This window comes from Lepidochelys kempii, chromosome 5, assembly GCF_965140285.1.
Source record: "Lepidochelys kempii isolate rLepKem1 chromosome 5, rLepKem1.hap1, whole genome shotgun sequence".
Taxonomy (NCBI): domain Eukaryota; kingdom Metazoa; phylum Chordata; order Testudines; family Cheloniidae; genus Lepidochelys; species Lepidochelys kempii.
In genome coordinates this window covers 89,743,283-90,279,085 of record NC_136384.1, presented here as the reverse complement: position 1 = coordinate 90,279,085, position 535,803 = coordinate 89,743,283, and the positions used below count along the sequence as shown (strand labels likewise).

The following is a 535,803-nucleotide window of genomic DNA, read 5'->3' as shown; positions in this document are numbered from 1 at the left end:
TTGTGTACTAGCTACTTTACCTCCTTAGGAAAAAATAAACTGAGTTAATTCATTAAGCAAAGTACATGCACTTGTGGCCACATTAGCGATACTATTTCCATTCATCTACAGAAAAAGAGAAATTTTGTACATAGAAGAAAACTACACCACCGCTCTCCAGCCTCACCACTACAAAATTTATGGTCAAGATTTTAAAAAAACAGTGCCCAGAGTTAGGCTCCTTAATCCATAAGTCTACACTTTCAAGTCACTTCCTACTTATCCTCCTTTACCAAGCTTCGTGTTGTCTCCTGTCTCCTTCGCTCCGCCAGTGCTCCCATTCTCATTCCTTCATTTATCAGAGTCTCATACAATTGCTTCCGTGCCCTCCATGCAATCCTTCTGCATGGTACAACCTCCCTGGCCTTGTTTGCAAGGCCTATCCTGTCTGCATCGGACCCACTTCTGCTGTGTTAGGAATCAAGTTGACTTGTATATAAATTGCCTGTTATTCACCTAGCCTCACACTCTACATGTTTGTCCATAAATTGCTCCTTGAGGAAGGAATCCTTTTTTTTTTTTTTTCCCCTCACATGTTTCGACAGTGTCTAGCACACAGGCACTACTCATAATAAATAATATTTAGGCTCCTAAAAGTTCTGATTTTCAGAAGTGCTGAACACACAAGGACTTCAATAGTTGCTGCTGGCTGTTCAATACTGACATTTATTGAAGTGCCTAAAAATAGATTTAGCAACCTAACTTGGAGCACAACACTTTAAAAAAAAATTTAACCTATATTTCTATGAGCACCATCATTCCTTGTCTTGTGTGTGTGTGTATATGTGTGTATATATATATATATATATAGTCACACATGGGAGTTACGGCAGACTGAAGTAGCATATGGGAAATGTCCTCCCCGCTCTATTATTAGAGTTGATTATTTATATATTGTTATGCTTTCTGTTAATTTCATCCTCTAGTTTTCCTAGTATGACTTATTTATCTCCATCATTCAAGCCCTGATCCTGGAACTCCAGGAAGTCAATAGGCCTCCACATGGGAGCAGAAGTTTGCCTACTGAGTCAGTTGCAGGATTGGGGCTTGAGACTGTTTTTACCCTATGGAAACTATACTGGCATAGGTATGTTGGCATAACCCTGTAGTGTAGACAAAGCCTGTGACACAGATGGGCTTTTTTCTGTCAATGTTGGAACACCACCTCCCAGAATGGAGTTAACTACATTGATGGAAAAGGATTCTTCAGTCAACATAGCTGAGTCAATGCTTTTTTTGCCTCTGTTTTCACTAACAAGGTCAGCTCCCAGACTGCTGCGCTGGGCATCACAAAATGCGGAAGAGATGGCCAGCCCTCTGTGGAGATAGAGGCGGTTAGGGACTATTTAGAAAAGCTGGACGTGCACAAGTCCATGGGGCCGGACGAGTTGCATCCGAGAGTGCTGAAGGAATTGGCGGCTGTGATTGCAGAGCCACTGGCCATTATCTTTGAAAACTCGTGGCGAACCGGGGAAGTCCCGGATGACTGGAAAAAGGCTAATGTAGTGCCAATCTTTAAAAAAGGGAAGAAGGAAGATCCTGGGAACTACAGGCCAGTCAGCCTCACCTCAGTCCCTGGAAAAATCATGGAGCAGGTCCTCAAAGAATCAATCCTGAAGCACTTGCATGAGAGGAAAGTGATCAGGAACAGCCAGCATGGATTCACCAAGGGAAGGTCATGCCTGACTAATCTAATCGCCTTTTATGATGAGATTACTGGTTCTGTGGATGAAGGGAAAGCAGTGGATGTATTGTTTCTTGACTTTAGCAAAGCTTTTGACACGGTCTCCCATAGTATTCTTGTCAGCAAGTTAAGGAAGTATGGGCTGGATGAATGCACTATAAGGTGGGTAGAAAGCTGGCTAAATTGTCGGGCTCAACGGGTAGTGATCAATGGCTCCATGTCTAGTTGGCAGCCGGTATCAAGTGGAGTGCCCCAAGGGTCGGTCCTGGGGCCGGTTTTATTCAATATCTTCATAAATGATCTGGAGGATGGTGTGGATTGCACTCTCAGCAAATTTGCGGATGATACTAAACTGGGAGGAGTGGTAGATACGCTGGAGGGGAGGGATAGGATACAGAAGGACCTAGACCAATTGGAAGATTGGGCCAAAAGGAATCTGATGAGGTTCAATAAGGATAAGTGCAGGGTCCTGCACTTAGGACGGAAGAACCCAATGCACAGCTACAGACTAGGGACCGAATGGCTAGGCAGCAGTTCTGCAGAAAAGGACCTAGGGGTGACAGTGGACGAGAAGCTGGATATGAGTCAGCAGTGTGCCCTTGTTGCCAAGAAGGCCAATGGCATTTTGGGATGTATAAGTAGGGGCATAGCGAGCAGATCGAGGGACGTGATCGTTCCCCTCTATTCGACATTGGTGAGGCCTCATCTGGAGTACTGTGTCCAGTTTTGGGCCCCACACTTCAAGAAGGATGTGGATAAATTGGAGAGAGTCCAGCGAAGGGCAACAAAAATGATTAGGGGACTGGAACACATGAGTTATGAGGAGAGGCTGAGGGAGCTGGGATTGTTTAGCCTGCAGAAGAGAAGAATGAGGGGGGATTTGATAGCTGCTTTCAACTACCTGAAAGGGGGTTCCAAAGAGGATGGCTCTAGACTGTTCTCAATGGTAGCAGATGACAGAATGAGGAGTAATGGTCTCAAGTTGCAGTGGGGGAGGTTTAGATTGGATATTAGGAAAAACTTTTTCACTAAGAGGGTGGTGAAACACTGGAATGCGTTACCTAGGGAGGTGGTAGAATCTCCTTCCTTAGAGGTTTTTAAGGTCAGGCTTGACAAAGCCCTGGCTGGGATGATTTAACTGGGAATTGGTCCTGCTTTGAGCAGGGGGTTGGACTAGATGACCTTCTGGGGTCCCTTCCAACCCTGATATTCTATGATTCTATGAGTCTACACAGGGGTTAGTTTGGCATAGTTATTCTGGTGAGGGGTGTGTTTAAAACAAAAACACAATCCTGACCAATGTACATATGCCATAATTTTTAAGTGTGGCTCTCTGAAGGGGCAGGGAGTTGTCTGACTTGTTGTCATGGGCAGTGCCAAGCACAGATGTGGTGAACAGTTAATAATAGTATTAGTATTAGGCTTAACCTTACAAGATACTGAGCACCATCAACTCCAAATTCTTTGTTGGGAGATGGGGATGCGCATTCTGCACCTTGTAGAATCAGGTGCTTAGCGGGCTGCTAGTGATGTAGGGGGAGATTTTTTTGTGTATCTGTTGGCTAGCATGGGATAGAGTTTGGAGGAAAGCTAATCTTGGATAAAAGCATGGCTGGTTCCCTCAGTCGATTTCAGACTTTTTTAAAAAATGTTTTTATGGGCTTATACTTTATCTTGCTGAACCAGCCAGCTTTGTGCAGACAGGATATTTTCCTTTATTTCACCAAGCCCTTAGGTTCTGGCAATGGTGTGTTTCCATTTCCTGTGAACATAGCTCTGGGAGCATGCATCCATGGTCATTGTGATGAATCTCTGGAATTTGCTTATTGCATCATTCCTAGTGCAAAAGTTGGTAGTTAGGAAAGTAATAGAAGTGAATCACAGTCATCAGATAGCAGTGGTCCAAGTTACTTTCTGTAAATCATGTGCTGAATTAGTAATATTCAAAAAGGTATTGCTTCATAGTGCATTGTCCTGGAACTGCTTTTTTTGACAGACTTGCTTTATAAAGCAGTGCCAATGGATTGTATCTTCTTCACTTACTATTTTATTTCATTGCCATTGATTTTTCTTTTTCAAGTGAGCTCTGGTTTATAATACTAAAAAATTATCTTTAAATTTGCAGATCATAACAATTAATACGTGTTGGATTTCATTTAAACATTAAACCATTACTTTGTTCTAAGTCATGTTGCCAAAGTTACTGTAACTTGCAGCCATCTTCTTTATAAATATTTGATCAAATTGTTCCTTACAGGTTTCAGAGTAGCAGCCGTGTTCGTCTGTATCCGCAAAAAGAAAAGGAGTACTTGTGGCACCTTAGAGACTAACCGATTTATTTGAGCATAAGCTTTTGTGAGCTATAGCTCACTTCATCGGATGCATTCAGTGAAGTGAGCTGTAGCTCACGCTCAAATAAATTTGTTAGTCTCTAAGGTGCCACAGGTCCTCCTTTTCTTTTTGTTCCTTACAGTTAATTTTTATTACCTGAGCTCCTTGTTTTATATTTTTATAAGGGAGAAAGATTTCCCAAAGCAAAATCCATTTCTGTACAAGTCTGGCAAGTGTGCCTGCTCTGTTACTGACACATAATTTCAACTAATTTTGTGATTGTGCTTTATTAGCCAGATTCATATTTTGAATCATTGAAATCTAAAGCCTGGTATAATACATCTGTAGAATTGCAAAAAAGTGGCATTTTTATCCTTAATTTATATAGAGAGGAGAAGCTGGGTGGTCTTGCTCAGTTTTAAGGCATGAGAATAAAGAAGTGAAGATGTGAGGACACAATTTCACGAGTACACATGTCTAAACAAATAATTAATATGATGTGTAGTTTAGTCTCTAACTGTTCTGCAAATATTTTAAATCAAAAGAAAAAATGCTCCTATTAATAGAAACACTGCTTCATTCATACAGAGTGCAGTGCTGTCCTGCCTTCTGCTTTTTTTTATTTTACCAAGTTACCTCAATGGGTCTTTTAAGTTTACAAATCACTCAAAGATTTTCTCTTATTGGATTCAGAGGGTGCCTTGCTCATATTTTGGATAGTGAAAGGGAATTGGTTAGGTGGTTTCCAGATCTTGTAGCCCTATGTCAGAACTGCTGAAGAAAGATTCAAATTCCAGTAGAAGTAGCTTCAGAATAGTTTATAATCTTTCATAAGGAAAGTGCTTTGAAGGATTGTTTCTGAACTGCACTGAACTGGTCTGCATGCTGTATGGATGTGCAGTCAGAGAAAGATCAGAATTCTTCTCTTTCACTACACCACTAAAAATTCAGAGTACTCCATTGAACTCAGTGATTTTGCAACAGAGGACAGAACTTTGGCTCATAGTTTTTACAATGGAAAAACTGCACTGACTCTGAATCACTCATTTAGAATATTTAAAAGTGCAGCTTTAGTTTTAAGACTTGTATTGTATGATTCATAATAAATAACCCAACTCTATATAGTTGAATCCTGCTAATGAAATACCTGAAGATGGATATTGAGGGATCTCAAAAGAGTACTTTATACCTCATAATCCATTGTAATCAATGAACAAATATGTTGTGTTTGTAAAGCACAATATTAATGTAAGGTAGGCAAAGATCTTCATTCATCCACTAGCCCAATTTTCATTTAGCTTTCAAAATAAATAATCCAGGCAACAACCCGAATTTACAACACAGTTATTCAAGGCCAAGATATATTCCAGACATTCTTGCTGTTATAAATGTTCTTATTTAATGAATGCATGAGAATTTGGATACTGCAGTATCTCACTGAGCATGTAGATATGCAAGAAAGCAAGCATTTCAGGCATAACCATTTTCTCTATATAATCAACTTTTTGGAGATGTTGCTTTTGGGCCATGCAGCACTGCCCTGCACAGGGAGCTACAGGAAGCTCTGGTTAGTACTTCTGGTCACTTGCTAACCAAGCCAACCCACTGCCTTAAGGGTACAGTCTCCACTCTTGTAGTGCCTGATCTTACTCCCTATGGGAGTTTTGCTTAGTTTTGAAAGAAGTCCTATTAATCCTCTTTTAGTACCTGCAAATTATGCCCTCAAGTAATTGTGAGGACCGGATTAAAAACAGCAACGTCCAGAAGGTCACCAAAATGAGGTCACTTTGGATGGAGGTGAGAAAAGACTTTTCTTCTTGAGCTATGGCAGTTTTAAATAATCAGCTGATACAAACCCACAAACTGAAAGCAGCTACATGTTTTAGACTTCTTGTAACTCTGATGATTGAAAGAGAATTGTGAAATACTTTTTAAAAAGTGTATTTAACACATTTAAAATATGCCAGATTAGCAGCAAAGGTAATTACAGAACCAATTTACCCTAAATTCCAGTCCAGTGTGGGCAGTGACCATGTGAACTTCCACGCAGGAAAGTACCTCAAAGCCAACAGGGAGTCGGAAATGTCTTGCATACATTTGTGTAGAGCAATCTGGAATTGTGTGGTGGTGTAGGTAGGCATGGCAATGAGTTCTGACTGCTTCATGTTTAGAGGAATTCATGTAGGTATTTAGGCCTTCCACGTCCCTTGTCATGTTACATTTTGAGCATCTCAGTAAATACAGATTTTAAGAATAAATTGCATTTACTGTTTAAAACAGTTAACACACTTATCTCTGAGTCCTGTGCATGGGCTCTCCGGAGCTGGAAAACCCACGGGGGAAAATTGGTGGGTGCTCTGCACCCATCGGCACTTCCCTGCTCCAGCTCACCTCCACCTCCTCCCCTCAGGACGCCTTCCCCACTTCTCCCCCTAGCTCCCAGCACTTGCTGCCAGCGAAACAAGCTGTGGGAAGGAGGGGGGAGGAGCGGGAATGCGGCATGCTCACGGGAGGAGGCGGGGCTGGGGTGGGGATTTGGGGAAGGGGTCCAATAGGGGCAGGAAGGGGGCAGAGTTGGGACGGAGACTGGGGAAGGGGTTAGAATGGGGGCAGGGCAGGGGTGGAGTCAAGGGCGGGGGGGGCGTAACCACCCCCCAGCACCATGAGAAGTTGGTGCCTATGGCCCTGTGTGAGGCTGCACAGGTGAAACAGTCATGAAGGGGGTCTCGCCCTGCATTTTTGTGTGTGACAAAAGGAGTCTCTTTTCTGGCTCCAAATAGGCCCAATTGAGGGTCTTGCTGAGAAGAGCAATTAAGTCCCATGTCAGCATGGACCCACTGGCCCGAAGTCTCCACACAGGTGACATGAAAGTGCAGCAGTTACAATTGCAGGCATAGAAAAACTGAGTTCCACAGGCTGGGAGTGTGAATTCTATGGCTCCTACTCATCGGTTCCCCTCACACAGTCGAAGCAGAAAGGGGTGAATTACTCACCTGCTGCTATTAGGTTAGTTAATTTCTCTAAAGAGAACGTTTTCTGTTGTAAATATTAAAATCAACCTGTTAATCGACTGAGAGACTCAAAACGCAACATGTCTACACTATGAAAGTAAAACTGCATGTATTTCTAAGGATACTGTGATTACAAAGAACACGATACTTCCATGGTTAAACATCCAAACGGTACACTTGGTAATTATGACAATAGCTTTTAAATATTTTTCTATGTAAAAGTTCACACTGGGTGCTTAAAATGACTCTATGTTCAATAAATGTCTGACAAATACACCAAAAGAACCCACCATGTTCTGACCCTATATATCAGGCGCCCAGGGCAAAACATACTTTGATACAAATGTCCATTCGGTCTCTGACTGAGTCATTCAGCAGCAGTTTAGAGCCACCACTGCAACACATGGTTGCGTTTATAATTAACAGGATTAAATACCGGAATGTTTTATGTCCTGCTACTTTGCCATTTGCTGCTGAGCAACGCGTAATGATAAAGTTTTTTAAATCGATCCATTGAACGGTTCATTACAGCTTAGCTTTGGTTAGGAACATTAAATATAAGCACATGTGAGAGGTGAGTGACATTTCAGAATGTCTGAAATATACTGTATAGACCAGCCTTGTGTGTTCTTTGTGTATAACTGTGAGATTCCCTGCTGAACTATACTTATGTACATTAGAAGTGCGAGAAGTGGGAACCAGAAGATCCGAGTTCTATTCCTTCCTCTGTCACAGACTTGTAACATGGCTTTTGGAAAGTCAGGTTTTTAAGAGAGACCCTGCACAGCTGCCTTTTCCTATGGGAGCAGTTAGTCAAATCTTCCCACTTGGATGGCTGTGTATCCAGTATGCAGGCGCTGCCATGTACTTACCCACCCAAACGTAGCATCTTTTTATGGGTTCACATTGTACCTGCAGAAAAGAGGCTGCCTTTTGAAAAGCTTGAGTGACATCCTAGCCTCGCTTTAGTCAATTAGAGTTTTGCCACTGATGTCAGTGTGGACAAGATTTTACTTCTGGGTCCTAATCCTTCTGGGTCTTGATCCCTTTGGGTTTCATTACTCCTTAGCTGTAAAATCCAGCTCACAATAATTTAGAGGTTTAAAACATCTTAATTCCTGGCTGTTTGTAAAGCCCTCTGAGATCCTGTGTTATAGAATTGCAAAGTATCTTTCCCAAGTCCCCGTCTCTCTCAGCTCTGAGAGGTTGTGTAGTGCTCTAGTACCACTTTTTAACCCCGAGGTGGAGATGTTTCCATAGTGGACGAAGTTGTTTGTAAAGTTCTTTGGGGCCTTTCACAAGGGTTCTCTAATCCGTTAACTGTAGTTGATTTGTCAGAGCTGCGCTTATGAGTTGGACAAGAGTTGGGAGGATATGAAAGGATAATGAATGGGCACAGATGTGAAAAGTGGTGTTTTTTAAGGGGTCTGAATTTCCTTTGATAACAAGGGGCAAATTTTCAAAGGGACCTCAACCCAGCCTCTAACTTTGCACCTGCAAGTGCTGGGGCAACCAAAAGTCGGATTTGCATGTGCATTAATTGATTTGCACCCACAAATGCCTTCCGCACTGGAAAGCAGTGTTGGGCTGTGCCCTAAATCTTAAACCTGCACATTTAAAGACCATTCTTCAAAATCTGACACTACAATTGAGCCAGTTAGAGTGTGTCTTAGAGCCACAGCCATGCACTGGAGTGGGCAGAGCTATGACACCCGAGTAAGAGCCCTGGGGAGTGCTACCACTGTATATTTCTCTCCAAACCCAATCAGTAGAGTTGGCAGGGCCCATGTTACTGTCGCCTCCTTAAATCTCATAATGTCATTTTGGGGTAGCTCAAGGCCTATCCAGGAGTAATCTTTGTACTGTGCCCACCCCACTGTAAAAGGGAATTAGGAGGAGAGCAGCCCAGTGAACCTGTTCACTAGCTACCCATGCACCACACAGCGCGCAGTGCAATCTGATCCAAATCGCAGTTTAGACCATATGGTTGGTTAGAATATTTTCCTATATTTTTTCTGCATATCCGTGATCTAGGTGGGTCAAGTTACTCTGCTAAAGTTACCTTCACAGGATTTGCAGTAGAGTAAATGATTAGAGTAAATGATGGCCTGCCACGAGACAGAGGCACATGACTGAAGTGAATGAGTTTAAATGTTTGCTTTGCAAAGCTGTTCTCCAAGAAATGTGGAACATCTCAAGTAATTCTGCTGATGCTGTTAAAGTGACATGTATGTGATGCCTTCTGAGTCGCAGTGTGTCACTTTTGACTGCTTGTTGCTAGGCATAGCATTGCAAAACAACCTCTATACTCTGATCACAGTGATGAATATTTCCATAATTATTATTTCTGTTGCAGTAGCCCCTGAGGACCCCAGAAAGGGATCAGGGCCCCATTGTGCTAGGCACTGGACAAACAAATAACATAAACAGTCCCTGCCCCAGATTGCTCACAAGCTAAAAATTAGAAAATGCATAATGAGGCATAAACTTACTAAAGGGCTGTGAAGAGAAGGTAACACGACAGGTGCATTTCTAGAAATTATTAGTCCATAGTGATGTATAATCAGGGAACTGGCAATTTTCACAGTTGAGAAACAAATTCACAGCTTCCTGGAGTATAAGGCCAGAAGGGTATATTAGGTCATCTAGTCTGATCTTCTGTATATAACAGGCCATTAAATTGCATCCAGCTCTTCCTCAAGAGGTGTTCCTGTGGCTCCTCCGCTGTAGGTGTCGGTGCGCCCCTGCGCCGTTGTTCGGAGATTTTTACAGCAGTACCCGTATCGGCCATGCATGTGCGGAGCCTGCCTCACATATCAGTCTTGTCTTAATAGTGCACATGCACTGCCGAACTCCTCAGTTCCTTCTCTACCATCCCCAGCCGGAGTCTACAGCAGACTCTTAAAACTTTTTCTCTTACCCATTCTACATCCTTTTTTCCCTTACTTTAGCACTCTAGTTACTAGATAAGTTAATGGTTTAAAAAAAAAAAATTTCGTTCCCGCTTGTTCCTCTCAGCCTCCAGCCGACGCTAATATGCCTGGCTCCCCAGGATTTAAGCGGTGCACTACGTGCAGGGACGCCATCCCTATCTTGGATGGTCATTTCAAGTGTATAAAATGTACTTCACTCCATGAAAGACTCAAGAACGACATTACTGTCTCCCAGTATCCCAAACCCTGCAAATAGGAAGAGACAATATAGATACCAACCTTATCAACTTCCATGCTACCCAATGTATACTCAACAAAGACCATATGAACAACAACGTCCGTGACCAAGATATCAATGTCACTGCACCAATTCATCAGCTCCACGTCAACCCCATTCCACTAATCAGCAAATTTGAAGATGTGACCGACTGATGGTATAGAAAACAGCATCCCTATTTCAGTGCCCATTTCCCCCCTATCCCTTTTCAGGGACCCCTCTCACAAACAACTGCTCCACCAAGAGGTGCATCACCCCCTCCAATTAGGAACAGTACAACCGGCGCCTGACCAACACAGAGGAAAAGGGTTCTACTCCCATTACTTTTTAACACAAAAGAAAACTGAGGGATGGTGACCCATTCTCAACCTCAGATGCCTCAATAAATTCTTTAAATAAAATTTTAAAAAAATACAAAATGCTGACTCTTGCGAGCATAATTCCAGCACTGGAGAGGGAGATTGAATTTTCAGCCCTCGACCTGCAGGATGCTTATTTCATGTGACCATACATCCTGCCCACAGATGTTTTATTCACTTTGTTCTGGGCTCACAACACTACCAGTACAGGGTCCTACCTTTCAGCCTCTCGACTGCCCCTCGTGTCTTTTTCCAAACTCCTCACAGTTATAACAGCTCATCTCAGGCAGCAAATCATAATTTTTACTTACCTCAACAACTGCCTTTTTAAAGCCAGGATGCTCCAATAAGCCATTCAATCCACACAACGGACAGTCCAATGTTTCCATGTTCTTCGCCTGCAAAATAACAAAGAAAATCTTCGCTCACTCCCACCCAACAACTGGAGTTCATAGCAGCACATTTTGACTCATGCAAAAGAATAGCATCTCTCCCACTCCACCTTTTTAGCACTATCAACCTTTTCGTTCCCAAGCTGTGCAACAGTTCACAAGTGGCTGCACGAGCTTGCCTACAACTCTGAGGCCACATGGCCTCTTGCACTTTGTAGTCAGGAACGCTCACCTCTTCATGAGGTGTTTCCAAAGCCGGATTCCACTGTCTACAGATCAAGTAAGTGTCCATGGTCTGAACAAACTTTTATATATACCTCCCAGAGTCTAGGACTCCCTCCATTGGTGGACATTGCCTCACAACCTTTGCTACGGGTCCCCTTTCTACAGGACGTCCCATCGGTTGTCTTACTACAGACGCATCCCTTACAATATAGGGAGTACACATGCCCCAATACACTAGCCAGGGTCTTTTGTCTCCTGCCGAGATGTCCCTTCACATCAACGTCTAGAACTCTGAACGAAACACAATGCCTGCCTCCAACTGCTCCTTTCATACAAAACCAACATGTCAGGATAATGACCGACAACACCATTGCCTACACCTTTTATGTAAACAGGCAATGTGAGGGGGGGCGTGATCCCACTCCCTTTGAACAGAAGCAATGAAACGATGGAATTGGTGTCTCGGACACAATGTCTGAATATCAGCTGCATACTTACCTGGCTCTCTCAATACCACTGTGACGACTTCAGCAGAAGATTTCCCATAGACCACGAATGGGAACTAAATGAGGAGATAGTACTAGACATATTCCACATGTGGGGATACCCAACCACAGACCTTTTTGCAACTGCAGCAAACAAGAAATGCCGAAGATTTTGTTCCAGAGTGGGACTAGGCAAACGCTCCTCGGTGGATGTGTTCATGTTCCCATGGAACACCGACCTAATGTATGCATTTCCCCGATACCACTCATACACAAATTATTAATAACAATACAAACACACCAAACCAGGGTCCTAATGATAGCCCCACATGGCCCAGACAGGCATGATACCCCTTCCTTACCAAGATGTCGCTTTCCGCACCCATCTCACTACCCTCCACCTGAATCTCTGGTCCCAACAACAGGGTGTACTACTCCACCCCAATTTAACCATGTTACACCTCAAAGTTTGGCTCCTTCATGGTTCTCTCATGCCGAGCGAATTTGCTCAGAACAGGTTAAAAATGTACTCCTTCTTAGCACAACAAATTCTACATGCACCACCTACCTTTATAACTGGACAAGATTTACACACTGGTGGGCTGTCACAAACACCGCTCCTTTTTTCTGTGCCTCTCCCACTAATCCTCGACTATCTATTAGAGATTAAATTCTCTGGACTCTCCCTGAGTCCCATCAAACTCCACTTGACCGCAATTACAGTGTTCTATGATGCCATCGACGATGGGACTATTTTTGCTCATCCCATTACTAAGTGATTGCTTAAGGGACCCCAAACCCTATACCCAGACATCAAACTGCCTAATCCATCTTGGGACCTCCTCTTAGTTTTAACATGCCTAACCCAAAACCATTTGAACCATTAGCCACATGTTCCCTCCTACATCTCTATGAAAACTGCATTTCTGGTAGCGATTGCCTGTGTGAGACGCACAAGAGAAATTGTAGCACTCATGGCACATCCGCCGTGCACCATATTTTTAAGGATAAAGTCACCCTATGCTTATTTCCTGAAATTCCCCGAAGGTGCACTCATCTTTCCATGCCAATGAGCCTATCCATCTCCCTATCTTTTCCAAAACCACATGCAAATTCCTTTGAATCTATGATGCACAGTTTGGACATGTGCAGAGCTTTGTCCTTCTACTTCGACAGAACTAAAACCTTTAGGCGTTCCAACAAGCTATTCATCCCCATTGCAGAACGCTCTAAGGGCTCATTTATCTCTAACAACCTACTTTCTAACTGGATCTAGAGTTGCATTTGTCTCTGTTATCAACTACAGAACGTGACTCCTCCTACCTTTATCAGGACTCACTCCACCAGATCTATGGTGGCCTCAGTGACCTTTCTACATAACGTCCCCCTTTAAGGACATGTCCAGAGCTGCCATTTGGGCTTTTGAAAACACGTTTGCAAAATATTATGCTTTTACACAGGGACCCATCATTGATATGCGTGTGGGCAGAGCTGTTCTATCTACTGCATTCCTTCCAGATCCGAAATCCCTACCTCCTTGAGAGATGCTGCTTTTCAGGCACCTACAGTGGAGCATCCACAGGGACACCTCTTGAAGAAGAAGAGGAGGTTACTCATCTGTGCAGTAACTGACGTTCTTCGAGATGAGTGTCCCTGTGGGTGCTCCACTCCATAACTTCCTCCCCTCTACTTCGGAGCTGGGCAGCCCACCTCCCAGGCTTTCCAATAAGCCTGTCCTGCCGCTCTGAACAGCATGGTAAGGATGTGAGGGGAGAGGTGGATAAGGGGCAGGAGGTCAGGGGACAGGAAGCAGGTGGGGCACCAGGAGGGTGGGGAGTCCTGGGGGGGGGACAGGGAGTGGGAGGGGGTCCTGGGAGGGGACAAGGAGCAGGGGGGTTGATGGGTCGGTGGTTTTGATTGGGGAGGCACAGACTTCCCGACCCAGCCCTCCATACCGTTTCGATGTGGCCCTCGGGCCAAAAAGTTTGCCAACCCCTGCTTTAAACAATTGTGGATGCTTGGCATGGTGGATGTTACACAGGCATCCCCATGAAATATCAGATTAGAGACAGGGTTCTGATCCTGGCCATCAAGGCTCTTAATGGGAAACTCCCATAGGAATAGCCTCTCCCACCCATGCAGTAACTTCCATAGCAGATAATTCCATCATTCCTGCAGCGTGTATCAAGTGCTCTTTGTCCTCTGACCACCCCTTCCCAGGACCTCCACCCCCATCTAACCCCCCTGCTCCTTGTCCCCTGACCGCCCTCTCCTGGGCCCGACGGCCCCTAACCACCACCCCAGGAACCCACCCCCTACCCAACCCCCCCGTTCCCTGTCCCCTGACCGCCCCCACACCAGAACCTCCGCCCCATCCAACTGCCTGCTGCTCCCTGTCCCCTGACTGCTCCCTCCTGGGACCTACCCCCTATCCAACTGCTCCCTGTCTGCCCCCCCGGAACCCTCTGCCCCTTATCCAACCCCCTAGCCCCAGCCCCCTTACCATGCTGCTCAGAGCAGCATGTCCGGGAGCCGCACTGCCCGGCCGGAGCCAGACGTACTGCCCTGCAAGAGTGCCCCAGGGCGCTGCCCGTGCAGCTCACTGAGGCTGCGGGGGAGGGGAGGGGCTGGGGGCTAGCTCAGGGGCCGGGCAGGACGGTCGGGCCATAGTTTGCCCACCTCTGGTTTAAAGGGTGGGCTGAACATTTTGAACTAGCTGAATATTTCAGGACTGCTGGTGGTGGTTTCAGCTATAGTATGTTGCAACAGTTGAGCCTAGAAGTTATAAATGAATGTGGATCACTGCAGCCAAATCAGCATCAAACAGGCCTATGCGCTCAGCTGCTTGGAGAAGAAAGTACTGCTCACAGCTGTTGTTGTTTGGGAGTGTGGGAAGACCCTGAGGCTCTGTGAACTGCAGTCCTGCTCTCTGCTGTAAATCCTTACTGAAGAGTGACCTTCATTTGTGTGTGAATGTTAAAACAAGTGTGGATTAGCAAAGTTCCAATGTATGTTTAAGCACATTAAATTAAGGAGGAGATGTAATCTACAACAGTGGTTCTCAACCAGGCGTTAAGTGTAGCAGGTACAGTTTTACAACAGGCTACACATAAAAAGCACTAGCGAAGCCAGTACAAACTAAAATTTCATATAGACAGTGACTGTTTACTGCTCTATATAATATACCCTGAAATGTAAGTACAATATTTATGTTCCAATTGATTTATTTTATAATTGTATGGTAAAAATGAGAAAGCAATTTTTCAGGAATAGTGTGCTGTGACACTTTTGTATTTTTAGGTCTGATTTTTGTAAGCAAGTAGTTTTTAAATGAGGTGAAACTTGGGGGTACTCAAGACAAATCAGGTACCTGAAAGGGGTACAGTAGTCTAGAAAGGTTGAAAGCCTCTGGCCTAGAAGCTATAACTGGGCAAGAGGAGTTCCTGGTCCCAGGTACAGGCTGTTCATGATAGAATCATAGAACTGAAAGGGACCTCAAGAGGTCATCTAGTCCAGTCCCCTGCACTCAAGGCAGGACTAAGTATTATCTAGACCATCCCTGACAGGTGTTTGTCCAACCTGCTCTTAAAAATCCCCAGTGATGAAGATTCCACAACCTCCCTAGGCAATTTATTCCAGTGCTTCACAGCCCTGACAGTTAGGAAATTTTTCCTAATGTCCAACCTAAACCACCTTTGCTGCAATTTAAACGCATTGCTGCTTGTCCTATCTCAGAGGTTAAGAAGAACAATTTTTCTCCCTCCTTGTAACAACCTTTTATGTGCTTGAAAACAGTTATCCTGTCTCCTCTCAGTCTTTTCTTCTCCAGACTAAACAAACCCAATTTTTTCAATCTGCCCTCATAGGTCACGTTTTCTAGACCTTTAAGCATTTTTGTTGCTCTTCTCCGGACTTTCTCCAGTTTGTCCACATTTTTCCTGAAATGTGGCGCCCAGAACTAGACACAATACTCCAGCTGAGGCCTAATCAGCTCAGAGTAGAGTGGAAGAATAACTTCTTGTGTATTGCTTACAATACTCCTGCTAGTGCATCACGGAATGATGTTTGCTTTTTTTGCAACAGCATTACACTGTTGACTCATATTTACCTTGTGATCACTATGACCCCCAAATCCCTTTCCGCAATACTCCTTCCTAGGCAGTCATTTCCCATTTTGTATGTGTGCAACTGATTGAGCCTTCCTAAGTGGAGTACTTTGCATTTGTCCTTATTGAATTTCATCCTGTTTACTTCAGACCATTTCTCCAGTTTGTCCAGATCATTTTGAATTTTAATCCTAACCTCCAAAGCACTTGCCAACCCCTCCCAGCTTGGTATTATCCGCAAACTTTATAAGTGTACTCTGTATGCCATTATCTAAATCATTGATGAAGATATTAAACAGAATGGACCCAGAACAGATCCCTTCAGGACCCACTCGCTACAGTCATGCATGACTAGTCTAGCATGACTGTAAACCACTGATAACTACTCTCTGGGAATGATTTTCCAACCAGTTTTGCACCCACCTTATAGTAGCTCCATCTAGGTTGCATTTCCCAAGTTTGTTTATGAGAAGATCATGCGAGACAGTATCAAAAGCCTTACTAAAGTCAAGATATTACAACTACCGCTTCCCCACCCCTGTCCGCAAGGCTTGTTACCCTGTCAAAGTGATCAGATTGGTTTGACGCGATTTGTTCTTGACAAATCCATGCTGTCTGTTATTTATCACGTTATTATCTTCTTGGCGTTTGCAAATTGTTTGCTTAATTATTTGCTCCATTATCTTTCCGGGTACAGAAGTTAAGCTGCCCTGTCTGTAATTCCCCAGGTTGTCCTTATTTCCCTTTTTATAGATGGGTATTATATTTGCCCTTTTCCAGTCTTCTGGAATGTCTCCCATCTTCCATGACTTTTCAAAGAAAATTGCTAATGGCTCAGATATCTCCTCAGTCAGCTCCTTGAGTATTCTAGGATGCATTTCATCAGACTCTGGCAATTTGAAGACATCTAACTTGTCTAAGTAATTTTTGACTTGTTCTTTCCCTATTTTAGACTCTGACAACATATCACTAATGGCCAGGAACCACCCAGCACTGGGGTCGTTATTGCTAGAGCAAGAATGTTAGATGATCACGTTGCTTGTATCATCACCCCACATTCCATTCACTTTACAAATATGTATGCATAAATGCTCATCCACCCTATGTGGAACCGGGTGAGTGCTTCCATAAGTGATTTTAGTTCAAATAGCATTACAAGGGGAAGCACTTACTCTGCTGCAAACTGCCACAACACGACTGAGACTATCCTATTTTTCACTGCCAACAAGCAGATCAGTAGCCAAGAAGGTTCCCTAAAAAAACTGTTGTGCCTGCCAGTTGAAGGGAGGTGTAACGAAGAAAGAATTGGAGGAATTCTCTCCTCTATCCATTCCATTCTATCAGGAAGGTTCAGTCATTTACATTTCCTTGTTTTCCACCTCACCCAGCTGTTTCACAATTCTATTACTGGACCCGCCTTGGATGTCTCACTGACAGAAAGAATAATACCTCACTCACACGGCACAACCAGCAAGAAATCTTCCCGTCTTCAGTAGAAAATGAGTCAGAGCAAAAGAGAACCGGGCAGAGAGAAAGGAAACATGAAGCTGTAGCAGGGCAGGCAAATGCAGATTTCTTACAGGTGGCAGGGCTTATCTGCACACCAGTAAAACCATGTCAAGGGACCCGGTTCCCCTACAGTTCAAATCTGAAGTATACACTGGATCTGTTTGGATTATCTAAAGCTTCAGCATCAGCACCATTTGGAAATACAGCTCAGGACCTGTCCTCACTACAAATAGAATGGCTTGGTAACTGGAGCCTGCTCTACACCTAAAAGTTAGATCAACCTAGCTATGTTACTCAGGCCTGTGAAAAATCTCGAGCCCTGTGTGATATAGTTAAGTCATCCTAGCCCCCAGTGTAGAAGCAGCGAGGTCGATGGTGGATTACTTACACTGATGGAAGAACCCCTTCCAACGATGTAGGAAGCTATCCACATGACAGTGCTATGGCTGCAGCCCCATAGCTGTGCTGCTCTAGCCACTGTAGTATAGACATACCCTAGTCACCTACAGGCCTCTGCTTGTAGTGTAGAGGGGCTGATGGAGATCTACAGTGTGTGTGCAAGGATTGCAGGATCAGGCCCAGTGGGGCATTTCTTTTGCTGATGATTAACTGGTTTTATTCTTCTTTCTGTGACTTCAATTAAAAAATAAATAAACTTGATTAGATGAGCGGTCTGTCTGCTTTGGAAAGCACTGAGTCTGAGGGATTAAGACTATGAGCTTTTTGGGGTATATCCTGAAATAGCATCATTAAAAGATTAAAGATCCTGCCAGAAATGTTCACCAAAACAAGCAGAGTTTCTGTTCAGTATTTGACCAACAATCGAATCATGCCCTGGATTACACAAGTAGTGGCGCCGGTCTGCAAATACAGCTCAGTTTCCTAATCAAATATACACAAATTTTGGTAACATAGAGCTGCTCAATTTTTTTTCAATACAAAAATGTTCATGGTATTCAAAATGTTTTGGATTTTTCATTGAATTGGAATATTTTGGTTTTGATTCAAACTGGAAAATTTGTTACAATTCAATTAGAACAAAAACTAAAAATTCTCATTCCGCAGATATAAAAATGAGAGATTTCTGCAAGGGAAACTTCAGGGCTATTTTCTCCTCTTTACTTACTATGATGGGTTTTCTTGTTGGGGAGGTGATTTTGCCCCTCTAATTTTAGTAAGCCCTATATATCCAAAATGCCTGCTAGCTATTGTGTTTTCCTTTGATTTGATGAAAGTTTAGTTCTCCTCTGGGGTCTCCTCTGGGCTTTATCTTTGTTTCACGGTTTACTAGTAAACAAATGTACTATGTATGTTTTGTACATACGATGAACTCTCAGAGTTTTGTTAGTCTATTTATTAAATCTCTAGTGGGACAAGAAAGTCCGTTTTTTTGTGCTAATTAGTGGAGTTCCACAGTAAGTATTGTATAAACCTGACTATATGGAGAAGTGGATCTCATTTAATTAGCCTTTTCCCTCTAGTTATCAACAATGTCTTTTTCCTTAATTTCCTTTATTACAGCAGGACAGCTGGCATGTCCTCTACCCCTCTCCTTCCAGGATTTTATGGTGACTGTAATACACACACACACACACATCATTTTGTAGAAGTATCTGGTGTCTGCCACCTGAGGGCACTACCTAGGTCTGTGGACTTCTCTAGACCATTACACCAGTGGAAACCCCTAATAGAGACATTATACATTTGCAGATTTCCCTAATCTAGACAAGCTCTGTCATGATTTTTCTTGATTTGCTCTGACTGTCCTATTATTTGCCAGGTTGGGTGTGATGATGGCTTTTCACAGTGATGTTGATGTTTGAGGATTTAGCAAACACTATAAGTGAACATGTATAGGCAAGATCAAGCCAATACAAGAACTGCAAACCCTGTTACAAGTGGGACAAGATTGTCCATGACCATTGCAGGCTGCTGTGTCCTTGCATTGCACTGTTCATGTTTTTCACATAAAATGTTAATATGCTTTGTTTCAAAGCAGTTAACAGTAACATGACAAATCTGCCACCACCATGCTTTTTCATGGGCTATTCCTTCCCAGTTTCTGGGGTCAACCTGATATCCTTTAAAGTTTTTCTTCAGTGTGTCTTTATATCATTTGTACTGGGCAATATGAGAATGGTTGCCTTGCTTTAGCTGACCATAAAATATGGCCTTGGGTATTCAAGTCAGCCATATGAACAAAATGCCAGATTAACGCAGTTGTACTTTTATGAACATGTTTTGAATGCCAGGCATCTGACAATGATTAAGGATTTCAATATTGGGAATTTTTCCCACCATCTGAACTGTAAATAGACTGGAGACAATGCATATGGACCTGATCATTTCCCAATGTGGTGGTGATATTTTGTCCACGTCTACAACCATACAGAAGTATTGTAAGCATGACTGTCTGATAGACATGTTTCTTAGCGCTTATTTTGACACTCCTATCATTCCATAGGCAGTGTAATAGCATTCCAAGTGCAGAGCTGGTGTTGATTGTGTGATGGGTAACCTTATCAGTTGTGGCATTCTGTGACAGCATAGTCCCTCGGTAGCAAAACTTCTCCGTGGACTTAAGAGGAACATTGTTGACCTTCATAATGAGTAGACATGCGAAACCCTGGCACAGGTTGATACAATATTTCATTTTTCTTTAGGCTGATTGTAAAATCAGAATGATTAACTGCACGAGTGAAATGATCAGTAATAAATTGAATGTCCTCAATCAGTGCACAGTCACCTGCAAATAAAAGCTCCTTTGTGAGTAAATCTGCCACTTTTGTGTCATCATGGAAGAGTTGCAGATTGAACAATTCCCCATCAGTGCAGAACTGGATGAATACTCCTCTGTCGTTGTCATGAAATGCAGCCATAAGCATAGCCAAAAAAAGGATGGAAAGGAGTGTGGGAGCCAGCACACAACCTTCATTTGTGCCATTGGTGACCAGAAAAATATCTGGTATCTCACCATTTTCCACCACTCTGGCTATCGTCGTATCATGGAAGGACTGAATGACAGAAATAAACCTTGCAGGGCATCCAAAGGTGAACAAAACTTTGCAGAGTCCCTGACAATTTAAAGAGTCAAAAGCTTTAGTAAGCCAACAAATACCGCATGAAGACCATGGTTTTTGCTTGCAGCACTTTTCCTGAAGCCGATAGACTGTGAAGCTCATGTCTATAGTGCCCTGTCCTGACCAAAATCCACACTGAGACTTGGAGAGGATGATTTCCACAAGACAGGTGTTAAATCTATTCTATTTTCCCAGCAACAGACAATAGGAAAATGCCTAGTGATTATCATAGTTTGTTCTCTCACCCTTATGTTTACGGAGTGGACAACATTGGCATCCTTGAAATCCTGTGGCACCAACTCTAGCTCCCAGATAATGCAGAAGCACCATGTGAGGTGCCTTGCAGTATGGTACCCATGTGCTTTTCTCTGCTGGAATGGCATCCGGTCCTGGTTCCTTCCCTCCCTTGTGACACCTACTTGATTCCTGGGTGTGACACTTGGTTAACAACAGACTGCCCTGGCCTCCTAGATTTCTGTTGACTCATGTTTAATTGTGAGGATGTCCTTCCTCTTGTGAATGTTTTGAATCAATATTGAATCAAATTGACCTGCATGAGTAGTTGGTGAGGTTTGTTTTCAAAATCATGTTACTGTTAAAATGGTCTATGTAGTTGTATTCTACCTAGTGGAAGTCCGTGTTCAGTTTCTCATCATGTTCTCACTCCATTGGCAGTAATGGCTATGAATAATGCTGACCTTGCTCTCTGGCTGGTAAAGGAGTGGTGGTGGGGGTGGTTTTCTGGATCCCATGGACTATTCTGTTGTCCTTTTGAAGCGGGAGGGATGGTGGCCACAACACAGCATCTTGGAGGTGGACATGTAAAATAGTTTAAGGGACACCAGAAACCCCCCCCCCTAAAAAACTGAATACAAAATATCAAAAAATAGAAACGGGGTGAAAACAGCAAAAGAAAAAGGAGAAAAAAAAACAGTAAATGTAGTGTTTCTCTATTTTGCAGACCAGTTTATATAACTGTTACCGGTAGCTAAAGAAGCACTGTATCAATACTGAGGAGGAATCAAAGGTCAAACAGGGTGAGGGTTTGAGGTCTTGCAAGAAAACTGATTCCATGAACTGTCTGGTATCTGACTGTCTCTACCCCAGAGCTGAAAATAGCCCTTCCTTCCAGTTTCTTAATCCAACCTAGAACCAAACCTATAGGAGCAGATACAGATCAGGGGAGTCCAATCTAAACCTCTCCATCTCTATCCCCTGACATTCAAATGGGTTTGGGGACCTATCACTGGTTACCATCAGAGTGAAATATGCTGAAGTGCTGTTTTGGGGTGGGGGGGAGGATGGTTGAGTGGTGAAATACTCAAATTAGCTCCGGAGAAGTTAAAACCTCAATTTTGTGTGATTCAAAATACTCATATCCAGGTAGGATCATGTCTATTTCTTTACCCTCATTACAACACCCTTTTTTAGGAGACAAAAATTTGTAATGTTCATCAAGTTGACTACTGTTTAGTAGGGAATCTAATATAGCTGAGAAGTGAGATTAAACGGATTTATACCCCCAGATGATGATCTAACAGGGATTCCTAGAGAACCCTGTTCCATGACACTCTGAGTGACCTCGATTTTCATTGACCATAATGGAAGACGAGGGTGGCTCAGCACCTTCAATTGTGACAGGACTTCTTAGGGAGAAACAACCAACACAGATAGCTTGGCAAGAGGAGTTACCTTCAATTTTATTGCCATTTCTTTCCAACAAGCGTAAGGATGATGTTGGGCTTTACATAAATTCTGTGCACTGTAGGGATCACTGGCAAAAAGGAAGGGTAAGCAAGATTACACAAAAGTGAGATGAATTCTCATTTGACAGCCACCGTAACTGTGCGGTCATGGGCAGAGAGAAGGGAGCAGGTTGCCGCCTGCTGCCACCTGACAGGATTTCAGCTACCATACCCCGTGTTTTTCAGTCAGTTGAACATCAGATTTGACCTATGCAGCCATTTCCTTCTTGCAGAGAGGTGTATTTGAAGGACTCAATTCAACAGCACAGACTAGATGATGACAAATCTGTTTCATGGCAACTTCTGAGGTTTCAACATTTGTTTTTGTTCCACATTGGAATGAAAACAAAACCTTAGGAATGTTTTTGGTAGACTGGAATTGTGTTGGAAGTGTGGGTGTTTGTTTTCTACAGCCAAGTCCTTAGGGCATTGGCTTGGGACATGGGAGACTGAAGTTCAAGTCTCAGCTCTGCACCAGAGTAGAGTTTTTCCTCCTGTGCCAGGGTCCTAAGCACCAGGCTCTAAAGAGTGTCAGTCAGCTTCCTCTTCTGTACAATGAGATAGGGAAGTGTTATCTCTAAGGGATGTTGTGAGACTGAATTTAATTAATGTTTGTAAAGCTTATTGAGGTCCTCGGATGGCAGGTATTGCATTAGTGCCATTATCATTTACTGTCATAATTCTGCTTCTGCCCCTGCGTTGAATCAGGAAAGACTGCACCTACCTCCAAAGTACTGTACAGGATGTGCAGCTTCACCTAGAGTCCTACAGCATTGTGGAAAAGATGTGCAGAAACTGTACAGTTTCTAACACCGTAAGGGCCTGGCCTATAGGAGCTACTGTAATAAAAGTAACAATGAGAGAGAGACCACCATGAGATTTGGCTGGGACAATTTACAGAGCGACAAGGGAATGAAAAGAAGAAAATTGGTGCTATTTGCCTTATTAAATGTTTCTAGGAATGACTTGCACATAGGACTGAGACAGCTGTATCTCTTTCAAACTACTCTGATCTGAGACATTCTTCCTACCAGATGTTTCTAGGCTAACACCATTTGGATTTGTTGTTTTGTTTCCAGCTCTTAAGGAAAAGAGCCTAATTTTTCTGATGATTCAGCAGGGGTGCAGGTGCTGCTTTTTTAACCAATGTAAAGAGCAAACCATAAAAATCCAACCCTCTTCACAAACCAAGGGCCCAATCTTGCATTTCTTGCACATGGAACATGCCAGTTGGCTTCATGACTATTCTCTGGAATGCTTCCATAGGTTTCTTTCCTGAAAATCACAGAATTAAAAAAAACATAATAATGCTGATCATTCTGTAACTGAAATGGAAAATGCTTTATCCAGTACAACAGCTAAGCTTCTTAATTAAAAGGACATTCTCCAGCCACAATCCTCACCCTCAGAGCCCAAGGCCAACAGAATTTAATTGAGGTTAAATTTAGGTGTCCTTACGCCAGAAGCAACAAACACAGGGATTGCAATGCCAGAACAGGTCCGCGCAGAGATCTATCTTCTAAGGAGGATGAGATGAGGAAGAGTGTGTGTTACACCAGTGCTTTGAGACCTACACGGGTTCTCCAGTTCAAGTTTCTGGTGCTGATGCTATCTCAGACACAGCCTTTCCCTAGGTACTTCATCACAAGCAGCTACAGTTATGTACTTTTACATCTAGCAGCCCTCTGGCAGAGGGATGAGCTTTTCACTAGCAGCCCCAAGTCTCTGGACCACCCTCCCAAAGGAGATCAGGAAGAGTCCTACCCACTCCATCTTCGGATCATGCTACAAGACTCACCCTCAGTAAAGCATCCACAGAGAACCGGAGCAAAAGAGAACTTGGCAGTGTGCCCACTAATCAGTAGCTAAAACAAAGGCTGGGGATCAGGCTGTTCAGGTACCACTGTTTTGCTCTTGTACAGCAATTAAATACCAGGTACAGGCACACTGGGTATCCTCTCAGCTGGAGAGACGGACTGAGCTCTGTTTATGGAGAACTTTTTTTGACATAATACACTTGATTATTGGAAGAAACTACAGCACCTCAGCTTTTCTTCCAGCAATAGGAAATGAGTAGGTGAATTTTTGTGTAATGGTATTTATGCACTCATGATGCAGCCTCCTCGTGGCTTTAGTTACTAGTATGACGATTGTTCTTGCACTGTCTGTTGCCAGACTTCTGAAGTAAGGGTGTGTGGGTGTGTGTGTTGCTCACTTGTACAACCCATGAAATCGTCTCAACTTTAAATGTTGATAATATAGCAAATGTAATAACACAAAAAGAGAGAAAGTGATTTAATGTTTACTTCTAGGTACTTGGACTCTGCCATGCATGGTAAAATTAACAACAGAGGGGTTTTCTGCTATTTTATAGAGGTCATTAGAGGTAGAGAGAACCAAACAAAATTTGAAGTCAAAGCACCCAGGAAGTGAGCTACTGGGTAGCTATTTATTCCCATACAAATACTGTCTCTTAAGCAGAATCCTTCTCAAAAGGAGCAATCTGGTTATTTAGTTTATCCCACTTTGTATAGGGTCTAGAAAGTATAACATCTTGGACAGTTTTGGATTCGATGATCACCACAAGTCTGCACTTTGCTTCTTCCTTTTTAAAGGTTTCAGAGTAGCAGCCGTGTTAGTCTGTATTCGCAAAAAGAAAAGGAGTACTTGTGGCACCTTAGAGACTAACAAATTTATTTGAGCATAAGCTTTCGTGAGCTACAGCTCACTTATCAGATGCATTCAGTGGAAAATACAGTGGGGAGATTTATATACATAGAGAACATGAAACAATGGGTGTTACCATACACTGTGGAACGAGAGTGATCACTTAACGTGAGCTTTACCAGCAGGAGAGCGGGGTGGGAGGGACCTTTTGTAGTGATAATCAAGGTGGGCCATTTCCAGCAAGACAAGAACATCTGAGGAACAGTGGGGGGTGGGGAGCGGAATAAACAAGGGGAAATAGTTTTACTTTGTGTAATGACCCATCCACTCCCAGTCTCTATTCAAGCCTAAGTTAATTGTATCCAGTTTGCAAATTAATTCTTGACGTCTGATTTGTGTCCATTTATCCTTTTACGTAGAGACTGTCCAGTTTGGCCAATGTATATGGCAGAGGGGCATCTACCAATGTGATATATGCCATCATGTGCCAGCAATGCCCCTCTGCTATGTACATTGGTCAAACTGGACAATCTCTACGTAAAAGAATAAATGGACACAAATCAGATGTCAAGAACTATAACATTCAAAAACCAGTTGGAGAACACTTCAATCTCTTTGGTCACTCGATTGCAGACCTAAAAGTTGTAATTCTTCAACAAAAAAACTTCAAAAACAGACTCCAAGGAGAGACTGCTGAATTGGAATTAATTTGCAAACTGGATACAATTAACTTAGGCTTGAATAAAGACTGGGAGTGAATGGGTCATTACACAAAGTAAAACTATTTCCCCTTGTTTATGCCGCCCCCTACCCCCCACTGTTCCTCAGACGTTCTTGTCAACTGCTGGAATTGGCCCACCTTGATTATCACTACAAAAGGTCCCTCTCCCCCCCCCCCCCCCGCTCTCCTGCTGGTAATAGCTCACCTTAACTGATCACTCTCATTCCACAGTGTATGGTAATGCCCATTGTTTCATGTTCTCTATGTATATAAATCTCCCCACTGTATTTTTCATTGAATGCACCCGATGAAGTGAGCTGTAGCTCACGAAAGCTTATGCTCAAATAAATTTGTTAGTCTCTAAGGTGCCACAAGTACTCCTTTCCCTTTTTAAAGCATCTCTGGACATGCTAGAACCCCTGTCTAGTCAGATATAATGGGAAAGCACTAACTGTGTAGAGGTGGGAATTGGTGGGGCTGTGCTGTGGGGAAAGGAAGCTGTGTGGTATGTTCTCCACCCACCATAGACCTGTTCAGCCCCTCCATTAATTCTACACTACATCTGAGGGAGCTGGAGAGAGAATGTTGTGTGGCCTAAGGACAATGCTGTATTGGTGAGTAGCTTCTCTCCACAGCATGTTCCCAAAGGAAAACATCAGAAATACTGATGCAACTTCCACTGCTGAACTGAGCAGTAACTCCTTCTCCAGGCTAGCCACACTCCCAGAATGAAGTATTGGTGATTGCCAGGCAGGTCCCTCCATTGGCTGCTCTGGATCTGTGCAGATGATGATGTCACTGCTGAGGGAAAGCCAAGAACAGCACAATGGCAACTGGGAACCGCAAGTACAATGTGAGATTTACATGTTTTCTTCTATGCATCTTAGGCTATATCCCCCACCCCTACTCACACATCCACTGGCCCACCCCTCCCCAGGGAATGTTGTGATGTACAGGTAACTCTATAACAACTATACAACTTCATGGGTCTGTATGGTGTTACACATGGAAGGGACTATATGGCTGTGTTCTAGGATTAGTTCACTCATGAGCTTCCCTCTGCAGTAGGGAGAAGGGGAAACAAACCCTCTGACCTGCTCTAATGCCCAGTAGCTACCACCAATGAACTACACAGGCCTGCTGCATCTTTTGAATTTCACAGTTTATGTATTGTTGTAAGCTAAACTGACTGCATTTCTTGAGTACCTCAAATTCTCATTATCCTTGGGGATCACATGCTTAGTGAAAGTCTGGTACATTTCTGGTTAATGTGGTTTCCAGAAAGAGCCTACAGTTACTATGAATTGCAAGCTCCAGCTAAGGCGAATGACAAAATACTTAGTTATCTCTGCAATTACAGCCAACTGGCAGAAAAAAAATTATGGCAAATTTGCAAATGACCAAGCTACAGTGATCAAGTGACCTCTCTCCAACCATTTTTTGTAAAGCAAAGGTCAGAGAAGGCCGGAACAGAAAGTCATTCACAACTCAAAGCACCTGTGATGTTGTTTAAGAAAAACTGCTACAGATTCTGCAAGACAATGAAACCTATCAGCGTTTGAAAGAAACTGAAGAACTCAACAATCTGAATACATAGAGTTCTTAAGTTCTCATGCTCTCAAATGGGAGATGACAGCTACCTCGTAGAAATAAATGTTTTTGATTTCTACAATGGGAAAGAGAAATTTCTGTCGATAAAGGGAGATGTATTTTTTGCATTTCCTTCATTATTTATAAATAAAATAAAAAGATAAAACAATACTTTTGCACAGGGCTTGGAGTGCATATTTCCAATGCGTTTTCCAATACTTGCATTTTTTCATGTTACCTAGGGGGAATAAAATAGTTTTTAATCAGTGATGTGTATAATGTAGTATGGTGTTTAAAAATCTATTATTTTTAACTGGAAACATTTTTTTTTACAGCCCATATTTTCAAATAGGCATGTACTCAAGTTTACTTTAGGTATGCAAATCCCCCAAAGCATGCACACAAGGTGAATTTGCATGTACTCACGTTAGAGTACATGCACAGGTCTGTGGTTGCCTAATGCCTAGACCCCAAGTGGTATCCGCTTATTGGGGTGTTTGTGCACCTATACCAGGTGTATCTCACCTTTGCTTTGCAAAGACTGTTTGCAGCCTGTTGGGGTAGTTGCTGTTCAAATACATAAAAAGACAAAGTCCCTACTGGGGCGGGGAAGATAAGAAATAAAGAGATCCCTGCAGCTTAGAAAAAAAGTAAAGAAAAACTAGAGGAGTAGAATATCAACATGGAGCTTTCAAATAAGGCATATTCCATATTCTCCCAGGCTTCTGGAAAGGTATCTCTGCATTTGAGTATCTCTTTAAAAAAAATACATTTTGAAGACCAATATTTGTTCACCCTACTTAAAGTTAGTACAGTGGCTGGGTACAGTACAAAGCCAATGACAGAACATGTGTATTAGTTAAGTAGATGAGTCATCCAACAAGGTTGTGTAAAGATTTCTTTGTCCTGGCTATTTTAGAACACTCATCTGAGAAAAATGATTTAAGGCAGTAGAGTGGAGACTGAAACGAGAAGCCCATACATTAAGGACTGCACTGGGAAGCAAAGATCTGCTAGGAGCACTCTATCACTCTACATTTTTTCTCTCTTTTTGAACTGGTCAAGAAAGAAAGCAGCATAGACTTTTTCATTTAATTAAATGTTTAAAGGAGACAGCAGCGTAGTTCAGCAGTCTGCACACAGGGCTGGGAGCACGGATCACCTGAGTTCCACCAATGCTGACTCTAGTGCTGACTTACTGTGTGACTGTGGGTGGGCAAGTCTGCATGAATCTGTCCACCTGTAAAATTGAGAAAACATACCTACCACTCAACATTCTTGTTAGGATTATTTTTTGAGCAGCAATACTGTGCTGGGAGCCATGCAGGACATGTAAGAAGATACAGTCCCTGTCCCAAGGAAGTTACACTCCAGTATAGACACAGATAAGACAGCCCCGACTTGTCTATCAGGTTCCAAAAGGAGTTTGAGGTGGAGTATGAGACTTTCAGAGGTCATCTTTGTGACTTTAATGTTTGCAATGTGGTATGAAGCACTGCATGAGTTCATTGAAATTATGATTGCCATATTAAAGAGAAAAGCTAGCAAGTCAGTACTGTGGTGTATACAGCTATGTAAACTCATATTTGCTACAATTCAGTTTTATGTGTACTACACCTTTAAGTGGAAGGAGTTTCCCAGCCAACCTGCTGGGAGGCAGTGCTGCAAGCCAGTTGAGCATGGCTGCTGTGGAGTACACCGTATCTCAGTGGGGTGCGTTCTCTCACTCATAGGGAGGTTTATATTTGTTTTCTTTAATCTGAAATAAAAGCCACGCATACTAAAAGGGCAGGTGTTGCTATTTGCTATGGAAGGTATAACAAATATCAGAGCCATAGCTAGTTGCAACCAGGTTTATTTCAACATGACCACTGCTCTTGGGAGAGCCCTGTCAACACACATGCATTTGGATGGTGAGAGAGACAACTTCATTTTGTCCCCTACTCGCTTTCTGCGGCTGACTTCCCCTCTTTCCCGTGGGTGCTTGACCCCCTCTCTGTCCCTGGCCTTGCCCCCACTCCACCCCTTCCATGAGGCCCCAGCCCTGCCCCCATTCCAACCCCTTCCCCAAAGTTCCTGCCCCAACTCTGCCCCCTCCCTGCCCCTATTCCAACTCCTTCCCCCAAATCCCCACCCGAGCCCCGCCTCTTCCCCGCCTCCTTCCCTGATTGTGCCACGTTTCCACTCCTCCCCCTCCCTCCTGGAGTGTGCTAACGCTGCCAAACAGCTGTTTGGTGGCGGCTGGGTGGAAAGCGCTGGGAGGTTGGCGGAGGAGTGGGGATGCTGCATGCTCAGGGGAGGAGTGGAGTGGGGAGTGCAGAGCACCCACTAATTCCAGTTCCGGAGCACCCACAGAGTCGGCACCTATGCTCTGCGGCTCTATCCGTACTAGCTAATGATGTAACTAGTATATACGCTCTCATCTGACTTGCTTACAAGACACATGGTTGTGGTATATTCACCCAGATGCTTTTTTCAAAACACAACCATCTGTCAATTATGTTTGTACATCCACACCTACCATATGGTCTCTGTTTGTATTCTAGGAAAATTAGGGTGGTTGTCCCATAGGGTATGTCTACACTGCAGCTGAGACCATGCTTCCCAACATGGGTAGATAGACCCATGCTAGCTGTGCTTTACCTAGGGTGCTAAAAATAGGATGGGGCAGCTCAGTCTAGCTGCCTGAGTACTTAGAGGGTCTGGGGTTGGTGGGCGGAGGGTGCTCAAGTGGCTAGAAAGAGTTGCTATGCTGTAATGCAGGCCTGTGCTACCCCTAGATACACAGCTATCCGATGAAGTGGGCTGTAGCTCACGAAAGCTTATGCTCAAATAAATTTGTTAGTCTCTAAGGTGCCACAGTACTCCTTTTCTTTTTGCGGATACAGACTAATACGGCTGCTACTCTGAAACCAGCTATTTTTAGTGCACTAGCTGGAGCAGAACTAGTGCATGTCTATCAACCTGTGCTGGGAAACACCCTTCCCAGTTGCAGTATAGACATATCCTTTGGGACTCAGAAGGGACAGATTCAAATGCAGCCCTGCACCAACACAGGTTGCCCCAGTTTGAACCTCTACTTTCATTGCAGGGTGCAAAAACACCAGGACACAGATCTGTTCTAGTCATGCCCCCTTCCACCACCACTCCCATCTTCTCTGCCACAGCCAGACACTATCCCTGTGCCCTAGGGCTGGTGCGGAAGTGGTGCAGACCTAGTGGAGCTGGCACTGTTGTGCTGGGAGTATTCTCCATGAAAGGATTTACATCTGTCCTAATGTACCAGCCTAGTCCTGGAAGAGCAATCAATCAGGCCCAGAATCCCTGGAAGACAGGAGCACCCAACAAAAGAAAAAGTTTATGATCTAGTTACAGGAAGATGACCTGTATCAGCCTAAAACCATTGGCAAAACTTAGTCAGTTGCCATAGTTGCTAGCCAAAGATAAAACATGTCATGTGTAGACACAAAATCATGTTTAGCAGCAACTGCCATTGATTTTGCTAAATACATTTGAGGATCTTGGACTGTGTCTCCTGTTCAGCAAAGTACTTAAGCACCTGCAAAAGTGCTTTGCTGAATCGGAATGGACTTAGGCACATGCTGTTTCCAGCTACAACAAGTGGAATTTAAAAACAGTCCTGGCTTTCAAAGGAGAGGGATGCCTTACTTTGTCCAGCCCTCTAGGTGCCACAGAGCACCCTTTCTCCCCCTTTCAGTTTTAGAGGAGTTTGGCAGTAGATCATCATTTTATGCTTTGTAATGTCCTTTTAATCATTCCATGGTATTTACAGAGTTCAGTTTCAGAGCCTCCATATAGGGGAAACAACCCCAAAAAACCAGGAGAGGTAGAGATGGTGGGGGTATTTAGTAATAGAACAAAAACATTTATGCCAGACTGACAAAGCACAAGGCAGATTAAATCTTCAGCTGTTCATCAAAAGATCTGCAGACATTGAGGGGTAGAGACTGTATGAAGCAGGGCCCAAAGACAAATGAAACAACAGTTAGTAAGCTCCAAAAACTGCACAATAAAGGAGTACTGGAAAGACAAACTGCTCTATTTCCTGGCCCCAGTCATCTGACATGGGTGTGTGTGTAACTTTGTATAGGCAGCACAAATGGCCCTTCTTCTCTGCAGTGTAGAAGAGTGTATAGCAGCCATAGGAGCTGTGCATGGAATAGCCCAACCCCTTATTATTTTGCCCACCAATTAGGCATAATTTCCAGCTCTTCATCTCCTGTTTTCAACCAGCCAAATTTCAACACTATCCTTGAATCTTATCAATTTGGCCTTTCTATTTAGACTAACCATTATTCTGTCTTCCTTTCATATCTTTTCCCATTCACATTTGTTATTTTAGGTTATTTGTAACATCTTATGAACTTTTATATACTTTCTACAGTTGAACTCACACTTTGGGTAAATGTATAGGTCTAATTTAGAATGTAAGCTCATTATGGCAGGAATCTGTCTGCCTACATGTCTGTAAAATGCCTGGCACAATTGTGAGCATGAAGTAAGGAATAATAATAATCCTATATAACAAATGTATGGACTAATGAAAAATAAAAGTACTGTTAGTGATATTTTGTTATCTGATTAGTATGAGCATGAGCCCTGCAAGAGTGGATCCTCAAATAACTTTTTCTTCTCCTCCTTGTGGTTTGAATCTGTAGTACTTACTTAGGCAAAACTCCCTTTAAGCCAATGAAAGCTTTTCCTGGGTACAGACAGAAAGATCTGGCCTTGTGTGCTTAATTCAAAATCACTTCAGTTCCAGATCTGTTTAATTTTCTCTTGTGTCAGTAACATAGCAAAAAGAGAAATTACCTGCTGTGCTGAGTTCCTGCGGGGGGGAAAAAAGCACTAGTACTCTGTTTACGGGAAATCACTCTGCTTTGTGGTCCTTTCTGCTGTAAAAGCAATTTACCAAGAAGAAAAGCAGCATGTCCTGGAAGACACGTAAGCAATTTCAAAAAAGCTATGACTGAGGCGAGGTAATGCATAGTTGTAATGGAGCTGCTCTCTTAATGAGTGGGAGGGATGCAACTGAAATGCAGAGGAACGTCAGACAAATCACCAGTGCTGAGCCCAGTACATAACAACAGGTGCTGGAAAATGCTGGTGTAGGACAACACCTTGTGCTTATCAAAAGTGCCACAAGACCTTTAATAGCCACTCTGAAAAGACTGCAGAACTCATTTCCCAAAGTCTAAGCAGAAAAACTCCCACGCAATCTATCTAGATTTTTATAAGTTCATCCTACACCACAGTATCCGAGTACCCATAAACAGCATGTAACTACATTTATCCACCTCGGAAGGCTAAAACAGAGGCAGCCCTGCCAAGACATTAGCCTACAGCTCCAGGGAGGGTAGACATTCAAAACTGTTTCTTAGCCATCAAAGCAAGGTAATGGAATATCAGTGATCCAGTGAGCAGTGAAGAGGGAAACAGCCTTCAGTTCTATGTAGCTTAATAACATACTTCTTTAATAAGGCATTTCTGAAGATAGTTTTCAAAACACTCTGCTTATCTGCACCAGGATCAAGTCATGCTATTTGCACTGTCCTTATCCTCTTTTAAATCCCTCCTTAGAACTCTCTCGGCCATGATACCTAAAAATTATAACTGTTTGGCACCAGTTTGACTGGAAACCACCTGGAACTGCTGAGGTAGTTCTGCTAACTGACACAGTCACATCTGTCTCTGCAAACTTTGTCCTCTCAGTCAGTGGTGAATTAATGATGTAATATTATGCTAGACCAGTGGTTTTCAAACTTTTTGTATTGGTGACCCCAAGCCTCTGAGTGAGACCTCCCTTATACATTAAAAACAGAGTGGAATTTAATTTAATGAGGTCTGGGAGCGGTCAGTCCCATGGAGCTGATAGCTCGCGACCCACATATAACCACCTCTGGAGAGGTCATGACCCCTAGTTTGAGAACCCCTGTGCTAGAAGGCATTGCATCACTGGTGACAGTGATGCCCACCTTCAAATGAACTGCAAAGCAGCTGTCTTGAACTCTTGTGGTCATTAAAGTATTTTACATAAAACAAAGGGGACTGAGCCTTCTGAACATGGTACCTCACTGACTCCAACAGGGCTTTGCACAGATAGTGGCTTTGCCTATGTGGAATTCTTTTCAGGATTGATGCCTCAGTCTCTACCTTCCCTCATTCACACAGATGTGGGTCCTAATTAATAAAGCACTGTGAGATCCTTGCAAAAAAGGTGCTATATCAGGGTAATGTATTTTTATATTTTTATAATGATATAATTACAGCAAGGGGGTATGATATTAGCTCTGTTTCCCTCGAGCAAGGAAAGCTTTAAATCAGGCTTTAACTGAAAACGTGATGCTTCTTGTTACAGCCTCTAGCTCACCTGTCCTACTCTACTTCTTTCCTAGGTTAACACTCAGGCTGTGCTACAGCCCTTTGAAGAATTTCAGGAGGGACTAGTAAGATCCTTAAAGGGAAGGGGACAAAAAATGGGTTTTTTTCTAGTATTCTTTTTCAGAAGGAATTTAGAGGATTTAACAGTTCTCTTAAGAGACAGAGAGGAAGAAGAGAACACAATCCAATGGGTCAGTAAAGCAGGAAAGCCATGCTTTGGTGTCCAGAATGAAATGGTAAGAAGTTCTATTTGCACAAGTGTTTACGAGTCGTTTCTGGCACTTGTTAGGTGGTCTTTTCATTATTATTTTATTTTCACACTGATGATGGGTTTACAGTACCCAAGCTCTGTCCCAGATCAGTTCATAGGAAAATGATGCAAAGGCTGTAAACTTCAGCCTTTGGTGAGGGTCAAGAAAATGAGCAGTGGCGAAGGAAGAGACGGAAGCTCAGAAAATGGACTTCCACCTGGTTAAGTCTGTAGCAACATGAGTAAACAAATATCCCAGTATGAGGTGACACTGAGTTCGTTTGGGCTTGCCTGCAGTGCATAAAACTTCAGAAGAGTCCAAGCGAAAAGGGGCAAAATGCAGCCAGAACTACTATCTAGTCCGCTGTGTTTCTTAAACACATTTAAACAAGGTTCTTGTTTTAAAAACGGGTACTGTGCATACCCTAAACTGGGCCCAAGCTGTATTAACTATTTTTTAATCCTGATGAAGTTTGGCTTGAACTTTATTTTTAAGAATAGATTTAACACTGCTTAGCCCCATTCAGATGGCTAGTCAAACTGTTTTTATATACCAGTTTAGCAAGATGAATGTTTAAATATGATTCTTAAATGCAGCCCTGTGGCTAGTATAGAAAGTTGTGTATACTAGTCTGGGCTGTATTTTTGCCTTTTGCATTTGGACTGTTTTGCTAACCAAGTTTAACCTAGGGGAAAAAATCCAATATGCATTGTAAACATCCCAAATAAAATCTAAGCACCAGCAGAGAAAATGCAGAGAAGTAGCAGAACAGTGAAGTGTCTAGGATTTCATTTTTAGATTGGGAAATAATTTGCCTAAATGAAGTTTGGAATTGTCCTAGTCACCCTCCTGAACTAACAATAATGTAATTTGATTCTAGTATTTCTTGACTAACAATTTTCTGCAGGTCTGACTTCAACGTGCCATTGGCTTGTGGGGAAAGCTATCACTACAATACAAAGGGCTAGGAACATTTTTAACAAAAGCTTAAATTCGCTACCAAACATCACAAAAATAAATAGATTGAAGAAGAGGCCTAATTAAAGATTTTTTTTAAACGTTTCCTTGGCCCTTCCTTTTATTTAATTTATTTATTTATTCATTCATTCCTTCTAAATTACTGTGTGTAAATATTAACAGAGTACTAAGCAGAGTAAATATATATGTATTTTCATTCTATTACTGCTGCTATGGAACCACCGATGTTGTGATATCTGAGCTGTGGTGAGAATTGTTTCAGGGGGGCAAATATCTCCCTTGCAAAAATGGTCAGAGCACTCCTGTCTGAAATTGAAATTGGAAAATCTTGCGCACACACAGGGATACACATTGCACAAGGTAGAACTCTGTGCTTAGAGCACAAAACTTATTTTGTGTTCAAGTCCCATTGTCAGCCCTCCCCCCCCCCCAACTTATTTGTTTTAAGAATGAGGTTTTAAAAAATATCTAGCCCTGGATCTAAATTTTAGGACTGAGAGACTATTTTAAGATGTATGGGGGTCTTTAGGACTAGATTTGTGTGACTGAAAACTTAAAGTGCCTAAAGTTGTTGCATCAAATGAACTCATAGGACCAGAAATTCAAACACAACTTGATAATTAGCTTCAGAATGTCATTCTTGTTTATACAGGGAGATTAGGAACTAAAGCAGGAGGGAATCATAAAGACAACAAGTAAAGTCACATGCTTTCATTGTGTGTCTCGGCTTGCACCAGAAAAGGTTGAAAACAGCCAAGAGATGCAATGAAGCAGCTCAGTTTGAGTAAATACAACTCTGGTTTTGGATAATTAGTTATATTTAATCAGTTTTAATCAGACAACTTTTTCCCTGCTCTTGGAGAAAAGTGTAAGTGCAGGGGGATAATTAGAGGTGCTGTTTTAAGTTCTCTGTGCTCCATGTTGCTGCTGTTTGTTTTTTCCTTAGCACCTGGGACCAGAGTCATGGACCAGGGTCCCATTATGCTAGGTGCTATACAAACGCAGAACAAAAAGATAGTTGCATGCAATAGCCAAGGCACAAATCAGATGTAGTGTGCGATTATGTTGCAGACTTCGTGCCTGTATTCTCTATGACTCTGCTCTTCTGCCAGCCTACGGGTAATGTGCAACCCCATATATGTATGAAAGGAACAAGAGATACAGAATTTATTTGAGGAGACCGCATCAATCAGTGAATAGAACAGGAGTCTAGAAGTCAGGAGACCAGTGTACTACTTTCAATTCTGTCACTAATTTCCTGTGGTCTTTTCTATACAAGAAACGTCAGTGTAGTATTTTCACTGACTGTTTCATGCCATTTGTTCCACACTAGCCATGCTGAATCATTTTAACAACATCTGCAGTTTCACCCTGCATCCATCAGTGCTTTGCTGCACCATTTGACCCACGGACCATATCCAAGGGTTCCTGCTCTATTGGCATTGCACTTTGAAAATTTTCAATAGGATATTTCCATGGTGCAAGGGGACTTTGGGAAGGAGGGTCAAAATTAAGCTCTGTACTGGTAGGTGGCTTGCAGCTAAGTTGGTTCCTGCAGAGTGGAGAGTAGAAGCCCTGAACCCACTGTGTGCACATGTGGTATATTTGCATCAAAAGAGGGGGAAGCAATCATTATTTACATGGTAAGTCCCTCCAGTGCAGAGACTTATGTGACCGTAGAAAAGTCCCTTCACCCCTCTGTGGCACAGTTTCCCCATTTGGCAGATGGGGATAGTAACAGGATTTTGGATAAGAGTTCTACTGTGCCACCATACAGTGGCTCTCCAAAGTCAATGCCTCCAATTGTTTTCTCGACCTGATTTTCATGAAAACTAACTCTTTAAAAAAAACAAAAAACAACCTTGATGCCATTTCACCTGGGTTACTTCTCCATCCAGTAGCTTCTGTTGTTTACCCTTCCTCATGTGCTCTGTTAATTAAGTTAGTGGTTGGGCTTTTATTAACTTAAAAACAATGCCTTCCCACCACCACCCATAATTACGAACCTCATTCGAGGGATTGCTTTCCAGCATGTCAGAGTGCCCTTAATTATTGCTGCTGCCCCAAGAATAACAGGACACAGACAAACAGGATTTTGTTTCTTCCACTGCAGCTGCTTACAACTGCTTGCTAAGTTAAGAGCAAGACTCATGAGTGTTTTGTGTATTTGAAATTGTTTTCTGCCCTCCTGTTTAAATTTTCATAAGCAAAATGTTAGGTTTGTTTTGGTTTTTTTGTTTAAATCCAAACAAAGATTCAAATATTATACCATACCATTCTGACAGCTTTGTCAGAACACTGTAAAACGCTTTAACAAAAATCTATAGTTAATTCCGTACTTGGTCTTGATCTGAGCAGGTTTATGGATAACTCAGATCTGTTACCATAAAAATACATAAAAAGAAAAGGAGTACTTGTGGCACCTTAGAGACTAACCAATTGAGCTGTAGCTCACGAAAGCTTATGCTCAAATAAATTGGTTAGTCTCTAAGGTGCCACAAGTACTCCTTTTCTTTTTGCGAATACAGACTAACACGGCTGTTACTCTGAAACCATAAAAATACATGTTAATGCAAGAAAGTCAAGGGATGCAAAGGTTGCTTGAAGAAAACAATTCTCTTTAGCATAAGGAAACAGCACTTAATATTTTTAATTTCAAATGTTTCAGCATCGTGTTAATTTTCTTATTCCAAATCCATGAATTTCTGGGGCAGCGCAGCTGTTTACCATGATGTTTTCACCAACAGAGTTTCTCCACTTTCCTAACGTTACCACCATATGTATTATGCTAATGTGAATGTGTTATAGTCATAAATATTGCAGTATTTGAAAGTGATTATATATCAGAGGTAAATCAAAAGGGCAAGATGCACATATGTTTAACTCCAAGTATATGAGTAGTCCCAGGATCAGAGTAGTCCCCGTGACTAAGAAATTTAGCCTTTTATGTTACTTCTTTTTTTTTAAATTTAAAATAAAATCCCTATTCCCTTCAATGACACACCTCTCTCTTAGCAAACCCTAAAACAGTGGTTCTCAACCTTTCCTGACTACTGTATCTCTTTCAGAAGTCTGAAGCCCAAGCCCTGACACCTGGGGCTGAAGCATGTACCTTAGCCCTGCTTGCCACACACCGAGGATGGCCCTGCATTTGTGATCTCCTCTACAGCCCTCCTGTGTACCCCCTGGGGTTGCAATTCCCAGGCTGAGAAACATGTACCCTGGTTGAGAACCACTGCCTAAAACACCACAACCCACCATGAGGCTAGGTTTCCTATGTGTGCCTGCAATGCAAGCATTCCATTACATCATTTGTCAGCTGGTCTCACATCTCCTGAGCAGAAAAGGTATTCAGATGTAAAAGAAGCAAGCTCTACCTTCCGGCCTATTAGATAAATTGGAATGTGGTCCCTTTTATCTCTCACTCAGGGGAGTGGAAAGATGAATGATGAGTCTTCGGAGATCACAAGGCTATTCTAACAACAGTGAGAAGTGGATAATATTACTGACTTATCAGCTATGACGATGTCTCTGTAGCCAATGCTTAGAACCATATCTGATTTTTCAAATGCAGATGCTGCTTTAATTCTCCAACCCAATAAGGATGCAGCTAATTTAATTATTGGTGCCCCATCTGAAAATCAATTCCAGAAGCTAATTAGTTCTGTTACCAGGAAGGGTACCCAAATAAAGAAACTTACCAGTGGGTGCTGCTAGCAATTGCAAAAGTTAAAGGGACACTATCAACTTTAAAAAAAATTGTTTTTTCAATTTGCTATTAATGAGACAGTTTTCCTGGTTTTTGTGGGGTCTTTCATATGGCGATAAGGGAGAGGAAAATCAACTATTGTGGTTGTTTAAAAATTAAGAACATGTTATCTGAAACTACCTTTAACTCTTCTGAAATTTGGCTTTTTAAAATTTCAAGTTGACAGTGCAAATATGTTTCCAGTCTGTTAACTCCTCTCTTTTCATATATTTGTAACTTTCTCAAACATTCACCTTTTTGGGGATGAAATTTTCCATGCTAGCTTTCGCCCTAGAGAAAATTAAGCAAAATTCTTTCAAACACTTTTGTGTTGTGTGCCAAAAATTTACTTTTACCCACTGAAAATCAAAATAAAACATGACCACTTTTTTCCTACACAAAAAAATTAAATTGTTTGACATTTTAAACTTAATGTGTAAGGTGCCCTTTAAAAAGGAGTGTATGCTTTGCTTAGTTTGAACAAATTTGAATGAATAGTAGTTTCCAGTGATTGGAAAAACCACTTCTCAGCTTTTTCAGTAGCATCTAATGAGGTCTAGACTACAAATAAACTTTCACTGAAATAATGAAACCAATTAGTCATTTTATTTATGTTTGGGTGTACACACTCTTGTTTCAGAATAAAATTTGCTAATGTTGATTTAGAAGAGAGTTTGTACATGTCATAAGTAAAAATATGTCAAGTTTAAAAAAACAGTGTCCAACAGAGGTTTGCACCTGCCTAACTAAATTGCTTTAAAAACACACCTTTAATTAAAACCGTGCAGCTTTGTTTGTAATCCAGACCTAAGGTTCTGAATTTAGCCACTGTCTTATGATAAAATAAGTGTTAACCCACAGACTTGCACTGAAATAAATAAATTGGTTTTAATACACTCCTTTTGTGAGTTCAGTGCAAGTTTCTGAGTAGACTAGTTCACACTTGTAGTCTAATGGAAACCTTTAGCATTGTTTGCCCAAATATTTTGGGAAAGTCTTGTGGTAGAGCAATGGCAGGATATTTCCCTTTCAAAAAATGCCGGTGTAGATGCTACTGCTAACATCTTAATGTGCTTTATGTCCGATCAAGGCCCAACAGCTCTAGAGACTGCTGCAGGGATAATTCATATAAAGAGGATTGTGAATGTGTTAATGAAACAAATAGTTAAATCCTCCCTTAAGTACTGCCTTATCAGGGAAAAAGGAGAATCACATATGATCTCTGCAATTTTTGCTGCATTGTGCAACATAATACCAACCTTAGGCTTTCATTAAAATATATATATATATATTCTCAAGATCAATGGAAGATTGATCCAAAGCTTTGCCTGTATTGATGTTTATATGGGAAAAATGTGCACCTTTTCTTACCCCTCTTTTAGGGCTAGAAGATACCCTCCCACCCAGAGGTTGCATGTGCGTAAGTACTTTTGGCAATCTGAAATCTCCCACCGTTTCTGTAGTGCAGCTTCTCCATCAGTAATGGCAACTCTATTAGGCTGGAATTTTTACCACCACATTCAGGGTTAGAATACACTGCACAATATGGTAAAAATGTGTCCTTCTACAGAAGATACCACTATTGCTATCATTAGGGGAGGAGTTGCACTATGGGGGGACAAAAACTTCAGTGTTGTTGCAGCCAAAAAGTCAAAAACAGTAATGTTAGCCTATGACTAGCTAGGGTTAGGAAATCTAGTGAAGGAAACTTCCAGCTATATAATGGGACAAACCAAAGTATGTCCTCTCCACCCTATTTGTCTTGTGTGGTATGAACTGCAAAACTTAATAGGAACTATGGTATTCAATGGGACTACTCACCAGCTGGGTTGATCTGATCAGGGATAATTAATTGGACTGGTTCTCATTTTAAAAGATTGTCAGTGCCACCCAGATCAATTAATGGAAACTTTTTTGTAGTTTATAATAAAAATCCTAAACCATACTCATACGTAAGAGTTTGCAGGATTGAGGGTGCTAAATTTACAATCTTTTATTCTTAATTACAGGGGTTTTAATACTCCATTAACTATTGGGACAGCTACTAATTGCTAAATATTTGTATTTTTCTAAGCAGTTCTATGTTTCACAGTAGAAAACCTATTTATTTTATTTTAGAGAGACAAGGTAGGTGAGGTAATATCTTGTATTGGACCAGCTTCCATTGGTGAAAGAGACAAGCTTTATAGCTCTTCTTATTTTAGGAAATTTGTATACATATGTGACACTTCATTTTGGTACCTACTCAATCTTATATGATATGGAGTTTCTTGGGGTCCTAATAACCTAAACAAGTCAATGTCATAACTTTTTTATGTTTACTGTCCAATTGTTGCTCTATAATACATTATTAAAAGTGAATCAGTCTTCATGTTTGCTTAATATATGCTTTTATTTGTATGATTTCAAAGCATTTTTTTAAACGATATATTTAGGAAACTTCTAAACATTGTTTTCATTTTGTGTCAATGTATTTCATTGTTGTATCATTACCCTGCAATATTTATAGGACAGAGTCTGGCTTTATTTATGTATGTAGCGTCAATGGCAAATGGTACCAGAAATAATGCTCTGGGAGTTCAATACTGATGCTGTAGAAGGAGCTGTCAATGAGAAACCAATAATGCCCTCCCCCTTCCCCCCCCCCAATTCACCCAATACTATAGCATGACAAGATCAGATTCTAATTACTGTAACAGTCAGTTTGCCTACTAAAACATGAGGCCCTAACCCTAGGTACTGTAAGAACAAGTGCCGTTCTTCATGTACTTTTTCAGTCCTTTTAACAAATTTAAAACGTTTATTAAAGCAAATGTTAAATTATATATTACACAGGTTAAGAAAAGTGTCTGTACATCTAGGTGTAGTGTTTAGATTATCCACAAATATGTCTGCTTTAAAAGTAATCAGATACATATAGTACATAATCAGCAGTAACCCAACTTTAGGTGAATAAATTTAACAATACAGTTTAGATATTTTCATCCAAGTATTTGGGATGAAAATTTGTACAGAGAGTTGATTATGGAATGTATATATATCAATGAGTGAATATTGTTCCTTAGTAAGTGAGCATTGAGGCTTACTAGTAGATGTAGATATAATCCTATTACTACGCAATTTTTTCTAGTGGTTATGGGGACAATCTAAAGGAATTTTTTCCCTTACAAATTGCTGTTTAATTTCTTTTGCTACTCCCCTCAGCGTGTTTGAAAAGCTTACACCTAATTTGTATCTTAGGTGAGTGTAGGGTTATGTTCTTTCCAGCAAGATCGCACTGGGCACGCGTGACACAGCGCACCGCGGGACTGGGAGTCCTGAACCTTGCGGGGGCCGCCCCAGCCCTGCCCAGACCCAGTCGCAACCAATCGGAGCGCCGGGGCGGGCACAGCTGGGCAGACTATAACAGGGGCCCGGGCGCGGGGACCCGCAGGCTGGGAGAACTTGGCAGGGTCCCTCAGGTGAGTCCCGCCGCCGCTCGCTTTGCAGCCAGCTGGGAGGCTCTAACGCCCCGTTAGCCCTGCTGGGGCTGCGTGTCCGGTGTCGGGGGAGGGGCTGCGGGTGAGTCCGAAGCCTCCTGCGTGCGGAGGCGCTGGGTGGTTTGCGCGCTGCGGCTTGGTACCCGGCGCTGGCGGGGCGGGAGATAGTTTGAGCCGGTTGTGGGGGGAGAGGAGCTGCCTGCCCCTGTCTGATGGGCCAAGGAGAGCGAGCGGGACTTACCTGTCATATTCCGCCTGGGGCTCGGGAGCGAGCTAACCTGGGGATCCCCCGGCCCCCTCCGTGCTGTGGGTGTCGGGGAGGGGGCGGGTCTAGGGGTGTCTGGGCCCCCTGTGCTGTGTCGGGGAGGGGGCGGGTCTAGGGGTGTCTGGGCCCCCTGTGCTGTGTCGGGGGGGGGAGGGGGCGGGTCTAGGGGTGTCTGGGCCCCCTGTGCTGTGTCGGGGGGGGAGGGGGCGGGTCTAGGGGTGTCTGGGCCCCCTGTGCTGTGTCGGGGGGGGAGGGGGCGGGTCTAGGGGTGTCGGGCCCCCTGTGCTGTGTCGGGGGGGGAGGGGGCGGGTCTAGGGGTGTCTGGGCCCCCTGTGCTGTGTCGGGGGGGGAGGGGGCGGGTCTAGGGGTGTCTGGGCCCCCTGTGCTGTGTCGGGGGGGGAGGGGGCGGGTCTAGGGGTATCTGGGCCCCCTGTGCTGTGTCGGGGAGGGGGCGGGTCTAGGGGTGTCGGGCCCCCTGTGCTGAGTGTGGCGGCGGGCACTGGCTAGCTGCAGTGTTCGGCTCATGCCCATCGCAAGGCCCGTATCTTGGCTCGGTAACACCCAGCGGTGACTGTAATTGGGACTTGCCCTTCCCGGCACTGCCTAGCTTATTCCTCCTCCAGCACCGCAGGCCGCCTAGGAGCCGGGCGCTGTGATTTCTGCTCCCTGCGCTTTCCCTGGAAGCCGCTGTGGGCTCTGGCAGGGCTTGTTTGGCTGAACCCGGAGCACGATGCAGCTCTGCAGCTGCGGACCTGCGGCTCCCTATTGCCCTCTCCCCGACGGGCCCCAGCGTCGCCGCCCCGGGCTTGTTTACACAGCAGTGGCCTTCCCGAGCAGAATCCTTCCCTCCCCTGCCTTGGGTTTGCGACTGGTCTCCCAGGTCAGCAGTCATGTGAGTGGTCTCACGTGATGGATCAGTGGGGCTGCCCTTCCCAGCTGCTAGGGCGGGTGCCTCCTGCAAATCGCCCTCTCCCCAGGAGGAGATCCGTTTACAAGAGAGTCTGGCCCCTGCGGTGCCTCTGGGCGAGTAAGAGGCAGGGGAGATGGGCGCATGGAGGTAGCCCTTAGGAAGGGACCCTCACCCTTGCCTCTGATCGCATCCCATAGTCTTATGATTTTGTAACTAGTTTCTGTGAGAAGAGCGGAAATGATTCCAGGAAAAGATGAGTCAACTGTGCAGACAGGCTTCCCAGAGGCAGAAGCTTTCTATTTACTTACTGAAAATGTTCCTTTTTACCCCCTATCCTGCAGTACCAGACAAAGCTCCCTACAACGAGCACAGTCACTGTTACATGCACTTAAAAGAACTAGTGTGGAAACCATAATGGGGAAAACCAAATTACAATGTGGTGTGAATCCTTTTCTCTTTCAGATAAAGGATGGGCATCCTACTGAAATGCAGTGATTGTCTGTTAACACCCTATTGATTGGATTTGGGTGAAAATTAGAAAAGGGAGAGAAAGACAAAGAGGGAAGGGCAGAAGTAATTGAAAGGGCTGTGAAGTGGGCCTGTGATTTAATAAAAAGAAAAGGAGTACTTGTGGCACCTTAGAGACTAACCAATTTATTTGAGCATGAGCTTTCGTGAGCTACAGCTCACTCCACGGTATGCATCCGATGAAGTGAGCTGTAGCTCACGAAAGCTCATGCTCAAATAAATTGGTTAGTCTATAAGGTGCCACAAGTACTCCTTTTCTTTTTGCGAATACAGACTAACACGGCTGTTACTCTGAAACCTGTGATTTAATAGAATTTCTATGGTGTGAAAATGTCCTGCAGCATCTCCCAGGATTGGTGGACCAAGTCTAGGCACCCCTCCATGAAAAGAGAGTTCATACATCTCTAGTGCCCCATTATAAGGCGAGAAACCAGTTTTTTCACATGGCATGAGTTAAGGAAGAAGTGGTTTTCTCCTCTTACATAACTGGCTCATAGAGGAGACATAACTGGTAATGACAGGTTTCAGAGTAGCAGCCGTGTTAGTCTGTATTCACAAAAAGAAAAGGAGTACTTGTGGCACCTTAGAGACTAACAAATTTATTTGAGCATAACCTTTCGTGAACTACATGCATCTGATGAGGTAATTTATTATGCTCAAATAAATTTTAGTCTCTAAGGTGCCACAAGTACTCCTTTTCTTATAACTGGTAATGGCTTCAGCTTTGTGATACACACTCGAAATACGTCATTTTGAACTATTTTTTTTCCGTTATTTGTCTCTGTATGTTACTAAGCAATCTTTCTACATAGAAACTTCTGATAAACAGAATCTTACATGTGAGAAATGGCTTAACTGATCTTGTTAACTTTTGGTAGACTTTCCAACATGAATATATATCTGGTCATATTTTCCCTGTGTTTGGGAATATCTTTTGCTGCTCCAAGAATAGATCCTGTTTTGGATAACCACTGGAACCTGTGGAAGTCATGGCACACTAAGACCTACCATGAGGTGAGTATTTTGCAGAGGCAGACCCCACAGTATGGACATTTGCTTAGTACAGGAAATGGTAGGAACAGTAAAATGTAACCTAAAGGCTAGCACTTGGAACTGAGTGACTATTCCAAGCTCTGCTATTAACTCTCTAACCTTGGGAAAGTTACTCTATTTTCCCTGTCTGTAAAATGGATGTGTTTACTTATCTGAGGGTACTACTTCTACACTAGAATAAAAGATCCATGACAGGGCTGTGATTGGCCCAGGCCAGCTAACTCAGGCTTATGGTGCTAAAGATTGCAGTGTAGACATTCAGGCTGGGGCTGAACTCTTGCAAGGAGAATGGAAAGTGCTTAATTTGTAATGAAAGAGAGAGGGGCTGGGGCTGAAGCAATTATTTTTACATTCATAATGGATGCAGCAAGCCCAGAGGAGCTGGGGCTCAGCCCTGGCACAAATTAAGCACTGAGAGTGGGTCTCAAAGTCCAGGTTCCTGAATGTGTACACATTCCAAGCCTGAATGTGTACACTACAATTTTTCGCCCTGCAGCCCCAGCCTCTGAAACTCATTACTGTGTTTTTTTTATTTCAGTGTGGACATACCCTAACAGGAGTTAATGTTAAGAACTTTGCCATCCTTGTATGAAAGACAGCACAATAAGTAAAAGAAAAACATGTAAGCTATGTCCACACTTGTACTTTTGTCGGTATAACTTAGGTCGCTCAGAGGGCTGGTTTTTTCACACCCCTGAGCGATATAAGTTACACCAACAGAAGGGCCGGTGCGGACAGCACTGTTGGTGGGAGACTCTCTCCCGCTGACATAGCTACCGCCACTCATTGGAGGTGGTTTAAATTATGTCAAAGGGAGAGCTCTCCTGTTGGCATAGAGCAGCTATATGAGTGATCTTACAGTGGCACAGCTGCATTGGTACAGCTGTGCTGCTGTAAGCTTGCTAGTGTAGACATAGCCTTAGTTATTTGGACTATTGCAAACAGTCTTCACCTTCCAGATTGCTTTGGACAAGAAAAAACCTAAAAATTGGTGTATTACTGTTTTCATTTGTTCTTTTACTCACGGAGAGAGGCCAAATTCCATTATCCAAATCACCTGTTCTCTGCCCTTTAGCGGGAAGAAGGCTGGAGGAGAATGGTATGGGAGAAGAACTTGAAAATGATTGAACTACATAATCTGGATCACACAATGGGAAAACATAGCTACAGAATGGGAATGAATCAATTTGGTGACATGGTATGTATAAGGAAAGCCATAAAACTTGTTTTGTTAGTAGTGATGTATAAGAGGACAAGCACTTTTTTTTTTCTTCCTTCAGACTACTGAAGAGTTTAAACAGCTGATGAATGGGTTCCAATATAAAAAATCAGAAAGGAAGTACAGAGGATCACAGTTCCTTGAACCCAACTTCTTGGAGGCACCAAAATCTGTAGACTGGAGGGAAAAGGGATATGTAACTCCAGTTAAAGACCAGGTATATTGTCTTGTGTGTAACAACAAATAGGATGTGCATGTCTGTATGTTATGAACACTGGAAGGATTTTGGTATTTTCACAAAGGTTGAAGTCCCTAATGAGCATGAATGAAGTGGGACTTGGATAATGGTATACTCATACATTTAGGCTGCTGTGGTAACATGGACTACTACATTGCCTGTGCTAATGAGTAATTTTTCCTTTTCAACTTCAGGGTCAGTGTGGATCTTGTTGGGCATTTAGCACAACTGGTGCTCTTGAAGGGCAGCACTTCAGAAAAACTGGCAAGCTTGTCTCACTGAGTGAACAAAACCTTGTAGACTGCTCTCGCCCTGAAGGAAATCAAGGATGCAATGGTGGTCTCATGGATCAAGCTTTCCAGTATGTACAGGACAATGGAGGAATTGATTCAGAGGAATCCTACCCATACATTGCCAAGGTAAATGTAACTAGCTCCAGGCTAATCTGTTTTATCTGTACAGTGTGTCTTAAGTATAGAAACACAAGGTAAATGTACAGGTTGAAATTTGGGGAAGGAAATATATTGACAGCTTTCAGAACAGATCTGTTCCTCCCTTCATAGTTGTCCCCCAAGCAAACTAGAATAGCTGCCCACCAGTTCCAAAATCAGTCAAAAGTATGAGAAAAGTGACCTCAAAGATTTGGGCAAAAACCAGAGGCTCATCAGACCAGTTTTAAGAAGTGAATAGCAAAGCAAAGGGCTTCCACTGATAATGCTCTGCTATCATGCCCCATACACTAATATAGCCAGAGATGTTAACTCCAGTTAATCTCAGATGCCACAACAATATGCATGACAGAAGCAGTCTGTCACATAACCATGACCCAAACAAGGTCGCTTTTATACAGATCAGAGCTGACTCTTCTGGGTGAAGTTCAGTTTCAGAAGACCTGATGCAGTACATCTCCTTGCAGTTAATACTGGTGAAGGGGCAATATCTGCATTCCAAGTTGTCTGCAGCAGTAGTCCCATGTAGAGAGCACTATAGTAATCCATCCTAGAAGTCAAAGGCATTCACAGATGACTGGCAAACTTCAGAAATAGCTGTAAATTGCCTAGCCAATTGTAGATGTTAGGTGCATAGCTTGTGAGCACTACATAGAAAGAAAAATGGGAGCAAGGAGTCTTCTTGCCGCCAACACAACCTGGGATTCCGGAATATTGGATCAGACATGTGCAGGTCACATTGGGTTTTTAATTTAGGAAGAAGATTTTATGCTTGCAGCTTCACTTTAATTGTAAACTCCTTTGCTTGTTAAACATGTTGTCTCCAATTTTTGGTCTCATTGACACAGCAGAAAATGAACAAACCACGTGACCCTTTTTCTATTAGATTAAAACTTTTTCCACGTCTCCTCCTTAATTCCTAATTTGTCAAATGTGTCTCTGAAAGCACTTGCTCCTTCAAAAGAGTTATCTGTAATGTGTTTTGTGAAGTTCCTTGCACACCTGCTTTATTTACAAAATAAGTAAAGAAAACTTTACAAAAAAAAAAGTTCAGGGACCTGCGTTCCTTATTGTGCATTGGGTGATCATGATGTTGCAAACCAAATGTTGACTTGGGTCTTGCCATGTAAGTAATGAAGGAACACACATCAGTTGTTTCGTTTCAAAGGACTTGACTTTCATACTGGCTATTCATTTCATAAGGTAAAGTTTTGTGCCCACAATTCATCATGCTTATCCTGGCAGTTCATGCTTTATTCTGACAGTTATTGTAGGCACAAAAATGGATATCCTGTTGAAGAGTAGGTTCAAACTATAGTTGCAAAATGTGTAAGTCTACAAGTATGATATGTTAACTGCTTGAGAAAATTGGAGGAAATCTAATGATCCTGTTGTCAAATCAATTTTGACAGCCCACACTCTGGCTACTTATAAATTAGCTGAGTGGATTTTTCATGGTGTTTCTCTGAATGAATCTTGGTTAAAAGATCTACATGAGACAACTGGGTCTCTCTTTCAGTCTCTTATTCTGACCTACTTAAGACTACATTGCTCAGTTCTTTTTGTTAAAGAAATGCACCAGGATTGGTTGTCAGACAGTTTCAAAATACCGAGCTAGACAAACTAAGCACAGAGTAGCTGGCAACACTTGCTAATGTAAACTAGAGAACTGTGTAGTAACTCCAATTTCCTTTTTTGTCAAGGATGATGAAGACTGTATGTATAAGGCAGAGTACAATGCTGCTAATGATACTGGCTTTGTAGACATCCCACAAGGACGTGAAAAAGCACTCATGAAAGCAGTGGCATCTGTGGGTCCGGTCTCTGTGGCTATTGATGCAGGCCATTCATCATTCCAGTTTTATCAATCAGGTAGTGATTTGCTCGCAGTTTATAAGATGAGTTCATGTACTGTATCTAATGTTGCAGTACCAATGCAAAAAAAAAAAATCTGATGTTGCAGTCTGTACTTTAATTACTGATGCAAAAAAGTTTGATCTCAAATTCAGGCGATCTGGGGTCAGTCTCCAACTCTGATACAGATTTCCTTTGTGATCTTGGACAAGTAATGTAACCTGTCCTTAGGTTTCCTCTTCAATGAAATGGGGAATAATGTTGAAATACCTTGCAGAAGAGATGTTTGACTGATTGTAAAACACACCATTGAGATCTAAAGACAGAAGATGTTCTAGAAATGCCTTTTTTTAAATCTTGGAGTCCTTACTTGAACTTGTATTTTCTAGGTGTCTATTATGAGCCAGAGTGTAGCAGTGAGGACCTGGATCATGGCGTTCTGGTTGTAGGCTATGGCTTTGAGGGAGCAGATGAAGATGGGAAGAAGTACTGGATTGTTAAGAACAGGTGCAAAACTTCTGGGTTTTTTCTTTCTATACAACACTCTTCAATCTCAGTCCATGGTTTTATAAAGTTGAGGGTGCAAATGGTTTGATTACATGTTAAAATGAATTAGTGTGGAAAGGTGCTATGATGCAGGGTAGGAGAAGTCCTGCAAATTTGACACAACTCCACAACCACCTTTATAAAACAAATGCCTCAGTTCTTACATAGGGGAAAGAAGTTATACTTTTTGGGTTCTTAATAAACTTGGCTTTAAGCAGCAAATTCATTCTAATGCATTTTGGACTGTTTAGATCATGACCTAAACTGGAACTGAAAACTAGCACAAAATTGGGATACCCTTAAGTGTGGAGGAGATGCACTCGGGTTTCATATTTTGTGCAGATGGAAAAAGGACTGAGGACTGGCCTCTTGTGCTAGGATAGGAGGCAAAAATCTGACATGTGACAGACAGTGAGAGCCATGAAATCTTGGGTGGCTGGTCTTCTGCTTCCTCCAAGAGAGTACCCTCCCTATGGTTGTCTGCAGTCTTTTGGTGTACAGACGAGTCTCCTCTTACGCTGGGGTTACGTTCCGCGGTCAGCGCGTAAAGCAAAACTTGCGTATAGTCAAAATTATATCGAGTGCAATGGCGGGCGGAATCGCCCGCACTACAGATACAGTTTTAAAATTGTTGTTTTTTCTTTTTCTTTTCTTTTTTTTTTGGCGGGGGGGGGGGGGGTTGGTTTTGCTGACCGTGCAAAGCTGAGTTCGTGCATGTTAAATGCATGTAAGATGAGACTCGCCTGTATTGCTTTCTGGGAGGTCAGTTAGTGAAGTCAGTTATGTACTCCACCACAGAATCAGAAGTGTTGCCTTGCTAGGTCCATCCTTGGGCACCCATATCCGCTCCAGCCACACTGCTACTGGAAAGAGAGTCAAAGGGTTGCATTACAAGGTTCTATGCTGTACTCTGGGTATCCTTGGCATACCATGCATCTTACCAATGGAGAGCATTTGTTACTTGGGCTTTTTCACAAAGCTGAAAGGTGGAAATTGCCATTCTAATCCATGGGACAAATGTAGATCTCAGTGCTACATTCTCTTGCCTTACTGTTAAGGCTAACCATAATTTTTTCTTTCGTTTTCCAGCTGGGGTGAGAAGTGGGGTGACAAAGGATATATCTACATGGCTAAAGACAGGAGGAACCACTGTGGAATAGCTACAGCAGCTAGCTATCCACTAGTATAACTTACTGAGGGGGACTAAGTGTTTCACTGCAAGAGTGGTTTTAAACTGATTGACAAACCCATGTTAATACATGTGGTAGGATTTGTATCTTCCAAGATCCAACTTGCAAGTTTTATATGTTGGTGACAAGCCACTTGTTTAAATTAATGTAAATGTTAATATGTAAACAAGCTTGTAATATTGCTGGTTTGCAGACTGCTTAATTGATTGGATTCTTTTTTGAATTTTCCTTTTTTAACTGTAATGTGCACAAAGATTTACTTTTTAAATAAACACGCCAATTCCAACGTGTAAAGGTGACTTTGCTTTCCTTTATGTATATAAATTGATGATCATCTTAACCAAACCATGTACCCATCACTTTCACCATCCACTAAAATGTAGCTGAGTTTGGGAATTATTGCACCCAGCAATTATTCAAATGGAGTATAGTATAGTACACAACTGGACAGAAATATAATTGAAAAATACTGTATCCATTTGAAGTAAAGCTGATGTAGTGGAAGTGACCAAAACTTGGTATTTCATGTGGGACTCTGAATTTCTGTTTGAGAGTCAAGCAGGAGTTTTCATTACACTCTTTGAACAATTAATATGGCATATCAGTCATACGATCCAAGAGGAACAAATAATTAGGCTTATTGTACCTTTCACTAAATGTTTTTGTTATCATTGTAGTACTAAAATAGAGTTTTGGATTCACTTAAGTATGCAAGCAGCGTCCCGTTCTGCTGCTGTAATTTAAGTGACCCATGAAGGAGCTCTTAAAAATCTGGACTTATGCCTTTCCCCTGGCCTTCGCCCTTTCTTTTTTGTGTGTTTATACTTCTTGTGGTATGTTAAAGTCCCTGAACGTTTTTAAAAATGAACTTCATTTTCCTTACACATATCAAGATTGTCAAATCTGATCTTCCCTGAGTTTGCTGAAAACCCCTTGGTGCTCTTGCCCCTTAACTGAAAGGACAGAGCTGTTGAAATAATAAACGTTTTTCTTTGGAGTTTTTAGGCTTTTCCGTGGCACTTACTGTAGCACCTCACAACCAGGAAGGGCTTTATCCTAACTATCCATGTAAAGTAAGGAAATATACTACATTTTACAGATGGGAACTTGAGCACAGAGAGTGACTTGCCAAGCTTACACAGGAAATCTAGCAGGAGTGGGAGTAGAACGTAGATTTCCTCAATCCTTGCTATAACCATGAGATCATCCTTTCTGGTGCCTGAATTCTCATTATGGGTCATACTAGTTTGCATTTAGACCCAGGTATAGGTTTATGCTGGGGTGAAATATCAACAAGATTTCTGTTGTCTTAAAATCCATTTTTCAGAGGATGCAATCAAACACATCAGAAAGTCCTAACATTACATTCCAACACGTGGACGATGTATGTGAGTTTGCTTCTTCCGTGTGGCAAAATTCCGCTCTACTCCACGCTGATTAGGCCTCAACTGGAGTCCTGTGTCCAGTTCTGGATGCCACATTTCAGGAAAGATGTGGACAAATTGGAGAAAGTCCAGAGAAGAGCACTAAAAGTGATTAAAGGTCTAGAAAACATGACCTATGAGGGAAGATTGGAAAAAATTGGGTTTGTTTAGTTTGGAGAAGAGAAGACTGAGAGGGGAAATAACTGTTTTCAAGTACATAAAAGGTTACAAGGAGGAGGGAGAAAAATTGTTCTTAACCTCTGAGGATAGGACAAGAAGCAATGGGCTTAAATTGCAGCAAGGACAGTTTAGGTTGGAAAAACCTAACTGTCAGCGTGGTTAAGCACTGGAATAAATTGCCTAGGGAGGTTGTGGAATCTCCATCATTGGGGATTTTTAAGAGCAAGTTGGACAAACACGTTTCAGGGATGGCCTAGAATGATAATACTTAGTCCTGCCTTGAGTGCAGGGGACTGGACTAGATGACCTCTCAAGGTCCCTTCCAGTTCTATGATTCTATGAAACAGGGAAATGGCTTACTGTGTAGTATATAATAAAAATATACTTTTTAACCTTTAAACTCAATTTTGAGTTTTAACTGTGGACTCATTATATATAAAAAATTATGCAGTAAAATATACCATTCTAACATAACTTTAGATACACTTTCATATCCAAGCTTCAAAATTTACAACATGAAAATATAAGCTGGTTGAGAGCTGGGTGTGCATTGAGGTTCTCAATGGATGAGATATAAAGGTCCATATGCTTTCTAGTAATAGGTTCTTGGTTTTTCCTTTTGGTTCTTAATGGAACAATTGTATTGGAAAGAAAATGTGAAATTGTAATGTTTCTCCTATTAGGGCTTCCCCTTTCTCTTCAAGTTAGTTCTGTATTGCTGACATAAGTGATGTCATCTAGTATGTATTGTGGTTTGCAGTGTTGGTGACACATTTCAGGTATGTTGCCTGGATCTTGTACAATTAAAAGTAAAATCTGCACTGCTGCAAAGCAGCTGAGGTTAATAATTGCAAAATGTATACAATGGAAAAGGTCAGACTCAATTTAGTTCTTGTCTACAGTGGGTCTCTGGCTACTGGTTCAAACCTTTAGTGCAGTTGCATTTTGCACTAGGCAGGGTAAGCTTGACAGGCATACCTTTGTTTGTACTTGTGTAGCAATATTAATAGCTAAGGATATGATTTAGTCAGAGGTCAGGGAAGTCACAGATTCTGTGACTTTACTGAACCTCTGTGACTTTGCTTCAGCTGCCTTTGCTTGAGCTGGAGCTATACATCCTCCACCCGTGGCTTCGACCGGAGCCAGCGCTGTGTCCCCCTCATGCCCCCCCGCCCCATTTTCAGCAAGCGTCAGCATCGGTAGGGGCACAGAACACACAGTTTCCCCCTACCCTTCACAGCTTCGGACGGGGCCTGAGCATTCTCCACCCTCTCACAGTTGTGGCCAGAGCCAGGGCCATGCACCCCTTCTGCCCGCCCAAGCTTCAGTTGGTGCAGGAGTTGAGGCTGTGCGCTTCTGACCCTCAGCTTCAACAGGAGCTGGAGCTGTGTGCCCTCTTCCTGGGGCTGTAGTGGAGGCTGGAGCCAGAGATATGCCACCCCTGTGGCAGTGGGGCTAGGGCTATCAGTCCCCTGCCAGGGGGCTCTAGCTATCATTCCCCCCAAAGCCCTCTCTCCCCCAGTTATTTTTAGGAAAAGTCTGACAGGTCACAGCTCCTGTGAATTTTTGTTTAGTGCCTGTGACCTGTCCATAACTTTTACTAAAAAGAACTGTGACAAAATCTTAACCTTGCTAATAGCTAAATATCTAAAGCTTAGTCTTCTCAGCATAAAGTCCATAAACAAGTATAAATTACCAACTAATATGTCAGAGTGCCCAGATGTCTAATGAAAGAAGCCCACACATAAGGGAGCAGAGATGAAGTTGCTGTGGGGAACCCTCAACTCTGCATTTCTTGACTCTGCAGACAAAATTAGTCATAACGTATTAACAGTTCATTTTAATTTTCTGGGGAGGGTTGGGTGGGGTCTTAAGATGTGTATTTGATAGTACGTACTTCTTTCTTTAGTATTGCTAGACACCTCTCTGACTGTCCCACACTTAAACAAGTGAATAGCTTCAATTCAGACTTACCAAAATAATTTTCTGGGAGAAAAGCCATGAACAATATCAGTCCAAAGGCTGTTTTTTAAATCACTGAAACAGATTAGAAAGAAGTTCTTGGTCATATTTAATAAATCAGCTACTCTGTAAGAAGTCATTCTTCTTTTTTTTTTGGTTGGGGGGGGAGGAGAAGAAACATCGGAAACAAATTACCATACAAGTAAAGATCTCAAACAAAAGCCTTTATTTAAGGAACATTCCATTCTATTAGGAAATGGTGGTGGTCTCTGTCTTCAAACTCAGGAGGGAGAAAGATGTCAAAATTAAAGTGAAGATCAAGATATGGCCTACGAAGATGAAGAGGAGTTGGAGCCCCTGCCAGCTAGAGTTACCACACATCCGAGTTTTCCCGGGCTTGACCTCTTTTTTGGTCCTCTGTTCTCCACCCGTGAAGATTTTTGAAATATGAACAACTGTCTGTGATTTTTCCTTGCTTGTCCTTTTTCCAACGTCGATTCTGGTAGAACTGCAATTCCCAGCATGCCCCAATAGCAGCATGCACGTTTACTGGTTTGCCCCCCTTCTGTACTGTTTCTGGCAATGGCACTGCCTTCAGAGCTGGGCAGCCAGAGAGTGACGGTTGCGGGCCCGATACCCAGCTCTGAACGCAATGCCACCACCACCAGCAGCTCAGAAATAAGGGTGGTAGTAGAAAGAAACTGTACCCCCCCTCTCCCCAGCAGTGTCTTCTATTTGGGAACTTGAAATATGGGTAACCCTACTGCCAACACCTCCAGTAGGCCATGCTGGCCTAGAGTTGGGAATGGACGGAGTCCCACAGAGTCAGTGCACAGAACCTTTGTACAGATGTCCCTGTTCTCCAGTGGATTTATGAAAAATCAGCTGGTTCTGGAGACTGAACACGCTGCTGTTTATTCCAGTCAGAAAGGACCCTCCCCACCTCAATCTGGTGAAAACACTAAGCTCTCTTCCAGGCGATTTCCCTTTGGAGGTGGCAGTTTGTCCCTTTGTGAGGAAAATGAGGCCAACTTATTTGCATAAGCCTAGTTAACAGTGGTGCCAACCTGTGTGATTTTTTTTGTCACATCTCATGATATTTGGTGGTTGAGTTCTAGCACCAGAGTCATATGATTATATGAGAATCTCAGCTTTCATTTAAAGAAAAAAAAAAACTTGAATGTCTGGCCCTTTCAGCTGTAGAAAACATGAGCCCTGCAAGCTCAAAACCCAGAAGACAAAAAGACCCCCTAATTTTTTGAAAATTCCAAAAGTTTTAACACAGTCTTAATAGTTTTTTTGGGGAAGGGCGGCTGACTTTTGTACAGATGACGCTGGCAATGCTGTGAGTTTAATTTTGTCTAGAGTCTTCCCAGTCTGAGAGTGTACCAGATCAGGCAACATAGAGGTTGGGAGACAATCTGGATTTACAACTGAATGGAGAGGATATGCCTTGATTCAGTGCACTGGGGGCCCACCCCAAAGGCAACTGGGACTTGAATTGCTGTAAAATGTTGTGTGAGGGGAAGAGGTTTGTTGATCAGAAACACCAAGATTAATATAAACAGGTTTCAAAACTAGGATTTCACTCTGGTCAGAAGGAAGGAAACAATTTCTTCAGAAGTGTGTGTGTGTGTGTGTGTGTGGCGGGGGAGGGAGGGATGAGCAGAATGACTGTCAAAGAGGAAGGGGTGAAGGTGCTCAGAATTGATAATCCAGTTTTTTATACATTTAAAATTGTGCACTCTAATCCAGTGAGACATCCTTTCATATGGATGGAATATCACCGTGTCAGGAATATGGCCAGCCAAGTGGGAAATTCTAACCATTGAAAGAAACATGTCCAATAACAACTTCAGCAATGTGTCTTAATTTTAGCATTTAAACTGTATCATGTATGTGTAATTTGTATTTAAACATGCTGATAGAGATTTAATAGCAGTTATACAGCTGCTAAATGTCAGTAAGATCTGGTCTACACTACAGACCTATCTCAGTGTAACTACATCACTCAAGGGGCCAGAAAAATCCACACCCCTGAGCGACATAGTTAAACCGACCTAACATGCCCATGTAGACAACAGTATGTCGGCGGGACAGCTTCTTCCACTGACAGAGCTACCACCTCTTATGGAGCTGGATTAACTAAACCGACGGGAGAGCTCTCGCCTGTAGGTTTAGACCTTAGACCATCTTCATTAAAGTGCTATGCAGCTGCACTGATGCAGCGTTTTAAGAACTGTCTACGCTACCACTTCTGTCGGCATAACTTATGTCGCTCAGGGTGTGAAAAAACATCCCCCGAGCGGCAAAAGTTACATCGATAGAAGCTCTGGTGTGGACAGCGCTATGTTAGCAGGAGAGCATCTCGTGCCAACATAGCTACCGCGGCTCGTGGAGGTGGTTTTATTATGTTGATGGGAGAGCTCTCTCCTGTCAGCATACAGTGGCTATATGAGCAATCTTACAGCAGTTCAGCTGCACCAGTACAGCTGTACCACTGTAAACTCACGAGTGTAGACGTGCCCTAAGTGTGTTAAATCCAATAATATGATTCCCTTATAATCCTCATAATTTATAAAGCAAATGAAAAGACTCTTTGGAAGCACTCGTTTAAAGTGTTAACTATGATCTCAAATAAATTTGTTAGTCTCTAAGGTGCCACAAGTACTCCTTTTCTTTTTGAATGGGATATAGTTGGTGGTCGGGGACTGTTCAGTCTCTTATCACTTGTCCCCTGCTGGATTGAGCAAACAAGCATTTTATGCAAAAAAAGCTCCTGATGTGTTTCCTGTTTACGTGTTAGTAAAAGCTTTAGTCACAAGGCACATTTTGAAATATTTCAGTGTTAGTCAACATTTTTTTGTAGCTCCATATTGCTAATGAGAGTTGAATTTGTTGTATTTGTTACGTGTTGTATTATTTTTAAGTAATGGTAAAGTTTCTTCAACAAGAGGTCCTGTAGTCCATAAGCCAAATATATCCTTCAGGTCCTGTCTCCACAGTAGCAACCCGAGTGCTAGAGACACAGTTATACCACTTAAATATATGGTTTGGCCATAAAATGTAGACAGGGCTGAATCATGCTGAATACAGACCTGCAGAAGGGAAATGTTGTGCAATGTTTCAGGAATGCATTCTTGGCTCAGTTCCATCTATGCTGCCAGAATGAGCTGTTTTAATTTTAATTGGGGGATAATTTATATTGCACCTGGCTTCTCAGAATTCTGGTAGTTACTGTGTAGATAGGACCTTTATTCTGAAGATCTCCCAAGAATACCACTTTCTGTGATCTACTCTATGAATGACTATTTTTTTTGTGGCTAGTGGCCACATGACCTATTGTATACGTTTTGTGGGTAGGCAAGATCATAAAAACAATTTAATGCTTCCATTCTCATGCATGAAGTAGCTTCTCTCAAAACTCCAATAACCAATTTATCTAAAAATCCTAACTATTCCCTCTCTCTTTACAAATAAATGCAGGAAATGTTTGCTCATCCTTTCTGTGCATGCTCAATACAACGTGACAAATTCTTGCTTTTATGAACTGAGTTTAGTGCTCTTTCTTTGCTAATGCTGACCAGCTCATCACTTGACATTTACAAACTGATAAACAAGCTTATTTTCCCGCTCCTGGATGAAATTAGGTGATCACTGAACTTTGTCTTCTTTCAAAGCATTCCAAGAAAACCCAGGTGCTACCATGACAAAATACTTGCTATCCAGTTTTGTCATGAACCTTAACCTCTGAACCCTGATTTGGGACAAGTTTTCTTACAAAAGCCCTTTTTGATGTTGCACAGTTTTCTAGTGAGTAATTAACCAGTGGTTCCTTATTAATTATTTTCTAGTGAATAAATGGACTTGAGGGAGTCTCAAGCAAACGTGGCCAGAGACAGAGACACAGCAATCAGAAGATGGTAGTTGTGTAATCACAATAGAAAAGGACTGTGGCAATGCTCATGCTTGTGGATATAAGTAACAGCATTTGCTGTTTCCAATAATTTAGTAAATGTCCCCATAATAAATTCAAAGTTATCCATCTTTATTATGCATATTTATATTAAGTGTAACACTGATTATCATATTTTAAATATTAATACTTATGGTGATTTCTGGATATTAACAGATCAAGCCTGCTGTAGTAATCATGTCACTATGCTTGCATTTTACTTTCTGGTTACCACTGAATAAGAATTGGTCTCAATGTCCCTCACTCATTCTCTCCCTTTCTGGAGAAGAGAATAGCAATACATGCTACAAGCTGTTTTAAGGCACTGGCACTTACTGCATTTGCAAGAAGAAACTTGGGGTACCTAAAATACATAGATGAAAGGACAGCATTACACACAATTAAAGTGAGCAGTAATAGGGGAGACCTGCACCAGATATTTCTTAGCTGGTTGCAATTAATGAATGAATGGTAATATGAATGAATGTGGGTGGAAAGATAAGATTTGCTTCCAGGCCTGAATATGAAGTTTGCAAAACTCCTCTCCAAACAGGGGACTAATGTAATGCTACAGGTGGAGAGACTGATCTGAATAGATTTTGGTCATGTGAACTAAAGGAAACCAAGATTTAGCTTTCTTTTACACAGCCAATTTTGTTTTTCAGTGAACACATTAATTGCTCACATAGGGACATGCCATTATTTTTTTGTTCTGTCCTCCTGCCTCCTTGGGAAGAGAACAAGCTCCAGGTGCATCTAGTAGGTTTCATGAGATGTGTGCCATGCACCAATTCTGGACCTGAAAGCCTGGGAAATTTATTCTGGGCACTAGTGATATGGAGTCCTTACCTGCAGCCTGGCAGTAGAGAGCTGTTCTGTGCAAACTCAGGGCTGCGGTAAACGCTGCAGTTTATGTATAACTGCTTTGTGGTGGTGAATAGCCTGTAGATGGGCAAAAAGTAGATCCACTATTCTTGCCCCTGTTTTTCTCGACCCCACTGCCAAAGTCCCTGTAAGCCTAGCGCTCTTGGCTCAGCAGAACTGCACTGGTTTCTCTGTTGTGAGAGGCTTCCATGGCCTAAAGTAAGATTTGCTCTCATATTTATAAAAGGAGACTATCAAATAGGTATAAAGTGCACCAGAGAGCCACACTGTTCCACTTTTTCCTTCAATTACTCTAAACTTCAGTAAAGTCTGAATGTGGCCCCTTAGCCTGTGTGTGGAAATCTTTGGTCACTTAAAAATAAATGGACTTGTGGCACCTTAGAGTCTCTAAGGTGCCACAAGTACTCCTTTTCTTTTTGTGGATACAGACTAACACAGCTGTTACTCTGAAACCTGTCATTAAAAATAAATGTTTTATCCTCTACTCTTCAGCAGGGATTTATTTAGGAAATAGCTATCCAGGGGACTGGATTAGCTACACAAAGTTCTCAAAACTGCAGACTGAGGCTTGTGGTGTGTGATAACTGAGTTTAGGCAAAATAGCCTCCTAAACCAGAAGATGCTTGATATTTGCCTTTTCTTTAGATTGAGCAGTTTCCAAGAACCAGTTTTCATGCACATTTCTTTCTGTCAAATGTGAGCATACATTTTACTGTGTTATGGTAAATATTTTCAATCTTTTCCTGGAGCATTAAAATTTCACTTTCAGGCTGGGATTGGTCAAATGATGGAAATCACATGGTATTTCCCCTGGCTCACTGATTGGTGTACCACATCACATGAGTTCAGAAATGCCAGCAGAAGCCATTTGAAACTTGTTTTCACAGCAATAGTGACTATTTTTTATTTGTTCTTTCTGTATCAAGTAGTGGGGAAAAAGGTCACTAACTTTTCTAAGGGTCATGAACCTTTGTTTCCTTGGTAACTATTTAGAGTGCTTTAACAGTATTGTCAGCCCTCAAGAGTCAGGCCCTAAAAAATCAAGAGTCTGGCTTAAAAGTAAGGAGATTATAAAATAATAATAAACATTGGGTTCTTCTCATTTGCCTTGCTGGTTCTGAGCATTTGGGGTTCATATTTTCAAGCTTTTCTTGGCAGCTGTGAAGTCCAGAAACCTGCTTTTTTTACACCTCCCTCTCCCCCCAAAAAAAGAGAGGGGGAAAAAAAAAAAAAGAAAGAAACCTGAGATTCTTAAGAAATGAAATGGCTGCAGGAGCTAGGGTTTTAAGAACACCACTGAGTATTGTGAGGATTGGCTACACAGGGCTTATAACTGCATTCTTTTCCACACACCATTCTTAACTGGGAAGCGGTGGTCATAAATGTTGAAGAGTGTTAACTTATCAGCCATGAGAGATGAAGGGGGAGAGCTCCCTCTCCGCCCATCCTTCTTAGAAGATACCTCTAGGTAAGACTGATTGAGGGAGTGGTGTTGGAAGGAAGGTCTGTCTCTGGGCCTATCTGGGGGAGGGGAGTTATGTGGGAAGGTTGGGTCCTCAGCTCTCTTGGTGGGTAGTTCTTTTTCTGTATGGCTAATTCAGATAAGCTTCTAGGCTTTCAGAAGCTTATCTGAAATGAACTCTATGTCTTGAGGCTCTCCATCACTAGATTTATATGCTATTTCCAGTGAGGAGGCTGGTTTACCGTATGCTCTTACACAAAGTCTAGCTGTGGTAAGAGTGATTTCATTGTGTGAGCTTTGGAGCCATTACAATTATTATTGTTGGTTTATGTATCATGGTGGCTGGAATGACTGTCTAAGGAGCAGTAGAGAAAGTCTTTTTTATGTTGTGGTTTTAACATTCATACTGTGTGTTTTCAAATGGAGGGGCAGTGGAACAAATAAAACATTTTGAATAAACACAGTGGCTTTGAACACTGATAATTACCACAGCCTGAGACCTTCTCTGGGTAATTAATGCTGAAATGGGGCATCAGCTCTTCTCCTTGCAGCTGGTTGTTAATCCTAGAACTTCCCTGGGCTATGTTTGTTGCTTAAAGTCCATGCACTAAATGCAGTGCAGGTGGCCTCAGAATGACAAACAGGTGCTGCTGAGTCATGAATGATTGTTAAATTACACAAGGCAGATTTCTAAATGCTGCTGCTGCTCTCCCTGGTGTGAATTCATGTTCCGTCCGTTAGTTTTAGTCACAAGATTGAAAGCAAATTGACAAATCTAGATGATGAACTCTTTAAATCTTTTACTAGGCGTTACTTTCAGTTATAAGGGATTTCTGAAAAAAAGACTTTCAATGGGGAGAGCTTTTAGAATGATACTGCCTGCGTTGGAACAACTCCTGGGCAGCACAGGTAAAGGGTTCTACCAAAATTTATTACAGAAGTGCAATTATTATAACTACAGGTCCTGTTTGAGTTCCCTTTATGCATTCCTGCTGTTCCTATGTTGAAGTGTTTCAGGCTGTGCTAAAGTAACATCACAAATTACTCTTCTAGCACAAGTGCACAATGTTGGTTGAGAGGTGCTCTTGGTACAGGTGGTAAGACTTCCAAGCTACAGATATGACAGTGCTACTAATTTTGCAGGAGATAATCAGCTGATGATGAGCTCTCTATTGTTCTTTGCATCTTGAAAACAATTTGTATAATTAATTAGAGCTCATAACAACCTGCAATATAGCTAAACAGGGCAAACTGAAGCAGAGAAGACGTGATTTCCACATGGTCCTACAGAAAATCAGGGCTTGTCTACACTTAAAATGTTACAGTGGCACAGTTGTACTGCTGTAGCGTTTCAGTGGAGATGCTACCTATGCTGTTGGGAGGGATTCTCCTATTGGCATAGGTGATCCACCTTCCTAAGAGCAGTAGCGAGGTAGACAGAAGAATACTTCTGTCCACCTAGTGCTACCTACATAGGGATTTAGGTAGGCTTAACTACACTGCTTAGGGGTGCGGATTTTTCACACGGATTTTTCACACCCCTAACCAACGTAGTTAAACCAATCTAATTTTCTAGTGTAGACAAGGCTTGAGGGAACCTTTGGTTCCTGCCTCTTGAGTTGTGTTTACAGACCATTAGACCACATTTCTCATGAGATATAGCACTGTATATCCAAAGAAACTCTGATTGTTCCCTAAGGTGCAGACAAGCAACTCCAAAGCACTTCAGTAGGAGTTATGATTTAGCATTTGTCTCAACTGAGATCAGATCCACATTGTGCTAGGTACTGTACAAACAGGGAGAGAGTACCTGCATCAGAGTCTGCAATCAAAACAGACAAGCCAGGCAAAGGGTAGGAGGAGAAACAGGCAAAAAGATGTAAAGCAATTTGCTGCCGGTCATGCAGCAGGCTACTAGGTTCTTTTAAAAGTATCACTTTAATAGGATTTTTACCTAAAAACCATTAACTTTCTCTCTTCTACTAGTTTAAATTTTATGTAAAGTCTAGTTTGCAAAGTGGCCCATTTCCTTTCATTTAACATTTCTGCAGTAATTTCATTTTAGCAACTCTCTCTTACGTTGAGGCAGCAAATAATGGGAGATTAAAAGCCAAAGGAAACAGTCAAGGCAGGAACAAAACAGGAAACCAAAGAATTAAAAGGGCAAAATGTTGATAGAATGACTCTAAACTAGGTGCACAAGGTGAATGGAGCATGTTTGTGTTCATCCTGGAGTTAGGTTTTTTAAAAACATGTGACATACAGAGCAACCAGGACCTCCATTTCAGTATGAGGTAAACTGACTTCTCTCTTTCCAGGGCATGTGCTGACAGTTCATTTGAGTTTAACAATGAATCAGTGAGACACACACAATCCTGCCCTGGGATGGGATTAGGCCTGCTGACTGCATTCTTCCCCAAACAGGCACATAACTGAATGAGTAATTGAGTGGGTATTTTATCTCCACCAAAGAGCTTTCTGTTCAAGTGATAAACTGTTCCACTGGTGAGCTGCAAGGAGCTGACAAGAACATTTAGGTTTAGCTTCACTTAATATTGTGTAGACTTGAATTTTCATGGACTCCATCTAGTTCGAGCCTGTTCACACATTCGTTATGTTTATTAATCATTTTGACAAATTGTGCCGAATAGGCAGAGCTAGCAAAAGAGTTCCAGGAAACAGTCTTGCCTCTAAAGAAATGTGAAACAAAACTTTGCTAAATTTGGGCCAGATTGTCCCCGTCTCTGGGAGAAGTCCCATAGCAGGGGGTCTCGGAGGGAGGAAATCTTTCTGGGCCTCTCTACAGGACCATAACAGACCTGGTTTAAGGTAGCCTGATCTGTTTTTACTGTAACCAGGTTTCCTTAAAACAGGTAAACATTATGGGTCTAATTGGTTTAGCTGAACCAGTTTTGAAACCAGTTAGAAAATTTCCCCAAAGTAGATGTGCCTTTTGCAGATTCCCCCTCATTGTTAGGTAAGGGGACAAGAGTTTCCCCCATCCTGTGGAAAATGCTGTGGATCTTGCCCTGAAATCTGGCAAATCCTTGGGGCTCTGTGGGAGGCCAGAATTATTTGCATGGAGATCCTGTGGCTCTGTTTTAACTATGGCCTCTGGTATGTCTACACTGTACACTAAAAAGAAAAGGAGTACTTGTGGCACCTTAGAGACTAACAAATCTATTTGAGCATAAGCTTTCGTGAGCTACCTCTCACTTCATTGGATACACTAAGCAAGGCTTTGACTCAGGTTTGAGCCCAAGCCCCACTTCCAACCACACAGAAATCCATCTGACTCGGGTCAGCAAGCACGCAGAACCCGGACCCTAGGATAGTGCAGTATGGATGTGTTAGCATGGCTTTGAGACCCAGATCCAGCAATCCTATACCCAGGTTTACAGTGCAGTGTGAATGTTCAAGTGCAGGCTTGTAAACACAGAGTCCACAAGCCTAGGGTTTATAATGCAGTACAGACATTCCCTGGAGTCCATTGCTGGCTATCTGGCCATGGCTATCCCCAGGGAAATCAATGAAAAATATAACACAGCCCAGGGCTTCGGTGGGGTTGCATCAAGGTATATTTCTAAACCCAAAGTTCTAAAATGTGCCTCCACTTCAATAGTTTTTTCTTCAAATCCTAACCCAATTACATTTGACTAATAGTGCCAGCATTTAAATGCTTCCAACTAGGCTTTGACTTTAACGGCTCACTGAAATGAACAGGCTGATAGATAGTAATGTTTGTTCTCTGCTACTGCTGTTGTCCAACTGAAGACAGTTTTCTGCAGAGCTGGGATAAACGGCAGCCGTGTGTGAATAGACTGTGAAGGTTTCTGGCAGCAAAATTGTCTGAGAATCTCATGTTTCTCAAATAGAACCCACGTCTTCTGATTCCTAGTCCTGTGATTTAGCCACAAGACAATCCTTCCCTTGCTGGAGAAGTATTATCCACTCAGAGAAATTTGCTCTCTTTTGCTTAATCAGGGGTATTTTCAGATTCTCAAATATCAAAGTGTTCAAATAGTTTTCTTGTTTTACTCCTGAAATAGGTTCTAACATGTATTGAAATTCTCTCTTCGAATTAAGTTGGACAACAGTAAAAAAGCAGCTTAAAAAAACAAACAAACCACACATCGGATCCCAGCTAACAAATCTCGATTTTTGCATGTTCCCAAAACTATAGCAGATATTTGTTGCAGCTGGACTCTGTTTTCTAAATATATTAAATTTAAAAGGACAAAGAAATATAGCAATAGGGATAAATGTACAAGTGCATCTTCAAGTAAATGTCTTAACTGTAGACATTTTCTGAGTTTGTTACTTGAAGCTGGTAGTTGCAAGTGTCAAAGCTTTACCTATTGTGTCATGTTGATAGGTGGGTGAGCTGGAATACAATGCTTCTGTTTGCTGAAAAAGCTTGATCGCTTGACAGTGCCAAATGGACAGAGCTAACAAATACGATCAGCAAAAAAAGTGTTTACTGTATATAACAAATGGGTTTCCAATTTCTCCTGGCAGCCTTGAATAAGGCTGCATGTCCCTATTTGATTGGGTTTCAATTGCTAAATGTGGTCTCTCTGACGCTTTATTTTTAAAGACCATGTTTGAGTTTCTTCAGCTGTCTGCATGCACACTCACATCCTGGCAACCAGCCACGGATAAGAGATTGTGGCCCAGTGATATCAGGACTCTTATGGAGTTACATACAACACAGACTACCTGCATTCTCAGACCTGATCTACCCTTAAATTTTAAATTGACCTAGCTAAGTTGCTCAGGGATGTGAAAAATTCACTCCGTGGGTGATGTAGTTAAGCTGACCTAACCTCTGGCGTAGACACTGCAAGGTCAACAAAAGAGTTCTTCCACTGACCTAGATACCACTGCTTGGAGAGGTGGATTTACTACATTGATGGAAAAACACCTAGCAGTGTAGAAATCATCTACAATACGGCTCTACAGCAGCTCGACTGCAGCACTGTAGACATAGTCTCAGCCAGAGTGCATCGTTTGTGTTCTCTCAAAATAACTCTCAGGACAACGTCTGAATTTGTATTTTGTTAGAAAGGGATACTTTCAATTCCAAACTCAAATTTGACATGTTGTTGACCTACATAACCAGTGGTTTAAGAAGGATCTTGTCTCCCAGCTCATGGGTTAGAGGAGATTCCTGCGAGAGTAAAAAATGGATCCATGTTGCTCCAGCATCCCAAATCTGCACACTCCTCCTTCCATCCTGTCCTCTGCAGCAGTGAGGACACGGTATGGCCATACCCCTCAGTTTATCCCTAGGTCCCACTATTGTCACTGATAATTCTCTTGGTCTCGTGTGCCCATGCTTCAGAAATAGTCTGTTATTTACAAGTCCTTTAGTTTTCTATCTCTGGGATCTATGCATGTGGCATAACCTAATCAGCCAGTATTTTTGATTTTTTGAATCTACCTCAGAACAATTTCACCAGCTGAAGCTTTGTCTGCATTGGGAATCTGCCCTGATTCCAGCAACTGATGGCCAGTCACCAATGTAGAGGAAGGAGAGTTCAGTAATAAGGGTGTTAACAACTGGCCTCCAAGGCTTAATTTCTAATTTTTAATCTAAATTCCCCATCTCAATTTAATCTCAGTTTTTAATCTCAGTTCCCCAAAATAGGGATAATAACACTTCCCTATCTATTGGGATGTTGTGATGATGGACATATTAAAGACTGTGAAGTGCTAAGGTACTAGAGTAACAAGGAATATATAAAAACTAGAGAGAGAGTAGCTGAACCAGTTCAAATCCCAAATGTAGACAAGGAAAGCAAGAATTTACACCAGTGAAAATCAGAGGTTTGTTTTTTTTATCTACACATGGGATTTGCATTAATGCAGCTACCAGTTGTTGAATTGGGGCAAATCCCAAATACAGACAAGGTCTCAATCTCTGTCTGTTACCAGTTAAACAATAATCCACAAATTGTGAGCTTTATCACCTAATAGTTGCTACAAGGCTGGAAGTTAAGAGCTTATAAAGTCCATTGTCCAGCATTGGATCCTCCAGTGGAAGAAGCTGGTAGCATGAATATGGTATGTGGCAAAGAATTTAGAGAAGTTAAGATGTGATCTGCACAGTTTTTGTAACAATTTAACTATATTGGTAAATCAGTGCAACCCCAAGTATGAATTCAGTTATACTGTATGAAGGTGCTTATATCAGTAGAGTTTATTTGGGTATATCAATATAAGCACCTGTACACTGGTAAACTGAATTTGCACTAGCAGGCTGTACTGTGATATTATATTGGTTTCTAATCCAATATAGTTAAATCAGTACAAATAGTTTTTGTACTTGCAGTTGTTTTTGTTTCTTTTGTTTAATTTTATTTTTTAAAACTGCAAGAGAATAATTCAGCAGGCGAAGAAGACAGCTAGATGTTCCAATGCAATGACTGAATAGAGCTTTTTACATAAATCAGTGCTTGCTGGAAATGGAAGCCAATTTGTCTGGTGAGATTTCATAGTATTCCAGTGAATAACAATGTTCTAAATTAGTGTATAATTACATTATAAATCTAATATGCTTCACCTTAAGGCCGCCTTGGTTATAACCTTAATGCTGTCATGGCGATTTCTCAGTTCTCTCTGGCTACTTGCCCCTCTTATATCTCATAGAATTAAACACTGCTTAGGGTGCTCCAGGGTTGGTGGTGAGGAGGGGGAAGGCAGGTAAGGAAGAGAAGTTGGAGCAACCAAGTACATGGTATAGATGTTGAGCCAAGGTTGTTTCCACTGCAATAGTAGAAAACAACTCAATGGTATTAAAAAAAGGGGCGGGGGGGGGCAGAGTGGAGTCTTTTGTTTTAAAATGTAGCTTTCAGCTGCAGCAGTAACAAGGTAACTGTCCTGAAATGTGGTAAGACTAGGGATGTGAATGTGTCTGTTTTCTACAGACCCCTTCTCTCCTCTACTTTTGTTATATAGCTACTTTCGTTGAATATAGTATAGCTCTCAAGGTTACAGTTATAAAGAGGATCAGTTGCACTTCAAGCTGAAGTGACAGTGGCTTGTGTAATTAAAGTGGTTTAAACATTTCCATTCTAAATCTCATTTTTCAAGCCCTAGATTCTAGCCAAAGGGAAATTGTTCATAGTTCCAGGATAAACAGTTAAGCCATCTCTGAGAAAAAAGGCCAGACCCAAAATAATACTTTTCCCACTAGAAAACATTTTTGTAACGTTTTTCAAACAGTCCCAGTGTTGAAGTGTGTGGCAATAGAAAATTCAAATTTGGCATTGCAATGGTCCATAAGATGGAGAGAGACCTTTCAATGTCCTGATGAAAATACCTTTTGATTTGGCTGAGATCTGAGGATCTGAAAATTGCAGCTCATAGAGGCATAGTAGCACCATCAAACAATCACGGGCAGTTTTAATAACTCTCCCTTCATGTTGAATAGAAGATGTGCATAGCTTGTTTAGGACTGACGAAAAAGGATGAATCCTGCCTCAGTAACTGTTCTCATCTGGAATGCAGGGTGGAGGCATCTATAGCTGCTGTCTTCTGGATTTTTGTGTTGTAGGGTGATACTGCACCTTAAAGTAATTGAGCAGTAGATGAGCTAGGGCTGATAGCTGCTTATTAGTTGAGTCTGTGAACTAAACATAGGCATGGGAAGTAGGGGTGTGGGGAGTGCTGCAGCACCCCCAGGTTTTGTGCCCAGGGTCCCAGCCACTGGCCCCGCGCTCCTGCCACCTGGGGTCCCAGCCCCATGCCCCTGTCGCCCAGGGTCCCGGCTGCCAGCCCTGCTACTGCCTGGGGGCTCGCTGCCGGCCCAGGGTCCCGCTCAGCCATGGCGTCCTGGCCACCAGCTCTGCATGCGGCGTCCCAGCCACTGGGAGCCCGGGGGCTCCACTGTCGTCTCCAGGGTCCCACCTGGCTGCTGGCCCTGCATGCATGATCCTGGGTGCCTTCCCCTGTTGACGTCTCCCCCACACACACACACGCTCCCAGAGCCATGGTCCTACTCTTGACCCGAGCTCCAGGGAGCAGTGAGGGGTGTGGACAGTGGTAAGAGGGGTGCAGCTCATCATCCCCACTCCAAAAAGTGTTCCAGTGCCACTGGAACTAAACCCATGTTGGGTCCATGGATCATTTTTGTGGATTGCAGATCAGATGTGGATACAAATTTTGTATCCATGCAGGGCTCTCTATTTAATAGTAATAGCTCGTGCCACTTTACAAACGGAGGTATTACATTTACTTTACTCGTGCACATGTAAGTGAACTCGTTGAGTATAACTTTCCACTTGCAATGGTCTAAATATGGACAAAAAGTAAAAATGAGGGATGAGAAGAAAAAGGTAGATCCAGACTCTGAAGATGAAATGTAGTACAGTCAGTGTCATGATAATACATGTGCAAGGCAATAATTTACGTTGATACACATGAGACGGGCACCTGGATATCAAGGTGATGGATGTACCAGAATTAGCTGGGATAGATAAAGACCATGCCAGGTATGGCTGGAGGGGTAAAAGTAAGTATAAATCTGACATGAGAAATCTTTCATAAAGAAGGAGAGTTGAGATGTTGCAGTTGCTGTGTAGTAATAGCTTGTGTGAAATTACATGGGACTCTGGACAGAAGGGAAGTGGAAATGATTTCAAGCACCCTATCAAGCATTCTTCCATTCCCAAGGAAAGGTAATTCAATTTTAATATTTAATAATTACCCAAGGCAAATATTATTTGGAACATAAACACACTCAGATCACAAGACTAGTGGTAGTATGAGGACTGACAAAATAATAATTGCCTGCAACGAAACCTCCAACAGAAAATACAGATACACCGTCTCTAAATGAAATCTTGACTGTTGACATAAAAATGCTTTGTCTCAAAGAATGCCAGCCACTGCATTATCGGACACCTAGCTTCAGATCAAATAGAGTGTAACCCAAACAATTCACTTCCTTTGTTAGTATTAAGCAAGTAGCTACTGTTAGTCTTAAAATTAGGACTTTGCTTTTACTCTTGTACTACAGAAATTGAGACTAACAAATTTTTTGCACTTGTATTCCAGGGGAATTAAAACCTTTAGGAACAGTCTTCACTATTTCTATTTGTCAGTGAAAGGGGGAACTAATATCCCGGAAACCAAAGTCTTCTGATTGCTTCTCTTTCTGGAAAGTAATGTAGCAGGTGCGGGAGGAACATCTGGTGTGTGAATGCCATTAGCTGCTTTTCTGGTGTTTCTGCACACAAGCGAGGTATTCCTGCACATCATCCGGGGAACCAAGAATCAATGGGACTCTCTGGTGAATAGACTCAGGCTTCACATCCAGCACTGGCTCAGTCCCTGTGGTAGCCATCCCACCAGCCTGCTCAATGATAAAAGCCATGGGGTTGCACTCATAAAGGAGCCGGAGCTGTAAGAAAAGACAAAACACAGGACTGTTTGGGGGGAAATAACAACAAAGCACTTCTCAGAACTTAAAACTGTTGACCTTCCCTTTGTGATCTTGGCAAGCTTCTGTGAATTTACCACAGTTCCATTGGGGTTAGCAATGATGGGAGCTCTGGTGTAGACCATCTGCCAGCGTTTTAACCACTGTGTTCTTCAACTCTGTCTCTTTTACAGCCTCTCTTTATTCAACCTTCTTTCAGGGTTTCTTTAACAATAACGTCCCCACTATAAGCATCATATTGTGTCATGTTCCCATCTCCCATTGTGAGATTTTTAAAACTTTCTCTTCTGGCTTCCATTGCAGCTTCTGCAGAAGCTGTAGAAGAATGCAGTGACATTGCATTGAAGTATCAATATTCCAGTGGAATTTTAGCATTTCAGAGCTCAGGTATACAGTAGGTGGGACAGCACTGGCAATAGGTTTCGCCTGACTAACCAGGTTCTTGAGGCTGCATGCTGCAGTGAAGTGGTTGAACTAGCAAAGGTGACACCTTCCCACAGGCCTTGTTTGTTATCTTGAAGCTTGGACAGTTTTGTTTGCTCAGGATATTTTGGAGTCTGAAACCTGATGCTGACATTCTCAAGTTTCAGGAGTTGACTGTACAACTGTGGCTAAACCTGTTACAGTGAGTGGAGTTCATACAGACACTAACTCAATTTTTCCAAGTAACTATGGTTATTTTAGAAACGTATTTTCAGTTTAGTGTGAGGGGAATTAGGCCCGCAATACCTATTAATGTTAACAGAAATTTCAACCTAGATTTTCAGACATCATCATAAAAATGTTCCAGTTTGAAAGCAAATACATTTGGGTCATGTCAAAAAACTCTGAGGTGCTGGAACTAGGGGGATGGGCATGTGGCAGCGCCCCCTGGCTTGAAGTGGTTTCCATCATATGCAGGGTTTACAGTTTGGTTCAATGGCACTCAGTACCCCCACTATAAAAATTGTTCCAACGCCACTGAAAAAACTATAGTATGTAAAGGAGAATGAAAGGCTGGTGATTTAACAAGTTTTAGTTAATGGACTTGGTTTTGGGGGATCTGCTTGGATAAAACACTTATTTCTTCATTCTGTGCCTCAGGTCTCCATCTGCAGACTAGAGGTAATAATACTTTCCTGTCTTACAGGCTTGTTAGGTATTGAGCCTATACAAATGTAAAGCACTCTCCCAAAAACATAATGTGCTTTGGGGAAATCGAGGTGTGTAATGGAATGCAATTAACCATGTAATAATTTCTGTGATCACCCTGTTTGCAGTAAAACCAGGGATTTCATACACCTAAGCAATGTACATAACATTAACTTTATTTCTGACTTATATTTAAAGTTTGTTTAAATGCCACTCTAAGTACACAATGTCCAGCTAACAAGTAATTTGGGGCAATGGCCTTTGTATTCTCTTTATGGCATGGTCAATTCGAAAAAGAAAACCTGCCACAAAACAGCAGTGGAGTCACTGCAGAATCATGTGGGGTTTGTCACTGCTTTGGTGTGACTGTAAACCTTAAGTATGCCATCCATCCGCCTCAACAGGTGGAAAACTAGATGGGACCAGCAGTGATTGGGATAGAACCCGTAGAAAGGGGAAGGAGAGCAGGCATTAGCTGGGGGGGATGCAGGGGTGCCCCTCCCCCCCCCCAGAATCTCTATTAATTCATTAGCCAACCAGGAGAGGAAGGGAACTGATTGGTCCTTTGCTCTCCCCTTTTATTAATATTAAATCCCAGGCCAGGCCTTGAGGAGCCTCTTTTTGCTCTATTTCAGAAACCCCTGCCACCTCCACCCCCTGTAACCATAGTTTAGGAGCTGTGTTTTACAGATACTACAGGTCTGACCGATCACCTGTTTTGGAGTCAAAAAGGAATTTTTTCTTCCCATTATGGCCAAATTGGCATAGTCCAGTTTGGGGGGTTTTGTTTTTGTTTTGCCTTCCTCACAGCATCCTGGAGGCACAGTTAGGCTAAATAGGAATAGGATTTAGTAATTTGTGGTAGTATTTGGTAGGGATGTTAGTTTATTGCAACTTGTGGCTGGTTTCTAGTGTAATTACAAGGAATGGTTCTGGGAATTTGCTGATGGGCCTTGTGCTCATGGGATAGACTAGGAACCTGTGTCCTACACAGGCTAAAGTCCTCCCGTTTTGGTACCCTCTGTCGCCCTCACAAGGGGATGGGGGTGGTGGGTGGTAGGATTCAGAAGAGGAAGCTGAGTCTACCCTGAGTGCCGGGTGATATGGCAGAGGCTTTAACCTCGCACTGGAATTACGTACAGGCAGTTAAGAGCCTGGGGGACAGGGCAGATAGTGCCTCTCCCCTGTGTTGGGTTTAATAAAGTTGTGGTCTGCTGCCTAAAATCCATCCGTGTGTCTGTCCTCATTCACCACCATGTCCAGGTCAAAAGCATACTTCTTGCTTTTGTTTGAAAAGCTGACCTCATCCAAGCTTCCCTCCTTTAAATGAATTAACGTTTTGTAATTCATTAGAGCATTGTGAACATCAGATCCAAAAAAAAATTTGGTTAACACTTCCAGTTTAAAAACAGCATCTTCAAATAGGTTGATACTGTTTATTTCAATATGAGAGACAAATATTAACTCTCATTGTATATATTGAGCACTCTACACTCTTGTTTTTATCTTGACCTGTAGGGAGTGGCATTTGTGCTATACTAGCCTGTTCATTTAGCATGCCCATCATGCACTTCAGCTCCAAAATCTATGGCGCAAATCCATCCCAGGTACAACGCCACAAATTTGCTCTCTCAGCACCCTGCCTATGCATTGGGGATGTTCACGGGGTAAAGGAGGATGACTGGGTAACAGTCGCCATGGTACTGTCTTTCCAACCAGAACAGCTGTGACTTTGGATGAATTGGTCATTATGTACAAACCTACATGCTGAAGACAACACAAGTCTAGAAAAAGTGGTGGTGATCCTTTACCTCAAATTACAAGCCCTTTTCACTCTTAACTGAAAGTGACAGCCCCTTAATTTTTGTTTATAGTATAGCCATTAAAAGCAACCTCCCCTGCCCCCCCAGTATTAAAAACCAAAATCTTGGAAGCTGACTGAGAAAACAGTGCCCCCAAAATTCTCGTTCCAGCACCTAAATACATCACCTTCACAGTGCACCCAGGCTTCCTGAATGAAAGCCTTGAGCTAATTGTCACCTCTCTCTCCTCCATGGCAACACAATCCAAGTCAGCCATTAGCTACTAGAGGCTAATTTACATGTGTAAATCCTTTAATTCCATATTTGTTCCTTGCTTTCTCTAAAGCTGTGAAATGAAATCACCTTGAAACTGCTATTGCCTTCCAAAAAGGAGCACAAAGTAAAGATTCAGCATATTTTTTATAGTATCTGGCACAGCTGTTCACGTAAAATGAAGATCCCACATACACATACCCTTTGCTCAGAGGTCTAGAGCACAGTATGTATTTCACAATGTATGGTGTACGCTGCCTCTCGGTATATGCCTGCCAGTACATTCAGGATGTCCCTTTTTTTCTGTCTCCTATCTCATTCACTTCACAGCTGCTTTATATAATTTCCAAATATAAAGACTTAACCTGAAAAAGAAAATCTGTAAAGCTGGTTCTCTCTCACACACAACCACCTCACAAATTCTGTAATAAATGGCCAGTCCCTGCCAGAAGGCCTTTAACACTCAAACATTCTGAGCAAATCTGCCCCAGAAATCACATGACCTGGAATGGCTTAAAAACCAGTCTTGAAAATCATTACATAATGAGGGGATTCCTGCAGTGCCACCATGGTGAGAACCCAGCTATTTCCCTACTTCTATCAATTCCTCTTTTTCAACAAGGACTTATTGATTGGCCTCTTCAGATGAGTTTTTAGTCCCCTGTCCCAAGGTGGTTTGTATAGTTGGACAGATTATAATCATCATGATGACAGCTTGGCTAATTCTGTGGGACAAAATATATTTGTCCACACCAGTCAAGGAAACAGTGCTTTCTAGCTCAGTTGTACTTAAACATGATTTCTGGTAGCACAGTGTTATTCAGTGAGGACAAGGCTGCGGCGTCTGTATAGCAGACCCAGTCTATGTACCATGAGACTCAGACCTTGTCTACGTGGTGGTGTAATGTGCTTTATGGGGGGTGTGATATCTAAAAGGCACTAATATGTTGCACATTAATTGGTCTGTGTGGATATTGGTGGTCCATACTAAAGATTCCCTAGTTCTTTTTAATGTAGTACTATTTCAAATAGCAGTACATGAAGGTGAATCAGCAGAATCTATATGGACCAATTAATGTGCAAGAGGTTAGGGTGCTTTACAAGTTACACCCCTGCCATTACTCCACCTTGTAGACAAGTCCTAAGTCCTACACTATTTTGAATACTTTCCCAGGGGAGCCATTGTGATGTTTCACTCTAGTGGTTGGCTCCAGTTACTATAACTGCTTGATCCTCACTACCAAGTAAAAAAACTATTTTTAGGTCAAATGGTAGAGGCCTGTGTGTTCAGTGCTGTGTTCCAGGTTCAATCCTCATTGGAGACTGTGAATCAAAAGTTGGCTCCACTGAAGGATGTGTGCATAGTTTGTAACACGATTAGTTTAAAAACACAAAAATAAGTGGGATGACTCTGAAAAGTCAGAAGTATGTTAGATGGGACCATTGTTGAGTTGGGCCAAATCTAATTTGTAAAAACTTTGGCCTTAGTGTCCCTTAATATACTCCCAAACCAGCTCAAGAAAAGCTATATTTAAGCCATTGTGCATAAATTAGAACCATTCTGACACACTCTGGAAAAACAGTGGTATTAGGTACAGTAAGTTCAGAAGACAAACAGTTTACCTTTCCCTTAGGACTCTTCTGGTTAGCTGGGTACATGAATATCCCACCATACATCAGGGTGCGATGAACATCAGCCACCATCGAGCCCACATATCTAGAGCCATAGGGTGCACTGCCATCCTGTAAAACAGATGGAGACCCTGAAGCTAAAGCTGTTATATCTGCCAGGCTGGGTAGCTGGCAAAACTGCAATGAATCATTGCCCTCTTCATTTTGTTACAAGGCAGAAATCAAAATTCCTGACCACCTATGGGACACTCTAAATGTTGGCAGGCCTACAGTTTGACACACCCTTTCTCAAAAGGATAGTCTCTTGTAAAATGTAATAATGTCCATGCAACCCCAAAGTAGCTGCAGCAGTTTTTAAACTCTCCCTGGGTAGTATGAGCCACTCATGGTAACTTTGTGGCATCACACGTGTGTGCAGTTTGAGTACATGAGAACCTCATGCCATCTTTCCACTTTCCCTGCTTGCTCTGTCTTGAGAGCCAACATGGACTGAGACTGGTGATAACCTTGCTTCCTCATGTGATCAGAAAAATGGGTGTAGTCAGGTGCTTCCAAGGATGGAGATTCAGGAAGAGCAGAGCAAGGGGGATCTATCCTTCTGCTACACCCTGAGGATTCTTCTTGTTTTGCTCCCAAATAGGTGCTATGATTTTAGGATTGTTGCAGACTTATTCTGGAGATTAGTTGAGGGACTGAGGATTATTTGAGAGTATGGTTTTGTTTGCTTTTAGCTTTTTGGAAGGCAGTTTATCACAGAAAATGTCATTTTTGGGAGAGAAGTAAGAAAATGTATGCCTATCAAACTTGACAGTGCCTATTTAAAATCTGGGGGACATGTGCTCCCCCCGTGCATCACCTCTGATCTCCTGGCTCTATCAGTATACACCTTCCAACTTCTGCAAGAAATGAGGCAGGGGTTTTACAGACCAATCTCCTTCATTACACAATCCTTATTCATCCCCAGAGCTAGGTCCATCCTGTGTACTGAATGGGGTAAGTGGTCCTGTTGTTAAAAATAGTACGTGATCAAGTAATTTAAAGACTATATCACAATCCATAAGTACCAGGGACCCAAATTCTGCACAGGCAGCCTTAAAAGAATAGGAAATGCCAGGATTCTATTCTAACTTTTGGGTGCTTGACTTTGCAACCTTAATAATGTCCTTTTTAAGAAGAAGAATTTTTGTGTATTAGGACATAGAGGACCACATTCCACTAGTGTGTTTGAGTTATCTGAGTTATGTGATGATCATAAGTACAGTATATGGGATTCGGAAGGACAGCTGGGAATCCTGCTTCCTCTATCAGGGTTTGGATGTTTCCTACCATGATAGAAACATAACTGATACAGACGCAGCTGAATGCATGATCATGCTACAAATAATAGAAAATAGAAACTGCTTCATTTTAGTGCAGTTGTCATCTGCATCACAAGGACCTGGCAAACAGACAAAAGCAAACCTTTGACTTCCCTTTAGGAAAAAGACACTAGCAGGTGTACATTCAGTGTTCACTTTAGTTTTCAAGTTTTACTTCTTGTTTGATCCCTTATGATACAGCCTACCATTCTCACAGCTGCAATTGAATATCTCGTATATTTCTCTTTCAGATGAGAAAGCTAATGTATGCTGCATGATGGCTGGAACAATGCCCAGATTTCCCTCTCAGACAAAGATAACAGAGACATGAATGCCAGTGAAATAAATTTTTTCCTCTGACTAGACTCTCAGAAATGCCTAATTTGTATGTGCACCTGGAGAGCATTTGATATTGGCTCAGTGGGTCCTAATGAGAGGGAGAGATTTCCAAGATTCCAGCAGCATATGCATGACCACTGAGTACCCCCTTTTCCCTCACCCCCCCAAACTGCTGCGATATTTTCAACAGTGGGGTGACGGAAGCAGGCATCCGTGCATGCCAGCCTCACACTCGGTGCAGCCCACAGTATGTATTACAAGAGGCAGCAGTGCTGGCTACTGTGCCTCACAGAAAACTGGATGCCAAGTCCCCCACCCAAACTGCTGCTCTGACATGATGCTGCCATGGGCTATGAGCCACACCAAGCATCAGTCACTCACTCGCACAGATGCCCACTTCTGCCTCCCCACTGTTGGAAAAATTGTAGTATTAGCTAGTTTTTCTATTTCCAAGCAGTCCGTGAAATCACGATTTTCACAGGGCCCTATTTACGAGTCTCTTATGCTTAAACCAAATGGATTAGAATGGTTCAAAACATGAAGGCCGTGTAACGTTTTCCCACAGTATTACATCAGCTTTCTCCTCAACCTCTGCTCTATTCATCTGTGTGGCACCTGTTTTCTTCTACAGAGGTATTGTTAGATGCACGGCTAGAAAGAAGATCTCCTAGGAAGGGGGACATAGCTCTGGCTTAAAGTAAAATTTGGTTTCCCTAGCTCTCTTCTTATGTACAAAGCTTGTTTCCTCCATAACACTGCCCCTAGTGGAGGGCATGTTAGAATCAGCATACTCCTTTACACACACTACAGGAAGCTCTTCAGATGGCAGCTTGCTATTCAAGCTTGAGTAACAGACAGAGGTTTTGTGATGGTTAACAAGAGATTTAGGTTTACTCTGGACTTTTCCTCCCTCCCTGCATCCCCGCACCGTTGCCATGGAGAGTAGTCACATTCCAGAAGAGAGGGATTGGTCAAGGGCCCTTGCATTTGACTTTGAAGCAAGAAGTGTGCCCTTCTAAAGGAAGGTGAGATGCTGTGATGGAACTGAAAAGAGAAAAGGGGTAATAGAGATCAATGGGACAGGCAAATGAAAGGTAATTAAAATAATTAGTTAACTAACTTAGTTATTAATATGGCCTAGCAAAGCAATAAGAACATGCACAGAGGCAAATATAATGTCCTTTTTGAAGCAATGTTCTATGTTTCATTTAGGAATCTTTGAGAAACAGTAGACAATTTTCCTTCAGCCTCCTCCCCTGCCTCCAAACTTGGTATTGCCCAGGACCTTCATTTTTATCTTAGTCTTTGATTTTATATTTGCATTTTGTATCTGCATCTGTATGAGTGCATTTTTTGGCATCTAACGGTCTAATAACCTGATTTGCAGGCTCAGCCCTGGTCTACACTAGGACTTTAGGTCGAATTTAGCAGCATTAAATCGATGTAAACCTGTACCCGTCCACACAATGAAGCCCTTTATTTCGACTTAAAGGGCTCTTAAAATCGATTAACTTACTCCACCCCTGACAAGTGGATTAGCGCTTAAATCGACGTTGCCGGCTCGAATTTGGAGTACTGTGGACACAATTCGATGGTATTGGCCTCCGGGAGCTATCCCAGAGTGCTCCATTGTGACCGCTCTGGACAGCACTCTCAACTCAGATGCACTGGCCAGGTAGACAGGAAAAGAACCGCGAACTTTGAAATCTCATTTCCTGTTTGGCCAGCGTGGCAAGCTGCAGGTGACCATGCAGAGCTCATCAGCACAGGTGACCATGATGGAGTCCCAGAATCGCAAAAGAGCTCCAGCATGGACCGAACAGGAGGTACGGGATCTGATCGCTGTTTGGGGAGAGGAATCCGTGCTATCAGAACTCCGTTCCAGTTTTCGAAATGCCAAAACCTTTGTCAAAATCTCCCAGGGCATGAAGGACAGAGGCCATAACAGGGACCCGAAGCAGTGCCGCGTGAAACTGAAGGAGCTGAGGCAAGCCTACCAGAAAACCAGAGAGGCAAACGGCCGCTTCGGGTCAGAGCCCCAAACATGTCGCTTCTATGATGAGCTGCATGCCATTTTAGGGGGTTCAGCCACCACTACCCCAGGCGTGTTGTTTGACTCCTTCAATGGAGATGGAGGCAATACGGAAGCAGGTTTTGGGGACGAAGAAGATGATGATGAGGTTGTAGATAGCTCACAGCAAGCAAGCGGAGAAACCGGTTTTCCCGACAGCCAGGAACTGTTTCTCACCCTGGACCTGGAGCCAGTACCCCCCGAACCCACCCAAGGCTGCCTTCTGGACCCAGCAGGCGGAGAAGGGACCTCTGGTGAGTGTACCTTTTAAAATACTATACATGGTTTAAAAGCAAGCATGTGAAAGGATTACTTTGCCCTGGCATTCGTGGTTCTCCTAGATGTACTCCTAAAGCCTTTGCAAAAGGTTTCTGGGGAGGGCAGCCTTATTGTGTCCTTAATGGTAGGACACTTTACCACTCCAGGCCAGTAACATGTACTCGGGAATCATTGTAGAACAAAGCATTGCAGTGTATGTTTGCTGGCATTCAAACAACATCCGTTCTTTATCTCTCTGTGTTATCCTCAGGAGAGTGAGATATAATTCATGGTCACCTGGTTGAAATAGAGTGCTTTCCTTCAGGGGACAGTCAGAGGAACCCATTACTGCTGGGCTGTTTGCCTGTGGCTAAACAGAAATGTTCCCCGCTGTTAGCCACAGGGAGGGGGGAGGGTTGAGGGGGTAGCCACGCGGTGTGGGGAGGGAAAATGCGACCTTGTAACGAAAGCACATGTGCTATGTATGTAATGTTAACAGCAAGAATTACCCTGAAAGAGTGTAGCCACTGTTTTATAAAATGTGTCTTTTTAAATTCCGCTGTCCCTTTTTTTTTTTCTCCACCAGCTGCATGTGTTTCAATGATCACAGGATCTTCTCTTTCCCAGAGGCTAGTGAAGCTTAGAAAGAAAAAAAAACTGCACTCACGATGAAATGTTCTCTGAGCTCATGCTGTCCTCCCACACTGACAGAGCACAGACGAATGCGTGGAGGCAAATAATGTCAGAGTGCAGGAAAGCACAAAATGACCGGGAGGAGAGGTGGCGGGCTGAAGAGAGTAAGTGGCGGGCTGAAAGAGAGGGCTGAAGCTCAAATGTGGCGGCAGCGTGATGAGAGGAGGCAGGATTCAATGCTGAGGCTGCTGGCGGACCAAACCAGTATGCTCCAGTGTATGGTTGAGCTGCAGCAAAGGCAGCTGGAGCACAGACTGCCACTGCAGCCCCGAGTAACCAACCGCCCTCCTCCCCAAGTTCCATAGCCTCCACACCCAGATGCCCAAGAACGCGATGCGGGGGCCTCCGGCCAACCAGCCACCCCACCACAGAGGATTGCCCAAAAAAAGAAGGCTGGCATTCAATAAATTTTAAAGTTGTAAACTTTTAAAGTGCTGTGCGGCATTTTCCTTCCCTCCTCCACCACCCCTCCTGGGCTACCTTGGTAGTCATCCCCCTATTTGTGTGATGAATGAATAAAGAATGCATGAATGTGAAGCAACAATGACTTTATTGCCTCTGCAAGCGGTGATTGACGGGAGGAGGGGTGGGTGGTTAGCTTGCAGGGAAGTAGAGTGAACCAAGGGGCGGGGGGTTTCATCAAGGAGAAACAAAGAACTTTCACACCGTAGCCTGGCCAGTCATGAAACTGGTTTTCAAAGCTTCTCTGATGTGTACCACGCCCTCCTGTGCTCTTCTAACCACCCTGGTGTCTGGCTGCGCGTAACCAGCAGCCAGGCGATTTGCCTCAACCTCCCACCCCACCATAAACGTCTCCCCCTTACTCTCACAGATATTGTGGAGCACACAGCAAGCAGTAATAACAGTGGGAATATTGGTTTTGCTGAGGTCTAAGCGAGTCAGTAAACTGCGCCAGCGCGCCTTTAAACGTCCAAATGCACATTCTACCACCATTCTGCACTTGCTCAGCCTGTAGTTGAACAGCTCCTGACTACTGTCCAGGCTGCCTGTGTACGGCTTCATGAACCATGGCATTAAGGGGTAGGCTGGGTCCCCAAGGATACATATAGGCATTTCAACATCCCCAACAGTTATTTTCTGGTCTGGGAATAAAGTCCCTTCCTGCAGCTTTTGAAACAGACCAGAGTTCCTGAAGATGCGAGCGTCATGTACCTTTCCCGGCCATCCCACACTGATGTTGGTGAAACGTCCCTTGTGATCCACCAGAGCTTGCAGCACTATTGAAAAGTACCCCTTGCGGTTTATGTACTCGGCGGCTTGGTGCTCCGGTGCCAAGATAGGGATATGGGTTCCGTCTATGGCCCCACCACAGTTAGGGAATCCCATTGCAGCAAAGCCATCCACTATGACCTGCACATTTCCCAGGGTCACTACACTTGATATCAGCAGCCTTTGATTGCCAAGGCTACTTGCATCACAGCAGCCTCCACAGAAGATTTGCCCACTCCAAATTGATTCCCAACTGACCGGTAGCTGTCTGGCGTTGCAAGCTTCCACAGGGCTATCGCCACTCGCTTCTCAACTGTGAGGGCTGCTCTCATCTTGGTATTCATGCGCTTCAGGGCAGGGGAAAGCAAGTCACAAAGTTCCATGAAAGTGCCCTTACGCATGCGAAAGTTTTGCAGCCACTGGGAATTGTCCCAGACCTGCAACATTATGCGGTCCCACCAGTCTGTGCTTGTTTCCCGAGCCCAGAATCGGCGTTCCACAGCATGAACCTACCCCATTAGCACCATGATGCATGCATTGGCAGGGCCCATGCTTTCAGAGAAATCTGTGTCCATGTCCTGATCACTCACGTGACCGCGCTGTCATCGCCTCCTCGCCCGGTATTGCTTTGCCAGGCTCCGGTGCTGCATATAATGCTGGATAATGCATGTGGTGTTTAATGTGCTCCTAATTGCCAAAGTGAGCTGAGCGGCCTCCATGCTTGCCTGGGTATGGCGTCTGCACAGAAAAAAGGCGCGGAATGATTGTCTGCCGTTGCTCTGACAGAGGGAGGGACGACTGATGACACGGCTTACAGGGTTGGCTTCAGGGAGCTAAAATCAACAAAGGGGGTGTCTTTACATCAAGGAATATTTCAGGCAGGACTTCACGGAGGGTTCCAATAAGAAATGGTGCACCTAAGTTATCGTTCTTATTGGAACAAGAAGGTTAGCCTGGCCTCTGATTGATACATGGCTAGATTTACCTCGCTGCACCTTCTCTGTGAGTGACTGCAGTGTGACCTAGAAGAATGAGTCCCCTAGACGGGGGAGGGGGGGAAGCAAATGAATACAGAACAAATCTGGTCTATTTCTTGTTTTGATCCACTCCATCTATCTTTTACATCTTTGGCTGGCAGCAGATGGTGCAGAAGGACTGCATGCCATCCACATCTCATGGCTGCTCGACAGAAGTTGGTACGGTACAACTGCTAGCCATCCTCATCTCTTCCCTGCCTGGCAGAAGTTGGTACGGTACAACTGCTAGCCATCCTCATCTCTTCCCTGCCTGGCAGAAGATGGTACAATACGACTGCTAGCCATCCTCATCTCTTCCCTGCCTGGCAGAAGATGGTACAATACGACTGCTAGCCATCCTCATCTCTTGCCTGCCTGGCAGAAGATGGTACAATACGACTGCTAGCCATCCTCATCTCTTGCCTGCCTGGCAGAAGATGGTACAATACGACTGCTAGCCATCCTCATCTCTTGCCTGCCTGGCAGAAGATGGTACAATACGACTGCTAGCCATCCTCATCTCTTGCCTGCCTGGCAGAAGATGGTACAGTACGACTGCTAGCAATCCGTATCGCCTGCCTGCTCACCATAAGACGGTTCAATAGGACTGACTGCAGGACTAAAGAGAATGACCTGGTCAAGTCACTCCAAATTTAGTCCCTGAGCCCATGTCTGTCCAGGCGCTCCCAGCCGACATGGCCAGGAGCACCTCGGACATGACTATGACGGCTACCAGTCGTACTGTACCGTCTGCTGCCACAAGGCAAGGGGTTGCTGTTACTGTGTAGCAATGCTGTACCGCGTCTGCCAGCACCCAGGAGTCATAGGGTGACTGTTACCTGAGCGGGCTCCATGCTTGCCATGGTATGGCGTCTGCACAGGTAACTCAGGAAAAAAGGCGCGAAACGATTGTCTGCCCTTGCTTTCACGGAGGGAGAGAGGGAACGGGGGCCTAACGATATGTACCCAGAACCACCCGTGACAATGTTTTAGCCCCATCAGGCATTGGGATCTCAACCCAGAATTCCAATGGGCAGCGGAGACTGCGGGAACTGTGGGATAGCTACCCACAGTGCAACGCTCCGGAAGTCGACTCTAGCCTCAGTACTGTGGAAGCGCTCCGCTGAGTTAATGCACTTAGAGCATTTTCTGTGAGGACACACACACTCAAATATATAAAACCGCTTTCTAAAAAAATGACTTCTATAAATTTGACCTTATTCCGTAGTGTAGACATACCCTCAGTCAAGTAGCAAGATGTCTAAAAACCTTTGCATTTATGCCTGAGAAATTGCGCCTACAATTATTTGCATGTGCAACATTGCAGGCTGCTTTTCTGAATTAGGCCCTACATCTTGTTTGCTTCAACTTCAAGCTAATGCAGCCTGAAAAGATTGTACGGGCAGAAGCTGCCTGTTTTTTCCATTATTTTTTTAGGAGGCTCTCTGGAGCCCAAACCCTGCAGCAGGGATGAAGAAAGGCCTCTCTTCAAGTGGAAGTGATGGCACCATAATGGCTTGGGCCTTTCCTGAGGAACTGTTGGTCATGCTGAACTGCCCCTAGGTTTTCTGATGTCAGCTAAAATATTCAGTAATGACTGGGCTGAAACCTTTTATAGGACCTTCCCAAGAAGATGTGAGTAGTGACTGCATTGACACAGTATTACCTTTTAAAGTTTAAAAAAAAACCTGCTGCTAACTAGATGTTTTAGTTTAGAAAAAAGAAAGGGAGTACTTGTGGCACCTTAGAGACTAACCAATTTATTTGAGCATGAGCTTTCGTGAGCTACAGTTCACTTCATCAGATGCATACCGTGGAAACTGCAGCAGACTTTATATATACACAGAATATGAAACAATACCTCCTCCCACCCCACTGTCCTGCTGGTAATAGCTTATCTAAAGTGATCATCAGGTTGGGCCATTTTCAGCACAAATCCAGGTTCTCTCACATCCCCCCCACCCCCATACACACACAAAGTTTGTATTTGTGCTGGAAATGGCCCACCTTGATTATCATGCACATTGTAGGGAGAATGGTCACTTTGGATGAGCTATTACCAGCAGGATAGTGAGTTTGTGTGTGTGGTTTTTGGGAGGGGGGTGAGAGAACCTGGATTTGTGCAGGAAATGGCCCAACTTGATTATCATGCACATTGTGTAAAGAGTTGTCACTTTGGATGGGCTATCACCAGCAGGAGAGTGAATTTGTGTGGGGGGGTGGAGGGTGAGAAAACCTGGATTTGTGCTGGAAATGGCCCAACCTGATGATCACTTTAGATAAGCTATTACCAGCAGGACAGTGGGGTGGGAGGAGGTATTGTTTCATATTCTGTGTATATATAAAGTCTGCTGCAGTTTCCACGGTATGCAGCCGATGAAGTGAGCTGTAGCTCACAAAAGCTCATGCTCAAATAAATTGGTTAGTCTCTAAGGTGCCACAAGTACTCCTTTTCTTTTTGCGAATACAGACTAACACGGCTGTTACTCTGAAACCTTAGTTTAGAAACATTTCCAGTAGCCATTCTGCAACAATAGCACAGAGCAAGGTCTAACCAATATGTTTTTGTAAATGAGGTTTGAAGTCCTGCAGGATTTATTGAGTCACATGATAGACCTGTGTGACAAGTTACAGATACTCCACAGAGATGTTGCCAGAGTGCTGGTGAAATGTCATTGGATTGCACTGTTTGATGTTTTTCTCACCCTTTGAAATTTAAACGTATGAAACATAATGATACATGGCGTTTCCTGGTTTGTTTGTTTTTGGGTAGCTTTGCTAATTGAACAAACAGTTTACACTTTTTTCACCTGTCAGGTGGCTTTATAAAAAGTAGATTATGTTTTGAGCTGGGGGATTGAAGGATTCATATATAAAGAAGCAATTTTCAGGAAGCAAGAAGGCTGTAAACTGTGTTCCACTTCCCTCAAAAGTAGACTAAATTCCTCATTTCTGTTTCAAATAAAACCACAAACAGATGCACAGCTTTATAGTACGACATATCTCATAGTAACAACTTCGAGCAATAAAGTAGAGTTCTTGGGCAGACAGAGCAAAACTACCTATTTTGTTCAGTGTAGCAAGATGCAAGTTTACAGCCTACCAAGAAGTCCTCACAGAAATATGACCTGCAACCTTATCTAAAGATGTGATCCCATTGGACTTGACAAACTAAGCAGGATCAGTTTGTGCCATTGCTTGGAGAGCTCGTGTCCAAGTACAACACATGGTGCTACAGTAGGGTTACCATATTTGAACATTCAAAAAAGAGGACACTCCATGGGGGATTGGGGGAGTGGTGTATTTGCTTGTGCCCCCCTCCCCTTCCCCAACCCATTCCAACCCCTTCCCTAAAGTCCCTGCCCCAACTCCACCCCCTCCCTGCCCCATTGAATTCCTTCCCCAAATCTCTGGCCCTCCTCCTCCTCCCCTGAGTGTGCCGCGTTCTCTCTTCTCTCTCGCATGATCAACATTCACTCTTTCTTGAATGATCAATTCTTCTTTGGGGAAAAATAATAATGGCAAAATCCTGAACATTTTTAGATATTTAAAAATTCCTCCCAGACAACAATTTAAGAACCAAAAAGCCGGACATGTCTGGGAAAATACGGATGTATGGTAACCCTAGGTACAGGAAGTAACTAGCAAGTAGGCTCTTGTGCTACTGTGCCATTACTGAACCAGTGCCTCAGTATAGCGCTATGGGGAAGTTTGCTACTGGATGCACTGACTTTTAGATGAGACATAAATCAGATGTCTTCTTTCGCAAGAGTAGGGTTAATTCTAGCATCCTAACAAAATTCAAACTTGAGTAATTATAGTTGACCACATTTTGAAGTGACTTGTTGGACATACACAGACACATTTTCAAAGAACTTTTCAAAGCTGCACAAGCAAAATGTGTACATGTACCTGTTCATCCTCACAAAGGGCTCAGTCATACCTTATTAGGCACTGATCCATGCTGAAGGCATTGCAGGTGGAGAGTTCCAGAGGCAGCAGAATGTAGAAGGTAGCATGCCCTCAGCTATACCTGTTCAGGTGGTACAATGTACACCCAGTATGGGGGAAGGGGGGCATGGTCATGAGTCCACCTCTTTGCCTTTGGAGTTGTATTATGCCCCAAGAGGTGTTAGTCTTTGCACAGCATGGGATTTGCAACTGTACCCTGCTGCTGCACAAGGGTGCAACTGTGCGGGAGGATTTTTACACCCTGCCCTTCAATGCAACCTACTGAGCAGCGGTGAGAAATCTAGCCCAAAATGGATAATTGTGCATATTATTAATTTAGGTGCATATTCAAATATATTTGAAAATAGGTGCATGTCCAAATTTTGCATGCATAATTTCAGAGGTTCTTTAAAACTCTGGCTCTTATTATCTAGCACATCTTCCTCCAAACTATTACACAATGCCAATGAGTTTGGCTACCATAAAAGTTGAAGTTATAAAGGATTTTCAGAGTAGTGGAAACCAAAGTACTTTAGCCATGTGGCCAGAATGTACCAGGTTGTAGATAATGTTGACAAGGAGTTTAATTCAGCAAAACAGTCAAACCTATCCTCCTCTTTGAGCCTACTGTGCTCAAAGCAGCATGAGCCCTTGCTGCATTAGCTGATTACAAAGCTGATATTTTCCTCACCTCAGGGAATTTCTTCCTTTGTAAATACTCTGTCATTGCAGGATCAAAGTACTTAGCATAACCCTCATTGATACTGTAGATCTTCCCTTTCTTCTTGATTTTCACATCTTTATCCACCAGAACAAATTCACCAAGAGCCTACAGAAGAATGAGGTGCACCAATTACTAGCAGGAAGCAGGATACTTTGTATATACTCTATCAGAGATGCCACGCTAAAGGAAAGTTTGAAAAACTTTAGCACAATGTGGTCCTTTAATCAGCATTCATTTATATGACTTGTCATTGTTTCAAACAGATCACAAACAGGAAAGCTGCTTTAGGTACAGGAAGATTTGCCATATCTTCAATGTGAACAAAAATAATCTCAGAAATAATTGTCATAAAGTGACTACAGTCCAGTATTATGAACCCCAAATCTTAAAAAGATGAGTCAGACCTGAAAATGTCATGAGATTGGATCAAAATCATGTTTTTTAAAATTGATTTTTGGGGGTTGTCTTGATTTTTGAACTGCCCCTGTGCACCCCCACTGTATGTATATGTTAACTAGAGTGTTGTTAACATCCCAAATATATTGAGTAGACTGATCTTGGCCACTGCTGCATGAGATCTCCAAATCATCAGGCAGCCAGGGAGCTTCTAGCTTCTCCCCAAACCTGAAAATTCTAATTAATTAATGCAGTGTCCTCCCTCAGCCCTCACATCAATTCTGTCCCCAGTCTGTCTGCTTGGTGCGATCTCTTCAGTAAGTTACTTTTAGAGCTTAGATATATTGGCCTTCACTGAAGTCAATGCACAATGGTTGGCCTCCATGGAGCCAAGATTTCGCCCATTAATTAAATAAAACCTTTATATTGTTGCCTATCTTGTGCTGACTTTCCAAATGAGCCATCTCCTTTCTCCGACTCAAGCTCCTTGGACAATGCTGTCTGGGCTTCTGGTGTCTGATGTGGAGAAGCAGTCTGCAGTTTTATGGGCACTTTTTTTATTTGCAATATTTGAGTATGCAAGTTAAAGCACTCAAAGTAAAGCTACCTAACCTGCAGATGCAGTCAGGAAGTTAGGGATATAAGTGTGTATGAATTATACCCATAATTAGTATTTGCATTTGCTGAATTAAAAGCTAAACTGAGGCTTTTTTTAAAAAACTAGGGTGGGGCCCTTAATTGGAGGCAAAGGCACTGCCCATGATGAGTTTTCTTAAACATTTCCCAGTGTAGGGCTATGATGTAGTCTTAAGATAATACACAGGGGCAAGGTCTCAATTTCTTCCCTTCCACGAATGGGACTGCAGAACTGCAGCCAAGGTGGTTTTGTATTACCAAGTACCAGTAGGACAAGGACAGATTAAAATAGGACAAGCTGAAAAGGGAGAATGCCACAAATAATATTCTCTAAACCAGAGAGGAATGAGAAAATAAGTAAAGCCTAGCACATGAAATACGAAAAGGCAGAAAGAATGTATATAGTAATATCTTGTGTATATACCGGATCTAGCATGAAGCAGTCCACTCCTTGCCCTGTAGAAAGAGCCACCAGGGTAGCACTGCCATACAAAGCATAGCCTGCTGCGACGATATTTTGTCCTGGCTGCAAGGCATCCTTTTCAGAGGGCTCATCTTCTGTTGTCTGAGGAAAGAATTATCACGATATTGAAGGTTGAGATCTTAATGGAAAACAATAAAAGCAGAACTCCAATTTAAATAAAAAACTGTTAAAATAACCAATGTCTTTTAGGGTTGCCAGATGTCCAGTGTTCGACCAGAACACCCGGTCAAAAAGGGACCCTGGCGGCTCCGGTCAGCACCACCCACTGGGCCATTAAAAGTTGGGTCGGTGGCACAGCAGGGGCCCAGGGCTAAGGCAGGATCCCTGTCTGCCCTAGCTCCATGCAGCTCCCGGAAGCAGTCGCCAGGTCCCTGCAGCCCCTAGACTCATGGGTGGCCAGGGAGGCTCCGCGTGCTGCCCCCGCCCCGAGGGCCATCTCTGCAGCTCCCACTGGCCTGGAACCACAACTAATGGGAGCTGTGGGAGTGGCACCTGCCTTAGCATGCACCTTTCCACAACAGCAAGGTTATTTATTATTGGTTTTGCATGCTGTGGTTTTAAAATCAGTTTTCAGTCCTCTAGGACTTATTTATAAACCACCATACACGTTTACGGCATTATATAAATAACAATGTGAGTGTTCCTATTCAAGTCATGTAAAATGCTTTACTGTTTTTACAAACGTTAATATTAACCACCCTATGTACGGGGTACTATTTACTCTTCTTTAGAGTAATATCTTCTTTAGAGATCTATAAGCAACATGTGAGTTAAATTCATAGATGGTATTGAACTGGAAGGAACTGCAAATGTCCATGAGGACAGAGACATAATTCAAAAGGACCTAAAGAGAGCAGAAAACAACAGCAGAAAAAAAGGCAAGATGATATATCAAGCTGGGCAATGACTATTCAAATGCTGTTATTCAAGGAAAAGGAGAAACTTGAGAAGCCATAATGCTGAAAAAGACCTAAGGGTGATAGGGAACAGCAAATTAGCATGAATTCATTATGCCATGTGACAGCAAGATAGACCAGTAGAATTTTGGGCTGTATTCACAGAAATGTCATATCATGGAGAAGAGAGGGGGTGTTGACATAGTCCTTCTCCATAGACGGTACGTAAAATTGCATTTATCTCTAGATACCACATTGACAGAAATATATTTACAGACTAGAGGGAGTTCAGAGAAAAACAACAAAAATTATCAGGGGCTGGAGGGCCTGACTTAGAGAAAAGATTGAAAGAGATAAATATTTACAGCTTGGCTAGGAAATGACAGAGGTAGGGACATAAGTCTATGAATGTTTTGTAGGGTGTTCAAATCGATACAAAAGCAGTAATTGTATTAAATTAATAAAAGGGAAAATTTGGGCTAAACACTAGAAAAACTTCTTGATAGACATATTAGACTTCGGAATAGTCTTCCTATGGGGAAGTGATGGGGCCCCATTGCTTGGGAGATTTAAAAGTCCACTGGACAAAACATTACCAGCTATACTTTAGTAGGACACACCAGTATTCTGGCAGGGAGGCAGAGTAGTTGATATAATAATTTTTCCCCAATCTCTGAGATCTACGTTTTCTGACTCTGTGATAAATGCTGAGAATTGTTATTCTCTATGCTCATTCAGGGTGAAATAGTGCCATTGATTTCACTGGGGCCAGGATTTCATGCTGTCTCCCAAGTTTGCCAAAAAGTTTGTCAATTGTGGTGGCTTTTTTGTGATGACACCTGTTTAGTAGGAACTTGAACAAGACCTTTAGTCACAGTCCTGAGGTCCTCATTTAGCTTTAACTCATTCCTGACTCAGCCAAACAAACTCCCATGGATTGGAATGGGATTTCATTAGTTTGAGTAGAAGTTGAACAACAACTTAAGGATTTCACCCTAGCTAGGGTTGGTCAAAAATTTACTATTAAAATTGTTTTTCAATAGAAAATAGGCGTTTTGACTGTAACAGGGCCACCTGTCCCTTTAAGGGCCAGGAAGCCTTGGGCCAGTTAGCCCAGCCCTACCTGTGCAGGGTCTGAGATTTAAAAGGAGGAAGAGGAAGTAGGGAGCGAGTTCCCTGAAGAAGGCTGCTAGAAGTCCATGGAGGGGGGAAGCAGGATGGATGGCTAGACCAGCTGAGGAAAAGTGCAGGTGGTGGTGGGGTGTCTCCTGTGGCTAGCTCTGAGGAGAGAGGGCAGATGTAGAGGAGAAAAACCTCTAAGAAGTAATAGGTCATGGGAAGCTGAGGAGAAAACCCCAGCAGTTGAGAACTGACAAGGGATGTGGGGCAAGGAGCTGAGCTCAAGCTAGGAAGAGGCACAAGAATGATTAAAGGATTAGAAAACATGCCTTACAGAGATGGACTCGAGCTCAGTCTATTTATTTTAACAAAGAGAAAGTTAAGGGGTGACTTGATCAGTCTATAAGTATCTACATGGAGAACAAATATTTGTTAATGGGCTCTTCAGTCTCAGAGAGCAAGGAATTACATGATCCAATGGCTGGAAGTTGAAGTTAAACAAGTTCAGACTGGAAATAAGTTGCAAATTTTAATGGCGAGAGTAATTAAGCACTGGGACTATTTACTTGATGGTCATGGTGGATTCTCCATCACTGACAATTTTTAAATCAAGATTGGATGTTTTTCTAAAAGATCTGCTGTACAATTCATTTTAGGGATGTTCTATGGCCTATGTTATGCCAGAGGTCAGACTAGATGATCACAGTGGTCCCTTCTGGCCTTGGAATCTATGGAACTGGCTGAGGGCTACGGTCTGCCAGAGGCTCTTGGTAGGAGGTGTGACAAAGTTCCTGCTCTACCTTGGTGGGTCTTGCGCTTATTGGTGGATTTGCTCGCCTTGGAGCTTCACAGAAGCCCTCAGCTTGGCCATTTTTCTGAATTCACAGTCCAGGTCAACTCCTCCTGTGTCTGACCAGGAGTTGGGAGGATTTTGGGGGAACCCAGGCCCACCCTCTACTCCGGGTTCTAGCCCAGGGCCCTGTGGAATGCAGCAGTCTAGAGTGCCTCCTGGAACAGCTGTGTGACAGCTACAACTCCCTGGGCTACTTCCCCATGGCCTCCTCCCAACACCTTCTTTATCCTCACCACAGGACCTTCCTTCTGGTGTCTGATAATGCTTGTATACCTCAGTCCTCCAACAGTCCGCATTCTCACTCTCAGCTCCTAATGCCTCTTGCTCCCAGCTCCTCACACCACAAACTGGTGTGAGCTCCTTTTTAAAACCCAGGTGCCCTGGTTAGCCTGCCTTAATTGATTCTAGCAGCTTCTTGATTGGCTGCAGGTGTTCTAATCAGCCTGTCTTAATTGTCTCCAGAAGGTTCCTGATTGTTTTTTGTGATGACACCTGTTTAGTAGGAACTTGAACGAGACCTTTAATCACAGTCCTGAGGTCCTCATTTAGCTTTAACTCATTCCTGACTCAGCCAAACAAACTCCCATGGATTGGAATGGTATTTCATTAGTTTGAGTAGAAGCTGAACAACAACTTAAGGATTTTGCCCTAGCTAGGGTTGGTCAAAAATTTACTTTTAAAATTGTTTTTCAATAGAAAATAGGGGTTTTGACTGTAACAGGGCCCTTACCCAGGGAAAAGGGACCTACTTAGCCTGCTCTCCTACTGCTGCCCTCTGGCCTGGGCTTTTCTTGCTTTTTGCCCCTGCTTCGGCTTCCCCCCCGACCGGGCCAGACGCTCTCCCCCTTTCTTTTCTTTTGTTGTTTTTTTTTCTTTCTCTGCTGTTGCTAGAGTGCTGGCCGGCTGCTGGCTGGCTGTTAGCCCCCCCCCCCCCCCCCCCCGCCTGCCCTTGGACGCTGCTGCTGCTCCAGCTGAAACCTCCCCCCCCCCCCCCCCCCCCGAGAGAGGGGGGCCTGCTGACCCGCTCCCCGGAGGGGGGGGAGTGGAAGGACCCAGCCCCCAGACCCAGCCGCTTGCTGTTTGTTTGTGGATCTGTCTCTGGCTGAGAAAATTTCTTATCACCTGCTCTGGCATCCCTGGAATGTTGGAGCTGCGAAAAAGAAAGCCTGGACAAGGAAGGGAAACAGACGTCTACCGGAGGAACACCTCCCGGGGAATCTACAAATCCCCGTGGAGGGGGCTCAAGACTGAGTAACTTTCGAACGGTGCTCTCGTGTGTGGGGAGGCCTTGACTGTGTCATGACTATGTTTGTGGGGACACAGGGGGTGTGGCACGGAGATGCCCCCCGATCCATCTGTGTCCCCCCCTCTCCCACACTACTATCCTCATCACTGCCCACTCCATCGTCATTGCTGGCTGTTTAACATCTGCCTCTGGACTTAGCTGCTCGCCCTGATTCCACCGTGTGGGCCAGAAGCACCAGCCAACCAAACAGGACTCTCTGGACAAGCATACGGTGGTTCATGTGCCCCCCACCCCCGAACTGCCCATTCCACAGTCTGTCCCTTTTTACCTGACCCCAACTCCAGTTAATCACCTGCCACTGCCCCCGCTGGGGCATCGGCAATGGAGGGCACCGGGGTGACCTCTGCCGCTGCTATGCCCACCGCCTCCCCAGACTCTAGGGGAGCCCCCACAGCCGGCGGGAAAGGCCAGGGCAAGAAGAAGGGGAAGGGCCCCGCTAAAACCACCAGGCCCTCCGTGGCAGGGGCCACCCCCACTGCTGCAGCCCCACCACCGACCACGGTGTCCCTCCTTGCTGCCCCCTCCACCGACTCTGCGGGTGTCCCTCCCTCAGCCCCCAGGACGTATGCCCGGACGGCGGCAGCCCCCCCGCCTGTCGCCTCGTCATCTCTCCCGCCCACCGCCTCCGCCACCATCAACAGCAGCCGGGGCCCCTTCCCCACCATGACAAGGAAGCACGGTGTCCGATGCCTCCTGATGCCCACCTCGCCCCACGTGGAGACCTACGTGTGGGCATTGGCGAGGGTGGTGGGGCCCTCGGCCTTTGTGGCGGCCTCCAAAATGTATGGGAATGTCGTCATCTTCTTAGCATTGGAGGCTGCCGCCCAGGAGGCAGTGGAGAGGGGCCTGGTGGGGGGGGGGTGTTTGTCCCCCTAGAGCCGCTGGAGGACCTGGGCGTCTGCCTGGTCCTGACCTCTGTGCCTTCTTTTCTCCCCAATGCTGCCCTGTTACCCACCCTTTCCACCCTGGGGAAACCTGTTTCTGTTATCAGCCCTCTCCCGTTGGGCTGCAAGGACCCCACCCTTCCTCACATCTTTTCCTTCTGCCGGCAAGTGCAACTTTTACTGCCGTCGGTGGCGCGTGATGGAGTGGCGCTCGAAGGGTCCTTCCTAGTCCCCCACCAGGGGGCCCGTTACCTGGTGTACTTTTCCACGGGGGAAGCCCGGTGCTACCTCTGCTAGGCGTCGGGGCATGTCCGGAGGGACTGCCCCTTAGCCCGGCAAGGAGGGGCACCTGGGATCCCCGAGACCCGGCAGGACATCGGCCCCGTCATTGCCGATGCCCCTGGCCGCCCGATACCCGAACCTGCCCCCCCTCCTCTTCGGACCACCACTTCTCCCGCTCAGGCCCAAGGGGCACCTCCCCTACAACGCCCAGACGAGCGGGAGAGCCCCGCCCTCACTGCTGACAATCAGGCAGGGCCTATGGAGGAGGGTGTGGCAGAGATACCACCAGGCATAGGAGAGACCCTGCCCCACCGTCCCCCTGCCCAAGCCCCTGCCATCGCCTTTACCCTCTGATACGACCCCTGCTAACCAGCCCCGAGATGATGCCATGGAGGGCTGGGCCCTAGTCCAGTGGAAGCGAGGCAAGTGGAAGGCTCGAGCTCCGCCTCATCTACCCGAGGTGGAGGCCCCCCGGAAGACCAGGAAGGGGGGCACCGATGCCGAACCTTCCGCTTTGCCCACGAGTGCATCCCATCCACCGGTGTCAGCCAGGAAAGACGTGGTAGCACCGGAAGGTAGTGTCTCCCCTCCACGGGAGATCCTGCCCTCCGAGACCCTTGAGGAAGCCCCTTCTGTCCTGACACTATCCGAAGCCCCCGTGAACCCCGAGGCAACCGTCGTGGCGATTGCCAGCGGGGAAAACCCCGGGGCGACGGGAAGTGTCCTCTCCTCCATGTTCGAGGAGATCGAGGCCCTAGATCTGACCCCGGTCGCCCAGGGGGAGGATGACCTTTTGCAAGCACACCCCGATTTGGGCAACCTTACTCCACCCCTCTTTTCCCCATGCTCCCTCCCCCTAACTGCTGTTTCTGCTTCCACCTCTGAGGAGCCCCTGGACTCTTCCATCAACCCAGCCGCTGATGGCACCCTGCTGACGACAACCGAGCCTGCTCAGGTGACAGCCAGCGCCACGCGGCCGGGACATGAGCCGCCAGGGGCACCCCCCATTGGTGTGGAGCAATCAATTTCCTTTCCGGGTGAGGGCCTAACAGAAAATAATCCACCTCCTGATGCTGTAGCCGCTAAATCCGCCATAAAGCCCGCGCCCGGTATTACTGAGAGCTCCCTCCCTACCCGCTTAATCCTTGAGCCTTATCGGGAGGCGCCACTGTCCAGCTGCTTGCCTCCCGAAACCCAGAACCTCGCCTCTGCCCCTGCCCCTACCCCATCCAGTCTACCTCCTGCAATGTTTTCGCCGCCCCCAGGGCTGTCTCCTTCCCTTTTCCAACCAATGACCCCCAGGGAGCGGCCTTTGTGTTCTCCTGCCCTGACCCATTAGGGGCTGCTATTTTCCCTCCACCGTCCCCTATCGCCCCAGGGCTTGAGGCGGGCCTAGAAGCTCCAGCCCATCAGGCACCCTGTTGGGGGTCAGCACCCTGCTTGCCCGTTTTAGTGGGCCACGGGGCTGCACCAAGAACCCTACCAGGGAACAACTGGGAAACCGTAACCCCACCCCCCCCATGAGCTGCAAGGAGAGCTGCGGAAGTTTTTAGAGGATGTCCGTGGCTCCCACAACAAGGTACAGCTTGCTCTCCAGCGATGGGGGGATTTTTTTCAAATCCTCCGGGCCACAAGGGCCCTCTTGGGGGAAGGTAAAGGGACGGGGAAGCAGGATGCCACGGCCTACTGGCGGGTCCGCGTCTTCCGTGACCAATTACTCACCTATGGGATGGGCAGGGACTGTCGCACGGCCCGTTGGGGGATGCGAGCGTTCCTGCCAGTGAGGATCCCCCCAGGCCCTCCCCATGATACCTCTCACCATCACAACGTTGAAAACCTGGGGTTGTAGGATGGCTCTCCGCAGGTCCCAGGTGCTCTCCTTCCTTCGGGAGGGAGGGTACTCTGTGATTTTCCTGCAGGAGACCCATACGGATCCGACCGCCAAAGATAGTTGGCGGCTGGAGTGGCGGGACAGGGTCTACTTTAGCCATTCCACTATTCGGCAGGCTGGAGTGGCGACCCTGTTCTCCCCTGACCTACGGCCCGAGGTGCTAGGGGTCGCCGAGGCCGTGCTGGGTCGCCTGCTGCATCTCCAGGTCCATATAGAGGGGCTCGTGGTTAACCTCGTTAATGTCTATGCCCCTACATCGGGCCCGGAGCGGCTGCAATTCTATCAGCAGGTGTTCACCTCCCTCGGCACCTTAGATTTTCACGAGTGCCTGGTCCTGGGAGGGGATTTTAATACCACCCTCGAGGAGCAAGACCGCTCGGGGACTGAGCAGTGCCCGGCCGCCGTGGACACCCTCCGGGAGATAGTTGAACATCACTCCCTAGCGGACATCTGGCATGACCACCACCCGGATGACACTTCCATGTTCACCTTTGTCCGGGTGGAAGCCCATCGGTCAAGCCACTCCCGGTTGGACTGCATTTATCTATCACACTTCCATCTCTCATGAGCAGAGAGGCCGGAGCCGGCCTATTGGCATTTTAACAACAGCCTGTTGGAGGATGAGGGCTTCGTGACATACTTCGTGACATACTTCCGGGAACTCTGGATAGCCCGGCGAGGGCAGCGGTGTGCCTTTCCCTCGGCATGACAATGGTGGGACCTGGGGAAGGTGCACGCCCAGCTTTTCTGCCGCAACTACACCCAGGGCACCAGCGGACGGAGAAATGTGGCAATAGAGCAGTTGGAACGGGAGGTCTCAGAGCTGGAGAGGCGTCTGGCCGCCAACCCCGAAGACCCGCTCCTCTGCAGAGCATGCCGGGAGAAGCGGGAGGAGCTCCGGACCCTCGAGGACTATCGGGCCCGGGGCACCTTTGTTAGATCCCGCCTCCGCCTCCTTCGGGAGATGGATCGCGGCTCCCGCTTCTTCTATGCCCTGGAGAAAATGAGGGGGGCCAAGAAACATGTCACCTGCCTCCTGGCAGAAGACGGCACGGAACCGGCGGAGATGTGCGGGAGGGCCCGAGCCTTCTACGCAAGTCTTTTCTCCCCAGATCCGACTGACCCTAGCACTTGCAGAGTGCTTTGGGAGGAGCTCCCTACGGTCAGCGCGAGTGACCGAGACCGGCTAGAGCTTCCTTTCACTCTGGCCGAGTTCTCGGAAGCCCTCCGTTGTATGCCCACTAATAAGTCTCCAGGCATGGACAGGCTGACCGTGGAGTTCGACCGCGTGTTTTAGGACGTCCTCGGCCCAGACCTAGTCACCGTCTGGGCCGAGTCTCTGCAGAGCGGGTTCCTCCTTCTCTCGTGCAGGTGAGCTGTGCTCGCCTTATTGTCGAAGAAGGGGGACCTCCGTGATTTACGAAATTGGCGTCCCGTCTTGCCCCTCAGCACAGACTACAAAATCATAGTGAAAGTAATCTCGCTGTGGCTAGGGTCTGTGCTGGCGGATGTGATCCACCCAGACCAGACCAGACCTACACCGTCCTGGACTGTAGTATCTTTGATAACCTATTTCTGGTTCGGGACCTTTCGGAACTCGGGTGTAGAGACGGTCTGTCGTTCGCCCTCCTGTCCCTAGATCAGAAGAAGGCATTCGATAGGGTGGACCACAGGTACCTCCTGAGCACTCTGCGAGCGTTTGGCTTTGGACCCCAGTTTGTGGGTTTTCTCTGGGTGCTGTATGCTTCCACAGAGTGTCTGGTTAAGCTCAACTGGACCCTGACCGAACCAGTCAGCTTCAGGCGAGGAGTACGGCAGGGGTGCCCCCCTCTCAGGCCAGCTGTATGCTCTGGCGATCGAGCCCTTCCTCTGTCTCCTCCGCAGGAGGTTGACAGGGTTGGTGCTGTGGGAGCTGGAGCTGTGGCTGGCCTGTTGGTGTACGCTGATGACGTGCTCCTCGTGATCCAGGACCCCGGCGACTTGGCGCAGGTGGAGGCTTGCCAGGCCATCTATTCGGCAGCCTCCTCCGCCCGGGTCAACTGGGTCAAGAGCTCTGGCTTGGCGGTAGGAGACTGGCGGCAGGCAAGCTCCCTCCCACCTGTGCTTCAGACCATCCGGTGGAGCGCGGGTCCACTGCTCTACCTCGGCATTTACCTTTCTGCCACGCATCCCTCTCCACCGGAGAACTGGGAAAATTTAGAGGGCGGGGTGATAGAGCGGTTCCGGAAATGGACGGGACTACTCCAATGTCTCTCCCTCCGAGGGAGAGCATTGGTGCTTAATCAACTAGTCCTGTCCATGCTCTGGTACCGGCTCAACACCCTGGTCCCGGCCCCGGGTTTCCTGACCAACCTCCGGACATCGATTCTGGGGTTCTTTTGGTCAGGAACGCACTGGGCCCCTGTAGGGGTCCTTCATCTACCCCTGAAGGAAGGGGGACAGGGCCTGAAGTGTCTACACACTCAGGTCCGTGTCTTCTGCCTCCAGGCCCTACAGAGGCTTCTCTATGGTGCAGGCAGTTCGGCGTGGAGCACACTGGCGCACGCCATCCTGCGCCACATCCAAGGGCTCCGATATGACCGGCAGCTCTTTTATCTCCATCCGGGACGTCTTCCGCGAGACCTCTCTGGGCTGCCGGTCTTCTACCAGGACCTTCTCCGGACTTGGAAACTGTTTTTAACCACCAGGTCTGTGGCGGCCACCGAGGGGGTAGATCTCCTCACGGAGCCCCTGCTACACAACCCCCAGCTCCGTGTGCAGGTGGCGGAGTCCTGCTTGGTGCGCCAGAGCTTGATCCTGGCAGAAGTCACAAGAGTCGGAGACCTCCTGGACTACGACTGGGGAGACTGGCTGGATCCCCAATGCTCGCCCGGCGCATGGGGCTCTCCAGACCTCATACCCCTCGGTGCGTGCTTCAGGAGGTGAAGGCCGCTTTGCCGCCCGCTGCTCAAGCTTACCTCAACCGGGTCCTGCTCGAGGGCACGCCCCGCCCACCCTCTACCCCAGGCCCGCCGGACTTTTTAATTGGACCCGTTTCCTGCAGATCCAATCGACCCCCCGCACGCCTTCACTGCGAGCCTGCTGCATGAGCTGCAGCCGGTACGCTTCCAAACCGCGCCAAGGAAACATCTATACACGCTCGTGCTCCACACCCTTCACACCCTCACCCTAGTGTCCTGCCCCAACATAAAGTGGCGAGACCTTCTGCCACCTTTGGAGGGTGAGCAGCCCCGGTGGGCCAGCCTATATTCCACCTTGGTTCCAAGGCCCATCAGGGACATCAGTTGGCGGCTCCTTCACGGAGCTGTGAGCACGGGCACGTACTTGGTGCAGTTCACCCCCATCCCAGATACTTGTCCCTTTTGTGGTGTGAGGGAAACCCTGGCGCACGTATATCTGGAGTGCGCCAGGTTGCAGCCCCTGTTCCAGCTCCTCACAAATCTCCTATTACGTTTTTGGTTGCATTTTTCCCCTCACCTTTTTATTTATGCACTCCCCCATCCGTGGCCTCACAAAGTCGCGGGATCTCCTAGTTAACCTCCTCCTGGCCCTGGCTAAAACAGCCATCTATAAAACCAGAGAGAGGAGGTTGGCCAATGGAGTTTCCTGTGACTGTGGGGCCATTTTCTGATCCTCGGTCCGTTCACGTATCTGGGCGGAGTTCCTCTGGGCCGCATCCACCGACTCCCATGATGCTTTTGAGGAGCGGTGGGTGCTGTCCGAGGTTCTCTGCTCGGTGTCCCCGTCCGGGTCCCTTTGTCTGACCCTTTGATTGGGGGAGAGAGTAAGGGACCCCAGCCCCAGCCATTGCTCCTGCGGACACCACCACCCTAAAGGGGTCCTTTCACATGTGGCTGCACGTGACACACCCCCCCCGGATTGTCCACCCCACAGCCTGCCCCTCTTGTTGGGTGCTTTCAGAAGAGGGAATTGTTGGTGATGCTCGGGCGTGGCCCCAGGTAACTTGAGGGGGTGGCAGACTTTGAGAGTCAATGAAGCCCCCTTGCTCTGGGCCACCAGGTAACTTGGAAGGGTGGAAGACCACGAGAGTCGAGGAAGCCCCCCGCTCTGGCCCGGGCAAGCTTGAACACTTTCCTCCCCTGAAACTAATGAGAAAACAATTGTGATTGGTTGCTGTGTTACACATTGCATATGCTGCTGTTTTTACTTTGTAAGTGTGTTATGCAAATAAAAATATCTTTTGCTTTTAAAAAAAAATTACTCTCCTATAGCCATCTGGCCTGACCCTGTCATAGAGGATAGATCTGACCTGGATGATTGGGGCCCAAGAGCAGGCAGTTAGGTAGTGAGACAGGCAGTTGCCACTGGGAGCCTTCCAGTAAGGAGGGAGGATGAAGGCCCAGAGGGACCGAAGACTCTTGTTTTTGTTTTGATATTTTTCGACTTGGACTTAGGGACTCTGTTATCCTGGAAGGAATTGAATGCTTTATAGCATGTTGGTTGGAGGGCCAACCTGCTTCTACAGTAGGAGTAGACCGAAGATCATTGTCGGGAAACTGAAGCAGAAGTGCCTCAACACCAGGTCTTACTGAGGGGATAGTGAGTCTGCTTTCTATGGAAATTTTGGACTTTGTTGAAAAACTAAGCACCCCAAACCTGAAAAGCTTGTGCCCTATGATGTGTTGTTGTGGCTGAGCAAGAGGGGAGACCATTGTGTATCAGAGGCGATGTAGTTCATCCAGGTTCACCCAACTAATAGTGAAGAATGGAGGCATGAAGCACTCAAACAACAACTCTCATGAGAACCAGAGCAGTATTTTCTAATAAAAATTTTTGGTTTTCAGCTAAATGTTTTTGATGGAAAACTTTTGGATTTTTGGCTGAAAATCTTCAGTTTTTGATTTTTTTGCCATTCCCTGCACTGCCCCATTTTCTGACCAGTTCTACACTGGTGAAATATAGCAACTGTTTAAAAATATGTAGCAATCTGACAATTATTTACAGAAAGAAATGAAATCCCCTTAAGTAAGGGTGTGTGTGTGTGGTGGTTGTGGTGGTGGGTTATGGGATTTTTTTGCTTGGTGGATTGTTCTCAAATAAGAACAGACAGAATTAGCTACTTGGCATATTATTCTCAATACCGAGACACAGCACCTTAATAGCTTCTGAGGACCTAAGACATCGTGTATGTTGTAATTTCCTATGAATGCATTCACATGTAGTCACATATTATGGACCCATGACAAAGAATTCATTTACCCTATTTGGTATGTAATAGCTAATTATGATTCAGTGCAGAGCAGCTCATTCAGAAAGATTACAGTGTACATAATGAATGCAAATTAATCAGAGTGCACATTTTAGATCCTTAATACTGACTATATGCTGCTAACTCTCTCCTAAATAATCTTTTTCCAAAAGCAGCTAGCTTGCCATGAACAGCATGTTTTTTTATGCTTTCACACCTTAAAACTTTCTGTTCTAAAATTGTATGCCTAGGGCGTGCGCACATCTCAACATCAAAGCAGTAATTGTCCACTATAGATTACTTTGAAATTAAATCTAAAAAATACATTTTATGTACAGATTGCAAACAATATTGTGAATGCCTAGCTTTCCTATACTCTCTTCCTTCCCCCACATTAAAAATGGCCAGGTGTGTGTGTGTGTTTGACCTGTGGGGGCCCCCCCCTCAAAAGGCTTCTCATTCAGACCTTATATCCCTGGTGTTTATGTAAATAAATCTTATTTGGAAGACTGTTTTCAAATACAGTATATTTATGTAAGATGATTGTTGCAGACCCATCACTAATGAATGCTTCCTCTCCCATCCACCTCCTAATAGTTCTGGATGAGAAACTAAACAATGATGGGCTATTCTGAAAAAAACAAAGGAACTTCTCCCCAGGGAAATGGACGCTGTCCAGAATTCAGCTTGTTTTTCAATTCTTGTTCATGTCTGTGCTCTGAACAACCGAAGTGGGAAAGAAAGTTCCAGTGTCAAACAAACTTCCACAAAGAAATGCAGATCTGTTCAAAGGTAAAAATAAAACGCTGGAAATGATGAGGTTATTTTTTTGGCTTTTTAAGTCTGTAGAATAGTTCTGCCCTAGAGAAGTACAATAAAAAGTGAACCAGTGAATTAAAACAGACAGCAGAAGCCTGATAACAACCTTTGAGTGTTTTCCTTTCTTTTCCTTCAACATATTTTGGCTATGGTATAGGGGATGTTTTAGCATAGGCTTCAAAATATCTGACTTCATAGAATCAAAGGTTTAAACTCTGGAAAAATCAGTTCAGCACTTCATTGTTTTGGTTTTATTTTAATAAGTTTCATGAGGTTTTAATGTATCTTTCAGAATATACTATACAAACTGAGTTTGAAATTTTTGTCATAAGTGACTTGCCCAAAGCCCGGGGGCGAGGGGGTGTCACTAAAAGAGCTGGGATTAGATTTTAGAGAATCCTGGTTCTCAGTCTTGCGTTCAGACTACTAAACTATGCCTCTCTTAGTAAAGCTCAATAATTAGCATCTGCTGCCCTTTCCCCCTCTCTTTACCTCTCCTCTACTGGGGAAAAATGACATGCACTGTTAACCTGATGGATAGTGAGAGAACTTGTCTGGAGATCTTGACAATATTACAAAAAAAGCAGTGGAATGTCAGAGGACAGCTGTAGTGTGAGAACTGTGGGGTGTAGACTCATGCAGGCTCTGAGGGGGTCAGGGGAGAAGAGATTGATTAGGCTGCTATGTTTCCCGAAAAATAATATTTTTCAGTTATGTTAAAAAGTGGGTTAAGCCACCACACTCCCAGGAGTTCAAATATTACAACAACATCAGTTGTTATCTCTTAACAAACATACTACTTAACCTACACAGTGTCTCAACAGCATCTGACAGCTAAGGCCCTGGAAGTCAGTTTTAAAGGCACCTGATCTTTTGATTTAATCCAGATGGTCCACCCACCTATCCACGCTTTGCTTCCTTAAAGCTTTTTCGTTTTGTTTATTTCTAAAACTCCACCAAAACAATATTCCTGCTGGTGAAAGGAGATTCAAGGGGAAGCAAGAGGATACCAGCATCATCCATTTATGAAGAGAAAAGAATGCAAGCAAAACCAAGAAGAAAAATAGAGTAAACAAATAACATGTTTCTTCAAGAGACTGCAGTACTGCATTTCTGCTACCAAGTGGGGCTGTGTGAGACTATAAATTAGGAGTGCTGTGCTATCCTAGATTTGTTTACAAGATTCAAGGTGGTATCTTCCCATACTAAGTAGGCAGGTACTGTTAGTTTCCTCTGTTTCCTTGGATTCAAAAGAGACCCACAATGGTGGTAGTGTTGTCAACTTTCTAATTGCATAAAACCAAATACCCTAGCCCCACCCCTTCCCCAAGGCCCTGCCCCCCACTCACTACATTCCTCCTCCCTTGGTGGCTTGCTCTCCCACACCCTCACTCACTTTCACTGGCCTGGGGCATGGAGTAGGGGTGCGGGAGGGGTGAGGGCTCTGGGTTGGGGCCAGAAATGAGGGGTTCACGGTGTGGGAGGGGGCTCTGGGCTGGGGCAGGGAGTTGGGGCACAGGAGGGGGTGAGGGATTTGGGGTGCTGGAGGGAACTCCAGGCTGGGGGGGTGGGGCCAAGGGATTTGGAGTGCAGGGGTAGGTGAGGGCTCCGGCTGGAGGTGCAGGCCCTGGGGTTGGGCTAGGGATGAGGGTTTGGGGTACGGGAGAGGGCTCAATCAGCTAGCATGTGGGGGAGGTGAGGGCTCCGGCTGTGGGTGAGGACTCTGGGATGGGGCCAAGGATGAGGGGTTCAGGGTGTGGGAGGGGGCTCTGCGCTGGGACAGGGGGTTGGGATGCAGGGGAGGTGAGGGCTCTGGGGATGGGGCCAGGAATGAGGGGTTTAGGGTGCGGGAGTGCAGAGCTGGTACTTGGGGCGGGGTCAGTGCATGGAGCCCCACGGCCCTCCGCCTAGGAGCCAGACCTCCTGGCTGTTTCCAGTGCACAGTGCAGTACCAGGACAGGTAGGAATATCCTGCCTTAGACCCGCAGCACCGCTGACCCAACTTTTTTAACGGCCCAGTCGGTGGTGCTGACTAGAGCCATCAGGGTCCCTTTTCAACTAGGTGTTCCAGTCTAAAACCAGACACCTGGCAACCCTAAATGGTAGTGGTCATTCTGTCTTTACCTTCAAGAAAGAGGTACTTCTTTAAAGAGAGTGCTCAAGATTCTAATGACTAGTGTTTCGTAGGAGAATCTGACCCTACAATTTGTTTCTTCTCAGCCTATCTCTTCCTTGCATCACTATATCAGATTTTAGGGACAGGGAATGAAAAAATTAGTGTACCGATCTGGCTCAAACCATTCAGAAAGCCCTCTACATACCTTAAGTCCTTCTCTTATCAGTGAATTGTTATCTCAAATGGAGTTGCCTCCAGCTCTTGAAATATACGGAGGAACCTTTTAAAAGACTATTTTTTAAATACAGCCCTGCTTCCAGAAATATTTGACATGGTTACCAAATCAACACTGCAGTTATTTTTACATAACATGAACAACAATTGTTAAACGCCAACGACATTTGAATTCTGAAGATTATTAAAGTCCCTCTTGTCAATATATAGAAGCATGTTCATCCTTCTTGTGTGCTTGTACAGAACACTATTCATAAGGGGGAAAGATGTGGTCAAAGACTGGACTAGAAGCCAGAAGCTCTAATTCCAGCTCTGACACTCACTTTCTCTGTGGCCTTGGCACATTACTTAGCCTATTTGATGGTTCATTGTTCGAAAGATGCTGTCTCAGTCTATTAAAGTTCTAACTAGCTTTATAGCTTCTTTCCTAAAAGGAAGTCACTTCACAGAAATGTTTGCACTCTGGAGTGCCTTTGGGATCCAGGTTCAGGCAGTGACATGATGAGAAAATCATTCATACAATCAGAAGGGACCCCATAAACTGCTCTGGTAACAGTTATGAATGGTCTTTTTAAGATGCCCTGATTTACTTCAAAATCCTTTCCATGGCAAAGATTATTTAAAGTTGTTTAAACTGTTTTCTTTCCTAGATAGGTTTTCAGTCACTTGGGAGAGCATTTCATCTTTTTTTTTCTTTCATAAATGTCTGTTGCTGCAGAATTGCAAACACTTTTTATTACTTGGTTATTCTGATTTAGCTAATGGCTTTGAAGAAGGGCACTTTAGTAAAAATACCATAAAATCCTCCCATCTGAGAGAGCTGCATATTTAGCTAATTTATCCTGCTAAACTAGCACCTCAGTGGAAAGGAAGATGCTAAATAAAAAAGCTGTCTGTGCATAAATAGCCTTTCTAGTACCTTTGTGTACAACATAGTTTTTTGTCTTTCAAGTGGGATTTGTTAAATTGTTCATGTAACCAAAGTAAGTGCACTTGATCCTGTGGGTGGAATTTTTATCCTTTGGTTACATCTAATCTTTTGAGGGACTGAAGTAATTTTGTGTTGAGTATTGTAGATTGGTCTTCATTAAGTAGTGATGTTTGCCCCTACATAGACTTTAATTCTAAAATGAGATGTCAGAAGGCACTCAGGTTTTGTTTGTTTATTTGTTTGAGAGAGAATGAGGAAAAATTGTAGAAAATGAATTGAAAACCTCATTGGTAAGTGGTTTTGAAAGGCCTTGCCATTACTTGGGGAAAAAAGGAGTATTAACTCCAATTAGCCATTGTAGTTTTCACACAAATTAGCAGCTGGACTTATATATAAGCTGGACTTATATATAAGAGGGAGCTTATTCTTGAACTCAGCCTGTAAACTTGTGAAGACTATAGACTTCCTTGTCTTCATTAGGATTTTACCTCCATTTGGCTAACTGGAGTTAAGAACACTCCCTTCCCCCCCCCCCCCCCCCTGCCACCCGCAGTGAAGGCAAGGTCAAAGAGGGTTCTACTAAATATTTGCAATATGGTGCTCACGGTTATAAATTCAATAGACACCACATAGTTATTCCTGTTCTAAATGTAAGAGGTAATCATGGCATCTTGCCTTCTGTTTTCTGAGCCTTTAGAATTCATGTTTTAAGCATTTCTTTGCAAACATGAGAGCTGTAAACTTAAAAAAGAAAGAGAGAACTGAGTGACTCGTGTAATCATATGATTCTGTGAGCTAAGGCTTTCATAAAAGCAACAAATATTGCAAGACTTGCAGTAAAATTGTGAGAACTGACATCATTCTAACTGTTGGCAAATGCTGGTAGTTAAATGGCTGCCACTCTATGTAGCTCCCTAGTGGGAAAACAAACATTGTGAGTTGTGGAGATGGACAGGAACCAATATTCCAAACCTGAACATGCCTTAACTTTAAGTAAGTTTGGTTCTGCACCTTGACACTGGGCTCTTGCTCATCTTTACATCCCGTCCCCACCCAAACCCCAGCACTCACTGAAGTGAGTAAATAGGATTGATGTAGCTAACCAATTGCCTTATAATTAGAAGCCACTTTTGTTTTAATTACTCTGTGTGATATAGAAGGAAGTGCTGTGGCCCAAGAATTTCATGTGGACAATTAAGTGTGCTTCTTCCTAAAAATTCAGCCCATTATTTGATATACACCTCTGCCCCAATATAACACGACCCAATATAACACAAATTCAGATATAACGCGGTAAAGCAGTGCTCTGGGGGGGACAGGGCTCCGTGCTCAGGCGGATCAAAGCAAGTTCGATATAACACGATTTCACCAATAACACGGTAAGATTTTTTGGCTCCAGAGGACAGCATTATATCGGGGTAGAGGTGTAAATATATCTTCATTGTATATTTATATCGCTGTCTCTTTAAAGCTCTGTTTATTTGAAAGACAGTGGGAATGAAAGTGGAGCGAGCTGATATATAGGAAATGTTTTGTTCTCACCGGGTGAATCATACGCGAGCTGATATATAGGAAATGTTTTGTTCTCACTGGGTGAATCATACTGTGTGTTTTGTTCATCAACGTACCTTCTTGTAGATAGCAAATATCGTTCCTATTGATGCCAAGCAATCTATATTGGAAGAACCATCTAGTGGATCAAAGCACACCACATATTTACCCTAAAAAGAGAGATAAGAGGAGCATTAAATATGTTGACTTGCTGTATCTTTCTCCTTTGTTTGGTAAACACCATCTTTTTCTTACTACATTTAGATAACCAAATGCCTTTGACAAATCCAGACCAAATGTACAGTTGTAGTCTGTATAGCACATCACCGAAATGCAGAGAGAGAAAGGGCTTGCCCAGACAGCTGACAGAGTAACTACACAAAAGATCAGGAGTGAGGAAAGGGCATAGTGTGAAAGCAAAGGAACTGAGCAGTTTTGTTCCAGACGTGTCTTGGTTTATTGAACAAATTTTGTTTCAATTGTATTGTGAGCGGAATGAATGGATTTATGAAGTGAGGCTTGAGGGTAAGAAGGCAGGAATGGCTGGCTTTTGGAGGAGTACTAATCGAAATCCTGAACTGAGAATTAGTGGGACTGCATGTTAAATTAATGAAGGAGATATCATAATAGAAGATAATTTCCATACATCTGGAATCCCAGTAAGTAGCCATTTGTCCTCTTAGGGTAGTTAATTTAGAGCCCAGTTCGGACACCCTTGCTCAAACTGAGTAGCACTTTACGCCTTATAGTGCTGGCTAAACATTCATGCAAACAAAAACAGGTCATGCCAATGTTCAGAAAAGGGTCAAAACATGATAAGATTGAATTGGGATCCCAATTTCACTAACATGCTCACAAATAATTATTCCCCCAGTTTTAATTATGAATCCTTTGCAAGGACTTCCTTACTTATTGAAAACTGCTCACCCAGTGTAACTAATCATTTAAGCAGTAGAATAATATGCAGATTCTCTGCTATTGCTTAGGAACTTGTGCCTTTTTGCTTTTTTACAGGTAACAGTCCCTAAACCCTCTTTTCAATACTTGGAGTAACAGCACCACCTGCTGCTAAATGAGAGAACACAGACATATGTACAGACCCTCTTGTCTTGTGGCGTGATAATGGCATCTTTATTCTCCTCTGAGACTAGGACACAGGTGCCATAGGAGGACTGTAGCATGTTAATAACCAGAGAATTGGATAGCACATCCAACTTCTTCACTTCATCACCAGTCACGTTCACAGTTCCTGCTATTCCATACCTAAAGAAAAGAGGATGTGTACATGGCAGTGAAAACACTAAGAAACCTCAAAGCAAAAAGACAGGCCTAAATTTTGACATGAACATTAAGACTTCAGAAAAGTGGTGACCATGGCTTTTCCCAGCCAATCTCCCCCGCCTCCCCACACCTCCCACATACATCCAAGTCTTTAAAATATCTCTGTAGATATCCATTCCTGGTGGTAAATGAAAATCTGCCCAAGAGAGGGAAAGATTGTGGCTTCAGTTCTGGGCTCTGCTGTGATCCTTTCATGGCTGTTCAGCCACTATAAAGTTACCTTAACTGACCTCTGAGGAATACCCCTGGCACCGGAATGGCCCTCCTCCAGCCTCAACCCCCGTCGTGCCCCGCCCCCCCTCCCCCGAGGCTCCAGCTGTAAGTGAGTGCTGGGGGAGGTGGCCAAAGGATGGAGGCTTGTTTGAGGAAGGAGAGTGTGTGGCCAGAGCCTATTCTGTGCCCCAGAGCAGCCCATAGGGAGCCATTCAGCATCTCCATAAATTAGACCAGCCAGTAAGGAGTCTTTAACTTACATCTGTGGCCGGACAGATCCCTGTCCAGGCCCCAAATTCAGAGCCTGACAGACCTCGTTGAGCTACCTCCCTCTCTGAACTGCACCTCAAAATGAAGCTCTATGTATTGGACTAGATTAGACAGTGATGGCATTTCCATGATAAAACCCCTATTTTCAGAGATTTAGTTAGAATTTTTTTTAAGGCAAAACTCTCAACTCGGAAAATAAATTTTTGATTTACTTTATCTGATTCAGAGACCAAGGAAAGCAAATAAGAGCCCCTGTGACAGCATTTTATTGCTCCCCTATAAAGCAAATACTTTTTTGATTTGTTTTAAAAAAAGGCAGGTAGCTAGTCCTCAAATGGACTATTCTCTCTCTCTCTCTCTCTCCTTAAAAAAAATGTTTTAAAAATCTAAGTGTTTTTCCCTGTTGGAGCTCTTGTTGGGGGAACTATGTTACCCCTCCCTCTGTGTCTCCCTCTCCAACTCCCTCAGGATAGCATGATGAGTGTTGTTTTTTAAATACAGTACTGACCAAGATTTTCAAAAATTAAGTAGTGTTCTTGGGGTTCCTCAGTTTTTGGGTGCCCAGCTTGCCACCCACCCTCTGAAAATTGGGCTCCCTTAAGGTGCCTCAAGTAGGGCTCCTCCCCCTAAAAGATGCCTAAAATCACTAGTCATGCTCAGAAATCCTGGCCACTTATTTTTAAGCTATGTTTGTCTGGGTAACCTCACTGTTGACCATGGCCCTTAAACATAAGCAAGACCGCAGGGCACACTGTTATGGCTTCCCACAGGAAGATAAATGGTTGTATTCCTTGTGCACTCAACACTGACTAAAGTAACCAGGAGGTGCAAAGAATATGGCGTCAAGCCCAGCATATTTATTAAGAATTCTTCACTTGCCGTCCAAGTGATTTGATCTTGCTCCCATTGCTGAAGTCAGTAGGGTTTAACCAAATGTGCTGCATACTGTGCTTTTTAAAATCAGAATGAGCACATGTTGCAGTTGGTTTAGGCTTCCTTTATAGAAAACAGAAGTAGGCTTCATGTCAAATTTTATATCGGACCCTAGCCATAATTTTAAAGAGATCCCAAATGGCACGCAAATTAATCAGTTTGGTAATATCCCTCACTAATGTTTTCCACATGCAAGCGATTCTACTTCTTGTAATGACCCATATATACCACCAGATGGCTCCATTTTGCAGTCAATCAGTGACTGCACTTCAGCAAGAGTTGTTGATTCCTCATGGAAAACTTATAGTTTGAAGATTTTCAAAATTTATTTCCCCTTGTTTTTAGGTAAATTTGCTTGAAGACAGGAGTTTTGTTTGTTAAATATCTGTCTGTTCCTGCTGCTTATTTTGCTACCACAATAATGTTTGTTTCAGAGTAACAGCCGTGTTAGTCTGTATTTGCAAAAAGAAAAGGAGTACTTGTGGCACCTTAGAGACTAACCAATTTATTTGAGCATAAGCTTTCGTGAGCTACAGCTCACTTCATATGCATCCGATGAAGTGAGCTGTAGCTCACGAAAGCTTATGCTCAAATAAATTAGAGACTAACCAAGGTGCCACAAATACTCCTTTTCTTTTTGCGAATAATGTTTGTGACGACTTCAGTGGTTGCTGTGGAAATTACATCCGGGGCTGGGCGGGGGATTGTGAGGGGGAAGAGAGACACACATGGATTATTTCACTCATCACAGAAATGCATCCACCTCTGAGATGGAATGGAGCAGCTGTTTTAATGTGTATAGTATTGGGATGGGAAGTGATCCCATCAAACCTATGTCCTTCCTTTTGTCTCCTTTGCCTCCTTTTCCTTTTTCCCAAGAATATGGGGGCCTGCTGCTGTCATCTCCACTGCCCCAGAGTCCATCACTTTCTCCCTGATGGGTTCTTTTCCTGGCACTGATGCCCTCAAGGAGTGTACTAGAGCCGCCCTGGGGCATCTGCCATTGCACAGCAGCAACACCTGGCAAAGGAACTGCACCTATAACAATAAAAATATAACACGATAGGGAAGGAGCAGACCCCCTGAACTCACAGCATAGGATTGGAAGCTATGCCATCACAATGCATTGTTAGTGCCATGCTGAGGATTTCTGTGGAATTGGTTCAGCTCTCACTTGGTGGGAAGATTGCCACCAACAGAATCCACAGTGCTAATTCCTGCTGCACCTGGAAATATTCAGACTTTACAAAGGCCTGATATTAGTCAGGGAACAAGGGGTTGGAGCAGATAAATTCTTGTGAAACAAAGGTCATGTTTTCATGTGTTTGCCAACAGATGCTAAAGCTAATAAGCAGAGTTCCCTATCTGATTGCTTCACTCTTTGCTTATGTACAAAACATTACCACAGCTGTCGCTCTAAAGCACTTTGTCACTTGCAGCAGCTCTCTCTGTTGAGGGAAATAGTTGGAGACTCCCACAGCTGAGGGAAGGGAAATAATGACCCATGAAATATGAGTACAATGATTTCTAAATGGGGTATTTTAAAGTCTTTCATAGTGACATTTCACTATTAAGATTGTTGGGGCATGCTACAATGTGCTGCTATAATTCCCAGTATGTGGTTTTATTAAATGATTATGTATGACCTACAGATGAGACTTATTTAGTTGATATAAAGACAGTGCAGCTCAGTAGGCTCACAATTAGTTGCAGAGCCCAACAACTGACTTCAGATATGTATCCACTCCAAGATAATCTGCTCAGATTTCACATACGTAATGTATGATAAGTATTTTATTTTCAAAGAAACAAATGGCATTTGCCTCCTAACTGCCCTCTGTGTCTTTCAAAATCTTCTCCTTTGTTGGTGAATAGAAAACTTTAATATTTAAAAAGTTAACACTGACTTTTTGAAAGAAGCCACGCCATACCCTCTTATTTGGGAGAATTTGAAATGGCAGGCCTATTTAACTTCATCTGTCATTTAAAAAAAAAGTTTCTAGCCCTTTTTCATGTGAAGATAGCATTGAAAATATAAATTGATGTCAATCCTAGTGATTGATTTCAAACATATTGTCACTGACATTTCCTAAAGATCATGGTTCGTTGTATGACATGACTGATAATATCCATGGGACGTATGATTGCTGGATTATTTCCTGAAACTTTTGTTTTTCAAAAAGAGGCCTTCCTTCCTCAATATAATGGATGCTTCGATTCTGAGGGAGGAATTGTAATGTTGAAACATTAGTCATGTCTCTTTTAGGTTAAGAATAAATTCTGTTTCTTATCTATATAATATTATTTGCTATGTATTTTAGGGTTTTAAAACTTGGAATGCCACAAAAGTTCCGAATGCAATTTTTCCTTTGTCATGTCAGTGAAAACAGTTTGGCTTTATTTAATATCAACAAAAGAGAGAGAGGGGAAAATGGTCTAGTGGTTACAGCACAGGAGAGTCAAGGATCTATTTCTGGGTCTGCCACTGACTCACTGTGAGACCTTGGGCAAATTGCCTAACTGCTCTATGAATTATATTTCCCATCTGTAAAATGGGGATAATGATACCTTCCTCACATGGTGCTGTGATGTTTGTCCTTTGCATTTCTACAGCGGTCCTTATTCAAGAATCTTAATTCATAGTTTGCAAAGTACTAGACATTCCTCTGCCATAGAGTATAGAGGAATAAACTGCTTAATGGAGTATTCTGCTACACATATAGCCACATCACTAACCCTTGGAATTAAGCGTACACACCATACATATATACAAGAATATATTTAAATTATACATTTTATTAGATTTCTCTTCCTGCCTCCAGCCTCTATTGACACGTTGCTACTGAAGGACCAGCATCAGTGTCTATTTTGAGCCAATGCATGAAAAACAGGTCAGTTCATTTCAGACCGTTCCAAGACAATCCTCAATTCCCATCTTCTAATAGATCAGAAGCCAAACGAGCTGGTTGTGTTTGCCCTTCACATAGGGCCACACACCACTTTCAGGTGACCTTGACACCCGGGGCTGGGGGGGTGGGATACACACAAGAAGGGTAGCATATGTCCTTCTCTTAGCGCTGTTGAATCGTTATATTGTTAGTAATGTAGTTATGGATATGGACATCAGCATTCCCAAGGTAAACCCTGATTTTCCACAGTTCAGACGCTAGCTGTGACAATATGTTTGGACGATAGCAGAAGATATCTAAGTGTGATAGTCTGCAAATTTTCTAAGACTTAAAAATACACCAGTTCCACCATTTTAAAAAAGATAACATGAATAGGACAGGAAATAATGGAACTAGGTTTCTGTTTTGCTTTCATCTGTTTTTAAACTGAAATTTTGCAGGACCACAGCTAGTCTCAGGTGACATTTCAGGAACAATTTTAAAATCCTCCATAAACACACTCCCCCTTCTGGCATATGCATAATTTCCAACCTCTGCTAGATTTTGGGCTCAGAATTCACACCTTCAGTTACGTGGTTTAAAAGAGGCCTATTGAATTTAAAGGGTGAATTTTTGAAAAAAATCACAAAACTTTTGCCCTTTCCCCAGTCTTCATGTGGAGGCAAATCCCTCTCCTCCTTCTCCCTTCCCCCATATGTCTAAACAGGACTTACATGTGGGCGAGGCCTGCCTTTCTGACTGCAGAGGAGATGGCCTTCACGGCAGTCAGCATTGAGTTGAGCAGCTGGGTCAGCTCCCCTGTAGCGCCTTTAATACGTCGCCCCTTTTCCATAACGTATCGGGTAAGGGTTAACATATCCGTTTCGAAGGGACTTCTGTCTGACATCTTTGTTGGCAAATAAAGTTTTTATCTTTTTAGTTAGAACCAGTTGCTTTCCTGCAATGTTGCTTCTCCTCAGTAGCTGTTGTATTTTAAGGAGATGCCGTTGGCTTGTTTCCTAGACACGGTATATGAAACTGTTCTTGAGCCCATGTGATTTAAATGCTTGAAATAGCTGTGCAGAGTCTGCCTGTTCTGTAGATCTCCCAGGGTGCATAAAAGCAGCATGAGAAAGAGAAAAACTACCCCCTCCCCCTTCTCCTCCACATATTTAATCTAGTGATTTGCAGACATAATACTATAGTCCTATTGCATGGAGACCAGTGAAAGGTTATTAGTATAGATGTCTTGCTAGCAAGTCAGTTAAGTGCCATTCAGCAGATAGGTAGGGGAACTCTCTGTAACAAACTAGAATGAAATCTTGCCCCTGCTGACCATCTGAAAGATAAATCAGTTCACTTATTTGACATCCTCTTGACAAATTTCAAATGGAGAAAATATGCAACAGCGTTGTTGATACGCTAGTTCCTTACGCAGTAGACTCTGCTGCACGTCACACTGAGCACTCTGAATTCGGTACACTAGTGATCTCGCTTCCAGTACAACACAGACTAGGCAATTTAGCTGCGGGGTCAGTAGCTAAGTTTCAGTTTTTGAACGGGAAATTTTTCCCACAATGTTGTGGGGCTGGGCAGCAAAGATCAGTGCCAGGAGGCACCTGGTTTTTGCTGGCTATCCCACTTTGGTCTGCTTCTTCAGCTCCCTGGTCACAGAGGGCCTAGCTTTCAAAGGCATTCAGAGTCATAGCGCTAAAGGCCAGAAGGGGCCCCCAGACAGTCTATCACAGGCCACCACCACCATTCAGCACTTGCACAATGTGCAGGAAGTCAGTGGAAGTTGCATGGCCTCTCTTGGGGGCAGGAGGGCTGCAGAGTACTACACCTTTGAAAAATCACATTTTAAACATGTGTCATTGTAAAAAAATAAAAAAAAAGGGGGGGGGGCAAGTACTTAAAATACCTACCTCATACGGGTAGTGTGAGGCTTAGTTCATTGTCTCATGGGAACTGTTCTGGCATGCTAAATTATATAACTAGACACTACATGCTTATCATATACACATCGATTTGCCACAAATTTTCTCTAGAGGTGTCTTATATTCCTTGTTAGCCTGCTGTGATCATGTTCAACTATCATTCTTTCTTAGTCCATGCTAACTTGTAATATCACAGAGCTGGTGCAAGTGAAAAGCACTGGTGAATTAAGGCCTGATATATGGCTAAGTAGTTATTTATTCAATAACTTACAAGAGCAAGTTAAACTTTAAGCATTTCTATACACCACAATTTTGCAACAATGTCACTAGATTGATTTTTAAATCAATGTTATTACACTGGTGCAACTTTTTTAATATAGACAGGCACTAACTTGCACCTGCATTACACTCTCCGCATGCTTGGACAGCCTTATGATTGTGAAGTGCTTTAAGATCTGATGAAAAAAACACTATATAAGAGCTAAGCAGTATTATTTGTTAGAATATTGCTGTGTGTGGACAGAGAAATGCAACTGAAATAGGACTGATAGCATAGATGCTCTGTAACCTAACAATTACACACAAGCTTATATTAACATTTTAATTACACATGGTATTGTTCTTCTCACTACAGATAAGATAGTAAGGACAAACTGAGTGTAGATGCAAAAAGCACATGGTATGAAAAAGTTAGCCCCAATTGTGAACTTTATAGTTACATTTCCTTACTTTTGTTAAGAAGAGCTGCAGTACTAGATAATGACTTGCAACTGAAATCTTTTTAACCTGTAGCATTTTAAGTTCCTGTTCACTTGATCAACTATCAGTACGTAAATTAGGGATCTTTGTACAATTTAAAGCTTCTTAATCTCATCCTTTAAAAATCAAAAACTGACAATGCTACGTGACACTAAGGAGTAAGGGATAGATGCATACTGTATCTGGTAGACTTCAGCTCTTGGGATTTTTGTCATATCTCTAAGGAAAGAGCATATGGAGTGGCAAATTGAGTTACTCAGATGGATCTCCTTAAGGTTTGAGTGCTAGCTATCAACTCTGTTACCTCTGTCCTCCAAGATGTTGATAATTTCCAGAATATTTTCTTCCATCTTTCATCTAGCACCAAAGCACATGAGTCAAACTAGGAGTAACTGATATTTTGGAGCATCTTTTGCCAGGCTGTAGGACTTTTCTTTCTTTGAAGAAGCTCCATATGAAGAGAAAAACCTAAAATATTTTGTTACTTGAGGAAGAGTGTGATTAAACTACTGCATATTCACAAGGGGACAGAGTTAAAGTTGTACATGCAGCCTTAAGCTGCAACTCTCAACCATTTCCATACTGGAATCCTTCTAACCCTAAACCTCTGTCCTGTCTAGCCAGAATCTTGCTGGGCCCATCCAACCACAGCCCATTTAGCAACACAGGAATGGCAGGATGGTTATGATCCGCCTCACCTGTTCCATTTATCCTAGGTTCAGAATCCATGTATCTATATTTGTCCCCCCACTGGAATGGGGATAAAGTTCAGTGAACAATTCTAATCAAAAATTTGTTTTAGTTGGTTCAAAGGGTGTTGTTGAAGCTAATAGAACCATTATTTGATCTTTTCTTTCAGGTGCAAAGTCCATTAAATCTTAAAGCAGGTAATAAATGTCAGTAACCTTTGTATTTATAAAATGAAAGGCAATAATCCAGCACTTATACACCCCTACAATACTGCATTAATTTCCGCATAGGATTCTACTTGCAAACTTTGAGATTTATTGTAGACAAGTGGTGGGTTCAGAGTGGAAACAAAGAGGCAGGATTAACTGGTGTTTAAGGCACAAGGCTGGGTGTCAAGAAATCTGAGTCCTATTCGTGGTTCTGCCAAAGATGAACAAGGTCACATAGGAGAAGGTATTTAAGCTATTTTGGTGGACAAAATAAGTGTTTAATACTGTGAATGATCAATACTGTTTAATATGGGGGAGGGGAATAAAACCACTCAGGTTTGCAATTATGTTCATAAAAATGCTTGAGCAGCCCTTAAGATAGAGGTGCTATAGAAAAGTACAGTAATTTAAAATATACGTAAAGCCTTGTCAAGATCCAGTTTGATAGGATTAGTCTCTTGTTTTGCCTGACAATCACTACAAAAGAAGTGGTAATGATTCACATTTCTATTAGGATGGGGGCTACAGCTGCTTCTTAAACATGACATCCATGGACCCTCTCCTCCCCTTTCCCCTCCAAATTTTAAATGTTAGTAGTTTGAGTTACATATATTGGCTGTAATCAGAGCTGATGACCTTTCACCAAATGCCAAAGTTCTTCAGTGTCTTAGCAGAAGAGTAGCCAGTAGGGCAATTGCAGCTAAAGATTTACACTCTGGTGAGAGTAATCTTTTCACTTCCATTCAGTATGAATGGCTAACTCTGCCAATGGACTTATAAGTATCTTGCAGATTTTTCTGTAAATGGTTACAACAAATTTAAAAAGTGGTCAAGAACATGTGAGCTTTCATACTAGCCCCGTATACTTTACAGCTAACATCTACCCCTTAGTGTTGAACATTAACTTGTTAAAATGACAGTCTGTAGTGCCCTTCCTCCCGCAAAGAGAGAAAATCCCCACTACCTAATCTAAAAACTGAACTGCTATGATTAGGCAGTACTGTCCTTCATTCTATAACCTTTACCTTCTTCCAGCGTGTAGTCTTTAAAAATAGATATGGGCCAGCTAGGAATTCCTGATGTAGTTCAGCATAAGACACAGCTAAGGAAATACTAAGAGGTACAGTACCCCTTCTACCTGTTGTTTCATGTGCATGGATTGGCTAGCCACTCTAATGCGAATTTTAAATATAAAAACCAAGGAGATACTTCTAAGCTGTATGTATCCTCAAGAGAGCTGGTAGGAGCTATGTCCTCAGCCTCTGTTTAGATTTAAAAACAAACAATATGCTTATCCAAGGCTCTAGAGCCCCAACATTAATAAGGCAATGAAGTCTCAGCAGCATTAAGGAGCTATTTCAACAGGAACTCAGCCAGACACCTACAGAAAACCCGTTTGCACATCCACTTTAATCATGCTGGGAAGCATACCATTAGTCTTTTCCAAAAACAGTATCAAACACATCTTGCCATGTACCTGGAGGTCACCAAATTCAGACTATTTCAGACCAAGGGAGTAGGGAGAGCAAGTTCCAAAGAGTGTGAGCCCTCAGAATGCCCTGCCAGTTGCTCACTCTTATTTGGGGGTGTGTGTGTCACTCTCGTGTCCCTGTGCCACTGCTGTGGTCAGCAGGAAGAGATGCTTCCCTCAGGTAGGATGGTCCCAGGCTGTTGAGGGCTTTATTGGATATAAACACACCCTACACTCTATCCAGGGACTGATGGGCAAACAGTGAGGATTTTGAAGCACTCATACGAGCTCACCAATTAGTAGGGTAGTGGTTCTGGACAGTCTTAGTGGACTTATGGCTGTTTGAGGGGCACAAAAGAGCTTTTCCATGGCTTCACTAACAAACCACGCTTTGCTTTACACCAGCTATCATGATCCATGCTTTCAAGATACCTCTAGGAACAATATCTGCGTCCTGGAACAAGTGTTTGTGGAATATCTAGATTAACATTTACAAATGTTGCAACAGGACTGAAGATTCTAGTATTGACAAGACCCAATAAGTCAATCTACAAGGAAACTGCAGCCAGCTACCTGCAGGGAGAAATCTTTCAGAAAAGCTGTGGCATTCTTTAGCCCTGGAGGGAAATGGGATTGGGGGCAGGGGGTGTCTGTAGATGGCCACTTTACCTACAACACAAAACTTCTTTTGTGGATGGTGGATTTTGTGTAGTTATGAGGTGAGAGAGGAAGCACACTGTTCCCTTAAAGTTTTGCTTTTAATGCCACAGTGGAAAAAATGCATTTTTGTTGCACATATTAACAGTTTACTTTTGGATAAACACAATGAAAATATGGTTCTCTTGCTTTCCTACAATAGCTTAAGTCAGTAGTACTTCACAGTATGTTTGGTCCAATTGTAAGGCACTTCTTTGTACTGCAGCTATTTCACTTGGCTGCATGCTTCTTGACCATGTCAATGTATTCCTGCACATCATCAGGAGATCCCAGGGCAATAGGTGCTCTCTGGTGGATATCCTCAGGCACTATATCCAGCACTGCCTGGTTTCCTGTAGTAGCAATTCCCCCAGCCTTCTCAATTACAAAGGCCATGGGATTACATTCATAGAGAAGCCTCAGCTGGAAGACAGAAGCCAAAAATTATAGTGATCAGTAGAGTACATTACTTCAGGATATTTTGTATAAAATGTATATCAAAGTTTTCTAGTATTAATCATACTAAGTAGAAAAATCAGCAGTAAATATTTCATATTTAAATTACCTCTTGAAGCAAAGATCAAGCTTATATATGGTATCCTTTTTTCCTAGTATAGACCGTGATGTTTTGGCCATATTTGTCCCCATTTCCCACATGGTGAATATTGTGTTGCCCCGTGCTCTCTTTATGGAGATTGTTCACCTTCCTGTTAAGTGCAGGCATGGTGCAGCACTTGAGTGAATAAGGAGTACTGTAGAGAAGTGGTTCTCAACCAGGGGAGCATAAGTACCCTTCAGGGTATGTAGAGATCTTTCAGGGGGTACAACTCATCTAAATATTTGCATTTGCAAGAACCCAATGCACAGCTACAGACTAGGGACCGAATGGCTAGGCAGCAGTTCTGCGGAAAAGGACCTAGGGGTGACAGTGGACGAGAAGCTGGATATGAGTCAGCAGTGTGCCCTTGTTGCCAAGAAGGCCAATGGCATTTTGGGATGTATAAGTAGGGGCATAGCGAGCAGATCGAGGGACGTGATCGTTCCCCTCTATTTGACATTGGTGAGGCCTCATCTGGAGTACTGTGTCCAGTTTTGGGCCCCACACTTCAAGAAGGATGTGGATAAATTGGAGAGAGTCCAGCGAAGGGCAACAAAAATGATTAGGGGACTGGAACACATGAGTTATGAGGAGAGGCTGAGGGAGCTGGGATTGTTTAGCCTGCAGAAGAGAAGAATGAGGGGGGATTTGATAGCTGCTTTCAACTACCTGAAAGGGGGTTCCAAAGAGGATGGCTCTAGACTGTTCTCAATGGTAGCAGATGACAGAACGAGGAGTAATGGTCTCAAGTTGCAGTGGGGGAGGTTTAGATTGGATATTAGGAAAAACTTTTTCACTAAGAGGGTAGTGAAACACTGGAATGCGTTACCTAGGGAGGTGGTAGAATCTCCTTCCTTAGAGGTTTTTAAGGTCAGGCTTGACAAAGCCCTGGCTGGGATTATTTAACTGGGAATTGGTCCTGCTTTGAGCAGGGGGTTGGACTAGATGACCTTCTGGGGTCCCTTCCAACCCTGATATTCTATGATTCTATGATTCTATGATTCATAGTTTAACGGGCTACATAAAAAGCACTAGCAAAGTCAGTACAAACTAAACTTTCATATAGACAAAATAAGTAAGCAATTTTTCAGTAATAGTGTGCCGTGACACTTGTATTTTGTAAGCAATAGTTTGTGAGGTGAAACTTAGGGGTACACAAGACACAGCCTTCTGAAAGGAGTACAGTAGTCTGGAAAGGTTGAAAACCACTGCTGTAGAGTGAGAGACTGTGTGCACAACACTTAACTATTCATTAATAAGTTTAAAAACAACTACAGGTCACTGAAGTTTGCATTGAGAAAAACCTCTGGTTGTGTCAGTTTGTGTAATGAGTAACTGCGTTTTATCTACAAGCTGAAGCAATAATTTCACCCAGAAGTTTTCAAAACAGATTAAAGTTTTGCTGAATAAACAGTTGTCCTCCCCTATTCTTGGGAGGAGAAAGGGGAAAGCAGAGAACAGAGCAGTCTGAGCACTACCAGTTCTGTAAGGATGGGAGGGTGGAGAACAAATGCAAGTGCCTATAATCACTACACTTTCCCACAAGACCACCAGAGAGTGGTGGTAGAGAGTAGAGGAACAAGAAGTAGAATGGTTCTGCAAGCAATAGCTCCTTTAAGGCAGTGGCTCTCAACATTTCCAGACTATTGTACGCTTTTCAGGGGTCTGATTTGTTTTGTGTACCCCCAAGTTCCACCTCACTTAAAAAGTGCTTGCTTTCAAAATCAGACATAAAAATACAAAAGTGTCACAGCACACTATTACTGAAAAATTGCTTACTTATTTTGACTATTTAATTATAAAATCAATTAGAATATTGTACTTACATTTCAGTGTATAGTATATAGAGCAGTATAAAGAAGTCATTGTCTTATGAAATTTGTTTGTAGTGACTTCGCTAGTGGTTTTTATGTAGCTCATTGTAAAACTAGGCAAATATCTAGATACGTTGATGTACCCACTGGAAGGTCTGTGTATCTCCAGAGGTATGTATACCCCTGGTTGAGAACCACTGCTTTAAAGCAGCTCCAGGAGATTTTTATTTTAACAGCTGGAAGTTGAAGCTAGCCAATTTCAAACTGGAAATAGTGTACATTTTTACCAGTGAGTAATTAACTAGTTGAGCAAATTACCAATTGCTGGCAATCTTTAAATCAAGATTGGATGTTTTTCTAAAAGATATGCATTAGGAATTAGTTTGGGAAAGTTCTGTGGCCTGTGTTATACAGGAAGTGAGATGAGATGTCACAATAGTCCAGGGGCGGGCAAACTTTTTGGCCTCAGGGCTGCATTGCGTTTCTGAAATTGTATGGAGGGCCAGTTAGGGGAGGCTGTTCCTGTACATGGCCTGGCCCCCACGCCCTATCCGACCCCCCCACTTTACCCCCTGACAACCCCTGGGGACCCCTATCCCATCCCCTCCCCGCCTGCTCTCAGTCCCCTGACCAACCTCAGACCCCCTGCCCCTAACTGCCCCCCGCTGCCCCATCCAACCCCCCCACTCCTTCCTGACTGCCCCCCCCTGGGACCCCTGCCCCATCCAACCACCTCCGGACCCTTTCCCCTAACTGCTCCCCCACCCAATTCAACCCCCCTCTCCTTCCTGACTGCTCCCCCCAGGACCCCTGCCCCATCCACCCACCCACTCCCTGACTGCCCCCCGCCACCCTGCCCCCATTCAACTCCCATTCCCCACCCTCTGACCACCCCAACCCCTATCCACACTCCTGACCACCCCACGAACTCCCCTGCCCTCTATCTAACCCCCCCCCCCGCCCCCTTACTGTGCTGCCTGGAACACCAGTGGCTGGCAGCATAGTTGCACCAGGCCAGGCAGCCACGCTGCACAGAGCACCGGGTCAGGCAGGGCTCTGCAGCCCTGCCGCCCACAGCATTGTGCTGCCGCGTGGCTGCAGGGGAGGGGGGACAGCCTCCTGGGCCAGGAGCTCAGGGGCCGTGCAGGACGGTCTCGTGGGCTGGATGTGGTGCGTGGGCTGTAGTTTGCCTACCTCTGCAATAGTCCCTTCTGACCTTGGAAGGTATGAATCTATGAAAGAGGCCAGGGGATTGGGAGAGACTAGGGGGGTGGGAACCCATGGGCCTCTGGCACAACCAGGAGAGCAGCAGAGGAATCCCACAATGATATGGTGAGAGAGGGCAGAACTGAATGGTTTATTGGGGGAGCACCCAGTTCTTAATGTGTTTTAATGCTACTTAAAAAAAAATCCTACAGTGTCAAACCATGGCAGTAGATATATTCTTGCAACTTGTGCACCATAAAACATTTAAAAACTGGCTGTTACATTGTAAAAATCTTACAATCAGTGTTGTCTAAACTATTCTATCAGACTACATGCTTTCTAAAATTAGGTTAATTCATTTTTACCTTTCCTTTGGGGCTTTTGGAGTTGGCTGGATATAAAAAGATTCCTCCATACACCAGAGTACGATGTACATCAGCTACCATAGAACCTATATACCTCGCACCATACGGAGAGCTGCCATCCTGTATAAAGACATTTGATAAACAACCTTTGATTAAATCTTGTTAGCTTTTTTAGTGGTAATAACTTGGCTCTTGCATAGTGTTTTTCATCCATAGAACTCAAAGTAATTTACAAAGAAAGCTTAATTATAGTCATCCTCATTTTACAGATGGGGAAAAACAGAGGTACTGGGCAAGTCATTTTGCATCAAAGTCATACAAAAGGTCAGTGGCAGAGATAAATATGACACAGGACTTCAGATTCCTAGTTCAGAGCCTTAAGCATGCTACCTTCACAGTACTGACAAGACAACGTTAGAAGCTAGAGTTGCTGTGTTCCATTGGGCAAAAACAAAACAAAACAGTGCTATCCCTAGCCCCTCTCCATCAAGTTGTGCCCACCAGATCACACCACTTCAGAGCTATAAGTTAAATCAGATCTATAGCAGAACCCATATTTTATGAACTAGCAGGGGGGATCAAATTCATAACTTGCAACATCTCAAAATTGCAGTAGGTACCAGTGCACTGCACTTTCTTCTTGTCCTTTAAACCACTGCAAAGCAATTTCCAATGCACTGGAATCTGAAGGGCTCTTGACATTTGAGGTCACTATTAATTATTATTAGCATTACTATTAGTACTTCCACTTCCCTCCCCCCAACTCCCTCCTGTCAGGAAAAATGGCTCAGAACTGATGGATTATTCATAAGGCTAGCATTTGTCAATAGAGGTTTTATTATATTTTGCTCTATGGCAATGATCTCCAACCTGTACACCCAAGATCACTTTCTGAATTTAAGGGTAACCCAGGATCTACCCCACCCCCTCTACCCAGTCACTCGCTCTCCCCTACCCTCACTCACTTTCACCAGGCTGGGGCAGGAGGTTGGGAGGGGGTGTGGGCTCTGGGCTAGGGCTGAGGGGTTTTCAGTGTGGGAGGGGGCTCCGGGCTGAGCCTGGGGCAGGGGAGTACAAGCTCTGGGAGGGAGTTTGGGTGCAGGAGGGGTCTGAGGGTTGGAGTGCCGGAGGGAGTATGGGGCGCTAGCTCTGGGAGGGGGGCACTTACCTTGGGTGGTTCCCAATCGGTGGTGCAGTGGGGCTTGGCTCCACTCAGGCACATCAGCACCTCCTCCTTATCATGAGCCAGGCCACCCCTGCCAGTCAGTAGTGCACCATGTGGCCATGCTGCTCACAGAAGGGGCCAATGTGCCTCTGCAGCCCCTGGGGGAGGCACATGGCTCTGCAGCCTGCCTGGCTCTGCAGGCACTGCCCCACAGATCCCATTGGCCACAGCTCCCTGTTCCTGACCAATGGGAGCTGCAGGGGCTGTGTTTGCAGACAGGAGCAGTGTGTGGAGACCCCATCTCTCCCCCCACCCATCCTCAGGGGTTGCAGGGGCATCCTGGCCACTTCGGAGAATGGTGTGGGGCGGCGGCCGGCAGGCAGACCTACTGTGCTGCCACGGCCAGAGATAGCGATTGACTGGGAGAGTCTCCAGGATCGATCCTTTCCCTCTGACATGATTGGGGCAAGGAATTCCATATTCCCATCCTCCTGCCTCTTCATCATGATATCTGAATGGTGTCTAACTAGTCCCTTGTATCAAGAACCACCAGTGTGGCACTGGGCCCCACAGGTTGCTGTGGAGAGAGAAGTGTTGGTTTGGCTCAGGTTAGTTTTCAGCTTTGCAGCAGGCACAGTGTGAAGTTGTACCTTCTAACCTGTGGTTGGACTAGGCTTCCACTCTCAGAAACCAGAGGATTGAGTCAGAAGGCTGAAAGCTAGGTCGTTTAGTTTAAAGCTAGGCAGAGAGAAACTATAAAAGTTAGACAGATTTTCTTTAGGCTTTTTGTTCTCCTCTGGAAAATCTTCACAAACTAACAGTGAATGGTGAGGAGAAAATCTTCACAAACTAACAGTGAATGGCTTAGCAAGGAGATGTGGCACTTCCCCTCAGGGACACCAATTCAAAGAGGATTTGGGACAAAGAAAAAGGTTATCTAATTATCTGCTTGGAATGATTTGTTAGTAGCCTCTTTAGTTTTGTGAAATCTTCTGTTACTCCTCTCTGCTGAGAGGGCTCAAAGACTGAATGAGAATGGACACTTTCTTCCCACTCTTAGGGTGACTCTACACTGCATCTGAGAACATGCTGCCCAGCTGGGGTAGACAGATGCTAGCTCTGCTTGATCAAACATGCTAAAAATAGTGATGTGGCCAGGGGTGGCACACAGGTGGCAGCTTGGGCTAATCACCCAGCTACATACCCTGGCGTCCAGCTAGGTTTGTAATTGGGTGTCTATCCCCAGCCACATTGCTATTTTTAACATGCTAGCTCAAGCAGAGCTAGTGTGTATCTGTCTACCCTCGCTGGGAAGCACAGTCCCAGCTGCAGTGTAGATGTACTTTCAGAGATGGCTTTCTAGCTCAGAGACAGTGGGCAGTAAGGGGAAGCTTCAATTTCAGATATCACACTCTAACGTGCATGTCTCCAAAGCGGTCAAGTGAGAACTAAATTTATTTTAAAACCCTATAAAAATCTACACAAAAAATATGTCTGTCTTTGAGATGGCATGTTGTATTGTAAAAAGAATTATGCCCTATTATAGTTGTGCTGATAGCAAAGGAAGATCAATCATTGTATAGAACACTGCTACTGATAAAGCAGCATCTTTCACATCTGCAACAGCTGACTTTACTTCAGTCTGATTTTGAAGTTACTCCAGATCTAACTCCAAAGAGCTCCTTAATTTTATCAAGATTCTCAGTAGGTGAGTTTATCAAATCAAGGTCCTGCTAGCTCTGACACAAGTTAAATAAAATCTTACTTTTTTTGTTAACTTAAGGTATTCATCAGGTAGTACTCAGCCAATGCAATTAGCCAATCTTACATAGATAAGATGTAAAGCCATCTGTTGTCAATAGGATTCCCATGTGGGTTTTCTAACAGTGGATGGTAGCTCTGGGGACCTGGCCAGACTCCATTCTGGGTAATTGGAGGAAGTTAACATCCAGTTGGGTACGACAGAGGGAATTTATCTTTGTTCTTATTGGCACCTATCAATTTCTGGCTTCATGGCAGGTATTCACAAAGCTTTAAAACAGACCCTGACATTTGAGTATCATAGAATATCAGAGTTGGAAGGGACCTCAGGAGGTCATCTAGTCCAACCCTCTGCTCAAAGCAGGACCGATCCCCAATTAAATCATCCCAGCCAGGGCTTTGTCAAGCCTGAGTAGTCCTTTAAGCGAGAGGATCTCATAGTCAGCTTCAAGCAGCGCTAAGCACAAGTCTTGTTTCCACACCCATTCAGAAGTCCACTATATGAGAGAGGAAAAACAAGCTCTGTAACTTTGTATAAAAACAAACAGTCAGCTATGGTGGCTTACTGATCCACAAAAGGACTTCAGAGATCATGAAGTTAAACAAAGCCCAAGGAATAGTTGGTACACTTTGACTTCTACACTATTAGGGTTCAGTCTCGCCTAACTTTGGCGTTTGACACCCTGCACGTATGCATGATAAGAGTGTAAAGTTTGAGGCACTGAACATTTGCTTATCTTAGAAAAATTTCTCTAGAAAGTGAACATTTACCTGAGGGAATTTCTTCTTTTTAAGATACTCTGTGACTGCAGGATCAAAATATGCAGCATAGCCCTCATTGAGACTGTAGATATTTCCTCTCTTTTTGATTTTCACATTCTTATCAACCAAAATGAATTCCCCAATTGCCTGACAATAATGAGAAAGCAAGTCAATAACTGTGTGTGCGTGTTCTTCACGAGACTAAAGGCAAGTGAATGCTACATACAATTTAGTGAAAACCTACTGCAGTTTCCATTTTCTTTTTACAATTCAGTACTTGGGGGGAAAAAAAAGTACAGCTCTGTAGTCTTGGACCAAAAGTCTTGCTTACCCATAAGATACCCCATAAGCCCTGACTCATACAAGTTTCCTTCACTTGATCACTCCCCATCTCCAAAATTATTATCCTGTGCCAAGAGAATAGTTTGATGCATGTCCACTCAGTTCTTTGTTTTCTTTTTACAACTGATAGCCAAGGTGCAATTGTGGGCAGTTTTAGGGATTGTGAACACCTATTCATTAGGAGCTGGACTGAGATTTCTAACTCCATTTGACTAGCCATGAGATGGTAACAAGTTTGACACTATTAGTCTGACCAGAATGAAAACAGTAACAAAGTGATGAAAGGATCTGTACATAGTTACCAAATGTTTAAGGTCTCTAGTCTCCACTGCAGTAAGTTTTCACATGTGTAAGGGAGGAAAAAAAAAATTGTAAAGGGTCTCTGTTTCTAAACAAACAAAAAAGGTGGTAATACATGCAGACATTTAAACCATTACTATATAGAAAACATCAAATTCTATTTCCTTGAAGCTACTGCCATGGCACGTTCCAAACATGACTTACTATTAGTAAAAGTAAGTGGCAAAACCTGATTTACAATAGAATGGCTTTAAATTAAACTGAATCACTGCAGACAACTGCACTGTGTGATGTTAAATTGACTTTTGAATTCAAAAGTCAGATGACCAATAGCTTCTAGGATGTCAAGCACATGTATACACACTCCATACTTACTCTTTTAAACAATCAGGATGTGATCTGTAAGCGCAAGAGAATATTAAATGTATTTCTGCATCTCTAGTCCACTAAAAGATTAAAGGTACTAGAGTTAAGGAATGTACTAAATTACAAGAGACAGTCTTCAGGGAAATTCTGCAAATGCAAAAGATGCTTAAGTATTCATCACATCAGGTGGCACATGATGTTTACTTGATTCTCTGACTAAACTATCAATTTTGAGTGGTCTTATTAATGACCACTATCTCCAGCAGAAGGGAAGAATGCCAGAAGCCTTTGGGGGTTTATCTATTCTATTTTTATAGGCATATCAACTCCCATTGGCTCTCTTAAGAGTACTGCATCTTCAGATGTTAAGATTTAGTTTGGAAGCAGTTCTATATATTGATTCACTTAGGAAAAATTTGTTCTGGAATTTTGTTATCTCTACAAGAGCAAGCTATTCATACCAGATGTAGGCTTTCTTACCGGGTCAAGCATAAAACAGTTGACACCAGATTCAATGGCTAGCACCAGCATTGTAGCACTCCCATATAGGGCATAACCAGCTGCCACAAGATTACGTCCTGGCTGTAAAGCATCTTTCTCAGAAGGTTCCTCAGCGGAAGCCTGGAATAGGAAGGAAGAGTGTCAAGAATCTTTTTAAACTAAAAATTCCCAGGATTCATCTATTTTATAAGCTTCATTTATTTACAGTAATAGAACCACAGCAGCATGTGCTGCTCTAACAGGCTACTAGTGCACGCCTTTGGAACACCAGGCCTAAGACAGCATGCCTTCAATTGCTGAAGAGCAGCAATAACGTAATAGATATTTGTTTAAGCTTATTGCTAGAGTATGGTCACCAATTAAAGGGAAAAAAAAATCAGTAGAGAAGTCTCTCCTTAAAACTCTGCTGTTCTGCAATGACGACAAAAACTTCACAACTGTTAGACTGCTAGTGTGTAGACACAATACTCGTCAGCATGGTAGGCATTGATCTCATTGTTTCCTTGTTAATCCCCACTCCCCCCCCCCCAATTATCTGTTCTCTGGTCATATACTATACTAAGCTCTTTAAGGTAGGGACCACTTTTGTTCTGTGTTTGCACAGTGCCTACTATATTGGGGTCCTGGTCCATGACTAGGGCTCCTAGCAATATGGTTATACAAATAATTCATGATGAAAGCAAAGGAGACAAAGGCCCTGATCTGACAAAGCTCTTCTATACATGATTTAACTTTAAAGTATATTCATAAGAGCTTTCCTAGATCAGGGCCAAAGAGAGAAGTCAAGCGCTAGGGTGGAATGCAGGAAGTAGAAGAGATGGGGTAGAGATATGTACTATCTTGAAAGTGATAATGAGTAAGGCTGACTTTCTGTGACCTTCGTGACTTCTGCAGTGTACAGTGTGCCTGGGGCAGTCTCAGACCCCAGCAGTGTTTGGGTGTGGAAGGGGGCAGGGGCATAGGAGAGGGTGAGGCGGGCTCTCAGTGGTGCTTACTCCGGGGGCTCCCCAGAAGCAGCGACATCCCCTTCGCTCAGCTGTTGGTGGAGGTGTGACCAGGCAGTTCTGTGCGCTGCCTCTGCCCAGAGCGCTGGCTTCGCAGCTCCCATTGGCTGGGAACTGTGGTGTCTGCTGCTGAGGGGGGTGAGGTGCGGAGCCAGGTAGGTAGCCTGCCAGCCCTGCCACCCGCCTTGCCCTCACATCAGCAGAGGTCCCAGGCCTTGTGCCACCACCTGCACACCCTTTCCCCCGCCACCCCCAACAGTTTTATTCACTGGTATTTTTAATAAAATGTCTGACTTTTACTAAAAATAACCATGACTAAAACGTAGCCTTAATAATGAGTGCCTTCAATTTGATGCAGAAATCGGAGGCAGAATTTAAAAAACAAAGTGGAACTTTAGTCATAATGTTTACAATTGACTAGTACCAAGAACTTGTTTTTTTTTGCTCCTGGGTGAAGTGAGCCCAAAAAAGTTACTGGTGCATCGAAACCTGGGTCAGGGCGGTTAAAGATGGACAGTGTGTCTTGTCTGAATTCACACAGTTGTTTCCATGGTTGAGACATGTTAATCCTGTATTTCATATGCCTGCAAATGAGACTTCTATCTTTCAGAATGAATTAGGCATGTTACATTTATAAGCAATGTTTCAAACTGAATCTCATCTGGGAAGCCTGTCCTCAGGCTGACAGGACTACTTGTACAAGATGGGAGAACTAGTTTCATTGAAGAATGCACATAACTCAGGTAGATGAGATTAGTGTTCTGTTTGGTCTCAAGTGGTAGGAGTAATTATGAAGCACTTAACTCCTGTTATCCTTGTCATTGTTAGAGGAATCTAACTGGCTAATTGAATATCAGTCAGGATTGCATGTATGTAGGTCTATTAACCAAGTGCTGTGTATCACTCAAAGGTATTGTGTAACCGAGCATTTGTAGATTTAATTGGATTTCATTAAATCTTTGGATCCAACCTTATTCCATCATGAGCTGGTTAAGTGTGAAGAACTACTACCCTCCCCCCCCGACTGTTTTAGCATGACAACATCCCACTTTACCTTTCTGTAGATGGCAAAGATAGTTCCAATGGAAACAAGGCAGTCAATGTTAGAAGAGCCATCAAGAGGATCCATGCAGACTATATATTTACCCTGGAAAATAAAGACCGAAGAACTGGATTTAGTTATTTGCCCATCTACCCCAAATAAAAATGTTTTGCCACCTAATCTACTCAAGTCAATTTCTAGCCAAGAACAGTTTAAAGCTACGTCTACACTAGAAACTTCAAAGTGCTGCAGAGGAAGCGTTCCCATGGCCGTGCTTTGCAGTGTGTGTGGTGTCATGCGCGAGCCCTGGGAGAGAGCTCTCCCAGCACTCCTGGTAATCCACCTCCACCGGGAGAATAGCTCCAAGCACTCTGAGCCTGTCCACACTAGCGCTTTAAAGCACTCAAACTCGCTGCGCTCAGGGGGGTGAGCGCCCTATAAAAATATAAGTGTAGACAAGGTCTAAGGTAATGTTATGTAGCTATAGTCTCAAGAAGTGGAATACTATTTTGATGATTTATTTGTGGCTGAGTTTTTAGCACTGTTTAATTGCTTGCGCATCTGTATGGACAGAATTTGGGAAATGTTTAATTGAAAGAACAGATGATGCCACCGTTCTCGTAGTGGCACATGCAGAGCGGTAGAGTCTTGCTACAGTCACAGAGAAAAATACTGAGGCTAAAAGCTCACCCTGCCGGCATACATTGATGAGCTGTTATTACAACACTTTCAGCAAGCAGCAACTGTTAGGGAGGCCCTGCAAAACCTAGCACCCTAGCTTTTTTTTTACCCTTTCATCTTTTATAAAAAAAATTGTCTTAATTTACACAGTAGCATGAGAAACTGAGATCAGTTTTTGTTTCGGCTCCATTTGAGCCATTTAAAAACAAAAAACAACAACACCAACCACCTACCTGATCAAGAATAACACAACGCCTGAATAACGCACCGTGTGCTTCAAAGAAACACCAAGCTGAGCTTTGTTACACCTGCTCACACATCACACTGCCAATTTGTGGCTTTACCATACTGTTTTCCTAATTTAATAAAAAAATTCCTCCTGCTGCTGCTGCTGCTGCACGAAAGACTCAGACAAGGGATACCGACAAAGGGAAATTTCTCTAATTCTTTACTTATAGTAATAAGTTACTTGTAGTTTGTAAGAGTAAAAAGAAATTGAGGTGTTTAAGTGGATTGTATCCCTTTCTTTAATCATCATGATCCCAGTAGTGGATTTAAGTTCAGCAATACTTAACAGCAGTGCTGGCTCTTTAACAGGGGCAGTAATTCTGCTTTAGCTAGAGCACAGTAGCTTAGATTCAGCAGCAAAACGCTTTAACATGGAGTCTCAGCTAAAAGGTTGTTTGTTTTTTTGTTTTTTTTTTAAATTAAGGTGCTCCAGCATTGAGTCGTCTTAGCCTTTTCAACTGGAGGTTCTGTTTAACTGGGACAAAAGGCACCAAAGTGTCCCAACAAAGCAAATTCTATTGTACTTTGCTAAATTTCTTTAGGAAAAAAATCAGAAAACCACCACCACAATTGGTGGTCACATTAAAAGGAGTCTGGAGCAATTCACTAATACTGCTCTAACAAGTGTATACATTCCTGCAAATGCATATAAATAATGCAACTGCATAGGCCACATAGTAAATTCAAAAACTTGTTTTTATTGATTATTTTATTTTTGAAGAGGGAGGAGAACACTAGTGGAAATTTAATATTTCTAGGAAAGACTACAAATCAGTAAAAAAAAAAACCAAAAAAAAAACCCCCACACTTGTCCTACAATTAAATGACACTATCAATTCTTTAAGTCAGTCCTGAAGTCCTCACTCAGACTTTGCTGAGTCATACTCCTATTGCCTTCAGTGAGAAATTTGCCTGAGGAGGGACCTTTATGGATTGATCCATAAAAATAGTAATTCGGTGATTTACTAAAAATGCTGTAGGAAGAGCCTGCTTGAGAACCATCTAGGGGAAAAAAAGAAAGAAAAAAAAAAAGCACACATGCAAATTGCTCCAGAGGTAAGGAAGTACAAACAATACAGAATTTAGGACCAAAGGGGGAAGAAAGGCTCAAAAAATGTGGGAGCAGAACTGGAGGAAAGAAACCAGGTAGGAGTGAATGGAAAATGTAACTCAAATAGAGAGGGTTGAATATTCATTGAACAGATACAGGAAAATATTGGTAGTATCCAGAAAAACACGTATTTGGCTAACTGCCTTTGAAATCTTTAACTCCAGTTCAATTTTTACATATTTGAAGAAAAGTATTTGTAAAAGTTAACTTGAATCCAAATATTGACAAGTTTTGTAAGTTACTAACCCTTTTTTCAGCATCTACTATTATAGCATTTTTGTTTTCTTCTGACACAATAACACATGTAGTGAACGATGACTTGAGCATGTTAATCACCAGGTCATTGGAAAGGACATCCAGCTTCTTTACTTGGTCTCCTGTCACATTGGTGGAACCAGCTATTCCATAGCTAAAGCAATGGAAAGAGATTCTCATGAGGAACAAAAATACAGTAGAACCTCAGTTACGAACACCCTGGGAATGGAGGTTGTTCGTAATTCTGAACATTGACTTAATACAGCTTTGCAACTTTACTATGCAGAAGAAAAATGCTGCTTTCCCTGTATTTTTTAGTAGTTTACGTTTAACACTGTACTATATTTGCTTTTTTTGGTCTGATTGTGTACTTCCAATCCAATGAGGTGTTTGGTTGACTGGTCAGTTCGTAACTCTGAGGTTCTATTGTATGGCATTTTGTAATATTAGGAGCACTCCATCTGGCCCCTCCAACACTGGAGAGTTTACTTTATGCCATCATTGACCTCCATCTTCTATAACTTTTGGATGAGACTACAATTCCATTCAATTGTTTTGATCTAGTGGCCAGTGAACTGCCCGATTCCTCTTCCTCCCTCTATCCTGAAGATTGGAAATCTCAGAATGAAGGATCCTTTAACAGCCACTATTGTCTCAAGTCTACACGACACTCACAATTTAATACCAAAAAATAGCATTTAAACGTTATCTATAATTAGCAAGCTCTGCTGGAGTAGGTTAAGACTTACTTAAAAGGACTAAAAATTGGTAGCCATGAATCCAGGTTCTTCAAGGTAATAGTTATGACTTGGGATTATCTGGGACTGCTTGTTCTTTCCTCCTGTAACATCTCTAAGTAAATCCTTGCTCTTAGCTTCAGCCAGCCTCATTCATGAGGCTTGTCTCTTGTGACCTCATTAGAAAGCCTAAGCATTAGAGGTTAGTCAACCCTTATGGGTGTTCAGGGCTTTTGAATTACACCCACATCACCACGGCATCCTGGGGAATTTCCACAGCTGCCTCCCAGCAGCTCCATCACAGGAGGGCAGCTTTATTTTACCTTAGGATGCATCAATTCTGCTAGTGGAAGCTTGCAGGAAACTTCCACTGAAGGTGCCTATCTCCCCCCCCCCCCCAGCTGTCTCCACCCATCTTCTGGCCTGCACAGACCCCAATGACACAGATATGGTAGGCACCATGCACCACTGAAACAAGCACTCATGCTCCTCCATGCCAAACTTTCTACAATGGGATGACAGGTGTTTTGTTCCTATCAGCAGGAGCTGGGAATTAACACTCTCGTACTGGCTATTTCTTAAATCTTGAAGGCAAATTACCATTGTTTTGTCCAGTCTGCACATTATTTGAAGTCAGTATGGCTTGATATTCAATTCTGCAATTTCCTTCTAACAAGCATGGTTAACAGAGCATTTCACAATAATTTCCTTCCATCCCCCACTGCTTCAAAAGATAAAGGCATGTGATAGTATTTCTCACCCATCTATTCATGACTTGAACAAAACACCTCAGTGGAAGATAATTTCCTGCCCAGACCAAGGCCAAGGGGAAAAGGAAAGTGCTTCCACCTCAGTCTCTAAACAAATTACACAGATACTGTATTAAGTGAAACTTCTGTAGCAGTTTTAAATTATAATGGTCAGACAAAGCTATCGGTGTCAGACAAGAAATATCCATAATTCAAATGGGTACAGTTCTCACATCTGTACATAAAGGGTTTTTTTTTTTTTGAAAACACAAGAACATGGAAAAGTTCAATACACAGAAATTCTCCATGCTGGCTCACACACCGTTTTCAGCTGGCGTGAAAGTGCTGCAGTTGATCCCTGAGAGGCAGTAAGTAGGTTGAGGGAAGAATTCTTCTGTCAATCCAGCACTTTCTACACAGGTGTTACACTGGCAGAGCTACATCTCTCAGGATGTGGATATTTATCCGAGAGACATAGCTGTGCGAGCGTAAGGGTCCAGTGTTGATCAGCCCTATATTTGAAGTCACGATAGCTAGTCAAGTCATTTGTAAAATCCACTGAGAGGTTTTACTTCCATTTTACAGCAACTTTTTCACAACACAAGAAGTTTTGTCAATTTTCCTTTAGTGCTAACAAATTCATTTCCTAATTATAAAAAGGCTACCCTGTGTTGCTGGAGGCCTTTTGGTTAACATGTTTTCTATCATTTGCTGTAAGTTGTCAAATTAGTAAAGTTTCCATAAAATTGCTCACTAATGAAACAGGTCATTATTGTAGGCATTTCTAGAGAGCTGCTAAGTACAGTATCCGGCGAGTCATCAATATGCAAAATAATTAGAAGTAGGTTACAGTACGGTAACTTCAGTTTCTATTCGTCATTACAAGAAAATAAGCACTAGCTTATTTCTGGTGCTACCATGAAGCAGTTCACTGTAGTACTAGCTCTGATTGCTTAGATACTGACAAATCGCAGCTCCTCACAAGGACTGACTCAGTCTTATTCTTTCACAACTTCCCGTAAAACTCACCTTTTATTCCTGACAGCATTATAAAAAAGAAGGTTTTAATCAAACTGATTAAAGTGGTTCTAAGATATTAAATCAGACGGCAGTTGATAATTCAGCCATAAATCAAGCTGTGTCTTCACATTCAAAAATTTGAAGCTGAAAAAAGTTTAATTGCACAAAGATTTTATCATCAACTGAAGGCTCATTTGAAGGCCACTTCATATCTTAGCTTCTGCCATATCAGTTATAGCAGAACACTAGCTGTGCTGTAGTTAAGGTAGCCCAACTCTGAGGGCTCTAAAATCTAGTTACTCTCCCTGCATTGAAATTGTCTTGTTCTCTTCTTTGAGACTCAGCACTATTGCATCTACCTTCAGTAAATACTCACTAGAGAGAGGAGGAACAATAGAGAGTTTTACAAAATTAGATAAATGCTGAGAGCTTGTCTACATGGTGTGTTAGTTCGCCCCAGCTGGAGTGTAAATTCTAGTGCACACCAGCATGCAGATACTTGCTGTATCTGTGGACCCTGCTGGCGTGCACTAAAAGTTCCTAAGGGTATGTCTACATGACGGAATTAGGTTGAATTTATAGAAGTCGGTTTTTTAGAAATCGGTTTTATATATTCGAGTGTGTGTGTCCCCACAGAAAATGCTCTAAGTGCATTAAGTGCATTAACTCGGCGGAGCGCTTCCACAGTACCGAGGCAAGCGTCGACTTCCGGACCGTTGCACTGTGGGTAGCTATCCCACAGTTCCCGCAGTCTCCGCTGCCCATTGGAATTCTGGGTTGAGATCCCAATGCCTGATGGGGCTAAAACATTGTCGCGGGTGGTTCTGGGTACATATCGTCAGGCCCCCATTCCCTCCCTCCCTCCGTGAAAGCAAGGGCAGACAATCCTTTCGCGCCTTTTTTCCTGAGTTACCTCTGCAGACGCCATATCACGGCAAGCATGGAGCCCGCTCAGGTAACCGTCACTGTATGTCTCCTGGGTGCTGACAGATGCGGTATTGCATTGCTACACAGTAGCAGCAACCCATTGCCTTCTGGCAGCAGATGGTGCAACATGACTGGTAGCTGTCATCGTCATGTCCGAGGTGCTCCTGGCCACATCGGCCAGGAGCGCCTGGGCAGACATGGGCACAGGGACTAAATTTGGAGTGACTTGACCAGGTCATTCTCTTTAGTCCTGCAGTCAGTCCTATTGAACCGTCTTATGGTGAGCAGGCAGAAGATACAGATTGCTAGCAGTCGTACTGTACCATCTTCTGCCGGACAGGCAAGAGATGAGGATGGATAGCAGTCATATTGCATCATCTTCTGCCGGGCAGGCAAGAGATGAGGATGGCTAGCAGTCGTATTGCACCATCTTCTGCCGAGCTGCCATGAGATGTGGATGGCATGCAGTCCTTCTGCACCGTCTGCTGCCAGCCAGAGATGTAAAAGATAGATGGAGTGGATCAAAATAAGCAATAGACCAGATTTGTTTTGTACTCATTTGCTTCCCTCCCTCCCCCGTCTAGGCGACTCATTCCTCTAGGTCACATTGCAGTCACTCACAGAGAAGGTGCAGCGAAGTAAATCTAGCCATGTATCAATCAGACTAACTTCCTTGTTCCAATAAGAACAATAACTTAGGTGCACCATTTCTTATTGGAACCCTCTGTGAAGTCCTGCCTGAAATACTCCTTGATGTAAAGCCACCCCCTTTGTTGATTTTAGCTCCCTGAAGCCAACCCTGTAAGCCATGTCGTCAGTCACTCCTCCCTCCGTCAGAGCAACGGCAGACAATCGTTCCGCGCCTTATTTCTGTGCGGATGCCATACCAAGGCAAGCATGGAGGCCGCTCAGCTCACTTTGGCAATTAGGAGCACATTAAACACCGCACGCATTATCCAGCAGTATATGCAGCACCAGAACCTGGCAGAGCGATACCGGGCGAGGAGGCGACGTCAGTGCGGTCACGTGAGTGATCAGGACATGGACAAAGATTTCTCTGAAAGCATGGGCCCTGCCAATGCATGCATCATGGTGCTAATGGGGTAGGTTCATGCTATGGAATGCTGATTCTGGGCTCAGGAAACAAGCACAGACTGGTGGGACTGCATAGTGTTGCAGGTCTGGGACGATTCCCAGTGGCTGCGAAACTTTCGCATGCGGAAGGGCACTTTCATGGAACTTTGTGACTTGCTTTCCCCTGCCCTGAAGCGCATGAATACCAAGATGAGAGCAGCCCTCACAGTTGAGAAGCGAGTGGCGATAGCCCTGTGGAAGCTTGCAACGCCAGACAGCTACCGGTCAATTGAGAATCAATTTGGAGTGGGCAAATGTACTGTTGGGGCTGCTGTGATGCAAGTAGCCCACGCAATCAAAGATCTGCTGATATCAAGGGTAGTGACCCTTGGAAATGTGCAGGTCATAGTGGATGGCTTTGCTGCAATAGGATTCCCTAACTGTGGTGGGGCCATAGACGGAACCCATATCCCTATCTTGGCACCGGAGCACCAAGCTGCCGAGTACATAAACCGCAAGGGGTACTTTTCGATAGTGCTGCAAGCTCTGGTGGATCACAAGGGACGTTTCACCAACATCAACGTGGGATGGCCGGGAAAGGTACATGACGCTCGCATCTTCAGGAACTCTGGTCTGTTTCAAAAGCTGCAGGAAGGGACTTTATTCCCAGACCAGAAAATAACTGTTGGGGATGTTGAAATGCCTATATGTATCCTTGGGGACCCAGCCTACCCCTTAATGCCATGGCTCATGGAGCCGTACACAGGCAGCCTGGACAGTAGTCAGGAGCTGTTCAACTACAGGCTGAGCAAGTGCAGAATGGTGGTAGAATGTGCATTTGGATGTTTAAAGGCGCGCTGGCGCAGTTTAGTGACTCGCTTAGACCTCAGCGAAACCAATATTCCCACTGTTATTACTGCTTGCTGTGTGCTCCACAATATCTGTGAGAGTAAGGGGGAGACGTTTATGGCGGGGTGGGAGGTTGAGGCAAATCGCCTGGCTGCTGGTTACGTGCAGCCAGACACCAGGACGGTTAGAAGAGCACAGGAGGGCACGGTACGCATCAGAGAAGCTTTGAAAACCAGTTTCATGACTGGCCAGGCTACGGTGTGAAAGTTCTCTTTGTTTCTCCTTGACGAAACCCCCAGCCCCTTGGTTCACTCTACTTCCCTGCAAGCTAACCACCCGCCCCTCCTCCCTTTAATCATTGCTTGCAGAGGCAATAAAGTCATTGTTGCTTCACATTCATGCATTCTTTATTCATTCATCACACAAATAGGGGGATGACTACCAAGGTAGCCCAGGAGGGGTGGTGGAGGAGGGAAGGAAAATGCCGCACAGCACTTTAAAAGTTTACAACTTTAAAATTTATTGAATGCCAGCCTTCTTTTTTTTGGGCAATCCTCTGTGGCGGAGTGGCTGGTTGGCCGGTGGCCCCCCCACCATGTTCTTGGGCGTCTGGGTGTGGAGGCGGGCGGTTGGTTACACAGGGGCTGTAGTGGCAGTCTGTGCTCCAGCTGCCTTCGCTGCAGCTCAACCATACACTGGAGCATACTGGTTTGGTCCTCCAGCAGCCTCAGCATTGAATCCTGCCTCCTCTCATCACGCTGCCGCCAGATTTGAGCTTCAGCCCTGTCTTCAGCCTGCCACTTACTCTCTTCAGCGTGCCACCTCTCCTCCTGCTCATTTTGTGCTTTCCTGCACTCGGATATTATTTGCCTCCACGCATTCGTCTGTGCTCTGTCAGTGTGGGAGGACAGCATGAGCTCAGAGAACATTTCATCTCGAGTGTGTTTTTTTTTCTTTCTAATCTTCACTAGCCTCTGGGAAGGAGAAGATCCTGTGATCATTGAAACACATGCAGCTGGTGGAGAAAAAAAAAAGGGACAGCGGTATTTAAAAAGACATTTTATAAAACAGTGGTTACACTCTTTCAGGGTAATTCTTGCTGTTAACATTACATACATAGCACATGTGCTTTCGTTACAAGGTCGCATTTTCCCTCCCCCCACCGCGTGGCTACCCCCTCAACCCTCCCCGTGGCTAACAGCGGGGAACATTTCTGTTCAGCCGCAGGCAAACAGCTCAGCAGGAACAGTTCTTTTTCTCTGAAGAAAAGCACCCTATTTCAACCAGGAGACCATGAATGATATCTCACTCTCCTGAGGATAACAGAGAGAGATGAAGAACGGATGTTGTTTGAACGCCAGCAACCATACACTGCAATGCTTTGTTGTACAATGATTCCCGAGTATGTGTTACTGGCCTGGAGTGGTGAAGTGTCCTACCATGAAGGACGCAATAAGGCTGCCCTCCCCAGAAACCTCTTGCAAAGGCTTTGGGAGTACATCCAGGAGAGCCACGAATGCCAGGGCAAAGTAATCCTTTCACATGCTTGCTTTTAAACCATGTATAGTATTTTAAAAGGTACACTCACCGGAGGTCCCTTCTCCGCCTGCCGGGTCCAGGAGGCAGCCTTGGGTGGGTTTGGGGGGTACTGGCTCCAGGTCCAGGGTGAGAAACAGTTCCTGGCTGTCGGAAAACCGGTTTCTCCGCTTGCTTGCTGTGAGCTATCATCTTCTTTGTCCCCAAAACCTGCTTCCGTGTTGCCTCCATCTCCATTGAAGGAGTCAAACAACATGGCTGGGGTAGTGGTGGCTGAACCCCCTAAAATGGCATGCAGCTCATCATAGAAGCGGCATGTTTGGGGCTCTGACCCGGAGCGGTCATTCGCCCCTCTGGTTTTCTGGTAGACTTGCCTCAGCTCTTAAGTTTCACGCGGCACTGCTTCGGATCCCTGTTATGGCCTCTGTCCTTCATGCCCTGGGAGATTTTGACAAAGGTTTTGGCATTTCGAAAACTGGAACGGAGTTCTGATAGCACAGATTGCTCTCCCCATACAGCGATGAGATCCCATACCTCCCGTTCAGTCCATGCTGGAGCTCTTTTGCGATGCTGGGACTCCATCATGGTCACCTCTGCTAATGAGCTCTGCATGGTCACCTGCAGCTTGCCACGCTGGCCAAACAGGAAAGGAGATTCAAAAGTTCGCAGTTCTTTTCCTGTCTACCTGGCCAGTGCATCTGAGTTGAGAGTGCTGTCCAGAGCGGTCACAATGGAGCACTCTGGGATAGCTCCCGGAGGCCAATACCGTTGAATTGTGTCCACAGTACCCCAAATTCGACCCGGCAAGGCCGATTTAATCCACTTGTCAGGGGTGGAGTAAGGAAATCGATTTTAAGAGTCCTTTAAGTCGAAATAAAGGGCTTCATTGTGTGGACGGGTGCAGGTTTACATTGATTTAACGCTGCTAAATTCGACCTAAAGTCCTAGTGTAGACCAGGGCTTAGTGCGTATTGACTTAAACATTAAGAAACTTAAGTGCATGCCAGCAGGGTCCACGCAGACAGCAAGTGTGAGACATGCTAGTGTGTATTAGAATTTACTCCCTACCTGGGATACACTAATACCCCCATGTACACATGTCTTTAGATGGAGTTTTGGAACTTCCAATCATTTGGTTTACCTGCCAAGCTCATATAAAATTTGAAAGGTCATTTTACTTATTTTTACCATTATATTCTGGAGTCTAAATCTGAGGTTTTTTTAAAGTAAGATAACAGGCGATACTGACAGACCATTGAGTACAAATTTTTTTCCCTACTCCTTTAAGGTAGCTTTTTAGTGCTACATGACAAAATGCACTCAATATTATTTCCACACAAGCATGAGCTGAACTGAGAGCCCAAGACTGAGAAATTAACATCCCTTTAGCATGTGAAAGAATGCACTACAATCCAAACAAAATTTGCATTTATAAAACTTCTGATTGGCTGTTAGTCACAACCCATAAAGATAGTAGTAACAAGAACAGTCACTACAACTGCAGACCATCTCTTGTCCTTGAGCTGTGTGCAGCTCTGCAAATGACAAGAGTTGCTTACTGTTTAACAGATAACTCCTACATGCTCCAATATCCACAGCCAATGGGAGTTTCACCTTAAGAAAGAAGGGCAGGATATCTATAGTTATGAACAGGCATGGGAGAATTTGATTTTAATATAATTTGCCTAGGATCAAATTAAAAATGATTGTTATCTATTTAGATTTTCACAGTTGTGCTAAGCTTTTATGTTTATAGATTTAAATTTTCACAACTGTAGAAAATTAGGGGGAGGACAGACAGTTATTTGATAGTCAATGTGGAGATTCAATAAGTTACAGCTTTATAACCATTGACAAGTTGTCAACATCATATGTCAAAATATATAAAGTAAATATCCTTAAATCAAACTCTAGTAAATTCTTAGGCAAAGTAAAAAATGCTGTTTATCTGTAAATTTTGATCATCAGTGGAAGTTTTGTTGGTTTGTGTATACAATGAAATCAAAAAGTTTACCAATACTTGAATCTTTCCAAGCCTGGCTAATTATTAACTTGTTAAGTATCTCTTGTATTAGCCTGCTTTCCCCAATATGCACATGATTGTCTCTTGCATCAGGAATTCTGAGATCACATCCCTTTTTTTTAGCTGACGTATTTAAAAACCAGTGGTGAAGATGTTTGACAGATTAAAAAATAAAAAAGTAGAACCTGCTTGGACACAAATGAAAGGCTACTGAAAGTGAGCAATTGATAAAATGGCTTAAAGTTCAGAATTGCAATATTAGTAGTTGGCTAGTATTTCAGCCATTTTAAATAACTTTAAAGGGCAATAGGACTATTTTTCATTCACTGTACAATCCCTCTGGAAGCTACAAGTTGAAACATGCCCCATCTTCTTTCTTCTGAGTGCACTAGTTTGGATTACATTGCTTAAATCCATTTAAAAACCAGAATTGAAGCTTCTGTTCATTAAGCTACAAAGGTTACATGGGTTTTGCAGACAAGGAAAGCAGGCAAACAGACTCTTTACGTTTCCCTATCTTTCAAAGTTATGGTACAAACTGAAATGAGCAAGAAAACTCATAGGTGAGATTGAGCCAAGCACTTTTGTGCAAGATTACCCTGAATTGTAAATACCACCAACCCTTTGAAGCAACTGCCACCCCCTGCCAAAACAGTAGGCTAGGAGGACAAAGGTTCAAACTTAATTCTGAATTTGAACATCTCAAAATTCTCTTTTGAACAGGATACTAGTACTAATGCAGTGCAGTTGTTTTGTCTGAAAATATATCAATACTGAGCCATATAGCGTCAGGTAATAAGCTTAAGTGTATATTATTCAGAAAGAGGTGGCAAGAATACTTAGCTAGGCAAAGTGTTGCCTAATTAACAGATTAACTAAGATTAAGCATTATATGTAATAGTGTCACAATGTATCCATGATAATGCAGCCTGTCAACACTGGGTTTGCCATACCTGGATGGCTATTTAAGTAGTAAACACCTTCCTTACTATGCTGTTTACACAGAGTCAATCCTAACTGTCAACATAAGGTTCCTCCACGTTGCCAATCCTTAAAGGCAAGTTTAGTTTCATAAACAGAAAATGAGATTGGTCCTCCCAGGGCACCTTTGAGCTAGGCTTCAGAGGACGGCAGTCTTGGTTTTTAGCTGGGTAGAAATCTTATTCCCAATAACCTCGCTTAGCCTAGGATTGCGATGAATCTTTGCAGGCCACCATGACGCCGCATGGTGCTTTACAATTCCCTAAACTGCCATCCCTGCGCTGAGGGCCCTACAGGGCGAGGCCCCAGTTCTGCAAAGCCCCACCGAACGCTGCTCTGCAGCAACGGCGCCGGAACCGGGGGGCCCAGGGCCCCTTCAGTTCACGCGCCGTAAGAGGGGGGGAGTACCGCGCGGGGGGGGCGGGGTTCTTTGGGGGGGGGAGGAGAGAAGAGGCGGCGCCAGGGCGGGGTCTCGGTTGCGGCGCCGGTAGCCGCCCCCACACTTTTAGGGAGTTTCCGCCGCTCCTGCTTGGGCGGGGCCTACCCCGGCGAAAGCAAGTTACGCTCACAGAGGCCCAGGAAGCCCTTCCCGCGCCGAGGTGGCAGACTCCCGCCCCTGGAGGTGCAATCCCGGCTGGGCGGTGGCGAGTGGCCGATCCCGTTCCTCCGGCAGAGGGGCCGGGCAGGGCGGCTCTGCCCCACGGTGAGCCCCGGCCTGGGCGCGGGGGCGGGCGACTCACAGGTGGGCGATGCCCGCCTTGCGCACGGCGGTGGAGATGGCCTTGATGGCGGTGCAGAGCGCGTTGAGCAGCTGGGTGAGCTCCCCGGTGCCCTGGGCCCGCCTCCCCTCCTCCATCACGAAGCGGGTCAGGGTGACGACGTTGGTGTCGAACGGGGACTGGTCCGTCATGGTGGCGGCAGCTGCGGGGCCGGGCGGGGAGACCGACTGCCACGGAGCTGCAGCGAGACCCACACGCCACCCCCTCCGCTGCCGCCCGGGAACTTCACCAGCCGCGGAGCGAGGGAGTGTCCCGGCCCGGGCCTATCGGCAGACGGGACTGGGAGCAGCCAGCCCCCGGGATCCGCCCCCAAACCGGGGCTGCTTCCCTGTCACCACCTCTTCCCCACATCCTTCCCTCAGCCTTGTCCCCTTTTACCTCTTAGCCCCGCCCGCGGGACCCACCTCCGCCCGCCCCCAAACCCCGGCTGCTTCCCCGGCAACCTCTTCCCCACATCCCTCCCTTCTCCCGGCCCGGCCCCCACCCAGCCCATCTCGCCTTCCCTTCTTCCCGCGTTAGCCCCCACACGTGCTCCAGCCCCCCACTCATCTCCTCCGGGAGCTGGGCCCTTTCCCCTTCCCGCCTCATCCACTCCCCCCGCAACATCTCAGCCTCCCTCCTGTCCCTGGGGCTTTGCTTTGCTCTGCTCTGCTCTCCTCATTGCGCTGAATCGCTGCTCAGGGCCCAGGAGCCCCTAGGGAGGATGGGTTAAATATTGGAGATAAACTTATCCCCACTCACCTTCCCCAGCACACAGACACATGCATGGGTGGATATGTGGGAAAGCAATTGGTTAGTATATTCAAATTGAAGCACTTTTGGGGTGTGGGGGGGTATGTAGGGTGACCAGATAGCAAGTGTAAAAAATCAGGATAGGGAGTCAGAGGTAATAGGTGCCTATATAAGAAAAAGCCCCCAAAATCGGGACTGTCCCTATAAAATCGGGACATCTGGTCACCCTAGGGGTATGTGATAGGTTGTTGCGTCATCTTCCCCTACAGAAAACCACCTTTAATGGCATTAATAGAGAACAAGTGGAGATACTTCTACTGCACCAAAAAAAATCTAGATACAGCACATGACTGCTGCAAAATCCTAAATCTAGCATATGGATCCTGCTGGATCTTGGCAGTTTTTAGCCCCAAACTGTAAATTGTGCAATCTAAAAAGAAAACAAATGTTGCCTCTCTTACTTCACTAGAAAAATATACTACATTAAATACAATTTAGCTGAAACATGCTGATTTCTTTCCCTAGACCTGAAAAAGAGTGAAAGCTCGAAAGCTTGTACCTTGCACCAGTAGAAGTTGGTTCAATAAAAGGTATTGCCTCCTCTACCTTGCCTTTATTAAAATTAAGGGAACTTCAGAATTATACAGAATGGAAAAAAGGAATGATATTGACTGATGGGTTGGGTTTATGGTGTTTTTTCCTAATGGCAGTGGAAGCAATGAAAGGGATTAAGTGGGGGAGCAAAGACTGATTAGACAGGTGTCAGGTTTGGCTTCCTTTCCTATATAGATGGCATCTAAGATGAACTACTTTGACCTGAACAGAAAACATGCTGGTTTTTCCTCCTGGCTAGTCTTTAAGGCAAGCTGGGCAACCATCCAGGTCACTAACATTTTGGGCTAGCAACATTTTCTGAGAGATCAACCTTTGGCATCAGCAGGACATCTGGTTCACTCAGTTACTTTTATCTCCATTGCTCCATTCCAAGGACGCCTTGAGCTTTCATGCTTAAGGGCTATCTGAAATGATTTCAATATAGCTTGAGCACTAAAAGCCTCAACAATTGTAGAGTTGAGTAAAGACAGCTGTACGGAAATGAAACCATAAAGAATATGAAGAATAGATGGGGAGTGGAAGAGACAGGAAGAATGTGTGACAAAAATCATGAGAGTGAAGAAAGAGGCTTGTTACAGCCACTTTTGGGGTGCCAGTATAGTTCAGTGAATGATTTTTTGATTTACCTCTTTGGAAACAGCGAAGCAGGTCTCCCATATATTTGGCCTGGAACTCTCTTTCCGTTCTTCTTTCCTTTGTCCTAGCTTCCTTTCTCTCCCCCTGAATGGAGTGAAATCTGTCTTCTGGCCAGCCACCCTTCCCTGGAACCTGTGCTTTGGGGATGGGACCTAGAGAATGGGTTTTTCATGCCAAATGGCTTCTTTGAGCAGTATAACTCCTTTCAGAGTCGCAGAACCCCATGAAATGTAATGCCTTAGTTGGCTACCTGTCTAACTTACTTTTAATACCGGTTTTTTTTTTTGAGCTGCAAGGCCTGATATTTGATTGCTAAATATGGTTCTTGATCATAGCCAGAATAAGTTGATCTGGTGAATGCTTAATGAACTGGCCATAGTTCTGAAAAGGGGGTCTTAAAAATCCTGCCTTGCTGACAGTATAACTTAACAGAACCACCACATGCACTAGAGCTGCATCTGCAACTCATATAGATGTAGCTCAGAGAATAATACTTGCAGCCAGATTAAGAGAGTAGTTGGTTCAGTGGATGAAACAAGCTTCATTCCCCAAATAAACTGCAGAACTAACCTACCGAAATACCATTATTGAAGGTACTCCAGTGCCATCATGATGTCAAATTACTACACAAACTGCTGATACCCAGTAAAAAGGAAAAGGAAAGAAATAAACTGTTTAAGGCTATGTCTACACTAGCACTTTTGTCGGTCAGGAGTGTGATTTGAACCCCACCCTCCTGACAAAAGTTTAATCGACAAAAAGTGCTGGTGTAAACAGCACTGTGTCGTCAGAGAGCATCTCTCACCAACATAGAGCAGCTACACAGGAGACCTTACAGCTGCAGCAGTACAGGTCCCTCAAATAATGGGTGATATGTGTATATAGACACCTATCAGCCCTTGGCTCAAAGAAGAAATTTTGTATATAAGTCAGGGTTGACACTATTCACAGTTTTTAAATATCAACAGTCCTATCTGTGGCACTTTCTAGACAGTCAATATAAATAATGAAGTATTGGAGTGATATGATTCGATTAGCTCAAGACCATGAGTAAAAATATTCTGCTGCATTCCAAATAAGCTGCAAATTTTCGAGGAGCTCTGTTGAAAGCTATACTCCAAGGGGAATGGAATGACAATAAGCTAAACTCATCATCAGGAGGGCAAGTGTTGCTATGGTAAGGTTGTCAGAGGCTAAATAAGGGCTGAACCTACACAGGTTGCATAACAAGAAAAAAAAATTTTTTTCGAACCACATTCAACCTGATCTTTTTGTGCCATTGAAAAGGCGTGGTCAGAAGCAATACCAACATTTGTAACCTGACTCATTACCTCCAAACAAATCTTTGCAGTAATAAGCAACATGATGCAAAAGAGAGCCTCTTCATAACAAGTTTCTACACAGCAACAAGATTTCTGAGTTCTATAAGGTTCACAGTGACTCAGCAAGCTGGTACTTTTCATGGGGACTGCATATTGTGCATCAGACTTTAAACTTTTGTTTAGCAAAAATAAGTCTCTGGGCTTTGTGACAGCAGAGAAAACTCCCCAAATTTAAACCAAGATAGTAATATCTGAGTGTACAGACAGGCCAAAACATTAAGTGCAAGAGAGGTGTGAACTGTCCTACCAAGTAGCAGACCTATAATTTCAAAGGAGTTAATTATGAACCTTGGTGATGACATTTTAAATGTCAACATGAGCTATTTCACTGCTAATCAAAGTGCTCAAGAAACATGCTCATATAATACAGAACTGCACAATTTTATTTTTGCATCTCAAGTGGATGTTATTTGGGAGACTACTTTTTCCCTTCAAGTCTCATCCTTTCATATATACATTGAATTAACAAAGTGAGAGAGGGAGAGAGAAATCTCTGAGAAATGCTGCAGTTTGGTCACTTCACAGTGATGACAATTGTTCATTAACACCAACTGACTGGTATCTAAGGTTTAATGTGAACCATACTGAATGGCAATTCCAGACACATCAGCAATCTCTGGTCAGTTGTATGAAAAGCTGCTGTGAGAACCAGTAGGACCTAAATTACCAATTGATCTTGATATAAAACCCTCAGGGAAGGTCATTCATCACATGGCCAAGCACAGGCTCAAGTCCAAATGTGCAAATCTCATACTGGAATCTCTGCAGGATGCCAGTGGTGTCAAGTACACATAGAATTGAGGGTAAAAATCTTCAAAAGTGGGCGCACATTTCTGCATGCAAAGACTTCATGTACAAACTTCCACGGGTAAGTGCACATGGGAGTCTTTGGATGCCTAGTTTGGGCATTGTCAGAGTGCACACACACTTGTGAAGTTTCGTCTTTTTATAGCCATTGTCTTGATCTCCAGAATGGGATATTTGAAACACTGGTAATCAGTCAGCATGCTAGTATCAAAAGATTCCTGAAAATAAGGGTGGACCTCAATGTGTTTACAAGTGATTGGTAGTCTCCATTTGCTAAGGGGTTGATTAAAGCCTTGAATAATGTATGGCAGCCACACTACTTGCTTTAAACAACAAAGAAGGTTAGACTCATAATTATGAATATGAAGGATCACAGAAGATCATGAGTATCCTTCTCAAAACTGACCAGGAACATTCTGGGAACCAGTGAGTCTCAGTAAAAAGGTCCAAAGAAATCACCACGCCATGCCAGTGCACCTTATTTGTGATGAATGTGGCAAATGCTTCAATAACTAGCTGAAGGAGCTATCACCAGTGTGATGCAGTCTGGATTAATCAGACTGTGCATTATCCAAAAAAGTTCAGACACCAGTACTATGATTTAGGATAAGTAACTTCTTTTAACCTCATTGATAGCACTCTGTGTATCTTCCTAAACTCTGAGTGAAATTGTGGCCCCATTGAAGTCAATGGCAAAACTCCCATAACTTCAGTGAGGCCCAAATTTCATCACTTGTATTTAAGAACATACTGCAGGTAGCTCTCCAGTTATCTAATCTCCAACAGTTTCAACTCCCACAGTTTATTAGGACAACATAGAGGGAAAGAAGAGGTACAGGAAAATTAGCAGTAATACTAAATAAAATGCTTGTCTGTTCTCTTCCAAACTGTCGACATGATGGGTGTGCATCCATCTGGCTTTTCATGTTTCACTTAGATTGTTATTGAACAATATCTAACATAAAGTAAAAGAACTCCCAAGTTTATAAGTGTTATGGGATTAAGTGGTTCCTCTGACAGTATCTATACATATTCTGGTCAAGAGAATGAGAAACTGATAGGTCAGTGGTTATCAATTGGTTGATCACAGTCAACTGTTCGATCCTGGAGACTCATGATCTCCAGCTGTGGCAGGGCTGCCGCCAAGGCAGGCTCCCTGCCTCCCCTGGCCCCATGCCGCTCCTGGAAGCGCCTAGCATACCCCCACAGCCCTTTGGGGAGGGGAGGGGCACGGGTCTCTGCACACTTCTGCCTGCCTGCACTCACCGCCCCCCTCAGCTCCCATTGGCTAGGAACGGAGAACTGTGGCCAATGGGCCGCAGGGGCAGTGCCTGCAGAGGGGCGCATTGGCACCTTCCGGGAGCGGCATGGGGCTGGGGCAGGCAGGGAGCGTGCCTTAGTCTTGCTGCACCACCAATCGGGAGCCACCCCAGCCCTGAGCCCCCTCCCAGAGTCAGCACCTCAAACCCCCTCCTACACCCTGAACCTCCTCCTGAACCCCAAGCCCTTGCCCCAGCCCATACCCCCCTTCCAGAGCCAGTACCCCTTCCTGCACCCCAACACTCTGCCACAACCCAGAGCCCCCTCCGGCACCCAAATGCTGTCTCAGAGCTTGCATCCCCTCCTGCACCCCAACACTCTGCCCCAGGCTCAGCCTGGAGCCCCCTCCCACACTGCAAATAACTTGGCCCCAGCCCAGAGCCTGCACCCCCTCCCGAACCCCAACCCCTGCCCCAGCCCGTTGAAAGTGAGTGAGAGTGGAGGAGAGCGGGTGATGGAGAGAGGGGGGATGGAGTGAGCGGGGCGGGGCCTTGGGGAAGGGGAGGGGAAGATCCTGAGTTGCACTTCAATTCAAAAAGTGATCTTGTGTGTAAAAAGGTTGGAGACCACTGAGACAGGTGAAGTGGAATGACAAAGGAAACATTTGGAGTCTACTGCAGAGGTGTTTGCACTGGCCAAAGTGTCATGAGATTTTCAAAATATAAGACAAGCTTTTTATTCTAATCTTTATAAATCAGACATACAGCTATATTGAAGACATGCAGTTACACCACTATAAAAGCAGTGTAAGTGAGATCAGAACTGGCACTGTGTGTTATGAAGAATTCTCTTCAGAAATCAGTAAGTTAAACATTTATTGAAAACAAGCTGTGGTATTGGGAGAGAAAGGTCAGTTCTGCTTGATTAAACATTGCTGAATGAGTGCACTTCTATATTACAAAAAAAACCCCACAATGTTGTTTGGGAACAGATGGTGGTTCAGCCAACTGTGGTCATTAGGAAGAGTTATACCTTTACTTATCATATACATTTTGACAGGTTTCTATGCTTTCTCTTTGCTTCATGTGCTGCCCCTATGTCTCATTTTTGGACATGTGCATTTTTGGCGCTATTTTGGAAAAAAAAATATTTCATACATTAGATTTAAATGAGTCAATATAGCTTTCATGCTTTTTCCTGATTTTTAGAGGAAAATTTGCTTTTTACACATCTAGTGTTATTCTAAATAAAGTCTAGTAAACAGGTGTACAAAGTCTGAATGACAGAATAAATAGAAGAATAAAGTGTTGCATGCATTTTTAGAGAGGAACATTTTTATGGAGTTAATACTTTGCTAAATAAAGGCATTAAATAATTTACAAAATCTTACTAACAGCAGAATAAAGTGGCAATACATACGTTAAGATGAATTTTTAGAGGAAAATATTTTATTTGCAGTTAGTACTTTTCTAAATAAAGCTGATTAAACAATTGCACAAAGGTCAGAAAGTATTATTGAGAAACTATGACTATAGAGTTAGTTACAGACGCTCACCGGGTTATGCAAGACCTGACTTACACAAATTCGCCCTTCCGGAAAAAGTTCCATAAGCCAGAAATAGGATTTTCGAGTTGCGGAAATTTTTGCGTAATGTACGGGTATATGTTTCCGACTTACGCAAAATTTGAGTTTTACAAGGCTTTCCGGAATGGAACTATTGCGTAAGTCGGGGAGCGTCTGTACATATGGCAAGGGATAGCCGCCTTTTAAAACAGCAAGAAAGGGGGGGAAAAAAGGCAGAGAGAAGAGTAAATAAAGCATCTTACGTCACAGACTCATACAGGCCAACAGAATCCCGTGTTCTGGGAGCTTGCAACAAACTGTGCCTCCGTGGTTGAACCAAACAGAAGATATTTAACCACAGGGTCTCTTGGGAAATCACACATCATAGAACATTAAAATGCATCACATTTTCCTGTGTCTTTCTGAACACAGCTCTTCATGGTTTTATCCACTGATATTTAATTTCCCATATTTTCCTGAGTCACTGAACACAACACACTTTCCCAGAGTCACAGTGAACACTGCACTTTATTCATTGCAGCATGTTCAAATGTAAATTAGAGCTAAAATACCAAACAAAAAGAGCATGCATTTCTTTATTAGGCTTTTGATAAAACCTATGTAAATTTTAGCAGACAGCTAAATTCTGTACTAGGTATCAAATTCCTCTTTGTACATAACTTTAGGATTTGTCTTTTAAAGAATGGTAGGCAGTCCCTTATGAAAGACATGCCTAACCTTTATACCAATTTTCCTTATTCCATTTACTTAAAGTTATGCATTTTTTCATAACCTTTTATATTTATTGGAAATTAGTACCTGTAGACTTTAGCTGCAAGGAGGCCTCTTAATTCAAACCCTGTAACACCAGTTTACAGGATATTATTTCAAAAGTGATTTTTGGGATCAGTATATTATCACCATCATTTGGCTTTACAATGAAAAAATGAAAGTTTAAAAAGACTTTTGTAACTGTGTGAAGGAGAGAGATAAAGACTGTTCCCACTAACACTCTTCGCTGAAGAAACATGTCTCCTGCAACCCCCCACTTTTTTTCAGTGGGTTTAGCAAAATAATTTTTTAATCACATGATAAAAATTAAATAAAATGAAAATTGACATCAAATGTTTTATATTGGAGCTATACATTACACCCTTGAGAGGCAAGAACTGGAAATTACTAAGTTTACATAAGTTCCCTAATTATCATTCTGCAATAGAGAGACAAGTCTTTGTTACACCTCAAATTTAGCAAAGTTTTGCCTAAACAAACTGCATAGCATGCAAAATCCCCTCTAAAAATAGTTTGCACATATATAGGTTGTAATTTGTTTTTTATCTGAATCGGAACAAAATGCTTCAATTTTTTCAGCAAAATCGAATTTACAATTTTTTTGATTGAGTAGAACATTCTATTTTGATAAATAACAGAATGTTTCATTCCTATTTTGACTTCTAAAATGTTTTAAAAATTTGAAATAAAGTCAGTTTGAAATGAAAAATCAAAACATTCTGTTCCAATACTGTAAAAATGGAATGCTTCATTTTGTTTTTTTCCTAAATAAAATTTCATTATAATCAACATGGTCCTTTCTAGATTTCCAAAAAAACAGCATTGTCAAACAGAAAAATCAGAATCATGAAAAGTATGGCTGGAAGGGATCTCAAGAGGTCATCTAGTCCATCCCGCTGTCTGAGGCAGGAGCAAATATACCTATACCATCCCTGACAAGTGTTTGTTCCTCCTGTTCTTAAAAATTTCCAGTGATGGGGATTCCACAGCCTTCCTTGGAAGGCTATTCCAGAATTTAGAAAGTTTTTCCTAATAGCCAACAAATCTCCCTTGCTACAGATTAAGCTGATTACATCTTGTCCTATCGTTGGTGGACACAGAGAACAATTGATCACTGTCCTCTTTGTAACAACCCTTAAAATAGTTGAAGAATTATCAGGTCCTCCCCCCTCAATCGTCTTTTCTTAAGACTAAACAAGCCAAGTTTTTTTTTTAAACTTTCATCATAGATCAGGTTTTCTAAACCTTTCATAGTTGTTGTTCTCCTGTAGATTTTCTCGAATTTGTCGTAAGAACAGAAGAATGGCAATACTGGGTCAGACCAAAGGTCCATCTAGCCCAGTATCCTGTCTTCTGACAGTGGCCAATGTCAGGCACCCCAGAGGGAATGAACAGAACAGTTAATCATCAAGTCATCCATCTCCTGTCACTTATTCCCAGCTTCTGGCAAACAGAGGCTAGGGACACCATCCCTGCCCATCCTGGCTAATAGCTATTGATGGACCTATCCTCCAGGAACTTATCTAGTTCTTTTTTGAACCTTGTTATAGTCTTGGCCTTCACAACATCCTCTGGCAAGGAGTTCCACACGTTGACTATGTGTTTGTTTTAACATGCTGCCTATTAATTTAATTTGGTGACCACTAGTTCTTGTTTCAGAGTAACAGCCGTGTTAGTCTGTATTCGCAAAAAGAAAAGGAGTACTTGTGGCACCTTAGAGTCTAACCAATTTATTTGCGCATAAGCTTTCATGAGCTACAGCTCACTTCATTAGATGCATACTGTGGAAAATACAGAAGATGTTTTTGTACACACAAACCATGAAAAAATGGGTGTTTATTACTACAAAAGGTTTTTTCTCCCCCCCACCCTACTCTCCTGCTGGTAATAGCTTATCTAAAGTGATCACTCTCCTTACAATGAGTATGATAATCGAGGTGGGCCATTTCCAGCACAAATTCAGGGTTTAACAAGAACGGGGGGGGGGGGGGAGGGGAGGGGAGGAATAAACATGGGGAAATAGGTTACTTTTTATAATGACTCAATCATTTCCAGTCTCTATTCAAGCCTAAGTTGATTGTATCTAATTTGCAAATTAATTCCAATTCAGCAGTCTCTTGCTGGAGTCTGTTTTCGAAGTTTTTTTGTTGAAGGATAGTCACTTTGAGATCAGAAATTGAGTGACCAGAGAGATTGAAGTGTTCTCCGACTGGTTTTTGAATGTTACAATTCTTGACATCTGATTTGTGTCCATTTATTCTTTTATGTAGAGACTGTCGAATTTGCCCAATGTACATGGCAGAGGGCCATTGCTGGCACATGATGGCATATATCATATTGGTGGATGTGCAGGTGAACGTGCCTTTGATAGTGTGGCTGATGTTATTAGGCCCTGTGATGGTGTCCCCTGAATAGATAGGTGGACACAGTTGGCAACCGTTGCAAGGATAGGTTCCTCAGTTAGTGGTTCTGTTGTGTGGTATGTGGTTGCTGGTGAGTATTTGCTTCAGGTTGCGGGGCTGTCTGTAGGCAAGGACTGGCCTGTCTCCCAAGATTTGTGAGAGTGTTGGGTCATCCTTTAGGATAGGTTGTAGATCCTTGATAATGCATTGGAGGGGTTTTAGTTGGGGGCTGAAGGTGACAGCTAGTGGCGTTCTGTTATTTTCTTTGTTAGGCCTGTCCTGTAGTAGGTGACTTCTGGGAACTCTTCTGGCTCTATCAATCTGTTTCTTCACTTCCGCAGGAGGGTATTGTAGTTGTAAGAATGCTTGATAGAGATCTTGTAGGTGTTTGTCTCTGTCTGAGGGGTTGGAGCAAATGCGGTTGTATCACAGAGCTTGGCTGTAGACAATGGATCGTTTGGTGCGGTCAGGGTGAAAGCTAGAGGTTCTTGTGTTATGAGAAGGAGTAAATAACACTTCCTTATTTACTTTCTCCACACCAGTCATGATTTTATAGACCTCGATCATATCCCTCCTTAGTCGTCTCTTTTCCAAGCTGAAAAGTCCCAGTCTTATTAATCTCTCCTCATACGGAAGCCATTCCATACCTCTAATAATTTTTGTTGCTGTTTTCTGAACCTTTTCCAATTCCAATATATCTTTTTTGAGATGGGGTGACCACATCTGCACGCAGTATTCAACGTGGGGGCGTACCATGGATTTATATAGAGGCAGTATGCTATTTTCTGTCTTATTGTCTATCCCTTTCTTAATGATTCCCAACATTCTGTTTGCTTTTTTGACTGCCACTGCACATTGAATGGATGATTTCAGAGAACAACCCTCAATGACTCCAATATCTCTTTCTTGAGTGGTAACAGCTAATTTAGACTCCATCATTTTATATGTATGCTTGGGATTACGTTTTCCAATTTGAATTACTTTGCATTTATCAACACTGAATTTCATCTGCCGTTTTGTCGCCCAGTTACGCAGTTTTGTGAGATCCTTTTGTAGCTCTTTGCAGTCTGCCTGGGACTTAACTGTCTTGAGTATTTTTGTATCATCTGAAAATTTTGTCACCTCACTGTTTACCCATTTTTACAGCTCATTTATGAATATGTTAAACAGGACTGGCCCCAATACAGACCCCTGGGGAACACCACTATTTACCTCTCTCCATTCTGAAAACTGACCATTTATGCCTACCCTTTCTTTCCTATCTTTTAACCAGTTACCAATCCATGAGAGTGCCTTCCCTCTTATCCCATGACCGTTTACTTTGCTTAAGAGGGACCTCTCAAAGGCTTTCTGAAAACCTAAGTTCACTATATCCACTGGATTCCCCCTTGTCCACATGGTTGTTTACCCCCTCAAAGAATTCTAGTAGATTGGTGAGACATGATTTCCCTTTACAAAAACCATGTTGACTCTTCCCCAGTAAATTATGTTCATCTATGTGTCTGACAATTTTGTTCTTTACTATAGTTTCAACCAGGTTGCCGAGTTCTGAAGTCAGGTTTACTGGCCTATAACTGCTGGGATCACCTCTGGAGCCCTTTTTAAAAATTGGCATCACATTAGCTATCCTCCAGTCATTTGGTACAAAAGCTGATTTAAATGATAGGTTACACACTATAGTTAGTAGTTCTGCAATTTCACATATGAGTTCCTTCAGAACTCTAGGGCGAATACCATCTGGTCCTGATGACTTATTACTGTTGAGTTAATCAGTTTGTTCAAAAACCTCCTCTAGTGACACCTCATTCTGGGACAATTCCTTAGATTTGTCACCTAAAAAGAATGGCTCAGGTTTGGGAATCTCCCTCACATCCTCAGCCATGAAGACTGATGCAAAGAATTCATTTAGTTTCTCCGCAATGGCCTTATCGTCCTTGACTGCTCCTTTAGCATCTCGATCATCCAGTGGCTCCACTGGTTGTTTAGCAGGTTTCCTACTTCTGATGTACACAGATTTCCTAATGTATGGCACCCACAATTGGACACAGGATTCCAGGTGAGGCCTCACCACTGCCGAGTGAAGCAGGAGAGTTACCTCCATTTGTGTTATGTACAACAATCCTGTTAATAGAGCTCACAATGATACTGCCCTTTTTGGCAACTGCATCACATTGTTGGCTTCTATTCAATTTATGATCCAGTATAACCCCCAGATCCTTTTCACCAGTACTGCCTAATCAGTTATTGTCAGTGACTGGGACATGGGTCATGTGTAGTGGTCAGAACAGGAGTCAGGCCAAAGCCAAGGGTCAGAGGCAGAGCAGGAGTTATGAGCCAGGAGTCAGAGCCCAAGGTCATAACCAGAGTCAAATTCCAGAGCCAAGAGTTGGACCAGGGTTACCTGGAGTGGGACAAGGCATGAGCTATTGCAAACATGGGCAAATGCTTTTGAGTAGCTATTGAACTGCTGCTGATGGGGTTAAGAGCTGGTCTGCAGGCTCATCCAACCAATCAGGCAGTGTTACAAATTAGGCAGCCATGCTTCAGGTCAGCTGGATACATTAGGTTGCCCAGAGACTGGCCCTACTCCAGGCTCTTCTTTCTGACAATTACTCCCCGTTTTGTATTTGTGCATTGGATTTTTCCTTCCTAAGTGTAGTACTTCGCACTTGTCATTATTGAACTTCATTTTGTTGATTTCAGACCAATTCTCCAATTTATCAAGATGATTTTTAATTCTAATCCTGTCCTCCACAGTGTTTGGAACCCCTCCCAGCTTTGTGTCATCTGCCAATTTTATAAGTGTACTCTCTGCTTTTTTATCTAAGTCTAAGGAAAATATTGAATAGTACTAGACCCAGGACAGATCCCTATATGACCCCATTAGACAAATCCTGGAGTGGTGGGTGAAATTCTGTGGCCTGCGTTGTGCAGGAGGTCAGACTAGATGATCATAATGGTCCCTTCTGACCTAAATATCGATGAATCTATGAATCCTTCCAGACTGACAGTGAACCGTTGAAAAAACATACTGAAAGAGTAATTATCAATCAGTAGTTTACCCATTACTAATTTCATCTAGACCACATTTTGGTAGTTTGCTTGTGAGAATGTCATATGGGACAGTGTCAAAAGCCTTACTAAAATCAAGATACATCAAGGCTGCTGCTTACCCACTCACTATCCATTAGACCAGTAATCGTGTCAAAGAAGGAAATTAGGTTGACTGGCATGTAGCTATACTGGCTATTATCTCCTGTTATCCTCTAGGTATTTATAATTAATTGTTTAATAATTTTAAAAAGTGTTCTGTTGGAAAATTTTGACTATCTAATATCTCATTGCAAAATCAGTATCACAGTTGGCACTAACTGGCACCCTGTCAGCAATTTTTGCAGAGAAGCTGTGTTGGACTGGGTATTGTCCACAATAAATCATATAGAATTGACATTTTGGAGAATTATTGACAACTGTGGTAACATGAAGGTTCTGATTTGATGAGAGCTGCATTGTGTATGACTCCTTAAGCTGAGGCAGCTAACCAATTTTGAAGAGACAGACTTATTTATATGCAAATAACTATTTTAATAGTTATTTGCAAGCCAAGAGGCTATGAGCACTATCATTGCCAGGAAGCATTGGAGATGGATTGGCCATGTGCTTCAGATAGAAACTGATTCCATCACCAGAGTGGCAATAAGATGGACACCTGAAGGCAAGTGAAAACGAGGCTGCCTGAAAACAACATGGTGAAGAGCTGTGGAAGCCGAGCTGAAAAACATGGGGCACAGCTGGGGAACCATTGAAAGACTTGCTAGAAACAGAGAGGCGTGGAGGAGCTTCGTCACTGTCCTAAATGCCAGAGGTGTAATGGGAACATGATGATGATGATGATCACCCATCTTGACTCAAAGGGTGATACATGTTTGAAGTGATACATGTTAACTGAAAGGAGATTAAAAACAGTCTATTCAGGGATAGGGTGACCTGACAGCAAGTGTGAAAAATCGGGACTGAGGTAATAGGAGCCTATGTAAGAAAAAGACCCAAAAATCAGGACTGTCCCTATAAAAGCGGGACATCTGGTCACCCTATTCAGGGAAGCTAATTTCCATTCAATATTGAATGAAACTGAATGTACAGTGGCAGAGGGGATGTCAATCTCAAGATCCATTTTAGAACTTCTCTTTGATTAGAAGTCAGTAGGTAATAAAGGTTGTTAACACCTAAACATCAGAGGGAGATACAGAGGAGCTGGATTCTTCTCACTGTAGGAAATATTTGACCTCTGAAATAGAAATGCTTAGACAAAGTCTGAGAGTTTGACAGATTTCTGAACTCATAAAGGTAAGGATGTGATTCAGTGATGTAAGGCACTATATTGTAACTACAGTGTCTAACCTATTTCACTAGGCTGTTACCTAGATAAGGTTGCCAGTTTTGGTTAGACATATTCCTGGAGGTTTCATCACATGACATCATCTTTAATTAAAGATTCATCTTTAATTTCTGGAGACTCTAGGACAGTTCTGGAGGGTTGGCAATTCTAACCCAAACTCAAGGCTAGACATAAATTAATAGTTTTATCTGTTTTACTTTTTCTCTTACTTTTAAAAGGTAAGCATTGCTTTCTTTAAGACACTTTGCCACTGCAGTTCATTCTTGAGGAAAATTAATTTCTGAACGCTGGTGAGAGGGAGAAGGTGACCGACACAGGATATTCAAACAAATATGTAGGCCAGAAAGGTACAAATCCCATAAGATGCTGCCAGACAATGGCTGCTGTCAGGGGCAATGGGACCATGAGGATTGTTGGGAATAAATAGTCTGTATAATAAACTATGCTCATAACCCTGCAAAGAGAAGCACTTTCGTGGGAAATCTTACACTGTCATTGTGTTATGTGAGTGAACAGAGGTTTTCACTCCTATCTGTCTGTCTATCAACTTTCATTATTAATAAATTTGCATGATAGTTTATTTTTAAAATTTAGGAAAAACTGAAAATTCTATGTGGAGCACTGGTTAGTCTGTTCACCCCTAGAGCAATCAGGGCTTGGGTATAAAACAGCTGCCTAACTGCTGACAGTGACTTACAAAAGAGAATTTAAACTGCTTTTCATTATTGTAGTAAATTAACTTTAGAAATAGTCTAGTCCATTTGGATCTGTGAGTGGTTCATCTCCCCACATATGCTATTCTTTAACGAGCAGAATCAAGAGTTATTTAAACTTTACACTGTCTTAAACGGTGGAAATTAGCTAGTTCCCGATACTAAAGTATGAATTTGATGGTAGATTATATCTTTATCTATGTTACGATGTTTAGTGGCTGTTCATCTCGCTTGTCCACTGTATATATTGTACCCAAGGTTGGATTAAGATACTCTGGGCCCCTGGACACATCTCACACCATTGTTTCTCCCCTCTTTGTTGTGGCAGGGGATGCCCATACAAGAGTTGTCTCTGAGTGGACTGCCACTGCTTTTCTATGGGCATGTTGGGAACTCCGCCACTTCCTCTTTTCATGCAGGCTGCGTGGTCTGTCTTGCAGGAGGGAGGGCTTATTCCCCACAACTAGCAGAGAACTCTGGTGGGGTTCAGCTGACCTGTGATCCTGTGATGGAGAGGTGCTGGTGGAAATATGGCACATAGCTGAGACTCAACATCACCTCAAACATTTTATTACTAAGCTGTATTGTAATTGGAAGTGATCCTCCAGAAAAGTTAACTTCAGAGAAATGTTTTGTTGTGTTAAAAAAATTGATTCCCCATTGTTTCTTACTCCATCCTCTATCATTGCTTACCAGGCCCCAAGCAATAGATCTTTGCTGCACACTGTCCCTGACAACTGGAAACAGGAAGGTTTAGAACTGTGAAGTATAGGTAAGTCTTAGTCTGAAAACGCTGTAGGAGAAGGCTTTTGTACCTAATAATTAGGTATATTCTTGACAGCAAATCCTAGTTCAAGCTTCTTTCTCCACAGTACCACTAACTGGTATTTGGCTTATCTGTTCTACTTGTAAGTAGCTTGGAAACTTAGCGCCTACAAGCCCACTTCTTCTGAAGAGCAGGAAACCTTCTGCTGATTCTTGGCATATTTGTTAATATATACCCCATACAAAGTATATGACTAAAGATATTTAGATTCTTAGGCTGTTCCTGATACTTTTTTGATTGAGCAAAAATGTATACTAGTCTCAATAAATAGCTTTATAATTTCATTAACCTTAATGGCAAGTTTTTTTTATGTAGTGACTGATATCTTTATAAAATTGCTGGAAAAACTGGTTGTAAATCCAGCTTGTTGACTGCCTGTTCTGCAGCCATCTTCATATGCTACCCTCTATATGACCTTTGGCCTGTTCAGAAGGTCCAGATTTAAATTGATTTAAATCACTAGTCAGGAAGACTCGATTTAATCATGGTTTTCTACATAAAAGTGCATTCTTGTTGGTTGTTATAACCTTAATACATATTCTTCACAACGCAGAGATAGATGTAGGTTTCATTTTTAGAAGGTACACACTATACATTTTTAAACAGTGATTTATTTTGAAAACTTTTCAGATTAGTTTTAGAGCTATATCACAAAATGAATGATTGTTTGGTTATTTCATTTACCAAAGATAATTGAAGCAGATATTTATGAAGTCATTGAGAGGTGAACTATCTCCAGTTCAGCACAGACATTTAAAATTGTTTTATTTAACTAAAACAACATTAAGTATTCTGGATTTTTTTCTTCAAAAGCAAACATATAATATTTTAACAAAACAAGTATATGTCCCTTGCTTCTCACATTTATCTCCAGACTTCTTCTCCTTGTCCAGACCTATTCCATCCCCAACAATCTTCTATTCATTGCACTTTTTGAAACTTTGCACTTTTAGAGAGAGGTAAGGGATTGACTGTGTACACAAATTTGCAGAGGGACAATAGAGTTGAGGTCTGTTATTTCTCACCGCTATATATTATTTATTTATTTAAAACATTTTTTGCTGTTAACAAGTATGTTACCTCTGGAGACACAAATCCACAGTTTCAGAACTGCAAAACTAAGCATCTCTGATGGTTTGTTCTAGACTGAGTACTGAGTCCCATTGGGTAGATAGAAAGATGAACCTAAATAATCTATACAGAAGCCTCTGGAACCCCATAAAATTGGGTCCCTAATCCATGAACTATTGGAACTCATTTACAAAACTTTTCTTAAACATTACATGAATATATTGTCTCATACTATCTAATTAGAATTTATAATCCCTATTCCATGATGAGATATCTTTGAGCTGTAATGTATCTTAATTAAAACTATCTTTAGCTAGGTTTTTTCCTCAGAAAGCATTTTATCAAAAAAAAAATCGATCTTTTAAATTTTTTTTAAAAAAAATCATTGATTTTTATCCATCCTGGTCCAGTATATGATCTGCTGCTACTGATGTAGTACCATGCTAATGTCAGAAGAAGAAATTATTTGGAAGAGCACAACACACCAAACTGGAGATGCATTTTTTTTGATATATGGAAATGTATTGCCACACCATTAAAAGCTCTATTCTGCCATCATGTGGCACAGTCTCTCCCCTGTCCCCTCTTCTTTCTTTCTTTAACATAATTTAAGTTACATGGTTCCTTTGGATAAATCACAGAAAAATTGCATTCTGCTCTCGTAAAGAGAGAGGCATCATTGACAGCTTACGGGGTGAGGGGCACATCTCATCAGTGAAGAGAGAAACATACATAATGAGGAACAATTCACCAGGTAATATAGTGACCACAATCTAGTGCTCTCACACTTCAGTGAAGGTACTCAGATACTGCAGTGACGAGCATGGGCATAGATACACAGGTAAGGCACGAGATTTGGAGTCGAGATGTGCGTATTATTCTCACTTCTGTCACACACTTGCTGCCAGACCATGGGCAAATTACTTTGAACAGGAAGCCAGGGTTTCAATTTCTCCATCTGTAGTTGAAATATTTCATTAATTTACATAATGGCTATCACAATGGCTGGACACATTGAATAAGCCAACATCAGACATCCAGCACTTATGGTGGTTGTTATATGTAGATCTTAAAGCTATTCTCTCACTTTATAAAGTTATCATTATGAAGACTGTGGGCCAGATTCTGACCTTAGTTACACCCCTGTGCAGCTCTATGGAATAGGATTGCATGGGGTGTGCTTCAGGGCAAAGTTTGACCTGAAGTATCTGTAAAACTCAGCACATTTCCCGGATGATACACACACCTCTTTAAAAAAGAGGAGTCTGCTAATCATGTAGATTTTCTCCTGCTCCTCCAGCTCCACTCAGTGCTAATATGAAGTTCTTCCCATCAAAAAATAGGACACAATTTCACGAAGGATTGTGATAAAATCATTTAAAAACTATAATGTATGAAAAATTAAATTTGGTGTTTAGTTATAGGCATTTCTATTTAAACAAAATCTCTTCAATTTAAAGTCTTGATTTTCCTTTCAGTTATAGAATTGCTTGGGTGCACAAGTTTACCACCAGATGGCAGTGCTCGTTTGTTCCAAGTTTCGCATAACAGTACACCAGCAATCATTTGCCAGGCACACAAGACTGTTCCAAGCATCCACATTTTTCTGTTTCCTCAAAAAAGTTATCAAACCCTGTGCACTGGAGACTTCTTTAATACATGGTGGTCCAAGTAAGTGGAAGAGTGAACATTATTATTATTGGCACCTTAGAGACTAACAAATTTATTTGAGCATAAGCTTTCATGAGCTACAGCTCACTTCATTGGATGCATCTGATGAAGTGAGCTGTAGCTCACAAAAGCTTATGCTCAAATAAATTTGTTAGTCTCTAAGGTGCCACAAGTACTCCTTTTCTTTTTGTGAATACAGACTAACACAGCTGCTACTCTGAAACTTATTATTATTATTTTATTTATTTGTATTACTGTAATTCCTAGAATCCCTAGTTGTGGACCATGTAGCCCTGTAAAATGTTTGTTCCCTTATGAACATTTAATTTAGAGACAGGAGTAACAATTCAAGCATATCAGTGACGTAAATTGATACATGGCAGATTCCTTCCTCTAGTAGATGTACTAATCTGAAAACTGTGAATGACGTGCCTGTTCAGTACAGAGAAATGTTTTTTAAACTGTTATTTCTTTTGTTGAAATGGAACCATTTGTACTTCCGAATAACACTTTATTCATTGTACTCACTCTTCCGTTCCCTCTTCTTCTTTTATTGGATTCTTATTATGCTCCCACACTTTGCAAAAGATGGTGATGTAGTGGCATTAAACTTTCCACTTTAGCTTTCTCAGAAACAGCCTAAAACAATGGCTCTTAGGTTCTCAGTGTGTTTCCAGAAAACGGTGATGAAATGTCATTAATCTTACCACTTTGGCACACATTGTGCTTAGGTGGATTTTGCTCAGGGATTTTCTTTGAGTTTCAGGCCGAGGTCTCCAAAGCAGTGGCAACCCAGCACATCTGTGCCTCTACTGCAGTTATGGGCAGTAGCTTCAGTAGTCACTGTGCCCCCCTATACAGGGAGATAGGGATGTATGGATCCACATAGTCATGGATCTCCTTGTTACACCCTCTCTTCTTGCCAGGCCTGCTGCCAAGCCCACCCTTTGCATATTGCCCCAGTTGGACCGTCCTCTGGTATTCATTTAGGTGATGATAGGTGCACATAGGCTGCAGAAGTGCAGTGTGCAGATACAAAATTTGTATCTGCATCCGATCTGCAAATATGTGTGGATTTGCTGGGCTCCACTGAGCAGCCTGTTCCCCTTCCCACAAAAGTGGAACCACATAGTGCAATCAATCTTTTTATATGTTCCATGAGGAAGGAGGGCAAGACTTGGTCTTTAGTGTATGTGGTTGTCTTGTGCTGGACACTGTGTGATCTGTTTACCTATGTTTAGGATCGTGTGTTTTGTGTAGTTCCACACTTATAGAATCTGTCCCTTGCTGCAGAATTTTGCTTGAGAATCTAGGTTTTCACTTAAATAAAAAAAGGGGTGGGGGTCTAGCCTTTTTGGTTGCAAAGAAAACCTTGAAAATGTCACCTGAATGTTAACTAATGCACTGTCATCTTCCTGAATCTGCAGATAGCCTAAAACAATGTCTTTGAGGCTCTCAGTGTGTCTAAAACTTGAGTTAGTCAATAAAATTTTAAACACTACTTAGCAGCTACTGTAGATGCATCTTAACACTCATTAAATGGTGTTAGTTGGTCATGGGCAACCTGAGGTTGACTACTGCAAGCTAAAAAAATTTAAGCAAGGGTTAAATTTAGGGCTTGTCTCCACTTGGATATTTACCAAAATAACTATTCTGGAATAATTATTTTGGTAAATGTCCGAGTGTAGACAAGCCTTCAGAGCATTTACATTATGGTTTTTCACTAAACTGATTTTAAATTGATCTGGTTAAACGAGTGCAACTTTTCTAAAAGTTAGTTAAGACCCAAGCAGACTGCGAAGAGCTACAGAAGGATCTCTCAAAACTGGGTGACTGGGCAACAAATTGGCAGATGAAATTCAGTGTTGATAAATGCAAAGTAATTCAAATTGGAAAACATAATCACAACTATACATATAAAATGATGGGGTCTAAATTAGCTGTTACCGCTCAAGAAAGAGATTTAGGAGTCACTGTGGATAGTTCTCTGAAAACATCCATTCAGTGAGCAGCAGTAGTCAAAAAAAGCAAACAGAATGTGGGGAATCATTAAGAAAGGGATAGATAAGACGGAAAATACTATATTGCATCTATATAAATCCGTGGTACACCCACATCTTGAATACTGCGTGCAGATGTGGACACCTCATCTCAAAAAAGATATGTCGGAATTGGAAATGGTTCAGTAAAGGGCAAGAAAAATTATTAGGGGTATGGAATGGCTTCCATATGAGGAGCTATTAATAAGAGTGAGACTTTTCAGCTTGGAAAAGAGACAACTAAGGGGGGATATAATAGACGTCTATAAAATCATGACTGGTGTGGAGAAAGTAAATAAGGAAGTGTTATTTATTCCTTCTTATAACACAAGAACTAGGGGACACCAAATGAAATTAATAGGCAGCAGGTTTAAAACAAACAAAAGGAAGTATTTTTTTCACACAACACACAGTCAACCTGTGGAACTCCTTGCCAGAGAATGTTGTGAAGGCCAAGACTATAACAGCGTTCAAAAAAGAACTAGATAAGTTCCTGGAGGATAGGTCCATCAATAGCTATTAGCCAGGATGGGCAGGGATGATGTCCCTAGCCTCTGTTTGCCAGAAGCTGGGAATGAGTGACGGGATGGATGACTTGATGATTAACTGTTCTGTTCATGCCCTCTGGGGTGCCTGGCATTGGCCACTGTCAGAAGACAGGATACTGGGCTAGATGGATCTTTGGTCTGACCCAGTATGGCCATTATTATGTTCTAGTATAGATAGGGCCTAATTCATATTTGAGGCTAGAAAGGAATAAGAAAAATAAGTGGCTGATAAACTTCTTGACTTCCTACCATTCCCCGTAAGGACAAAAACTGCAAGCAAGCCACAGGCTGCAGAGGGGATGGAAAACTGCTCTGAGTGCTTTTTTGGATACTTGCCATTCTATGAATACTTAATTATATATTTAAAGCAAAACAATTTTTTTCTCATATTTAGCTAAATTTTTTTTCACAAATACGGTCTTTTCTTGTCTACAATCTAAAGTCAGTTGTTTTGGAATCAGGAAAGGTCTCTGCTGCTTCATGTTCTTATTTCACCAGTAATCTCTTCATTTTTACTAATGGCATGCATTTAAATCCCTTTAAATATTAACAGTGGTGCCAGAGAATACAAGTTCAGCACATAAAGGCCTGTCTGAATTAGTACAGAATTTCTGAATAGGTGTGGGCTGTGGTTATTTTACTTTAAGTAAATGAACTTTGCTGCAGTAATATCCCATTACTACAGATCATATGTACTGCTGGAAAATAAATCAGCTTGTCAGCAAATCTGGGTGTTCTGACTTTACATACATTATACAGATATTTAACATGTGTGCCTTTGCTCTCCACTGTACTACTCTTGCTTGAGTGGATTTTATACTACTCTTGCTAGCTGAAATACTGCAAAGTGGCATGAAGAACAGGGTGACGCTGTAAGCCTTTTCATTCAGGGTGAGAGAGTCTGAGGATAGGACTGGGAGCCAGGCATTCTCAAATTTTAATGCTGTCTGTGACACTGATTCCGTGGAAGGCCCGTTTTATGGGTTGGTTTGGTGGTCACTTGATGGTGCCATGGCAGGAGCAGGGAGGATTTCTGGTGCTTGGAGGCTTGGCCACCTCAGGACTCTTGTCTAAAGCAAGTCCTAACCTAGCTTCACTTCTCTTACCTCCATGAACACTTCTCCTTTCCCACACTGTGCTCCCACTATGAGCCACCTCTTTCCATTGCAGGTCCCAGCTGCTCTTTCATGCTGTGAACCAAGGAGCAGAGAGAGACGACCACAGAACCTAAACAACCAGGTACTTGAATTCAGGAACTGTGTCTGTAGCTAGGCGATGTGGCCTCCCTCTCACGCTGACAGAGCGGAATCACTCCCTGCCCTCTGGTGGATGCAGCCAGGTTAGAGCCCCCCTTTGCACCAGAAGCAGAGGCTATGGAACAGGAAGTATAAGATGCGAGGCCTCTAGCTCAGTTGACGGAGAGCCCAGGAAGGAGTTGGATGTCTCTGCCTTGCTGCAGGCCCTTGAGCCAGGTTAGGGCCCCCCTTTGCACCAGAAGCAGAGGCTGTGGAACAGGAAGTATAAGATGCGAGGCCTCTAGCTCAGTTGAGGGAGAGCCCAGGAAGGAGTTGGATGTCTCTGCCTTGCTGCAGGCCCTTGAGTCAGGGACCAACCCTGCCCCGGAGGAATTCCCCAAGGAGCTGCCGAGTACCCTGAGGAGCCTGAGGGCCCGTGAGCGGTGAAGCCCTTCGAACAGATAGCAATAGGAAGTAGCCCAGAGAAACCAGACATTAGTCTGGTTGTGTTTGCTGAATCCAGAGTTGGTGTGTTTTGGGAGGATCCCTGCTGACCCAGGGGAGGATTACTCGCCACTGGTAGGGCTTTGGGCTGGGACTTGGTGGAGTAGGTTGGGCCTGGGTCCTCCTACCCTCTGCTGCCAGCCCCACTCCTGGGTGGCAGCCTACCCACTTTAGGCCAGATGGCCTCCATTTGTTTGCTGTTTGCCCTACCCAGGGAGGTGGGCCATAGACTGCAGTTGCTCTGCCCTGCCCAAAGGGCTTGAGCCTGACACCGTCTGCTCCGAAGATACAGCTGGGTTGAAGACTGATAATTGCCCTGTTCTGCCCCATTGGCACATACCATGCTAATTCCTTGTCAATTGGCCATCAGCCAGTAGGTAGCATGGAGAGGTGGAGTGGCCTCCCTCCGAGGCTGATAGGGAGGAATCACTCCAAGCCACTACAGTGTCCGAGAAGGGACAAGGTCTTTGGTTGTCTGATATTAGGGCTATGTGAGGGATTTTAATAGAGATGGAAAGGAAGAGGAAGGACCCACAAACATGGTACTAGAAAGGCACTCTCACAAGGCAGAGAAGAGTGTATTTCTCATACTATTAGTGTGCTAATATATAACCTCTCAAAAATTATTAGAATTTTGAAGCTTCCACAGCAAACTTCAGGCTTCATTTTCAGTAGTGGCCCCCTATGTATGTCCCTGCATATGGATTTAGGTACTTAACTGTAGGCATTCAAGTTTGAAAACTTAAGACTTTGTTTTGTGGATCTGAGTTTTGGTAACTATCAAAACTATTTTGGTACGAGTAGGACAATACTCACTCAATCTGTTACTAGTTGAATCACAGAATCGTAGGACTGGAAGGGACCTTGAGAGGTCATCTAGTCCAGACCCCTGCACTCATGGCAGGACTATGTAATAACTAGACCATCCCTGACAGGTGTTGTCTAACCTGCTTTTAAAAATCTCCAGGGATGGAGATTCCACAACCTGCCTAGGCAATTTATTCCAGTGCTTAAGCACCCTGACAGGAAATTTTTCCTAATGTCCAACCTAAACCACCCTTGCTGCAATTTAATTCCATTGCTTCTCATCCTATCCTCAGAGGTTAATGAGAACAAATTTTCTCCCTCCTGCTTGTAACAACCTTTTATGTACTTGAAAACGGTTATCATGTCCCCTCTCGGACCTCTTTTTTTCTCCAGACTGAACAAATCCAGTTTTTTCAATCTTCCCTCATAGGTCATGTTTTCTAGACCTTTAATCATTTTTGTTGCTTCTTCTCTGGACTTTCTCCAATTTGTCCACATTTTTCCTGAAATGTCACACGCAGAATTGGACACAATACTCCAGTTGAGGTCTAATCAGCACAGAGTAGACTGCAAGAATTCTCGTGTCTTGCTTACAACACTCCTGCTAATACACCTTAGAATGATGTTTGCCTTTTTTTTTTTTTTGCAAGTGTTACACTGTTGACCCATATTTAGCTTGTGATCCACTATGACCCCAAAATCCCTTTCTGCAGTACTCCTTCATAGGTAGTCATTTCCCATTTTGTATATGATTGTTCCTTGCTAAGTGGAGTAGTTTGCCTTTGTCCTTATTTAATTTCATCCCATTTACTTCAGACCATTTATCAAGTTTGTTCAGATCATTTTGAATTTTAATCCTATCCTCCATAACACCTGGAACCCCTCCCAACTTGGTATCATTTGCAAACTTTATATGTACTCTCTATGTCAGTATCTAAATCATCAATGAAGATACTGGACAGAACCTGCGGGACCCTACTCGATATGCCCTTCCAGCTTGACTGTGAACCACTGATAACTACTCTCTGGGAAGAGTTTTCCAACCAGTTATGGACCCACTTTATAGTAGCTCCATCTAGGTTGTATTTCCCTAGTTTGTTTATGAGATGGTCATGTAAGACAGTATTAAAAGCCTAACTAGGTCAAGATATATCACATGTACTGCTTTCCCCCCATCCACAAGGCTTGTTACCCTGTCAAAGAAAGCTATTAGGTTGGTTTGACAAGATTTGCTCTTGACAAATCTATGCTGACTATTAGTTATCAACTTATTCTTTTCTAGGTGTTTGCAAATTGATTGCTGAATTATTTGCTCCATTATCTTCCTGGGTACTGAAGGTAAGATGACTGGTCTGTAATTCCCCGGGTTGTCCTTATTTCCCTTTTTACACTATATTTGCCCTTTTCCAGTCATCTGGAATCTCTCCCGCCTTCCATGACTCTTCAGAGATAACTGCTAATAGCTCAGATATCTCCTCAGTCAGCTCCTTGAGTATTCTAGGATGTATTTCATCAGGTGACTTGAAGATGTCTAACTTGTCTAAGTAATTTTTAACTTGTTCTTTCCCTATTTTAGCCTCTGATTCTACCTAATTTTCACTGGCATTCACTATGTTAGCCATTCAATCACCACCAACCTTCTTAGTGAAAACCGAAACAAAAAAATCATTTAGCACTTCTGCCATTTCCTCATTTTTTCTGTTACTGTTTTTCCCGCCTCATTGAGTAATGGGTGTACCCTATCCTTGGTCTTTCTCTTGCTTCTAATGTATTTGTAGAATGTTTTCTTGTTACCCTTTATATCCCTAGTTTTGTGCCTTGGCCTTTCTAATTTCATTCCTATATCCTTGTGTTATTTGTTTATATTCATCCTTTGTAATTTGATCTAGTTTCCACTTTTTTGTAGGACTCTTTTTTGAGTTTCAGATCATTGAAGATCTTCTGGTTAAGCCAGGGTGGTCTCATGCCATACTTCTTTTTTTTCCCACACAGTGGGATTGTTGGCTCTTGTGCCCTTAATAACGTCTCTTTGAAAAACTGCCAACTGTCTTGAACTATTTTTCCCCTTAGATTTCCTTCCCATGGGATCTTACTTACCAATTCCCCAAGTTTGCTAAAGTCTGCCTTCTTGAAATCCATTGATTTTATTGTTCTGCATTCCCTCCTACCATTCCTTAGGATCGTAAACTCTACCAGTTCATGATCACTTTCACCTCAGCTGCCTTCCACTTTCAAATTCTCAACCGGTTCCTCCCTGTTTGTCAAAATCAAATCTAAAACAGCCTCTCCCCTATTAGTTTTCTCCACCTTCTGAAATAAAAAATTGTCTCCAATACATTCCAAGAACTTGTTGGATAATATGTGCTCTGCTGTATTATTTCCCCAGCAGATGTCTGGGTAGTTGAAGTCTGCCATCACCACCAAGTCCTGTGCTTTGGATGATTTTGTTTAAAAAAAGCCTCATCCACCTCTTCTTCCTGGTTAGGTGGTCTGTAGTAGACCCCTACTATGACATCACCCTTGTTTTTACCACATTTATCCTTACTCAGAGACTTTCAACAAGTATTTCCATCTCAGCCTCAATCCAAGTGTATACAATTTTAATATATAAGGCACACCAACACCTCCTCTCTTTTTCTCCTGCCTGTCCATCCTGAGTAAGCTGTACCAGTCTATACCAATGTTCCAGTCGTGTGTATTATCCCACCAAGTCTCTGTGATGCCAACTATGTCATAGTTGTGTTTATTAACTAGCATTTCAAGTTCGTTCTGCTTATTCTCCATACTTCTCGCATTAGTATGCAGATATCTAAGATACTGATTTGATTTCCCCTCTGTGTTCTCTCTTGTCTCTCCCTTATCCCTGCTATAATGGCCCATGCTCCTCCCAGATTCTGACCCTTCTCCCAGGTTTCTATGTTTTTGATTTGCCTGTAAGATTTTGTCACCTGCCCTCACCGAACCTAGTTTAAAGCCCTCTTCACAAGGTTAGCCAGTCTGTATCCAAATATGCTCTTCCCCTTCCTTGATAGGTGGGCCCCATCTCTCCTTAGCAGTCCTTCCTGGAACAGTATCCCATGGTCAAGGAGGCCAAAGCCCTCCTGGCGACACCATCCTTGCATCTTGGAGATGAATGCCTGGCTACATCTGTCTCTGTCTGGGCTCCTACCCGGGACTGGAAGGATCGAAAAGACCACCACCTGTACCACAAACTCCTTCACCCTTACTTCAAGAGTCCTATAGTCACTTCTAATCTGCTCAGGGACATACCTCACAGTATCACTAGTGCCCCATGAATGAGTAGCATGGGGTAGCAGTCAGAGGGCTGGATGATCCTTGACAATCCCTCCATAACATCTTGGATATGGCCCCGGCAGGCAACACACCTCCCGAGATGCCATGTCAGACCGACAGATGGGTGCCTCCGTCCCCCTCAGAAGAGAATCACTCACCACCACTACCCTATGTTTCCTTCTGGGAGTGGTGGCTGTGATCATCCCAGCCTTGGGTGTATGTGACTTCTTCTCCTCCACCTTTGGGGGCAATTCCTCATTGCTTGTTGCCAGGGCAGCATAATGGTTCTTCATCACTATGGTGGGTGGGTTGGGAGTAGGGGTGGAGCACTGCCTGATGCCAGAAGTAACCAGCAGCCATTGTCCGCCCTGTGACAGAGCCATATCCTCCTCCCTCAGTGGCATAACAGCAGTCTTATCTAGCTGGATAGCTTCCTCAGCCTTGGATGTCTGTCAGTACTGTCAATGAATCCCTGATAGCACAGTCCTCTCTAGCTGGATGCTCCTCAGCCTTGCCACCTCCTCCTGTAGCTCTGCCACCTGCTTCTTGAGAGATTCCACCAGCAGACACCTTTCACAATGGATAGTCCCCACAGTCTGGCTTTCTGAGTGGGAAATGCAGGCCACAGTCTCTACAAATCTACCCTGGGATCTGGGTAGAGGTATCCATGGTCAAGTTCTCTGTCTGGATACAGGTGGAGGAGACAGGAGCAGTGTTGGCACTCGCAATGTAGCCCTTCATAACCATAGCAATTATATTACTATTCCCCCTTACAAACTTCCCTGTTTGCAGTCCCCTGTTTGTGCAGTCCCCTTGGTGGTGTAGCCTCTGGCTTTTAAGGCCTTTTCTCCTAGGTAGGTCCTACCCTTTCGTTCAATCACACAGAGGGAGGGTGATTACAAGGCTGATTGAGGCTGATCAAGGATGATCCAGGGAACAAAGGCTCAAACAGTCCACAAAAACACTATCCCAACTGACCCTGTAACTTTAAATAACCTCAGACTAAGAGAGAGGAAAACACAAACAGCCAAACAAACTCACTCACCCCGAGATTACTACTTGCATCGTATTCATTCAGCAGGGGGATCTCATTCTTCCCCTCTCAAACTTCCCTGTTTGCAGTCTCCTGTTCACTAGCTCGCATGTGCACACACGTTAGCATGCACAAGTAGGCACTTTTTAATATGCAAAATGAGCAATTACATTCATAAGTCTCAGTTTGCACATGTTATTGTCTGATTTTTTGTGCAAATGCAGATTCTTGCAGAAGCAGAGGCTATAATCGTTTTTGCAAGCATAATGTTGTTCCCTCCTTGGAAAAATTTGCCCCTAACTGCTACTTATGGGCTAGCTTATGCTTTAACAGTCTGCCTTCCGTAATGAGTGGTGCATAGCTTCACTGCTCCAGGAGCAGAAGAGGAAGATTCCTCACAGCGACACAATGTTAGGAATGAGTAACCTGATGAGTGCCATCTTAGCAGTGCAGGCTGGCATGCTGAGGTGTAGAGTCTTCGTTCCAACCATTCCTTGCCCACTTGCTTGGATGGGAAGTAGTGGGAATGCAGTACATGCTTACTCCTTTAAGGGAGGCTGCACAGTAATGTGAGGTGTGGAGAATTACTTTTCAGGCTGCGTTACAAAATGGTTCTGTATCTCCAGCTTCCCTGCAGACTGGAATGAAAGAACTGTGCCTGACAGGAGAAGTCTTCAAGGGGTAGGAAAATCAAGCACACAGACAAAAGGAAAATGCATAAATAGTCGGAACACTTTCTATTCAGCCAGCCTACATGACTGGTGCTCTCTTGTGACTCAGAGAGAACTGCAGAGCACTTTTAGACAAAGTTGGAGAGGCAAGTGGTTTGTGGAAAAAATACCTAATTTATGTCCTCTAATGATATCCAACTTCTCCATGCTATTTGGGTGGCCTACACTCCCTCCTATCTACCCCCCAAATATCCATTAGTGGAATAGTTTATTAATTACAGCCTTGCTACTGACATGCCATGACTTTGATTGATGATTAAAGAGCTGTTCTGTTAAATGTACCAGGCAACATAAGACTGAAATTACAGCTGTACTCTGAAAAGTAACACAGCATAAAAAAAATAAGTCTTCTGGGTTTCCAGTTTTGTCTCTTGATTCTGTTTCAAAAAATATTTTCAAACTATCTGCCCTGGAAATTTCAACCTGGACTCTAAAGGTCTGGCTGGGTTCTTTTTAATTCTGGATCATCACCAATGATCAAGATTCCACAGCTGGAACTTAGTTATCAATTCTGTGAATTGTACATGCCAAAAAAGATGCCAGCTCATTCGCCCAGAGCAGAATTGTGTGCAGTGCTAAGAATAAAAAGCAGTGAAAACTCATTTTACTTAGAAAAGTAAGCAAATAGACTGTGCATAGAAACAGGGAGTAGAACTCTGGAGGATTAAGAGATGCTATTTTAACATCTTCATTTTTCTTGAATTTTTTAATTGTCCATTGATTTCAATGAAACAAAATGAAGTGGAATGGTAGTTGGTTTTTCCAGCACCTGTGCTGAAGAACCAGCTAGGAAAGGGTTAACATCTGATGTCTGTATGCTTGTTAATTACATAAAAAGGACAAAGACTACATGGAAATGGCAGCTAGCATTATCTGCCATGGATTAATGTGTAATTTACAAATCCAAAATATTCTGTTTAAAGATCTACTATGTTATAGACACTGCAATTTTTTTCTTATGTGCACATGTTAAGACTTTCCCCCCACCCTCCCCCCCAAAATCAGGAGTATATAACACTGAAGGTTTCAAAATCCCTTTTGAAATTTCTGTATTAGAGTGCAGCAGTTGATGGTTACCACAGTGATGGGATTGGTATAAGAACCCGAATACCAGAATAGAATGATTAGTAATGGAACAGTTATAGACTTAAAAAAAAAAGTGGTTGGGGGAGGCTTAGATTTTGTTTGTTTAACTTTACATTCCTAAATTAAAGTCAGGACAGTAAATTAGTGGCAAAAAGCTCTATCGACATTCTCTAGTAACATAAAATCTATAGTTCATAGCATGATTGACCATATCCCTGAGCAGCCAGTTTCACATTTAATCTTTCAGTGAAATTAAAAAGGAAAAATATTGGAGGCAACAATTATTGCACGATATTGCGCAAATGCCAGTTTTCTTTATTCTGATACAATTATGAAAGTCAAAAGGTCAGGATATGAAATTCTAAGAACATCCCCATAGCTGATCAGTTAATCCTGGGAATGCACAACAAGGACTGCATAGTCAGTCATAAAATTTTAAAGAGCTACGGTAAATCTCTGTGCAAATATTGCCTTCATTTTTACAGTAATGCAGTTGAGTGATATTCAGAATGATCACTTATCTCTATTCTGTAATCCATTTAACTCCTAGTGCACCTTGTTTTATACTCTTATTCCCTCTGCAATGGTCTTTATGGAAGAGAGAAGTAGAAGGGTTAAAAATTAAGATCACAGCCATTAACTCAAGTTTACTTCACATCAACATTGCTCACCACAGGCTGAGTAATTGAATCATTCTCTAGTGAAAACATTTATCTGCAGCCCTCTGGTGCAGCTGCTTAACGTGCCAGTTTGACATTGTTCAGAGTTCTGTCTCCAAGACCCCATTCCATTCTTGCTGCAGTTGATCAGAAATAATAAGCATGTGTCAAGCAAGAAGTGTACTTCCTATAAGCAGTGACACAAGAAAATGAAAGCTAAGAGAACCAATTCATCATTACCTCTTTGAATTATAATGGGCATTCAGACATTCCTTATTCAAACTGTGTCTGCCAATTACATCTCCAGGAACGGGCAAAAGACTAAATTTTTTTCAGAAATCCTTTAAAAAATCCATTGCAACTCTCAGGTAAGATTTCCACAAAGTTTTATTAACCAAATCTCCCGAACTATTTACTTTTTCTATATTCCTTTCCCTGTCATTAGCAATTACAAAGATGCTATTACATAATTAGAAACTTTTTCATTAATCTCCTTTTGGCTGCTCAAATTCAGTGATTTTAAAAAAAATCTGCTGTGCCATTATATTTCGGTACCAGGTGCCTAACAGAATGTAAAGAAGATGGTTCCCTGTCCCAGAGAGTTTACAATCTAGGCCCTGATCCTGCAATCTGATCCATACAGATGGATCTTCACACACATGTGGAATCCCATTAAGGTCAACAAGACTGAACAGACGCAGAAATCCACCTCCTTGAATCAGATTGTAGGTTTGGGGCTTACATGGAAACATAATATAACAAATGATAGAGACAGATAAAAAATAGACTACAGGGTCAATAAGGGAAAGGAAGTTCACAGGCACGAAAATAAGGTCATATGATTAAATGTGTAAAAAAAACCAAAACAGTGGCATACAAATAACTGTGATATAAGCCACAATGCTTCCTTCACATCAGTGGAAGGTAGCTATAATATATAAAAAAGAGAGCTGAATGGGGGCAAAACAAAGGGAGTGGCAGCTTTGCGAGATGCACCTCTCTATTGACCAGGCTGTGAACTCTTTATTCCCAATAGTGAGCAGCAACTTCCAGGAATAATCCCATTGACGTCAATGCAAACGACTCACTAGTGGGAATAAGGGGTTCATAATATGGCTTCACATGCGTGTGGTATGTTGGGGGACTCAGTGAGTAAAAGCAGGTATCTAGAGGAGAAGCAGCCAGCCTATACAGCATGCTCCCTGCAAAGGTATCTAAAGTCCACTATGACATAAAGGTCTGCATTAATTAACTGCAGACGTTAAAGTGGTGCGGACTAGCATTAATTCTCCATGCAAAGGATAGTATTGGGGGGCACAGTAGCTAACTATGCCACCAGATGTGTTGGGGGAGAATCTGGAATGAAAATTGCTTTGTAGGTCTGGTTGATGAACCATAACATGACACAGGTCTCTGCTTCCTGACTGTCCCCAACCGATGCAGCCTCTCCGTTTCCCCTGCCAGGAAGCCTCCATCCCTGTGAAACTGGTGGGAATATGTTACCAAAAAAATAATAATCCCCCATCTTTTTTCAGTAACTTTTCCTTTCTCATGTGTGTCATTCTATATGAGGAAAAGATGGGGCACACAAAGCGTAGATTTTGATGCTTCCCAAATCAGATATGATGAATAATTAGAGAGAAGACAGCTATCTTCTGTTTACACAGAAACACCTTGCTACTCATCAAAAATGACAGGAAAGGAAATAAAGAAGAAAATATGTGACAGATTAATGGAGTTGCAATGGGATAACAGTTTTTAACCCTGTGCCTTGTCCTCCAGAGGCTCTGCTTAAATTCACATCAGCAATGTCATGGATTAATGAAGGAGTTGTTCTATTCCATCTACAGTGCTTATTTTGGAGAAATTTAATTTACATTAAAGATGTAAGGGAAAAAGGAAAATAATGAATTTATCACAATGTGATTGCTTATAGGAAAAAGCAGAAGGATAAGAGAGTACATATTATAGCAGGTGGACACCAGCAACACTTTGGCTTAGAATTATGACAAACACTTATTTTTGAACGACTATGTGTCAAACTGGTTCTTAGGATTCTACAGTGGTATTTTCAGCTGAAAACTCAATACTATGAGGGCTACAAGACTAGATTCAGACTAGGTGTAGCAGATATTTGGAGCTTTCAACTGAAGTCAGTGGGAGTTGCATTTAATTACACGAGGACTGAATTTGATCCATGTTATTGATTTAAGCATGTGATGATAACCTGTTTTACCAAAATTCAAACATGAAGCCTAACCTAACCTTAATCTGATTTAAACACTGCTCCCTTGGCCTATGTCTGGTCTTAATACAATAGCACTATTATATTGAACAACACACTTTATCTTACCCCTGTGCTGTGAAAACAGAACTAATTCAAACTCTAAAGTGGACTGTTTGTGCACTGAATTTTTTGGTAAAGTACAAAAATTTTAAATTAAAAATTTTTCTTTTTTCTTTTTTTCTGCTGCTGAAGTACAACCTAGAAATATGCCAAAGGTTGTCAGGTAATGTTCAGTAACATCATTATTCAAAATACTTTTTAACCTCTTCTAGTCATTGGTTGATAATTTTATTTCCTGGCATGACTGAGGCATGTAAAAATCTCCCAACAAAGTCCCATGTTCATTTGTACGTGTAAAAATTCTAAATATGTGTCCAAATTTTAAAACTTCAGCATGTAGTTAATAGTCAAGTATATACAATTTTGTGTTACATCCCTGAATGGACTAGTAAAATCTATGGGACAGGAGGTAATATCTTTTACTGGACCAACTTCTGTTGGTGAAAGAGACAATCTTTTGAGCTTACACAGAGCCCTTCTTCAGGTTACTGCAATCAATAGTAAATTCTGTGAGCATTTTGTACTGCTTATATGTAAATGATACTTGTCTGTGTCATTAATGTGGCCCTACCAAATTCACGGCCATGAAAAATGTGTGTCAGACTGTGAAATCTGGTCTCTCGTGTGCTTTTACCCTATACTATACAGATTTCACGGGGGAGACCAGCGTTTCTCAAATTGGGAGTCCTGACCCAAAAGGGAGTTGCGGGGGGGGGGGGGTCGCAAGATTATTTTAGGGGGTTGCGGTATTGCCACCCTTACTTCAGCACTGCCTTCAGAGGTGGGTAGCTGGAGAGCGGTGGTTGTTGGCTGGGCACACAACTTTGAAGGCAGTGCCACGCCAGCAGCAGCACAGAAGTCAGGGTGACAATACCATACCATGCCAGCCTTACTTCTGCGCTGCTGCTGGTGGCGGCACTGCCTTCTGAGTGGGCTCCTGGCCAGCTGCCGCCATTCTCTGGCCGCCCAGCGCCACCACCAGCAGCAGCACAGAAGTAAGGGTGGCAGTACTACAATCCCTCCTACAGTAACCTCGAACCCCCCACATCTCCTTTTGGGTCAGGACCCCTACAATGACAACTCTGTGAAATTTCAGATTTAAATAGCTGAAATAATGAAATGTATAATTTTTAAAATCCTATAACTGTGAATTTGGTAGGGCCCTAAGCATTAATTACTGAACACCACCTGAACCCCTGGGCCAAATTTATGAGCAAGGATGGATTATTTTAAAGTTCATTTTATATATGCATAAAGTATATGTTAAACAAATATACCTTAGTTTACCAAACATTTATTAAAGATTTCTTTCATGCTTCCCCCTCATTCATAAAATGACCTACATTGGAATGGATTCATAAGACCACTACTTTTTTCCTTCAAATACCTCCTTAAGACTGACCTCTGCTCTGATGCCTATAAGAAATCAGCCCATTAATGATGGCTCAAGGAATAGATGGGGACAATTTGACATGTTATTTTTAATAATAAAAGCACATATATACAAGCGATATGATTGTGCCTCTCTCTCCCCCAGAAGTAGTTGTATATCACTTGTCGTCTTTATGGCAAGATCTTTGGATCAAAGACAGTGTCTTGTATTGTTTGTAGAGCACCTAGCAAAATGGGGCTCAAATCCTTTGTGTGCTACTGCAGTATCAATATGTAGAAATTAATGCATTGCTGTGATAGCTATTGCCCTTTTCCAGCAGCTCAAGTGATACTAAAAAGGGTCTGTGATTACTACATGTTGTGATTGGGTATACAAACCCTACACTGGGCAACAAGCAGTTGAGCTGCTTTGGGGTCAGCTAGCCTGGCCCCATCACACTTGCAAAAGATGCACAGATTGGAAGAGGAGTTGAAAAGAAGCAGAAGAGCATCCTTGTGAGCAGACCAGGGAAGAGAAAAGACTTGTAGCTTGCAGCTCCTGTGTTTTGTTTATGGACTATCCTGGAAGGGGAGAGACTTGGGACTGACCTGGCTAGAAGGCCAAGACACAAGAGGAGGCACCTGCCTCCCCAAGAGGGAGAGAGCTACCATGCCATGCCTGGCTGCGAAGAGATGCCAAGCGGTGAGCTGACCCCCTTCACAGCCTCCTGGGATAGACTTTGGACAATAGCTGAGTGGTAGGAAGTGGCCGAGGAAAAGCAACCTTAATGTGCTCCTGGGTGTCAGACCCATGTGTCACCCTCATGGGGCCCAGTGCAATGGGAGGGCCCAAGTTCTCCCACCAAAAACCCCCTCTGCAGGTTGAAGGGCCAAAGCCCTGATTGCTAAACAATGCTCCCCAGGAACAAAGACTATCACACTTGTACACCGTATTTGCCATGCATTCATCTAGACTAGGAATAAAAGTATGCTGTTAGTACTTGACTAGTTTAGTACATGTTAAAGGTAGGGTGCCTTGTCTAGACTAGACTTTTAAAACACGTTAGCAAGTGGCTGCTAATGTGTGGTAACATCACAGCTTAAAGCCTAACCTAGGAAAGCATCACACCGTGCAAAGCACTGGAATTAAAGTAGCAGGATTCGGTTACAATCCAACATAGAGTGGAAAAATACTGACATATCTAATATTTCTGAAGGTTTTTTGCATTCAAATATGGTAGATTAGGTTCCTACTGCACCACGTCTAATATTTTGAAGTCATGTTAAGTAGTAATTTGGGGCTTTGAATCTTTTAGATACGTAGTTCTGTAGATTTCATTTATTTGACTGTTTACATTTGCCTGAACTAAATATTTAAAATAGCCTTAAAGTGTGTGTATGTTTGCTAGGGTGAGGGGAATGTTAGTTTTGTATATAAAGATAGAAGGAGAATTAAACTTGAAAATAGGAAAGATGGGAACCTTATTTACCAAATGTTACAGTATAATAGTGAAAGAGAAAGAAGGCCAGAAAACTTACAACTGGTAAATGGGAATGGAACAGTAAGCAACTTGTACAGTTATCCCCAATGAATGAAATAAACAGTTTTCACCACTCTGCTCTATAGCCTGTTTTATTTGTGTCACATAAAATCTTTCCTTTTTCCTTTTACTTTTTTATTGATTTCTTTCTGATCCTGGAACAGTTCAGTCTAATAAATTGCAAAGCTGTTTGATGACTATGCTAGGTTCAAATCAAAATGTTAATCCTTACTTTTATTTGTGACTGAATTGTGTCATGTTAGCATTTGTTATGGTTGACTGCACTACAGAGGGAAAAAAGTATTGTAAATTTTGATGCAGTGCAGCTGTACAAACCGTTATGTAAGTGTCAGTTTTTAATTGGCTGGCTGTGTGCTTTTTTCTCTTGATCTATCTGAATGTTAGTAAATCATGTTGTGGTGGCATATAGTAGAGTGAGAATAAATTGTGTGTCTATATATATATAAATTTACCATATGGGTGTTTATATATCAATATTGTTCTTAGCTACAGTATATATCTTTATATTGTAAATAAGATAGTACAGTGGGTCGAGAGGTTTTATCACATGCACACTTAGTGTATAATATATATCAAATCACCTCAAGACATGTCACTTTTTGGTGGCTAGATGTCACAATGGATTATTCACTGATTTTTCATCTCTGTAGATCTAGGACCAAGTTCAGCTCTGAACTGGCTAGAAATCCAATGAAAACTCGTGTTTAGTCCAGGATTGAATTTGGCCCATAATCTCAATTTTTGTTTTTGTTAGCTCATAAATGAAGATTAGCTTGGTGGTCTCCTCACTGTCTCTGGTGGGTCTTCATCTGCATCATACGTGAGGCAAGTAGGCAATGTGGCCATTCTTTCTCATTTGATCTCAATTGCAAGAAGAGTCCCAGCTTGAAAATTGTCATCTGAATGTCCAGTTGTAATATGTGTATCCGGAGATGAAATAAACACAAGAATATCCTTGATGTACAGGTAACCTGGTGAGAAATCCAATGAAGGCTAGTGAGATTCCTGGAAGAAATAACAGAGCTCTTATTTAACATCATAATGGACTTCTCAAGATTCATTGTCCTGAGAGATCTGATCATCCACATAGACAACACATCTAACAGCATAGTTCGCTATTTCCTACTTACTGTAGATTTTTCTCAAGTTGTCTTCAGCATCACCCACAAAACTGAACACACACTAGAGCTCATCTTTGGCATTGTTGTCCACTCTAACTGATCCAATCTGTCCTCTTGCAGAGACCATCACCTTCTAATGATAAAGATTAAATGAATCAATAATTTCCACTTCAGTGAATGAAGCTTCTAGAAAATGTCCAGAAGGAGTTGACAAACTAGCAGAACGCTACAATCAACTGCTGACTGAAGCCTTTGATTGCTCCCCAAAGCCCCTTCCCTCATACCACCTCTGTAAATTACTGTGATTTTTCTGAACTCTACCTAGTGAAGCAAAAAACCAGTTGAGTGAAGTGCGTATGGGGCAAGATCCACTTGGCAACCCGTGAAATTCTCAAGATGCAACTTCATATTGTAGCAACACAACTCTTTCATCATAGCAAAACTTAGCATTTCTCCCTCCGGTGTTGGGATCTGGAGAAAATCAGTCCTATGATGGAGGTTTAATTTTTAATGTTTCCTTATTTACAGAGCAGGCCCTAGGGTTGGCCTTGAGGTTTCTTTAAACAAACAGACAAATTTCCTAACTCCCACTGTAGTACTTCCTCTTATGCTAGCTACTAATCGCCAGTAACCCTCTCTAACCCACACGGTGTTGGGAACCCAGGTCCCCACCCCAAACAGAAATTAAACACAAGATTTCCCTTATAGAGAAAAACAATTCTTTACCTGGGAAGAACCTTTTCCCTTTGTGGCACACAGCTCTTTTGCAGCTTGCTTTTCATCCCTCCTCTCCCTGCTCTCTCCTGATCAGTTTTTTAGAGATCACATGTTCGACTCTGGTGACCATAATTAACCTGAGGTAACTTCTTTTGGTTCATAGGAAAAGGGGCTTTAAGACTGATATACCTGGCTTCAACCACCCTTTTAGATCTGTCAGATCTGACTTTGTCACACTATATACTCAACAGCCATAAAGAAAACTAAAGGGACATATGACACAACTGAATCCTTTGTGTCCCTCTCAGACACAACTGCGCCAGCTTGCTAAAGCTGAGCAGAAGTGTTTCATACATCTCTAAAACTGACCTCCTGTCCTTCATGAAAAGTGAAGTCCAGTGGGAAACACCTAGTCCCCTTGATAACTGAGATAACCTGTGCCTCCCTCAAAAAGGCAAACTATCAGTTATCTAATGAATGCAGTACTCAGATCTTGGAGAAGCCAACCCTTAAAACAGCCTCACTGAATGCCACCCACTCTCCAATCCCAATTTCTTTGGTAAAGTTTATTGAGACCCCAAGCTCCAGCAATATCTGTCAAAATCTATATATATCACAGTCATGTTTCAGACCTGGCAATGGCTCCAAAATGGTCCTGAGGAACACTGTCCGTTGTTCATGGCACTAAGGGACTACCTTCTTCTGCTCTTAAGCAACAAATCAGATTCTTTGTTGATATTGCTAGATCTCTCTGCATCCTTCAAAACCATGGATCATATATGGTACTGATAACAAGCAAACAAAATCTTATCTGAGAATGGCTCAGCACTGTGTAGGATGCACTTGTTCCTTTCATATAAGTTCCAGAGAGTCGAGACGGGCACCTGTTCCTTGTCAAAACTGTTAAATAGACAAATTATCACCATCATGCACTTCTGCATAACTGACAGTCCCTTCTCGAGACGCTCAGTACTGGAACAGCTGAGATGATGTGAATTACAAATAAGCCATGTTTTTCAAAGCTGTTATTGGCACGAACAGACTGTGTAGTATCTGCTGGCACTGTACCCAACTCATGCCATGTTCTAAATCACTCTCATTAACTAAAACTCACCCACACAATCTTTAGCAAAAAAACACACAATCTGTAAAAAACATGCAGATGACTGTTCATGCTAATAGATTTATTGTTGTCAAAGGAAGAAATTTGTCACCTTTCTAAATTGTTACAGTCACACAGTATAGAATTTAGGATAAATCTTTAAAGCCCATATACAATAATCCATCAGTGCTATGGCCTTTTAAAATGTGTATGAAATAAAAAATGTTGAAATTATTTATGAATGGAGCTACTGGTAAAGATTTGGCAAGGTTCATTTCATAAATAATCTGATAAATCATGGAAACAATGAATTACATTTGTACCAGTCAGAAGTGAACTAGTTAGGTTAGACTTAATATAATAATAATATTCTTAAAGTATAATTATTAATGATACTTTTGTTGTTTTCTTTCTTTCAGATGGATATCATTAAATATACAGATAGAAGTATGGGGATGGAGGATAGCATTACTTTATACTGCTGATGGAACTCTTTGAAGAAAAGAAATAGTCAGTATAAATAGGTAAAGGTTAGAAATCAGTTACACTTTATTGATGTAATTTCTTGTAAATTTAATGTAATTCTAGGAAAGCTTCAAAAGAATGATACACTTGTACACTTGTTTGCATGTATATTACCTCTGTGAAGATAATTAACACATCATTAGAATCATAGAATCAAAGACAGCTCAGAAGGGACCATTATGATTGTCTAGTCTGACCTCCTGCACAATGCAGACCACAGAATCTCACCCACCCACTCCTGTAACAAACCCCTAACCTATGTCTGAGCTACTGAAGTTCTCAAATCGTGGTTAAAGACTTCAAGGTGTAGAGAATCCTCTAGCAAGTGACCCGTGCCCCATGCTGCAGAGGAAGGCGAAAAACCCCCAGGGCTTCTGCCAATCTGCCCTGGAGGAAAATTCCTTCCTGACCCCAAATATGGCGATCAGCTAAACCCTGAACATGTGGGCAAGACTCACCAGCCACACACCCAGGAAAGAATTCTCTGTAGTAACTCAGATCCCACCCTATCTAATATCCCATCACAGGCCATTGGGCATATTTACCACTAATAGTCAAAGGTCAATTAATTGCCAAAATCATGTTATCCCATCATAACATCCCCTCCATAAACTTATCAAGCTTAGTCTTGAAGCCAGATATGTCTTTTGCCCCCACTGCTCCCCTTGGAAGGCTGTTCCAGAACTTCACTCCTCTGATGGTTAGAAACCTTCATCTAATTTCAAGTCTAAACGTCCTGATGGCCAGTTTATATCCATTTGTTCTTGTGTCCACGTTGGTACTGAACTTAAATAATTCCTCTCCCTCCCTGGTATTTATCCCTCTGATATATTTATAGAGAGCAATCATATCTCCCCTCAGCCTTCTTTTGGTTAGGCTAAACAAGCCAAGCTCCTTGAGTCTCCTTTCATAAGATAGGTTATCCATTCCTCGGATCATCCCAGTAGCCCTTCTCTGTACCTGTTCCAGGTTGAATTCATCCTTCTTAAACATGGGAGACCGGAACTGCACATAGTATTCCAGATGGGGTCTCACCAGTGCCTTGTATAATGGTACTAACACCTCCTTATCTCTACTGGAAATACCTCGCCTGATGCATCCCAAGACCACATCAGCTTTTTTTCACGGCCATATCACATTGGCAGCTCATAGTCATCCTGTGATCAACCAATACTCCGAGGTCCTTCTCCTCCTCTGTTACTGCCAACTGATGTGTCCCCAGTTTATAACAAAAATTCTTGTTATTAATCCCTAAATGCATGACATTGCACTTTTTCACTATTAAATTTCATCCTATTACTATTACTCCAGTTTACAAGGTCATCCAGATCTTCCTGTATGAAATCCCGGTCCTTCTCTGAATTGGCAGTACCTCCCAGCTTTGTGTCATCCACAAACTTTAGTAGCACATTCCCACTTTTTGGGTCAACGTCAGTAATAAAAAGATTAAATAAGATTGGTCCCAAAACCGATCCCTGAGGAACTCCACTAGTAACCTCCCTCCAGCCTGACAGTTCACCCTTCAGTATGACCCTTTGCAGTCTTCCCTTTAACCAGTTCCTTATCCACCTTTCAATTTTCATATTGATCTCCATCTTTTCCAATTTAGCTAATAATTCCCCATTTGGAACCGTATCAAATGACTTACTGAAATCGAGGTAAATTAGATCCACTGCGTTTCCTTTATCTAAAAAATCTGTTACCTTCTCAAAGAAGGAGATACGGTTGGTTTGGCATGATCTACCTTTTGTAAAACCATGTTGTATTTTGTCCCAATTACCATTGACCTCAGTGTCTGTAACTACTTTCTCCCTCAATTTTTTCCCCCAATACCTTGCATGCTACACGTATCAAACTAATAGGCCTGTAGTTACCTGGATCACGTTTTTTCTCTTTCTTAAAAATAGGAACTATGTTAGCAATTCTCTAGTCATATGGTACAACCCCTGAGTTTACAGATTCATTAAAAATTCTTGCTAATGGGCTTGCAGTTCATGTGCCAGTTCCTTTAACATTCTTCAATGAAGATCATCTGGGCCCCCCCGGTTTTAGTCCCATTAAGCTGTTCCAGTTTGGCTTCTACCTTGGGTGTGGTAATATCTACCTCCATATCCTTATTCCCATTTGTCATCCTACCGTTATCCCTAAGCTCATTAAAGACTGAGGAAAGTATTTGTTTAGATATTGGGGCATGCCTAGATTATCCTTAACCTCCACTCCATCCTCAGTGTTTAGTGGTCCCACTTCTTCTTTCTTTGTTTTCTTCTTATTTATATTGATATAGACTCTTTTACTATTGGTTTTAATTCCCTTTGCAAGGTCTATATGTTTATTATATAATATGCCTTTTTTTGTTGTTCATGTCAGTGCTTTTTGAAGAAGTGTTATTTCTTGGTAGTGTGACTTTTATCAGTAAATAGTGAATAATTTGAATCCCCTGTAAGAAGTCTTTTCTGAGATGTAAAGGTTCCACATGATGGAATTTCTATTTTTGATATTCCATGTGTTATGAAGGAGACCAGACTAGATTATCGTAATAGTCCTTTCTGGCTTAAAGTCTATGATTCCACAAGATATATGCTAAATCAGGGCATTACACACTATTAAACCTCGTGCAAGAAATGTTACACTTTTGAGGCTTCCCCCCCTCGCCCCCCCAACCTTAGGTGTTCTTATTCTTTTTAATCCACTTTGGTGTTCAAGGGAGCGAGGGAATGATTACATAGAACAGGCAGAGAGAATGAGAGGGATGCATAGTAAAGACTTTGCAAGCTTCCCCAATACACAATTCTGCCACTTATGAAAGCTTATGGCAGAGTCCTCCCAGTCCGTTCAAAATGCTAATTTAAGTTTAAAAAGAAAAAGGAAATTGCTTTATTTTGGTAAGAAACATACACACACTTCCAGCTCTGAGGCCCACAGGGTGTATATCTGACTACCTAGGTTCATATATGGCACCAATTAGAATAATATCTGAGCATCTCATAAGTGTTTCAAAATTGAACTAACCCATCTCTCTCTATTGTCCACTTCCCAGTCTGTAGGAGTAAATAGCTTTATTCTATTGGTGTGTGTGGATGTGTTTGGCAAAATTATTGAGGAAAAGCTAAGCCAAAGCAACAGGCTTTGCATTTAGTTCTCAATGCAGTGAAATTAGTAGTCAGTCTTATCTTTTCTGGGAGTGAGTTCCATAGTCTATGTTCAGCTTCTGTGCAAGTTATGACTCCTAAGAATCAATTTTTATACTTTGAGGGCAGATACCTCCGCCATTTTTAGGGCGAATTTTTCAAAGTGCTTCACTCTCCCTACCAGCATCACTTTCAAGTTACCTTTCATTGTTTCAAACAGCTCTTGAGTCCGATGTTTATATTATTTTGGCACTTGTAGGAAATTGTAGTGATTCTTGCGTAACCCACATATTGTTCACATTTCAGACTGTGTTGTCTCACCAGTTCTCTTGATGTCTTCTTGTAGATGTTGAGTAAGATGATGTAAAAAGTTGAGCTTTGTGGGACTCTTTAGGGGGAGGGCTCTGGAAGAGGAGGAGCAGTTGTCCATAAGGACTTTATTTTGGTCTGAGAGAAATGACTTGAGCCATTACAGAGGATTTCTCTTCACCCATGGGACAGGAGTATTTGGTGATCAATGATATCAAATGCTGCGGAGATGCATCCAGCAGGATGAGGATGGCTCTATGTCTGTTGTCTATGGACAGGAAGAGGCCATCTGGCAGAACAACCAGAGCTGTCTTGCTACCGTGTTCTCTTCTGAGAGAGTTCCAAGAAAATGGCCCCTGAGAGGTGACTATGAGGACTTGTTTTTGCCAGCTTCTTGATTTAGCTTGCTTAGAAAAGGAAAGCTGAGTACTAGGTGGTAGGCTAAGACATCTCTCAAGCTACTGAATGAAGATTTCTGTACTGTTGTTCAGACTGTTGTGTGCTTCAGGGTTGGTGACATATTACTTTGAAGGATATAGAGCAGGGAAATTTACCGCCTCACAGGGATTTCCATCCACAGCCACCTTCTCTACTTGTGCAGCCCAAGCTACTTTAGCATAATCTTCCAGACTACAAAATTTTTACATAGTTCAGGGCAACTAACCTATATTTCCCTTCAGTGGACCAGCAAGGGTACCCACTCACAGGCTTCTGTTTCCCCTGGCTGTCACCTCTCTTAGGTGGTGGAGACCAGGGTATTTCCAGGCTGAACAATTCCCTGCTTTCACTGTGTTATTCCCAACAAAATACACTCTGCCTAAGCAGGCCCACTTCACTTTATCTTCAGAGACTGCCTCTCTGAATTACCCTAGCATAATTTACAACTGGGACAATCATTACAAATTTACAACTAGGGCAATTATCTTCAGAGACTGCTTGCAGCTTGCTTAATTACCCCAGTTGTATAATTGCCCCAGCATAATTGCCCCAGTTGTAAATTACTACATAGTTCTTTCTAAGCAAGCATATTTTATTCTTAAGGTAAAAGCACTACAGATGAACAATAAAAGAGCCTACCTGCATGCTAATAAGCTTACGAGAGATCACCCTCTGTAACATGGGCTCTGGAAAGAGTACTCCTTCAAAACCGCATCCAGGGTTTTCCTGTGATTTGAAGTTCATCACACCCTTTGCTCAGAACTAGAAACTCTTATGTGGCCTTACTAGGCCAAAGTCCTTCCAACCGTTCCCTAAGGATTAGGGTCCTCTGTGGATCAGCAGTCCTGTCTGTTTGCTGGATCAGAACAAAAACCTTGAGTCAGTTCACCACCTGGTTATTTATCCCAACATCCTGTCTTTGTCTGCAGCTCTCTAGAGAACCTTTTAAGAGATCAGGAATAGGTAATCAGCCAGGCAATGTGTCCCCTTCCTACGGTGAAGGGCTAATAACTAAAGAATTGTATTAGGGCACCCCTTCCTTGTAGAGAAGTTATATACAATCTCACAAAAACACATAACATTTTCATTTTTATACAATGGACCCCAAGGCATTAAACTTAATTCAGCAAGGGTTAATTTGATTCAGTAAGGTTTATTCAGAGTATTGCATATCTGTCATACAAAGTACTCTCTAGATTCCCCTACATGCTAATTATTCAGTTCTGATCTGCAATACTTTCTCTGTTCCTGGTCTTAATATTTGTTAGTGATGGAACACTCATAGTTCTGCAGGAAACTATTATATTAACCATATATATATTTACATTACTTGTGTATAATGGGTATTAATCTGCCTCTTTTCAAAAAGAGCACTAAGGCCAAATGTAGAAACTATGGAGGTATTATGCTGTTGTTGGTCCCAGAGAAAGCCTTCACTTCCATGTTTCATAGATTCCAAGGCCAGAAGGGACCATTGTGATCATTCAGTCTGACCCCCTGTATAAAATAGGCCATAAAACTTCCCCAAAATAATTGCAAGAGCATATCTTTTAGAAAAACATCCAATCTTGATTTAAAAATTGCCAGTGATGGAGGATCCACCATGAATCCTTGGTAAATTGTTTGAATGGTTAATTCCCCTCACAGTTAAAATTTACACCTCATTTTCAGTCTGAATTTGTCTAGCTTCAACTTCGAGCCATCAACTTTCTCTGCTAGGCTGAAGAGTCCACTATCAAATATTTGATCCCAATATAGGTACTTTGTTCCCAGCATAGATACTTGTCGACTGTAATCAAGTCACCTCATAATCTTCTCTTGTTAAGATAAATAGATTGAGCTCCTTGAGTCTAACTCATAAGATATGTTTTCTAATCCTTTAATCTTTATGATGGCTCTTCCTTCAACTCCCTCCAATTTATCCATGTCCTTCTTGAATTGTGGACACTAGAAATGGACACAGTATTCCAGTAGCGGTCACACCAGTGCCAAATACAGAGTTGAAATAACTTCTCTACTCCTACTTGATATTCCCATTTATGCATCCCAGGATCACATTTGCGTTTCTGACCACAGAATTGCACTGGAAATTCATGTTCTGCTGATTCTGCAGCCCCTCCCAAACTTTTTCTGAGTCACTGCTTCCCAGGATAGAATCCCCCATTGTATGGCTACATTCTTTGTTCCTAGCTGCATCCAGCTTACTAGCTGATCCAGATTTCTCTGTGTCAGTGACCTGTGCTCTTCATTATTTATCACTCTCCCAATTTTTGTGTCATCTGAAAACTTTATCTGTGATGATTTAATTTTTTCTTTCAGGTCATTGTGAAAACTGTCAGGCCAAAAACTGATCCCTTTGGGACTCCACTAGAAGCACACCTAGTCGATGATGATTTCCTGTTTACAATTACATTTGGACACCTATCAGTTAGGCATCTTTTAATCCATTTACTGTTTGTGCCATGTTACTTTTATATGTTCTATTTTTTTAATCACAATGTTGTGTGGTATCAAGCCAAACACCTTCCAGAAGTCTATTTTATTAGCACCATTACCTTTATCAGCCAAACATGTAATCTCATAAAAAAGATACCATGTTACTTTGAAAGGATATATTTTGCATAAACCCATGTTCATTGGCATTAATTATTATTCTCCATTATTTTTTTATTAATTGACTCCAGTATCAGCTGCTCCATTATCTTGTTTGGGATTGATATCAGACTGACAGGCATATACTTATCGAGGCCATTCCTTTTACCAATATTTAAATTTCTTCCAGATATCTGGAACTTCTCCAGTGTTCCAAGACTCATTGAAAAGCAACATTGACAATCCAGCGAGCTTCTCAGTCAGCTCTTTTAAAACTCTTCGATCAAGTTATCTGGACCTGCTGATTTAAAAATGTCTAACTTTAGTAGCTGCTGTTTAACATCCTCCTGAGATACTAGTGGAATGCAAAGAATGTTATCATGCAATATGACTACACTGCATCATCTGTTTCCAAATACAGAATAGAAATATATATTGAACACTTCTGCCTTTTTTGCATTATTTATGATAATTTTACCATTTCCATTTATTAATGGACCAATACCACTGGTAGGATACATTTTGCTCCTAATATACTTAAAAAAAATTCTTATTCTCCTTAAGTCTGCTGACCGTAGAGTTCTCATTGTGTCCCTTTTCTTTCCTTATCAGTTTTCTATAGTTCTGAGCTTCTGATTTATATTCATTACCATCAACTTCCCCTTTCTTCTTTTTGGTTTAAATATAATTTTTATAGCTGCCTTCAGTTCCCTCTAAACCAGGTCAGTTTTTAAACAATACAGCCTTCTTCTTTGATTGTCACTTTTTCGGCTCTTAAACAATTCCAAATGATCAGTTACACTTTTTTGTATTAAATTCTTCCTCCCAGCTGATTTGACTCTGAACTGTTTTCAGCTTTGTGAAAAACTGGCTTTTTAAAGCATCAAGTATATCTATCACTGCTCTGCACTTTACTGTGTTTGCACACTATAAATATAATCACATTTTGATCACTTGTACCTAAGTTAATGTTAATTTTTAGTTCTGTGATCTGTTCCTCTTTATCTGTCAAGATGAGGTTTAATATAGAATTCCTCTATGTTGGATGCAACACTTCTGGAGTTAGGAAACTGTAATTCCAAATTTGAAATTTGAATTTGAATTTGAATTTGAAAATTCAAATTTGAATTTGAAATTCCAAAGGTGCATTAGTACTGACAGCATGAGACCTCCAGGACATGACACTCACACCTGAGTCCCCAATGATCATGCATCTTTTATTCCCTACATGTTATAGAAAGGTAAATAAGGAACTGGTCATCCTGTTTCTTAGTGTGATTTGGTGGTCTGTAGCAGACACCAACTAATACACCATCTTGTGCTTTATCTGTTTAGACACTAATCCATAAGCATTCAAAATAATTTTTTTCCAAGTCATCAGTGTAAACAGAAAATGCCATTTTTGACATAGAGTACCACTTACCCATCCATTTTGCCCACTCAATCCTTCCTAAATAGGTAATAACTATCAATTTTAACATTCTAGTCATGTGAATCGTGCCACCAGATTTCAGTAATACCAATAGATAGAATTTATGCTCATAAATGAGCAACTCCAGTTCCTTTTGTTTGTTACCCAGGCTTCTAGCACTGATGTATAGGCAATTCAAGAATTTCTTCTCTTTGTGTCCTTTGGTGCCCTGATTAATTTTGTTCTCAACATTTTGATTTTGTGCACAGCTCTTTTCTCTCTGTACCCACCCCTTTTGTTATTAGTTTAACATCCTCCTGATTACTCTAGGCAGCCTGTCCCTGAGGAGAATGGTTCCCATTCTACTGAGGTAGAGGGAGGCCATCCATACTATACAGCCCCCTCTCTCCATAGAATGTTCCACCAAACCAAAATCATCCACCCTACACCACTTATCCAGCCAGGGGTTCACTTGCAGTACCTTCTGCCTTTTATCTTCCTTTGCTTATGGGACAGGAAGGATCTCAGAGATTGCTTGGATGTTCTTCTTCAGCATGCTTCCTGGTTCCCTGAAGTAATCTATTATCTGTGAGATATCCAGTGATGCACTGTCATTATTGTCATTATGAACCATCCCCAGTGGATGGCCTGTCAACTTTAGGATGCCAGGCACACCATCCTGTTGTCCACCTGTTCCTTGCAGAATATTCTCTATTCTTCTGAGTATTGTATCCCCTACAAGGATTGTGTGTCTTCCTTGGACAGTTGGAGAACTCTTTGTAGGCAACTTGTTTTTCTTACAGGTTGGACAGAGCTGCTATCCACAGGTGTATCCTGTATATCTCTCTGTTCCCTTGGAAAAATTGGATTTTGAGAGAGATCTTTCAGAGTTTCTATGTTGAGGGCCTGGTATTGATTGTATTGACATTGAAACTTCTGGCTGTGTGGAATTCCTTCTGGTCCTCTTCTCTATGGTGGCCACAGCCTGCCCATCCTTGTCTGTCTCCAGCCAACTAGAATGCTGCTGTGACCTCTTGCCTCTGTTGATTACAAACTGCCAGGCCTCCTCTCTGACTTCCTCTCTGTCTGACTATTTGGTGGTCAGCTCCTTTCTTTCTTTACAATGGGGTACTGATATTTCTCAAATCTGGCTGTCTATGAACTCCTCAACTTCTCTGAGTCTCAATAGCATATCTGCTTGCCACCCACTTGTACTACGTGCACAGGCAGTCCCTTCTGGGTTCAGGCAGGAAAGAAAACGATGCACGTCATGGCAAAGGCCAGGATACTCTGTGTAGCTTTAAACCCGTTTATTCCACCCTGGACCAGATCTTTACCTTGAGATAGCTTTTCAAGAAGCTGGAGCAGCGCTTTGTATAGGCTTCTAGCAGGCTTTTGATTCAGTGCATCGAGCAAGTTTGTGGAATATGATGAGGCAACTTGGTATCCCTGATCTCAAGCAGAAATAAGCATCTCACTGCAGCTTAGCATTGATCTCCAAGAGGGGAAGGGTTTAGGACACATCCCTGTCCTTGGCATCTCTCATTGGCCAGCTTATGTGGGTCACCATGAAGTTCCATGAAGGAGGAGTGCTGGGTAGAGACGGGCTCCATCTTACGAAGAGAGGGAAGAGCATCTTTGCCAGCAGGCTGGCTAACCTAGTGAGGAGGGCTTTAAACTAGGTTCACCGGGGGAAGGAGACCAAAGCCCTGAGGTAAGTGGGAAAGCGGGATACCGGGAGGAAGCACAGGCAGCAATGTCTGTGAGGGGAGGGCTCCTGCCTCATACTGGCAATGAGGGGCGATCAACAGGTTATCTCAAGTGCTTATATACAAATGCACAAAGCCTTGGAAACAAGCAGGGAGAACTGGAGGTCCTGGTGATGTCAAGGAACTATGACGTGATCGGAATAACAGAGACTTGGTGGGATAACTCGTATGACTGGAGTACTGTCATGGATGGTTATAAACTGTTCAGGAAGGACAGGCAGGGCAGAAAAGGTGGGGGAGTAGCACTGTATGTAAGGGAGCAGTATGACTGCTCAGAGCTCCGGTACGAAACTGCAGAAAAACCTGAGTGTCTTTGGATTAAGTTTAGAAGTGTGTGCAACAAGAGTGATGTAGTGGTGGGAGTCTGCTATAGACCACCGGACCAGGGGGATGAGGTGGATGAGGCTTTCTTCCGGCAGCTCACGGAAGCTACTAGATTGCATGCCCTGATTCTCATGGGTGACTTTAATTTTCCTGATATCTGCTGGGAGAGCAATACAGCGGTGCATAGACAATCCAGGAAGTTTTTGGAAAGCGTAGGGGACAATTTCCTGGCGCAAGTGCTAGAGGAGCCAACTAGGGGGGGTGCTTTTCTTGACCTGCTGCTCACAAACCGGGTAGAATTAGTGGGGGAAGCAAAAGTGGATGGGAATCTGGGAGGCAGTGACCATGAGTTGGTTGAGTTCAGGATCCTGACGCAGGGAACAAAGGTAAGCAGCAGGATACGGACCCTGGACTTCAGGAAAGCAGACTTCGACTCCCTCAGGGAACGGATGGCCAGGATCCCCTGGGGGACTAACTTGAAGGGGAAAGGAGTCCAGGAGAGCTGGCTGTATTTCAAGGAATCCCTGTTGAGGTTACAGGGACAAACAATCCCGATGAGTCGAAAGAATAGTAAATATGGCAGGCGACCAACTTGGCTTAATGGTGAAATCCTAGCGGATCTTAAACATAAAAAAGAAGCTTACAAGAAGTGGAAGGTTGGACATATGACCAGGGAAGAGTATAAAAATATTGCTCGGGCATGTAGGAATGTTATCAGGAGGGCCAAATCGCACCTGGAGCTGCAGCTAGCCAGAGATGTCAAGAGTAACAAGAAGGGTTTCTTCAGGTATGTTGGCAACAAGAAGAAAGCCAAGGAATGTGTGGGCCCCTTACTGAATGAGGGAGGCAACCTAGTGACAGAGGATGTGGAAAAAGCTAATGTACTCAATGCTTTTTTTGCCTCTGTTTTCACTAACAAGGTCAGCTCTCAGACTGCTGCGCTGGGCATCACAAAATGCGGAAGAGATGGCCAGCCCTCTGTGGAGATAGAGGCGGTTAGGGACTATTTAGAAAAGCTGGACATGCACAAGTCCATGGGGCCGGACGAGTTGCATCCGAGAGTGCTGAAGGAATTGGCGGCTGTGATTGCAGAGCCACTGGCCATTATCTTTGAAAACTCGTGGCGAACCGGGGAAGTCCCGGATGACTGGAAAAAGGCTAATGTAGTGCCAATCTTTAAAAAAGGGAAGAAGGAAGATCCTGGGAACTACAGGCCAGTCAGCCTCACCTCAGTTCCTGGAAAAATCATGGAGCAGGTCCTCAAAGAATCAATCCTGAAGCACTTGCATGAGAGGAAAGTGATCAGGAACAGCCAGCATGGATTCACCAAGGGAAGGTCATGCCTGACTAATCTAATCACCTTTTATGATGAGATTACTGGTTCTGTGGATGAAGGGAAAGCAGTGGATGTATTGTTTCTTGACTTTAGCAAAGCTTTTGACACGGTCTCCCATAGTATTCTTGTCACCAAGTTAAGGAAGTATGGGCTGGATGAATGCACTATAAGGTGGGTAGAAAGCTGGCTAGATTGTCGGGCTCAACGGGTAGTGATCAATGGCTCCATGTCTAGTTGGCAGCCGGTATCAAGTGGAGTGCCCCAAGGGTCGGTCCTGGGGCCGGTTTTATTCAATATCTTCATAAATGATCTGGAGGATGGTGTGGATTGCACTCTCAGCAAATTTGCAGATGATACTAAACTGGGAGGAGTGGTAGATACGCTGGAGGGGAGGGATAGGATACAGAAGGACCTAGACCAATTGGAAGATTGGGCCAAAAGGAATCTGATGAGGTTCAATAAGGATAAGTGCAGGGTCCTGCACTTAGGACGGAAGAACCCAATGCACAGCTACAGACTAGGGACCGAATGGCTAGGCAGCAGTTCTGCAGAAAAGGACCTAGGGGTGACAGTGGACGAGAAGCTGGATATGAGTCAGCAGTGTGCCCTTGTTGCCAAGAAGGCCAATGGCATTTTGGGATGTATAAGTAGGGGCATAGCGAGCAGATCGAGGGACGTGATCGTTCCCCTCTATTCGACATTGGTGAGGCCTCATCTGGAGTACTGTGTCCAGTTTTGGGCCCCACACTTCAAGAAGGATGTGGATAAATTGGAGAGAGTCCAGCGAAGGGCAACAAAAATGATTAGGGGACTGGAACACATGAGTTATGAGGAGAGGCTGAGGGAGCTGGGATTGTTTAGCCTGCAGAAGAGAAGAATGAGGGGGGATTTGATAGCTGCTTTCAACTACCTGAAAGGGGGTTCCAAAGAGGATGGCTCTAGACTGTTCTCAATGGTAGCAGATGACAGAACGAGGAGTAATGGTCTCAAGTTGCAGTGGGGGAGGTTTAGATTGGATATTAGGAAAAACTTTTTCACTAAGAGGGTGGTGAAACACTGGAATGCGTTACCTAGGGAGGTGGTAGAATCTCCTTCCTTAGAGGTTTTTAAGGTCAGGCTTGACAAAGCCCTGGCTGGGATGATTTAACTGGGAATTGGTCCTGCTTTGAGCAGGGGGTTGGACTAGATGACCTTCTGGGGTCCCTTCCAACCCTGATATTCTATGATTCTATGATTCTATGATCTAGCATATGTGGTTTTGTGGATTGCATCATAAGGCGCCTGCCTCTCCACATTTATTATATAGAGTTGAAGTGCCTAACTCAGGCTTTCTGGATTGCAGTGTTGTTCCTGTGATTTTTCTGGGTGCCTAAAATTAGGCATCACAATGTTCAGCATCACAACACCTAAGTTCCTTTGTGGACCTGGGTTGACAGAACTAATGAAAATCAACAACTTGCCAATTAGAAGCATCCCTTGGCAGCTGAGACTGAAGTGATAACTCCAGAAACCAATGAAAGAGCATTGCGATGAAGAGATGGGATGAGTGTGCCAGCAGATAATGAGTGAGTGATTGCTCCAAGGGTTTTCATTGGTTGTCAAAGTGAGTGAGTGAATGAAACATTCAATTAATGATTTGGAGAGGTTTTTATTTTTTGTATCCTACCCTTGTTTCAGTGAATTTTGGCTATCTCACAAAGCAACATTACGGCCCTGTCTTAATGGACAAAAAGGAGGATGTTATCTTAACATGATTGAAAAGGCTCATCAGAACAGAGCTTGTTAGAGATAGATGAATTGTTCTCAAAGTCCAGATCACCATGAGTTGTTCCTGTTCATTTTGTTTGTTTCCAGACTCCCATTGGAGGGGATTAATTAGCCACTTACAATCAGTCCTCTGATGCCCAATTTGCCCCATCACCCAATGTGACAGGTCCTGCAGCACTTCCTTTGGAACTCTGTGGGAACTCATGTCACCTGCTGAAATGCTAAGGGCTTGAAGGAAAGGATTCTGGAGAACATCTGGGAAAAAATAATTCCAAATGTCTGAACTTGAGGTCATTTAGTTAGAACAGCTTCCTCTCAGGTTGAAGTGTAAACACTGAAGGAAGGACTAGTGTGCAGAACTGTTAAGTATACATTGTTGACCATATTTTCTCCTGTTGTGAATTGGCACAGCTCCACTGAAGTTGACAGAACTTCACCAGTTTTTATCAGTAGAGAATTTGGCCTTAGGACTTTCTGTGAATGCCAACAAGGCAGCACAAACTTCAAAAAAGATTTCAGCATGATGTGAAGGCCACCTTAATTTTTTTCAGTAGCTGAGCTATAAAGAGCAGTAAGTTGCACGAAGTGCAGAGACAGCTGTAGGAAGCCTTACTGAAGTACACACACTGTAGATGCACACAGTGTATTAGCTGTCACCTAACTGGAATGGTTCCTGAGAATATAAAGCAGAGATATCTTTGAGAGATGTCATGATAGCTGCTTGGATTTTTCACTACATGCATATTTTTCTTTCTAACCATTTTCAAAACAAAACCTTTTGTATGTAAGGGATGGAGTGTTGCTTGCAGTTAGGACTCCTAACTCTAAGGCCAACGTTCTGATGCTGGCTTGCTGCATCAACTTGGGCATATCACTAAACATTCCACATATAAAAATTTTACATAACAAAACACTTCTTTGAGTTTAGTAATAAGGCTAAATAAATTAATGATTGTAGATGACAGGTTAGGTTGTAGATTGACTGAGGTTACAAGCTGAAGGAGAATTGCTATGGGGATGAGATGGGGTTTAGGAAATGATTAATGGAGAGATAAGAGAGGTCCCTGATTTTTATTTATTTATGCCCACACATTAAATGTAGTCATAATCATATTAACTGTTTTTGCACTCTGACTCTACAAATGTAAATCTCATTGTTCCTTTTTTGTTTGACAGTTTAGCCTCTTTTCAAATCCCACCCTCTGCTTATAAACAACTATAGACATTAAGATGAAAAGCAAAATGTCAGAAATGTGATAAACCATTCCACTAGCTGCTAATGTCATTGCTAAAAAACAAAAAACAAACAAAACAATGTTGTTTAGCTATATTCTCACTCCTTTCCCCACTTACTATTTTTCTAGGTCTTTGCTGGCTAATCGTTGCTAGTGGTGAAAAAAAAATTGTGATGTGCACTTGTTCTCTAAAGAATGCTATTTCCTTAGGGTATGTCTACCCTACGAAATTAGGTCGAATTTATAGAAGTTGTTTTTTTATAAATCGTTTTTATATAGTTGATTGTGTTTGTCCCCACACAAAATGCACTAAGTGCATTAACTCAGCGGAGTGCTTCCACCGTACCGAGGCTAGTGTCGACATCCGGAGCGTCGCACTCTGGGTAGCTATCCCACAGTTCCCGCAGTCTCCACTGCCCATTGGAATTCTGGGTTGAGATTCCAATGCCTAAAGGGGCAAAAACATTGTCACAGGTGGTTCTGGGTACATGTCGTCAGGCTCTCCTTTTCTCCCTCCCTCCGTGAAAGCAACGGCAGACAATCGTTTTGCGCCTTTTTTCCTGAGTTACTGGTGCAGACGCCATACCACGGAGCCCGCTCAGCTCACTGTCACCGTATGTCTCCTGGGTGCTGGCAGACGCAGTACTGCATTGCTACTCAGCAGCAGCAACCCATTGCCTTGTGGCAGCAGACAGTGCAATAGGCCTGATAACCATCGTCATCATGTCCGAGGTGCTCCTGGCCACCTCGGTCAGGTCGGTCAGGAGCGCCTGGGCAGACATGGGCGCAGGGACTAAAATAGGAGTGACCTGACCAGGTCATTCTCTTTAGTCCTGCCGGCAGTCCTATTATACCGTCTTCTGCCGAGCAACCAGGAGATGAGGATGGCTAGCAATCCTGCTGCACCGTCTGCTGCCAGCCAAAGATGTAAAAGATAGATGGAGTGGATCAAAACAAGAAATACACCAGATTTGTTTTGTATTCATTTGCTCCCTCCTCCCTCCCTCCCTCCCTGAAATCAACGGCTGACAATCATTTCGGTGAGGTCTGTCAGGGGCACCTTGAAAAGTTTAATGAAGATTCAGTCCTGCCTGAAATACCGGGGGAGGGATAGCTCAGTGAGTTGAGCATTGGGTTGAGCATTGGGGGTTCAATCCTTGAGGGGGCCATTCTGTGTGACAGTTGTTTTTGTTTCTCCTTGATGTTGATTTTAATTCCCTGTAAGCCAACCCTGTAAGCCATGTCATCAGTCACCCCTCCCTCCGTCAGAGCAACGGCAGACAATCATTCCGTGCCTTTTTTCTGTGCAGATGCCATACCACGGCAAGCGTGGAGCCCGCTCAGATCACTTCGGCAATTAGGAGCACATTAAACACCACGCGCATTATCCAGGAGTAGATGCAGCACCAGAACCTGGCAAAGCGAAACTGGGTGAGTAGGCGACGTCATCTCAGTGACGTGAGTGATGAGGACATGGACACAGACTTCTCTCAAAGCACGGGTCCTGGCAATGCGGGCATCATGGTGCTAATGGGGCAGGTTCATGATTTTGACAAACGTTTTGGCATTTCAGAAACTGGAACGGAGTTCTGATAGCACAGATTCCTCTCCCCATACAGCGATCAGATCCCGTACCTCCCATTCGGTCCGTGCTGGAGCTCTTTTACGATTCTGGGACTCCATCATGGTCACCTCTGCTGATGAGCTCTGCACTCACCTGCAGCTTGCCACGCTGGCCAAACAGGAAATTAAATTCAAAAGTTTGCGGGCCTTTTCCCGTCTTCCTGGCCAATGCATCTGAGTTGAGAGTGCTGTCCAGAGCGGTCACAATGGAGCACTCTGGGATAGCTCCCGGAGGCCAATACCATCTAATTGCGTCCACAGTACCCCAACTTCTACCTGGCAAGGCCGATTTCAGCGCTAATTCCCTTGTCGGGGGTGGAGTAAGGAAATCAATTTTAAGAGCCCTTTAAGTCAAAAAAAATGGACTTTGTTATGTGGACGGGTGCAGGGTTAAATCGATTTAATGCTGCTAAATTCGACCTCAACTCTTAGTTTAGACCAGGGCTTAATTTCTAATGAATCACATGTCGGATATAAACAGGAATGATATTTTAACTTACTAAAAAGAACCTTACTGATAACCACAGTTACAGTTCAGGGAAATAAAGGTAATCTGGATTACAAACTGTTCTGTACAATACCAAGAACAATGGAGACCTCTTGGCAGGAATGTATTTCAAACAACTCATGATGATGCTAGGAAAGTAGAGGACAAAGCTTGTTTAGAAGGGAAAGCACCATGTTATTTTAATCCTGGTCCAATACCATTAACTCCTATCAGGGATTTGCCTAATTGCCCGTGCTCTGGCCCCACAGTGGTGTCCATATTATCACTTGCCATGGAAGTTGAGTTGGTTGCATCCTTAAAATGTGTCCTAAATATGTCCATTGTCTTACTATATTTGATGCTTTAGATTGTTTGTTCTACTTAGAATTTCTGATGTTGCAAGAAATACTTTCCAATGGAGTCTGAAGATCTTCTGCAGGCATTTATTTTGGAATGAGTGGATCTTCTTATCAGTTTGCATTGTAGATTTCTATGACTGTGCTCCATAAATGGAGATAGACATGATGCCGCTGTTAAAAAATTGTATTTTTGTCAGTGACAATCATATTACTTTTACAAATTTTTTCAAGTTTATGAAAATTGTTTGCTTCTTTGACATTTAGCATAGTGTTGCCTTCATGGCACATCTCACTCCCTAGATAGATAAAATAGCTTACTTCTTCAAGTGGTTTTCATCCACTCTGATGTCCACTTTTGGGGACATAGATCGCCATGTATTTTTGTCTTCCCTTGCTATAGCTGTATTTGCCAAAAGCTGGGTCTTTTCTTCCATGAAGCCATGTGTTGAACTAAGCAGGACAGTATCGTCAGCAAAAACAAGCTAATCCTTATTGTGCTCTATCTTTTGCCTATAAAATTCCTCAGTTGCCTTCTGCAGTTACTTTCCTCATGACATAGTCTTTGACCAGTGCAACAATAGTGGGGAAATAATACACCCTTGCCTTACTAGAATTGCCACTGGAAACCATTGGCTGATGATATCACCATCTCTGAATGCACATTTGGCATTGTATAGATCCTTGATTATTTTAATTATCTTTAAATTATTTTTGTATACCATAATTTTCCAAAGACCATTTCTGTGTATGCTGTGAAAAGTCTTCTAGAAATCTATAAAATATATCACAAGAGATGCTTGCCATTCCACACTTTGTTCTCAGAGATATTATGGAACAACAGTATGGTCTGCACATGATCTCTTTTTAAAACTTGCTTGATTCTCTCCAAGCTGAAGGTCTATTTGCTTTTTGATATATGCTGGAACTAGGGGTGCTAGGGATGCTGCACCCTCTGGCTTGAAGTGGTTTCCATCCTATACAAGGTTTACAGTTTGGTTCAGTGGCTCTCAGTTCCCCCACTATAAAATTTGTTCCAGCGCCCCTGCATTCCAGAATGATGTTGCACATGAGTAATGTGATTCCTCCCCAGTTATTGCAGTTGGTAGGTCACCCTTCTTTGGCAATTTTACTATGTGGTTTTTCTTCCATTGGGTTGGGTTCTTTTCTTCGTTCCATAGTCTATCCCAAAATACAAGGAAAGTCTGTGGGACGTTTTGTTACTTGCTTTAAGCATCTCTCGAGTAATGTTTTCCTCTCCAGAGGCATTCCCATATTTCACTTTACTGATGATTTTTCTGACATCTTCAATTGTAATATCTTCTAAATCAATATCAAGCTTTAGTAGTAGGTCTTTGTCACATATTTCTAATAGTTCACATGTGCTTGGTCAGTTTAAAACTGCCTGAAAATGTTCTGGCCATCTTTTCTGTTGTTCTTGTTCTGTATTAAGTATTTCCATCTGCATCTGTAGTAGGGCCTCCAGTACTATTAACTGTTCGTCTTATACAAGGTTGTAATGTCACCTTTTTGGCTAGCATCTTCAGCATCTTGACATTTTCTATCTATATTTGCCCTTTTATCTCTTCTGGCACCCCTTTTTACCTCTCTAACTGGATCTCTACTTTTGCCACTTGCTTGTCTTTATGTGTCTTAGCATTCATGAATTTTTGCTTTACACTTTTTTTTCTGCAGATTCCTAAGTAATATTGCTAATCCATTCTTCCTTTTTTGATTTTGTTGTTGTTAGAAAGCAGTTTTCCCACCCATCTTTGGTTTTCTTCAGTTACGTACATTAGAACACTGAACCTGTTCTTCAGTTGAAGCTGAAAAGGGCTTTTTGTATTTGGGTCATTTAATTGTGCCTGGTGATGCATGGTCTTTGTTTTAACCTTCTTGATCTTCAATTAAGTGATACAAAGGTTCTGATTGCTGCTGACCTCTGCTCCCCTGTATAAATACACATCTGCCAGTGAGCTGGGAAACTTTCTGGAAATGCAGAAATGATCTGTCTGGTACTCTGTAGTACCATGGGATAGGGGAGAGTTTCATGTTGCTTTATGAATTTCTTTATGAGGAAATAATATTCCACCCACCAGTAGGTTATTCCCTTCAAATTTCTATTAATCATTCACCATTTCATGTCCAAACCATTCTGCATTTGTCTGTAACTTTATCCAATCCATCATTGTTACTTCCACCTTTGTGTTAAAATTGCCCATGGTCACTATATCATTTTTTGGGATCTTGATTAACACATCCTGAAACAAATAATAAAAATCCAGCAAGAGACTCATGCATATTAGGGTTTCTGCAGCTTTCTTCTACCCGGGTGTATTTTCTGGGGCGGGAGTGGGTTTGCAGACTTCTCTTTTTTAATGGAACAGTAGAAGTATCACTTGTTCTCTATTTTAATGCACCTTTTCTGGATTTGTGGTAGGATTACAGGAACCAGATACTAGACCTAAGATTTTCAGTACTCTTGCTCTGGAATATATTGGTGTCTGGATTTTTAAGGTGCAGTAGATGAGGCAAAACAAAACAGTTTCTCTTTAAACACTGGAATTTGGGTGATAGGGATTAAAACTTGGCTGAATCCAGCAAGAAGCAAGTGCTAGAGCTGGAGTCTTTTTGTGGCATTGTCATACCAGCACGTAACGGGATCCAGACATTTTTTGGTGCAGTTGGAGCTGTTTCACTTGTTCTTGATTTAGGCAATACAATGTGTGAGGGGATCCTGCTCTAGGGAGGTGCTGGATCAGGGATTTTGTGTCATTGTACATACACTTGTTCTCTTTTAGGCATCAGAACTTGGGGGAGTAGGCGCCAAATATTGACTGATTGGGGGCTGTACCCAGTCAGAGTGATGTTGGTGCAGTAAGAGCGGCTCCACATGTCCTCCATTTACACAGGGGAAGCTGAAGGACTGAGGCAAGAAAGTTGCAGGATCTGGAGGAACCCTCAGCCTGTCCTCCCCATGGCTGCCTTCTTGGCAGGTGGGATAAGATGTGCTGCTTTGCGACAATCATGCTCTGAGTGCACTGTTTCTCAAACTGAGGGTCGGAACCCCAGAGTGGCTCATGACCCCATTTTAATGGGGTCGCCAGGGCTAGCTTAGATTTGCTGGGGTCCAGGACCAAACCCCAAGCCCATCTGCCCAGGGCTGAAGCCCAAGCCTCAAGGCTTCATCTCTGGGTAGCAGGGCTCAGGATATAGGCCCTCTGCCTGCGGTGAAAGCCCTTGGTCTTTGGCTTTGGCGGCAGAGCTCGAGTGGGCTCCTAATATGGTGGCTTTTATACATGATATATTCGTGAGGCAAAAATCTTTTTTTTTTTTCTAAATTGTCATGTACGACATTTTGGATCAAATGAAATGTGCAATTGCTTCTGTGCTAATTTTTAGGCACCTAAAGTCAAAGTATTTTTAATTAAGTTACTGTAAATTCTTTAAAAAGGTGTTACTGGTTTGTGTATTGTAAATGCCATATGCTTTCCAAAGCAAGATCACTTGGGAGGATTACATTTTTTGTTATTAAAATAGCAGTACATTGGAATCATAGAATCATAGAATATCAGGGTTGGAAGGGACCCCAGAAGGTCATCTAGTCCAACCCCCTGCTCAAAGCAGGACCAATTCCCAGTTAAATCATCCCAGCCAGGGCTTTGTCAAGCCTGACCTTAAAAACCTCTAAGGAAGGAGATTCTACCACCTCCCTAGGTAACGCATTCCAGTGTTTCACCACCCTCTTAGTGAAAAAGTTTTTCCTAATATCCAATCTAAACCTCCCCCACTGCAACTTGAGACCATTACTCCTCGTTCTGTCATCTGCTACCATTGAGAACAGTCTAGAGCCATCCTCTTTGGAACCCCCTTTCAGGTAGTTGAAAGCAGCTATCAAATCCCCCCTCATTCTTCTCTTCTGCAGGCTAAACAATCCCAGCTCCCTCAGCCTCTCCTCATAACTCACGTTATGAGGAGAGGAAACGTCTGTGCTTTTGAATCCTGTTAATTCTTGCTTTATTACTTTCTATTTTGAACTTGGAAAACACACATCTTTTATATTGCTCTGAAAGGATATATGAATACCATCAATTATTATGCTCTGATGAGAGTCTATGGAGAAATAAGAAATATGCTTTGGTTTGGAAGGATTTTGTATAATGTTTGTCTTGCCTTCTATATCGGTTAAGATAGTTTGTTTAAAAAACAGTGACAAGCGTCTCGTCTTTCTTGTACATGTGACTTTAGCTGGTATAATCCAAAGTGGATTTGGTTTTCCTATGGATTTGCCCACACAAAGAAGAACACATTAGGTCCCCAAAAATGTGACCTATATGAGGGAAACCATTGTTGGCACAGGATATGTCAGTAGCTGCACCAGAAAAAAGTAATAAAAGATTGCCAAGCACGAGGGATTCTTATAATGTACAATACTGACAAATATTTTAGTAGAGATTTACAAAAGCTGCTGAATAATAAAGTTTTAAATATGTATACATATCCTTGTAATAAAATTTGCATACATTTTAACTCAGATTGTTTTGTTCCAATGGTATATAAAAATAATTGTGAATTTCTAGGAAATTGTCTTTCTTATCTAGATTAGTGAATAAAAGGCCACATCCTTTTAAAAAGTATAAGTTGTCACTTCTTCCTTTTAATATCTTGATAAAGAAAATGCTTACTAAATAGATCCAGGCAGATTTTTGGATTTCTTGGTTTCTGAAGTGTAAATTTTTATGGGATAAGAAGTTTTAAAAAACTAGTACCTTGATTTAAGGCAATAATCTCCCTTTCTAGTCCATACTGTAGACCTTTACTGCGAATTCTATGTATAAAATTAGTACAGAACTTCCACTGTATTACTGGAATTTGTGTGTAATATGAGTCTGGAAAATGCAGCAGAGATCCCTAGTGTAATTTGGGGAGATTTTGCCCTTGGATTGGTTGTTGGTATATAGTAAACATAACCGGTGATTTCTCCATCTATAGTTCAAAGACTTATTTCTAAGTTATCCTGTGTGTTCTTTTGGCTTCACTATTCCTCATTTTAGAGCTTTTTTACAATAATTAGAACGGATAAGCCAACCACAAGGTTAGCCACACAAACTCCATTAACGTCAGTGGGAGTTATGTGTCTAAATCCCCGATAGGCTTTGCAAATCTCAACCATGTAGCTCATGAAACATGTTAATGAATGAACTTAGAATCATAAAAACATCCATACAGACACTCTATTTTCTTCTAATCATACTAGATATCAAATAAACATCTAGAGATCTACTTGGATATGAACTGTTATAATTTTCAGTGAGTCAGGGTAGCTACCAAGTAGAAAATGTTATTAAAGGCTGCTTTATTCGCTAAAACTCCCACAATATTTTCATTATAGTCACTTTTTTAGGGAGGGGGGGATATTGCAATTTAATATCATAGCTATGAAATATACATTGAAACTAAAGACTGTTTAAAAATTAACAATTTCAAACTAAATCTGAATACATCAAGCATCCTGCTGATCTAGGTACTTATGTAGCCCTTATCACTATGGAATCTGAGTTAATTTCTGTAACTGAAATGTAGTGGCCTAAAAGTAGGAAGTATTTGTATGTATTATACACCAGTGGTTTTCAAACTTTTTTTCTGGGGACCCAGTTGAAGAAAATTGTTGATGCCCGCGACCCAACAGAGCTGGGGATAAGGGGTTTGGGCTGTGGGAGGGGCTCAGGGCTGGGACAGAGGCTTAGGGTGCGGGGTTGAGGGCTGTGGGGTGGGGCTGGGAATGAGGGGTTCAGGGTGTGGGAGGGGGCTCTGGGCTGGGGAAAGGGGGTTGGGGTGTGGGAGGGGATCAGGGCTCTGGGCTGGGGGTGCAAGCTCTGGGGTGGGGCAGGGGGTTGGGCTGTGTGAGAGGTGCAGGGCTCTGGGCTGGGGGTGCAGGGTCTGGGGTGGGGTCAGGGAGGAGGGGTTTGGGGTGCAGGAAGGGGTTCTGGGTTGGGGGGCTGAGGGCTGGGGTGTGGGAGGGGATCAGGACTCTGGACTAGGGGTTCAGGCTCTGGGGTGGAGCTGGGGATGAGGGGTTTGGGATGCAGGAAGGGGTTCTGGGTTTTGCGGGGGGCTCAGGGCTGGGGCAGGGGATCGGGCTGCGGGGTTCAGGCACGGACTTACCTCCAGTGGCTCCCGGTCAGCGGCACAGCCGGGGTGCAGAGGGAGGCTTCCTGCCTGTCCTGGCACCGTGGACCGTGCTGCGCCCTGGAAGCAACCAGCAGCAGGTCTGGTTCTTAGGCAGAGGCACGCAAGTGGCTTTGTGTGACTCTCACCCGCAGGCACTGCCCTTCCCCCCCCAGTTCCCATTTGCTGGGCTGGTGCTCAGGACGGGGGCAGCGCACGGAGTCCTGTGGCCCCCCCCCCCCCCCCGGCGTAGAAGCTGGACCCACTGCTGGCCACTTCTGGGGCACAGCACGGTGTCGGAAAAGGTAGGCAGTAGTCTGCCTTAGCTGGGCAGCACCGCCAATGGGACTTTTAACTTTCTGGTCAGCGGTGCTGACCAGAGCAAGACGACCCAATGCCTTACATTCCACGACCCAGTACTGGGTCCCCAGTTTGAAAAACAGTTATACACTGTAATGGATCAAATCCTAATTGCTTTAGTAAGTCTATGCATTTGAAATGTGGCATTAATTGCAAGACTAATGACCAAAATTGAGTTTAAAGATTAAAATTCTGTGATCTTGGTAAAACATTTGGGTAGATTCCTTCCCCACCCCCCTAACAAGGTGGCCTTCCTTGTCGGTAATTATGTACACAAGTGATTTTTCAAAAATTTTAGCAACAAGAATATCAAAGGACATAAGGGGAAAGGAAGTGTTTCTTGTGTTTGCCTTCCCTGATCCTCCCCCCAACCACAGCCCTTGAAGCAGCAGTACATTCTTGCCTCTGTTGCTCCTGCACTGTATGAAGATGATCCCAACATGCACCCCTGTAACTTCACGTATATATCTTTTCACCAGAGCCATAAAAGAGAGAAGCTAATGATTTTTTGCCCCTTTCATGAGGCTTTGAGCTGATGGTGTGGGCCAGCTGGTCCATCAACAAAAGTCTTTCAGTAGCATTTTTTTCTCCCCAAAGGTTTTATTGTTGAAATCAAGAGTGAACCACTTGTAACAAAGGAAACAAAAAGGTTTTATTAGCTCAGGCTACAACCCAGGCTTTTGTATGGCAGAGGAGCTCTTCCTCCTCAGAAATCTCTTGTCTAATAGGGAGCTCTTTTTAGTGGGGGAGGGTGGGAAAGAGTGGTTATAGCAACCTGTATTATGAGGGCTACATGTGTTTCTCTTCTTAACCCCATGCTCTCAGATGCTTAATATGTTCTAAAACTACTTTTGGGGCTGTGATTTTACAGACTTGGTTTATTTTCCCCAAGTGAATTACTCTTTCTAAATTTCAGAGGGGTAGCCGTGTTAGTCTGTATCAGCAAAAACAACAAGGAGTCCTTAGGGCACCTTAGAGACTAACAAATTTATTTGGGCATAAGCTTTCGTGGGCTAAAACCCACTTCATCAGATGCATGGAGTGAAAAATACAGTAAGCAGTATAAATATTACAGCACATGAAAAGCCTTAACAAGTGGGGGGTCAGTGCTAATGAGGCCAGTGCAATCAAGGTGGATGTCGCCCATTTCCAACAGTTGACAAGAAGGTGTATCAGCAGAGGAAAAATTACTTTTTGTAGTGATCCATCCACTCCCCGTCTTTATTCAGGCCTAATTTGATGGTGTCCAGTTTGCAAATTAATTCCAGTTCTGTAGTTTCTCGTTGAAGTCTGTTTCTGAAGTTTTTTTGTTGAAGAATGTTCAAGAAATCTTGCCCCCAGCCTTGGCCCCCTTACCGCTGTCTGTGCCTCCCCCGGGAGCCGAGCTCCTGGCCCTGGCTCCAGGGGTGGGGGCGGGGGATCACTGCATTAAAGGAACACTTAACATTCTAAAATTACTACTGTTATGGGGCTTTGTATTCCAGGACTATAGTGTTAGTCCCAGAGGAGCAGCTAATGAAGGCTAAGGCATATATCTACAAGCACCTACATAGGTTTGTTGTTTTCCTTTTATTGGATGAATGTCCTGCCAAGACGACTACTAAAAAAAATTATCCCTATCAAAAGAATAGCGAGTGAAAATAGGGAACTATTTGAAACAACAAATACATACTGCATACATAGATCACCCATATACAATTTAAATACTTACAACACCTTTTTCATTTTATGTTTAAATGTTGTTAAAATGCACTGAAGCACAAAGAGTGACTATTGCTTCGAGGTTAGACAGGTAACTGAGAGTCAAGGCACTTGGTTTCAGTTATTGGTTCTGTTGTTGACTTTCTGTATGATCTTCAGCAAGTTGCTTCATCTCTCTGTGCCTCACTTTGTCAGTGGTCTAATACTTTTCGGCAGTGGTTCTCAAACATGGACTAAGAATAGTTCCAAGTGGTCCACAGGCTGCTTCTGTGAGAACTTCAGGGTGTGATGTTTCTGGGAGCTGTATCTGAGCTCTAGATTCTGTGGATTTCCAAAAGGCTTTTTGACCAACAAAACTTAAATGCAAACGTAAAACAATCACCACATTTCTGCACCCACAAGAAGGCTGCTTTAAAATTGCAGAATGACAGAGCCATGTAGTTGCAAGCAATAAGGGGAAATTTGGCAATGATAAATGTAAGGTTCCTACATCCAGGGAAAGGAAATGACCAACCAAGGTACAAAATGAGTGGGAGGGGATATAACAAAGCAGTCATAGCCATCACACTAAAGCCAGTTTAATTTTCATTTTGTCTCTCTAATTACTGTCCATTTTCATGAAGTGAATGCTATAGTGGTCAGAGGGAAAGGTATTGAATTGGACTTTAGTGAGGAAGTGGTGGACTACAAGAGCATGTCTTTCTTAAGAGTTGTCTACAATGAGAAAATATTTCAGCTCTATTGCTTTAGAATACCTACCTCATAGCCATCTGTGCGGCTTAATTAGGAATTCTAGGGCTTCTGTTTTTACACATTTTCAGTGTTTACTTTTGGCTATATTATTGCCTTTTAATATCCTAGAGTTGCTTTTATTTGAATTGTATGTGTGCAGAGATAAGCAAAAAAAAAGTTGTTTAGAAATTAAATAAACCAAAAGATAAAAATGTGCTCATTTTTTTTACAAAAAAATTTCACTAATAACTTACCCCCTGTGTTACACTCTACATACCCAAACAAAACCACTTACGACTTACTTTGTGCATGCCCCAAAAGTGAACCACAGAGAACATGAAATGAAAGCGATATAGACTAATTTATAGCAAATAGTGAGAATTGGATCTGGGTTCTGTTGAAAGTCTGGTTTGTTTGTTGGTATTGTTGTAGCATCTAGGAGCTTACAATCTAAGTAGGATTTTTAAATAAACCTTACCACTTTCTGGTTGCTTGCTTGTTTTCCCTCTTCCCAGTGTTTGCCTATTAAATTCAAATTTTGGAAAATTACGTTGTGATGATCAGGTGTTTTCTGTTTAGCTAGAAACCAGGCATGAAATTCTGGCTCACTTAATATTAATGCCAAAACTCCCACTGAATTCATGGGGCCAGAATTTCACTTCAGATTTTTGATAATTGATGACTAGCAAATGCTTGGAGCTGCTCTTATGAAGATTGGTATAAAAACATAATGCCATTATAAATTATTTGTCCTCTGTTATACAGTGCATCAGTGCCTTCTCTGTAATTAGTACGCAGGATCATCTAAATGCTCAGGCTTTTGCTCTTATTGCCAGCCCACAGAATATCTTTATACAGCATGCTATAATCTCATCTTCACATATGCATTCTCTGTATATACATATTGTTTACACAAGTGTAGTTTATTTTGTGTCACTCTGTAAAATTTGGGCTGTTACAGGAAATAACAAAGCTGAAGCAAAACATTTTAACTTTACTACATAATTCTCTATGGGTGTCCAATGGACAAAACGTCCCTGAAGTCAATGGAGCCCCTGACTGTTTACATAAGCAGAAAAGTTGGCCCTGTACCTGAAATGTTATTTACACGTATCTAAGACCTATGAACTAAGTACTATAGAGAAAAATCATCTGTGTTCAGGCAGACTCTCGGGATACCAGGAACTGTGCAATGCGCATAGCTACAATAACACAATACATTTCTTACCTGAATCTTTCCATTCTTGTATCTGGAAATTCTAGAGGCACTTTAGGAAAATCTAACCTCCATCTGTTAGTGATCAAGGCCCTCCTTAACACGTGAAAAAGTATTCAGAGCAACTGGGATCTTCTAGGAACTTAGGTCATCAGAACCTTGTAGGTGAGGAGGAAAATCTACCATGAATGCGTGCAATATTGTGGCCAATACCTGAGAAACCATTCCCCCACGCAGCTAACATCTGCAAATACTGATTGGTCTCAAACTTCCCATTGCTGAGCAATTTAACTGAGAAGCTTGCTGAAGCTTGACTCTAACTCCACCTATATACAGTCAATGTTCTGGACTCCTCCCATTTAAACTCCAGGCCAGTACATGGAAAGGAATTGGTGCTGTTGGTATTGGATGATCATCTCATGACTGGACAAGAGCCAGATACTCCTACTTATATTGCTGGACCTCTCTGCTGTATTTGATATTATCAAACCTGGAATTCTGTTGTCAGTTTTCAGAGTTATCCCCTGGTTAGCAGAACTATGCTGATGTGGCTTCATTCATTCCTCTCAGACTTCACCTAGAGAGTCATGATGGACACCTTCTCCTCCAGCTCCAGAGGTGTTACCTGTGGAACCCTACTAGGATAAATGCCCTTCCCTGTTTTTCTTGTGTGCATTCTCTCTCTCTCTCTCTCTCTCTCTGAAGCACCCAAGGCATGTTGAGACAATATGGACTGAAGTGCTAGCAATATGCCAATGGCATTCAGCTCTGTATCACTTTCATATCAAATGCAAAGAGCATCACCCCGCACCTGTCTGATGTCTGATAACAGCAGGTGGTTGAAGAGAAGCTGGTAGAAGCTGAATACCTGAACAAGTGTGGTGGTGATGGTGGGGAAAGGGAAGCACTTTAAAGAACTCACCCTGTTTTAACAATGAGGGTGTCTGCCCTCAGATTACCAAGGAAGTCCATTGCCTTGCTTCTGGGTAACTTAATCACATAAGTAAAAAATGCCCTTTTTCATCTATGGCTGGAAAGAGGACACGACCACCTCCTGTCAGAGCCGAACATAACCTCAGTGATCCACAGATATGTGACCTTGAGAGTTGATTGTTGTAATTCTCTGAACATCAGGGTCTGACCAAAAATCCACAAAAAAGCTACCTTTGGTTCAGAATGTAGTAGCCTGTCTCTGTGTAAAACAAACTACCATGAGCACATCACGCCAGTGCTCTGTCTTCACCATCTCCCAGTTTAATACTGGGTCAAGTTTAAAGTTTCAATTCTGCCCATCAGAATCCCAGGGTTGTCTCAAGTTACTTAAGGGACCACCTCACTCGGTGGGATCATGACTTCCAATGGCATCCACATTCCCCTGGAAAAATGGAACTGTCTTTGAGAGAGAGTCATGCACCGAAAATAGTGCATTCTCCATGATTGCCCCATGTAGCTGGAACTAACCCATGGAAGATATCAGGATGACTCTGAATCTCATCATCTTCAGAACAAAATATAGAACCTCTTTCTTTGACCAGACTTCCCACAATAGCACTATATTTAAAAAAAACCCAAAGACCCAGAAACCCATACATACCAAATAAACTAAAGCCAGTCCTTGAAAGGAAGATGGAGACTGTGGTGAGGGGGATTGAGAAGGGGAGGAGAGGGAGTTTTGATGTGCATTCTTTATAATTTTTGGAAGGTGCTCAAATCAGTTGCCTAAGTCATGGGGAGGTGCAAGACAAAAGCAATACACTTTCACCTTATTTACTTTTTTTTTTTTTTGAGACGTGTGATCATATATGTCAACCTCAATTAACAGAAACATCTTAACCTGAATCCCCACATTTTTATTTGCTGCATTGAAACATGTGACTGCCTTGAATCTGAGATTTCATGTCCTAAAATAATAATTTTTTGTAAAAATGATTTAAATGGATTTAATTTTCATTCAAATGAATTTTACTCATACTTTAATTGAGTTTTATCGGTGCAGTGCTTTGGTTCCTCCTAACCTTGCTGTATGTAACAACTAATTACATAGTTAGAAATACATTAATAAATCCTCTAATTAAATGTTACCTTTTGTTTGTGTGCACTGAACTACAATGTTATTTTTATTATTGTAGGATTTTCTATGGTGCTTATCACCATAGTATCTGAGAATTTCACAAGCATTAATACATTCATCTTAATGTCCCAGTCATTCTCACATTATAGGTGGAGAATTGAGGCACAGAGATTAAGATACTTGCCAAAAGTCTGTGGTAGAGTCAGGAACAAAACCCAGATTATGTGAGTCCCAGTGTAGTGCATTAATCATAAAATCAGTATCGCCACAATAGCATATAGAACTTTTTGTCTTTCCTGCTTGTATTTGCAGTCAGGCTTCAAGCCAAGGCATTGTACAGAGATAGTGGTCATGGCTCTGTTAGCTCTCCTACAGTTCATAAACAAGGCCCATCCTCCATACTCATCCTGCTGGATGTGTCTGTGGCATTTGTTACCAATATTGACTAAATACTCTTGTTCTAGCTCTAAGATTCTGTTTATTTTTAAATAGAAGGCACATGGTGTTATGGTAATGGGGAGCCATATGTGTATCTAGTTAAGCAGATCAAACTAGGGTGGGGTAAAATGCTGAAGCCAAATTGGCAAAGTACTGAGCCAGATTTGCACTGGAATCTACTAGTGTAGGTCCCTACACTTGTGCAAAGGTGCATTTATTTCATTGTGACTCTGCATGGGCTCAGGAGTCTGTGCTAGTGGATTCCATGCAAGTTTGAGTTCTAAAAGAGCTAAATGTACATATAGCTTGCCTAAGTGGGTAACTAAAATGCTGTGGAGCATGATAACTGTTTGAGACTGCGTGAAGCCATGTGATAACTGAGGAGGGTACAAGAGGCTGTAACTACCAGTAATGGAATTAAATGAAAGAAAAATAGGGAAAACTTCTCCCATGTGGAAATACTTGCAGGAGGGAGTTCAGGAAAGGAAATACAGTGAGGAATTTTGAGTGTCCTCCTAAATGTTCTCTGAGCATGGGGTTAGATATAGTTACACCCAGTATGAAATGAGCTGTCGTTCCATCCTCCCAGCTCTTTGTAATTACTTGGATCCTCCTAAGGAAAAGGCCTTGTGTGTTAACTTTGGGTTCCATGGCATGGTATAAGGTTTGTGCTAAAGGGGATCATGAGACATGCAATCAGGGCTTCCACTTGCTCTAGCTGTCCCCCAAACACCCCTTGGCCAAGGGAGAAGGCCATGGAAAAGGTAATACAGCCCAATGCTATGTTACCTTGTTTTCTGGGCAGAAGTGTGGGGGGCAATTTAGTCCCTTCTTGGCCTTCCCCTTGGGATACCAATCAAATAGAGAGAGTACTCCATGGGTTCCCACAAAAGAGGGAAGGAGTAATAAAGGAATCTGATCCTGACCGCTATTTTGCACAGACCGTGGGAGATCCACATACAAATCTCTCTGAGGTGTTCTGGACTAGTGAGGTATATAAGGCTGTGAAACAATATCCCAAGGGATGCCTCAACACTTTGGATATTTAAAAGAAACTAGACAAATGTTGTAGAGAACATTCCTACATTGGCAGAGAATGGGCTAGATGTCCTCATGATTCCCCACTTTCTTTAATTTCTAATCCCCAAAATATTTTATGTCTTAGTTCAATTTTTTAAAAGACTGAGGGTACGTCTACAGTACAAAATTATTTAGAAATTATTGTATTTGAATTTTCAGAACCGATTTTATACATTCGGTCTTGTGTGTTCTCACTAAAGCACGTGAATTCGGCGGAGTGTGTCCACAGTACGGATGCTAGCATTAAATGTTGGAGCGGTGCACTGTGGGTAGCTATCCCACAGTTCCCGCAGTCCCCGCCACCCACTGGAATTCTGGGTTAAGCTCCCAGTACATGATGGGGCAAAAACATTCTCTGAGTGTGTGTCATCAGTCACTCCTCCCTCTGTGAAAGCTATGGCAGACAATCGTTTTGCGCCTTTTTGGTGTGCAGATGCCATACTGCTTTCAGCAGACAGTGCAGTACGGTGCACCGCTTCTCTCCTGGTACTATGAATCACCTCGCATTTCCTCTCGTCTTTCTATGTAATCTCTATAAGTATCTACTCTTTCTCTTCCTCATCGACCACTTCCGCTGCCAACTCTGCTCGGCCATCGTGAACTGAGCAGCACAGCTTCCGCCGCCAACTCTGCTCTCCCGCTGTTGCCGCACTACCTAGCTTCTCCATGTTGTCTGTCCTGGGCTCCCGCCTCCGTGAAAGCTACAGAAGACAACCATTTCCTGCCTTTTTTTGGCTATCGTGAACCGAACAGCACCTCTTGACTGCCACTCTACTTTCCTACATTTTGCGCCCTTTTTCCAGGATTACCTGTGCAGGCGCCATAGCGCGGCAAGCATGGAGCCCGCTCAGATCTCCGCTGCAGTTTTGACCATTGTAAATACCTCGCGCATTATCCAGCAGTATGTGCAGTACCTGCAAAACTGGACGAGGAAGCGACAACAGTGTGATTACGATAGTGATGAGGACATGGACAGAGACGTTCCTAGAAGCACGGCATGTGGCGATTGGGATATCATGGTGGCATTGGGCCAGTTTCATGCCGTGGAACACCGATTCTGGGCCTGGGAAACAAGCACAGACTGGTGGGACCGCATAGTGTTGCAGGTATGGGATGATTCCCAGTGGCTGCGAAGCTTTCATATGCGTAGGGCCACTTTCATGGAACTTTGTGACTTGCTATCCCCTGCCCTGAAGCGCAAAGACACCAAAATGAGAGCAGCCCTCGCAGTTGAGAAGCGAGTGGCCATAGCCCTGTGGAAGCTTGCAACGCCCGACAGCTACCGGTAAGTCGGGAATCAGTTTGGAGTGGGCAAATCTACTGTGGGGGCTGCTGTGCTACAAGTAGCCAACGCAATCATTGACCAGCTGCTATCAAGGGTAGTGACTTTGGGAAATGTGCAGACCATTTGGATGGCTTTAATGCACTGGAGTTCCCTAAGTGCGGCGGGGCGATAGAACACATATCCCTATCTTGGCCCCGGAACACCGGGGCGACCAGTACGTAAACCGCAAGGGGTACTTTTCCATGGTGCTGCAAGCATTGGTGGATCTCAAGGGACGTTTCACCGACATCAACGTGGGATGGCCGGGAAAGGTGCATGGCGCTCGCATCTTCAGGAACTCTGGTCTGTTTGAACAGTTGCAAGAAGGGACTTACTTCCCAGACCAGAAAATTACTGGTGGGGATGTTGAAATGCCTATAGTTATCCTCGGGGACCCAGCCTACCCCTTAATGCCATGGCTCATAAAACTGTAAACAGGCACCCTGGACAGTAGTAAGGAGCAGTTCAACTATAGGCTGTGCAAGTGCAGAATGGTGGTAGAATGTGCATTTGGACGTTTGAAAGCGCGCTGGCTCAGTTTACTGACTCAGTTAGATCTCAGCACAACCAATATTCCAATTGTAATTGCTGCTTGTTGTGTGCTCCACAATATCTGTGAGAGTAATGGGGAGACGTTTATGGCAGGGTGGAAGGTTGAGGCAACTCGCCTGGTGGTCAGGTTAGCACAGCCAGAAAACAGGGCGATTAGAAGAGCGCAGCAGGGCGCGCTGCATATCAGAGAAGCTTTGAAAGCCAGTTTCATGACTGGCTAGGGTACGGTGTGACAGTTGTGTTTGTTTCTCTTGAAGTTACCCGCCTCCTATATACATGAAAGGAAATAAAGTCACAATTGTTTAAAAAACGTTCTTTATTATTTGTTGCACAACACATTGAGAGAAATCAGAAGGTAGACCTGGGTGGGGGGAGGGAATTGGGTTAGGGGGGTGGAGGAGGAGGGAAAGACAAGTCCAGAAACCAAATCAAAATTTCAGATATGCCAGCTTTCTGCTGCTTGTGCAATCCTCTGGGGTTGAGTGTGTGGGTCCCCGTAGCCTCCACCTCTCCCCCCCCCCCATGTCCTTGGGTATCTGGGTGAGGAGGCTATGGAACTTGGGGAGGAGGGAGGGCGGTTATACAGGGGCTGCAGCGGCAGTCTGTGGTCTTGCTGCCTTTCCTGCATTGGATCCACCATACAGTGGAGCAAGTCAGTTTGCTCCCCCATGAGCTTGACAATAGCTTCCTGCCTGTTCTCATCCCGTGCTTCCCTCCTCTCTTCGTGTTCATTTAATGCATTATGGGACTTGGCAATTGTTTGCTTCCATGCATTCAGCTGGGCCCTATCAGTGCGGGAGGACTGCATGAGCTTGGCGAACATGTTGTCCTGAGTTCGTTTTTTCTGCTTTCTAATCTGGACCAGCCTCTGGGACGGAGTAGATAGGGGCCGCGTTGAAACATTTGCACCTGCGGGAGCAGAAAAAGGGAGGGTAGTATTTTAAAAGATAACATTTTAGAGAACAAAGGGGGCACTCTTTCTCAGTGAAACAGGCAATTCATAGTACACAGCACATGTTCTTTCTGTACAAGGTCGCATTTTGTCTCTTATACTGAAGTGCCTGCCACTTTGGTGTGAATAAGCCATCACACACGGTTGGGCAACAGAATTCAGCTTGCAGGCAGCCATGGTAAGCCCTTGGGGCATGCGGGGTTCTGCTTCTTCCGCATTCATTTCAATGTTTTCAAACTGCCGGGCCCCCTTTCCCATAACAAGCAATACCTGGTGGGTTTGCCATATAAAAGGAGGGCCTGCAGGCTCCCTGGGATGATCGCTTCACACAACACCCCCTTTTCCCCCCCGCACCCACCACGTGGCTCCAATGAGGCTCTGAGCAGGGATGAGCCCTTTAAACTAAACACGAACAGCCCAGTGCGAACAACCCACCCACCCACCTCGTGGCTCTGATCAGGCTCTCACTCACCAGAAGTGCCTTCTCCAGGGTCCTGGAGCCCGCCTTGGGAGTGGGGGGAGGCTATTGGCTCCAGCGTGAAGACTAATTCCTAGCTAGGGGGGAAAATGGATTCCCCACTTGCCGTCTGTGCACTATCGTCCTCCTCCTCCTCCAATAACTCATCCTCCTCGCTCCGTGCAACCCACAGTAGTGGGGTAGTGGTGGCGTCACCCCCCATAATTGCATGCAGCTCATGGTAGAAGCAGCACGTATGGGGCTGTGACCCAGAGCACCCATTCACCTCCCTGGCTTTTTGGTACGCTTGCCCGAGCTCCTTGATTTTTGCATGACACTGTTCTGTGTCCCTGGAGTAGCCTCTTTCTGTCACGGCCCTGAAGACTTTAGCGTACTTATTCGCATTTCTTTTTTTGGAACGTTCTGTCATAACAGATTTGTTTCCACAACATGCAATGAGATTCAGTACCTCCCATTCGGACCATGCTGGAGCTCGTCTGCAAATCTGGGACTGCATGGTCGCCTGTGATGGTGGACTGTGCTGATGGTCTCCTGTGCTGACGGTGACCAAACAGGAAATGAAATTTAAAAGTTCCCGGGGCTTTTACTGCCTACCTGGTTAGTGCATCAGAGTTGAGAGTGTTGTCCAGAGCGGTCACAAGGGAGCCTTCCGGGATAGCTCCCAGAGGCCAATAACGTCGAATTACATCCACAGTACCTGTAACCCAGAACTGTGATCTCGGTTTTAGCGTTACTCCACTTGCAGAGGTGGAGTACAGAAATCGGATTAAAGAGCCCTTTAAATAGAAAAAAACTGTTTGGTCATGTGGATGGAATCAGTTTTATTTCTAATTAACTTGGCTAATTCTGAAATAACCGCGTACTGTAGACCAGGCCTGAGTAATAGAGATGTAAAGTAGTAATCTTTGATATGAAAACAAAGCCAACCACCAAGTATATTTTGACAAATAAACCTAGAATGCACACAGAAATTCAAAGCTCATTCTGAGCAAGTCTGCCCTAGAGAAGCTGCACTAAGAGTTTGAGCCAAGGTTTTCAATTTCTTGTCTCTAAGGTTTCTTACTATATATTCAATAAATGGACAGAAATAGAACGTGCTAGAAAATATTCATTTACAACAAAGAAAACATCAGTGAGCTAAATGATTTTGTACAATCTGAATGTTGTCTCAATCACTATGTTGCAAAAACAAAGTATGTATTGGTTTAAAACTTCCATGAAGAACAAGAACTTCTGTCTTTTATTGCTACAGATGTTGATGCATTTTTATGTTTTTCTCCCTTGTATTTGTATTTGCATATTTTCCAGTGAGAAGACCTTTTGTTTGCCATAAGAAGGCTATTATCCAGAATGTTAATGGGTTTCCAGCTATTAAGATGTAATGATATACCTTGAGTATCTAACTATACATTTGAAAAATCTCCATGAGCAATCTCAGAGGAATACTTAGAATGCACTCCTGGTAAATTGGCTCATTTTCTTGTAATTTACTAGAAGTGCTGATATGAAAGCAGTTGTAATATAGAAAGTACATTAATCCCTGGAGTTACATTGTATATATTAAATTATTACTCTCAAAGTATAAAACATATGAGGCCATTTAGCCTTCTTTCGTACTTGTTACTTAAAATCACAGTAGAAAAATAATCGCTGTCATTTGAGGCAAGAAATTAGAAATGATATGTTTAGCATCTTTAAAAACAAGATATGCTGTAATAAAGTAAGTTTGATCTTGCATAAAAATTTATCTTTTTCAAAGGGTTGCCAGTGAAAAGAAAGTGTCATTAAGGAGGCTGTATTGTTAAAGCTCATTTCCTTTAGTTAACAAACTAATATTTTGAGAAATCTGTTCACTTGGACATCTTCTATGATTGTCATATAGATTAGACTGCCTGCTGTTCTAGTTGCCAGATCCTGAAATCTTTTCTTGAGCAATATGCTCACTACCTCAGTATAAACAAAGGAATTCAATATTTGTCCACAGAAATTCTAATAACTACAGCACAGTTATTTTTATTAACTTTTAGATTCATCCATTTCAGAACACTTGTTTAAAATGTTCTTTGATTGTTTCTACAGAGTAAGAGAGAAGTGGTGGAACTGCAATTCACTACACTAACTTATATGAACCAATCGTTATTTATGCCACGGGGAGGCTGAAAGTCCTGGAAACGTTATGTAAGAAATGACAAAGAATTTGAAAGCCGTTGCCTAGCAAATTGGAACATGGAGACGAAGCTAGATCCTGCTAAGGATGACCTGCCCCTAATGGCCAACACACGCCACATGCTTGTAAAGCATTATGTATTGGACTTAGATGTGGATTTTAAAAGCCAAGTTATTGAAGGCACCATAGTTCTCTTTTTTGAGCCTGGGAGCCGATGCAAAAAAGGAGGCAGTGCTGGGGAAGGAGCCTGTCTTTCACAGTCAGATGAAACATTCAAAATTAGGGCATCTGAACCTTGTCACAGTCCTGTGACAAATCTAAGTGCCCGCTCATCTAAAACAGGATATAATGATTTTTCAGTCTGTGCTAAAGGTGAAAAAGATACTTCTGATAAAAATGGTAACCATAGCAACGGGGAACAGGCTTCTGGGATTTCTAGTTCAAAGAACTGCTGTGACATAGAGACTCATGGGAGTGAAGATTTTTTGCTGGTATTGGACTGCTGTGATTTATCTGTGTTAAAGGTCGAGGAGGTAGATGTTGCTGCTGTGCCAGGTATTGAAAAATTTACAAGGTCTGCCAAGCTAACTGATGCTGAAGAGCTGAGAAATCTTAGGAATCAGATTGTACATGAACTTGTGACTTTACCTGCGGATCATTGGAGGGAACAGCTATATTATTACACCTACTGCAGCCAGGCGCCTGGTTGTGGAGAGCTTCTGTTTTCCACTGGCGCTTGGAGCTTGGAGATAAGGAAAGCAGAGGTTCAAGCACCAAGAGACTTTCCTCATGCCATAAGGATATGGTACAAAACAAAGCCAGAGGGAAGATCAGTTACATGGACCACAGACCAGAGTGGCAGGTATGTAACTATTGGCTTTACAGCTGTACACATGTTAATTTTATATGCAGGGAGAGAAGAATTCAGAGTGATGCATTAAATGCATTAACTGTGCAAAGAAGATAAACATTCATTTTCACTGCTTTCTTTTCATCCTTAGTCTGAATTCTACTGGATCAGTAAAGTAGGTAAACTGAAGGGCAGACAAAACCCTAACAAGATTACATTCCTTAATCCTGGATCAAATGATTGCCTTTATCTAGTTTGCATATTCAGGGCTGGAAGTAATGGATTGTATTGCATGTTGGGTAAAGGTGGTATGTGTCCAGGGGGAGGGGCAGAGAGTGCGATGAGGCAGTAGTGGGGGAAGAGAATGTATAAATGACAGATACGTTCACCTTAGTATTCTGCGTTCTTTTTCCTTCCTAGCATAAGAAACTGATCATATAGTATAACAATTTGTATCTGTAATACTGAATAGAATATCTCACAAACTAGCCTTTTATCATTTATTAATTCTGTACTGAGTTTATAGTTAGAATCTTTTCTTGTTTAGTCTCTCTTAACCAACTTTTAAAATCCCCTTTGTGCATAATATAAAATACATTGCTGATGGCAGGTAAATTGTGAGTTGCAATTTGAGTGGAGATTTGGTTGTTATATAGCATTGTAAGTGTACATGACTCTGTACAGTACTTAAAGTTAGGTTTACAATTACATGAACTGTAATTTCATTGGATCGTGATATTTAAAATGGGATTTCAATAGTTGTATTCTTCAGTGGAGATAGTTGAGAAATAACAAGAAATCTACTGTGCCATCAAGTTTGACGGTGGTAGGGAACCAGATTCCAGTAAACTCTTGTTACTCTTCCACAAAACAGAGTCTGAGCGGTCAGTCAATCTCAGCCACACTAGTGGAAATTGAGTCACTTCACTGAAGTCAGAATTTGGCCCTCTAATTGTGCATAAAGCACTTGGACAATTTTAATACTGAACCTACTCAAGCTTTAAGCAAAGAGTATGTTTGCTCATATTCATTACTAATCAGTAGATAATTCTGGTCCCGAAGGAATATTCATTTGACTTTTATATACTTTTTATACTGATATTTCATTCACTTTATGAAGTGAGGTCATGCATTTTTTACCATTGTATTGAGTGACGCATGAGGAGGTTGAGTTGCTTGTTATCCTACAAGTGTGTCAGTGGCTCTCTGTCCTTCATTTTAGCTTTTATAACTTTCTGGACACCAGGTAGCATCAGACTTTTTTAGAAGTGTTTTTTGGTTGTTATTCCAGGTTAATGTTTTGAACATTTGGGACATTTTTATAGATTAAATCACTAAGTGCTCTTAGTTTTTAATCTTTTCCCCCCATTTGATTCCTAGGGATAGTAGTGAAGTTTTTGCTGCTTATATTTAGAAGCAGCTCATGGGAGTTGCACAGAAGTGTGAAGGCTTTTATGCTTCTGTAGAGTGGAAAAGATAATGTGGTGATCATTTTATCAGAAAGATTGATGGAAATAGTCTATTGTAGCTTTTTTTTCTGTCTCTTGTAGGTTGATTTTTTAATTGCTGTATTCCAGAAACTATTTCCTATCACAAGTTTTCAGATCCCGAAGAGTTATTAGAATCCTTATTTTCAAATGTTGTGAAATGAGATTTACAGATGATACATCTATAAATGTAGGGATTAACTCCTTTCCTCACCACATAGAACTTTGTCATTATTTATTTTTTCTTTCTGTTTTCATTTAAAAAATAAAATCAATTAATAGTATATGGGGTGGGAGGAATAATGTTACAGTGTTTTATTACTTCTACAATGCCACATATGTGCATGATGCTGTATAGGCAGATAAAATGTCAATCCTTTCTCCAAGGAGTTTACAGTCTAGGGTTCCAATCTTCCAAAAAATTGCTTGAATGAATATAAAGGAACAGACATTCTGTAGTCATTTCAAATGCAATATCTTCTAGTTTGTTTGTACAATGCTTTGAAGATGTAGTATTCAATAAATATTATATCAACTTTTTAAAAATTTTTTAAATACTTCTGTTTCTGTCATGAGTCACAAAAATCTATTTAAGCAGTGTAATTAGGATTAGTGGGCAGGATTCAGATGAGTATATGTGCAATGAAATTAAATTCAGGCATAATGGGTTGCATTCCTTTTTTTACAAAGCAAGGCCTGAACACATGGAATTTCAGTGATTCACTGTTTAATACTTTGATACTAGAAAATGCATTAATGCTCACAGTAGGAGCTTCCATCCAGCCCCAAGACATTGGGTTTATATGTTAAAAACAGCTGCCTTTTTGAGGCTTCCTACAAGAGCAATAGATTATAGGGCAAAAAAGAGAAGCAGGCTTGCCTTTTTTTGTTCTTGCCTTTTCCCAGAAGTGTGCAACAGTATCCTTATTAAGATAAAAGTATGTATAAAATAAAATATCACTTGAAGTGTGGGAAAAGTGACCAGGGTCCCAATTCAGTGAGGCCTCCCAAGCTTTGAGGATGTGACTAGCCCCACTGAAGTCAGTGAGACTACTCACATACTTAATGTTATGCTCAAGTATTTCGTAGATTTAGGATCTATCAAAATCTCATTTTAGGATTCCATGCTTATTGTTTAAGTAAATGATTCCATATTAAATATACTCAGTTTAAAAAAATTATGATTTTCACAACTGCCAGCTTTGCAAATTAAACCTGAAGTGTGAAAGTCAACACAGGTTCCTTCTGCCTTTACTCTTTATCCACTCTAATAAAGAAATTTCAGTTGGAATTTATTTTACAATTCGTTTGATGTATACCTGCAACAGAAATCACCTTACTTTCTCAGAACTGTTCTAGCAATAAAAAACCTTACTTTTCATAATAAAGGAGCAACAGGACTCTGAATACATACAAGTAACATATTTGCTGGGTCAAATGATAGCATTTTAGTCAGTTCTTCTGTCTATAATGACAGTTTAAAATAAAACAAGGATATTCAGCATAATCTCTAGAACAGGGGTTCTCAGACTGTGGGTCAGGACCTCAAAGTGGGTCACGACCCCATTTTAATGGGGTCGCCAGGACTGGCTTAGATTTGCTGGGACCTGGGGGTAAAGCCAAAGCCCGTGCCCCCCTGCCTGGGACCGAAGCCCAAGCCCTGAGTGGCGGGCTCAGGTTACAGGTTCCCTGCCTGGGGCTGAAGCCTTTGGGCCTTGGCTTTGCCCTCTCACCCTGCCAGGAGTGGTGGGACTCGGACTTTGGGCCCCCCCGCCCAGTGTGGCGGGACTTGGGTGGGCTCAGGCTTCGTCCCCCTCTCTTGGGGTCATGTAATAATTTTTGTTGTAAGAATGGGGGTTGCGGTGCAATGAAATTTGAGAACCCCTGCTCTAGAACCAAGGAGTTCAAAAAGTTTGACGTTTCTGGACTTATTTGAATCAAATTTGTGGATCTTTTGAGATCACTTACAGCTAATTTTTTATGTAAAGTATTGGACAAGATGTTTTAAAAGCATTCTACCCCTTTTTGTCTTTGTGCAAGCTGTAAAGTTTGCTACTTTCAGCATAAATCTCTATTTTAATAATTATTATTATTAACAAATAATTCAGCAGAGGCTCTCAAGTGTATTACAAATATTAATTGATTCACACAGTTCCCCCTTTGATGTATATAAATTAGTGTTTCCCCTAGTTTACAGGTAGTAAACTGATGTAGAGGGAGATTGTGAGTACCTTAAGGTCACAGAAGAAGTCAGTGGCAGATCTGGGGATACTTAAGGGTCCTGTTTCCCAGTTCTCTGCTCACATTGTTAGACCACAATGCATCTACTGTAATAAGAGCCAAAGAATTAGTAGAAAAGTGCTGCAGAACCTTTTCAGAACTGAGTGGCTTGCCAGGAGCCTGAGGGCTACATCTAATTCACAAATGGATTTACATGTAACTTTAAGCAGAGGTAAATGCAGTGTATGTTTACAGAGCACAGTAAATGTACATAGTACTCTACAAAACATCTAGAGGGGCAAAATGTGCTTGAGAGTTACATTGGAAGGAATGTTAAAAAGAAAGAGTAGCACTGCTTTTTTGCAACCGAAGGCTTTAAAGACAAAAACATTATGTGATGCAGGTAGGTTGCTAGGATGGTTGTTGCAGTTGTTCAGATTCATAACGGAAAAGAACTGCTGGCTGGTATTTCCAAAGAGGATGTTTCCAAATAGCAGTCCTCTTATGTAACTCTGGATATCTATTGTTTGTCAAGCATACTGGTATATAAAGAAATTCAGTAAGCTTCTCTCAAGAAATATGCATTGGAACATTGTGAGTCCGTCAATTCTAGATAAATCTTGTTCATCTCGTCTTTTGGGTTCAGTTTGTGATGTGTTTGCAAACATATTTCTGTCCCTTTGAAAGTGTCTGAACCTTTCATCAAATTAATTTTAAGGCCTGTCTGGATTTTTCAGCATAGGGATAACTGAAACACTTGGGAAATTTGAAAACAGAAAAGACATTCTGTTTCTCTTCATGACTGCACCCAAGACCTCTGGTCTTGTGGGAGCTGCAGACAAAGGCCCATGACTATCTTCTGCTCTCCTGGCATTTGCAGCCAAAGGTCTCTGCTCCACTCCTAATTTTAATATTTTAGATACTTGTAAGTAACATATTTCAGCATATATTATTATTATTATTCTTAAATAGTCAAGAAGTAGTTTCTGACTGATTAGACACGTGACATTATCATCACGGTTCCGAGTTAAAACATTGTTGAAATATATGCATACCTCCTAACATTTAAAGTTAATAAAGCTGGGGGAGGTTCTGCCCCTGTGGGGGTGGAAGGCACCAGAGTTGTGGTTTCAAAGCGAGCTTGCCCTGTACTTACCCCACAGAGGCAGCGTTGCAGCTCCTGTCCCATGGGGCTGACTGGGCTTGGTCCCTGATGCACTGGTTGTAATGCCACTCAGGTTTGGCCCAGTGCCCCTGATGTGGGGGAGAGGTGGGTTGCCAAGCCAGATTTGAGTGAGTGGACCTGCAACTGTATGTGCCAGGGGCCAAGTTTCAAGGCCTGTGCTGGGGAGCTGAGCCCAGTCAGGCCTGCAGGACAGGAGTGGCTTCAGCTGGGTCAGGGTATTTTGTAGGTCAAAGCCAGTTGGTCCCACACAACCCAGGACTGTTGAGAGATCTTTATACGGAGGCAGTGCACACTCAGAACTATAAGCTGTGTTTTGGGGCAGTCTATCTATAGAATCAAGCAGACACTATTTCATTGGTTTGCATTCTGAAGGATGGCTTCACAGCCAGAAAAGAGGATAGAAATTTAATCATTATTAAAAAAGAAAACTCAAATTCTGAAGAAATTGAGAGGCTACCATATGGCTGCAGGAAGGTCTGTGGGTTGTACACCAAATGAGAAATAGCTCTTTTCCATCATTCAGTTAGACATTGTCATGGTTATAGGCCAGGCTTGGAACAACACTTTGAGTAGACTTAAAAAAATCTAAGAAGGGATATACTGATTCAAATAAAATGAGAGCCAATCCAAACTATGAACCAAAACATTTTGAAAGTTTGGATTGGTTCTGTAAAATATTCCTCCCTACTGGGTCCAAAATCTGGTTTGTGTCTAATGTGCCCCGGGGTTTTGATGATAGCCCTCAAAATCCAGTCTGAGGCTTAGCAGGTCTGGCAGTTGCTTATTGGGTAGATTACTGTCTTCAGATCTGTCTAATCTAGCCAAGTGTTCATTTTCTGTATCTGCTTATTGTGGATTTCTGAAAAGGGAGAAGCATTCAGCCAATGAGCTTTTGTTCCCAAAGAAAGGGAGGGGAAGAGGAAGAGATAAGATGGAATCGGGGAGAGGAAGAAGGAACAAATTAGATTAGAAAGTTCTCTAATATAATCTTACTTGCTCTGATGCTGTGCTGAGGGTTTTAGGAATTCACAGTATTTTGGTAATATTTTTGATAATGATTTCTATGCAAATATTGGGGATATAAAAATACTGAAACATATTTTTAAAAATGAAAAATGGATCAGTTTCAAATACTTTGAAACTAAAACAACATCAGAAATTTTTTTATGAAAATAGGTTTTCACTTTTTAAACATCTCTAACTAGGATAATTTCCCACTCATTACCGCAAAAAAGGGAATGCAATTAACAGGGTAGCCTTGCACACAAGCAAGATTAGTGAATAGAACCCAAGAGTCTAAGCAACTCTCAGACTGATTCCCACCACAATCGTCACTGCTCACTCACTTCTGGAAGCAGAATCTGGGTGGGTTACAGCTCATGTCCTATATTCCAAGCTCTCCAAATACATAAGAGTTTGAAGTTCTAGCAGTCATAAAGTTGGCCATTGTGGGTCACCCAATACATATTTATTTTATTATTTCCTTTTCAAACCTTAGGCCCTTTACATTTTGCTGGGACCTGTCTTTCCATAGTAACTCAATCTCTGTGGTAACATCACGGTAGGAGCCACAGAGAACTGGACTGCCTAACTGCTTATCTCTCTTCTGTTCTCTAACTCCCCCTACTTCTGTTAGGAGTGGGGTCAGATAGATCATATAAATGTCTGAGGCTACCAAGGTAAGGAATTATGAAGAAAAAGAATGGCCAAGTGTGGGGGTGACTTGAAAATGTGATGGCTATGTGAACTTTAAGAGGGAGAAGAGACTATATTAAGAGAGGAAGAAGAGAGATACAGAAAGGATGGTGAGCTAGGGAGGAGGACAGAAAGGAGGAGAATTGCCATGTCTCTCACTAGCTGTGGTAATGGTAATTAAAAAAAATCGGTATCTGATAACAGCAGTCTGGAACTGATGGTTATTTAACATAGACACTATGTGACATATCCTGTGTAGATAGCAGTTCCCTGATGCGGTAAGGGAAGTGCAGAACCATCATTTCAGGTCGAAATTCTGTATTTCTGGTCCACTTATCTGCTGGAATTGAGCAGCCCTGACCTAAAGTGGGGAATACTGCCAACTACAATATACTCTGTAATTGTGTAGCACCATCACACTGCTGACATTTTAACACGTCTCTAATGTATATTAAGTATAGAAAAATAAATAGCAAAGAAAGTAAAACGTGATTCAGAGGAATAGAAGGAACCCAATAATGCTTGATTTTGTTTTTCTAAAAATATGGACAAAACAGGTTAAAAATTTCACTGAAAGAAGAAAAAATATTTTTGTGTAAATCATGGCAGAGTTTTCCTTTTTGTAAATCTTCTAAACTCTTCCCTCTCTGACAGAATGAGACAGTTCAGTGTTAGTTGACACCTCAGCTAGTGCCAACCTGTCAATCAGCTAATCTCCAGGCGATTGTGCCATGAATATATGAATATCTAACAAGAAGCTGATGTAACTGTTGTTCTGACGTTCCCGCGCAAACTTTAATAGGGCTTTGTATGATCTGTTGCTATTTTCATGGCAGACTTTGACATATTTGAAGAAATTTGGTTTAGGAATGATAAGTTACTCAGTATATCCAGGGCTGTCCGTAGCGGGTCGTGGGGCCCAGGACAAATCAGCCTCTCTTCGCTGGCATGCCTGGCCGCCACTTGCCCTCTACACCCCCCCGACCCATCCACCACTCTCCTCCTCGCCATCCGCCCACCTGCTGCTTGCCTCCTCATCAAGCTGCCTGCTGCTCGCCTCCTTGCCATCTGTCCAATGTGCCACCCGACCACTGCTCTCCTCCTCACTATCCACCCGTCCGCCTGCCTCTGCACCCCCTTCCCGCCTCCTCACCCTCACCTCCTCACCTACCTGCCCGCCGCTTGCCTCCTCACCCCGCTTACCTGCCTGCCTCCCACCTAACCTCCCCACCCACCTCCTCACCTGAATATTGGGACAAATCGCGTCCCAATCATACATCGGTCAGGATGCTGGACAAAGGGCTAAATATCAGGACAGTCCCAATTTTATCAAAAGGCGGGGCCCCCAAAGCACGGGGCCTGAGGCGGTCGCCCCGAGTCGCCCTACCCAAGGGAGGGCTCTGAGTATATCTGAACAAAAATAGCATAAAAACAGCTATGGAAAAAATGGAAACCCTGGATTTACCAAATATTATAACCCTTCTCTAACTTTTCGACTTTCCTTTGTATGTAGGATCTAATTGTATGTAATTGTCGCTATATTTATGTGCCAATTTAATATATATGTAGAGGTATTTGAAAATTAGAAACTGCACATGCACAATATGCTATTTTGTATTTATTTTCCATATTAGTAGCACAGGACTGGGAGCCTGGAGATTAGGTTCTATTCCCAGTTCTACCACTGACCTGCTGTTTGACCTTGTGCAAGCCACTTTACTTCTCTGTACCTCTATTTTTTTTTCTCCCATCCTTCGTTTGTTTTGTGTATTTAGATTATAAGCTCTTTGGGGCAGAGACTGATTCTTACTATGTGTTTTTACCATGCCTAGCACAATGGAGCCCCAATTTTGGTTGGGATCTCTGAGTACCAGCCTAATTAGTTAATTATTAATAATAATGTATATGTACCAAATTATAGAGCTCCGTATATTAACCAGTAGAGAATAGGCTGATATTCAGATGATACTGAAATTCAGATGTCCTAATATCTGTGTGACATTTGGACATTTGGAATATGAGTATAGGGCCAGATCCTGGGGTCTGGGCTTTGTGTTCTCAGTACAGCTTATGTGTATGTGTGGGTGTGGCACAAAAGTGGGGGTAAGATCCCAGGCTTTAAGCTGCTGGTGGCAGTCTGGTACCCCAGCGTAAAGGATAGTGGCTTTCAACTGCTGTATGTTATGCCTACTGCCTGTGGGTCCAAGGGGTTTTTCAGCAGCTGGGGTTCACCAGCATGTAGGAACACATATGTTTTGCTGACTACCTGTGGGCCTAAGTGGCTGTTTTAGCAGCTGGGGTTTGCCAGCAGGTAGGCACCCCCTAGTCTTCTCTTTGCCAGAGTTTGAGAGTGTGGGTTGGCAGGGAAGCCACTACAGTCATGCTATACCACTCAAAGAGTTCCTCATGCTGGGAAATCCTCCAAGGGCCTCTTGAGGCTGGTTTAGATCATTGGAGCAGAGCAAAACAGTCTTAGCAGTGCCAAGGCTCTGGCTAAAAATCTGAATATCAGCATTACCTTTCTCATAGGAATTCTTCCCTGGAGTACCTGGGCTCTCCTCCTACAATCCTGTGGTTTTTGTGTGGTTTCCATGTACCTGGAACCATCCTCTACTCCTTCTCTTTCCCCTTTGCCCACAGATGCTATAGGGCTACTAACTAGTCTTCTACTTCTGAGATTTTTTGGGGTGCAAAGAGTATCTTCTAGAGAGTAAGTGACCTGCCTGACAGGGCCAGCTCTAGGTTTTTTGCCGCCCCAAGCAAAAAATTTGCCACCCCAAGCTCAGGTGGGGCTGCGGCTCACAGGCGGCGCTGGAAGCGGAGGGAGTGATGTCACCTTCTCCCAGTGCCTGCAGGGGCTTTACCCCCTCCCTCACCCGGCTGCGCAGAGAAGCCCCAATATAAGGGGTGGCACAAGGCAGCGCAGCAGCCAGTGCGCAGATGAAGCAGCGCAGCCCCGGCTCCCCAGCAGGACTCGCCCTCTCCTCCCCAGGTAGTGGCTGGGCCCTGGCAGCTCAACATCCCAGGGCTGGGGCTTCCCCTTCCCGCTGCGGCCGGGGGCACGGCGCCCTCGCCCCGTCTAAGTGACTTGCTGGACGGTCCTGCTGGCCAGATGTGGCCCGGGGGCCATAATTTGCCCACCTCTGCTTTAGGGCACACTTCGATCACATTTTCAAGCTTTTCTCTGCAATTATGAGGTTTGTAAATTTACTTTTTTTTTTGTAGTTGAAAACCGAGATTGTCACATAGTCACTTGTTTCTAGTAGTTGGTGCTTAAAGAAAAACCACCAGGGATTGTGAGACTCATGATAAAATAGCGAGAGTTGGCAACAGTGTATTAGTGGTCATTCTGAAATACTCACATTGGTCACTTGGGTTCACAATTCCCAGTGGCTGGGGAATTGTTGCCTGAGGTCCAAAGGTCATGGCATGAGCAAGGGAGCAGAAAGGATGAGAATATCTCTGCTATTTTTTTTCTCTACTGCCTCTTACGTATAAATTAATCTGTTAGGATGGATAAAAGCAAAACTTCAAGGTTTGATATCTTGGTTGGTTCATATCCTGTTAGGTTGAAACCCAGACAAAGTGAGATGTTGAAAACCAGTTAGTAGGTTTGAATTTCTTTTTATAATGGGAAGTTCTACTCAGCCTTCACTATTTCATGTTTTAGAGTAACAATGATGTCACTCTTGTTTTTATCTTTTTTCCCTCCCTATAGGCCATGTGTTTATACAATGGGGTCTCCAATAAACAACAGAGCCCTTTTTCCATGTCAGGAGCCACCGGTTGCCATGTCAACATGGCAAACCACAGTCCGAACAGCTTCTTCCTTTGTTGTCTTAATGAGTGGTGAAAATTCAGCAGAACCAGCACAACTTCAAGAAGGTGTAGTATATATATTCTTAATTATGTGTTGTACAAAATGATGCTAGCAAAGTGCCAGAAAGTAGTTTACAAAGATGGGTACACATTATTATCTCCATTTTATAGAGAGGGAAATTAAGGTACAGGGAGGCCAAGTGACCTGCCCAAAGTCATACAGCTGGTGGGAGTACTTCGGTGTTCTAACTTCCCATCTGGTACCTCATCCACTGGAATATACTGGCATCTGTTTTTTTCGGGTGTAAACTTCACACAGCTCACTAATTGGCTTAGTTTCAATCAATCTACAGCTAAATATTTGGCAGATCAGCCCACAGACTGCTGAAGGCACTGATAACAGGATATAGATTTTTGGTTTGAGGTTGCCAGTTCAGTTTAGCAAGGCTGGTAGTGACTGAGGGTTGTTACCCATATCATAGCTGCTTGGTGAACAATGTGAAATGAGTTGATGATCTCAGTTTGGTGCCAACTGTCCATAAAAGATCTTCTTTATTTCCACTTCTTTTGGGACCAGTGCATGGCTCCTAGTGCTCACTACTGCCTACCTGCTTAGAGTTATGCAAGGTATATCTCAGTGCTGTCTTCCCTTTGTTTTTTGCTGCACTTCTTCATCACAGCCTCCATGCACAGGGTAAAGGGAAAAGCAAATGTAAGGTGGTGCCAAGCATGACTGCACAGAGGTAATTTCCCAGGGTTAGTTCTGAGCTGTCTTTGCATACTCCTAAGGTCAGTATTTGCGTGATTAAAAAATTAATTGGGATTAATCATGCTGTTAAACAATAATAGAATATCATTTATTTAAATATTTTTGGGTGTTTTCTAGATTTCTAAATATATTGATTTCAGTTACAACACAGAATACAAAGTGTACAGTGCTCGCTTTATATTTATTTTTTATTACAAATATTTGCACTGTAAAAACCAGAAGAAATCATATTTTTCAATTCACCTAATACAAGTACTGTAGTGCAATCTCTTTATCATGAAAGTTGAACTTACAAATGTAGAATTAGGTAAAAAAAATAACGGCATTAAAAATAAAAATGTAAAACTTTAGAGCCTACAAGTCCACTCAGTTCTACTTCAGCCAATTGGTCAGACAAACAATTTTGGTTACAATTTTCAGGAGATAATGCTTCCCGCTTTGTTTACAGTGTCACCTGAAAGTGAGAACAGAAGTTCGCATGGCACTGTTGTAGCTGGCATTGCAAGATATTTATGTGCCAGATGCGCTAAAGATTCATATGTCCCCTCATTCTTCAGCCACCATTCCAGAGGACAAGTGAGCATGCTGATGATGGGTTCTGCTTGGTAACGATCCAAAGCAGAGCAGACTGATGTATGTTCATTTTCATCATCTGAGTCAGATGCCACCAACAGAAGGTTGATTTTCTTTTTTGGTGGTTCGGGTTCTGTAGTTTCTGCATCTGAATGTTGCTCTTTTAAGACTTCTGAAAGCTTGCTCCACGCCTCATCCCGCTCAGATTTTGGATGGCACTTCAGATTCTTAAACCTTGGGTCAAGTGCTATTGCTATTTTTAGAAGTCTCACATTGGTACCTTCTTTGCATTTTGTCAAATCTACTGTGAAAGTGTTCTTAAAACGAACATGTGCTAAATCATCATCCGAGCCTGCTATAACATGAAATATATGGAAGAATACAAGTAAAACAGAACTGGAGACATACAATTCTCCTCCAAGGAGTTCAGTCACAAATTTAATTACCGCATTATTTTTTTTAAGGAGCATCATCAGCATGGAAGCATGTTGTCTGGAATGGTGGCCGAAGCATGAAGGGGCATACAAATGTTTAGCACATCTGGCACGTAAATACCTTGCAACGCTGGCTGCAAAAGTCCCATGCAAATGCCTTTCTCACTTTCAGGTGATGTTGTAAATAAGAAGTAGGCAGCAGTATCTCTTTAAATATAAAAAAACTTGTTTGTCTTAGCGATTGGCTGAACAAGAAGTAGGACTGTGTGGACTTGTAGGCTCTAAAGTTTTGTGTTTTGTTTTTGAGTGCAGTTATGTAACAAAAAAAAATCTACATTTGTAAGTTACACTTTCACAATAAAGAGATTGCACTTCAGTACAAGTGTATGAAGTGAATTTAAAAATACTATTTATTTTGTTTATCATTTTTACAGTGCAAATATTTATAACAGAAATAATATAAAGTGAGCAGTGTACACTTTGTATTCTGTGTTATAATTGAAATCAAATATATTTGAAAATGTAGAAAAACATCCAAAAAATATTTAATACATTTCAACTGGCATTCTATTGTTTAACAGTGCGATTAAAACTGTGATTAATTGCAGTTAACTCATGCGATTGACTAAAAAATAATTAATCGACAGCCCTCGTAAATACCACTTATAGGACTGAAGAAGCATTTTGATTTGCATATAGACAATCTAAAATCTTTAATAGCCATTCAATTTAGCTGGATATACTTTTTTTTAAAAAAAAATGTTTAAGTTTAAATGAATAACAGACAACAAGAAAAGCAACCAGACATAATAAAGCAACATTTTTTAAAGGAAGACCTGTGCTCTCAGGTGCATACCTACATTTGTATACGTGCAATTTTCATGGTTACATACAGAGACTAGCTGATTGTGTATGCAAATGGATAGTTTCCTGAATAGCAGTTCTGGTAAATGGATATGCAAAAGCGTGCACCCAGTTGAACACACATTTTTTGCAGGCCTCCTTTTTGAAAAATATGGCCCATACTATTATCATTTAGAAATACAGATGGGACAGATCAGTTTCTCAAAAAACAATAATCATAAATCTCCCAAAATGTTGCACATTTAGGCATACATACATACTGAGGCATTTTAATAAGGTGTGAAAGTATTTTTGAAAATGGTAGTACATACTTTATGAAATGTTTGGAATGGGAAAAGTTTTTCACAGAGTTGATAAATTCCAGGTACATTCAAAGTGTTCTGTAAGCCTTATGATCTCTAGGTTTTTTTCAGGGGTGTTTGAGATAGTAAGTGTCCAAGTCATTTAGCCTTGGATGGTGGGTGGATTTGTTATTCAACACTTAGCTGCTAACACTGGTTTCTTCCATCCCACATGCCTGCAGTACACAAACTTCTTTAATCAAAAAACACCTTTAGATCCATTTTGATTTATTTTTGAGCATCTGTATCTTGAGCACATTAGGGCTGCTATGATCCAGGGTTGTATACATAGCTCGGTATTTTTTTCCCTTTAAAGTAGTAAGATTTCCACACTCCCCTTTCATTCACTTAAATCCATGTAGAAATAATTTAATTCAAGATTAGTGTTACTACTGAGAACAAATGTGACCATGGAGAAACACCTACTTTCCCTTTCATAGCTTGCAACCACAGCAGCTTGTTCTGCATTCAAGTCAGATTTCACAAGCTAAGCAGGTTAGGTCAGTTCAGTAGTTGAGTCGGAGATCTCCAACATGCATCTGATACAAGTGCTGCAGCAAGTGCTCTTGCTGATTCATCAGAGTATCTGCAAAAAGAAAAGGAGTACTAGTGGCACCTACAGCTCAGCTGTAGCTCACGAAAGCTTATGCTCAAATAAATTGGTTAGTCTCTAAGGTGCCACAAGTACTCCTTTTCTTTTTGCGAATACAGACTAACACGGCTGCTACTCTGAAACCTATCAGAGTATCTGAGTATTGAACTAATACTGCAGCACTCAGGTGCTAGGGGGCACTCTGCTACTCTGTCTTCCAAATGAGATGTGAAATCAAGGTGCTGATCACTAGAAGTCACTAAAGATGTCTTGGAACTTTTCTGATGGGCAAGGCTCTTAATCCCAATTTCCCAGACAAATAATAATTTGGGTAATTACATTTTGTTTTGCTACGCTATTTTTCACTTTCTTTCTGAAAGTGTTGTGTAATGGTTTTATGCATTACTAAACATAATAGTGTTTCCCATCGGAAGTGGCTGAATTTCAGTGGTGGATGAAGTAACCCTGTGTATGTGTGTGTGTGTAATATGTACCTCAGTTTGTATTTAAAACACTAAAGAATTATTTGTGGTGAAAGGTGCTATATAAATATAAGAAAATATTCCTTTTTATTAGGGCAGATGGTAAGATACACTGACACTCATATTTATTTTAGTTATAATGCACGAATTGGTACTCAAAACTGTTTTTATAACCATTTCAAAGACAGTTAATATGCATGAAGAAACAAAGTCATTATCTCATAGTTATTATTTGAAATACAAAAAATAAATTGCTTTTTAAAATTTTCTTTTCCCACTTATAAATAGATTGCACTTTTCCAGCCTTTTTTAACTGAGTCCTAAATAGATAACACGTGAGTTAGAAAATATGCAGTTTTATTTAATAGGATTTTTGTTTTCGCAATTAATGCAGCTATCAGGCATGATACAGTAAATACTTGTCTTACAGTTGTGAAGCAAATGTCCAATTGGGAAATGGATCTTCAAAAATAACCTACTGGAAAATTGTTTAAAAGTATTATGGTTTTACAATCTGTTTGTACATATAGGAAATAAGTAATTTTAAAGCACAGCTGATTTTAGGGATTCATAGATTCATAGATATTAAGTCAGAATGGACCATTATGATCATCTAGTCCGACCCCCTGCACAACGCAGGCCACAGAATCTCACCCACCTACTCCTGCGAAAAAACCTCTCACCTATGGGATGGGATAACGTGTATGGGTGATTAGGAATCAGAAATTATGGGGCAGGTGCTCTTCCTCCATTTTCTGCAGGAAACGCCAGCTATTTTCCTTGTCTTGCCAGTGAGCCCTCACATAGCACAGAAATGTTTCAGTGACGTGGAGTGTTACTTGCACTACAAGGAGGAAGCCCTGTGCTGAGTTCATATGCATTGCTTTCCCTTTCCCTATAGGTGGTGCTGTTTCCAAGAGAGTTACATGAAGGCATTGGAGTGAGAGAGAGAGGAGAGCCACAAAAGGAATCAGTAGAAAGGGAAACACTGAAGATAAGGGAGGAGAGGAAAGATAAGGGAGAAGAAGAAAGCAAGCGCAGGGGAAAGAGGGGAGACAGAGGAATTAGGAGGGACAAAAAGAAAAAAAATTAGAACAGGTGACAGACATTAAAAAAAAGGAAGAAAATGAGAAAGTAAGAGTGAAGGGAGGAAGAAGAAAACCTGAGAAACAAATTATCTCTCCTACCAGTAACAGCTGTTCATGTTGGTTACTGGCAGGAAGCACTACCTGCATAAAGGCCAGTTCAGTCACCAGGAAACGTCAGGAACCACGATGGTGAAACCTCATTCGCCTCACAGTATGCTCTGAGACTTCTTGTCAATTCAGTCCATTCTGGGCTACAAGTACATGAGACCCCTGTCAGCCTTGTGAGCAGTGGACTGGGGTTCAGCAGCACCTATAAGCGTAATAGGAGCCTCAGGGTGGAGTGATGGGGATGTCCAGCGTAGGCATGGTTTCTACAGAACCTGCACAAAGAAAGGGCATGTGGGATAAGGGAGAAGAAGGTGCTGAATTTTGTAAATATGAATCTATAGGTGTTTGAAAGCTCATGTGAAGAGAGAAAAAGTTTATTTTTGCCCTTCAGTCCCAATTTGGTGCTTGTTTTGAAGGCCCCCTGCCCTCTTACTTGCTGCTGATCTTCTAGCTTTGTGAAGTTTGTTGGCCCTCAGACTGTGTGATTCACTCAGGGCGGAATGCTTTGCCCCCCTCTTGATGTGGAGGGTGGTAAAATAAAACTACAAAAGTCAAAGCTCTCGACACTCCAGCATATGCAGAATACTGCTGCCCATCTCCTCTCACCTAAGAAGCAACATAAACATATCACCACCACGTTAGATTGCTAAGCTGTCTTCCCTTTCATTTCAGCATTCTGTTTAAATTGCCTTCGTCTTTTAAAAACACTTCACAGTCTTGCTTACTCGAGTCTGCCTCACTGAATTTGTTTCTTACTATGCTCCTCTTCCTCACTCTGTTTTGTCCATCACTGGCCTTCTCTCTTTCCTGTTAGGAAATCTCCTTACTGTTGTGAGAGCCTTATTCTTTATAGGAGAAGGAGCCTTCACCCGCTGCCGTCTGGAACAGTTTTCTGTCTCCCTGCCTCATTGACTCTCAGTCTTGTTTCAAAACTCAGCTGAAAATACATCACTTTCTCCCATTCCTGTCTTTCTTCCTTTTCTATTGTTTGACCTGGAAGTTGCACTCTTTATGTGAACTGTATGGAGCATTTTGGAATATTGTTTATGTGACAGATGCTACTCACAGTGAAGTATTGTGTTACGCTGCCTCCAGGTCTGCTCTTGTTCCCGTTGAAGTCCATGGCAAAAGCTCCCATTGGATTCATTGTGGGCAGGCTTGGCCACAGTTTACATTACTGGAGCTCTCAACATCAACCTTTTGAAATAATAAAATAAATGGTACTTCCCTGGATGGCCTCTTCCCATACATGGGCTTGTGCCTGCCATGGCTGGTTTTCAGCTTCCACAGGCTGGGATTTCAAAACATTTTTCCTTTGGCAGTAATAATTTATTTCCTCTTTGTTTCTAATTATGTAGTTGTGAACATGGCAGTCTCTGTTCACATATCAATGTTATCTGTGAGGTCAGCAAAGCTCTGGGAATCTTATATGTTTAACTTGTGATTCAGAGCCAACAAGAGCAGCTCATGTATTTTTCTGTGGTGGGGATCCCTAATCTGGCATTTTGAGTGTGCATATATTTAGGGTCAAATCCTGTCTTTTCCTCTGTGGAGGCTCCATTTGCAGTGGGACTGGTGGAGTTCTACTGCACAAGCAGGTGGGGGCAAAATTCCCAGTGGTCACGCAGGGAAGTGCTCATCTGACTTGTGACACGATGCCCAGTGGTGGCCTTGCAGCACCATGCAGGGCCCAGAGATACACTACAGAACACCATTTCATCCCCCACCACCCCTGTACAGACATGGGGTTGGGATATTATTATTCATATTTATTAAGGCAGTGTCTCTGGGCCAAGTGAGAATGGGACCCCATTGAGCTAGGCACCGTGCAGACACAGAGTAGTAGACGGTCCCTGTCCTGAAGTGCTTACAGTCTAAATAAACAAGACAGGGTGAAGGAAGGGGCAGGATCCACAAACAGAGTGAAAATGTGATGGTGGCAAATGTCTCATTAATTCCATGTTATTTATTTATTTAGGTGGGTTTACTTAGAAGGGGATAAGGGGATGGAAAGAAAAGGAAAGGTCAGGGAGAAGAGGCTAAGAGGGGTAGGTGTGGAGTGAAGCTGAGGTGAAGAGACTGTGGGGGAGGGGGAGGGCTAGAATAAACAGTCAGTCAGCACAGGCCAGAGAAAGTCCAGACAAAGGTAGAAAGTTCTCTGAAAATTCAGTGATCCCTGCTTTGGCCGCTTATGTTCTTACAAATGGAGTCTCTGCAATTCCCCTCACCCGCTTCCCCAGGCCACAAGGGAGAGGGCACCACTCCTAGTGCTCCCAGAGTGTGTGTGTGTAGGTTTCCCATGCACAGTTCGGGGTCCAGGAGGGTGCTGTGGAGAGGGGTGGCCCTGGCTGGCCCCACTCCTCGTCGTCCATTCCTTCCCGCCACCCACCCCCGATTTGGCTGCTAGTGCTTCTGTTTCTACTGTCTGGAGTCTCTCTATGCCTTGAGGGGGAGATTTGCCTCTTGTATTTGCTAGTACCTGGCCTGGCTACTAGGACCAGGCAGTGGCAGATTATTTCTCCTTAGATTTTTCTTAAAAAAAAAAAATGGTAGGGCTCCATAATTGTAACCCAAAGACTATTTAAAAAAAAAAAAGGCTTGAGGTTGGCCTGCAGTTGTATGCCTATGTTAGCATTCAAAATTACCATGACTGCTTTACTCACAAATCAGATACACATGCAGGTATCTAATTAGACTGCTGCATATGAAATCACCCAATTTGGGTATGCAGCTGTGGTAACTGTATTTATAAATGTAGTTGAGTCCTTGCATGTGTGCCTAAGGTGCCTTTAACAATAACAGAAAAATAGCTAGGCAAAAGAAAAAAAAAAGACCCTGTATGTAGGTTAAATCCATAAAAACTTCATGGCTCCCCAAAACAACTTTCTCCCACTTCTCTAAATGGACTCTGCTTAATTGTCCCTCTATACTAAGCTGATCTTCCTCTGGTAAACTCACTTCCTTTTTCCGTCTCCTCAGCTCCCAGATGGTCCCATAGGGCCAAATTCAGCACTCACACCAAAACTGAATCTGATTCTTGACTTCTCATTGACGTGCTGATGCATTGGACCATTTCAGATTGCCAGGCAGGGATCATAAGTGTTACTGTTTTTTATTAGACTTTAACAGTGTGCTCTGGGCTGTGCAGAACATACTGAAAACATGGTCCTTCCCCTAAGGAGTTTGCAATCTGAAGTAAACAAACTATACTGTTAAGACAAAAACAGCATTATGCAAGGCTATTGTTAAAGGACTGCAATCAATTTTTTTTTACGTTAAAAAATGTCCTTTCTTAGAGGACCTAAGGATCCTATTTGACTCCACTCATGATGGTAAGATTGAGTGTGTTGGACCATTGGTGTAGAATGTTTTCATGAGATTTACCATCATACTGTTACAATGCTAGATTTAATTTTTGGTTGGTGCCTAGAATCTGAGGCTAGCAGTGTGAATGTAAGTTTTTAGGTCTATATTATTTGCTAATGTCCCTTTCAATCTCCAAGGTAAGTAAGATATAACTATCATGTAGTAAACAGTGTGCCTGAATAAAAACAAGTTCATTCCTTCTTGAACAAAAAAAAAAAAAACCAGTGAGGAGGTGGGAGGAGAGGTTTGGCTCAAAATCTCAACTGCATTGAAATTCAAATTCTGGGAAATTGTTCTCTAACCTAGAAGGTAATTTGCTTTTTTTACTCATAGGTCTCTTAAGTTGGTACTATTATGTGACCATGCCAATGCCAGCATCCACCTTTACTATTGCTGTTGGGTGTTGGACAGAAGTTAAACAGGAATCCCACACAGCTGACGTCCAGATAAATAATGAGTTTTCCTCTCTGTTTTCAAGGGCCGATCTCAGGTTGGTAATTAGGATATTACTAAAAAATAAACATTTGAGTGAACATTCCATTTATTCTGTGAACCATGAAAGTGAATCGTCTTAGCAGAGGGACCACAGCAGAACATGTCTAATCAGAGTAGAAAGAAATCGTAGGCAAGTAAGTCGAGGGGCAAAGGATGGGCCAAGGGGGTGTTGCTTATGTAGAAAAAATTAGGTTAATGGAATATGACAATTAGTTTCTACATGTGTTCAGCCTAGTTAACAGAATATTTAAGCTCTGCACATTATCTCCTCTTCTATAACCGTCTGCTTTGCAAAATCCTGACATCCTTTCTGTTTTCATTCAGTTAAGAACTGAATAAAAAGTTTCTTGCCTGTTAGATTGCTTTGTAGGTTACTCAAGCTGTTTTGGTTCCAGTTACTTCTGTTTCCATACAGATTGTGAATATGTCACTGCTTAAATACAGTAATCAGACTCTGCATATTGAGGATAAAATGGTGATTTCTTAAGGGGCTCTTAGGTTAAGCATTTCTGCTGGGTCAGTGCTCTCTTAATTCTAACAGCACTTCCTCGTGAAACTTTAGAGATGGAGCTTTTCTCTTTTTCTTTTTTCTTCCCAAAAGTGAGATATGAAAAATGCAGTTTGAAACTTTGAAATTTTATGCATTTAGATAAGTTTTAGGAATCATTGCATGTTTACCTATTGTGACAGGGTCAGGCCAGATGGCTATAGGAGAGTAATTTTATTAATTCCTGATTCTTTGAGGTTTTTATTAAATATTGTGAAAGAGAGAAAAATTACACACATTACATAAATCAATACAAATATTACATGTTTATCCAATGTGACAGGGTCGGGTTAGACAGCTATAGGAGAGTAATTTTTTTTTTTTAAGCAAAAGTGTTTTTTTATTTGCATAACACAAGTACAAAACAAAACAACAGCATATGCAATGTGTAACACAGCAACCAATCACAATTGTTTTCTCATTAGCTTCAGGGGAGGGAAGTGTTCAAGCTTGCCTGGGCCCAGAGCGGGGGGCTTCCTCGACTCTCATGGTCGTCCACCCTTCTGAGTTACCTAGTGGTCCAGACCGAGGGGGCTTCATCGACTCTCGAGGTCTGCCACCCCCTCGAGTTACCTGGCGTCATGCACGAGTGTCACCAACAATGCCCTCCTCTGAAAGCACCCAACAAAAGGGGCACGCTGTGGGGTGTACAACCCGCGGGGGGGCCACATGCACCCTCATGTGAAAGGACCCCTCTAAGGTGGTGGTGTCCGCAGCAGCAATGGCTGGGGCTCCTTACTCTCTCCCCCAATCAAAGGGTCAAAACAAAGGGAGCCGGATGGGGACACCTAGGAGAGAGCCTCAGACAGAGCCCACTGCTCCTCAAAAGCATCAAGGGAGTCAGTGGATGCCGCCCAGAGGAACTCTGCCCAGATACGTGAACGGACTGAGGATCGGAAAACGGCCCCACAGTCACAGGAAACTCCATCGGCTAACCTCCTCTCTCTGGTTTTATAGATGGCCGTTTTAGCCAGGGCCAGGAGGAGGTTAACTAGGAGATCCCACGACTTTGTGAGGCCATGGATGGGGAGTGCATAAATAAAAAGACGAGGGGAAAATTCAGCCAAAAACATAATAAAAGATTTGTGAGGAGCCGGAACAGGGGCTGCAGCCTGGCGCACTCCAAATATATGTGCACCAGGGTTTCCCTCACACCGCAAAATGGACAAGTATCTGGGATGGGGTTGAACCACGCCAAGTACGTGCCCGTGGTCACAGCTCTGTGAAGGAGCTGCCAACTGATATCCCCAATGGGCCTTGGAACCAAGGTGGAATATAGGCTGGCCCACCGGGGCTGCTCACCCTCCAAAGGTGGCAGAAGGTCTCGCCACTCTATGTCGGGGTAGGACACTAGGGTGAGGGCGTGAAGGGTGTGGAGTACGAGCATGTAATGATGTTTCCTTGGTGAGGTTTAGAAGCATACTGGCTGCAGTTCATGCAGCCGGCTCGCCGTAAAGGGGTGAGGGGGTCGATTGGATCTGCAGGGCAGGGTTCCAATTAAAAGGTCCGGCGGGCCTGGGATAGAGGGTGGGCAGGGCGTGCCTGCGAGCAGGACCCGGTCGAGGTAAGCTCGAGTAGCGGGCGGCAAAGCAGCCTTCACCTCCTGAAGTTTGCGCCGGGGGGGTACGAGGTCTGGAGAGCCCCATGCGCTGAGCGAGCATCAGGGGATCCAGCCAGTCTCCCCAGTCGTAGTTCAGGAGGTCTCCGACTCTCATGACTTCTGCCAGGATCAGGCTCTGGCACACCGAGCAGGACTCTGCCACGTGCACATGGAACTGGGGGTTGTATAGCAGGGTCTCCGCGAGGAGATCTGCCCCCTCAGTGGCCGCCACGGACCTGGTCATTAAAAACCTTTTCCAAGTCCGGAGGAGGTCCTGGTAGAAGACCGGCAGCCTGGAGAGGTCTCGCAGAAGACCTCCTGAACAGAGATAAAACAGCTGCCGGTTATATTGGAGTCCTCGGATGCGGCGCAGGATGGCATGCGCCAGTATGCTCCACGCTGAACTGCCTGCACTATAAAGGAGCCTCTGTAGGGCCTGGAGGCAGAAGACGCAGACCTAAGTGTGCAGACACTTCATTCCCTGTCCTCCTTCCTTCAGGGGTAGATGAAGAACCCCTACAGGGGCCCAGTGCATTCCTGACCAAAAGAACCCCAGAATCGATGTCTGGAGGTTGGTCAGGAAACCTGGGGCGGGGACCAGGGTGTTGACCCGGTACCAGAGCTTGGACAGGATTAGTTGATTAAGCATCAGCGCTGTCCCATGAAGGGAGAGACATAGGAGTAGTCCCGTCCATTTCCGGAGCCGCTCTATCACCCTGCGCTCTAAATTTTCCCAGTTCTCCGGCGGAGAGGGAAGTGTGGCAGAAAGGTAAACGCCGAGGTAGAGCAGCAGACCCGTGCTCCACCGGATGGTCTGAAGCGTGGGTGGGAGGGAAGCTTTCCTACCGCCAAGCCACAGCTCTTGACCCAGTTGACCCGGGCAGAGGAGGCTGCCAAATAGATGGCTTGGCAAGCCTCCACCCGTGCCAAGTCACCCAAGTCCTGGACCACGAGGAGCACGTCATCAGCGTACGCCAACAGGACCAGCCGGCTCCCACAGCACCAACCCTGTCAACCTCCTGCAGAGGAGGCAGAGGAAGGGCTTGGTCGCCAGAGCGTACAGCTGGCCCGAGAGGGGGCACCCCTGCCGTACTCCTCGCCCAAAGCTGACCGGTTCGGTCAGGGTCCAGTTGAGCTTAACCAGACACTCTGTGGAGGCATACAGCACCCGGAGAAAACCCACAAACTGGGGTCCGAAGCCAAACGCTCGCAGAGTGCTCAGGAGGTAACCGTGGTCCACCCTATCGAACGCCTTCTCCTGATCTAGGGACAGGAGGGCAAACGACAGACCGTCTCTACGCCTGAGTTCCAAAAGGTCCCGAACCAGAAATAGGTTATCAAAGATACTGCGGTCCGGGACGGTGTAGGTCTGGTCTGGGTGGATCACATCTGCCAGCACAGACCCTAGCCGCAGCGAGATTGCTTTCGCTACGATTTTGTAGTCCGTGCTGAGGAGCGAGACAGGATGCCAATTTCGTAAATCGCAGAGGTCCCCCTTCTTCGGCAGTAAGGCGAGCACAGCTCGCATGCACGAAAGAGGGAGGACCTCGCTCTGCAGAGACTCGGCCCAGACAGTGACTAGGTCTGGGCCGAGGACGTCCCAAAACACGCGGTAGAACTCCATGGTCAGCCCGTTCATGCCTGAAGACTTATTAGTGGGCATACGACGGAGGGCTTCCAAGAACTCGGCCAGAGACAGAGGCAACTCTAGCCGGTTTCGGTCGCTCACGCTGACCGTAGGGAGCTCCTCCCAGAGCACTCTGCAAGCACCAGGGTCGGTCGGATCCAGGAAGAAAAGACTTGCGTAGAAGGCTCGGGCCCTCCTGCATGTCTCCGCCAGTTCCGTGAGGGGGTGCCGTCTTCTGCCAGGAGGCAGGTGACGTGTTTCTTGGCCCCCCTCGTTTTCTCCAGGGCATAGAAGAAGCGGGAGCCGCGATCCATCTCCCGAAGGAGGCGGATGCGGGATTGAACAAAGGCACCCCGGGCCCGATGGTCCTCAAGGGCCCGGAGCTCCTCCTGCTTCTCCTGGCACACTCCGCAGAGGAGCGGGTCCTTGGCGTTGGCGGCCAGACACCTCCAGCTCTAAGACCTCCCGTTCCAACTGCTCTATCGCCGCATTTCTCCGTCGGCTGGTGCCCCGGGTGTAGTCGAGGCAGAAAAGCCTGGCGCGCATCTTCCCCGGGTCCCACCATCGCCGCGCCTAGGGAAAGACACGCTGCTGCCCTCGCCAGGCCAGCCAGAATTCCCGGAAGGACGTCACAAAGTCCTCATCCTCCAACAGGCTGTTGGTAAAATGCCAGTAGGCTGGCCCCGGCCTCTCCGCACAGAGGGAGGCTGTCATGGTGGCTAGGTGATGGTCAGAAAATGGGGCCAGCCGAATGCTGGAGGAGTGGGCTCGTGAGAGATGGAAGCGTGATAAATAAATGCAGTCCAACCGGGAGTGGCTCGACCAATGGGTTTCCACCTGGACAAAGGTGAACGTGGAAGTGTCATCTGGGTGGTGGTCATGCCAGATGTTTACTAGGGAGTGATGTTCAACTATCTCCCGGAGGGTGTCCACGGCGGCCGGGCTCTGCTCGGTCCCTGAGCGGTCTTGCTCCTCGAGGGTAGTATTAAAATCCCCTCCCAGGACCAGGCACTCGTGAGAATCTAAGGTGCCGAGGGAGGTGGACGCCTGCTGATAGAATTGCAGCCGCTCCGGGCCCGACGTCGGGGCATAGACATTAACGAGGTTAACCACGAGCCCCTCTATACGGACCTGGAGGTGCAGCAGGCGACCCAGCACGGCCTCGGCGACCCCTAGCACCTCGGGCATTAGGTCAGGGGAGAACAGGGTCCCCACTCCAGCCTGCGAAACAGTGGCTTGGCTAAAGTAGACCCTATCCCCCCACTCCAGTCGCCAACTATCTTCAGCGTTCGGATCCGTATGGGTCTCCTACAGGAAAATCACAGAGTACCCTCCCTCCTGAAGGAAGGAGAGCACTTGGGACCTGCGGAGAGCCATCCTGCAACCCCGCGTGTTCAATGTTGCGATGATGAGAGGTGTCATGGGGAGGGCCGGGGGGGATCCTCACTGGCAGGGCTGCTCGCATCCCGCAGTGGGCCGCGCAACAGTCCTTGACCCATCTCCTAGGTGAGTAATTGGTCACGGAAGATATGGACCCGCCAGTAGGCCACGGCATCCTGCTTCTCCATCCCTTTACCTTCCCCCATAAGGGCCCTTGTGGCCCGGAGGATTTGAAAAAAGTCCCCCCATCGCTGGAGAGCAAGTTGTACCTTGCTGCAGGAGCCACAGACAGCCTCTAAAAACTTCTGCAGCTCTCCTCGCAGCTCATGGTGGGGTGGGGTTACAGTTTCCCAGTTGTTCCCCGGCGGCGCCCTTGGTGCAGCCCTGTGGCCCACTAAAATGGGCAAGCAGGGTGTAGACCCCTGACGGGGTGCCTGATGGGCTGGAGCTTCTAGGCCCGCCTCAAGCCCTGGGGCGATAGGGGGCGGTGGAGGGAAAATAGCAGCCCTTAATGGGTCGGGGCAGGAGAACACAAAGGCCGCTCCCTGGGGGTCAGCGGTTGGAAAAGGGAAAGAGACAGCCCCAGGGGCAGCGATAATATCGCAGGAGGTAGACTGGATAGGGGCAGGGGCAGAGGCGAGGTTCTGGGTTTCGGGAGGCAAGTAGCTGGATGGTGGTGTGTCCCGATCAGGCTCGAGGGTTAAAGGGGTGGGGAGGGAGCTCTCAGTGATACCGGCTGCGGGCTCTATGGTGGATTTAGCGGCCACAGCATCACGAGGTGGATTATCTTCTGTTGGGTCCCCACCTAGGAAGGAAGGCGATTGCTCCGCACCAACGGGGGGTGCCCCTGGCAACTTGTGTCCTGGCCGCGTGGCGCTGGCTGCCACCTGAGCAGGCTCGGTGGTCGTCAGCGGGGTGCTGTCAGCGGCCAGGTCGATGAAGGAGTCCAGGGGCTCCTCGGAGGTGGGAGCAGAAGCAGTAGTTAGGGGGAGGGAGCATGGGGAAAAGAGGAGTGGAGTGAAGTCGCCCAAATCGAGGTTTGCTGGCAAAAGGTCGTCCTCCCCCGGGCAACCGGGGTCAGATCTAGGGCCTCAATCTCCTCGAACATGGAAGAGAGGACACTTTCCGTCACTCCGGGGTTCTCCCCGCTGGCACCCGCCCCGATGGTTGCCTCAGGGTTCACAGGGGCTTCGGGTAGTGTCAGGACAGAAGGGGCTTCCTCAAGGGTCTAGGACGGCAGGGTCTCCCGTGGAGGGGAGACACTACGCTCCGGTGCTACCACGTCTTTCCCGGCTGACACCGGTGGATGGGATGCACTTGTGGGCAAAGCGGAAGGTTCGGCATCGGTGCCCCCCTTCCTGGTCTTCCAGGGGGCCTCCGCCTCGGGTAAATGAGGCGGAGCTCGAGCCTTCCGCTTGCCTCGCTTCCCCTGGACTAGGGCCCAACCCTCCATGGCATCATCTGGGGGTTGGTTAGCAGGGGTCCTGTCAGTGGGTAAAGGCGATGGCTCAGGGACTTAGGGGTGGGATGGTGGGGCGGCATAAGGGAGGGAGGATTCTCCCTGGGGCAGGCTCTTCCCATGCCTGGTGGTATCTCTGCCACACCCTCCTCTATAGGCCCCACCAGAGCCTCCCGCTCATCTGGGCGTTGTGGGGGAGGTGCCCCTTGGGCCTGAGTGGGAGCAGCGGTGGTCCGAAGAGGAGGAGGGGCGGGTTCAGGTATCGGGCGGCCAGGGGCATCGGCAATGACAGGGCCGATGTCCTGCCGGGTCTCGGGGATCCCAGATGCCCCTCCTTGCCGGGCTAAGGGGTAGTCCCTCCGGACATGCCCTGATGCACGGCAGAGGTAGCACCGGGCTTCCCCCATGGAGAAATACACCCGGTAACGGGCCCCCTGGTTGGGGACTAGGAAGGACCCCTCGAGCGCCTCTCCATCACGCGCCGCCGACGGCAGTAGAAGCTGCACTTGACGGCGGAAGGAAAAGATGTGACGAAGGGTGAGGTCCTTGCAGCCCAACGGGAGAGGGCTGATAACAGAAACAGGTTTCCCCAGGGTGGAAAGGGCGGGTAACAAGGCAGCATTGGGGAGAAAAGGAGGGACAGAGGTCAGGACCAGGTGGATGCCCAGGTCCTCTAGTGGCTCTAGGGGGACAAACACCCCCCCCCACTGCCAGGCCCCTCTCCACCGCTTCCTGGGCAGCAGCCTCCGATGCCAAGAAGAAAACGACCTTCCCATACATTTTGGAGGCCGCCACAATGGCCGAGGGCCCCACCACCCTCGCCAACGCCCGCATGTAGGTCTCAACGTGGGGCGAGGCGGGCACCAGAAGGCATCAGACACCGTGCTTCTTTGTCATGGTGGGAAAGGGGCCCCGGCCGCTATTGATGGTGGTGGAGATGGTGGGCGGGAGAGATGATGAGGCGGCAGGCGGGGGGGCTGCCGCCGTCCAGGCATACATCCTGGGGGCTGAAGGAGGGACAGCTGCAGAGCTGGTGGAGGGGGTAGCCGGGGAGGACGCCATGGTTGGTGGTGGGACTGCAGCAGTGGGGGTGGCCCCTGCCATGGGGGGCCCCGTGGTTTTAGCGTCGCCCTTCCCCTTCTTGCCCTGGCCTTTCCCGCCAGCTGGGGGGTTCCCTAGAATGTGGGGAAGCGATGGGCATGGCAGTGGCGGAGGTCACCCCGGTGCCCTCCATTGCCGATGCCCCAGCAGGGGCGGTGGCAGGTGATTAACAGGAGTTGGGGTCAGGTAGAAAGGGACAAGCTGTGGGGTGGACAATTCGGGGGGGGAGGGCACATGAACCACCATACGCTTGTCCAGAGAGTCCTGTTTGGTTGGCTGGTGCTTCTAGCCCACAGTGAAATCAGGGCGAGCAGCTGAGTCCAGAGGCAGATGTTAGCCAGCAAAGATGGTAGAGTTGGGGGGGTGAAGATCGTATTGTGGGGGTTGGGAGGACACAGATGGATCGGGGGGCAGCTCCATGCCACACCCCCCGTGTCCCTACAAACACAGTTAAGACACAGTCAAGACACAGTCAAGGCCTCCCCCCACGTGAGAGCACAGTTCGAAAGTTACTCAGTCTTAGGCCTCCTCCACGGCGATTTGTAGATTCCCTGGGCGGTGTTCCTCTAGTGGACTGCTTTTTCTCTGTTTGTTCCAGGTTTTCTTTTTTGCATTCCAGAAATGCCAGAGCAAGTGATAAGAGTCCTCTCGACAGGAGACGGATCCACAGACAAACAGCAAGCGGCTGGGTCTGGGGGCTGGGTCCTTCCACTCCCCCGCTTCAGGGAAGCGGGTCGGCAGGCCCCCCCCCACTCTCGGGGTGGGGGGTTTCAGCTGGAGCAGCACCATGTCTGAGGGTAGGCGGGGCGGGGCTAACAGCCAGCTGGCAGCCGGCCAGCACTCTAGGAACAGCAGAGAAAGAGAAAAAAAACAACAAAAAGAAAAGAAAGAGGGGAGAGCGTCTGGCCCGGTCAGGGGGGAAGCTGAAAGCAGGGGCAAAAAGCAAGGAAAGCCCAGGCCAGAGGGCAGCAGCAGGAGAGCAGGCTAAGTAGGTCCCTTTTCCCTGGGTAAGGTAACAGGGAAGGTTCCAGAACAATCAGGAATCTTCTGGAGACAATTAAGACAGACAGGCTGATTAGCTGTAGGTGTTCTAATCAAGGAGCTGCTAGAATCAATTAAGACAGGCTAATCAGGTCACCTGGGTGTTGCCGGCACCCAGTGCCAAGAGGCTGAACAACAACTTGAGTGGTTCGTTACCCGGTGTGGTACACCCAATAATCACAAGGGGGTGGAGAAGCAGAAAAGTTTATTTGCAGCTGTAAAAAGGTACAGGGAGAATAAAATCTCAAATCCTGCACACAGAGCAGGAAGTTACACAGGCTTTTGTACATCCTTTTTCCCAGCATACTTATCCAATAGCAAGCTGCCCCAAGTATCCATATAGCCAGCCAATCCAGTTCCCAGCTAGTTCCCTGATTCTCTGTATCATTTGTTAAACTATACATAAAGCAGCTTTATTCAGCATTGTTCTTCCATATCTTCCCTGTTTGGCCTTGCTTAGTTTCAGGCAATCTGACTCTGCAACATATTGTTGCAGAGCCTCAGCATAACTGCTGTGTTTGCCTCCAGGTGGGGGGGCCAAGGACACTTGGGCCTAGTACGCAGAGCTGCTGTGAGTGCCTCCAGGTGGGGAGGGGGGGGGCAAGGACACCTGGGCCTAGTGCGAGGGGGCTTCATCGACAATTGTGGTCTTCCATCCCCTCGAGTTACCTAGTGGCCATGCCCCAGTGTCCCCAACAACTCCCCCCTTTGAGAACACTCAACAACCTTGGCTCTGAGTTTTCTCACTTGGGCAACTTATTTCTTTACAATAGGACTTTGCATAAGCACTTTGTGATAGCCCTGAAGAGAGTGACTTATTAACTTTTGCAAAAGGGCCCTAACACATGATACTGCACAGCATAATACAAGCAATACAGGAAAGAGAATTTTCAATAGCAGGCTAAATAAACCACCAAGCCAAGACGACAAACCCCAGCCTGAAAACAAGGTTTGCAACCAATCATTCTCTGGGGCAGTATAAGCAGCCTGTGCTCCGGCTCGGGCATGGGCCTCAGCCTGTATCACCTTTTCATAGATCTCCTAACTGCTATCATTTACATATACACAACATCGGGGCCCGATGAGGGCACAAACCCCTCCTTGGGATGCCAAGAGATAGTCCAAAGCCAGCCTGTTTTGGAGGGAAAACGTCCTGAGTTGCTGTATCTCTTTATTTAATTTTTTTACTGCTGACCCTAAATCACTAACCGAGTCCTCTAACTCTAAGGCCACCTTCTCAAGTACCATCTGCAGTCTTATAGTATAGTGGCCTATGCATGCCATGGCTGGCCCGGTAAACAGTGGCGCTATTCCCCGTACAGAGCACCCTACAAGCTTCTCGGTTGTGAGGGGATTCTTCATATTGCCCTCCAATGCTGTAGTCAGTCGCCGCAGGGTCTTTTCTCGTGACTCAACAGAGGTGTCTCGGGCATTTCTAATCTTTCCCTTGGGCAGTGTGGCAGTTATGGAAAGATGAGGAACTCCATGAGCTATATAACAACTACCTGTCCAGTTGGCTGGCAGCACCTTGTAAGCCTTTCGGCCACATACAAAATAGTGACCCTGTAGGGCCCAGTAAGGACTGTTTCTTAAGGGGATTCCTGGGATATTTAAGGCTGCTTTTCCAAACAGTTCATATGCCCCTAGGGGGGCATCCCATCCTCCTGATTGGGTATAAGTGGGGGCATTTCTAATTGTGCCGTTCAAATTACACTCGCCATAGGGACCACTACAAACCCACCATTGGCTTGCTACATTGGAGATGTTAACTGGACGGCAAGTTACATTTCCAAACCCCTTTTTTGTGATAAGATTATTTGTAAGAGTTTCCCTAAAAGGGGAGGAACCATTACACCCACACTGTTAGCCTCCCCTGTTGGTCTTTATCCAATACCCATCAGCCCACTGTGTAATAACACAGGAGCTTTTTCCCACAGGATGCCCATAGTGATCAGATTGGTTTCGGGTAAAACATAACACTCCCTCAGTGAGTACTGCAACTGAATATTCCTGGTCCTGATAGGCGGCCTGCTGTAAAGAGGTCTTGTTCCAGAACGGCGAGTCCGTTCTTTACTGCTCTTTGGTGGTGGCTAATTCTGCTAGGGTCAAGGGCAGCATGTCAAGGGACATTCCCGTTTTGGGGGATAGTTGAGTTGGAGCACATACCCAGCAATCAGTCTGGTTTGTTAAATTAGCAACATGGTGCGCAAGCAAAACAAAGGAGTTATGCTCCCGATGTGCACAGTTTGGAAATACCAATACAGAGAATAACAATGTTACCTAATTAATTATCACCAGAGTCTTTCCAACCCAGGGTCTCCAGTACCTGGGTGGGCCCATTTTAGCATTAAGGTGCCCGCTATTTGTGTCTTTTAAACAGTAGCTTTAGCCCGAGATAGGCACTAGATGAGGAGTCAGCAGGTTGGACGGTCCACTGTTCTGCTGACGAGGGGGCGGGTACTGCCTTCAGACGAGAGTGATGGATCCAGTTCTTGTGTCCCTCGATCTTTGCCGCTGTATGGGAGATCAGCAGGACGGTATAGGGTCCTTTCCACTTTTCCTGGAGAGGCTCGTCTTTCCAGGTGCGAACAAGCACAGAGTCACCAGGCTGTAATGAGTGGATGGGAGTGTCCAAGGGGAGAGGCTGGGAATCCTTGGTATACCTGTGAAGAGACAAGAGAACAGCAGACAGGGAACACATATACTGTGACAAAAAAACATTACCCAACTCCCATTCCCCTGACAGAACTGGGGTGCCATTCATAGGCCATGCCCTTCCAAACATAATTTCAAAGGGACTGAGCCCTAATCTACCCTTTGGGAGAACGCGGATACGGAGTAGGAAGAGGGGCAAAGCATCAGGCCATCGCAGTGAGGCTTCTTGGCACACTTTTGAGAGATGCTGTTTAAGGGTCTGATTGGTACGCTCCACTACACCACTGGCTTGCGGTCTCCAGGGCGTATGGAGTTTCCAGGGGATCTGTAAGGCATGTGAGATGCTTTGAATGATTTTTGACGTGAAGTGTGTCCCGTTGTCAGATTCCATCCACAGGGGGAGTCCAAAGCGAGGAATGATCTCCTTAACAAACTTGAGGGCCACTGTTCTGGCAGTGCAGTTACGGCATGGGAAGGCTTCTGGCCATCCGCTGAACCGATCCACTATAACAAGGAGATATTTGAACGCTTGGGTCCGGGGAAACTCAGTAAAGTCTATTTGCCACACTTGTCCAGGGCCCGGAGTGGGTTCTAGGGCAGCTGGTGGCACAGGATGTCCCGGTCGGGGGTTATTCTTTTGGCAGACTAAGCAGTCTGCTTGTACCTGGGCAGCCAGGGGTCGGAGTCCGGAAGTGATAAAGTATTTTCCCATTAGTTGGATAAGTGCTTCCCTGCCAGCATGAGTGGTTTGATGTAGTTTCTGCAGCACTGGCTGGATTAGGCCCTTTGGTAAGAGGACCTTCCCTTCTGGGGAATGGAGCCATCCCTCCTTTTCCCGGAGACCGAGTTTGTCAGTTAGCTGTCTCTCCTCCCCAGAGTACTGAGGGGTTGGAAGTTCCCCCACTGATGGGATAAGGGCATGCATATGGGCGTTCTCAGTCTGAGGGGATGGCAGGGTGGCAGCATGCTTAGCCTCTCTATCTGCCCAAGCGTTACCTCTGGCCACATCTTGATCCTCCCTTTGATGGGCTTTACAGTGTACCACCGCCACTTCCGAGGGAAGTTGTACGGCTTCTAGGAGCTGGAGGATTTGGGGCCCGTACTCGACTGTGGAGCCTTGGGCTGTCAGCATTCCCCTTTGCTTCCATAGGCCAGCATGAGCATGCAGCACACCAAAAGCATACTTTGAATCAGTAAAAATGTTGACCCGCTTTCCTTTTGACAGTTCAAGTGCACGGGTCAGGGCTATCAGTTCGGCAAGCTGGGCAGAGGTCCCAGCAGGCAAACCTTCAGCTTCCACGGTGTCATGGAAGGTCACAACAGCATAACCCGCCCTCCTTTGCCCATCTATTACAGTACTGCTACCATCAGTGTACCACTCATAATCTGCATTTGGGAGGGTACATCCTTTAAATCCGGACGGCTGGAGTACTGGACATCTATGATCTCTAAACAGTCATGTTTCTGTTCCTCTGTTTCTGGCAAGAGGGTGGCTGGGTTAAGGGAGGGGCAAGGCTGTAAGGTGACTTCAGAGTTCTCTAACAGCTTAGCCTGGTACGGAGCAATCTGAGCCTGGGTGAGCCAAAGCTCTTCTTTTACATCCAATAAGGTTCGGACCATATGGGGAGTATAGATTTGCATAACCCCTCCCAATGTTAGCTTCTCGGCTTCCTCAAGCAATAGGGCAGTAGCTGCGACTGCCTGTAAACGTGCCGGCCAACCCTTTGCAACCTGATCCAATTGCTTAGAAAAATAAGCCACGGGATGTCTCCATGCTCCTAACAGCTGTGTAAGCACTCCTAGGGCCACCCCCCTTCGTTCATGTACATACAACTGAAACGGCTTAGAGAGATCCGGCAGGCCCAGAGCCAGGGCTTCCATCAATTTTCTTTTCAGGATTTTAAATGCCCTATCAGCCTCTGGGGTCCAATAGAAGGGGTCACGATCCGCTCCTTTTACACAGCCGTACAGGGGTTTAGCCCACAGTCCAAACTCTGGGATCCATATCCTGCAAAAGCCTGCCATACCCAGAAATGCCCTGAGCCGCTTACGGTTACTTGGGGTAGGAACTTGACAGATAGCTTCCTTTCTTTCGCTTGAAAGCTGACGCTCCCCTTGCCGTATGTGAAACCCGAGGTACCGTACCTCTGGGAGGGTAATTTGAGCCTTACTCCGTGCTACCTGATATCCCCGGAGTCCAGTAAAATTCAGGAGGCTCACGGTGGCTTTAAGGCAGGGTGTTTGGCCCACAGTGGCAATTAACAAATCATCTACATACTGCAGAAGGAGGGCCTCCTCATTATCCCACTCCTGTAGGTCCCTGGCCAGAGCCTGGCCAAAGAGGGTGGGGGAGTTTTTAAATCCCTGGGCCAACACTGTCCAGCAAAGTTGCTTTTTAACCCTTTTTCGGTCCTCCCACTCGAAGGAGATCATCTCCTGTGACGGGGTGGCAACTGGGATGGTAAAGAAAACATCTTTCAGATCAAGGACTGAAAAATGGGTATACTGTCCCCCTATAGAAGCCAATAAGGTGTACGGGTTAGGGACAAGAGGGTGCAGAGTCTTAACCCGTTCATTGACTGCCCTTAGGTCCTGTACCAGCCGATACGTGCCATCAGGCTTCTGTACGGGTAGAATGGGAGTGTTCCAGGCTGACTGACATTCCCGGAGAATACCATACATTAGGAATCGATCTATAGTTTCCTGTAAACCTTCTCTGGCTTCCCTCTTGATTGGATACTGTTTTACTTGCACTGGGCCTTTCCCTGGTATAAGCTGAATAGTAATGGGGGTGTGGTGGGTGGCCTTTCCTGGAATCCCTGATGCCCACACGAGGGGGTACACCTGGTCTTCCCACGGGCTCCATTCTGGGGCTTGCATGGCTGAGGGTTCAACTGCAAGGGTCATGATCCATGCATTCTCAGGGGGTAAGGTAAGGGTTATTTCGTCTTCGGTAAAATGCAGGGTGGCACCGAGGCGAGAAAGTAGATCCCGTCCCAGCAGAGGTGTTGGACACTCAGGGAGGTATACCAGCTTGTGGGATATAGTCCTGTTTCCCAAAGCGCATTCCGCTGGGGCATACACTGGGCACTTGGTGTCCCTGCCTGTGGCTCCCACCACAGTAAGGGAATCTGCTACTGGCAACTGAAGAGGCTGATTTATGGCAGTTCGGGCAGCTCCAGAGTCCACTAAAAAATCTATTTCTGAGCTTCCCACCCCATCTTTACTTGGGGTTCTGGGGGTAGGGTGGTCCGTCTCCCCTGACACCCCTATTCCTGCTCCACCATCGCCATCATAGGGGCACCCCCCTTTTCTTTTCTTTTTGGGCACTTATTTTTTTAGTGTCCCTCCTGTCGACACAGGGCACACTGGTTGCAACCCAGTCATCTCTCCTGCGGGCCCGGACGGTCGCGTCCACGGCCCCTATCTCCCCGGCCACTTCTCTTAGTGCCGGGCTGTACCGCTGTTACCATCAGTCTCACTTGCTTTCTCTCCTTCTTTGTCTCTCTCAGACTATAAGCTCGGTTTGCAGTCTCTAAGATTTGTGCCATGGTCATGTCCATTAAATCCTCCTTTTTTTGTAACTTTCTCTTAATATCGGGCTGCTCTGCTCGTAAAAATTCCCTTAATAATTGACTCAGTTGCCTGATCATCGGGGTCTGCATTAGTGTTCTGTCGAATGGTGTCCCGAATACGCTGTAGAAAGGCCCCTGGGCTTTCTTTTAAATCCTGCATTACTTCATATGGCTTTGCCCAATTATTATGTCGGACAGCCGAGTGACGGAGTCCATGTAAAAGCAACTCCTTATAGAAGGTAAGGCGGGTCATATCCCCATGATCATTTGGATCCCACCTGGGGTCTGCTCGGGGGACTTGTGCATCCGGGTCAGGGACATTAATATGATCCTGGTCGTACCGTCTCTGCACCTCCTCCCTTGCCTTGGACACAACCTGTTGTCTTTCAACCTCAGACAAAAGGGTTTGCAGGAGGATGTTACAATCATCCCAGTCCGGCTTGTGACTACTGAGCCACCCCTCAAAGACTGATATAAACCTGCTTGGGTTGGTGGAAAACTCTCCTGCCTGTGCTTTGAAAGCAGCCAAATCCACAGGACTAAAGGGCACATGAGTATAAACCTGCATAGTCGTGGCCAGATGCCTGTCCAATCCAGACCGGGCGACTTTAGTTTCGGTGATTAAGGGGTATAGGCCAACCATTGGGGACTTACAAGGTGTGGGTGTAGGGGCCGAAGGGGACACCGGCTCTGCCATTACAGTTGGGGTCTGGGGACTAACATTAGCTGCTACCGAACCAGTCAGAGTCAGATTACAGCGCTGTAAAATATCTGGTTGAGTACATAAAGTCAGAAACAAATGCGCATACATATGTTCATTCCATTTCCTTGTTCTCTGACAGAACAGGAGTAACTGAAGGATCGTGTTGTAATTAATTGACCCTCCTGGTGGCCACCACTCCTGGTCCTCTAGTTGATATTGAGGCCAGTCAACTGTACAGAATCGTTTTAATTGGCTCTTAGTCATCGGATCTGCACCAAATACCTTCCAGTTTGCTAGAATGCACTCTAGGGGCATACACTGTGCCCTAACCCCTGAGCTCTGTCCCTGTCCCATACCTACAGGGTAACTCTGGGCGTCCCCAGGTTCCAACAGAGCATATAATCCGGATTTTAAAAGGTTCCTACCTTATCCAAGGGACCGGTTCTTCACCGTGGCCTGCAGCTGCTCCTCCCCCATGTCTAAGGGACCGGTTCTTCACCACCGTCCACAACTGCTTCTCCACTATATGAGTGCGTTGCACCGTTGTGCCCTCTGGGGTCGATCAAATCGCGTCTCCTACGAGGCCCCCGATGAACCGGTGCGCGCTGGGCGTCGGTTCTCGCCACAATCCTAGACCTCCAGGAAGGGTCCAGGCAAGGCTAAATTGCAGCCTCGTCGCCCACCCAGGGACGCCAAAAGCTGTTGCCGGCACCCAGTGCCGAGAGGCTGAACAACAGCTTGAGTGGTTCGTTACCCGGTGTGCTACACCCAATAATCACAACGGGGTGGAGAAGCAGAAAAGTTTATTTGCAGCTGCAAAAAGGTACAGGGAGAATAAAATCTCAAATCCTGCACACAGAGCAGGAAGTTACACAGGCTTTTATACATCCTTTTTCCCAGCGTACTTATCCAAAGCAAGCTGCCCCAAGTATCCATATAGCCAGCCAATCCAGTTCCCAGCTAGTTCCCTGATTCTCTGTATCATTTGTTAAACTATACATAAAGCAGCTTTATTCAGCATTGTTCTTCCATATCTGCCCTGTTTGGCCTTGCTTAGTTTCAGGCAATCTGACTCTGCAACATATTGTTGCAGATCCTCAGCATAACTGCTGTGTGTGCCTCCAGGTGGGGGGGCCAAGGACACTTGGGCCTAGTACGCAGAGCTGCTGCGAGTGCCTCCAGGCGGGAGGGGGGCCAAGGACACCTGGGCCTAGTGCGAGGGGGCTTCATCGACAATTGTGGTCTTCCATCCCCTCGAGTTACCTAGTGGCCATGCCCCAGTGTCCCCAACATGGGTTTAAAAAAGAGCTCACTTCAGTTTGTGGTGTGTGTGAGGAGCTGGGAGCAAGAGGTGCTAGGAGCTGAGAGTGAGAATGTGGACTGAGGTGTACAAGCATTATCAGACACCAGGAGGAAGGTCCTATGGTGAGGATAAAGAAGGTGTTGGGAGGAGGCCATGGGGAAGTAGCCCAGGGAGTTGTAGCTGTCGCACAGCTGTTCCAGGAGGCACTCTAGACAGCTGTATTCCACAGGGCCCTGGGCTGGAACCCAGAGTAGAGGGCAGGCCTGGGTTCCCTCCAGACCTCCCAACTCCTGGTTAGACACAGGAGTCGTCGACCTGGACTGTGGGTTCAGAAATATGGCCAAGCTGAGGGCTGCCATGAAGCTCCAAGGCAACCAAATCCACCAATAAGTGCAAGACCCACCAAGGTAGAGCAGGAACTTTGTCACACTATTTGTAATGTGATATGTTGTATATTGCCTCTATAGAAAGGCATATGCTGTAATTATTTTACAGTGTACATTCTGCTTTAATATATATAATGCTTTATGATCTGTAACTGTTGCTGATTTGCGGCAATAAAATATGTTGTTAGTTGTAGTGACAAAGGGAAAATTCAGTTATTCAAGTACCTTTAAATATGATGATGATTTTATTTGTTTGTTTTTCCCTTTTTGATCCAGGGATTTCATAGCATTTGAGACATAAATTAAGAGTCACAACAACCCAGTGTGATAGGTAAACATTACTATCTCCATTTTACAAATGGGTAGACTGAGGCACAGAGAATTTAAGCTATGTGCCCCAGGTCACATAGTTAGTGGTAAGGGAAGGAATAGATAAGAGGACTCTTGATGCTTTAAGGACTACATGAAGCTTTTTTTTTCAGTAAAGAGTTTTGTGTGCAATAGTCTGCAAGAGCAAGTATTTTCCATTTGTAGTTTTTTGTTTTTTTTTTACTCTCCCTCATGGGAGTTCAGTCATGTTGGCCATGGGAGTCAGTAGTTCAGCTGCAGGCCACGGGAGTCAGTTGTTCCATGTCAGTTGGAGGCTGAATCACAGCAATTTAGAAACAAGCAAATTGTATCTGAACGATAGAGAAGTTTCTTCACTAATGAAAAATCCTCTGGGGCCTATGTTTTACCTTCTTTATAAAAGCAAGCTTTCCTGATGTGACTGTCCAGTTCTGGGCACCACATTTCAGGAAGGATGTGGACAAATTGGAGAAAGTCCAGAGAAGAGTGACAAAACTGATTGAAGGTCTAGAAAACATGACCTATGAGGGAAGATTGAAAAAATTGGGTTTGTTTAATCTGGAAAAGAGAAGACAGAGGGGACATGATATGTTTTCAAGTATGTAAAAGGTTGTTACGAGGAGGAGGAGGAAGAATTGTTTTTCTTATCCTCTGAGGTTAGGACAAGAAGCAATTGGCTTAAATTGCAGAAAGGAAAATTTAGGTTGGATATTAGGAAAAACTTCCTAACTGTCAGGGTGGTTAAGCACTGGAATAAATTGCCTTGAGAGGTTGAGGAATCTCCATTATTGGAAATTTTTAAGAGTAGGTTAGACAAACACCTGTCAGGAATGGTCTAGATAATACTTAGTCCTGCCACAAGTGACCTCTCAAGGTCCCTTCCAGTTCTATGATTCTATGAATGTTCTGTGTACCTCCAAACAATATCTCATTCCTCACATTTGACATTGCTGAGAATATTAGATGTGTTTATCCTGTCCCCACTGCTCCACCAGTGATCCCCCTGCCACCCTTAATATGCTGTCTGCTTTTCTCACAGTTATCTTCTTGCCACTCTGTCCTCCTTGAACTGGCCCACAATGTAACTATCCCTTTTTGCACGCAGTTTCCTCCTAGAATCCTCACTTTATTAAAACATATATTATGAGGATGTAGCCAACCACCTCCTGACTTGGATGTTGTATACCTTTTCCCCACCGTCTGTATCACTTGTCTTTTTTGTGTTTGTATAGCACCTTTAGCACATAGTGGGAGCTATCAGACACAAATAATTATTATGATAATGCTGTCCCTGTATGTAATGGAACATCAGCTGGCTATTTAGTCAATTACACTGGTTCTCAATAAAAAAGGGGAAAAGAGGCATAAATATGCCTCCTGTTATTTACAAGCAACTTTATAATCTATTTCCTTCTCATCCAAGTCATTATCCCCCTCTGGAGGTATTAATTTGCTTCTTCTTGATGTGAAAACTAAAACTGTTCATAACTTTTCTTTCCCTCGTATTGCTCCACCATTTCAAACATCTTTAATATTTTTTTCTATCAAACTTTATAAAGTGATGTTAAAATATTTTGATTGTAGGTGGCATAAAGTGAATATCTCATAAATAACTGGATACAAGTGTCAGTTCCAGTTCAGATACCTGCTCTTGAAGGAGTTGTATGTATTATTTGCTTTGCAAATGATAGAAAGACACAAGGACACTGCCTGAAGGGAGACAGTGTTCGCTAGCCAGCCCTCCCTAGAGTAACAACAGTTTCCGGAGTGGAGCGCCAAAGGTAGACAAGAGAAACATAAATCATGGGACAGTAGGTCAGGTACTGAACAATGAGCAGATATTTTGGTGAGAAGGACCGTAAAGAAGGATTCCTTAAAGAAGTGAATTTTAAAATGGGATTTATCTATTCTGATTTTGCTACCCGAGCACATTGTATTTCAAGCTCTAGATACATTGGACATTAAAATTGTATAAACTCCTCTGAAATGTGAAATATATCCAATATATCTTAAAAGCAAACCTCCTAAAAAGAAAACCTTGTCAAATTTCAACTTTACTAATTGTGCTCTGACCTAGGTAAATTAACCAAGTAGATTTAAAAGAATGTCATTCTTGGTGTTATTTCATTGTTATTAACTCAGCTAGCTACATGCCATCAATTCAGCAAATAGCTTACAGAAAAGTACTAGTTTGGAGGCTGATCCTGCAAATAGTACTGTTCCTAGTGCTTACAATAAATCAGCCTCCCAAGTTGCAACTTGAAACCAAAGAGAGGGTTTGTGTTGTGCTATGACTGAATTTAAATCTGCTATTTTGTGTAATAGGAACAATTTTTTACAGTTTGTCTGAAGAATTTTTAATTTAAAAAATTGAACTTTGATTTTAGTATGAATCAGATCTCTTTTCTTTGACAAAAGTAAATCCTGTCTTTGTAACTTGGTTAAATATTTAAGTGTTTCAAAAATATTTAGCTTAGGAACTCTCTGAATCTTTGCTTTAGTTTGAGCTGTATCTTTTTTTCTTGTCCATTTACTTTTCTGTATTTATTTTTTATAAAATGCAAACATACACAAAGTTTTGTCTTGAATAGTGAATGCATTTTGCAAGCATGTTCTTTTGACATCTGTAAAACAAGATGTTACCACTTTCATTTATTTTAGATTGGAGTGGCCAAATCAGTTCTACCCAAGCATATCAATAATAATTTTGCCTGCGGTTTTTCACTACTGCATTGACATGAACAGTGTGAGCATACAAAAGAGCCAACTTTGCATGTGACCTATCTGTAGCTTTAGGTCCTTGATGTCTGCAGAAATTCCTCACCTCCTGCACACATATTTAACTACATGTATTTGTAATGTCAAACTAAACCATTTTATTTTGTGGTATTGTCAGGTTGATCGAAGGGAGCTGTGGTCATGTGGCATATCCTTGCCGTTTCCAAAATCCTGATGCCAGTTCTCAGCTAGTCATTCCTCATCGAGTCTTTGCTCCATGGTGCCTTAAGGATCGTTGTGCAGAGATCCTTCTTGAGCTGATTCCTCAGTGCCTGTCAGCTGCTCATGCTATATTGGGTACCCACCCCTTTTCCAGGATTGATGTGTTGATAGTCCCTTCCAACTTTTCCAGTCTGGGAATGGCCAGGTACAGAAACTTCTCTAATATAATTATTTTGTTTTTCTGTGTATAACTTTCTTATTTTGCAGCATCATTTCACTGTTCTATATTGCACCATGGCCTGTCTACCAGTCAGACAGGGTAAGTTGGGGTATATCTGTGCAGCCCTTGGAAGAGAGCCCCCCAGCCTGGTTCAACAGACTTGGTCTAGTGGGGCTCACCATAGCTCTCTGAGAACAGCTGTACAGTTAGTGCTTTGAGGTTGCCTCACCTTCACAGCCCAGGCTCCAGCCCAAGCCACAACTTCAAAGCACTGCCTAGACAGTTATTTTTAGAGCTCTAGAGTCCGTCAGCCCCAGGCTGGGGGGTTCGCTTCTGTGTAGACATACTCTTCATGGGCACATCTGCATTTGTCATCTGTGCTATTCCTCAGATGGCATGGGCAAAGTACTCACCCTTAGTCGTGAACCAGTTGCTCCCCTTTTAGACATTGAAGGATACTCCTCTGGTGTGGTCAGCCTGTAATGATTTGAAAATTGAAAGCTTTCTTATGTATTTTGTAGGCTATTAGACCAAATGATAGCAAGCCTTTATTTGTTCCTGCTTGCACTGGTGGAGTTAGTGTAAATAGCTGCATCTGGATTCCTTTTATCTAGTAGGTAACAATGCCAGCTTCCCATCAGTACTAGCTTGCTCCACTATTCTCACTGAACTGATGTTATAGATATAATTTTGCTTCATGCAGTGACAGTTTATTTGCATCTCTTGTTATGATCTTCCTCTTTAATAAGGCATAGGGAAGGGAAATGTAAGCTCACTGAGCATTTGCCTCTGAGTTTTTCCCCATTATCCAAATTAAATTTCATCTCTCTTTCCCATTCATTTCTATACTTTGATGTTTCTGTCATTTTAGGTGTTTTCTTCTAGTAATGTTTTCCCCATTATTTCTCAGCAAAACAAGGGCATATTAGAAAGCTGACTCATAAGCTTCATGGGGTTTGTGTGGTTTTATCTGGCCAAAACTACTAATCCTGAAAACAGAATAAGGGCAAACTGTGACGACAGATATAAGCTAGTATTTATGGAGTTCATGGATATTTAAAAATTGATTATTTTGTTTATATCTACAATATAATTTCAAATGATTTAACTATATGAAGTGTTTCTGTAGAACAAACAAGGGAATACCTAGCAACTAAAATCCGTCTTTTACCTTTACATTTTCTAAAGTCTGCTTAAATCAGTAAAGAGGCAATATTTGCAAACAGCAGAAGATCAAATGCTGCTGCTATTTGTATAGTGACGACTGTGTCTTAGATGCTTTTAGACCAATATAAAGACAAAGCACATAAGGATAGATATAAAGGGGCATGGCTTAGAGCAGCGGTGTGTCCAGGTTGCTGTTGTGCTCCAGCAATCCTCACCAGCCAGTGAGACCCACAGGGGCTGTTGTTGGTCAGGTGTGAGTTAGAACAGCTCTCAACCAGCCTCCGGACAGGCTCCGAAGATTCTGCTTCTTAAGTTCATCTCCTTACCCCATATAGGTTTCTAATTTTTATTTCATTTTTAATTTATCGTAGGAAAGCTTAGTTAAGTAGTAAATCTTGCATTTTGTTCTGTATTTTGCTGAATGTATACCTATTCATGTAGATTTATATTTACAGTTTGTGTGAAAAAGGGAGAGAATGTTTGTTTAATTTTGACCTCGTTGTGTGCAGGAGGGGAAGAGAAAAATTTAGCTAGCATGTAATATTATATAGCTCATGGTATAGATTTGCTCTGTTTTATAAATATATTTTTTTAAAAATGGAAAGTAAAGTTTAAGAATTAAATTATCACCACACCTCCATTCAACATTTTTAAGGGTCCGCAAATGAAAAAAGGTTGAAAACCACTGCTATAGGGGAAAGGAAATATATAAATGTAAGTGGGGGAATAGTCCCGCTATTGTGGGGAACTTTTCTGGCTTCTGCACTACTCCAATGAAGTAGGCTAGCAAAAGGATCCGAGTCCTCGCTCCCACTTCCGTTACTGCTCTGCAGGCTGCTTCTGTGACTGCTCCCAGCACTGACCTGCTTCGTGGGCTGCTTTTCTGGGCCCTCTGGCTCTGGTTGCTGCAGCTCTGCTCCCAGGACAGGGTATGCTTTCTCTGGGCTGCTTTTCTGGTCCCTCTGGATCTGGCACAGCTCTGCTCCCCAGCTTAGCTTGAGTCCCTGCTTTCTCCTTAGCTTGGCCCTTGAGGACTCTGCTAGACAGGAGAGTGGAAGGGGAGTCCTCGTAATCACAACAAGGCTGGGCCCAGGATTCCTGGGGGCTTGACCCCCAACCCTGCTGTGGTCACCTAGGACAGGGCTAGGGTGTCCCCACTCCGGGGTCTCTGACCATTACATACAATTTAAAGCAAATGCAAGTTATTCAACAATTAATTTTAAAAAGAATAAGGAAAAATGGGAAAGGTTAAAGGAAACACATCAACCTGCTCTGTGGCAGGGAACATCACAAACAGTGTCTCTGGAATATCAGGGCAGTTCAGTCTGTTCCTTGCAAGTCCCAGGCCTTCTTCTCAGGCCCTGGCTATGCTGCAGGGATGCTGTGTGTTGGACACTTGCGTGTGGCCACCACCAGAGCTCTCAGGCTCTAAGTGGTAGGACCCTTCTTCCCAGTGTCGCCCCTGCCCTGTCGGGGTTACAATCCAAGCCTGGCCTGCAGAGCCTCTTGGCTGAGGCGTCTCCCTGTGCTGGGCCCGCTGCCCAGGGTTCCCCTCGCTTTCCCCAGCTGCTCACCGCACCCAGCTCTGGACTGCTCCAGCTCCACCACTCAGTCTCAGCACTGCTGCTCCGCCTCCAGCTCCCTGGGCTGCTTCTTTAGCCCCTCTGCCTCTGGTTGTTACAGCTCTGCTCCCAGGACGGGTCTGCTCTGCAGGCTGCTTCTGTGACTCTGCTCCCAGCACTGACCTGCTCCGTGGGCTGCTTTTCTGGCCCCTCTGGCTTTGGTTGCTGAAGCTCTGCTCCCAGGACAGGGTCTGCTTTTTCTGGGCTGCTTTTCTGGTCCCTCTGGATCTGGCACACCTCTGCTCCTCAGCTTAGCTTGGGTCCCTGCTTTCTCCTTAGCTCAGCCCCACTCTGTCTGACCCAGGCAAGTCCAGCTCACACTGAGGACGACACCCCCCTGGCCTCCTGACTCCCTGATTAGCCTGCCCGCCCTGTCATTCAGGCTGACCTGGAGCATTGGCCTCTCCCCATTGTTCCTGGGGACTATCAGTCTCAGGGTCCTGATTTCCCATAGACCCTTCCCCTTTTGGTACTGGGAGTTAGCCAACCAAAACACCCCCACTGAATGTTAGTAAGGGGGCAACAGTCCCCTTACATAAAGTGAAGGAAGGAAAGGAGAGAGGGGTAGCCCAAAAGTTCTTGTGGACCTGATAATATCCTTGGGGAAATCAGAGCCTCCAATGCCATATATCCCTTCCTCAGGGAAAAGATGCCCTTAAGCTAGTCTGTTGCAAAACCATCTGTGCTTATTTGGGTCATGTTTGGTGTATTCAAAATATAGCTATAATTGTGCCCTCTTTGTGGGGGAGATGAGAAAATTTGTGCTAATAATTCCTTATGCTTATTCTGTCTCTAATGGTTGTCAGTGCTAAGTGAGCCATATCCGTGATACAAGTAAATGATGAAAGAAAGGCCATGTGCATTTCTTGACAGTTTTCATTCAGAGGTTTGTCAAGCAAAGGACATTAATATTTTTTAAAAGAAATAGTTTTCAGTTATTTAAATTTCAGGTTATATTTGCACAGCAAAAGAAATGATAATGGGGCCCATAATAGTTTGCTTGTTCTTGTTCTGTGTGATTGTGCAAACTGAGGCCTGTGTACATTGCAAGTTGCTTTAATGGTTAATTCCTGCCCATTCCAATCATAATTACCTAAATAACTTACGTTTAGGAGTAAAATAAGTGCAAACCCGTACTCAGAACCTCATAACAAGTTTGACTATTACCTTGAGTTATAAAGGGTGCTGTACCATTAATTTTTTATCTTCAGCATATCTGTAGTAGTATAAACATGACATAGCTTGCCAGCACAAAGAAACTGTTGTTTTGAGAATTCTAATTGTACTCCTGTCTGCCAGGGAAGGAAGCAGTCATAAATTTCAGTCATTATCTTAAGTATCTGGGCTTTACAGCATTTGGCATTTTTCTTTGTCTGTTCCTCATTAGCCTATAGTTACTTGGGTTTTCTACACAAAGTACTTTATTTTACTTGAGGGGGATGTTGCCCTACATTCCAGAATGGTATGAAATTATAACAATTCTTGCACAGAATGACTTAATTAGGAGCCTTAAGTTGTTCTCTTCCAAATTCAGAAGAATTTTCCATAAAGACCTGCTGATGCCTTATGGGAAAAATTCTGGCTGAAAGACCATTTATTTTGCTCATTTTCTGTTCATGTCTTATCATGTTTCTAAATTTACTATGGAGTTGTGTTGAAACAGGGGTATGATTGCTTAGAATAATATTCACAATAAGTGATTCAGTGGCATTTCTCCTGATTTCTATACCAGTATGAGAGGCGAATCTGGCCCAGATTCCCTCATTAGTAACATGTTAATCCCTATTAAAAAAAAATTGTGACAAAGAATTATGGGCCAGATCTTTATAGGTATTTAAAACCCAAAAAATGATTTAAATGTGAGCTAGGCACTTTTGAAAATCCCATTAGGTATCCGTCTGCATCTTTAGCAGCCATGTCTACAGATTCAGCTTCATTTTTCTTAAAGAATTGCTGGTGCCTGATAGCAAGTTGATTCTGTTTAAAGACTATTCTGTCAAAGTCTCTTCCCTTGTTTTTTTTTTTTCTACTGAGGACATTTTATATAAAAACCAAACGTTTTCAGTAAGCATAACAGGGGAAGAGAGATGGGGAGAATGGTCTTGAAGGAGAATGTTTTTCAAAAATTTCAACAGGTTTTCTTAAAAAAATAAGTAGCTGCCCCTCCAACAGTGATAACAGAAGACATAACAATATAAGTTTTCTAGTTAGTTTTTTCCGTGAAAGGAGATCAGTTCCTCTTACCCTGAAAGGTGAGCACCATCCATGTACTCTGAGAGCCAAAAATCTAGTAGTCTTAAGCCATCAGGAATAGGACATCAAAGTTTGTTACTCTAGCTGTGATTAAGATATCACAACCTAAAGATTTTAGCACTAAACTTTGCATACAGGAGCTGTGTCACCCATATGACTCGTCCCATTGAAGTCAATAGGACTACTCATGTGAGCAAAGTAACACCCGTGTTTGCAGGCTGTGGGCCAAAAACTTCTAGCGAAGAACAAGTTACACTGGTTTCATGGCTGTTTGTATTCTTCAAACCACTCTTTCAAATTCCCAGTCAATTTTTTCTCATTCAGTTTGCAATCCCCCCTTTTGATTAGATAGGCATGGATTAAATATGACCCTTCATTTGAGTAATAACTGTTCAATTAAGTATTTTGGAAGTTTCTGTAAGTCCTGCACACTCCATTGCAAAATAGCAAAGCCAACTCCAAATAATGTCTAAAAGACCGAGATTTGGTGAGAGGGCTCTCTGGATTTATTTAGTGGCCTGAGGCAGACATATGATCACTAGATTTGGGGTATTTGAGGGAGTTTGGTATCTATTTAAAGCATTCATTTTTCCCCCCTAGAGGAATTGGTCAGTCTGGAGTTCATGGCATTCAGAGCTGCTCATTATCTATGCAGGGAGCTTTTAATGCTATCGGGTTGTCTCCCAGCCACATAGAAACTTAGCTCATGATCTTTCCATTCTCTCACCGTTTCTATCTGAACCCCATTTCTGAATGTGTCATCCTAGGAATTTGGATCCAGTTTTCAGTGCTATAGGATTTAGTGCTTTTAAATGACTAATATTTGGCTGTTTATGGGGTTTAAGCATATAATAAACACCTTTGTGCATTAATTCACCTTTGCTCTCCAGCTCCATGGTCTCTTCACTCTTGGGTATGCCAAGATAACAAAATGATCCAAAGACTGTCTACAATGAAGCCACAGCAATGATGATAATAATTCAAAGTGTGTGTCTACATCCTCAAGTGCCAGCTTCCTCTGGGCTCCCAGAGTGCTTAACTCCCCCACTCTGCCCCAGGCTCCATCCCCACCTGACCCCTTCCCCCAAGCTCCCACCCCTGCCCTGCTTGTTCCCACCACGCTCAACCCTTGCCCCCCCTTTCTCCCAAGTCCCCATCCCTGCTCCACCTCGCCCTGCCTCTTCCCACCCAGTTCCACACCCTCCCCCAGTGCACCCCATCCCTACACCTACCCCTACCACCCAGTGCCTCCTGCATGCCGCGGAACAGCTGATTGTGGTGGGCGGGAAGTGCTAGGAGGGACCCAGGAGGAGATGATCGGCGGGGCTGCCGGCGGATGGGAGGCATTGGGCTCCCAGTGGGTGCTAAGCACTGGCTAATTCTTTTCTGTGGGTGCTCGAGCCCTGGAGCACCCACGGAGTTGATGCCTATGTCTACATCCCATATGTGTATGAACTCAGTGGTACTTAGACACTGAGAATGTTGACCTGGAATGGAAGGGTGTGTTAGTTTGATAATATTTTGGGTAATTGCAACCATATTGTGTGCATTCAGCCACCATGAATTAATAAAATAGAACACTACCTAGTTAATGGTTAATTTGAACAAGCAGGGCTTCTGGAGGCAAGGTCAAACGCTAGCTGCAAACTTGCAGCCTCCGTTAATCTAAATGGGAAAAAAAGTCTGCAAATTAAGACCATAAACAAATAAAGACCCTGAGTTTTGGCCCTTTTAATAATAAAAGCTTTTCATGTTTAAAATGTTTTGTTAATAAATAGTTTAATAAAGTATTTTTTAAAGTGACCCAGTAGGGGTCACTATGAGCTGTTTATTATGTAAAAATTTGTTATAAAAAGAGTAAATAAAGTGTTCTTTCAAGCAGTTCTCTGAAGCTATTTTGAAAGACTTTTTCCTGATACCACCTGAAGTAAAACAATTAAGTTACCACTGCTTTCAGTTCTGAAAACCCTCGGTAACAAGAACATTTTCTGTCTCTGAGCTGGCGCTTAGAGTGAAAATTGCTATCATCGCAATCACTGTTCTCCTCCCACTTGTCAGTTTGGGATCAGAACAGAATTTGGAGTGCATCAGGCACAAGATATATCCTTACTATTATGCTGAGCTGGTTTGTTAGTCCATAAAGTTTTAACAGATATCTCTTGAGCACAAACCCAAAATAGGTTGGAGTATGCAGCAATCACCTTTTGGTGCAACTAAAACATTGTTGCTTGTTGATAGTATAGGAGTGAAATTATGATATTTGAATTTGATGGTAGGGGATTATAGTGTTTGTTTTAAACTGAAGAAAAGAAAGTTTAAAATATTCTTGTAATGGGGCACAGACTCACCCAGCTGCACCTCCTGCTGGCTGTCTAGGAATTAGCTCTTTTTACCAGCTCCAAAGCACCCTCTACTGGTGTCTCGCCATCGCTGGGCCCTCATGTCCCTCCCAGACCACGGTGCCCTTATAGCTGGGGTGCTGCCCCTCTAGGCAATACCTCACAGATCTGGGTTTCCCCTCCCCAGGGACCCTTCCCGTCCGTCCCCACCTTGTCTCAGCCTATGGGCTACTGCCAGTGACCATCTAGCCCCCTTTCACTGGGGCCAATTGCAGTCTGTATAAGCCAGTCATCATAGGCAAGGGGGGTTTGGACCTGCTGCCTCTGCCTACCCCTTGAACTGCCCTCTGCAACTCCAGTACCTATTTGGCCTTCCCCTAGGCCTGCGGCCTCGGGGGTTTCCAGGCTGCAGCTCCCCAGGTCCTCTGGCCTTTCCCCAGCCCTGCTCCATCTCAGGTATTCTGGTACGCTCCCCAACAGCCAGACCCATCTCCCTCTATAGCTAGAGGAGACTCCTTATGCTCCTGGCCCACTGCCCTCTTATAAAGGCCAGCTGGGCCCTGATTAAGCTAGCAGCTGCCCAATTGGGGTGTTGCTCCCAGCTAAGGCTGCTTCCCCCAATCAGCCCCGCTTTTCCTTCCCTGCCATAGCCCTCTCCCCAGGCTGTTTTAAGCCTTTTAAGGCAGGAGTGGGTGACCACCCCGCTACAATTCCAAACAGCGTTTCAGGATTTTTTAAAAAGAATGTTATACAGATTACTTACCTTTTATTAGCTCTTGTATAATTTCTTTTCAGGCTCTTGAAAATACAACTGGTTTCCATATGGTAAACATTTTTTTTTTCACTCAGCGAATATGTTTTCCTGTGTTTTGAATGGCACTGAAATTAAAATAGCTGTTTCTGTTTAAGAAACATTTCAAATTTTATATAAAATACTTTCCTAAATCAAATTTTAATTTTTGTTTTTGTACCACCATCTTCAGTGGCATTAATTATGTTTTTGTTTTTTTTTTACTAGTGCAGAAAAGACAGGAGAGGAGACGCAATATACTAGACACTTGGTGACTCCAATGACATGGGCCTGTGATAGAGTGCTGAGGGCTTGCACTTGAGCCAGCAATCTGGTCATTATTAATTTTAATTAGGTTCCCCTGGAGAAGGCCTAATTGGACAGAGGTGTATTGATTACCAGGCCAGACTGGGGCTAGGGAGTCAATGAGCCAATAAGCCCATTAACAAGGAAGCTGTATAGAAGGGCGCTGGAAGGAGTGCTCAGGAGGGAAGAGAGGGAGAGAAACAGAAAGACAGAAGGCTAGGAGAGCCTGACAAATAGAGATCTCTGAGTAGAGACATGTCCCTCCCCACCTCCCTTTTGGAGAAGGGGTTAGAAAGTTCAGATACAGTGTGTAAAGGTGTAGAGACACTGCTGTGTATTGGTGGAGGGATTAAACAACTGTAAATATGCTACCCCAGGGTGTTTATAAGCAAGAAGGTCTCAGAGCAGTCTGTGTTTGTGGATGAGATGAGTGTGGCATGTCGCCTTCTCACAGGGCCATATAAGTTGACAGTCACAAAATTAGCCTGAATTTTCAAACGGAACAAGTGATTTTTGGGTGCTTCAGTTCATGTGCTCCCTATGTGAGACATCTTAAGTCCTGAATTTCTTGAAAGTGCTGAGCACCTGTCTCTCTGAAAATCAGGCTTCTTTAAGCTATCTCATGTTAAACACCCAGAAATTGAGGTACCAAAAATCACTAGTCACTTCTGAAAATGTAGGCTGATATATTTTTCCTTTAGACTGGGACACACCCCAGACAATTTTTTTATTAACTATATTTTATCTACATACAAGATGAGTTTACAAATGTTTGACTGTTTTCCCCATACGTCCTTCTTACCATAAATGCAATTAATATAGCTGTAGTATACTTTGTTCCTAATAAAGGATTGATTCTGCAAAGATTTAACCATGTAACTTGACTCATGTCAGATGTCCCTTCTACTTCAGTGTGACAGCAGCAGCCCGAAGGACAGAATATCTCTTCACAGTACTTGGAAAGAAGATCTCTAAGCAGTTACACCTAGTCCAGTGCAAACAGAAATCTGTTATCTTGCATGGGTCCAAAACAGACAGACACCACGACTTCAGCGTCATCCTGAATTAGTCCATCATCCATGGTTTTATTGCTGTTGAGGTGCCTGACCTGGGCTGCATCACACAGACACATGATTGTGGTTAAGACTGCAGTCCCAGCATTTAATCACCTTGTTCCCCAGGAAATTCCATTTACCACAGATCCACACCCAGGAAGGACATATCTGGATGTGGAATAACCATTCTGTTCTCTTCCAGACTCAAATGAAGAAAACTCACACCAAACACAATACTTCGAGTGCATCCATTTTCTCTCTTATCCATAAAGAAGACTAACTTGGGCACCTTGCTAATCTGTAAACTGCCAGAAACCAAAGGATTATCACAAGAGTTGGCAGAAGCAGTCTGACATGCTGATAAAGGTCAAGACTCATTGTCTTGGGAGACTTCATATCGAGGCTGATGATGTTTCTGATTAAGTAAACTTCCTATCTTAATTCTTCACCTCGGGTTTCTCACAGGCAATCTCTGGACCCGCACACAACAGTTGCCCATGCCTTAGACTGAACCCTTGCACTGGAGATAGGAATAAGAAATGGAACCAATATTGTATCCTGGTAAGACCTCTTCCTTTTCTAGGCAGTAATAAGAACACTCTCCCTTGAAGGGAAAAAGAACCATCACCATGTTCTGTCCTGATAACTCTTGAACTCTGCTAAATTCCAAAACTTGTTTTCAGAGTAGAAGAATTGGTGAAGCATTTCAACCAATCCCTGACTACTCTTCTAGACACACTAGTACCAAAGTGCTGTCCCCCCTCCCAACACCTGCACAGATTGCCACAGATCTCAGGTGACATGCATCAGAGAAAGTGGGAAGAAAATGTGAGCATTGTTATCAGAAAACATATTCTGATGAGGACAGACTCAGACACAAAGTTTCTACAAATGTATGCCTCTGCCTGAAGGAGGCAAAGAGAGCTTACTTCTCCTGTGCCATAGACTGAGGAAAGTCGCACCGCACCAAGATGACTTACTTATCACGTTATTATCTTCTAGGTATTTGCAAATTGATTTCTTAATTATTTGCTCCATTATCTTTCCGGGTACTGAAGTTAAGATGACTGGACTGAAATTCCTCAGGTTGTCCTTATTTCCCTTTTTATAGATGGACTCTATATTTGCCCTTTTCCAGTCCTCTGGAATCTCTCCCATCTTCCATGACTTTTCAAAGATAATCGCTAATGTCTCAGATATCTCCTCAGTCAGCATCTTGAGTATCCTAGGATGTATTTCATCAGGTCCTTGTGACTTGACATCTCTTGCCCAAGTAATTTTTAACTTTTTTCCCTATTTTAGCTTCTGGTTCTACCCCATTCTCACTGGCATTCACTATGTTGGATATCTCATCGCTAATAACCTTTTTGGGGAAAACTCTGATATGATGAGTTTCACAATGAAGCTTGGACAAATCACAAATGCTTAGATCACTGCGACCAGGCCTATGTCCAATAGCATGGAATGTTATTCTGACCAGGAAGATGTAAGAGGGTATTTTTTTGCCAGCATGGCTATTTTGACATCCAAGATCAGTAAGGATTCTAACAGGATCCCATGGCTGCAAACCAATTTAACAATCTGGCTCTTCATAAGGGGACAGGGTGATACAGAAATATAGTTTTTTAACATGCTTCCTTCTTTCTCACATCACTACTTGTTTTTCCTTGGTTCAACTTTGGCCAGCTGCTGTTTATCCAAGTGTTGATACACTTTAAAAACACTGGACTGTTTGATGTCAAGGATATGTAGGGTTGGGTTTTAGCTACATTCTGCTGGTACTTCAGCCTGTTGCAACAGCTTGCCAAATATGAGAGAGAAGACTAATGTTTATAGGATTTTGAAGGTGGAAGTGCAGTTGCCTATAATTGTTCTGCTTTATTCGGAACTGGTGAGGCCTCAGCTGGAGTACTGTGTCCGTTTTTGGGTGCCACACTTTAAGAAAGATATAGACAAATTACAGAGTCCAGAGGGGAGCAACAAAAATGGTAATAGGTGTAACCTCTGAAGAAAGGTTAAAATACTGGGCATGTTTTGTCTTGAGAAAAGAAGACTGAGGGGTACCTGATAACAGTCTTCAAATATCATAAGGGCTTTTATAAAGAGGACCATGATCAATTGTTCTTCATGTCCCTGAAGGCAGAACAAGAAGTAATTGGCTTAATCTGTGCAAGGGAGATTGAGGAAAATCTTGCTAACTGTAAGTATAGTTAAGTACTGGAATAAGTTACCAAGGGAGGTTTTGGAATCCCAATCACTGGAGGTTTTTAAGAACAAGTTAGACAAACCCCTGTCAGGGATGGTTTTGGTATACTTGGTCCTTTCTCAGTACAAGGGGATGGACTAGATGACTTCTCAAGGTCACTTTCTCCCTACATATCACGATTTGATAATGACCTACAGGTTTCAGTTTGAGCAGAATGATCTCAACCATGTCAGGGCATTTCCATTCTTCCTTGTAGCTTCTTGGAGGCAGGAAAGAAGTATTTGGAGATCACTTGGTATCAAATACCACAGAAGGGTCTTGCACAATAACTGTGGATGTACTTCCCTTGTATAAGGATAGCTGAAGGTCGTCCACCGGAGCAACAGGCGCTGTCTCTCTTGTAGCAGGCCTAAGGTCTGCAGCCTGACTGAGAGGGATCCAGGATACTTATAACCAAGAGGTGGCCCTGAAGAGGCTTTATCTAGATGCTTCTTGCAAAAGTAAATTTATACAGAGGTTGTAGTTGTAAAGTCTCAGCTGTTTAGAGATGGCTTCTTAAGTACTGGTCAGATGATCATATATCTTAGGGCAAATAGGATTTTCCCTTCAAAGGAGATGCAGATAGTCTCTTTTAGTATGGGTCTCAGGTGTTCTCTGCTCTCTTTTACCGTCCCAGAAGGGCAAGGTTCAGAGTCACAGGTTGATTGCCATTACTTCAATCACAGAATCATAGAATAATAGAATATCAGGGTTGGAAGGGACCTCAGGAGGTCATCTAGTCTAACCCCCTGCTCAAAGCAGAACCAATCCCCAATTAAATCATCCCAGCCAGGGCTTTGTCAAGCCTGACCTTAAAAACTTCAAAGGAAGGAGATTCCACCACCTCCCCTAGGTAACGCATTCCAGTGTTTCACCACCCTCCTAGTGAAAAAGTTTTTCCTCATATCCAACCTAAATCTCCCCCACTGCAACTTGAGACCATTACTCCTTGTTCTGTCATCTGCTACCACTGAGAACAGTCTAGAGCCATCCTCTTTGGAACCCCCTTTCAGGTAGTTGAAAGCAGCTATCAAATCCCCCCTCATTCTTCTCTTCCATAGACTAAACATCCCCAATTCCCTCAGTCTCTCCTCATAACTTGTGTGTTCAATGATTACTACTTGTGAGTATGGATCAGATTCTTCGGATAAAGATATTGCGTTCTTGGTCTTGCTTTTGGATAGTCATTCTCTTTGAAATAAAATGATAATTCCTCTCAGAAAGAAGTGCTGTATTCTGAGATTGAGTGGAGATGGTCTAGGTTTATAGACAATTAACGCTTGAGAAATGGGCTTCCTATTTGTTTTGCGCCATTTTTCAACTGCCCTTGTATACTGTGCCCACCACCTGTGCCTGACAGCATGCTGCTGAGTTTCTGACCAGTCTGGTGATGAGCCTTATGAACACAGTGAAGCTGCCCTCCAGTATTTCATGAGCTGCGAAACAGAGAGTGAATCGGTTATGCCTTCCCTGCTGTATTCCTTGGACACAAATAATTAAAGATTGCTGCTGGCAGTCACAGAGCAACTTGCCACAGTGGATTGTCGATATTGGGCTAGAGAAATAAGTACTGTCTGGCGGGATCACATCATGATGCATGTATGGGACGATAAGCAGGGGCTGCAGAACTTTTGGATGCACAAGACAAATCCACCTTCATGGAACTGTGTGCAGAGCTCGCCCCAGCACTGTGGTGCAAGGACACCAGAATAAGAGAGGCCCTCACTGTGGAAAAATAAGTGGCAATCGCTGTGTGGAAGCTGGTAACCGCAGACTGCTACTGGGCAGTCACAAATCAGTTTGGGATTGGAAAGTCCATCATGGGGATTATGGTGATGCAAATTTGCGGGGCCATTAATTGCCTCCTGCTACAAAGGACTGTGACTCTCAGTCATGTGCAAGAAATAATTGATGGCTTTGAGGCAATGGATTCACTAACTGCAGTGGGGCGATAGATGGAATACGTATCCCAGTTTTGGCCCCTGATCATCTTGTGACGGAGTACATCAATCAGAAGGGCTACTTCTCCATGGTCTGGCAGGGGCTGGTGGATCACCGGGGCCATTTTACTGACATCAGTGTAGGGTGGTCAGAGGAGAGATATGATGCACACATCTTTCGGAACACTGGACTGTATAGAAAGCTGCACACTGGGACATTATTTCCAGACCAGAAGATTCTAATGGGGGATGTGCAAATGCCCATGAACAAAGACCGTATGGTGAGTGCACTCACAGCCGTGAATCATAAAAGATACACAAACCCCTTTCTCACTGTCCCTGGCCTAGCACACAGGTTGGCACGAGTTCCAAATATGGTGAGTTTGGGGGCTGGGGAGGGTGGCAAGGGGGAAAGGGCAAGACAAAGGGTGGTTTATGAAGGGGGTTACTACAAGTGGTTAGGGAGACTATTCTGAATATTGGTATCCTTTTCCACAGACTACGGTAATCAAACCTAATATCTTACTCCTCAGGGTAACCCAGGGTGGAAGGGTGCATCTCCTGCATGCATGTGCCTTCAGACCAGCTCCATACGCTGCTCACTTGTGTGCTGCTCTCCAATAAGACAACATAACCAAGCGCAGTGTCTACACTGACATTCCATCACTCTAAGTATGTTGCAAAAGTTCTATGCTGCTCATCGAGGTGGTTTTATTATGTTGGCATAGCAGGGGAGTTTCATTGGTGGGAGAATTTCAGTGTGTATACTCCACTGTTTTGTCGACAAAAGCTGATTTTGGTCAACAAAACTATGTAGGCCTTAGTAAGGCTTTTGATACTGTCTCACATGACTATCTCTTAAAGTAGGGAAAGACAACCTAGATGGAGCTATGATAAGGTGGGAACATAACTGGGTAGAAAACTGTTCCCAGAGAGTAATTATCAGTGATTCAGAGTCAAGCTGAAAGGGCATATCAAGTGGGGTCCCGCAGGGATCAGTTCTATGTCCAGTTCTGTTCAATATCTTCATCAGTGATTTTGATAATGGCACAGAGAGTACACTTATAATATTTGCGGACAATACCAAGCTGGGAGGGCTTGCAAGTGCTTTGGAGGATAGGATTAAAATTCAAAATGATCTGGACAAACTGGAGAAATGGTCTGTAGTAAATACGATGAAATTCAATAAGGACAAATGCAAAGTACTCCACTTAGCAAGGAACAATCATATACAAAATGGGAAATGACTACCTATGAAGGAGTATTGCAGAAATGGATCTGGGGATCATAGTGGATCACAAGCTAAATAAGAATCAACAGTGTAACACTGTTGCAAAAAAAAGTGAACATCGTTCTGGGATGCATTAGCAGATGTAATGCAAGACACGAGAAGTAATTATTCCTTGTTATTCCATGGAGTATTGTGTCCAGTTCTGGGTGCCACATTTCAGGAAAGATGTGGATAATTTGGAGAAAGTCTATAGAGGAGCCACAAAAATGCTTAAAGGTCTAGAAAACATGACCTATGAGGGAAGAATGAAAAAATTGGGTTTGTTTAGTCCAGAGAAGAGAAGACTGAGAGGGGACATAACAGTTTTCAAGTACATAAAAGGTTGCTACAAGGTGGAGGCAGAAAAATTGTTGTCCTTAATCTCTGAGGACAGGACAAGAAGTAATGGGCTTAAATTGCAGAAAGGTCAGTTTGGGTTGGACATTAGGAAAAATTTCCTACCTGTCAGGGTGGTTAAGCACTGGAATAAATTGCCTAGGGAGGTTATGGAGTCTCCATCGTTGGAGATTTTAAAGAGAAGGTTAGACAAACACTCGTCAGGGATGGTCTAGTTATTACATAGTCCTGCCATGAGTGCCATGGACTGGACTAGATGATCTCTCGAGCTCTAGTTCTATGATTCTATGATGGAATCCACATGCCCTTGAAAAGCTCCACATGGGGCTCAAATGCTATAATAAATATAAATAAATAAATTATAATAAATAATCCATATAAGTACCTAGTAGAGTTTTATTTGTGTTCCAGGTATCTGTGTTTGTTAGCATTTTTGTGTTTTTTCACTGGCTTTTTTTAATGCTTCTGGAAGTCATTTATGGGGTCAAAATGATGCAAGATTTGATCATCTAGTGGTACTTCCTTTCCTGAATGGTAGAATAAGACCAAGAGAACACCAAATGTCACAGTGTTTCAGACACATAAATGTTAATGGTGGGAAGCCTATTAAAATCATTTGAATTTATTGGTTCCGCCATAGACTCTAAATACACAAGCTTTGTAATTTTATGAGATGAATAAGGAATCATTCACCCCTTTTAATGTAGGACACATGAATTGTTGAAAGGAATCTTGGCTGGAGGTATTAGTTTCTGATATTTCTAAAGAGGTAAGACCCCTACATTGCAATTAGAACCACACTCAAGAAAATACACATCTTTATTTATTAAACAAACATTCTTTAATGGGCTCTTGTACAGAATGAAATAAACAGTGCATTGTATGTAATGGACCTCCTAATATGTCCTGCTAGTTTAAAGTAAAGTTTCAAGTTGGAACATGAAGTGTTCTTTTTTCCCTTGGCTTAAGTTATAGAAAATGTTATTTCTTCATTTAGTAATTGGATAGTTAATAGGGTTCTTTGTGATCCTACTGTAGAATAGTGGCTACATTTTATTAAATTCTGAGACTGGAATTATGGAGGCGCCCGCTAGTGCCATTATAGTTAAGGGTGTCTCAGCATTTCCAATATAAACTCCTATTTCAGTGGTTTATAACTTGGCAATAAAAAATTTGTTTCCAGCTTAAACTTGGCATAAACTATTATAGCCACAGAGAAAGTTATATGTAATGTGTATAGATACAAAAATAATTTAAGTTGATAATTTAAAAAAAATCTTTGGCTTTGTATGTGTCACGGAAGGATTAAAAAGCAAAAATAGCGTCTTTAAAGAATAAATAAAAATAACGAAAACAGTAATTGTCAGCAGTGAGGATTAGCTACCATTTTGTATTGTCTGGAGAAAGAAGGATCAAGGCTGACATTATGACACTGAAACTAATTTTAAAAGTGATTTTTTTTGTGCAATATAGATCTGTAATATGATAAAAATGCTTTGTTATAGTTCAGTAGTGAAGCTAGCCCATGCTATTCTTAATATGTATTCACAGCATACACTTTAACTCACTCTCTGAATCACAGTATGAGACTATTTTTACTACAATGAGCTGTTACATCATATGCCATAAATGGATAATAAGAATAATATATGAAGCATTAAAATGATTGGACATAATAAAAGTTTTGTTTGAGAGGGAAAAAAAAATGCTCAAGGAGCCTCATGCAGTTCCTGTCATGCAGTTGTGTCCTATGATACTCGCCATACCAGATTTTCTGCGCATTCTCAGCATCTCACAATGCATAATCACCCTCCTCATTGGCAGTCCCACCCTGGAAGCATCTTAACTAAATAGCAGACTACTACCTTTGCTCACTTAGTGAAGTCTGCAGGATAAATGGTGCTGGCAGAAACAGCATGCCACATAGAGTAGCAGCCATGTTAGTCTGTATCCGCAAAAAGAACAGGAGTACTTGTGATACCTTAGAGACTAACAAATTTATTAGAGCATAAGCTTTTGTGCGCTACAGCCCACTTCATCGGATGCATAGAATGGAACATATAGTAAGAAGAAATATATATACATACAGATAAGTCGGAAGTTGCCATACAAACAGTGAGAGGCTAATTAGTTAAGATGAGCTATTATCAGCAGGAGAAAAACTTTTGAGTGATAATCAAAATGGCCCATTTAGACAGTTGACAAGAAGGTGTGAGGATACTTAACTTTAGGGAAATAGATTCAATATGTGTAATGACCCAGCCACTCCCAGTCTCTATTCAAACCTAAGTTAATGGTATCTAGTTTGCATATTAATTCAAGCTCAGCAGTTTCTCATTGGAGTCTGGTTTTGAAGCTTTTCTGTTGCAAAATTGCCACCCTTAAATCTTTTACTGTGTGGCCAGAGAGGCTGAAGTGTTCTCCTACCGGTTTTTGAATGTTATGATTCCTGATGTCAGATTTGTGTCCATTTATTCTTTTGCGTAGAGATTGCCAACGCAATCAAAGATCTGCTGATATCAAGGGCAGTGACCCTGGGAAATGTGCAGGTCATAGTGGATGGCTTTGCTGCAATGGGATTCCCTAACTGTGGTGGGGCCATAGACGGAACCCATATCCCTATCTTGGCACCGGAGCACCAAGCCGCCGAGTACATAAACCGCAAGGGGTACTTTTCAATAGTGCTGCAAGCGCTGGTGGATCACAAGGGATATTTCACCAACATCAACATGGGATAGCCGGGAAAGGTACATGACGCTCGCATCTTCAGGAACTCTGGTCTGTTTCAAAAGCTGCAGGAAGGGACTTTATTCCCAGACCAGAAAATAATGATTGGGGATGTTGAAATGCCTATAGTTATCCTTGGGAACCCAGCCTACCCCTTAATGCCATGGCTCATGGAGCCGTACACAGGCAGCCTGGACAGTAGTCAGGAGCTGTTCAACTACAGGCTGAGCCAGTGCAGAATGGTGGTAGAATGTGCATTTGGACGTTTAAAAGCGCGCTGGCGCAGTTTACTGACTCGCTTAGACCTCAGCGAAACCAATATTCCCACTGTTATTACTGCTTGCTGTGTGCTCCACAATATCTGTGAGAGTAAGGGGGAGACGTTTATGGCGGGGTGGGAGGTTGAGGCAAATCGCCTGGCCACTGGTTATGCGCAGCCAGACACCAGGGCGGTTAGAAGAGCACAGGAGGGCGCGGTGCGCATCAGAGAAGCTTTGAAAACCAGTTTCATGACTGGCAGGCTACGGTGTGAAAGTTCTGTTTGTTTCTCCTTGATGAAAACCCCCGCCCCTTGGTTCACTCTACTTCCCTGTAAGCTAACTACCCTCCCCTCCTCCCTTCGATCACCACTTGCAGAGGCAATAAAGTTATTGTTGCTTCACATTCATGCATTCTTTATTAATTCATCACACAAATAGGGGGATAACTGCCAAGGTAGCCTGGGATGGGTGGTGGAGGAGGGAAGGACAAGGCCACATAGCGCTTTAAAAGTTGAAAACTTTAAAACTTATTGAATGCCAGCCTTCTATTGCTTGGGCAATGCTCTGGGGTGGAGTGGTTGGGTGGCCAGAGGCCCCCCCTACCGTGTTCTTGGGCGTCTGGGTGTGGAGGCTATGGAACTTGGGGAGGAGGGTGGTTGGTTACACAGGGGCTGTAGCAGAGGTCTGTGCTCCTGCTGCTTTTCCTGCAGCTCAACCATATGCTGGAGCATATTAGTTTGATCCTCAGCATTGAATCCTGCCTTCTCTCATCATGCTGCCGCCACCTTTCAGCTTCAGCTCTCTCTTCAGCCTGCCACCTCTCCTCCTGGTCATTTTTTGCTTTCCTGCACTCTGACATTATTTGCCTCCACGCATTCGTCTGTGCTCTGTCAGTGTGGGAGGACAGCATGAGCTTAGAGAACATTTCATCGCGAGTGCGTTTTTGTTAGTCTTCTAATCTTCACTAGCCTCTGGGAAGGAGAAGATCCTTGAAACACATGCAGCTGGTGGAGGTAAAAAAGGGGACAGCGGTATTTAAAAAGACACATTTTATATAACAATGGGTACACTCTTTCACAGTAAACCTTGCTGTTAACATTACATACACAGCACATGTGCTTTCATTGCAAGGTGGCATTTTGCCTCCCCCCACCACGTGACTAGCCCCTCCCTTCTCCCCGTGGCTAACAGCGGGGAACATTTCTGTTCAGCCACAGGCAAACAGCCCAGCAGGAACAGGCACCTCTGAATGTCCCCTTAAGAAAAGCACCCTATTTCAACCAGGTGACCATGAATGATATCACTCTCCTGAAGATAACACAGAGAGATAAAGAACAGATGTTGTTTGAATGCCAGCAAACATACACTGCAATGCTTTGTTCTACAATGATTCCTGAGTACGTGCTACTGGCCTGGAGTGGTAAAGTGTCCTACCATGGTGGACAGAATAAGGCTGCCCTCCCCAGAAACCTTTTGCATAGGCTTTGGGAGTACATCCAGGAGAGCTGCAAATGCCAAGGCAAATTAATCATTAAACATGCTTGCTTTTAAACCATGTATACTATTTTAAAAGGTACACTCACCCGAGGTCCCTTCTCCGCCTGGCGGATCCGGGAGGCAGCCTTGGGTGGGTTTGGGGGGTACTGGCTCCAGGTCCAGGGTGAGAAACAGTTCCTGGCTGTTGGGAAAACCGGTTTCTCCGCTTGCTTGCTGTGAGCTATCTACAACCTCATCGTCATCATCTTCCTCGTTCCCAAAACCTGCTTCCGTGGTGCCTCCATCTCCATTGAAGGAGTCAAACAACACAGCTGGGGTTGTGGTGGCTGAACCCCCTAAAATGGCATGCAGCTCATCATAGAAGCGGCATGTTTGGGGCTCTGACCCGGAGCGGCCATCTGCCTCTCTGGTTTTCTGGTAGGCTTGCCTCAGCTCCTTAAGTTTCACGCAGTATTGCTTCGGGACCCTGTTATGGCCTCTGTCCTTCATGCCCTGGGAGATTTTGACAAATGTTTTGGCATTTCGAAAACTGGAACGGCGTTCTGATAGCACGGATTCCTCTCCCCATACAGTGATCAGATCCTGTACCTCCCGTTTGGTCCATGCTGGAGCTCTTTTGCGATTCTGGGACTCCATCATAGTCACCTCTGCTGATGAGCTCTGCATGGTCATCTCTGCTGATGAGCTCTGCACTCACCTGCAGCTTGCCATGCTGGCCAAACAGGAAAATGAAATTCAAAAGTTCGCGGGCCTTTTCCTGTCTTCCTGGCCAGTGCATCTGAGTTGAGAGTGCTGTCCAGAGTGGTCACGATGGAGCACTCTGGGATAGCTCCCGGAGGCCAATACCATCTAATTGCGTCCACAGTACCCCAAATTTGACCCGGCAAGGCCGATTTCAGCGCTAATCCCCTTGTCGGGGGTGGAGTAGAGAAATCAATTTTAAGAGCCCTTTAAGTCCAAAAAAAGGGCTTCGTCGTGTGGACGGGTGCAGGGTTAAATTAATTTAATGCTGCTAAATTCGACCTCAACTCCTAGTGTAGAACAGGGCTGAGTGTCTCCACACTGATGTTTAATGCAGTTTAACGAATCCACTTTAAATTCACACCTTTACTTAATTCAGATTAATTTTCCTGAGTGTCGCCAAGTAGAGAAGCCTTAAGGATTCCCCCCATAAAAGTTCATACGACTAAAGGAGCATGGAATAAAGACAATTATTAAAGTGAGGTTTTACTAAATTTTAAGTTTCAAATACTTTAATTGTTTCCCCCTTGTTGTGTGTATTTAATGCATAATGCAGTAGGAGGTGCCTTTTACTCTATGTGCAATTTACCTAAAGACTGACTCAAACTGTACATGTTACATATTTTCTATGGAATGAGGCAGGGATCCTGCTTCCTTCAAAATGTAATCAAATGGTTTGTCATAGGGTTCAACAAATATTTTAACAGGACACAAAATTGCACATGCATGAATACTCACTACATTCCCTTTTGCTTTAGGATGTTAAAATTAGATTGTTGTTAAAAAAGATCCAGAACATTCATGATGTTCTTAACTCATAGGACGTGCCCAAATTAAAACTGATTTTCACCAGGACACTGATCGTATCTATTTGTATAGGTACTCACAGATTCATAGATTATAAAACCAGAAGGAACCATTATGATCATCTAATCTGACTTCCTGTATGACACAGGCCATAAAACAGGGGCAATCAATTATTTCTTGGTCAAGGTATAGTCAAGGTTCAGACTCCAGAGAGAAAAATAATAACAATAATGATAATAAGTAAATAAAAAGATTTCACAGACCATTCAAAAGCGTCTGGTGGTCTGGATTTGGCCTGTGGTCTGCCTATTGACTACCCCTGCCATACGATTTACTTGAATTAATTCCTGTTTGATCTAGAGCATATCTTTTTGAAAAACATCCAATTTTGATTTAAAAACATCCAGTGATGGAGATATACCACAACCCTTTGTAAGTTGTTCCAAGGACTAATCACCTTCACTCTTAAAAACGTATACCTTATTTCAAGCCTGAATTTGTCCAGGTTCAACTTCTAGCCATTGGTTCTTGTTATACCTTATCCTTCTCTTTGTTAAGATAAACTGATTGTTATACCTTATCCTTCTCTTTGTAAGATAAACAGATTGAGCTCCTTGAATCTTTCACTATACAGTATGTTTTCCAATCCTTTAATAATTTTTGTGACTCTTCTCTGAATGCTCTTCAATTTATCAAATTCCTTCTTGAATTGTGGACATCAGAACTGGACATAATATTCTAATAGTGGTCACACTACTGCCAAATACAGATGTAATATAACCTTCCTACTCACTGTTCCCCTGTTTATACATCTAAGGATTGAATTAGCTCATTAGTGTCTCACTGGGAATTTATTAAATTGATTATCCACCATGACCTCCAAGTCTTTTTCAGAGTCATTGCTTCCCAGGATAGAACTCTGCATCTGGGGGCGTGTGGCCTGCATTCTTTGTTCCTAGATGTATGGCCTTACATTTGGCCATATTACAACGCGTATTGTTTGTTTGCTCACCAATTATCAAGTGATCCAGATCGCTCAGTACCAGTGCCCTTTTCTCTTCATTATTTACCATTTCCCCCTATCTTTGTGTCATATGCAAACTTTATCAGTTATCATTTTTTGTTTTCTTTTAGGTCACTGATAAAAACGTTAAATAGTATAGAGCTATTAACTGATCCCTAAAGGACCCCAATTGAAACACACTTGCTCAAAGATAATTCTCTATTTGCATTTACGTTTTGAGACCTATCCGTTAGCCAGTTTTTAATCCATTTAATGTGTGCCATGATGATTTTTTATTGTTCTAGTTTCTTAATCAAAGTGTTGTGTGGTCAAGTCAAGTCAAATGCCTTCCAGAAGTCTAAGTATATTACTTCAGTGCTATTATCTTTAGCAGCCAAACTTATGATCTCATCAAAATAAAATATCAAATATATTTTTCATAGATCTATAAATCCATTTTGATTGACATTAATTATATTATTTTTCTTCAATTCTTTATTAATCGAGTCCTTTATCAGCCATTCCATTATTTTTCCTGAGATTGGTGTCAGGTTGACAGGCTCATAATTACTTGGGTTGTCCCATTTACTCTCTCTCAATATTGGGAGAATGTTTACTTTCTTCCAGTACTCTGGAACTTCCCCAGCATTCCACAACTTCTTAAAAAACAACATTAATGTTCCAGAGAGCTCCCCAGCAAGCTCTTGTAAAACTTTTGGATGTCTGTTATCTTGACCTGCTGATATAAAAATGACTATCTTTAGTAGATGCTGTTTAATGTCCTTCTGAGTTACTGTTGGAATGGAATTAAAAGTATTTCCATCATAATCATATAATATGAACACATTCTCTTGTTTTTTCCCAAATACAAAGCAGAAATATTTATTGAACACATCTGCCTTTTCTGGATTATTCTTGACAGTTCTATCATTTCCATCTAGTAATGGACCAGTACTATTGTTAGGATTCCTTTTGTTCCTAATATATTTAAAAAAACCCATTCTTATTGTCCTTAATTCTGCTGGCCATAGAGTTGTCCTTTTGCTTCCTTTATCAATTGACTATAATTCATAGCTCGTGATTTATATTGATTATTATCAACTTCCTCTTTCTTATGCTTGTTTTACTTTTTAGAGCAGCTTTCCCTTCCCTCTAAGCCCTTTTTTTAAATCCAATCTGGCCTTCTTCCTTGATTATGGGATTGTGGCTTTTTTTGACATCTAGTAAAAAGTTCATAAACAATTCCCAGTTATTCACGTCTGTTTAGATTCATTCTCCCATAATTGTTTTCAGCTTTGTGAGATTAGTCTTTTTAAAGCACCAAGTATATATTACCTATCTGGACTTTATTCTCTTTGCACATTACAAATGTTATCAAGTCATGATCACTTGTAAATGAACTACGCTAATTTTTAGTTCTGTGATCAATTCCTCATTATCTGTCAAGCTGAGATCTAATATGGTATTTCCCGGTACCTACAACCCTCATCACCATGGCACATGTGCACCTTACAGTCATTAATAGATTTTATTCTCACATCACTCCTGTGAAGTACGGCACTATGATTATTACTATTTTACAGGTGAGAAAGTGGGGGTCAGGGTGGATTAAGATCAATCTATTCAAAGACACAAAGGAGAGATACTAACTCTCCCAAGTTACTTGTCCAAGGTTACTCACAAAGTCTGTGGCTAAGCCAGGAATTGAATGGAGGTCTTCAGTGCCTTATCTATTGGACAGTCATTTCTGCCCTCTCTTTATCTTTGATCTAAGGGGCTATTGCCCTGCCAAGCTTTGAACTTGTACTCACAGTTTCTGGCCTGCTACTAGTGTGTACTTTCTTTCTCTCTCTCAAAAATATATGTATACGTTTTCCATTTTACTCTCCTGATTCTCAAAAACATTAGAACTGTTTTCACTCAAGCTTTTAAAAAAATCACCTCTAGTCTTAGAAAATTTCTTTCCCACAGCTGGAAGTTTGAGGATATTATAAGCAACAGAAAAAAGTTTTCAGAATGAAAATGCTTGGGAAACCTTAGTCTATAGAGGGCATAACAGATGTACCCTGGAAATTCATGTAATTGCCTGTGTTATCACATTTCTGTGGCATTTTCTGCAGTAAGAAATTCTTCCATCTCTTTTTGGGAGCTTGTTTAAAAATGTGGTTAGGTTTTTGGAAAAATGTCTGATTTTTATTCCATTCAGCCCATATTGTAACATAAATTGTATTAGTTCAGTCCAAGAAGACATTGTTAATTACCACCCAAGTTCAATAGAGTATTTTTTCTGGCTGGAGCTAATGGTGCCAGAAGCACATCCTTATCTAGCAGTGTTAAGTCATGCATCTGGCTGTCTGGTTTGGTTCAATGAAAGCAGCAAACCTTAGTTTGTTTTTCAGTTCCCTGCTCAGCTAGGAACTCATTTAGTCCAGTGAGATTACAGTGAAGGACACTTTAGTATTGTGTGCTTGTAACTGTGTGTGTCATGACCACTTTTCTAAGTATTTGTTTTTAAAGTTAAGGTTGGAATATAAACTGAGCTCATACTGACAGCAGTAGTGCTAGCATTTGACAAGACAGAATTTGACACTCTCCAAAAATAATTGCTTGGAGACAAATATTAATCTATAGCTCTTGTAGAGCTCTTGGGTTTTGACCACCTTGGTTAAAGGCCAGCTCTGAGTCCTGTTGTGTTTAACTATTGCAGGGTGTTCTACAAATGTCTGATTTACAGTTCACAAGAGTAGCTCTAGTGGTTTATATAGGTTCAGAATGGTGTCCATCACTATGGTACATAAATACCTCCCCCAAATGAAGTGGACGTATATATATATTTCTCTCTCCTCCGTAATCTGTGGGATTAGACTTGTTTTTCAAACATTCAAATTAAAGCTGAGGTAGAACTTTAGCCTTTCTCTGAATTTCTTTGCATTTGTAGCTTTATATCAGAATCATCTTTATACAAAGAAACACATGTGCTACACTTCTAAGTAGGGCTGTCAGGCAATAAAAAAAATAATTGCAATTAATAAAAATTAATTACATGATTAATTGCGCTGTTAATAATATTCATTTATTCAAATAATATTAATTTATTCAAATATTTTTGGATGTTTTCTACATTTTCAAATATATTGATTTCAGTTACAACACAGAATATAAAGTGTACAGTGCTCACTTTATTATTTATTACAAATATTTGCACCTTAAAAAACAAAAGAAATAATATTTTTCAATTCACCTAATGCAAGTATTGTAGTACAATCTCTTTATCATGAAAGTTGAACTTACAAATGTAGAATTATGTACAAAAAAAACCCTGCATTCAAAAATAAAACAATGTAAAACTTTAGAGCCTGCAAGCCCACTCAGTCCGACTTCTTGTTCAGCCAATCGCTCAGACAAACAAGTTTGTTTACATTTGCAGGCGATAATGCTGCCCGCTTCTTGTTTACAGTGTCACCTGAAAGTTAGAACAGGCATTCTCGTGGCACTGTTGTAGCTGGCGTCACAAGATATTTACGTGCCAGATGCGCTAAAGATTCATATGTTCCTTCATTCTTTAACCACCATTTCAGGGGTCATGCGTCCATGCTGATGACGGATTCTACTTAATAAAAATCCAAAGCAGCTTTCTTTTTCGGTGGTTTGAGTTCTGTAGTTTCCGCATCAGAGTGTTGATCTTTTAAGACTTCTGAGAGCATGCTCCACCCCTCATGCCTCTCAGATTTTGGAAGGCACTTCAGATTCTTAAACCTTGGGTTGAGTACTGTAACTATCTTTAGAAATCTCATATTAGTAACTTCTTTGTGTTTTGTCAAATCTGCAGTGAAAGTGTTCTTAAAATGAACATGTGGTGAGTCATCATCCGAGACTGCTATAACATGAAATATATGGCAGAATGTGGATAAAACAGAACAGGGGACTCCCGCAAGGAGTTCAGTCACAAATTTAATTAACACACTTTTTTTAACGAGTGTCATCAGCATGGAAGCATGTCCTCTGGAATGGTGGCCGAAGCATGAAGGGGCATATGAATGTTTAGCATATCTGGCACGTGAATACCTTGCAATGCCAGCTACAAAAGTGCCATGCAAATGCTTGTTCTTACTTTCTGGTGACATTGTAAATAAGAAGAGGGCAGCATTATCTCCTGTGAATGTAAACAAACTTGTTTGTCTTAGAGGTTGGCTGAACAAGAAGTAGGACTGAGTGGACTTGGAGGCTCTGAAGTTTTACATTGTTTTGCTTTTGAGTGCAGTTACGTAACAAAAAAAATTCTACATTTGTAAGTTTTACTTTCATGACAAAGAGATTGCACTACAGTACTTGTATGAGATGAATTAAAAGATACTATTTCTTTTGTTTATAATTTTTACAGTGCAGATATTTATAATAAAAAATAATATACACTTTGATTTCAGTTACATCACAGAATACAATATATATGAAAAAGTAGAAAAACGGGTGAGTTGAGAGCGTTCTGTGTGGGGCAATCTGGGTGCGGATGACTCAGTGGGGGATCCGGGTGTGATGCGGATCTGGATGCAAAGGGGCTTGTTGGAGGGTTCTGGGTGCAACGGTAATAGGACTCTGCAGGGGGGGTCCAGTGAAGGTGGTTGGGGCTCAACAGGGTGGGGATCGGGTGCAGGTGGCTCGTTGGGGTAGTCCAGGTGCAGGGGGAGTGGGGCTCATCAGCATGGAAGCATGTCTGTAATGGTGGCCGAAGCATGAAGGGACATACGGATGTTTAGGATATCTGGCATGTAAATACCTTGCAATGCTGGCTACAAAAGCACCATGCGAATGTCTGTTCTTACTTTCAGGTGACACTGTAAATAAGAAGCAGGTAGCATTATCTCTCATAAATGTAAACAAGTTTGTTTGTCTTAGTCTTTGGCCAAACAAGACGTAGAACTGAGTGGACTTGAAGGATCTAATTTTTTGCATTGTTTTGTTTTTGACTGCAGTTGTGTAACAAAAAAAAAACATTTACAAAAACATCTACATTTGTAAGTTGCAGTTTCATGATAGAGATTACACTACAGTATTTGAATGAGGTGAATTGAAAAATACTATTTCTTTTGTTTATTATTTTTACAGTGCAGATATTTGTAATAAAAATAATAATATGAAGTGAGCACTGTACACTTTGTATTCTGTGTTTTGTAATTGAAATCAATATATTTGAAAATGTATTAAAAATCTGAAATATTTAATAAATTTTACTTGGTATTCTATTCTTTAACAGTGCAATTAAAACTGTGATTAACCGCAGTTAATTTTTTAACTGCGATAACATTTCTTGAGTTAATTGCGGGAGTTAACTGTAATTAATCAGCAGCCCTAATCAGCCCCCATTGTGGGAGGTGCTACAGAACTCCATAGGAGTATGTGCCTCCTCCCTACAGATTATCATATTGCAGTATTTTGGAGTCTGAACTTGCAAGATGAAGGCAGCTGAACTACTGTATTTCTAACATTTATAAATTTTAGGATTACATTCTGTCATGGGATATGCGTGTAGTTTCTGTTGACTTGCAGATGAACTGGCTACATGTGGATCAAAAGCATTGCTTGGACTTTACTAGTAACTGTTTGCACATTGCAGTCTTGGATGGTTTTGAGGTCCTGAACTCGCTGAAGTGAATGGGATGTGAGGAATCTCAGCACCTTGCAAGCCCATTGTCATGATCCTGATGCTGCCTTGAGGGCAAATGTTGATTGCAGCCAATTACCGACTGTTTCTTTATACTTTAAGATTATTTGAATAGCCTGCAGAAGGCCTGGGGATCTTTTAAAAGAAGTCTGCATGAAAATACTGAAATGTCTTTCAACTTTAAAAACAAACCCTAATACCATAAAAATTTTACTTCAATCTGTGACGTAAACTTGAAATCCTCATGAGAATATGCTTCACACCATCACTTCATTTGCAGTTCTTTTCATTTTTCCTTGCACATGGCTTGTTTGAATGGATTCATAGGACTATTGTTTGGTTTCAAAAGCACCTGTATATTTCTAATATTGGTCCCTTTCCAACTCCATCCTTTCCCTCCCTTGTAACGAAGTAACATTCAAAACAAAAAAAACGGATGTGAGCAAATTCAGGTCTACGATGCAGAAGATTGTCAAGTGGATGCAAGGAGCATGAAATGTTTACAAGCAAAAGAAAGAGCTCCAGATAAGATTTATACCTCTCCTGTCTGGATTTGGTTGAGGTCCTTCTGTTGATTGTGTTCCTTTTCCTCCCAACCACCCACCCCCCACCCCAATCCCAATTAAGTGCAATTGCCAGGGGTAATTTACCTGTGTAACAGACATGGCCTTTACATCTAGCAAAATATAGAGATGAATCATTGACCATGGCGCAAGTATTTGAAACACTCCTTTCCCGCCCAAAAGTACATGAAGAAAGCCAAATAGAAAAGGAAAGAAAGCGGAAATTAATGTAGGCTGGAAATTATGCAAATAAAGCATTTAGAACACAGACTGAGAAGTGATGAACAATAGTTCATTCACTGCAATGAATTGTTTTTGTTATAGCTATCCATTTTTGCCCTGTTTCTCCATGGGCTTTCCCAAATATAAATATATATAGGCCCGTTTGTAGTATCAACATTCCTACTGACACATTCTTTGGCAGGAGAAAGAGTATTGTATCACAGCCATCTTCCACGTACAATGGAACCATTTTTCTGTTGGCAATTAAAAATAACCCCTCCCCCATCATCACCACTGCCACCACCCCAACTTCCTATGCCACCATAATGTCTTGATAACATTTTTATATAGAGTGGTTAGTAGCTTGGTATATGTTAGTTGGTACTTTCCTCATTAAACTCCAATGCAATGATAATTTGCACCTCATAGAATTTTACAACACTTCAGAACCAGCTTATATTTCAAAGAATATGAGAATCCTGCAGCAAATTCTTAGTCAATTCTGCTGAAGAAGTGCTTGTTTGTTACAGACAAAATCGGCTGTTAGGGCCTTGGCTTTTCATAACTCAGTAGGTATAATGACCTCTAGTCATAGAATTTCACCCTTTTGGAACATTTAGACTGACTTTCTTTAGGTGCTTAATGATTTGCTCATTGCCTGTGATCATGGATCCTTCATCCTGCTTGACCTTAGTGTAGCTTTTGATCTTATTGATCACTGTATCTTCTTTGAAAACCTCTAGCAAGAGGCCTGTATTTCTACCACTTTTCTGTCCCCTTTCAAATTCTGTGCCTCTACTTCATTTTTACATCATCCCTTTCTTCTTATCCCTTCACTGTGGTTTCTCTTCTCCACATACTGTATAATCCATTGCTGAATTTGATCTCTGAGAATCAGTTTTTCTCTCAACACACAGTCTCTCTATTTCCCATCTATTTGCCACTCTTGACTTTGTCATTTTTTTGGTATCATAACTTTCTACTAGGCACTGGTGAATGGATTTCTTGAAGTCCGAATGACAGATATTTCACAGAGTTCAGAAATTCCTGCAGAATTTGAACAGAATAATGCTGGGGCTCTCCATAGTTGTCAGAATTTGAACAGAATAATGCTGGGGCTCTCCATAGTTGAAGGACCCCATAATAGGGTGCCTCCAAGATAGAGAAAATGGGAGTTGTTGGAAAGTTTGTGGGAGAGGTGAGAGCATTGGTTGTGTTGGGAGTCAGTGGTGGAGACGTGAACAATCCTTATTCAATCCTGAGAAAAAGGTTTGGGGATGGATGGACCTTTGGGCTTAGGAGGGGATGTGTATTTTTAGTTTAGTTTTAATTTTTCTTTGAGAGGCATTGTATCGAGAGCTTTGGAGAATGAAGTCTCATTTTTACAGAAGTGTTAGGATATGGAGAGTACAAGCTTTCATACATTGTCTTGCCAGTATGCCTCAAACTGTGACCTGGAGGATCTACTCTGAGGGTAAAGAAGGTGTTAATTAAGGTATTAATAATTAATTTTATAATTTGGAAACTGCACTGAGATCACCAAACTTATTTCACAAGTCACTGAATCGTTGTCAGCTGGTAACTATTGACCTAGGCTAGATTTAAAGCAGGGACCTAGAAATAAAATGCTTCTCAGCATCCTACTGCCAGTCCTGTGAGTCATCCAGTCCTCTTCTTCCCACTGACCACAAACTTGCTACTAGTTTTTATTTTTTTTACAAACTGATTTCACATATCACAAAATGTAATAATTTGAGCACTGTCTAATAACCTTGTACATGGAGCAAAATGTGTCCAGTGTTGCTCCAACTGGAAGCATTGTGGCATTCAGCAGGAGGTAAAGGGAAGCAACAGAGGGTTTCACATTCCTGAACATGGTTGCTGCATGCAAGTACTCAACGAATTTGATCAACACACAATGACTAATGCTACCTCCATTGGTAGATCTGTGCTTGCTATAATGCCTTATAAGAACGGCCATACTGAGTCAGACCAAAGGACCATCTAGCCCAGTATCCTGTCTTCCGACAGTGGCCAATGCCAGGTACTTCAGAGGGAATGAACAGAACAGGTAATCATCAAGTGATCTATCCCCTGTCACCCGTTCCCAGCTTCTGGCAAACAGCTGCTAGAGACATCATCCCTGCACGTGCTGGCTAATAGCCATTGATGGATCTTTCCTCCATGAATTTGCCTAGTTGTTTTTTGAACCCTGTTATAATCTTGGCTTTCATAACATTCTCTGGCAAAGTTGATTCTGCGTTTTGTGAAAAAATACTTCCTTTTGTTTGTTTTAAACCTGCTGCCTACTAATTTCATTTGGTGACCCCTAGTTCTTGTGATATGAGAAGGAGTAAATAACGCTTCCTTATTTACTTTCTCCACTCCAGTCATGAAGTTATACCAGGGATTAATCTGGCTGAGTTTCTCTATACAGGAGATTTAAAATATAAACACACTAGGAATAATTGAAGTCAAAATTAATGCTGCTCTCTAATTATTTTTAAAATTGGTCTGTATATAAGTGGGTTATGGGGAAAAGAAAACTTTTTTGAGTGGTTGCAGAGGTATACTCCACTCAGATGGCGTGTGCCCAGAACTCTGAAGCTGGAAAACTTTGCTTAGCAATACCCATAAAGGCGATGCTAGTGCCCTCAGGCCTCCAAAGCCATTCCCATTGCTATTAAGGGCGGCTCCGCTTCAACTCCCCTCAGTTCCTTCTCACCACCTGCGTCTTGAGTCAGAGCATTTTATGTGGTTTTTGCCGCACAGTTGTGTTGTTATCTCAGTTTTCTATTTTATTTGTTTATAGTTAGTACCCTTAGTATTAGATTGGTTAGTAGTTTAATAGTTTGTTTTTTCCTGGTGCAATGTCTTTACTGGCTTTGAAGAACACTCTTGTGCGGGGTAGTCCTTTGTAATGGAGATCCCCATATTCAGTGCTTATTGTGCCTGGGAGAGGAGCATATTAAGAAGAAGTTCTCCATGCAGAAGTCCTTCAAAAGGAGGACACAGGTGGCTAGAGACTTACCTTGAAGCAGTACCTTATGAAGCGAACCATGGGCCCTGCTTCAGTGCTGGGGTCAGATTGTCCAGCCCCTCAGAGGGCTTTGGTGCAGCTGCAAGATTCTGATGGTTATCCAAAGAGAAGAAGAGATGTTTTTGTTCCTCTCCTCCCCCGAGAAAGAAGATGCATAAAGTTGACTGTAGTCATTCTAAGGCTAGGGGAAATTCTTATCTTCTTAGAAGAGGAGTGCGAGCCAGCACTGGGTTCCTCAAGTACACAGGATAGAGCAGGGCTGTCTACATGCTCTTCGGTACCAAGGCACATCATTCCAGCAACTCCAGTACTGTCAGCTCCAGCAACTGTCAGTACTGTCAGATGTCAACTCCAGTACTGTCAGTGGGGCTGGGTTCCTAGTGGTCATCAATGCCATATCCCTTTCCTCAGTGGCATTCATGGAACTGTTGGGATGTCACTTGATCTTCAGGGTCTCATTCCATAGCTCATTCCAGGGCAAATTCTATGAATCCTCCTGCTGTCTCAAGTCCTGACCCAACTAGACTGGAGATGTGTGGTGAGGTTGCTCCTGCTGAGCTGGTTCAGTCTGAGCCTTTATTGCAGGAGCAAGTAGGGTCTCAGCAGATCCCTTTGGCCCTTTTTCCCTCTTCATCTTTACTGAATGTTGCTAGGGAAGATGTGTATTCCATGACCCACCCTCCATTCCCTCTACATCGGAGTCTCCAGTCTTAGATTCCATGCAAAATAACTGAGAGGAGTTGGGTTGGAGCTGCCCTTAAACAGCCATGGGAGGGGCTTCTAAGGCCGGGGGTATGAGCACCATCTTGATGGGTACTGATAAGCAAATTTTTTTCCTGTTTCTGTGCACTGGGCACATGCATACCTGAGCGGAATACATGTTGCACCCACATCTTGAAGAACAACAGTTACAGTACAAGTAGGTAACCATTTTTGTTCATTGACCTACCCCTACATTTGTTAGAGAAATTGCATTGAGGTTTGGGTAAAGCTTGAAGGTTATATCTGAGAGAGCCATTGTCCTTTCAACTTTGTGTTTAGCTCACAACTACCAATGCCCAAATGAAAGAGAGAATGTGGGGCAAAGACCTAAAATGAAAGCAAAGACAAATTAATCAGGAAGATTAAAATAAAGTGGGATTAATTTCTTTAGAATAAATAAATGCTTATAATTTTAATTTAATTCAGACTGTAAATAAGGCATACATTTTTAAGAAAGAGACTAGCTACCATGGGAAAATTTAATAAGGGTCATGCTGCATTATCCCTGACAATTTTTAAATCAAGATCGAATGTTTTTTTCTAAAAGATCTGCTCTAGGAATTATTTTGGGGAAGTTCTATGACCTGTGTTTATACAGGAGGTCACACTAGATGATCACAATGGTCTCCTTTGGCTTTGAAATCTGTGAATCTCATAATTCTGTATTTCTAGGCCAGCAAAAGTGAAAATAACCAATCTGTGTGGGGCAGAAATAAATGTGGGTCTAAAATGATAGAAATGTGTAATATTGTTTCAGAACCAACTTCTGTGCTTTAAAACTGTGTACAAAACTCTCTCCCTTCCCCCAATATTGTTATATCAAACAAACAATTTAAATATCAAGGTTGATTGCCTCACATACTTTCCTTCGTCCCATCCCATCCCATCCCATCCCATTCCATCTGAAGCTGTCAACCTGTTGATTCACAAAAGGTAATCCAGAATCCACAGAAAGCTAAAGTGGTGAGTCCTTTGAGAGGATGAGCTGACAGGAGCCACTTTTGTGGCCTTTGTGATTTTAGTTGTGACAGAAACAAGGAGTGCGAAGAGGCACTTACGGTTACAAGAGATAAGTGCTGTATTAGTAATAACCTAGAAGTAACATAGCTAATCAGCTCTACACGTTGTATGTAGTGAGACCTATAGTATTAACTGTTAATATTTTCAAATTCTAACATACAGTAGAACCTCAGAGTACAGACACCTTGGGAATGAAGGTTGTCCTTAACTCTGAAATGTTCATAACTCAGAATAAAATGCAGCCTCAGCTCTAGCAGTTCACACTCTGAGCCATGTTCCAGAGGCAGCTAGGCAACTTCTTTCCCTGGCCCAGGCAAGCTTGTGTCCCCTTCCCAGACGGTCTTTCAAAGATGCAGATAAACTACAATAAGAACTGCTCTTGCAATAAAGAATTATTTGATGTATATTTTGTTTGCTGTATTTTTTGGGTCTGACTCTTAGTTGATGTAAACCAGTGGAGCTCCACCAGTTTACAAGAGTTGAAGATTTTAGCCTGCTATGTAAAGACAAAACACTAATCTGAAAAGAGGGTATGTTTAGTTTTATTTTTGCTCCTCTGCTAAAGAACTCAAATTACTGGGGTCAAATTCCTCGGCTAGTTACAGTAGTATAAATGTATTTTAATTCTACTTAACTCAATCAGATTTATACAGGTAAAACAGAATAAAATTTGGCCCACAAATTACTTTGCGGACTTGTTCACACAGATGTTTTATTTAGATTGGAAGGTTTTAAGATTACTTTCCAAAAGCTTTATGTTTTTATATATTTATATTAATTAAAGCAGCCCATTTCAATTCAGGGTTTTTGTTTATACATTGTTAATGTATATTTTCAGAAGCAATTTATTTAAACATGTAATGGCCATTAAAGGAAAGTTTTCAGAGATGATGAGTATAACAGTATGTCTTCATTAAAGAAACAATTTATAAAACAGAGAATGTTAACGTTTTATAACTTTTTTTAACCTAGGAATTTTTATTTCTCCAGTCTGTTTTTAATTCAGTTGTTCAAATTATGTGAATACATTTTTGTTCTACTATTTGCACTGTATATTCTTGGTGTTTGCACACTGGTTTTTTTACAGTTATTGTGTGTTTGATTCTCTTTTCTTTCGTGATCAGTTGATGCTTATTATGCTGAAAATGTCTTTTCAATGCTTCATTAACCTTCACTTGAGTAATGCTGCAGTATCTGTTCTGACAGTTCGATAGAGGGCTTATCATCTCTTGTATAACAGGGCATAAAATAACCACAAGTGATTTCACATTTTATGAAAAGTCCATTAATGTAACTGAACCAAATGGAAAATTTCAAAAAGGGACTTTTTTGGAGAATCTTGGTATTTTGTCATAGTTAATTGCATAATGTAAACTAAAAATACCAAAGTTAGTCAACAAGCAGTGCATCAGTACAATGCTACGGTTGTGATTTTTGTTATGCATTTACATATCAGGAAATTTGTATTAGTAATTGGCAACTGGTAAAAATGAACATTTGAAGTACTATTAATAAAGCACAACCTATTATAGTTATCTTTCTGTGCACCTTAAAATGATTTTGTTTTAAAAATATTTCTTGAACGTAACTGAAATGGGGGAAGGTAAGTGGCAACATTTCAAAGAAAGTGGGTTAATAAATGTACCAAACAACTTTTCAGTGTCTACAGTGTAGCTTCTTGTTAAAAGAGTCAAACCTTAACTGATTTTTTTAATCCTTTCCATATGTTTGACGTTAAGGGTGGGTTATAATTTTTATGCAGCATTCAGCTAAGTACTTTAGATTTCTAAAGATCTGGCATCTCATAACAGAGGAACTATTTAATTAAGGTAACTGAACTGAAACATTGTATTTAATCTCTTGTTTTTGTATTATAAATTGCTAATGAATATGGTGCTTAAACAGTTTTGAAAGCAAAAACTCAATTCTTTTTCTGCATATTAAAGATAAGAGCTGCATTTTATTTTCATTTCTTCTCTCCAGTCCTATATTTTGTGTCATAAATATGATCTCTTCTTACCAGAGTGATGGAAGGGTTTGTTCTCTTTTAATTTGTGGCAACTGCATTTATTTATAGGCTCTTATTTGTAGGCTTTTGCAGTAATTTGACCTAAAATGGACAGATGTGGTAACTTCTATATAAAAACTCATTCCAAACAGTCTAGCCTACTGCCAGACAGGAATGCCAAACATGTCAAAGCACAATTTTTTCTCAACAATAACCACCTTGAAAGCAGGGGAAGAAACAGGCCTCCCAGTACTGTGAGATGATCCAGAAGAAGTTATCAAGTTTTTGGCATTTTATTTCAGGTTTCCAGTACTAAAAATTAAGTTCATGTATGAATCAAATTATCATGACAGTTATGCATTAAAAACTATGCAAACCATGAAAATATATTTTTAATATCCTTTGATTTATTTCTTCTTGTGAAGTTGAGCATAGTTTTCTTGTGAGTGAAGCAGAGATTACTTAAAATACTGATGGCATGAAAACCTGAAAAGAAAACTGTTAATGAAGAAAACTGCTGGTATCCTTTTAGCTCAGTGTACTGATGTTGCATACTCTTTTCCTCTCTACATTTCTAATCCACATGCAGAGTTATGGATAATACTGTATCTGTCTCATAAAGAACAAAAAAGTTTTTTTATTCTTGATGTAACACGATTAATATTTGATAATTGTTTTTGATAAATTCCATGGAAGTTGAAGTGTCTGAAAGCAGGATTTGTAAATCAGTTTTAAAAAATATTGTTCCCTAATTGTTTCTGCCAAGGCCTGATCCTACTGTTTTGCTTAACAGTCTGAGCTTCCATTAGCTTTAGCAGGAGTCGAATGTGCTCAGAATTTTGCAGGAGGTGCTCAGCACTCCTCAGATCCCTATCTTTAGTTTGTGGCAAACTAGGAAATTTGATGTACCATGACCAGCTTGGGAAGCTTTGATTGTTAAGGTGCCTGTTCTGCTCTCTTGCGCTTTATTGACATTAATTGGCATCACATATTCACAGAGAAGAAAAAGTATTCAATTGTCTGTGATTTAGACCAGTGGTTCTCAACCAGGAGTACGTAGACCCCAGGGAGTATGCAGAGGTCTACCGGGGGTACATTGACTCATCCAGATATTTGCTTATATACAAAACAGGTGACATAAAAAACACTAGCAAAGTTAGTACAAACTAAAATTTCATAGACTATGATTTGTTTATACTGCTCTGTATACTATGCACTGAAATGTAAGTACAATATTTGTATTCCAATTGATTTATTTTATAATTATAGGGCAAAATGAGAAAGTAAGCAATTTTTCAATAATAGTGTGCTGTGACACTTTTGTATTTTTATGTCTGATTTTGGATGTTTTTAAGTGAGGTGAAACTTGGGGGTATATAAGACAAATCAAATGCTTGAAAGGGGTCCAGTAGTGTGGAAAGGTTGAGAGCCATTGATTTAGACAAGCCCAGTGATGTTATTTTTGAAACCTTTAGGGTTGTTGTATTCTGGCTTCAGATTTTCTTCACAGGTTCCCATTGACATGAGTGGGAGGTACTCTTTCATACCTGGAAAACCATAGCCCTTTGTTTTTACCTACATTACATATGGAATAATGCTTAGATTATGAAGGTTATAGGAGCCACAAAAATACCTAAAAAAGAAACAGATGGATTGCCTAAAAATATAAGGGGCTTTATGTAACAGTAATTTTTACCACCATGTGGCTCAAATTGCAAGGAATTTTGAGGATGCTGATTTTGTTTCTTAATAAGGTGACAGATGTAGTTAGTCCCTGATTAAGTTTATAAATTCAGTTTTTATTTGGATTAAAAAAACCCCAAACTTTAAATTTAAAACGTCTCAGTGGATCGATGGATATGCTAGAAAGCTTGCCTTGTGCTCTATATCTTTTGCATACCCAGACATAATCAAGCACAAATTATCCAGATCTGAATGTAATACTGTTGTGCTATAATCTTATTGTGAAGGTAATTTCATAATATCACATTAGAAAAATGGCTGTATTACATTAGGGTTTTTTCAGTCTGCTGGTCGGTTTCTTTTCATTCTGATTAGATTTTGCTTCTACCATTCAAAGTTGATAAGAGAATAAGTCCTTCCTGTTTTTAAAGTATTACCATACAGATTTTTTTTCTGGCTATATATTTGAATTTGTTAAAAATGTCAGATGTTTTAAAAATTGTATTCAAGACTATACTCTCAAACCATGTTAACCTTTTGTTAGTCTCTTGTTTTTTTCTACATATTTGCAGTACATTGCCTTGTAATTTAGAACAGTCAACTTTATGTGGTTTTATGCTTGGCTGGAATGAGCTTAAATTTTGGGCAACATAACAGGTGTGTGTTTGGGGTTTTTTGGAAGGGAACATCAGTGTTATATCTGCCAAACTGCATATACTTTGTGTTGCATGTACAATAAAAGCTACAAATAATATGTAATGGCTAAGTTGACCACTTTGTCAACTGGCTGAGGTCACAGAGCAGTGTTGCCAGCGGCTGGTGATTTGCAGGAGGATAGACTTTGGGGACTTGGCCCTTTCTATCCATGTTGTGATGGGCATTGTAGAAAAATTCTAAGCATCAGCCTAAGTATTTAAATGTAGGGCCAAATTCTCTCATGGGTGACGCATTGTATTACTGAGATCTGGCTGGATGATGCAGCTGACCCTGCTCTAACCTGATGTAGCTTTTGCCGGACAGGGACTTGTTTCTGAACGATTCAAGAGAAGGTGGGTGAGGGAATATAGATGTGCTCTTTGCATCTGACCTCAAGTAGAGGTGGGGCCTACTTCCAAGTTTGTTTAATTTTTGTGCGCCCATCTTGTGTACAAGTTCTCAGGATGAGATTCAACTTGTGATTGTGTTGGTGTTCTGACCACTTCACACCGCTTCAAGTTTCCCATCTGAGTTCACTGAGTACTGGTCTGGTGCAGTTGGAGTTATTTTGGCTTATTGTTCTGAATGACTACAACATCTGTGCTGCTGTTGATTATTTGTAATCCATTTTACAGTCACCGTGAAAGTTATGGAGCTATCAAAGATATTTTTTTGTCTGACAGAAGTTGGTGGGTATCCTCTGGTTTTTAGCTGAGAGACCGGAGTAAAAATAAAGGAAGTGGTATGCCTGCCTTTATTGTAGTCATATCACCACCTTCTTATGGTTGACGACAGGCAACTTATGCTCTCATCAGGGCACTGAGTGCATCTTTGTTGGTTCATCTTTGGAGACTTATGGACAAAGTGTACTTCTAGAATTGTCTAGGGAAGTAGTTGTTCAACTGTTGGACCTTTTTGCTGATGGCCTTAAACACAAATAACTAGTTCCTAGTCATCCCCTCATCTCATGTGGTTCTTGCAGGTCACCTTGGTTTAGGGTGACTAGATGTCCTGATTTTTGGGTCTTTTTCTTATATAGGCTCCTGTTACCCCCCACCCCGTCCCAATTTTTCACACTTGCTGTCTGGTCACCCTACCTTGGTTGATAGATGAACTGTGAAATATTAAGAATATAGGGACGCAGTTGTCATACTCTGAGTGACTATGGTATTAGAAGTTCTGTGCCATAGCTGTGATGGAGGCCGAGCAAGCTTTTTGCGGGGTTTTTTTTTCCTTGTTTCCCTACCCCCCCGTAATAATATTAATGACATTTAGATAAATAGAACTGTTTCCGGTAGTGTGCAGTGTGTTGAAGCCAGACTGCCTTTGCTTGATTACAGAATCCACAATCCCTCAGTGTGAAAAAATTTCCAAACATTTTGCAGATGGATTAGGTTGGTTGCCTCTATGCTATTAGGGTCATGCCAAGAAGGGACAGATACTCTCTGGTTGAATTTGTAAAATCTTGCCTATTGGGATTCTGGAAGTCCTGGGAGAGCAGCCACCGACAAACTGTGAGATGGACCCGTGTCCTGTGAAAACCAGTGCAAAAGGTGCTGGACCCAGTACTGACAGGATTATCATAGTAATTCACATCATTAGCATTAACCAGGTCCTAGACTGTGTAGGGCTTTATAGATTATTTTAAGACTGCTTCTCCCTCTGTGTACCCATTTACAACACTTCAGAAACACTCAGATTAACAATCCTTATATTACATCTACTAGTCTGTTGGCCTTGTCTCTGGAACTCTCTCCATTGGTTATCTGCCAGAGTCCAAATGCACAGAGCACATTGCAAAGTCTATCTGTTTGCCCAGGCCTTTGCCCAAGAGAGGTTTTGGACACGAGTTTCTTCTCTGAGTGCTTCATGCATCCATTACATTGTAGGTGGGTGCGTGCCTTGTGTACCAATGGCTGAGAGTTTTCCTTAGTGGTACCAATAGGGACAGCCCCGCGCATCCGTCATCTCTTGCTGTGAAGCAGAGTATAATGGGTGGAATTGCCCCAAATCTCCCTCACTTTCTTCTCACCGTCCATGGTCAGAGCATTAGTATTCCTTGTGAACTACTTACCTCGTTGTACTCTTTCATCCATAGAATCAAAAACTTATTTTTGTTTTCTCATTTTATTATTTTCATTATATGTTTAATTGTCTCTTATTTTATTTTAGAGACTAACAAATTTATTTGAGCATAAGCTTTCGTGAGCTATAGCTCACTTCATCGGATGCATGCAGTGGAAAATACAGTGGGGAGATTTATGTACACAGAGAACATGAAACAATGGGTGTTACCATACACACTGTAACAAGAGTGATCAGGTAAGGTGAGCTATTACCAGCAGGAGAGCGGGGGGGTGGAGGGGAGGAAACCTTTTGTAGTGATAATCAAGGTGGGCCATTTCCACCAGTTGACAAGAACGTGTGAGGAACAGTAGGGGGGGAAATAAACATGGGGAAATAGTTCTGGTTTGTGTAATGACACATCCACTCCCAGTCTTTATTCAAGCCTAAATTAATTGTATCCAGTTTGCAAATTAATTCCAATTCAGCAGTCTCTCATTGGAGTCTGTTTCTGAAGGTTTTTTGTTGAAGGATTGCCACTTTTAGGTCTGTAATCAAGTGACCAAAGAGACTGAAGTGTTTTCCGACTGGTTTTTGAATGTCATAATTCTTGACGTCTGATTTGTGTCCATTTATTCTTTTACACGTAGAGTTACTGGAATTAATTTGCATAGCTGAATGTAGAGGATGCACACTGCGCAGCTGCAATCCAGAATGTGATCCTTAATATCAGGAAACCTTCCATGAGAGCTGTGTACCTAAGTAAGTGGAAACATATTTTTCCACCTGGTCAGCCTCCCATGATGTGTGTCTGACTTGGACAAAAATTCAAATGACTCTGGACTGTCTTCTGAAACTCAAGGAGTCAGGTTAGGTGTTAGCTCCATTAGGATGCATCTAGTGGCCATCTCAGCATGGTTTTTGCTTACCCCATCGTGACCAGATTCCTGAGGGGACTACATAGATTGTTTCCACTCATCAGAGACATAAGACTTCTGGGGCTGTAAACTTGGTATTGTCTGCCTTTATGGACCCTCCCTGTGTGCTGTTGGCATCAAGCTTGTTTTTACGCCAGTCAGTGAAGATAGCATTTTTGGTGGTCATCACTTCTATCAGGTGAACTGAATGCACTGATCACTGAGTCATTGGATATCGTTTTCTATAAGGACACCATGCAGCTGAGACTACATCCCAAGTTACTCTTGAAAGTGATTTCTGACTTCCTCCTGACTTTCTTTATCTACTTGTTAGCATTCTTCCTGAAACCTCATTTGCACAGGGATGAGTGAAGGCTCCACACCCTAGACATTCATCGAGCATTAGCATTTTACCTAGATAGGACTAAGCCCTTTTGAGTCTCATCCCAGCTCTCTGTTTCATATGCAGAATGTGTGAGGAGTCAAATCACTACTCAAAGATTCTCAAAATGGATCACGAGTGGCATTACAGTGTGTTACTCTGCCACAGGGATAATACCTTTTGACAGACTCACATTGCACTTGACCAGAGCTCAGTTGACCTCAGAAGCATTTGTGGTGCATGTCCCAATTATGGACATTGGCAGATCAGCAATGTGGTCCTTGATCCACACTTTCACCCGACATTACACACTATTAGCACAATCAAGAGAGGATTGAAATGTAGGCACGGTAGTCTTACAGTCCCTCTTCCGGTAAGACTCCGAGCCCCACTGCCTAGGGTAACAGCTTGGGAGTCACTTACAGTGTAATGGACATATGCAAGCTCTCAAAGAAGAAAAAAATGTTACTTACCTTTTCTGTAACTGTTGTTCCTCAAGATGTGTTGCATATGTCTATTATACAACCCAGCTTCCTTGCCCGATGCATTAGACTCTACCATTGGATTCTGATATGAAGGAACTGAAGGGTGTGTGGCAATTCTGCCCTTTATATCCTTTCTTTGCATCATGAGCAGTTCAGGGATGGGTTGAGCTGCCTCATGGGTGCCGCTGTGAAATCTCTCTGGCACCAGTACACAGGGCATCCACACACCTATGGTATATGGACATATGCAACATATCTGAAAAAACAACAGCTACCGAAAGGCAAGTAACCATTTTTAACTTGTGTCTAAATAGCTAGCTGGGGATGGTGGTCACTAGTAGTCTAGGACCTGATCTAGCTCTCTTTAAGTCTAAGTCAATGGAAAGATTCCCATTCATGTCAATTGGAGTTAGATAAACCCTTTTTCTGGGGATTATATGCCAAGTGCCATTCATTCATGTCAGTTACTCTAGAATCTTTTTTAAATTGTAAATTCATCCAGAAGTTTATGTGATAATTGTTTTATGCATGCATGTTTTATAAAAAAAAAAAATCTGGTCTCTTATGCATGCACATGTCCCATTGAAACAAGAAGAGCCACATGCATGCATCTGAGGGCAGAATTTAGCTCTATGCATTTTATCAAGCTAGTATACTGTATGAATTTAATTTTCTATTGTTTTCCAGCATGGGATTTTCCAAAAGCACTCTGAATATTGACAAACTCCAGCTTGTAATCTGGGACTGTAGATGTTTCCCAGTAAGTTTTCCAGCTCTCTTTCTTCCTCCTTATTCAGGTTCCACCTTTGCAGCCAGACCAGCAAAATGCATCACTGTCATGAGACCACAGTTAATCAAGCATAGTGGTATGATCGACATCTTATGGCTTATAAACAAAATTATCACACCTGTGATACGTCTAGTCCCCATAGCTCTAAAGAGCAGGAATCAATTGGCATCTGTGTCTCCTACATAACAGCACATTTGTCCTGTTGCTGCTTTGCTAACAGGGCCAGCTTAAAATTCATTCTATGTCAAATTACTGAATACCACTACAGCATCACATTTAAAGTAAGAGACTTGGACAGTAACGTGTTTATAATCTAAACCCTTCCTGTTTTTCAGTTTTAGAACTGCTGGCATATTTTCATTTTGCCCGTCCAATGAATGAGTTCAAGGTATGCTGCTGTTGTGCGCACCAACCAAAGGATTATTTTTTTATTTGGTCTGTTTGTTATGGAAGTGCCAGCTAAACAAATAAACAAGTCTCATCAGTTTGGGGGGACAGATGGTGGAGAGTTCATGTTCTGGCTTTGCTGCTGATTTGGTGTTTGTCCTTGAACATCAGCTTAATTTAACCTCTTTTCACATCAGTTTACACAGCTGTAGATTGGATAGAGGGTATGTGTATTTGCAAGTGCTTGGGAATCCTCAGATATTTAAAAAACTACTTAATGGATCAGCAAATTAATAAAAATAATCACCTCCACTGGAAAAAGCAATGGTGCATGACATTCTGAATAAACAGTTTTGCAGAATTGATTAGGACTTTACCTTTTTATTGACATCTTAAACCCAGATCCTGTTTTCAAATGCACATGTGGCTCTCATTGATTTCAGTAGGAGATGTATCTGAGAGAAGATTATGACCCTTAGAAAAGTTTAATATTGATAGTTCTTGACCTCACTCCTTTTGTGCGTCCCTGTGCATCTATACTTAAACATGGTACTGTATAGATTTTGTTTTGTTTTACATTAGATTAGCACCTGACATTTCCCAGAGTGTTTTGGTTGATAATCTTCCTTGTGAGTATCAGAACTACATGAAAAAGGAAACTGTTAAAATCTTTTATGGCTTGATTATAGGGGTATCACACTGGGGACCCAGTCTACACCAGCCTGTGCACTGGGAGTCCCAAGACAATTCTCCGTTCTTGACCTTTAACATAATAAATGTGTGAAAATAGTAATAAATGCAAACACAAGCACTCGTATTGCACTCCTCTCATATACATCCAACTAGCACATGTTCTTAGATACGGGATCAAGCTGTACAAAAGAAGAGAGTTGAAGGAAGCAACTGGTAGTTCAGAATCATGTTGCAGATGAAGAGCCAGTTCCTTTGTGTAACTGCTGTTTTGCATTGCCTCTCATTTAGCACTAAGATAAGTGAAAGATGGAAGGAGAACCACAGAATTGAAGGTCAGTAAGGCTATGTCTACGCTGCCCTGCAGTTTGAACTGTGGGAGTGTGAATAGCAGTGCACACCAAAATGCTGCACTGTAACTCCCTTGTGTGGACATGAGCGTGAACAAAAAGGTTCCTGGTTTGCATTAAAATGATCCTGTTTGAAGAGGTTTCAGAGAAGCAGCCGTGTTAGTCTGTATTCGCAAAAAGAAAAGGAGTACTTGCGGCACCTTAGAGACTAACCAATTTATTTGAGCATAAGCTTTCGTGAGCTACAGCTCACTTCATCGGATGCAAGGGAGCTGTAGCTCACGAAAGCTTATGCTCAAATAAATTGGTTAGTCTCTAAGGTGCCACAAGTACTCCTTTTCTTTTTGTTTGAGAGGATTACATTAACGTGAACTCGGAACGTTTTAGTTCACTCCTGCAGCACTCATACAGTGGAATTATAGCACAGCACTTTGCTACGTACTGCTATTCACCCCCATAGGCTGAATTGCAAGGCATTGTAGACAAGACCAAAGTTTCTTCCAAATCTGGGTCATCTGAGGCAGGGGACGGGCAACAGTTCACTGAAACATTGTTTGGTATCAAAATCCTGTGCTAGGCCTCTTTGACAACACTTTGTAGTAACTGTTAGGAACTGGCAGCTTTGATTTTTCTTTTACTTGCAGTAGTTATCATTGCTTTAAAACAATGTAGTATTCCTGCTGCACAGGAATATGTTGATGACATCCTGAAAATCCCACTGTAAAAAAGAATTCCTTTTCTCCCTCACTACTCTACTCAGGGAAATAAATGACTGTGCTCAGTATTTACCCATTAAACTTGAAAGCACTTTGAGAACATAAAGACACCTATGCTGACACCATAATTCTAGCTATGTGTCAGTGAGCTCGCTTACTTCTGCTAATATGGTAGTTTCATATGACCTTGGTTCATCTTGCTATCTTTAGCTTTGCTATCTTAAGCTGTAGGCAAAGATGTCATACTCCTATTGTAATACATTTGAGCCTGATCCTACTCCCATTGAACTCAATAGGGATGATGGCATTGACTTCAATGAGAACAGGATCAGTTCCTTAATATGCAATTCTTTTGACATTTTTCAGTTTTTGTTTTAAACCTGTCCTTTTTTTATCATCCACTTAGAAACTATCCTTTCTTGATCACATAATTTTCAAACTTCTTAACATAAGAAACATAAGAATGGCCATACTGGGTCAGACCAAAGGTCCATCTAGCCCAGCATCTTGTCTTCTGACAGTGGCCAATGCCAGGCGCCCCAGAGGAAATGAACAGAACAGGTAATCACCAAGTGATCCATCCCCTGTTGCTTATTCCCAACTTCTGGCAAACAGAGGCTGGGGACACCATCCCTGCCCATCCTGCTAATAGCTATTGATGGACCTATCCTCCATAAACTTATCTACTTCTTTTTTGAACCTTGTTATAGTCTTGGCCTTCACAATATCCTCTGGCAAGGAGTTCCACACGTTGACTGTGCGTTGTGTGAAAAAAATACTTCCTTTTGTTTGTTTTAAACCTGCTGCCTATTAATTTCATTTGGTGACCCCTAGTTCTTGTGTTATGAGAAGGAGTAAATAACACTTCCTTATTTACTTCCTCCACGCCAGTCATTTTTTATAGACCTCTATCATATCCCTCCTTAGTCGTCTCTTTTCTAAGCTGAAAAGTCCTAGTCTTATTAATCTCTCCTCATATGGCAGCCATTCCATATCCCTAATAATTTTTGTTGCCCTTTTCTGAACCTTTTCCAATTCCAATCTATCTTTTTTGAGATGGGCCGACCACATCTGCATGCACTATTCAAGATGTGGGTGTACCATGGATTTATATCAAGATTCTTCATATCTGAATGTGATGCATACACACAGTTCTTAGTGGTGAGGGATTTTAATCTTCACAGTGACAATAAATCTGATACATTCCTCAGACAGTGACATCCACTTCTTGATATTTTGATCCATTCTTATTCATTGCAGAGATTGCTTGATTTAAGAATGTAGAGCTGTTGTTATGTGTCTGTTGTTATCACTAATGCTCAAATGTCAAGCCAGGATTCTGACCAACTTTGCCATTCCCTTTCAGCTAATCTTCATAGTCTGCTTATTCAGGCTTTAACCAGTTTTAGGCCTCCTTGGCAATAGATCGTCTCTCTTTTATGTTATACTGAAAACTATTCAGATTTTCATTATTTTTCCATTTGATAAATAAATATAAAGAGAGAAGACTATTTGAAGTTGACTGACTTGCAGTGCACTAACATGTCTGTGATGTGACCAACATTTAGCTGCTTGGTAGCATACATGAAGAATATTCATTATACATTTGACTAAAGAATGTGTTAGAGAGGAAAAAAGAAAACTTTAAAAAGCTCAAGGGTAAGCTTCATTGGCTAGTAGCGACAGTACTGTCACGGTGAAGCTTTTGGTTTGATTCCCTGGTTTGGACTCACTTCTGCTGTGGAGGCAGTAATAAAGCAGATAAAATGGGAGGGATTCCTAGGGTTTTACCAGGCCTCAGAGAAACTTCTTTCCTATTAAAAAAAAAAAATGTTGCGTGTGGCTATTTTCTCTTTTCTTTTCCACTGCTAATTTTTGTTGAGGTTTTTATTCTACAGCATAGAATCCTCTGGTGAACCAGGTACTTCCAGATCATCTTCTATCCTTTTATGTATATTCATCAGGGTAGAGATGAGGGAGGGAAATAATTAAGTACTGAATCCTGTGGCTTTAGAGAGATCACTTAACCTTAAAATAAAGGTGGTAATACTTCCCTCCCAAACCAGATTAATTCATATTTGTAGAGCAATTTGGAGATAAAAGGGGCTATTTGCAATAGTGGTTGTTTTTTATTTGATTTTTGGTTTGTTTCTTTAGGAAAGAGAGTTTTTTGATGTCTGAAAGGAATAAACAGTTTTTTATAACTTTCTTCATGTATATTTATAGTACAGTAATATTTACTTAGAAAAGGTGATATATTACACATTTGTAAAGCATCCTTCATGATGATGTCTGAGCTTCCAACAAAATTAAAAATACCTCAGTTACCCTCTAAAAAGAACCCTCCTTCACCTGAACTCCCATTGTGTTTGAATTCTTGTGCTTTAATGTCAGTTTGCTGTATTTTTATACTTATTATTTTCCTATATTATTCTATTGCAATTAGGGCTGTAGATTAATCGCAGTTAACTCATGCCAATAACTCAAAAAAATTAATCGTAATTAATTTCACTGTAAACAATAGAATACCATTTTAAATTTATTAAATATTTTTGGATGTTTTTCTACATTTTGAAATATATAGATTTCAATTACAACACAGAATACAAAGTGTACAGTGCTCACTTCATATTTTTGATTACAAATATTTGCACTGTAAAAATGATAAACGAAAGATAGTATTTTTCAATTCACCTCATACAAGTACTGTAGTGCAATCTCTTTATCATGAAAGTGCATTTACAAATGTAGTTTTTTTGTTACATAACTGCACTAAAAAACCAAACAATGTAGAACTTTAGAGCCTACAAGTCCACTCAGTCCTACTTCTTGTTCAGCCAATCACTAAGAGAAACAAGTTTGTTTACATTTATAGGCGATAATGCTGCCCACTTCTTAATTACAATGTGACCTGAAAGTGAGAACAGGCGTTTGCATGGCACTGTTGTAACATCGCAAGATATTTACATGCCAGATGCGCTAAAGATGCATATGCCTCTTCATGCTTCAGCCATCTTTGCAGAGGACATGTTTCCATGCCGATGATGCTCATTGAAAAAATAATGCGTTAATTAAATTTGTGACTGAACTCCTTGGGGGAGAATTTTATGTCTCCTGCTCCATCTCACCCTCATTCTACCATATATTTCATATTATAACAGTCTTGGATGATGACCGAGCACATGTTCGTTTTAAGAACACTTTCACTGCAAATTTGACAAAATGCTAAGAAGATACCAAAGTGAAATTTCTAAAGATAGTTATAGCACTCAACCCAAGATTTAAGAATCTAAAGTGCCTTCCAAAATCTGAGAGGGATGAGTTGTGGAGCATGCTTTCAGAAGTCTTAAAAGAGCAACACTCTGACTACATTTACACTACAGCCAGGATCAATGCTCTGAGATTGATCTACCGGCGGTTGATTTAGCGAGTCTAGTGAAGACCTGCCAAATTGACAGCAGATTGCTCTCCAGTCGACCCAGGTACTCTACCCCTGATGAGAAGAGGAAGGTAAGTAAGGTAAGTGTAGACCCCGTGGTAACTTGACCTAAGGTCCCATTGGCTGGGAACGGCGAACTGTGGCCAGTGGGAACTGCAGGGTTTCCATGCCTACGAACGCTGCAGGTAAACAAAACGTCCCGGCCCGCTAACGGCTTACAGTGATGGGCCAGGAGCCAAAGTTTGCCGACCCCTGATCTATAATGACAGTTTATTAGATATTCAATTCAATAGAGCTTAAAATCATCAACTTTTGGTGTAGACCTGTTGATAAGCTGACCCCCACTCTTTGATGCTTAATGTTTTTACAAAAAAAAAATAGCTTATGAATGAGTATGTACGGTAAATAGTATTCTATTATTGTTTAACAGTGCGATTAATCATTAATTTTTTTAACCACACGATTAATCGTGATTGATTTTTTTAATCGCTTGACAGCCCTAATTGCAATGTTTTGTTTTATTTCTGAAAGAGAGAGAGTAAAAAATTATCACTCAACTTCAAAAATATTTGTGTTAATTTTCCTGTGTAAGCTTCTAGCCAAGGTAGGTTAAAAGGAAACTATTATAGTCACCATTCTATTTTGAGAGCTCAGTGAATAAATTCTTTTCTTCCCAGTATATTTAGATGAGGAATGGTATTTTACTTTTACAGAGAAATAGTAGCTTGGAGCACATAAAAACTTCAGAGTAAATTGTTCTAAATTTTAGTCTCAGAGTACTGTAGTTTGTCCTTTCATAATTGGATAGCAGTTTTTGTGCTTTTGGATCGTTAAATTTGATTGGACATGTAAAAAACATTTGTTCATTTTTGCAAATATTGGTGCAAGATACATTGCTGTGTGAGTTGTTTACTCATGGATGTTCTCTTTCTCTCCATTTATGGTGGTTGTTATTTTTAATAGAAAAGCTGTGGCTCATTGGGCCTAATTTGGATCTCATTTACATCCTTTAAATCAGGAGTTTTACTCTAATGAAATCATTGGTGTTATACCTGTGTAAGTGGCTGGTCCTTTAAAAGCCCAGAAGCAGCTGCAATGTTTCAGAGAACAGTTTCTGCTGTTTCTTTTTGTTTCTGCTGACGAGGTCATTGGGAATTGGCGGGAATACCACAATGGAGCCTGGGGATTTTGAGGGTGGGTGGAGGAATTTATTAGATTGTTAATAGGAAACCCCTTTTGCTTTGGTTCCTGAATTTTCTTGGTGTCCTGAGTGATAAAGGGAATAGTTGATTTCCTTTCTGTCACTAGTTAGATTGATCCATTTGCTGGCCTGCTGGCGGGGTCCGGATTGTGATGGCTGCCTATTGGCCTCCAACTCTAGTTTGTGTTGAAGTTGACCAGTAAAGCCCTGTCTACCTGAGGGACCGCCTTTCTCCCTGTGCGATGCTAGCATAGCTGAGACTAATAGAGGGGCTCAATCTGGAGGCCTCTTGGTATGTAAGAAGAATGGCGGGAAATTCCCTTTGATTGTCCCTCAACTGTGGAATTCACTCCCTACAGTGGTCAGAAATAACTTAATTTTGTTGACCACTATGGCATGCTGTAAATCCCACCTTTTGAACAGGTAATGGATGAAGAGTGAGCAGTGGAATATTGGGGCTTTTGCATTAATTTGATGGATGGGGAGATTTTACAGTATTTTTCTTGCTGACTGGTTGTTTTATGTGGGTGGGTTTATTGCTATTTTAGTTTACGTGGATTGTACTTTTAATTGATGGCAAATCAGCTAGGACCTGGGGTAGGTCTATTTTATGTTGTTTAAACCAATATAAATAAGTGACAGGTTTCAGAGTAGCAGCCGTGTTAGTCTGTATTTGCAAAAAGAAAAGGAGTACTTGTGGCACCTTAGAGACTAACCAATTTATTTGAGCATAAGCTTTCGTGAGCTACAGCTCACTTCATCGAATGCATCCGATGAAGTGAGCTATAGCTCACGAAAGCTTATGCTCAAATAAATTGGTTAGTCTCTAAGGTGCCACAAGTACTCCTTTTCTTTTTATAAATAAGTGAGAGCTCATTTAGGCCTTTTGTACTCCTTGTTAAAAATAAATGAATTTGCACCCATATCAGAATAGTCTAAAAATGTTAAGTACCTTATCGGAGGTCTTTCCACTAATTTCAGTGGATTGAGCTCAAAGTTAGCAATTGATTTTCTTGTGACCTCATTTCCAAATGGGCCCAGTGTAAAAAAAATCTTGGATGAAAAAAATTAGGATGTTTTTTGAGGATCCCAGAAAGTCATTTTAAACATCTTGTACAAGTTGTCCAAAATTCTGGAAGCCAAGTTTACTGTGCATAATTACATGTTAATATTTATAGATTTCTAAAATTAGCATTCTTTATTATAAATAACTTAACAGTATGTAATATTCTGTCAATCATATATTATTTCTCATCTCATCTATATGTAGAAGATGAGCCTAAAATTGAATTCTTGCCCAAGAAGTCTTTGAACAGTTCTTACTTGAAACCGTTTAGCTCTGACTGTATGTTAAATTCATTGGTTAGCTGTTCGGGTATTTCTTTTTCCGGATTTCAGTTCCTTCACTTGGTAAAAAACAGTGCTAGTTTTATAGGTTCATTTCTCAGTCCACGTTATGAAACTGTTTCAAGTGTCTTTGGTCTTGCATGGACATAATTAGCAGTTTCTTCTCAGAATAGCTCCAAGGCTATATTCAGGTTAGTGTTGAAACTTTAGCAGAGAAATTTAGGGAATTTCCTACTTGCAGCATACATAACTTTTTTGGGGAGGGAAATGGTTAATTAGTTTAATACATACTACAGTATCAGGAGTACATCTTTGGTATGAACACCAACTTGGGAGTAGTGGGTATGATGCATTGACATTGTATCTGTGACATAATTTTGAATAGTTCTGTTATTTCTAGTATAGATAAAATGATGTTCTTGATCCATGAAATATAGCTAATTCAGTTCAAACTGAACAGAAGGATTAACAAAAATAAATCTGCAACTAGGGTTTTTGATTTCAAAAGGGCTGACTTTCAAAAATTAAGGAAATTAGTTAGGGAAGTGGATTGGACTGAAGAATTTATGGATCTAAAGATAGAAGATGCCTGGGATTATTTTAAATCAAAGCTGCAGAAGCTATCGGAAGCCTGCATCCCAAGAAAGGGGAAAAAATTCATAGGCAGGAGTTGTAGACCAAGCTGGATGAGCAAGCATCTCAGAGAGGTGATTAAGAAAAAGCAGAAAGCATACAGGGAGTAGAAGAAGGGAGGGATCAGCAAGGAAAGCTACCTTATTGAGGTGAGAACATGTAGGGATAAAGTGAGACAGGCTAAAGGTCAAGTAGAGTTGGACCCTGCAAAGGGAATTAAAACCAATAGTAAAAGGTTCTATAGCCATATAAATAAGAAGAAAACAAAGAAAGAAGAAGTGGGACCGCTAAACACTGAGGATGGAGTGGAGGTCAAGGATAATCTAGGCATGGCCCAATATCTAAACAAATACTTTGCCTCAGTCTTTAATAAGACTAAAGAGGATCTTAGGGATAATGGTAGCATGACAAATGGGAATGAGGATATGGAGGTAGATATTACCATATCTGAGGTAGAAGAGAAACTCAAACAGCTTAATGGGCCCAGATAATCTTCATCCAAGAATATTAAAGGAATTGGCACATGAAATTGCAAGTCCATTAGCAAGAATTTTTAATGAATCTGTAAACTCAGGGGTTGTACCGTATGATTGGAGAATTGCTAACATAGTTCGTATTTTTAAGAAAAGGAAAAAAGTGATCCGGGTAATTATAGGCCTGTTAGTTTGACATCTGTAGTATGCAAGGTCTTGGAAAAAATTTTGAAGAAGAAGGTAGTTAAGGACATTGAAGTCAATGGTAAATGGGACAAAATACAACATGGTTTTACAAAAGGTAGATCGTGCCAAACCAACCTGATCTCCTTCTTTGAGAAAGTAACAGATTTTTTAGACAAAGGAAACGCTGTGGATCTAATTTACCTAGATTTCAGTAAGGCGTTTGATACCGTGCCACATGGGGAATTATTAGTTAAATTGGGTAAGATGGGGATCAATAGGAAAATTGAAAGGTGGATAAGGAATTGATTAAAGGGGAGACTACAACGGGTCCTACTGAAAGGTGGACTGTCAGGCTGGAGGGAGGTTACCAGTGGAATTCCTCAAGGATCGGTTTTGGGACCAATCTTATTTAATCTTTTTATTACTGACCTCGGCACAAAAAGTGGGAGTGTGCTAATAAAGTTTGCGGACGATACAAAGCTGGGAAGTATTGCCAATTTAGAGAAGGACAGGGATATCCTACAGGAGGATCTGGATGACCTTGTAAACTGGAGTAATAGTAATAGGATGAAATTTAATAGTGAGAAGTGTAAGGTCATGCATTTAGGGATTAATAACAAGAATTTTAGTTATAAGCTGGGGACGCATCAATTAGAAGTAACAGAGGAGGAGAAGGACCTTGGAGTATTGGTTGACCTCAGGATGACTATGAGCCGCCAATGTGATATGGCCGTGAAAAAAGCTAATGCGGTCTTGGGATGCATCAGGAGAGGTATTTCCAGTAGGGATAAGGAGTTTTTAGTACCGTTATACAAGGCACTGGTGAGACCTCACCTGGAATACTGTGTGCAGTTCTGGTCTCCCATGTTTAAGAAGGATGAATTCAAACTGGAACAAGTACAGAGAAGGGCTACTAGGATGATCCGAGGAATGGAAAACTTGTCTTATGAAAGGAGACTCAAGGAGCTTGGCTTGTTTAGCCTAACTAAAAGAAGGTTGAGGGGAGATATGGTTGCTCTCTATAAATATATCAGAGGGATAAATACCGGAGAGGGAGAGGAATTATTTAAGCTCAGTACCAATGTGGACACAAGAACAAATGAATATAAACTGGCCACCAGGAAATTTAGACTAGAAATTAGACGAAGGTTTCTAACCATCAGAGGAGTGAAGTTTTGGAACAGCCTTCCCAGGGAAGCAGTGGGGGCAAAAGATCTATCTGGCTTTAAGATTAAACTCGATAAGTTTATGGAGGAGATGGTATGATGGGATAACATGGTTTTGGTAATTAAATATTCATGGTAAATAGGCCCAATGGCCTGTGATGGGATATTAGATGGGGTGGGATCTGAGTTACCCAGAAAAGAATTTTCTGTAGTATCTGGCTGTAGATTTTCTGTAGAATCTTGCCCATATGCTCAGGGTTTAGCTGATCATAGAATCATAGAATATCAGGGTTGGAAGGGACCTCAGGAGGTCATCTAGTCCAACCCCCTGCTCAAAGCAGGACCAATCCCCAATTAAATCATCCCAGCCAGCCCTTTGTCAAGCCTGACCTTAAAAACTTCTAAGGAAGGAGATTCTACCACCTCCCCAGGTAACGCATTCCAGTGTTTCACCACCCTCCTAGTGAAAAAGTTTTTCCTAATATCCAACCTAAACCTCCCCCACTGCAACTTGAGACCATTACTCCTTGTCCTGTCATCTTCTACCACTGAGAATAGTCTAGAACCATCCTCTTTGGAACCACCTCTCAGGTAGTTGAAAGCAGCTATCAAATCCCCCCTCATTCTTCTCTTCTGCAGACTAAACAATCCCAGTTCCCTCAGCCTCTCCTCATAAGTCATGTGTTCCAGACCCCTAATCATTTTTGCTGCACTTCGCTGGACTCTCCAATTTTTCCACATCCTTCTTGTAGTATGGGGCCCAAAACTGGACACAGTACTCCAGATGAGGCCTCACCAATGTCGAATAGAGGGGAACGATCACATCCCTCGATCTGCTGGCTATGCCCCTACTTATACATCCCAAAATGCCATTGACCTTCTTGGCAACAAGGGCACACTGTTGACGCATATCCAGCTTCTCGTCCACTGTCACCCCTAGGTCCTTTTCCGCAGAACTGCTGCCTAGCCATTCGGTCCCTAGTCTGTAGCGGTGCATTGGATTCTTCCGTCCTAAGTGCAGGACCCTGCACTTATCCTTGTTGAACCTCATCAGATTTCTTTTGGCCTAATCCTCCAATTTGATTGCCATATTTGGGGTCGGGAAGGAATTTTCCTCCAGGGCAGATTGTAAGAGGCCCTGGAGGTTTTTCGCCTTCCTCTGTAGCATGGGGCACGGGTCACTTGCTGGAGGATTCTCTGCTCCTTGAAGTCTTTAAACCACAATTTGAGGACTTCAGTGGCACAGACATAGGTGAGAGGTTTTTTGCAGGAGTGGTGGGTGAAATTCTGTGGCCTGTGTTGTGCAGGAGGTCAGACTAGATGATCATAATGGTCCCTTCTGACCTAAATATCTATGAATCTAATCTCTGAATTATATATTAAGGTATTACAAATCATTTAACTACCTACTTAATGTATTTAAGCTATACCTTTTCTGCATTTACCCTATCTGTTAACCTACCCACTTACCTACTGTGCTTTTTTATGGTTTTGTAGGGAAAACACCTAGTGAAACTATTCAGCTCTCAGGAAAACTAACCTCCTTAGTCATCAGGTGTCCCTAATTCTCAAAGGTTAGCACAAGATGGTATTTAGCAAAATAAGAGAATTTCAGGTGAATGGCTCCTTCATGAAAAAATACATTTTCTGTGAAAGCATAAAGAATTTCCCCCAATTTTTCTTTCTGGGATTACAAAGTTCTATCATGAGCTTTTTGAGTGGAACAAAGTAACATGCACTGGAGGTGAGTGGTTCCTAGAAGTGCCCAAAAAACTCACAAGATTGCTTTATTAATCCTGAAAGAGAAAATGGTTATCTACCCCACTTTGTATGAGAACTGTGATTCCCTTTTGCTACCTCTACCACATGTAGCAGGAGGGCTTACAATCTGCTTTAAAGAATTAAAAGCCCCTTATTTGTCCTTCTAGGTATAGAGGAGTAAAATCAAGAATGGTGAGAGATTGTGAGCTATGACGGAGAAGCTTGATTGCTGTAAAATTGAGATGAAGTGGGGAAAGTGTCAGGAAAATGCAGCAGGGGGAAAAGTGTTGGGAAAATGCAGCAGCTTGACGAGAACAGAAGATAGACCAGAAGGGGACTTCAGAGCATTCAGAGCAACCTTAATGGCTGATCCTGCACATGTTTATTCCAGGTGTAAGTGTGTAGTACTGTGATTAGTAGAAAGAACAAAGAGTACTTGTGGCACCTTAGACACTAACACATTTATTTGAGCATAAGCTTTCATGGGCTAAAGCCCACTTCATCAGATGCATTCAGTGGAAAATACACTAGGAAAATATATATACATACAGAGAACATGAAAAAATGGGGGTGGCCATACCAACTCTAACAAGAGTATTCAATTAAGGTGGGCTATTATCAGCAGGAGAAAAAAAACTTTTGTAGTGATAATCAGGATGGCTCTTTTCAAACAGCTGACAAGAAGGTGTGAGTAACAATAGGGTGAAAATTAGCATGGGGAAATAGTTTTTAGTTTGTGTAATGACTCGTCCACTCCCAGTCTTTATTCAAGCCTAATTTAATGGTGTCCAGTTTGCAAATTAAGTCCAGTTCTGCAGTTTCTCGTTGGAGTCTGTTTTTGAAGGTTTTTTTTGTTGAATAATTGAGACTTTTAGGTCTGTAATTGAGTGACCAGGGAGGTTGAAGTGTTCTCTGACTGGTTTTATCAAGAGTTCTTACAGCTACAATACCCACCTGCTGAAGTGAAGAAACAGATTGACAGAGCGAGAAGAGTACCCAGAAGTCACCTACTACAGGACAGGCTCAACAAAGAAAGTAACAGAGCGCCACTAGCCATCACCTTCAGCCCCCAACTAAAACCTCTCCAGCGCATAATCAGGGATCTACAACCTATCCTGAAGGACGATCCCTCACTCTCACAGATCTTGAGAGACAGGCCAGTCCTCGCTTACAGACAGCCCCCCAACCTGAAACAAATACTCACCAGCAACCACACACCACACAACAAAAACACTAACCCAGGAACCTATCTTTGCAACAAAGCCCGTTGCTAACTCTGTCCACATATCTATTCAAGGGACACCATCATAGGACGTAATCACATCCGTCACACTATCAGAGGCTTGTTCACCTGCACATCTACCAATGTGATATGTGCTATCATGTGCCAACAGTGCCACTCTGCCATGTACATTGGCCAAACCGGACAATCTCTACGCAAAAGAATAAATGGACACAAATCAGATGTCAAGAATTATAACATTCAAAAACCAGTCAGAGAACACTTCAGCCTCCCTGGACACTCAATTTCAGACCTAAAAGTCGCAGGAAAGGTCTTCCTGTTTTCTTTATTGGCAAAAAGGTTTATGCAGGAAGTGTCATCATTTCTGTTCCAAAAAGGCTCAGAGTCCAGGATCCAGTCTGTATTCAATCCTGATTCGATAGTTCTCTGGCCTTCTCCATGCATACTGTCTGATTCCATTAATGCTCAGAATTCTTAGGAATCTCAAGCAGAACTCTACCAAGGTAATCATGGTAGCCCTAGTCTGGGTGAGGCAACTTTGGTGCCCAGAATCCCTAAAATCTCTCTATCCAGCCTCTGTTACACTTACATCTGTGACCAGACCTGACATCTCAGAATTGTGGCCAAGTCCTTCATCTCATGGCGTGGATGTTAGTTGGTAGACCTACTCAGAGATAACATGTTTGTCAGAGGTTCAAAACATCCCCATCTATAATAGAAACGAATTTACTGGGCACACTTATTCTGCTAAGTGGAAGAGAAGTCTGGATTCAACAGTGTCAATTTTCACCTTCTCAAACACAGATTCCAGACATTTTAGATCATCCTCTGAAACAAAAACTTTGGACTATCAGTGAACTGAGAGTTCATCTAGAAGCTATGCTGGGTTCATTCTCCAGTTCACAGATATTCAACATGTTCTCACCCCACAGTGGCTAGATTATTAGAGAAATTATGAGGGTTTACCCTTCAGTTACAACCCTATCCATCCCTCTGATCTAAATATTGTTTGAGGGGGGATATAGGACCACCATATGAATCTTTGCGCACATGCGCCCGGTTTCACCTTTCCATTAAATAGCCTTCTTCGTAGCAATATCGTGAGCCAGAAGTTTGGGGGAGTTAAAAGCTTTGATGGTAGGTCCCTGGAATACAATTTTTCATAAGGACAGAGTGTCCATTGAGACACCACCCAAAAAGTCAACGGAAAATAGTGTCTGATATCCATTTAAATCAGATTATTCACCTTTCAATATTCTTTCCAAAAGCACTTTTGAACAAAGATGTATATAGAAAACTGTACAGAATTCAGAGCATTCTCCAGACTTCATAGCCAATGGAGACAGGCTGGGACAAAACAGAGACTCTCTAACTGGATGTTGGCCAATATTAAATGTTGCTTCAAATTGGCTAATATAATCCCACAATAAAAGGTCACAACTCACTCCACTAGAGCACAAGTAACCTCTGTCACTTCTCTGAGAAATGTACCAATCATAGACATTTGAAGGGCAGCTGCATGGTCTTCAGTACACGCGCACCTAGTGCTATCCTACTGTAGAGTCATCCAGATCTGTCACAAACTTAGGCATAGCTGACCTACAGTCATTATTTAGGTAGACTACTAGTACTCACCTCCTGCAAGTAGATCATTGCTTGGGAGTTGCCAACAATGGAATACACATATGGGCAAGCACTCAAAAGCTATGTCTACTCTACAAGCTAGGGGTATGTTTCCCAGCTTGTGCAGACATACTGTACTCATGCTAGCTCTCATCTGAGCTAGCATGCTGAAAATAGTAGAGTAGCCATGGTAGTGTGGGCAGCAGAAGCAGCGGCCTGCACTAGCAGTACTGAATAGAAACTCACCTGAACCGCATGGGTATGTACTTGAGGCTGCTAGCATAAGCTGCTGCTGCCCATACTACCATGGCTACACTACTATTTTTATTGTGCTGGGTCAGAAGAAAGTCAGCATGAGTATGTGTACACAACGTGGGAATTGCCCTCCTACTTCATAGTGTAGATGCAGTCACAGAAGAAGAAAGGGGGTAGCTGTGTTAGTCTCTATCTAGAAGAAGAAATGGTTACTTATCCTACAGTAGCTGTGGCTCTTTGAGATGTGTGTTGTCTATGTTCTACAACCTGGTTCTCATCCCTGCTACTATGGAGTCATCAAGATTCAGTAGCGAAGGACCTGAGGGGCAGTTGGGGTGGCTATGCCTGTTATGTGCTTAGCTGGGGGCACGACGACACATGCAGGGCACAGATGTGACACTGCTGACCAAATAATCCATATTGAGTACAGTGGGTGTAAGCACACGAGTAGTGGAATATCTGCCAACCTGTTCTTAGAGGGACAGCTACCATTAACCAAAATGCAAATGCTGAAAATACAACAGAAAAACATATTAAAATATCAGCAAACTCCATTATAGTTAGTTGGATTTTTATTTTAATCATTTTTTGATCAGACCTCTAGACTTGAGTTTAGCTGAGCTGACTATGTGCTCATGGTTTTAAAAGTGAGCTGCCAGGATTTTGTGTATTCTGTGCATCTCGCAGTGCAGTTTGTATCTCAGCTAAACTCTACAGAGGGCCCAGCATGGCAGAGAAAAAAAAAAAGGCGGGGCATGTGAGTGCAGTATCTCCCCTGTGGATGGAACATGTTGAGTCCAAAGAGGCAAGTGTAGCAACCCTGTGGCCTGGCCTGGGAAAGATTCCTGTTCTCCACTGCCTTGCAGAACCAGTAATGCATAGTACTCTTGACTGGTGTTTCTGCTCATGTATTTGATTTAACAGAATTTATGTGTAATCTTAAAAATAACACATACATTTTACATTTATAACAAAATATTTACAGAGAAACAGCTCCTCTATTCAGCAGCCAAGAGCTGAGTTCAGAATTCGGTGTTTCCTTTATAACTGATGAAGACATTATAGCTACCCTAAAACAGTGCAGGGAGGGCCGCTTAATTTAGTTACAATGTCAGCAGCTGTTGCAGAGCAAACATGGAATCCTATACTAAGTTCCTGGCAAATAAGTTAAAGGGAAACTGATTTAAAACTATTTAAAAACTATTTTTGCTGGTGATTTAATAGTGAGAAGAAAGGAGGAACAGGAGCAGGTGAACATTATACTGTAAGTCTGTTGTGTTACATATGGCATTATTTTCTGACGAAGGGGCCATAGGCATTGAAGACAGGATTCTTAACAAAATTATGTTTATGTACTGAGCAGTTATTCTATTGAAAAAAAAGCATACTAGATGCGGAACAATTGTTAATTCAAGTGTTTTAAATCATAGACCATACAACAGAATCAATGGTTACTGCTTATATTTGCTGTTGACTGTTCCTTACAGTGTTCTAGGAATGGGTTTTAAATTTGGACAAGTCCTGTAGTTGTCTGTCTTCTTAATAACAAAATATTTCCAGTGGTGCCAGATTACAGATATTTGTTTCTTTGAAAGGCAAATAAGTCTCCATCTGAGGCATTTAGTATGTCTCTCTGGTGATAATAAAGCCAAGTTGTCATAAATATAAAGGGAAGGATAAACACCTTTAAATCCCTCCTGGCCAGAGGAAAAACCCCTTCACCTGTAAAGGGTTAAGAAGCTAGGATAACCTCGCTGGCACCTGACCACAATGACCAATGAGGAGACAAGATACTTTCAAAGCTGGAGGGGAGGGGGGAACAAAGGGTTCTCTCTGTCTGTTTTTTGTTTTTGCCCAGACCAGAGCAGGAATGCAGGTTAGAACTCCTGTAAAGGGCTAATAAGCAATCTAGTTAGAGATGCGTTAGATTCTGTTTTGTTTAAATGGCTGATAAAATAAGTTGAGCTGAATGAAATGTATGCTCCTGTTTTTGTGTCTTTTTGTAACTTAAGGTTTTGCCTAGAGGGATTTTCTATGTTTTGAATCTGATTACCCTGTAAGGTATTTACCATCCTGATTTTACAGAGGTGATTCTTTTACTTTTTCTTCAATTAAAATTCTTCTTTTAAGAACCTGATTGCTTTTTCCTTGTTCTTAATATCCAAGGGTTTGGGTCTGTGTTCACCTATGCAAATTGGTGAAGATTTTTATCAAGCCTTCCCCAGGAAAGGGGGTGTAGGTTTTGGGAGGATTTTGGGGTGGGGGGGGGCAGGAAAGACGTTTCCAAGTGGGCTCTTTCCCTGTTATATATTTATTAGACACTTGGTGGTGGCAGCAATAAAGTCCAAGGGCAAAAGGTAAAATAGTTTGTATCTTGGGGAAGTTTTAACCTAAGCTGGTAAAAATAAGCTTAGGGGGTTTTTCATGCAGGTCCCCACATCTGTACCCTAGAGTTCAGAGTGGGGAAGGAACCTTGACACAAATGCATTAGATTTACACCAGTGTAACTGAGGGATGAATTTTACTCCACAATGCATATGTATTCTGTCAATGATTTGAAAAAATAAACACTTTAAAAAAAATCACTCACCAATAAATTCCCTACAAAAATACATCTTCTGTCTTCAAGGCTACTCATCCAAATGTGATATAAATGTGTACGCAGTCACTGAGAGTTTAAATAGCTTCATATTATAAATGTTCAAAATATGAGTAGTAAAGAAACAAAATTTCAGGATTTGATAAAAATGAGATCCAATGTAATGATTTATATTCTGGATGGAAAATATGCAACAGATTTTACCAGTTAGATAGCCAGTATTTACCTCCTCCTGTTAGAGTTGATGATGCTTCTGGAAAATGTTAAGTATGTTTTTCTAATGAACTCTTACAAATGTTTCTTAATCCTACACAGCTATAAGGGAGGTAGGAATGGTGAGAGAGAGAGAGAGGATCTAGGGTGTGGGCTGAGCAGTCCTCAGAAAGGAACATTGGAAGAGGTCAAGTTTGGGGAGATGGCTTGGGCTGATTTTTTTTTATTGTTTTATTTTGAATTCTTTCTTGAATAAAACCAAACTACAGAAAGTGGTAACAGTCCCTCTCCTGAAATTAGTAAAATATGTGTTAATACGATCTTTATTCTAATCTGTCATTTGCCAGATATAGAATCTGACATTTAAAAAAAACTACTCGTCAACTTCAAAGTTCTTCTTTACTTTCATAGTTTTATTATATAGATTCACAGAACACTAGATAACAGAATGCTACAAACCTTTTGAAACCTACAAAAGATTTGACAGAGGCAACAGTATTTTAGTTCAGTGGGATTTACTTCTATTTGAAACAGCTGAAAAATGCAGGTAAATATAGTCTGCATTAATATACTATAAAGCAGGTAAAGGAATTGCTCAGTCATTAAATGATTGATACAGGTTTGAAGATGCATGCAAAACTAAATTAGATTAAAAATGAAACAAAAACTAGTAGCAGTTGGCACTCACTATTACTAGACAGACAAGTTAAGCGTTTCTTTAGACGTCTCCTGCCTTAGACATCTGCAGTTTAACTGCTTTTAGTGATATAATCAGAGAACGGTGGCTAGAGCTCTTGTATGATACATACAGTAATTCACATGCACATAGCCACTTTGTTTTCACTGGTTATAACTCATAATGTCATTTGATCTCATTTTTCCACCAACTTAATAAATGAAACTCTGTCCCAAACAGAATCTTCATTTCTATTTATTTTCTTTTTTTACTTTGAAAGCAATCTTCCTAAAAAGAGGAAAAATGACTACATTGCAAGGAATTTAATGTTCCAAAACACTTTGTTTACAATTTTGTTGAACTATTAAGTATTTCTTCTGTGGAGAGTATATTGTTCTAGCTTTAGTCTTTATAATACTGTTCTGTTTAATATTGTATGATCTGTGGGCTGCCACAAAGTTGTTACAAATTGGAAGGCTGATATAACATGAAATGAGGCACCTCTCCTGAATGTTGCTTTTGTTCTGTATTTAACAAATTAGTATGTTGACATTTATCACTGATGGATTTCATTATTTGCTGAAAGGGTTTTAGGAGGTTTGACACCATGAATGGTTTGTCCTACAGACTTTTGAGAATTGATAAAGACATCTTTGTTCTTTGTACAAAAAGCACAACAGATATCTTATTGACTGACACACAAAAAAGGAAGGCTTGAATAGCTGCTGCACAAAATAAACTAAGAAAATAATTTGGGGGCCATTACTTATTCATCTACGTTGTTCTCTCTCTTTTTTGTTGTACCTCGTTAATCAAAATAATAAGTAGTAGTGGATGCTTATTCAGTAAATTGAAAGCATCCATTTCACAACATATGCAGTTCATGTATTGTTTACAGAAGTTGATAAAAATAAGAAAAACAAACAATGCATGTTACCAGGATTGGTGTGTTACAAAAATAGGCTCTGGCAATAGAGATCTAAGATAAGAAATATAGTGTGTTATGAAACCTGTTAACTACATGCAAAGGGTAAAAGTCGAACAGAATTAGTATATACTGAACGGAGTATGGAATATCAAAATGGATTTAGACAGCACTGAAGTCAGGCCTTTTGTGATTTCCTTTATGTGGAAGAAGAGGGCTAAAAAGCAGATTCTTAGGCCCTGAGTCTTAAAAGCCTGAAGTTGCGGGTGCTGTTACATATGAACAAAAATGTATACATCAGATGCGATAGTTAGACAGCTTCATCCTAAATTGTGGACCATTTATGTCCACAATTATTTGTGTTTTTTTAATTGAAAAATATTAGGAATGTAAAGCCATGTTTTTCCTTTTATTCTTGGATGACGCAAAGTATTTTTGGAGCTTTCTCAGTCCTCAGTTGATGATGATGATATGGGAATGAGAGCTTTTCTCCCAAACTTTTAGTTAAATAAGTATTAACAAAAACAAATAATTTGAAACAGTTGGAATAAAAATTACTTCCTCCTTCAACCAAGTTTCACTTCCTTGCTTCTTATGATGTAATAATCCTAGAAGTTCTCCAGTCAACCATGGGATCTTTAAGGGTGAAAAACAAGCCGAATCCTTCCTCTTGGCTCTTTTTGTGTTGGTGTATTGGTGGGGTTGTAGGGGGAGCTGCTTTCACACTTTTTCTTCTCTATCATAAAGAAGCAAAGAATGGCACAAATTCCATTTTTTTTCCTTGTGCAGGTCACCTTTGAGACCCCTTTCAAAATCAGGCCTCCTTGAATAAATTTTCACTGAATATGGAGAAGCAGATGCATTTTGCCCCTGTAGTCTGGCTATTTATCTTACTAAATTATTCACACTTTGGCTCCTAGCTCTGTTAATATTTGTCAGAAGCTCCAGAATGTAACCAGGAAATCCATGGCTTCCAGTAACAGCCATGCTGGAAAGCTACAAATAATGAAATTCATCCATGATCAAATAACATCCATCAATGACAAACATCAGCATTCAGACTGGAAATGAGAAACACCATTAGAGACTGTTCATCATATTTATCATTTTAGCAAGAGTACAAATAATAGTTTGAAGATTCTGTGAAGGGACAACTGCAATGTGTGCATTTCAAATATAAGGTTTCTAGTTTGTGCAGAGCTAGTGCATGTCTGTCCATCCAGTCTGAGAAGTATGTTCGCAGCTGAAGTGTAGACATACTCTTAAGAAGTGATCTTTGTCTTTACTTTGGTACGACTAAATTTACAAGTTACGTAAATGAATGAGAAGAAATATTAACTAATAATATTAACTGAGAATTTCCAAACGGTTAGTTTTGCAGCTTGAATGTTCTTTACCAGCTGTGTGTGGAATAATGTAGCAATCTACACCCTTTTTGGTTTGGAAATAATGTTAACTTAGTATCAGCAGTGTTGTGTATTTGGTTGTCGTTGTAATAGAACCGTGTTGTTGCTATGGCAACTGAGTTAGATTATTAGGGGATAGCCCAGCCAGTTTTGGCTGGGTTTTAGTTAGTTCAGCGTGTGGCAATAAATGGCTGCTTTTAAGGTTAACAGCTCTCTGTCTCCAGTGATTTCTTCCTAAAACTGTTGCCCCCAAGGATATAGCAAGCAATATGTATGGCAATCATTCCACATGAAATCTGGGAGAACGCTCTATCCTCAGGAGTATGGTCCTAATTCTGCACGTAGATGTGTGCATACAACTCACATTGAGGTAAGTGGGAACATTATACATTCATCTCAGGGAACAATTTGCCCCTGCATCTCAGATGGGACACTTCTGCCTCTGGAGACCCTTAGTGCTACTTCTTGTGTCAGCTAGAGCAGAGGTGTTTCAAATTCAGCCATACTCTGCATCAGTTACTTTCTCTGTAAACAAACAAACAAAAAAAGGACAGCAAAATATTACATAGATGCAGTGGATCTGAGATAATATTGGCAGAGAAATCTTAGCTTTGGGAATATTCTGACATTTTAGTGCATAATTTCTCAGCCTTATCATTGCAGTAAGAAGTAGATTTTGCATTCCATTTCCCTGTTTGTTTCTTTAAGAAAGAAAATTGGGCACTTGTAAGTTCCTTGCTTGGAAGTACTTGGCATGTGGTGAAATTTAGTGGTATTTCCTACTGTGAATACTCAGTGCAGGAACATTAGTGACATTGATTCAAAACCAATTCTTTTCAGATTTAGCAAAATGGGTAGTCCTTGCTGAGAGCTAGTTGAATGCCGATGGTGAAGTTTAAAAGTTGTACCTTTTTTTAGTCATTTGTATGAGCAAAATGTAGAAAGATTATTTTACAATGAGACAGGTGTATTTATTTATGAAATCATCATTCCAAAAAGACTCAAGGGATTTCCCTTACATGTCCCAAAAATAATTTCAGTAACATGATCCTGTCCTTCACCACATTCTGCCAGATCAAGCATGGAAACATTTAGCCTCTAAAATATTTTTCTTTAGAAAGTTGACACATAGGTTTATACTATAAACCATTTTACAGGACTGTGCTGCACTCCGTTAATATTTTGTTCACCTCTCTCCACTCACAGGACCATCCATTTGCTGCCCTCCATAGATCCTGTGAGCACAGAGTGCCTTTAAATGCCGTGGTACTACTATTCTTACTCTGAAGGGAGAATATTATGCAGGAAAAGTCCTTTGTGCTATGTAGCTTTCCTCTGTGATGCATATTTGTAAAAGCATGGAGAGGGACTGGCATCACTATATGGATCCATATGCTTAAACCCACAGAGAGGCCTCATCTGTCCCTACAGCCTCTGTGACAAGTGTTAGGGTTTGAAGGATGATTTCTATTTCTGGACCCCATTCGTAGTCAAGCTTTACTGTTGGGTAGGTGGAAAGGAAGTGGCATTTGGCGCCCAAAGTTCATATTGAAACGGTCCCAAGATAAGGTGGTTTGTTCAAAACCAACACCTGAATTACAGGGACCAAGCTGAACCAGAAACCTAAAATACGGTGTCATTTCATCCTGGTTTTAACTTGACTCATCTTTCGAATAAGAGCATTTCCAAAGATATAGTTTATTACCGTGTTGGATGTTATTGAATGGTCTTTGACAGCATAACATCAGTAGGTACTATGATTATAATAAAATTTACAGAAAGCTTTTTTTCTGGTACCATCAATATGTGGGAGAAAGAAACAAATGAGTAACCCTATTATGGGTCTGATTGTTCTAGGATGTTGTTCTTGTCTAAAGCGCATGAGGTCAGGGCCTAAGAGTGGCTTGGAAAAACTTCTGTGTGAAAGAATTTTGAGAGTTCCTGCCTTGCTATTGTACATTGTCCAGACAGTAGGAGAACTGATCCTTGAAAGGAGGCTGGAGCATCAAAACTGAATACATATTTAAGAAGAAGAAAGAAAAATGTTTCATTTCTGGTAAGACTGGTGCATGATTTAAATGCACTAAGATTTTGCTATGTGTGGTTTGTTACGCGTGTAGTTTAGTTGGCTATTTAAAGACAGTTTTTGTTTTAGTCACTATAACAGTACTTTTTACACTTGCGGTCTTGAGATAAAGGACCCTATTTTCAAATATGGACTCCTTACCTAGAAGATTCAGTCCTGTATATGGGATTGAATGTCCTTTTAAGGTGCACATGTCTCTATATTAGATTAATAGAGACCATCATCCATGATATAGCAGGATTTCCTGATACAGTGTAAGAAGGAAAAATACATTTCTCAGGTTTTTTGTTGTTGTTTGGTTTGGTGTTTTGTGTGTGGCTAGGCTAGAAGTCTAATTTTTAAAAGCTTAGGGCTAAATTTTCAAAGTGTTGGGTAGACTTTTAACTGTGCTGACTTCCTTTATCTTTGAAATGAATCATGTGGTTGAAATCACAGCCAGAATTTTGCACGTATATCCTTTAAGAAGTGCACTTAGTTAGTCTTTCATTTGTGTTCGGAAAAAAGGGTGTTAAATGAAGCAAGGGGTGTTAAATTCAGGGGGACTAGCTTGATTGTGTGGGATGTTTCAGTTCTCTTTTGTGCATCTCTTTTATTGCTCTTTTGGGAATGCATCAAAATTTATTTTATCAAATGAGACTTTATGTCCATTTCAGCTAAAGCTAATCTGATTAGTCCTTCTATGGGCATTAGGAGAGCTGTCCTGGCATATAAAAATTATATTTTGTCAGCTCTCATAAATGTTTCCAATATGGCTTAGTTTATTACTGTTAATCAGGGGGTTCTTGAGTTACCCCCGTTCATGAAGAACATTTGCAGAATTCTCTGTATAAATAATGTTTGGAAGAATCAAACCCATGGCTGATTTGTAAAACCAAAATAATTTTAAACTCAGATTAAAAGCTATTCAAGTTATATATATAGCAACTGCTGTATAAATATAGAGTCACACAAACAGTGACTTCTCCTTTTAAGCAAGGATTTACCTTTAGTCTGTTCACTGAGTATCCAAGGAAAATGGATAATCTGGATGTTACTGAAAGGGAGTAACCAGAAACCTCCTGCAAACGCTGCTGATTTTCAGGTCTTACTCTCTGAATTTAGGTTCACATCTCTTTTTCTCTCCACTTGTTCATCTTCTACAAAGCTTCATGCCAAATATCTAATTTATACCATATTTATCAATAAGAAAGGCAGCCTGTTTTGAGTAAGATAACCCAGATGTAGGGTGACCATATTTCCCTATGCTGAATACGGGACACCTTGTAAAATTGCTCATATTCAGCAGCAATCAATCAGAACTATTCAGTAGTCCCCCTCCCAACATGCTATAAAAACTCCAGAGCCCAGCAAGGAAAGAGGGGCCTCAGGAGTTCAGGGGTGGAGGGAAGGCGGCCTCCAGGATACCCCTTCACGTGCACTGCAGTTTGGGATGGCAACATTCCCGGTGCTCCCCAACTCTGCCTATGGACTCAGGGGGCTTCTGCCCCATAGAGAGCACCGGGGATCCAAGATTCAGCCCCGCAGCTCCTGCCTTCAGCCTCACGGAGGTCGCCAGGGCTCAGGCATTCAGCCACACAGCTCCAGCTTCAGCCCGTGGCGGGCACTAGGAATCAGGGTTCAGTCCTCCCATGGCTCTGGCTTCAGCCCTGCGGTGGGTGCTAGGAATCAGGGTTTTAACACAGACACATTCACACCCCACGGCTCCGGCTTCAGCCCCACCGTGGGTGCCAGAGATCGGGGCTTCAGTCCCCCCATGACTCCAGCTTCTGCCTCATGGAGGGTGCTGGGGATTGGGGTTGCAGCCCTACAGGGGGCACTGGGGCTCAGGGTCTGGGTTTCAGCATCAGCGCCCAGTGACCCCCTGAAAGTGCTTGCAGACCCTAATTGAGAACCCCTGCTTAAGGTTTCACATAGCGAGGGGTGACACACACCCGTAATCCCTCACACACAGGGCTGCCTCTCGTCCTACCTGACGTGTCATCTTCCTGCCTCTCCACCCAGCCTGAGGCAACCATGTGCTCTCACTGACGAGCCACCGCCTGCCTGCACTCACTTGCCAGCCACAAACAAGACATGGCTGGGCTGCACTGACTGACCACTGACTGACCAGCAGGGTGAGTAGAAAACACAGGATAATTTGCCCATTTTTAAATAAAAGGCGGGACACCTGCAATAGGGCTTAAATACGGGAGTATCCTGTTAAAAACGGGATGGATGGTCACCCTATGAAGACCTGTATAAAAGCTCAAATAATCTGATTTTGTGCAGGGAACTAAGTGGGGATGGAATTCACACTTGACAATCTTTGGGCAGGCTGCCCCTCTATGGTTTGGGGTTTGAATGCTGGATTCATTTAGTCATGGAGCCTGTGGCCATACTGCCAGCCTATAATGAACTGAAGCAGAGCACACACTCTTGGCATGCAAGGGTTGCAGAGACCATTTTTCCATCTAGCATCTGCCTTGCTCTGCCCTTGCACAGCACCACAATGTGGTTTATGTGGTACAGAGAGATGTGTCAGCTGGCTGCACCAGAGTGACTTTCACCCATAAAATGAGTGACTTGTTGGTTCCATGGTTTGAATTTCTGGAAAGAAACCTGTTTCTGTGTAGTCAGCTTTTGTTTATATTCCCAGTCTGATGTTTCTAATGTTCTAAAAGCTACTGCCTGCCTCCACAACATCTCATTTGACATCACTATATATCCTTAGGCTTTGGGCAAAGGGGTGGAGTAAATGCCTGCAGATCAAGATAGGGAGAATTGTTCTCATCAGTAGTTGTTTAACACACTGTATAAAATGTACAGGTAATACAGGAGATTGTAGGTACTGGTAAGGTACCATGTTACTCTACGATACTAGAAAGATGGATCACAACAGCAAACTGACAGTCAAAGACAGACTTGAATAAAAATAACACTGGAAGAAGACTGTTCCCTGCATCACTTACCTGGGAAATTGTAGGTTACATACAGTGATATTCAAAAACTAATGAGAAGTTGGATTTTCTTACAGATTACATTTAAACAGATGCTGTCACTTTGAATTTCTAATTGACTAATTTTTACAAATTCCAGTTTCTGGTAGAGCAATCTTTAAAAAGCACATTCTGATGATTTTTTAAAATACTCCTTTAAAAATATTTTAAAGGGATTAATTTTATTCCTCTGATTATTTTAATAAGAGTTTTGCATAAAAGGATAAACTAACTAGTTCATTAAATAGCAGAGAGTGAAACTGACTGTACACAAGGTGCTGAACAAAATTTTTATTCTTTAACTTCTTTCAATTATAGTGATCGTGGGTGTTCATTTTAACGATAGAAGGTGCAAAATTTTCAAGTAGAGATGTTATTTTCCAGTTGATGGAGTGGAGGGTCCCCTTTAAGGATCTCTTCTGTTATCTTGATAAATAAGTGAGAAGTTATACCTATAACTCTGTATATTATATGAGAATTTTTCTCTTAATCCCATCTATTCAAGCTTCAAAAGGGGTGGGACAAGTCTGTTAGAAATGTGCTTTGCACACTGTCAGATCACTAACTAAAGAGCTACTAATTAAGTGTGCACATGTGCAGTAAACTGGAGTCCATGTGTCTGCTCTTTTCCTGTTGACTAAAAATTGCATGAGAACAGTCAGCGATGGTACATTTCTGCAGCTATGTTCTAATGGGCACCTCTATGTAATTAGTCTGGAGACAAAGTTGTACAGAATTGCTGACAGAGAAATGGCTTCTCAGCTAGTTAGACTACTGTTCTGATCTCTGTCCCTCTTGGAAGCCTTTTATTTGTTGAAGAAAATGTAAGCATTTGTTAAGGAAATCCAAGTGGGCAAATTTTGATGACTTCAGTACACAACAAGGACAATCAAGTCTAATGAAGGAAAGTGTATCTCTGCTGCTCAGACCAAATGAAAAATAATTATTTCCCTTTGGGGCCAATTCTCCATTCCTATGTGTCAGACTTGTTCCCTCATACCATACTTTTTGTCTTCATATTTCACATACTGTAGCTTCGTTGGGAGAGGCAGACCTCATTCAATCAAATTATGTGGAAATCAAACTTCTGACGGTTGTGATTCTGGCCAGAATAAAGCCCTTTTTGTTTGAAAAGTGTACACAAGTATGTACTTGTTGAAAGCAAGTCATTAATTTCTTTTTCTATAATGGGCATTGGGAACCACTCCAGCTTTCTGGGAAGGATTGCTGTATTTTTTGTTCACTGGGTATGGCTACCAGTGCTTCTTACCACACCCGTGCAACCTGTTCTGGCCTGCTGGCAGAAGTTACTTGCAAATTGAGCCAACAAATTTTCAAGTGAAAACCTTCAGAACCCTTCAGGTTCTGTATAGGTTGGGCAGAGTGGGTCAGGTCTTAATGTAATTGCAGAAGTAAATTAACTGTTCTCATCCCCAACTCAGATCAAGTTCTTCTTTTCCACATAAGGGAAGAGAAGGTTAAATTCCTGTAACTGTTGGATAGTGAGTGTGACAGTTAGGATCACAGAAAACCCCTTGGGAACTGCCAACTGATGTGCTGAGACTAGCCCTGAGCTGTTTCCTCTGCCAGCTTGGGCCTTCAGAACACTGCCTGGTTTGAGCTAGACACGCTTGCCTGCTGCAAACCCAGACCCAGGTCTGAACCACGTCCCCTGAACGCTGCAGGCTTAACTGAAAACAGCTTAAGAAGTGTTCCAGTCTCCAACACTCAGATGCCCAACTCCCAGTGGGGTCCAAACTGCAAATAAGTCTGTTTAAAGCTTATACAGGGTAAACTCATAAATTGTTCGCCCTCTATAACACTGATAGAGAGATATATGCATAGCTGTTTGCCCCCCCCCAAGGTATTAATACATACTCTGGATTAATTAATAAGTAAAAAGTGATTTTATTAAATACAAAAAGTAGGATTTAAGTGGTTCCAAGTAGTAACAGACAGAACAAAGTGAATTACCAAGCAAAATAAAATAAAACACGCAAGCCTATGCCTAATACAGTAAGAAAATTATTACAGATGAAACCTCACCCTCAGAGATGTTCCAGTAAGCTTCTTTTACAGACTACCCTCCTTCTAGTCTGGGTCCAGCAATCAGTCACACCCCCGTGGTTACTGTCCTTTGTTCCAGTTTCTTTCAGGTATCCTTTCAGATTGGAGAGGTTATCTCTTGAGCCAGCTGAAGACCAGATGGAGGAGTCTCCCAGGGGCTTAAATAGATTTCCTCTTGTGGGTGGACACCCCTCCCTCCCCCTGTGTAGAATCCCAGCCACAAGATGGAGTTTTGGAGTCACATGGGCGAGTCACGTGTCCATGCATGACTCAGATCTTACAGGCAGCAGCCATTGTTCACATGCAACTTTGAACATTCTCAGGTAGACTTCTTATGTGGATTGGAGTCTTCCAAGATCCATTGTCTGTTAAGTGTTTCTTGATTGGGCACTTAACTTGCAAATTTCTTTCTAAAGAAGCTGACCAAATGCCTTACTAAGGTTGCTTAAAATCAGACAAGTACACAGCCAATATTCATAACTTCGAGTACAAAAATGATACATTCATACAAATAGGATGAATATATTCAGTAGATCATAACCTTTGCAGAGATGTGTTACATGGCATGTCTAGCATAAAACATATTCCAGTTATGTCATATTTACTTTCATAAGCATATTTCCATAAAGCATTATGCGGTGCAACGTCACAGTGAGGAATGGCTATAACTTTTTCTTCTCTGTTAAATGCATATTTTAGATTGACATATGGCAGCACAATGATGTATGTTGTAGACTCCAGCTCAAGAGCCAGTTAGAAAACCCACTCTTAGACCAGGGCTTGTGTCTGACTGTATCGGGGTTCTGGCCCCTGAAGACCAGAGACAGTAGTAGTTTGAGAGGTGTCTGGGGAAAGTGAAAGAACTAACCAAAACAGATAGTGAGTAAGAGGAAGATGGGCCTGGGCAATAGTTCGTGTCTAAAACGGGGAAGGAGTAGAAAAGGCCAGGCCTTTAATCCCTGTAGGGGCCCAAGACCAAGAGCCTTGTACAGTGTGTGGGGCAAGGCTCCCCTCTCTCCCACCCAGGCCAGACTGGTGTTTGGGGTAGTTAGACTCATGTGGGAAATTTAAAGAAGAAAATGATCAGATGACTGGGTGACTCAAAAAGGAGACTTCAAACCCAATCAGAGAGAGTTCATAGGCGAGGGAGGCCAAGACTTAAAGGGAGACAGTCCCAGAAGGAAGGCTGTGGAAACTTAATCTTGGACAAAAGGGGAGAGGACAGGGAGGGCAGGACTGGAACTACACAGTCCCATGAAGGAGGGCTTTGGACCCCCAACTTAGGGATGGACGGAAAGATGAATGCAAAGCAGGGCACCAAAGGAACTGCAGAGGCTCCGGGTGGTTGTCTGTCCAATGCTAATTGTAGGAGGCACAGGTGCCGACTTTCCAAAGTGCCAGGGGGTGCTCAAACCCCGGCTTTGCTCCAGGCCCTACCGCCACTTCACCCCTTCCCCCAAGGCCCCACCCCCGCCTGGCCTCTTCTCGCCCAGTTCTGCCCCCTCCCCCAAGCACGCCACATCCTCTTTCCTCCCCGCTCAGCCTTCTGCACACCACAAAACAGCTGATCACGGTGGGCAGGAAGGAGAGGGAGGCACTAATATGCAGTGCCTGCCCGCGGGCAAGAGACATTGGTGGGGTGGGGGAGAACTGACAGGAGGGCTGCTGGTGAGTGCTCAGCACCCACCATTTTTTACCTGTGGGTGCTCCAGCCCCGGAGCACCCATGGAGTCAGCACCTGTGGTAGGAGGGGTGCTTCTAAGCATGTCCCCTTGCTGCGTGGAGTGCCACTGCTGTCCTCTGTCTCATATTCTCCTCAGGTTCCTGGAAATAATCCACTCACACCCGAGTCTTTAAAAACAATATTCCCCCTCTTTTGGAGTCTGATTTATTAAACATAGTTCAGTTCCCAAAAGAGAATCTTCTTGCTCACCCCTAGGCTGAGGACCCCAAAGCCCTCTTTCCTGGGACTGTGTGGTTTCAGGCCTGACCACCCTGACCTATGTAGTCTCTCTGACTTGGGTTGATGCCTTTTTCTGAGTCACTCACCCTGTCATCTGACCTCTCCCTTGACGTTTCCAGTGGGTCTAATTACCCCAAACACTAGTCTGGGCTGGCTGGGAGAGAGGGGAGCCTTGTGCCACTCACTCAGAAAGGATCCTGCTCCCAGGCCCTAAAGGAACAGCAGTCTGGGCTTTCATACTCCTTCATCTCACCCCACCCCCACCCCCCAGACACTAACTGTTGCCCGGGACCATCTTCCTCTCACTCAGTGTCCATTTTAATTACTGCTTCGGGCCTTTCCTGGACACCTGGAACAGGATAGCTTGCCTCTTAAACAGCCTCCTCTGGTCTTAAATGGCTAGCACCCCATTACATTGACCTTGAGGAAAGAGGTTGTCCAGACACACTGCTGTTCAACATGTTATGTAGTCTGGTTATAAATAAGAAGCTTTATTTTCATTCTTACTGACAACATGAGAATATGTATGTAGTGCAGTTGTAGCTGTGTCGGTCTCATAATATTAGAGAGACAAGGAGGGTGTGGAGCTCTGTGTGGCTCAAAAGCTTGTCTCTCTCACCAACAAAAGTTGGTCCAATAAAAGGTATTACCTCACCCCCCTTGTCTCTCTAATATGAAACCATGTCACCCATCCTTCAAGAGAAAATGAGAAAAGCTGACAGCATAGGGATCAGAAGGCTGAGAAAGTGCAGACACCTATTTGAATGATGTTGGGACTCTGGTTTGGAGAAAAAAATCTCATATGTGTTAGCTGTTAACTGTTAAACCAGTATAACATCTTCAAAATATGACAACAGGTGAAGGCAGACAACTAAATAGTGACAAATTTTGTAAGTGCTTGTATACAATTGCTAGAAGTATAATAAGAAGGGTGAACTTGAGTGCCTGGTATTAAATAAGGATATAGATATCACAGGAATCCCAAAAACATGGTGGAATGATGATAATCAAGGGGACCTGGTAATACCAGGGTACAAAATATATAGAAACAACAGAGTATGTCGTGCTCGTGAGGGAGTGGCACTATAAGTGAAAGAAAGCATAGTCAAATATAGGAAATATCTAAATTAAATAAATCCAACTCTACCGTAGAATCTCTGCAGATAAAAATTCCGTGGTTGAATAATGAGAGTTTAGCAGTAGAATATACTACTGCCCACCTGACCAGGATGGTGACAGTGATTGTGAAATGCTCAGGGAGATTGTAAAGAGGCTACAAAAACAGAAAACCCAGTGATAATGGGGGAATTCAACTATCCTCATATTGACTGGGTACATGTTACCTTAGGGCGGAATGCAGAGATAATATTTCTAGACACCATTAATAATGGCTTCTTGGAGCAACTAGTTCTGGAACCCACAAAGGGAGAGGCAATTCCTGATTTAGTCCTAAATTGAGCATAACATCTCATCCAAGACATGAATATAACTGAACTGCTCAGTAATAGTGACCACAATGTAATAACATTTAACGAGCTTCTACAGGAAAAAATACCAAAGAAACCCACCACAGTAGCATTTAACTTCACAAAGGGGAATTATGCAGAAAATGAGGAAGCTGACTAAACAGAAGCAAATAGGAACAGTCACAAGAGTGAAATGTCTGCAAGCTGCATGGAAAATTTTTTAAAACACCATAATAGAGTCTCAAACTAAATGTATGTCCCGAAGGACAAAATAAAACAACAACAGAGGATCAAAAAATGCCACCATGGATAAATAACAGAGTAAAAGAGATGGTTAGAGACAAAAAGACATCCTTTTAAAAATTGGAAGTCAAATTCTACTGAGGAAAATAGAAAGGAGCATGAACTCTGGCAAGTCACGTGTAAAACTATAATTAGGCAGACCAAAAAAGATTTTGAAGAGCGACTGGCAAAAGACCCAAAAACTAAGAGCAAAAAAATTTGTAATGGATGATCAAGGTGGTAAAGGAGCATTCGAGGTAGAAAAGGCCATTGTGGAGAAGCTAAATGTACTTCTTTGCATTGATCCTCACTGCAGAGGATGTGAGGAGATTTCCATACCTGGGCCATTCTTTTCAGGTGACAAATCTGAGGAACTGTCCCTGATTGAGTTGTCAGTAGAGGAGGTTCTGGAACAAATCTATAAATTAAACAGTAATAAGTCGCCAGGACTAGATGGTATTCACCCAAGAGATCTGAAAGAGCTCAGATATGAAACTGTAGAACTACTGTCTGTAGTATGTAATCTATCACTTAAATCAGCCTCTGTACCAGATAACTGGAGAATAGCTAATGTAACGCTGATTTTTTTTAAAAAAGGCTCCAGAGGTGATCCAGACCATTACAGGCCAGTAAGCCTCAGTCCCGGAGAAACTGGTTGAAATGAAAAGAACAGAATTATCAGACACATAGATGAACACAGTATGTTGGGGAAGAGTGAAGATGGCTTTGTAAGGGGAAATCATGTCTTACCAATTGATTAGAATTCTTTGAGGGTGTCAGCAAGCATGTAGACAAGGGTGATCCAGTTGATAGTGTATTTGGACTTTCAGAGAGCCTTTGACAAGGTCCCACACCAAAGACTCCTACGCCAAGTAAGCAGTCATGGGATAAGAGGGAAGATCCTCTCAGGGATCACTAACTGCTTAAAAGATAGGAAACAACGGGTAGGAATAAATGGTCAGTTTTAACAGTAGAGAGAAGTAAATAGCAGGATTCCCCAAGGATCTGTACTGTGACCAGTAAATGATCTGGAAAAGGGCGTGAACAGTGAGATGGCAAAGTTTGCAGATGACACAAAGTTACTCAAGATAGTTTAGTCCAAAGCAGACTGTGAAGAGTTACAAAGGGATTTCCCTGAACTTCATGACTGGGCAACAAAATGGCAGATTAAATTAAATGTTGATAAATGCAAAATAGTGCACTTTGGAAAACATAATGCCAACTATACAGACAAAATGATGAGGTCTAAGTTACCTGTTATCACTCAAGAAAGAGATCTTGGAGTCATCATAGATAATTCTTTGAAAATATCTGCTCAATGTACAGCAGAATGTTAGCAATCATTAGGACGGGGTAGATAAAAAAACAGAAAATATCATAATTCCACTGTATAAATCTTTGGTACGCCCACACCTAGAATACTGCATGCAGTTTTGGTTGCCCCATCTCAAAAAAGACATATTGGAATTGGAAAAGGTACCAAGAAAGGCAACAAAAATGATTAGGAATATGGAACAGCTTCCATACAAGGAAGGATTAAAAAGACTGGGACACTTCAGCTGAGAAAAGAAATGACTCCGGGGGAATGTGATAGAAATCTATAAACTCATGACTGGTGTGGAGAAAGTGAATAAAGAAATGTTATTTACTCCTTCACATAACACAAGAATCAGGGATCACTCAATGAAATTAATAGGCAGCAAATTTAAAGCAAACATAAGAAAGTACTTCTTCATACAATGCATAGTCAATCTTTGGAACTCATTGTCAAGGGATGTTGTGCAGGCCAAAAATATAACTGGGTTAAAAAAATTGGATAATGGAGGATAGGACCATCAATGCGTATTATTGAAAATGATCAGGAACACAACCCCATGCTCTGGGTGTCCCTAAACTTCTGACTGCCAGAAGCTGGGACTGGATGAGAGGGCATGGCTCACTTGAAAATTGCCCTGTTCTGTTCATTCCCTCTGGAATGGTCATTGTTGGAAGACAGGACCCTGGGCTAGATGGACCTCACCCAGTATGGCTATTCTAAGACATTTTTTTGAATATTTATTTTCTCTTACTGGTTATTCTATTTCATGTTTTAGCAGTATGGGCCAAACCCTATGATAGTCCCTATTGTGTTAGTTAAGAGCTTTGCCTGAATGCCTGAAAAGAAACTGCAGAATTTTGACCGATCAGAGATGAAATATTTTCAGTTTGAAAATATCATTGATAGAGAAAGTCCATTGTTCTAAGTAACAGCACAGGTCAGGAATAACGTATATCTCCTTTACTCAACACATTTCCCTGAAAGAAAAACAACTGAGTTGGAGATCGTTCATTGTCTGAAGGCTGACTGCCCGTACTTACAGCATGATAGTAGTTAAAATGACATGATATTGCTGACACAGTTGGTGCTGGAATATGTCAGGTGAAGAAGTCCAGCATATTAGTACAAACCTTAGGAGTTGTTGGCAAATGTGAAGATTGTACTCATTCGGGAATGTAGTGTTCAGACACATTTGCACCTCATGGGCTAAAATGCTGGATTGTATCCTAGAATGTAGACATCAAGAGCTCCTGACAACAGGTACCAAACCTTGAGCTTAGAATCAGTAAATCATGTTGATGACAAGGGTACAACATTCATATCCTTGATGGATAATTCTGTTGGACTACTAGATGTTACAACCTTGTCATCATCCCTGTTATCCTAGGCTTCACATGGATCATTGTTGTATTTATCAAGCCCTTCGGGAATGATACTGGTAGTAAAAAATGTAGGTAATATTGATGAGTACAGCTGACATCCCACATAATCTGACAGAATGTAGTGTCTTGTGAGATTAAGGGGGCCTAAATATATGGTCTTCAGATATATGCTGGAAAGCTAGAATTTCTCTAAAATAAATACATGGCACTATAGTTGAAGACTCAGACTTCTTCCTGGATCAGTAGGCACTGGAAGTTCTGTGGAGGCTACATGTTCAGCCTTTAGAAAAAGTGAGGTTAGGATAAACAAGCACCCTACATTGCTCTGTGGTTGCACATCTGACAGTCTCAGGAGTGGGGTTGATAAACTGTAGAAGGGAATTATGTGATGCCCTAAACTGGAAGAACAGCCGGCATGATGACAGCAAGCAAAATAAAGGGGAGGATTTGAGGTATTCTCAGAGAAAGGGGGGCAAAGTGAGCACAAATACTCTAAAATGAAATTCTGCTCCTACACACCTTTATTTTCCATTCGTTTAGAAAGCTTCACATTTTCCTTTTGGACGGAATCTGCCTTGAATATATTTCCTCACCAAAAAAATTAATTATTTTTTCCCCAAAAGATGCATATTGCCAAAGTGTGACCTTCCTGTTATTTAAGTAACTTAGAATAGAAACTGTGACACTGGGAAATAAAAGTTATACCTTTATTTCCCTATATATGTTTAGTAGATACTTAAAAAGCATACCCTAATCCGAGCCTGTTTATAAAAGGCATGAAGTTACCCTTGTTTTGTTTAGCCAAATGGTCGAAACGCTGTCAACAATATGTCTGGAATGTTATTTACTTGATACATTTCTGTGGTTTTTCTTTGTAGGACTGCACATGCCACAGCTAGGGATCATTTACTTAAAAATGGCCAAAGCAGTACCCCCAAGTTGCAGTTATTCTTCTCAACAGGGGCTTGGTAATCAAATGGAGTGTCTCATCATGTTCAGCAGCTTCTGTGCTTTTTTCCTCTCCCTTTTTTGTTGTTGTTCTTGATAATCTGAGTTGATTTTTGTAGAGATTTGGAGAAGTGCTATTTATTCTTGCTCTTTGTTCTCTGTAACTTGATTCCTTTACTAGTACTTCAACTTTTTGCAATGTGTGTTGTGATACTAGCTGATTTGAGTGCATTTAACCTGCTTTTTTGAACTATTATTATTTTAGAAGATGATGATTATTGTATGGGTCTTTTGTTGTTGTTGTTTGTTTAACCACAAGCCATGGTGTTTTAAATTAAGATGTCAGATCCAGACATGTAGATTAAGTGCAAGAGAATGGTGGGTGTTTTAACGTTTCTAACGGAAGGGTATGGCAGGTTGGAGAAGATCTTTGATTACTAGAATCTACTTCTTGGAAATGTCGTAAGGCCATTTGGCCAGTGTTCAGGAGGTGAGACTTACCTCTAAAACTTGCTGTTCTTTACCATTATGCTGCATCACCTCAGACGGTATGGATCTTGGAAAACGTTTGGGATATGGATTAGGTGGAGGCAGAAGATACCTGAAATTAGAAGGGAAATACTGGATCTTGATCCATATCTATAGGGTTGCCAACCCTCCCGGTTTTGCCAGGAGTCTCTCAGAATTTGGCTCCATCTCCTGGAGGCCACTGAAGCCAAACCAGGAGATTTTCTGGCCGCTAAAAGTCTGGCTGTGCAGCAGGGCTAAGGCAGGCTCCCTACCTGACCTGGTCCCACACCATTCCCTGACGTGGCCAGTACGATCCTGCGACCCCTGGCAGGGGTCAGGGAGTTCCACGCGCTGCCCCTGCCAGCAGGTACTGCCCCCGGAGCTTCCTTTGGCCACAGTTCCCATTTCTGTGGAGTCAGTGCTCAGGGAGCGGGTAGCACGCAGAGACCCCTGCCTCCCTCCCGGGGACCATAGGAACATGCTGGCCACATCCAGGAGTGGCGTGGGGCCAGGGCAGGCAGGAAGCCTACCTTAGCCCTGCTGCGGCGCTGACCAGGAGCCACCTGAGGTAAGCGCCACCTGGTCAGAGCCCTCACCCCCTCCCACACTCCAATCCCCTGTCCGAGCCCTGAGCCCCATCCCAGAGCCTATACCTCATACCCCAACCCCCTCCCCAGCCCTGACCCCTTCCAGCACCCAAACTCTCTCCCAGAGCCCTCACCCCTCCCGCACCGCAATCCCCTGTTCCAGCCCTGAGCCCCATCCCAAAGCCTATACCACATACCCCACCCCCGTCCCCCAGCCCTGACCCCCCTCCAACACCCAAACTCCCTCCCAGAGCTTGCACCCCGCACCTCCGCCTACATCCCAACCCCCTGCCCCAGGCTTAGCCTGGAGCTCCCCCCACATTCCAAACCCCTGCCCCAGCCCAGTGAAAGTGATTGAGGGTTGGGGAGAGTGAGCAATGGAGGGGGGGAGGCCTCAAAGAAGGGCCGGTGTGGGGCAGGAAAGGGGCAGGGCAAGAATGTTTGGGTTAGTGTGATTACTGTTGACAACCCTACATATGTATGAAAGGAGCCTAGCTCTGTCCCTTTTCCAGGCCCATTTGTAGCACTGGCAGCACTGTGCTGGTAATTCTCCTTTAATCCCTTGGCTCATAATCACCTCGAGCCAAATTCTGCCACCCTTACTCACACCAAGAGGCACCTTATTACAAGAGTAGTTCAGTAACTTTACTGGATCATTGAATTTCTTCTTGACAAAAGTGTAGACGAAGCTATCTCAGAAAGCAGAGCACAGCAGCCATAATTTGCAATACAATTTAAGCATTTTCCTTAGTGAATTATACCGCATAAAGCATGTTTCCCCAACTCCTCCCCCATCAGACCAGATCTTCCCTTAGTACAGGGGTTCTGTTATATTCATTGGGGCGTAGTGGGGACTATGCAGAGTGGGGAAGAAAACACCACGTATCTACATTTCCCTTCTGCCTTCCCCCAACTGTATCCAATGAAGTGAGCTGTAGCTCACGAAAGCTTATGCTCAAATAAATTTGTTAGTCTCTAAGGTGCCACAAATACTCCTGTTCTTTTTGCGAATACAGACTAACATGGCTGCTACTCTGAAACCTGTCGTGGTAAAGGGCTTTCTGCTTCCCTGTGCACCTCATAGAGTGATTGAAGCATAGGGCTCTTAGACTGTATCATGTTTGTTAACTTGTCTGGATTGTAACAAATCAAATATGGCTTGTATGTGTGTGCTTTATCCTACATGCTTTTTGTTGCCTTTGGATAGCAAGTTGTTTTCTTTTGAAACCATTTTTGCTGTATTTATTTCCTACTTTGATCATTTTACTGATAAATACCTCCTGTCTGTATTCACACCTGCTCTTTTATTATCCTAGCTTAAATATAAATGCTTCCACTGAAATAAATCAGCCTTGTAATTTGAAAAATGTAAAACTTTGGTTTAAGTTACTTATTACAGGTAATATACGTTTGATGGTTGAATATGAAAAAACTGCTTGGCAGAATTTTAGCTTGAATCTCTGCCAGACAACATTAAAGTGCAACCTAATTCCCAAAAACGCCCAAGCTGTCATGACCTAACATGCATATAGTAATAACAGGCTGATAAGGCTAATAAAGTCTACATATTACTATAGCCACGCAATGCATGCTGTAACAGGACTATAATGTGTTTTGTCCTTCGTATTATGCAGCCCACACATCATCTTCCTGTCACAGAGCGTATTAACTGGAGGGAGCCATCTCTGTGGAACACGTCTGTGCCATGAAATTGCTCATGCTTGGTTTGGACTGGCCATTGGTGCTCGTGATTGGACTGAAGAATGGATAAGTGAAGGGTTTGCTACTTACTTGGAAGATGTATTTTGGGCAGTAGCACAACAGGTACGAAGACAGATCACCATTCTGTTTTATAATGTAGAAATTAAGATGCTCTCTAACTGAATGCCTTAGTATTAAATGGAAGGAAATTACTATAAATCTATATTTAAAAGTAGTACATTCTGAGGCTACGTCTGTTAGAATGCAGATTCCAGCAGCACTATAAATTGGTTTAAAATTCCTTACTTCCACACCTAACCACACTGAACATGAACCTTTTCAAAGGTATAGGTCATTGCATTATAAGAGCTGAAACATATTTTCTCAATGATCATCCACCCAAGGACCCACTACTCAAAATTGCCCAATTTCTCCCAATCCATTGCTCTTTTTTGTCCTTTCCACCCATCTAATCATCTTTCCCATATCTGAGCACCACTTAAGTCAACAACACCATGTGGTCATGTGGAGTCCATCAGTGTCCAAGGACGCTTCTGGGCTGGGACTCTATTTTTGTTTGTTTTGTAAAATACCAGACATATATATGGCACTATATAAAATCATTACCACCACCACATCTAGATTTCTAGAGAGAGAAAGAAAGAAAGATGCAGGCCCTGCCCAACTGCTTTCCCTTCCCATCCTCAAACTCTTCTCTGATCCCCATCTTTACTATCACTCCTCTGTTACAAGCTGCTTCTATTCATTGCCTCTAGTCTGTTTTGAGCCAGCTGAAAGCATTTGCTCTGTAGCAAATCTTGCAGAACTGGCAGGGAATGGGCAACAAAAATCACAACTGGATGATTTTATTCCTATTAATTTACAAGGCTATGAAAAGTATTTCTTTTTTAATCATCGGGTAATTTTGTTGCTGTATATTAATGGTGTTATAAATATACTCTATATTACATCACAGTAACTGCAGCTCAGACTGCAAGAGTAGTGTAGTTCAAGTGAATGTCAAATTTTATTTCCATAAGGAGAAATCAGAAGTTAATTCATTTGTATCCAACAAATTGGCATATCATTAGCAACCATCACTGTAAATATGCTTTTGGTAGGGGGGGAAATGCAACAGGGAGCTTTCACCAGCAAAGCTGAAATAGTAGGAAAGAGGAGTGAAATCAGGACACAAAACAGCTTTCTGCTTTCAAGGCTGGGAAGAATAAAGATGCAGCCAGAACTGATATGCCAGGTATCTGTACTGTATGCCCAGTTCACTTATTGCCAATCTCTGAGGAGAAAACAACCTGCCTATCTCCCTCCTCAGGCAGAAATATTTAACTGACTATTGATTTGATGCTCCCAGTGAGGCTCCTGTTTTCCCTGTGCTGGTCTTAACCCTTTGTAAAGCTTGCATTTTTCAACAAGGGTGCGGATGTTTGTGCCATCGTCTGCTCCTCCTACATATTAAAGGGAAACAAAACAAGTCTTTCCATCAGAAAATTATTGACCATTGGGGAAAACAACAAACAATGAACTACGTATTTTTATACTAAGCAGCTGCCACATGACGAAGCAAGAGAGCAGCAGGAGTTGAAAGCTTTGCTGCGCTGGCGACGGCTCAGAGATGAGGTGCAGAACTCTAAAGAAGAGCTGCAAGTATTAAGGTAAAAATACAATGGCATATTCTTTTCCTTTGCACATGTGCTCTCTCTCTCCCTCCTGCCCATTTCCCCCTCTGCATCGATCCATCCATTCCCCTCCAAAGGAAATACACCCAAATCATCTGATTACATCTACTGCATTTCCTTATTTCTTTCTGAAGAAAAAAGATACCCTAATTAATTTGAACTAGGTTTCTCCTCTTCTGCATTATGTGAATTTTTTTAAAGGCTTCAAAAATGTGGGTTTGTGTTTGATATAAAATGTTTCTAAACATTTTATAAGTGCTTCTGTTCAGGAAAATAGCAAGAGGCCATTTCCTGAACAAAGTTCCTTGTTTAAAGCCATAATAGTTGCTTTATATTGTGGTTGAAGACAAGCACAAAGACGAGGTACAGTATCTAACTAAGTGGTTTTCAAACTTTTTTTCTGGCGACCTAGTTGAAGAGAATTGTTGATGCCCGCGACCCAACAGAGCTGGGCATGAGGGGTTTTGGATGTGGGAGGGGCTCAGGGCTGAGGCAGAGAGTTGGGGTGTGGGGGTGATGGCTGCAGTGTGGAGCCGGGAATGAGGGGTTCATGGTGTGGGAGGGGACTCATGGCTGGGGCAGGGGGTTGGGATGTGGGAGGGGGTCAGGGCTCAGGGCTGGGGGTGCAAGCTCTGGGGTGGGGCTGGGGATGAGAGGTTTGGGTTGCAGGAGGGGGCTATGGGTTTTGGGGGGCTCAGGGCTGGGGATTGGGGTGTCTCCTGGTCAGCGGCACAGCGGGGGTGCAGAGGCAGGCTTCCTGCCTGTCCTGGCACCACAGATCGCGCTGCATCCCGGAAGTGGCCAGCAGCAGGTCTGGCTCTTAGGCAGAGATGCGTAAGTGGCTCTGCGCAGCTTCCTCCTGCAGGCATCGCCAGCCCCCACCCCCCAGCTCCCATTGGCTAGGAACTGTGTGGAACCAATGCTCGGGGCTGAGGCAGCGTGCGGAGCCCTCTGGCCCACCCCCCTTGGAGCTGGACCTGCTGCTGGCTGCTTCTGGGGCACAGCGTGGTGTCGGAACAGGTAGGAACTAGCTTGCCTTAGCTGGGCAGCACCGCCAACGGGACTTTTAATGTCCCAGTCACCAGTGCTGACCAGAGCTGCCGCGACCCAGTGCCTTCCGATCCATGACCCACGGTTTGAAAACCACTGATCTAACCCCCAGGCTGAATAAAGTCTTAAAAACCAAAGGACAAAGCGTAATAAAATGTATATATATATCCTTTGCGTAGTAATAACTGAGATTTTGGGGGTTTTGTCCCAGGCATTGAAGCTAACAATGGACATATCAAAGAAGGGGGCTCTTGCCTCACTAACGATGGCACAAAAACTGTGGGGTTGTTTTGATGGGTTTCTTGGGGGTTTGTGATGTTCTTGAGATAACTGGAGGAGTTGTCTAACTTTTCCACAATGCACAGCTTTTCTCACCACACCCTGTAGCCAAAAAAATAAGGCATGCCAGTTCCACCTCCCATTAGCCCTGTGCTGCCCCACATATCAGCTTGTAGGATATGATTTAAAGTATTGTAAACAACACACCTTTTCACTAGGACCTGAGAGCTGTTCCCTCTTGGACTCCTGCGGTTCACAAGAAGCAGAAAAAGTTCTACCTTTTAGACTCATGTTGTCCCAGTCAGTGTTATGCTCCAGGCTGTCTCACCATCTCTGCATAACTTTACTCTCTTTAATAGCTGCTTTGATGCTTACTGATGAATTGTACATCGGACTTGTAAGCAGGGTCAGACAAGTTACACATTTGCAAGTATGCAGTTTGATGATAGGTACAGACACAAAAGCAAGCCTTATCACTAGCTACCATACAGCTGCTACCAACAAAGCTGCTGATTACCAGTTTATATTTTTAGACTAGAAACCTGGCTTCTGGTGATAGGTGGCTTATCTGGATATTTGCTTTCCTTTGTTTCAGTGTTAAGGAATCATGTTTGCCTTGTTTTACATTAATTATACAAGTGTTGCTTTTTAAAAACGTCTGTGTGGGGGGGCGTACACATGTAGTGTAACCAACCAATTTTTTTTGTAAGGGCCAAAATGCTGTCTCCTATTTGACACCAGAGAAGAGTTTATTTGTCTTATCTTTTGCCCTCTGCTCCCCTTCTCCCTGGGATGTCCCAGTCTCTCTATATCTTCCATTCTGCTTGCCTTTCACACAGTGGTATTCCCATATGAATGTGAAACAATCATTAATCATTTCTCCTCACAGACTCTGTCACTATTACATGTTACAGGGTAGGTGCCATAAAAGCAACTCATTGGTCTGGTGATCATTCCTGTCTCTTCGATTTCTATGGCTCATTTAAACTGTTGTCAAAGACATTTTAGTGGACACAGCAGGATTTAAGTGTTTGCTGCTGCTTACTGTATAGCCTGCAGTAAGTCTCCATTGTTCTTTTTTTATTGTTTATTCTGTATTGTCCCTTGCTTTAAGTATCTGTCTGTGTAGATCCCACTAAGTGTGCATGTGACTTACACATGTAAGATCAGAGTCTTTTGACACATGCATGTGCCCTGTGCTTCCTCACGCTCCTATGTGAGGACATAACAGGGAGTGACCTCAACCCCCTACTTCCCTCTTGCTGCCCATGGTATTGAGACGAAATCCAGCAGTGTCCAACCTGCTGCTCCTTCGAGTTAGCAGATTCTTCTAGTGGATTGTCAGCTGCCTCACTGGTAGGGAATTGCTTCAAAACCCCTACTATGATGAATTTGAAGCCCCTCCTACCCCAGAAAACAGACATTGCCCCTGTACTTATCCACCTATATCATGTGGTTAAGTGTTCAGCACTCCCTTCTGATATGCAGGCTTCAAACCCTGTCCATCATGCAAAGCCTGATCCTGCTAACTGATGGCCACACCAGATGCTGGTTGTCTGGGCAAAAGCCACATGCTAGACTGGTGCATGATATGTCGCTCCTTTTCATCAAAGATGCCCATCATAAGTTCCACTTGCTGGAGCAGCTGATAAAGGTCTCTTCGGACCCTGACTAAGCAAATACTGAGGCTGATCAGGTACCAAAGAAATCAATGTCCGTCAATGCCCCTTACTGCAGAGGTATGATACTGAAAGCTGGTGCTGACAGACCCTCAATGTTGAGAAAAGAACTGGGGATCTATACTCCAGCCCCATACTGGGAACACTGACACCCATGGCAGTGAAGTTCAGTGCTGATAAAGGATGTTCTGAGCATAGGACCTGAGACTCTAGGCACAGCATGGTATCATCCCTCAAAGAGAGGCCAAAGCATACCTTCAGGGATAAGCCCACTAAGCATCATACAAAAATAAGAGCTAGTGAAGTTGAATTGGTTATACTTGCAGTACTGGCAAAGCATACCTCAGGAAATGACTCCATGAGCAATGATGACCATGCAGAAACTGACGTGAACTCCATTAGAATCACTCATGGTACTGGAAGACATCCTACTGGAGGAGCCACATATACCCCAATGATGAACCTGGTACTGAGACCACTGCCAGCACTGGAATAGAACCCAGTACTGAGAACACCATATGCCTTGGTACTGCCTTGGGAGAAAGTACTGCCTCTTTCCTGTCACCAGGTCACATTTTCTGACCATCATCAAGCAGAAATCCATCTCCCTCAAGGTCATCAGGGACCCAGTGGAAAGACCTGGAATCTCTTCTTTCAGGGCTCTGTCACAGCTTTACTTTGACTGGCAATGGACTGGCCACCACCATGCAAGCCAACCATATCTTTATGGCTTGCCACCATGGCCATATTGAAGGCATATTGAAAACCGTCATCTCAGGCTTCCAGGAAGTTGATTCCCTTCTCACTCCAGAAAACTTAGAAGATCACATTCTCCAGCAACATCCCTAGACAGACAACTGACATTGGGCAGGGAGGAATGTCGCGAATCATCAGACATAGTATTGGGACAGCAACACCATCCCCCTTAGCCTCCCAAGAACTTCACTTCATTTTTGCCAGATGAAGCAGTAACTAGCTTTCCAAGAGGTGTTAATGAGGATAGCAGACATTTTGAACATTCAGTCTTCAGTGATACAGGAGAAGTCCCATAAATTATTTGATATCCTGACTGCATTGGATCCTGCTGGAATTGCTCTCCCAATTAAAAAAAGGGATACTCAACCCTGTTAAATCCTTCTTGGCAGACACCTACCACAGCAAAAAGGTTTGTAAAATGGTACCAAGTCCCACAGAAAGGATTTGAACATTTTTATGTTCAACCCAGCCTGGGCTTGTGAGTTGTCTCTGCAGTGCAGGAGAAATCTAGCTCCAACAAGAGCACCCCAAGGGAGAAAGAAAAAATAAAATTGACCTTTCTGGAAGGAAAGCTTACTCCTCCACTTCCCTGGAACTCTCTATAAGTACAACTTTTTAAACATTGGACAGTGTCATCCTTCTTAGCCAAACTTCTACCAGATAGTAGGGAAGAGTTTCAGGACATAATCAGTGAGGACCATTTAGTAGCTAAAACTGCTCTGCAGGTGACCACGGACACCTCAGACACTAGTCAGATACATGGCTAGAGCTATAAAATGCAAAGAGCCTTGTGTTTAATACCGTCAGGCATCCCCAGGGAGGTGCAAGCTGCAATACAAGACCTGCCCTTCGAAAGAATTGAATATTTAGCAAATGCTCTACATTCCATTAAAGATTTGAGGGCCACCCTGTGCTCCTTGGGGATTTGCATACCAGACCCATATTGTAAGTCTTACAAGTATCAGACTCATGAAGTTTGCTCGTCTTCTTCCTTCTCTGTATCACACTCCCCACCTGCTGCAAGACAGCAGATTTGATGGGGTTGTTGGGAGCCATATCCAAATCAGTCCAGGACAGAATGTATTCTTTGGAAGTCACCTTGTCCGTTTCCACCAGGCTTGGTCTTCCATCACATCTGACAGATGGATGTAAGAGATCATAATTCATATGTACCCCATCAAATTCCAATCCTTGCCCCCCAGCCATCCCTTTTCAGGGATACTTTTCTACAAACAGAAGTTGCCTTGTTTCGTCATCTAGAAGCCACAGATGAGGTACTGCAGGATTAGAATGGAAGAGGCTTCTGGTCCTGATATTTCCATATTCTGAAGAAGAAAGGGGGTCTTCATCCTATCATAGACCTCAGAAGACTGAACAAATGCATATGCTGTCTCAGATTCAGGATGGTAATCCTTGCCTCCATTATTCCATCCCTGCAGGCTCAGGACTGGTTCATGGCTCTTGCCTAATAGGATGTATATTTTCATTCACTCAACTCGCAGGAAATACCTGGGGTTCACAGTAGGGCCCAACCATTACCAGTACAACATACTGTCATTCAGACTCTCCATAGAATGGTGAGATAAAATGACATACCTAAGGAGGAGAGGCATCCACAACTACTTGCACCTAGTCAACTGGCTGATCAAAGGCAGGAGACCACCACACCCCTGGAATACATCCTCTTCCTGTTTGCCCAGCTGGCCCTCTTGGTGAACTATAACAAGTCATTTCTCACTCCATGAGAGATAAATAGGAATTAATAGGAGCCATGATCAACTCATGGTCAGTAGAAGTATAGCTACTCGAGGACAGGTCCCTGTCCCTGCAGTCAATACTGAACTAAATAATATCAGATCCAACCATGGTGGTATGGACTTGCCTCGGAATGCTAGGTCATATGTCAGCATGCACATACGTGACATCATGTGCCAGACTTCACCCATGGCCTCTGTAACTCTGGCTGAGGTCAGTCTATTCCCCATCAAGACATCAGATGAATGATAAGGTCATAATCCCACCTTATGTCATCTTGGAACTAAACTGGTAGCTAGACTCCAAGAATGTATGAAGAGGAATACCATTCTCTGCCCCTCCTCCCACAATGACACTAATCATGGAGTCCGATCCTTGAGCCACAAACTCATTGGCAAACATTGCAGGTGGTGTTGGAATTCAGGGTTGGGCCGCGATTGCTGCGTGACAGTTGTTTGTCTTTTTGGGCTTTTTTCTGCAACCAGGGCAAGGTGATTTTCCTCAAAAATGAATATTCCCTGCCTGACAAGTCTTTGCCAGTTATCCCTGTCCTGGGCTACTGTCTCCCAGTGTGTGGTGTCAATGCCACATCTCTTGATGTTTATTTTGAGGATGTCTTTAAAGCATTTCTTTTGGCCTCCCCATTTCATTTCTCCTTTGGTGACTTGGGTGTACAGCAGTTGTTCTGGTAAGCATACATCAGGCATGTGCACACAGTGCCCACTCCATCTTAGCTGGTTCAGGATAATCAGGGCCTCAACACTGAAGATATTGGCCTCTGTGAGGACACTGGCATTAGTGCGGTGAACTTTATGTTGACGATCTTCCAAAGAAAATGCTGGTGCTGACATTCCAGGTTTTCCAGGCGTTTTCTATAGATCACCCAAGTCTCACAGCTGTCAAAGAGAGTTGGGATTACCACCGCTTTATAAACTAAAAGTCTAGTGTGTGTTCTGATGTTGAACACCTGGTGTGACTGTTGAACACCCAAAGGCAAGGCTGGTGCAGCGGATTCTGTGTTGAATCTTGACATTGATGTCTGCCTTCTGTTAGAGATGGCTGCCAAGATAGGCAAAGTATTCTGGTTTCCACTTCTTCTCTGTCAATGTAGATCTTGCTGGGTCTGGTGATTGACTGGGAGCTGGCTGGTGGAGAACTTTTGTTTTGCTGATGTTCAGAGTTAGTCCTACGCTTTTGTAAGCTTCAGAGAAGCAATTAAGGGCTGTTTATAGATCCTCCTTTGAGTGTGCAACTACAGCACAATCATCTGCACACTGGAGTTTGGTTATTGTTTCTGATATTACTTTAGTTGTGGCACAGAGAAGGGAAAGGTTGAAGAGGTTGCCGTCAATCTGAAGTTGGATGCCAATGCCCTGTGGTAAACGGTCTTGGGCTAACATTTTCATAGCTGCTAAGAAAATGGAGAAAAAGAAGTGTGCCAGTACACAACCTTGTTTTACATTCGTTTGGATGACAAAGGGCTCAGAGGTAGAGCCACTGCACAGGATGGAGGCAGTCATCTCGTCATGGTGGAATCTTACAATGGTGATAAATTTGCTTGGGCAGTCAAACTTCAACATGATTTTCCACAGAGCCTCATGGTTGACAGAGTCAAAGGCTTTGGTCAGATCGATAAAGGCCATATACAGCTCCTGGTATTGTTCTTGACATTTTTTCTGGATCTGCCTGGCTGATCTGGTGGTGCCTCAAGATGGTCTGAAGCCACACTGGGACTTTGGATGTACTTTCTGTGCAAGAGGGAGCAGGTGATTCAGTAAGAATCTAGCAAGAATCTTCCCAGTGATGGAGACAACGGCAATGCCTCAATAGTTGCCACAGTCGCCCCTGTGTCCCTTTTTGAAAATGGTAATGATGTTAGCATTACATAAGTCAGTGGGGATTTCTTCGGAGCACCAGATTTTGAGGAGCAGCAAATGAAGCTTGTTAGTCAGTGTTTCTTCCCCTACTTTCAGTACTTTAGCTGGTATGCCATCAGGACCCAGTGCTTTTTTGTTCTTCAGTTGTTTAATTGCTTTGCCATCCTCCTCAGGTGTTTGTGGGTTGGCAAGAGTTTCCCAGATTGGGTGCTGTGGATGGAGTTGATGGTGTCGTCAGTCACAGTCATTTTACTACATGTATCACTTTAGGAAATGAGTGTCCTCCAGCATAGGCACTGACTCCGTGGGTGCTCCAAGGGTGAAGTACCCATGAAAATTTTTTTTGCAGGTGCTTAGTACCCACCAGCAGCCAAGCTCCCCCATATCCCCTAGCGCCTCCTGCCCACCAGCAGCCCCCGTCAATCAACTTCTCCCCCTCCCTCCCAGCACCTCCTGAATGCCACGATCAGCTGTTCAGCAGCGTGCAGGAGGCTCTGGGAGAGAGAGGACTTGGCGTCCTCTGGGGAGGGGGTGGGAAGAGCCAGGGTAGAGGTGGGTGGGGCGGGAAGAGCTGGGAAGGGGGTGTGACCTTGGGGGAAGAGGTGGGGCCGGGGGAAGAGTGGGGGCTTGGAGGAAGGGTTGGAGTTGGCATGGGCCTCAGGCAGAGGGGGGGGTCATGTACCCTCTGGGTAGAGGGGAAGTTGGCACCTATGCATTCCAGTAATACATTAAGAAACATGGTTAACATCTGTCATATGTTTGTTCTCGTATCCTCTCCTTAGGGAAAGAAGTGTGTAAAATGAAGAGTTTAGTTTGGGATTTTTTTTTAAATTATACACACACACACACACACACACACACAGATGTATGTTTGTTAGAGAATGCAAGGTCAAAAAGTGTGCCTTGAATTTGGAGTGGAACGTGTTATGGTTTTGTGATGGTCTTAGTTCTTCTTCAAGAGGTGTCCCTGTGGGTGCTCCACTGTAGGTGTCGGTGCGCCCTTGTGCCGTTGTTCGGAGATTTTTACAGCAGTTCCCGTATCGGCCACGCATACCAGTCTTGTCTTAATAGTGCGCATGCACTGCCGAACTCCTCAGTTCCTTCTCTACCATCCCCAGCCTGAGTTGGACCTATAGCAGACTCATTTAAAATTTTTTCTCTTTCCCATTCTACATCCTTTTTTTCCCCCTTACTTTAGCACTCTAGTTACTAGATAAGTTCATCCCTTTAAAAAAAAAAATTCGTTCCCGCTTCTTCCTCTCAGCCTCCAGCCGACGCTAATATGCCTGGCTCCCCAGGATTTAAGCGGTGCACTACATGCAGGGTTGCCATCCCTATCTTGGATGGTCACTCCAAGTGTATAAAATGCCTGGGGGAGTCCCTCATTCCTCAAAAATGTGTCCATTGTTTCAAATTAAAATCTAGGGCACATAAAGACAGAGAACTCCTACTGAAAATGATTCTTGGGCAGAAGTCACTAGAACCTGCTTCTCACCCAGGTACGGGCTCCTCAGTGAACCGCAGCCCTCCTGCCTCCAAAAAGGACAAAAAAAAAAAAGAAAACGCCTGCCTCCCTCAGCCAGAAGGGAAACATTGCAAGCAAAAAGGTCAGTGAGCAGGTCTATTTCTTCTATGTAGACTTCCCCCGGCTCAGCACCTTTGATGTGCTGGTTCCCCTGGCATCGCGCTAATCCCACCTGTGACTGTGGAGACAACGCAAGCTCCCAGTGCTGAGGCTTCAAGTTGCCTGCCTCTCTCATGGCACTATCCGGCACCGCAATGGACACGGTGCCAGCATAGAGGACCTTGCCAGAACAGACCCAGGCTGCGCTTACCTTCCTGGCACCACCAACCTCAGCACATGCATTGAGCGCTATGGTGCGGAGAACGTCGGTGCCGAACGACCCTCCAGAGCTGCAGGCACTCTTAACGGACGGTTTATTTCACACAAGCTCTCCGGCATCGCAGTTCACTCATTCACCGGACCCACAGGTGTCACCTAACCTACAGTTACCTCTACTTGACACCTATTTTTCTCCAGACATTTGCATGTGGTCCGGACACCTGTCTCTGGCTGTATCTCACTTTTCTAGTGATGAGGTAGCCATAGTGCAGGGAGACTTTTCACCACACAAGTTCTCCCAGTCACAGAGCCAAATCAGCACTGGCCACAGAAAAATCTAGGTCTTCGTTCATCAAAGACCTCCCTCCCTGGTATACAAACCCTTGGATGGCACCACCTATGCCCTTCCCTGGTCAGTGACAATATGGTGACCATGGGCACCATATAAGCGATTCCACTATGATCACCCAGATGCCAAAAATAGGAGGAATGCCACCTCGCCACCACCAGTGCATATGGCTACGAATGAGACACAACAAGAAGCTGTTACTCCACAGTTCGATGAACACACTACACATGCTTCCCCAACCCTTGTCAAGCCCGTATCCACTCATGATGAGGCTATACTTCCTCCTCCAACACTGAGGGATGACTTCTTAAAATTTCAAGACCTCTTCAAAAGAGTCGCCAATGAGTTAAGAATTAATCAGGAGGAAGTTTTGTGAAAACCAACATGAGTTGACTGACATCCTGCAACCTTCTTCCACACCAAGATTGCCTTACCTATAAATCCTGGCATTATGAATCCTGCCAAAACCATATGGCAGATACCAGCTACTAGCACGCCTACCTGTAAGTGAGCTGACCGGAAATATTTTATTCCTTCCAAAGGATCTGTGTTCCTTTTACTCACCCAGTGCTAAACTCATTGGTAGTAGAGGTAGCTAACCAAAAGAACAAACACCAGCTCCCAGGTCTACCCCAACTGATAGACAGTAAAAGGCTGGACCTGCTTGGTCATAAAGTCTGTGCTTCATCCACATTACAGTTCCGGATATCTAATTATGCGGCCATTCTGGCAAAATTTGACCACAGAAATTATGAGAAACTCATGGACTTTATTGATGACATTCCAAAGGGCAAAAAACCATCAGTTTAAAGCCATAGTCTCTGATGGACAAATAATCTCCCGTACTGCACTACAAGCTGCGCTTGATGTTGCTAACAGAGCTGTGAGATCGACCGCTACAGCAGTAGTAATGCATCGAGCTTCATGGCTCTCATCCTCTTCTTTTCCTTGCAAGGTTCAGAATACCATCAAAGATCTCCCTTTTGATGGTGGAAAAACTATTTGCCAGTAACACCAAACAATGTGCTTCACTCCATGAAGGACTTGAGAATGACATTACGGTCTCTCGGTATCCAAACGGCTGCAAATAGGAGGAGACAATATAGATACCAACCTTATCAACATCCACGCTATCCAACATGTACTCAACAAAGTCATAGACCAAGATGTCAACAAAAAAAAATGAGGAGTATTTTTGGCACCTTAGAGACTAACAAATTTATTTGGGCATAAGCTTTCGTGGGCTAAAACCCACTTCATCAGATGCATGCAGTGGAAAATACAGTAGGAAGATACCTATACACAGAGAATATGAAAAAATGGGTGTTGCCATACCAAGTGTAACGAGACCAATTAATTAAGGTGGGATATTATCAGCAGGAGAAAAAAACCTTTTGTAGTGATAATCAGGATGGCCCATTTCAAACGGTTGACAAGAAGGTGTGAGTAACAGTAGGGGAAAAATTAGCATGGGGAAATAGTTTTTAGTTTGTGTAATGACTCATCCACTTCCAGTCTTTATTCAAGCCTAATTTAATGGTGTCCAGTTTGCAAATTAATTCCATTTCTGCAGTTTCTCGTTGGAGTCTGTTTTTGAAGTTTTTTTGTTGAATAATTGCGACTTTTAGGTCAGTAATTGAGTGAACAGGGCGGTTGAAGTGTTCTCCGACTGGTTTTTGAATGTTATAATTCTTGACATCTGATTTGTGTCCATTTATTCTTTTGCATAGAGATTGTCCGGTTTGGCCAATGTACATGGCAGAGGGGCATTATTGGCACATGATGGCATATATCACATTGGTAGATGTGCAGGTGAATGAGCCTCTTATGGTGTGGCTGATGCGATTAGGTCCTATGATTGTGTCCCTTGAATAGATGTGGACAGAGTTGGCAATGGACTTTGTTGCAAGGATAGGTTCCTGGTTAGTGTTTTTCTTGTGTGGTGTGTGGTTGCTGGTGAGTATTTGTTTCAGGTTGGGGGGCTGTCTGTAAGCGAGGACTGGCCCATCTCCCAAGATCTGCGAGAGTGAGGGATCATCCTTCAGGATAGGTTGTAGATCCTTGATGATGTGCTGGAGAGGTTTAAGTTGGGGGCTGAAGGTGATGGCTAGTGGCATTCTGTTACTTTCTTTGTTGGGCCTGTCCTGTAGTAGAGGACTTCTGGGTATTCTTCTGGCTCTGTCAATCTGTTTCTTCACTTCAGCAGGTGGGTACTGTAGTTTTAAGAATGCTTGATAGAGATCTTGTAGGTGTTTGTCTCTGTCTGAGGGATTGGAGCAAATGCGGTTGTATCTTAGAGCTTGGCTGTAGACAATGGATCGTGTAGATCTACAAAAACACTAACCCAGGAACTTATCCCGGCAACAAAGCCCATTGCCAACTCTGTCCACATATCTATTATTCATCAAGAATTACAACATTCAAAAACCAGTCGGAGAACACTTCAACCTCCCTGGTCACTCAATTTCAGACCTAAAAGTCGCAATTCTCCAACAAAAAAACTTCAGAAACAGACTCCAATGAGAAACTGCAGAACTGGAATTAATTTGCAAACTGGACACCATTAAATTAGGCTCAAATAAAGACTGGGAGTAGTTGGGTCATTATGCAAAGGAAAAACAATTTCTCCATGCTAGTTTTCCCCCCCTACTGTTACTCACACCTTCTTGTCAACTGTTTGAAATGGGCCGTCCTGATTATCACTACAAAAGGTTTTTTTTTCCCTCCTGCTGATAATATCCCACTTTAATTAATTGGCCTCGTTACAGTTGGTATAGCAACACCCATTTTTTCATGTTCTCCTGTATATTCTCTTTCATGTTCTCTCTTCTGACTGTATTTTCCACTGCATGCATCTGATGAAGTGGGTTTTAGCCCACGAAAGCTTATGCCCAAATAAATTTGTTAGTCTCTAAGGTGCCACAAATACTCCTCGTTTTTTTTGCTGATATGGACTAACATGGTTACCATTCTGAAACCTGTCAAGATATCAACATCGCTGCACCAATTCATTGGTTCAATGTTGACCCCCTCCCACTAATAAGCAAATTTGAAAATGTGACCAAGGGTCTAGAAAATATCATCCCTACTTCAGTGCCCATTTTCTCTCCCTCCTCCCCCCCGCCCCCATGTCCCTTTTCAGGGACTCCTCTCACGAACAACTGCTCCACCAAGAGGTGCACCACCATCTCCAATTAGGAGCAGTACAACCAGCGCCTGACCAACATAGAGGAAAAAGGTTCTACTCCCATTACTTTAACACAAAAGAAAACTGGGGGATGGCGACCCATTCTCGACCTCAGATACCTCAATAAATTCGTTAAATAAAATAAAAAAAATACAAAATGGTGACTCTTGCAACCATAATTCCAGCACGGGAGCAGGGAGATTGGGTTTCATCCCTCGACCTGCAGGATGCTTATGTTCCTGTGACCATACATCCTGCCCACAGACATTTTATTCGCTTCGTTCTGGGCCCACAACACTACCAGTACAGGTTCCTAACTTTTGGCCTCTCGACTGTGCCTCGTGTCTTTTCCAAACTCCTCGCAGTCATAACAGCTCATCTCAGAAGGCAGCGAATCATAATTTTTACTTACCTGAACAACTGCCTTTTCAAAGCCAGGACCCTCCAAGAAGCCATTCAGTCCACACAATGGACGGTTCAATGTTTCCATACTCTTGGCCTGTGAATGAACAAAGAAAATCTTCACTCACTCCCACCCAACAACTGGAGTTCATAGGTGCACATTTTGACTCATGCAAAAGAATAGCATCTCTCCCACTCCATCTTTTTAGCACTATCAACCTTTTCGTTCCCAAGCTGTACAACAGTCCACAAGTGGCTGCACGAGCTTGCCTACAACTCTGAGGCCACATGGCCTCTTGCACTTTGTAGTCAGGAACGCTCACCTCTTCATGAGGCGTTTCCAAAGCTGGATTCCACTGTCTACAGACTGAATGTCCATGGTCTGAACAAACGTTTATACGTACCTCCCAGAGTCTAGGACTCCCTCCACTGGTGGACATTGCCTCACAACCTTTGCTCCGGGGTCCCCTTTCAACAGGACATCCCGTCGGTTGTCATAACTACAGATGCATCCCTTAAAGGACAGGGAGTACACATGCCCCAATACACTACCCAGGGTCTTTCATCTCCTGCCGAGACGTCCCTTCACATCAACGTCTAGAACTCTGAGTGATACGCAATGCCTGCCTCCAATTTCTGCCTTTCATACAAAACCAACATGTCAGGATAATGACCGACAATATTGCCTGCATGTTCTATGTAAACAGGCAGGGAGTGGGGGCGCGATCTCACTCCCTTTGAACAGAAGGGATGAAATGATGGAACTGGTGTCTCAGACAAAATGGGAACTAAATGAGGATACAGTACTAGACATACTAGGATACTCAATCACAGACCTTTTCGCAACTGCAGCAAACAAGAAATGCCCAAGATTTTGTTCCAGAGTGGGACTAGGCAAACACTCCTCAGGGGATGCGTTCATGTTCCCATGGAACACTGACCTAATGTATGCATTTCCCCGATACCACTCATACACAAATTATTGATAAAAATATGAACACACCAAGCCAGGGTCCTAATGATAGCCCCACATGGCTCAGACAGGCATGATACCCCTTCCTTACTATGATGTCGCCTTCCACACCCATCCCATTACCCTCCGCCCGAATCTCTGGTCCCAACAACAGGGTCTACTACTCCACCCCAATTTAACCATGTTACACCTCAAGGTTTGGCTCCTTCATGGTTCTCTCATGCCGAGCGAACTTGCTCAGAGCAGGTTCAAAATGTACTCCTTCTTAGCACAACAAATTCTACATGCAGCACCTGCCTTCATAACTGGACAAGATTTACACACTGGTGGGTTTTCACAAACACCGCTCCCTTTTCCCATGCTTCTCCTGCTAATCCTCTACTATCTGTTAGAGATTAAATTCTCTGGACTCTCCCCGAGTCCCATCAAACTCCACTTGACTGCAGTTACAGTGTTCTATGATGCCATCGACAATAGGACTATCTTTGCTCATCCCATTACTAAGCGATTGCTTAAGGGACCGCAAACCCTTTACCCAGATATCAAACAGCCTAATCCATCTTGGGACCTCCCCTTAGTCTTAACATGCTGTTATAAATATAAAGGGAAGGGTAACCACCTTTCTGTATAAAGTGCTATAAAATCCCTCCTGGCCAGAGGCAAAAGCCTTTCACCTGTAAAGGGTTAAGAAGCTAAGATAACCTCGCTGGCACCTGACCAAGATGACCAACGAGGAGACCAGATACTTTCAAAGCTGGAAGTGGGGGGAACAAAGGGTCTGTCTGTCTGTGTGATGCTTTTGCCGGGAACAGAACAGGAATGGAGTATTAGAACTTGTTTGTAAGTAATCTAGCTAGAAATGCATTAGATTTCCTTTTGTTTAAATGGCTGGTAAATAAGCTGTGCTGAATGGAATGTATACTCCTGTTTTTATGTCTTTTTGTAACTTAAGGTTTTGCCTAGAGGGATTCGCTATATTTGGAATCTGATTACCCTGTAAGGTATTTACCATCCTGATTTTACAGAGGCGATTCTTTTACTTTTTCTTTAATTAAAATTCTTCTTTTAAGATCCTGATTGCTTTTTCATTGTTCTTAAGATCCAAAGGGTTGGGTCTGTGTTCACCTATGCAAATTGGTGAGGATTTTTATCAAGCCTTCCCCAGGAAAGGGGGTGTAGGGCTTGGGGGGATATATTTTGGAGGGAAGACGTCTCCAAGTGGGCTCTTTCCCTGTTCTTTGTTTAACATGCTTGGTGGTGGCAGCATAGGGTTCAAGGACAAGGCAAAGTTTGTACCTTAAGGAAGTTTTTAATCCAAGCTGGTAAGAATAATCTTAGGGGGTCTTTCATGCAGGTCCCCACATCTGTACCCTAGAGTTCAGAGTGGGGAAGGAACCTTGAAACATGCCTAACCCAAAACCATTTGAACCATTAGCCACATGTTCCCTCCTACATCTCTCTATGAGAACTGCATTTCTGGTAGCGATTGCCTGTGCAAGATGCACAGTAGAAATTGCAGTACTCATGGTAGATCCGCCATACTCCATATTTTTTAAGGACAAAGTCACCCTGCGCTTAGTCCCTGAAATTTTCTGAAGGTGCACTCATCTTTCCATGTCAATGAACCTATCCATCTCCCTATCTTTTCCAAAACCACATGCAAATTCCTTTGAATCTACGATGCACACTTTGGATGTGCACAGAGTTTTGTCCTTCTACTTCGACAGGACTAAAACCTTTAGGCGATCCGACAAGCTATTCATCCCCATTGCAGAACGCTCTAAGGGCTCATTTATCTCTAACCACTGACTTTCCAACTGGATCTCAAGTTGCATTTGTCTCTGTTATCAACTACAGAACATGACTCCTCCTACCTTTATCAGGACTCACTCCACCAGATCCATGGCGGCCTCAGTGACCTTTCTACATAACGTCCCCTTTTAAGGTCATGTCCAGAGCTGCCATTTGGGCTTTTGAAAATGTTTGCAAAACAGTATGCTCTTACACAGGGACCCATCACCGATACACATGTGGGCAGAGCTGTTCTATCTACTGTATTCCTTCCAGACTCCTTGAGAGATGCTGCTTTTCAGGCACCTACAGTGGAGCACCCACAGAGACACCTCTTGAAGAAGAAGAGGTTACTCAACTGTGTAGTAACTGACATTCTTCGAGATGAGTGTCCCTGTGGGTGCTCCACTCCCCACCTTCCCCCCCTCAACTTTGGAGCTGGGGCGGCCTCCATTGCAGAGAAGGAACTGAGGAGTTGGGCCGTACATGCGCACTATTAAGACATGGCTGGTATGTGAGGCAGGCTCCGCACATGCGTGGCCGATACGGGTACTGCTGTAAAAATCTCCGAACAACGGCGCAGGGGCGCACCGACACCTACAGCAGAGCACCCACAGCGACTCATCCCAAAGAATGTCAGTTACTGCACAAGTGAGTAACCTCCTCTTTCTGTAGGGATTCATTCCACAGTTCTAGGTTGACCCCTGAAAAAACACTGTCTCTTCAATGAATGACCTTTATCCTTATTGTAGGGAGTTCCATTGTGCTAGAAGAACAAAACTGTCAACAAGAGTCTTCATCCTGGAGCTTTAGATGGCCTTTTTTAATATCCTTGGCCCAGGCCATTGAGGACCAAAACCTTGTTTCAATATTCTGTGGGAAGTCAGAGTCAGGGGTGCAGGATTGCTTTGTTGTGTTCATGGTCGTCTGCTTTGCTCAGACAATGTGCTGCAACCTTCTGCACCAGTTGGACTTTCCTAAGTGTTGAGGGCTTCTGGTATGTTGCAGTGCTGTAGTCCAGCTGAGAAGTGATGAAGGCTTGAATAACTAACACTGGGTCATCATGCGCCAAGATGAGATGGTGTCTCCTAGCCCAGTGGCTTTCAACCTTTCCATACTACTGTACCCCTTTCAGTAGTCTGATTTGTCTTGCGTACCCCCAAGTTTCACTTCACTTAAAAACTACTTGCTTATACAATCAGACATGAAAATACAAAAGTGTCACAGCACATTATTACTGAAAAAATGCTTACCTTTTCATTTTACCATATAATTATAAAATAAATCAATTGGAATATAAATATTGTACTTATATTTCAGTGTATAGCATATAGAGCAATATAAACGAGTCATTGTCTGTATGAAATTTTGGTTTGTACTGACTCTGCTAGTGCTGTTTATGTAGCCTGTTGTAAAACTGAGCTGATATCTAGATGAGTTGATGTACCCCCTGGAAGACCTCTGCGTACCCCAGGGTTACACGTACCCCGGGTTGAGAACCACTGTCCTAGCTAACCAGAGATGATAAAGTGTTACTCATGATTAAGATAAAGATTCTGTCATGGATATTTTTAGTAAAACTCAGGCACAGGTCGTGGGCAATAAACAAACATTCATGGAAGCCCGCGACCTGTCCCAGAGTTTTACTGATAATCCTGGGGTAGGAGGGGAGGGAGAACAAATAGAGCACTTCTGGGGACTTGCAGCTGCTCCTGTGGCAGGGGCTGACTGCTGCTGTTCCAGCCCCAGGGGGGCTGATCCAACCCCAGCCACCGCTCCAGCAGGCACAGGGATATTCCGTTGGGCCTGCAGCCGACTACTGGTTATCTGTTCCGGTGAGCCTGGGGCCGACTGCCTGTCAACTAATGTGCTCTCTAAATTTTTACATCCATGTGCAGAATGAATTTTGTTATGTGAACCAATATGGAGGTGATGAATGGCAGGGATGGGGCCGAGGGGTTCAGATTGTGGGAAGGGGCTCAGGGCTGGGGCAGAGGGTTGGTGGTGCCCTGGGCCAGGGATGAGAGGTTTGGGGTGCAGGCTGCCCCAGGGCTGTGGCATGGAGAGAGGACTCCCCCCCCAGCCCTCTCCCGCTGCAGGAGCCCAGGGCTAGTGGAGAGCCCCTCTCCCTAGCCACGGCAGCTCTGCGGCCAGGGGTAGAGGCGCCTCTCCCTGCTGCAGCCCTGCATGCCCCCTACCTCTCTCTTCTCCAGTCCAGGCCCCTGTGGCTATGTGCCTGCATGGCTATTGATAGCCTGCTGCACAGCCACGCAGCTTAGAGGGAATTTAGTTCTCAGCTGTTCCAGCCCCAGGGGCCCTGACCCAACCCCAGCCGCTGCTCTAGCCGTTCCCCAGTAGTCACAGAGGTCCTGAAAAGTTACGGCATCTGTGACCTCCGTGATAGAATAGGATCCTTGCTAAACTCCCACATAGCTGCATCTTGAGTATCAGTGAAAAGTCTTGGAGCATTCCTTAAGCTACAGACTGAATTGACCAATTGTGGGTGTGTACCTTCAACCAAAGGAGACTGCATCATGACTGTAAACTCTTCAGAATGCTTTCCTCTGTCCACCACTATCACCTCTGTCTTGCCCAGGGTTAGCTTCAACCAGCTTTTCTTCATCCATGACCCAATCTGATCCAAGCTTTTGGCTATCTTGGTGGTAGTGGTATGATTGTATGTGGGGAAGGATGGGTAGAATTGTGGGTCATCTACATATTTCTGGTCCTTGAGTCCAGGTCACCTGACCAGTTCACCTAGTGGCTGTATGTAGATGTTGAATAGGACCAGACTGAGAATTGATCCTTGTGGGACCCAGGAATTTTCAGATGAAATGGGGTTTCATTAGAAAATGCCAATTAATCAAACCTGAAATGTGTCACAAACACATTTTGGGTTTGATGAACTTCTGCTGAACCACAGGCATGTTTCTGTTAGAAAATGGGGACTGTCTTTTGATTTACAATAATTCCTAGTTCTGTATGAAATGTAATGCTCTGAATACTTGCATATTAAAAATGACTTTAGGTTAGATGGACCACTGGTTCCCAAACTTTACTAGATCATTACCAGCTGCTTGAAAAATAGATGTTTGAAGAACCACATGCTTATTTCTCCTTTTTGTGCATGTTTATTTTAGGCATTAATAGGCTTACCTTAATTACTCATGGACTCACGAGTAAAATAAATGCCTGAAGAAGCTTAAAATGTTAGGGCTATCCAAAAAACAAGAATACAGTTCAGTGAAAAATTGTGAGGGTTTGATATTTGTTTTCTTTCTGATGTGGAGTGAAACCAAAAATAAAACAGAGAGCAAGACAGAGACCTCCCCAGAATAGCCAAGATTACCTTGGATGTAAGAGAGCAAGGTTGAAGTCCTGCTCAGGATCAGGCGAAGCAAGGACTTGAGCCTCAGTCTCTCCCATCCTAGGTGAGTGCCCTAACCCAGTGGTTCTCAAGCAGGGGTCTGCCGCCCATTGGGGAGGCTGCAAGCCATTTCAGAGGGTCTGCCAGGCGTCCCATGGGGCTGAAGCTCTGAGGCTCTGGGGTTCCAAGCCCTGGCAGAAGCCACCCCGCAGGGATGAAGCCCTGAGACCCCCAACCGTGTGGAGCTAAAGCTCCGAGCCACCCCCCCACCCCAAAGGGCTAAAGCCCTGAGCCTCCCGCTGACATTTTTGGTATGCCACTTAAGTACATTCAATGGGTTGATCTTTTTTTTTTTAACTTGTCTAATTTAAGTTTGAAGTTCTTGCTAATTCTTATCTTGATTACTGCTGAATTTGAGCCAAATTTCAGTCTGGTTCTCTTTTTACAAAATTTAAATCAAGAAAAATACAAAGCATTTTGACAAGTATCGGGGGTAGCCATATTAGTCTGTATCCACAAAACAACAAGGAGTCCAGTGGCACCGTAAAGACTAATGGATTTATTTGGGCATAAGCTTCATGGGTAAAAAACCCACTTCAGATGCATGGAGTGAAAATTACAGATGCAGACATTGTATACAAAGCATTTTGAGTAGCTTTCGGAGAAAACAAAGGAAGTGCCATTAATGAGAAGGGTGTGTGTGTGTAAAATGGAAGGCAGCTCAGACGGGGAAAGAAGTAGAGAGTTGGGGGTGTCTTGGCTGGAAGTTAGGGGTATTACCTGGGTATCAGGCAGTTTCAGCTCAATGAAGCCTTTTTTGCTTCTCCGCTGGTCTGACTCCCAATCAAGCAGGGCCCCGCCCCCTGGTTGCTTGCAGTGCTGGGCAAATTGCTCAAGGGTTCATCCTGCTCTGAGAAGATTCCAACTGCAGCAGACCAACTTGCTCCTGAAGAGCCAGGCCTGCATCTAGGCTTTTATTCAGCAGACCGACCAATCATCCCCATCCCCAACTTCCCTGCAGAGACAGGAGAGAATTCCTCATGTGTCCCCTGCTTCGCAGCCTAGCAGGGGTCAGGCTGCAGCCTCTGTAAGGCACAGGTTACAGATGGATTATGCCCTGCAGCAGCTTCCTGGAGCATGCCCTTTAAGTCTTGTGAGTCCTTGCAGCTGCAAGTTTTGCCTACACTCTGAACTAGCACTGTATGCATGTTCTTTTTCAGAAAAAAGGAGCTCTGGTGATGTGGCCTTTGCAAGTTTGCCTCATGTCTTGAGCTGTGCAATGTGGCACAAGCTGAAGGCTAGGCTCAGTAGAAATCCAGCTCGCTATGCACTAGGTCAGAGCACAGTGCTCATCTGCACAGCCACAGTGCACAACACACGGCTAATAAAACTACTGTGCTGGCATTGTTGGTGAATGTTGTTCCCCATTATGGCTAAAATTGTCCACGCACATGCATTTTGTTTCACAACCACTTTCTGGCAAGCTGCACCTCATGCAACCACTGTTGATTTGAAACTGAACAATTTCTTTTCAACAGTGTCTGGTATACCACTTACAACATTCTCCTGTACCACAGTTTGGGAATCACTGAGATAGGTTGTATTACAGAATTATGTGAATTATGGAATGTGGATTAAGTTCTGTTTGTTTAATTGTTCTTAAATACACATGCACACACTTTATGGGAGGGGATGGCTCAGAGGACTAGTAATGAGATATGTCCCTTTCATCTTTTGGTGAATAATGACTGGTTATTAGTAAGCAAAAATATTTATTGTCTGTTCATTGGATTAAGTAAAATTAGCTGCTTGTATTCATCTTTCTTGGCAATAAAAGCAGAGACCAAGGTTTAAATGGGTATCGAGACTAGACTCTTAGAGTTGGTCCCCCTGCGACGTATTAATGGTGTTTGAAAGGAAGCTTGGACTGCTGCTTCCTGTGCTGTCCCTATTTTGTGGAGGGGAAAAATAGGGCTGAAGTTTCCAGAACTGCTAGTTTGCCACCTTTCGCTCATACTAAAACTATATTTAAAGTCTCCAGAATTTTTTTCAGTCATGTTGATAGACTCCTAAAGAAGTGCTGTCTAGTCCTCTTTGACTACCCTGTGTGGGACCTCTTGGAAAGAAGTTTGAAGGCGAGGAAGAATTAGTACTTCAATACTGTGGCTGTGGTATGGAAGACACCATTTACAGAGGAGGGGGAAATTTTGCATAATTTGTCTTTCGTTTTTCTTCTCTGTGATTAAACTTATAGGACTGCTAGGCACTAATAACTAGTATAGACTTCCGTCGTGCCTATTGAGGCTTGGCAATCTGAAGACCCAGTACTAAAGAGTTAACATAGTTTGAATTTGTTCTGGATATTACTGTCTGTCTGACTGAGAATCCCCAAGGCTCTGTGTGGCAGGCTCTCTCTTTCAAAGCTCCGGTTGTTTTTTGCTGACATGCACGCAAAATGACAAACCAAAGAAGAAAAAGAATGGAAGGCTTATACTTTTCTGTAGTGTATTAAATGTAGATGAAAGAGGCCATTCATTCTTGCAGGTGTAGTCTTGTGAGCTGTTAAGCTGTGTTCAGGTATGAAAAGTGAAATATGTAGCCGGGTGTAATGAGTTCAATATCCTTCCTTCTCATATACCTCCATCTCAAATATCTCTGTCTTTTTTTGTCTGCCTTTGTTCATAATGTAACACTGCTGTCTACGTAGTATCTCCTAATTAAATACCATGCAATATGATGTCACGTCTGGGAGGGAAGAGCAAGTACTATATCCCAGCTTAGTGTTGGCTTTCAGTTTAACCTCAGCTGTTTGCGCAGCCACACACAAAATCACATTAGAGGGATACATTTCTTGTTATTTCTACTTCTTTTCACATTAGCTAAGCTATTTCAGGGATTCTCAACCTTTTTCTTTCAGAGCCCCCCTCCCCCAACATGAAATAAAAACTGCAGAGCCAGAGGAAGGAAGGCTCCGGGCTTCAGCCTCAGGGGGGTGCTTCTGTCCTGCAGGGCTGGGGCAGGGGGCGCTTAGGAGCCCCGTGGGATGGAAGGCTTGAGGGTTTTGCCCCACAGGATGGGTTCTCAGCTCTTTAGCACCTTGGGGTGGGGGGTGGCTTGGGGCTTTAGCTCTGTAGGAGCAGTTTAGGGCTGCAGTCCCGTGGGGCAGCTTCTGTCAGGGCTCAGGGTACCAGAACTCCAAGCTTCAGCCCCAGGGCTCCAAGTGGCCTTGCTTGGCAGACCCCCTGAAATGGCTCACAGTCCCGCAGTGGGTTGCGGACCTCCAGCTGAGAACTGCTAAGCTATTTAGCACAAATTCAATTCCAGAGTAGAATGGAGACTAATGCACTAGTGAGTAGTGACTGAAGATACCAACCTATTATCATCATTTTGGGCAATGAAAGTTTGTAATGCATTAGTTCTTTACTCACTTATCAAAAATTTAATTGATTTGCAATCATTTTAGGCCAAACAAAGAGAACACAGGAGAAGTGAGTGAGTCTGGAACATGCATAATCAAACATGGTCTTAATGCAGAAAAAATCTTCATGCAGGTTCATTACTTGAAGGTAAGAGTGCGAAACTGACCTAACTGAAGCTGATGTTACTAACACATTTTATAAACACTTATTTTTGTGTATTCTTTAATTAATAGCATCATCTTTGTCTTTGGTACTGATTTCTTCCAGGGCTATTTCCTTCTGCAATCTCTAGCCAAGAAAATTGGAGAGGCTACATATTTTGAATTTTTAAGAAAGTTTGTGCAGAAGTTTCATGGACAACTGATCCTTTCTCAGGTACTCTGCTGGTACTTGTTGCCCAGTTTTTGAAAAATAAGTGACTTTTATTTTCTGTTTGACTATTTAAATCACTGCTTTTGGAAATTTAAAATGTGGCTAGGACATAGGACACCGAGTCAGGAAACTTGGATTCTGTTTTAAACTCCAACATGAACTCCGTTTTTCCTAAAGCAAGTCACACATCACTTCTGTGCCCCATTTTCCCAATCTGTAAAATGGAGACGATATTTACTGTCCTTTATAAACTTGGAACTTTGCATAAAAAGTGTTCTACAAGTGATATGTATGTATTATTATTATTCAGCACTTCATGGCAACAAGGGGTATAAATTGAGATCATCCTGCTCCAGAAGTACAGACCTCTGCAACTTGAACTAAATATAAATTCCCATTAGCTGTTAGCAGTAAAAACTAAATACTATGTATATACTGGAAGGATACAATCCTGCTCCCTTGAGGTCAGTGGCAAATATTCCATTGAAATCAATGGAAACAGAAATTAGTTCTTAGTGTAATTGATATGAGATACTGTATCTGATCTTATAATAGTATATACTGTATTGTGCAGTCATCACTGTGGCGTTGTCTGAGTGCCTTGAAGTTGCATTGCTGTCAGACTGACTCATGTGCACCCATTTATTCAGGTTCGAGTACCTGTGTCAGACTTTGACATGATAAAGATTATTTCATTTAAATACATTGAAGGTGGCATGGGAACAAAACCTGCATTTATATTTGTTGCTTTGGACTTTAAAGATTCTGGACTTGTATGTGTATTTGGAACATTGCAAGCACATTGCAGCAGTTATGTGCTGAGTTAAACTGGGTAATCAGCAAGTGCAGGAAAAATAGTGACTGCTAAGGGTGGCCTTAAGATTCACTCTGAAAGGAGATTCTTTTTAAAGCCAGGCCCGAAGAAGGGAAGAGACTTGCTGCCTAACTGCTAACTATTTCTATGCAGAGTTACAAGTCTTTGCTGCAGCCAAAGAAGAAAGCTGGGGAAAGCTATTCCATGACTCTAACTGCTCCAGTAAAAGAACAAGTTAGTAGTACTTATACCCATTCTTTAGTCTTGTGTACACTAGGTGCAGCTTTACCTCTTGAGGGAACACTGGGCACCCTAAGGTAGATAAGGTTCCCACTGCTTGCAACTGTTTTGAATACCAGGTCAATTAGACTTCCTTGGAGAAGTTTTAATTGGCACAGAGTAAAAAATACCAATCGGTGTGGAAGACTTGTCTACACTAGGGCTACCAAGTTGTGAACACCAGTGCTCTAGTGTTAGCACCAGCTGGAAGCTTTTTTGGAAATTATAGCAAGAAAGCAAAAAGCTGGCTAATGCCCTTAATTTGACTGCAGGAAAAGTATTGGATTGGGGTAGAAAAAGTCAGCCTTGTTGCAGTTAGATCTACTAGCCTGACAGGAAATCAATTAAGTTAGTGGATTGCATAAATATTGCAAAATGTGGGAAGGTCCCAATGCATTAAGCTATTAGTCATCCTAGCCAGATCATATTGCGGTGGTAGTACTAATTTACTAGTAATCTCCCCTCTCACTCCAATGCTCTGCAGTAAAATGTGAATTGGTAATGTATCCAGCTGTTCTCTCACAAACTGAAACATTTCATGCTTGTTCTCATCCCAGAAGCAAATGTTTGTTGTAGTTTGATAAAAATTTGTTGAGCCATTTTTGAGTTGAGAGTGAATGTCATTTTTCATCTAAGATTTCTCAAGACTCATTTTTTGAATATAATTAATTCAAAGAAGACTTTGTTTTAAAACTTCAAACTTGGCCATGTGATTAGTCAAGATTGAGAAACGTGCTTTTCTTTGTTTGAAGATATTTGATTTTGAAATAATAAAGTTATGGATGTTTTCTTAAAAATGCATCAATCAGAGTGTATTTTCTTACACCAGAAAGACACTGAAGTTTGATCCTTTGAACGGTCATGAGTGTCTATGTTTGGGAATCAGAGGTGGTTGGAATGAGCCACAATGCCATTGCAACACTTCTGGTACTTTCTCGGAAGTTCATTGGGGGCCAAAGCCAAAGTTACTGGAAGGATTGAGTAGGAGTTAGATCTTACCCTTAGGTAGCAATCAGTGTACATTTCTAGACACACACATAAGTAGTATTTTCTATTGGTCCATCTTTGTTGTATAACTATGTAATAAAAATGCAAGGAGGCAGAGTTATGGTTAATTCTGAATTTCTTGACTCTGTGTATTGAGAATCTCAACTTCAATGTTTCATTTGTGTAAGTATTTGGCATTTAATTGTAGCTAGGCATACATGGTAGAAAGTTTTAATTAATTACTTCTAATATTAACTTTTCTTATTCCGGTTCTTTCTTGAATAAGTATTGTATTCTGTCGCCACTGAAGCAATAAGAGGTTTAAAACAAAGGCACAAGTGGTAAATTTAAATGTTGTGTTGTTGTACTTTTACCTTGTCCAAAACAATTGTAAGCGTTCCCAGCATTAAGAGTTCTGAGGAAGAGAGAAAGTAAAATCTCACAGTGCAAATAATTATTTACTTTCTGAATACAAGTCTTGTTTTCAGTGATATTTGTAGTATTTTTCCTAGATGAGAGCTGCAGGTGCAAGGAAATGACTTCAGACGTGAAACATTAATCAGTTTGCTTTTTTCCCTTCATTTTGATTGCCAGTGCTTAGTATGTTTTTAATCGTAGTTTTTGTTTATTTTAGTTGAAGTAGCAACAGATGAGTAAAGCAAGTCTGGAATCTTTTAGCAGGATTTAAAAATAAATCTTCTGTTTTACTTTCTATGGGAGAATTCATTTAGTAGCTGCTTTGAATTAAAATTTTATAATGAATGGAGTGATGTAGAAATAAATAGAAATGAGTACAAGTTCCTGATTTCACTCGTGCAATTAACTGTACTGTTTAATTTGGTGGTGGAAAAAGAACACACTAGGAATCAAGTTGTTTGCAAAGTTTCATTTTCATATAGTTCCATCTGCTATAATAATAGCCAGGACCTGTACTACTCCCCCATTCTGCTTCGGTTCTAATTTGGTGTGGCACAAAAACAGTCTTGCTTAAAAACAAACAAACAACTCTTTTTAAATCCCAGATTTTGTTATGACAAAGTTTTAAAAGGCAAACTTTCAGTGAATAGAGGCCTAGGTGTACGTATATACATATGCACACTTAGGTATACCCATACAATTACTACAATTTTGTATAATAGGTGGGTATCTACACCTGCAAGTTAATAGTTATGTGTCTGTCTTCCACATTTGTATGAGCAAATGGGCAAGTTGGAGGCGGAAATGTAGACATGCCGGTGTCTGAGCATTTTTGTGCATAGACACTTCTGGATTGCTTTTCAAAGAAATCGGGGTCTAAAATGTATTTATTATACTCTTTGGCCCCAGTCCTGAAAGCTTTTCCATGTTTGAAGACCCTGAGCTTGCCTGAATACTCATTGATGTCAATGGGGCTGGACATAGGCTCAGGGGACCCCCTGTGCAGAGCAGATTGCAGGATTGGAGCCTTTGTTTGCTTTTTGCACTTAATTCTGGTTGGAACACAGAAATAGATGTCAGTTTCACTTAAATCCAGTTAGTTTCATATTCTGATTCTCACATTCACTAACACATTGTTGCCATTTTTTGATGGCTAATACTGTGAAGGGAATATTTATATTCAAACACAACCTACTGAAATTAAAACTTAATGAAATAATCTATTAAAATCAAGTTTTATCAAAATCTTTCTAAAGCAAAACCTACATTTTAGTTCTAAAATATTTGACTATCATTTTAAATCTAATTAATCATGTTATGCTATGCTCGTAGACTACATTGATTATCTTCCGGTTCACTGCTTTTTAAAGACTTCTTTCTCTGCACATATGCTTGCTATAAACTCTGTGAACATGAACTTTATTTATAATCATACACACAAAAACTATGTTAAAAACATTATTAAGATTGCAAAGTCAAACACTCAAAAGTTAGGAAAAGCAAGAATTAAGGTTGCCTGGAACATTTCCTAACTATTGAGTGCTTGACTTTGCAACCCTAATAATGTTTGTTTTGTGTCTAATTTTCTACATTTTAAAAAAAAACTGAAAAAACATAAATTCCATTGTATGGCATCATCTTGACATCCACATGAGTAATCAGCATGGTAGGACTCACCAGCCAGATCTCTGCTGCTTGAGCTAATAGAGTAACTAATAGCAGTAAAAAGAAAAGGAGTACTTGTGGCACCTTAGAGACTGACCAATTTATTTGAGCATAAGCTTTCGTGAGCTACAGCTCACTTCATCGGATGCGTCCGATGAAGTGAGCTGTAGCTCACGAAAGCTTATGCTCAAATAAATTGGTTAGTCTCTAAGGTGCCACAAGTACTCCTTTTCTTTTTGCGAATACAGACTAACACGGCTGTTACTCTGAAACCTGTAATAGCAGTAAAAGACTGCAAATCTCTGTGGATGGCACTAGAGGGGAATGAGACACACTTTGCTAGTGAGTTTCACAGATATTTGCAGACAGCAGAGGAATGGTGAGATTAATGAATTCTGGAATTCTGGCTCTGGAAAGGAATGTGCCCTAGTGATCACAGACCGTTCTGTCCTCTACCTCCAACTTGTCCTTTTCCCTATCCTGTCTCTTCTCCACCTCTGGCTCCTCATCCCAGTCAATTCTCTTTACCTAGCCAGTCCCCGGACTTCTCATCTCAGTCCCAGACTCCTTAAACACCAGTCCCAGTTATACACCAGAACCCTGGCTCCTCAGCAGATCTGTCTTCTTTATACACCAACACCTTCATCCAGCTCCACTGGTACCCAATCTCCTTGCCCAGCCACTTCTAGCCTTCCTCTTGGCTCCTCATCCCATCTCAGTCTTTCCTCACTTACTGACTTGCAGTCCCCGCTCCACCTGTTTCCTTCTCTGGCTCCCAGTCACAGTTTACCACACCATAGTGGTTCTCAAACTTTTGTACTGGTGACCTCTTTCACATAGCAAGCCTCTGAGTGCGACCCCCTTTATAAATTAAAAACACTTTTAAATATATTTAACACCATTATAAATGCTGGAGGCAAAGTGGGGTTTGGGGTGGAGGCTGACAGCTCGTGATCCCCCATATAATAACCTTGTGACCCCCTGAGGGGTCCCGACTCCCAGTTTGAGAACTCCTGCCAGAGGGAAATGGGTGGTGCCTTTATCATCACCTACTGTAGAATATAGTGTAGATGCTAATTTGTGGTTACCCTTCTTTGTAGTTCTAAATACCTATTTTTAGAACCCTGAAATACATGCTTTATAAACTTCAATTCTAAATCAAATATTTGTATAATACTTACAGAACAATAGAAGCATCCTAATTTCAAGGAAGATTGTAAAATGATAGCTATTGCTTTATTGTTAATAGATGGATATGCATTGTCTTTCTTCTTCTTAATTTCCTCTCATTATCTTCTTGGAAAACCAAGAAGAGCCTGAATCAAAAAGTAGAGATTTTTGTCTCACAGTAACTGAGACTATAATATATACAATGTGAAAACACAAGTAGGACAAGAGATATCAGCTAATAATAGGTTATAAAACACTGATGAGATAGCAGATCAAGGGATCTGGCTAGATTAACATTTGAAGTTATTCAATGCCATTTATATAGAATGAATACTTTCAGTCAGATTTGTATCATCCCTGTCACAGCTGTAATGATGCCAAAAAATGGTAAAATCTTTTGGACAACAGTACTGACCTGGCTTGAATTTGACCTTATTTAAAGTGGAAAGGTTTATTCCATTACTGATGCTTTGAACTATGTACTCCCTCTCCTTTAACAATGTGATCAGTATTCAGCAAAACAGGGTCATTATTGAATACCCCCATTCTCTAGGAATCAAACTTTCTGCCTTCAATACAATGCTCTTTGCCAAGGGAGCAAGAGCTCACTTTCCAGAATCATACTAAGCAATCTGTTCTGCAGTGCACAGCATCACTAGGCTAATAGACCTGTCCCCAGTAAGATACTTTTAATATTAACAAACTTGATTTACTGCTAGTTAAAAATAGACCGTAAAAATGGAGAGTTATTTTTAATAATGTTTCTCTCCTGAAAGCTATTTGTAGGAGCCCAAGTAGTTAGTGTGTTGTATCAAAGTGATTGTTATAAAGACTGAGATTATGTTTAAAGAGATGAGTGCCAGAATACCTCTGGTATGCCAAGGGTAACTTTATAAAGAGAATGAACTGTATTATTCTAGGCAGGGCTGGTTGCAACACCTATTATTAAGGTTGCCTGACACTTCAAGGATGTGCCTTTTTTGGGGAAAAAAGTATGTGAATATGTAATTAAAGACTATATCATAATGCAGACACACCAGGAAGCTAAAGTAAGGTTGCACAGGCAGCCTTAATTTCAGCATTCTTAACTTTTCCTAAGTTTTGGGTGCTAGAATTTGGAACCTTAATTAAAGTTCTTTTAATGTAGTTTTGTTGTGGTATGCAATAGATTCAATAAAGTCAGAATGTAGGATTGTGTTAAAACAGTGAGCAGTATTTTCAGGTTCTTTTTCTTCTAACTTGTAAAACCTTTCAGCTTGACTGGGTTGGAAAACTGACAGACAAAATATATATTGTCTAAACAATTGAACAAAGTAATAATATAGATGAAACATAAATTTCTTCCTTATCGTTCTCCTATCTGCAGCTGTTTAAATTCTATTGCTAGTGACATAGACAGACTGTAATCTTTTATAGAGATATTCATTGTGGTGCTTTTGTTCCTTTTCCAGGATTTTCTTTACATGCTGCTGGAGGACATCCCAGAACAAAAAGGGTATGTGAGAATCAGGTTAGAAAAGATAAAGGAAGGGGAGTAAAAATCAGCAGTAAATAAGAGTTGTGCCAACTGGAGATGTCAGTAGGGTGGTTCTAATATCACACACACACCCTGACAGGAAAGGTAAGCATAAAGCTATGTTAATACTGAGGATACATCACACTTATGTAGCACCTAAACATTAAAGAATTAGGTGCCTGACTGTCTTATACACCCTTGAACATTTTTCCCCCAATTGACTTGCCCAAGCTTACAGAAGGAAGTCTGTACCAGAGCTTTGAATAATATCTGTTCTGTACTTTAGCTACAAAATCACCCATCCGTAAAACCATATAACTGCCAGTGTCCAAATACTGGGTCAAATTTTTCTATCCTTACTCAAGTACAAGTACAGCGTACTCCATGAGTAATCCCCATTGTCTCCTCCTCGAATAATCCCCATTGTCTCCAGTGGGACTTCTTGAGGACTAAGGTACTGTTCAAAGTGTGTAAGGGGATCAGAAGCTGACTCATAGTTATATAATGGATAACTGCAGTTCAGCCTGCAACAAACAAAAAATTGATCTTGTGAAAAGTAAACAGAAGATGTTGCTTGGTATTTTAGACAGCCAAAGGAAAAACAGAAATGGAAGAAATATTGTTGGCTATAGCTGGTAAAGCCTATTGGCCAAGGTAGCTCTCTGAGATATTTGCACAAATCCCACTGTTGTCAGTGAAAGTTGCATACATGTATCTGAATGTCAGTGTCCCTTCATACAGTCAATTAATTTTTCCATTTATAAACTGTCATAACTGCTTGGTTCACTGTTTAATCAGAAGGTCTGGAAGTCTTAATTCTCTTGTTCTTGTATATTCAGCTGCTAAAAGTATCTGAGAAACTTCAGATTAAACCTGCTTCATAATGAGCAGTATGTTAGATCCAGTATCAACATTACAAAGTCTCTCAGGAGTTTTATACCTCATGATAGGGGGAGTAATAATTTGATAACTAGTCTGTCTTCCAACTGCCAACTCTCAACCATTTTGAGAACACAAGTTAGAAATATTGCCAAGTTTTATCAAGTTTGAAGTGTTTTATAAAAAATGTTTACGTTTCAACCAAGAAAAATGATATTACCAAGCACCCTTTTTTTCCTTTTTGGTGTCATTGACTTTTATTTTCCATAGTCATAAATATGGAGGAGAGAGAACGATGTATTGTATTGTAAAGGGGTTAATTATTCCATAAGGTCCTGTAAAATATTTGGGAGCTGGTTTGACCATAAACTGCTTTGTTTTTTGCAAGGTGGTCAAAATAAAATGTGTTTGAATCATTTTACTGATCACAGTTCTGCTGTGTATTTGAAATAAAGGGCCAGTACACTCTGCACGCTGGATGAGACATATGACTTTCGCCAGTTTGTTCCACCCCCTACCGTATTTTCATGGCCTAGGATCATTGGAGATAATAGAGTGAGGGAGATAAAGGGGATGTCCCCTGTTGACCACCAACAAACATTTGCATTAGCATCTTGACAATTATCATATTTTCAGTTGAATGCAAGTCAACTACCAAAGAGGTATGTGTAGTAAATGTAGTGTAGGGGGATACGTGTTCTTAAATACGTGGACATTTTGTAGATACTGGCTTTTCAAAGGTTATGTATTTGCTTCACACCTTGGAGAGTCCAAGAAAAGATGATGGAAATGAAACTTTCAATTTCTGCTATTCTTTCATATCCCAGAACTTGTGAGCTACTGAGCATCCTCATTTCCCATGTAAGTCAGGATGTTTAAGTACCTTGTAAGGTGGGTCCCCCAAAGGCATTGTGAATGTGCTACTGTAACCCAGGGGTTAAATATTAGCTATTTACAAATTGTCTCTAACTAGATTATTTGTTATGTTGCATCATGAGTTTAATGTCTAGCAGAAAAAGATATGACATGATCCAATGGTGGGAAGTTGAAGTTTGACAAATTTAGACTGGAAATCAGGCATACATTTTAAACAGTGAGAATAATTAACCATTGGAAGATTTTACCAAAGGTCATGGTGGACTCTCCATCTCTGACAATTTTTGAAACAAGATTGCATGTTTTTCTAAAAGATCTGCTCTAGCAATTATTTTGAGGGAGTTCTATGACCTGTGCTGTACCGGAGGTCAGACTAGATGATCACAGTGGTCTGGCTTTGGAATCTATGAATCTGGTCCAGGCTCTTTTTTTTAAACTTTTCCAAAAATACCTCAGGAATAATACTTTTATAAATAATGAGAAGTGGTTTTCTAGCTCAAAAATGGTCAGGAAAAACAAAAAGTCTAGTTAGGGAAGTTAGTTCATTTTAATGACATTAAAATACCCAGATTTCTTGTTAAACCCTCTTTTTTCCATTTTTCACTTTTCCTATTCTTAGATTTGGTACAAAGTGTTATTTGAACAAGGAAACCAATTTTTGATCTAGATATGTGCCAGGATATTTTCACTTTTAGTAAGATCACTGCAAATGAAGTATGGCTCCAGTTGCTCTTGCATACCCCTATGGAATGTAAAGGCAGAATTTCAGATTCATGGTAATCTATTTTGTAATCAGACATTTGATATACCTGAATTTGTCTACTGCCAAAATCACACTGGGTGCAGAGATCAGTGCTAACGCCAAGACTAACAAAAGGTCATCTGTACATAGAGCAGGCTTTTATTCCTTGTGTGTTGTAATGATGCTTTTCTGTTACTGGACATTCTCTGTTATGATTTGTATATACCTTCATAACTAGGGTAAAAGAGCAAGGGCAGAGGGGGATTCATTGTTCTTCCAAAATTAAATTTGTCTAAACATCTTCCATTGATGAATGTTTCATCACACATGATTTCCAGGATTGGAATGAAATGCATTTAAACATAAGAGCTAAATCTAAAAAGCCTCTTTGCACAAAAATGGCAGATCTACCCAACTCAATCAACTATCATTTTAATACTAAGAAAAGCCCCTTAGTTGGATGGTATTAAACACCCATATTAAACTCCTAATGTTTGTCCTGAAGTGGTGGCCCTTATAAAAATGCTTAATAGTATAAATTTAGGCCAAACTCCTGCCCCCACTTCTGCCCGTACTGTCGACAATAGTGTTTACTGGTGTAACTGAGAACAGAATTTGGTCTATTGTAGATTTTGGCAATGAGAATTCCTGGATTATCATTGGCTGAAAAAGTCATATGACAACATGGCAATTTTATATAGTTTATATGTTGGAATAATGCTAATTATTTTTCTGTTATTGGATACATCAGGTGAGGTCTAAAGCACTCTTGCACCAAAGTTTGAGTTTCCCTCCAGTATAGGAGGGCTTTAGTTTTTAGTTACAGATAATTTTTCAACTGATACCCGTTGATCGGCAACTGCATCGAAGAGACTCTTCTCCATTCAGATGCAGCCTCCCAAGTGACATCCCCGTTGATTTTTGTCTTCCTTTCAGACCTACAAGAGATCGTTTCAACGTGTATCTATACTTATGCATGTAGAGTACAGACTCTGCACACCTAGCTAGCGTGGGTATAAATAGCAGTGTAAGTGGTGCGGCATGGCTTTTGTGAGTAGAATGTCCAACACATCTGACCCCCCAGGGTATGTACCCTACATAGCTTTCTACACACCCAAGCACATTTACACTTCTATTTTTAGCAGTGTAGTGTCCTGCTGCCTCCTCACTGCCAAAGCCTTTCCCTGCTACAATGAAAGGCTCCAGCAATGAGGAAAAGCTCTGGCAGCTCTCCAGTGCTGGAGCCTTTGCCCACTGCCTGCCCCTTCCAGAGCCTTTCCTTGCCACAGTGAAAGGTGCCGCTGGAGTTTTTCCCTGATGTCTCCACATTTCTGGAGCCTTTCACTGCCACAGTGACAACTGTGAACACAGCCTACCTTTCACTGCAGCGTGTAGCTACACGTGTAGTAGAAGAGTGGCATAGCATAAGTGCCTGGTTTAGAGGACTGCTCCTCTGAAGGGAGCTTGGCTATTGAAAACTCTTCTCCAGGGCAATATCCCCTGACAGACCATGGCAGGAGGAGGCCAGGACCAGATAGGGTAGAGGACATTATATATTTGCAGGCTCCTTGCTTTGCCTCTTCTCTGCTAAGGAACTTTTTGCATGAAGGACTAAGGGCCGAAGAAACTAACAGATGTCTAAGGGTATGACTACATCAGTGGAAGAGGTTTTTCTGTTGATGTAGGTAATCCATCTCTCCAAGAGGAGGTAGCTAGGTCAGTGGAAGAATCCTTCTGTTGACCTAGCCATATCTACACTATGGGTAAGGTCAACCTATCTACTATGCTTAGGGTATGTCTACACTACGGAATAAGGTTGAATTTATAGAAGTCTTTTTTTAGAAATCGATTTTATATATTCGAGTGTGTGTGTCCCCACAGAAAATGCTCTAAGTGCATTAACTCGGCGGAGCGCTTCCACAGTACGGAGGCTAGAGTCGACTTCCAGAGCATTGCACTGTGGATAGCTTTCCCGCAGTCTCCGCTGCCCATTGGAATTCTGGGTTGAGATCCCAATGCCTGATGGGGCTAAAACATTGTCACGGGTGGTTCTGGGTACATATCGTCAGGCCCCCCTTCCCTCCCTCCATGAAAGCAAGGGCAGACAATCGTTTCACGCCTTTTTTCCTGAGTTACCTGTGCAGACGCCATACCACGGCAAGCATGGAGACCGCTCAGGTAACCGTCACCCTATGTCTCCTGGGTGCTGGCAGATGTGGTACTGCATTGCTACACAGTAGCAGCAACCCATTGCCTTCTGGCAGGAGACGGTGCAGTACGACTGGTAGCCGTCCTCGTCGTGTCCGAGGTCACGTCGTCACGAGGTCACGACGTCATCCTGGCCACGTCGGCTGGGAGCGCCTGGGCAGACATGGGCGCAGGGACTAAATTTGGAGTGACTTGACCAGGTCATTCTCTTTAGTCCTGCAGTCAGTCCTATTGAACCGTCTTATGGTGAGCAGGCAGGTGATACGGATTGCTAGCAGTCCTATTGCACCATCTTCTGCCGAGCAGCCATGAGATGTGGATGGCATGCAGTCCTTCTGCACCGTCTGCTGCCAACCAAAGATGTAAAAGATAGATGGAGTGGATCAAAACAAGAAATAGACCAGATTTGTTTTGTATTCATTTGCTTCCCCCCCTCCCCTGTCTAGGGGACTTATTCCTCTAGGTCACACTGCAGTCACTCACAGAGAAGGTGCAGCGAGGTAAATCTAGTCATGTATCAATCAGAGGCCAAGCTAACCTCCTTGTTCCAATAAGAACAATAACTTAGGTGCACCATTTCTTATTGGAACCCTCCGTGAAGTCCTGTCTGAAATACTCCTTGATGTAAAGCCACCCCCTTTGTTGATTTTAGCTCCCTGAAGCCAACCCTGTAAGCCGTGTCCTCAGTCGCCCCTCCCTGCGTCAGAGCAACAGCAAACAATCGTGCATCTGAGAGTGCTGTCCAGAGCAGTCACAATGGAGCACTCTGATGGGGCTAAAACATTGCTGCGGGTGGTTCTGGGTACATATTGTCAGGCCCCCGTTCCCTCCCTCCCTCCGTGAAAGCAAGGGCAGACAATCATTTCGCGCCTTTTTTCCTGAGTTACCTGTGCAGATGCCATACCACGGCAAGCATGGAGCCCGCTCAGGTAACCATCACCCTATGTCTCCTGGGTGCTGGCAGACGTGGTACTGCATTGCTACACAGTAGCAGCAACCCATTGCCTTCTGGCAGCAGACGGTGCAGTATGACTGGTAGCCGTCCTCGTCGTGTCCGAGGTGCTCCTGGCCACGTTGGCTGGGAGCGCCTGGGCAGACATGGGCGCAGGGACTAAATTTGGAGTGACTTGACCAGGTCATTCTCTTTAGTCCTGCAGTCAGTCCTATCGAACCGTCTTATGGTGAGCAGGCAGGCGATACGGATTGCTAGCAGTTGTACTGTACCATCTTCTGCCGGGCAGGCAAGAGATGAGGATGGCTAGCAGTCGTACTGTACCATCTTCTGCCGAGCAGCCATGAGATGTGGATGGCATGCAGTCCTTCTGCACCGTCTGCTGCCAGCCAAAGATGTAAAAGATAGATGGAGTGGATCAAAACAAGAAATAGACCAGATTTGTTTTGTACTCATTTGCCTCCTCCCCTGTCTAGGGGACTCATTCCTCTAGGTCACACTGCAGTCACTCACAGAGAAGGTGCAGCGAGGTAAATCTAGCCATGTATCAATCAGAGGCCAAGCTAACCTCCTTGTTCCAATAAGAACAATAACTTAGGTGCACCATTTCTTATTGGAACCCTCTGTGAAGTCCTGCCTGAAATACTCCTTGATGTAAAGCCACCCCCTTTGTTGATTTTAGCTCCCTGAAGCCAACCCTGTAAGCCGTGTCGTCAGTCGCCCCTCCCTCCGTCAGAGCAACAGCAGACAATCATTCCGCGCCTTTTTTCTGTGCGGATGCCATACCAAGGCAAGCATGGAGGCCGCTCAGCTCACTTTGGCAATTAGGAGCACATTAAACACCACACGCATTATCCAGCAATATATGCAGCACCGGAACCTGGCAAAGCGATACCGGGCGAGGAGGCGACGTCAGCGCGGTCATGTGAGTGATCAGGACATGGACACAGACTTCTCTGAAAGCATGGGCCCTGCCAATGCATGCATCATGGTGCTAATGGGGCAGGTTCATGCTGTGGAACGCCGATTCTGGGCTCGGGAAACAAGCACAGACTGGTGGGACCGCATAGTGTTGCGGGTCTGGGACGATTCCCAGTGGCTGCGAAACTTTCGCATGTGTAAGGGCACTTTCATGGAACTTTGTGACTTGCTTTCCCCTGCCCTGAGGCGCATGAATACCAAGATGAGAGCAGCCCTCACAGTTGAGAAGCGAGTGGCGATAGCCCTGTGGAAGCTTGCAACGCCAGACAGCTACCGGTCAGTTGGGAATCAATTTGGAATGGGCAAATCTACTGTTGGGGCTGCTGTGATGCAAGTAGCCCACGCAATCAAAGATCTGCTGATATCAAGGGTAGTGACCCTGGGAAATGTGCAGGTCATAGTGGATGGCTTTGCTGCAATGGGATTCCCTAACTGTGGTGGGGCCATAGACGGAACCCATATCCCTATCTTGGCACCGGAGCACCAAGCCGCTGAGTACATAAACCACAAGGGGTACTTTTCGATTAGTGCTGGAAGCTCTGGTGGATCACAAGGGACGTTTCACCAACATCAACGTGGGATGGCCGGGAAAGGTACATGACGCTCGCATCTTCAGGAACTCTGGTCTGTTTCAAAAGCTGCAGGATGGGACTTTATTCCCAGACCAGAAAATAACTGTTGGGGACGTTGAAATGCCTATATGTATCCTTGGGGACCCAGCCTACCCCTTAATGCCATGGCTCATGAAGCTATACACAGGCAGCCTGGACAGTAGTCAGGAGCTGTTCAACTACAGGCTGAGCAAGTGCAGAATGGTGGTAGAATGTGCATTTGGACGTTTAAAGGCGCGCTGGCGCAGTTTAGTGACTCGCTTAGACCTCAGCGAAACCAATATTCCCACTGTTATTACTGCTTGCTGTGTGCTCCACAATATCTGTGAGAGTAAGGGGGAGACGTTTATGGCGGGGTGGGAGGTTGAGGCAAATTGCCTGGCTGCTGGTTACGCGCAGCCAGACACCAGGGTGGTTAGAAGAGCACAGGAGGGCGCGGTACGCATCAGAGAAGCTTTGAAAACCAGTTTCATGACTGGCAGGCTATGGTGTGAAAGTTCTCTTTGTTTCTCCTTGATGAAACCCCCCGCCCCTTGGTTCACTCTACTTCCCTGTAAGCTAACCATCCGCCCCTCCTCCCTTCAATCACCGCTTGCAGAGGCAATAAAGTCATTGTTGCTTCACATTCATGCATTCTTTATTCATTCATCACACAAATAGGGGGATGACTACCAAGGTAGCCCAGGAGGGGTGGTGGAGGAGGGAAGGAAAATGCCACACAGCACTTTAAGCACAGCACTTTAAAAGTTTACAACTTTAAAATTTATTGAATGACAGCCTTCTTTTTTTTTGGACAATCCTCTGTGGTGGAGTGGCTGGTTGGCCGGAGGCCCCCTCACCGCATTCTTGGGTGTCTGGGTGTGGAGGCTATGGAATTGGGGAGGAGGGCGGTTGGTTACACAGGGGTTGTAGTGGCAGTCTGTGCTCCAGCTGCCTTTGCTGCAGCTCAACCATACACTGGAGCATACTGGTTTGGTCCTCCAGCAGCCTCAGCATTGAATCCTGCCTCCTCTCATCATGCTGCCGCCACATTTGAGCTTCAGCCCTCTCTTCAGCCCGCCACTTACTCTCTTCAGCCGGCCACCTCTCCTCCCGGTCATTTTGTGCTTTCCTGCACTCTGACATTATTTGCCTCCACGCATTCGTCTGTGCTCTGTCAGTGTGGGAGGACAGCATGAGCTCGGAGAACATTTCATTGCGAGTGTGTTTTTTTTTCTTTCTAAGCTTCACTAGCCTTTGGGAAGGAGAAGATCCTGTGATCATTGAAACACATGCAGCTGGTGGAGGAAAAAAAAGGGACAGCGGTATTTAAAAAGACACATTTTATAAAACAGTGGCTACACTCTTTCAGGGTAAACCTTGCTGTTAACATTACATACATAGCACATGTGCTTTCGTTACAAGGTCGCATTTTGCCTCCCCCCACCGCGTGGCTACCCCCTCAACCTTCTCCCCTCCCTGTGGCTAACAGCGGGGAACATTTCTGTTTAGCCACAGGCAAACAGCCCAGCAGGAATGGGCTCCTCTGACTGTCCCCTGAAGAAAAGCACTCTATTTCAACCAGGTGACCATGAATTATATCTCACTCTCCTGAGGATAACATAGAGAGATAAAGAACGGATGTTGTTTGAACGCCAGCAAACATACACTGCAATGCTTTGTTGTACAATGATTCCCGAGTACGTGTTACTGGTCTGGAGTGGTAAAGTGTCCTACCATGAAGGACGCAATAAGGTTGCCCTCCCCAGAAATCTTTTGCAAAGGCTTTGGGAGTACATCCAGGAGAACCGCGAATGCCAGGGCAAAGTAATCCTTTCACATGCTTGCTTTTAAACCATGTATAGTATTTTAAAAGGTACACTCACCGGAGGTCCCTTCTCCGCCAGCTGGGTCCAGGAGGCAGCCTTGGGTGGGTTTGGGGGGTACTGGCTCCAGGTCCAGGGTGAGAAACAGTTCCTGGCTGTCGGAAAACCGGTTTCTCCGCTTGCTTGCTGTGAGCTATCTACAACCTCATCATCATCATCATCTTCTTCGTCCCCAAAACCTGCTTCCGTATTGCCTCCATCTCCATTGAAGGAGTCAAACAACACGGCTGGGGTAGTGGTGGCTGAACCCCCTAAAATGGCATGCAGCTCATCATAGAAGCGGCATGTTTGGGGCTCTGACCCGGAGCGGCCGTTCGCCTCTCTGGTTTTCTGGTAGGCTTGCCTCAGCTCCTTCAGTTTCACGCAGCATTGCTTCGGGTCCCTGTTATGGCCTCTGTCCTTCATGCCCTGGGAGATTTTGACAAAGGTTTTGGCATTTCGAAAACTGGAACGGAGTTCTGATAGCACGGATTCCTCTCCCCAAACAGCGATCAGATCCCGTACCTCCCGTTTGGTCCATGCTGGAGCTCTTTTGCGATGCTGGGACTCCATCATGGTCACCTCTGCTGATGAGCTCTGCATGGTCACCTGCAGCTTGCCACGCTGGCCAAACAGGAAATGAGATTCAAAAGTTTGCGGTTCTTTTCCTGTCTACCTGGCCAGTGCATCTGAGTTGAGAGTGCTGTCCAGAGCGGTCACAATGGAGAACTCTGGGATAGCTTCCGGAGGCCAATACCGTCCAATTGTGTCCACAGTACCCCAAATTTGAGCCGGCAAGGCCGATTTAAGCGCTAATCCACTTGTCGGGGTGGAGTAAGGAAATGCATTTTAAGAGCCCTTTAAGTCGAAATAAAGGGCTTCATCGTGTGGACGGGTGCAGGTGTACATCGATTTAATGCTGCTAAATTCGACCTAAAGTCCTAGTGTAGACCAGGGCTAAGGGCACAGAATTTTTCACAGCCTTCAGTGATGTAGCTAGGTTGATCTAAGTTTTAGGTAGGACCAGGCCTTAATATCAGTGCCTGCCTCAGTCTGCCGAGTCTGTCCTCCTGAGCTTTCCTGTTTAGAGTGGACTGGTCTGTCCCGGAGGCTCAGGTTGTCTTGGCCTTCCCCCAGCAAACCTGAAATGCTTCTCACACATGATTGAAGCATCTTATTTTCTTCTGTTTAACTTCAAAATCCACTACTATCGTTTAAAAAAAACAAAAACAAAAACAAAAAAACCCCTGCTTTCTCTTGTACCTGTGCATTATACTGCACTAAATTTGATCAAAACTCCCAGTAGCCTTGTTGCCTCCAGGACTCGTGATCTTTAGCCCCAAATGTAAATTGATCCTATTCATATCTGCGCAACATGTGAGCCATACAAAGTCTCAGTGTTTTTAAACCCCTGTTACAGAGGGTATGTTTCATCAGCTCCAGATAAATCAGAATAGCAGTTGCTTGAGCTCTGTGTGACTGTAATTAACTTCTATTACTTTTGAGTATTAGTTTGGGGTTTGGGTTTTTTTGCTTTTTATTATTTTATTTGCTTCAGCAAAACAAATACAAAATAAAAAGTAAAGCTACATTTTCCATAATATACTACAGAGTAAGTATAGCTTATAACTTTATTTGTAACTTTAATAACTATGACCTAGTAACCACCTTCAATGTCTTCATAAATTTCCAATTTTTCAACATACGTGGCCAGACAAGTAGATCCTGTCTCCTAGATTTTTATTAACTTACTTTCTTGGATTAGAAAACTGCTAGTCATGATGAGGGGGATTTTTCAAAGGCACAACTGACTAATAGGCATGTAACTGCCAATGAAAATATTTGAAAATCTCCCTCAAAATGTCTTATTTCCTCCATTTTTTCTGTAAATTACTGTACATATGCTGATTGTAAAAAATAATCCTTCAGGACAACTCGGCGGGTAGTAGTAAAAATCACTGATCTTGGATTTGCTCCTTTTTGGATTTCTGCCTAGTCATGTTACCAGAATAATTTTTCTTGAAAATGGTCATGTCAAAGAATTTGTACATCCAGTTGAAGAAATAAAAAGACATACTTATACAGTATTTTCAATTGGATATGGCAGACTTCTTATCCTCCTTTAGTAAACTGTTATATATTTTTAATGTGCACTTTTAACAGCTGCCATGTTCCACCATAGGGGTGGCTGCATTTCCTTGTTAGTGAAGTGATTGCTATATGTAAAGTTTGTAAAGTGCTTTGGGATGAAAGTCCGCTATTTAAAGCCTTTTTATGATAATACTAATTCTGATTAATAATTGTATTACAGTAGTATCTAGGGACCTCATCTTAGATTGGGGCCTCATTCTGTTGGGGCAAGTACACATTAATAGATCATCCCTAGTTTGAGGCTTTTACAGTCTAAATTGATAGAAAAAGGGTAGGTAAAAGGAAGTATTACCTCCATTTTATAGAAGGGGAACCTAGTATATGGAGATTGTGACTTTCCCAAGATCTCACAGGAATTCTGTGGCAGAGCTGAGAAGTGAACCCAAGTCCCAGTCTAGTACCTTAGCCACAAGACCACCCATCGTCTTTTCTTTTGTCCCAGTTCAGGAAATCATTTAAGCACGAAACTTAAATGACTTCATAACAATGGGATTTAAACATGTGGTAAGTGTCCTCTCTGAATAGGGATGCTTTTCTGAATTGATTTCAGAGTGGTAGCCTTGTTAGTCTGTATCAGCAAAAACAACGAGAAGTCCTTGTGGCACCTTAGGGCTTGTCTACATTACCCGGTGGATCAACAGGCTGCAATCGATCCAGTGGGGGTTAATTTATCGCGTCTAGTCTAGACGTGATAAATCGACCGCCGAGCGCTCTCCCATTGATTCCAGTACTCCACCAGGGCAAGAGGCACAAGCGGAGTCGATGGGAGAGCATCAGCCGTCTACTTACTGTAGTGTAGACACCGTAGCTGAAGTTGCGTAACTTAGATCGATTTCCCTCCCCTCCCCCGCAGTGTAGACCAAGCCTTAGAGATTAACAAATGTATTTGGGCATAAGTTTTCGAGGGCTAAAACCCACTTCATCAGATGCATCGAATTGAGGGTTCTATAAATATCATGGTGTATGTGCTTCCTCTAAGATGTGGTTTGTGCTGCAGTAATCTATGTGTAATATGTTGCTAATATGTTCTAAAACTAGTGGAGACAAGGCATGTTCTACTTTAACATGTGCTATCTGGATTAATTGAAATGTGGGGGGAGCCCAAATCAAAAGGATCAGCCACGGTAGTAACGTTTAAAAATAGGCAGCATTAGAGTTTCAGTACAATCTGAGCAACTTCTTAGCTTCATTTTTTCCCTAGATTAGTATGGTGGCTGAACAGTGTCATAAACTCATTTCAAAGACAGTGTTTTGAAATGTCCTGCTGCTGGCTCTGAACTCAGAGAAAGCTAAACTAAGACATAGGCACTGTAAAGCTGCTGCACATGAAATGTCATTATTTTGCATTGATTTTTACAAGAAAATCTTACCCTTATAGTATGGCTGTTCTCTAAAAGCTGCTGTAAAATTGTCATTATGGGGTTCTGTGTTTATTGTCTGTTAATGAAAACCAGATCAAATATACTCTATTTACAAGTAAGAGGTTTTTTTTCCCTAACTCAGTTTAGAATCTAAAAGTCAGTTTGTACTCTTTCTGACTTTTGCAACAGCGGTAATAAAGATTCTGCAGTTGGAATGTTGTCAGTAATTCTGATGATGATGCATGAGATATAACAGTATCCAGCTCACTTTCTTCGAATGCTGTGTTGATTCTGCAGTGTTAACAAGATTGAGGAAAAAAGTAAAAATTTTAATTTAATCTGTAAAAATAAAGACAATAGATTTGACCCATAATATATATATGGAAGGCAAATCTGTTGAATTAGAAGGTACCAATTTTACAGTCACTTTTCTGATCACAACTATATACTTGGCTATCTTCTTAGAAACAGAAAAAAGGCCAATGTTGGGCATGAAATGAAATCAATATGTAAAATTAGAAATAACATAATAGGGAACCTTCAGCCTTCCCAATTAACCAGCCTGAAATTCAAGTTAATAATTGTATACAGTGTAATTTCTTTAATAAACTGTATTGCTTCCCACTTATTTCAATGTTCTGAATTTATCTGTCTCAGAATAGTATTTATTATTTAATTTTTCATAATAAAACACTTGTACTATATTGCATCCTAAATTTCTACATAATGCAACAATATAGGATCATGTGGGTGTACATAATTGCAAACAATAGCTCTGATTATTGTGGATTATCCAAACCACAGGAGTTGAAGGTGAGGTCTGAATGCTGGAATCACGTTAGCACCAGTGACAGACAGAAAGGGCATGCTGAGTCTAAGGGACCTAACAGTTAAATGCTCTAAACCCAAAAGATGTGAACAAATAGCCAGGGACCTTTAAAAGCTGGTCAAATCTGGTTTTAAATAATTAACCTAAATGTAGAATGCTACCTTGTACAAATGTAGTGCCTATGTTTAATGTACTCTTGGTTATCTGTGAAAAAAAATCAATTTCCGTAATGATCGGACATGAAGAATTGTAATTTCTTGAAAGTTCAGGCTGGCTAAGTGGAAATGCTTTTGTTTGACTGCTGTGATTATTTGAACCACATGATCTGAGCAAAAAATATCTGTTCATAGCACAGTCTGTTGTCTTATAAGTTAAAAGAAAATTTTAGTACAGGTAAGCAATACTTCTATTGATTTGGGGGGATATCTTTGCCTGTGCCTGAGTTCATCCCTCTCCTTAATACTGCTAAACCACTCTGCCTTGGGGTGAATTTATCCCTGAACTTTTGAAGAAAAGTTGTTTTTTTTTTTGCTGTGGAATGTACCAGATTGCTCTCACTAGCATGTATTATCAAAACATTTTCTTGGGAGTGGATGGCCGTGGATTCCCACCACAAAAGGCTTCATCCCCTTTCACCATCCTGTGCAAATAACTAAAGCATTGCAGACAAGCTTTCAAATAGTATGGCATGAAACACAAATACATCTATACTTCTTTAATTTCATCCACCTTGCTCCCTTTTTCCCTAGTTCCTTCCCATTAATTTCTAGAGATGATTCGCATGCTGTGATATCCCAGGTATTTGGGAATACCCTAGCTACTGAAAGACACAAAGTGACAAATCTGAGGAAGGATTCTCTTATTGGTAAGGCATTAGGAGATCTGGGTTCAATTCCTGGCTCTACCATAGACTTCCTATGTGACGGTGAGGACGTTAGTCAGGATCAGCTTGTGAACCTCCTATTCATATTGTTGAACGGTTACATATGAGTAGTCCATTGACTTCCCCTTTGGGACAGAATCTGCCACCTTTAGTCACAGTGAACAGTACTTTATTCATCAAATAGTCACGCTGATTTCAGTGGGACTTTCTGCACAATAACATGTTATGCATTGTGAGTAAGGGTGGCAGAATCTCATCTGGATTTTCAGAGTATGCGTGTCTCAGTTCCGCCTATGAGAAATGGTGATAATAATACTTTCTTACCTCACAGGGGTGTTGTGAGAGTAAATTCATAAATACTTGGGAGCAGCAGCACCAACTTTCTAATGTGCTGGGGGGTGCGCGACACCCTGGCTCTGCCCCAGGCCCCGCTCCCACTCCACCCCTTCCCCCAAACCTGTGCCCCTTCCCCCCCACCGTGCCCTGCCCCCACTCCACCCCTTAAACCCTACCCTGCCCTGTCTCTTCCTGCTCCATTTCACCCTCTTCCCCAAGCACGCCCTGCCCTCTCCCCTCCCCCCAAGCCCTTCCTGCACACCGCAGAACAGCTGATCTGCAGTGGGCAGGAGGCCCTGGGAGAGATAGGGAGGTTATGATCAGCGAATGGTAGTGGGGAGGAGAGCTGGCTGCCAGTGGGTGCTCAGCACCCACCATTTTTTTCCTCCTATGCTCGGGAGTCATTTTTTGCCTCCTATGCTTGGGAGGCACTGAGATGTGATGGTGCGCAGCTGAAGTCATGTAAGCCAGAAATTCTGAAAGCAAAGTCTTTCCTCTTACATTTTCTTTGGTTTGTTGCATCTAACTCAAGAAGTAACCTACATGTCTGGAAAAGTGCTACAGTTATAAACAGTAGCATCAACAACTAAAGCCTTTGGGCATTCCAAGATTTCTTTTTCTTTTTAACTTGGCTAGTTACCTAAATATTTATGAGCAGTCAAGGTGTTTCCCTTATGTTGCAAAGCAGTTAAGATATAGACTGTGAATAATGGCTCCTTGGGTCTATTCCAGTCTCTGCCTCTGACTTTTAATGTCGAGGAGTGACCCCTAGTTCTTGTATTAAGTGGAGGAGTAGCACTTTTTCTCTACACCATTCATGATTTTATAAACCTCTATCATATCTCCCCACTGAATAGTCCCATTCTTTTTAATCTCTTTTTGTATGGAAGCTGTTCCATACCTCTGATCATTTTTGTTTGCATTCTCTGTATTACCAATTTTAATATATCTTTTTTGAGATGAGGTGAACTGCATGCAGTATTCAAGGGTGGGCATACCATGGATTTAAATAGTGGCATTATGTTTTTTTCTGTTTTATTATCTATTCTTTTCCTGGTGGTTCCTAACCTTCTGCTAGCTTTTTTGACTGCCATTGCACATTGAGTGGATGTTTTCAGAGAAATGTCCATGATGAGTTTCTTAAGTGATAACAGGTAATTTAGACCCCATCATTTTGTATGTATAATCGGGATTACATGCATTACTTTGCATTTATCAACATTGAATTTCATCTGCCATTTTGTTGCCTAATCACCAACTTTAGTGAGATCCCTGTGTAACTCTTCGCAGTCAGCTTTGGGCTTAACTATTTTAAGTAATTTTGTATCGTTTGCAAACTTTGCTGCCTCACTGCTTTACCTCTTTTCCTAGATAATTTATGAATATGTTGTGCAGTACTGGTTCCAGTATAGATTTTTGGGAGAGCCTGCTATTTACCTCTCTTAGTTGTGAAAATTGACCATTTATTCTTACCCTCTGTTGCCTATCTTTTAACCAGTTACTGATCCATGAGATGATCTTCCCACTTATCCCATGACTGCTTACTTTGCTTAAGAACCTTTGGTGAGGGACCTTTTCAGAGGCTTTCTGAAAGTCCAAGTACAAGTGGATCACCTTTGTCCACTTGCTTGTTGGCACTCTCAAAGAATTTGAGTAGATTGGTGAGGCCAGTCTACAAAGGCCATGTCAATTCTTCCCCAACGTATCATGTTTATCTATGTATGTAATCATTCTGTGCTATATTATAGTTTCTATTTCCCTGGGACTGAAGTTAGGCTTACTGGCCTGAAATTGCTTGGATCACCTCTGGAGCCTTTTTTGAAAATTGACGTTACATTAGCTACCCTCCAGTCATCTGGTACAGAGGTTGATTTAAGCAATGAGTTACATACTACAGTTAGTAGTTCTGCAATTTCACATTTGAGTTCCTTCAGAACTCTTGGGTGAATACCATTTAGTCCTGGTGACTTTTATTACTATTTAATTTAACAGTGTGTTCCAAAACCACCTCTATCGTACCTCAAATAGGGACAATTCCTCAGATTTGTCATCTGAAAAAAATGGCTGAGGTGAGGGGATTTCCCCCACATCTTCTGCAATGATGACTGAGGCAAAGAATTCATTTAGCTTCTCTGCAATGGTCTTCACTTCCTTCCCTGAGTGTTTGACAGATTTCATGCTTCTGATATATGTAAAAAAAAAATTTGCTGTTCATTTTTTTTTGTCTTTAGCTAGTTGCTCTTAAAATTCTTTCTTGGCCTGTCTTATTGTACTGTTACACTTGACTTGCCAGAGTTTATGCTCCTTTCTATTTTCCTCGCTAGGATTTTATTTCCAGTTTTTAAATTATGTCTTTTTGCCTCTAACTGCCTCTTTTATTATGCTTTTTAGCCACAGTGGTGTCTTACTGGGTTTTTTTATTTGGGGTATACATTTAGTTTATTATGGTGTTTTGAAATAGTCTCTATGCAGCTCACAGGTATTTCACCCTTGTGAAGTGTATCTTTTAATTTCCATTTAACTAGCTTCCTCATTTTTGTGTTGGTCCTCGGTTTCAACTTAAATGCTACTGTGATGGGTTTCTTTAGCATTTTTTTCCCCCTACAAGGATGTTAAATTTAATTACATTATGGTTGCTATGACTGTGTGGCTCTGCTATATTCACCTCTTGGACCAGATCTTATGCTCAGTATAAGACTAAATCAAGATTGCCTCACCCTTGTGGGTTCCAGGACAAGCAGTCTGATAACTTTTCTGTGTCTCAGTTTTCCTAACTAGGTGTAACAATATGTATCTGTGTCATAGAAATGTGGAGAAAATTAATGGCCTCTGCTCCTCTCCAGGAACAGTCTGTACCTCCTTCTTGCCACCCAGCCCACTGCTGAGGTGGTGAATCCACCCTCGGTCCCCCAAGAAGAAGCATGCTGGATGCCTGGCATAACATCATTCATGAGCACCCGAAATCCCTCACTGGGGAACTCCCCAACCCAGCATGCAAGAGGGGAACGATGAGCCCAGTTCAGTCCCTCTAGCCCAGCCTGTGTTTGGCCCCCAAACTCCATGCAGGAGATGTCCCAGTTTTCACAGTTCTCCCCTCTTGTCAGGGGAAGGGGAAGGGCAAGGGCAAGAAGACATGTCCACAGGCAGTAATGTTTGCCCTTTTCTCGGGAAATTTGACCAGGTTTTTTGTTCATTTTCTCTTTTTACAAACCATTTTAGCTCTGTGTTCGATGTATGTCTGTAAATAAAATTTATTGTTCACTTCACTGGCATAGTCAATGTGATATTTCTCACATGTTTGGGATGGGTCAGCAGGATTCACAGCATGCCTGTGATTTCTGTAAATGTGTGGTGTCAAAGAAATGCATTGAATCCTGTCCTTTCCATCCCTTCCCCCCACATCTGTGAATTTCCTAGTGTGAAACAAACAAAACAAACATACAAAAAAACCCAAATCAGGCTTCATGAACTAAGCTGTGAAATAACTGTTGCTGCCCAAAGCACCAGAATGCTTTGTTAATTACTTAATTGACAATACAGAGAAAGGGAACAAAAGGAAATTAACAGTGAAGATACTTAACATTGAATGATGGCTTTCCTGATCTACTCCTCCCCTACTCCAACCAAAGGGTCACCACTTGCAAAGGGAGTACTAATGCATAGTAGCTAATAGGTGCTGTGAGCAATGGTGTGAGAAAACACTGTGAAGAAAGTATGTGTGAAGGCGCTCCAAAAATCTTTCAGAATTGTTGTTACATTACTTTAACAATGCTTAAGTGCTGCCCATAAAGAATCCTGAACAAGGTTAACATATAAAAAAATTTGCTCAGTGATATCAGTAAAGTGCATATACGCACAGTCATTGCAGTGCAAAACCATGGCAAAGGTGTTAACCCTGAGGGCCCTCACTCAAATGTCTTCTTTCAGTTTGGGCATGTCTACACTGGCAAAGTTACAGTGCCACTCAGAGAGTGCTGAAGGAAAACCACTGTTGTGTGTTCACACTGACAGCTGGCTGCGCAATAGCATGTTCACACTTGCAGTGCTATTTGGAGCGGTGCACTCTGGGCTGCTATCCCACAGAGTACCTCTTTCTCTCTTGCCACTAAGACATGTGGGAAGGCGGAAGGGGACGCGGGGCATCCTGGGTCCTGTCCCAGTACCCTGTGATGCATTGGTTCTCATTCCAGCAATCCCTGTGCTTCCATCCACATTTGGCTCCATCTTTCAACTGTTTGTGTACTGCATGTCCTGCCTCTTCCTGGCTGGTGGAATCGATCCAGAGCTGTTGACAAGAATGATGCTCGCATTGACCAACGCGTCACAAGTGGCAATGGAGTTATTCCTTAAACTACAAAGGCAAGAGGCGTGCGACATTGATCTCACCACATCTAGTAGCTATGACACGAGATTACTTGGGCATTCACAGAGGTGCTGACCACAGTGGAACATTGCTTTTGGGCTTGGGAAACAAGCACTGAGTGGTGAGATCACATTGTGATGCACGTCTGGAATGACGAGCACTGGCTGCAGAACTTTTGCATGAGGAAAGCCACATTCATGGGACTGTGTAATGAGCTCGTACCAACCCCTGTGGCACAAGGACATGAGAATGAGAGCTGCCAGGTTGCTGGAGAAGCGTGTGGCGATTGTGATCCTGCGAGACCCCACTTACCCCTTAATGCCGTGGCTCATGAAGCCATACACGGGGCAACTTGACAGCAGCAAGGAGCAGTTCAACAACAGGCTGAGCAAGTGCAGAATGACTGTGGAGTATGCATTCGGCTGTTTAAAAGCCCGCTGGCGATGCCTGTATGGGAAGCTGGACATGGCTGATGGCAATATTCCTATTCTTATAGCCGTGTGCTGTATGCTCCATAATATTTGTGAAGGGAAGGGTGAAAGCTTCACTCAGGGCTGGACTGCAGAGGCTCAGCACCTGGAGGCTGAGTTTGAACAGCCGGAGACCAGAGCTATTGGAGGGGCACAGTGCGGGGCCATAAGGATCAGGGATGCTTTGAGGCAGCAATTTGAAGCTGAAAGCCACTAATATTTGTTGCTATGCTCGGGATTGCAGTGCTTGTAATGCTAGGAGGTAAATGGTGCACGTGATGCAAGAAGGGGCCTTAACATAATTTTATGTTACTTTGCAGTGCTCTATTTGCTTTCACTTAATAGAGTAAAGAATAAACACAATTATTTTATTGAAAGATAACAACCAGAGGAGAGAGTCAAATGAAAAAAATCATCAACAGGGAGGAGGGAATGGAAGGAATGTGGAAATGGAAGGTCTCAAGAGGAGGAGGGGTCCCGGGATGACTACAGATTTGTGTATGTCCAGGGATCATACCCAACCTTCTCCTTTGGAGTATGATGCAGCGGGTGCTGTACTTCAGTAGAGCCAAACTGAAGATGGATGGGTGTTGAGTGCAGTGAGTAGTGGGAGTCCACACTGCTGGACTGTGAGGAGTGGAATGCTGCAGGTAGAGAGTGGAGCCAAGAGGTTGATAAGAGTGTGTTGGTGGTGTGTGGGGGAGCGCATGGGAAAGAGTTTTGTGACAGTGGCTGCAGGGGAGGGCGGGCGTGGAGCTGCTCGGTTTGAAGAGCTTGTATCGTCTGGAGCATGTCCGCTTGGTGTTCCATAATGTTTAAGAGCTGCTCTGTGGCTTCTTTCTGGTGTGCCGAATTCTCCTTTCGATACCTCTTCTTGCTGTCCCGCCACTCCTTCAGTTCCTTTTTCTTGGTGGCACAGTGCATCATAACATCACACATAAAGTCCACATAAAAACCTCAGAATTCTGTCCAAAGGCATGTCCCTGCATATCTTGCTGAGTCATAAGGCGTGTCTGCCTTCTCTCAATGGGTCAGTTGTATAGCTGATAGTCCTTAATGGGCCATCAAGCAGGCTAGGCAGAGCTGACACCAACTTGTCTGGGATGTCACCAAGAAGCATATCATAAGATTGAAATACAGACAGTATAGAGCCAATATTCTTAACTTTAACTTCAAAAATGATACACACATATAGATAGCATAATCATAACCAGCAAACCATAACCTTATCTTAGACACCTCATATGACCCCCTTTATGTAGGATTTGGTGCCACTACAGGACCTTGGTTGCAACAATGATCTATCTGGTCCCAGTTCAAGTCAGTAACGTCACAGTAGGCATCATAATTCCTTCTGCTGGAGCGCAACTGGGACTGGACAGCCTCCTCTTCCCAAATGCCAATGAGGTCCAGCAGCTCGGCAGAGCTCCAAGCAGGGGATTGCCTGGTGCATGGAGCAGGCATGGCCACCTGGAAAGATGCGCTGAGACCATACATGCATCACTGAGCAAACAGAAAGGCGACTTTCAAATTTGCAAAGGAATGTATGGGGTGGGGCTGAAGGTTGGTTACCTGAGGGCAGGGCAGTAGAGTTCAAACTGATGGCCAGAGAGGTGAGAACAGGCATTGTGGGACACTTCCCAGTGGCCAATCACAGTGCTGTAATCACCACGGTGTCTACACTAGCAGCGCAGCACTGTAGCCACAGTGCAGAAAGCTCTACGCCTCTCGTAGAGGTGGTTTTTTTAGCGCACTATATCTGCACAGTTTCTGCGCACTAAGTGGCTTGGCAGTGTGTACACCTCAGGAGTTACAGCATTCAAAGCTGCTTTACTGCGCACAAACTTGCCAGTGTAGGCGGGGCCTAAGGCTCTGTCTACACTACGCACCTTTTAGTGACACAGCTGTGCTGCTACAGCCGTGCTGCTAAAATGTGCACAGAGTAGCCACTCCTTTTTGACAGGAAAGAGCTCTCTTGCCGAAAAAAAATAATTCCACCCCCAATGAGAAGCGGTAGCTTTGTCAGCAGGAGAGTTCTCCCGCCGACAAAGCACGGTTCACACCAGTGGTTTTGATCGGTAAAACTTATGTAATTCATGTGTGTGTTTTTTTCACATCTCTGAACAACAAAAGTTTGACCGACAAAAGTCCAGTGTAGAGAAAGCTTTAGACCAGGTGTGAGGACCAACCTCTGTTGATGAGAGAGACAAGCTTTCGAGCTACATAGAGCTCTTCCTCAAGTTTAGGAAAAAGAATGAGGAGTACTTGTGACACCTTAGAGACTAACAAATTTATTTGAGCATAAGCTTTTGTGGGCTAAAGCCCACTTCAGACGTATGCAGTGGAAAATACACTAGGAAAATATATATACATACAGAGAACATGAAAAAATGGGGGTGGCCATACCAACTCTAATGAGACTCATCGATTAAGGTGGTCTAATATCAGCAGGAGAAAAAAAAACTTTTGTAGTGATAATCAGGTTGGCCCATTTCAAACAGTTGACAAGAAGATGTGAGTAACAGTAGGGGAAAAATTAGCATGGGGAAATAGTTTTTAGTTTGTGTAATGACTCATCCACTCCCAGTCTTTATTCAAGCCTAATTTAATGGTGTCCAGTTTACAAATTAATTCCAGTTCTGCAGTTTCTCATTGGAGTCTGTTTTTGAAGTTTTTTTGTTGAATAATTGCAACTTTTAGGTCAGTAATTGAGTGAACAGGGCGGTTGAAGTGTTCTCCGACTGGTTTTTGAATGTTATAATTCTTGACATCTGATTTGTGTCCATTTATTCTTTTGCATAGAGACTGTCCGGTTTGGCCAATGTACATGGCAAAGGGGCATTGCTGGCACATGATGGCATATATCACATTGGTAGATGTGCAGGTGAACAAGCCTCTGATAGTGTGGCTGATGTGATTAGGTCCTATGATAGTGTCCCTTGAATAGATATGTGGACAGAGTTGGCAATGGGCTTTGTTGCAAGGATAGGTTCCTGGGTTAGTGTTTTTGTTGTGTGGTGTGTGGTTGCTGGTGAGTATTTGCTTCAGATTGGGGGGCTGTCTGTAAGCGAGGACTGGTCTGTCTCCCAAGATCTGTCAGAGTGAGGGATCGTCTTTCAGGATAGGATGTAGATTCTTGATGATGCACTGGAGAGGTTTTAGTTGGGGCTGAAGGTGACGGCTAGTGGCATTCTGTTACTTTCTTTGTTGGGCCTGTCCTGTAGTAGGTGACTTCTGGGTACTCTTCTCGCTCTGTCAAGCTGTTTCTTTTCTTCAGCAGGTGGGTATTACTTCATCTGTGAGCTGTAGCTCACGAAAGCTTATGCTCAAATAAATTTGTTAGTCTCTAAGGTGCCACAAGTACTCCTTTTCTTTTTGCAAATACAGACTAACACGGCTGTTACTCTGAAACCTACTTATGCTACACTATCTGTTGACCTTGTATTTAGCCTGCAAATGCACAAAGGTGCGCTCCACTCTCATTCTGCAGCTATTCAGTCTGTAGTTTAATTCACTTTTTCTTGGGACAGTGATGTCAGCATATGGCTTTATGAGGCGCAGGTATGCAAAACTGTATGTAACCACATCGCTTCTGGGAAATAAAGCCCATTCTTCTCCACTGTGGTACAATCCCGACCTCCTTAGTATCCTGGCATCATGAACTTTTTCTATGTGTTCAATGTTGGTGTTCATGAATCCATCCCTGTGGTCTACTAAGCCTTGAAGAACAAGTGAATACTAACCTTTGTGGATCACATATTCACTGGTCCCTTTTGGTGAACAAAGTATTGGGATGTGTGTTTCATTGATGGTTCCGGCACAGTTCGGAAACCCCATCCTCTGAGATCCCACTATAATTTCAGAGACTTTGGTTATGGCAACTCCCTGTGGGTAGATCACGGTACTGATGGTATGTCAAACCTGTACGATCATCACCCCAACAGTTGACTTCCCATCCAAGAACTGGTTTGCAACCAACAACCAGGTTGCCAGTTACTGCCGTAGGCGCTGACTCCATGGGTGCTCTGGAGCTGGAGCACCCATGGGGAAAAATTGGTGGGTGCTCTGCACACACTTGGCAGCTCCCCGACCCAGCTCACCGCCGCGTCCTCCCCTGAGCATGCCTTCCCCACTTCTCCTCCCAGTGCTTGCCACCGCAAAACAGCTGTTTTGCGGCGTAACAAGCTGTGGGAGGGGGAGGAGAGGGAACGCGGTGCGCTCAGGGGAGGAGGCAGGGAGGGGATGGAGTTGGGGCGGGAACTGTGGAGAAGGGGTTGGAATGGGAGTGGGGCAAGGGTGGAGTTGGGGCAGGGCCAGGGGTGGGGCAGGGGCGCGAGCACCCACCGGCGCCAGGAGAAGTTGGAGCCTGTGGTTGTTGCCAGCTTCCAAAGGGCAATAGCCACCCACTTTTGCACTTTCTGAAAATGAGTGGTCTGGAGCTGGAGGGTTGGTGCAAGATGCTCGCACAATTCCGTGAAGGTCTGCTTCCTCATTCAGATGTTCTGTAGCAAATGGTCTTCATCCCAGGTTTCCAAGATTATGTGGTCCCACCACACCATGCTAGTTCTCTAGGACTAGAAGCAGCACTCCCCACATGGGCATACTGTTGTAATCCCAGCATTCAACATGTGTTCCATGTTACCCCAGTGGATTTTTATTTACCCCTTTGATCAGCCATCTTAGGCATCTCAAATTTTTCTGGGCCCATTCTGTCCAACATCTGGTACTGGACTGCATGAACATTTGTCCTACAAGCTGAAGCAGAATCATACCATCAGGGATTTGCTCCATGTCTTCAGTGAAGTTTGGCAGAAGGGAGAGATGATCAGAAGTTGCCGTCGACAAATGTGGCATACAGTACCAGCTACATGTAGCAAGGCAGTTCCCAGAGTGTCTCCTGTGACAGAAAGGACTGTGGGATATTGTCCTTGAAATAGTAGCACTACCATCACATACTGAAAATGGGCAGTGTGGGTATGAGTATATTCCTGTGCACGGTGTACTGCTATGACTAGCACAGCATATGTGGATGCTCAGTATGGGTACCAGGGTACGTGTGCTAGCAATACATGGACAAGTATCCAGGGAAGCATGCAAGCGTACATGTAACTTAGGATGCAAATTTAGGGCCTCATCATACAAATACTTACGTACTTGAGTAACTCAGTCCCACTGAGTTCAAATGTAACAGATTGTTTCCTTTCTTAGCAGTTATGGTTTCAGAGTGCATTGTGAGTTTACCCATAAATGTTATGAGGGAAAGAAACAGGTGTAGAAAAGCTGACATCCAAATATATATACTTACCAACTTTAAGGAGGATTTAAGTCCGGCAGTACATTTTAAAGTCCGTACATCTAAGGCAGTTCAGACTTCATGTCAGTTTTAACTCTGGCATTTTTTCCTTTCATTTTGATTGCTGCCTCAGTAAAATACTGATTTTGACAATCTCCAGTTAATTTTGCTCCCTTTGTTTCTTTCTCAGAAAAGAGAAACAGAAAAGCCACACAAACAGAACCACAGAGCACCTGCTCATGCTTATGTGTTTCATAAATGCAGCTTAGCTTCTTGTACTTTTTCTGTCAGCTTTCATAGTCACTGAATTAATCATTTTAGTTTGAAAAACATAGAATCAGATCTGTCTTAATTTGCAAGTGTCATCTCTGGTAATGTTAATTAAAAAGAACAAGAACTGGATTATAAACTACTGCTTAGTCTACAAGGTTTTTATTCTATTTTTACATGTTTTTCTCTGGAAAATATACATATTTGTGTATGTATGTTCCATGAAACAAGTTTAATTTTATTTTAAAGGTACGGACTATCGGTTGAAAATATCATCGGGGCCTGGCTTGACACTTCTGGAATACCAAAGGTAAATGCAAAGTATCTTTTCTCAATAGATTTCAGACAATGACTGTTTGTTCAAATCTCTGCCTCTACAATCACAGGTATGACACAAAATAAATCTCTGTTTTGATGACATCTGCTCTGCATGCCTTTATACTGTATAGAATGGGACTCACCTTTTTGTTAGTTACAGTTTTATCCATTGCAAACAAGCTGCCAAAAGAAAAATCTTTGAAACCTTATTTTATTATTAAACATTGTGATCATTGGAAAGTGTGCTTTCCAATATGAAATTATCTGTACTTTGATATTTCATGAATGTTGAGTATGATCACAGATCTTCCCAATCTGTTACATGAATTATGTGTGTTATAGAGAAGTCCCACCTCTGCTCTAGTTAAGGTTGAGCATCACTTCTCTTGAAAGGTTGACTATTGTAAGTTCTCTAAAATCTGCACGATTATTCAGATTGAATTTGCTGTGTCTCTTGAGGGTGATTGGTTGTGTTAGTGGTCCAAATTTGTGGTCATTTGAGCCAGGGTCTCCTGAGAGTCAGCTTAAAAAAACATTTTACAAAATCACCTGGTTCTTCTAACTCTTTTTGTGCACACCTCAGGCTCAACCTCTGGCTCTGATTTTTCCCAAACTGACCTCAGTTGTTTGGGATATATCTAAACTAGTTCATGGTACCCACTGTCCCCTTGGGGAAGCAATATTGAAAAAGGTTTTAAGGGTAAAGTTTGTAACTCCAGGTCCGCACATGCCAAACTGAAGTGCCTACAAAAAGTGAAATGCATGTGTACAGCAAGATTAGGGCTCTCTGGAAGCCAGAAGGTTTGCAGGCAATGTGGTATCTCAGTAATTAGGCGGTTCAGGGTGACTATCACTGCTCATTGAACATGAGCTGCACCCATGCACCATGAATTTGAGCACTACCATTGGCAGCTTTGAGAGAATGTATTATGTATGTTCCCTGCCCTTTTGCCTGCATTCTGCAGGGGTGCATTTTGTAAGTTTTACCCTGAAACCAAGACATTTTAAAGTACTCTAAAATCCACATGCAGATTCTGATTTTACGTTAGAAGTATTGTCAAGGAAATCAGCATTAATTAAATAGAGGGAAGATGAAGGACTATAGTAATCAATTAGGGTAATGTAATCATAACTCATACTCTTCATGGGTTTCCTGAACAATGGAACTGAGTGTGATCAAAAGAAAGCGAATTGTTGGCTCATTTGTTCAAGGTGTTTCTGATAGACAGGTCCCCTAACATGAGCTGCTCATAACATTTTCAGATTCTTATCACCTTTTTGGTCCTGACATTTGGAATATTGGGTGTGATGGTGATTTTGGAGCAGTGGGGAGGGGGAGGAATGCGGGGGTGCTAGAGCAGTGCAGGAGGTGTGAGGGTTGGGAAGGTATAGGATGGTGGCTTTGCCTCTCTGCTAACCTTCATCCTTAGGGCTGTGCTCTGCCATAGCTACTGAGCTGCCAACACACACCCTAAACAATTACTCTTATTAATGCAAGAGATCATCTAAACACTGTTTTTGAAAACCCAGTTCAATGACCAGAGTTCTGCTGAAGAAAAATGTAGTTTTGCTTTGGTTCCTCAATTATTAAGGATTTTTGCTCTCTAGGAACTCAGAAACATGACACCAGAACTATAAGAAGAAAAAATTGGGCACCTTCCCCTTCAGAAGGGAAGTAGAACCATCTGTGCCCTCCTCCGCCTCCCTCTCTCCCCTACAAATACCCCCTACCTACATAGTTCCTCCCTGTTGCATCTCCACAAGGCTGAGGAAGGGGACTCGGGGGCTCCCCTTTCCTTCACTGCTCCCTGATCAATGAAAGAACCCGGAACTCCCTCCCTTCCCCATAGCTGACTTCAACAGTGGGGAAAGGGCTCCAGGCTCACCCCTCTCTTTGACGTAGCTGTTCCTAGGGGGAAAGGATGGTTGCAGAGCAGCACAGGAGTATGAGGGGAAGAAAGGAAGGAAGATCAGAGTTGCGCAGTGTGGGATCTAGGAAGGCTTCAGCTCTTCCCCTAAACTCTAGATCTCTATTACCCGCCCCCCCAGCATTTCTCTCCCTGTTTCATTATATGTTCCCACAGTGCTGAGGCCATGATGGGAAAAGTGATGAAGCAAGTTCAGTGCATGGCATGCTGAGAGTGAGTGGAGAGCTGAGAACAGACACGCTACATCGGGGGGGGGGGGCAAACATTTTTGACCTGAGAGCCTCATTGGGTTTCTGAAATTGTATGGAGGGCTGGTTAGGGGAGGCTGTGCCTCCCCAAACAACCAGGCATGGCCCGGCCCCCGCCCCCCCCCCCGGTGACCCCAGCCACATCCACCCCTGCTGCTCTCTGTCCGCTGACCGCCCCCGGACTCCCTGCCCCATCCAACCTCCCCTCTCCTTCCTGACTGCCCCCCGGGACCCCTGCCTCATCCAACAACCCTTCTCTCTGACCGTGCCCGGACCCACCGCCCCTAACTGCCCCCCAGCACCCCATCCAACCCCCCTCTCCTTCCTGACTGCGCCCCGGGACCCCTGCCCCATCCACTCCCCCCCCGCTCCCTATTACCTGACTCCCCCCACCACCTCCCACCCAACCCCTCCTTTCCTTCCTGACTGCCCCTCTGGGACCCATGCTCCCATTCAACTCCCCTGTTCCCTGCCCTGACTTCACCGACCCCTATCCACACCCCTAGCCACCCCCCAAACTCCCTTGCCCTCTATCCAACCCCCGCTCCCTGCCCCCTTACCATGCTGCCTGGAGCACCGGTAGCTGGTGGCGCGGCTGCACCAGGACAGGCAGCCATGCCGTGCAGCACTGAGCACCAGGTCAGGCCGTGGCTCTGCAGCTGTGCTGCCCTAGGAGCTCACAGCCCCGCTGCGCAGAGCATTGTGCCAGCAGTGCAGTGAGCTGAAACTCTGGGGGAGGGGAAACAGCAGGGGAGGGGCCGGGGGCAAGCTTCCCAGGCCAGGAGCTCAGGGGCCGGGTAGGATGGTCCCGCGGGCCGGATGTGGCCCGCCAGCCATAGTTTGCCCACCTCTGCGCTAGATCCATGGCACAGGCATACAATAAAGACACTGGGGTGAGGAATGGAATGGGGAAGTTAGATGCCTGGCACTGTATGCAGCACTGAAATCATATTTGGGAGTTGAGAACATGCTCAGGGCATGCACCAAGCATACTGTGCTGAAACCAAATGAGGAGTTGAGAACAGGCCTAATCAGTGCATGGTGTTTGGCCACAAGCACTGGAACCAAGGGAGGGAAGATAAGAACATCCAGTGAGATGAGTGAATCAGTTCACACCTTTCAGAACTTGTTTTGAGGCTGTATTCATCTTAACTGGGTATTCTCTTTTAGCTAAGAACATCTAATTGAGATGAATGGGCCACTTCCCACCTCTCTGATCCTCCTATACTGCTAAGAGTAAGTTGTAGCTGCAGACTTAGGGTATGTCTACACTACGAAATTAGGTCGATTTTATAGAAGTCGATTTTTAGAATTCGATTTTATACAGTCGATTGCATATGTCCACACTAAGCTCATTAAGTCGGCGGAGTGTGTCCTCACTACAGTGGCTAGCATCGACTTATGGAGTGGTGCACTGTGGCTAGCTATCCCACAGTTCCTGCAGTCTGCGCCACCCATTGGAATTCTGGGTTAAGCTCCCAATGCCTGATGGGGCCAAAACATTGTCCCGGGTGGTTTTGGGTATATGTCATCAGTTGCCCCTCCCTCCGTGAAAGCAACAGCAGACAATCATTTTGCGCCTTTTTTCCTGGGTTACCTGTGCAGATGCCATACCATGGCAAGCATGGAGCCTGCTCAGCTCACCGTCACCGCTGCTGTTGTGGGCAAGTCTACTGTGGGGGCTGCTGTGATCCAAGTGGCCAATGCAATCATTTATGTTCTGTTATCAAGGGTAGTGACTCTGGGAAATGTGCGTGCCTTTTTAGACTTTAGGTGCATCACATTCCTGTCCTTTGTCGCTGGTGAAGAAGTCTTGCAGCTGTACATTCCAGTCCGGTTGGTGCTGTAACACCCCATACCACTTCTATGGTTGACACATGTAACAGCTCCAGGGCTCTTGCTCTTTTGCCTTGCCCGAGGTACCTTGCCCGACCAGGATCTCCAAGCATTTGACACAGAAGCACCTGCAGCAGCTGGCATTGCTACACAGCAGCAGCTCTTGTGTGCCTTCGCAGCAGACAGTGAAGTAGGACTGCTAGTTGTCCTTGTTCATGGTGTATGGCTCCACCGCTTCCGCTGCAACTCTGCTTTCCTGCAACTCTGCAGCAGACAGTGAAGTAGGACTGGTAGCTGTCCTCGTCGGACATGTAGCTTGGTTGGGGATTCTGGGAACGTCTTCCCTGCCCAGCTCCTAGCAACCTCCAGGGCATGGTGTTCGGCTCCACTGCTTCTGCTGCAACACTGCTCTCCTGTGAGCTGGAGGCTTCTGCCTCAGGCTGCTCTCCCAGCTGGCAGCACTGCATGGTCACACCTACCCCAGCCTACCCCTTGTTCCCATGGCTCATGAAGCCTGGACAGTAGTAAGGAGCAAGTGCAGAATGATGGTAGAATGTGCCTTTGGATGTTCAAAAGCTCGCTGGTGCTGTTGGTCAGACCTCAGCGCAACCAGCATTCCCACTGTTATTGCTGCTTGCTGTGTGCTCCATAATATCTGTGAGAGTAAGGGGGAGACATTTATGGCAGGGTGGGAGGTTGAGGCAAATCGCCTGATGTCTGATTTTGAGCAGCCAGACACCAGGACAATTAGAAGAGCACAGCAAGGTGTGCTGTGCATCAGAGAGGCTTTGAAAACCAGTTTCATGACTGGCCAGGCTTCGGTGTGACAGTTGTGTGTGTTTCTCCTTGATGCAAACCTGCCCACTTTGTTGATTTTAATTCCCTGTAAGCCAACCACCCTCCCCCCTTTGAAATAAAGTATCTATTGTTTTGAAACCATGCATTCTTTATTAATTAAAAAAAATCAGATAACGGGGCTTTTCCTGTGTACCTGGCTAGTGCATCGGAGTTCAAAGTGCTGTCCAGAGCGGTAACTACACTTCCCTAATTTAACAGTATCTCCTACAAAAAACAACATATTTTTGATTTTGTGATTTTTCTTTTTAAACACCTAGGAACTTCACTGACAAAATACTTTAACACAGAGATAAGGTTGTCCAGGGAGTGCCTGGTGCCCTTCCAAAACATTAAGTACAGCTGCATTCAAACCTCTGAAAACCAGGAAATACACAGTTAAAATAAACATCAGTTCCACAACACAATCTTAACTCTGCCCTCTTTGAGCAATGCCCCAGCATGCCATTAACATACATACTAGCACTCAGCCTTTTTAGATGCTGCAGAACATGAAGGGAACAGTGTACATGAGCACTGTAGGACAAATTGTTAACGTCTTCTCTTTGCTAAGGCAAAGCTTGGGTTTAGGTCAGGAGCAGCAAGGTGGTGCTATCTACACCTGGCCTATGCTCATACTGAGTCTACTCCACGCAAATCACTCCAGGCTTGCTAAATGGTACAGTCCCTTCACCAGGCTGCTGACGATCCCTATGATAAGATTACTCCTGTCATCACTACTGATATAACCTGCAGCACTGAAATGAGACATACTTAATGTTTCAAGGAACATATCTTAGAATCATAGGACAGAAGGGGACCTCTAAAGGTCATCTAGTCCACTCCCCTGCATGTCCACTCATGGCAGGACTACATAACTAAACCATCCCTGGCAGGTGTTTGTCTAACCTGCTCTTAAAAATCTCCAATGATGGAGATTCCACAATGTCCCTAAGCAATTTACTCCAGTGCTTAAATACCCTGACAGTTAGGAAGTTTTTCCTAATGTCCAACCTGAACCAGCCTTTAAACCTGCAATTTAAGTCCATTGCTGCTTCTCTTGTCTCCTTGTAACAACCTTTATTGTACTTGAAAACTGTTATCATGTGTCCCCCCCCTTAATCGTCCCTTCTCCAGACTAGAATCATAGAATATCAGGGTTGGAAGGGACCTCAGGAGGTCATCTAGTCCAACCCCCTGCTCAAAGCAGGACCCATCCCCAATTAAATCATCCCAGCCAGGGCTTTGTCAAGCCTGACCTTAAAAACTTCTAAGGAAGGAGATTCAACCACCTCCCTAGGCAACGCATTCCAGTGTTTCACCACCCTCCTAGTGAAAAAGTTTTTCCTAATATCCAACCTAAACCTCCCCCACTGCAACTTGAGACCATTACTCCTTGTCCTGTCCTCTTCCACCACTGAGAATAGTCTAGAACCATCCTCTCTGGAACCACCTCTCAGGTAGTTGAAAGCAGCTATCAAATCCCCCCTCATTCTTCTCTTCCGCAGACTAAACAATCCCAGTTCCCTCAGCCTCTCCTCATAAGTCATGTGTTCCAGACCCCTAATCATTTTTGTTGCCCTTCGCTGGACTCTCTCCAATTTATCCACATCCTTCTTGTAGTGTGGGGCCCAAAACTGGACACAGTACTCCAGATGAGGCCTCACCAATGTCGAATAGAGGGGGACTAGACAAACCCAATTGTTTCAATCTTCCCTCATACGTCATGTTTTCTAGACCTTTAATAATTGTTGTTATTTCTCTGGACTTTCTCCAGTTTGTCCACATCTTTCCTGAAACGTGGTGCCCTGAACCGGACATAATACTCCAGTTGAGGCCTAATCAGTGCATAGTTGATCGGAAGAATTACTTCTTGTGTCTTGCTTACAACACTTCTGCTAATACATCCCAGAATGAAGTTGACTCATATTTAGCCTGTGATCCACTATGACCCCCAGATCCCTTTCCACAGTACTCCTTCCTAGGCAGTCATTTCCCATTGTGCAAGTGATTGTTCCTTGCTAAGTGGAGTACTTTGCATTTGTCCTTATTGAATTTCATCCTATTTATGTCCGACCATTTCTTCAATTTGTCCAGATCATTTTGAATTTTATTTATGTCCTCCAAAGCACTAGAAACCCCTCCCAGCTTGGTATATTATGCAAGCTTTAAAAGTGTACTCTCTGCTATTATCTAAATCATTGATGAAAATATTAAACAGAACCGGACCCAGAACTAATCCCTATGGGACCCTACTTGATATGCCCTTCCAGCTTGACTGTGGACCACTGATAACTACTCTCTGGGGATGGATTTCTAACCAGTTTATTTCTCTAGTTTGTTTATGAGACAGTATCAAAAGCCATACTAAAGTCAAGATATACCACATCTACCACTTCCCCCAATCTACAAAACTTGTTACCCTGTCAAAGAAAGCTATTAAATTGGTATGACAGATTTGTTCTTGACAAATCCATGTTGCCCACTACTTATCACCTTATTCTCTTATAGATGTTTGCAAATAGATTGCTTAATTATTTGCTCCATTATCTTTCTGGGTACTGAGGTTAAGCTGACTGGTCTGTAATTCTCTCGGTTATCATTATTTCACTTTTTATAAATTGGCACTATATTTGTCCTTTTTCAGTCCTCTGGAATCTCTCCCATTTTCCATGACTTTACAAAGGTAATCACTAATGGCTCAGATATCTTCTTAGTCAGCTCCTTGAGTATTCTAGAGTGTATTTCAGCAGGCCCTGATGACTTGAAGACATTTAACTTGTCTAAGTAACTTTTAACTTGTTTTTCCCTATTTCAGCCTCTGATCCTATCTCATTTTCAATGGCATTCACTATGTTAGACATCCAGTCGCTACTAATCTTTTTGGTCATTCAGCACTACTGCTATTACCACATTTTCTGTTATTGTTTTGTGACAACTCTTCCAACCTGCTGTAACTAATCCCTCTAACTTTCAGTACAACTCTGCCTAACGTGAACACAGCTGGAGAGCATGCAAATACATACTGGAATTCAAATCTGTCACACAATGTAAACAATGGCACATTCTCTTTGTTTCTTCCTGTCAATTTATGACAGTAGCTTTACTGAACCATTCCCAGTGGCTATTGCCAGCTCCATGGAGCAGAGTTAAGGTTTCATTGTGGAGGTGGTACATACCTTAAGCCTTCATTTCTGGGTTTTCAGAGCTGAACTCAATGTTCTGGAAGGGCAGGAGGCACCATCGGGCAAGTTTAAATCTGAATTAACAAAGTTTCTTGTCAGTGAATTTAGAGAGCATTATGTAGAAACTTCAGGCATGGTACCAAGCCAGTGACTTTTCAGACTCTTCTGCAAAGTTTGCTGTAAAGGATTATGACTTGATTAGGAATAACAGCAGGCATATTTAGCTGAGTTTTGTATTCCACACAGCAAACAAGAAGGTTGCTTTTTAGAACAGTTATCCAGATGGAAGGAGAAAAAGTGTTGTTAATTGTGCGCCACTGAGTCAGCACACCAATAATCAGCCACTAAATGGTTTGTGGAATTTTACTTCTATCCATCACTGTAAGGGATTGTTCTGAGTGTGACACCAAAAATTATGGAAAAAGGTGGGGAGTAAAATGAAGCAAAAGAAATCTATAATACTTTTGGTTGGTGTGAAAACTGAGCTGCATATGTCTTCCTAACTATGATTAGTACTTAAGAATATCCAGAACTGCTAGGAAGTCATTTCAATATCTGTTGCAAGAGCCTACATAGGCAAAACCTGTGGTAAAAATATTTACAAATCCAGCAGAGTCTAAATTACTATAGATTGTCTTTAAAGAACAAAGAGATTTCAGATGTTCTGTAAAAAACAACAACAACGCCAGCTAAAATGATACTGGTTTACTATTCTTTCTTCCTTTGAGAACAGCACACTGACCTCTTCCCGCTCTCACTCTTTTCCATCAATAACTTTTTTGATTATTTACCCTTTTTGCCTTTAGCAATTCTCACGCTCTTGCAGGAACTGGTTTCCACTTTAGTGAAAGAAGCTGGAGTTCCTGTCATTCAGTGAATAGGACACCTTAGTTAGTGAGAGGTCAATTTTGCAAGCTGAGGATCCTCAATTCACACTGAAGTCAAGGGATCTGAGGGTGCTCAGCATTTCACAAGATGTTAGTAACTTGCATTATAAATTATAATCTAAAGCTACTCATATATTATGTTAGAACTGATTTAGTAGTAGTTTAGACAGTTTTCATTTTGGGGCAAATTGTAGCCTGGCTAGTGTGCTGGCACAGGGCTGTATGGGGACACAAACCACCCCCTTATGTCCTTGTGTTGGCTACATGGATCATGGCTAGCAGCACCGAAGTGGAACCAGGCTCTGTAGAATTGTTGTGTTCTCTTCCATATGAATACATGGCACTAAAGTTCCATTCCCATCAGCCCCAATCGACTGGGTGACAATGCTACTCCAGACTGTCAGGCAGTATGTACTGCTGGAATGGGTATAGGCTCAGAGTAGTTTAATCCCTCCCATGAGCATTAAAGGGATCAAGAGGGAGTTTGTGACTCTCACCACCATGATGCACCTGTTGCTCCCGATTCTGGCTACGTAATTATCTCACAATCTGACCCATTCTGCTTTTCATTTTTATTTTGCCAACACAATATTAAAAACACTGAAATACAGTGTAATATTTTAAGTCATTCATAAACCTGATAATCTGAGAGCTCCCACAAAATTCTGAGTGCCCCAGCTTTAAGTTCCCACTGCACAAAAAAGCACAAAAAAGCCAGCAGTGTTGCTGATAATATTAAACAGATCATATTAGAGGGCTTGACATCACTCAGGATAAAACATATAATGCATCAGTAGATATTTATTTGGAGGAAACATAAAGTGAGAATGCCCAAATTATCAAAATATTTTGGTCATACATAAAATCTAAAGCTGTATTGCAAATATGGGGAAAACTACTTTTCCAGCAACACCTGGCACAGCTTCCAACTTCCAGTAGTCCAGGGTTAGTGTGTGTCCTACTGCTTATTCTGAATTAGTAAAATGGCTCCTTCATCTTTCTTCCATGTTTTTATAATTTTTATAGTGGATCTAGTTGTTGCCAGTCTATTTGATTTTTTTTCTTTTATTGGTTTCCATTCAGGAAACCCACATCAGCCGCAGAATACAGAGAAGATTACAAAAAGACTTCACTATCCCAGGTAGTTTACAGTATTATCCACTAAAATGGGTTTAAGATTTTTCCTCCAGGATTATCCTAACATACAACCTGCAGGCACTTAATATTCTATGGAATTTGTTATTACACATCCAAGAAGCACCTCCAGAGATTACTTTTTTTTTTCCTATTCAAAATCTTCACGCCAGTGTCCATCTTAAGAAACTCGGCTGGGTAGTTGTGCAAGTGGTGGAGAGGAATGAATACCAGGATGTGGATGTGGGCCTATTGAGGTGTCTTCATCCCACTGGAAGAATTAGCCTTTTGTATCCCTTACAATTCTCTACCATGAAGCAGAGGACTGGAAATCTGTGTAGTGGAAGCTTCTCTATTTCTGCCATTGGCCTACAACCAGCATGTTACCCCAAATCCTGCCCCTACAGTCTTTGCACAGGACCACAGAGATTTGGCACTACAGTCATGTAAAATATAACTAGCAAAACTTGAATACTAGCAAATCTCCATTAGTATTACACCCATAATAAAACCTGAAGAAAAGCTCTGTGTAAGCTCAAAAGCTTGTCGCTCTCGCTAACAGAAGTTGGTCCAATAAAATATATTACCTCAGTGACCTTGTCTCACCCATAATAAAGTCATTCTGTGCATCCTCCAATTTGTAACCACTAGTTTCTGATCTCACATGCACGTGTGTAAATCAAGTCATATAACAGAGGATGTGTTGTAATGACTGGCCTATCCTTTCTGATGTGGAAGAATTCCACAGAACAGCATGACTATCTTCTGGCTACAAAACAACATAATAGAGTACATGTGATGAATGTACATATTTCTGCAGCACCCACTCATTTTCTGAATAATTTTTTCCAGAAACATACCGTGGCTGTGTTAAATAAGGTCAAACGTACTGGGTTGTTGAATTTGCCACTTATCAGATCGAGCATCAGCAGTCTTCAGGATGTACTGAAGTTTCAGAAGTGAGTCACCACAGGACTGTAGCCGCTTTTCATCCTGTGCTAGGCTAATAATGACGTAACACCCGTAACTTTGGTCAATGAGTTAAGCTGACATGTAGTGGAATGAGAAGCACTCAGCAGCTTTTGGAGCTGGAAAGCATGTATAAGTCCACTCAATACCCCCCACCTCTGCCACTACTGGATTGCTCTCTAAAGTATATTTTCTCATGTTTTTATCTTGTCTAGTTTTAAATGTCTTAGGTGATGGGGCCTCCACACCTTTCTTAAGACCACAGTCTGATAGAGCTTGTTGTCGATGAAGATTTCCCTATAGTTGCAGCATTTTTTTTCTTTGTAATCTGATTACTCTACTTAGAACTTCTTATTACTCCCTAAATAAATAATGCTTTTAAAAATATATATAAACAGTTATCTTCACCCACCCTCAACTCTCCTTAGCTGTTGTTTAGACAACCAATATATAAGATGATCCCTACACCCCTTCAACTGGTTTTGTTCACTAGTCTGAACGCCCTCCAATTTGTCTCCATTTTCTCCTGTTCCTGTTGAAATTGAATTCTTTCTTAGTACAGGAAAAATACCATTATTTATTGGTAAGATACTATGCGTGAAAATCTAACTTGCTCTTTCATGATGAAGTGATCATCCTCAGTGTCACATTAAATTAAAATATCTCTTTCTCAGTCAAAATATGTAGCCAATATGCTCTTTCATGACACATTTTCCATTAGTACTTGAACTGAATATATTTAAGTGGTGAGATATGTTCCTTAAATGAAATTTGAAATTTTTATGTAATCACAAGACTACGTGACCTGTGGCTGAATCATGATCAGTGGAACTAAAGGCTATGTCTACACTACAAGGACTACAGTGGCACAGCTGCAGCACTATAGCTATGCCACTGTAGCGCTGCAGTATAGACACTTCCTACAGTGACAGAAGGAGCTTTTCCGTCAATGTAGGTAATCCACCTCCCTGAGCAGTGGTAACTAGGTCTGTGGTGCTGAGGGTGTGAATTTTTACAAACCCCTGAACAACATAGTTAGCTTGATCTAAATTTTAAGTGTAGGCCTGGGCCAGAGCCAGAGAGTCCATGTTCCCCGGAAGAACTGTTATGGGTGAGACAGCAGGGGAACTGAGAAACTAATGGAGTTAGGCTAGAAGAAACACAGCTATGTAGACAGAGCAGTGCACGGAGTCTAATAAAATTCTACTTGTTCAACTTATCCTGCATTCAACTTCGCTCTTTGCTAACAATACAGTGGCCAAAACAGCAAATACCACAATCAGATTGCATGCGTTGACAGTACCCTTCTTCCTGCTCTCTCGCCCTCTTGCCCAGCTTGTCTCTTTCTGTTCCTACTTAGGACTTTATTCCACATTTGCTCTACTTGATTCCAGTATGCAGTATTCCACATGAGCATGAGTGGCAGAATAGAGCCACTAATTCTGAATGAACAACTGAACATAAACTCCTCCTAGAGACTATTAAGAATTGTGCCATGTTTGTTTTAGTCTTTTTAAACCTTTGTTTCCTTAGAATCATAGAATATCGGGGTTGGAAGGGACCTCAGGAGATCATCTAGTCCAACCCCTTGCTCAAAGCAGGACCAATCCCCAATTTTTGCCCCAGATCCCAAATGGCCCCCTAAAGGATTGAACTCACAACCCTGGGTTTAGCAGGCCAATGCTCCAAACCACTGAGCTATCCCTCTCCCTACTTTTCCTCTGCTGGTTTTGTTTCTTGGCTGAAAATGCTTTTCAGTAGCATTCACAATTATATGGCATTCTATGCATAATCTGTCATTTAAGACCCATCTTCTAGTGTTGTTTGAAAATGAATATACCATGTGCACACTGCTCTCCAAAGATGTAAGGTCAAGAAAATTCTTCCACTAGTTGATATTCGTTTATTCATGGTTGTTAAGGTTCTTTATTTTCTACATGTTCTTGCTATTTTCTACATGGTTTAGATTATTTCAGCAAGTATCTGGTTTTGTATCTGGCTGGCTCTTAGACTGTCCAGCTTGAGGGCCAAACTTCATGAGCCAGTTAAACAATCCAGGAAAAATATAAATTGTGAAATGCCAAAAATTGATGTAAGGAATGTCTTTCATTGGTTATATAAACTTTTGGGGCATGTTACACCAACACCTTTATTTACTATGAATAATAGGTTGTTACTAAGGCCAGTTCCTGGCTGTTGTCCCACTTACAAACTTTATAGATTTCCTGTTTCCTATTACTAAGAGAGAATGATGACTAAGGGGCTCTTAGGATAGACTGCATAGATGATGCATCATAAATTAATAGTTAACAGTCAATTACTAACAAACTGACCAAATCCAAATGCCATTAAAAAGGAGTGCTCCCCTTACACCTCTAGAAGATAGTTATCATTTGTTTATCTAAGTTTTACAGTGTGTGTAGACAGGCATTCAGCAAAGAAGTAACTCCTTCAGGGTCAGTGTTTCCACTGAACTATGTAACTTAATCCTTGGTATTTCTTGTCATGTTTTACCTCTAAGATTTCTGTCTGAATGTGATATTTGTAAATATTTGATGGGGAAGGCAACAAACAACTGAAATCCTCTCCATCTGTGCCAGTCAGGTACATGAGTAGGCATTGGCAATATGGACTTCTGCTTAGTAGACAAAGTTTATTCAACCCCATGATTTGGCATAGGGTTTTTAGATTTTTTTCACTCTGTGAAGATGAATAGTGACTCTGTTAGATTCATTTCAAATCTTGTGAGTACTGGTCCCAAGAATAACATGCTGTTGCTTTAATGCTCAAACTTGCTACATAACTAACCTCAAACTATTTTTTGGCCTAACAGAACACGGAGACGTGTGCATGCATTTTCAAATCACTGCAGAGTATATAATTGATATTTTGAGATATAATCTGAAGAAATCTTAATTGCTAATTATATGTGAAAAATACTTACGCTTGGTGATAGATATCGTTTGAAAAATAGATAGTTGCCCTCAAGAATAATGGTCACCTTGGGATACTAAACTGTTTGCACAGTGGGAAATTAAATGATCCTTAAAATGCTCTTAATGTATTTAAATTAGTGTAGGTCAATACAATAAATTAGCTAGTTGAATCTCTAATAATAATAAGGATGAAACAAACCTTTAAAAATAAAATTCATTGGTGGTCTGTCATTTCAGAAATTAGAAGTTCTGTTAACACTCCATCTCATTTTCAGCCGTCTAAATAAACACTCAGGAGGATGAGATTTTGTGATGTATAGAAATGCACTGAAACAAATTGTAGCATATTGTAAGGTGCATAGATCCAGATGAATCATGAACAGAAACAGACCAAGATAGATTGTGCAAACAAAACGTTTCTATACACTGTTACTCTTGATCATGCCCTTTTAAAGGGATATGAAGACAATAGCCAAGTCAATTAACTACTGTATATGAAGAATTTGATGCAGGCAATATTATTTTATATTTGGCAAGTTATCATTATATAAAGTATACTGTAGGTAAATGTTAATTTTGTAGGTAAGACTTACATTGATCTGAATTAAAGATGGTTCTTCACATACAGTGTAATTTTATGAATTTCACTTACATGTTTCTACCGACTGTACTTAAGGTACTAATAGGGTAGGATCCAGAAATGGACATATTTTGTTTATTGAGTGGTTTAGACATAATTATAAATAATTAAATGTAAAAAATGCCCCAGACTTGAATTTTAGAGTGTTAAGATGTATGTTATATCACACAAAGTTTAAAAAAATCTGTTGTAGTTTTGGAGAAATTTAAAATAATATGCCATTTTGATTCTCTGCTTATTCTGATCATTATTGCATATGATTTTATAATAGAAAATTATGTATGGAAGTGCCACCTGATGTGCTGGCATTCCACCAGCCTGGGTCCCCTCCCCCACTCTGTGCTGCTGTGTCAGGCTCTCAAGCCCCCCTCTCCAGCACACACACAGGCAGGGACACACACAGCTGTATAATCACACAGAGTCTGCAGTCAGCTCTGTGTGGGAGGGCTCAGCTCAGGGAATTGCCCAGCGCTTTGGTGCATACCCCCTCTGGAGTGTAAACCCAAAATTATATTGTCTTGCATTGTATAGTGATCTACATAGCGTAAGCTCATGAAATTCGCCCTCTCTCTCAATGTGGAGGAAGATATGCACAGCTTTTTGCTTCCAGCCCCAGTTATGAATTGCACAAACTGGGGTTTGGAATAGACAAGAAACGAGTTTATTAACTACAAAAGTTAAATTTTAAGTGATAAGGGATAGCAAACAGAACAAAGCAGATTACTGAGCAAAATAAACAAACATGCACCCTAAGCTTAATTCACTAAAGAAACTGGTTACAAATAGTAATTTCTCACCCTAAATGTTGTTTAAGGCAGGTTGCAGAGTTTCTGCAGCTTAGAGTTCCAGAAATTTCTCTTCACAGGCTAGACCTCTGTCTCAGCCCAGGTCCCAGTCCTTTCTTCCCAGATCAGTCTTGGGTGGTTACAGCAGTCATCCTGGGTGGGGATTCAGTGAAGAACTGGCGACCTTGATTAATTCACTTTCTAGCCTTAAATATAATTTACATATGGCGGGAATCTTTTGTTTCCCTGTTTGATCGCTACCCTCCTTCTTCAGTGGAAAAGTACCAGCAGTGTCCAAGGTGGTATTTCATACCAAGTGACATCATCACATGACCTTGCAGTGTTAAATGACAGGTTTCAGAGTAACAGCCATGTTAGTCTGTATTCGCAAAAAGAAAAGGAGTACTTGTGGCACCTTAGAGACTAACCAATTTATTTGAGCATAAGCTTTCGTGAGCTACAGCTCACTTCATCGGATGCATACTGTGGAAAGTGTAGAATTTTATTTGAGCATAAGGTTTCGTGAGCTACAGCTCACTTCATCCACAGTATGTGTCATAAATATAAAGGGAAGGGTAAACCCCTTTAAAATCCCTCCTGGCCAGAGGAAAAATCCTCTCACCTGCAAAGGGTTAAGAAGCTAAAGGTAACCTCGCTGGCACCTGACCAAAATGACCAATGAGGAGACAAGATACTTTCAAAAGCTGGGAGGAGAGAGAGAAACAAAGGGTCTGTGTCTGTCGGTACACTGCTTTTGCCGGGGATAGAACAGGAATGGAGTCTTAGAACTTTTAGTAAGTAATCTAGCTAGGTATGTGTTAGATTATGATTTCTTTAAATGGCTGGGAAAAGAACTGTGCTGAATAGAATGGCTATTTCTGTCTGTGTGTCTTTTTTGTAACTTAAGGTTTTGCCTAGAGGGATTCTCTATGTTTTGAATCTAATTACCCTGTAAGGTATCTACCATCCTGATTTTACAGAGGTGATTCCTTTACTTCTATTTACTTCTATTTCTATTAAAAGTCTTCTTGTAAGAAAACTGAATGCTTTTTCATTGTTCTCAGATCCAAGGGTTTGGGTCTGTGGTCACCTATGCAAATTGGTGAGGATTTTAACCAAACCTTTCCCAGGAAGTGGGGTGCAAGGGTTGGGAGGATTTTGGGGGGAAAGACATGTCCAAACTACGTTTCCCAGTAAACCCAGTTAGAGTTTGGTGGTTGCAGTGGATATTCCAAGGACAAAGGATAAAATTAATTTGTACCTTGGGGAAGTTTTAACCTAAGCTGGTAAAAGTAAGCTTAGGAGGTTTTCATGCAGGTCCTCACATCTGTACCCTAGAGTTCAGAGTGGGGGAGGAACCTTGACAGTATGCATCCGATGAAGTGAGCTGTAGCTCACGAAAGCTTATGCTCAAAAAAATTGGTTAGTCTCTAAGGTGCCACAAGTACTCCTTTTCTTTTTGCAGTGTTAAAGCAACCATGAGATAAGGCTTATTTGTAATGTCCACAGGAAGGAACTACAAGAAGATGGGAGATCAGCATCTTTAAAGACTTTCCTAATGGCCCATCCAGGCTGATAGATTACTGTCTGGTGGGTGTTCCCCAGGTATAACCACAGTTGTAATTGTTACATAGTCAATATTCCTAACTCCAGATACAGAAATGATACATTGGATAATCACATTCAGTAAATCATAATCTTTCCAATGATATCTCACAAGACCCATCTTGCTTAAAATACATCTTAGTTATGCCATATTCATATCATAAGCATATTTCTATAAAGAATATGGGGCGTAACATCACAGAGGGTCTTTTGGTTAATGCACAGAATCTAATTAATGGTTATAACACAGACTCCCTATGTGACCTGAGCAATCACTTAGGCTAAAATTTGCAAATATGGTGCTGATGTTAGGCACCTAAACTCATTTAGATTAATAAATGAGTTCACCTCACCTCTGCAAATCAAGTGCCTAATATAGATTTAGGTGTTCAACCTTAGCTGCCATGTTTGAGAATGTTGGCCTTAACTTCTTTGTGCCTCAGTTTCCATATCCTTGATTAGAAAGTGCTAGAGAAGTAAGAAGTAGTTTTAGTTATTATGCCAAAAAATTCACACCCATGAATACTAAATGAGACTCCTTAGTATAAATCACTGGCTTCAGTTTAGTGACCTGCTAAAAACTTCAAGTATTGTTTAATCCAGGGATCGGCAACCTTTGGCACATGGCCCATCAGGGTAAGTTTGTTTACCTGCAGCGTCTGCAGGTTCGGCCGATCGCAGCTTCCAACTGGCCATGGTTTACTGTCCCAGGCAAATGGGGGCTGCGGGTAGGGCGACCAGCACATCCCTCGGCCCGTGCTGCTTCCCGCAGTCCCCATTGGCCTGGGACGGCGAACTGCAGCCAGTGGGAGCTGCGATCGGCCGAACCTGCAGATGCTGCAGGTAAACAAACCGGCCCAGCCTGCCAGGAGCTTTCCCTGGCGGGCCATGTGCCAAAGGTTGCCGATCCCTGCTCTAACATAAATCAGAAACAGTAAGATTCTCATCTCTCCCTTTCAGTTTTCTTACAGTATAATATATGTACAACAGAGAACAAAAATGGTACATAAACCTGAATGAGTAACTGCAAAAGGCCTGAAGGGGAAGTTTATTTTAAATATTTTTTTTCATTTCTAATATAAATGTGAACTGAATTCCTAAGATTTGTGCATTAGAATATGTTATTTATGACAAGTTTAATAAAGCTCTAAAAGCTCTTTGTGGTTCCCTTTTCTGTTAATCGCACTGCTGAGCACAAAAGCTGTGTTATGTGGAGAATGACTGGGCTTATCCCTAGTTATGTTTGGTATCTAAAGAACAATAAGAGTTTGCTGCCTGGCTGATCAGTGCTGGATCAAATTCACATTCCCAAGCTCCCACTCTCCCACCTACATATGCAGGGGGTGGAAACATAGCAAAGAGTGGGAGGACAGGTCCTTTTTTTGCAGAGATTTTTAGCTGAGGCTCTCCTAATATGATTTCAGCTGGGACTGTGTAGCATTAAACATTGATTTTAATCCATTGCTTGCAAAAACATCCTAAGAAAAACACAGAGATTAGCAGCCAATTAATTCTTACGTTGCCCATTGTTTTCCTTGGCCAACTGAAACAATTCATAGAGGATTTAAATAGTGTGTGAGTTACCTTGCAAACAAACAGCTTTTCTTTTAGGATAATTATAGCAGTAGCCTTCCAAACATAGCCCAAATCTTTAAAGTTTAGAATAACACTAGTGTTTCCATCTCTTTTGACATTTGTTTCAGCATATAAAATAATAAAAATCAAGAGCTGCTTTGGAAAATAATATGCCAGCTATTTTTAGTGTAGAGGTGTAGAAGTGGTAGGTGTGGAAAATAAAATACTACCTTTCCAAAGCTCTGGGCATCCATCCCCATTGAGCCAGGATATTTAAAAGGTGTGTGTTTGTGAAGCTCAGGAGAGAAGGGTATTCAAGCATTTTATAAACTATTATAGGCCACATCAAGTACAGTTCTCATCTGTCTCATAGATGGCCAAGAATTTTTTTCCCCATCAGGCTATGAATCTGGTCTTGGATAATTGCTCAATAGGCAGACATGTCAATCCATCCCTACCTGGGAACCCTCTCTCTGATGGCCTGGCTACTAATAGAGTGGCTTGTAACACAGATATGGAGGGGAATTTTCAAAGGTGGTGATCTGAGTGTTCTAGAAGGGGTTTTGAAAATACATCCACAACATTGTCTGCTTTGTCAGGCTTCTGTCTTTCTCCTCAGATGAGTGCACAGGAAGAAGGATTTTCAGGAAGAGCAAGTCTGGCCTGAAAATGGTATGTGTACATAGGAATGTGCACAAGGGAGGATACTGGTCACATCATGCTAGCAGTGAGAGAGAGCAACAATAAAGAGTCTCTTGAAGGGCACAGGTGTTCACAGGGACTTAGAATAACTGAGGCTCCCTGCATGGAATCTGGACAGTCATATACCCCAGAATATGGGTATGTTCAAGAGCTGCTTGATCTCAAATACAGAAAACCGTCCACCACCAAAGCTTACAGGGACACTTGGAGGACATGTTTCAGAGTAACAGCCGTGTTAGTCTGTATGTGCAAAAAGAAAAGGAGTACTTGTGGCACCTTAGAGACTAACCAATTTATTTGAGCATAAGCTTTCGTGAGCTACAGCTCACTTCATCGGATGCATACTGTGGAAAGTATAGAAGATCTTTTTATACACACAAAGCATGAAAAAATGGGTGTTTACCACTACAAAAGGTTTTCTCTCCCTCCACCCCACTCTCCTGCTGGTAATAGCTTATCTAAAGTGATCACTTTCCTTACAATGTGTATGATAATCAAGTTGGGCCATTTCCAGCACAAATCCAGGTTTTCTCCCCCCCACTTTCCACAGTATGCATCCGATGAAGTGAGCTGTAGCTCACGAAAGCTTATGCTCAAATAAATAGGTTAGTCTCTAAGTTGCCACAAGTACTCCTTTTCTTTTTGGAGGACATGGTATGTTTGGTGCATGAGGTCGAAACTGAACTCCCCTGAGACAGTCCACATAAAATATTCTGGATTTCCTTCGTTTTGATTTTTATAATGGTCTGAGCTGTAGTTCATTGGAAGTCTCAGCCCAAGGGTACCATTCATCTCCTCCTTTTCAGTTCTAGCCTGCTTCTTCAGTCACAGCTCCGAAATTCTGAAAGCAACATGGTTTCAAAGCCCCTAAATCCAATGCCCAATGGAACACTGGAGCCTCAATTTAGTATTTGAAACTATTATTAAATCACCTTGTGAGCCATTGGGTAAGGGATCCCAGGTATTTTCTGACTCTAAAGTTTGCTTTTTTTTTTTTTTTTTTTGGCTATCATGAGAGTTAGAGTGTTTGTGAATGTTAGGCCTTTTTCCATCAAGCAGCCTGAAGTCCACACCAGCTGGTGCTGAGGCTACAGCTTGTCTTTGTTCTTAAGAGAAATTAATCTTCCAATTTAAACTAGTCAAAATGTCTTTGTCTTTTTTTTATCTCAAATCCATTCATGTCTTGGAAAAACAATAACAGACTTGGGGTAAAATCCTGACTCCACTGACATCAATGGGAAAACACCTACTGACTTCATTGAAACCAGGATTTCACCCTTTAAATGCAGTCAGGACAGTAAAGTTCTACTTCCACAGAACTTGAACAAAACTGGAAGTTCAATGATGTCTTGGTATTATACTGAGTGATGCAAAATCTTGTGTTTTAGGAGGATGAAGCCAAATATCTTCCAAGCTTACAGGGCATCTCACCAAGATCCTCTTGAAAGTATAGATGCCATTGCAGAATTGTGACTCTAAAACCTTTACAGTTCTCTCTGTCTCTTCTGTGTGCTATAGCTTTACTATGTACCTTTTTATAACTGTATGTATAATGTACTTGGGAGCATTTATAATGCTGATAAAGAATTGGGGTAATTGAGAGGAAAATCAGACCTCAGGCCTCTAGAGATGAGGCTGGAAGGTCAGGCTTAACTGGTCCACCTGTCCCTTTCTTCCACTTCGTAAAAGATCTTCTGAAATTCATTTACAGGAAACAGTTTTACACTTTCCTCTTCAGTTCTTTTCCTCCCCACGTCTTCTAGTCTCTGAAAGCTATTGACAAGTCAGAGAGTATTTAAATGGAGTTCACCTTAGGTCGGATGACTTTTTTAGTTTATCAATATTGAATGTTTCTGCATCAGAGATCCTAGACAGGTGGAAGCTGGGGACAATGTGGTTACAATATGTAAAGGGAAGTACATGTCAATGAAAGTCTTCTATTGATTCAGAAAATGTCATTAGTAGCAATCACAGCTTGAACAGTTCAAAGCAAGTTCCACCATCTCCATTTAAAGTTAAGCAAACCTCTGCAATACAGATGTATCCTACAGTGTTCTAAACCATCCTAAATGTACATTTTATGTGTGGGTTCAGGCCTGGTTTTAAGCACTGGTTTTTAAGCTAAGCCACCAGGTATAAGGAGGCTTCAGAATATTAGGGACATTTTGCACCCAGTTGATTTAATGCTGCATCTCTACCCATATATATCAAAATCCAATTATGCTTTCATCATACTGCTGAAAGTGCAAAGGATTCTAGCATACTTTTAGATGGGTGGGTAATTGTGTCAAATCTTGTCATTATCTAGGACAGCTCTGCTTGGGATCTGAGAGTATTTTCTTCTAATTGAAAAATGAAACATAAGACTGGTTTGTCCCCTTTATTTCTGGAGCTACATGGGATTGTGAGAGTGTCATGGAGTCCCCGGGCAATGCTCTGGAACTGCTCCCTACGAAGCTAGTCAGGAATCTAGGGGAAGTCTCCTTTCTGTGAGCAGACTGTCTTCAGGACACACAGCTCACACAACTTCCACCTTCCTTGGTCTGACCTCAGAGCATTCAGCATCCTCTGCCCCTCCGTGCACTTCCCACAGTGACTCCACCCAGGTGGCGTCCTGGGGAAGCCAGAGGGTCCTGCACCCCAACTTCACAGTCAGACATTACTCTCAGCCAGCCAGTAAAACAGAGGTTTATTAGATGACAGGAACATGGTCTAAAACAGAGCTTGTAAGTGCAAAGAACAGGACCCCTCAACCAGGTCCATTTTGGGGGGCCAGTGAGCCAGACAACCACGTCTACACTTCACTCCATGTCCCCAGCCAGCCCCAAACTGAAACTCTCTCCAGCCCCTCCTCCTCTGGGCTTTGTCCTTTTCCCAGACCAGGAAGGCACCTGATTCCTTTGTTCTCCAACTTTAGCTCTCACCTTGCAGGGGGGAAGGGCCCAGGCCATCAGCTGCCAGGAAACAGGGTGTTGGCCATTCACCCTGTGTCCAAACCCCTGCACACACCTGCCCTCTAGGGCTCTGCAATGACCATGCACCCTTATCCCACCACCTAGATACTTAAGAACTACATAGGGGAAACTGAGGCACCCCCACAATATTCAGAGGAAACATTAAGAACAGTCTTGCTTCGTCACAGGGGGTATGAAGGAGTAGAGCAGGTGGCAAGCTGTTCTCCACCACACTATCTTTCACTATATCTATGGATTTCCAAGTCTGATAAGGAGTTAAATCTGTCTGAAGCACCATTAAGTCTAGTTAATGGTTGACTAGATAGATGGTGTGCTATGACCATTGCTTATTACTCTCATCATAATCCTCTCACTGTTACCTTGTGCTTATCCTTCTGTTTGTTATATCAATGTGTTATCTCTTATCTTATGCTTAGATTGCAAGCTTATTGGGGGAGGGGTTACTTGAGTTATGGTGTGTACCACAGCTAGCACAATGGGACCCCAACTCCTTATTCTGCCCTCCAGGCGCTAGTGCAATACAAACAATAATTCCTGTTGAGTTCCCCTCAGTGGCTGTGCAGCCATTAGGGGGCAGAGGGGAGTCAGCCTGCATGTCTTTGCATGTCTAGGGTTTTTCCTCCTGGTATCTACGCGTTTGGGAGATTGTCTCCTCTGCAAATCCATTTCTTTAGAACGGGGGTTCTCAAACGGGGGGGGGGGGGTCGGGACCCCTCAGGGGGTCGCGAGGTTATTACATGGAGGGTTGCGAGCTGTCAGCCTCCATCCCAAACCCTGCTTAGCCGCCAGCATTTATAATGGTGTTAAATATATTTTAAAGTGTTTTTAATTTATAAGAGGGGTCGCACTCAGAGGCTTGCTATGTGAAAGGGGTCACCAGTACAAAAGTTTGAGAACCACTGCTTTAGAATCTCTCTCTCATGGTGGGGAAGAAGGTGGGATTGTTTGAATAACTTCAGTTTCTTGATGCCTGTGACACTTGTCTTCCCACAACTTTCTCTGTGGGAGGGGATGATCTAACTCAGAAACTGATCTAACGTTGTTGAATTCTTTAAAGTGGTTGCACCTATTCCAGGAACATATTTTCCTTTGTTTACTTTTATGTTTTTGATCATCCTCTTTTTGAATCACGATATAATATTCTTTCTCCATTTGAATGCACAGGAAGCTAAAGAGTTACTTTATGGCAGCTTTCAGAGTGGCAGACCTGTTGTATTTTTACAAAACAGAAATGCTACGTCAATGCACTTTTTAAGGAGCCCTGTTGTGAGTGTGAAAAAAAAGGCTGAAATAAGATTTTTCCACTGTGATATCTCTTCTAAGAAGTTCTTCTTTGTGTAATACTTCATGGCAAAGTTGCTTCTATTTAAAGTATGGAGTTTGATCTTGGCTTTGATCTGAAGCTTTTGATCTTGAAAGAAGGATGTTGTGGCAATAAAGCAAAAAAGGGTAGGACAGACTTTTTTTTGTTGTTTAAAGGAAAGTGATAAAGTTAAAGGGATACTGTCAAGATTTAGTGGGCACTAATTTGACCTGCCTTACTTTACTTACATCTGTTTTCAGAGTCCATCCAATTCTATATGTGGGAGGGTTTGCTAAAACAAATGCTTTGATGCTCCTTTTTCTTTTCAGATAGCACAGATTTCTATTTCAAGCTTTCAAGGAATTGTTATACTAAGTAAAAATTATTTTTAAAAGATTGAAAATACCTTTCCAAGATCTTTTTGATTGAACCAGATGTGATTAATTTACAGAGTCACCCTTTTGTACGTATTGTATTTAACATTGAAAATTATGAAAGCATAAACAAAATTCCAACTTGTGAATTTCAACTTTTTCTGGCCCAAGTTGCTTGATTTTGCCTTTACTCAGAATTCACATTGGACTTAAGCTTTGCTGAACTGGTATCTTTAAGTCCATCCCTATTAATAAAACATCTAAATATGTGGTTAAATTCCATGCGTAATTTAACTATCTGCTTGAGATCTTTGCTGAGGTAGAGGTGATTTGCTGAATTGGGACCTAAATGAGGAGTTTGCTATGCTGTGATATGACTAATGCTATGGAAGGATGGTAAGCAAAAAGGGAACTCAGATCTTGCGTTAAAAATGTGCTTCAGAGTCTCCGAGGGAGTCACTTGACATAATTTTGGATTCCTTTGAGGTCAAAGAAAACTATTGAAAAATTATCCTAAATACTGAATCTGTTCCTTGAGATATTGTGGCCTACGGTGGGCAGGAGGAGGAGAAAATACGTGAAAACCTTCCTCCGGAATAGGATAGGAAGCAGTCCAAACTGAAGCACTCCACCCCCCAAAAATGTTGAGGTAGTTCAGATCTGGTAGTTCAGTTTGGGAAAATTGGGTCTGTCTGTCTAATGGGCTGAACTACAACACCCATTCATGAATGCCAGCAGAATGTTGGTTTCAGAGTAACAGCCGTGTTAGTCTGTATTCGCAAAAAGAAAAGGAGTACTTGTGGCACCTTAGAGACTAACCAATTTATTTGAGCATGAGCTTTCGTGAGCTACAGCTCACTTCATCGGATGCATACTGGGATAGTTTGGATCTGGATCCAGAAATCATGACTCAGCTCTTGTCTTTATAATGAGCTAAACCAGATCACCCAATATCAATACCCCATATAACTTTAAGGAAGTTTGAATCTGCACCCATATGCATGCACTCATATGCATATACCCAGGTCCATCTCTAATATATATGATCCTTTATCCCGGAGTTTGAATCCAAAAGGTCCTGGAGATGCTTAGGACACTACAGTGAATTTAACCATTTAAATATTTTATGGAGGAAAAGGTTTCCAAAGGGAAAAATCAAATTGTTGTGCCACAGTGCTGGACAAATTAAGAGCTGTGATCTCTCCACACCTTTAAGTGGTGGGTTAACGGCTCACTCCAGTCTCTATACCTTTAAGGCAGGCTCCTCCTCTCCGTCTCAGCTCTAAGAGACTGGCGCACAGGGGAGGGAGGGGCAAGGGCACCCCCTTAGGTGTTTCATTTCCTAAGGAGGTTTCTAGTGCTGCTCTGCTGAAAGAGGGAGGCAGGGCTCACTCCCATCAGCCTGGGGATGCATCGCAGAGAGGAGAGGGACAATACAAAATACATAAATACGTGCAAAACAGACTGGCCGGTGCTACTCACCAAACCGACAGCAGCCACAGCAAAATAACAAATGCCGGCCGCGTGTGCCGTGGGAAGCAGCAAGCGGAGCGGGGGGGGGGAGCTGCTGAAGAGAAGTGGGATCTCAAATCAAGGTAAACCCCTCCTCTTAGCCCCCACCCTCCAAAAAAAAAATTAAAAAAGTGTTAAGATTTTTGTAAGTGGCTGGGAGGGAAAAGCCTGTGCTTTGCTGTGCAGGGGAAATCTGAGAGATCAAAGTTTTGCATCAGATCAGGGAGGCTGTATTTGGAGGGGAGGGAGCAGGAAAAAGTGGAGCCTATTTACAAAGGGCAATCTCGAAAACCTGAATAAACATGCACTTTGTTTCCCTTTTAGCCTTTGCTGGAAGAGTGTCAGTCTTGGGACCAGTGTCGATTAGTCCAGCAAGTGAATGATGAGGTGAGGAGAACGCTTTCATTTTCCAGCTCTTAATTATTCATGTTTACTGTTTTCTCTTCTCACCTCTGTCCTTGCAAAGCTGCCTCCTGCCAGGTTTCCCACCTGATCCCCTCTTCCTGTGTTAGTTTTAAAATAATTAGTTTGTTTATAAAAGGAGAATATAAATGTGTTTATAAATATATAAGGTGTATTATTATTATTTATTAAATAATAACTACCTGATAATTTAAAACATGCATTTGCTGTTCAGGAACAACAGTTGAGTGTGTGGCGGTTATTTGAAGCCAGGTTGTAAGAAATAGAGAGTAGAGACTTTCCCTAGGATTTTTGCACACACAATGATAACTTTCGGCTTGGCATCAGCCATACTTTCTTTACGCTAAAAAACTTAAGCTGAACAAAGCTGTTTAAATAGAGAGCAAAAAGGAAAATATGCTGCATACGATGAAGGGAAACAAACCCATTTTGACTATGCACAAGTGTCTAACTGGATTACTTAAGAGCATGTCATTCTAGACTGGAAAAGTGTTATTTTTTTTTCCTTTTTCTTTCCAATGAAGCAATGGAAAAATATGTCTTCAATCTGTTTATAGTTTCTTACTCATGCTGGGTAGCTGCACTCAGGTCTCATCTTCATCTTAAAAAAGCACTATGGTTTTGAACTGCAGGTCACAAAATGGATTCAAGCAAACCAGAGAGCCAGAAAAAGGACCAAAAGGAAACGAAGGCAGGATGAAGTGGCTTTCCGAAAGGTATGGGTTCCTGATGTGCATTTATGTGATGGAATAAAAGGAAGCATATTCTAAACATTTTCAAGGGACACACTTTAAAACATTCAAAGAACCATATTCTTCTACTATGCTGACTACACAGAAAAGAACACCATGAATTGGTAAAGTTTGAATGTCTGTGTGTTTGCTGTGTAGAGAAACTACATTCATATTTAATAAAGAGCGCGAAAGCCATTTTGAAGAAGAAAGATAAGAACACTTTACTTAGGAAATGCTGTAGTACTTGAAAGGTTATCGACAGTTACTGTGATATTTATTTGCCAATGAAAAGACATGTTAAACTACAGTTAACTGAAAAACATTGTTTTTCTCTCTTGAGAGCAGGGTAATAGAAAATGTAGGGGGTGTCCCTGGGCAATTAGATAAATACAAGATGTATAGAAATAAATGTTGTGACTGCATTGCTGACACTTTATTTTAACGTGTGGTTTGAAAGCATCTTCCATTTGTAGTGGAGAGGGATTCCTGAAAACACGATTGCACGGGCTTGGTGTTTACTCCTAAAAATTCTTTACAAAAGGGTGGGTTGTTTTGTTTTTGTTTTGCTTACATAGTCAAAATTAATTCCCAAGATTCTTAACCCTGTGATTTTGGGTAAATAATTTTGCTTTAAGGCTACTATAATTTTAAACATTTAATTTACAGTGTAGCAAGATAAGTAACAGGCTGACTTTTCTATTCAATAGCTCTTCTTTGCTGTTTTTGTGTGTTTTTTTTTTTTTAAATTGCTATCTAGAACACAAAGCAATAATGAGTAAAAATTCATTTGGAAATGAATAACCAGAACCAGGAAAAATGTTTTTTTTCTCACTTTGGATTTACTGTCTGTTTTTAATTTTAATATTGTTTTAAAATCTTTAAAGCTAACAAACAATTAAAATAGCAGTGTTATTTTGCTTCTTCTACAATGCTTCTAGAATGTATGATGAATCATTGCTGATTCTGTAGCCAAATTCTTGTTGATAGCATGGCTGCCAACTACTGGGATGTGTTGCCTTAGTATGGGCATTGCAGTATTTGACAAATGTCTTCAAAGTACATTATTGCGCGGGTGATATACCAGCTTCATGGTGAACTAAAGGATGCAATTTGGTAATTTCAAAATGAATTGGAGAAAAATGAATACATTAATGTATTTTGTAACTGGGGATTCATGAGATAGTAAAGGAATAATGTATGCATTTGTGTGGATTAGTCTGTGAACCTATAATTTACAAGCTTCTGATCCAAAAGGAAATATCAATAAGTTCTACCAAATATTAATTTCCTATCATACTGCACGTTTACATGAGGGGTGTATATATGTGTGTGTATACACATATGTCTGAAAAAAATTGCATATTTAGAGTGGTTTTGTGTGCTCCAGGTATGATGGAGGTTTACATGATGCTAGTGACTTTTTACATTTGTGTGTAAACAAGCTCGTAGGAATGTGCGAGGTGCTGTATAAAAATCAAGCACCACTCTAAAATAGTAGATGTAAAAATAATCCAAAGAATTGCTAGTTTTGTTTTTGTTTTTGAATGGTCATTGTAAGTATAAGAGAATTGACATTTGAAACAAAAGTAATTGGAAATGTACGCACTCTCTTCCTATGTCCATAAATATGAGTGATTCCTGGTCCATCCCTCCCATGCATGGCCAGCTGAGATTCAAAGTGCTGTAGTTGGCATACTCAGCCCCAAAAGAAGGAAAGAAGTGCTTTTCAGTGACCTTCTGTTTGATACAAGAACAGACTCCACAAGGCCTGGAGGGTGGAGTCCCGTCTACTTTTCAGCCAGAAGGGGGGTAGCTGCAATGTTAAACATTGAGATGCGGCTGGGAACTTGAAGAGGACAAAAAGGTATTCTTTGAGACTCCGGTCCCAGCTATACTATGCTAAGGAACTGAGTTTAAACTTGGTTCAAGCTAAAATAGTTTCCAACAAAATTTGGCCAAACTATATTAAAACAGTGTTCTAGACTTTTGGCTGTGTCCATGCTGGCATGCCAAACCATATTAGAAACAGTTTCAAATGAGTTTAAGTAATATTTCCTACGATGGATAAAAGTTCAGTGTAGAGGGAGGGGGCCTTGAAGAAAGGGAGGGCTGTAATGAGCCTGGAATGGAGGAGGGAGATGAGGAGAAGGGCTGGTTATGTATGTGTCACAAGTGTAGTTAAAACAAGGTTACTGAATGTATTTCACCAGAACTTGAAAATGAACTACATATTTGATCTTGCGTATCTGTCAGAGCATACAACTAAACTTTTTAATGTAACTTCTAAACTTTTAATTCTATGCTGTCTGACTGTCCCCTGCCCATTACTTTCATTTCTTTGTAATTGTGATAGGATAAGCACATTTCCTCTACTGGATGAGTAGCTTTATCGTTACCACCCCATATATGACACCACAAAATCAAAGCAGCTGCTCATTCTTATGATCTTTGTGGAATAAGGGAAAAAGAAAAGTTATGGAGTTGTTGAAAACTGGCAGTGAGTTGCAGTAATTAGGCACCAAGCTGCATTTTTAAGAGCTAAGTTTTGAGGCACTGGCTATAAATATTTTTTAAATGAATTTCTGAAGATAACAAATGCTGGATATGGGCTGTAGAAACTAGTAGTACTAACTGCAATTAAGTGGACCGCAAAACAGCGGGGAAGCTTGTCTAGAACTGTGGTGCTGCTCTGCACAGTGGAGCAGCTCACAATGGATCAAGGCAACATAATGAGTGACCCTAGGTGAGAGCCAGCTCCCAGAGTAGTAATTAAAAGTTCTCTCTTCCCCCCTCCCACCGCGCCTTCTTGTACTATCTTAACGTTACATTTCATTTGTTTTCCTCACAAACTTCTTTCATCCTTTTTGTTTCCCCCTTGTTCTAGCTCTTCTCTTTGCTCAGAGACCCTTTTGTCTAACGTTTTGCCATTTGTGCAATATTTTCACCTCCTCTAGTTCTTTTTTTATCCTCTTTTCTCCTTCTTCCTTTTCAGTGTCCTGTGCCACTTCTTATATTTTCACCATTTACTTTTAGTCCCCTTTTTTGCCTTTTTATGTCTTGAGTTTTTTGCCTTTCCTCCCCCTTTTCCCTTATCAATGTTAATCCATTGCCACTTCCCTTTGGTCCTATGATGTCCTCCTTCTCCCCCCTTCAGTTTCCTCCTCCTACCTGTTCTGACACCCTTCCCCCCCTTCTCCCATTAAATCTTACTATTTTGCTGTCTCTTATTCTAATCAATGGGCAGTGGAGCAGATCAGTAGTGTGGATATTACAGGCATGTGCACAGCGGAGCAATATTTTCGTGGGAAAGTGGTGGGATGAAATAAGGAGGGTGAGACAGGACTAAAAAAAAAAAGTTGATAATTAGTTAATATTGTAATGTGCTTTGAATATGAAAAGTCTGATGGAAGTGGTAAATATTATTATTTTGGGCTGTGCCTATTTAGAGAAGAAGGCCACTTCTCTTGCCAATTCTAAGTACTACACAGAAGAAAACAGCATTGTAGTCAGACTAATAGAGTCATCATATGCATGTGATCTGCATCTACAGGGGAATTGAAAGGGAAAAATACTCTTTATTAGTAGGCTAGTTAAATTCTGCATGTACATTGCCCCTAAATTTCAGCATCAGTGATGCCACTGGTAGCTGGAGTTCAATATTAAAAATGAAGTATGTAAACTCCTTTTGGAGAGCAGTGAACAGCTTATGAGTAGGAGAATCAGTGCCCTAAAATGGAGTAAATAAGCAATGATTTTTTAAGGGCACTGAAATAAAAAATATACATTTACAATATATAAAGGCGGCTTAATTATCCCAATTATCTAAGTTGCATTTCCCTTGTTTTTTCATAGTGTTTTTAGTTTTTCTTCTGTTGAGACTTAGGGAAAAGTCAACTTTAGCAAAGTAATTTCAGCTGTTTCCTTATAAATCTTTGTTTTCATCTGTTTAAAGCAATTCCTGCTGGTTACTAATACATTATGGTCTTTTATTTTTTTGTTATTTTTATTTTACTGATCTTTCACTTTCTTTTTGCTCTAATAATGATTAGTAACATTTCAAACCCTGATAATGTGAGCAAAACTGACTGTTTTGAAACAGTTGGTTAAGTTTCTAATAAAAGCAAAACCTGAATATGTGCTGATGGTGCTTTCTCATCCTTTACTCAATTGTGCATTTGTTGTTAATGGCTGAAAGAGAAGAAATGAGTCCTTTAACTCTTTTAATATATGAGTTGTGGTTTTAAATTTTTAAGTGCAAAGGGGTTACAAAACCTCACAAATAAAACAAAAATGTGTTGAAAGAGGCACAGTATTACTAAAGCATTTACCAAGAATGACATGTATGTGTGTGTATCTCTTTCTCTCTCAACACACACACAAGTATATATAAAATCCTCATTATTAAATAGTGTGGTGTAAATCTATATTTATAAAGTGTTTAATGTTAAGGATTTTAATTGAATCCACAAAACTAAGAAGTTCAGAATTAAGGCTGCTCTGAACTTGGATACCCATACAGTGCCGTTAATGCCCCCCCTTCCCTTCCCCCGGACCAAAAAAGAGTGTAAAGAACTTACTTTGAGAATTCTGTGGAGTCCACTGTGTATTGGTTCAGAAGAAATGGTACCATACCAAATTATGCCATTATTACAGAACCCTGCAGGATCTGCAAAGACTAACAGGCTTTCATTGATTACGTACAATATTTCATTCCCTAGCCAAACAGAGAAAGATAACTCAGTTGTGAGATTTCTGCAATACCTCATACTCGTTAACTGTGTTACAGCGAATGCTGTGAATATGCTTTTACATATCAGTTTTCCAGCATAGTCATAATCCTCATATATATCTCTATATTTCTCTGTACTACGCATGTATGGATGTAATTACTGCTCATTAACATTAAATATTTTAGGATTTCACTTCCCATCTTGCTAAAAATACCCATTTTAATGGACTTGTTTGCAAAATTTAGTTTTAAAAAATAACGCTTTTTTGGAATTATAATAAAGACAATATCAAAATAGCCTGCTTCTTTACAGTGACTCTGATAGCATCAAAATGGGCAAGAAGATACCATGTGTTTAAATATGTATTTTTTAATTTGAATACAGCTATTGATGGAGCCTTAACAAAAAGTGAGCCTGATTCTGACCTCAGTTGCACCTTATATGGAATAGTGTTGATATCAGAATGTATTAGTTTCTTTTTGAATAGTGGACCTCATTGTTAGTGTCTAAGCATGATCACACAGGATAAACCAGGGGTCACATTAATTTTCATAGACCTCTTAATTATTATTGATGATGTCAGTGAGGTGAATAATTCCCACTAGCCACATTTTTGGAGTGTTGAAAACAACTCTTCACTGTGTGCATGATGCAGTAGTTCCCCTCCCCAGTCCGAGATGACCATTACTAAATTGGGAGAACCCAGGCTAGCATAGCCATGTGTTGAAATAGTTTACAGATAATTACATCCCTGGTAATTACAGCAGTTCATTGCTAACAGTCATCCCTCCTGTGTAGTGAAAGATTAAGGTCACTTTAATGTAAAACACAAGGTTTGTGTAGTTTACAAAAAAAAAAAAAGCTGTTTTAGAGGTTATTTAATTTATAGAAGAAATTAGTTGCACTTTTGTGGCAGAACACTTTATTTGGCAATAATGCTCAGTGGAGGCATTTTAATGAGCTAACCTTTGTGTACGTTATCATATGATACTAATAGGATGTATTATTTTAGTAGCACCCACTAATACCACTATAGCTTAAGATCTGTCATTATTTCCATGTATAAAGCCTTGTTTTAGGTGGCTGATACTTGGCAAGCTACATATTTGCCCAGCCTTTATTTTTTATAAAATGTGGAAGGAGAAAATGTGGAAAAAACATTTGTTCTTTCCAAAATGTAGAATAAGAAAAAGGATTGGACTGTTTTCAGTGCCTTTCAAGCAGGGTGGATTTGATTTAAATCACTAGTCAGGCTGACTGGATTTAATCATGGATTTCTACATAAAGGTACATTCTTGTTGATTGTTATAACCTTAATGTATATTCTTCACACCTCACATATAGATGTAGGTTTCATTTTTAGAAGGTATACACTATATATATTTTTTAAGTGATTTATTTTGAAAACTTTTCAGATTAGTTTTACAGCTATATCAGAAAATGAATGATGGTTTGGTTATTGCATTTACCAAAGGTAATTCAAGCACATACTTATGAAGTCATTGGGACGTGAACTATTCAGTTCAACAGGTTAATCATTAGTATTTGGAGGATTTTCTTGCCATGCTGCATTAGGAGGGGAACATCACCGGACAGACATTTAAATTGTTTTATTTAACTAAAACAACAAAGTTATGTATTCTGGATTTTTTTCTTCAAAAACAAATATATAATCTTTTAACAAAACAAGCATATGATTTTTGAATTTAGTTAAGCATTCAAGTTTTTTAAAATCAGGTTTGTTTTTGTTAAAATTGTTTTGAAGTGAAGTAGTTAAATGAATTATTTAAAAAAACAAAAACAAATTAAATCGACTATGTCAGCCAGGTCAACATGAGAAACCGAAAATATTGGCTTCAGCAGCTAACTCAGTCATCTTCATCTTCATTTTCCTGTTTGTTCATAATCTGGAAAAGCAAAACAAGATTTCCTGCTTTTTCAGATCCCAAAGAATTTCTCATTTTGGAATGAATTAGTCCAAAGGAAGAAAATATTCTTTCTACGCTGGCAGAAGAAGTTACAGTGGTTAAAAGTGAGATTATCACTTCAACAGTCTCTGAATCCAAGTCCTTAAGTGACTTCCACTGGTTCACTATGACTTTCTTTAAAACATCATTAGCAACATATATTTCTTGAATGGTTCACCCTTAGCTCTGACGTTTATTATAGTTGGCATTATGGAGGGATGATTGCTGGATGTCCATGTGATAGCCAACTCCTCTTCTTCAGCAGAATTGTAACTTAAGTAAGGTTTGACCCTAGTGCCGAGTATTGAGCATATTTGCAAGAAAATGAGCTGGAGATAGTGCTTGTCCCATTTGTTTTTTTAATGCTTGTAATTTAACTCTGTTGTTGCATATTTCTCTTTTTTTAAGATCTCACTCAGTTCCTTCCAAATTTCAACAGCGTCAGCAATAAAACAGCTATTTCCCTGCATTTTGTTCAAGGCTACAGAAATAGGCTTCAGGGTACTCAGCATGTGTTCAACATTTCTCTTAAGCCCAATGTTGAGAACTTTGGCTGTGACAGTGCCATCTGTTTTTTCACGATTTTGTTCACCAACTATCATCAGATTAGGCCAGTTTTTGATATAGTGCTCAAAACAGTCCACAACTGAGTTGCCTCGCACGTCTCGTGGGAGAGTTAGCTTGGTTTCTCCCACTTTTTTCAGAGCAGCTGCTGCAAAGTGGTTGTTACGGAAGTATTTTGCAACTTCAACAATATTAGCCTTTATTTCTGGAACACTAAAGTCTTTGTGCTAGGAGGTGCATCAAATGAGCACTGCAACCGTATGTTGTTAGCTTTAGACTCTCTTCACTCTCTCCTAAATTTCTTCTCATCTTGGATACATTTGAAGCATTGTCTGTGACCAAGCTGCATACTAGACATTTTAATTTTTTTTCTACGGTTTGTTATAGCTTTTACTGCTACTTCTTGTAAGTAGTCTGTTGTGTGCGCATTTCCTGATGTATCAATTGTTTCTGTAAGGAAGACATTCCCTTCTTCTGTTGTCACACAAGCACATACAACAGGATCATTGTGGACATTGCTCCACCCATCAAGACTCTGGTTAACAATTCCACTCTCGACCTTTTGCACACTGCTCAATTTCTCTGTCATACACTTTATCCAGCAATTTGCCTGCAACATCTGCTCTGTTGGGTGGACTGTATCCTGGTCTTAATGACTGAACCATGTTAATGAAGTGTGGGTTCTCACTCGTATGGAAAGGAGAGTTTGTTGCATAAACAAACTGGGCAATTTTTTTCATCAATTACCTCTTTTTGTAATCTGCTGGTTCTTATCACAGACTTATGGTTGTTTCTGGATGATGGAGATTTTTTTTTTCTTTTTGCTGTAGATGATATACTGTGGCTATGTGACATACATGATGTGACTGAAACACTGTCATTGGCAGATAACTCTGAAACTATAGAAAATGGTGATCTTGAAGGTGGACAGTCTTCAGAATTCTGTATGTTGAGGATGGATTCTCCTAAACAAAATAAGTCAATGCAGTTATTTAATTATTATTACCATACTGCTCATTTAGTATTACTCATTGCATTCACGGACACTCGATACTACTTTAACGGTGAAATTGTAAAAAAGAAGATCCGCCTATTTCAGCTACTTATTTATTATCACCACTGCATCTAAAATGATAGTACCATAGAGTAACAACTATATTTTTTGCTCAAACATGAGAATTCAAGAATAGGTCAGAGGGGAGACGGGCAGTCCTTAAGAAAGAAGTATGAAATAAAAAAGTTTACCAACCTGATGATCCTGCATGTTCAGACATGTTCCTTTCATCATCTTCAACGCAGCTTCCTCCTGAGAAGGAACACTTCTCATGATGCTGTTTCATTCAGGTAACTGGGCCTTGCATTTCTTTGTTGCACTGTTTGCATTTTGCGTGCATGCCTGTCTTACTCACAGGTAGAGGAACTTCATTAAAATATTCCCAAATTGGGTCTCTTTTATGGCCTGCTGCCATTATAGGTTTTCCCTTCTAGTGAGAGAGTGGTATGGTAGATCTCAAATCAGTGAAGGTTACACTCAGAAAGACCTCAAGACTTCTGGAATATGCTGCTCGAACAGTTTCACTTTTGTTCCTACTGCCTGTCTCTCCCTTCTCACCTTTATCTCCAGACTTCTTCTCCTTGTGCAGATCTATTCCACCCCGAACAATCTATTCATTGAACTTTTTGAAACTTTGCACTTTTAGAGAGAGGTAAGGGATTGACTCTGTGTACAGAAATGTGCAGAAGGACAATAGAGTTGAGGTCTGTTATTTCTCACCTCTATCTATTTATTTTATTTATTTAAAAACATTTTTGCTGTTTAACAAGCATGTTATCTCTGGAGACACAAATCCACAGTTTGAGAACTGCAAAACTAAGCATTTCTGATGATACCTTCTAGACTGAGCACTGAGTCCCATTGGGTAGATAGAAAGATTAACCTAAATAATCTATACAGAAGCCCCTGGAACCCCATAAGATTGGGTCCCTAATCCATGAACTATTGGAACTCATTTACAAAACTTTTCTTAAACATTACTTGACTATATTGTCTCGTACTATAAAATTAGAATTTATAATCCCTATTCCATGATGAGATACATTATAGCTCAAAGATATCTTAATTAAAACTATCTTCAGCTAGGTTTTTTTCTTAAAAAGCATTTTATCAAAAAAATCCAATTTAAATAAAAAAAATCCAATTTTTTTTTTAAATCACTGATTTTTATCCACCCTGCTTTCAAGTTTCTCCTTTCCCTCTAGTGTTTTTATAATTAATTCTGAGTAGAATTTTTGCTGGCTTTGGGTCTAGAGGGAAAATTGTTACTTTTGGTGCATTTTAGAAACTAGAATGACATACTTATCACATTTGGGAAACGTTTGGTGAGCTACATTCTCATACTACATAATTTTTCTTCCCCCGAAACTTCATAAGAAGTTTTAGAATGCAGACTCATGCATGGCAGTTGAATAATCCACATGATTTAAATGTCCCTGAGTTCTTATTGATGTGATTGACTGTAATGACTCTAAAGGAGTCTTAGTGGTCTGGCTCAAAAATATGCTTTATTTCAGTATTTTATTTAATACGTTTTGTCAGAAATAAGCTTAACCTTTTTATGGTTGTTTTTAGCTGTTACCCTCATTATCTGTCTCTCATCTGTTTATATTTTGTTCACGTATTGTAAAAATACATGTATAATAGTGTGAAAGGATGGATATTATTTTAAATGTATAAGCACAGAAGGCAGAGTACAAAGCTTTTAATAAAGACACTCAAAAGATTATGGAAGTTCTTAAATCTGCCTTTTGATGGTTATAGTCTTAGGAATAGGCAATGATACCAAACATAACATGACAAAATATCATGGCCAAATAAAAACTGTAAAAAAAACTATTAGAGGAGGAGAAGAAGAGGAATGAATTGCAAGACAGAATAAAATAGTGTTCTTTGTTAGTGTATGCTGTGTATTAAACACACTGGGTCAAATTCTCAAATGTGGGTATTTTGTAATTTATGCATACACTTTCCTCCACATATCTTGCTTTTGTTGATGCAGATTATAGGATTGCTCAGACAGTCACCAGTTGCATCCACAATTATCCAGACTCTACATGTATATGAGCTGCTCTCAAATTTTGTGTGCCTAATGTAGGTTCCTGCATTTTAAAATTGAACCCCCAGGTATCTCAAAATTGTGCATGGAAAGCTGCAAATCTATTGAGGGAAGTTTTCTCTTGATATTAATGAGTTATTTGAATTAAAATTATGTGATGTCACCAGAGCACTTCACAGCTGCCTTATGTGGGTGCAAGTTTTCTTTCACATTTTACTGTTAAGCAAAGTCCTGACCCTGCACTGAGCTCCTCCCAGACAGACGTGATGTCCTCACAGACCTCTACAACTTCAAGACCTAAAACATTACTGTTTTCGTTCTCTGTGCTTTTGGTGGGGCAAACCACTGGAAATGGTAATATTGTACCTCTTGATAAAAAGGTACAAAAATTTGTTTTTACTTGTGCTCACTGTGCATCTGGTTATGACATAATATCCTCTTAAGTCTCTTATTTAGTGGGGTGTTACTGTTTACAACACTTTGAATTTTCACTGAAAGTGTTTTAATTTATAATTTTTTTTATTTATGAATTGTGTCCTTCCATATGGTTCACAGCACATTGCAAAATATGGTAAACACACACAAGCTCATACAGTGCCATGTCTTTCAGTTGTGGACATAAAAAGAACTTTCATTACAATCAGTTGCTCCCATTCTTCTTAGACAAATGTCTGGGAAAAGAGATGGGCTTTACCTTGAGCCCAGAAGGCCAGTGATTTTGTTGCTCATGCTTTCTCATCCATATTGCAAACAGAAATGAAGTCAAGCTACAGAGTTTTAAACATTTCCATGTTTGAGATCCTGTTTTCAAAGAAATGATGACTAACTCGTTACCAACTTTGCAATATAAGTCTTTTGTTTTTGTTAATATTTAAGAGATTTATCTACATTTTGCCTGGACTTCTGAGGAAGCCAGTGGAGCTACTAACCTGCTTAAAGTTAGGTATAGGTTTAAGTGTTTTGCTGAATCAGGGCCTTCATTATCCATCCTCAAGGTCCTCTTTATAAGTCACTATTTTTCTGATTAAAGATGAGATTTGGCTTCCCCTAATTACCTGGAGATGTCTCTACTGAGAGATGTGAAATGTTCTTTTATTCCATAGCAGAGATAAAACTATTGGGTAGGATGGGGAGGGGCATATCGTTTTCTTCTATCTTGTTGATGTCTCCCTCATCATAGTTGCTGGACTCGTGTATTTCCACTCCTGGACCTCCCAGGACTTGTATGTTTCTGCTGTCATAGCAATTCTACCTCATGGAGCCTGAGTAGACTCTCTTCACAACTCCTGCTAGTTTAGGGAGCATAAAACCAAAGAAGTGGAATTAACTACAGATTTCCCACCGCCACCCAGAAAGCTTAATCTGAACAATTTTCAGTATAGCTTCGTACGGTAGAACCTCAGAGTTATGAACTGACCAGTCAACCACACTCCTCATTTCCGGAAGTACACAATCAGGCAGTAGCAGAGATGCAGAAAAAAAGCAAATACAGTACAGCACCGTGTTAAACATAAACTACTTAAAAAAAGGGGGGGGAAGCAGCATTTTTCTTCTGCATAGTAAAGTTTCAAAGCCCTGGTCTACACTGGGGGGGTGGGGATCAATCTAAGTTACGCAGCTTCAGCTACGTGAATAACGTAGCTGAAGTTGACGTACTTAGATCAACTTACCGTGGTGTCTCCACCGTGGTGAGTCAACTGCTGCTGCTCCCCTGTCGACTCTGCCAGTGCCTCTCATGGTGCTGGAGTACAGGAGTCGACAGGATAGTGCTAGTCTAGACGTGATAAATCGATCCCTGCTGGATCGATTGCTGCCCGCCAATCCGGCAGATAGTGAAGACATACCCAAAGCTATATTAAGTCAATGTTCAGCTGTAAACTTTTGAAAGAACAACCATAACATTTTGTTCAGAGTTACAAACATTTCAGAGTTGTGAACAACCTCCATTCCCGAGCTGTTCGTAACTCTGAAGTTCTGCTGTAAATAATTTGCAGATAATTATTATTTAAGAGATTTAGCCTCTTTTGCTCCTAGAATGTCTGTGAAATCACATTTTCTTTGAACGTGATAGCTATTCTAACTAATTTGACAATTTTTTCCCATTTTTATTAAACTTTACAGACTGACAATATTTGATACTCAGCTATTGAAATATCAAGCTATGTTGGTTAGTTGTACTAGGTTACATAAGTCACAGGCCATTGTTTCTGTTTCCTGATTGGATGAGTATAACTACCGCTTGGGCTTTGACTCGCACTGAGTCAAATGTGAATTTTAGAATGTTTGAATTCTCTTCCTTTCTGGACCAGAGAAATTTTGCACAGGACATAATTCCTAGGAAACTTAGGCTGCTAGGTACAGAGTTCCATATAAAATATACCACTTCCAGTACAAATACTCAAATTCATGAGTTTAACATGGATTTTCCTCAAGAATTCATGTATATAAAGCTTGAATGTTCACAGACAGCAAAGAGCGGTGAGTTTGGCTGAATTGAATTTGTCTTTAAATGTGAACAAATACAGAAAGTGTATTTTGCAGCAATTGCCCAACTCAAGTATTTATTGAACCATACTCTTATTATAATACAGAATGTTCTCTTACTTGATGGTACCTATTATAAAGTTGATCAGGGAATTATAACGTTTAAACTGCTTCTAAAGCAAATTTTATTCCTCACCCATTGATCAATAGTGGGGGAGAACCACTGGATCGTGACAAAATGCATTTCCATATCAAGTGTGCTACTTCTGGTTTATGTCAACAGTGACTACCATCATCAAATTATTAAAATCAAGAAGCTTGCTGGCTTTTCAGTATAGCATATGTATATATATGATATACTGAAAAGCCAGGAAGATTCTTATATGCACAGGGCAAGAAGCTTTATATATATATATAATTAGTAGTACTGTGGTTCATTGTATCTTTTAATACAATAATACCTTGCATTTCCTTAGAGGCTTCCATCAGGGGATCACAAAGCATATATCTGTCTAAGGTACTTACATGGCCTGCATTAGTATCTGAGAGCCTTACAATCATTTAACATACTTTTCCTCACAACACCCTGGAAAATAGGGAATTACTATTATCCTAGTTTTACAGAAGGGGAACTGAGGCACAGAGATATTAAGTGTGTGACTACACTGGAACGTCCGCCCAGGGTGAGTTGAACTCAGGTTAGCAGACCTTGGGTTTGTTAATCTATGGCTTGAATAGCTACACTAATTTGTAACCCCAGGTTAGGAATTGTTGAACCCTGGGTCCCAACCTGGGGGTCCAGCATCTACACTTCATTATGTGAGTCTGAGTACGGTCAGCCATAACCCAGAGTTCCTAGCACCCTTCCAAAATGTGGCTACTCTAGCTTTTTGTTGGTGGTGCAATGTAGGAAAATTTGAATGACCGCCAAACTTGCCTGTCCAGAGGACAAAGAAAGTCAACCCATGGTATTGTGGGATACTTTTGACAGACTTCCAGAGCATGAGTCCAGTGTGGCTGTGTCACAGAGTCACCAGGGCGATGCCATGAAACTACTCCATACAAAGCCAGGCTGGCACTCTGGGGGAGCATGCCTCCTCTCTCTGAGCATACTGTCGCCAGGGCAAGAAGCTTACACAGCTTCAACCTTCTTGGGTCTGACCTTGGAGCATTCAGCATCCCATTCCACACTGTGCGCTTCCCACAGCGAATCCGCCCAGGTGGGCCTCCTGGGGAAGCCAGAGGGCCCTGCATCCCAACTCCACAGTCAGCAGTGACTCTCAGTGAGCCAGTAAAACAGAAGGTTTATTAGTCAACAGGAACACAGAACTTGTTAACACAGAAATCGATGGCTTTCAGCCAAGTCCCTGGACTTCCCCTCTTCCACTTCCCCCAATCAGATGCCCAGCTTCCAGTGACCTGACCTCAGATACCCCTGTTGCTCCTCCTCCTTGTCTTTTTTTCGCTTCCCTGGGAAAGAGTTACCTGGTCATCACCTGGTTGCATCCCCCTCCTGGGTCTCAGATTATGAAGGGCGCTGGCCATAGCGTACGTGCAGGCAGCTGGAGCAGCCTCATCTGCCCCAGAGGTCTCAGCCAAAGTCACACACCCATATTCCTACCACTTGAGGTATTGGTGCAGCACACAGGAAAGCTGAGGCACACACAGTATTCGTGCAAAACAGTAAAACTCCCATAGGCTCAACAGTAAGACTCATTTAGGCTCACATCCAACATAGCAAGGGAAAATCTCTGCTTCGTCAGAGGCTGCATCTACACCGCAAAGCAAAAGGTCTTGAACCCTAGGTCCCGGCTTGACTCAGGCTCAGGCCCTCCATCCCGTGGGGTCCTGATACCCTGGGTCCGAGCCCTGGGTAAGTGCGATTCCTCTGTAGAGGGAAGAAGAGTTAGGTTTGAGCTTGAGTTCAAACCCTGGACTTACACTGGTGTAGACATATCCTAAGTGACTTACCTGTTGTCACATAGGAAGCCTGTGGAAGAGCAAGGGAATTGAATCCAGGTCTCTCAAGTCTAAGGCAATTGACCAAACCCCTGGATCATCCTTTCTCTCCTAATTTGTTCCACACATTAATTAATTAAGCTACAGAATGCCCCTGTGAGGTAGGTAATAATTATGAATTCAGCTTTACAACTGGAGACACTGAAACACAGAGTGATAGGTTTGTCCAAAGTCACACAGTGAGTCTGTTGCAAATCTGGGAGTAGAAGACAGATGCCTTGGCTTCCAGTCCTGTGACCATCCTTTCCCTTCAGTAGAATGTACTATACAATAAAATGTACATGGTGTAGCATAATAGTTGACAAACCTGGCTTGGGGGCAGGGAAATGGTCAGTACTTATGCTACAGTGAGAATATAATAAAATATACTGACCTTTTATTTATTAAGTTTGGTAATTTTGGCTATAAGGGTTGAAGATAAACTGTTGTATTTATACATATTTTTAGGGATTATAATTTATTTTTTGTCCAAAGTATCTAAAGGATTGGATAGGCACTTATATTACTTGTAATAGAAATTGAAATAAAAGAATACATGATAAAATGTATTAAATACTCGTTGGAATGTAAATAGTTTTAATATTAAAACTGCTAGGCATAGTGGAGTCTGTTGTTGGGGATGGGAAAGAGTCAGAAAAGAGCCAGAAATATCTAAGGGCGTGGCTATACCTGTAGATGTAGAGCGCTTGGAGTTAAACCAGCCCTCGGAGACGGTAGCAGGGAAAGCACTGCTGTCACACTGTCAGCTGCAAGCGCAGTGGCGTGGCCACATTTGCAGCACTTGCAGCAGCATTGGGAGCCATGCATTACGGGCAACTATCCCACAGAGCCCCTCTCCCCATTCTGGCGCTGTGGCTTGTGGGAAGGGGGAGGGACGAGGCATTCTGGGTCCTGTCCCAATGCCCCATGATGCATCGCTTTGCATCCCAGCAATCCCTGTGCTTCCATCCACATTTAGTGCCATCTTTCAAAGTTTTTTGTACTGCACGCTCTGTCTTCCCTTTCGGTCTGCAGGAATGGATCCTGAACTTGTGAGGAATATGTTGATGGGTCTCGCCGGCACGTCACAAATTGCAGTCGAGTTACTCCTTAAGCTACAAACTGACAGTGATGAGTCTGACAATGATGTCGACTAGCATAACGCATATGACACGAGATTGCTTGTGGCATTCACAGACATGCTCACCACAGTGGAACGCCACTTTTGGGCTCGGGAAACGAGCTCTGAGTGGTGGAATCACATCGTCATGCAAGTCTGGGATGACGAGCAGTGGCTGCACTTTCGGATGAGGAACTTTCGGATGAGGAAAGTCACTTTCATGGAACTGTGCTGAGCTCACCCCCATCCTGTGGCACAAGGACACAAGATTGAGACCTGCCCTGCCGATGGAGAAGCGGGTGGCTATTGCAGTCTGGAAGCTGGCAACTCCAGACAGCTACCGATCGGTCGCTAACCAGTTTGGAGTGGGAAAGTCGACCACTGGAATTGTGTTGATGCAAGTTTGCAGGGCCATTAATCACATCCTGCTCAGCAGAACTGTGACTTTGGGCAACATGCGTGACATTGTGGCTGGCTTTGCACAAATGGGTTTCCCTAACTGCGGAGGGGTGATAGATGGGACGCATATTCCAATTCTGGCACCAGACCACCTAGTCTCCGAGTACATAAATCGGAAGGGGTATTTCTGTATGGTTCTCGAGGCGCTTGTGGTTCACTGTGGGCGTTTCATGGACATTAACGCAGGCTGGTCCGGAAAGATGCATGATGCACGCATCTTTTGGAACACTGGCCTGTTTAGGAAGCTGAAAGCAGGGACTTTCTTCCCAGACCAGAAGATCACTATCGGGGAAGTCGAAATGCCCCTTGTGATCCTTAGAGACCTCACCTACCCCTTAAAGCCATGGCTCACGAAGCCATACACGGGGCAACTTGACAGCAGCAAGGAGTGGTTCATAGGCAGAGCAAGTGCAGAATGACTGTGGAGTGTGCTTTTGGCCGTCTGTATGGGAAGCTGGACTTGGCCGATGACAACATCCCCATGGTTACAGCTGCATGCTCTATCCTTCGTAACATTTGTGAAGGGAAGGGTGAAAGGCATGGACCACGGAGATGGAACACCTGGAGGCTGAATTTGAACAGCCAGAGAGCAGGGCTATTAGAGGTGCTCAGCGCAGGGCTATAAGGATTAGGAATGCCTTGAGGGAGCAATTCGATGCTGAAAGCCACCAGTAATGTTTGGTGCCCTGCACAGGAGTGAAGTGCAGTGGTTCCAATGCTAGTAGGCATCTGTGTTTGCTATGTATGATGCACTGACTTGCAGTGCCTGTTGCTTTCCTGGGCTACAGTATCTTTTACTTAGTGCAATAAAGAATGTTTTCAAAGCCAAAAAATTCATTTATTGAAAAGAAACACAACTGCTGGGGAAACAGAAATGGCATGACACATCTGTGCTGTGTGGGAGGAGGGAAGAGGGCAGGGTGGGGAACGGGAAAATCACAGATTTGCGTATGTTCTGTTATCACATTCAGCCTTCCTGTGTGAAGTGCTGTGCAATGAGTGCTGCCCTTCAGGCTGGCTAAAATGCTTGGTGATGAGGGTTGAGTGGAGTGGGTAAGGGTTGTAGTTTGCAGGGCTGGGTGGTGAAGCTACAGGTGTTGGAGGCAGGTGGTGGTAAGAAACCGGGTGCTGGGGGAAGTGGGTTGGTGGTAACATGGGGGCACAAGGGAAAGAGTTTTGGGAGAAGGGCTGCGGGGGGGGCAGGCGCGGATGTGCTCCACCTGCATTGCTGTGAGCGCCTGTATCGAGTCCACTTCTTGCTCTATAGTGCTTATGAGCCACTCTGTGTGCTTTCCTGCCGGCGATCTACAGTCTGCTGGGCGTGCCTCTTTTCAGTCTCCCGCCACTCCTGTACTTTTTGATTTTCAGTAAGGGACTGCTGCATGACTTCATTGGGGTTGGTTCTGTGCCTTGGGGAGAGCCAACAGCTGCAGAGGGTCCCTATACTGAACACTGTCCCCATGTTTTCCACAGGATGAGTTCTTCCTGGAAGATATCTCACTGCTGAGGGTGACCTGGGAAGCAAGGGAGGGTCTTCTACTCCAATGCTGCTTTCATCTTGGTCCTTATGCCGCTTGCCTGTGTGCAGCAATGGTCCCCCCCGGCCCCTCATGGCACAGTGGCGCAGACATGTTAGCCTTACTGGGACCAGGAGCAGAGTAGCTTTGCCAACGAACCTGCGCAGCCGGATTGCCCCGTTTCTGCATGAGATCTTTGAAGAGATTACTGAGGCCGATTACCATGATGTGAGAGAGCACATCAACGCCCTATTCCGCATCTAGGCATGCACGCAGCCCTAACCCTCCTCGCCCCAAGAGCCCGCACCAAACAGCTACCTTCCCAAAATAAAAGCCACTTACCGGGCACCTCCTCTGCTGTTTGTTCTTCCCTAAGCACCATCCGCTACGACTGGCTACCTTCCTCCTGACTTGAAAACCGCTCCTGGCTGCATGCATGTAGGGATGCTGAGCCATCCTCTGGCTCTGGGCCCCCTTCCTCCTCAGCACCCCTGCTCCCGATTTTCTCCTCCTGCCTTGTTGAACTCTGTGCAGTTATGGCCTCTGAAGTGTCCATGGTGGTCTTCGGAGTGGAGGTGGGGTCTCCCCCAAGTATTGCGTCCAGCTCTTTTTAGAAACGGCAGGTCATGGGGGCAGCACTGGAGCATCGGTTTGCCTCACGGGCTTTGTGGTAGGCATTCTGCAGCTCCTTGACCTTAACCGTGCACTGCACTGTGTCCTGGTCATGGCCCCTTTCCATCATGGCCCTTGATATCTGCCCGTAGGTATCGTAATTCCTACGGCTGGATCGCAGCTGGGACTGGACAGCTTCCTCCCCGCAAACACTGATGAGGTCCAGCACCTCGCCATTGCTCCATACTGGGGATCGCCTGGCACGTGGAGGCATGGTCACCTGGAAAGATTCGCTATGAGCACTCCACACCTGGTTGAGCAAACAGGAAGGGGATTTTCAAAATTCCCAGGGAATTTAAAGGTTGGTCACCTGAGGGCAGGGCAGTAGAGTTCAAAATTATGACCAAAGTGGCTAGAACAGGCACTGTGGGACACTTCTGAAGGCTGATCTGAGTGCATTAATAGACCAAGGCGTCCACACTGGCACAGTGGTGCTCCAGCTGGGACACAGCAAGTTTTATGCTTCTTGTGGAGGTGGATTACCAGGAGCGCTCCAGCTGCAGAGTCCGGGCACTCTACGTGCCTTGCCAGTGTGGACGCCTCAGGAGTTAGAGTGCATTAAATCAGCCCTGGGCGCCCTATCTTGCAAGTGTAGACAAGGCCTAAGTGCATGTGAATGGACTGGGGCTGGGCATAGAAGGGAGATTTAAGAGGAAGAGTCATGACATACCAAATAAGGGGAAGCTAAGGGCGAGAAGGATAGATATATTTTAATAATCCTATACTGTATAAAATTATATACTTCTTCCAAGTAATGGCTCGTGTCTTACAAATACATAAAATAGAAATATACACATTGGGATTTTGGTAATGTGAATCTCTTGTGATTTTATGTAACTCCTTCCTCAGTTGATTTTGCAGCCTTACAGTAAGTTAGAGGCACATATTATTCCTTTTTTAAATCATCAGAGGGTTAAAATTCATCATAAGTAGTTGGTCAGACTATTAGACTTTTTTTTAGTTTCCTGTACAGTTTTTTAGGGACATAGAGAGGGCTGAAAACAAGCCTTTTTTTTTTTTTTTCTTTCAGAATGTCTTTCATATCTTGCACTTGTTTTCAGTCAGTTATAGCCTGTGAGCATCCTGTATAGGAATTTGTTTGAAGTATGTTTTTTAAAAGGGAGGTTGTGTAATACCACTGACGTAGATGGCGTGTAGGCTGTAAGTCCTTTTCATTTGTTTTCTCTTGTCCAAAGCATTGAGACAGGAAGCATTCTTAGAATTATTTTTAGATTTTTAAAAAGTCAACCTTGATTCCCTCACGTAACAGTAATCCTTTGGTCAGCCCTAAAAGAAGTAGTATTTACTTGGTTTGCTCTTTGTATGGCATACTATGTGTATATTTTTAGCTGGGCGTGGGGTAGGGTGGGCGGGGCAGTTTGTCTTTTGCGTAGTTATTGTGTTACTTTATTTCAGTCCTTTCACATTTCTACTGGTATGGTACCAATCATCTTTCTTGTTCTGGATCTAAGTCAAACACAATATGTGGTTTGGATCATTGTAATCCAGTGGGGTGATTATTGTTAAAACCCCACATCACTTGCTTGCTCTGTAATCAAATACCATCTTCCCTGGAAACTGCACCTTGACCTGGTGTGAAGAAATGTGTGTTCCAATGACCACAAGAGTTATGCCGGTTTGAGTTTTAATTGCTGCTAGGGCCAGACAGGTAAAAGGTAGGGATCGGACAAAAAGCAGTCCACTGGTCTTCCAGGTTGGGGTTGAGCGATAGGCAAATAGCCTATTCTCATAAAAAATAATAATAATCATTTTTTTATAGACACCCTGTAAGGTAGCCATTCCTGCAAACAGCATGAGAACCAGGAATGGGGGAGATTTCTTTGTTCCCTAATTGACATGTGATGGTGCAGAAAGGATTCAGATTCAGAATCCTCCTCTGCATGTGTTACTTCACTTTTATTGTGGAGAAAGGATGGCCTAAAAGATTGAAACACAGGATGGGGAGTTCCAAATTTTATTCTTGGCTTTTGCCACTTGATTTCCTTTGTAACTTTGGGAAATATGATCCCAGCATGCCGACTGAATCAATGAACCATGTGAAAGTGTACTGTGGGACTCAAATGCATTTTGGACAGAGGCAGTGGAGCTGCTGCTGCTGCTTTAGCTGATGTGTCCCACCCCTTGAATCCCTTGATGGATCTGTGTTGCTCCTTAGCCTTCTGCCCCCAAATCAATTTCTTGCATTGTAGCACGGTGAGCCTTCACAGACCTGTACTCTGTGATGTTCACTGAGTGCAGACTAACTGAATGAGGTTCTTTTTCCCTCTCTATCACATGCAGTGGAGCCACACCAGGCTCTCAGAGTGAGGAGCAGCATTTGCTTTTTTGCCTCAGTTTCTGCCTTTTTAAAATGAGAAGAATAGTTAACTACCTGTGAGGCTAAATGAGTGTTTATAAAGCATAGCAAGATTGATGGGTTGAAAGATGTGCATGAGTCGAGAGCATTGCTTTTTGCTCAAAAAGATGACAAGTGGTTAGAGGGTACAGAAAAACATTACTTGATTGTAATGATTTGTAGTCCCAAACTCCATCGTTTTAGTAGTTCATTTAAATTGTTCTGCAGTACAATCAGTTATTTCCAAATCATGAATTAACCAATGTTTGATTGCATCTCCTAGCAGCATTGCACACTACAGTGTGTCAATTCCCCTTCTCCCAAATCATCCGAAAGCTTATTTATCTGAAGATTTTTTAAATATTCCTGAATAAACTGGGGTTGTACCATATTTGATTGAGTGACAAAAAGAGAACACTAGTCCACAGAGTCTACCATGAAAAGAGTTGCTTTTGGAGAGTATTTTGTGTACTGAGTTTTAATTTCCCATAACACTTTGAGTGCGTCTGTGAAATGTTTATGAAAAACTGATAATGGACATAGCAATGTGAACTCTGGGTTGCTCACGTGCAGGTTAAAAAATAAAGTAGTTCAGCATTCATGGAATAAAGAAAGAACTGGAAAACTAAGAGAGAGGTTGATAAAAGGTATGGTAGTGTTGATTTATTATATTTACAGATAAACTAGTTTATTGGGAAAATACAAGTAAGTGACAAAGTGGAGAGTGCCTAAACCAGCGGTTTTCAAACTGTAGCCCATGGACACTAGAGGGTCCCACAGATTATATCTAAGATTTCCAAAGGAGTCTGCACCTCCATTTGAAATTTTTTAGGGGTCCACAAATAAAAAAAGGTTGAAAACGACTAGCCTAAAAACAATTAAACCATCATCAGCATGAATAACTTATTTAACAACACATGCTAATCCATTCAGTGTCTTGGCTAAGAAGGAGAGAAGAGGAGGTGAGTGGGGGGGAAAGGAATTGCAAAAAAGGAAAGTTGAAGGGTTTTTTTGTTTGTTTTTTGGTCAGATGCCTGCCTATTCCACTGGGAAGGCTTCTGTTCTCATCTGGGAGTATTACAACTGGCCCTATTGTTGACCTGCTGAATGCTCCAAAGTAGGGCATAAAAGTAAACTAGCTTCGAGTTACAGGTAAGAAGAATTTGGCAGCTTAATTATGTTGTGTTGTGTTGTTAATGCTAAGTGATTGGGTGTAGGGAGAGGGTAAAGAGAAAATATGTAAAGCTGAAGATGCCTTTACAAGGATGTCCTTGATATATTATAAACTAGTACTGTGCAAATGGCTTTTTTCCAGATTATTGAATTTATTACCATCTTGGCTTAGTTAGAGCTATGGGAGTGCATGGGATGGTTTGTTGCAGTCCTGACTCTTTCCAAAGTACTGGCAAAGATTTAACAGTCACCCAGCTGAGTGCCCCCAAGGGTTTGAGCTGAAATTCTGACTTTCATATTAAATTAGGCACGGTTACAAGACAAGAATTATTTTAAGTTTTTATGAAGCATGTGACTGACAGAAAAAGCAGCTGGGATACAAAACATTCTAATGTATGTTTTCTTTGTTGGGTCCAAAATGTAGCCAGGCTACAGAAAGTTTTATTTGTGGAATGAGTTGAAGGGGCTTTGCCAAGATGATATTGTTCCACTCTTTTAAAAAAAACACACAAAAAAACCCCTCTTATTTTCTTCGTAATTATTTGCAGCACTTTACTCTCTCTCTCGCACAACCACACACACATGCGCGCACACACCCTGATGTGCTATACACCTGGATCAGTTTTTGTGTGGACTTGCTGGCTACTGAATTTTAAAATGCTTTGGCCAATTTCTTCCTTTGTGGCATTGGGAGTGGCCATCTCATACCAGCAAAAATGGAGTGTGTGTTGTGTGTTCTCTATGTATATCATGAAAATTGTGTTACTGTGTTGTGGAGTTGTTCCTGCCAACATGGTAGGTTCCACTGGATTTTTTGCATCACTGTGCTAATGAAAACCCTGGGGTGAAATGTACTTCTGCTGTACATTGGGCACAACATTAGATTAAATTTGGAAATGATCCATTCTCTTACTACTGCAGTTTTTTTTTTATTTAGCACCAAAAATATGCTATGCATTAGAGGTGTTAGATAAGACAGTGGTCGACATTAGACAACACAAGGTTGTTAGAAAACACAGTGGTAAAAATGCCGAAGCAGAATTTACGTTAGTGCTACGGCCACCGGAGGGGCTCCACCAGTGTTAGCCAGAGTCAGTAACTTTGGGGATTGAAAGGTGGTGTGTACACAACCCATTGGCTCTCAGCCTCCTCATTGGGCTGCACCAGTGTTAGCAGTAGTGGGTAATTCTGGGGAATGAGACCTACCTTTAAGCCTATCCATTGCACTGCACTGCTCATCAAGTTCAGTCGTCTTGTCTTTGCATTCAAGCCTGTACATCACACATCCCGTGCCTGCATTTCTGAATTGGTCTCCTTCCCTATTTCCCTCCCTCCTTCCCTCACCTATCTCAATACCCTGTGTGTGTTCTTCTCTCAGAAAGGGGTCACATGGGGGGGGAGAATCCAGTACTGATTGGGGGGTGCTCAGATTTAAAATTTTTATTAAAGCTAATGTTAAAATTATATAATACACAGGCTAAGGAAAGAGTGTCTGTACATCTGGGTATAGTGCTTAGATTATCCACAAATACAAAGTTTAGTTTTAATCTCTTAAGATACATATAGTACATAATCTACAATAACTGAACTTCAGGTTAATAAATGTAACAATACTGTTTAGATATTCACATCCAAGTATTCAGGTTCATCACTCATGAAAAGTTATGCAGAGAGTTGGATGTGGAAAGCACATATATATATATCAATGAGTGAAGACTGTCCCTCAGTAATTGAGAATTTAGAATAGGTTGTCCGTTAGAAAAAACAATCCATCACAGAAGATTTTCCTTTACTTTCCAACTACAGTGCTGAAGGCCATGTAATTAACATACAGTTAAACTATGTCCCTTGTCTGATTCATATCTCTTCCAAGCACTCACTTCTACTGTCTTGTATCTGAGAAGAGATGGAGGAATGAAGAGATTTGTTTGTTTGTTTGTTGTATGGGACCATCAAGGTGTGGACAAGTCTTTCTCAGCTGAATAGTCATGTGTTATTATTGTTGTAACCCGTGTCCTTCCTCTTCTTGTCCTTCCCTCTGACCTCATTTCTGTCTGGTTTTGACCCACACTTGTTGTGTAATGTGAGATCTAGAAAGTTTCCATTCCTCAGTAGCAACCGAAGTCAGTCGCTTCAGATGCCAAACCAAATTATCTTTTGGTGAGGAAAGGTGGCCTTAAAATTGAATCTCTTCTGGGTGAAATAAAAGATGGGGCAAGGCATATACTGTAATGGATCTCTCAGGATGGCTTGTGTAGTGCAGAGGACCCCATTGGAGAAAGAGTTGCTCTCTTGAATGTAATCTGTTTCCAGTCTAAATATTTTCAAAGTATGCTAGCAGTTCTGATAACAGGACTGATTGGCTGAAAGGAATGATATGACAAAAGCCTTTCAGCTCTTGGTTTGAAAACAGCCAAGACTGGTAATGGCCAAAAGTAATTGCATCTGATGGCTGCTCATCTATGTGAAATAAGTCACTTGTCTTCATCCAGTTCATAATAGACAGGAGAGACCATGTTAAAAAAAGTCACAATCATAGATGGTATTAATTGGAATCCTTGTTGGCTGTTTCAGCAAAGACCAACAATGAGATAGATATGAAGATACCTAAATGTGGCCCCCTGTTTCAGGGTGAGGTTGTGTGTTGGTACCTGGTACAGAATATCGGTATTCTGTAGATAAAAGATCTAGGTCTTTTTGTGAGCATTAAATTCACTTCCATCGAAAAGAAAAAAGTTATAATTTCTCTGCTTTTTTTAATTTAGTTTTTACTCTCCTTATGGAACTAGAAATCTGCATTTCAAACTGGAAAGAAAGGTATGCTTTAATTGACACAAGATATAATGGCTGAGCACATGGTACAGAAACCACTTCAATTTGAGTGGTGAACGGGAGAGTTGTTATCTCAAAAGTGAATCCAATGAAGAGCCATTAACATTGCAGCTGACAGAGAGAAGGGGTTGTTTCACTCGGAGCAAGTGTTGAAATAATGATTTTTTTAATCTAATTAAAATGTACACAAGAAAGAGAGGGAACCCACTAAGCCTAACTGATAATGAAGGTTTACAATCAACCTGAGAGGTAGCTAAGAGCTGATAAGAGAAGCCAGTCATTACCTCAGAGAGGATGGAGGACAGGCCAGAAGAGTTTAAATAGAAAAAAACACAATGTGCTTGTGCTCTCTCTATCTCGCCTCCCCCCCAGCATAGGCGATACAGGGTTTAGATGAGAATTGAGTTGTAATAATAATAGTTTAACAAAACAAGCATATGACTTTTTGAATTTAATTAAACATTCTAGTTTTTTTTAAAATCAGGTTTGTTTTAAAATTGTTTTTGACTAAACTAGTTAAATGAAATATTTAAAAAAAAATAGACTGTCAGCCAGGTCAACATGAGAAATTTAAAATATTGGATTCGGCAGCTAACTCAGTCGTCTTCACCTTCATTTTTCTGTTTGCTTATAATCTGGAAAAGAAAAACAAGATTTCCTGCTTTTTCAGGTCCCAAACGATTTCTCATTTTGGAATGAATTAGTCCAAAGGAGGAAAATATTCTTTCTACGCTGGCAGAAGAAGCTACTGCTGTTAAAAGTGAAATTATCACTTCAACAGTCGCTGAATCCAAGTCCTTAAGTGACTTCCACCAGTTCACTTTCTTTAAAACATAATCAGCAAACATATTTCTTGACTGGTTCATCCTTAGCTCTGAAGTTTGTTATAGTTGGCATTATGGAGGGATGATTGCTGGATGTCCATGTGATAGCCAACTCCTCTTCTTCAGCAGAATTGTAACTTAAGTAAGGTTTGACCCTAGTGCCGAGTATTGAGCATATTTGCAAGAAAATGAGCTGGAGATAGTGCTTGTCCCATTTGTTTTTTTAATGCTTGTAATTTAACTCTGTTGTTGCATATTTCTCTTTTTTTAAGATCTCACTCAGTTCCTTCCAAATTTCAACAGCGTCAGCAATAAAACAGCTATTTCCCTGCATTTTGTTCAAGGCTACAGAAATAGGCTTCAGGGTACTTAGCATGTGTTCAACATTTCTCTTAAGCCCAATGTTGAGAACTTTGGCTGTGACAGTGCCATCTGTTTTTTCACGATTTTGTTCACCAACTGTCATCAGATTAGGCCAGTTTTTGATATAGTGCTCAAAACAGTCCACAACTGAGTTGCCTTGCACGTCTCGTGGGAGAGTTAGCTTGGTTTCTCCCACTTTTTTCAGAGCAGCTGCTGCAAAGTGGTTGTTACGGAAGTATTTTGCAATTTCAACAATATTAGCCTTTATTTCTGGAACACTGAAGTCTTTGTGCTAGGAGGTGCATCAAATGAGCACTGCAACCGTATGTTTGCAGTAATGACTGAACCATGTTAATGAAGTGTGGGTTCCCACTCGTATGGAAAGGAGAGTTTGTTGCATAAACAAACTGGGCAATTTTTTTCATCAGTTACCTCTTTTTGTAATCTGCTGGTTCTTATCACAGACTTATGGTTGTTTCTGGATGATGGAGATTTTTTTTTCTTTTTGCTGTAGATGATATACTGTGGCTATGTGACATACATGATGTGACTGAAACACTGTCATTGGCAGATAACTCTGAAACTATAGAAAATGGTGATCTTGAAGGTGGACAGTCTTCAGAATTCTGTATGTTGAGGATGGATTCTCCTAAACAAAATAAGTCAATGCAGTTATTTAATTATTATTACCATACTGCTCATTTAGTATTACTCATTGCATTCACGGACACTCGATACTACTTTAACGGTGAAATTGTAAAAAAGAAGATCCGCCTATTTCAGCTACTTATTTATTATCACCACTGCATCTAAAATGATAGTACCATAGAGTAACAACTATATTTTTTGCTCAAACATAAGAATTCAAGAATAGGTCAGAGGGGAGACGGGCAGTCCTTAAGAAAGAAGTATGAAATAAAAAAGTTTACCAACCTGATGATCCTGCATGTTCAGACATGTTCCTTTCATCATCTTCAACGCAGCTTCCTCCTGAGAAGGAACACTTCTCATGATGCTGTTTCATTCAGGTAACTGGGCCTTGCATTTCTTTGTTGCACTGTTTGCATTTTGCGTGCATGCCTGTCTTACTCACAGGTAGAGGAACTTCATTAAAATATTCCCAAATTGGGTCTCTTTTACAGTCTGTTGCCATTATAGGTTTTCCCTTCTAGTGAGAGAGTGGTATGGTAGATCTCAAATCAGTGAAGGTTACACTCAGAAAGACCTCAAGACTTCTGGAATATGCTGCTCGAACAGTTTCACTTTTGTTCCTACTGCCTGTCTCTCCCTTCTCACCTTTATCTCCAGACTTCTTCTCCTTGTGCAGATCTATTCCACCCCAAACAATCTTCTATTCATTGAACTTTTTGAAACTTTGCACTTTTAGAGAGAGGTAAGGGATTGACTCTGTGTACAGAAATGTGCAGAAGGACAATAGAGTTGAGGTCTGTTATTTCTCACCTCTATCTATTTAATTTATTTATTTAAAAACATTTTTGCTGTTTAACAAGCATGTTATCTCTGGAGACACAAATCCACAGTTTGAGAACTGCAAAACTAAGCATCTCTGATGATACCTTCTAGACTGAGCACTGAGTCCCATTGGGTAGATAGAAAGATTAACCTAAATAATCTATACAGAAGCCCCTGGAACCCCATAAGATTGAGTCCCTAATCCATGAACTATTGGAACTCATTTACAAAACTTTTCTTAAACATTACTTGACTATATTGTCTCGTACTATAAAATTAGAATTTATAATCCCTATTCCATGATGAGATATCTTTGAGCTACACCGCTACCCCGATATAACTCGGTCCTCGGGAGAGAAAAAAATCTCACCACGTTATAGGTGAGACCGCGTTATATTGAACTTGCTTCTCCCCCTCCCTCTCCCTCCATTCCTGATCACCCCCTCCAGAGACCCCTGTCCCTAATCACCCCCAGGACCCTATTCAACATTCTGGCTCCCTGTCCTCTGACTGCTCCAACCCCTATCCACGCCCCCTGCCCCTTGACAGGCATTCACCGGCAGTGGCAGGAAGCAGAGCAATGCGACCCCAGCCCACTCCACTCCTCCACCTCCCAGCCGTGGCTCTCCGCTTCCCACCGCTGGTGAGTGCGGGAAGATTGGGGAAAGGACGCCGCCCCCCACCCCACCGTACTCACCTATGGCAGGAAGCGGAGCGCCGCAGCTGGGAGCTGGTGGAGTGGAGCGGGCTGGGGCCAGGCTGCTTCGCTTCCCGTCGCTGGAGAGTGCGGGGAGGTTGGGGAAAGGACATCCTCCGCACTCACCGGTGGTGGGAAGCGGAGCTATGCGGCCCCAGCCCCAGCCATGTTGCGGGGTGTGGGGGTGGGTTGGGGAAAGGTCCTGCACTCACCTGTAGCGGGAAGTGGAGTGCCGTGGCTGGGAGCTGGCGGAGTGGAGTGGGCTGGGGCCAGGCTGCTCCACTTCCGCCGCTGCTGGTGTGTGAGTGTGGGGGGGGATCCCATTCCCCAAGCCCCCTCCCTCGAGCAACACAGCTGGGGCCGGGGCAAGGGAAGCGGAGCGGGCTGCTCCTGGCCCCCCGCTAATCCCCTGGGCCACTCTGGAACTGTGGGGCCCCCAAAAGTGCCCCCCCAGCTCCTGCCTCCCAGACTCTGGTGGGGGGGAAGCCCCTGACCATCCCCGAGACCCTCTGCCCCTTATCGAATGCACCGGCCCGGCACCCTTAACACGCTGCTCAGAGCAGCATGTCAGAGCTTTACCACGTTGTTTGCGAACCCGCGTTGTATCGGGGTAGAGGTGTATAATGTATCTTAATTAAAATATCTTTAGCTCGGTTTTTTTCCTCAAAAAGATTTTTTTTGATAAAATGCCAATTTAAATTTAAAAAAATCAAAATTTTTATTTTTTTTAAATAATTGATTTTTATCTGTCCTACCTTGTAAACAAGTTAAAAAAATTTTTAAATTGTTTCCTGAGTTGCTCCAGGACTAACTAACTTATAACATACAGCAAAAAGCAGACTTGATAAACTGGCTATTCCCACTATTAATATAATTAAATGGGAAAGACATTAAAAATAAACTGCACAGCCTGATTGTGACTTGGCAGTTTTAGTTGCCCTGCATTTATGTAAATGACATTCAATTTTGAGATCACTGAGCAGTTAGAAGACTTATTACTGTAAACAACAATGCTTTTTAGTGTGATTATAGCAGCATGGAAGCTTCTAGAAGGAGTTAATTAACATTTAAAAATGAAGCAAAGAAATGAAGTAACCGTGAAATAATGCAACATGATACTTTCTTTCCGATGTGATAGATGTCAAAAGGACTTTATTTTATATGGAGATAAGTGAGACCTCACATTATATTGTCACCAATAGTTTTAAAGATCTTTTCTTTCATCAGATATTAAATTTGTAAGTAGTCTGCTAAATTATCACAGTGGAGTGTGTTCCAAGTTACTGAACTTGTCTTCTGCCCTAAATGAATTAACAAAACAATCGTTTTGGGGAACTAGGGATGTGCTTCAGGGCCAAAATGAACTGTTAAGTGCTCAGTGCATCATAGGAATTGTGTTCTTCATTGACCATTTAAAGTAGAACTGTTAAGAAAATTCCTTCTTGGAATCTATAGAGAAGCAGACATGCCTGCCTCCCTAAGTCTGGACCAGACAGCACTGACATTTCAGCCTAGAGAACAATTTGTGTTCACAATCCTTCCTACTGTATGAATGTCGATGACAGTCAAACTGACTCCTAGAAGCTGGAGATTGCAGAGTCTCTCCTGATGCCACGTGCAAGTACATTTTTGTATTCATATTGTTGTGAAATTTAGCTTGCTATGCCAAAGGGATTTAGTTGAAATCGACCTACTCTACTATGCGCTTTTTGATTCAACAATTTTCACCTCTTCAGATGAATGCAGTACCATTTTCCCCAGGTTTTAGTGAGCTAGTTGACTGCTAATGGCACAAATAAAACAGAATTTAAACAATATTTGAGACATAAATATTATATTTCAGAATTGACAGCAGATTTTGCAGCTTGTTTAAACTAGTTATAGTGTGGTTGCATATAAAGAAGATCAAAGATCCAGGACTTTTAAAAAAGATTGATTTTGACCATTGAAAAAATGAGACTATCCTCTTCATCTTTTGATGAAGAGAAGCTGTTACAAAGTTGTTGTGTTTCAGTAAATAAACATTTACCCTTAATGTTTAGCTGATTTTCCTCTGAGTAATCCATTATGCATTATTAAAAACTCCCCAGTATGGCGTAGGTATATCAGAATGCTTATGCAGTTACATGGATCAATATTTTATAAACTCATTTTCCACATTAATGCACAAAGGTAGATGAATAGAAGGAAATGTGTTGATATTGGTTCAAAATCTCAGAAAACAACACTGTAGAACAACAGTTGTATATCAGCATTAAGGAAAATGTGTCTTGAAGAATTAATCTGGCTCCTGTAAATAGATCTGAATTTTTTTAAATGAAATTGTTACTTTGTGATTTTGTATCGGGAAGGGACCTAATCCTAAAATCCTTACTCATGTGCCATTGATGTCAGAGAGACTGCTTAAATGGGCCTTCACATCAAACTCCGCTGCAAGCCTCTTTAGCCAACGCTATACAAACTTCAGTGTTTCCAGCTGTCGTAGTGCCACGAGCTTTTTACTTTTTTTTCCCTGTTAAAAGCACAGTTGGCTTGTCAGCATCATAAATTCTCTATATCAGAGTGTATTAATTACATGTTTGAAATGGGTATTCCTTGCATATTTTTTCTTTTCTTTTTTGCCTAGACAATTGTATACTGAGCCTTTGAAAGTCATTGATGTAATTTTCAGTTAACGGAAGGAATGTACACTGTCCAAACTGCCACACCCAATCTGTTTAAGAGGACAGTATTTTTTGTGTCTACATGCCCTTCAGTATTTAGGGGAAGAAGATTTGGGGTTGAAGTCAGTTTATAGAGGAAAAATACAAGTCTAAGGTTTTATTGTTTGAGAAGTCAGAACGTTTAGGCTAAAGCAGAATGCTAAAGGATCTATGGAAAACCTGCAAGGTAAGGAAAAGCATGAGCTTCTTAAAAGAAACAGCATTATTATTACTAATTATTTGAATTATGGGAGCTTCTAAGAGCCCTAGTTAAGAATCATGCCTCCATTGTGCCAGGTGCTGTACAGACAAGTAATAGAGAAGAGTCCCTTCCCCATAGACTGTACAGTCTAGCATAGACCTCAAACTTAAGAGAAGCTCTCTTATTTTTGAAATTGCTGATGGGTTTCTTAATTATGGAGTGAAAATTTATATAGATGGGATTTTTATTGCATAAAAATCCCAAATGAAAATGCTATATTTTGAGGCCAGTATTTTAAGAAAAAGCATATTTGTGATCTAAACATTGAAATTGTAACAGTTCTTTTAACTTGTTTTAATAAAAAAAAATTAAAAAGCAGCAGCTTTGGCGCTGTTCTTTTATTCTGTCAAGTGTTACCATTTAAAAATGTTTTCAGAGGATTATAATTTGATGGCTGCTAAAATGTGGCATAAAGAGAGAAATGGATAGGGTTTTTGTTCCTTTATTATTGGCTGGTATTGCCTACCCTGCTTGAGTCCTTGTCTACTGTGTGCTGGCACCCCTGCAGACTTACTTCTCTGTCGGTGAAACTTTCGTTTTTTCTCTCTCCAGTCCATTTACATCCAGAGCAACTAACCTGGGATAAGAACACACAAACACATTTTGGGCTTGGGGCAGTGAAGTATGCCTTTAATCCTAAACTTCCAAGAGGAACAATTTTGCCCATAATAAACCTACTCGCATGTTCCAGCAGTGGACTTGCCCATGATTTCCATGTGAGATGATTTCCTTTCCAGGCTTCTTGCCGCACTACTCACAGGTAGTCACACACAAACTTCACATGACACTGAGGACATAGTGTAGACAGAGCTTCCTTTGGAGCTTGACCTTTGTTTCTCAAAAAGAATGCTAGGGGCTATTGCCACAGCAAAACGAGCCCTTCTTTGAAGAGTCAAGCATTGCCCCACACTCAAGGTTTGAGGGCCAAATCATCAGATACACTGGAACAGCACTTGACCCTCCTATGAGCGGGACATAGGTTCCTTTCTGTTATCTTTCCGTCCTGCTGATCCTGAAGTCATTTGGTGCCAAACCAGTATGGCCCTCTGGATTAGGGCTTCTCTACCTAGTGCTGGTGGTGATAGTCCCCAAGAGACAATTCCTACCACCCAGGATCACTCAGGGGACCTGGAGTGTGTAGCACAGAGGAAACAGCTAGATCCTGAAGTCTTTTTACTCAGGTTTTTATTCTTTACTGAGGATTTGGACCAAATATATTGCTGGTTTCAATTCCCTCCTCTCCCTTTCCTGTAACTTAGGCCTTGTCTACACTAGGGGGGGTAAGTTGTCCTAAGCTACGTAACTCCAGCTTTGTGAATGATGTAGTTGGAGTCGACGTAGCTTAGGTTGACTTACTGCGGTGTCTACACTGCGGTGTGTACACAGGGCTCTCCCATCCACTTACATTATGCTTTTCATTCCGGTGGAGTACTGGAGTTGACAGGAGAGCGATCTGCGGTCAATTTTAGTGGGTCTTCACTAGACCCACTAAACCGACCCTAAGTGCATCATTTGCAGCAGCGTCGATCCCCAGTAAGTGTAGACATGCCCTAACAAAATAGTACCTTTCATATGCTCTATGATTGTATTCAGAGTAAAATGACTAATGCATACCATATTGTTGATCCATTATCCATATGATTGCTAATAAGTGTTTAGAGCATAGGCCATTACCAGGCACTGTTACATTGAGGATTAATAGGAATGTAGTTACATTTTGATGGGTCTGTTGATCTGATTTGAACTCTTAATACTAAATGTCAATAATTTTTTTTCTTTTTTTAAGGAAAAAAATTACCTTTACAAAAGAAGAGAGAGGAAATTAAATCATAAAACTTTTTTTAAAATAATATTAATGGTCTCATTCAAGATCTTCAAAGCTAAGAAATTCAGAGTTCAGGTTGGAAACTCAGTCCTTTTGCTTTTCCTGTTTGTTATTGCAGGAGTCTCCGTATAATATAGTGCATGTGGAGGAGGCTGTCACATGCTTTGTGTGTTGCAATCCATAAAAACAGTGCAGTTAGGGTAAGGACAGAGTTTCAGCCCTAACTGATGCTCCTTACTCTTGTCAGACATGTAAATATTAAGGTCCACATTTTAGAACATGGGCACAATAGATGTCTTCATAAAGCTGGACACTAAGATTGCAATCCTACAATGAGCTCAGCATGGAGTCACCTTTATGCTCATGGCAAATCCCAGGGACTGCTCACATGGCGCTTACTGCAGGATCAGGTCTCAACTGTGTAACCAGGCTACAAGTTTGCTGAGTGCCATCAGCTTCCAGTGAAATTAGTGGGAAATGCACAGTGGTTAGCAGAATGTGGATCACATATATATCACATATAGCTATTAGCTCATGTAAATGCAAGTTTTTGCAAGCGAGTGCATGTTCATTTGTCTTGAGCTGCAGCCACGGAACTTATGTTTGCATATTTTAAATTTTTTTTTGTGGCTTACATTTGCTTGCTTTGCGAGCTCGGTCTGTAAAATGCAGTAGTGTTGTGCCACCTGTATTGTTTGAGCACTGAGCCAAGGACTTTTTGTTTCATCTGTGATTCACATTTTGCTGCAATGATTCAGTGCTCCATAAACCATTGAAATGTACTGCTTTGTATAAGCCAGCATATAGTATTTCGTGCGACAAATAGATACCTGTGTTGTCAGGATATCCTGGCAATATGGTAGCAGTAAATTTATTTAATTCAAAGTAAAAATTTTCGGAATTATCATTTTCAATTTAAAAAATATTACTTAACTATGTGCTTCATAACAAACTCTCGGCTGACTTAAAATAATGCAACCCAGACACTTCTGTGAGGTTGCACAGAGTTTGAGTGTAGAATTTGGCCCTCTACACGTATTGATAAGGAACACTTGTCATTTTGTGATCATTTTGCTCATTGTATCAATTTATGGTGCCCATAGTCTTGTATCCTGGCACAGGCAAGACAAATAACTTTCTAAATTACAAGGCCATATAACTGTCCTACACAACAGTAAACTAAATGTAATTTTTTTTTAAAGGTAATATGCTATTTTTTTCTTCGGGAAATTTGTTCAGCAAGTGAATAGCATAGAACAGGAATGTGACTGAAAGTCAGTCACTGCTGGTTCATTATTTGTGCCCTGCATAGTATAATGACTGAATGTTATATAGGCAAATTATGGATTTCATGTCATTACATCACACTGAAAATTCAAAGGAAAGGGACAGTTACTAACATAAAGGGAATGAGGGTCAGGACGGAAGTAGTAGAGGCGACTAGTCCTTATCTGAACTAATTGTTGATGCCCTTATGGCAAGTGACACTGACAGTCAAAGCATAGTGGGAGATCTGCGTTCAAATTGGGCTTGGAGAAGAATAAAATAACTTTGCCTCAAGGTTAGTGGGTGTTCATCCACATCACAGAACTATTGCTTAATCTGGCAGTTTTGGAAGTATCTGTTCAGGAGAGGCATGAGGGTGATGCTAATGTGGCAGGCCCAGAAGTGCTTTAGCAGAGTTGTTTGATTATGCTCACTTTTTGTGGTTCTTACAGGCATTTTCAGTTCCACACTTTCATAAAAAGCAATATTGTGCAAGTCAGACCACTGGTAGATGAGGGAAAAAGATAAAAGGCCAAATCACCCAGTAAACCACACTCCAAAGTAAAATGAATTCTGGTATCTGGCTGGCTAACAAATACAAGATCAAACATCTGTGTGCCAGATATACAAGATTCTGTGTGCGCCACTGCTGAGTTGTCTGCACAAGATGCTATTTTCTTTATTTTAGGCAGATTTGGAAGGGGATCTATTGGGGAGGCAAGTCAATATTACATTTCAGACTCAATATTTTTCTTTTTTCACAGTGTGCTTTTTTCCACCTCCTTTCTTCTAGGGGCTTTTCCCTACTCATTATTCATTATGATGTGGTTCTGAATTCTGTGCCCTAGAGTTTGTTTAATTAGGTAGCCAGGACAGCCCAGTGGACAGCACATCATTGCAATTAAGTACCTTTCCTGATAGTCTTGCAGATGCTCCCCTGGTGTTTACAGTCTTCATTGTAAACTGTGCAGTGTTTATAAGCTCTGCAGGGGCAACTGTGGAGCTTCCAAGCTGTGTTCCTGTCTCTGCAGAGCTAAGCCCCAGGGTGACTCCTGAGCCTCAGCAAAGTAGGCAGCTCCCTCCATGGCCCTTTTTCTCTAGCAGCCCTCTTCTCATATCTCTGAATGAGCAGTGGCTGCTCCCTGGGTCTTGAGCAAGTGTCTGAGAGGTTGGGGAAGGCAGAGAGATGGAGTTTAAAATTTCTTCAGAATTTCCAGTCCCAGTGGAATTCTAAATCTCCGTGAGCCTCATTAAAGCCATGCCCTACGAACCCCCTTACCTCAGGATAAGTGTCAACAGTTTTTCATCTTGAAAAACTTTAGTTAGTGAAATGGTTCCTTAGTATGCACCCCAAATGTTACTGACCCTTCACAAATCTGCCTCTCTCTACTTACCAGCTTTTGCCTTTTGCTTGATTATTCCACTCATGTCCCTTCCCAATCACCCAATAATACCAGCTACCCCCGCCCCCGTTTGTTTGTTTCTCTTATATCAGTCTTCACAAGCAGCCATCCTGAACTCATCCATAAGTCCACTACTACTGCCTTCTTCAAATTCCTTCTCAAATACTCATTTTTATCATCAGCCCCACAAGAAATTAGCCTCCTGTTAAACTATAGTAAAAATAGCTAGGCCAAGGGCCAGTTAGGGATAGTGTGTATGTATAATGGGGAGGGGAGTTGACTGTATGATAAATCTCTCCCCCGCCATTCCCAATTGGGACTCTTCATTTGTGAATTATCCTTTTAGGGGCAGGGATTTCTTTCTTTGTGCATGGACAGTGCCTAGCATATTGTGAATGCTCCCACGCAATACATAAATAATAATTTATATCAAAATGTGCATGTGCGAGGAGGGGTTGGTATCATTAGATGCAGGAGAAGTGGAGCCCAGTGCTTGCGTTGGGGCCTGTGAATAGTTGTTAATGTTCAGAAGTTGGCAGTGTCCAGATAAGGGTGAGGTGTTCAGGAGTTTGCTGGTGACTTGTGTACATTACAGTGAGGACTTAACCAAACATTCACTACTTGATGATGTCACTCCCTCTGTGAGGGAGCTACTGTTATCTAGAGCGGAGTGGAAAATGACTTTCCTGTCCTGTGAGAATTTTTGAGATTTTGAAGAGTTTTCCCATTCTGAATTGGGATGAAAAGTCAAAATCTCAAAACTTAAATGAGCCAACAAGCTGATGAAATTTTCAGATCAGGTTCATCATAGTGTTTTGTTTCAGTGATTTTGAAATGTTTTATTTCAATTTTGACCTTTTAAACATTTTCCCCCTTTTTAGTATATGTTAACTAAAATTTCTGAGCTAAAAGTAATTTAAAATAAAAAAAAACTAACCTTTTTCTTTCTAACACATCAAAGCGAGATGTTTCAAAATTGTCAGGTTGGAGGGGAGGGGGGTTCAATTTTTTCAGAGAGCACTAGGATTAGTTTCTTACTCTTAACCTGTTAGGTACTGCTGCCTCTTATGCTATGCTGGCCACTCACCAGAGGAGTTGGCTCAGCTGCAGGCAGCTGGCTGGTAGGAGTTCACTATGTGGCCATCAGCAGTAGCTTAAGTGGCACTGCCCTCTACAGCTATAAACTAAATTGGTTTCTTTACAGAAGTAAGGGACCTATGGCTATAGGATTTCTGGACCCCAGAAATCAAGCCTGCATCACTGTTAGGGAGCTGGAAATAACTTGTGATCTTTTCAACTGATTTTTTTCTAAGCTTTCAAGCCTAGTGATTCACATCACTTTATGATCTCAAGGTTTTCTTTACAAAGAAAAGAACTAGAAACTTCTCTTTTCCAGTGAAAATTTAGATTGTCCTTTACATTGTTTGGTCTCTCAGTGTAGGGGCGGGTCTTAGCTGTGAGCTTTGGGCCATCTCTGCTGAAACATCATGTTTCCCACTTACACATGAGATGCTTGGGAAGAAATGAGTTGCCTGTCAGGAGCAGATTTTTTTTTTGTCTCTAACATTTGTGAAATTGTGTGCGTGCTCTCTCTTTTGCGCGCTCGCTCTTTCTTTTGTTGCCTCCCATGGAATTTCTCTGTGGATAGGACTCTGAATATTTCATAGATAAAAAATAAAGATTTTATTAAGATTCACAGTTGGAAAAATGTTTTTGTTTTATTTAAAGGACAATGGTGTGTTAGTGCTAACATTCCAAACTTCACTGCTCTTAAAAGTCAAACCATACTAACCAAATGGCATAAATGTTATGCCACTGGTATGAATGGTCTAAAATCAGCTTATGGGTAGCAGATATCCTGTGGTGATTTTTACTTTCAGAGGGAATTAAAACTATTTGGATTCTGTTTCTGTCTTTGTTAATTTATAGACTTGTGTTTGCCTTTCATTTACTCTGAAGTTACTAGCCTCTTTCTCTGGCTTTTGCTGTTTTGTACAACAGCATCCCTTTTATCCCTTGAGGGAAAAGAATACTGAACATGGGGAATAAATGAGGGGTTAGTATCCCTATAACTTCTGCTATGGATTGGCATAATGATGATGACAAAAGAAATACTTTGCACATATTATAATTACTATTATGAAACACTCTTCAACTTCAAAATGCTGTACAAACATCAACTAATTAATCCTTTACCTGCCATTGCCAAGATTTTCATGAGCTAAATAGTGTTGTCATTTGAAACCTCAGGTTCGTTAACCCACTTTCCTGTTTTCTGTGATTTTTTTTTTCTTCTAACAAGCTGTTGAATACTACTTGCCAATTTATTTTCTAGGTTCCATGTTTTTTTTTCCCCAGGGAGGAGGGTGTTCTTTGTGTACTAGTAGAGTCCTGTGAACTGCAGATGTATCTTTGTAATGGGCTTACAACTCTCAAGCTTTGTGTCATGCTGACCTTCTTTCTATAGGCTGGATGCCCTTACCTTAGGACAGTCCTACGCTTGGAACTTTCCTACCTACATCATTGTCACTCTTACATGGATCTGAGAAGTCACTGTAGAGCTGTGCAGGTTGCTTCCGGGCTTACATTGCAGTGTAGACATACCCTGAGACTCATGGCTGCAGGGTTTTTTTTTTATTGCAGTGCAGACATATCCATAGAGGTCATGTCTGTGCTGCACACTTAGCCCAAGTCTGTGGGACCTGCGCTTGTAGACTCAGTGTTTCCAAGTCCATGCTTGAGTGTTCACACTTCCCTCTAAACCTGGGTTTACAATTGCTGAACCCACGTCACTCAGCCTTGCTAACACATCCATACTACTTATGCACACCTTTTGACTCAGGTCTGCCACTTCACCTGCGTCCACGTTACAAAGTGACAGGGTTTGGACTCAGATCTCAGCTCTGACCCCTACTAGTGTTGTAGCAACCAGGCAAGATACTAACAAACGTCAACAGGACTTTATTTTTAAAGTGGAAACCTCTTTACCAAGCTGCTGCTGCACCCTCGGTAGCTCTCACTCCGCCTCCTCAACTCCCTCCCCCCTTCCTGTTTCCTGTCCTTTCAGATTCCCAACAGCCAGTGCTCCCAGTTCTAATAATTACAAGCATCTTCTAAACACCACATTCCCTCCTCTCTTAAGAAACTCTCCCAATTAAAATAAACATTGTTGTTCTAACCACAGGAACCAATATGAAACAAGACACTATGCTGTTGGCAGAAATATTACACTGAAAACACTGTAGATACTACATAACATAGTCTCTAGTCCAGACAGGTGGTCGTCTGGGTCTGACAGGCCGTCTCTCAAGCCCTGGTTCCAGTGCAATGTCTTGTGTTGATACTATGGTGAAGTCATCCAATGCAGACTGGGTGTTGGCATAATCTCCTGTTGGTGCATAGGCAGGTGCAAGATAAGAAGCATTCTATACCCGTCCATCAGAAAGTCAGTAGGTTTAAGGTCCCTTCTTCTCTATGATTTTAAGAGCAGCTGTGAATTTATGGTCCCTTTTGCGTAAAATTTCAGGTTTTCGTATTCTAACAAAGGAACCACACTCAAACTTTGGTTCCTTAGCACCCAGCCGCTTGTCTGTGAAAGCTTAGATGTTGCTTAGTTCTGTTCAACTGTGTTTCTCACATCCTCGTTTGGGGCATCAGGTCGTGCCTTTAACAATCCAGCAATGTTCAGTTTAGTATTCATCTGTTTCCCATGCAGTAACTCTGCGGGTGATCTTTGCATTGTGGCAAGTCGTGTAGCCCGGTATGCTTCCAAGAAATCAGTACTGAAGGTTATTCACAATCGTCCTTCCAGTTTAGCCATTTGCAAACTCTCTTTCAAACTTCTGTTAAACCGTTCGATTTCCTCATTGGCTTGAGGGTAATGTAGGGATGACCTTCTGTGTAAAATGTTCCTCTGTGCTAGAAAAGTTTCAAACTCCAGGGAAGTAAATTGACTACCATTATCTGAAACCAGTTCTTTGGGGTTACCTTCCCTGCTAAAAACTGAAGAGAGGAACTTAATTACTGTAGCAGAAGATATTTGCGATGTAAACGCTACCTGAGGCCATTTACTGAAATAGTCTATTAAAGTGATGGCATAACGGCAGTCACTTGGAGCAGTATCAAAGGGTCCTACAATGTCAATTGCCACTTTTTTTCATGCAGATTCAGGAAGAGGAACAGGCTGTAATGGAGGGGTACATGTCACTGCTGTCTTATCGTGCATTTGGCAAGTGACACAGGATTTTATGAGTGCTTCAGTTTGAGAGTCCATCCCTCGCCACCAATACAGATCCCATAGTCATTGTTTGGTTCTGACAATTCCTTGATGATTATCGTGTGCCAGGTGTATGAGTTTTGACTGTAATTCTTCTGGCACAAGTAGCCGGTGTGTATCTCGTAGCACACAGCCATCTAGCAAAGAACGTTCATCCCAAACTCTAAAATAAGGCATCAAAACTGGGTCAAAGTTTTTAGGGTTACTGGGCCATCTTTTTGTCAGAAATTCCCGTAGTTTTTGTTGAATTGGACACGCTGAACAAGCAGCTTGAAATTGTTCTTTTGTAACTGCAGTAAGAGCGCTTGTAATAAGCGCAACTATTACATCCTCATCCTCTGGTGGACCATCTGGTGAAGGCAAAGGCAGGCGAGAAAGGCAATCCGCGATGACATTTTGGTTTCCAGGCTTATATTCCAGTTCATCATTGAAAGAGAGTAGTCTTGCAGACCATCTAGCAATAAGATATCCTGCTTTTCCCAGTCCTTTCATGGTGAGCAACGTCGTCAAAGGGCTGTGGTCCGTGCACAACTTGACCGTGCGGCCCCACAGGTAAGTTCTCCATTTTTCAGTAGCCCAGACACAAGCAAGTGCTTCTTTTTCAATTGTACAATATTTCCTCTCTGCATTACTTAGTGTCCTTGAAGCAATTGCAATAGTCCTCTCTGTGTTGTCCTCATGCAATTGTGTGAGAACAGCCCCAAGTCCATAATCAGAAGCATCAGTAGTTACAACTGTGGGCAATGCAGCAGTGAATAGTGCAAGTACTGGACTATGTACAATCAAGTCTTTCACCATTTCAAAACTAGCTTGTGCATCCGTTGTGCACACTAAGGTTGAACTTCTCCATAGTAATTCTCATAACGGTTCAATGACAGAAGCGTAACTGGGAATGAATTTTGCATACCAGGAGGTAAGACCCAAGAAGGAATGTAAGGTTTGCAAATCTGAGCATTTGAAATTGCCAGCATATGATCTGGATCAGGTTTTAGTCCAGCCTGTGAAATTGCATGCCCCAGAAAGAGAGTTCAGTTTGTCTAAATTTGCATTTGGATCTATTGAGCTGGAGGCCTGCTTTGCTGATGGAGTTTAGTACAGACTGCAGGTTATTGTCATGCTCCTCAGAAGTATTTCCAAACACGATAATATCATCCAGATAGCACTGAACTCCATGTTGATTCTTCAGAATCAATGACATCATTTTTTGGAAGGCACATGGGGCAGATGCAAGACCATATGGAACATATTTAAAACGAAATAGTCCCTCACGTGTAATAAATGTTGTAAAGTCTCTGCTATCTTCATGCAACATAACCTGGTAGTATGTGGTCTGCAAATCAAAAGTAGAAAACATCTTTGCTCCACGGAGTTTTGCAAATACTTCTTTTATGTGAGGAAGAGGATGGCTGTCAATCACAATAGCTTTATTTGGCTCCCTTAAGTCCACACAGAGGTGAATGCCTCCACCCTTCTGCATCACTACTATAGGTGAAACCCATTCAGAGGAGTCAATCTCTTCAATAATGTCCTTTTGAACAAGTTTTCTAAGTTCCTCTGAAACAGCTTCCCTGACTGAAAATGGTAAGCGCTGTAACTTCTGTCATACAGGCATCACATTATTCCGCATTTTAACTTTATGCAGAAACCCATAAGCACAGCTGAGTTTCTCCTTAACCTGGTGTTGAGTCCCAGCTGAAACTGGTGTATGCACCGCAAGAGTGCTTTGCTGAGGAAGATCAATTCGTCCATTAACTACCCTGAGATTTAAAGCAGCCAATAAATCTCTGCAAAGGATTGGAGTGTCTTTGTGGACAATGTAGAACTCTGCAGTCACACAGCAATCACCAAACGTAACTATTGCTGGCAGGCAGCCATGTACTGGAATATGGTTTTTGAAATAGCACACCAAGTGAAGTTTGGGTTCAGTAAGAGGCACATCTTTAAAGTAATGCAAATAGATGCAATCAGGTAGTATAGATACTGCTGAGCCAATGTCCAACATTAGCTGAATAGAGTGCGGTCCGCCTGAGGGTATGGCGGAAACGTTTACAGTGCACTTTATTTGTTCTAGAATATGTGCAGTAGTGATTTTGTCCACGCTCAGCACGGTAACATCTGGCATTGTAATTGCATGCACCTGTTGATTGAACTGGCTGCTCAACATACTTTAGCAAAATGCCCAATCTTTTTGCAATGATTGCACTGAGCTACTTTTGCCATATATCCAGTGTAGCTTGCAAGGTGGTGTGGGGATCCACAGCGAAAGCATGCTTTTGCTGTATTTTGAATTTGCTGAATCGGTGATTTTCCATTAGTTTTCCTCTTGTAATTGTTTGTCTGCAGCGATAATGAACTTTTCTGCAAAGGAGTCACAGCCTTGACTGTGCCTCCTGTATCCATGCTCATTATTTTGGCTTCAGCTGTAGCTGACTCAATCTGAGTAGCAATGGTTATTGCTTTTTCTAGTGTAAATTATGGTTCTAGAAGTAAGTGTTCTCTTACACAAAGCATGTTTGTTTTCTCAATGAGCTGGTCTCTAATCATCTCATCTCCCACATTCCCAAAGTCACAAGTTACAATCAGACTCCTCAGGGAAGCAATATACTGCATTATAGTCTCCCCTGTTTTCTGCTCACGCTGGTGAAATCTGTAGCCATTAGCTACTACATTCACTTTTGGCACAAAAAAGTTCTTTAATGCAGTGAGTGCAGTCTCATATTTATCATCTGCAAGGGGAAAAGTGTTTTAAAAAAAAAAAAAAAAAGTGCCCTTCTGCTCCAAGGCAGTGGATTAGCAGAGCATGCTTTCTTACTTCAGAAATCTCTGTATCAGTGGTTGCAAGCAGATAAGTCTCAAACATATGGATCCAGGCAATAAAAGCAATTGGAGGCTCACCTGGGCTTTCCAGAAAGGGTGCAGGTGGGTTCAGAGGCAGAAGATCCATCCTCGTCGCCAAAATGTTGTAGCAACCAGGCAAGGTACTAACAAATTTCAACAGGACTCTATTTTTAAAGTGGAAACCTCTTTACCAAGCTGCTGCTCCACTCTCAGTATCTCTCACTACGCTTCCTCAACTTCCCCCCACCTCCTTCCTGTTTCCTGTCCTTTCAGGCTCCCAACAGCCAGTGCTCCCAGTTCTAATAATTACAAGCAGCATCTAAACACCACAACTAGAGACCTAGGACCCAGGTCTTCAGTGCTTGCTGATCTAAGGCAGATGGATTTGTGTGTGGAGGGAAGACTGGCTTGGACGCAAACCTGAATCAGAGCCCGGTGTTAACATCCAATGCAGACATTCCCAGAGTGTATGTCTGTAATTGAGGAGAGGGGAATCCATTGATCTCAGATGGAGAAAACTTTGCTTATTGAAGGGTTAATAACTTCATAATCCTACCATCACTGCATGGTGTTTCAAAAACTTATGAGCAAGACAATCCGCTGACCATAGACTTGGTTTTTTTACACCTTTACTTAGAAGAAGGTAATATGAGAAAGTAAGAGCAGCAGATGCTAATGTGTTTGTGAAAGTTTCACAAATGGTGATCAGACTCCAATCAGGGCTTTAGCTGAAGGGAAGCTCTGTGACTCACTGTTACAGTACATATAGCATGAGAGGGCAGAAGGGAAAGGACACTCAATTCTTCCCAGCAGTTAGCATTGAGCTGCTATTTATGAATAAAGTTATAGCAGGAGTAAGATTCAGTGCCCTGACTTGATTTGTCTATCAAGCATGGTATTCCATAATTAATAGGTTAGTAGATTCAGTGCTTTAAATTTAGGATATATTGAATCAGATACTCTTGACCTCTTTGAAAGAATTGAGAGTAAGATCCAGTCTGCCCCATATTGTCTGTTTTTTAAACTGAAAATAGTCTGCAAAGTGGGATTCTGTAGAATTCTGAAAGAAAGAGTATGATATTTGTGTGGGTGTAATATAGAGCCAGGATTGCTTTTCAGACGGTCTTGTACTTCTATTTAAAACACAGGTGGAAATGGCTACCAGTTAGTTTATGTACAATACTTGTTTCATAATCTGGTAATTTGCAGTCTTCAATTAAATGTGCTGTGTGTGCATCATTAGTTAAGTTTGATTATTCCTAATAATGAAAGGGAACCCATTCGTTTAATTTACGTAAACATAACATAACATTTTATTTTTAATTTATTTTTGCTTCATCTGATTTGCAGCTGTTATGATTATAAATGCAGTGATAAGTGTAGCATGATTTACTTAATGAAATCAGGCCAACCTACAGCTAGTTTTCTGTTTGGGAAAACCTTATCAGGCAGGGCTTTTAATACATTTTTGTTACTGTATTTTAGCAGTCATCTGTTCCACTATGTGCTCCAACATATGGAGAGGGACACAGTATGATATTTTTAGAGACTGGAACAAACTAAGAAATTTTTTGGTGGCAGCTCATCACTGCAAGAACCTAAATGTCTGTGTCTACCAAAGGATCATTTTCAGGCCTAAATATATATGCAATGTCTCTTCTGCTCCATTGATAACCAGTTTAGCTCAGCCAGCATGCACCATTCAAGGACAGAGGAATCTGCATTGTCTTAACTCACTTACACTGATAAATTAAATTTTAAGATTTGTTTAATGTACCAGGGATGTTCCTCCATCCCTGACTTCATAGTAGAAGAGAAAATATAATCTTTCTGCTATCCTTTCATCCATCCAGCCATCCTTCCATCCAATTATCTATCTAATGTGTCCATCAAATCAATTAAAATCTGTACCTAAACATTTTTGTTTTGATTTCACATACTTTGGGGGCAGATCTTCAGCTGGTGTTGCAGCTGTAGCAGTTTATACAAGCTGAGGATCTGCCCCCAGCGAATTTCAGTGTTCACAATTTTTTAGAAATTGTACCAGAGCTTAGAAGTTTCGATGGCTCAAAGGATTTTTTTTTTATTCTTGTGTCTTACATGCTTCTGCTAAAAGGGTATATATTTCGGAACCCAGAAGAGGCAGGAGTGGTTTGCTCAGTTTAAGCACTCTCAACTCCCATTGTTTTCATTTTGCTTGGTTACTAATCATTGTTCATTATAGCTGATCAAAACTTTTTCATCAAAACTTATTTTTGACCAAAAAAGGCCTTGTTTTAAAATGAAAAAAATTATGGAAAATTTCCATTTTGTTTGAAAATGTCCAGTTTCTCAATGAAAACCCCCCAAATCAAAAATGTTCATGCTTTTGTTGTTGGTTTAAGAAAAGAAAAATTTCACTGGGGGGGGGGAAGAAATGTTTTGCTTTCTTTGAGAATTGCTAATGGTAAATACCATTTTACAGCAAGCTCCACAAATCATGGCATGGCACATTTGGACAGAAGCCACATTTAGCCAATCATGTCAGAAGCATGCATCAGAGAGTAGCATTCAGCCCAGTAGCAACAGCAAAAGCATAAACTCTTTCCTTTTGTTCTCAGAGGATCTTATTCTCCAGGATGCTGAGCACCTCTCAAAAGAGGCTGAGAGTTCTTGACTCTTACTGACTTCACTAGAAGTGAAAAACTCTCAGCACCATGCTGAACTGGACTCAACAATTACTTAATGTTGCCTCAGTTTTTCTGTCATGAAGTGACGATTTCCTAGAGAAGGCAAGAGAGCAGGGAGAACACAGATTTCTTTTGATTTATTAATGGCTCAAGAAATTTTAAAAAGTGTCTGCTCTGTCTATATTCAAAGGAACGTGGACTGCAGATTTTTGGGGGTGGATGGACGGACACTGAGCATTTAGAAGTCTGGTAATGAACAATTAAGGGGAGGGTAGACAAATATTCAAATACACTCACACTTCGTACCAACTCTTAAATGTGAAAGTGTAAAATAAAAATGTGGAGCATAGGAGCTTCACAGGATCCTCATTCGCCCACCCCACCCCACCAATAAGGAGAAGCCTGGGAACAGTCCGTTATTTTTATTTCCCTTCCTGATTCTCTGCGTTCCTTCTGGCAGCTTCTTACAGCATCTAGATTCATTCCTTCGTTATTTTTTGTAATGATCTAGACTGTGACTTGCAGCTCTTTAGAGATTCCACATATGGCTGCAGTCTGAATGTTAACCAACTTATTAAAAACATAAACTCAATTTTACCTCAAGGCTCTTTTCCCAGTTAAAGTGCAATGAGATTTCACAGTACAGATTTATTACAGTTGTCAATTTTTCCATATCTCCATCACAATATAATAATAGGTGCTACACAAACTAAGGTACTTAAAGTGCATTACAAATATAGCTAGGAGTCAATTCAGCCACTTCTGAGGTGGAGCTTGACACTGTTTAACAATGCACATTAATAATGCACAGCTTATTTAGGTCAGAGTAAAAAGAAAACTGTATCCAATGAAAATAATAAGGGGAATTTATAGAGGCAGATTGTCATTACCCAGACTGGAGTTGATAAGGACGTTGTCAGGCATAACAACCCTACTCTTGCAAATAGTGCATTGAGCTCTTAAACAAACATGAATTGTTAGACCCCTCATATTTTTGTTTCATTTGAAAACGTGGCACAGCATGTCCAAGAGCAGAGTACAAAGTGCCCATGCTGGGGCATAGGGTCAGTACTGATCCAAGGGTTATGTGCGATATCATTATAGCTTACTTAAGTCTTGTTTACCTTGCTGCCTTTATAGAATGTGGTAGATCTGTTGTAATCTGTATACCATACACTTGGTGATCACTCTTGTCATCTAAAATTATTATCTTATTTATGGGCTATGAATAAATAAATAAGAGTTTTAGCCAGCTGAAACTCTTGAGTTTCTGATTCTCAAGAAATGTTGATATTTTGGAATTTGGGTTTATTTTGATTAGACCAATTTTTTTTTTAAAAATTCCTCATGGATTGGAAATTTAAAAAAAAAATGTTTTGGAAATAATGACACATGGTGTTTCCAAGATGAAATATGCTTCCCAGGACTGGCAGATGGACAGTGGTGAAACTGTGAAATTGACAGTGGTGAAACTGACAATGTCGATTTCAGTCAGTATCTGTCAGGGATCCTAGATTCTGTGGCCACCTGACTCCCAAGCTGCTTGCTCAGGAGTTGGGAGCCCAGCTGGTCTGGAAGCCTGAGGTTCACAGCCTGGGGGAGTCTACATAGCCCCAGAGCCTAAGACCCTGGGAGTTCATGTCACAACCTCCGGGCTCTGTGGTTGGTATCCTGGAAGACCTGAGAGTCCAACTCAAGTTGGAGTTCTCAGGGCTTCCAGACTCCCTGCAGCGGAGCTGGGAGCCCAGACTCTGAGAGCCCTGACTTGAGCCAGGGCTGCCAGGCTCTAGGCTCCATGGTCAGGAGCCTGGAAGCCCTGAGGATCCCCCGGGTTTCCTGGCTCCACAGCAGGGAGCCTGGAATCCCTGGCATGGTAGAGCTGCCCTGGAACCATGGAGCCTGAAAGCCTGGGATCCCCAGTCATGGGGAAAGCTGCGTGGCAGGGCTGCCCAGAAACCACAGACCAGGATAGTGCACTTGGTGGGGCTGCCCCAGAGCCAGGGACCCTGGAAGTCTGGGATCTCTAGCAGCCCACCAGGTGAGTGGAAAGGAAACCAGACAGGGTTCTGATGGATCCCCTGCCTCTGATTTGGCAAAAGTTCATTGGACCAGACTACCCTTTTGGAGAAGTTTCAGGCTCAACTAATTGGCATTTTCTGACCAGCTCAGGCTGTGGATCATTTGTAGTAAAGAAGTTATTTTTTCCCCTTCAAAAGTGCAAGGTGTGAATTAATCTGTAATCTTAATACTGATTGAATTTGCAGGGTGTTTCTCTGAGATTTTTGTCATAGCTAAACAGTATGAACCTCCAGGAATATGCTGTAGCAGTCCTTGTGAGAATACCTCCCTTGAAACAAATGAAGATATATCCAGTTCAGTTGCCCTGTATGTGGAAAACCCCTAGGGCTGTTCCCCTCCCCCTATTTAAATGTTTTGGTTTGGCTAGTGTGTATTATTTCATATTTCCCTTAGAATCATTTCTTTGTTCTGCTTTGTAGTGTTGACATACAGTAACATTTTATGTCAGTAGCCCTAGTGTCAGTGGTGACTTTGAGAAACAGTTCCTGATGATCTCTTTTCCTTGCTCCAAACACAGTGCTAGGATCCCCATCAGTTTCTCCCTTTAGCTTGCCGCCTCTGTGACATGATCTGTCTTCTGAGCCTTTCAGTGTTGTGTCTTACGTGGGTGGGTAAATGGGCGTTTCTCCTTATTGGAAGATTTCCTGGCCTGTTACAGGCTTCTTCCTTAGGCAAGAGAGGCTAACTTTGGAGCTTAAACCTGATCACCCCTAGATAACGGGGCAAGCCACTAGAATAATAATTTAAAATTATTCTGTAACTTCTCTACTTTTTCTGTTCTGAATTGTTTTACATCAGTGGCTGCATTCTGGAAGAGGGTAAAATGATACAGTGAAACTTGTGCAAAGTGAAGCTCCGCTGTATTCTTTAGGTTTATTTTAAAATCCCTTCTGGACGAAAGAGATGAAAGGATCTGGAGGACTGGTTAAAGGATAACGTGGAGCCTTCCACCTCTAGGTTGTTCGTTGGAAGAAAGTATGGACCAAAAGTTGTCATCATCCAATTGATATTTGCATGAAATGAACTTTGTGAACAGGCATCCACAAATCACTACCGTAACTGGCACCATTGGTGGCAGTCTGTGGAGAAACCAAGAAGTAAAGCAATTGGATGAGGTGGTCTGAGGGCTTCTTACCCTATGATTGCCCCTGCTTCACCTCTACTTAGGATAAGTCTGGCACCTATATTTAATTTATGGCAATATCCTCTGAGTAATTTTAAACCTATGTTGATAGCATTTTAGACTAGCTTAAAAAAACAAACTTTCTGTTCTGGTTTTATGATGGAGATCACTGTTTGCAAGTGACTCAGTTCACCAACAGCGGGTTTAACCTCTTACTGCCTTTAGCGAGGGAGCCTTTGATTGGACAGTGGGGAACGAGAGAAGTCAAAAATGCATATGTGGAAAGGAAGGGTGTTGCCCCCCCCTTCTGTTCTCTGCTTAGCCATTGGCTGGGCAAAGGGAGATGGGCCCAGATTGGCTGCTGGTTGCCCCCGCCCATTGCCCATTTAAACTAAGCTTCTTACAATATGTCTACACTGTGGTTTAAAACCCCCAGCAGACTCAGATCCCCAGGTCTACAGACTTGGTCTTGTGGGCTTGTACAACGGTGCTAAGAACAGACAGGTGGAGGGCTTCAGAGTCCAAGCTCCACCCCAACGCTGTTTTGTTCATCACTATTGAGTATTCTCCAGCTGTAATGCTGGAAACAAATCACTTTCAAATGTCAGAAGTAGCCTTCAGTGTTTCCTAGATAGTTGAATCTCTCAACATTGTGCTGGTTTTTTGAAGGAGGAGTGAGGTCACATGTTTGTTTGTTAGGCTTTAAGGAACACTGGTTTCCTCCCAGTGCAAGGTGTGAACTGCATACATTTAAATATTTGTTTTAAAGTAAATCCATCATTTTACTTGCCTCATGCTCCATTTAGGTCTGTAGTAAATTATGCATTGAAATGAAATTCCTGATGTGCATTTAAACTGTTGCATTTAAAAGAAAAGTCAAATCAGTAATTTAGTATTGAAGTAGACCAGTACAATTCTTTTTTCCTTATTAAGAAAATAATCATGTGAGTTGACCTCCATGTTAGGTTAGGTAAGTAGTGCCCTTTATTTAGCTCTTGCAAAGAGGGTGGAGACATTATGGTAAAAAAAACAAGGTGACTCCTTTTGCTGCTGCTGTTTTGAAAATAGAAAAAAGTGATTTCCTCACTAGTACTGAAGCTGTTTCTATGTGGGAGTACTCTGTGCCACGACAGAGCTTCATTGAGTTCCAGGGGGCTCTGCGTGGCTGCAGGGTCTGACCACATGGTACTCTGTGTAGGATTGGGGCCTAAGTGAGGATTTAAATTCTGCATGCAGTTGGGTCAAACTCTTTGCAAGGTCAGCTCTCCCTTTGGGAGATGGCTGGAAAGAAAAGAATGGTTTTGAGTGCTGCTGACTCAGAAAAATCACTACTGCATAGTGACAGGTAGGTGAAATGTACTCATGTAATTGAATTCCACGGTAGTATTACAGAGTGGAATCTGAGTTCATGAGGATACAGATTGGGCCCATTGGCCAGTGGTACCCCAGCTGAGAACCAGGCAACTCTCTCTGAGCTCTCTAATATCTGCCTCTTGAATGCTCCTGTCCTTGCTGACCAATCTAATTACATATAAATGTAAATATACATTGTCTGCATCTTATCCTGGCTTCAGATTGTCAGCTGCAAAGAGCCAGAAGTCTGGCTTTTTATTGGGTGTTGAGCCACTCCAGCAAATAGCATATGTCATTAGTGAAGGGACAACAAAAATAGAGCTTAGCAACAGCTAGCAGGCTTCTGGCACTTGAGTTTTACAGGCAGAATTTGTCTGCTAAAAAAAATCTTCTATAAGGCTGCCTCTTTGCCTCTTGCCCCATAACACACACAAGGAAAGACTGTTTCAGAACCTAGTTAAAGAAGGCATAAAATAATTAAGGTATTTGTCTGAAACTGGGGGTTATTTGGAGGAGGGGGGCAATATTGCTGTTAGGCTATTGTAGAATGCCTAGGGCTCTTTTGGCGGTTTCTCACTAACAGTTCTTTTGAATTTCGTGTTAAGGCAGTTGGCAAAATTGGAAATGGATGACGTCTGCTGTTGTGTAGAAGGAAATCCTGAACATTTAAAAATTCTTCTCCTAATTAATTGGTGTGATTTTTTTTAAACGTAAAGTTAATTTTTAACCCCAGAGTGTTTACTGCTAATAAAATATTAAAAGTTGAAGCCATTTCACTCCAGAAATCACAGAACTAGAAATGACTGCTTTGAGGTGTGAAAGGGCCTGAAACAATGAAACTTTGTTCCCATGGCTGTCTGCTATACAGACCCGTCACAGAAGTGAGATACAAGTGTCATCAGTTTCAATATTGTTTGCTCTTTATAAAAAGTGGGTAACATCCCATGGCATATTATTAAATATGTTTTTTATTTGTTGAAAAATGGGAGAGTACCAGACAAAGTTGTCTTTCTTTTCAGATTAAAAAGGTTCTAGACACTTAACTTCTCATTCAGTAATTTCTGGCTTTACCTATTGAAAATACCATGTCTGTATTTTGTGGGGGAATATAGACTGTTGTAGTACAGTAATTGTTATGATGCTTTGATAACATTATGTATGAACCCATGGGTTTAGTGAATAATTAGATTTAAGAACTTTGGCTGCACATTTTCACTATGTAAAGGGTTTAAACATTTGAGTTCTGTGTATTTGTCTAATAGAATCTATACTTTGTAATCAGAATCACAAAGCACATTTTATATTTGTAGCTATTTTTTGTTATGGTTGTCAGTTGTCTTTGGATAAATATGTAGGCCAAAATTCAGCAGTGATATCTATGGTGGTTTTAGGTTTGTTGGTGTAAATTGGTCAGAAGAATAGATGTAAGTGGTGACTGGGGCTCCTCAGTGCTACGATGATAAAAATAGTAATAAAGAACTTAACTTACACACCGTGCGGAGGGAGTTGCAGGAAAAGCAAGTAACATCTGGGAATAAGATAAGAGGGAGAGAGGTGTTTTATTTTACCCCATCCTGTTATTTGCTTTTTAGTTACTAACTTATACCTCCATTTTTGTCACTACTGAATTTGGTTCATATTAGGTATATAACTTTAATGTTTACCTTAAATATGCTTGAGTCCATTTTCTGCTGGTAAATATGACTTTACCCACAGATTTTATTTTCCAATTCTGTTGAATAGCAATCTAATGAATAAAATGCAATCTAGCAGGAAGTAATAAGTGAGGCTTCTAGGAGATATAATATGTCTCTGATATCAACTGTGTAAAAGGTAAGTACTTAAATGCTTTTTTTGAAACCATGAATCATTTCTTTTACATTTTTTTGTTGTTGTCTCCCAGGAAGGCCTGTGAGAATCTAGTCTTAGAAATGTAAAAATACAATAGTTCTTTTGAACAATCAAACAGAAGGGATTGTTTGTTCCTGTTGGCCTCCTTGCTTTTATTCTTTGGTTTATAGTATGGATACCTAGTTATAAATGCAGTGCCAAATAAGTTTCAACCCTGTATAGCTCATGTGAATTGAGAGTTCCTCTTGCTACCTATGCCTGAGTCCATCAATTTGCTGCCAGCCTGCCCCCTCAGAAGGTTTAGCAAACTTTTGTTACCTGTTTGTGTGGCTGTGTGGCCAATGGTAACCCCCTTTCATGGTCTGAGAAAACTGGGGAGAGAAACTGAAGAGTTTCTTTCCAGGTTCAAGCGGGTAGGGAGCAGTTAGAGGCTTCGGCTCTGCCATGACCTGCTGGCACTGATATTAGTGAGAATGGTCCTCTGACTACCAGCTCAGGTATGTACTGCTGCTTTGCGCTTTCTATAAGAACAAAGCTCTCTCTGGTAACATAGGCTACTGCTGTGGAAAAGTGTTCCTGAGAGCGATGATCCTTAAATCGTGCAGGAACCGCATACTTTGAGAAAGAGGCTCGGTAATATGTTTCACTATTGCTTAAGGCTTATATGGCTCTTCTTCTTTGAACTAAAATAGTTCTTTTGTGACATGAAGCAGCTTGACACTGCTTTACTCTGACCACCATTCTAAATTATCCTGGCTTGCATTCCTGAGAGGAAAACTGTTGTTTACGTCAAGTGTTACAAAGCATGGCATAGCTTAAATGTTGAGGGAAAGCCGTAGCCATGAAAGCAATAGTCTAGTTTCATAGGCACTGTGTGTAATGTCACCCGGGTGGGACTATGCCTTTTTATAGTTCCTTTGATCTTGTCTGTCTCTTGGACTCACCACAGACATTGCATTTACAGTCATAGCTACACGAATTATCCCCAAAATGATGTGATTGTCATGAGATTAAATCACCCACTGCGATTAGCAGTTTATGAATTCTGAATGCTTCTCTCACAATGCTTCTCACAGACAAAAGTAGTTCTTTCAAAATACACTTGGAAAAACGAAGGGCGTGATGTTACTTCAAGTGAATGAATATGCATAGCTGTCTTAATCATAGATCATAAAATGTTAGGGGATCATGCTAGAAATCGCTGTAGCATGTCTTCTGTATAAACAGGGTGCATAGTTCCGTCTTGTTAAGCATATTTTCTGCTAATTAGATGTCCCACATGAAAAATATTCACCTTATTTGAAAAAAAAATACAACTATCAGAAAGGTATGTTTGAAAAATATTACATAGATATTCTGTATACTACATTAGAAACATAGAAGGCAGTTTTGGTTCATCTCACTTGTAGCATTTTCCATGAATTAATTTGTTCTATGAATTTTCAGACATTAGATAATAGAACCTTTTCCTGTATTTTAATGTGTAACTTACAGGGAGACTTTAGATTTTTACTGTGATTTTTTTGTTTTGTTTTTGTTTCTTTGTTTCTAGGAGTGCAGCTAGCTTCACCTTAGAATATTTCCTGAACTTGTGTTCATTTCTTGTTTTAATAGGAAAGCTGTAAAAAGATTCTGTAATTTTATCATCTGTGGACAGCAGCAAGTTCATATGAATAACCACTGAAATGACACTGTCAAGTCACTGAGTAAAAAGCAACAAAACTTAAATGTTGAGTGTTCTTGGGATAGTTTGGGATTCCCATAATGATGATTAGTTTTAAAGTGGAGGCAGTGCAGATAATTACACCTTTTAAAAAATGGAAGCCATTCCTTACCAGCCACCTTGTGCCTTCTTGAATAAAGACAGCTGTGTACCCATGTCATGGTAGCAGTTTGTTTATACATTGGATATCTCCCCACCAGTATCCAGAGGGAGTAGCCCGCATCCAAGGGCAGAACTTACCCACTGGATAAAATTCCTTACTGATCAAACTTTATTGGCGTTCCCCCTTGCAATGAATTTGGCCTGCTGTGTTTTAGTTCTTTTATTTATTTACCTTTTGGTTTTGAAAAGAACAACATTGGGGAGAATACCGAAGTTAAGAAGTCTCCTGCAAGGAGACTCAGCTCCTTGTGTATAATGCAGTTGTTAGTTCTAGATAACCTGGCAGTGTCCCCTTCTAAATGGAACAGTTGCCTTTGTATTATAGATATTGACACAAGTCCATGTGTAATAGTGGGGCAGATTCATGTAATATTTTCATATTCTTAGTTCACATTTAGTAATGAGAGAGAATAGTATTCAGCTACCTATTTTTTGTGAATTTTTAGGTGTATTTTTGTTCTCTACCGTCTGTTATTTCTGTATGTTCTTGATCAAAAGATCCTCTGTTTAGAGGAGTAGGTAGCACACCAGTTTTCTGAAGTAAAAAGCACAGTCAAGCAATCCTAGACTGAAAAAGTTTTCTGGTTTTCATGCAGTCATACTAAGAGAACTGACAGTCACAAAACTCACTGGAAAACCAGATAGCAATTAAACTTTGAATGTTGGGGTCCATCAGCAGAAAGCTCTAATCAGACTGTAGCATGGGGAACATACCAAGGATTTTCCAGCAGCTGGTAATTTAGCATGCATGAGGATCTGAATTCTTTTGGTGCTTTAGTTTCTAGGCAATATGAACAAATTTGAAAATTTAATGAAATGGATAATAACATCATAGTATAAATTACTTGTGTAATGGTAGCTTAAGTAAACAAGTTTTCAACATAACCAGACTATGTTGCGAATCTGGTCGTTGAACCTTAAGGCCGGTAGTCGTGAGCAAGTAGATACTTCATCTTTCTGTACACTGTTCAGGAACAGCTAAGTTAATTTAAGCTTCCTGAGTGGAAACAAAATCATACTTAAATGAGATTAGGAGAAGCCTGCAATGAGAGTTCTTATTGCAAATGTTCTAGACATTTATTTTAAATTACTGTTTTCAAAAAGAGATTTTTAAAAAAATGTGTTTAGCGCTCTTGAACAGTGTCATATTCAAAGAGATGGAGTCTGAAGGGCTCTATCCACAGAATGGATAGATCAAGGACAGCAGCAGTGAAAGCTTCCAGCACACTCCCCCTTACACTGATCTGTAAGGACCACCTATAGAGAGAGGCGGTAGAATTCGATTTCCATGTCCATTCAATCCTGATGACCTCAACGGTGCCAATTGTGGTGGCAGCTTTTGTGATATGGACACCTTTTTCTAGGAACTGGACTGAGACAACCAACTCATTTCACATAGTTAGGGTATTTTTTGGTTTTGTTTTGTTTTTAATGTTCCATTCCTGCAGAATGGAAGGGTATGTAGAGAATGGCTCTTAAGCTCCATTGTAAATGTTTAAACCTCTCCTTTCCATTTGGTAAATCTTTTTTGTATACAGAAGTATATGCCAGAAGTACACTCATGATTTTTTATAAAGTTGGAAATACATTGATACAATGAATGCGCTTCCTGTAAATCAGAAGCAAAGATTTCCATAACATACAAGTATCCTGTGAGCTTCTAAATCTCACTTAGCTAATTCCAGCGAAGAATGGTGGAAAACAAGGCAATAAAAGACCCCATCCTGCCATTGCTACATGAGAAAAATTGAAGTCAATGGAGATTTGATGGAATAGAAACTTCAGAATTGGGTCCAAAATTTAGATATAACTGGACAACTTATTTCATTTGTCAGTGGCACTGAATTATTGTAAAAACATATTTTGTTTTGTTTCAGTATTTTGAAAAAACAGAACTTGCAAGTGTTCTGCACTGTTAATCAATGGCCTGTTGGCATTCTTGTTCTAAAGCTCTGTTTTCAAGGCTCACCCATTCATATCTGGCTGTTTTAAATCACAAAAGCTGAAACATAGAGCACATATTTGCCAATCCTGCTACAAATTGTTTTTTACAAAATAGTTAGAGCTGATAGCCTGGTTTCAAGTTACTAGAAACATTCTTATAATACAGATCTTTCCATGTCAAATTTTACATCAAAAATGTTTTTAAAATAAATTCCCATAGGACACTGGTTCTTCATGTTGACTATGTAATTACTTCTTGCTACTTTCCAAAAATCTTGGCAGTTCTATTTAGACTTAGAAAATAAACCTGTGTATGCGGTACAAAATGTCTTTTTTATGTATGTATGCATTTGTAAATGTGATTCGGAATCATTTTGTACTGATCTGCACATATGTTGTGCATTGAAGATCATTTTTCTGTATTTAATAAAGACTTGTAGCCCATGTAGGTAAATTCAATATCCCTGAGCAGGAATGGACCAAATGGTTTCAGCTGTCCGCAATAATAAAAGCCATGAAAAAGATGGTTTGGGTATATTCCATGTTAACTTGAATAGGTTTGAATAAGACACAGTTGTTCATGGCACTATGTTTTATGTTTATGCTCTGTAATGTTTACATGCTTGGGCTTTGCTCTGAAACTTTAAAACCAAAGGAAGAATATTAAACGTCAAAACAAATGGAAATGATCATAAAGTGTATATGTTAAAATAGTTATTCATTATCAGGTACTGTGTGACCAGCCCTGTAGTCCTTATGCATACAACAATCTCATTCAAGGAATTTTCCCTTAGTGCGGACTGCAGAATCAGGCTTATTATATCTTATATATTTTAATGTATAAATCTGATGTAAAGTAGTTACAATCTAGTTAAAAATAGTGATATGTATTATTTAGACTGTTTGTTTTTTCCAACCAGTAACTAAATTACTAGATATTCCATTTAATGTAATGAAAAATTATAACAGCTTACTCACTCCAAATCTTTTAGTAACAAAGAACTTGGGTATGTCCTCCCTTTTTTTGTATCATTGGCTTCTATTCTATATTGTCAGAAGGTGGATTCTCTGAAGTTTTCTCTAAAAGATTTTATCCTTAAATTGGTTCTATTCAGGAGATTACAGTGTTTGTAGAGTCTCATAATAATCTATTTAAGGGATTACTTTGAAAAAGTTGTCTTCCTTGTTCTTTTAGGGTTTAAATGTAATGGTTTTCTTTTTCTCAATAATGGCGTATCATGTTTACACCAGTTACATAAGTAATGCAAATCTGTGTCTGTTTTGTACATTGGTCTTCACTATTTTCCTCCTTACAAAATATTTCTTTCTGAGACTTGTGAAGGGGAAAGGCTAAGTACTAAGCAGAAATAGTACACAGTAGATTGACCTAAACAGTCATTTCTTTTGTTGCACTATTTAGATAATAATAATTCAAATATGTAACTGTAAAAATGTGCTGCCAGTTAATTTACCCCTAAATTTGCAGAGCTGTACAATCTGTGAAACTTATAGTCATTCTCTTTAGCAATAGGAATGCTGCCTTGCTCCTCAGTAGCAGCACCTATGAACATGCAAATAATAGAACACAAATGTAGACAGCCTTTCGAATGTTAAAATAAAGTTGTCCATTAGTTTGTTTAATATTATTATTATGTTGTGCTATATAAATTGAATTGTGAAAAACACACATGATGAATTAATATAGTTGTAAAATTAAACCATGTTACCATGAGTAATAGTATTCTGTCATTGATTTGGATATGTTGTTTTCATGCTTGACCTTTCTGCTAGTATTTTTTCTTGATTCATGGTAAGGTAGTTCTACATCTGTCTATCTAGTCTAATTTTATCTCTCTACAGCATCTAGGTACTTATATGCCACTTGTCCCAGTAATATCTGAGTACCTTTGTCAAATAGTTCCTCATTGTAGAATATTTGATATATCGATTCATATGGGAAGTAGGAGTAAATGGATTCATCATCATGATGGGGTGAAGTACTACTGTTTTTATTTGTATCTTTTGCTATTTAATGACTTTTAATATCTGCTGTGAATTTGAAACTTGAGAAAGCTTATTAATTTCTTTAGATTCTAAAATCTGGTGCTCTGACTCGTGATTAAGACCGTGACTCACTTAGAATGGACAGCAAGGTCTTTTCTTGGTTTTGAATACTGAAGGATAGCTCTGTTTAAAATGTATTTTTCTTCTTGTGTTAAAATTATCTGAACAACAACAAACCCTCATTTGTGCATCAAAATCTCAATATAGCTCTCTCTCTCTATATATATATAAATAACTCTATAGAATGCATGGTGATTGTAATTTGAATTCTTAGTTACTAAACTTTCAACTGTAAATAGCACAAATCAGTTTTGGGGTTGTCTTTCTCCTGTTTCCATTTATGTCAGTTTATCCTGTACCCAGGCACTTGCACTGGAATCCATTATATGCTCTATGGAGTGGCACAGAGAATTTGACTCCAGAATTGAAATAGAAATTTCATTTGTTGATATCTAAGTGCTAAGTGACAGAGTGTCTCGTACAATGGTTGCGTGTGAGTCTCTAATTCGCATATATAGTTATGTACATTCTCAAATATCCACTTTGTGACTGTAATTTAGTTGCCAGTATTCAGTTCAGCTCTCCATCTCTTAAACTAAGTTCCAAAAGTAACTTTCTCAGGGAAGTATTCAGTTACATTTTAGTTAATGAAATAGCAAATCCAGAAAATGCAAGGGAAAGTCAAAAACCAGAAGCGAGTTTCAGCTTTAACTACACTGAAATGTTGGGAAAAAAATACTACGGCTTTGAAATCTGGTAAAAGGGTAGAATGTGTAAAGACTTTGTGGGCAGAAAATGTCATTTTATCAATGGTTCCCCCCCCCCCGCATTTGTTTGCCTTTTGTTGAATTTCATACAGCTCAAGAAAACCTCTTTGTTCCCCTCAAACCTGTGTCAAACTCCAATTTTTCAAGAAAACTTTATCTCAAAATAAATGTTTCATGGTTTCTCTCTTTTTTTTTTTTTAAAAAGGTCAGTGTGAAATCTAGTCAACTTCAAAACATAAGTTAACCTGCAACTCATAAAAATATCCAGCAACTTTTGATTTATTGCCCTTAACAGTAGCAAGTATGACCAAAGGGGGGGGGGGAGGGAGGGAGATGGGGCATTCAGGAAATAATTTGCTAAAAGCCAACATTATATTTCCCCATGATTTTCAGGACTCATCATTCAGACTCACCAGCTCCTGGTCTATGTGAACATGAAAAAAGTTTTTCAAATCTGTGTAATGTAGCTAAAGCTAATCCTTCTTACTGCATGTCCCCTACAGACCCGCTCCATGTTCTTTCTCATATGCTTCTGTGATCTGTATGCCAGTATCATTATGATACATACTGAGTGTCATGTGTAGCAGATGCTGGTGAGTTTGGACATCAGGACTTGTAAAAGAAGGGGGGGGGGAAATGTAAGTTTTAAAACACAATCTGCATTCCCCATTCTATCTAGTGCATACAGTAAAAAATGGTAGTTACTGGATTGTTTGTTAAGCATGTACAGATTATTGTAGGGATCCAGAACTATAGATACTTGGTATATAAAGTAAGCCATTAAAATAAAGTAAAGGTCACTCTTGCCTTTTTTTTTTTTTTTTTAAATGCACATCTGCATTAGCTTCTTTATCTCCCAACCCCTCCACTCATGGAGAACTAAGAAAATAGTGAGGGCTTGCCTGAAAGGGGTATAGTGTGGAATAGATAAAAGGGAAAATAAATCTTTCCAGACAGAACCAATCTCTACCACTGCATTGGACTCAAGGAGCTTTATGAAGCTCAAAATGCATGATTCTGTAACACTGCATTTCCCCCCTTCCAATTCCACCCTACCCCAGTTCTTTTTCTAGAGACAGGTATTTAGGAGCTCTGGATCCGTGTTGTTTTAGTCCATATAGGAAAATTCCAGGGCAGCCAGCAAAGCAGTCACTCTAATTATTTTTGTTTTTATTTTATTTGGGCCAATTATTTTTCTCCATGAAGATTTATTTAGAACTGTAACACTGGAAATGGAAGGGCTGATTATTAACATGTGCTATGTTAATGATGCAGACTTGATTTGGTTAAAGCCTGTTGTTTTATTCACTCTTCCATGCTGACTCCCTCTGAGCGGAGATTGATACTGTGCATCAGTCTGTTGAGAAACCATGCAGACCAATCCTTCTGGTTTTAGTGTAAACACATGGGAGTTGGTACGCTGCTGGTACTCTGTCAGCACTAAATTACAAAATACATTTTACTGGCATGCCATGTTTGTTTGTTTTTTTTAATTTTATTCAAATTGAAATTGTACATAAATCTTGGCACAACAATTCAAAATTATAAAGAATATGTGCTACAACTACCAGCCCACCACTGGTAAACTTCAGAGTCTTTACAAAACCTATCCAATTTTAAAATGAAAGGTTAAATTTATCCTGTGTGTATTTCCTTGAAGGCAATAGACTTGCACCTGGAATGAATTTAGCTCATAATCTCCATTAATGAACAATATCTTTTTGTCACAGTGGGCAAGGTGGTATTGTTTCCCCTGTGAATGGTAATGTTTTAATTAAAGATTCATATGTGGTTGCCTGCTTTAGTGTGTTGAGCACTGGACAAAGTCTTTACCCTTTGTTGTTGTTGCCATTAGAATTGAAGAATGTGTTGAAACTAGCTTGTACCCTGTTTAAATGCTGGAATTAAACCTTCTAATTAACAGAATTACTGGGTGAGAGATGACTGTCCTAAGAAAGAACTGAATATGGAGGGTGTGGAGGGGAAGGAGGGAAAGGGAGAGGTAGAATTTGATCACTAGCAGCAATCTGTAATTTCAAGGGTGGAGCAACTACAGGACTGTTTTGGAATTGGTGTTGGATTGAGAAGAAGGGCTTATGCATTTAGTATGAGTAGAATATTATCAGGCACACAAGGTGTTGTCAGGTGAAAGGATTCTAAGCCAGCCAGCTGACTGGAATGCTGAGCATTAGTAAGTAAGGCTTTTTTTCCCCACAGGCTTTTGGTGGTGGTGGTTTTTAAACCTGCATGTCTACTGTGTCACATGCCATACTGATACCTGCTGTTCCTTATTACAGAACCTGTTTTGAATATCAGTAAACTTCCATTCGCATCCTCTTTCTTTTCTCCCACTTCTCCAAAGCAATTATTAGAAGAAAAATATTAGTTTGACTATCAGTTGTTTCTTTCAATGGCATTTTTTTATGAAAGAAAATACCATCAATTTTGTGGAGTCTAAGAGTAATATTAAAGTAATAAGATTTAACATTGGGTATATGCTCTTCCCTCTCGCCCTTTTTCCCCATTTCCAATAATTTTTAATATATGAGCAGCTTGGTTGTAAGGCATTTGAAAGATATTTATAAACCGCTTCAAAATTAAGTGTGCATTGAAGTTGCTGGTACCATCTTGGGTATGCATATCACGGTTAAGATTCATTTAGCAAATTACTTTGGGGACACATTTTATATGCAACTTTCTTAAGAAGACTTTGCAGAAATTCATCTCTGGTTAACTTTTTAATGAATAAGATACCTAAATATATATGTAAATATCCCTACATTTCTAAATGGATCTCTTTCAAGAGCTGGTTAGGTCTTCTGGCATAATCTAAGACATAGTTTCCTTTTTGTTCTTCATTAAAGTGAATATCTTGTCTTATGTAGAGGTGTATTTGACCAGTATCTCAATCTGTAACAAATATTCACAATGACCAAAACCGGAAATAGCTGATCTGAAAGAGAATTTAATTTCCTATTGGCAGAAAATTGGTCTGATACCAACCCAGAAGTGTTCAAGCATAAAAATCTATGGTCAAATAATGAGATTGCCAAGTAAACTGAGGAAAAGTTAGAGAACTCAGAGAACACTGCTTCCCCCATATCATTATGGTACAGATGTTTGTGATTATTGTGGACCTAACTTTCAGCGGTACGGAGTATCTGCAGTTCCCATTTACTTCTGCAAGATTTGTAAGTGCTCAGCACATTTGACAACTGGGTCCTGTGTGTATAAGAGAGTGCTTCACAGGGGTTTGATATTGAAGTCGATGAGAGCAGTGCACAAAATGGTTTCAAGCTCTAATATACTGTTATATGTATGGAAGTGGAAGTTAAGAATAGGAACATACTGTTGTAAACTTGTATAGAAGTTAATAAATCCAGTAAGGTTCTACAGAAATTAAGCACAGCTTTATAGAAATTACTCTAAAAATCTAATTTGAATAGAAAATAATAGCCTTTCTATAACATTTTAAGCCAGTTTGTAGAGATAATTATATCCATACCGTAACATTCTACGGTAGGAATTAATAATTTCTTATTAAATCCTGTAATTCCTTTCCAAAATGGGCATTGCAGGGGCCCAATCCTGCAAACTTTTATACTCATGTATAGTTCCATTCCTTTCAGTTGAACTGCTCGTCCACATGTTTAAGCATTTGCAGGATTGTGCCCATATTTTGCAGTGTCTTTGGTTTGGTTCTTTTTTATTATTTTTGTTTCTTTGTTTGGTTTTATTACACAAACAAAAGGTAAAAGCAGCTGATTAATTAGATGTTACCAAGAAAATGTATCCATTTCAGCTTCCTAACTTACCATGTATTTCCCAATTTTTAATAAAACACATAAATATGTATGTGCTAAGTACATATATTTATGATTTTTTAAAATGTTTGTTTAAATGTACAATTTCACTATGCATATTAAAAATGCACTAGGAAACATTGCTTTGTGAAGTAAATACAGTGCATGTATCTTACTAGGGCCATTTTCAAAGTTTAGTGCCTTAACAGTCTTTATTTTTCAATATACTAAAAATAATTAGATGAATCTCATAGTAATAATTTTCTGAATTTGATTCTTTGTAAATTAGATTTTTGGTTATACATGCTCAGAAAATCTATCTTAAACCAGTAAGCTTTCATGGATGTTTTCTTTTCAATAATGTTTTAAAAAATAATCACTCTGAGGCTGAGAACTTTTTTGCCAAGTTTCTTCCTGAATGGAACTTTTATAGTTGAGTTATTAACACCTGAGAATTGAGGTTTGTAATGGAAACTTCAACTCTGTTTTAACCATAGCTGCACAAATGCATCTGAAAAGGAACTTATGGGGCCTTCCTTCACTACTATAACTAGTCACTGACCATATGTCAATACCGCAAAAACAAACAAGCAAATAAATAAATAAAAACCAACCCTGCAACAGCGAGTCTCAGAGCCAGGGTCTACAGACTCAGACTCACTCTACGGCGCTAACAACAGCAGTGTAGATTTAGACATTCCCACTCGGGCTGGAGCCAGTTTAGAGGAGCACGCTCTTATTTGCTTTTTGAGACATAAATCTGTTGAATGATTTTGAGCACATAGACTCTGGAAATAGAGAGCGTGCCTGTAAAGAAAATAAGGCTTCATTTCAGATGTTTGGCTTCAGGCATTATCAACGATAGGACGAGTTTAAGATGAACACGTTAATAAGTGATTGCTTGGATTACATTGTTTAAACTTTTCTGTGACTGAATTGCATGCTTTGTCACTGTGCACAATGTTTTTAATTCCTTCTAAAACCTACTGTTCAATCAACATTTTCCATTGGTGTTAAGCTTCTGAATTACCAATGAAATACAGTACTTAATTCAGGGGCTAGTCAGCCAATAGTACACAAATAATGCTCAACTACTGTGCAGTCAGCCTGCTGTTCTCTGCATTGTCTGCTCATCTTTGAATGTTTTATTTTTACATTTGTGTGTCAGTTGAGCACGTAAGGGCCTGATCATATTACTCCTTATACAAGTAAGTTTCCCTTTGAAGTTAATGGGAGGGGGTTTTTTTGCATAAGGAGCATGGATTGGGCTATAAATCAGCAATTTCTCCCCCCACATACTGTTTCATTACAGTCAGGAAAAAACATTATTTGGAGGAATTTCAGTCATAGCAAGTGATCTTAAAAATAAATAAATAAAATCTTCATTCAGGTTGATAATCTCCTGTGTTTTATTGATATGATTTGCTAGTACTTGTTTACTTACCATGAGTTTAGAGGGTGGCCCATAGTAATTTAATGCCTCATCCTGTTCCACATAAAACTTTTGAGTTAAGCCAGGGTATAAAATGTCTGGAATGGGATCCAAAGGTACACAGAGTAGGAGTGGAATACAGGACACTGTAAGCTTTACACGTATTACATCATTCTACTGAATGGAAAATAGTGTGAGGGAGTGAAGGGCAGGCAGTGAATTTAATTATTTTTGTATGCATTTTGCAGAATAAATAACTTTAATATTAAGGCGGGAGTTTGTATGTTCTTGTTTTTCTCAGCCAGAGTCCCATCCTGAACTTCTGTGTTCAGTTTGTGGTCATTTATGATATTTTGGGCAATCATCCTGAGTAATCCCATACTAAAAACTCTCTAACAAAGGAAGGACATAACAGATGTTCTGGTGTTTGACTTAGAAAGGCTTGGTGAGAAAACTATTGAGAGGGTGTACTTGAAACAGAATGAACTAGAACCTGAGTCCATTTCAGTACGAAAATTTTGTTTGCCAAATCTGGAAATGCAATTGCAAGGGTTTGTACTCCATGTAAATATGCTCAAGGATAAGTGACAGAGGTGTAAATGAATGTAAGGTGTATGTCTAAATAAAGGGAAAGAAAAACAATTCTGGAAAAAGTTTCACTTTGATAGATAAATCAAATAGTGCTTTAAAATGAAAGCGTATAGACTTTTGTGATAAGTAGGTGTGTGCGCATATGTAAGAGGAATGCAGGAATTTATTGGATACATTTTTGAAATATGGAAAATTACACTTGTGTCTTTGTGTGTTCATATGTCTATATACTAAATATGGGGAATAAATAATGACCTCTGTTTTATAAGTACTTTTAATAGACCACAGAGCTCTGTTGATATCCCAACCCTGAGAGTGAAAATAGAGTAGATTTTGGCATCTCAAACGGCATATGTTCTGTGGAATCTTCATGATCAAATTCATCAGTTTTTAATGTAATATAACACACTTTAAAGTGAATTGTCTGCTCCTATCCCTTCTCTTCCCCTTGCTCCCAAGTCCTTTTTTGTGTTTCATCACTTTGATTGTTACTGTCACTAAAACTACCTGTAAAATGTACGTTTCCAGAGTCACAAAGTGTTGAGTTTTAACTATTTTTCACTAAAAACAATTCAGAAGCTGATTCTCTAGTGTAATTCCATTGATGTTAATGGAGTAGCACCAGTGTAAAACTGCATTAGTGGGCAAAGAATCATGTCCATTTTCGGGAGCTAAAAGTAATTATTAAAGGCATATCTCTATGGAGAAACTGCTATGGAAACCCATAGTCTAACCCATAAAAGACCCTGCCCACCTTTAATATTGGAGAGATTTTCATCTGAGTAAGGTAAGCAGAATTGGGCCCAGTGTCCCATTTATATTCTATTGCTTGATACCCAGTAATGGCCATCTTTAAACCCTCAGTGTTCCAAATGTCTTACCTTTAGTACTTAAAAAATAAAAAAAAATTCTAGCCCTCCTCATAGACTAACAATGTACAAAACCCAACTCAAACTGTTAAACTTCTCTTTGCACTACAGGAATTTTAAAATAGCCAAGTCAAATCACAATTTTGGTCTAGCAAATTTCAGCCTGGATTAAATGTTTATGGCTGAATTATTAAACCTTAAAAAGAGAGGTGTGGAGCAGAGATTCTGGCAGATATACCCTTGCAGTTACAATGTTAACATGAGCCAAACCCACTGTATGTAATAGCACTGGGCCCGATAAGACTATTACACAACACTTGCCTAAATGTCCTCTGATCCACCACAATGAGTAAGTACCAAATATGTTTATCTCCCATTATAGGTTTAAATCAAATCTCTTCCATTTCCCATATGTTTTTAATCCTGAATAAAAAGTAATGGATCTGCCTACACATACAGTATGTGTGATATACAGAATAATCGGTGTGAAATGTATATGTATAGAATAGACATTAAAAGTTTAGCCTATTGTCTTTGAAATGGAATTACTATGCTCAAGGGTAAAGTTATGATGAAATGTTTCTTTGTGAAAAGCAGGGCTGGGGAAAAAACGCCATATAACCTGACTGAACCTGCATTAGAAGCCACCTGGTTTCCATTCTGCTGGCTCAGCACTTTATTAGATCATATAGGTTTAATCATTTATGACATTTCAATGCACTTAGATTAGATTGCAGATGTTGAATTTCTTCTTAAATGGATCTTCCCTCCATTAAGTAAATTATTGAAAAATATTTTGTACCATGGCTTAAGAAGAAGGTATTTCAGCTTACAAGGTGGTAGCAACTGCTGGCCTTTTAAAAACATTACAGGTCATGCCTAGTGACGATCTCAACAAGATGTACCAAATTATGGATTGTAGAAACGTATTTACATTGCTAATTCTAACCAGTTCAGAGTACTTGTAAGATGAAATCCTTGTGTTGTCACCTTTCTGGAGACTACAACATCCCACTATGTTCTCCTTTTTTCCCCTATTGTTTTAATGCTACTCTTAAAAATACTTTTTTGCAATGTTTAAGAAAAATAACTTTAATTTTTCAGATGTGAATATTGGTTGATTTTCTTGGGGGGGGGAAAGGGGGAAATGGATCTTTACAATTAATTAATGTAAATTTCTATAAAAAAAAATGTTAAGACCCTGATTCTGTAGAAAGAAAAGGAGTACTTGTGGCACCTTAGAGACTAACCAATTTATTTGAGTATAAGCTTTCGTGAGCTACAGCTCACTTCATCGGATGCATACTGTGAAAAGTGTAGAAGATCTTATTATATACACACAAAAAGCATGAAAAAATACCTCCTCCCACCCCACTCTCCTGCTGGTAATAGCTTATCTAAAGTGATCACTCTCCTTACAATGTGTATGATAATCAACTTGGGCCATTTCCAGCACAAATCCAGGTTTTCTCATCCCCCCACCTTCCCCCCCCACACACACAAACTCACTCTCCTGCTGGTAATAGCTTATCCAAAGTGACCACTCTCCTTACATTGTGTATGATAATCAAGGCGGGCCATTTCCAGCACAAATCCAGGGTTTAACAAGAACGTCTCGGGGGGGGGTAGGAAAAAACAAGGGGAAATAGGTTACCTTGCATAATGACTAAGCCACTCCAAGTCTCTATTCAAGCCTAAGTTAATTGTATCCAATTTGCAAATGAATTCCAATTCAGCAGTTTCTCGCTGGAGTCTGGATTTGAAGTTTTTTTGTTGTAAAACAGCGACTTTCATGTCTGTAATCGCGTGACCAGAGAGACAGTTGTGCCCACATATCTATTCAGGGGACACCATCACGGGGCCTGTGCCCACATATCTATTCGGGGACACCATCACAGGGCCTGTGCCCAGCAGGAGAGTGAGTTTGTGTGTGTGTGTGGGGAAGGGGGGGGGGTGGTGAGAAAACCTGGATTTGTGCTGGAAATGGCCCACCTTGATTATCATACACATTGTAAGGAGAGTGGTCACTTTAGATAAGCTATTACCAGCAGGAGAGTGAGGTGGGAGGAGGTATTTTTTCATGCTTTTTGTGTGTATATAATAAGATCTTCTACACTTTCCACAGTATGCATCCAATGAAGTGAGCTGTAGCTCACGAAAGCTTATGCTCAAATAAATTGGTTAGTCTCTAAGGTGCCACAAGTACTCCTTTTCTTTTTGCGAATACAGACTAACACGGCTGTTACTCTGAAACCTGATTCTGTAGAGGACATCTGCATGTGCTTACCTTTAAGCATATGAGTAGTCCCAGTAGCTTTGTTGGATCGAGGCCTAAGACGTTTAAAAGATGTACAGCATTGATTATGGAAGTGCAAACTGATTACTCAATATTAGAATTTATGGCCAGATTTTCAAAAGAGCACGGTTCCCATTTAGGACCCTCCATGAAGTGGGCGCATTTTGAAAAGGGCTCAGCACTCAGCAGCTCCCCATTGACTCAGTGGGAACAGTGGGTGCTGATCTCTTTTGAAAATCTGGCCCTTACAGGTTGCTCTTTTTAAAATGTCAAATAATTTCCTTTAATATGGTTTCCAGGGTTACATTGCTAATCATGTTGCACTTGAGAGAAAATTGTAATTGAGAACCTTTCCAGGCACCCCAGTGGCCACCATAAAATGCAACTGTATGTAAGGTTTTTGGTTGCTTGTATATTGACAAATGCACTATGTTTAACATCCAGCATACTTTATCCTCTTCATTTGAAAGGGAGCATTGAAAGTCTTTGAGATCAAGATTATTATGTTTGTGTTGCATACATAATTTTGTACTATTCTTCTGGTTACAAGCCCTTCACCCAGCAATATGTTCATATGGATAAAGGAGACAGAATAAATCATATTGAGTTGTTCTGGCAGATAATACCTTTAGAACAATAAATTATGTAAGACTGTCTCCTTCAAAAAATGAAAACTTTGATGTTACAGATCTGAAAGTAATTGGAAAACTCATGCAAATGTATTCTTAGTCAAATAAATTTCCTCGATGCCAAATTTGTCATATTTACTTGTAGCTAGTGATAGAAGATCTTTTAGTTGTAACAAAATTGATATTTCTAAATGCATCATATATTGACTTTTGATGGTGTATATTTCATTATTTTCTTCAAGGAGTTTGACAGTAATCTTTGGATATTAATATTTTATGGGAACAACAACAAAAATGTCAGTACATTCCCCATTTAAAAAAAAAATTGGGGAACACAAAAAATCTGTTTGTTAAACAAAGGTCAGGATACTCTGAGAAGTGCTTGAAAAAGCCACCCACGATGGGGGGACATATTCCATTAGAGCTAGTTTACAGATAGATGAGGCTGTGCTATAGAGACAAACATTTATCATATTTCTTAATGGTAGTTAAGAACATTAACAATATAGAGTATTAAAATTAGTCTTTAGAGGTGGGAAGGATTGTCCAGTTATATTTTAAGATGTTCTGAATTATAACCAAACTGATTTTTCTACATCAGGCATTTTGTAAACAGTGACCTAAACTGTGCGCTTCTTCAATTTTGTTAGTCTCTGAAATAGGCCTTTTTTAATTTTGTGATTCAGTTCAAAGCATTTTTTTGGTCAGCTGTAGATTTCATATATGTTTCTGTGCATTAATCCAACTACAGAGTAGCTCTCTCAGAATTAGAATTTCTTAAATTATGTTGTACCACAACATACTGGTTTAACAGCTGTTTGTGTGTGTGGAGGTTTTTATTGAATTTGCATGCTATTTGATATTGAGCATATTTTAGTCCCTGAAGGAAAATCGCCTGTTTTCATTTAAAAGAAGTGACTGCACAGAGAAACAGCATTTAAGAATATTGTTTAAGGTAAACTGTGACCAGGTCTGTCTAAATTTGTTTGTTAAATTAGTAGTATCTTGAATTCTCAGTCTTATTTCTTCTGCACATTGTGAGGAGGGAGAGATTTGTTTTAAGAAAGTTTTTGTTTAATTGCAACCAGCAGAAAACAACCCCAAAGGCAAATTGTCCGTACAGAGAGTTTACTACTCAAGAGTCTTGCTTTTTTTTTTGGTTTGCTTGGCTGGTACAGAGTTGAGGCTAAGAGAGGCCCTATAAATCTTTTCTGTTGGACCAGTAGCAGCGCTTTCTTATCTGCGTTTAATGAGGAAACTCCATTCACTAACAAAGCTGTGGATTGTTTTTTTTCTTATGCAAAAGATGGGGAGGAATTCTGTTTAACTTTGGGAAATCTTAAAAAAAAAAAAAAAAAATTTTTTTTTTTTAAAAGACATTTTCTGGGACTGCCTTCAACCAAGGAAACACCGCTGGATTCCATTGTGTTTCTGAAACGAAAAACCTTCTCCATATAATTTTCAAAGGTCAAATAGCTTTAATTCTGTTTTGGCCGTGTTTGTGTTGAATTTCAGCCAGCATTCTCCACTGTACAGTAGTGACTTTTTTCCTTTCCCCCTTGTTTTCACTCAGTATAAACAGTTCCTTGCTGTAGTAACATAGACAAATATAGCAGAGGACTCTTTTCTGGGAGAAGAGTCTCCCCATGCATTTCTTAACCATTTTTGGGAAGAATTGATCTATCTGTGTATGAGAGAGAGGGAGGCAGTAGCTGTAAATTGAAGTGACATCATATGTATTACTTCCATTGATCCGCTTTTAGACTACAGCCAGGACAAAAGGAAATGGCATCAGGGAGGAAGTATGCTCATTTAGGCACAGATCCCAGTGTGATAATGGAGTAATAATAGAAATCACGCCACTGTCAATCGGTTGCTGCATTAGTCCGAGGCGCATTTCCCCTCCAAGGAGGCTTTCAATGACTTCATTCAAGTGTAGGCTGAAGCAAACGGGATATTCAGCATACCAGCTGTACTGCTTCAGTGATTTGTGTCCTGGCTTAGGGGTGCAGCGCAAGCAGTGGTGCTATGGATGCTCAAATGCATATATCGTTGTCACATTTCATGGCTGTGAAAGGTCAGTAGTCAAATGTTTCAATGACATTTTTCTAGTAAAAATGGTGAATCTGGCATTTATTGCATTATTCTAATGGGGGAATTGACAAATAGTCTTTTTAGTGTGGGTGGTCTTCTGGGATGTGGGGCCAATGACCGTATAGCTACACTGAGAGAGCTTTGAGGAGGCAAGATTCATTGTCATTTTTACAGGCTATGGGTGACGTTCAGAAAATTCATATTCTATTCCAAGGTGCTTTGTGGAAACTTTCTAAAAACTATTAAAAGTTCTGAGATTTACTTGTAGTACAGTATCCTATTTGGAGCATTACTGAATTATAGTTTGCTGTGGATAAAATACAAGATAGCTGTTTTCCCTTGTCTCCAGATGTTTAGTAAACATTGAATCTCAGTATTTAGAGCAGGAGTGCATGTGTAAGCTAATTTAGTGACAACCTACAGTTGTAGTTTTCTGGACAAATATTGTCTTTTCCATTTGACTGTGTCCCTTTTTTTCCTCTTTGGTCTCTTTCAAATACAAAATCAGTTTTGGCATGCCACATCCTTTCAAAATTGTGTTTCAAAGTTAAAGGTCTAATTGTACGAACTTAAAAGCCACTGCACCAGTTCACGAACAAGAAGCAATATTTAATACGCTATCTGAAAAGAAAAGAAAAGCAAAAGTATTCAGTACCTTGGTAGAGGTAGTGCAGACAGCAACTTCAAAAGCAAGACAAGCAAAATAAGATTCACAATATTGGGAAAATGACCTTCTAGCTGGGATATTATTTAGTTGTGTGGAACATTACAAAAAAGCTCCAGTGTGCTTGATCACAACATATTAATTCATTCCCTTTTTGTAGTTTTTGTACAGTGAAGTACAATCAGCCAAAAAGCCCTGGGAAAGGAACTTGATTTCTAAGGGTTTTGGGGGTAAGGAGTTGGGACTAGAACTGTCTGCTTTAAAATATATGTACATGATGTTGTATCAGTCATCACCATACTATCTCTTCACCAACTGGTTGCATTAGATTCACACTGTAAATAGTGTTTTAATTCTGACCACATTTTCTGGTGTAAGATTTCTCCTTTAACAACCACATCAAACTGAGCATTTTTGTGTGACACATATTCCGTTATTTGTCAGAAAATTTTTGCTTTTTAATGCAGAAAACTGTTTTTATTTTTGTCCAGGTAGAAATATACAGTGGCACTGTAAAATTTTGCCTTCCCATATTTTGCTGTTGCTATATCGTATATTTCTACTAATGATGATGTACTCAATATACAGTCAGAGAATTTGATTTGATTACATAAAATGTACTTAAAGTGCAATTTGTTACTACTGTTGTTTAACATTTATATTGTGTTAGCACCAAGAAGCCAGCCAGGCCAGGGTCCCATTGTAGCAGCTGCTGTACAAACATATGGAAAATGATAGTCCCTGTCCCAAAAAGCTCACAGGCTAAAACACAAGACACAACAGGTGAATGAAACAAACATTTGGATCAGGGTTGGTGATGGGGGAGACAAGGTAAGAAACAATAATAGGATGTTCACAGTTAATTAGACATCTGTATATTTATTTACCAAGTTTGAGGTTTTCTGAAATTATAAAAAGGTCTTTAAAACAAAAAAGAGAGAAAATAGTTGGTTTACCAAATAATGTAATTCATGCCATTCCATTTGGGAAAAACAAGGAATCTATACACAAATTGGGGATTTTTGTAATAGTTTTTGCAATGAAGCTTTGTAGAGCTTTCCTTATCTTGAAGCAAGCTACATGTCATGTTAGGGAGAGTCCTTTTATTAAGGGGGAAAAAAACCTGAGGGAATATGTTTGCGCTCCCAGCATTTTAGTTAAAATGAATAAGAAAGGACAATATGTTATAGCTGTGCCCACTTAGTGCCACTTTAGTTGGGTCTGTCAGCATTTCCTCCGTTAATGCCTCTACCTTCTGCTCTAGACACTCGGTTTAGTAGCTCATAATGTGGCCTTAAATTATGCTGTGAGCTGTGACCTGGCATACAGGGTCCCATCCCAGGGACTTAGAACGTTGGGAAAAGAAGAAGTTACAAGTTTCCGTTGTTATTTTCTGTGTGCTCAAATGTAATATAAATTTTAAACTGTAATTCTCAAAATGCAGCACAGTGAGGTAAATTACGGAAATGATTATTGCCTTACCTCTGGATTTCTTTGCTTCTGTTGGCCTAAATCAGATTCCCCAGCGTTATTTTAAATAATAACACTTTGTGTGTGAATTCATATTACAGATATGGTGAAAAACCTTAAAAAATAAAACAAAACCACAGCTACCTGCAGTTTCTAAAAGCTAAGGCTGGCCTTATTATCCTTCTGTTTAGCAGTGAAAGCTTTCTAAATAAGTGCATGGTGTTCTGCAGCATTTCAAATTTTATTAGCATTCAAAATAAATTCAGTTTCCAAGCAGAACCAATTCCCAGACGTCTTTCCTGTCTGTCGTGTCTCCCACCTCCTCCCCCGGCCACTTGAAGCAGCTGCTCTTGGAATAAACAATAAACATTTCAGTGGGCATTTTAGTGGGTGACTTTACATTGAAATATTAATAACATTTATTTTCATTTATTACTATTTTTAACTTTGTTTTCCTTGCAGTTGGCAGGTTTGAGTGTTACTTTGAAAATATTCCAATTAGAACAAGTGAGTAGGTTGTGGCTTTTTTCAAACCCCGAGAATACAGCTTTAATAATAAAAGAATGCATTGTGAGGAAAATAAATTGTAAAAATGCTAGTGATTTATGTCCCTTCTTATTAGCATTTGATTTATGTGCTAATGCCAAGCGATGTCAGTCTGAGAGTGAAGATAATGTCTCATTGCTTGTTTAGCTGGTGATATCTGCCAAAGCTTTACAGGTTAAGATTTGAGCAGAAAATTCTTGATTGCTTCATGGTCTTTGAGCAGAAAATTCTCAATTGCTTCATGGTCTTGTTGCCAGAGTGCTGTTTTTTGGTATGCAAGGGGCTATTTTTAAAATAAAAGAAACAGTTAGGAATTCTCTCTGACACTTGCATCCCTCCAGGGGGTCCAAGGCAAAGTGAGAGGGAACCTTTTTTCATCTCAGGCTAATTGTAAGGTAAGGGTTTGTGTAGTCCAAGCAATCAACCTTGGCTGCAGTTTCTTTCATGAGAAGATGAAAGTAATGTTCTTTATGTCTGCCTTTGGCTGGCACCTGGGAAGCTTAAGAAGGCAGGGTGGAGTGGTGGGCAGCGCAGAAGCAGGAGAAGGCCTTAGACCGAAAGGGAGACTGTGACCTTAAATTGGGACAAAAGTGGAATTAGGGTGGAAGCAGTATGATTTTTGTCCTTTAATAATCTGCAAAATGTTAGAACTGAGTAATGGTGGGTTTGTATTTTGCATGCAAGAATTAAAGTTGATGATATGTGGGGTTTTTTTCTTTTTCCCTTTTGGTGTCCCAGAATGGAGAACATGGGTGTGTGGGGGAGGGTGGTGGGGTGGACGGAAGCATTTGAGTGAATCAGGAGCCTGTGATAGAACTTTTAGAACCCTGAATTTCCAGTATGTTTCCTGGCAGCTATTGTGTATTCTTACTTTGTGCTTTCCGTGAATTATTTATTTGTTCGTCCGATAAGCCTATTAAATGAAGCACTTAAGCACTCGTTACATCAGGCGTCATGCGCTTTTTCTCTTCAGGCTACCTGTGGTTCATCTAAAAAATGTTACATTTTGGAATCAGGAACAGCTGCTAAATATATATACACAATAGGTACATAGACATTATATCTTTCCCTTCTTTTTGGTATGAGAATGGATAACTTATGACTCTTTGCACTAGAAATGTGCTGTCACAGTCTTAATTTTGCTGCATGCCACTTATTTATACCGTGTTTCTTTGTACACTGCAGGAATACAGTGAAATTGTTTATATAACAAATCAGCAGACCCCTGATGTAGTTAAACATTCATATGTCTGGTGGCCTCCTGAAGTGATGCACTATAAATTATCCTTTTGTTTCAACCCCACCAAGCCTCCACAAAATGGAATTACTTAGCATATGTATTCCATAAGGAACAGAGCCTATTAAGCCAAGATAATGTTTGAATAAGAAAACATGATTTTGATCTGATCTAAATATAGAAATGAAAAGCCATGGAAAATGAGTCTTAACTAGGCCCCAGAACAGAGTCTTTCAAAATACAGACAACATGAACTCTGAGGTTTTTCCAAAATCAACTAGCTCTTCATCAACTACTAGGTCAGCATTTCAAACACATGCTAGAATTACACAGGTTATCCTAGCCTTGTTGTCTTTGGTCTGTGTCAGTTTAATTGCTTAGTAAGCAGTTTTATTCTTACCATACATGTATTTTACTCTTAGCTTCTCCCGGACCAGCTGGTCTTACTTCTGGAATCTCTGTTGGAGGAGAAGATGTTATGTCTCAGAATTCTACAATGCTTAGAGAAAACATACCACCTTGATGAGCAGGATGCAGAGGTAATTCATTAACAGTCCCACTGCAATATTAAAAAGAGTCATTGTGCTATTGACTAGGAATATTGACATTCCATTAGGACCCAGTGCTATTCCAGCTTCTTTTTCCATTAGAGAATTCTAAAATTGTGTGTATATGTATTACTGAAGAAGCAACAGGTACAGAATGCCTGCCTTACTCTGTATTTCTCTGTGAATATGTATATTAGTGAATATCATGTGTAAGCTAATATGTTTGCATACTATAGTTAGACTATCTAAAATAATTAGTACAGCCAGTTTGCATAGCCTCCACTATGTGTGTACATGTGAACAGTACGCGCGCCTTTAAGAGGTGTGCGCACACAAATGTTAAAACTGCTTACTTCATATATACATATTGTATACTGGAACTTGCATGATTTAGATAAGGTGTCAGACTTCAGAATGAGACCATTCATGTTTGTTTTGGTCTAAATTTCTTGTTCCACTTGATCAGCTCATTGTTTGCCTTTAGCTAGCACTTACATAATATAAAATTGTGCTTTTATGAGAGAGTAAAATGACTTCTGTGTTCATGGGATATGAGTTCCAAGGAGCAACTAGATCTTTATAGCTGCATCTGTTAATTGCAGTATGTGTTTAAACAGTCTTGGGAGAAATTATTATTTATATGATGATATAGATGTGCATAGCACTTTACAGACAAAAATAAGGACACAATCCTTACTCCAAGGGCTTGCAAACTTAGGGGCCTGATCCTGTAAACACTTACTGCAGGGCATGGTGTTAACTGTGGGGTCTGCGATCACTTAGTGCTTAAGGTTTCTGCAAGAGCTGTGCTTTATTCTGTGTCCAGTTTCAACTGGCTCTGCCTAATAAGATGTTCACAGTGCCTCGCCCAGACACTCTGTCTGGGAACCACAGCCATTAAAGCACAATTCCCATACCATATCATCCCTTCTAATCCAAAACTTAATAACACTTACTACTACTGTGCAGTAGTCCCATTGACTTAGCAGGCTGAGAGAATTTAAGTTAATAGGACTGCTCATGGTAGTAAGCAACATTCACAACAGTAAATGTTCTCAGGCTCTGGACCCCACGTAGACAGTGTCCAGAGAAAGCACATTTGGGAGAAGATGGAGGAAATGAAACCAATCCAGGAAATATGCATTGTGTAGATGCTGGTTAGATGTTCATAAACAAAAAATAGTTATTGAGGAGAATATATTCATACCAGTATAATGAAGGAGCACTGTTAAACTTAACATATTTGACTCCTATTTAATTAAAAACTACTGTGAACACCCCAGAAGGTCACTGTGCATGGTTTCTCATGTATAATTGAAATTTTATGGTAGTAATTAAAATAGAAGGAAAAAGTGAAATCTGGCTCATGTTTGTTACAAGAAAATGGCTAGGTAGACGTAATATGTTTTAGAGCCCCATATAAATCCAAACATTAATTTAAAAACTCCAAACTGCAGTCTAGCCTTTTTCAAAAAAACTCTGCCAGGTGACATTTCAACAGTTGCTATTTATTTCAGCTTTTTATTTTTTGTTTATCAGAGTTTCCAAGTGCCAGACTTATTTTCAATTAGTATTCAAACAGACTTTTCTATTTATAGGAATTAGGATCTATTTTAATCACAGATGAATGCCAATGAAATGTCAGGAGTTCTATAATGGGAAGAGGAATAACTAGGGAGGTAGGATCAAAGCGGGAGCTCTAGTGTTTCTATTTCATGCCAGTGAATTGTGAGCTACTAGACCTTGGGTTTAGGGTTGTTTTGTTTTGTTTGTTTTTCCTCCTTAAACTACATAAATTCATGGGGGTTGGGTTTTTTGGTAGCTTTACTTAACTGCACACCAGTGATCTTTCATATTTTTTCTCTCTTTGCAACAAAATTATGACCTCAACAAAAGAAGCATAATCTCTGTTTTATTGTACAAGGTGAAACCAAAGGCTTAACAGACCTTTAAGAAGTACAACTAAGATAACATTACCATTAGAGTTTTACCAGTCATCAGATCAGAGACACGTACAGTCCTTTAAAGGGAATGTTAGTTTACACACTGTCACATACCTAAGGAAGGGACCTTTCATGTTTCAAACTACAGTAAGTGCAGAACAGAGTTTCTTTATAAAGACACTGGGACATGGAATTGCAGGATTCCAATCCAAGCTTTTAGCTGAGCTGTTAGGGTCTAAGTCTGATTAGCTGGGACATTAATCTGTTATAGTTAAACCTACATAGTTACAGGATCTCAAATACTTCTATTAACAAAACTTCACAATGTGAATATTAGAAAGGTAAGCATTCAAAATTGCAGGCATAGAAGTAAAAAGAAAGCTGTTAATGTCACAGTTTTTATTAAGGATCTTTTTTGTATGTAGAAAATTGTCATTTCCTGTCTAGCAGCAGACAGCTCAGTAAAGTACACTAACTTCTTAATTATTAAGAAGTAATTATTTCCAGTTACATTAATTCTTGTGCTGGAGATTAGCCATGATCAGACCAACAGTGTACTAAACTGGTATAATTCTTTAAAACAGGCATGGCACATGGATCCTACTGTTAGCAGAAATTGTCAATAGAACATCCAGTACACCTTTCTTAGTACTGTAGGTAGCAAAGTGACCTCACTCTAGCAACAGAAGGAATATAAAAATATTAATTTCTCCTGCTAGTAAACTAAAGCTATATCTATACTTACAAGTTTACAGTGGCACAGACACATTATGCCTGTGGGAGAGAGCTCTCCCATTGACATAAAACCAGCTTAATGAGCGCTGGTAGCGATGTCGGCAGGAGAGCATCTCCCACCGACATAGCGCTGTACACACAAGCGCTTATGCCAGTGAAATTTATCACTCGGGGGTGTTTTTTTCACATCCCTGAGCTACAAAAGTTTTGCTGACATAAGTGCTAGTGTAGACATGGCCTTATGTGTATGTATGTATCCATTTCAGATTTTGTATTGCTGAGGCAAGGAGTCTGAATAATCTCACCTCAGTCAGCATTGTGGAGAAATGGGTAACGGGGGAGAACAGAGAAGACAAAATGCCTCTGGCAGCTTTCATCACTCTGGGCAGATTGAGAAAAAACACATTTTTCTCAGTCTCTCTCTCTCTCTCTTTTTTTTTTTTTTTTTAAAGACTTTGGTGTTCTTTATAAAGATTGCTGCTTTGATACTTCAGCACAGCAGCATTCAACATAATACTGAAACCAGTACAGAAGAAGAAAGGGAATATATTGTACAATAAGGTCTCGAGTCCAGTGTGTATGGAGATTGGGAGCGCATGCATTAAGCCTGTTTTGGCTGTGAACTGCTCTTTAGCTCACTCACATGTATAATACAGACTTCCCTGACATATATCTCATTGGAGATGTAAATCTCTTTCCTGAATTTCAGAAACACTGCAGGTGACCTGATGATTATTGCTCAGCCTTTCACCATATAAGAGAACAGCGCAGACCATTCCTTCCAGCTTCTGTTTCTTGAAGCCTTTATACACATTTGTGAGGCATTAACCTTCCTTTTTCCAGTTGAACATGCTTTCTGTTCCAGCCAACATTTCTCTTCTGAACTTACACTTGCACGCTGTACTGTATCGAATCAGAGAAGTGTGGGACTGGAAGGGACCTCAATGCGGTCCAGTCCCCTGAACTCAAGGCAGGACTAAGTAATAACTTGACCATACCTGACAGGTGTTTCTCTAACCTATTGTTAAAAACCTCCAATATTATGTCTAGGTATGTTCCTGTGAGATATAAACTCACATATAAATGGGTCATTTCCTTGTGCAGTATTGTTCTCACCTCCCCACTGTGCAGCACTTGGGTGTCTGGGGTTTTCAGCCATGGGGTCAAACATGATTCCAAAAAGACCAAGGGGCCAGAATCAGTACTTGGGGGAGACTATCTGCCTTGTTCTCTTCCCTTTTTTGCCACTTGGGCAACTCAAAAGGAGCAGGTGCCACCCACAAGTCCCATACGCCAGGAAATCCCCAGCAGGGAAAGTCGTCACGTGGCACTGAGCTAACATAACTGGCTCCTATGTCTTCCTCGTTACAGCTTCTCATGGGGCACATTGGGGGTAGGAAATGGCTGTGCTGGAGTGAACTGTACTTCAGTTATCTCCAGCTCGTTTATAGTCCCTCAGAGACTGCAGCTGTTTGGCAACAGCTAGAGCAAGACCTAGGCTGCTCTAAACTGTGCTGGGGCAGAGTATTGAGGAAGCTGTAAGTAGTTGATGGTTCTCAGCTTCTCTTTTCCCCCCTCTCCTGCATGTCTGTGTAGCAGAGTGGAGCTGGCCTTTGCAAGAACCAGCCAAGCCAAGCTCCTGCCTTGCTCTCACTGAGGCTGCCACAGCCCAGCTGGTAAGCAAGCAATGGAGCTACCCGAGCTACACTCCTCCCTGCTGGGGCAGAAGGGTGTTGAGCAGCTGCAACAGGAAAGAGAAAGCAGCTGCTCAGAGTACTCCCAGCTCACATGGAGCTGCTCCTGAGGCTGCAGGGGCAACAGTGGAAGGCAGTGACCCCTATCAGCTCCGCACAGGAATGGGCTGATGTAAACACCAATCAGGGAATATGTTTTCATTTCATAATCATATATGCATAATACAATTGCCCTTGACTGCCATTGTTGGACACTGTCTCCAGGGCCAGATGTGGGACACGGCTGGTCTAGTGGCATATCACTAATCATAAGTCACATAGACCTTGCATGGTCTAGGATGCTTGCTTAACTGTACTAACAGTATATCCCTCCTATTTGTGTAGTGCACATTTACAGTAAATAATGATTTCATTGCAATAATATTTCCCACGTCCAGTTTCTAGATTTTTAAAGGCTTAAGTTAGATCCTTAGACGTTTATGGCCAAAGTTTTTAGTGGGCCTTCTTGGGGTTGCGTGCTCTAGTTTGCATACACAAATGAATATCCTGGCACATACAATAGGCATGATTTTACAGACTGCTGTACTGGGGGTCAAAAGCTGTTTTCTTGTAAGCCCCCAAACAAGCAAATGAAGCAGCTCAGTGTGGACTGTGCAGACGGATTGAATACAGCATCCAAGAGGCTTCCAGGATAGCCAAAATCCTTTGTTCCTTTTAGCTCTGCTTGTGTCGTATTCTCCTTCTGGGCTGAGGCTTCAGCTGATAGACTTAGAGAGAGAGCTGGCTGAGCTCCCTAGACATATATTCTAAGCACTGATGACTTTATGGATGAGTATTGCAGAATTTAGTTGTAGGGTGCATAAAGCTGCAGTCTCCTAACCATGCTTCAGGTTTAAGGGATATTTGGGGGACTGTTTGTTCCTTATTAGATCTCCTAACCCAGGAGTCGGCAGCCTTTGAGAAGTGGTGTGCCGAGTCTTCATTTATTCACTTTAATTTAAGGTTTCACGCACCAGTAATACATTTTAATGTTTTTTAGAAGGGGTCTCTCTTGTAGTCTATATATTATAAAACTAAACTATTGTCGTATGTAAAATAAACAAGGTTTTCAAAATGTTTAAGAAGCTTCATTTAAAATTAAATGAAAATGTTGATCTTATGCCGCCGGCCCGCTCAGCCCGCTGCTGGTCTGGGGTTCCATTCACCTAGGCTGGCAGCGGGCTTAGCGGGGTCTGCGGCTGGGACCCTGGCTGGCAAGGGCCCGGCAGCCAGAACCCCAGTCCGGCAGTGGGCTGAGCGGCTCAGCCCGCCGCCGCTCAGGGGTTCCATCCGCCGGCTCCTGCCAGCCGGGATCCCAGCTGCCAGACCCGCTCAGCCCGCTGCTGTTCTGGGGTCCCGGCCGTGCCCATGTACAATGGGTACCTACCTTCTCCCTGGTTCTGGCCATTCTCTTCCTCTCTCTCTGCACTGAGCTGAGGGTGGGAATGCACTGAGCACAGGGCTGGGGTGAAGGAGCAGGCTGGGGGTTGGGGTGTAGGGTCTGGCCAGGAGCTAGAATGAGGGAGGGGGCTCAGGGTTGGGGCAGGAGGTTTGGGTGCAGAGCGCTTACCTGGGCAGCTCCCATTTGGTGGGAGGGGTGCAGGAGCTCCCATTTGGTGGGAGGGGTGGGGGTGGGGATGTGGGGGGTGCATGAGTCAGGATGTGGGGGGGTGCATGGGGTGGGGGGGCTGGGGATGTGGGGGGGTGCAAGAGTCAGGGCACAGGGCTGAGGGCATGTGAGGGGGTGCAGGTGTCAGGGCATGGGTGTGGGGGGCCTGGGTATGTGTGGGGGTGCTAGAGTCAGGGCTGGGGTTGTGGGGGGGTGAAGGAGTGAAGCAGAGGGCTGGGTGTGTGTGAGGGGGGTACAGGGCTCAGGGCAGGGCCCTTGGGGGTGTGCGGGGCTGCAGGGCTCATGGCAGAGAGCTGTGTGTGTGGGGGGGGGTCAGGGCAGAGGGTGTGGGATGGGGTCGTGGGGTGCTCACGGCAGGTGGCTGGAGGGGATATGCCCCGCTTCCCCAAGGCCCTGCCCCCACTTCTCTGTCTCCGCTGGGAGCAGCGAGCAAGCTGACTCCGCTGCTCCCCTACCCCCTCCCTCGCAAGGGCCATCAGCTGAGGGAGGGACGGAGAGGAGGAGGAGGTGCAGGAACCCAGCACACTGTGAGAAGAGACAGGGGAGCCGGCAGGACCAAGCTTCTGCCCCCTGCCCCTTGACCCTGGCAGGCAGCAGCGTGCCATTAAAAATGGGCTTGCATGCCGTCTTTGGCACGTGTGCCATAGGTCGCCGACCCCTGTCCTAACCCAATCATATGCCCTTTATTTTCTCCCATAGCATAGTTAGATTGGGTTACGTGGGGTTCCTCCTCTCCTGTTTTTGAGGAAGTTGCTATACAGAAATCTATAGTCTGTACTCGTAGTAACCAAACCACAGAAAAAGCATTTTTTCCCTTCATTTGTCAATTGTTTCCTGCGTACAGTTGCCTTTTATTTGTAATCACAAAACAATGGGCCACCACTTTATTGCTGTTTCTGCTTTAAAAGTCACACTTCCATGAGACTAGGAAAAAATATTGACCTACCATTACAACTGGCTGAAGTCTCACAATTCTTTGAGACTGTTAACTTAACAATAAATATCATCTAGCCTGTATGCATGCATGGGCTTGCTTGTTCTTAGAGAGTATTATGTTTTATGTATCAGCCATTGTGTTTAAAATTTGGGAAGAGAGGATAGATTGGCTTGAAAGGAGAGGGAAAAACAACAAACCTACTTTTGTTGTGCAGAAGCTGGGACTTTCCAGGTGCACCCACTGCCCAAGGTCAGTTAATATTTTTTAAACCCTAATAACCTTGACAGTCTCTCTTTTGATATACTTGCGTAGGCTGAACATGTATGTCTGAGCATAGTCTTTTGAGAAAACCAAGTTTAGAAGTTTCACTAAAAGAATTTGAATAATTTAGTTACAAACATATTGACACTAGGGTGACGAGGTGTCTGGTTTTGGACCAGACCACCCGGTTAAAAAGGGATCCTGGCAGCTCTGGTAAGGACCCCTGACCGAGCTGTTGACTGTCCGGTTGGCGGCGACACTGTGCCGCGCAGCGGGGCTGGCAGGCTCTCTGGTCAGGAAGCAGTCGGCATGTCTGGCTCCTACCCTTGAGGGCGGTTGGGGGGGTTCATGTGCTGCCCCATCCTCCGCCTGCAGGCGCAGCTCCCGTTGGTTGGGTCAGGGCAGGGGAGGAACTAGCGTGAGTATGGTGCACGGGTGCTCAGCGGGCAAATGCTGAGGGGTTACGCGGCACACACCTCTTCCGCTGCTGCCTGGCTCTCTTCTCCTCGCGTGGCTGGGCTCAAGCTGTGGTGCATGCCCTGCGGTGAACCGCAGTCCGTCTGTCGCCCCATCGCCGGCACCCAGGAGTTTGAGGTATGTTTATCCCTGTCTCCGAGTGCTGGGAATGGGGCTTCACCCCTATCCCCCTCACTGCATCCCTCCCACCCCAGCCCCCCCCCCACTTGCATCACTGCGTCCCTCCTTGTCACAGCCCCTCATTCCCCCCGTCACTACATCCCTCCCCATCCCAGCCCCTCGCACCTCCATCACTGCTTATCTTCCTATCCCAGCCCCCCACACTTCCAGCCTCCCATCATTGCCCCCCCGCCACCTACCCATCCCAGCCCTCTACCCCTTACAGCTCTCTCCCATCAATCCTCGCCACCTCCCAGAGCTGCAACCTCCCATGTCCCTCATCCCCCACAGCCCTGTACTCCATTCACCTCCATACACTGTTGCACTCCCATTATATCCCTGTACACCCCTGTGCCCCCCACAGCATCAGGCACCTGTAGCCTTCTGCCTCCCCCTGCATCCCCATCCACCCCACATACTCCCCCACACTCCCTCCTCTCTCCTTAACTGCCCCCTCTCATCCCCACCCTGCTCTTGTCCTTGGCCTCTTTCCCTCCCCATCCTCTCTCCTCCACCACCACCCCTTTTCCCCTCCAGCCCACCCTCCTGCCTTCCTGGCTGGGTGATTTAGGCAGCCTCTAGAAAAGTGTATGAAAATGTCTCTGTGTAGGCAAGTGTGTGCATGCATGCATTGTATGCGTGTAAGAGACTGTGTGTCTTTGTGTGCATTGCTGCATGTGTGTATACCTGTGTGAACAAAATTTGCAGCCTAATTCTTTGACTTTTATTCCTTTTGCTGGCTTGCACACACACAAAAATTGATGACAAAATATGTGTGTATTCATTTCATAACAAGTTTTTTAAAAGAAAAGTGAACTCTAAAAGAAATGTATTATTTCTTAAAAAATGAATGTTGTTGACTAGTAATTGCAGAAGAGCCAATGTATCATACATTTCTCCCCACCTTTGTCTAGCTGAATTATAAACTCTTTGTTGCAGACTCTCTTTTTAATTGTATGTCCAGCACCTACCACTCTGGAGCCCTGATCTTAGTTGGGGTCTCTGGGAACTAAACAACAATTGTAATATTAAATAATGTGGAAGTCGATGTGTTAGTGCATGATAGATGTGTACACATGAATAGACATGTCTATCTGCATGTAGGTGTGGGAGTCAGTTTCTACAGATTTATTTATATAGGTATCTGGACAGGTGTGCATTTCTGTGGTTATGCTCTATGGATTTGTATTTGGGCTTCAGGCGTGGGCCCTTAATGGACTTATTGCAGCTGTAATAATGTGTGGTCCTGATTCCACACATAAAATTACAATAACTTTAGTGAACAGAAGACATGGAGCTGGTTATGAAAAATGGGAAGAGGGGAGGGAAAGAATCATGAAAACCTTTGTGAAATTTCATTTTTTTAAAAATTACTCTCTGACTATTTTGCTGCCGGCTCTAGCATCCTGTAACAAATAAAACCTGAACTTAGCATAATACATCTGTCAAAACAATAAATATGCCTGTTTGGGCCTTGCAGTGAAAATGAGCATGTGAGGGCAGGGGAGAGAGCAAGCGATGGAGTGAGTGGGGGGGGGGCCAGCAGGCGGGGCAAAGGTGTTAGGTTTTCTGGAATTAGAAAGTTGCCAACCCTAATTGAGACAATCGAGAAAGCTTACAGCTGTGTTTCACAAACAGTAATCAGTAATAAGCAGCCTTCTTATTAAGCTATTTCCACAATTAGCTTTCTTGGTTCTTTATTCTAGATGGGGACAGGGATGGCCTATAAAACCAAAAGACTAGAGGCCATGGAAACAAGTCTACAGAGCAATAACAAAGGTGATACGACAGAGATCTGTCTACAAAACCATTTAGGTATGCTACAGAACAGAGGAATGGATAGGTGGGATTCTGTCAGTTCTATATGATGCTGAAGTGATGCATCTAGAACTGTATTTTATGTCCTGGTGAATTATGGTAGATTTGGTGATACAAAAAGTGGAATTTAGATTAAACCAACAGTTTCATGCTACATTTCCCCACTACCTTCACTGGAGAGTTTGTTTTTCTTTCCTTCCTGCCTACAGAACTGGCTTACATTTTTGTAATGTATGCTGCCTGTGTAGCAGATAGAAATTGTTTTGTTAGTTTTTCTTGCCTCAGCAAATTGGTTGAAATGCTATTCAGCTCATAACTCTTCCCCTTTATTTCAAGATCATAAGGTGGTAGATTTTGGGGAGAAGAGAAAGGAGCGAGACTGTAACTGTGTTTGCAGAAAATGTGAGTGTAATGAGTTAAGATCGTATCATACGTCATGTGGGTGGCATATTGCCATTTTTATACAACTGCTTCATTGTACATGAAGTCTGCCTATGAAACCAAGGCCATAAAGTGGTGGCATCCTATTTCACTGACGGAGATCCAGTCGCTAATATAAACTATACAAGGTGTATGGTGTCTTAAAAATAGTGAGAATTATGTTTAGAACAAAATAATTTCAGCCCATTGATCTTTCCTAAATCATAAAATACTGGCAGATGTAAAAGTACAGATAAACTACAACGCAATATCTATCTCTCTACTTCCCTCCAGATGATTAAGTTAAGCTCATTCTTGTCCTCTATTATCCAGCTGTCCTGCAGGTTGTCATTGAGCATTGTTAGAAAGCACCCTTGTAGAACACAGCTCTATGTTGTAAAACTTCTTGGAGAACAGGAATTGGTCACGAAAGGTCTGACCATGTTGCTAGACTAACGAAAGAGGGAATTAGCATACTTTCTTTTCAGAATAGTTCCCCAGCTAACTCTCAGTCTCTGAGTATGCTTGGGGCTTTGGCGAAAATGGTTCAGTAGCCCTCTGCACCATACATTTGTACCTTTTAATACTATATATAAAACTTGCAGGTTTCTGTCATCAGGTTGCAAATACCTCCACACAGCCTGCTTATGGACAAGAAGTCCCAGTTCCTAGCTATCTTAACTGGGCCAAGGTCATGTTGGACTGCAGAGCAAAACACTGGAGTGTTTCGTATTGTATCATTGCAGATAACTGGGGAAATATCTATACAACACTTGTACTGAGCCTGTGTCTTAGAGATGAGATCCCCACATTGAATTGAGGCAGAGGAGGGGAATATGCAGTTTGGTCTAATGCCCACATTGCCTAAATTTTCTTTCTCTTTAAAACGGGAGGCAAAATAAAATCTGTGGTACTTAAATTTAGAGCCGTTAGATTAAAGCAGCTTTCTGTTTTATTCTGTATTTAAACATATGGAACCAAATTAATCCCTGGTGTAATTCCAATTGAAATCAGTGGAGTTGTATAATCTTCTGGAGGCTGCAGTGAGTGGGAAAAGAAAATTGAAAAAGTAGTTTCTGATAACATACCTTTCACTTTCCAAAGATGAGGCTCAGGACATTGCAGAGCTGGGTGTGAGGCAAGAAAATTGGAATAGGATGAAGAAAAAGGCTTCCAGTAATGACAATGGGAATGTCCCTTGGGTTGACTGGCTCTCATGTCTGCCACAGCGGAGTTGATGTGTTGGGATGAATTTGTAAGCTTGCCCAAAGGATAATCTAACTCAACACCAGTAGCGATTATTTGGGCTTGTTTTGTTGCTGCATGAAAAGTATGGGGGCTTTTCCAGCCACTTGAGAAGTACACAAAATTCTGGAATCAGCATTCGCTCTCCTAGGTACATGTTTAGAGTGCAAGATTTATTGGGTGCTCAAAATAGCATTTCCCCAATCAGCAGCCCTCCCTCATTCCCTAGGATCTCCAGGAGCCAACAGCTGTGCATGTTTGTTCCAAGTGATTTCATTTGCTGCTGGGTGGCATTAGTGAAATGTTCCAGGCTCCTTATTGGCGCATTATACTATGTCGTCCACTATTTTTCTAATTGTTTTGAGCTCTTAATTTGCTCCTCCTCTGGCAGCCCAACAGCACAGTGAGATTTGGAAAGTGGGGAGCAGATTGAAAGAGAGATGTAAATATGGAATTGTTTTCTATTTGTTCTTTATCCAAAGCAGCAAAGAAAGAGAATGTTGGTGCTTAGTTCCATTTTTCTAAAACCTGCCATATGAGGAGGTGACTAAGGTGAAGAGGTCCCCTGAAATTCTAAAATTTGTCCTGGTGGTTTTGGTTTTTTTTTGTTTCCTTGTTTGTTTGTTTTTTGTAAGGTGCTTTTGCTATATTTGATTGTTTATACAATGCTGAGGGGCAGTAAAGGAAGAAATAGCGCTGTAATGCAAACTGCCTGGCCTTGTCATAAAATCTAAAAGGTTATAGTATTGGTATATATGTGATGGCCTTTACACATTTGCCAGGATGTTAAGGAGGATGTAGTGTTGAGAAACACAAACAAGTGCCTTCAACAGTCTGGATTTGTGTTTCCTGATTGTTACAGCTTAAGACTGTAGCCGTATTTGTGCTTTTAATGGAACACTCTCTCTTAATGCAGTAATTGACACAACTCTTTACTTGGAGAAATTTCTAAAGATAAATGTTATTAGAAGTTACTATTTTTAATGTTTGATGGCTTGCTTTGTGCCTTTTCATTTCTCTGTTAAATGTTGGCTGTAGATCCTGGTTATCTCTGGACAATACCACAGAGCAGGAAAATCTGTCACACTCAGAGAACATAAGATCTTGGTAGAATGAGGAATGGGTCAGATCAAAATTGCTAACCACAGTTAGTCCTGACGTCATTACCTTAGCCAGAAATAAACCACTCACAACTCCATCTCTCTATTGCCTAGTAACTGACTAACTTCCTAATATGTGGGTACCGTTTTGTCCTCACTAGGGTTTTGCTACATTTCTTTCCCTGTCCAAAGGAGTTTAAATGGTGGGGTTGCGATGCCTCAGAGAGGAATTTTGCTGTATTCTACCTGGGGTAAGAGTCTTTGGAAATATCAAGTGTGAGTGAGTGAGCGATGCAAAACTGGAAACCTCCGAATAAAACCCTGTTGTTCTGATTTCAGTACAGGGTGTATGCATCTACTGAGTTTATAGCATAAGATGATACTTCCCTTAAGGTTGATTTCCTTATGGTGTGTGTATATGAGAGGTATCACATTGACATGCTTGGACACTGAAGTCCTCTGTCAACCAGGACTTTATGGAGTCTCCGGCTTTCCCTTTTTGAAGTGGAGTAGAGTATTTGATTTTTATGATTTTATTTTATTTGGTAGGGTTATGAGATGGAAGGGGGTGAAGTGTCGAGAGTGTCATTCTTACAATGGAAATCCTTTTGGAAGAGGAAGGTTTTGCAGCATTTCCTAAAGGTGATCAGACTCTGGATTCATGTGATCTCTTCTGGAGGTGGTTCCATAGCCAGATACCCATAATTGAGAAGGCTTTGTCCCCAGCTCTCTCATGCTTTGTCCTGGACTTTGTGATCTGCATTGTACCAGAGGAGCATAGTTGTCGTGTTGGTTTATAGATCAGAATTTGATTTTTAATGTAGCTGGGGCTTGTTGCATTCCCTGTTTTGAAAATTAGGACTAAAGTCTTAAAGTAGGAGCCAGTGGAGGGACATGAAATAGGCAGCCACATTCTTTATTGGCTGTGGCTTGTGCATCCTCTTCATGTTTCACTTCCAATTCAGTGAATTATAGTAATGAAGCCAGAGGTGACACATGCATGGACCAAGGGGAGGAAGGGACAAAGTTTCCTAGCAAAGTGGAAGTTAAAGAAGGTATTTTTAGATACTGATACTACCTAGTCATCAAACCTACACATTGGTGTAACCAAAGGAATGACGTGCTGGCCAGTTGGTACTTGAAGTCGTTTTTCTCTTTATTGACTGGGACATAAAACTTCTTCTATTTGCAGTTTTTAAAAACTTGAATAATAATTAGAGAGAACATAGTGGGTGAGTTAATATCTTCATTGGGCCAACTTCTGATGGTGAAAGAGACAAGCTTTTGAGCTACACATGTTCTTCAGGTCAGGGAAAGGTATTCATGTCAGCTAAATACAAGGTGGAACAGAATGTTTAGCATAAAGTAGTTAACACATATTCTAAGGAACCATTCAAGGTGAAGTGGCCCGTTAATACCTCTGCAGTCACAGGGCAAAAAAGGGGGGCCAGTGGCTTACAGATGATTGTAAGAAGCCATAAATCCAGTCTCTTTATTAAGACCATTATTTTTAGTGTCTAGCAAAGTTATGAATTTAAGCTCTTGGGCTCATCTTATGAAGGTGTTGTGCAGGCTCACTTTGAGGATGAGGACTGAGAGGTCCGAAATGGAGTGATCATTCTGTGAAAAGTGTTCGACCACAGGTGATACGGTGTTTTAGTCTTACCATTTTTCTGTGTGAGTTCATTTGAGAGCATCGTGATGGTCTGGTTTTGCCAATATAGTTGTTATTGGGGAATTCAGTGCGCTGAATAACATACACCATGCATGTGATAGGCATGTGTAGGACCCATGGATCTTCAAAAGTGTGTTGTGGGGGTATTGATCATAGTAGCAGTGGAAATAAATCAACAGCTTTTGCACCTGTTCTATTGGTAGGGTCTGATGTATGAGGAGCTTGGTGAGGTTGAGGAGTTGTTTGAAGCCAGAAGAGGAGAAAGATTTCAGGAAAGATTTCTTTCAGGATGTGGTGCCCATCTAATATGGATTGTAATTGTTCAATTATACCCTGTAGGTACTAGTGTGGGGTGGTAGGTGACAACTAGGGTTGTGCAGTTGAAGGTTTTTCCCCCTGTATTGATGCATATTCTCTTTGGGTCACCCATTCCATGATGTGATCTACTTCTCTGGTAGAATGTTCTTTTTTCGTGGAAGCGGTTTTGAGTGTGTTAAGGTGTGTACCCTGGATTTTCTCCTCGGAGCATATTCTGCGGTATCTGAGGGCCTAGTTTTAGATAACAGATTTCTTGTTGTTACTGGATCTATGGATATAAGTTTGGTAATCTTAGGGGTTTCTTGTATATAGTTGTCTGTAGCGTTCCATTGTTGAAGCTCATTGTGGTTTCCAGGAAGTTGATGCTGGTGCAGGAGTGTCCTAGAGAAAGTTTGGTGGATGGGTGATGTTTGTCGAAGTTGTAGTGGAAACCTATGGGAGAGTTCAAGTCATCTGTCGAGAGGGTGAAAATATTATCGCTGTATCTCAGGTATATCAATGATTTCAGAAATTCTTCCTCAAAGTGGCCCCTGAAAAGGTTGACGTATTAGGGAGCCATCCTGCTACCCATGGCTGTTCCCATAATTTGGAGAAAGTGTTTGTTGTTGAATGTAACATTGAGGATGTTAAGGTGAGGGTGAGGATGAAATGGATAAGTTTAGCGATGTGTTTGAGGGGGATATCTGCATGTTGTCCATGTCTTGTAGATATTTGAGACAGGCAGCTATTCATCACTGTGAGGATGTTGTTGTATAGGGAGGTGACATCCATGGTGGCAAGGATGGTGTTCATAGGGAGGTTGTTAATGTTTCTGGAGGAGGTCGGTTGTGTCCTGGAGGAAGCTGGCCCTTTGTGTGATAAGTAGTTCAAGGATGGTTTCTATGAATTCTGATATTCCTTCAGTGATCGTTGTGGCCTGATATGGTGGGTCTGCCTGGGGTGGCTTCTTGGGGCATGAGCTTGTATTTTGATTTGTTTGGGCAAGGATTTTTGAGTGAACTGTAGTGTGGGGTCCTCTTTGATTTCTTTATAGTAGGTGGTGTCAGCTGTCGGTTCAACCTTGTATTTAGCTGTAATGCTGTGAGTACCTTTCCTAGACCTGGAGAAGATCTTGGTGTAGCTTGGAAGTTTGTCTCTTTTGCCAACAGGGGTTGGTCTAATAAAATATATTCCCTCACCTGCCTTGTGTCTCTAATATCCTGGGACCACCCTAGCTACAGCAACACTTAAAAAAAAAAAAAAAAAAAAAAAAAAAAGGTAGTTTAAGGGTCATGGGCATTACTCCATATGCTAGAGAATTAGACAGTGGGTACCTGTCCCACTGCAGCGCGCACACACACACACACACACACACACACACACTTGATTCAGAAGTTGGAGGCAACACCTCAGAGCTGATGAATTATAGGTTGATGGTCAGACTTACTATGGCTGAGAAATTGAGCCCTGGGCAGTTTCAGCTATAACAGTAAAATAAGAGGGGGAGATGGAGTTTAGATTAGCTTTGTCATTCTCCATTGGCTAAGTGGGGCAGGGTTCTTGCCCATACTCTGCAGTGTGATGTGTAGGAGAGGAAGTCTTTGGTCTGCAGTGGTGCATGAAGGACCACTATATAGAAGGTGACTCCAAAAGCCAATGGCACTGCAGCAAAACAAGATTAAACAAATATTTCCAGAACAGCTTTAGAAGGGGGAGCTGATTACATCTTTTCAGCCATCTCCAGCCACTTACACACAAACATCCTGAACGAGCAAGACTGAAAATGAGAGAGGGAGGAAAGCATTTGGTTCAAGTACAAGAAGAGTATTTGTTTTTAACTAAAGTTTATTTTTAAAAAACGTTTTTCAGTTTGCATGCTGTGTTAAACATATCACAGGCATTGTGATATAGAAGACTTGCTCTGTATGAGGGAGATTATGGCACCATAAATGGAAACACAATGGGAAAAGCCTTTACGCATAGCAGGGGAACTCTTTCTTCCCACAGTTGTTGAAGCTGCTGCACTAATCAGTGTTTGTACTGGTTTTTTGCCCTGTTCTTCTCTGAGCTTGCTATATATCACTAGCCTATCAACACTTTATCTGCGTACAATGAAAGATGAACAAAAGCATTGCAGTCATGTCCTGTTGTATGTCAGAATTTAATGAAACACAGAGAGAATAGGCAGACTGAAAGGACATTTGGGGATTACAGAATTACATGTTTTAACTTAGTCACTTACTTACAATGAAAGCTTTGACACCATAAGAAAGGCATAGTCTGTGCCACCGGAAGGATTAGGCCCAGTTTCTTAATTCCTATTACCTTTCCCACCCTCCTTTTCAAACCTTCTTTTATTAACACAAATGTCATTGATTACAGATACAACTTGCCTGAGGAAGGAGCGTCTGGCCATATAATTCTGTGTTTTCTTTGTCTGAACCATAGTATTTACTCAAATGCAAAGAAGGTGGGGTTTGTTTTTTCTAAATCAATCCCACAGCTCCTAGTACGTGCTTTATTGCCATGGTAGAAGGGGTGGCAAGGTTGTCCTGAAATGCTTTCTGCTACTAGCAGTGTGGTCACCCCGCCTTTCTGGGTGTATCGTAGGTGAAGAGATGAAAGCAGTAACTCACTCAACTCCTCAAACTTTCTGGGTTTTTACAAGTGGCATTTGGTTCAATTCCTAGGTTTCCATGTTTTATTGGGAGGAAAGCAAGCACTGGGGGGGTGGGGTCAGCACATGCACAAAGACAGCAGTAGAACTGAAACTGAAGTATTATGTACAGAGTGGGGGAGTTACCTGAAGTAACTTAATACAGTTTTTGTTAAACCAAGAATGGGTTCTCTGACTATCTTTCATCTGGTAAGATTCTTTTGTATTAACTGGAAGTGGCTGAACACTAAAAATCAAGTTGGTGAGGCAGAAGGATAGGAAATAAATCTATATTTATGGGACCAAATATTTAAAGAGGCCTCAATCCTGCCGCCCTTTGCAGGCACGATGAATTTTGTGAGCAAGTGACGGCATCTAGTTGAATAACCCGATTTTTGGATGCCATTGCATAGATAGATGTCTCAGTGCTTTCGATTGTGCCCAGAACCTGCAATTGACTGAGGGTGTAAAAACAATTTGTTTTTGAAAAGTTTGCCCATAAAGAAAAAAAATCAAATGAAAATATCTAAATAGAGAATTGTGGGGAAAGCTACTGCCACCCACACTTTAACTGCTCAGTAGAGAGAGGCCTTCACTGTCTAGGGCTGTCTGTCAATCGCACACCTGTCAGCAGCATTTAATTTGCTTAGGAAGACCAATCAAAAAGGATTCAGACACGTAAAGGAATAAGTGAGTGTGCTGATTAGCACATTACTGTTAACATTAGTTAGCTGAAAGGGCTGGTTTTCTGTTGAGATTCTCTCTTCAGTGTATAAGCATTCTCTTCTAACAGCTTTAGATATCGAAGGTCTTATACTACATAGTTCTCTAGCTCTCTTTAAAATTGGAAATTAAAGAAGGATTGCACGTTCGATTAGCAAAAACTCTTATTAGCACAGTACTTCATTAATAACCACATTGTGACTTGCTGGGTTATCAGTTATCCGTTCTTATTGCAAGATTCTGGAAAAATTGTGCAGTGATCCAAGTTGAAAATTAATGAAGTGTGACAACTAAGCAGCACAATCCAAATCTCAAACTCTGAGTGCAAAATGCCTTGGTGCATTCATTGAGGGCCCAGTTCTGCCAACCGTACTCACAAGGCACTCTCATTGATCGAGGTTCTATTTAGCTTGAGTAAAGTGGGCAGAATCAGGCTCTAAAGAAGAAAAAAATACTGCATCTGTCAAGGGAGCTGCCCAGGCCCTGATATCACCACTTCTGCAGGCAGAGCTACCTTGGTTCTGTGTCCCTATAGCACGTGGCCTTAGAAGCACTGCTGGAGGGGAGAGGGGACAATTGGTTATGTCTGCCCAGCTACATTATTCTCATCCCAGGCCTTTAGAACAAGTGATGCCTTGGCCCACACTCCTCTAATGAGGAGGGGGCCTGGGATGGGAGACAAGAAGCTGGAGCTCTTGTGGGGAGGGCCATAGTGAGGGAGCTGGAGCATCTGCTGGGTTCAAAGACAGGGTGATGAGATGTATGTGCGTCTAAGGCTTAATATTGTAATGAATTTCGTCCACTAATCTAACTTTGGGAAAAGCAGCCTTAACATAGCAGAGCCCTGTTGTAGCCAGCGGACTTGCTAACACTGCTGCCTCTTAAGGTCTAAGGGTGTCATGAGGTACTATCACGCAGGAAGTTTTGGGAACTCTAAGCTAATGAGATCTTTTCCATGGTCCTGTATTTGTGCCATGACTGTTATATTTGGATGAATGGCATTATTGATAATGAAGCTATGGTCTTTTCTACTTCCCTGTCATTAGAAAGTATGGTTGTGCTTTAAGGCAAGGAAATGGAGCCCGACAGTATTAATTGAACTTTATTGACATTGTGAGGTCCCCAGGGATAGACCCCTAAAGACTATCTTGCTGCTGAGATGTATTTGGCCCTGAAGTGTCGTCAGTGGGAGTGTTATGATTCAGAATAATAAGTACCAGCACTGTGTAGAGTCTGAGGTCTTTTGTCCAAAGTACACGATGACTGAAACTGCTAGGTAGTTTCCCTGCTTGTATTTCTTAATGACAAACTGTGGGGCACATAGTATTCTCCAACTGCAGAATCACTGACAAAAGAATGATGAATATGTTCTGTTTGCATTTAATACGATTTTGTCTAGTAAGAATATTTTAGCACATTGCTGAGCTGATATGCTGTCAATGCAATTGTAGCACACACATGATCCGAATATTATTAACACCACCTCCTTCAGAGCTGATTCAGCATCACTGAAAATCTTACTGAGGAGTACATTTCCGCTGAAATGGGATTTGCATGCTAAAAGCCCTGAGTCTGAGTACCAAATACTAATGTCGATTTGAAAAACCCAAACCTTACAGCATGAAACTTAGTGGGTGCAACTACTTAGTTAAATTCTAAAATAGCTGAGATGGCTGCTCTTTTAAATTGAAAGTGGGTAGAAGGATATAGAAAAATCATTAAATCATTAACAATATTTTGTTACAGTAATGGGCAAATTGTGGGGTCTTTTCTAAACCATATGTTTTCTGCCCTAAACAATTGTAAAAACTATTTTTAAATCCAAAACGTTAGTCTGCGGCACTCAGCAGTGTTCACTAATTATCCCTGAATCCAATTTATGAGGAGCTAGGAAGAGAGAATTATGCTGAAAGGAAATAAATAATTTCAGATGGAAGAAATCTGGGATGATCTAATCAACAGACCAGCATTCCAGGGCTCCAGAGATATCCAGCTTCCTCCTCATTAATTAAAAATTAATCCATTGGTTGATTAGTTGCAAAAGTTCTTTGTATTTCTCCTTCTGCAAGGAGACTGAAGTCTGCAAAGATTCTCTAGCTCCAGTTGTCCATTATATTTACAATGGACTTATCTGTGGTTAGTTACTGTAGTATTTATAGTTTTGATTAACTTTGCATCTCACATGCATTTAGTGTAGTTGAACACATGGTTGGTAAATATCTTAAGTCTTTTTGGTCCAAGTTATGTTCTGTTTGGAACTTTAATTGGACAATAATAACTAAAAGTGTACTCAAGTTTAAAAAAAGGCTCTGTTTTCTAGAGTCTCTAAGCATGTTTTTGTTCTGAGATTTAGATTTGTTGTCTCCTGGAGCTTTTTTAATTGGATCCAGCTATTAGCAATATTTACTCATTTCCCCTGAAGCGAGTCTCCATTCTGCGGACCAAAGGCTTAGTACAAACTTTTTAGATTTTTTTGTTTTTATTAAAATGCATGGTCTAAATTACTTGCTTTCTAAATCTTATTTGCAAGCCTCAGAGGTAAAATATTTTCTGTATGTATGTTTCCTTGTTTGCATGTGTATAATGGAGCTCTCAGTGACCTCAATCATTACAATATATTGTATAAGCTGTGTGTGTACTTTAACTATGCCTGTCTGGCCATTGTTTGATTTTTGTAATCATTTGGAAGGTAGGTGGGTTTCAAATACTAAAAGTTATTGCTTCACTTCAAGGACTGTTTGAGATGGTCTAAAAATGTTGTCTTCAAAATAAAGACGTCATTGGCAAGCTGCTGGTCATTCAGCATTCTTGAAAATCAGGGCACTTACAAATTTTCTTACTATATTTATATTAGTAATAACTTTGATTTAAGAATTTATTTTTATATTATAAGTTTTTGGTTTTTTTTACTTTTTTTGTGGGTTTGAAAATAAACTAATCAGTGTCACTGGTTTCTAGTCAGTATTACTTTCAAGTTCATTTGCACTAGCAAAATGCTACAGTGTTTGGATTGTGAACAGCACTGCAGGGCATTATCCATTTGTCTAAAAATTATTTTTAAATAAAATGAACATTTCTATTGGTCTTAGTTTTTTTAAGCTCTCTCTGACTTTTTCTTTTTTTATACAAAGCTTTAAATTTGGGGCTTTTTGCAACCTGACAGCAGCATCCATTTAAGGTCTTCAGGCTAGCAAAACAAAACAAAATAACCCTCCACTCCGATAACTTTGTTTGATTAATAATTTGAAATGGTATGTTTTCAGATGACATATCTGTAACAGTCCCTGAACCCAAATTGTGCTGACAAAATTATGGGATGCTTTGCAAAGTCCATATTATAAATACAGGAAATTTTCAGCTTTTGAATGGAAAATTGGTAGACCCTTCAGCATAATCCATAATGCCAATTGGAAGGGAAGAACATTTTTAGTAGCTCAAGATGATCCATCAAGAATCTGATCTCCTACAAGACCTGCAGCCAGTCCTACGGCCCCCAAACCACTTTTTCTCCCTCCTCCTCAGGATCAGGCAGCAGTTGAGACAGTTAGTCAAAAGGAAAACCATAAACTTCAATTTTGAGGCTGAAAAAATAAATTACATTCCAGAGTTTGGCATGTAGGTCCTGCAGCTGCCAAACCCAGACCCAGTGTTTGTGCGTGGTTACAGGTGTTATTTCAGAGCTGGAGTACATAAAAGGGCCGGACAAAGTAAAGCACAATCAGCTCTGCCAGCAGCCACTGGAAGAGTTGCTATAAATTGCTTTTCAGGTTCAGTTTGTGCTGAATATGGTATAACTAGCCAAAAAAACATATGGTGCATCTCTCTGAGCCATGCAGAAGAGCACAGAGAAATGTGTAGAGTGAGAAGGGAGAGTCTGACATGGCTCTCAATATGAGAAAGAGTAGTGAATTCTTATTTTCACCCATGAGTCTTTGCTTCCCCTTTCCCTCTTCCTTTGCACCAGGGAGGGATGGATACTGAAGAGCCTACACAGGATAGAGTACGGTTACTTCTGTCCCACCACAAACGACTGAGTTTTCAATATTTCTTTTTATATATGTTCATTAAAGTGCCCATAAACATGACCCATTAATTATGCAGCAAAGCGGTCGTGTCTGCTTTAAGTGTTGGATGGAAAGCAAGGAACTGAAGGATTTTTTTCTCTCCTTCATATGTGCGTAAAACTCTTAATGTGAGAGGGATTAGCACATGATCTATACTAGAAAAATTACCTGTTGCTGTATTAATCTGAACTGCTGCTGAATATGGTTTAGCTGCAATTGTGGTTTAGGACAAACTACATTTGGTGTCATGTTACAAAAAGACTTGATCAGTACATGCTCAAAGAAAGCCTTAACTCCTCTTGTGGCTAAACCATCTTCAGCTGCACCCACTGTTTACTGGCATCCACTGCATATGACGGATTAGAAAGCAGGTGGGAATGATTGAAATATTGTATTTGAAAAAGCGCTAATAATGACTGGTTCTCATGACTGGTTTTCAGTTTGAAAGTGCCTTTTTGGCTTTGTGAAAACAGGAGGCGAACATGCAATCTGAGGATAACAGACAAGTTGATTCTACCCCGACTGGTGATTCTCTGCACCTCAGTTTTGGAAAACGGCCATAATTTCTACTGATCCTGAGAATGAAAGAAACAAATGTGTGCCGTCCCAATTCTGACACAGCTCCTATCTTTTTTTCTAAATATATTAACTGAGGCTTAGTGCCAAGAGCAAAAACCCTTTGTAAGAAGCAATAGTCTAAGGAAACAGATGCAATTCAATTGTTCCAAGTTTTTTTCAGATGTGGCTGATGAGATATATGTATCTCTTGCTAGTATATACTTAACAGACAACACGGTTAAAACAGTATGTAAGACATGAAAAATACGTATCACAAAAAGCACCTCTTTTCTTTCATACAGCCAGAGTTTGTTCTGCATGTAAGATTCTAATATTTTTAGCTTGTCAGCAGTAACTTTTAAGAAACAGACTACATCCCCATCACACAATGTCTTTTTATTGTTTGTACTATATATTTATTACTACTTGTTTAATAAATGAGCCGAAACACCTACCCCCCCAGCCCTGAGTTTCCTAGATCCCTTATAGTCAGAAGCTGCATTCCAGCAGTTTTATGGAAGCGGCCACACAGTGAAGAAATCAAGGACACAAGGAGAATTTTTCCAAAGCCTGTGACCATTCACTTGTTAATTATTTTAATGAGACTGTCAATTCAGTTATATAAGCCTCTGAAATTCCTTCCTGTGATGTAAAGCTGATGATGGGTGACTGCTGAATCCTTAGAAGTTCAGAATTGTATCCCTTGTTGTAGTAATGGTAAAGGGTGAACAAAGAGTTGTGCAGATTGTAGGGGCTTTAAGGAATAGCCTGCATCAACTTGAAATTGACTAAAACATCCTCTTCTACCTCCAAATTGCTCCCAAGAAAGACCTGTTTCCAGCTTTCACTTTCTGATATTTTATCGGTAAATCTGTCTTTAAGAAGTGATTTGTGCTAGATTAGTAGATAATTATATAATTTAGATTCAACCTGCCAAAAATATTGAAACTACTTACATTTTATTATTACTGCAAAAACGGATTCTTATATACTGCCTCTCCCTTGAAAGGCAGTAAAAGCAAGCTGTACTACAAATAGTTTTTTAATGCTTTCTTTTTGAGCGAATGCTGTGCCAATAATAGACTATAAAATGTTTGACTGCTCATTGAGTATAATTGAAAAAGCCATGATGCAGTGTAAGATGACACTTAAAGCCACAGAAGTGAATGGTTAAAAACAAATCAAAAAGGCATCAAAATGCAAGGAAATATAAAGCATGCCAAAGCTTTGTAAAGAAGCTGCATTTGAAAGCTGTACTGGCCATATTACCCATTTTAGTAGCAATATTATTTGCTAGCAGTTTGCATAAGCCAATAGTTAGTTTCACTGAAATGCATTCGGTACAGCAAATCAGCAACTTGAGCATAAGTAGATGTTCAACACATTCTGCAATCTGTATTGGCAAAACGTTTGTTTACTGACATATAAATTATTTGTTTCATGTTTTCTCATTTACCTTTGATCCTTTTCATCCCAGGATAGATGCAGCACTTGTCCCCCAGATACAATTTGCACAAAACTGTGTTTTAGCCTCATGCCCCTAGGTTAGACACTTGCCTAAAGGAAATAATGCAATTGTATCTTATGTCTGCTTCCAGAGCTTTGAAGCAATAATTTCCTCTTTTGTAAAACTAGAAAAATAAAGGAAAAAAGGATTTATTTATTCTAATGCTAAGTGTAACTTTTTAAAAGTAGTTTTGTAGAATAATAGTTATCATTTTGAAAATAACAAACTCTCACTGATTCAACGGGTTTAAATTGGGATTGGGATTGGTTTGAGAGTTACAGGTGCTTGTTTTTCCAGATATGTTGGGGTCCAAAAATCCTACTAGAGATGCACATTTTATTTTTAGTGTGTCAGATGAGTATTAATGATCTAATGCTTTATAGAGGCACATGACTCAACGCTCTAAACAGCATCTGCCCTTAAAATAGGAACTTCATTTGTGTCCATATTTAGGGGCACGTAGATTTTAAGGAAGATTAGCAAGGCCTACTGAAGTACTTGAAAATGTTTCACAAACTGCCATTCCTCTAAAACACTTTAAAAAATTGTAGTTGAGTGACATTGTATCAAGTGCGTATTTACACCGACACAGTATGCATGTTTAATATTTATTTTCCTTTTCCAAAGGTTCGACATCGGTGGTGTGAACTTGTTGTTAAACACAAATATACAACAAGATATGCTGAGGTTGAGAAATTCCTCAAGGAAGATCAGGTCAGTTTAATACATTAATATTTTCAAAATAATCACCCTGTGTTGTGTCAGAGTATAAACTGATTTTAACTTACTCTCTAGCTGTGAATTGTCTGATATCTGAATCTGATGCACAGAGTAACTGCTTTGCATCTGAGACCTACACTATCGGGCTTTTATAATATTCACCAGTAGTTTCCAAGGTCCTGTCTTTCTAGGCAAAAGATGCTGGTTTTACAATGGTGGTTAAGCAATTTAAACTCTGTTTCAGCCAAACTAGGTTAATGAATGTGGATGGAGCAAAACCTTGTTATAATCAAGTTAACAGTCCAGGTTATAGCTCAGGTAGAAATTTAGGCTGGAACATAGTTTTATAACTAGGTTAAGCCTCAACTACATTTAATCCATGCTTAACCATAGTTGTAAAACTCTTGCTCAGTTGTTGATGAGGTCAAAGAATCCTACCTCTTGTATATATTACATATATGCAGTAGGTCCTAAATCAGGGATGGGTAAACTTTTTGGCCCGAGGGCCACATCGGGGTTGGGCAACTGTATGGAGGGCAGGGTAGAGAAGGCTGTGCCTCCCCGAACAGCCTGGCTCACGCCCCCTATCCTCTCCCACCCACTTCCCACTCCCGACTGGCCCCCTCAGCACCCCCAACCCATCCAACCCCCCCTGCTCCTTGTCCCCTGTCCTCTTCCCCCCTGGCTCCCTATCCATCCCCCTGTCCCCTGACTGCCCCGACCCCTATCCACCCTGCTGTCCCCCGACAGGCCCCCCAGGACTCCCACGCCTATCCAGCCCCCCCCAACTCCCCCCGCTCCCTGCCCCCTTACCATGCTGCTCAGAGCAGTGGCGTGGCTACATGGGAGGAGGGACAGCAGGGGAGGGGCCAGGGGCTAGCCTCCCCGGCTGGGAGCTCAAGGGGTGGGCAGGACGGTCCTGCGGGCTGTAGTTTGCCCACCTCTGGCCTAAATCATTCTGTTCTGACAATGTCACTCACATTTATTTTTACTTACAATTTTTAACTTAAATATGTACATGCATCCTCCCAACACACACACACACACACACACAGAGTGACATTATTGGTGCTGCTAGGTTCAGTATACTACATTATAACAATTCACACTTTATTTGCAACATATGAGATTTTTTTTAATGGTTGATCAGACAGCATGTTGTATTTTTCATGACAATAGATTGCAACTTTGTCTTGCTGCAGCAGTGCAGCTCTTATTAGTCTCCTGAACACTATCTTCTAGATCTAGATTACACTTCTAATATGCATGAGAAGCCAGAGAACTAGTCCAAAATCCCCAGCAAACCATTTGTTCTGATAAACATATATTTAAAAAAAAAACCCTCTATGTTAACAGGGGTTTGTGTATTGTGCACATTTTAGTTATTATATAAAGCAGTGGTCCTCAAACTTTTGTACTGGTGACCCCTTTCACATAGCCTCTGAGTGCAACCCCCCTATTAAATTAAAAACGCTTTTTTTATATGTTTAACACCATTATAAATACTGGGGGCAACCCCCCATGTAATAACCTCGCGACCCCCGGTTTGAGAACCCCTGATATAAAGGGATGCAATTTCAGATACATGAAAGCTGTCATATCAGCCTCTGGTAGGCAAACAAAAAGCAACTGTATCCTTCAGCTCTCTGTTAAAAGCCAAGTTGAACAGCAATATATTTAGAATGGTGATTATGCCAAATAAGGATCAACATATTTCTGCTGTGTAAGGAAAGAATTTTTGAAATCATAACTGCAGAGTTTTTAAGCTGCTATCTTTGAGATGCTTTTTTTTTAATTTACTCCAGCAGGGTGTACAGTTTGTGGCACAACGAAGTTCTGGAATGGTTACATGAGAAATCAAAGCACTTTCTTGGCCTTACTGATCACAAAAGAACGTTGTTATTTTAAAAGTCTGCAGAAAATATAAATGTGACTAATCCAGTTTGGGATAACAGAAACCCAGTGTTTACTGCATTTTAATGTTTGAGATTTGGGTGAAATTATTACAGCTGTGCAAAAATGGGATATTTCATTTTGTGGAGGATTTTGATATTTCAGAATTGGGTTTCATTCTTATTTGGAATAAACCCCAAATATTTAGAAATTCTCTGTGAAAAGGAATGGAACTCTGGTTCCAGGATACTCTGCCTGCTAAGGAGCTGAGCCCACAGAAGCTCTAGGGTCTTCAGTTCCAAGGCAAACAACATTGTCCACAAACACTTTTTAATTTTGCCAAATTGACCAGTTCTGATGGTAAAATCCTGAGGATAATTTCTAGAGCTGGTTGGAAAAAAAAATGTTTCAAGAAATATTAAATTAAAGTATATATTTTCTAGTGGTAACTTTATTCTTCTTTTTGGCACTAGATGGTATGTTACATTGCATGAAATTACATTAACTGGACATTTGTAAAAACTTCGATCAACATAAGGGGACTGAGTTTGCAAAGCCACACTTGTATTTGCAGCCTACGCTTTTGTCAGTAGACACATTGTGATCAGGTAAGGTTGCCAGATCAGGACCAGTGTCAATCTAGCTCAAGTGATTTGCATCTTCAGAAAAGGATATGGTAACCAAGGGTGAAATCTTGGTTCCATTGACTTCAGTAAGGCTAAGATTTCATCCCATAATTTTCCTTCCCGATGGAGACTCTCAAAATCATCATTAGGGAGAGCTTTGCCTTTTCCTACCAGTCCAGAGTTGTAACTGCTATATGTGCATCCACTTGAAGGAACCAGCCTGAAACAGAAACCCATAATTTTCAACTGATTTCAGTTAACAAAATTAAGTCGGCATCTCAGAATGGATTGTGTCAATTGATATATACCAGTGACCATTCTCCATTCCTGCATTTGGAAATATCCCATCTGGGAAAGAAAATCAACTAAAGACCATTCAGATTTCTGTCATCTTAGAGGAAAGGCAAATTGCCCGCTCATGAGACATTTGGAAACAGCTCAGTTGGTGGCTGAGAGAGAACATAAACTTCAACCTGAAAAGCAGAGGAAGAAACAGCAGAAAAGCATTTTCCTGACATAATATGCTGACTCTAGCTGATTATCAATCTCCAGAGTAAGTGTTCTTTTGGTAACATACTTAATGCAACATCGACAATCCTCCTCTGATTGAATAGTCTCCAAGAGAGACGCACAGACAGAAAACTGTATTTTGGAGAAAAAAATATATACCTATTAAAGGAAAAATTGCTTTGTACATGAAATGAGATTGGGTACTATATGCGTGGTGTTGGGAGCTGTGTGAAACAAGCTTGTCTTTAAAAACAAGCCAGCTAGCTATAATTGGTTATGGAATGAATGGGTGTTTTCTTCCTCTTGCAGGCTATGGGTGTTTATCTGTATGGAGAATTAATGGTGAATGAAGATGCAAAACAACAGGAACTTGCCTATAAATGCTTTGCTGCAACACAAAAACAAATGGATGTGTCCTCAGCCAAAGTGGTGGCAGAGATGTTATTCTGAAGAGGTGATTTTTCTTGATTAAAGTATTTAATCCTCATCCTGCTCTTTAGTGAGAGAATACGCACAGCTCAGTGAATAAACTCTGGCACAATGTAGAATTTGCTGATATTCAGCTCGAAGAATCATTCATTAAATTTCTTGCATGTTTTTTTCCCCCCACACTGTTGCTGGAGCAGTGACATTGATGCACAAGGTATCTAGTTGAGGAGCATAGAGAAGAGATTTTTGTACTAAGACACATCTACATTTACAGTGCTTCTCAAACATGGCTGCTCTCACACCTAACAGTCGCAAATAGAAAATGTGATACGAACTTGATAGGGGATGGCAAGTTGTAGAGTTTAACGAAATCATACACTTACAAACTAGTTGTCCAGCGTAGTTCTGGCATGATTCAGATTAGCGTGGCTTACATGCTTTTGAGTATTTTGGGTGAGGTAGTTAAGATTAGTTGGTTGGTTGGTTGTTGGTTATGCTAGGAAGTACCTGTTTATAAAGATAACTATTTTATAGCTTTATTTCAATTTGCTTCTCGTTCTGCTTGAAAGTAGTGGCTAAGGGACAAAAGTAGAAGTCCTCTCACAAACACGGGTGGAAAAAAAGTAAAATTGCAAGTAAAGTATAAACACATAGAATACAGTCATTTTCTTACTGGTTGTAAACTGGCCTTTTACACCAAATACTATATAGATAGTGACATATTCCCTTCTTATTTGAATACCCTGAGGATACTCTATGCCGGATGTTTGTACATGCATATTTAACCCATAGTCAATTAGGTTTGGTATGAAGATCCTTTCCAGTACAGCATACCTCAGATTTTTGTGTAATGATATAAGCCATCTGACAGACTGTTTTCCTTGGTTGTTCACATAACTTTACAGTTGATTTGTGGTAACAAGACAACTAGTTAGCAAAAACATTGCTCGGTATTTAGTACTGAACAGGACCCCTTGATTTGTCTTCCAGTCAAGCCTGTACAGGTAGGCAATGCTTGAAATTAGGCTCTATTTGAGTTTGTGGCATTTATTTATATGGACTAGGAGAGTGGTTCTCAACTGGCAATCTGTGTGTCCTTTCAGGGGGACTGCAGAACCCCGTTGCTGAAACCCAGTACCCTGAGCCCCAGCACTGAAGCTGGCGGCCCCTCCACCCCCACCAGGAGTGGCGTGGGGCTGAAGCCAGTGGGCCCCCCCGCAAGCCCCTGAAGCTGGAGGCTGCACTGGGAGCCCCTGCACGCCGAGCTATCACCCTCCCTGCACCCTGAGTGGCTTTGACTTTGAACTGAGTCCTCCCTTTGAGTTACTTTTTTGCTTGCATTCCCCCACAGCCCAGACAGGCAGTGTGGCCTCCTGAGTGAGTCAGGGGGTGGAGGTGGTGCTCCCTCCCTGGACCCTGCTATGTGGAACTGGCTGGAGCCCAGCCAGCCCTTGCCTACCTAAAAAGAAGTAAAACTGTGCCTCTCGGGAGACCCCTCATCACCCCTGCTGGGCCCTATAGTGTTTTCACTGTATCTGGCCTAGTCCAGGGGTTTGCAACCTTTTTCTTGCTGAGGTCCCCTTCAACAAGTTATTCATGAATAGCACTGTTCTTCTGGTACATAGTGCCAATGCCTGCCAAGAAACCTGTGGTGGGTTTGGAATAGGCTTAGATTGCCAGCATACCAGTTATAGGGGGGTCTTGCTTTATAAAACAGGTAGGAGACCAACTACAAAATGTTTGCATGCACAGTCATGTTCAGATCATCTATGCTGAGAACTGCCTACCAAACCCCAAACAAAAAAACACTATAAATGTCTTAGCCTATTTGTAATGGTTTCAAATGTTTTTAACTGCACCAAAGGCCAGAAATATGCAGTTAGATTGGTTTGGTCTGCTGCAATATATGGTGGTCTCTACCCAGAGTCTCTTAAGTAGCTAGGAAAGTTTTATTAAGGTAAAAAGGTTAAAATTATTATAACTCCCTTGGTGATTGCCTTTGTGTAACTTCCCTATGCTAGTTAGTGCATGTGTCCTATAAGCAGTCTAGGATTAGCATTAGACATTTCTGAAATGTCAAACAGGTCATCTAAATAAAATTATTTAATCAGCTACCTGAAGGAGATGAGATCTTAAAGATACTGTCACAGAATGTAAATCTAATATCTTAAGCACTATCGTTTTAAACCTGATCGGGTGATGGGAGAGAGACTACACAAGTGTCCCGCAATGTTGTGGCTGTTTGGGTTCCTGGCATGCTGATTTGTGATTTAAGATTAAAATCACATTGCCAGGGATTACCACATAACCATGACCGTGCCGCATGTGTGAGATAGGATTTTCATAATAGGCATTGGAATCCTCTACAAAAAAAATTTCAAACAAAAGGAGAAAATTCACCATTGAAGACCCTCATCTGATCTTTCGTTATGCTGAGACGAAGACCTCTCTAATGAGGTGCAGAGCTTAGCTGATTGGTGAACAGTGATTGATTTCCTCTTTGTTCACAGTGGCTAAGTTCTGCACCTGCAGAGAAGGTGAGATGGGAAACTACTTAAAAGTCAACCTACCCTGTTTGCTGGCTGAGGTACATGGTTGGTTGGGGTATAGTTTTATAGTACGTGTGAAATATAGTTTGCAGAGCATAAGAGATGGTAGAGACTTGGAAAAGAACAGAATTTTCCTGTCGCAAATGTAAGAAATGCACTGTAAACTATCAGGTTTGGCTACAAGCAAAGAGCCAGTCAATAAGTCTGAAAGATTTATACAGATTGTAATGTAATCTCAATCCTTTTCTAAAAGTTGGAGACAAATATGTTGTTTGTTCTAAACCAACTTAAGTCTGTAAAGCTATGCTTTATAAAGTTTTAGCTAGGGATTTCTCTATGCTTATTGCTTAGCCATGTGTATTGTTTTCAGGAAATGATTGTTTACGGCTGCTGCTGTTCCAGATTGTTGATGGACCCGTCCTCCGGTGCCTACTGAGCTGATATCAGTTCTGATTTTACATACTGGCTCAGTTCAGCAGGAACAGGAGTCGAGCCCTAAAGCAAAATGATGTGCCTATGAAAAGTGTAACTTTTTCTGTCTGAAACCAAATCTAGTACAGATTGTGATACTGAGCTTTTGAACACATGAGGTGTTCTAAGGAAGAAAAACTTCCTCACTATTGTGTAGAGAACTCCTGGTTTTTTTTTCTTTTAGTAGAACACAGGTATGTAATTAGTTACACAGTCTGCTTGTATCACTGTTTTCACTTCATCTCTTCCCAACAAATTATCTTGTCTCCTCGGTCTGATATTCTAATGGCCATAGCACCAAAGTAGGGTGAAACTGTAGGCATCTACAGTCTCTCTTGTCTATGCACCAATGTGACTCTGCCTTATGGTAATAATAGGAGTAACTTTGCTCCTGCATTGTGGGAAGACTAGTTAACACGACACTTCGAGACCTGTGACAGAACACATGACAATTAAGTAATTCCCATTCATAACTGTCTTACTATAAATACCAGATGGTGTAATTCAGCTCCATTGAGCTATGTAGATTTACACCAGCTAAGCATCTGGCCTCTAATTCGGTGACAAACAGTAAGTTTTTAAATAAAGAGGGAACCCCCCTCCTTTGAAAAAAATGGGACAGTTAAGAATACACAGAGAGCCTTTACAAGCATTCCTTTATGGTGACGCTGTTATAAATTTTACTACTGCTTCTGTTGCAGGAGAGATCACAGAAAAATCTTAATATATCTACAACTAAATCCTGGTAGTAACAGGATTTCATTGAACCTGGTAGACATCAAAGGAAGAATTGTGTGCCTGCTAAAACAATCAGCTGACAAACATTTACCTCTCAGCATTTATCTTTTCAAGAGGCTTTTTGCTACCAAGTGTGTAAGTAGAAAGCACCAACTGCTCCTCAAAAAAAAAAGACATTATTGTGGTTCTGGCTAGTTAAGTAGCACAAGACACTTGATGACCATTATTTATTGTACGGTGTTATGACAATTCTGTATTCCAAATACCAAAACAGCTTAAGTCCACGTACAAAAAGGGGTTGAGAAGAGAACTGTTGATTTGAAGAAACACTTTGTACACACTTTAGCAAAGGGGCATTGCTGAAATTAGACTCGGTTTCACACTAAACACAGCAACCAATAGCAAACAGCATGAAAGTTTCTGCCATACCACTCCCCTTTAAGGGAAATTAAGTGGATTTCTTGGAGAGACTTCTACCATTCCAAGGGAGGTTTAGGTCAAGGGTGAGTGTTGTTTTTAATGTATTATTTGGTATAGAGATCCTAATCTGACAGACTAGAAGAAATTCAGTTATTTTAGTCATGGAGTAGACTGGACTGAAAACAATTGCCACTAAAAGCAGGATTGGTTTTCTTTCTGACTAAATATACTTAGTGTAAAAAGGGCATACTTTCCATTACTGAAAACTTTCTTTTTTCTCCCCATGGAATGCTTCATTTGTACCGTAGAGGTGTCAAATGTAACTCCTCTCAATGCAAAGACTACTGGAGTGATGCCTGGACACTTCCAAAATTGATCTTTTCATGGAACTGGACCCTTAAAAATGGGAGAGGGGGGCAAATATTTACCTTGTAAAATGTTTTCCCACAATTTTTATAATAAATTATGTGTGGTTTAACTATTTCCATTGCTTAGTGGTTAGGCACATTAATACATTTATAATGATAAAATAATCTGACTTTTACTCTAAAGGAGAAATGGAAACTGAGTTAGTTAATGAGTATTGATGGAAATAAATGCAACACAGTGGGGGAATTAAAAAAAAAAACAACCCTCTTGCACAAAGCCTATAAACAGTGCTCTGCTGGTAACTGATTCAGTAGTGTGCTCAAACACAATGGAGCATAGCTACTCTTTTCCCTACATTCGCTGTACCACACCAAAATTCAGAAACAGATTTTTAATTACCTGGGTTATATTCAGTTAGCAATTCAGACTGCGATAAGAATTAGGAAGCTGTCTAATAGCATGCTGAGTTACTGCCATGACTTCTAATATAGTTTTCCCCACAGAGGTAGTGACTAAGGGATCATATTCATAAAAGAGCTATGCCCCAGTTCACAGGTTTTTTGCAGAGGCCAGTAAGGGAGAACAAGTACAAATACTCGTTCTTGGTGCTTTCATTGTGTATGGGGAAAGAACTCAGAGTTGAATAAGGCACTCAAAGGCTAACCAAAAATTAAACATGAATCAATCACCAGTCCTGGACAGTTTGTATCCAATCATAATAAAAGTAAATTACAAACTAAAAGTGTTTTTGACCCTTGTTTGGTTCTTGATATATAAAAGTTGTCTCAAGTTTTCCCTCTCTCAAAACAACCTGTTTTTTCTTGCTTGCTTTTGATACTGGAAATATCAGCTTTACTTCTCTCTCTCTGCTGGAGGGTTTTACCCAGGTATTAAGAGCACCTGACGGTGATGTCATATGTACTGCAGCTTTCCCTGCCACCAGCTGAGGAAAAGAGGGACAATATAAGAATTCATTGGAGGTGAAAGAACTGCAGCACATTTTATAGTTTCCTCTGACATTACACTTCATGTCCTCCAAACATCTCACCCAGAACCAAGCAAAAAAGAAGAAAGTGACAACCTGTTGTTTCAAAAGCAATCCAAAACAGATATTGTTTTGGGGAAACAAGTTAGATTAAACAGCAGGACAGGGACAAAACATTTTTTCCTTTACAGTTCACCTTAGAGTGGAACTGGCAATCCAGTTAATGGTCAAACTGTCACTGAAGTGAGATTCAAGCGGAGGATTTGCAACAAGGGGGAAGGGCACATTTTAGCCCATCTAGTAGGAAATGGATATTCACAACAATGCTGGAGTGACTGAGACCAAGCTACAATATCATTAAAAGTCAGCGTAACAAAAAAATGCCCACAACCATGGCCTTTCAAATAAAACACATCCACAACCTCCCTTTCCCCCCTAACAACTCGATAGATCTGATTGTAGACCTAACCAAATTGAGTAACAGAGTATGTACAGGACTGCAACACAGTTCAACAACATTATCGTAATGTGGTTCAGTCTAATCTAGAATGGCAAACTCACACCAAGTGTTAACACGGGACTACAACGTTACATGATGGTCATCATCCCGGACTGCAGTCGACTAGCTTGTGCAGACAGGTCTACCGCCACCTATGCCAGACCTTGACCAATAATGGAAACATATGATGATTTCTGTTAAAGTACCAAATAAGCACTTACTTCTTAGCCTGGGCAATGTAGGTAGGGAACAGTGCTACATAAGGTGGACAGCAAACTGGGTACAGAGGAAGCAAAGATTACGGCATTGCAGCTTGATTCAAGTACAGGAGCTATAGCTTTTCCCCTGGTCTGTTAATTTTCTTGAGTGTGACATCTACAGTGTGATAGCATTTACTGCTGACTTCAAATTGGACATACAATTAATACTTGAATGGAACAGCTGCTTAACATGTTTTTAAACAGAGGATTGATATGACTAGTGATTTTAATGTGAGAAAATGTAAAATGCATGTTGGCTCTAAATAGCATACACTGACCCTTCTGTTGCTAGATGAAAAATAGAATGCAGTGAATGAAAAAATTAGATTCAGGTTAGCAATGGCATGTGTATACTACAGTTATACAATTTTCCCCAGAATTTACCCTTCTTGTAGATGTGTGCTCCAGAGAGTCAGCTTTCATTAAAAAAAAAGAAGCATTAAGCCCTTTTAGTTGCAGATATAACCTCAAAAATATAAACCAGGTGTAACCAGTGATCATCTGAATTGGCAAAGAGCCTGAAAGAATGAGAGAGGAGTAAATAACCCTAGTCAACTCTTGGGGCCCCATGGCCTTTGCAGTTGTGTAGCTGTGCAATTTGGCATGTTTCAATGCTACCACAAAAATAATAATTTTGGTTCCATACTTTATTTTGCTGCAGTGAGATTCCTGACATTTTATTTTCTATCTCACTGCCCTTGGGGGATGTGCCTGCAGCTCCCTCTTGCTCTACATCTTTCCCCTCAAGAGAGAATTAACTGCATGACAGTACATGTTCCTTTCATGGTTCTATATAATCAAGAAGAAGAGTGGGGGAGAGAGTCAGAGCTAGAGTCCAGTTCGCAGATAGGGTGCAGGAGGCAAAGATGGGGGTTAGCAGTTAAGTCCCAGGAAACTGAGAAAATGAATGAATGAAGTTGACTACAAGCTCCCACTTTCTCTGAGCTGGCCTTCCAGCACAACACAACAATTGCACAACAGTGCAATTGCTGAAGCAAGAACACAGTGAAATATTCAAGTATCAAAAATCATTCATGAATTGAACATCACTAAGTGTTTTCAGCTATGAGCCAAAGTTAAACATACACATGTGCGTTAGGATGTGGCATGATTCAAATGGCAATGAAGAGTACGCCATGGAGATACAATAAATAGTCCCAATGTGCAGCCCAGGCAGTACACAAGGCCCTGGGTATGAAGACGGAAACCCACTGCTCAGTTGCAGCAAAAAGACTGATGAGATTTTAGGCACCATCAAAAAGATTACAAAGAAAAGACAAGTTTCAGAGTAACAGCAGTGTTAGTCTGTATTCACAAAAAGAAAAGGAGTACTTGTGGCACCTTAGAGATTAACCAATTTATTTGAGCATAAGCTTTCGTGAGCTACAGCTCACTTCATCTTATGCTCAAATAAATTGGTTAGTCTCTAAGGTGCCACAAGTACTCCTTTTCTTTTTAAAGAAAAGACAAGACATTCTACCTTTGTACTAGATCATGGTGAGACACCTTCTGGAGTACCTCATCCAGTTTTAGACCCTGCACCTCAGTCAGGATGTGCAAATCATCAAAAGCCAATGGTACCTGAACACAAGTATAGAAGGTCTTAATTATAATGAAAAGTTGAAGAGTTATGGTAGGATCCACAAAGGGATTTAGGTGTTGAAACACTGAGCGGCATGGCACCTAACTTTTAGGTGCCTAGAACACTACTGTGATCTACAAAGCCTGTTAGGCACCTAGGCTCCTATACAATGAATGAGGAGAGACAGGTGCCTAATAATGTACTCCATAAAAGCTAGCATGCTAGACAGAGCCCCGCTCTGCTTTCAGAGATAGGCGCCTCAGTCTGGGCTGCAGGGAGAACCTTATCTCTGCTTAGAGATCCAGATGGGACCCTCTGTCTCCCAGCTGGCGTAAGGCAGGTTAGGTGCCTAAGCCACTTCTGGAGGGAATGAGTTAGGTGCTTGCTTTACTCCACATAAAATGGCCAGAGGAGAACAGGGTGGTAATGCAACTTTTAGCCCAGTGGTTAGAGCACTTACTTGGAATGTGGGAGGCCTAGCTTCAGTTCCCGCTCTAGCCACAGAGCGCTAGGATATATTCTGATATGGGGCTCTCTCATTTTCTCCTGCTGAAACTGTTTCCCTGTGGCTAAATAATGAAAGTGTCATTGGAGCAAGGGGACTGGACTTGGGGTCTGTGCCCTCCCAGTTGTGTACCCTAACCACTGGGCCACAAAATCATTCTGTCTTACTCGGGCCCAATTACTATTTAAGTGTTTATCCAGAGTGGTACAGTCATTGGGCCAGAAAGAGAGAATGATTCTGTAACCAGTGGTTAGTCTACTTTGAAAATATAGGTGCTGAGTGAGTTTATGTGTATGCAGGGTTCAGTGGGAACTCTGTGGATCACAATGGAGCCAAAACTGGGACTTACGTACATAAGGTCCAGATTCCTAAGTGCTTTTGTGGATCTGGACCTTTATGTTTATAGTGTTACTGCATATATAAGTACATAGAAAGGAAAGAGAATTCTGGAATCTCTTTGAACTGAGCAGTAACCAGGTGGCAATCTATTGGAAATCTTAATAAAATAGATTAACATTTCGGAGACCTATTCTCACGCTTGGCCCTCTTTACAGAGGGACTTCAGCAGATTAAAATGATCTCCTTCTCTTTCTCTCCCTAGCCTGAGCAAGCTTTTGCCTGCTTTTTTTCTCCCTCAACAAGAATTTTCCCACTTCACTAGCCTCCCAACTAATAAACAGTGCCTGTAGCCCAACCATTATCAGTGGGTTGGCACTGACAGCCTAGTATTGTCCACTCTGTTCTTACCACTACTCATCAACACCACATAAACACATTGTTGGCTCTGTGTTGATTTCCTCCCCCAACTCCACGCCATCCCCAAATTTTGGCTTGACCTTCCCGGTAAGACCTGTCTTCCCTTGATAGTTTCTTAGGAATTAAGTACACAATTGGGCTTTTATCCTCAGAGAGAGATCCAGGCTGAGAATCTATTGCTGAGAGGAGGAACTATTTTACCCAAATTCAAAGGTGGGAAAGAAGAAACAGGTGATTATTTGAGCCTTGACAACATATTTGTGTATATAAATTGGACTGCATTCCTAACTACATGCACATGATTAAATAGCTTGTCAAAAATCAAGATTATACAGATGGACATTCTGTTGCCTAAAAGGGTCAAGGAGATGCCACTTTTTGAATGCATATCAAAGGTCCATTGCACAGCCCTCATGTTTTTCCTTTCAACGAAGGAAATTTATGTAGAAACTTCAAGTAACATTAAGGTTCTCAGAGATGTAAGAAAATTCAGGCTTAGAATCTGAAACACGGTCCTTAACTAGCACTGTTATGCCCGGCTGTTGCAGGGGAATATTTGAACAGTGGGTGTTGGCACATCCCATATGTGCTCAAATACTAATTGTGCAATGGGAGCAAGCTAATCCTTTTGTGTTGAGAGATGTATTTTCCTGGGGCACAATATTACTGGCTGTGAATCCATCAAAGCTGCTTGTGTCAAAATAAAAAGGAATATCCATGCTTTCAGTGGGGTTTTTTGGTATGTATGATTTAAAAGACAGGAA

At 42.2% G+C, this 535,803-nt stretch overlaps 4 protein-coding genes and 1 long non-coding RNA gene across 16 annotated transcripts; 2 read left to right on the top strand and 3 right to left on the bottom strand.

The window, feature by feature from the left end:
- The first annotated feature begins 41,886 nt into the window (after positions 1-41,886).
- CTSL (cathepsin L) lies at positions 41,887-50,507 on the top strand. 2 transcript variants are annotated; one of them, XM_073344988.2, is made up of 8 exons: positions 41,887-41,994; positions 44,594-44,729; positions 45,844-45,966; positions 46,049-46,204; positions 46,420-46,644; positions 48,378-48,546; positions 48,918-49,035; positions 50,164-50,507. In XM_073344988.2, exons 2-8 carry the CDS (start codon positions 44,604-44,606, stop codon positions 50,261-50,263), a joined length of 1,017 nt encoding a protein of 338 aa, XP_073201089.1. In that variant the 5' UTR covers positions 41,887-41,994; positions 44,594-44,603; the 3' UTR covers positions 50,264-50,507. The 2 variants fall into 2 exon arrangements, with proteins under 2 accessions (XP_073201089.1, XP_073201090.1); XM_073344989.2 differs by lacking the exon at positions 41,887-41,994 and adding an exon at positions 42,025-42,094.
- An 18,753-nt stretch (positions 50,508-69,260) lies between these two features.
- Positions 69,261-112,671, bottom strand: LOC140911611 (fructose-1,6-bisphosphatase isozyme 2). 2 transcript variants are annotated; one of them, XM_073344986.2, is made up of 7 exons: positions 112,042-112,667; positions 106,763-106,925; positions 105,740-105,832; positions 87,512-87,652; positions 86,023-86,160; positions 74,407-74,526; positions 69,261-69,538 (listed from the first exon to the last, which is right to left on the bottom strand). In XM_073344986.2, the coding sequence occupies exons 1-7, from the start codon at positions 112,212-112,214 to the stop codon at positions 69,344-69,346; spliced, it is 1,023 nt and encodes a 340-aa protein (XP_073201087.1). In that variant the 5' UTR covers positions 112,215-112,667; the 3' UTR covers positions 69,261-69,343. The 2 variants fall into 2 exon arrangements, with proteins under 2 accessions (XP_073201087.1, XP_073201088.1); XM_073344987.2 differs by lacking the exons at positions 69,261-69,538; positions 74,407-74,526 and adding an exon at positions 76,930-77,156 and having other exon boundaries at positions 112,042-112,671.
- A 4,441-nt stretch (positions 112,672-117,112) lies between these two features.
- LOC140911608 (fructose-1,6-bisphosphatase 1) lies at positions 117,113-141,551 on the bottom strand. Its single transcript, XM_073344983.1, has 7 exons — positions 141,267-141,551; positions 130,622-130,784; positions 128,308-128,400; positions 126,229-126,369; positions 124,750-124,887; positions 121,053-121,172; positions 117,113-117,492 (listed from the first exon to the last, which is right to left on the bottom strand). The coding sequence occupies exons 1-7, from the start codon at positions 141,434-141,436 to the stop codon at positions 117,301-117,303; spliced, it is 1,017 nt and encodes a 338-aa protein (XP_073201084.1). The 5' UTR covers positions 141,437-141,551; the 3' UTR covers positions 117,113-117,300.
- On the bottom strand, positions 136,482-141,089 carry LOC140911610 (uncharacterized). Its single transcript, XR_012159053.2, has 2 exons — positions 137,575-141,089; positions 136,482-137,001 (listed from the first exon to the last, which is right to left on the bottom strand). It is a non-coding gene; the product is annotated as an uncharacterized LOC140911610 (long non-coding RNA).
- On the top strand, positions 140,950-528,159 carry AOPEP (aminopeptidase O (putative)). Of its 10 annotated transcripts, XM_073344962.2 has the most exons (28): positions 140,951-141,229; positions 142,563-142,627; positions 157,304-157,379; positions 159,983-160,175; positions 163,933-164,001; positions 180,751-180,855; positions 187,051-187,158; positions 196,476-196,596; positions 216,012-216,165; positions 216,783-217,732; positions 228,027-228,193; positions 237,078-237,234; positions 257,861-258,109; positions 339,302-339,491; positions 340,929-341,038; positions 363,834-363,936; positions 364,057-364,164; positions 365,129-365,209; positions 370,945-370,988; positions 396,308-396,368; positions 406,378-406,435; positions 415,558-415,610; positions 422,129-422,191; positions 422,860-422,943; positions 495,921-495,965; positions 497,664-497,780; positions 522,355-522,441; positions 525,786-528,159. In XM_073344962.2, the coding sequence occupies exons 10-28, from the start codon at positions 216,930-216,932 to the stop codon at positions 525,924-525,926; spliced, it is 2,721 nt and encodes a 906-aa protein (XP_073201063.1). In that variant the 5' UTR covers positions 140,951-141,229; positions 142,563-142,627; positions 157,304-157,379; positions 159,983-160,175; positions 163,933-164,001; positions 180,751-180,855; positions 187,051-187,158; positions 196,476-196,596; positions 216,012-216,165; positions 216,783-216,929; the 3' UTR covers positions 525,927-528,159. The 10 variants fall into 10 exon arrangements, with proteins under 10 accessions (XP_073201072.1, XP_073201063.1, XP_073201070.1 ...); XM_073344963.2 differs by lacking the exons at positions 157,304-157,379; positions 159,983-160,175; positions 495,921-495,965 and having other exon boundaries at positions 140,952-141,229; XM_073344964.2 differs by lacking the exons at positions 157,304-157,379; positions 159,983-160,175; positions 406,378-406,435; positions 415,558-415,610 and having other exon boundaries at positions 140,952-141,229.
- The last annotated feature ends 7,644 nt before the right edge of the window (positions 528,160-535,803 follow it).

Bases quoted from the DNA above. Each gene is read 5' to 3' on its own strand.
- LOC140911611 (XM_073344986.2), bottom strand. From the start codon at position 112,214: ATGTCAGACAGAAGTCCCTTCGAAACGGATATGTTAACCCTTACCCGA. The intron at 105,833-106,762 runs GTCTGTACATAT...CTCTCTTTTTAG, and splicing joins TCACGCCACAAGACAAGAGG to GGTAAATATGTGGTGTGCTT. The intron at 69,539-74,406 runs GTAAACTGTTTG...CTTTTCTTACAG, and splicing joins AGAAGAGTCCTAAGGGAAAG to CTCCGGCTCCTTTATGAGTG.
- AOPEP (XM_073344962.2), top strand. From the start codon at position 216,930: ATGGAGACGAAGCTAGATCCTGCTAAGGATGACCTGCCCCTAATGGCC. The intron at 237,235-257,860 runs GTTGGTAATTAG...TGGTATTGTCAG, and splicing joins TTTTCAAGGGCCGATCTCAG to GTTGATCGAAGGGAGCTGTG. The intron at 370,989-396,307 runs GTATGTGAGAAT...TTTATTTTAAAG, and splicing joins GACATCCCAGAACAAAAAGG to GTACGGACTATCGGTTGAAA.
- CTSL (XM_073344988.2), top strand. From the start codon at position 44,604: ATGAATATATATCTGGTCATATTTTCCCTGTGTTTGGGAATATCTTTT. The intron at 45,967-46,048 runs GTATGTATAAGG...TTCTTCCTTCAG, and splicing joins TGAATCAATTTGGTGACATG to ACTACTGAAGAGTTTAAACA. The intron at 46,205-46,419 runs GTATATTGTCTT...TTTCAACTTCAG, and splicing joins TAACTCCAGTTAAAGACCAG to GGTCAGTGTGGATCTTGTTG.
- LOC140911608 (XM_073344983.1), bottom strand. From the start codon at position 141,436: ATGACGGACCAGTCCCCGTTCGACACCAACGTCGTCACCCTGACCCGC. The intron at 121,173-124,749 runs GTAAATGTTCAC...GTCTTTATACAG, and splicing joins AAAAGAAGAAATTCCCTCAG to GATGGCAGCTCTCCGTATGG. The intron at 117,493-121,052 runs GTAAAAATGAAT...TCTGTCTTCCAG, and splicing joins CCAAAAGCCCCAAAGGAAAG to CTGAGGCTTCTCTATGAATG.